Below are 576,716 nucleotides of genomic sequence, written 5' to 3' on the forward strand. Positions count from 1 at the left end.
CAACCCTCTGTTGTCTGTCCCTCAGCCACTGCCTAATCCATTCAACAATATGGGAGTCCAAGCCCAAAGACTGCACTTTATTGATAAGCCTTCTATGTGGGACAGTATCAAAAGCCTTACTAAAGTCTAGATAAGCGATGTCTACTGCACCTCCGCCATCTATTATTTTAGTCACCCAATCAAAAAAATGACATGATCTCCCTGAAGTAAACCCATGCTGTTTTTCATCTTTCAATCCATGGGATTTTAGATGTTCCACAATCCTCTCCTTAAGTATGGTTTCCATTAATTTCCCCACTATTGATGTCAGGCTTACTGGCCTATAGTTGCCCGATTCCTCCCTACTACCTTTCTTGTGAATGGGCACAATATTTGCTAATTTCCAATCTTCTGGGACGACTCCTGTTGCCAGTGATTGGTTAAATAAATCTGTTAATGGTTTTGCTAGTTCACCGCTGAGCTTCTTTAATAGCTTTGGGTGTATCCCATCAGGCCCCTGTGACTTATTTGTATTAATTTTAGACAGTTGACTTAGAACCTCTTCCTCTGTAAAGACACATGCGTCAAAAGATTCATTAGTCTTCTTTCCCAACTGAGGTTCTTCTCCTTCATTTTCCTTTGTAAAAACTGAACAGAAGTATTCATTGAGGCAGTCAGCTAGTTCTTTATCTTCTTCCATATACCTTCCTTCTTTAGTTTTTAATTTGGTAATTCCTTGTTTTAGTTTCCTTTTTTCATTTATGTATCTGAAGAATGTCTTATCACCTTTTTTGCCTGAGTGAGCTAATTTCTCTTCTGCCTGTGCTTTAGAAGCTCTTATAACTTTTTTGGCCTCTCTCTGCCTAATCTTATAAATTTGTCTGTCATCCTCGTTTTTTTTTTTTTTATAATTCCTAAATGCTATCTTTTTGTTTTTAATGATTTTGGCCACTTCTGCTGAGTACCACAGTGGCCTCTTCCTTTTTTTGCTTTTACTGACAAGCCTAATGCAATCTTCTGTTGCCTTCAATAGTGCCACTTTTAAGTAGTCCCATTTCTCCTGGACTCCAATTAAACTGTTCCAGTCTGATAGGGACTCGTATACCACTAATCTAATTTTAGAAAAGTCTGTTTTTCTAAAATCTAAAACATTTGTTTTTGTGTGGTGTGACTCAGTTACTGTACTTATAGTAAACCACACTGACTGGTGATCACTAGATCCCAAGCTTTCCCCTACAGTAATATCAGACACCAAATTCCCATTTGTGAATACTAAATCTAAAATGGCCTCCTTCCGGGTTGGCTCCTCCACTACTTGCTGTAGAGATAATCCCAGTAGGGAATTTAGAATATCCGTACTCTTGGCAGAACTAGCTATTTTGGTTTTCCAGTTTACATCTGGAAGATTGAAGTCTCCCATAATGATAACTTCCCCCTTCAATGTCATTTTAGCTATTTCCTCAACTAGTAGATCATCTAATTCTTTGACTTGGGTAGGTGGTCTATATATCACACCTACACAAGTTACCTTATGATTATCAAGCTGCAAGGTAACCCAAACTGACTCTAAATTGTTCTCGCTAACTTGTATCAAATTAGATTTTATGCTATCTTTCACATACAGGGCCACCCCTCCCCCTTCTTGCCTTCTTTGTCTTTCCTGTATAGAGAGAACCCTGGTATTGATATATCCCAGTCATTACTCCCCTTGAACCACGTCTCAGTAACAGCCACTACATCTATATTCTCAGATGCCATTATAGCCTCAAGCTCATTGATCTTATTCCCTAGACTGCGAGCATTTGTAGACAAGACTCTGAGCTTGTCATTTCTTAACCTTTGTGCTACTGGCCTCTTCTGGCATTGTTCCGGGGGGCAGTCGGACTGCTGGATTATCACTCTTTTGCCCCTCTTTCCTAGTTTAAATGCTTCTTAGCAAATACTTGGAACTGTTCACCGAGGACATTCGTTCCCTTGAGAGAAAGATGCAAACCATCTTTCTTGTACAGTTCTTTTCCATTCCAACAAGAGCTATCATGAGACACAAAGCCAAACCCTTGGTTCAGACACCATTCACCAAGCCATACATTGAATTTCTTAATGCGCATCTTCCTGTCATGCTGAAGGTTATGCACAGGCAAAACTGCAGAGAATGAAACAGTTGATGCAACCTCCCGTATATCCTTTCCAAGTGTATGAAAAGCTTCTTTCACCTTTGAAACCTCATTGCAAGCCAGATCGTTTGTCCCAAGATGGAGAATAACATTCACTTCCCTTTCCTGCTTTGCTTGCCTAACAATATTTAGGATCCGTCGTCTATCCCTGCTAGCGGTAGCACCACGGAGACATCTCACAACACCATTCTCCTCAAACTTCACACCTCTTATGATGGAATCGCCCACCAACAGCTGCTTACTATCAATCCTCACCTTCTCCTTTTTGTCTTTGGCTGCAGTCTTACATACTTTAGGCATGGGAGATGATTGTTTCTCACCCACTGTGCTTGATCCATCCTCCATGTTGCTCTTGCACTCTGAAAGTGCCACTGTGCTTGATCCATCCTCCATGTTGCTCTTGCACTCTGAAAGTGCTGCAATTGAATTATGGAGAGCCACAGACTGTGGGACATGCCTTCTATCCACAACTCTCAGTCTACCTGAACCTACAGTAACCCATCTTCCATTTCTAGGGGGCCTCTGTGGCAGTGGCATTGCAATGTTCTCAGCCTGAGTTTGTTTAGTGGTTAATTTAAAAATCTCATATTTCAAAAAGGTAATTTCCTGCTGCATTATGGAGAGCTGTCTACAGATCAGACAGTATCCAAACCTCTGAAGAGTGGAACCTGAAATAAAAGCACAACAATTCCTTAATAGAACCAGATCTGCCATCGTAAAGAGGGGAAAGATTTTAAACAAACAAATCTTACTTGTTTAGATTGTATCCACCTCCAGATTACCTCCTGAGTATCTCCTGAATATCTCCAATGCACTTATAACAGCAGCACTTGAAATAGCAGCCTCTTTTGAAACACAGTGTCTGAGTATTCACCAGAAACACCACTGAAGATCTGCTACAGTGGAAAAACTCTGAGTTAGGCTTATTGCACACGACAGTATATTTTCACGGTCCGCAAAACGGGGTCCCGTTTTTCCGTGATCCGTGACCGTTTTTTCGTCCGTGGGTCTTCCTTGATTTTTGGAGGATCCTCGGACATGAAAAAAAAGTCGTTTTGGTGTCCGCCTGGCCGTGCGGAGCCAAACGGATCCGTCCTGAATTACAATGCAAGTCAATAGGGACGGATCCGTTTGACGTTGACACAATATGGTGCCATTTCAAATGGATCCGTCCCCATTGACTTTCAATGTAAAGTCTGGAGTCCCTTTTATACCATCAGATCAGAGTTTTCTCCAATCCGATGGTATATTTTAACTTGAAGCGTGCCCATCACCATGGGAACGCCTCTATGTTAGAATATACTGTCGGATATGAGTTAGATCGTGAAACCTCATTTCCGACAGTATATTCTAACACAGAGGCGTTCCCATGGTGATGGAGACGCTTCTAGTTAGAATATACTACAAACTGTGTACATGACTGCCCGATCTCTTACAGGGGGCCGTGATCAGCACAATTAACCCCTCAGGTGCCGCACCTGAAGGGGTTAATTGTACTATCATATCCCCCTGTAAGAGATCAGGGCTCCCAGGCAGCAGGGGGCAGACCCCCCCCCCCTCCCCAGTTTGAATATCATTGGTGGCCAGTGCGGCCCCCCCCCCCTTCCTCCCTCTATTGTAATAATTCGTTGGTGGCACAGTGTGCGCCCCCCCCCCCTTCCTCCCTCTATTGTAATAATTCGTTGGTGGCACAGTGTGCGTCCCCCCCCCTTCCTCCCTCTATTGTAATAAATCGTTGGTGGCACAGTGTGCGCCCCCCCTTCCTCCCTCTATTGTAATAATTTGTTGGTGGCACAGTGTGCGCCCCCCATCGGCCCCCCCTCCCTCTATAGCATTAACAACATTGGTGGCACAGTGTGCGCCCCCCATCGGCCCCCCCCTCCCTCTATAGCATTAACAACATTGGTGGCACAGTGTGCGCCCCCCATCGGCCCCCCCTCCCTCTATAGCATTAACAACATTGGTGGCCAGTGTGCGGCCTCCCATCTCCCCCCCCCCCCCCCGATCATTGGTGGCAGCGGGTTACTAGCAATAGTACAATAGTAAAAGATTCATACTTACCTGGGAGATGCGATGTTCGTGTCCGGTCGGGAGCTCCTCCTACTAGTAAGTGACAGTTCATTTAGCAATGCGCCGCACAGACCCTGTCACTTACCAGTAGGTGGAGCTCCCGGCCGGACACGAACATCGCAGCAGCAGCCAGCAGCAGGTAAGTATGAATCTTCTATTGTACTATTGCTAAGTAACCATGGCAACAAGGACTGTAGTAGCGTCCTGGTTGCCATGGTTACCGATCGGAGCCCCAGCGATTAAACTGGGACTCCGATCGGAACTCCGCTGCCACCAATGATGGGGGAAGGGGGGGGGGAGATGGGAGGCCGCACACTGGCCACCAATGTTGTTAATGCTATAGAGGGAGGGGGGGCCGATGGGGGGCGCACACTGTGCCACCAACGATTTATTAGAATAGAGGGAGGAAGGGGGGGGGCGCACACTGTGCCACCAACGATTTATTACGATAGAGGGAGGGGGGAGGGCGCACACTGTGCCACCAACGAATAATTACAATAGAGGGGGGGGGGGGGGGCCGCACTGGCCACCAACCTATTATTACAATAGAGGGGGGGGGGGGCCGCACTGGCCACCAACCTATTATTACAATAGAGGGGGGGGGGGGGCCGCACTGGCCACCAATGATATTCAAACTGGGGAGGGGGGGAGGGTCTGCCCCCTGCTGCCTGGCAGCCCTGATCTCTTACAGGGGGATATGATAGTACAATTAACCCATTCAGGTGCCGCACCTGAAGGGGTTAATTGTGCTGATCACGGCCCCCTGTAAGAGATCGGGTGCTGCCAGGCAGCAGGGGGCAGTCTTGTACACAGTTTGTAGTGTATTCTAACTAGAAGCGTCCCCATCACCATGGGAACGCTTCTGTGTTAGAATATACTGTCGGTTCTGAGTTTTCACAAAGTGAAAACTCAGCTATGAAAAAGCTTTTATGCAGACGGATCTTCGGATCCGTCTGTATAAAAAGTAACCTACGGCCACGGATCACGGACACGGATGCAATCTTGTGTGCATCCGTGTTCTTTCACGGACCCATTGACTTGAATGGGTCCGTGAACCGTTGGCCGTGAAAAAAATAGGACAGGTCATATTTTTTTCACGGCCAGGAAACACGGATCTCGGATGCGGCTGCAAAACGGTGCATTTTCCATTTTTTCCACGGACCCATTGAAAGTCATGGGGTCCGCGAAAAAAAACGGAAAACGGCACAACGGCCACGGGTGCACACAACGGTCGTGTGAAGGAGGCCTTAGGGTCCATTCACACGTCCATTTTTTTCTTTCCTGATCTGTTCCATTTTTTGCGGAACAGATCTGGACCAGATCTGGACCCATTCATTTTCAATGGGTCCAGGAAAAAATCGGACAGCACAATGTGTGCTGTCCGTTTCCGTTGTTCCGTTCCGCATGTACGTTTAAATATAAAACATGTCCTATTCTTTTCCGCAAAATTCGGATCCTGGTACAATACAAAGTCAATGGATCCGCAAAAAACGGAAGACATTCGGATGTCATTACGTATGTCATCCGTTTTATGCGGATTCCGTTCCTGGAAATTACATTTAAATATTTTTTTTTTTTTTTTTTTAAAAAACAACTTTATTTGCTTATTGAAATTTATACATGTTTCCGTTTTTTGCGGATGACATACGGATGACATACGGAAACATTTTCAGGAACAACGGATCCGCAAAAAACGGACCGAAAATCGGGATATAGAAAAATACTGACGTGTGAATGTAGCCTTAGGCTACATTCACACGTCAGTATTTTTTTATATCCCGATTTTCGGTCCGTTTTTTGCGGATCCGTTGTTCCTGAAAATGTTTCCGTATGTCATCCGTTTTTTGCGGATCCGCAAAAAACGGAAACATGTATAAATTTCAATAAGCAAATAAAGTTGTTTGGATTTCTTTGAAAAAAATAAAAAATAAAAAAAAATTAAAATGTAATTTCCAGGAATGGATTCCGCATAAAACGGATGACATACGTAATGACATCCGAATGTCTTCCGTTTTTTGCGGATCCATTGACTTTGTATTGTACCAGGATCAGAATTTTGCGGAAAAGAATAGGACATGTTTTATATTTAAACGGACATGCGGAACGGAACAATGGAAACGCACAGCACACATTGTGCTGTCCGATTCTTTCCAGGACCCATGGAAAATTAATGGGTCCAGATCTGGTCCAGATCTGTTCCGCAAAAAACGGAACAGATCAGGAAAGAAAAAACGGACGCGTGAATGGACCCTTAGACTGTTAGTCTTCTGAATATCTCCAATGCACTTATAACAGCAGCACTTGAAATAGCAGCCTTGGAAAAGCAGCAAGCTATCTCCATCTACCACCCTACTCCTGCTCTCCACAGTGTTGCACCTCCATACATCTCCTTCCTCATCTCCATCTACCACCCTACTCCTGCTCTCCACAGTGCTGCCCCTCCATACATCTCCTCCCTCATCTCCGTCTACCACCCTACTCCTGCTCTCCACAGTGCTGCACCTCCATACATCTCCTCCCTCATCTCCGTCTACCACCCTACTCCTGCTCTCCACAGTGCTGCACCTCCATACATCTCCTCCCTCATCTCCATCTACCACCCTACTCGTGCTCTCCACAGTGCTGCACCTCCATACATCTCCTCCCTCATCTCCATCTACCACCCTACTCCTGCTCTCCATAGTGCTGCACCTCCATACATCTCCTCCCTCATCTCCATCTACCACCCTACTCCTGCTCTCCACAGTGCTGCACCTCCATACATCTCCTTCCTCATCTCCATCTACCACCCTACTCGTGCTCTCCACAGTGCTGCACCTCCATACATCTCCTCCCTCATCTCCATCTACCACCCTACTCGTGCTCTCCACAGTGCTGCACCTCCATACATCTCCTCCCTCATCTCCACCTACCACCCAACTCCTGCTCTCCGTTCTGTTAGTGACCTAAGATTAATAACCTCCATAATTCGTACCTCTCACTCCTGTCTTCAAGACTTTTCTCAAGCTGCACCTTCTCTCTGGAATACTCTGCCCCGAAATACTAGGTCAATTCATAACTTCTCCACCTTCAAACGTGCCTTAAAAACACATCTTTTCAGGCAGGCTTATCAAGCTACCTAAACTGACTATTCCCAGACTAAACCTCTCCCCCACCAACTCCTCTGGCCTGAACTCGATCCTCTAGTAGTCCCAAACCCGAAGCAGATCGGCCGGCACCGCTCCTGTCAGTTTAATAATGGCTCAAATCCTACTTATTACAATCAACTACCTTATCTGTCACCCCCAACTCCTCATAGATTGTAAGCTCTTGCGAGCAGGGCCCTGACTCCTAGTGTTTCAGTTGCATATTAGCCAGTTAGTTTTGTTTTTCGTACATGAACCCTATGAATTTGTAAAGCGCTGCGGAATATGGTGGCGCTATAGAAATACATTTTATTATTATTATTTTCCATTTGGCAAACAAAACGTAAGGTCGTATTCACACCCTGTGGTCAAATCGCAGTTTATTGCTTGAGTTTAAAAATGTCTGCAACAAATCTGAGTTTGCTCTTATATGCCACGTGGGCAGAGAACTTTATTTAGGTTATTGAATGATTTTGGAAAATATAGGCAGAAGACACGATGTGCGAATAAACTTTTACGATATATCACATCGGTCAAAACAGTATCGGAAAAAACTGTGTTGCAGTTTTTACAAGTGTGAACATCACCGGTAAGGCCGCATGTGCACAGTGCGGAAATTTGCTGTGTGGAAATGTGGTTTTAACTGCCCCCCCCCGCTGTGTGTGATGTATTCCCATCTCGGACATTGGGGGCATATCGTATTGCTAGGTCAGGATGTGCCCCTGTTGTCTGATAGGTGCAGGTCCTAAAGGTCCCTAACCTTAGAACGGAGCCCGCATAGTGACAGAGGGAGCACCGCGCTGGATCTGCTACGTCAGTAAGTCCCATAGAAGTGAATGGAACGGCGGCCGCACTTGTGCTGTGCGCTTCCCATTCATTTCAATAAGACTTCCGAAAATAGCCAAGCGCGCTGCTTGGCTTTTTTCAGCAGTCCCATAGAAATGAATGGAGGGCGGCTGCGCATGCGCTGTGCTCCCTGCAGCACTTTGCTGGCTCCGTTTTCACTTAAATGGGTCCGCAATCCGGAGCTGCGGTGCGGAGTGCTTCCGTGGTGTTTCTGGCCGTGCCTCCGCACCACAAAAAATAGAACAGAACATGTTCTATTTTTTTGCGGTGCGGACTGATCACGGACCCATTCAAGCTGAATGGGTCTCGATCTGCAGCCGTGTGCTTGCGGCCTAAGGCTGATATATTAGCAGTGGCTGCCACAGTCAGTGAAATCCTGCCTGCCGTGCCCAATGGCCTCATTATTTTGCGGGTAGATCTCCGGCATTACCCCTCAGCATGGCGCCTGCACTGGCCACCACCGTGGGGCACTGGGTTTCGGCTGCACACGGCCATCGAAGCCGTAAATCCAGCTGTAGGCCTCTTTCACACGTCCGTTTCCGTGATTACATCCGTGTGTCCGTTTTTTGCCCTCCGTGTGTCATCTGTGTTCCACGGATTCTGCTCAGCGCACATAAGATCTGCATGCATTTCCGTGCATATTTAGTTGCGTTTTCTGCACCATATCCTAATTTCTAACAGCGGTTTTTGGTGCGGATTAGATGCGGTTTTTCCGCAGATCTCACCCTCTATTAGAAAAGAGTGGAATCCACAGCTAAAACCGCAAACATGTGGCAATTGACATGCTGTGGATTTAGAAATGCACAATGCAGGTCAATTTCTGCATGGAAAAAATCAGCAATTTGTGTAATCTCATACACTTTTCTAATACTGTACTACACTGCGTTTTTTCTGTACGGGAAACCACGCGGAAAAAACGCACGTTTTGTGCAACGTGTGCAGGTGGCCTTAGGGTGGCTGCAGGCAGGGCAAATTTAGGCCGAATGCACACGGCCGTGGAACACGGACGCGAGCGGTCCGTGGTATCCTGGCCTGGAATCCTGCTGACAGCAGGAGCGCACGGCGTCATTGGTTGCCAAGACGCCGTGCGCTTCATGCCGCCGCTGCACTACAGTAATACACTCATATAGATCATATGAGTGTATTTCTGTAGTGCAGCGGCAGCATGAAGCGCACGGCATCACAGCAACCAATGACGCCGTGCGCTCCTGCTGTCAGCAGGATGCCAGGCCGGGATACCACGGACCGCTCACGTCCGTGTTCCACGTCCGTGTTCCACGTCCGTGTGCATTAGGCCTTATCTGCAGAAAATCCATGTGAAATGTGCACCAAAAGCATACAAAAAAATTCATATAAATCCACACTATTTATAGTGTTTTTTGTGCAGTTTGTATGCAGTTATTGGTGCAGATTTCTCCGCAGATCTCATCCTTCCATTGAAAAGCTGCAGATTTCAAAATCCACAGAGCAGGTCAATTTTCACACATACGGTAAGTCACACGACTCACTTGAAAAACATGCTTAGGCCTCATGCACACGGCCGTTGTTGGCCTGTGCCTGTGCTGCGGACCGCAAATTGCACTTGAATGGGGCCCACGATCCACATCCGACGGTCCGCACTGCAAAAAAGTAGTGGATGCACTACTTTTTTGCGGTGCTGAGGCACGGCCAGAAACACCACGGAAGTGCTCCGTAGTGCTTCCATGGGGTTCTGTGCCTCCATTCCGCACCACACCTTCTGGATTGCGGACCCATTCAAGTGAATGGGTCCACATCCGTGATGCTGTGCACAAATGGCCGGTCCCTGTATATTACGGACCTGTTGTTTGGGGGCGGCAATATGGGCACCGGCCAACATCAGCCGCGTGCATGAGCCCTTAAAAATGTTTACGTTTTTGATGCGGTTTTTTTAATCGTTTTTTTTTTTTTAACCAATGGGTGTACACTCCAATCCAAAGCTGCATTTTCAGCTTGAAGTTTTTGATGGATCTGCGTCGAAAAAACGCATTGACTTACATGGAGCTGTTTTTTTTAGTTTCCCACTCATTTCAACGGGAGATTCAGCACTGATTCTGCCCCAAGATAGAGCGCGCTGCTTCTTTTTTCCACGTGAAAAAAAAAACAAAAACAAGTGCTGCTTCCCATTGAAATGAATGGGAGGCTGTTTTGAGAGATTTTTTGTAGCTGATTTTGAGGTAGAAACGCTAAAAAGTCAGCGCAAAAACAACTCTTTGTGAACTGACCCTTAGGGCTTATGTACACGAACGTAATTTCTTTCCGTGTCCGTTCCGATTTATTTGCGGACTGTATGTGGAACTATTCATTTTAATGGGTCCGCAAAAAAAAACTGAAGTTAGGCTAAATGCACACGAACGTTGTTTGTTTCCGTGTCCGATCCTTTTTTTTGCGGATAGGGTACGGACCCATTAATTTCAATGGGTCCGCAAAAATGCGGACAGCACACCGTGGGCTGTCCGAATCAGTATGTCCATTACGTAGCCCCGCAAAAAAAAAATAGAACATGTCCTATTCTTGTCCGTTTTAGGCATTGTTACAATGGATCCGCAAAAAAAACGGATGGCATACGGATGTCATCCGTTTTTTTTGCGGACCGCAAAACACATAAGGTCATGTACATGTAGCCTTACTCTGCATTTTGATTCCGTATGTCCGTTCCGCAAAAAAATTTCTAAAGCATTTTTCACGCTTCTGAAGTAAAAGTGTTCCCAACACGCATTGCATCCGGACGGAAAACTCGTTAGTGTGAAAGAAGCCTTATGGTTCCATGGCACACGTGTGTCGTGTTAAGGGCTCATGCACATGAACGGGGCTGCAAATTGCGGTCCCCCATGCACGGGCACCATCCGCGTGGCCTGCACTGATGGACACAGACCCATTCAAACTTTTTGTGGTGGTGCAGAGGCACGGAGAGAAACCCAACGAAGAGCTTTGTAGTACTTCTGTGGCCTTCCTCTCCATATCCTTCTAGATTGCGGACCCATTCAAGTAAATGGGTCTGTATCCGTGTTACAGTGCGCACATGGCCGGTGCCTGTATATTGCAGACCCGCTGTTTTGCGTTCCACAGTACGGATACAGTCGGCACATGTTCATGTGCATGAGCCCTAAGGTTGTAGCCTTTTTTTTTTAAAGGAGAACATTGAGATTGCGGTAATGTTAATTCTGCTGTGATGCAATGGTAACTAAATGTAGCCGTGGAGGTATGAACTCTTATTATGGGTTTCTTTATTCAGTATTCTGGCGTACAAATTTCGACGCAAGTGCTGTTTTCTTCAAAAAATGACCACTTTTCAGCTTCCTCTGCCATCACAGGATAACTATTAGCTGGGACCCCCACTGATCACAAGAACAGGGTAGTCCGGTAATTTTTAGTTATGCCCTATCCACAGGATAAGGGATAACTATCAGATCGGTCGGGTTCCTACAGCTGGGTTCAGTGCGCCGCTATTTCCGGAAGTTCCCATAGAGATGAATGGAGCCAGAAGTACACCTGCTACACCACTCCTTTCATTTCAGGGGGCTCTCCAGGGTTCAGGGTCCCAGCAATAGGAACCCTACCTATCTAATAGATATCCCCTACCCTGCACATTGGGCAGGGATCAGCAACTTCGGCAATCCAGCTGCTGTGAAACTACAACTCCCAGCATTCAAACATGGTCGGCTGTTCTGACAACTCCCATAGCAGTTAATAGAGTATTCTGGAAGTTGAAGTTTTAGAACATCTGGAGTGCCGGAGGTTGCTGATCCCTGACAGGGCATAACTTTAAATTACTGTAATACCCCTTTAAGTCAGTGCCATGATATCACATAATCACAGGTGGTTCTAGCAGCATGTCGCTCTGATCAGCCTTCAAAAAGGGGATTGCTCCACAATCTGGTTCTCCATAGAAGCAGTTTTAGGTACGTTTTCTTAAAAGCTCCCTGAAAATAGCTAGAGCGGAGAGCTTCTATGGAGAGAGGGCCTGGCACATGTGTGCATTTCACACACAGACCATTGATTTAAATCAGAACCAAGTAATGCAAGACCCTAACCTTTTCAGAATTGGAGAACCCCTTGAGAAAATTCCTGTTTTGGGAGAACCCTACCAATACATTTATTTCAAAAGAGAAAAAAGGATAAAAGTAGTAATACACAGTGTGACACAGTGAGAGGTTTGGTCTAGGAAAACAGGAACTTTCCTCCCAGCATGTGCTGCTGGGCTGATTTACAGCTAGGTGAGGTCAAATACCGAACCGGATTTTAAATGCCGGTCCGGGTTTTGGCAGCACCTGGCTGTCCTTAAATAGGCAGCTGGGCTCAGAAGCCATGTCTCTGTGTTGGGATCTGGGAGCCTTGTGTCTGGATGAAGGCTTGCTACCTGTTTGGCGTGAAAACAGGTTGGTGCTGCTATCAGTAAGGACTCTGAGGCAGAATTGTTGCATGGTGTGAATTACCACCAACACAGCAAGGTGACTTTTTGTTTGAATATGGCTTCTTGTTTTGTCACTTGCCTAAAGTGTGAATGAAACACTGAACTGTTTGGTCCAAACAACTTATTGTTGCCTCTGTGCTGCGTCCGCTAATCCTGTCTTCCAGAGTGAGCCCCCACAACAGGTACAATATCTTTACTGTGGAAACTATTTAAACCCCAGATGATAGATTCCTACATTGACCCAGACCTCGCAACCCTAAATAAATTCAGATAAGAGTCATAAGACCCTTTATCAGTTTAAACATCAGTGTAGAGCTCTCAGATAATCAGCCCCCTAAGGCCACATACATACGACAATATATTTTATGTGCATTTGCATGCAGATTTTGTTTTACCCCTTAGTGTCCACCCATACGCCTTTTTACAGCGTAAGGGGCCTTAGGCTGAGCCGCTGTGAAAAAGGCCCAGACCAGCAGGCATCGGTATATAAAGCGCTGACAGAGGGAGCGGACTCAATCTGTCTCCCATCGGCACCCCGCAAATGCGATCGGAGGTGCCGATGCGTTTAAAGGCTGGCTGGTGTCTGATGTAGTCCCCAAGCCGGCTTGAGTAGTTTAGAGCAGGCCGTGCCTGCTGGTCAATGTCAGTATAGCAATGACATTAAAATGCAATGCACTATAAACGTCCGGGAGGTGGATATCTATCTCTGAATGAACGTTTCTGAATGTCCATTGAGAGATCGCAGCTGCACGCTAACCGTGCAGCTGCAGAGCGGGTTGCCCACTGTCAGTGACAGCAGGGCAACCCAGAGAGAAGGCAGGGACGTTGAGCGCTGTGTATACAGATCAGGAAGCTCTATGCGCTTCCTGTCCCGGCGGTCATATGACCCCCGGGGCCGGGAGAGTGCAGGAGCTGTCGGGTCTTCTACAGACCTCGATCAGCGTTGTATAGTGCTGTACAGCCTCTCTGGGGGGTGTATTTCCCCTGTAACTGGGGCTACTGTGTCAGCCCCAGTTACAGGAGAAATCAATAGTGGGGGGGGAAAAAAATGTGAAGTTAAATGTCCCCCAGAGGTCTTGTATGACCTTATGGGGGACTCAAAATGTGTAAAATAAAAAAAAGGTTTCACATGTAAAAAAGAAAAACTCCCCAAGTAAGGAATTAATTTTTTTTTTAAAAAAATATATATAAAAAAAAAAGACATATTTGGTATTGCCGCATCCGTGACAGTCGGCTCTATAAATATATCACATGATCCACCCAGTCCAATAAATACCATAAAAAAATAAAAATAAAAACTGCAACACCAAGTGATCAAAAAGGCGTATGTCCCACAAAATGTTACCGATAAAACCACATCCCGCAAAAAATGAGCCCCTACATAAGAAAATCGCTCAAAAAAAAAAAAAACTATAGCTCTCAGAACACAAATAAAACATCATTTTTTTGTTTCAAAAATGCTATTATTGTGTTAAAGTGAAATAAATGTAAAAAAATATATATACATATTAGGTATCGTCGTGTCCGTAACAACCAGCTCTATAAAAATATCACATGACCTAACCGCTCGGGTAAACACCGTAAAAAAATTAAAATAAAAACTGTGTCAAAAAAAGCTATTTTTGTCACCTTACATCACACAAAGTGCAACACCAAGTGATCAAAAAGGCGTATGTCCCACAAAATTGTACCAGTAAAACCGTCACCTCGTCCCGCAAAAAATGAGATCCTAAATAAGACAATCGGTCAAAAAATAAAAAAGCTATGGCTTTCAGACAATGGAGACACTAAAACATCAATTTTTTGTTTCAAAAATCCTATTATTTTGTAAAACTTAAATAAATAAAAAAAAGTATACATATTAGGTATCGCCACGTCCGTAACGATCTGCTCTATAAAAATGTCACGTGACCTAACGCTGTAAAAATAAGTAAATAAACTGTGCTAAAACAACCAATTTTTTGGTCACCTTTCCCCATAAAGTGTTATAATGAATGATCAAAAAATCATATGCACCCAAAAATGGTACCAATAAAAAACGTCAACACTTCCTGCAAAAAACGAGCCCCTGCACAAGACAATTGGCAGAAAAATTTAAAAAATATGGCGTTCAGAAAATGGAGACACAAACATAATTTTTTTTCAAAAATGCTTTATTATGTAAAACTGAAACAAAGAAAGTAGACATATTTGATATCATTGCGTCCGTAACAACCTGCTCTATAAAAATAGCACATGATCTACCCTGTCAGATGAATGTTGTAAAAAATAAAAACAGTGCCAAAACAGCAATTTTTTGGGTTACCTTGCTTCACAAAAAACTTAATATAGAGCAATTAAAAATCATATGTACCCCAAAATATGTCGGTGGGTAATAATTCAATTAAGAATTATTAATTATGGTCATAAAAATAATTAACCATAAAAAAATAAAATTTATAAAATTTGTCATAAATTCTTAAAATCATGACCTGGTGAATTGTAGACAACCTAATTGATACAATTCACATCTGAGTCCGACTATTTCCTCAGATAAATAAGTTCTTTTTGACGTGAGATGACGTTAATGATAAAATGTAGTTCTGCATTATACAATAATACACAGATATTATAAAAATATGCAGATTTATTGGTTACAAGATTATAAACATATATACCGTATTTTTCGCTTTATAAGACGCACCTGATGATAAGACGCACCTAGGTTTTTGAGGAGGAAAATAAGAAAAAAAATATTTTCAACCAAAAGGTGTGCTTTTGGTGGGTTTTGAACTATTGGTGGTCTGTGGATGACACACTTATGGGGGATCTGTGGATGAAACTGTTATGGAGGGGATCTGTGGATGACACACTTATGGGGGATCTGTGGATGACACTGTTATGGGGATCTGTTGATGACACTGTTATGGGGTATCTGTGGATGACACTGTTATAGGGGATCTGTTGATGACACTGTTTTGGGGGATCTGTGGATGACACTTATGTGATTATAACACCCATCATCCTAAAGAATACACTGATGTACTGTACATTGGTGTATTCTCAAGGATGAGGGGAGTTATAGTCAGATTAAATATAAACACTATCCAGGGACTGTTCTGTAATTGGCATGTGTTTATATTAAATATGACTATAACCCCCCTCATCCATAGGAATCCACTCATATACTGCAGTACATGGGTGGATTCCTATGGATGAGGGGGGTTATAGTCATATTTAATATAAACACATGCCAATTACAGAACAGTCCCTGGACAGTGTTTATATTAAATACTATAACCCCCCTCATCCATAGCAATCCACTCATACACTGCAGTACATGGGGGATGTATGAGCAGAGAGAAGCAGGGCTGGCAGGCACAATAACAGAGGCGCTGGAGCGCACAGTGTGACAGGCATCCAGCACATAGACGAGAAGACCGGGACCCTGGAGCTCACGTCAGTGCCCCCGGCAGCAGCTGGAGGGGAGAGGGGGGAGAACGGAGAAGATAATACTTACTGGAGCTGCAGGCTCCGGTCCCGGGTGCGCACCAGACGTGCGGGCTGGCTGCTGGAGGAGGGGAAAGGGGGAAAAATGTTCACTTACAGGATGTGAGGACTCCGGTGCCAGGTGCGCACCGGACGTGCGGGCTGGCTGCTGGAGGAGGGGACACTTTTACTTACTGGAGCTGAGGGCTCCCGTCCCGGGCGCTGGCGGCAGCGGAGCATAATAAGTGAAGCCGCCAGCCTGCCCATACCTGGTGCGGTCTTGTTAAGGAAGCGCAGGCTGGAGGCAGAAACCTTCAGTGAAGCCGCCAGCCCAACCAACAGTTTAATGGCCACCTAATTTGAATCGCATTCGTTTTATAAGACGCAGTGACTTTTTCCTTCCACTTTGGAGGGAAAAAAAGTGCGTCTTATAAAACGAAAAATACGGTAAGTAAATAAACACAAAGATACATGCAAATGAATATATATAGCGTTAATATAAAGTATTACAAGCTTAACAATACATGTGAGTGGAAATAACTTGTCACATTATAACCAAGCTATTATAAGGTTAGGATATCAAAATATGAACATAAGTTATATATATCACTTCTGTTCAGAGAAAACCTCATGATATCAAGATGGGCATGTCTAATCCTAGACATCATTATAGAATGCTAAATACATTCCACCCCCCTCTAACCAACTACACATCACATGACTTCAAGATGGGCAAATCCATTCAAGGATATAACTTAGAAGAGATAACTGTATCCTTCCGCCTCATCCTGGACTATTTTCACACATATAACTTTGGTAAGACTATTAAGACAAATAACAGGGATCTCGGATTTTGCTAGACCATATCTTAAATGGGAAGGACTTGAAATAAGTCCTTCCTGTGGGAATCCATCACTTAGCTTGGCGAAGAATGTTCTATTAATATATATATATATATATATATATATAAAAGCAATTATTTAATGCTTTGCTAGATTATGAGTCTTGATTCTTCTGCAGGTAGAATGAAGCCTCACAATATCCTAAGACTACATCTCAATATGGAGATGATCAATTAATTTATTTATTCGCCAATCTAGATGGTATAATTTCACCCACACTATCAAATTAGTCTTAATAAAATGAAATATCATTTCCTGTGTCTCTTACCAAGTCCTAGTAGGAATCTCACTTCTGCTTCTAGGAAAGCTGGGTGGTCCATCATAGCACATCTCACCATGGCTTTCATCTTGATAAACCCCTCTAGAGAGATCAACTTCTCTTCCTCTCTCTTTCTCCTTTCTCCTTCTTTTTCTCCTGTGTATGGCTTATGATCACAAACTTATCAGTTAGACACACCTTCCTAGTTTAGAACTTTCCAATCATTGTCGGATGGGCGTGACCATTGATAAAAAATGTGACATCATAACCTTACCCAGAATGCACTTTTGCTACTGTTGTAATGTCACCTAGCTGTATAAGCTATTTGCATCATAGTATAAAGGGTTAATTTATGTAAGTCTGAATATACATTTTGACCTTAGAAGCTTTAATTCAAAGCTATAGGGATTAATTCTGACACTTGTAGCAATTAGAGACAGACCTCTAGGCGTCTCTTTAACCACTTAACCACCTCAGCCCCCAGTGCTTAAACACCCTGAAAGACCAGGCCACTTTTTACACTTCTGACCTACACTACTTTCACCATTTATTGCTCGGTCATGCAACTTACCATCCAAATGAATTTTACCTCCTTTTCTTCTCACTAATAGAGCTTTCATTTGGTGGTATTTCATTGCTGCTGACATTTTTACTTTTTTTGTTATTAATCGAAATTTAACGATTTTTTTGCAAAAAAATGACATTTTTCACTTTCAGTTGTAAAATTTTGCAAAAAAAACGACATCCATATATAAATTTTGCTCTAAATTTATTGTTCTACATGTCTTTGATAAAAAAAAAATGTTTGGGTAAAAAAAAAATGGTTTGGGTAAAAGTTATAGCGTTTACAAACTATGGTACAAAAATGTGAATTTCCGCTTTTTGAAGCAGCTCTGACTTTCTGAGCACCTGTCATGTTTCCTGAGGTTCTACAATGGCCAGACAGTACAAACACCCCACAAATGACCCCATTTCGGAAAGTACACACCCTAAGGTATTCGCTGATGGGCATAGTGAGTTCATAGAACTTTTTATTTTTTGTCACAAGTTAGCGGAAAATGATGATTTTTTTTTTTTTTTTTTCTTACAAAGTCTCATATTCCACCAACTTGTGACAAAAAATAAAAACTTCTATGAACTCACTATGCCCATCACGAAATACCTTGGGGTCTCTTCTTTCCAAAATGGGGTCACTTGTGGGGTAGTTATACTGCCCTGGCATTCTAGGGGCCCAAATGTGTGGTAAGGAGTTTGAAATCAAATTCTGTAAAAAATGACGAGTGAAATCCGAAAGGTGCTCTTTGGAATATGGGCCCCTTTGCCCACCTAGGCTGCAAAAAAGTGTCACATATCTGGTATCTCCGTACTCAGAAGAAGGTGGGGAATGTGTTTTGGGGTGTCATTTTATATATACCCATGCTGGGTGAGAGAAATATCTTGGTCAAATGCCAACTTTGTATAAAAAAATGGGAAAAGTTGTCTTTTGCCAAGATATTTCTCTCACCCAGCATGGGTATATGTAAAATGACACCCCAAAACACATTCCCCAACTTCTCCTGAGTACGGAGATACCAGATGTGTGACACTTTTTTGCAGCCTAGGTGGGCAAAGGGGCCCATATTCCAAAGAGCACCTTTCGGATTTCACAGGTCATTTTTTACAGAATTTGATTTCAAACTCCTTACCACACATTTGGGCCCCTAGAATGCCAGGGCAGTATAACTACCCCACAAGTGACCCCATTTTGGAAAGAAGACACCCCAAGGTATTCCGTGAGGTGCATGGCAAGTTCCTAGAATTTTTAATTTTTTGTCACAAGTTAGTGGAAAATGATGATTTTTTTTATTTTTATTTTTTTCATACAAAGTCTCATATTCCACTAACTTGTGACAAAAAATAAAAACTTCCATGAACTCACTATGCCCATCAGCGAATACCTTGGGGTCTCTTCTTTCCAAAATGGGGTCACTTGTGGGGTAGTTATACTGCCCTGGCATTCTAGGGGCCCAAATGTGTGGTAAGGAGTTTGAAATCAAATTCTGTAAAAAATGACCTGTGAAATCCAATAGGTGCTCTTTGGAATATGGGCCCCTTTGCCCACCTAGGCTGCAAAAAAGTGTCACACATCTGGTATCTCTGTATTCAGGAGAAGTTGAGGAATGTGTTTTGGGGTGTCTTTTTACATATACCCATGCTGGGTGAGATAAATATCTTGGTCAAATGCCAACTTTGTATAAAAAAATGGGAAAAGTTGTCTTTTGCCAAGATATTTCTCTCACCCAGCATGGGTATATGTAAAATGACACCCCAAAACACATTCCCCAACTTCTCCTGAGTACGGAGATACCAGATGTGTGACACTTTTTTGCAGCCTAGGTGGGCAAAGGGGCCCATATTCCAAAGAGCACCTTTTGGATTTCACAGGTCATTTTTTACAGAATTTGATTTCAAACTCCTTACCACACATTTGGGCCCCTAGAATGCCAGGGCAGTATAACTACCCCACAAGAGACCCCATTTTGGAAAGAAGAGACCCCAAGGTATTTCGCTGATGGGCATAGTGAGTTCATGGAAGTTTTTATTTTTTGTCACAAGTTAGTGGAATATGAGACTTTGTATGAAAAAAAAAATTTAAAAAAAAATCAGCATTTTCCACTAACTTGTGACAAAAAATAAAAAATTCTAGGAACTCGCCATGCCCCTCACGGAATACCTTGGGGTGTCTTCTTTCCAAAATGGGGTCACTTGTGGGGTAGTTATACTGCCCTGGCATTTTCCAGGGGCCCTAATGTGTGGTAAGTAGGTAAATGACCTGTGAAATCCTAAAGGTGCTCTTTGGAATATGGGCCCCTTTGCCCACCTAGGCTGCAAAAAAGTGTCACACATGTGGTATCGCCGTATTCAGGAGAAGTTGGGGAATGTGTTTTGGGGTGTCATTTTACATATACCCTTGCTGGGTGAGAGAAATATCTTGACAAAAGACAACTTTTCCCATTTTTTTATACAAAGTTGGCATTTGACCAAGATATTTCTCTCACCCAGCATGGGTATATGTAAAATGACACCCCAAAACACATTCCCCAACTTCTCCTGAGTACGGCGATACCAGATGTGTGACACTTTTTTGCAGCCTAGATGCGCAAAGGTGCCCAAATTCCTTTTAGGAGGGCATTTTTAGACATTTGGATACCAGACTTCTTCTCACGCTTTGGGGCCCCTAGAATGCCAGGGCAGTATAAATACCCCACATGTGACCCCATTTTGGAAAGAAGACACCCCAAGGTATTCAATGAGGGGCATGGCGAGTTCATAGAAATTTTTTTTTTTTGGCACAAATTAGCGGAAATTGATATTTTTTATTTTTTTCTCACAAAGTCTCCCGTTCCGCTAACTTGGGACAAAAATTTCAATCTTTCATGGACTCAATATGCCCCTCACGGAATACCTGGGGGTGTCTTCTTTCCGAAATGGGGTCACATGTGGGGTATTTATACTGCCCTGGCATTCTAGGGGCCCTAAAGCGTGAGAAGAAGTCTGGAATATAAATGTCTAAAAGAATTTACGCATTTGGATTCCGTGAGGGGTATGGTGAGTTCATGTGAGATTTTATTTTTTGACACAAGTTAGTGGAATATGAGACTTTGTAAGATAAAAAAAATAATAATTCCGCTAACTTGGGCCAAAAAAATGTCTGGAGCCTTACAGAGGGGTGATCAATGACAGGGGGGTGATCAATGACAGGGGGGGTGATCAATGACAGGGGGGGTGATCAATGACAGGGGGGTGATCAATGACAGGGGGGGTGATCAATGACAGGGGGGGGATCAATGACAGGGGGGGTGATCAATGACAGGGGGGGTGATCAATGACAGGGGGGGTGATCAGAGAGTCTATATGGGGTGATCACCACAGTCATTGATCACGCCCGTGTAAGGCTTCATTCAGACGTCCGGATGCGTTTTGCGGATCCGATCCATCTATCAGTGCATCCGTAAAAATCATGCAGACATCTGAATGGAGCTTTACAGGGGGGTGATCAATGACAGGGGTGTAATCAATGACAGGGGGGTGATCAGGGAGTCTATATGGGGTGATCACCACAGTCATTGATCACGCCCCTGTAAGGCTTCATTCAGACGTCCGGATGCGTTTTGCGGATCCGATCCATCTATCAGTGCATCCGTAAAAATCATGCGGACGTCTGAATGGAGCTTTACAGGGGGGTAATCAATGACAGGGGGGTGATCAGGGAGTCTATATGGGGTGATCACCACAGTCATTGATCATGCCCCTGTAAGGCTTCATTCAGACGTCCGGATGCAGTTTGCGGATCCGATCCATCTATCAGTGGATCCGTAAAAATCATGCGGACGTCTGAATGGAGCTTTACAGGGGGGTAATCAATGACAGGGGGGGTAATCAATGACAGGGGGGTGATCAGGGAGTCTATATGGGGTGATCACCACAGTCATTGATCATGCCCCTGTAAGGCTTCATTCAGACGTCCGGATGCAGTTTGCGGATCCGATCCATCTATCAGTGCATCCGTAAAAATCATGCAGACATCTGAATGGAGCTTTACAGGGGGGTGATCAGGGAGTCTATATGGGGTGATCACCAGTCATTGATCATGTCCCTGTAAGGCTTCATTCAGACGTCCGTATGCGTTTTGCGGATCCGATCCATCTATCAGTGGATCCGTAAAAATCATGCGGACGTCTGAATGGAGCTTTACAGGGGGGTGATCAATGACAGGGGGGTGATCAATGACAGGGGGGAAATCAATGACAGGGGGGTGATCAGGGAGTCTATATGGGGTGATCAGGGGCTAATAAGGGGTTAATAAGTGACGGGGGGGGGGTGTAGTGTAGTGTAGTGGTGCTTGGTGCTACTTTACTGAGCTACCTGTGTCCTCTGGTGGTCGATCCAAACAAAGGGGACCACCAGAGGACCAGGTAGCAGGTATATTAGACGCTGTTATCAAAACAGCGTCTAATATACCTGTTAGGGGTTAAAAAAAACACATCTCCAGCCTGCCAGCGAACGATCGCCGCTGGCAGGCTGGAGATCAACTCTCTTACCTTCCGTTCCTGTGAGCGCGCGCGCCTGTGTGCGCGCGTTCACAGGAAATCTCGGCTCACGCGAGATGACGCCTATTGGCGTTAGCGTAGCCTGGGGGAGCCGCCGCAATGACGCCTTTCGGCGTTAGCGTGGCGGCAAGCGGTTAAATGTTTCTCACACTGTTGATTTATTGATCATAAATAACTTGTTTTCTCACAGAGATATCAGTACCTCCAGTCATACCAAAGATGTGATTAATTGTTACAAAACACACATCTTCACAGACACTCTTCTAATGAGAAATATATACAATATACTGGATACATGTTGTCTTCGTAACATATAACAATATAATATAAACAAATATATATATGTCCTACTGATTGTCTTATGCTAAGGACTAACTAAGGCTCATTAAATTAATACATACATATTATATATTTTGCTTCATTAATAAATGCCTAATTGTATAGGTAATTATCACCAGCTGCATAGAGCTCATTTTTATCTCCCGTCATAAATTTAAAAGTAGACAAGGAGGCCTCTTCTCAGACTGGTACATTCATGAGAAGAATAACACTAAAGCTTTGTGTGACCTTAATTTGGCCTACTCAAGACATACAAAATTGCAACTATAGTCGAGCATGGCTCTTAAAGGCAATGAACATCCATCTTGACTATAATGAATTCGATATGAATGTATTTACCTATGAAAAGGCACAACAAATAGGACCAATAAAACTGGCATCTTATCCCCTAGTTTCCAAAATGGGGTCACTATTTGGGAGTTTCTGCTGTAAGGGTGCATCAGGGGGCTTCAAATAGGACATGGCATCTAAAAACCAGTTCAGCAAAATCTGCCTTCCAAAAACCATATGGCGTTCCTTTTCTTCTGCGGCCTGCCGTGTGCCCTTACATCAGTTTACGACCACATGTGGGGTGTTTATGTAAACCACAGAATCAGGGTAATAAATATTGAGTTTTGTTTGGCTGTTAACCCTCGATGTGTTAAAGAAAAAAATGGATTAAAATGGAAAATCTGCCAAAAAAGTGAAATTTTAAAATTTGATCTCCATTTTCCTTTAATTCTTGTGGAACACCTAAAAGGTTAAACAAAGTTTGTAAAATCAGTTTTAAGTAACTTGAGGGGTGTAGTTTCTACAATGGGGTCATTTATGGTGGTTTTCACTATGTAAGCCCCACAAAGTGACTTCAGACCTGAATTGGTACTTAAAAAGTGGGTTTTGGCAATTTTCTTAAACATTTTAAGAATTGCTTCTAAAATTCTAAGCCTTCTAACGTCCTAAAAAAATAAAATGACATTTACAAAATGATGCCAACGTAAAGTAGACATATGGGGAATGTTAAGTAATAAGTATTTTATGAGGTATCACTTTCTGTTTTAACCTCTTAAGGACTTAGGACGTACCGGTACGCCATGTTTGCCGAGTCCTTAAGGACTCAGGACGTACCGATACGTCCTAAAAGAAGCACTCCCACAATTATATATTTTTTTTTTCTGACCTGTTAAAAAGGTGCATGATGTAATCTGTAGTGAATGTAATCTTCTCAACAGTGACTGTATTTGTGAGTTATCCTCTCCCTTCTGATCATCAGCTGTGTCATGTGACCAACTCTCTGATATCCAACTGACACAGGACAGGAAGTCAGTTACTTCCTATGAGACTGACACTAAGGCTCCCATAGGAATACATGAGAACTGGTTTCCTGTCCACACATAGGAAGCTGTGTTATTTGGAAAGTCTGATTGTTGGTCACATGACACAGCTGAGGATCAGAAGGGAAGGGATAACTCACAAATGCAGACACTGGTAAGAAGATTACATTCATCACAGATTACATCATGTACCTTTCTTTTTTTAAATCAAATCGTTTTTATTGAACAATAAAAACATAGTAAAACATAAAACAATACGTTGTATTTTCCTTTCTTTACATTATCCACCGTGTGGAATCAGTGAACAACAGTAATCATAGAGATACCAACACACAGTTTTATCACGTACCTATACATTGCGTGTACACATGCTAAAACAAATATTTTAGACATAGAATTACCAATATCTTAACCTTCACAACATCCCTCCCCCCCTCACCCTGCCCTAACCCCCCCTACCCTAACAACTGGTCTTGACCGTCACAAGCCTATATACATCATGTACCTTTCTAGCAGGTCAGAGAAGAGAATTTTTTTTACAGAAGTTCTTCTTTAAACATGCACCAAATCTAACAAACAATGGTACACATTTATCAAGCTCGTCTGCTTTTTAGACTGCAATTAGACTGGTGTAGTGGATTTACTAGTCAGTATTTTGCAGGCAGTTTATTAAAAGTCACACAGCAGTTGATGAATGAGGCGAGGCGTCGGTTTTAGTCTGGTCTATGGTGGTTCAATTTCAATTAGACTGGTCTAGTTAGTACGGGCATGAAAAAAGGCGCAAATTTGCTGTGAAAAGTCGCATGTCTACCTGAACTTCACCACTCAAAACTGACTTAAAAAATAAGCCAGCCCTGGAGTGAAGTAAAAATTTGACTGTTTTTGCGCACATTAAAGTAATAAAAGGTGCATCTGCTTAAATAGATATAAAAATTAGACAACAGCAGAATTCTAAAACATCTAAATTGTCGAACGAGGGGCAAATGCTTCCTAAACAGACTGTCTAAAACAGAATTATTTTTTTTTGTCCAAAAACAGGCGCAAACACTATAATAAATGTGCTCTAACGTGTGACATTTCATAAATTTGGAGCACAGTACACCAATACAGTCTTAAGCAAGAAATGACTTCAGACATAACCTTCTTGATAAATCCCCCATACACTTCTCAGCTCCTCCTGCTCTATAATTTGCAGCCATCGGTTAGACCAGCCTGTTCATTCTAGCAGGTTCTCTTTCACTGCTGCTGTTAAGGTAGAAAAAACACTAAAAATAACATTATTTTGCTGCAAATGCACGTCCATTAGAAATCCTTTTTATAAATTGACCTTAACCTTTCTACATATACAGTAGATGCTACATCTCTCTGAAAGAAGCATACATGATAATTGCTGACATTTTGCTTGGCAGGCTGTTAGCAGTGAATGCCATGATGGCTATATAAATAACCGGAGAGCCTAGCAAAGTCTATCAGATGAAAGCTTCTATTTTTTTATACATAAACTTGATCCATCAGAGAGGAAAAATGTAAACATAAAAAAAAAATCACATCAGGAGTTTTTTTCTGTCTCATTTAATGGAATATTCCAACATTGTGAGCAACAAAGTAAAGTCCATTGAAGAATTTATTGGAAGGTGGTAAGAGTCTGCAGCACAGTTACAGTTTTGAATAGTAGAGTCAGGACACTGCCACACAGCAGCCGCTGACCCATTCACGTCTTAGCTCCATTGAATAGCGCTAAAACACAAGCGTCCCTCCTTGATGTAGTCGCGGCTTTAAATTGTTGGCCCTTGAGTTTTTAATGGAATGCAGAAAACACGTGACCGCCACCCAAATTTTGGTGCGGTGTCCGTGCAATATTCTGCCAGCAAATTTGCCATGTGAACAGGCTCTAAGGCCCCTTTCACACGGGCGAGATTTCCGCACGGGTGCAATGCATGAGGTGAACGCATTGCACCCGCACTGAATCCGGACCCATTTATTTCTATGGGGCTGTGCACATGAGCGGTGATTTTCACGCATCACTTGTGCGTTGCGTGATAATCACAGCATGCTCTTCTTTGTGCGTTTTCCACGCAACACAGGCCCCATAGAAGTGAATGGGGCTGCGTGAAAATCGCGATTTTTCACACACGGTTGCTAGGAGACTATCGGGATGGGGACCCGATCTTTATTATTTTCCCTTATAACATGGTTATAAGGGAAAATAATAGCATTCTTAATACAGAATGCATAGTACAATAGGGCTGGAGGGGTTAAAAACAAATAAAAAATAATTTAACTCACCTTAATCCATTTGATCGCGCAGCCCGGCTTCTCTTCTGTCTTCTTCTTTGCTGTGCACAGGAAAAGGACCTGTGGTGACGTCACTGCGGTCATCACATGGTCCGTCACATGATCCATCACCATGGTGATGGACCATGTGATGAGCGCAGTGACGTCATCAAAGGTCCTATTCCTCAAAGAAGAAGACAGAAGAGAAGCCGGGCTGCGCGAGCAAGTGGATTAAGGTGAGTTAAATTATTATTTTTTTTTTTTTTTTTTAACCCCTCCAGCCCTATTGTACTAAGCATTCTGTATTAAGAATGCTATTATTTTCCCTTATAACCAGGTTATAAGGGAAAATAATAAAATCTACACAACACCTAACCCAAACCGAACTTCTGTGAAGAAGTCCGGATTCGGATTTAGGTACCAAACATGCCGATTTGTCTCACGCGTGTGAAAAACGCATTACAATGTTTTGCACTAGCGCAGAAAAATCGTGCATTTTCCCGCAACACACCCACATCTTATCGGGCCAAAAACATGACGCCTGTGTGAAAGAGGCCTAAGGGTACGATCCCACATTGGGTGTTTCTGGGTCGCATGCAGCCAGCCTCTGTGTGGTAGTAATCTTAGTAAACTAGGAATATTTACACAGTTCCATTATTCTGACCAATTCCTATTCTCAACATCAGCTGTGGTTAGCTCAGGGTTCAGCAACCTTCAGCACTCCAGCTGTTGTGGAACTACAATTCCCAGAATGCTCCATTCATTTATATGGGAGTTCTGAGACGAGCAGAGCAGTTATGCAAGCTGGGAGTTGAAGTTTAACAACAGCTGGAGTGCCGGAGGTTGCCTACCCCTGGTGTAGCCCATGAAAGAAGTCACGTGTGGTGAGCGGGCTCGCTGGGTATATAAGGTGTCCGTTAGACTGTCTGCACACGTATCCCTCGGTGTGTATTTAAAGAGGACCTTTCATTACAATAAAAAATCTAAACTAAGTATGCTGACATGGAGAGCGGCGCCCAGGGATCTCCCTGCACTTACTATTATCCCTGGGCGCCGCTCCGTTGCTCCGGTATCTTCAGATTTTCAGCTCAACTGGGAGGAGCCTGCTCTAGTTCTCCTGGGCGTCTCCTTCTCCCTCTCAGATTATGAGCTGAGCGCTGCGATTGGCCAGCGCTACAGCCTGGGAGAAGGAGACGCCCAGGAGAACTAGAGCAGGCTCCTCCCAGTTGACCCGAAAATCTAAAGATACCGGAGCCTATACCGGGAGAACGGAGCGGCGCCCAGGGATAATAGTAAGTGCAAGGAGATCCCTGGGCGCCGCTCTCCATGTCAGCATACTTAGTTTAGATTTTTTATTTGAATGAAAGGTCCTCTTTAAGGTGTGTGATAGACTATCTCCACACATATCTCTCGGTGGGTATATAAGGTGTGATAGATTGTCTGCACACATATCCCTCGGTGGGTATATAAGGGGTATAATAGGCTGTCTGCACACATATCCCTCGTGGATATATAAGGTGTGATAGGCGTTCTGCACACATATCCCTCGGTGGGTATATAATGTGTGATAGGCTGTTTGCACACATATCCTCGGTGGGTATATAATGTGTGATAGGCTGTCTGCACACATATCCTTTAGTGGGTATATATGGTGTGTGATAGGCTGTCTGCACACATATCCCTCGGTGGGTATATAAGGTGTGGGTTAGGCTGTCTGCACACATATCCCTCGGTGGGTATATAATGTGTGATAGGCTGTTTGCACACATATCCTCGGTGGGTATATAATGTGTGATAGGCTGTCTGCACACATATCCTTTAGTGGGAATATATGGTGTGTGATAGGCGGTCTGCACACATATCCCTCGGTGGGTATATAAGGTGTGGGTTAGGCTGTCTGCACACATATCCCTTGGTGGGTATATAAGGTGTGATAGGCTGTCTGCACACATATCCCTAGGTGGGTATATAAGATGTAATAGGCTGTCTGCACACATATCTTTCGGTGGGTATATAAGGTGTGTGATAGGCTGTCTGCACACATATCCCTCGGTGGGTATATAAGGTGTGTGATAGGCTGTCTGCACACATATCCCTCGGTGGGTATATAAGGTGTGTGATAGGCTGTCTGCACACATATCCCTCGGTGGGTATATAAGGTGTGTGATAGGCTGTCTGCACACATATCCCTCGGTGGGTATATAAGGGGTGTGATAGGCTGTCTGCACACATATCCCTCGGTGGGTATATAAGGGGTGTGATAGGCTGTCTGCCCACATATCTCTTGGTGGGTATATAAGTTGTGATAGGCTGTCTGCCCACATATCTCTTGGTGGGTATATAAGTTGTGATAGGCTGTCTGCACACATATCCCTTGGTGGGTATATAAGTTGTGATAGGCTGTCTGCACACATATCCTCATTGCTGGGGAGATTTATCACAGTTGCAGGAAGGGATAATTATTAGCCTTTAGGCCAAGGGTGGTGGTATTTCTGAACCTGCGCAGTGTGAACTGTTCTCGTACTGCTGTGGTGAAGGTGTATAGTGAATGGACAAATGGTACCATTGCGAATAAGTGAAATAAATAACTGTGGAGCACCATGTGCCATTGATGTGAGAGGTGAATGTCGGATACAAAGGTGCATAAGGGTGAACTTTCTCTAAAGTGTATACCTGACATCTGCATTGAGAGGTTTGGGAAGCCCTTATACACAGGTTCAATGTCTTTAATCTAACTTGTGTATCCAGCTTTACTCCCTCTTTTACTTTTTGTAAGTTGTGAAAATGAGCAAGCAGTGAAAGGAAGAACATATGACTATGGGATCAGACTTATTTTTAATCTGTAACCATGGAAAAAGAGGTTTTACCAAAATGGATAGGAGACTAAATCAAGACTATAGGAAAAGCTGCTTAATTCAAAAGGTTAGGGTATTCAGGAATCTATGACTACTGTCAGGAATGTTACTTTGGTTGTTACTACTTACACTAATCACAAAAAGTTAGGGATATTTGGCTTTCGGATGACATTTATGGAAAACGTTAAAAGTTCTAGCTCCAGTGATATTATATCATGAAAGTCGGGCATTAAGTAGAAGCAGCAATGGTGATTTCCTCATCTCAAACAATTTATTGACACAAAAGCCAACACCAGTGCTGGGTATACCGCCACAAAATGTCAGTGTCTCAATAACTTGTCCTGTGGCCTTGAGCATCAATTACAGCTTGACAACGACGCCTCCTGCTGTTCACATGTTGCCTTATTGTCTCTTGAGTAGGGATGAAACGATTACTCGATGGAATCGAGTAATTCGGCACAAAAAATGTTTGATTCCAATTTTTTGCATCGAGGATTCGTTTGTTTCATGTAACCACAGAGCGGGAGTGAAGCACTTCCTATTACTCACCGCTCCGTGGTCACCTGCCGGCCCACACTTCGCTGCACTTTCCTCCAGACACATTGTCAGGATATAGTGCACGCTTACGTGCACTGTGACCTGGCGCTGTATGACGTCAGGACGACAGTGCAGCGCGCGGAGAAGATGGATGAGCTGTGGAGCGCCGCCCCTACAAGAGAGGTAAGTATTTAATTTCACTGGCACTAGGGACATGGCTAAGAGGGGCAGCTGGTGGCACTTGGGGGGGAAGCTGGTGGCACTGAGGAAGGGGGGTGATGGCATGGGGGGCAGATGAGTTTTTATAAAGAAAAACGTGCTTTTAATTAGTTTTTTGTTATTAGAGTACTCGATTAATCGTTGGATTAATCGATAGAATACTCGATTACAAAAATAGTCGATAGCTGCAGTCCTACTGCTGAGGCATGGCTTCCCACTCTTTTAGGTTCTGTGGTACAGAGTTACGATCCTCTACCCCAGGGGTACTCAAGTACTTTTTGTAAAGGTCCACATACCTGAGTCTGCTGTATGATGAAGGTCCGAGCTGCAAAACAAAAAAATATATAAGGAAGGACAAAACCATTGGCGTGTAGCGCTGCATTATTATTATTTTTTTTTACAATATTCCACACCTCCAAGCCCACCTAATCTACTTTCTGCCAACCAAATGGTAAGAATGTCCTTTCAGTGCCCCCTAACAATAATGATGCCCCTTTAATGCCCCTTAGACAGTATGATATCCCTTTAGTGCTCCACAGAGTATGATACCTCTAAGTGCACCCTCACAGCAGGGTGATCCCTTGGTGCCCCCACGCATTATGATGCTCCTTAGTGCCCCTGACACATTGCGATGCCTCCTTAGTTCCTCCCCACAGAGTATGAATACCCTAAATGCCCCCTCACAGTAGTAATGCCCTCTCTGTGCCCATTTCACAGTAGTAATGCCCTATATGTGCCCCTTCACAGTTTTAATACACTCTTTGTACCCCCTTTACAGTAATAATCCCCATTGTGCTCCCTTCACAGTAATAATCCTCATTGTGCTCCCTTCATAGTAATAATCCCCATTGTGCCCCCTTCATAGTAATAATCCCCATTGTGCCTCCTTCACAGTAATAATGCCCCTTAATAGTAGTAATGCCCATTGTACCCCCTTTAACCTCTTCAGGACAAAGGGCGTACAGGTACGCCCTTATGTCCTGGTACTTCTGTGTATTTCTGATCACCTCCGCGCAGCGGGCGGTGATCGGAAGCCGGTGCCTGCTCAAATCATTGAGCAGGCACTTCAGCTAAATGCCCGGGGGGGTCCCGTGACCCCCCCATGTCGGCGATTGCCGCAAACCGCAGGTCAATTCAGACCTGCGGTTTGCGGCTTTTCTAAGTTGCGGTGGTGGCGTGTGGCGGTGCCATGGGTCCCCATGTGGATCTCACAGGCCGGAATCTGTATGAGTAATACACACAGTATTACTCATACAGCCAATGCATTCCAATACAGAAGTATTGGAATGCATTGTAAATGATTAGACCCCCAAAAGTTCTAGTCCCAAAGTGAAAAAAAAAAGTTGAAAAAATAAAGTTTTCCCCCCAAAAAAATTAAAGTTTCAAGTAAAATAAACAAAAACGTAATTTTCCCCAAATAAAGTAAAAAAAAAAATCGTAAAAAATAGGGGGAAAAAAAAGTATACATATTAGGTATCGCCGCGTCCGTATCGACCGGCTCTATAAACATATCACATGACCTAACCCCTTAGATGAACACAATAAAAAATAAAAACTGTGCTAAATAAACCTTTTTTTTGTCACCTTACATCACAAAAAGTACAACAGCAAGCGATCAAAAAGGCGTTTGCCCACCAAAATAGTACCAATCTAACCGTCAACTCATCCCGCAAAAAATTAGCCCTTACCTGAGACAATCGCCCAAAAAATTAAAAAACTATGGCTCAGAATATGGAGACACTAAAACATCATTTTTTTTGTTTTAAAAAAGCTGTTATTGTGTAAAACTTACATAAATAAAAAAAAAGTATACATATTAGGTATCGCCGGGTACGTTTCGACTGGCTCTATAAACATATCACATGACCTAATCCCTCAGATGAACACCGTAAAAAATGTAAAATAAAAACTGTGCTAAATAAACCATTTTTTGTCACCTTACATCACAAAATGTGTAATAGCAAGCGATCAAAAAGTCACACGCACCCCAAAATAGTACCAATAAAACCGTCATCTCATCCCGCAAAAATCATACCCTACCCAAGGTAATCGCCCAAAAACTGAAAAAATTATGGCTCTCAGATTATGGAAACACTAAAACATGATTTTTTTTGGTTCAAAAATGTTATCATTGTGTAAAACTTACACAAATAAAAAAAAAGTATACATATTAGGTATCGCCGCGTCCGTGACAACCTGGTCTATAAAAATACCACATGATCTAACCTGTCAGATAAATGTTGTAAATAACAAAAAATAAAAACTGTGCCAAAACAGCTATTTCTTGTTATCTTGCCTCACAAAAAGTGTAATATAGAGCAACCAAAAATCATATGTACCCTAAACTAGTACCAACAAAACCTCTACCCTATCCCGTAGTTTCTAAAATGGGGTAAATTTTTGGGAGTTTCTACTCTAGGGTTGCATCAGGGGGGCTTCAAATGGGACATGGTGTCAAAAAAAACAGTACAGCAAAATCTGCCTTCCAAAAACCGTATGGAATTCCTTTCCTTCTGTGCCCTGCCGTGTGCCTGTACAGCAGTTTACAACCACATATGGGGTTTCTGTAAACTACAGAATCAGGGCCATAAATATCGAGTTTTGTTTGGCTGTTAACCCTTGCTTTGTAACTGGAAAAAATTATTAAATTGAAAAATCTGCCCAAAAATTGAAATTTTGAAATTGTATCTCTATTTTCCATTAATTCTTGTGGAACACCTAAAGGGTTAACAAAGTTTGTAAAATAAGTTTTAAATACCTTGAGGGGTGTAGTTTCTAGAATGGGGTCATTTTTGGGTGGTTTCTATTATGTAAGCCTCACAAAGTGACTTCAGACCTGAACTGGTCCTTAAAAAGTGGGTTTTTGAACATTTCTGAGAAATTTGTTACTGGAAAAAATGGATTAAAATGGAAAATTTGCCCAAAAATTTTAATTCAGAAATTTCATCTTCATTTGCCAATAACTCTTGTGGAACACCTAAAGGGTTAACGACGTTTAAAAAATCAGTTTTGAATACCTTGAGGGGTGTAGTTTCTTGGATGGGGTCACTTTTATGGAGTTTCTACTCTAGGGTTGCATCAGGGGGGCTTCAAATGGGACATGGTGTCAAAAAAAACAGTCCAGCAAAATCTGCCTTCCAAAAACCGTATGGCATTCCTTTCCTTCTGCGCCCTGCCGTGTGCCCGTACAGCGGTTTACGACCACATATGGGGTGTTTCTGTAAACTACAGAATCAGGGCCATAAATATTGAGTTTGGTTTGGCTGTTAACCCTTGCTTTGTAAAAGTAAAAAAAATATTAAAATGGAAAATCTGCCAAAAATTTGAAATTTTGAAATTGTATTTCTATTTTCCATTAATTCTTGTGGAACACCTAAAGGGTTAACAAAGTTTGTAAAATCAGTTTTGAATACCTTGAGGGGTGTAGTTTATAGAATGGGGTCATTTTTGGGTGGTTTCTATTATGTAAGCTTCAGACCTGAACTGGTCCCTAAAAATTGGGTTTTTGAAATTTTCTGAAAAATTTCAAGATTTGCTTCTAAACTTCTAAGCCTTGTAACATCCCCAAAAAATAAAATATTCCCAAAATGATCCAAACATGAAGTAGACATATGGGGAATGTAAAGTAATAACAATTTTTGGAGGTATTACTATGTATTATAGAAGTAGAGAATTTGAAACTTGAAAATTTGCAATTTTTTTTTAAATTTTTGCTAAATTTGGTATTTTTTTATAAATAAAAATGATTTTTTTTTTAACTTTATTTTACCAGTGTCATGAAGTACAATATGTGACGAAAAAACAATCTCAGAATGGCCTGGATAAGTCAAAGCGTTTTTAAGTTATCACCACTTAAGGTGCAAAAAATGGCCTGGTCCTTAAGGTGAAATAAGGCTGTGTCCTTAAGGAGTTAACACCTTAGGGACCGGGCTCATTTTCACCTTAAGGACCAGGCCATTTTTTGCAAATCTGACCAGTGTCACTTTATGTGGTGATAACTTTAAAACGCTTTGATTTAGGCCTCATGCACACAAACGTATTTTGTTTCGGTGTCTGTTCCGTTTTTTTTGCGGATAGGATGCGGACCCATTCATTTCAATGAGTCTGCAAAAAACGCAGACAGCACACGGTGTGCTGTCCGCATCAGTATGTCCGTTCTGTTGCCCCGCAAAAAAAATTGTGCGTGTTCTATTTTTTTCTAGTTTGCGGACAAGGATAGGCATTATTACAGTGGATCCGCAGAAAAAACAAATGCCATACGGAACGTCATCCATTTTTTTAGCAGACCGCAAAACACATACGGTCGTGTGCATGTAGCCTTATCCAGGCCATTCTGAGATTTGTTTTTTCGTCACATATTGTACTTCTTGACACTGGTAAAATTTACCAAAAAATTAGAAACCCACTTTTTAAGGACCAGTTCAGGTCTGAAGTCACTTTGTGAGGCTTACATAATAGAAACCACCCAAAAATGACCCCATTCTAGAAACTACACCCCTCAGGATTTTTAAAACTGATTTTATAAACTTTGTTAACCCTTTAGGTGTTCCACAAGAATTAATGGAAAATAGAGATACAATTTCAAAATTTCAATTTTTTGGCCGATTTTCCATTTTAATAATTTTTTCCAGTTACAAAGCAAGGGTTAACAGCCAAACAAAACTCTATTTATGGCCCTGATTCTGTAGTTTACAGAAACCCCATATGTGGTCGTAAACTGCTGTACAGGCACACGGCAGGGCACAGAAGGAAAGGAATTCCATACGGTTTTTGGAAGGCAGATTTTGCTGTACTGGTTTCTTTGACACCATGTCCCATTTGAAGCCCCCCTGATGCACCCCTAGAGTAGAAACTCCAAAAAAGTGACCCCATTTTAGAAACTACGGGATAGGGTAGAAGTTTTGTTGGTAATAGTTTAGGGTACATATGATTTTTGGTATATTACACTTTTTGTGAGGCAAGGTAACAAGAAATAGCTGTTTTGGCACCGTTTTTCATTTTATCTACAATCAACATTCATCTGACAGGTTAGATCATGTGGTATTTTTATAGAGCAGGTTGTCACGGACGTGAAAATACCAAATACCAAATATGACTACTTTTTTTGGTTGTTTGTTTCAGTTTTACATAACAAAGCATTTTTTTATTTTATTGATTCTTTAGTGTCTCCACATTCTGAAAGCCATAGTTTTATTTATTTTTTGGGCTACTGTCTTGTGTAGGGGCTCATTTTTTTCGGGATGAGATGACGGTTTGATTGGCACTATTTTGGGGTGCGTATGACTTTTTGATCGCTTGCTATTACACTTTTTGTGATGTAAGAAGACTAAAAATGACTTTTTTTTACTTTTTTTTTTTTACGGTATTCACCTGAGGTTTTAGGTCATGTGATATTTTTATTGAGCAGGTTATTACGGACACGGCGATACCTAATATGTATACTTTTTTTATTTAATTTACTTAAGTTTTACACAATAACAGCTTTTTTAAAACCCAAAAAATGATGTTTTAAGTGTCTCCATATTCCGAGCTCATTTTTTTGCGGGATGAGGTGACGGTTAGATTGGTACTATTTTGGTGGGCATACGCCTTTTTGAACGCATGCTGTTGTACTTTTAGTTATTTTTTACGGTGTTCATCTGAGGGGTTAGGTCATGTGATATGTTTATAGAGCCGGTCGATACGGACGCGACGATACCTAATATGTCTACTTTATTTTCCCCCCTATTTTATACCAATTTTTTTTTTTACTTTATTTGGGGGAAATGACGTTTTTTTTTACTTGAAACTTAATTTTTTTTGGGGGGGGGGACTTTATTTGAAACTTTTTTTTATTTTCACTTTATTTTTTTGTCCCACTTTGGGACTTCAACTTTTGGGGGTCTGATGCCCTTTACAATGCATTCCAACCTTGTTCCGTTCCTGAAGCTCACAGTCCTCTCTTCCCTGCAGACACAGATCGCTCTACAGCATTGTGTGGGCGGAGCTTTTGCAGATTTCTGGGCTGCAGGCTCCACCCACACAGACCGGCAGCACGATCTGTGACTGCAGGCCCAATGGTGCAGCAGGGAGAAGTCTTCCTGCTACACCTTTCAGAGTGACGCTGGCCTGAAGGAGGAGAGGAGCGCAGGAAGCTGAGCGGTGACAGGACATCTCCCAGCGCTCCAGCAATGCGCGCTTCCATCTGTATTGATGGAAGCGCTCATTGCTTCTGGCACCCGCTGAGAGTGGCACCCGGGGGGTCCGGACAGCTGGCAACCGCGGTCCACTAGTTGAGTACCCCTGCTTTACACGGTGATCCCATAGGTTTTCAATGGGATTCAGGTTTGGAGAAAGTGCAGTCCACTCCATTTGAGGTCCCCCAGTCTCCAGCAGCCATTCCCTAATAATGCAACCTCGATGAGCTGGCGCATTGTCCTCCATGAAGATGAAATTAGTTCTGTGTTGTTCATGCAGAGGCACAATGACTGGATTTATGATGTTCTTCAAGTAGTATGGGATTGTCACTGCACCATTCACAAAGTGTAGAGCAGTTCTGTATTGACTGGACACACCTGCCCCCACTGTAACACCACCACCACCAAAGGCTCATCTGGTGACAACAGTGGCTGATGCATAGCGCTCTCCTTGACGTCTCTAACATCGTTGACAGCCATCATTTCTGCTCAGCGTGAATCGACTTTCATCAGTGAACAGCACTGAGGCCCACTGGTCCCTAGTTTAGTGTAGAAATAAAACACAATATGAAACCGCGTTGCTCTTCAATTCCAAGAAGAATCTCGGCCACAGTTGGGCCAGGTGCAGAAACCTGATATAGTCAATCATTGATCCAATGGGCAGATTTTACTCCTCTCAATTTGAACATCCTATATACGGCCAGATAGAAGAAGCACCAATAGTGAAGTTAAAACCAAAGTTCCAGCATTTATTATACTTACAAACTTCAAACTTCAAAAAAGCAAAATTTAGCCAACTAAGAGAGGCCATAGGCGTAACTAACTGGGACAAAGTCCTCAAAAATATAAATACTGCCACAAAATGGGATATTTTCAAAAGCATCCTAAAATCTAATTGTGAGAGTTACATACCTTTTTATAGGATTAAAGGGTTAAGGAACAATAAGAAACTAATGTGAATAAATAGAACTGTAAAGAAAGCAATAAATGACAAAAAGAAAGCATTTAAATCACTAAAACAGGAGGGAGGCCAGGAAGCACTTAAAAAAATAGAATATGTAAAAAACAAATAAAAGCCGCCAAACTAGAAACCGAGAGATTAATTGCCAAAGAAAACAAAATTAACCCTAAAATGTTCTTCGGTTATATAAATGGTAAAAAGTATAAATCTGAAGGTGTCGGCCCTCTACAGAGCAATGAGGTGGGATTTGCAGAGAGCGAGGAGAAAGCAAAGCTATTAAATATTTTTTTCTCCACTGTATTCACTGAGGAAAATAAACTCAGATGAAATGCAGAAAGTAAAAATAAATTCCCCATTAAAAGTGCCCTGTCTGACCCAGCAAGAAGTACAGCGACTTAAAAAGATTAAAATAGACAAATCGCTAGGACCAGATGGCATACACCCCCTTATCCTAAGATAATTAAGTAATGTCATAGACAGACCCTTATTTCTGATATTTACAGACTCTATACTGACAGGGAGTGTTCCACAGGATTGGCACATAGCAAATGTGGTGCCAATATTCAAAAAGGGTGCAAAAACAGAGCCCGGAAACTATAGGCCGGTAAGTTTAACATCTGTTGTGGGTAAACTGAAGGTTTTCTAAGAGATGGTATCTTGAAGGATCTCAATTAAATTAAGCAAATAACACCATATCAGCGTGGCTTCAAGTGTCTCTCTCCCCCCCACCCATGTGCCAGTATCAGGTGCCAGCCAACCCCTTTCCCCCCCCCATGTGCCAGTATAAGGTGCCTCCCCCCCATGTGCCAGTATCAGGTGCCAACCCCCCTCCCCATGTGCCAGTATCAAGTGCCTCCCGCTCCCCCCATGACAGTAACAGTCGGGTATTAAAAAAATAAAAAATAAACACTTATACTTACCTCCATGTCAGCGATGCGATGCAGCCTCTTCCTGTGTCCCACCCTGTATGTCCATATATGGAGTCAGTGCTTGTATTTCACAAAAGTTTCTGCTGGGATTCGAACCCACGACCTTCTGTATCAGAGGCAAAGCACCTAGCCACACGGCCATAAGAGCTGCCTGGCTGCTGACTGAAAAAATATGAGACTTCTACTGTTATAGCAGGCTAAGTGTACATCTATACACATGACTGCTGCCCTAACACACCCAGCACTGCTATATCTCTATATGACAGCTGTCCCAGCACACTCAGCTCTGCTATATCTCTATATATGATAGCTGCCCCAGCACACCAAGCTCTGCTACATCTAATACACATGACAGCTGCACCAGCACACTCAGCTCTACTATATCTCTATATATGACAGCTGCCACAGCACACCCAGCTCTGCTACCTCTATATATCTGTAAGTATTGCTATACAGTAGATAGATATATAGAGATATAGCAAAGCTGAGTGTGCTGGGGCAGCTGTCATGTGTATAGATGTAGCAGAGTTGGGTGTGTTTGGGCAGCTGTCATATATAGAGATATAGCAGGGCTGAGTGTGCTGGGACAGCTGTCATATAGAGATATAGCAGTTCTGGGTGTGTTGGGGCAGCTGTCATGTGTATAGATGTACACTTAGCCAGCTATAACAGTAGAAGTCTCATATTTTTTCAATCAGTAGCAATGCAGCCCTTATGGCTGTGTGGGTAAATGCTTTGCCTCTGATACATGTACATGGAGGTTGTGGGTTCGAATCCTAGACACATCAGGAGACAGCAAGATTAGATCACATTAGCGGAGGGGGCCTGGTCCGCTGCTGTGAAGGGGCCCTGAACATTAAGACAAGAATCGATCATATTTAACTAACTTGAAAATAAACTGTCACACACGCTGCGAAGCAGCCGCTTCCCCTGCTTCCCCTGTAGTTATGCCACTATTAATGGTACACACTCAGATTGAGTCACTGTTACTAGTGGAGTACCTCAGGGGTCAGAATTGGGCCCTATTCTCTTTAATATATTTATTAATGATCTTGTAGAAGGCTTGCACAGTAAAATATACATTTTTGCAGATGACACTAAACTGTGTAAAGTAATTAACACTGAAGAGGACAATATACAGCTACAGATGGATCTGGATAGGTTAGAGGCTTGGGCAGAGAAGTGGCAGATGAGGTTTAACACTTACAAATGTAAGGTTATGCACATGGGAAGGAATAATGCAAGTCACCCGTACATACTAAATGGTAAAACACTCGGTAACACTGACACGGAAAAGGACCTAGGAATTTTAATAAACAGCAAACTAAGCAGTAAAAACCAGTGTCAGGCAGCTGCTGCCAAGGGCAATAAGATAATGGGTTGCATCAAAAGGGGCATAGATGCCCATGATGAGAACATAGTCCTACCACTTTACAAATCACTAGTCAGACCACACATAGAGTAATGTGTACAGTTCTGGGCTCCTGTGAACAAGGCAGACATAGCAGAGCTGGAGAGGGTCCAGAGGAGGGCAACTACAGTACCCTGAAAGATTATCAACATTAGGGTTATTCACTTTAGAAAAAAGACGACTGAGGGGAGATCTAATTACTATGTATAAATACAGGGCCGGTACAAGGCAGGGGCCGAAGGAGCGGGTGCCCTGGGCGCTACCATTTGCGGACAGGAGGGGGGCGCAGGCAGGGCCGCTGATAGGCCAGTACAGCTGGCCCAGTTGTACCGGGCCCGGCTGGCAGGGGGGCCCGGGCTGCCGACTCCCGAGCCATTTTAATTTTTTTGATGCGCGCTTCTAAAGGTTAAAGGGGCGGGGACTGAGTCAGTGACGTCACGGGGGAAGCCTCTCTGGGCGGCGCTGTAATCGGCTGGTGCGCTGGAGGCCGGGGAGATCCTCCTGCTGCAGTGTTGTTGTGCCGAACGAGCGCTCAGGCTGGTGCTCCGGGGGTAGCGCAAGTTGGAAACGGCAGATCAAAGGGGGTGGATCAGGCTGATGTGCTGATATCGTAGTGGCGATCTCCAGTAACAGCAGGCAGTGTGGGGGCGGCGCTCACTCACTGACGTCACACGCTTCTCCTCCCACTAGGCGGCGCAGGCGCGTGACGTCAGTGAGTGAGCGCTGCCGCCCGCACTTGTTACTGGAGGGTGGAGGGAGGAGGCAGGAGCTGAATGTAAGGTCGGTATGTGTCATCCACAGATCCCCCTCTATAACAGTGCCATCCACAGATCCCCCCATAACAGTGCCATCCACAGATCCCCTCCATAACAGTGCCAGATCCACAGATCCTCTCCATAACAGTGCCATCCACAGATCCCCTCCATAACAGTGCCATCCACAGATCCCCTCCATAACAGTGCCATCCACAGATCCCCTCCATAACAGTGCCATCCACAGATCCCCTCCATAACAGTGCCATCCACAGATCCCCTCCATAACAGTGCCATCCACAGATCCCCTCCATAACAGTGCCATCCACAGATCCCCTCCATAAAAGTGCCATTCACAGATCCCCTCCATAACAGTGCCATTCACAGATCCCCTCCATAACAGCGCCATTCACAGACGACCCCCCAGCGCCATAAATATCACTTGTAGACAAATCTGCATGTTGTTTCAAGGCGGCGTCTGGGGAGGGGCCAAGGGCGGGGCCAGGGGTGTGGCTGAAGGAGGGATCAGGGGGTGGAGCTGAAGGGGGCCCCGTCATGTATGCTGTACGGGGCCCCATGATTTCTATCAGCGGCCCTGGGCGCAGGTGAAGTGCCAGCAGTGTACAGCTTCACTGTACCACATTAGCCAAGCGCCACTTGCTGTACTTGCTGTGCTTGCTGTGCTGAGTGCGCTCCTGCACCCGCCTAAACCGTCCACACCAGCCATGTCAGCGCTGCTCCTTCTCTCCCCCTATGAATTTTGTGCCGACTGCGCTCCTGGCTCGGGCTCCCTTTCCTCCTCTGCGTTTCCTCGCCCCCCCCCCCCCATGGAGGATTCATTTGGTTGATACCACCGGCGTGCGCCGTGTGACGTCACGCGGCTCACGCCGGAGGCGAGGTGTGAGGTGAGAGAGGGAGGACTCGCGCAGCCTACAGGGAGCTGTGTCGGCGCGTGAAGAACAAGCCACGAGGAGCCTGCCTTCACTAGCTGCTACTCACACACAGACTGTAAAAAGTAAGAAAATAATGTAATACAAATAACAAACTAATTTTTTTCTTAAAAACGGGGGGGGGGGGCGCAGTTTGCCATCTTCGCCCTGGGCACCAAATGGCCTTGTCCCAGCCCTGTATAAATATATCAGGGGACAGTACAGAGATCACTTCCATAATCTATTTATCCCCAGGATTGTGACGAGGGGACATCCTCTGTGTACAAACCTTCTTTCCGCCAGACGCAAACTGTCACAGCGGACTGGATCTCAGATATACAGACAACCAAATAAACAAGTGTCTAGGCGAGATGCTGGGGGATGGTCACCTCCTAGCATATCCCTGACTTCTGTCCCTACGCTGCTAAGCCCATATTCAGACCTAGATGGTAGGAATAATGTCTCCTCGTGCCTGGACTGCAAACACCCTAGAATCCCTGAGATGGTGAAAGGGGAGAAGGGGCAGAAGACACACAAACAGCCTAGACCGCAAATAACAAAAACAGAAACCAAACTTATCTGAGCTGGAACAGACAAACCTTCCTTCCTTGGATCCAAGGCCAGACTGAATTCTATAACCCGCACGGCCCTCTGGGAGTGAAGGCAATTTAAGCCAATGACCCCACCCAGAGCACCTGAAGGAAGGCGGATCCAGCATGATTCCAAAACAAAACAAATGGTTAGACACGTGCTGCCAATCTGACAGACCTCCGCACACCGTCCGAGCAGGGCATGACACAAACATATAAGAGGATTCTTTACGGTAACAGCAGTGACTATGGAACTCTCTGCCTGAGGAGGTGGTGATGGTGAGTACAATAAAGGAATTCAAGAGGGGCCTGGATGTATTTCTGGAGTGTAATAATATTACAGGCTATAGCTACTAGAGAGGAGTCGTTGATCCAGGGAGTTATTCTGATTGCCTGATTGGAGTCGGGAAGGAATTTTTTCCCCCTTAAGTGGGGAAAATTGGCTTCTACCTCACAGGTAGAGTTGAGTGGACACCTGGATGTTCGGGTTCAACGGGTTCGGCCGAACTTCAGAAAAAAGTTCGAGTTCGGGACCCGAACTTGACCCCGAACCCCATTGAAGTCAATGGGGACCCGAACTTTTGAGCACTAAAATGGCTGTAAAAATGTCATGGAAAGGGCTAGATGGCTGCAAATGTCGTCAAAATGTGGTTAAGAGCATGGCAAGTGCTCTGCAAACAAATGTGGATAGGGAAATTACTTTAAATAACCTAAAATACATAAAAATAAAAAATAATAATCTTGATCTACGAGGACCAGGTACATATGGAGTAGGAGGTTGAGGAGACGGTGGATGTGGCGGTGGAAGTGGAAGTGGCGGTGGAGGCGGTAGCATACACTGCTTTTTGGTTTAAAATTATATATATTTTTTTTAAATTGGGGTACACCCCAAAACATTGGGAAATATAACCTGTGATAACCCCCTCCAGTCGTGCTAAACACACGTTCAGACAATTCACCGGCTGCAGGGCAGGCCAGCACCTCCAAGGCGTAAAGGGCAAGCTCTGGCCATGTGCCCAATTTGGAGATCCAGAAGTTGCAGGGGCTGACCGCTGTCAGTTAGTTCGTGTAGGCGTGTGCCTACTTACTGCCCCATCATGTCGCACGTCCCCGTGATGTTCACGATCCAATTTGATATCTGCTCTATCAACTTTCGATGTTATTTTATGCGCCTACCATGGTGGGGTGGCGGGGAATCAGGGTTCCAGGCCTGAGAGGGAGCGTGAGAAAAACCAAATTTAAGGGAGATAAATGTATAAAAAAAAATTGGGATCGAACAGAAATGTGGGAAAAGCTATTGAAGCTTAAATATGGTACAACTTGTTTAAGTTTAAGCATTGAATCAAAGGATGTGGCGCGCAGCAATTAAAGAAGCATTTCAGAAATTGTATTCCCTGTCACCTATGCAGAGCAGGGGTTTATTCACGTCTAAAATTGTATAATGTCAACCCAAGAATGTAACAGAAAAATTACAGAAATTAATTAACCTGTCTACTTGGGGGTCTATGACAGAAAAAAATTGTTTATTGTCACCCGAAAATGTAAAATAAAAATTATTGAAATTTTATTAAGCTGTCAACTAGGTATAGCAATGGTACTATACACCCAAAAATTGGAGAATTTCACCCGAAAATGTAAATGACAAATAAGTGAAATGATATAAAATAAAACATGTACAAAAAAAATGTAAAATTTGATTTATGAGGTGGAGTTCCATATGGAGTAGGAGTTTGAGGAGGCAGTGGACGTAGCGGAGTAGGTGGAGGAGGACGAAATAGCCAACACAGGTTTTTGGTTTTAATTAAAATTAAGGTACACTCCCAAAAAGTGTGAAATATCCCAAATACAAACATGAGCAATTGCGCTGCAGTATAACAATGACTGGTTAGTGCAGGTATACATGTCTATTCTGGACAAGGTATGGACAAGTCCTGAGGGATCCATGCCTGGTTCATTTTAATGAACGTGAGCTTGTCCACATTGGCTGTGGATCCAGCAGCGTGGCCACCCAGTAATCAGCACAAGTTAGAATGTGGGCAACTCGGCGGTCGTTGCAGAGACACTGCAGCATGTAATCGCTCATGTGTGCCAGGCTGCCCAGAGGCAACGAAAAGCTGTCCTCTGTGGGAGGTGTATCGTCTGTGTCCTCTGTATCCCCCCATCCACGCACCAGTGATGGCCATGAGCTGGTCTGGGTGCCACCCTGCAGTGAACATGGTTCCTCCTCCTCCATCTCCTCCTCCTCATCCTCCACCTCGTCATCCTCCAGAACTGTGCCCTGGCTGGACAATTGTGTACCTTGGGTTTGTGGGTGCAGGAACCCACCCTCGGAGCCACTTGGGAATGACTGGCCGGAAACCCTACGAAAAGATCCCTCTTCCTCCTCCTGTGCCACATCCTCTTCCATCATCGCCAGGAGCGTTTTTTCAAGGAGGCATAGAAGTGGGATAGTAACACTGAGAACGGCATTATCGGCACTGGCCATGTTGGTGGAGTACTCTAAACAGCGCAACAAGGAACACAGGTCTCGCATGGAGGCCCAGTCATTGGTGGTGAAGTGGTGCTGTTCCGCCGAGCGACTCACCCGTGCGTGCTGTAGCTGAAACTCCACTACCGCCTGCTGCTGCTCGCACAGTCTGGCCAGCATGTGCAAGGTGGAGTTCCTCCTTTTGGGCACGTCGCATATGAGGCGGTGAGCGGGAAGGCTGAAGTTATGCTGCAGCGCTGACAGGCGAGCAGCAGCAGGGTGCGAACGCCGAAAGCGCGCACAGACAGCCCGCACTTTATGCAGCAGCTCTGACATATCGGGGTAAGTTTTAAGAAATCTCTGCACCACCAAATTCAGCACATGCGCCAGGCAAGGGATGTGTGTCAAACCGGCTATTCCCAGAGCTGCTATGAGATTTCGCCCATTATCGCACACTACCAGGCCGGGCTTGAGGCTGACTGGCACAAACCACTCATCGGTCTGTTGTTCAAGGCCCGTCCACAGCTCCTGCACGGTGTGGGGTTTGTCCCCCAAACAGATAAGTTTTAAAACTCCCTGCTGTCGTTTACCCCCGGCTGTGCTGAAGTTGGTGGTGAAGGTGTTACGCTGACCGGATGAGGAGCTGGTAGAGGATGAGGAAGCAGAGTAGGAGGAGGAAGCAACAGGAGGCAAACTGAAGCGCCCTGCAATCCTCAGTGGTGGAAGGACATGCGCCAAACTGCTATCCGCCTCAGGCCCAGCCGCCACTGCATTTACCCAGTGTGCTGTTATGGAGATATAACGGCCCTGACCGTGCTTACTGGTCTGGAGAGACAGGTGGCATTGTCACTCCAGAGGTGGATGAAGAGGCTGAGACTGAAGCAGGAGGAGCCAGAGACCTTTCTTGTTTTTGAGGTGTCTACTCCACTGCAGCTCGTGCTTAGCACTTAAATGCCTGGTCATGCAGGTTGTGCTCAGGTTGAGAACGTTTATGCCTCGCTCTTATTGCACAGCGTGCAAACCACTCGTGTCTTGTCGTCAGCACATTCTGAACTGCCACGCCAGGGATCTCCTTGGAGCTGGCTTTGGTGTGCTCGGTCCCTTGCTGCGGTGGGCAGTAGGAGGCGTATTGGTCACTCGCATGACCTTGATTCCATGTGAGGTCGAGGACCTCATCGTCCTCCACATCATCTTCCACCCAGTCTTCACCCCTGCCTTCCTTGTCGGTCTGCACACTTTCGAAAGCCCCAGCAGTTGGCGCCTGTGTTTCGTCATCATCCGAGATGTGCTGCGATGGTCCTCCCATGTACTCATCTTGAAAGATAAGTGGTTCTGGGGCAGGGCTAGTTGGATGGCCCTGGGAAATCCTGCTAACAGTCATCAAAAAGCAGAAGAGACTGCTGCATGACTTGGGGCTCAGACTGCTTGGCTGATTTGCAAGGGGGTGAGGTGAAAGACTGATGGACATGGGCTGCAGGTGCCAACTGTGGTCTTTCAGTAGGAGACTGGGTGGGAGACAATGTGAAGGAACTGGATCCACTGTCAGCAACCCAATCTACTATCGCCTGTACTTGTTCAGGCCTCACCATTCGTAGAGCAGCATTAGGCCCGACCAAATACTGCTGCAGGTTTTGTCGCCTACTCGCACCTGAGGAAGGGGTTTCACTTGTGCGTGTAGCTGGCACAGATCGACCACGTCCTCTCCCTGCAACAGGAGCTCCACCAGCAGCACCACGACCTGGGCCACATCCCTTATTTGGCGCTCTCCTCATATTTTTCAAATTTAGGATCCTGCCCTAAATGGGTGTTTAATAGTACAATAGAACGACAGTATGTAAAGGGTGTTTCTCACATGGCCTGAACCAGACTAGGCCTCAATTAAAGATTTTTTTGCCCAAAATCGCTTTATTTCAAATGCCTGAATCAAACCCCTGTATGTAGAGGGTGTATCTCACAGGGCCTGAACCAGTGTAGGCCTAAATAAAATATTTCTTTGCACAAAATGGCTGTATTTCAAATGGCTGTATTTCAACTGGCTGAATCAAACCCCTGTATGTAGAGGGTGTATCTCACAGGGCCTGAACCAGTGTAGGCCTGAATTAAATATTTATTTGCCCAAAATGGCTGTATTTCAAATGCCTGAATCAAACCCCTGTATGTAGAGGGTGTATCTCACAGGACGTGAACCAGTGTAGGCCTAAATTAAATATTTCTTTGCACAAAATGGCTGTATTTCAAATGCCTGAATCAAACCCCTGTATGTAGAGGGTGTATCTCACACAGCCTGAACCAGTGTAGGCCTGAATTCAATATTGGTGCACCAAATGGCGGTATTTAAAATCTCTGAATATAACCTAATTGTATTATGGGTGTATCTCACAATGACATCTGCCTCAAAGGCTGCCAACAAAATTTTTTGTGCCCAAACAAGTGTTTAACAACTGAATTTCACACGTGCTGAAGCTGCAAGGCCTGACAATTGTGTTTTTTGTCAAAAAAGTGTGTTTTTCAAACCCCAGAAAATGATAGGTGTATTTCTACCTTAAATTGCACACTGACTAATCAATGTCCCAAAAGCTCAGATGCAGTGCTGGTGCACTGAGCTTGCATAAAATGTGCGCCGCCGCCGCTGCTGCCCACCTAACTAACAGAATTATAAAAGTTTTTTTTTTTTTTTTTGGTCAATGGGCTCAGGGCAGGGTAAAACGATTGTGCCCTGCACCCACACAACTATTTCTCTGTAGATCGCTGAGTTAGATTCTCTCCTATTCTCTTCCTGAAATCACAAGTCCAGCAGCATCCTCTGTCTACAATTGTAACAGCTACGTGACTTAAGCTTATATAGAGCCTGGGTCACATGCTGCTCTGGCCAATCACAGCCATGACATTAGTAGGCATGGCTGGGATGGCTTCTAAGGTCAGACAGTTAACCGCTTGTTGATTGGCTGCTCTGCAGCCTTTCAAAAAGCGCGAACACCGAACCCGAACTTTTACTGAAATGTTCGGGTCCGGGGTCCGAAAATCCTAAAGTTCGATACGAACCCGAACTTTACAGTTTTTTTTTATATTTTTCTTCCTCTGGATCAACTTGCAGGATAACAGGCCGAACTGGATGGACAAATGTCTTTTTTTGGCCTTATATACCATGTTACTATGTTACAAAATTCACAATATCAACAGCATATCATAGATTAAAAAAGGCGGTCTCTCGTCTCTTGCCCATTGGATCAATGATTGACTATATCGAGTTTCTGCACCTGGCCCAACTGTGACCGAGATTCTTCTTGGAATTGAAGAGCAACGCGGTTTCATATTGTGTTTTATATCTATGTGGTGTGAATTGGACCCACCTCACCCAGAGACATGCAGCGCTCATAGTAGGAACTACAATTGGAACTTTATTTTATTTTGCCTTCCTCGTCCAGTGTAGATGCTCCCTGGCCCATGCAAGACAACGCCTGTGCCTGTTGGTGTGGTCAGGTACCCTTGCAGGTCGTCTAGCATGCAGACCACGCTGATGTAATCGGTTTTGAATGATCTGACATTGACACTTGGGTGCCTTTCACCCCTCTTAAATGTGCCTAGACTTGTGCGGCATTCATCATCCAGTTCCGCAGGGCATTGTTCACAATGAAGCGGTCATCAGTGTGGGATGTGGCCAATGGACGTACACTTCTCTGCCTTTCTGTGACTATTCCAATCTCTCTGTATCTCTGATACAACCTGCTTATGACACTGTGACACTCTAAGCTCAGTGGCCACTTCTGTCTGAGAACATACTGCTTGAAGCCTCGCAATGGCGAGGTACTGTTGTCAGGGTTCGTCTTGGTCTCATGATGGCAAAATGTGAACAGCATGATGAGGAGGACTGTTTGAATACCAATTCTAATCGAAGCAGGAAATTTATTGGACAATTCATGAATGAAACACCTGTTTTGCTGTTAAGCTCCTTGTTAGAGCAAGTTGTGCAAAAATACTGAAACACTTAACAGTTGAGCATGTGCATTCAAAAGTTTAGAGGTCTCATTAAGTTCTCCTGTAAAGGTTAGGGTCCATTCACACGTCCTTGCAGCTGCGGACAAGAATAGGACATGTTCTATCTTTTGTGGAGCTGCGGACCGGAACTTCGGGGCCGCACTTCGCAAATGTCGAAGCGGAGAGCACACAGTGTGCTCTCCGCTTCACATCCGGGCCCATAGAGAATGAATGGGTCCGCACCCGTTCCGAAAAATTGCGGAACGGGTGCAGACCCTTTTGCGGACGTGTGAATGGGGCCTTAGGCCTCTTTCACACGAGCGTGTCTGGATAAGGTCCGGATGCGTTGCAGCAAACCCGCGCGAGTAGGTACCCAAATGCAGTCAGTTTTGACTGCGATTGCGTTCCGTTGTTCAGTTTTTATTGCGCGGGTGCAATGTGTTTTGCACGCGCGTGATAAAAAACTGACTGTGGTACCCAGACCCGAACTTCTTCACAGAAGTTCAGGTTTGGGTTCAAGGTTGTGTAGATTGTATTTTCCCTTATAACATGGTTATAAGGGACAATAATAGCATTCTGAATACAGAATGCATAGTACAATAAGGCTGGAGGGGTTAAAAAAATAATAATAATAATAATAATAATAATTTAACTCACCTTAATCCACTTGTTCGAGCAGCCCGTCTTCTCTTCTGTCTTCATCTGTGAGGAAAAGGACCTTTGATGACGTCACTGCGCTCATCTCATGTGCACAGCCCCATAGAAATGAATGGGTCCGGATTCAGTGCGGGTGCAATGCGTTCACCTCACACATCGCACCGGCGCCGAAAACTCGCCCGTGTGAAAGCGGCCTTAGAGTAGTGTATATGAAAAACACTATAGCATGGTGTGATGATGGTGGTGTATTAATATAGTAAGCAATAGCACAGCGCTATGATGTTTCGCATACACACAGCCATCTAAATTCAGCTGCATTTCAGGGACAGGGATGTACACTTGCCCCTTGGGAGTTTTAATCTGTTTCTAATCTGCTAATTTTCTGACTGGCAGCCATGTCAGTAAGAGTTTGGTTACCTAGGCAACCTGTCAGAGTCTGTGTGAGCTGGATGCAGGCACCCATTTTTGGAGTTCAGTTGAGAGCGCAGCAGAAGAGAGAGCTGTGTGTAGTAACAGCTCTGACAGGATACCAAATGTGTGCAGGACTCTAGACATAACCTAAGGGCCTAGATAATACTCATTTATGAAAGGTATTTTTTCAATGTTAAACCCCTTTTGTTTACATTTCATGCCCTATGTCTTGTCTACCATTTTTTCTGTAAATCTTTGGAAACACATCTTGTTGTGACTGACTTTGTTCCATTAAAAATAACTTTCTTTTTAATTGTCTGTTTCCTTTCGCTCTGAAATATTAACAGCTTGAGAATCCAACTTCCTTCAGGAGAGAATTGGTATACTCGGGTGTTATGGTTAAGATTTAATTGTATGACGATTGTATATGTATGGGGACTGTCCTATCCAGATGTGGGTCATTTGAGAGAAGATTATTGTGTCCAGGAAAGTGACACATAGGTCTTTTGGTATAGCACCCTAGTGTTACAGTGCAACAGGTCATAGGCGATCAATAAGATATTGATTATCAGGGAGCAAGTTGATGCTTAATTGACGGTAGATTGGCAATTACAGTATCAAAATCCCTGATCCTCGGGTTTAGTGTGGTTCTCTTTACGAACCTGGTGGCAGCAAATATAGGGTGTGGGGAGTTAATGCTTTGATTGATTCTCGGCACCCATATATTGTCACGGCCATGTTACTTGGACAGGCTCTTTCCGGCAGGCGCCTTTGTTACCAGTAGTAACTGGTGGTTGCGCCGGGCTTAGCTTGGCTGTAGGCGCGGTTCGTGACACATGGTCTTAAAATTTAGCTGTCACAGGTAATGGGGAGGGGAAAACACCAGATAACACACAGAAGGAAATAGACCGGAGTCTAGGCCTCAAAGCTAAGGGAGGGGGATGGTGACCTCCTAGGAATCCCTAGACCTCTCCCTGACTCCTGCCAATATGAGTAGACCCTGAAGGTGGAAATACTCATACGCCGGAACCTTAGCCCTGGAGACCCTGGAAATCCCTAGGAGTGGTGGCAGGGAATGAGACTACTGGTTCCTTCCAGCGTCTCCCTGAGGCCTAGAAAACAACAAACACAAGCTAACAACAAAATGCAAAACAAAATGCACTTAACTTAAAGAAGAATGGTGGAGCAGGAGATCCAAAGGAACAACACACCAGCTCAACCAACTCCAGCAGGAAATATCAACCACATGATAAGCAGTGTGAGTCAGAACTAAATAGAGCCTCAATAATGACCACAAGCTGCACCTGACAAGAGGTGTGGTCATCAAACAACAACACCGCAAGGAGAAAACAGAGACTATCACATAGCCTCACGTTCCGCCAGTCTCTCAGATCTTCTCACCTCTTTTATGGGGGGGACCGTGACAGTAGCCATATATATTGAACTGAAGGCATTTCTTATTTACCGTATTTTTCGCCCCATAAGACACACTTTTTCCCCCGCAAATGTGGGAAAAATGTCCCTGCATCTTATGGGGTGAATACTAATAAGCGCTTCCATTATTGAAATGCTCATTAGTACCGGAGGACTGGGAAGCCGCGAAGGCACTGTACTCACCGCCTCCTGGTCCTTGGCTGTGCTGTGGCTGCTCACAGCGTAGGGGTGCTCTGTGAACTTCGTTGTGCGCGTCGGGTCACAGCACAGCCACGGCATGAAGAAGGCAGAGCGCGCTGGAAGTGAGGAGCGGCGGTGTCCAGAGCAGTAGAGGTAAGTGTTTTTTTTATTTTATGTGCTCTGTGGCATGGGGGCTGATATGAGGCAATGGGGGCTGAAAAATGGCAATGGGGTTGATATAAGACAATGGGGCTGAAATATGGCATTGGGGGCTGATATAAGATGCAATGGGGGGCTCATTTGAGGTCTGAATAGGGGGTCTTTATAACATTAGGGGTCTGATTGGGGCTGTGAGCTGAGGTCTGATTAACAATGGGGATCTGATTGCTGGTCAGATCTGAGGACTAATGAAAAATATTTTTTCTAGGTGCGTCTTATGGGCCAAAAAATACGGTATTTGCATGAACTAGGCAAATTTTGAAGCAGAAGGCCATCACTGAATACTGTGTTTAGTGGCTCTACATTGTGGCCGCCAGAGCTACATCAGTTAACTACCACATATGGGGCGTTTATGTAAACCGCTGAATCAGGGTAATAAATAGAATATTGAGTTCAGTTTGGCTGTTAATCCTTGCTGTGAAAAAAATTGATAAAAATGGAAAATCTGCCAAAAAGTGAAATTTCGAAATTAAATTTCCATTTTCCTTTAATTCGTGTGGAACACCTAAAGGGTTAATTAAGTTTGTTCCTTAAACTGGGTTTTGGAAATTTTCTTAAAAATGTTAAGAATTGCTTCTAAATTTCTAAGCCTTCTAACGTCCTAAAAAATAAAATGACATTTACAAATTAATGCCAACATAAAGTAGACATATGGGGAATGTAAAGTAAGAACTATTTTATGAGGTATCGCTTTCTGTTTTAAAACCAGAGAAATTAAAAGTTTGAAAATTGAAAATTTTTCCCAATTTTTGGTAAATTTGGGATTTTCTTTATAAATAAAATGTGAAATATATTGACTTAAATTTGTGACTATCATGAAGTACAATGTGTCCCGAGAAAACTCTCAGAATGGCTTGGATAAGTTGAAGTGTTCAAAGTTATTACCACATAAACATGATAAACAGATTTGCAAAAAATAGCCTGGGCAGGAGGTTGAAAACTGGCCTGGCGTAGAAGGGGTTTAGGGGGTCATTTATTAGATATACACCAAACTGTGGCGTATATATCTGTCGCAGATTCGGACGCAAAGGGTATTTGCAGCCGAATCTACGACCTTTTCCCGCTCATGCCAGGTCTATAAAGGGGGCGTGGGTGGGGAAGGGGGCCAGCCAGCTGGCCCGTATCCTTTATCATTTTCTACGCCAGCTTAAGGCGTAGAAAATGGTCTGAATCTACTCCATTAAGGAAGCTGGCGTAGTTTTAGGCCGGCAGTGGATGCGCCTAAGGCCGGCGCCTCTACATAACTTAGGCGCATCATGTGCCAGCGCAGGGGTATGAAGATAGTTGTCTAAAACTCCAGTCTTAATAAAATGACCCCATAAATGTTAGATTCTGTTTGACTTGCTTTTCGTCTGTGTATATTTTTCTTTTTCGGAGGATACAATAGTATGATAGACCACACTCTTATGTCCTCCAAAAGAGACTGTACAGTCGTGGCCAAAAGTTTTGAGAATGACAAAAATATTAGTTTTCACAAAGTTTTCTGCTAAACTGCTTTTAGATCTTTGTTTCAGTTGTTTCTGTGATGTAGTGAAATATAATTACACGCACTTCATACGTTTCAAAGGCTTTTATCGACAATTACATGACATTGATGCAAAGAGTCAGTATTTGCAGTGTTGGCCCTTCTTTTTCAGAACCTCTGCAATTCGACTGGGCATGCTCTCAATCAACTTCTGGGCCAATTCCTGACTGATAGCAACCCATTCTTTCATAATCACTTCTTGGAGTTTGTCAGAACTAGTGGGTTTTTGTTTGTCCACCCGCCTCTTGAGGATTGACCACAAGTTCTCAATGGGATTAAGATCTGGGGAGTTTCCAGGCCATGGACCCAAAATGTCAACGTTTTGGTCCCCGAGCCACTTAGTTATCACTTTTGCCTTATGGCACGGTGCTCCATCGTGCTGGAAAATGCATTGTTTTTCACCAAACTGTTGTTGGATTGTTGGAAGAAGTTGCTGTTGGAGGGTGTTTTGGTACCATTCTTTATTCATGGCTGTGTTTTTGGGCAAAATTGTGAGTGAGCCCACTCCCTTGGATGAGAAGCAACCCCACACATGAATGGTCTCAGGATGCTTTACTGTTGGCATGACACAGGACTGATGGTAGCGCTCACCTTTTCTTCTCCGGACAAGCCTTTTTCAAGATGCCCCAAACAATCAGAAAGAGGCTTCATCGGAGAATATGACTTTGCCCCAGTCCTTAGCAGTCCATTCACCATACTTTCTGCAGAAGATCAATCTGTCCCTGATGTTTTTTTTGGAGAGAAGTGGCTTCTTTGCTGCCCTTCTTGACACCAGGCCATCTTCCAAAAGTCTTCTCCTCACTGTGCGTGCAGATGCGCTCACACCTGCCTGCTGCCATTCCTGAGCAAGCTCTGCACTGGTGGCACTCCGATCCCGCAGCTGAATCCTCTATAGGAGACGATTCTGGCGCTTGCTGGACTTTCTTGGACGCCCTGAAGCCTTCTTAACAAGAATTTAACCTCTTTCCTTGAAGTTCTTGATGATCCTATAAATTGTTGATTAAGGTGCAATCTTAGTAGCCACAATATCCTTGCCTGTGAAGCCATTTTTATGCAACGCAATGATGGCTGCATGCGTTTCTTTGCAGGTCGCCATGGTTAACAATGGAAGAACAATGATTTCAAGCATCACCCTCCTTTTAACACCCTCCTTTTAACATGTCAAGTCTGCCATTTTAACCCAATCAGCCTGACATAATGATCTCCAGCCTTGTGCTCGTCAACATTCTCACCTGAGTTAACAAGACGATTACTGAAATGATCTCAGCAGGTCCTTTAACCCCTTAAGGACTCAGCCCTATTTCACCTTAAGGACTTGGCTATTTTTTGCAAATCTGACCAGTGTCACTTTAAGTGCTCATAACTTTAAAACGCTTTGACTTACCCAGGCCATTCTGAGATCGTTTTTTTGTCACATATTGTACTTCATGACACTGCTAAAATTAAGTCAAAAAAGTTATTTTTTTTGCATAAAAAAAAATCTAATTTTTACCAAAAATTTTGAAAAATTAGCAAATTTCAAAGTTTCAGTTTCTCTACTTCTGTAATACATAGTAATACCCCCAAAAATTCTGATGACTTTACATTACCCATATGTCTACTTCATGTTTGTAGCATTTTGGGAATGATATTTTATTTTTTGGGGATGTTACAAGGCTTTTGAGAAATCTTCAAAATCCCACTTTTTATGGACCAGTTCAGGTTTGAAGTCATATTGTGAGGCTTAGATAATAGAAACCTCCCAAAAATGACCCCATTCTAGAAACTACACCCCTCAAGGTATTCAAAACTTTATTAACCCTTTAGGTCTTCCACAAGAGTTAATGGCAGATTGAGAAACAATTTCGAAATTTCTATTTTTTGGAAAATTTTCCAATATAATAAATTTTTTCCAGGAGTAAAACAAGGGTTAACTGCCAAACAAAACTCAAAATGGGTTGCCCTGATTCTGTAGTTTGCAGAAACACCCCATATGTGGTCGTAAACTACTGTTTGGCCGAACGGGAGCACATAGGAGGAGGGGAACACCATATGGGTTTTGGAAGGCAGATTTTGCAGGACTGGTTTTGTTTATACCATGTCCCATTTGAAGCCCCCTGTTGCACTCCTAGAATAGAAATTTCAAAAAGTGACTCCATCTAAGAAAGTAAACCCCTCAAGGTATTCAAAACTGGGTTTACAAACTTTGTTAACCCTTTAGGTGTTCCACAAGAGTTAATGGCAGATGGAGAAACAATTTAGAAATTTCAATTTTTTGGAAAATTTGCCAATATAATCAATTTTTTCCATGAGTAAAACAAGGGTTAACTGCCAAACAAAACTCAAAATGGGTTGCCCTGATTCTGTAGTTTGCAGAAACACCCCATATGTGGTCGTAAACTACTGTTTGGCCGAACGGGAGCACATAAAAGGAGGGAAACACCATATGTGTTTTGGAAGGCAGATTTTGCAGGACTGGTTTTGTTTATACCATGTCCCATTTGAAGCCCCCTGTTGCACCCCTAGAATAGAAATTTCTAAAAAGTTATTCCATCTAAGAAAGTACACCCCTCAAGGTATTCAAAACTGGGTTTACAAACTTTATTAACCCTTTAGGTCTTCCACAAGAGTTAATGGCAGATGGAGAAACAATTTCGAAATTTCTATTTTTTGGAAAATTTTCCAATATAATAAATTTTTTCTAGGAGTAAAACAAGGGTTAACTGCCAAACAAAACTCAAAATGGGTTGCCCTGATTCTGTAGTTTGCAGAAACACCCCATATGTGGTCGTAAACTACTATTTGGCTAAACGGCAGGACATAGAAGAAGGGGAACGTCATATGGTTTTTGGAAGGCAGATTTTGCTGGACTGGTTTATTTACACCATGTACCCTTTCAAGCCCCCTGATGCACCCCTAGAGTAGAAACTCCATAAAAGTGACCCCATCTAGGAAACTACGGGATAAGGTGGTTGTTGTTTTGGGACTATTTTAAGGGTAAATATGATTTTTGGTTGCTCTATATTACTCTTTTTTGAGGCAATGTAACAAAAAAATTAAATTCTAAAATTGTTTCTACATTCGCTATTTAGTTTTGTGGAACACCTAAAGGGTTAACATAGTTTGTAAAGTAACTTTTAAATACCTTGAGGGGTGTAGTTTCTTAGATGGGGTCACTTTTTTGGAGTTTCTAGTCTAGGCTACATCAGGGGGAGCTTCTAATGGGACATGGTGTAAAAAAAAAACTGTCCATCAAAATCTGCCTTCCAGAAACCGTATGGAGTTCCCTTCGTTCTATGCCCTGCCGTGCGGCTATATAGCCATTTACGACCACATGGGGTGTTTCTGCAAACTACAGAATCGGGGCAATAAATATTTCGTTTTGTTTGGCTGTTAACCCTTGCTTTATTACCGGCAAAAAGGATTCAAATGGAAATTTTGCCCAAAAATGTTTTTTTTTGGCACCGTTTTTATTTTATATTTTTAACACCGTTAATCCGAGGCGTTTGGTCAAAAGTTATTTTTATAGCGACGACTTTTACGCACGCGATGATGCCCAATATGTAAGGTTATCAGACTTTGGAGACACTAAGCAGGCATCCTAAAACTGCGGCCCTCCAGATGTTGTAAAACTACAATTCCCACCATGCCCTGCTGATGGCTGTAGGTTGTCTGGGCATGCTGGGAGTTATAGTTTTACAACATCTGGAGGGCCGCAGTTTGAGGATGCCTGCACTAAAACTAATATTTTTTTGGGGAAAAAAAATTGTTTCCGTGTCTCCAAAGTCTGAGAGACATAGTTTTTTATGTTCTCTAGTGGACTGTTGGGGATTATAAAAATTTAGTACTCCATGGAAGTGTGATACTCCCTGAAGCAATCGATAACGCAGAGGCCCGGATGATTGGGGAACGTGTCGCACTGAGTGGTGGTGTCCTTCCGTATCCCCCTCTTGTGACACACTCTGCACTTTTTTTGGGTTCGTCCCTTCTTTTCAGTATGGGGGACCACACCTGGAAAGTGTTGGCCAGGGACATCCGGGCGCCTCCAATTCCCGAGGTACTCCGGCCTGCTCTTTCCCGGTCCGAAAAGATCAGGTCCTTGAGAACTGCCTCATAGAATTGGAGGAATGTCCCTGTGCTGCCAGCGCTTCCGGATAGTACAAAAGAGTTGTACATGGCAACCTGCACTAAGTAGACCGCAACTTTTTTGCACCATGCCCGGGTTTTGCGCATGGCGTTATATGGCGTGAGGACTTGATCAGAGAGATCAACTCCTCCCATATACCGATTGTACTCTCACAAATTTTGTATAGCTTCACGCCATACCTCGCCCGCTTTGTGGGAATATATTGGCGGAAACTGAGTCTCCCCTTGAACGCAACGAGAGACTCATCAACCGCGACCTCCCTTCCAGGTACGTAGGCCTGCTGAAATTTGGCCCCAAAGTGATCGATGACCGGCCGTATCTTATACAGCCGGTCATAGGCAGGATCACCTCGGGGGGGACATGCTGCATTATCGGAATAATGGTGGTGGGGGGGGGCAAGTGGCAGGGGGGTGTCTGGGGTCTGATAGATGGATCAAAGAAAGTTTTGAATAAAAGTGTTTTTTTTTTTTTTCCTAACTTACTTTTCCCTTCTTTCCCTGCCTAACGGTGCCTCTCCCTCCCTGACCCTAACCTACCTGGGTGGCGATGGGTGCAGGAGGGTGATGGATATCGATTAGGGGGACTCAGGAGCTGGTGCTGGACGATGCTGCCGGGTGCTCGTGCAGAACAGGAAGAGGAGCGCAGGAAGTTTGAATCTCGCGCCTCTCTCCCCTGCACCAATCAGCACCCTGGACAGCAGTGTTCAGCACCAGGGCCAGCACCGCCTCTCCAAATCTTCGGACTGCGATTGGTGGTGTATAATTACGCCACTGATCGCAGTCTTTTTCCGGTTCATCGGGTCACAGGACATCCGAATGGACCGGAAACGCAGAAAACCGCAGGTCTGAATTGACCTGCGGTTTTCTGCGATCGCCGATACGGGGGGGTCAAATGACCCCCCCCCCCCTGCGTTGTTACGGGATGCCGGCTGAATGATTTCAGCCGGCATCCCGTTGCGATTAACCCCCGCGGCGCCGGAATCCCGATTTAAAGTTAGGATGTACCGGTACGCCCTGAGTCCTTAAGGGGTTAATGACAGCAATGAAATGCAGTTGAAAGGTTTTTTTGGGATTAAGTTAATTTTCATGGCAAAGAAGGACTATGCAATTCATCTGATCACTCTTCATAACATTCTGGAGTATATGCAAATTGCTATTATAAAAACTTAAGCAGCAGCTTTTCCAATTTCCAATATTTATGTAATTCTCAAAACTTTTGGCCACGACTGTACACAGACAGAAAGCAGGTCAAGCAGAGTATCTCTTATGCTCCATTTCCCTCATTGAACTTAATGGATCTGCTGAGGAAAGCTCTGCGGAGACCTAAAACATGATATAAACAGTCACTATAATAATGCTGTCTAGTCCTACCCAGTAATTATTTGACATGATGGTAAATCTATACAGAAAGGTATTACATCGTGCCTAAATTACTCGATATAGAACATTGGTTCTATAGCATGCATAACCTATTATTATTGCTTAGTTTGCATCTCAACCACTTGCACTTTGGATTATACACCGCTTCAGTTTCTTGTGAAATACTTTTTTGTATTGCTTTTGTTTTTATTTTTACTTGAGTAGTCAAAGTAGGTGTAAGGCATGGAGAGGGCAGTGATCAGCAAATAATTACTGTCCTCTGCCTCCTCCCGGCTGTGAACAGGAACACCATAGTTCCTGCTGACGTGTGGATTCGTAAGCATGCACTTTACATGCACTGGATTTTGAGATTTTTTTCCTTTTTGCTGTCACTCTTTTATTCACCCGGGACAAAGGTCTGACAGCAAAGAAAAACAAAACATTTTGAGCAAATATGCTTCTCTGTACCTTGATAAAATGTTCTGTATGATTTAGTAAATATCAGTAAAATTACAGAACTTCCTAATGTAATGTTCTGAATGCTATGGGGAAGGGTTGGCGTTATGATTACCCATAGAACAGCCTGTTTTCATATTTTACTTGAAACTCTGCAGGGAGGAGAATTAGAAACAAAAGCTTTAGAGAAGGTCATTGTAAATAATTATTTTGCTACTGTATTTTCCTGTGTCCTTTTTTTTGTTAATTTCAGTCAGATTTAGGCTTTGGTCACACTACCATTCAGATCCTCCAAACAACCAATTTTTTGGTCACCTTGCCCCATAAAGTGTAATATTGAATGATCAAAAAATCACATGTAACCAAAAATGGTACCAATATAAAAGTCAACTCTTTCTGCAAAAAACAAGCCCCTGCACAAGATCGGCAGAAAAATAAAAAAGAATATGGTGTTCAGAAAATGGAGACACAAAAACATAATTGTTTCTCAAAAATGCTTTATTATGTAAAACTGAAACAAAGAAAGTAGACATATTTTATATTGTCGCGTCCGTAACAACCTGCTCTATAAAAGTAACACATGATCTAACTTGTCAGATGAACATTGTAAAAAACAAAAAAGGAAAACTGTGCCAGAACAGCCATTTTTTGGTTACCTTGCCTCACAAAAAGTGTAATATAGGCCGATCAAAAATCATATGTACCCCAAAATAGTATCAATAAAACTGTAATCTTATCTCGTAGTTTCCAAAATGGGACCAAAATAGGAGTTTCTACTGTAGGGTGCATCAGGGGGGCTTCAAATGGGGCATGGTGTCTAAAAACAAGTCCAGCAAAATCTGCCTTCTATAAACCATACGGCACTCCTTTTCTTCTGCGCCCTGCCGTGTGCCCGTACAGCAGTTAACCACTACATATGGGGCGTTTCTGGTAAACTGCAGAATCAGGGTAATAGATATTGAGTTTTGTTTGGCTGTTAACCCTTGCTGTGTTACAGATTTTTTTTAATTAAAATGTAAAATCTGCCAAAAAAGTAATTTAGAAATGTAATCACCATTTTCCTTTAATTCTTGTGGAACACCTAAAGGGATTCAGATCCTCAATCAGGGTTTCCATCTATTTTAACAGCAAGATTGATGCAGTATGCATTGCATAAACAGAAGGAATGTTTGCAAACTTCTGACCAGGGGCTCTATAAGAATCCATGAAGTTACCAAAGGGGCACAGCATTCAGCAGAGTATGAACACTAGTGTGGATTTATCAGGAATCTGCTGAATTGAGTGCAGGGGTAAAAGGAGGTTTCTGGGACTTTAATATTGCTGGCTATTACGGCAGTGGGTGGGGCCACTGTGTCAACCAAGAGATTTAACTTTGTGCTAAACCTAAGGCCGTTATCCTGCCATTCACCCTTTAACCCCTATACAGGCATCTGGACTTCGCTGCATGGAGCTACCAGTCTGCTTCCTCCTGGAGTAGTTTCTGTGCATTTGACAGTTGATCCAGGGGCAGGCAGCAAAGGGTCGATATGGAGGTCACGTAGAAGTCAGGCAGTGGAGGGTCAGAATCCAGTAAACGGGCAAAGGTTGGTACACAGGCAGACAACAAATACAGCACGCCTTCACAGGAAACTAGCAAGCTAGGCAACCTATTGTTCAGGCATCCACCATTTGGGAAAGTGCCTTAAGTACCTACATGTAACCAGCCATTGGTTGATGTAAACTAGAGCGCGCACCTGCCCTTTAAGAGTTGGAGAGGGAATGCATTTGTGTCCTATTGGTTGTGAAGGAGAGGCTTTGGTGGCAATAAGCAGGCTGTGGCCTGCAAGTGGCATACACAGGGGGACTCTGGTGGGTGGACCCACTACTGGGAAGCAGAGGAAGACCAGCAGGTCTGGAGCGGCAGAGTGGTGAAAGGAGCGGCACCTGTATACCATGCTTTCCGGCAGGCACAGGCGCCGCTCCTTTCACCATGGACCACCGATATAACAATGGCCTATCCTCGTGTAGCATTACAGCGAGTGCTGCATCCCTTTCATTGTTAGCAAGGCACACTGCTGTAGGTTTGGTAGCGACTTGTCTGGTTTTACAGCTCAGTCCTATTCACTTAAATAGGGCTGAACTGCACAGAGAAAAAAATACCAGGCGTATCAGCTACAGTATGTTCAGAGCTGTGCCTGGTGAACAGTGATGGCGCTCGCTGAATCAACACTGCCCTTCTAATAAGCTGGAGGTGCCAGGAGTCAGACCACCATCAATCCTAAGTAGAGATCATGAATATCAAAGGCTGGGAAAAATCCCTTTAACCTCTGTTGGCATTTATTATAATATAGGCATAAAGGGTTAAAATCCCAACTACGCCAAGCACTGCTGTACAGTTACATAATATGAACTTTTGAGGATGCTGAATGCTGCTTCAGCAGTTCTGAGAACATGGGGCGTGCCCCAGCAACATGAGCTCGGCAGCCGGCTGTGTTCATTCGTTTCTTATAGATGCCTTTTTTCAAAGTTCTAATATCCAATGTCGTAGATATAATGATTATCTTAAAAATCAAACCATAAATGTTTTTCGTCATGATAACCTGTAATTCTTTTATTTATAACCTGTTATCACCGATGAACTAAACACAAGGGATGCGTGCTGTGATGCATGAAAATTATCTTTATTCAAATAATAATCAAACACAGTTTTAAATATTTTGTGATGAAACAAGTGAAGAAAGCTTGTGACAGATCTCAACGTCCAATTCTTTACAAGCCATAAGTTAAATATTTCATAAGCTTCAATAAATAGATTCTCTGGTCCAGTTTAGTTATGATTCACAAGTTGTAGCCTCAGCATTTCGAGGACAGAAATTCCCTGAATATCTATAATACTTTATAGGAGTGGTCAGGTAGGCACTAATGAATTCAAGACTTGCCCAGATTTCCCCCAAAAAATTAGACATAAACATTCAAGACTCTGCCCATCATAGCAGCAAAATAGAGATTTCTTATTGTGTGTGTTAATGTGCAACCATCTTCTTCCTAATATTTATAATAGTTCAGGCCCTTTTGCTGGTTATAGTCGACCTCAACACAGATTATGGTGACATAGCGCCCCCCAGTGTCCATAACACTAATAACCATTATTAGGCTTCCAGTTATATCTTTGGCTCATTATTTTGTACTTTATAACTTTTTTGTTAATGTGTCAATTGTTTCCCATTGGATACATATAAGTATTATATGTCAAGATGATCTAAAGAAATTTTTTTTCACTGTGATGCTCAGATCTGAAAATATGTAAAATATTTAAAAAAAAATTGTAAATGATGTGATCAATGATGATAGCTTAACAGGCCCTTTTTTATTCTTTTGCTTTTCCAGTTTTCAATTATTATTACTTACCATACCACAATTACCATTGCCTCCGTTATAATTCTACATGGTTTTAAACGGTATACAAAAGGCATAGGTTACTGAAATGGTTCAGGCGGAAAAATAATCATACACACAATTTGTTCAGTAATATATATGTAGAAACAGCACCAAATACTGTTTATTAGGGCTCACGCACGTGACCATATCCGTTTTGCTGTCCGCAAAACATGGATACCGGCCATATGCGGCAAGTCCTTTCCTGTTTCACATGTCCCGCACTATTGTAGAGGTGCCTATTCTTGTTCGCACCCCATCGAAATGAATGGGTCCACATCCGGTCCGCAGAAAATGTGGATCAGAAGCGGACAGAAAATACATTCGTGTGCATGAGCCCTTAAAGAGAATACTTATTCCGTTACTAGGTGAAGAAAAGGTATTTTTTTGGATGAAGTGAGGATCGTGTCCCCCTGGATTATTTAATTTATTTTACTAAATGTATTAACACCTGCTAATATTTTTTTGTGATAATTAGTGATTAATGTACATACGGTAGTTTATAGCTAGTGAAATAAATTAGAATAAATAATCCAGGAGTGCACGATCTTCACATGATCCCTTTTTTATGGTGGTCATTATTACATGTATTTGGGATTGTGGAAGGGGTTGTCCATTGATATGTAAATAAAATGTAATCAATTTATGTTTTTGGTTGAATTACAACATTTGCACATTCCAGGTTGCTGTCAGTGAATGAAAACATTCTGGTTTATGCCTAGAGGCTAAAAAACCCATGCAGATCTATTGCTACTTTCCCACAGCTGAGACTTTACGGCAGTGCAGGCAGCAGGTTATAGAGCAGGAGGAGCTGAGCAGATTGATATATAGTTTAATGTAAAAATGATCCAGCAAAACTTGTAAGTTATTTATTTATATATCTGCTCATTTTCAGCTCCGGAGTCATGTGGGTGGTCTTATCAGTGACGGACCTCTGAGTGCACACTCATACAAAGATCATTGTCAGTCACTGATAGGACCGCCCCATATAACTCCTAAGCTCAGAATGATATAAATGTATAAATTACAAGTTATACTGAATCATTTCTAATTAAACTAGATATCAATCTGCTCAGCTTCTCCTGTGCTATAGCCTGCTGCCTGCAAATTACTCCACATTTTCGTGATGACAGGTTCCCTTTAACCCCTTGTCGACATCTTAAACAGCAGAGGCTCAGGGCTATTGCCTGCGATCGGCCATAAGTCTGATCGCAGACATTTAATCCCTCAGATGCCATAGTTGAATGTGACGAAATGCGTTAGCCGTACGCTCCTGCTCCGGTAGCAGCCTCTCCTGGCTGAGATCGAGGAAACTATTAGATTCCAGTGATAGCCCGGAGCGTGCTTGAGGAACTGATTCCTATCAGTGGTATATTCCAATCCAGGCCTGCAGGTGGCAGCACTGCAGTGGAATATACTGAATGCTGTATTTTGCCATGGATAATTATCCATTCAGAATACATTTGGCAATCTAATGACTGCTGGTTATAGTCACCTAGGGTGACTTAAAAAAGTGGGGAAAAAAGTAAAACTTTTTTTTTAAAAGTTAAAAAATATAAAAGTTAAAATCACCCCTCTTTCCCCAAAATAAAAATGAACAAAAAAAAAAAACATAGGCATAGCTGAGTCCAAAAACGCCTACAAAAACATTAAGTGATCAAAAAGTCCTATACACCCCAATGAAATGATAAAGTACAGATCGTCCCGCAAAAATGAGCCCTCACACAGCTCCATAGATGTAAATATCAATAAGTTATAGGGGTTAGAATATGGCAATAAAATGCAAAAAAAAAAAATTTCCCCCAAATTATTATTTTTTTTTTTCAGTATTAAAACACAAGAAAAACTTTACAAATCATTGTAATCATACTGACTGGAAATTGAAGGTAACAGGTCAGTTTTACCGCAAAGGGAATTCTGTAAAAGCAAAACCCATAAAACTGGCGGAATTTGAATTTCTTCCCCAATGCCACCCCATATGCAATATTAAATGGTGCCATTAGAAAGTACAACTTACCCCGCAAAACAACAAGCCCTCATACGGCTATGTGAAGGGAAAAATAAAAAAGTTGTGACTTTGGGAAGGCGGGGAGAAAAAACAAAACCGCAAAAATGGAAAATCACCCAGTGTGGCCTGCAGGCTAATAACTCAAAACTACTAAATACTTACACAGTGGGGGGAGTTTATCATTGACCAGCGTTTTACAGCAGTCTATGATATCCCCTACGCTGCCAGAGGATTTGCTAAACTTATAGTGAGGCGCAGCCCTCGTCATATATTAGACGCCTCCTCTGGCAGTCCGTGCGCCTAGACTGAAATCTGCAGAAGCTCAGAGCGGACGTAGATCTCAGCAGAAAACTAGCGTAAAAGCCTTCCCTCCCCGCGCCTCTCCTGCTTTTCAGAAAGCGTCCAGGACGACGTAGAAACGCCACTTGCGTGTTGATTTAGCCTTAATTGCGTTTAAAAAGTTTACAAACACAGGGTTTGCAACTTTTTATTTACGCCAGTGCGGAAATCTGTGGGCTCAGGGAGAGATTGGTGCCTTGTCCAGCTGACAGGACTGCCTTGACTGGAGACATTATGGCATCTGGGAGTACTTCTGTAGGGGCCTGTTTCAGCCACTGGATGCAAACGGGAATGATTCTATTCACTCACAGAAAGCAGAGACACTGAATGGTAACCAGTTGCTACTAGAGTAGACATTTGCAGAATTTGTAAGACTGGCCAAAGTTTAATAACTGTCAGGCGCATTCAACCTACTGGGTCTCCTCAGCGCACAAGTTGGTTAAACATTGTATTCTGATACAAACATGTTCCAAACAAGTTTTTTTTTTAAATCTATTTAAAATCTAAATTTATATGTCTGAACCAGGGGTCTCCACTTTGGATAATCCTTGCTTTAAGCAGATTAAGCAGATCACACAGTGATCCTGAAGTGTCATATTGTCTGTTCAGTATAGATGATGATTTTACGGGCCTTTCCGATATACCTTAATTGTCCGAATTATTAAAGATTCCTTGCCTCCCTCTGGAGCCCAGACCCCTCTTCCCAGGGATGTTTGTTGTAAAACTCTGCTTGGTAGCTATTGGTTTGTACTTTTCTGTATTATTTTGGGAAATAGGATGAAATGTTATAAAAAATATAAAAATTTCCTGTAGTGCCACCACAGGAGAAAATAGCAATACACAAAGCCCATTCAATTCAGTGGGTTGTCTGTGAAATGCAGGACTGAACAGGCCCTCTAGATAAAGAGACTGTGTAACCACCGTCCACCCAAGAAATGAGGAGCCTGAACCCAGGACCACCTCTATTTACTCATAATTCTGTAACAGGGGATATGATTAGATAACCCCATTCAGTTAATACTGCAGCTCGGCCTCCATAGCCCAGCACGGCCGCTACCCTATAAATGAAGTTGTGCTTCTAGCTCCATCCAAAGTGCCAGAAGCTACAGAGGACATCTGATCGGCGGGGGTGCCAGGTGTCAGATCCCCACCGATCTGATATTGATGACCTATCCTTATTATAGATCATAAGTGTCATTAACCCTTTAGGTACACCCCATCATGTTAACAGCTCGGCAGTAACCTACTGTACACCACTTCTAATTCCCAGTGCTGGTCTACTTGTAACCCACCTGAAGTCACTCTGAGCTGTAAATTACATAAACACACAAATATAACATTTATATAAATATTCTTTGTATTTTGCGTTTCAGACAGATTGCTGGTGAACCAGTTTTTTTTTTTAAGTAGTAAAAAGTTAAAATTCACATTATAAATAGGGTAGCAAAGTTAAAATGCGTGTTAAAATTGCATCATATTATATACATATTGACCAGTGAACTTAACCGAACACCTTTCACCATGTCCCGTGTCGGCTAGCATGCACATTTCAGACGTGAGGTGGACTTTATTTCGGGGAAGGAATGCTAAGGATTGTCCTTAGGAATTAAATACTTTTATTAAATAAAACTCATACAGCAGGTTTCTAGTAAATGGTCAGAGAACGCTGGGTTAATGTGAAGTGGCCTGATCTCCACACACATTCATAATAGACTGTATAAATACTGTAGAAGGTCTGTGCTTCGTGTGAAGTGTCAAGGAGCTCATCATTGGTTTGCAAACAGAAAACATTCCAGACCACAGCCGTAGTTTATACCGGCCATTCATTCCCTCTATGTCATTTGCTTAGTTTATCTGCATGTCATAGTAAAATAGTACATAAAAAGTTTTCCAGGAGGTGTGTGAACTGTCCTCGAAACACAGATGTTTTCTTTTTCTGTGAGATAGTCTTCAGCAAGTATGTATTAACACATTTCTGTTACTAAAGGCCAAGTACAAGTAGGTAGGTAGCCGGCAAAAGTGTGGCTGAATAATGGCATTTGCTCTGATGTGTATATATATGTATCATGTATTATTATTTAATAGAGAACATTACTAGTGCATGGATTTGCCTGGGCACCTTCTCCTCTATAAGTAGGGTAAGTTATTTGTATGACTGGCATGTAATATTTTGGCCATCCAGGGCTGCTATCTCTGCGGTTCCAGGATGGCAGTCATTAGAAAATACTCGTCATATACAGTAATCAGAAGCGGCCATGTTTGCAGAAACAGCTGGTTGTTATGTCCTTTGCTGTTTCTTTATGGAAGTGAATGGGAGCTACACAAACAGTGTAGCACAAAGAGCTTGGCCGGTCTCTAATCCTCGCCATCTCCGGCTGCTGCATGTGACGGGTATTCCAAACTCAGCCATGAATTGTTGAGATGGGAATAACTGTCACCGCCAGACATCTGAGAAGCTCTGACAGACGTCCTTCAGAACCTCCTGCTTGAGGTTCTTTTGTTTTGCTTTCATTTTGTCATCTCGTTTCCCTCTCTCAGCTGTCATCTAGTTGCACTGATTGCATCCCTTTAAATCCCCTCCCATACTGCATCACTTTGCGGTTTATACAACTTCCTGGAGTGTGTGCATGCTAGAAGCTGTTTCTGCTGCACCCACAAGATAAGTCTGTTTCTTTATTCCTGTTTTCTTGTGGGCTGGATTGTAGGTGACCCTGACTCCCTCCGTATTAAGTGTAGGGAGCCAGTGGTCGTGTCCCCTCACTATTATAGGGTGTTCAGGTGTCATACAGTCGAGGAACGAGGGTATGCAATTTTCTACCATTGAGATTTTTGCATATGCTGAGCAGTTAGGGAGAGAGCTAGGCTTGTTACAGGGCTTACCCTTCTGTTCCTTAGTTTTGGATCAAGTCAGTCGGATCTTCATTTGTGTCTTCTAGTTTTCTGTAACACCATCCGTGACAATACCACTATAATGGACTCGGTAACTGGTGATGAGCCCTCTCAACATAACCCTGTCCCTCACTCTTCTCTGTGTCAGCTATCTTCCCTTTTACTTCAGTGTGAATGCTGCTTATCTTGGCACAGGCAGTATAAAAGCCCTACCGTTCATAGCTACCAAGGCATCCCCTGTCCAGTGATAATATGGCAAATGGGGCAGTCATTTATACATCTAGTAGCCAATGCAAAAACGATAAGATTTCATCAGGAATTTTTGCAGAGACAAGGCACAAAAATATAAATATATTTAAATCACATCCCGATGATCCTCTTACCTTCTAGTTATTTACATAGTATGGACATAACCCACAGTAATGTACGACCAGAGATGAACGCTGAGGATCCTGGGCCCCAAGGCAAAAACTGTAACATGGCTCCCCACCTACCACTGGGATCAAACATTTATTTAGGCTTTACCATGTATATAAAAAGCTTTTTACTGTATATTAGGGCCAGGGTACATTAACGTGATGATTTCTGCTGTAGGACACTGAGCTGTTTACATTTATAATTATACTGTGACATTTTAGAATTTGTAATTTTTATTAAAACTAGTGACAGCAGTAAACCAGTGCATTGCTGTTCTGTCAGAATACTGAGAAGCTGATAGTGAAGTGAGCGCGATGTTTCCAGTAGTAGCATCGCTTCCTTTATAATAGAGACATAATCACATCGAAACACCTGAATTCATTTGACATCAATTCTCATGCATTTTCACTCTGAGGTACTGGTCATTATAATACATTAAAGTCTGGATGAGTTAAAATTCTGTAAGAAAAATAAATCCCTGAGAAAATCAGAATCTTATAAAATATCCTCTATGGTAAAATATGCATTTACAAAGGCACAGAGGGGCTCAATTCTGCATATGGAAGCCAATTCATGCAAGACTTGTAACGACAATTTAAATCGCCCATTTTACAGACTAAAGCTTCACCTACACTATTCCCCATATAGATTCCAAACTTTTGCCCTGACAATGGAAGATTAATAATTTATCTTTTCTTGAGGCAACTTGTATTTCTTAAATTACATTTTGCAGTTTTTTGAATAAATTACAAATAAGGCAAGGAAACATAGTCTGTGGCTTTACTATTCTGAGTGCATACAAATGATAACCTTCCTTACTGCATATCTCATCGTGTACAGTCATCATCTTCCTGAAGAAATGTCGGTGAAATCTGTTGAACATTGAATGTAACTGATGCTTCATAGTCGGCATGTCGGGCGTATAGCTTGGTCTTGTTCTCCTCAATGTTTAAGGACACTTTAACAAGCTGACATGCATATCCCTTGTACGCATCGTTCCTTTTACTTTCTGGATTATTTCACAGTTCATACGACCCGAATTGCTCTTTCGTGTACAGGCCATAACAAGTAGTCGGTAGGCTAGCTCCTCAGGGTTTGCTTCTCTGAAACTGAGGAACGATCCCAACATCCTCAAGCGAAACAGTTTTCTCTCTGTCATTCATATCTGGACCATCTTTTGCCAACCTTGATAAATAACACTGTGGAAGAAGTAAAAACATCAACGTACTCGTTAGTATAACATGCTATAGGCTCATTGTGACGCTGCACTGGACTACTGGCTGCTAGATTCTGCTTAGGCTGCATGCACACAAACGTTAGGGCTCCGTGCCGCGGTCATGTGCATGTAGCCTTACACTAGAGTTAAAGGGCTCCGCTGGACTGATGGCCATCACTGTTTCATCGAGCATCCCTGGCCCTCGGTTATGGTATGTGAACCAGGCAAAGCCACATTGACAGGCAAGCTGCTGTTTCGGGGTCGACACTTATTTGAGTACCGCAGTGCTTTCACTGTGCCGACTGATTGTTACCCAGAGGCTTGACCCCCCCTCCCCCACCAAACATATATTAAAAAAACACTCCAGGATTTTTTTTTCTTTCTTTGCCTATATAGTTCAGGGTAGGCTATAATTAAACGATAACATAAAGGTCCTTGTGTACATCTTGCAGCAATTTTGCACTTCTTTGCTAAATAATGGAATTCTTCCAATAATAATTGTACGTTTATTATGTATCACTATCATATAAATCATGTTATATATATTTTAATCCCAATATATTTATTATAAGGTCTTTGTGATAGTTGTTAACTTATATATTTTTGACACTTATTCATCCGTACACTATGTGCACTTTTTTCACACTGTATGCATTTTTTATTTTATGCACTGTTCAAACTGGATACGCTTGCGATTTTGCATCCTTTCAGTTTAGGCGTCCTGCCTCTTCAGGTGCGGCTTTTGCCGCGCACCACGCGACGATGTGGTCTTGGTACCCATATATTCATGTTTATAATATTTACATGTGTATTAGCACATTTACTTGCATCTTGGTGATGTTTTATGTATATGCCTTTTTGTATATAAGGTTGCCATGGCTATGGTACTCTTCCTGCTTGGCACAGATAGTGACTAGGCTTCCTGGTGTGACATCATCATCATGTGATGAGGGTCATGTGATAGTGGATGACACACACCTCATTTAAAGGGCTGGACTGGGTGGTTAAGCCGATCCTCTATGGCAGTGATGGCTAACCTTGGCACTCCAGCTGTGGTGAAACTACGACTCCCAGCATGCTCCATTTATTTCTATAGAGTTCTGAGAGCAAGCAAGCAAGGGGGGCATTTTGGGAGTTGTAGTTTTACCACAGCTGGAGTGCCAAGGTTAGCCATCACTGCTCTATGGCATCCAGTGAGTGCACAATGAGTTGTGACCTAGCTAGGCTAGGGAGATGCTCTCAGTCATGTGCTCAGTCACCTGACATGCGGGTCATGTGACCCAGCTTTCCTGTGTGTTAGATGCTACCTGCATATGTGTAACACAACTCTGATTGGCCACTAGGTGCATTCAAAGAGTGTAGAGACCCTCATGGAGTTATCCCTCTGAAGAAGCAACGCGAAACACATGTTGGGGTATCCGTTTATGTCATATTTGGGTCTGTATTATGTCTATTTGCTGGACCTGGTTATTTTTTTATGTATTGTGAGGCAGTGATAGAGGTGTAGAGGGGGTGGATATTTACACCCCTATTCCACCACAGGTGAGGCCAGCTGAAGGATAAACCAACCCTCAGTGTAGAACTCCAGGGGAGCGGAAGTGATCCTAGAGAGGGGGAAGCCTGCAGAGGCTCTGTGTGGTCTCAGCCAGGAGGGCTGAGGGGCCACGAGGCTGTGTGAGGCCTGATTGGTCCCCTGTGTGGGACTGTGCCAGATGAGCTGAACTTCTGAGTGTCAGAACCTGATACCCTGTTTGTGAACTGCGCTCTATAGGTGAGATAGAGACGACATATGTATTAGGTAGAGCCCAGACGGGCAGGTGTTTCTTTTGGTCTTGAACCCAGTTGTCTGAGAAGGAATCTGTCATCGCCGCTTGCTGGAGAGAGCGATCCCTTACATTATGGAACCTGTACTATTAGTAGTGATGAGCGGCAGGTGCCATATTCGGTTTCGGCGAAATTCGCGAATATTCGCTTGAATATTCGTCTCATATTCGTCTAAATCGAATATTCGTCATTATTCTAGTTATCGCGATTAATATGCGATTTAAATAATTACGTATTGCGATTTTAACTTAGGTAACTAGGTAACTTTCCTATTGGTTTGATATCTAGAATTAGCGAAGAAGACGAATATGACGAATGTATTCGTCATATTCCTCAAAACTAAGATAACAAAGTATTCTCCATCTTCGTTTTAGCTCCATATTCGTCAACTTCGCTAATTCTAGCAATCAAATAGGAAAGTTGATTATAGAGACAGCTGTGTTTAATTCGCTTTGTGATTATATTACTTTGCTTTTTTTAATAAATAAAATAATTATAATACTTGATAATTATTATAATTATTCTATTTATTTAAAAAAAACTAAGTAATATAATCGCATAGCGAATTTTGTTAATGATGTGTCCTTTGATTATATGTGTTTTTTTACATAATGTCGTTTCAATAAACATGGTATTTATTTTTAATAAATCATAGCAGTTTGCTGTTTTGCTAGTTGCATATTGGCACATGCACTTTACCCGTGCAGCCCATGTTGTATAGCTGTTTTAGTTAATGTGTAATTTGTTGGTTGTCAGCCATCTTGATTCCTTCTCCCATCAGAAATATGTTTCTAATAACCCTACATTTCCTATCATGCCTGACTTTGCAGAGACAGAGGACGCAGAGTCTCACCACACTGCACTGCTCTGTGTCCTCTGAGGGCAGCCATAACAGATCAGAGACACAGCTGTCGTCCCCTCACATTGCAGGGTCTCCATGTATTTTTGTGTGATGCAGTGTGAAGACCAGTGTGAATACAGCCCATAGAGCTACACTGGAGAGTGAGAACACACACATAGTACAGGCAGTATAAATCAGGAGGTTTATATAACTGCAGCTAATCACTGTATGCACTTTCCTATTATATATATCTGCACTCCTGGTCCTTTAGATGGGGAGACATTATATTTTACCAGAATACAGAGAGACACAGAGGGTGGGGAGGGGCCTGACAGCTGCCAGGAGGGATTTGATTGGAGATGATGTAATCCAGGAAATCGGCTACACCGGAGAGACTGAGTTCCTCTTTACACATTAGAGCAAGCTCTGGGCCGCTGACTTGAAGTCACATGATCAGATTCCCATGATGGAGAGGTTCAAATGTATGGATGCCACCGAGCTAGGGTGTAACAAATTATACTGCTAGAATACTGGGGATGAGTTAGCAATTATATATATAAAATAAAAAAAAACACTTCTTTAATTGGTCTATATCTTTTTTGCCCAGAATTTTTTTATTTGATCTGCACTGATTGTCTGAGCCCCTAATGTGACTTCACAATAGACTGCGAAGCTTCAGCTCAGAAAAGTGCAGATCCGGCAGTGAAATGGTCTGCTGGCTGAGGCAGAACCAATGCAGTATTGCTGAAATAAAATATTAGACATGTTCACATTCTGCTGAATCTTTACATGCTGATTTTGATTTCCCCATTCATACACAATCCATGGGAAATCCACAGAAAGTTCACAGCGTGTCCTCAAGTCCACTTGGCCTGTGAATGAGGTTGTGTTCACACACTGCACATACAGGTCTAGATTTACTAATCCTATTAATGGCCTAGACCTGCGCCAGATTTATCACGGAGACTCAAGCTGGATGATAAATCTGGTGAAGGGATAGGCCTAGCTCTATACCAACTATTGGTTGGCTTACTTTGAGACAAAATGTTATGCCAGACTTGTAGTGCAATTTTGGCACAAAACAGTCCATTTTAGGCCATGCCCCTTTCATGTGAAGCTCCCCCTCCTTTCCTATGACCACTTGCTACCCAAATTGGGCCTTAGGGTATGTCCAGACAGGATTTTAGACAAGGGTTTCAGCCCAATCTGAGCCGAAGCCACCTCCCAATTTTTTCACGTGGCCGAGAGTTTTTGCCACATGGTTTTCAAGACTGTGCCAAGATTGTACAGGTCCATGCTTGGTGCACCACACGGACGCCTCGCAAAGCCACAGCGGTAGCCTGCTCACGGATTAGGCTACTTTCACACTGGCATTTTGGCTTTTCGTTTGTGAGGTCCGTTCAGGGCTCTCACAAGCGGTCCAAAACGGATCAGTTTTGCCCTAATGCATTCTGAATGGAAAAGGATCGGCTCAGAATGCATCAGTTCGCCTCCGTTCATCACAATTCCGCTCTGGAGGCCGCCTGCAGCGTTTTGCTGTCCGCCTGACGAAGCAGCGCAAAACGGATCCGTCCTGGCACACAATGTAAGTCAATCGGGAGGGATCCGTTTTCTCGGACGCGATCTGGCACAATAGAAAACGGATCTGTTCCCCATTGACTTTCAATGAAGTTCAAGACGGATCAGTCATGGCTATAGAAGACATAATACAACCGGATACGTTCATGACGGATGCATGCGGTTTTATTATTGTAATGGAAGCGTTTTTGCAGATCCATGACAGATCCGCAAAAAAAAATTGTGTGTAAGTAGCCTTAGCTCCATTCAACTGAGTAACTTACCAGGACCTTAACATGAATAACTTGGAAGAAAGACGAGACAGAGGGGAGATGGGAGAAACTGCTAAATACATAAAGGGAATCAACAAGGTAAAAGAGGAGAGAAGATTTAAAAGACGAAAAACTGCTACAAGAGGACATCGTTGTAAATTAGAGGAGCAAAGGTTTAAAAGTAATATCAGGAAGTATTACGTTACTGAGAGAGTAGTGGATGCATGGAATAGCCTTCCTGCAGAAGTGGTAGCTGCAAATACAGTGGAGGAGTTTAAGCATGCATGGGATAGGCATAAGGCTATCCTTCATATAAGATAGGGCCGGGGGCTATCCATAGTATTCAGTATATTGGGCAGACTAGATGGGCCGAATGGTTCTCATCTGCCGACACATTCTAGGTTTCTATGTTTCAAAAACGAGAGAGGGTTTGTATGAAATCACAGCACAGCAGTTTCTGGCGTGGGATACACTTTGGATTTTTTTGCGGACAGAATCCTCCTTTTGAACCTACCCTTAGTCCCCTCTTGAACCGACAGAGCTACTAATGCCTTCCAGATGACAACATGGGTGTATAATAGGAAACAGCCAACCCCTCTGATGTCACCATGATATATGGGTGCTCAGCTCAGATGTTGGCTGCTGATGTCGTCTGCTACTCTGAGCCTTGTATATTACCTAGGGATAATGACAGCACAGAGCAGAAACCTATTGAAAATGACAAGTACGCCAACTGTCTTGTATCGTCCGCTTCTGGGGCAAAGCCCAGCTAATGTCAGCTACTTAAACCTTTCAAGTGAAAGCATCTGTCTACAGCCTCACTAGCACTGGGCTTATGGATTTAATGAGAAACAACATTTTAGAAGGTGGGATATTAGAACTTCCCCGGAGTGTATCATTAGAAGACAATCCTTTGGGAATACAGAAAGCTTTCTGCCAGTGATATCATATATCTTTCTGTACAACAGTGCCATTTTTCCTAATGACACGAAGCAATCTCTAAAGAGCTTGGAACATCATGGTCCGGCGAGCGTTTGATGTGATGAAGTAATATATGCTGCCATCTAAAATGAGATTACATAGTAACCTTTGCTGGTATTTTGCTTAGCACAGTGCACACGCTGCACATCGGTTTTATGGTGTCTTCACCAACAACGTTTAGATGTTTTTTTAATGGTAATACAATATAATCCCCTGATTCAAATGCTAGATGTCAAAACAGACTTCTAGTTAGTGAAGGGCGACTTCGTCTTCCTGCTACAACTCACAAGATGTAGGCAGTGTGATAAAACCGAGACACATTTTTCAAGCTTTTTGTGGCCAAATTAGTGTAAGTTGCAAAATATAAATGGCACAAATGACATGCATCATCTTCAGTGGTATCCATTACTTTTAGCAGATTACTGTGCATTAACATCAGTTTTGAAAAATGCAATAAAAAGGAGATTGACTAAGAATTTGCAGCAGGAGACATTAATTAGAATGGGTTCACACACGGTGTAAATGCCATGGATTTTCCACAGCAGAGTTTTAAATAGAAAGTCTTTCGCTTCTACAGTCGTGGCCAAAAGTTTTGAGAATTAGATAAATATTGGAAATTGGAAAAGTTGCTGCTTAAGTTTTTATAATAGCAATTTGCATATACTCCAGAATGTTATGAAGAGTGATCAGATGAATTGCATAGTCCTTCTTTGCCATGAAAATTAACTTAATCCCAAAAAACCTTTCCACTGCATTTCATTGCTGTCATTAAAGGACCTGCTGAGATCATGTCAGTAATCGTCTTGTTAACTCAGGTGAGAATGTTGACGAGCACAAGGCTGGAGATCATTATGTCAGGCTGACATAGTGGAGGGTAATGCTTAAAATCATTGTTCTTCCATTGTTAACCATAGTGACCTGCAAAGAAACGCGTGCAGCCATCATTGCATTGCATAAAAATGGCTTCACAGGCAAGGATATTGTGGCTACTAAGATTGCACCTCAATCAACAATTTATAGGATCATCAAGAACTTCAAGGAAAGAGGTTCAATTCTTGTTAAGAAGGCTTCAGGGCGTCCAAGAAAGTCCAGCAAGGCCAGGATCGTCTCCTATAGAGGATTCAGCTGCGGGATCGGAGTGCCACCAGTGCAGAGCTTGCTCAGGAATGGCAGCAGGCAGGTGTGAGCGCATCTGCACGCACAGTGAGGAGAAGACTTTTGGAAGATGGCCTGGTGTCAAGAAGGGCAGCAAAGAAGCCACTTCTCTCCAAAAAAAACACCAGGGACAGATTGATCTTCTGCAGAAAGTATGGTGAATGGACTGCTGAGGAATGGGGCAAAGTCATATTCTCCGATGAAGCCTCTTTCCGATTGTTTGGGGCATCTGGAAAAAGGCTTGTCCGGAGAAGAAAAGGTGAGCGCTACCATCAGTCCTGTGTCATGCCAACAGTAAAGCATCCTGAGACCATTCATGTGTGGGGTTGCTTCTCATCCAAGGGAGTGGGCTCACTCACAATTTTGCCCAAAAACACAGCCATGAATAAAGAATGGCACCAAAACACCCTCCAACAGCAACTTCTTCCAACAATCCAACAACAGTTTGGTGAAGAACAATGTATTTTCCAGCACGATGGAGCACCGTGCCATAAGGCAAAAGTGATAACTAAGTGGCTCGGGGACCAAAACGTTGACATTTTGGGTCCATGGCCTGGAAACTCCCCAGATCTTAATCCCATTGAGAACTTGTGGTCAATCCTTAAGAGGCGGGTGGACAAACAAAAACCCACTAATTCTGACAAACTCCAAGAAGTGATGATGAAAGAATGGGTTGCTATCAGTCAGGAATTGGCCCAGAAGTTGATTGAGAGCATGCCCAGTCGGATTGCAGAGGTCCTGAAAAAGAAGGGCCAACACTGCAAATACTGACTCTTTGCATAAATGTCATGTAATTGTCGATAAAAGCCTTTGAAACGTATGAAGTGCGTGTAATTATATTTCACTACATCACAGAAACAACTGAAACAAAGATCTAAAAGCAGTTTAGCAGCAAAGTTTGTGGAAACTAATATTTGTGTCATTCTCAAAACTTTTGGCCACGACTGTACACTACAAGCAAAGTGGATGAGATTTAAACATCCCATCTACATGCTGGGAAAACCGACAGCATAAGGGCTCATGCACACAACTGTGTGCCAGCCTTGTCCATGCTGCGGACCGCAAATTGCGGTCCACAGTGTACGGGCACCAACAATGTGGCCGCCATGTGTGGACGCAGACCCATTCACTTGATTCGCAATCCGCATCCGACGGTCCGCACTGCAAAAAAATAGTGCATGTACTACTTTTTTATGGTGCGGAGACAGACCGAAAACCCACGGAACCACTCCGTAGTGCTTCCGTGGGCTTCCGCTCCGTGCCTCTGTTCCACACTGCACCATATCTCCTAGATTGCGGACCTATTCTAGTGAATGGATCCAAATCCATGATAAAGTGTGCACACGTCCAGTGCCCATATCTTGCGGACCTACTGTTTGCGGGCCACAATATGGGCGCGGCCAGGCAACGGCCGCATGCATGAGCCCTAAACCAGCTTTCAATCAGTAGCATGATTATGCTGCAGGCTTTACCTGTGTCTATCACCTGTGATCCCAGCAGCAGTGCCGGTACTTTGCTCCTTTTAAGACCTGCCAGGGATTCATTGTAACTTTACTTTGGCAGACCACTGAGCCTTTACAAGGCTGCCCTAATAACCGCATTGCTCCCACGTCCTCGTCACTAGGGGAAAGTTCAGTCATTGGAGGGAGCACCCTCCTTCTAAATGACCTCTCAGATCCCGTGGTTGCAATTGACCACAGTATCTGAGGGGTTAAATGTAAGTGATCAGAATTGTCTTCAATCACAGACCCTGCCGGTGGATGTCTGCTGTGTAAAACAGGCACCTACCAGCTATGGAGCTTGCTCAGATTCCGAGCTGGCACCGTGTATTAAGACCCAACGTTTGCTGTACACGTCAGGAAAGGGTTAAAGAGAATTGAAACATCTTTCTAATGTATTTAATGACTATTTTCTGCACATGATTGTGGTGGCGGCCATCTTCCCTGAATACTCTGCTCTGATATCAGCAGTTCAGAGATGCTTTACAGCAGCCCCATAAACTGTAGGGACCTGTAGTCTGGGGATCACACATTGCATTCTGGGAACGTCTATGGGGTTGTGTTGTGGTCATACTCTGTAACCTGTGCGAGGTCACCTACTGCATCCATCACAACAGCATGAAGAGTCCGGGTGCAGATCTGGCCGCCTGCAGTCCAGACCTTTCACCAATACAAAATTTTTGCCGCATCATGAAACAGAAAATCTGGCAAAGACGACCCAGGACTGCTGAGCAGCTAGAATCCTACATCAGACAAGAATGGGAAACGTTCCTCTCCCAAAACGCCAATTGGTCTCCTCACCTCCCAGCCATTTACAGACTGCTGTTAATAGAAGAGGGGGTGTTATACAATGGTAGACATGCTCCTGGTCCACCTTTTTTGGGATGTGTCGCCGCAATCAAGTTGTAAATGAGTTAATATTTTTCATGAAATGGTAAAATGTCTCACTTTCACCATCTGATATTTGTTCTATGATCTGTTGTGAATAAAATATGAGTTTATGAGATTTGCAAATAATTGCATTCTGTTTTTATTTACATTTTACCCAGCAGTCCAACTTTTTTGGAATTGGGGTTGTATATTTAGGTGTTACCTGTCCTTTTATGATAATTAGATGACTGCTGATAATTGAGATAATATTTCAGGATTATGTGTCACCAGCAAACTCCCTGTCCAGCTGTTTGCTCAGACACATAGCTCTGCTTCCCCTTGTTTATCTGAAGCTCCATTCTTGAGTTATTATACCTTTTCTTAATATGCAAATTAAGCTTTTGGAGCAATGAGAATATTGCTCCTGCTTAAGTTGCCTGTGGGCCAATGACTCATTGCCCCACAAGAAAGAAGCAGGGAGGAATCATGTTTTCAGATGTTAAAAAATGACGAATATTCGATATAACGAATATATAGCACTATATTCGAAATATTCCCGAAGTTGCGATATTCGCGATTAATATTCGCTATTCGAATATTCGCGCTCAACACTAGTGGTCAATAGCAACTGTTGCATCTAATTGGTTTCAGAGGCTAGGGGCCCTCTCTTTCGCCCCTGGCAGTTGGAGTCCTGACAATGGTCCCTGCATCCGCCACGTGTGGTAGCCTATTAGGCCATCAATGAACACAATCTGATCAGCCGTGTGACCGGTGCTCACTCTTTAGAAGCACGAACTGTACTTTCCAATTTTTTTGTATTTCTTTCCACAATTCGTGGCTCGCAGGCCTTCCTTTTCGTTCCTAAAACGCTGTGCTGAATCCTATACCATACCGCGCAACGTTTCAGGGGGTTGTGTGGTATGGGATAGGATTCAGCACAGCATAGTCATTTTAAAAAGACTCTCTATGATCCCAACGTCAGCTAGCAGGGAGAGACAGAGCTCAGCTCAGATCTAGTGATCGGCAGCGGTCCTGGACCCCCCACCAAACCACATTTTGAAAAGACTGATATTCCTTAAGCCAGCAAGTCCTCTGTTTCCCTGCAGTGCCATCACGGGGAAAGTGAAACATTACAACTTGCCAATGAAATCCATAGACTGTCTGTGTAGTGTTCAAACTTGCTGGGTCTTCCAGCACAGGACTTGCTCTTTCTACTTACCGGTAGCCTAAAAAAGAGAGGGCCCCCATTAATTCCTAAAAACTCCTAATTTCTTAATAAGGATAACTTTTTTAAGGCTGTGGCATCTGTGAGATATTTATAAAATATTTGTGCAGCAGGGTCGATGGGTATAACCTTTTATATATACAGTGCCATTCCTCATAAAACTATAGCTTTAGGACTTTGTAGGAGAATAATGCCACAGCAATGAAACTCCAGAGTCTCTGGTCTGTGATTAATCAGTCTCATATACCTAGTGTTTCTGTTCCAGAAAGTACAATATAATACCTGCAGGTTTTTGTAGTGTACTCGGCTCCTACAGTGAGATGTTTTCGCTGATTCTTCACTGGTGTAGAACAGACCACATAGTTTGCAGTAGAATCCAGTTCTAGGAACTATAAATTCAACACCTATGAACAGAACCAAATGACATTTGATAAAAAGCACTGTAAATCCATTTACACTTTATGCCTTCTACTCTTTGAATCCAAATAACATTCATTTCTGTGATTGGACAGTTAGTTAAAAAAAAGTATGCGATTGTTAGGGTCCATTCACACATCCTCAAAATGGGTCCACATCCGTTCCGCAATTTTGCGGAACAGGTGCGGACCCATTCATTTTCAATGGGGCTGGAATGTGCTGCCTGCATCCGCTTCCACACTTCCGGATCCCCACTTCCGTTCTGCCCAAAAAATAGAACATGTCCTATTGTCCGCAATTGCGGACAAGAAAAGGCATTTTCTATGAGAGTGTCGGGGATGTGCGGTCCGCAAAATGCGGAACGCACACTGCCGGTGTCCGTGTTTTGCCGATCCGCAAAACACATACGGACGTGTGAATGGACCCTTATAGTGAAACTCTTGTATTTTCTATGAAAATAAATATTACATACCTAGAGGGATATTCAGCTCGGTAAAGACATCATCCTGCTCCCAGGAAGGCGAAGAGTACATTTCTTTTGTTTCTAATTCTGAACCTTCAGGAGACTTCCCTTCTGTTGGTAAAGAATTGCTTAGATCAGATTGGGGTACATAATACAGAAAAACAGGTCGCGTCCAGTGATTCAGTAACGGTCTAATGGCAGCATCAGCATCATACACAGGCGAATGAGGGAAATAGAGCGCTGTTTAATTTACCTAACCCTATATAAGCTGTACATCAGTTTTCTGGCATTTTTTTTAAAAAGGACACAGGTTTTATGGTCCTTTTTATGCTGGTCAGTTTATTATTATTTATTATTAAAGCGCCATTCATTCCATAGCGCTGTACATATGATAAGTGGTGCACATACATAATACAGACAATTGCACTAAGCATGAACAAGACGAGTTACAGACTGGTACAGAAGGAGAGAGGGCCCTGCCCGTGAGGGCTTACAATCTACATGGTGTGGGAGAAGGACACAGTAGGTGCGGGTGAAGCGGGTCATGGCGGTATAGAGGCAGCAGGGTCACTGGTTGTAGGCTTGTCTGAAGAGGTAAGTTTTGAGGTTTCTTTTGAAGGATTCCACTGTAGGTGAGAGTCTGATATGTTGGGGTAGCGAGTTCCAGAGTATGGGGGATGCACGGGAGAAATCTTGGAGGTGATTGTGGGAAGAGAAGAGAAGGAGGTCTTGTGAGGATCGGAGAGTGCGTGTGGGGATGTATCGGGAAAGTAGCTCAGAGATGTAGGGAGGGGACAGGTTATTGACGGCCTTGTATGTATTTGTATTTTGAACTGAATTCGCTGGGCAATGGGGATTCAGTGAAGGGATTGGCAGAGGGGCGAGGCAGAGGAGTAATAGGGTGAGAGGTGGATTAGTCGGGCAGCAGAGTTGAGGATAGATTGGAGGAGTGCGAGAGTGCTAGATGGAAGGCCACAGAGGAGAATGTTGCAGTAGTCTAGCTGGGAGATGATGAGGGCATGTACAAGCATTTTCACAGACTCAAAGTTAAGGAAAGCGCGGATGCAGGAGATGTTTTTGAATTGGAGGCGGCAGGTGGTGGAAAGGGCTTGGATGTGCGGTCGGAAGGAGAGGGCAGAATCCAAGGTCACTCCAAGGCAGCGGACTTGGTTGACGGGGAGAGTGTGCGGCCATTGATCATGATAGATAGGTCTGTTGGGGGAATTGAGCAAGATGGGGAAAAGATGATGAATTCTGTTATATCCATGTTAAGTTTTAGAAAGCGAGAGGAGAAGGAGGATATGGAAGATAGACATTGTGGGATTCTGGATAGTAAGGTGGTGATGTCTGGACCAGAGAGGTAGATTTGTGTGTCGTCAGCGTAGGAGTGATACTGAAAGCCATGGGACTCTATGAGATGTACCAAAGGAGCAGGGGTCAGAGGAATGGTTATTAGGTTTAAGGGGTTGCAGACATTTGTAGAAGAGATTTGTAGTGGGAGGTAGAGGTGATGGTGGGGATTTGCTGAGGGGGGCCTGGATTTGGAGAGATATCAGCAGCTGCTGCAAAGGCCAATAAGATAATGGGTTGCATCAGAAGGGGCATAGATGGCGGTGATGAGAACATAGTCCTACCACTTTACAAATCACTAGTCAGACCACACGTGGAGGACTGTGTACAGTTCTGGGCTCCTGTGAACAAGGCAGACATAGCAGAGCTTGAGAGGGTCCAGAGGAGGGCAACTAAAGTAATAACTGGAATGGGGCAACTACAGTACCCTGAAAGACGATCAAAATTAGGGTTATTCACTTTAGAAAAAAGACGACTGAGGGGAGATCTAATTACTATGTATAAATATATCAGGGGTCAGTACAGAGATCACTCCCATCATCTATTTATCCTCAGGACTGTGACGAGGGGACATCCTCTGCGTCTGGAGGAAAGAAGGTTTGTACACAAACATAGAAGAGGATTCTTTACGGTAAGAGCAGTGAGACTATGGAACTCTCTGCCTGAGGAGGTGGTGATGGTGAGTACAATAAAGGAATTCAAGAGGGGCCTGGACGTATTTCTGGAGTGTAATAATATTACAGGCTATAGCTACTAGAGAGGGGTTGGGGATCCAGGGAGTTAGTCTGATGCCTGATTGGAGTCGGGAAGGAATTTTTTATTCCCCTAAAGTGGGGAAAATTGGCTTCTACCTCACAGGGTTTTTTGTTTTGTTTTTGCCTTCCTCTGGATCAACTTGCAGGATGACAGGCCGAACTGGATGGACAAATGTCTTTTTTCGGCCTTATGTACTATGTTACTAATAAGGAGAAGCAGAGAAAGCTTACAGGCAGTTATTGGAAAGGAACCGTTCGTTCCTAATAATTGCCCGAGCAGAGTGGAGAGCACAATTACAGGCAGCAATCATCCTCTGTCTGAGGACATCACTGGTTCCCATAAAGATTCATTGTTTGTAGGCAGCAGCTTACGCAGGGTGATGTGCTGCCCAGAGGCAAAGATTTTAGGTGCCGGCCGAAAGGTATAATAGAACATCTGGAGATCACAGCACATTTATTCTGGACCATTATTCGGAATGAGTGTTTTTACAAGCACTCAGCGCCAATAATTGTCATGGTGATTGGCGGAGCCACCACGTTTATTACACCAGAATATCATAGCTGACCCTTACTTAGCTGACATTGCTCCCATTGATAGATTGAGCATATCACTCCGCTGGACCTTTTTACTAAGACTGCCATATGAAACACCAGGAGATCTGTCCCATAGTCTGTCAATGAACTCCAGACTACAGGGTAGCGTATAAAAAGGCAGTCTGCATTTCCTAACGGATTTACAGGAATAGACAAGATATTCCTGGCAGCCCAGCGTGTGTGTCATCAAAATGATCTGGCTGCTAAAAGGAGAGGTTCTAATAATAAGGCCATACATTTGTGTAGGTTCAGTGCTAGATATTTAACATTTTAGGAGAGAACAGCTTTTCATGGAATTTATAAGGGAGCTGAAACACACGCATGCAACTGTGATGGCTAAACTACACTGAAATAGATGATATTAGTGGGAGAAATGTCACTGGACATCAGCTGCTCTGTCCGGTCTGTCAGTGATGGCAGAGGAGAAAAGGATACTGGATTGGAAGAGACTCATCTAATGTGTGGTCTGTACAAGTATTGATTGCACTTAATATAGTTTGCACATGTTTAATTAATCACAAGTCACATTGATGCACCATTAGATATTGAACATAGGTGATACATCGTCGTTCATGGCAAAAGTTAGATATCATTTATCTGTCATGGAGCGGTCAGTACAGAGTGTGCCGTTTTCAAAATTATTTTTCTACATTACGTGACATCAGCCAAAATATACAAAGACATCATTGTCAACCTATCAATCAGTGGCGTAGCTAGAAATGACTGCCCCCCCCCCCCCCCCGTAATTTTTTTGCAACCTCTTCCTTTCATGCCGCCCCCATTCCTGTGGCTAGTAAAGATCGCTCTCTCAGACCAGGCCCGGCAGCTGTTCCATCCGTTTTCTACACTGTCTATACTGTCACTGTATCTAATTTCATTGTGTAATACTGTTGAGGGGGGCCTGACCAAATCTTTTAGTCCTCCTCCTCCTGGATGGGCTCCTTCTGGGTCACGGCCCCAAAACAGCCGCTTCCCCTATAGCTACGCCCCTACTATTAATGTGTGTCCCCACAGGGTAGGAAACTGTACAGAATAAATAAATAAAAAATGACTCGCCCTTTAAATGTCCAGCCAAACCAGCGCCTCGGCAACAGTCACTTCTGGCCCAGCTCTGATGACATCACATTCTGCAGTCAGTCACTGGCCTCAGCGGTCACATAATTCTCATGCACATGTGAGCTCTGAGGCTAGTGATTGGCTGCAGCAGTCAAATGAACAATGAATGTGACGTCATCGCTGCAAGACTTTGAAAGGGTGAGTATTAGATCTTTCTTTATTTTATACTGTTTCCTGTTTTTTTTTTACAAATCTCCGACAACGCCTTTAAGCTGACAGATCCTGTTCTCTTTAGTTGTAATATACTGTATAGTAGAAATTAAGTCCCCAAGAAGTTATGAGTGGTAGTGGTTGAGGTAGTGCAGGTATAAAATGGACAGAGACACAAAGCCGCATCCTCAGCTGCAGCCCAGAGAACAAATCTATAGTGTATACATGTATACAATGCACTACTACTATATATCACTAAACATACAAGAAATGCCATAAAAACAAGTTATTAACATTCTAATTCCACAAGTTCTGTATACTGGAATAATTTCATGTGGCTTACCGGAAATGGAGTGCTCTCTTTCTCTTTTATTTCGCCTTTGCTCTTGGTTGTGCACATCCATCATTGTCACACTGCTGTCTGCAGGAGAGTCTGGTCTCTTATCCAGTTCTGGACTGCCCTTATCTATATGTATAGGTGTTCCAGAATCTGTAATGTCACCTATACATTCTGGTGCAGGTTCGTGTCCGTGGACCCTGTTAGGACTTTTGTAATTCTCCTCCAGTTGATCACACTTATCCTTAGGATTCACATTTACATCAGGCACATCTGCAACCGTCTCACAGCAGCTACTGTCAGGACTTGCACTTCCTCTAAGAGATGTGCAGCTCGTTGCTCCAGAGGAGCTCTCACTCCTGGTTCTTTCACTAAACCGACATTGTAAAGTCACAGTGTCAATATCAAGTGCACACATCTGAATACAATTCTCGCTTTCCTTAGGGACAACAGGAACAATTTCTTCAAGCTCTGTAATGTCTGGCTCCACAATTAGATCATCCTCGCCCACTTCATCTACTGTCACAAGTTCCTCCATGTTAGTTGGGTACCAGCTGTCACCTTCTAGGTCACTTCCACTGTCCGAGTCCTGTGAATACAATAGATGCAGACAGTTATGATTGTAACAAAAACACAAAGTAGTATTCATAAGTGCTGTAAAGTTTAGAATATTTAAAGAAATACACATACAGTAAAACACAATGTAGCTGATTGTGGATCACTAGATCAAAGTAGCTTTACAGGTCAGTTAGTATTAAACTTCATTTAAAGGGAACTGTGGCGAAACCAACCTCGCCACTGGGTGAAGGAGAAGCCTGGTTGCCAGCCTTTTGCCCCAGGATTATGGGCCCTCTCATCAGCCCATGCTAAACTTAAACCCCATGGCGATTTGACTGTGTTTGTGGCATCTGAGCGCTGTTTGGATATATTGAGCGCTCAGATCCAAGCCATCTGGGGATATGTTAAATGTCTATGTTTACTGTAATGGTTGGGACATTGTATATTTGAGTAGTGATGTCTGTCCTATTGTCTCCACGTGTGTATTGGCGATTTCCCTTTGTCCTGAGAGATAATTGAATTACTCCTCGGTTGTCTCCAGGACAGAAGACATTGTGTATTCTCCTGCCTATGATAATTACATCAACCCATTGTGTAAGGTAATTGTATCACAGGCAGAGGGGAGGATTTTGTGTGGGAGTGTTTTACTTTATTGTACGTGTTTATTGGTTGTTTTTACAAAACCATGTGGGTGGAACTAGTGTGTAACAATGTTATATAAGAACAATAAACACACAGCTCTGGCTGACCACTGCTTTACCCTCAACACGGAGCCTCGTCTCGTTCTTGGGGGGATTCACTGTATGCTGTTAGAGACTCATTGCTAGGAGTGTAAGCCGCTTGGGTGCGTTTCCTATTCGTCTGCTAGCAGCTATTCGTGAGGTTCTGTTTGGAGTTTGGAGCATTCCCTTGTATGCCGTTACAGGAACCTATCATCAGGATATAAGGCCCTTAAACTGCCCAAACCTTCAATCTATGATGGTAATACATTGACAATGATGCCTTTGTGTAATCTGGTCGATGTAGCATAATGTAGAAAAAGAACTTATATATATTTATATTAGGCTACTTGCACACTCATGTTTGGTGCGGATCCGTCTTGTACCTGCACAGACGGATCCGTACCGATAATGCAAACGCTTATATCCGTTCATAATAGATCCGTTTGCATTATTCATAAAAAAAAAGTCTAAGTCAATGACTTACATTGAAAGTCAATGGGGGACGGATCCGTTTTCAATTGCACCATATTGTGTCAGTGAAAAACGGACCGGATAGTGTGCTGTCCACATCCGCATTTCCAGGGCGCAGCCCCGATCTTCCGGTCCATGGCTCCCGAAAAAAGTAGAACATGTTCTATTCTTGTCCGCAATTGCGTACAAGAATAGGCAGTTCTATGGGGGTGCCGGCCGGGTGTATTGCGGATCCGTAATACACTACGTTTTCCACTGCACATTTTCCACTGTGAAATAGCGGGCAGAAAATATGTAGTGTTCACAGCAGCAGCAAAGTGAGACTCTACAAATTCTTATCCACACTGTGCGGGAAACAACCTTGCTGAATCCACCTGAAGATTGATCTGTGGTACATGTACAGCGCTAGGTGCTGGGCTTTAATCTGGAAAAACATGTACAGCACAGAGTTGAAACAACTGCCCCTGCAATCTAGCAGGAGCAGAGCAGGTCCGGTCCCCGGCTGTCACTGACAAGGAGAAGACAAAAGCGGTTTATAACCGTTTCTGCCTTCTTTCCTCAGTGCATAGTGCTAGGGCAGCCATTTCCTCTATTGGACACAGTGTTCACGTGATCGCCGAATGACTAGGGCAGAGAAAAGCTGCTGGGTTTAGTAATTTCACTGTAATTTGTACCCTCCTTAGGGTACCTGAAGATGCAATCCTCTAATTGCTTATACAATAGACTTCAATAGAATACTATTGCAGCCTGTGGGAGTTTTACTGGCTGTCTATTGAGCCATGCTGCTGGCACAGCTTAATGGGCAGCTTACTGTGACAGGCCTGGGAAACTTCACAGCGCTCGAGACTGTCATAACAACCGATTGAACCCCCTCACAATTTTGCCTTAGGGACTCCAATTGGAAGACAGAGGGAGCCCCCTCCTTCTGTGTAACCACTCAGATGCCACAGCATCTATTGGGTTAAATGACCAGGTCACTTGCCCTGCATCAAAACGGATATTGATGCAAGGAAACCCGGGACCTGAAGAGCCAGCTTTGCAGTAAAGGAGCCAGAATCTAGTGGCAGGGAACAGGTAAGCATGATCACCAGCACGGGTCCGGCAATGCTGGGGTCTGAAAAAAAGGGTGGACAGCCCCTATAATAGAATCACTGAAAGGGAACCTGTCATCAACTTTATGCTAACCTCACTGAGGGCAGCATAAATTAGTGACAGAAATACTGATTTCAGCACAGTGTCACACATCAGCTAAAAGTAAGTAGTTGCTGAGAACCAGCATCATAACCATTACAGCCCAGGCCTTGAAAAGAGTCAAAGCTACCTGAGAAGAGTCCTGGTTATTCATAATCTTCTGTACTCTCACCCATCTGCTGATGATTGGCAGTTCTCTCCTAGAGAGAAAGGAGAAAACTAGGTAGAAGACTGTCAGTCATCAGCAGGTAGGCAGGAGAGCAGGAATTCATGAATAACCAGGACTCTTCTCAGGTGGCCGGGACTCTTTTCCAGGCCTAGTCTGCAATGATTGTGATGTTGGTTCTCGGCAACCACTTACTTTTAACTAAGGCTACTTTCACACTAGCGTTCGGAGCGGATCATCCGTGACAGTATCTATCTACCATACCTCAGGTTAAATAAGGCTACTTTCACACTAGCGTTCGGAGCGGATCCGTCTGATGTTTCATCAGACGGATCCGCTCCGATAATGCAGACGTTTGCATCCGTTCAGAACGGATCCGTCTGCATTATAACTTAGAAAATTTTCTAAGTGTGAAAGTAGCCTGAGCGGATCCGTTCAGACTTTACATTGAAAGTCAATGGGGGCGGATCCGCTTGAAGATTGAGCCATATGGTGTCATCTTCAAGCGGATCCGCTCCCATTGACTTACATTATAAGTCTGGACAGATCCGCTCGCCTCCGCACGGCCAGGCGGACACCCGAACGCTGCAAGCAGCGTTCAGGTGTCAGCTCACTGAGCGGAGCGGAGGCTGAGCGCTGGGAGACGGATGCATTCTCAGCGGATCCGCCTCCACTGAGAATGCATTGGGGCCAGACGGCTGCGTTCAGGACCGCTCGTGAGCCCCTTCAAACGGAGCTCACGAGCGGACACCCGAACACAGGTGTGAAAGTAGCCTTATAAATGACAGACCGCTGAAATCAACTCGCCTGTCTCTACTTTATTCTGCCGTTACTATGGGCAGCACAAAGTTGGTGACAGGTTCCCTTTAATATGTCTCACACAGTAGTGACAGCACCCCGAAACTCAGACAGCAGTGCTGACTGAGATTTGGGGTGCTGTCTGCAGTACTTTCAGTCAAGTAGGTATTATTCATGAGTCCATACATTTTTTAATCTGTCAGAATATTTGGATTGCAAATGCTCATTAATCGTGTAATCGGCGGCAGTATTACACTGCCAGACCATCGCTAATGAGTGTTTATCGCTAACGAGTGATTGGCCTGACAATCTCCTAGTGTAATACAGGCTTTACTAGTGCAGGACACAGGAGAGGTCTGTCTCCCAGTGCCACTGTCCGTGGAGTATATGTGCCGGACCCAGGCCCCCAGCTGCTGCTCGTGGTGGGCCCTGAAAGGAAATAATAATCTATTAGTCCTCCTGCTCCTGGTGCGGACAGTAATTACGCCCCTGTCTAAGCTATGTGAGATCCTATAACAGAGGCAGAGCAGAGTCAAACCAGGAGTGACAGAATGATGGAAAATGGGAAATCAGACATTCTAAGGTCAATGCCAATTAGAATATGGAAAGGTGAATCCAAGAGCAGGGTCTGCTGGGAACAGGTTGTAGGACACAATCCCGTCCAACATCTCCACCAGCACCACCAAAAAGACTGGGGTGGTGGCGGCTGGATAGGACATACGTTGCAGGAGCACCCAGAGTTAAGCATGGTACAATTTGAAATAAAAATCTTGTGGTGAATCTGCAACAAATGTTTCTCATTCCAAATTACACCGCTAGTGGCTGTATCCTTACTGTCCTGGTTGGTGGCGGTGGCAGGGCCTAAATCTTCCTGACGGTTTCCCGTTATAGAATGCCTTCATATCTAAGAATCCCCAACTGTTACATGCATTGCAGAGCCGTCAGGTCTTGCTGTCTAATAATCCAGTTTTCAGTGCCCTGGAGGTACTTATGGTGCTATAATAGCTCCCATCCGTGCTTACAGGATCAGTTTGTCTGCCCACACAGATATTGATAGCATTAGCTCATGATTAGAAAGCGATAGATCTGGAGGTATTCCCAGGACATTTTATCCAACACAAATATCCATTAACCACAATGTATCATGTGCCATTTGCTACCTGAAGAAACTGAAATAAAAGTCCTGCCTCAATGTCCATGACAGAAAGTGCAGGAGAGGGACATATATAGTTAGAATTTGTGTAGAGCATGTTGCGTCTGTGCAACATCTGATATATATCTTTGACACATGTGCCAGTTACTGTTGCCAAGGGAAGTCATGCAAAGTAATTTATATACGGAGCAAACATGTAAAAAGCAAAGCTACAAGGCAAGGTCATTGCAGGGCAATTTCCTTACACAACAGCTATTCAAACCAGTGTCAACTATATATCAAATTTGACTGCTACAGATGAAATAACATAGGCCAGGGACACAAGTCAACGGATCATTTTCATCAATGGGTACAGTTCTTTTTTTAGGCTGTAAATGCTTAAGTTCATGCAATACCATCTCTTAATGACTGGTGGGTTAACACGGCAAATTGTTGATTTATTATTAGATTAAAGGGCACATTAGTAGCTCTGCTGAAGGCTTGCGGGATTAAATTAAAGTATCACAGAAGCCCTGCTTCAGTTTATATCTCTTGTTCCATCCATATTAGTATAGATTAAAAAATCAATCATCGAAAGGACACTCAATTAAAAAAAAACTACATGATATTTTGCACTTTCATTATTCTACTCTATTAAAATGTCAGTTCAAAGGCTGTTTAATAATAATAAAAAAAAACACAAGATGTACTTTATAAAGAAAAGAGTTAATCTGAGGTGCTTTCCGGTGCTTCCCCCTCCCCCAGCTCTGTATGTAATTGGAGAGCAGGAAAGTTAAACTCTCTTCCCTCAATTTATAAAATATCTTAACATAGAAGAGGGAAATTATTACGAGAGGTTTTGAAGTTTGCCATAATTTGTCAGTTAAATTTGGCACATCCTTAAATATAACACTTTTCCTAGAGATGTTACCATGTGGTCGTACCTTTAGACAAAAAATTTGTACTTGTGATTGAATTGTACATACTTCATTCTTAGCTGGTGGCGTGGTATGTGGTTCTTTCCGCCCATCTTCAGCTTTGTCCAATGCATGATTCTGGTTCATTCCTTTTTCTTTTGTGTCATTCTGATAAATCATACAAAGAATATTATGTACAAACAATGTTTCACATTGCCACAGAAAATTTAATGGGTAAGTAATGGTTATTTCTTTATACTTAGACTATTTCCTGGTCTTATGCAAGGTTCTTAAAATTCTAGAAACCTATTTAAAGCTAAAACCAAATGAGATTGTATTCTAGGATGGAAAACAAGACCTGTCGGCCCTCCTGACATGTCTGCTTTAGTAAATACTTGTATTCCCCGTAATAACAATTCAGGAGCACCTTTACTTAGAGGCTATGTACACCTTCATGAACAATTTGTTTTTATGATTGCATTTTACTCATTTTAAGCTAAAAATATTTTTTTTCAATTGGTGTTTATTAAAAATATTGAGCCTTTCTGTTACAGAGGGTTAACAGTTTTTTCTAGCTGTGTGAATGGTACTTTCACTTTCTGCTGGTCATCTAATAACCCTTATTTCTAAATTCCTAAAAAGTCATAAACACTTATTTAAAGGATAACTGTCACATTTAGACCCTAATTTCAATTTTCATATATGTAGTTACTAATAACATGATATTCCAGAATCAGTTACTATTAGACTGACTTACCCCATATTTAATAAGATTCAGCCCTTAGCAACCAGTCTGCATAAAACTGCAATTTCACTATTCAGTTAAGATGGCCGCCACTGCCCTCACCCTGAGGCTAATCCCGCCTGCCCTCACTAGCCAGTAACAATAGCCCCCCAAAAGTGTCAGTAACCAGAGCCCTCCCCCCTAAAGGGTTAATCTCCTGCAGCACAAAGGGGTCCTCTTACCACGTGTTGCTTTCATTTATACACTGAGCAGACGGCAGATCTCCCTTCCCTGTTGTGCGCTGCTTCCACTCTGCATTCTCCAGCTCTGCTGAGTGAGGGAGCGTCTGCCAAGTGCAGGGACAGGGAGAAGTGCACACAGCCCAGGCACTGTTATCAGCTGCTGGGGAGGACCTGGCTTTAATCATTTACTTACAGTCCCTGGCTGTCAGTAATGTGAGCCTGCACGCTGCGTCAACAGATAGACGGACCATGCCTAGCAACCCTATTTTAAGCAGAGGTAAAAGTAAGCAGTACAGGGAACAAAAATGTGGAATGAAGGGGTAATTGAATACACAGTGAAAAGTTGAAATAGGGCCACCAAGGTGATATTAATCACCACAATCCAATACTCCCAAAAAAATATACGACAGTTATCCTTTAAGCCACATTCTTATTAGTAAAATAAGAATTGAGCTATAATAAGGAGCAGAGAGAAAATATAGATCCTGCTAGAAGATAAACTCAAAACTGTGAAGGGAAAACGGCTCATCATTTTTAATAAAATTTTATAAAGACTAATTGAAAAATGATTATTAACTCAAAATGAATACAATGCAATAAATAACAAAAAAATGCCACCAAAGGTGTACAACGCCTTTAAAACTCTGTGTTGTGCTGTTCCTATGTTATTTATCCTATAAATCAGTAATTAAATGCAAAGGTGAACATTACCAGTCCCCTTGTCAAAGTAGTGTCTGTAATGAGTCGTTTAGTGTCAGCGCTGACTAGTCTCAGACTGGTATTGCTACTCGCAGTCATGTACGAGCGCTTGCAATATCATTACAGGACAGAAAAACTGGAGACGCAGCTGATTTCCTCCCCTTTTTAAATGGTTTTCCAGCTATTGGAAATTTTTTGCCTTTCCTATGCAGCTTGTTGAACCTGTTAAAAAAATAAAATCACACCTGCTTCCCGTTGCTGCGTTTCAGCTGCTGGGCTGCCTTTCTCCAGTCCCAGACTGTAAACCTTTAGATGGATGGGGCCCCCCAATAGTGATAGTTCCCCAACGTCACTGCTGGGTTACGTACCAATTGGGGACAGGTCACCTCTGAGGCCAGTCATTGGCTATAACAGTGCACATAGCCCTGTCTGTCCAAAAGTTATAGGCTGGGATCAGAACACAGTTCAATAAAGCCAGGGGGCCAAGTCATTGGTGACAGATTGTAAAGAGACCAGGAGGCAACTTTGTGAGCATATGCTCTGGATCAGCAGGGGATCATTTATGGTATCACTTTTTTTTCCCAGATCCTGTCACTAGGTTTGGGGCCACTAAACTACTAGTATTTCGTCATGTAGCTGAGGTTCAGCGTTCCAAACCTGCCATATTGAAACCGTCCCTTTCTGAATTGTGTAGTAAAAGCACTTATTGAAGAGAAGTCCGAGAATCATATCCAGCGGCGTCCAGCGCATATGCAGTATGCAGGTGAAGCATGGAGTAGTCAAGGTGCGAGGTGTGATGTCCTGGACTTCATCTGTGCATTGCACATTCATCAGATTCTGCTGGAGAGGGGTCTAGGACTTATCTCCACTGTTACAAGTCCTTTAATACACAAAGCATAAAGAAGAAGTTTTGCAGCACTAAACCCCAGCTGCCTAAAGACACTTTGGTGCTTGAATGGCCTGAAACCTAGTGACATGTTCATGGGCATATATTTTTTGCTTCCCTGCAGTCCTGGGTGGTTGCATACAGAAAGAATAAGGGATGGGAGGCATGATTAGGAATTTTTAAGGTAAATGGGGAAAAATACTCTTTTACATTTTGTATTGAAATCTTTGATGGGTTAAAAAAATTACATATTATGGCATGGCCCAGATTTACTAATGCTGAATCTAAGCTTAGTCCGGCGGTCTAGACCTGCACCAGATTCATCACAGGGGCTCAGGCTGGATGATAAATCTAGTTCAGGGACAGACACTTTTCTCGGACTCTATACCAAATACTGGTTGGCTTACTCTGAGATCAATTTTTACACCAGAACTGCATCAAAATTTTGGCACAAAGTGGTGCATCTGAGGCCCCACCCACTTTCCTATACAGTACAGACCAAAAGTTTGGACACACCTTCTCATTCAAAGAGTTTTCTTTATTTTCATGACTATGAAAATTGTAGATTCACAATGAAGGCATCAAAACTATGAATTAACACATGTGGAATTATATACATAACAAACAAGTGTGAAACAACAGAAAATATGTCATATTCTAGGTTCTTCAAAGTAGCCACCTTTTGCTTTGATTACTGCTTTGTACACTCTTGGCATTCTCTTGATGAGCTTCAAGAGGTAGTCCCCTGAAATGGTCTTCACTTCACAGGTGTGCCCTGTCAGGCTTAATAAGTGGGATTTTTTTTTGCCTTATAAATGGGGTTGGGACCATCAGTTGCGTTGAGGAGAAGTCAGGTGGATACACAGCTGATAGTCCTACTGAATAGACTGTTAGAATTTGTATTATGGCAAGAAAAAAGCAGCTAAGTAAAGAAAAACGAGTGGCCATCTTTACTTTAAGAAATGAAGGTCAGTCAGTCAGCCGAAAAATTGGGAAAACTTTGAAAGTAAGGGCTATTTGACCATGAAGGAGAGTGATGGGGTGCTGCGCCAGATGACCTGACCTCAACAGTCACCGGACCTGAACCCAATCGAGATGGTTTGGGGTGAGCTGGACCGCAGAGTGAAGGCAAAAGGGCCAACAAGTGCTAAGCATCTCTGGGAACTCCTTCAAGACTGTTGGAAGACCATTTCAGGGGACTACCTCTTGAAACTCATCAACAGAATGCCAAGAGTGTGCAAAGCAGTAATCAAAGCAAAAGGTGGCTACTTTGAAGAACCTAGAATATGACATATTTTCAGTTGATTCACACTTGTTTGTTATGTATATAATTCCACATGTGTTAATTCATAGTTTTGATGCCTTCATAGTCATAAAAATAAAGAAAACTCTTTAAATGAGAAGGTGTGTACAAACTTTTGGTCTGTACTGTATAACTCGCCATCTGCTTTTCAGTAAGCCACGCCCCTTGCCAAGCATGTCAGAAAAAAGTGGAGAAACCCTATTGTGACACTTTTTTAGCCAGATTTTTGGCACAGACACATTAGTAAATGTGGGTCCATGTCTTCTTCATCTTCCTCTAGATCAGGCATGCTCAACCTGCGGCCCTCCAGCTGTTGTAAAACTACAACTCCCACAATGCCCTGCTGTAAGCTGATAGCTGTAGGCTGTTCGGGCATGCTGGGAGTTGTAGTTTTGCAACAGCTGGAGGGCCGCAGGTTGAGCATACCTGCTCTAGATGGAACACTTACCCGTTCACTGTCTTTATTCTCCTTCTCACTGGTTTCATGTATTTTATCTTTTACATCCACATTTTGCTGCGTGCTGCCTTCAGTCTCTTTAATTGGCTTTGACTCAGACAGGTCCTTCTTGATTGCATCTCCTGCGTGACTATCTTTGTCATCTCGTGATCTGCCCTCGTCTTTCCTTCTCATTTTCCCAGATGTATCTGAGGTTTTTGCCTCGGATTTCAGCTTGGATTCCTTTCTGTAGTGTTCCCCTTCTCTGCTTTTGTATCTTGATGATGAGTGAGAATTGCTATATTTGTCCCTGTGTCCTCTGGATGAGTCAGTTCGCTCATCGAGCTCCTGCTTGTCAGTATGCCTGTTGTATTGCCTCCGATCATGTACCCAGTGGTCTGTCCTGTCCCTCTTTTCTTCCCCACACTCCCTCCATGAACCTTGCTCTCGGTCATCCTCCCACCTGCCATATCCTTGTTGTTCCCAGGAATCCCTTCCATTTCCCCACTCTGTTCTAGATGCTCCTAATGGACTATGTGTTGAACTACATGATGTAAAGCTTGGCGTATAGGACCTTGGGGACAAGGAGCGGCTCACAGGACTGCGTGATCTAGGCCTTTCATTTCGATATCTGAAAGTAAAGTCAAATGTGTAACAACAGGCAGAAAAAACCAAACTGCAGCATTCTGTAACCTCAATACCGTAGTCATGAATTACCTGTCTGTATCACGAAACGAGTCTCTTTCCCTCTGCGAATGTATGTCATGGATAATGGCATCTACAGTCTTACCAGGCTTCTACAAAGAAATAGAAAATCATCATGAATATAAGGAATAACCTGTGATGATAGATGATCTGCATTCAGCCAGCCATGGACTCCTAGACCATGGACCTACCCATTTCAGAACTATTATATACTGTATGTGATTAACCCTTTCAACCAGGGCATTTTGATATTGTTTTCTCGTGACACATTGTACTTCATGATAGTCATAAATTTGAGTCAATATATTTCACCCATAAATGACCCCATTGTAGAAACTACACCCCTCAAGCTACTCAAAACTGATTTTACAAACTTTGTTAACCCTTTAGGTGTTCCACAAGAATTAAAGGAAAATAGAGATTAAATTTCTAAATTTCACTTTTTTGGCAGATTTTCCATTTTAATCCATTTTTTTTCTTTAACACATCGAGGGTTAACAGCCAAACAGAACTCAATATTTATTGCCCTGATTCTGCGGTTTACAGAAACGCCCCACATGTGGTCGTAAAACTGATGTAAGGGCACACGGCAGGGCACAGAAGAAAAGGAGCGCCATATGGTTTTTGGAAGGCAGATTTTGCTGGACTGGTTTTTAGATGCCATGTCCCATTTTAAGCCCCCCTGATGCACCCTTACAGTAGAAACTCCCAAAAATGAACCCCATTTTGGAAACTAGGGGATAAGGTGCCAGTTTTATTGGTACTATTTTGGGGTACATATTATTTTTAATTGCTCTATATTACGTTTCTTGTGAGGCAAGGTAACCAGAAAATTGCTGTTTTGGCACTGTTTTTATTTTTTACAACATTCATCTGACAGGGTAGATCTTGAGCTATTTTTATATAGCAGGTTGTTACGGACGCAATTATATCAAATATGTCTACTTTCTTTGTTTCAGTTTTACATATTAAAGCATTTTTTTTTTAAGTGTTTTTGTGTCTCCATTTTCTGAAAGCCATATTTTTTTTATTTTTCTGCTGATCGTGCAGGGGGCTCGTTTTTATTCGTACCATTTTTGGGTACATATGAATTTTGGATCATTCATTATTTCACTTTATGGGGCAAGGTGACCAAAAAATTTGTCATTTTGGCACAGTTTTTATTTACTTATTTTTCCAGCGTTTACCTGAGGGGTTAGGTCATGTGAGAATTTTATAGAGCAGATCGTTGCAGATGTGGCAATACCTAATATGTATACTTTTTTTTATTTATTTAAGTTTTACAGAATAATAGCATTTAAAAAAAAAAAAAATTATGTTTTAGTGTATCCATAGTCTGAGAGCCATAGCTTTTTTATTTTTTGACCGATTGTCTTAGGTGACTGTTTGTTTGGTACTATTTTGGGGGGCATACGCCTTTTTGATTGCTTGGTGTTGCAATTTTTGTGATGTAAGTTTAGGGTGATGCTTTTTAGGGTGTTTACCTGAGGGGTTAGGTCATGTGATATTTTTATATAGCAGGTTGTTACGGACACTGCGATATCTAATATTTAATTTATTAATTTTTTTCACTTTAGCACAATAATAGCAGTTTTGAAGCAAAAAAAATCATATTTTAGTGTCTCCATTGTCTGACAGTGATAGCTTTTTTATTTTTTGAACGATTTTCTTATGTAGGGGCTCATTTTTTGCGGGATGAGGTGACGGTTTTATTGGTATCATTTTGTGGGACATATGCCTTTTTGATCGCTTGGTGTTGCACTTTTTGTGATGTAAGGTGACAAAAATGTCTTTTTTTTTACAGTTTTTATATATATTTTTTATGGTGTTTATCGGACGGGGTGGATAATGTGATATATTTATAGAGTTATGGACGCGGTGATATCTAATACGTGTGTGTGTTTTTTCTTTTTTTTTTCTTTTTTTATTATAAAGTCAGGGGAAAAGAGGCGTTTCTCTTTTTTCACTTGAAATTTTTTTATTTTTTTTTTTTTTCTTTTTTTTTACTTTATTTCTGACTAACTTTTGGGGGTCTGATCCCCTCTGCAATGAATTACAATACATCTGTATTGTAATGCATTGCCTGTTAGTGTATTACACAGAGTAATACACTAACAGGTTGCCTAGGAGACAGGCCTGAGGCTGGATCTCCTGGGCACCCATAGAAAGAAGGTCCCGATGCCGTGCAAGGCATTGGGCAGCCTCTGCACGGCACCGAGCTGCCTTCTCACCCATCAGGTCCCCGCCACAGCAGCGCGGGGACCCGATGGGCTCCCTCACCCGCAGCAAACCCCTTCTATGTTGCGGTCAGCGCTGACTGCGGCATAGAATGGGTTAATGCGCCGGCATCAGTGTTTTCACCAATGCTGGCGCATACAGCAGGGGTCCTGCTCTACCGGGAACAGCTGTCCCTGCAGCTGATCGGGCGGGCGCAGCTCCTGCACACGCCCAATCAGCGGGCTGTAATAGTACGGTGCAGGGCGGCAATTCAGGTCCCGCTGCGCCGTACTATTACGGTGCTGGTCGGGAAGGGCTTAAAGGGGTTTTCTTAGAGCACAATATTGATGACCTCTCCTCAGGATAGGTCACTAATATCAGATTCGTAGGGGTCCTACTCTCAGCAGCCCTGCCGATCGGCTGGAGTGCTGCAACCACCTCACAGCATATCAAGCACATCACTGCACATTGTATAGTGGCTGTGCTTGGTATTGCAGCCAAGGGTCATTCAGTTGAATGGGACTGAGCCTCGCCTAAGCCTCGACTGATGAATGTGATGTCACTGGCCTAGGAAGAGGCGCCCAGCACTCAACAGAGCCTTGTGGCCTCTGATCAAGGGGGTGCCCGAAGACAAACCCCCATTGATCAGCGTTTGGTGACATATCCGGAGGATAAGTCATCAGTATTGTACTCTTGGAAAACCCCCTTAATAACTGGTATTACAGGCAGCACTCACCCACACTTTCCCAGCGCACAATATAAACTACCTGTGGAATACTGACACAATCAAGCAAATCAACCCCCATAACATCAATAATTTGCTGTGGTGCCCATTGCCATGTCTGAAAACATCCGTAATATTAAAATATAAAAATATAAAAATATTCCTGATTGGAGTCGGGAAGGAATTTTTAATCCCCTAAAGTGAGGAAAATTGGCTTCTACCTCACAGGGTTTTTTTGCCTTCCTCTCGATCAACTTGCAGGTTAACAGGCCGAACTGGATGGACAAATGTATTTTTTCGGCCTTATGTACTATGTTACTATGTTACTATGTTATTTGTCCCATGTGGTGAATGGCATCATGGAAAAAAATTCCAAACGACCAATTTGCTATTTTTTCATCCCTTCACTTACCCCCAAAAATTTAATAAAATGTGATCAAAAACTCACACACATTCCAAAATGCAGATCCTGTTTAACAGACTATGGGCCTGATTTATCATGCCAGTATGCCAGTTTTCTGGAGTGAAAAAGGCGCTGTGTGGTTGCAACTTTTTCAACACTACTTGAGCAATTTTTTTTCCGCTAGTTGTGTTTTTCAGCCATTTTTGATACTTTGCAATTACCAGTAAGAAGAAGCTCATGCTCAGCCTCATCCCTTAGGCCCCCTGCACACGAACGTGTGCACCCCATGGTCGTGCTGCGGGCCGCAATGCACGAACATAGTCCGTGGGGCAGCGGATCGCGGACCCATTCACTTGAATGGGTCTGCGATCCGGCCGTTCCGCAAAAAGATAGGACATGTTCTATCTTTTTGCGGAACGGAAGTACGGGACGAAACCCCACGGAAGAACTACGTAGTGCTTCCGTAGGGTTCCGTCCCGCACCATTCCGCATCTCCGGATTTGCGGACCCATTCAAGTAAATGGGTCCGCATCCGTGATGCGGAATGCCCACAGAACGGCACCCGTGTGTTGCGAATCCGCAAATGTGGTCCGCAATACGGCAACGGGAAGCACACATTCGTGTGCAGGGGGCCTTAGCGTGCTGGCACACAGCGCTGCCTTCTCTTCATTGTTTACCTGTTCACCGTCGCAACAGCAGCGCTGAGCAGGTGTAATTCCATGCACTTCTATGGGATGGTTCCTTCCTATACCCTTAAATAGGAAGTGAATGAGACGGCTTGCATTTACACCTGCTCACCTAGGGGTGGGCGATATAGACGATATGCAATATAAACTATATAAATCTGGCCAACGATAGAGATTTTGTTTATATCGCCATATCTCATATCGCAGTAGAACATGACATGCGCCGCTCTCGGCACTCACCATGTTCTCCTGAGCCGGCACAGTGGAGAAGGAGAGAGTCCCTCCCCACTGTGTGCGGCTGCCGCTGACCACCAATGAGAACAGACTAGGAGGAGGAGGGGAGGGACTGTGGCCACTGCGCCACCAATGAGAACAGAGAGGAGGGGAGGGACTGAATACAAACGTAGCCTGAGGGGTTAATTGCGGCGGATCACGGCGCGCAGTAATAGAGGCCAGGTATGGGATATGGCCGGCATATGCAGGCGGCTACGCTTGTATTCGGGCATATTAACTATATTCATTGGTGGCGCAGTGGCCACAGCCCCTCCCTTCTACTCACCCTCTTCGAAGTATTACATTAATTGCGGACCCCCCCTTCCACACGATTAAATCATTGGTGGCAGTGGCCCCAGGGTGGTAGCTTCTGATCGGAGCCCCAGCAGGGTAATCGCCGGGGCTCTGATCGGTTACCATGGCAGCGAGGACGCTACTGAAGCCCTGGCTGCCATAGTCGGCTCCCTGCAGCAGGGAGAGTGTGAAGTCCTACTCAGCCTAATAGAGATCTATTAGGGTGAGTAGGACAAGGGTTCTAGCCCCTGAGGAGGCTAATAGTTATAAAATAAAAAGAAAAAAACATTTTTAACCCCCCCCCCCCCCCCCCCGAAATATAGAATATATTGTGATATAGATCGCATATCGCACATGCTTAAAATTATATTGCAATATAGATTTTAGGCCATATCGCTCACAGCTAGCAGGTAAACAATGAAGGGAAGGCTGCGCGGACACATGCGTGCCTTCTCTTTAACCAGCTGATCTGCGGGGGTGGCGGGTGAGGATAAGCCATCAATAAAAATAACTTCGACCACCCCTTTAATTTAATTGCAGCTGGCTACATTCAAAAACTACAGTAACACAACTGCATAAAAACTGCATTCCCACCCTACGGGTACGGCTACATGGCGACACTGGTCGCACATAAGCTGTCGCTGTCAGGTTCTCTGTGCAGCGGTGATCCTATTGAAATCAATGGGATTTCCAAACAAATAGCAAGAAATCCAAAAAAGCTGAATTTCATGCGACTGGCGCGGCGATCCCATTTATTTCTTTGGGATCACCGCTGCTCAGCGAACCTGGCCACAACTTGCATTGCCGTGTAGCCGTACGCTTACGTCTGGAGAAGTCCAGGTCAGGAGGTGGTGCAGCTCCCATAAACAAGCCCTTGTCCCAGAATTAGGGCTCATGCACACAAACGTACTTTCTTTCCGTGTCCGTTCCTTTTTTTTTTTTTTTGAGGACCGTAAGTGGAAACATAAATTTCAATGGGTCCACAAAAAAAACCTGAAGTTACTCCTTGTGCATTCCGTTTCCGTATGTCCGTTCCGCAAAATAATAGAACATGTCCTATTATTGTCAGCATAACGGACAAGCATAGGACTGTTTTATCAGGGGCCAGCTGTTCCGTTCCACACGGACGTCATCTGTATTTTTTGCGGATTTGTGCTTTGTGGACCGAAAAATACATACGGTCGTGTGCATGAGACCTTAGATGCAGCACATTGCACAGCTCTTCCCTTGGTCCTGCCGACCATTAGGGGTTAACGTATATTTAATATATGCTGAACTTCAGGGTATCAGGTTCAGTCTATTAATACTATGCAGCTCCGAAGTGATTTACTTTTCTCTATGGCTGTACTTCGTGTGTAGTAATGACCTGCTCATCGGGTTTCATCAAGGTAGAAGTGTTACAGTCCAGAAAATGTGGCAGGTTCCAGATGGACGGTAAAACCTCATTGAGAAGATCACCCAAAATTGGAAACATTGAAAAGTGGTCTTCTAGGGGGTGGTCTTCTCAAAGAAAATTGTCAAGGGGTAAATGTTGTGATCCCCCATAATGTGAAAAGACTGTGGTCCAGATTTACGAAGCCTGTAGACAGAGCTGATTTATCACAGAGGGTCAGGCTGGATGATAAATCTGGTGCCTGACTCTACACCAACTATTGGCTGGCTTACTTTGAGGCAGATTTTTATGCCAGAATTGTGCCAAAATTTTGACAGCTCCTTTGGAAAATGAAAGGTAGAATCTGGTTGCTCTGGGCAACTACTTTATACCCGTCTGATAAATGACCCTAACCGGATTTGCGGACAAGAATAGGCATTTCTATAATGGGCCTCCTGTTCTGTTCCGCAAATTGCGGAAGGCACGTGGACGGCATCCGTGTTTTGCGGATTCGCAAAAAAAGGCACAGTCGTGTGAACAAGCCCTAAGTGCAATGGTGAGGACGTGACCGCAGTCCCACAGGCTTTGAATGGAGCAGCAGTCCATGCTCAACTGTCTCCATTTAAATGGCGGACACAGCACTCCCATCCTCGTGATTGCTAGGGGTCCCAGTGTTCGGACCCCCACTGATCATACAGCAGGTAATAAGATGTCATTCATTGTTGCTGATGGTTGCTTTGTCAGAGCCTTGTCATCTGTAGATCATTCACTATTTGGAAAGTTCTAGATTTTCATATTAGCAGTCATAGCGCTATGAAGCCTCAGCATGGCGGATCTGCCCTCTACCATTCACAGGCTTTCATCAGACACTCTGCACTGGCATTTGTTTCTTGTCCTTTTAAAAAAAATACATCAAATTCATGTGTTTCTTGAAAGTGTTTGTTTTTTTGTAATTTTTCCCTATGGATAAAAAACACACAATTTGCTGCATAATAGCAAATATCTGCCATTAAAGGGATTCTGTCATGACATTTGAGGCCTATAACCTAAACATATGACTGATAACCTGAATCCGAAACTGTCCTTATTAAATGTGCCTGTGGCTCTATTAGCACATAAAACAGTTTTTTTTAACCTGTCATTCACCAACCTAAGGTGTCCAAGGGGACGTCGCTTCATACAGGGTGCCCGGCTGCAGCCATCTCCGTCTGGTGCCCAGCGCCGCCTTCCCAGTTGAAATCGCCGCCCTCCCTTTGTATAGAGCCGCCTTCCTCACCTTAGCGCCGCGTCCCTCACCTCAGCACCGCCTCCGAAATCATCCGCTCCCTCAGCCAGATCCCGTGCGGCTGTGAGAGGATGGCTGCAATAGGGCGGTCAAGGAAGGTTTGAGCGAAGTGCGCCAGACGGCGCATGCGCACTTCGCTCAACGAGGCCGCTGCCAGGAGTCTGCACGGGTGCATCAGGTTATACCTAGTGCGCACGCGCGGGATCTGGCTGAGGGAGCGGACGATTTCGGAGGTGGCGCTGAGGTGAGGGAGGCGGCGCTGAGGTGAGGGAGGCGGCTCTATAGAAAGGGAGGGCGGCGATTTCAACTGGGAAGGCGGCGCTGGGCACCAGACGGAGATGGCTGCAGCCGGGCACACTGTATGAAGCGAGGTCCCCTTGGGCACCTTAGGTTGGTGAATGACAGGTTATAAAAACCTGTTTTATGTGCTAATAGAGCCACAGGCACATTTAATAAGGAGAGTTTCGGATTCAGGTTATTAGTAGGGACCTGGCCATATGTTTAGGTTATAGGCCTCAAATGTCATGACAGAATCCCTTTAACAAACACAAACTGAAAAAAGAGCAAACAACAAAAAAGCCGTTTAATTCTGCACATTTCTTTTTGTGAGGAAATAAAACATGATTTTCATTTTCAAATCTAATTCTTGGGTTCATTACGCTTTGAAAACTGCACTAAAACAGCACTTTGTGCGTTATAGCCGTATAGGAAATTAACCTTACAGCGGCTCCTATGCTGCGGCCATGTTCTGTCCAAGGCTCTGCGTCATGGCCTCTGTGTTCGCACTGAGTACCTCCACCATTACGCTGACCTTGCCTGGAATATTATGTAATGTGTTAGCAAATCTCCCGCTGACTTGTAGACACTTTCCAGCCCAAGTCCCACTGAGAGAAATAATCAGGAGCGTCTACAGTTACAATGGGAGACGCACAGCATTACCACATGTGTCATCCATTCTTGTCAGCCCTTCCTTCTACTAACCTGTCTCCGATTCTTCATAAAATTGTTAATATGTAAAAGCTGAAGAAACATAATAACAGCCCAGCCGTGCACATAGGACAATTACAGGTCAAAGATGTATGGGCAATTCTCTAATGTAATGTTATAGGGAATTGAGTTTCTACTGGCTTCTCGTCCTGTCTGTCAGCAGTCTGTAGCCCAGGATCCCATCTACAGCCTCCTCCTAGTAGGAAGTGACTTGTTGACAGATGGATAAGGCTACTTTCACACTAGCGGCACAGACCTCCGGCAGGCTGTTCCGTCGGGTGAACAGCCTGTCGGATCCGTCCTGCTGCTAGTGACCGTGCGCCCCCGGACTGCCGCTCCGTCCCCATTGACTATAATGGGGGGCGGGGTGGAGGCACGGCAGCTGCCGGAATAAATGTCGGACGCGTTGTAGTTTTATTCCAGCAGCCTCTCGCCGTGCACTGCCGTGCCTCCGCTGGAACTCCGCCCCCATTATAGTCAATGGGACGGAGCGGCAGTCCGGGGGCACACGTTCACTGGCGGCAAGACGGATCCAACAGGCTGTTCACCCGACAGAACAGCCTGCCGGAGGTCCGTGCCACTAGTGTGAAAGTAGCCTAAGGGCTCTTTTACACAAGCGGATGCCGTGTGGGTAATCCGCTGCGTGAAAGAGAGCCGAGCCCCGTTCCAGACAGCAGAGACACGGAGCATTAACACGATTGATAACGCTCCGTGCGTCTCTGTGACCTTTTTACTACAAAATCACAGTCAGATAAAGTTGTCACCGTAATTTTGTAGTAAAAAGGTCACAGAGAGGCACGGAGCCTGATCAGTCATGTTAATGCTCCGTGTCTCTGCTGTCTGGAACGGGGCTTGGCTCTCTTTCACGCAGCAGATTACCCGCATGGCATCCGCTCTTGTGAAAGAGCCCTAAGGAAGCTTAGTGCATTTTAATTATCCCAGTGTTTTTACCAACACACTTCCAACAATGTCTTTAAGGCTTCGTTCACCTCACCGCTCAGCCTTTCCGTTCTCCTGCTCCATTTAGGAGCAGGGGAACGGAAAGGATAGATTAGGCACATAACTGAACCTAAGTACCCCATAGACTATAATGGGGTCCGTTAGGTTTCCACTCAAGATGATTTTGGAGCAGAGACAAAAGTTGTGCATGCAGGACTTTTGTATCCGCTTCAAAGATCTTCCTCTGAGCGGAAACATTATAGTCTATGGGGTACTTAGGTTCCGTTCGGGTCAGTTATGTGCCGAATCCGTCCTTTCCGTTCTCCTGCTCCTAAACGGAGCAGGAGAACGGAAAAGGCTAAACAGTGATGTGAACAAAGCCTAAATGAAGAATGTTTTCTTGTACTAGATGTGGGTGGGATAAACAATTAGCAAATAATTCTGGGATTTATTTAGTCATTGTTTTTTTTATTTGTATATTTAATAATTTTTTACAGAGTTCACCCTGTGTGTGATAATTTTATATTTCAGGCCATGGGCAATGTGAATTTTTGTCTGAACTGGATCGCACATCCACAAGCTATGCTTAGATCTAATAAAACTCGCTTCTTAGCATAATATTAAGTGTACAGCCCCCCATACTGCATGCTATACAAGAGGCATTAGTGTACATTGTGATCAAAAGGCATAAGCCCACTCACCACGCAAAGGTCGCCTCTTAGAGTGGGACCTACTCTGACAAATAGGCACAGCATGGCGCGGTGACAACATGGCACTGCCCTAGTAGGCGGCAGGACCCAGAGGTCAAACAGCAACCCTGCTATCGGACGATGCCACCCACGGCACTGGGTCCCACCAACCCACCAGCACAGCGCCACAAAAACAAGGGCCACCAAGCAGTGTGTCAGGAAAGGATTCGTTCTGAACTACTTTCTGTTTTTACAATACTTGCAGTGATGGAATTATTTATCCATTGGGAGCCAACACAGCGCTGGTCAACATGAAAACCATGGCTCCGATTTTACTGCCGCTGCAGGGCACATGTGGTCAGCACAGGCTTGTGGCTAAATAAATAAATATTTTCCCCATGGATTGTGTTATTATATTGCAAGTGGTAAAACCTAAAAATATCTCTGCATATTTGTTATTGACATAATCGCACTAACCCATAGGATAAATCACATACGCCAAACATACCTATAGGACCCCATGGCCTGGCCATATACCCTACAGGGAAATTTCCAGGTGGGCTAAAACCTGGGGGGCCATCCGAGTCCTATTCATGGCCACTGGCCATGTCCATAATCAGATGCTCTCAGCATTAACCCCTTAAGGACTCAGCCCAATTTCACCTTAAGGACTTGGCAATTTTTTGCAAATCTGACCAGTGTCACTTTAAGTGGTGATAACTTTAAAACGCTTTGACTTATCCAGGTCATTCTGAGATTGTTTTTTCGTCACATATTGTACTTCATGACACTGGTAAAATGAAGAAAAAAAAATTCATTTTTATTTATAAAAAAATACCAAATTTACCAAAAAAATTCAATTTCTCTACTTCTATAATACATAGTAATACCTACAAAAATAGTTATTACTTTACATTCCCCATATGTCTACTTTATGTTTGGATCAATTTGGGAATGATATTTTATTTTTGGGGGATGTTACAAGGCTTAGAAGAATTTTTCAGAAATGTTCAAAAACCCACTTTTTAGGGACCAGTTCAGGTCTGAAGTCACTTTGTGAGGCTTACATAATAGAAACCACCCAAAAATGACCCCATTCTAGAAACTACACCCCTCAAGGTATTCAAAACTGATTTTACAAACGTCGTTAACCCTTTAGGTGTTCCACAAGAGTTAATGGCAAATGGTGATAAAATATCTGGATTTAGATTTTTTGGGCAAATTTTCCATTTTACTGCATTTTTTCCAGTAACAAAGCAAGGGTTAACATCCACACAAAATGCTATATTCATTGCCCCGATTCTGTAGTTTGCAGAAACACCCCATATGTGGCCGTAAACTACTGTACGGGCACATAGTAGGCGTAAAGGGAAAGGTCCGCTGTATGTTTTTTGGAAGGCAGATTTTGCTGGACTGTTTTTTTTGACACCATGTCCCATTTGAAGCCCCCCTGATGCACCCCATAGAGTAGAAACTCCATAAAAGTGACCCCATCTAAGAAACTACACCCCTCAAGGTATTCAAAACTGATTTTACAAACTTTGTTAACCCTTTAGGTGTTGCACAAGATTTAATGGAAAATAGAGATACAATTTAAAAATTTCACTTTTTGGGCAGATTTTCCATTTTAATATTTTTTTTCCAGTTACAAAGCAAGGGTTAACAGCCAAACAAAACTCATTATTTATGGCCCTGATTCTGTAGTTTGCAGAAACACCCCATATGTGGTCGTAAACTGCTGTACGGGCACACGGCAGGGCGCAGAACGAAAGGAATGCCATACGGTTTTTGGAAGGCACATTTTGCTGGACTGGATTTTTTGACACCATGTCCCATTTGAAGCCCCCCTGATGCACCCCTAAAGTAGAAACTCCAAAAAAGTGACCCCATTTTGAAAAACTACGGGATAGGGTGGCAGTTTTTCTGACAGGTTAGATCATGTGGTATTTTTATAGAGCAGGTTGTCACGGACGCGGCGATACCTAATATGTATACAATTTTTTTTTATTTATGTAAGTTTTACACAATGATTTCATTTTTGAAACAAAAAAAATCATGTTTTAGTGTCTCCATAGTCTGAGAGCCATAGTTTTTTCAGTTTTTGGGCGATTATCTTAGGGTCTCATTTTTTGTGGGATGAGATGATGGTTTGATTGGCACTATTTTGGGGTGCATATGACTTTTTGATCGCTTGCTATTACACTTTTTGTGACGTAAGATGACAAAAAATAGCTTTTTTTACACCGTTTTTATTTTTATTTTTTTACGGTGGTCATCTGAGGGGTTAGGTCATGTGATATTTTTATAGAGCCGGTCGATACGGACGTGGTGATACCTAATATGTATATTTTTTTTATTTATGTAAGTTTTACACAATGATTTCATTTTTGAAACAAAAAAAAAATCATGTTTTAGTGTTTCCATAGTCTAAGAGCCATAGTTTTTTCAGTTTTTGGGCAATTATCTTGGGTAGGGTATGATTTCTGCGGGATGAGATGACTGTTTGATTTCTATTTCCTCATAGTTTTTATTTTTTTATTTTTATGGCGTTCACCGTGCGGAGAAATTAACATGACCGTTTTATCGATCAGGTCGTTACGGACGCGGCGATACCTAATATGTGTAGTATATATATATTTATTTATTTTTATTCAGTGATAAATGTGTTTTTTTTTATCTTTACTGTTTTCACTTTTTTTTTTTTACATTTTTTTGACCCAGACCCACTTGGTTCTTGAAGATCCAGTGGGTCTGATGTCTGTATAATACAGTACAGTACACTATATAGTGTATTGTACTGTATTTTACTTACACTTTGTCTGAACAGATCTATGCCTTTAGCACAGATCTGTTCAGCACCATGGACAGCAGGATGCCTGAGAAGGCGTTGCCATGGGAACCAGCTCAGTTGTGGCAGATGGGGAAGGGGAAGGAGGGGGGCTCTCTCCTTCTGTGACCCCATCCTGTCTGGGGGCTGCAAAGGCACAGCAGCCCCCTGATGGGAGAGGGAGGGAGCTCCCTGACTGTTAACCTTTTCCATACAGCGGTATGGAAAGGGTTAAACGGCTGACATCACAGCACAGATGTCGGCCGTTTATGGACGCCAATGAATATTCAAGAGGCTGCCGCACCGCCCGCCTCCCGCACCGCCTGCAACCCCTCCCCCTGCACCACCTGCCGGCATAAAATCATTCAGGGGTGCAGGGGGGGTGAAAAAATCTTAATTAATGAAATTGAAAGGGTATTCCCATTTGGGACATTTATGGCATATCAATAGGATATACCATAAATGCTTTATAGGTGCGGGTCCCACCATCTTAAGAATGAGGCCTGCCCTGATCAGAGAGCACTTTGTGAATGGCGCTATTCTCAGTCCTATGGCGGGGTGGCTGTGCAGGTGCGGCTTGCTCTCCATTCACTTCGGGGCCTACTGATACGCCACAAGTGTTCAGCTACCTGTAGCAAATGCAAGTCCAGATTGGGAGCTCTGCTCAACCCAGCGCTGACCGTCTTTCAAACATGCGGACTTGTGTCTTCGTTTTACCTCATTGTACCAACAGAGTGAGCAATAGACGTCATACTCACGAGTTGCTGGTACAAAGCCTTGAGGGACGCTGAGACAGACATCGTTCACACCTTCTCCCCTCCACGCGGCGTTTCGGGAGAACATGCCCCCATACTCATGCATGATGTACCATTTTATACTGGAATGAATTAAAGAAATAAAAAGAAACAAAAAGTTTTGTACCAGCAACTTGTGAGTATGAGTTCTATTGCTCACTCTATCGGTACAATGAGGTTAAAAGTCTGTGTGGTGAGGTAAGATTGTCAGTGGGGGACTGGCCCTTTAACGTAACTGGGACCAGTATCACTAAAAATACAAGACACAGACCATTCTCTCCGGTGACCATGTAATGCATTACCTTCAGCTGCAGCTCTATGTATCTCTTTGACATGCGGATCAGTAATTTTTCATCATTCATCATTGCTGGCTTCTCCTTGTAGTATTGGACCATCGCCTCGGCTGCCTCAGTGAATGCCATTTCTAGAAACGCCTGCACATATATTCAGAAAAAGTGTGTTCTTAGTATCCATCATACAAATATATACCGTAGATAATAGCACTGGAGCGAGTAACAATACTGCAGATTTAACGTCTCCAGGTACTGTGATAATAGGGAAAAGCAATTGAATTCAATGTTATGATGTTTAATCAGTGAATGGAGCTTGTAGATGCCAGAAATGACTGATGGCTAATGCCCCCCCCTCCCCAGAATGAGGGTTTCCTCACCCCCATCCCACGACTTTCTCCTTCCACTTGTATGGCAGCTCTGAGAACAGCTGAGCACACTGCATGTCCAACATAAGAATACCCTATTAAGGCTACGTCTACACGACGACATATGTCGCGCGACAGATAGGGCACAACTACACTGCAACATTTGTAGCGCAACATTTGGTTGCACTAATGTCGCGCGACAATTTTTATAATGGCAGTCTATGGTGTCGCACTGCAACATGCATCTCGAATGGATTTTCTGCGACTGTTGCGTCGCAGCATGTTGCATGTTGCAGTGCGACACCATAGACTGCCATTATAAAAATTGTCGCGCGACATTAGCGCGACAAATGTCGTCGTGTAGACGTAGCCTTATACTGACAGTTGTTGGGGGTCTTGGCAGTCAGACATCCACCAATCAAATAGTAATAATATATTCTAATGAAACATATTAAGATTAAATACTGTTAATATTAATAGCAACCGCCTAAAATTACCTGATTTGTTGATTTCATGAAAATGTAGTTGGTGACCTTCCCAAATGGCAGACCAAGGTTAACGACGTCGGTCTCATTGCAGCTTCCTTCAGGGAGATTGCAAATATGAACCACCCGGCCAGCTGAAGATTTCCTCTGTGTGAATTAAGAAAACATCATACATCAGGATTAATATATATATAAATACCCATTATTACTAACTGTTTACTAAGTAAACAACGCAGAATAATTTTCACACTCATCACTCTGTTTATTCAATGTTAGCGGCCACTTCTAAATGTATAAATGGAAGCGAAATAATGCTGGATGGCTGACAAGACAGTGCAAAGCTCTCCCGTTACAACTTTCCTAGAGTGGATAGAGAGCTTAGCACCTGCAGAATGACGGGAGAGGCCGGGGACAACACATCCACTTCTCTCTGGAGAGGGGATTTAAGAGATCTCCTCCAGCTTCCGATTGTTAGCGATGTGACAAAGGGGTGAACGCCCTCCTGTCGTATCATTGGTTAATAGATCAGGCGATATACGTTTTATGTCGGTATTTGCATTTATTCCATATTTCCCCATTTTTTTCTCATTTTAAGTCTGGAAAGTTAGAAGCTGATTGATACTGCTTTAGTCACTAGTTTTCAGTGCCCTTGTGTATCGGCCACAACAACAGCTAAGGCCTGATGCAGACATTACACAGGGAAGGTGGGAAAGTAGCTTACAGCTTCAGGTCCTATTTAAAACGAAAGCTGCATCCTCGGCGGTAAAAATCACAAAAACCAAAGAGCACTGCAGACGGTGCAGGGCAGTACTCAGCATGTGCCCTGTGTACAGCGACCTCCCTATTTATAGATTACACGGCCAGACTAGTCCAGAAACCTGACCAGTTTGTTTATGATTAAGGCAAAGGCCAAGTCTTTCTCCTGTGTCCAGTACAGCACAGCCTGCCGGATTTGGAAGCGAATATTGCCACACAAGTCATTGCGATCAAAGTGTTACGGTAAATAAAATTTTTACCAGAATTTATTTATTTTTGCTTGTATTGACTGCAGCAGACAGCTCCTGTGCAGCCATGCACAACTCCATAGCAGCCTAGCACTGACTGCCGATAATGTCCTGGCTCTACAGAAACAGGGTCCAGATTTTATATGAACAATTCAGAGAATACGCGGCACTAGTGCTGTCGTGTTAGAGAAGGGTGAGGTCTATTGAAGAGCAAAAGTCCACCAGGATAGCATGTTTCTGTCACTTGCCCCTTCTTCAGCCGTCCTGTTTGAAGACTGCACAGATGCCCGAAACCTATTATTTCTATGGACTTTTTATTTCCAATAAAGACTTATTCTTCTCTAACACAGCAGCGCTCATGGTCTGTAGCACCCCCGGCTTTCCTCACAGTTGGACATATTCACACTGTTTTAAAGTTTTTGAACCTTATCACAACAAGGAAAGATGAGCCCCTCCATTCTCACTCGCTCTATATTGCAGTCAGGATAGTGTTACCCCATGTGTTGCAACACTTTTTTCCTCCAGTAGTCACACATTTTTATGCTGTTTGTCTAAACCCCTATTTTCTATTAAAGGGAACCTGTCACCTCTACTATGTTACCCTCACTGAGCGTTTCTAAATGTTCATTGTGTTACCCTAAACATATAAATTACACTTTTAATTTCATTTGCAGACGAATTCAGTAAGTATTATGCATTTTAACATAAAAGAGTCATATCTTACTTGTGTGACCAGAGAAGAGTCATATTTTCAAGCTCTGACTCCTCTCAGTTTAATTTGCATATGTATCAATTATTTTTTTTTTTACACAATAAAAGCACACAGAGCTATGGGGACTGGGTATTGCGGACGTTCTAGCGGCCATCTAGCAACCCATGTCCTCAGCTCTATACCCAAAATCCCGGTGACAGGTTCCCTTTAAGGAGCCCGTTTTGTGATTTTGTCTTTTTCTCAACCAATAACTTTGCAGGAACTGGTGGTCTCCAGATATTGCATCATAATTGGCATTATTAAGTTGTGCAATCTGATGTCAGTTAAGGGGTATGGCCAGAGGTCACAATAACGCCTGTACAAGCGTCATAGATGCCTGTTAAGGCCATTTTACTCCCTGGAAAAAGTCTAAAGCGTACCAATACCCTGAAATTCATCAGCGCAGGGCGCTTAGTGAACGGCACGAGCAGCGCAGCGATGCAGCCTGAAATAACCAATAGCAAAGCTCCGGACAGCAAGGAGCTTTGTTATTGGTTAGTTTGGGCAGCTTCTGGGGGTGACTGTAGTAAGGAGAACGAGGCGCGTTGCCCAAGGACCCCGGGAAACATGGCGGCAGTGGAGCTGATGAAAAACTACAGCCCCGGACTTCAAGGTGACAGCAGTGTGTAATGCAGTGTGTGATCATCACTGCACCACAGATATCTCACACTGATGTATGTAGTGAATGCACAGCAGGATATGGACTAGACTTTATCACTTGGCTATAATGCCTGATGTTATTTAGACCAGTAATGGTTCCCTGCATACATCCCCACCTCTTAGGCCACGTTCACACTGCCAGTAATTGTTTCTGTTGTTTCTGCTCCGTTACTTGAGAAGAGCAACAAAATTAATTGAAGTGCTGGATCGGGCACGTAAGGCTGGATATTTGTCATACGTTCAATGTACACAAAAAACGTATACATCAACAGACGCCTCAGACAGATGCCATACTGTGGCATCCGTCACCATAGAGTTCCATTGTAACAGCAGGATATGAAAGCGTAGTTCTATCCTGCAAAGTCCAACAGAAAAAAAACATGTAGGCTAACATATACTTTTTTTTCTACAATGGAACTCTATGGTGACGGATATAATATATATTTTTTTGTGTAAATTAAATGTATGATCAATATGTGATGTGATGTGAACCCGGCCTAACTTACAGGGGAGAAGCTGAACAGACTCCGCTGACTATGATGGAGTCCATTCAGTTTCCATTCGGGATCCTCTCTTTTTACCAGACAAAAAAGTGCTGCATGTGAGGCTTTTTTGTCCGGTCGTTTTTGACAGAATCTGCAACAGAGGCTCCAAACGCAGATGTGAGCAAGTGTAGTCCTATGTATTATGTATTTGTGTTACTGCAACTGTGGTACTCCTCCTCGGGTAAAAATGCTCCTCAAAAATGGTAAGAGGAGTATTTTGACTCTTCTGGAAAAAACGTAGTGCAACCTCTGGGTATGGCATATCGCTAGGATGGAGGGCGGCCGCGCATGTGTGATGGGCCCTCCAGCACTTTGTGGTCCCTGTTCTAAGTATTAGTGTGGGACCGGCACCTATCAGACATTGGGGGCATATCTTAGCGATATGCTCTCAATGTCCGAGATGGGAATACCCCTTTAAGTACATCAGCAACACAAATCTTTCTCTTGTTCTGAAAACTTACTACAGTCTGTCATTGCAGGTAAAATACAGTCAGGTCCATAAATATTGGGACATCAACACAATTCTAACATTTTTGGGATCTATACACCACAATGGATTTGAAATGAAACGGACAAGATGTGCTTTACCTGCAGACTGTCAGCTTTAATTTGAGGGTATTTACATCCAAATCAGGTGAACGGTGCAGGAATTACAACAGTTTGCATATGTGCCTCCCACTTGTTAAGGGACCAAAAGTAATGGGACAATTGTCTTCTCAGCTGTTCCATGGCCAGGTGTGTATTATTCCCTCATTATCCCAATTACAATGAGCAGATAAGAGGGCCAGAGGTAATTTCCAGTCTGCTATTTGCATTTGGAATCTGTTGCTGTCAACTCTGAAGATGAGATCCAAAGAGCTGTCACTATCAGTGAAGCCATCATTAGGCTGAAAAACACAACAAACCCATCAGAGAGATAGCAGAAACATTAGGCGCGGCCAAAACAACTGTTTGGAACATTCTTAAAAAAGGAACGCACCGGTAAATTCAGCAACACCAAAAGACCCGGAAGACCACGGAAAACAACTGTGGTGGATGAGCGAAGAATTCTTTCCCTGGTGAAGAAAACACCCTTTACAACGGTTGACCAGATCAAGAACACTCTCCAGGAGGTAGGTGTATGTGTGTCAAAGTCAACCATCAGGAGAAGACTTCACCAGAGTGAATACAGAGGGTTCACCACAAGATGGAAACCATTGGTGAGCCTCAAAAACACGAAGGCCAGATTAGAGTTTGCCAAACGATATCTAAAAAAGCCTTCACAGTTCTGGAACAAGATCCTATGGACAGATGAGACCAAGATCAACTTGTACCAGAGTGATGGGAAGAGAAGAGTACGGAGAAGGAAAGGAGCTGCTCATGATCCTAAGCATACCACCTCATCAGTGAAGCATGGTGGTGGTAGTGTCATGTCGTGGGCATGTATGGCTGCCAATGGAACTGCTTCTCTTGTATTTATTGATCATGTGACTGCTGACAAAAGCAGCAGGATGAATTCTGAAGTGTTTCGGGCAATATTATCTTCTCATATTCAGCCAAATGCTTCAGAACTCATTGGACGGCACTTCACAGTGCAGATGGACAATGACCCAAAGCATACTGCAAAAGCAACCAAAGAGTTTTCTAAGGGAAAGAAGTGGAATGTTCTGCAATGGCCGAGTCAATCCAAGTCAAGTGAATCCGATTGAGCATTTCACTTGCTGAAGACAAAACTGAAGAGAAAATGCCCCAAGAACAAGCAGGAACTGAAGACCGTTGCAGTAGAGGCCTGGCAGAGCATCACCAGGGATGAAACCCAGCGTCTGGTGATGTCTATGCGTTCCAGACTTCAGGCTGTAATTGACTGCAAAGGATTTGCAACCAAGTATTAAAAAGTGAAAGTTTGATTTATGATTATTATTCTGTCCTATTACTTTTGGTCCCTTAACAAGTGGGAGGCACATATGCAAACTGTTGTAATTCCTGCACCGTTCACCTGATTTGGATGTAAATACCTCAAATTACAGCTGACAGTCTGCAGGTAAAGCACATCTTGTTCGTTTCATTTCAAATTCATTGTGGTGGTGTATAGAGCCAAAAATGTTACAATTGTTTCGATGTCCTAATATTTATGGACCTGACTGTATGTCAGCCTGGATTCCAGAGGATTGGCTGTGAGATGTGTTAGGTCTGTACAGGTTTTCAAACTGTGGATGTAAACAAGAATGCTCCCATTCACTGACAGCTAGCAAAGATCTTGACATCTGTGAGTAACTGAAGCACAAAGTTTATTAGAAAGTTGATCCAGAAAGTTACATTTCTGGGTTAGTTAGGTCCATGTCATTGAGCCTCTATTGTTTCTTGGTTGCTGTTCAGGAAACTATTATATTAAATGTGAGTAAATCCCAGAATATCGGACTGGTCCTGTGTGAGCGGGATGTGGGGGTCGCCCATCCACCTTACTGTACTCCTCAGTGCTGACAGGTATCCTGACATCTGTGCAAACATTCAGCACCGCCCTCGGCTGAACTTCAAATGGTCTTAGCACCAGGCTTAGAGGGAAGTAGAAGGCTTGCCACTGTCTTGGCTGGAATAGTAATGTCTATGTTTCTTATTAAAAGTCATGCTCTGTGCGACTCTACATCCCACACTACCTAAAAGGCAGTAAATGATATCAACAGGCAAGTCTCATTATGGCTTCATATTTCTTATCCATTATATATGTATCGTCATGTTACACTAACTGTGTTTAAAAATGCAATGACCATTATTTGTTTAGCAAGTGAAAACCAAACTTTAAAGAGCATCTGTCAGCATGATCAACCCTATTAAGGGCTCTTTCACACCTGCGTTATTGTCTTCCGGCATAGAGTTCCGTCGTCGGGGCTCTATGCCGGAAGAATCCTGATCAGGATTATCCTAATGCATTCTGAATGGAGAGTAATCCGTTCAGGATGCATCAGGATGTCTTCAGTTCCGGTACGGAACGTTTGTTGGCCGGAGAAAATACCGCAGCATGCTGCGCTTTTTGCTCCGGCCAAAAATCCGGAACACTTGCCGCAAGGCCGGATCCGGAATTAATGCCCATTGGAAGGCATTGATCCGGATCCGGCCTTAAGCTAAACGTCGTTTCGGCGCATTGCCGCATCCGACATTTAGCTTTTTCAGAGTGGTTACCATGGTTGCCGGGACGCTAAAGTCCTGACAGCCATGGTAAGTGTAGCGGGGAGCGGGGGAGCAGTGTACTTACCGTCCGTGCGGCTCCCCGGGCGCTCCAGAGTGACGTCAGGGCGCCCCAAGCGCATGGATCACGTGATCGCATGGATCACGTCATCCATGCGCATGGGGCGCTCTGACGTCATTCTGGAGCGCCCCGGGAGCCGCACGGACTGTAAGTATACCGCTCCCCCGCTCCCCGCTCCTACTATGGCAACCAGGACTTTAATAGCGTCCTGGGTGCCATAGTAACACTGAAAGCATTTGGAAGACGGTTCCGTCTTCAAATGCTTTCAGTACACTTGCGTTTTTCCGGATCCGGAGTGTAATTCCGGCAAGTGGAGTACACGCCGGATCCGGACAACGCAAGTGTGAAAGAGGCCTAAAACAGGCATATTGCCAGGTAGGGTTGATCACGCTCAGTAAAATTATACCTTTCTTTTTTCTGTAGGGTGAACTGCTGCAGCGATATCTTAGTTTTTATATTTATGCACATTGAGAATGTCATGTGTCAAAGGGCTGGCCGGAGACCTCCTTTTTGATTGACAGGGCTAGACATCTCATCTTGTCCTATGTTCTTGTGCCTGTGGCAGGTCAGCTCAGTGACTTGGCGCTTGCTCAGTGGATCTGATGCTGCTTTCCGAGCTCATCAGATCCACTGAATTGTGACAGGCGCAAGAACACAGGGCTAGATGAGATGTCTAGCCCTGTCAATCTAAGGGGAGGGGGCAGTGTGCAGAGCACAGGGGCGTTGTGTTAGCGGTGCTCCAAGACCGCCGGCCAGCACTTTGGTGCTCAAAGTTCCTAATTTGCATAAATATAAAAATGAAGCTATCTCTGAAGCAGTTCATCCTACAGAAAAAAAAGTATAATTTTACTCAGCATAATCAACCCTATCTGGCAATATGCCTGGTTTAATAGGGTTGAGCATGCTGACAGATGCTCTTTAACCCCTTAAGGACACGGCCATATTTCACCTTAAGGACCAGGCCATTTTTTGCAAATCTGACCAGTGTCACTTTATGTGTGAATAACTTTAAAACGCTTTTGCTTATCCAGGCCATTCTGAGACAGTTTTTTCGGCACATACTGTACTTCATGACAGTGGTAAATTTGAGTCAAAATATTTCATTTTTATTTATAAAAAAATACCAAATTTACCAAAAATTCTGAAAAATTAGCAAATTTTCAATTTCTCTACTTTTATAATAGATAGTAATACCTCCAAAAATAGTTATTATTTTACATTCCCCATATGTCTACTTCATGTTTGGATCATTTTGGGAATGACATTTAATTTTTTGGGGACGTTACAAGGCTTAGAAGTTTAGAAGCAAATCTTGAAATTTTTCTGAGAATTTCTAAAACCCACTTTTTCAGGACCAGTTCAGGTCTGAAGTCACTTTGTGAGGCTTACATAATAGAAACCACCCAAAAATGACCCCATTTTACAAACTACACCCCTTAAGGTATTCAAAACTGATTTTATAAACTTTGTTAACCCTTTAGGTGTTCCACAAGAGTTAATGGAAAATAGAGATAAAATTTCAAAATTTCACTTTTTTGCCAGATTTTTCATTTGAATAAATTTTTTTCCAGTTACAAAGCAAGGGTTAACAGCCAAACAAAACTCAATATTTATGGCCCTGATTCTGTAGTTTACATCAACACCCCATATGTGGTTGTAAACTGCTGTACGGGCACACGGCAGGGCGCAGAAGGAAAGGAATGCCATACGGTTTTTGGAAGGCAGATTTTGCTCGACTGTTTTTTTGACACCATGTCCCATTTAAAGCCCCCCTGATGCACCCCTAAAGTAGAAACTCCAAAAAAGTGACCCCATTTTAGAAACTACGGGATAGGGTGGCAGTTTTGTTGGTACTAGTTTAGGGTACATATGATTTTTGGTTGCTCTATATTACACTTTTTGTGAGGCAAGGTAACAAGAAGTAGCTGTTTTGGCACCGTTTTTTTTTTTTGTTATTTACAACATTCATCTGACAGCTTAGATCATGTGGTATTTTTATAGAGCAGGTTGTCACGGACGCGATAATACAAAATATGACTACTTTTTCTGGTTATTTGCTTCAGTTTTACATAACAAAGCATTTAAAAAAATAATAATCTTTAGTGTCTCCATATTCTGAAAGCCATAGTTTAATTTATTTTTTGGGCGACTGTCTTCTGTAGAGGCTAATTTTTTTCGGGATGAGATGACAGTTTGATTGGCACTATTTTGGGGTGCGTATGACTTTTTGATCGCTTGCTATTACACTTTTTGTGATGTAAGGTGACAAAAAATGGCTTTTTTTACACCGTTTTTATTTTTTACAGTATTCACCTGAGGGGTTAGGTCATGTGATATTTTTATAGAGCAGGTTATTACAGACGTGGCAATACCTAATATGTCTACTTTTTTAAATGTAAGTTTTACATAATGATTTTAGTGTCTCTATAGTCTGAGAGCCATAGTTTTTTCAGTTTTTGGGCGATTATCTTGGGTAGGGTATGATTTTTGCAGGATGAGATGACGATTTGATTGGCACTATTTTGGGGTGCGTATGACTTTTTGATTGCTTGCTATTACACTTTTTGTGATGTAAGGTGACAAAAAATAAAAATTTTTACACCGTTTTTTTTTTTTACGGTGTTCACCTGAGGGGTTAGGTCATGTGATATTTTTATAGAGCAGGTACCTACGGACGCGGCGATACCTAATATGTCTACTTCTTTTTTATTTATGATTTCATTTTTGAAACAAAAAAAATCATGTTTTAGTATCTCAAGTCTGAGAGCCATAGTTTTTTCAGTTTTTAGGCGATTATCTTGGGTAGGGTATGATTTTTGCGGGATGAGATGACGGTTTGATTGGCACTATTTTGGGGTGCGTATGACTTTTTGATCGCTTGCTATTACACTTTTTGTGATGTAAGGTGACAAAAAATGGCTTTCACCTGAGGGGTTAGGTCATGTGATATTTTTATAGATGTTTATAGAGGTTCTAACGGACGCGGCGATACCTAATATGTATACTTTTTTTTATTTACTTAAGTTTTACACAATACCAGCATTTTTGAGCCATAGTTTTTAAATTTTTTGGGGGATTGGCTTAGGTAGGGGCTCATTTTTTGCGGGATCAGGTGACGGTTAGATTGGTACTATTTTGGGGGGCATACAACTTTTTGTTCATTTGGTGTTGCACTTTTTGTGATGTAAGGTGACAAAAATGGCTTTTTTTTTTTTTTACACCGTTTTTTTTTATTTTATTTTTATGGTATTTATCAGACAGGGCAGATCATGTGATATATTTCTAGAGCCTGTCAATACGGACGCGGCGAAACCTAATATGTGTGTTTTTTTTTATTTTTTTTGTTTTTTATTATAAAATAAGGGGAAAGGGGCGTTTTCTTTAATTTTTTTACTTTATTAATTATATTACTTTATTAATTTTATGCCGGTAGCGGCATAGAAGGGGTTAATCCACCACGATCGCCGATATGGGAGGTCACAGGACCCCCCTTGGCATTGACCCAAGGTGCCTGCTCAATGATTTGAGCAGGCACCTTGTTCCGATCACCGCCACGCCCTGTGTCCTTAAGAGGTTAAAGTGATTGTATCATTTAAAAATACCAGGGTTATCTGAACTGAGCGGGTTGTTTCCGGCAAATGTGCAGTAAATTGTCTTTATCACACTGCGGTATAGGTTTGCAGAGGTAAATATGAGGGTTCTTCAAAAAGTTCATTTTCTGACTAAGGCCTCATGCACACGACTGTATGTATTTTGCGATCCCCCAAAAAACCAATCCGCAAAAAATACGGATGACGTCCGTGTGCATTCTGTATTTTGCTGGCCCCTAATAGAACAGTACTATCCTTGTCCGTAATGCAGACAATAATAGGACATGTTCTATTTTTTTGCGGAACGGAAATACGGACATACGGAAACGGAATGCACACGGAGTAACTTCAGGTTTTTTTTTGCGGACCCATTGAAATGAATGCTTCCGTATATAGTCCGCAGAAAAACAGAACGGACACGGAAAGAAAATATGTTCGTGTGCATGAGCTCTAACAAAGAGCTGAAATGTTGGGGGAATATATTCTATATCCTTATAGTATGCGAAATTGCAGACAGATTCATACATTTTGTTAAAGAGGAGCTCTCCCCGCTCCTGACATGCCTGCTTTAATAGCTTTATGCATTCCCCACGTAATAACAATTCTGGAGCATCTATTCTTATGTCTGTATGTTGTGCCATTCCTCTATTATTTCTACTAGAAGTTATGAATGAATTGCTAGCAGTCTGCAGTAAGGGTACAGAGGGGAGGTAACCAGTTGGGGGGGGGTGTACCTGCGCAGACTCACTCTGTCCAATCAGTGCTGCCATTGTCAGACTGTGTAAGGAACCCCCCCCCCCCAACCTGTTACCTCCCCTCTGTATCCTTACTGCAGACTGCTAGCAATTCATTCATAACTTCTAGTAGAAATAATAAAGGAACGGCACAACATACAGACATAAGAATAGATAGCAGGTTAATAAAGGGGTTTTATATTTTCTTTACAGCTTATGGCTGGTTTAGGCTACTTTTCACACTTGCGTTTGGTGCGGATCCGTCATGGATCCGTTCAGCTAATACAACCGTCTGCATCCGTTCAGAATGGATCAGTTTGTAATGTATTATCTTTAACATAGCCAAGACGGATCCGTCCTGGCACACAATGTAAGTCAATGGGGACGGATCCGTTTTCTATGACACAATCTGGCACAATAGAAAACGGATCCGCCCCCCGTTGACTTTCAATGGTGTTCAAGACGGATCCGTTTTGGCTATGTTAAAAATAATACAAACGGATCCATTCTGAACGGATGCAGACGTTTGTATTATCTGAATGGATCCGTCTGTGCAGATCCATGACGGATCCGCACCAAACGTGAGTGTGAAAGGTAGCCTAAACCAGCCATAAGCTGTAAAGCAATTGTATAACCCCTTCGTTAACCTGCTATCAGGAGCTACTGGGCTCTCAATTCAGCAGCTAATTAATTTCTAATTAAGCATACCCACCCACAACCCAACCTTCTCAATACCTTTCCAGGTATAAAAACATATATTGATCTTAGAAAATGTAGAAATATGAGCAGTGATGTACAAATAAGTTTTAATTTAGGTGTCAGATAAGCACAGAAACGTGTTAGTTTATGAGCCTTCTTTATGCAGACAGTATACAAGTCTGGACTGCAGCAGTTGTGCAAGTTCCTTTCTGGGGACACCTGTTATCCTGGACAGACCAGCAGTCATACCATGGCTGCCGCATTATTCTACCCTTTTGTAAATAATCCCAAATTTGTAAAACACGTGTGGAAGTCACACAGAAGCACTGAGAACATTCACCACCCAGGCAGCTAATGTATCAGACTAATTACTTTACCTTTGCACCAATGGGTGGTCCAGAGAAGGGAGCTCCAGACGGGAGGAATGAGGCAGCTGGCGCAGCAGGGACATAGAGATGATCAATGTCCGATGCAAAGCCTAGGCAAATGAAAATTATAGCTATAAATGAAGGTATATTCACAAGGTTTGGGGAAAATGCTTTTTTGTTGCAATTTTAGTTAACAAAAACATGTGCGAATAAGCCCAAACATTTAAAATTGGAAAATTTACCACACGTTCTACTTATTGTACAATCCTGTCAAATGCAAGAATGGATCAAACATTGAAGTATAGCTATCTATTGCTCTATACATTTCATTCCATTGCAGTTTTCCTTCTCTAGTTGCAAGTGGATATTGCATCGGGGTATTATTAGAGGTCTCAGTAGGTGTATAATACTGTTTACAGACTGAGATCCTGGTTCTAGGGGTGTGTGGCAAGCTTTGACTTTTTCGGTCTTAATATGCCTGTGCTGATTAATCTAATATTGTCACGATCAGTGTGTGTGTGTGTGTGGGGGGGGGGGGGGGGGGGGGGAGGGGGGGGGCTCCACACTGAACACAGGAGGGAAAGGGAACATTAACTGGACCTGGAAACTAGGGAAGAAACAGGTCACCTCCTAGACAACCCTAATCCGGGCCCTGGCTACCTATCAATATGAATAGACCTTGAAGGTAGGAATATTCATAAGCAGGATACCTAGGCCCTGATTTCCCTATAATGCCCTGGAATAAGTATAGGACCAGAGACAACCCATTCCTCCCCAGATGGACGAATGGAAGTCTCTGTCTCAGGCCCAGATACAACAACAGGGAATATAACAAATACAAAGAAACGCGACACTTAACTTCTGTAGAGATGGAAGAACAGGAACACCATAGAGGATCTCACACCAGCTCAGCCAAACCCAAATGAAGCTATGAACTGCATAGTCAGAATGGTGGGGTGAGACTATAAAGGGTAGAAGTGATGACCACTGAGCAACAGCTGAGAAAAGGGAAGTGGTCATTAACCCTATCAACACTGAATCAAGAGAAATCAAGGAGGCTGTTAGATTCCTCCACGCTTAGCCAGTCTCCTTGATTTCCTGACATTAGTCACCTGAGGGACCGTGACAGTACTCCCCCCCCCCCTCCCCCCTCTAGAGGTGACCTCCGGGCACCCAGGACCGACCTTATCAGGATGGGCTCTGTGAAAGGCCTTCACCAGACGATTCGCATTAACATCGGCCACTTGAACCCACATCCTCTCCTCTGGTCCGTAACCCTTCCAGTAGATGAGATACTGGAGGGATCTACGGAGAACTCGGGAGTTCACAATCCTGCTGATTTGAAATTCTAAATTACCGTCCACCATGACAGGAGCGGGAGGCAAGGAGGACGGCTCAACAGGTTCAAAACATTTCTTCAACAACGACTTATGAAATACATTATGAATTTTCAAAGCCTGAGGAAGTTCAAGACGGAAGGCTACAGGGTTAACAATGGCAGTGATCTTATATGGACCAATAAATCTTGGGCCCAACTTCCAAGAAGGTACCTTAAGCTTAATGTTTCTTGTGGACAGCCACACAGAATCACCCACTCTCAGGTCCGGACCACTCATACGTCTCCTGTCAGCCGCACGCTTATACCTGTTGCCCATCTTTTTCAGGTTATTTTAAAATTTCTGCCAAATCGAAGACAAAGAAGAGGAAATCATTCCTCCTCAGGAATACCGGAAGTTTGAAAACCAGAAAATATGCCAAAAACTGTGGATGGAATCCATATGCCCCAAAAAACGGCAACTTATCAGTGGACTCCTGTCTACGGTTATTAATAGCAAACTCAGCTAACAACAAGAATGAAGACCACTCCTCCTGGTTCTCCAGAAACAAAAGATCTCAAGTAAGTCTCCAGATTCTCATTGGTGCGCTCCATCTGTCCGTTCGACTGAGGATGAAAAGCTGAAGAAAAGGATAATTGTACCCCTAGTCGAGTACAGAACGCTTTCCAGAATCTGGAAACAAACTGAGTCCCCCGATCACACACCACATCAGAGGGAATGCCATGTAGTTTCACAATGTTATCAACAAACACCTGTGCAAGAGTCTTGGCATTAGGTAGAGCAGGCAATGCTATAAAATGTGCCATTTTACTAAAATGATCAACTACTACCAGGGTCACGGTTTTTCCAAGGAATTCGGTAAATCTGTGATAAAGTCCATGGACAAATCGTCCAAGGTCTGGACGGGATGGGTAACGGAAGAAGAGATCCAGAAGGCCGAGTATGTGTCACTTTAGCACGAGCACAGGTACAACAGGCTGACACATAGTCCTCAACACAGCTGCGTAAACCTGGCCACCAGAATCAACGAGATATAAGATCTACAGTGGATCTGCTCCCTGGGTGTCCTGTGAGAACCGTACAGTGATGTTCCACAAACGCCTTTCTTTCGGGCTCCGAAAGATTATACAACCGAGATTTGGGCAGTTTAGCTCCAGGAATAAGATTGACGGGACAATCATACTCCTGATGCGGGGGTAATTACTGTTTACCACCCTCGGAAAACACATCAGAAAATTCGGAAATGAACGAGTGTACAGTTTTAGTGGTGACCACAGAGAAAGATGCATTGAGACAGTCGTCCATGCAAAAATCACTCCAATCGAGAATCTGTCTCACCTGCAAGTCAATGTTAGGGTTATGTTTGCTTAACCATGGTAAGCCCAAAACCATCGGAGCAGGCAGACCCTCCAACACATAACACGAGACAGATTCCTGATGGAAATCACCCACTCTTAAATGAATGTCTTTTACCACCTGCGACAGGCATTTTTCGGTAAGAGGTGCAGAATCAATTGCAGAGACAGAAATACTTCTCTCTAGTGCACTAGTAGTCAACCCATGAATACGAACAAACTGTCCATAAATCAGGTTAACCCCAGCGCCACTGTCGATAAATACCTCGATTTCCACAGTTTTGGACTCTAGCGCCACCTCGGCAGACAGGAGAAATCGGGTACTACCAGTAAATTACAAAAGTAAGTTTTCTTGCTCCCCACCCACACCACCAATAGTAATTTGGGGATTAAGCGGTTTTTTTTGTTTACACCTTGATGCTGAATGTACGGACAAATATTCACGAAATGTCACTTCTTTCCACAACAAAAACAGACTCCCTTCATATGACCAGAGCTCTTACCAGCAGCCCCAGGAGTAGCTCCCCCCAACTGCATAGGCACATCACAAGGCATAACCACAGGTGCCTCTTTACCATAAGTGTCAAAGGAAGCCGCCAACTTATTTGACAGTACGTCCTGAGGATGAGGACCCTTAGATCTCCCTGTCAGGCGTCTGTCCAGACATACAGCAAGGGACATGGCTGCTTCCAATGACTCAGGTTTTTCATGAAAGGCCAACGCGTCTGGCAGCCTCTCAGATAGACCCTGACAGAGCTGGCTACGGAAAGCAGGATCATTCCACTTCGTATCCGTAGCGCATCTCCTAAATTCAGAGCAATAGATTTCCGCGGAGCGTTCTCCCTGCCGTAAACCATGTAACTTGGTCTCAGCCTGAGAGATCCGATCCGGGTCATCATAAATAAGACCCAAGGCTCTAAAACATTCATCTACCGACTGGAGGGACGGTGATCCGGTCGGCAGAAAAAAAGCCCAACACTGTGCATCATCCTTAAGCAAAGAAATGATCATACCCACACGTTGACACTCATCCCCAGAAGAGTATGAACGCAGCTTAAAGTACAATTTACACGATTCCCTGAACCGAATGAAATTGTCACTACCCCCAGAAAATCTGTCCGGGAGGGCAACCATCGGAACCAGCCGCCTGTGGTCTCTGAATCCGTAAGACTGTTGCGCGGAGGTCAGCTACCGCCAAAGACAGTCCCTGCAGCTGTTTGACCAGTACAGACATAGGATCCATAGCTGCACTGACCTGAACGAAATGGCGGTTTTTGTGGCAGTTGATAATGTCACGATCAGTGTGGGGGGGGGAAACTCCACACTGAACACAGGAGGGAAGGGAAACAGTAAATGGGCCTGGAAACTAGGGAAGAAACAGGTCACCACCTAGACAACCCTAATCCGGGCCCTGACTACCTATCAATATGAATAGACCTTAAAGGTAGGAATATTCATAAGCAGGATACCTAGGCCCTGATTTCCCTATAAGGCCCTGTAATAAGTATAGGAGCAGAGACAACCCATTCCTCCCCAGATGGACGAATGGAAGTCTCTGTCTCAGGCCTAGATACAACAACAGGGAATATAACAAATACAAACAAACACGACACTTAACTTCTGTACAGATGGAAGAACAGGAACACCAAAGAGGATCTCACACAAGCTCAGCCAAACCCAAATGAAGCTATCAACCGCATAGTCAGAAGGGTGGGGAGAGACTATAAAGGGTAGAAGTGATGACCACTGAGCAATAGCTGAGAAAAGGGAAGTGGCCATTAACCCTATCAACACTGAATCAAGAGAAATCAAGGAGGCTGTTAGATTCCTCCACGCCAATCTTCTTGATTTTCTGACATCAGTTACCTGAGGGACCGTGACACATATCTTTTCAGAGGTTAGGGTTTTTCCAATACAAAGCTCCAAGTCCCCAGATACAACCACTAGGGGGAGATCAACAAGGATGATTTTTTATGTTCAGGTGCAGGTTCAGGTGCACAAAATGTTACAAACCGGATTCCAAAAAAGTTGGGACACTAAACAAATTGTGAATAAAAACTGAATGCAATGATGTGGAGATGGCAAATGTCAATATTTTATTTGTAATAGAACATAGATGACAGATCAAACGTTTAATCCGAGTAAATGTATCATTTTAAAGGAAAAATACGTTGATTCCAATTTTCACGGTGTCAACAAATCCCCAAAAAGTTGGGACAAGTAGCAATAAGAGGCTGGAAAAAGTAAATTTCAGCATAACGAAGAGCTGGAAGACCAATTAACACTAATTAGGTCAATTGGCAACATGATTGGGTATAAAAAGAGCTTCTCAGAGTGGCAGTGTCTCTCAGAAGCCAAGATGAGTAGAGGATCACCAATTCCCACAATGTTGCGCAGAAAGATAGTGGAGCAATATCAGAAAGGTGTTACCCAGCGAAAAATTGCAAAGACTTTGCATCTATCATCATCAACTGTGCATAACATCATCCAAAGATTCAGAGAATCTGGAACAATCTCTGTGCGTAAGGGTCAAGGCCGTAAAACCATACTGGATCTCCGGGCCCTTAAACGACACTGCACCACAAACAGGAATGCTACTGTAAAGGAAATCACAGAATGGGCTCAGGAATACTTCCAGAAACCATTGTCAGTAAACACAATCCACCGTGCCATCCGCCGTTGCCAGCTGAAACTCTACAGTGCAAAAAAGAAGACATTTCTAAGCAAGATCCACAAGCTCAGGCGTTTTCACTGGGCCAGGGATCATTTAAAATGGAGTGTGGCAAAATGGAAGACTATTCTGTGGTCAGAAGAGTCACGATTCGAAGTTCTTTTTGGAAATCTGGGACGCCATGTCATCCAGACCAAAGAGGACAAGGACAACCCAAGTTGTTATCAACGCTCAGTTCAGAAGCCTGCATCTCTGATGGTATGGGGTTGCATGAGTGCGTGTGGCATGGGCAGCTTGCATGTCTGGAAAGGCACCATCAATGCAGAAAAATATATTCAGGTTCTAGAACAACATATGCTCCCATCCAGACGTCATCTCTTTCAGGGAAGACCCTGCATTTTTCAACAAGATAATGCCAGACCACATTCTGCATCAATCACAACATCATGGCTGCGTAGGAGAAGGATCCGGGTACTGAAATGGCCAGTCTGCCGTCCAGATCTTTCACCTATAGAGAACATTTGGCGCATCATAAAGAGGAAGGTGCAACAAAGAAGGCCCAAGACGATTGAACAGTTAGAGGCCTGTATTAGACAAGAATGGGAGAGCATTCCTATTTCTAAACTTGAGAAACTGGTCTCCTCGGTCACCAGACGTCTGTTGAGTGTTGTAAGAAGAAGGGGAGATGCCACACAGTGGTGAAAATGGCCTTGTCCCAACTTTTTGGGGATTTGTTGACACAATGAAATTCTGATTCAACATATTTTTCCCTTAAAATGGTACATTTTCTCAGTTTAAACTTTTGTCCCGTGATTTATGTTCTATTCTGAATAAAATATTAGAAGTTGGCACCTCCACATCATTGCATTCAGTTTTTATTCACGATTTGTATACTGTCCCAACTTTTTTGGAATCCGGTTTGTATAATATTGTCCTTTGGCTGTTTGAAGGGAATAGGAGGATCTGGAGGTCTGTATGTATATATAGTAGGGATCTGCTCCAATGGTAGCCTTCAGATAAGAACACAGCAGCAGCCTTTTTAGCGGTGAAAGCAAAGCAACGGTTGTCTTTTATTCTTGATAAAACATTCAGGCAGTAATCGGCAGTGACCGGCTTGCTCCAGTCGGTGTTAAAGAAACAATAAAGTCCCGTATCTATAGAATCACACAGCTATGGTTTTGCACAGTACCGTAACCCCACGGAGGTGTATGTGGACCTCGCTTTGTCCTCAGTCTTTCAGGCACAGCAACTCCAGCTCAGACTGTCAGAGAAGTCATCACCCCCACCTGACACTGCTGCCTGTTTTTTGTAGGCCAGTCAAGACCCGGCCTGGAATGTGGGGAGTAGTCACCCACCCAGCACTATGACTACTCCCAGTAAGATCCGTCCTAAATCAGCTATTCACAGCTGTACTAATTAACAAAGTGTCAACCACCTACTGCTGCTGACACCTGAAATACTGGTTCTTGCTTTATCGAGGCCAGGAACCTTGGTGACACATCAACGATGGTCCCTTGTGCCTTCCTACAATATATATACTTTAAAGGGGTTTTCTGAGACTTTTATACTGATGATCTGTCTTCTGGATAGGTCATCAGTATCTGATCGGTGGGGGTCCAACATCGCTGATCAGCTGTTTGATAAGGCACCAGCGGTCTCAGTTGTGCCGCATCCTTCTCAAAGCTTAGCCTAGGCCATGTGACGTCACGGTCATCAGTCAAATGGCTTAGGCAAAGCTCAGCTCCATTGATGTGACCTGCGTTGTGCTTGGTGAGCTGAGAGAAGGCAGCAGTGCTACTGAAATTGCCAGTGCCTTGTCAAACAACTGATCAGTGGGGTGCCGGATATTGGACCCCCACCGATCAGACACAGATGACCTATAGAAAGGATAAGTTATCAGTATAAAAGTCTCAGAAACCCCTTTAACCATAACCTCTTTCCTTTTTGGAAGGAGTTGCTTAAGTAATGATGTCTAGTTATTGTATTCATTTATTAGGGAACTGCAAAAACAGCAATTCCCTATTAGATTTTTATTATAGTACACTGCGTGCAGAATTATTAGGCAAATGAGTATTTTGACCACATCATCCTCTTTATGCATGTTGTCTTACTCCAAGCTGTATAGGCTCGAAAGCCTACTACCAAGTAAGCATATTAGGTGATGTGCATCTCTGTAATGAGCAGGGGTGTGGTCTAATGACATCAACACCCTATATTAGGTGTGCATAATTATTAGGCAACTTCCTTTCCTTTGGCAAAATGGGTCAAAAGAAGGACTTGACAGGCTCAGAAAAGTCAAAAATAGTGAGATATCTTGCAGAGGGATGCAGCACTCTTAAAATTGCAAAGCTTCTGAAGCGTGATCATCGAACAATCAAGCGTTTCATTCAAAATAGTCAACAGGGTCGCAAGAAGCGTGTGGAAAAACCAAGGCGCAAAATAACTGCCCATGAACTGAGAAAAGTCAAGCGTGCAGCTGCCAAGATGCCACTTGCCACCAGTTTGGCCATATTTCAGAGCTGCAACATCACTGGAGTGCCCAAAAGCACAAGGTGTGCAATACTCAGAGACATGGCCAAGGTAAGAAAGGCTGAAAGACGACCACCACTGAACAAGACACACAAGCTGAAACGTCAAGACTGGGCCAAGAAATATCTCAAGACTGATTTTTCTAAGGTTTTATGGACTGATGAAATGAGAGTGAGTCTTGATGGGCCAGATGGATGGGCCCGTGGCTGGATTGGTAAAGGGCAGAGAGCTCCAGTCCGACTCAGACGCCAGCAAGGTGGAGGTGGAGTACTGGTTTGGGCTGGTATCATTAAAGATGAGCTTGTGGGGCCTTTTCGGGTTGAGGATGGAGTCAAGCTCAACTCCCAGTCCTACTGCCAGTTTCTGGAAGACACCTTCTTCAAGCAGTGGTACAGGAAGAAGTCTGCATCCTTCAAGAAAAACATGATTTTCATGCAGGACAATGCTCCATCACACGCGTCCAAGTACTCCACAGCGTGGCTGGCAAGAAAGGGTATAAAAGAAGAAAATCTAATGACATGGCCTCCTTGTTCACCTGATCTGAACCCCATTGAGAACCTGTGGTCCATCATCAAATGTGAGATTTACAAGGAGGGAAAACAGTACACCTCTCTGAACAGTGTCTGGGAGGCTGTGGTTGCTGCTGCACGCAATGTTGATGGTGAACAGATCAAAACACTGACAGAATCCATGGATGGCAGGCTTTTGAGTGTCCTTGCAAAGAAAGGTGGCTATATTGGTCACTGATTTGTTTTGTTTTTGAATGTCAGAAATGTATATTTGTGAATGTTGAGATGTTATATTGGTTTCACTGGTAAAAATAAATAATTGAAATGGGTATATATTTGTTTTTTGTTAAGTTGCCTAATAATTATGCACAGTAATAGTCACCTGCACACACAGATATCCCCCTAAAATAGCTAAAACTAAAAACAAACTAAAAACTACTTCCAAAAATATTCAGCTTTGATATTAATGAGTTTTTTGGGTTCATTGAGAACATGGTTGTTGTTCAATAATAAAATTAATCCTCAAAAATACAACTTGCCTAATAATTCTGCACTCCCTGTATAATGCTTCAGGGCAAGGATTTGCATAGGCAAATTATACAATCTGAACTCTCCACGGTCAGGTGGACTTTTACTTGTAAATGGTGCAACTCTGACAATATGAATATATTAGGTAAAGCTGTTGATGTGTGGGGTCACCTATAGAGAAGCCTAATATACTGTAACAATCCTTCTGGATGATGTATAGGATTCATATTCTCAGTTGCTCGTCTTCACTATACTTGGTTATCGATATTCAGTACCTGAGGTTACTCTCTGGTCAAGGTTATTGAGTCACGCTCAATGTAATTTCCTTGTTGTAGCTTGAACCAGATGAATAATCTCTGGTCAGGGCAGATACTGCCAACCTCTTATGTTTATGTAGTCTGGAGAGCTGGGCTCACACTGAAATATTTGATAAGGTTAAATAGTTTTGCCATGTGTTACAGTCTGATCTGGCGGGCATGTTTAATACACTTGGATGCATTTCTGATCCAAGTGTCAAACTTTGTCAAGTAATAGATTACCCTGCTTCTAGGTCAGAGTGTCTCTCACCTTCGTTATTCATGTTGTGAAAGTCTGGATTTAGAGAAGCGGGTAATACCCCATCGGAAGAGCTCGGAGCACAGTTTATACCAGCGCTAAAAAAATAAGAGAAGACTCCAGTTAGCGTTGTAATGGCATTTCTAGGATATGACTTACATCGTTTGCACGCCTACCTTTCAGAGTAACCCATCACATTCTGAATATGCATCCTGCCCTTAATGTGCAGGTCCCAGTCCTGCAGAGAGAAAGGAAAAAATACACAAGTTTACATCAATTTGGATGGCAAAACAGCCAAATATGACATTTATATAGAAGACTAAATTTGGGACATCTCATCGGCAGGTAGGGATTGGAAGTTTCTATTTTAGATAAAGCTGAAAGCCACATCTGGATGAGTTGAGATGGTGACGCTTCCAAATTTGCTCTCACTCCAACGTTCAATAGAGGGACAATAGTTCAGGTAAAACTGAGATTTTAACTTCAAAACCATGTGCCCATTGGCTGCTGCATTGTCAGTAAAGCTCAGTTGTTTTGCAATAATCATTGGAGAAGCACTGCCACAAAAATGTTTATTCTCTCACCTGTTAGAAAGGTACATGATGTAATCTGTAGTGAAGTATCTTCTTACCAGTCACTGTATATATGAGTTATCACCTCCCTTCTGATCCTCAGCTGTGTCATGTGACCAGCACTCTGACTTTCCAAATAACACAGCATCTTATGTGTGATCACGACACCAGTTTCTCTATGTATTCCTACAGGAGCCTCAATGTCGGCCTCATGAATAGAGAAGTAACTGGCTTCCTGTCCTGTGTCAGTTGGAGATCTGAGTGTCTCTTACATGACACAGCTGAGGATCAGAAGGGAGGGTATAACTCACAAATATAGACTCTGGTAAGGAAATTGCCTCCACTACAGTCTTCATAATGTACCTTTCTAACAGTTCAGAGAATAAAAATTCTATTAGTTTCTATTAGTCCTACTTTAAAGGGGTTATCCCATGACTAATGTAAAAAATTTAAATCAGACATCATATAGCATATGACAATCTCTTACTAATAAAGCTAGAACCATATAGACCTATATCGCTCTTAAATACGGACTATAAGATTTTCGCCAAGATTCTGGCTAGTCGCTTGAAGAGGGTTATAGCCGGTCTGGTACACTTTGACCAGACGGGCTTTATTCCGGGCCGACAAATACAGACGAGTATATATAGGGTCTATTTGAATTTGTCTGTTGGGGGCAGTGTGGACCACTCCGTCCTGTCATTAGACACCGCTAAGGCGTTTGACAGGATGGAGTGGCCTTTTTTATGGGCTACAATGTCTCATTTTGGCCTTGGGAAACCTTTTCTGGAAATGACTCAAATGTTATATGAACAGCCGGTTGCATATATGAATATCAATGGTATTAGTACTTCTCCTGTTATGATGCGGAGAGGGATGAGACAGGTCCCCTGTCTCCCCTCCTCTTCGCCCTTTTTATAGAACCGCTGGCTTGTCGGATCCGCTTAGATAATTGTATAGATGGCTTTGGGGTCAAGGGAGTGAGCGATAAAATAAGTCTATACGCAGACGATGTGATTCTGTTTCTGGACCAGGGTTGGAAAATCCTCCCGTATGTTATTGAGGTAATAGAATATTACAGTAAATTGTCAGGCTATATGATTAACTGGACAAAGTCATCGCTCCTCCCGCTGAACCGGAAAGCTGTAGATGTAGGGAGCCGAGTCCGTGTTTTGGCTCCTAACGATACCTTAGATTACTTGGGGGTCAAGATTGGGGTTCCTATAAGTAGGTTCTATGAGCTCAATCTTGCCCCAGTCTTGGAGAAAGTTAGGACCAAGGTCGGTGCTTGGCGCAATCTGATATTGGCACAGACAGATCGAATCGCACTGATCAGGATGATTATTTTGCCTATGGTTCTGTTCCCGATGTGTGCTTCTCCTATTTGGATTGATGATATCTTCTTTCATAGATTGGAGACCATAATTAATGACCTAATTTGGGGTAGGAAGAGGGTGCGTATAAAGCAGAGATATCTATGGTTATCGGAGAAAGATGGTGGGTTGTCACTACCTTTTTTTCAAGGTTATTTTTTTTGTGCACAGATTCAGCGATGTTGTAATTGGAAGGAGAGTTTACTTTCACGGTATTTGAGTAAAGTCATTAATAAGCCAACAGAGAATATTTTTGCATGTTTGGAAACGGGGTTCATGGGAACGAGGAAGCCCTTGCTGATCCCTTTCTCAATACAGAGGGTGTGGAATAGGCTGAAGGAGCTTCTTAAAGCCCCTGGCCCGTTCTCTTTCACCCCTCTGTGGGGGAATGGGGGGTTGGAGGAATTTTCCAAAATTACTGATTTTGGTTATTGGACACGTAATGGCATCAATAAGGTGTCTCACTTATTTTATTTAGGTCGTTTTAAATCACTCTCGGAATTTGGATTAACTGATACTACACCATTAGATTTATTTATGTATGCACGTTTGAAACATATATTTGAAGCCTCTAGGAATAGGGGCTGTATTTTTCCACGAGAGAATATATTTTTTGATTATTGTGACGCTCAGAAGGATGAGAGGGTGAAACTATCTAGATTATATGCTAAACTTCGCATGGCACTGGCAACTGTAACACCTTTTAAAAGCCCAAGTAAGTGGGAGCAAGAGTTGAATTGCCCTCCTTTACAGTGGCCCACTATCTATAGGAATATGAGAAAGGCGACAGTTTCCAGTGCTCATAGATTGATTCAATTTAAGATCCTTCATAGACTGTACTACACGCCCAAAATCCTAGGGAAATTTCCTCAAAATAGGGATCGGGACTGTTGCTGCCCTAAATGTGGATATATGAATGCAAACTATGTTCATATGCTTTGGAGCTGCAGCAAAATAAGAAAATTTTGGGATGAGGTTTTCTCTGCCCTACAAAAGGAATCCTCAATGAACTACAACCCGGGGATTTTGATAGTGATCTTTGGAGACTATGGTTCAGAAATGGAAGTTCCCCCCCAGGTTAGACGGATCTGGATGAGAGGATTGATGGTAGCAAAAGCTATATTGGTCAGGTACTGGGGCTCTGTCTCCCAGCCCTCGTCAAGGGAGTGGGGGTTATATTTTCACCAAATTAAAATATATGAGGATATTGAAAGGAAGCGGAGAGTTGCACGCAGAGCCACGTAGAAATAATTAATATATTTGTTGTATGCCGTATTTGATTGTACTGAGGGGAACGACAGCCTGGGGGGGGGAGGAGGGTTATAAGGATGTTTACCATTTCTATAATATATACACGGTTGTGATGGATATGTGATATATTACTATATTATATGTATTAATGTGACTGATAATGGTTTATGTACTAATTTTATTTTTGAAAATAAATAAATAAATAATAAAAAAATAAAGCTAGAACCAGCCCTGTAACTCACATGGATCTAGAGATCTCCCCAGTCATTGCTCGGCTAGATTTATATCAAGCTGAAAGCTCAAGGGGAGTGTATTTTCTGTTGCAGCTAAGGGGGCGCGTCTCAGCTCTCCCTATCACAGCTCAGGAGGCGTGTCTCAGCTCTCCCTATCACAGCTCAGGAGGCGTGTCTCAGCTCTCCCTATCACAGGTCAGGAGGCGTGTCTCAGCTCTCCCTATCACAGCTCAGGAGGCATGTCTCAGCTCTCCCTATCACAGCTCAGGAGGCATGTCTCAGCTCTCCCTATCACAGCTCAGGAGGCGTGTCTCAGCTCTCCCTATCACAGCTCAGGAGGCGTGTCTCAGCTCTCCCTATCACAGCTCAGGAGGCGTGTCTCAGCTCTCCATATCACAACTCTGGAGGCAGTTGAAGGATGAAACTGAGCATGTGCAGCCATATCAGTGAGTAGGACAAAGAAATAAAAAAAATAAAAAAACAATAGGTGGCGCTATAAAGATACATTTTATTAAATAACTTATTGAATTTTTAATTACATGCAATTACAAAAATATTCAGATCCAGTGAAAACTGTACATTATTTTTTGTAGGACAACCCCTTAAAGTGAGTTGTCCAGGATTAGAAAAACATGGCTTCTTTCTTTCAAAAACAGCAGCAGACCTGTCCACAGGTTGTGCATTATATTAGGGTTAGGGTTTCTATTCACTTCAGTGTAATTAAGCTGCAAGGCCAGACACAACCCATGGAGAGATGCCGTGCTGTTTCTAGAAAAAAGTAATTTTCAGTAATTTAATCCTGAACAACCCTTTTAGGCCAGAGAGGAGGGTAGGGGTGTGAATAATGAGCAGCAGCACTCGTATGCAGTCCGTCCTGTCTGTACCTCATTTCTCCTCATGGACTCCATTCCTACAGAGATTCAGCTGAAGATCTTATCAACCGTATTCAGGATCATAATCCCTGACAAGCAGAGCAAAGAGGAGGAGGGGGAGGATGAGGCAGCTCTTTAGCTCTGGGTTGTGCCACTGCATAGCATCTGTCATAGGCAGGAAAATGTTTTTTTGTATACCTTTCCGGGCTTCTTAGCTATGGTTTCCGGCTTCAGCGCGGTGACGCCAGGTGAGACGCACTGCCGGGCCATGCCCCCCATGACAAGCTGCATAGCCACACCCCCAGTGACGCGACAGTGCCCTTAGCAACAGGTTGCACTGCTCTTTCTCCCCACAGTGGGCGTGTGCTGGAGGAGACTAGCAGTGCGATTGCTCAGCTGATCATGGATCTATCAGGTTCTAATTCTGGGATTCAGTGCTCTACTTAAACCCCTTTCTGGCCTTATACCGGTGCCAGTGATAGTCTGTGACTCCCCAGCTATGCTCCCGTTTCCAGTTCTGTCTATGCATTTGGATTGCTTATATTATTGACCTCAGATGGCTTTTGACCACTCTCTGCCTTGTGTGGTTTTGTCTCTGTATTTCATCTGTCTTGCACCTTAGTAAAGTAGGGAATGTCGACCAGTTGCAGACTTTCCGCCTAGGGCTTGCATTGCAAGTAGGCAGGGAAAGTGGGCGGGGTTCCAGTTAGGTCTCACACTCCGTGTCTTTCCTACTGACGACCATAACAAGTATACTCCATGTGCATGTCATAATTTTATTTGACATGGTTATATAAGTGACACCAGATATGATGTAACCGGCCCATTTGGTGTAGACCTGCTATTCTAATCCAACACCTAATACAACTTTAGTGACTTCCTAAAGTCCCAATAATATAGTCTGATATATGGTCCATTTTATGTTTTAGGTGGAAGTCGTGTTGTGTTTAGAAGGCTATTCAAGCATAAAAATGTGCCCTGATCATTTATTTGTTGATGGACATTGGTGTACATGGTTTTATGTTTTATAAAACTGTGAAATATTTATATTGTAAATAATGGCCAGAGGGTAGAGAGAGGCGCTCATAGGGTGAGTATGTTTTCATAGGGTGAGAAGTTTTTTAGGTATGCTCACCTATTTAGGTTGCACCTAATTGGGTGCAACCACAGTGAAGGTTTTATGTAGATGGTTCACAGTTGGCGCAGCCCAGATATGTCCAAATCCCTTGGGTGGGAGCCACCCCACCACTCGGGTCAGACAGTAGAAACGAAAAGAAAGGACGCTTGACTTTCTCGGTCGAACGTATGGACAGTAGGAGGCGCACTATCACAACTAGGTAATTTGCAATTTTCAGGTTTATTGGTAGACAACGCGTTTCGGGGTACTTCTGACCCCTTTATCAAGTCAGAGGTTTTTTGATTGTTAATAAAAACCTTGTGTAAGCGGTGCGGGCGGCACGGCTGGCATATCAGCAACACGAGGAGAACGCCGACACACCGGCAAATTACCTAGTTGTGATAGTGCGCCTCCTACTGTCCATACGTTCGACCGAGAAAGTCAAGCGTCCTTTCTTTTCGTTTCTACTATATTAATATTGTGTCAGTTTGATAACTTTATTTTTTTTCCATTGGTATCAAATTCATAAATGTTTTCAAAAATATTGTATGGGTGCATGTCAATTAGGAACACATAATGTACTTTGTAACAACCACAATCTTCCACTTGTAAATCTGGTCAATGTGAAATTTGACATCTCCAAACTGAATAGTGTCAGACTTAGGCCTCATGCACACGACTGTATGTATTTTGCGGTCTGCAAAAAAACGGATCCGTAAAAAATAAGGATGACGTCCGTGTGCATTCCGTGTTTTGCGGAACGGAACAGCCGGCCCCTAATAGAACAGTACTATCCTTGTCCGTAATGCGGACAATAATAGGACATGTTCTATACTTTTGCGGAACGGAAATACGGACATACAGAAACGGAATGCACACGGAGTAACTTCCGTTTTTTTTGCAGACCCATTGAAATGAATGGTTCTGTATACGGGACGGACGCGGAAAGAGAATACGTTCATGTGCATGAGGCCTTAAATGTGCAAAAAATGTCAACCAGTTGATTCATTAGGTAACGTATGTCTACACGAATATCTGAGATACGTCTCGTGTATTTCAAAGATTTTGCTGCAGATTTGCCATGGATTTCATGCTATGCAATGCAAAAAATGAAGGGGGAGATTCATCAAACTAGTGAAAAGTAGAACTGGCTTAGTTGTCCGTAGCAACCAGATTCCACCTTTAATGTTTCACAGCTCCTTTGGAAAATGAAAGGTAGAATCTGATTGGTTGCTATAGGCAACTAGGCCAGTTCTACTTTACACCAGTTGTCACGCTGTTGTAAATTGTCACGCTGTGGATTTTAAAAAAAAAATTAATAAAAAAATGTTGAAATAGAATAATTACAGAAATCCTCCAGGCTCACCTGCTGGCTGCTAGCCCGGTTAATTTCCCAAGGTACCAAGTATCATTTGCTGGAATTTGTGGGAAGCAAGCCAAGTTTATAAAATGACATGGACCCTTGTGATCCTAGAGAGGCATCCCGATTACAGGAGAACTAATGAAGCATGCCTCAGATGTGCCAACGTGGGGTTAGACCAGGGTCAGACTGACATTGGTCGCTTCATATAACAGTTGCTCCTGAATGTCAACACCCCTGGATTATAACACCGATACTCCAAGGTCTGACATATCTTGCTGGCCGAGCGCTGGGAAATGATTATGTGTAGAACTGGGCGCCCGATATCACAAGTGCACAAGTCGGTGCAGGAATTATAATGCTTAAAGGGGACGTGAAACACTCTTTCTCTGATCAGTTTTCTCTTGTATAGGTTTCTTTTCATTATTATGGAAACAGCAATATATTATCTGTGCTGCCCGCAGCAGCTCTAGAGACTCGCTTTACTGTTCGCTTTGCCTCCTCGACATAAGGAACCTAAATCAGAAAAGCGCTCATTTGGGGGGATTTAACAAACCCCCTGGTCTAGAATAGTGGCACCAAAAAGTTGTGTTTTATATAAATATTAGTGACTTTTTGTCTGTTTACACACACAGTTGAACTTTTCCTAATAAATTTAGTGAATCTTACACCAGCATATTTTTCATTAGGACCAGCGTATGAAAAGCCAGTCAGTAAATTCCCCTATTAAGGGTCCATTCACACGTCCGTTTTTTCTTTCCTGAACTGTTCCGTTTTTTGCGGAACACATCTGGACCCATTCATTTTCAATGGGTCCTGGAAAAAATCGGACAGCACAATGTGTGCTGTCCGTTTTTCCGTTGTTCCGTTCCGCATGTCCATTTAAATATAAAACATGTCCTATTCTTTTCCGCAAAATTCGGATCCTGGTACAATACAAAGTCAATGGATCCGCAAAAAACGGAAGACATTCGGATGTCATTACGTATGTCATCCGTTTTATGCAGATTCCGTTCCTGGAAATTACATTTTAATTTTGATTTTTTGATTTTTTTTCCAAAGAAATCCAAACAACTTTATTTGCTTATTGAAATTTATACATGTTTCCGTTTTTTGCGGATCCGCAAAAAACGGATGACATACGGAAACATTTTCAGGAACAATGGATCCGCAAAAAACGGACCGAAAATCGGGATATAGAAAAATACTGACGTGTGAATGTAGCCTAACTGTTATGGGGTGAGTGTTGTGGGCATGGTCTGTGCCATACGAACGTGTAGGCGTATGAGGGCGTTAGGCCAAGTTATTGCTGACATAGCCAGAAGCTTAGCGGCCAGTGCGAAAGCTGCAAGATTTCAAACCGGTTTTTAATTTAAAATAGGGCACAATAAAGACACCACAAAATCTTACACACGTTTAACGTAAAAAGTAAATTTTTTGATGACAATAAGTCTTTTTTTTTCCATTTCAGGACATGTTCAGACAGGTGTCTTTTGTTTTCTTTATATTGATAACGGGAGTGGTATGGTTAGGAGCCAGGTTATCTAAACTAATATATTCAATGTCGTCTCTTTGGTTTAGTTTTTCAATAACTTTTTTGGATCTAGTTCCATCTACATTTATATTTAAAATAAAACAGATCCTGACGGATACAGGATAATGAATATTTGTATCAGTTCTTAGAATCGCATTGATACCAATCAACATTTCCTTTTTAGTTTTGATCAAACATCAAAAACAGACCCTGGAAATCCAAACTTTAATGTGAACGTGGCATTACCCCTACAGGACCATTCTCAGAATTACTAACCGTCCGAACAGAGACCCAGCGCTTGGTCTCAGTGGACACGGAGATGACATGAGATGTATCGCTGACAGACATGACAGCTCTAAAAACACGCTCTCCCGTCAGATATAACGGTGTCACCCGACACTGGGTAAAACATCACATGGTTTACTAAAAGTAGGTTATATGCAAGGCTCAGGGGCAACAGATGTAGCAATTTTGATAAAATTCAAGAAAGCGTATCAAATATATATATTTTTTTTAAAGGGAACAGAGAACGTGTGTGGTTGATCTAGGTATTTTTGGGCTTTCTTCACACAACCTTTCTTGTGACTTTTTTTCATTGAAAATAATGCATATAAAAACACCAGCCTTGTATTTAAATGACAGGTTTTTTTTCTGGCATTTTCACAATATTTTTATAGCATTGTGGCAAAATGGAGTGTTTTAGTGCCTGCATTTATCATGTGTTTTTAATGCCTTTATCACATTTAAAAAAACTTGTGATTCAAAGATCATATATTACACATGCATTTTTTTAAGTAAGATATAAAAAAAACAATAGGGGTCTATGGGGAGAAAAGCTCCAGAGTGTGTTTCAGAATTCCTTGCAGAGTCCAGTAAACATCTGGTTGCGGCATTTCTTGACATAAAAAAAACAAAAACCGCTGAGAGGAACACCACAACGTGTGCGTGTCTTACACTAAAATAGCTGATACAATTTCACAATATCCACTGATCAAAAAGTTAAAAAAATATGCAATTATGGATTTAGATTGATCTCTCTGTTATATGTTCCTGTTTTTGTATTTTTCATGTAAGGGTGGGTTCGCACTAGCGTTATGCCATTCCGTTAAAGGTTCAGTATATAACAGAATGGCCAGACGGAATGCAAAACGGAAGCCTTTAAGAGGCATTCCGTTTTGCTCCGTCCTAATAGAAGTCTGTGGGCAAGCATAACGGATCCGTCTGGTTTCCGTTATGCAGGACGGAAAGAAAAATCCTGTCGACAGGAAACCAGACGGATCCGTTATTCTTGCCCACAGGCGGAGCAGCACGGAGCAAAACGGCATGCCTCTTAAAGGCTTCCGTTTTGCATTCCGTCTGGCCATTTAGTTATATACTGAACCTATAACGGAATGGCATAACGCTAGTGCGAATCCACCCTTACAGATGTGTTAAAAGTTACCTTGTTTCCCAGTTTCCCACAATGAATCAGATTATTCATGAAATAAACCCTACAGCACATTTCAGTCCACCTCTTATCTCCCTGCACAAGCATTCTTTGGGGAGAATTTATCGTGAGAGAAAAAGTCTCCATTGAAGAAATTTGTGCACAAAAATGGAGTGAGTGGTGTAAAGTGCAAAATGTCGCAGAATATTTGTGCAAATAAGCTCAAAAACTTGCAAAGCCCTACTTTGCAACTTTTTGAAACCAGAATTCTGGAGTAGAGGGCTTAACCTCTTAGGGCTCATGCACACAAAAGTATTTTCTTTCCGGGTTTTTTGCAGACATTATGCGGAACTATTCATTTCAGTGGGTCTGCAAAAAACGGAAGTTACTCCATGTGCATTCCATTTCCGTATGTCCGTATTTCCGTTCTGCAAAAAAATAGAACATGTCCTATTATTGTCCGCATTACAGACAAGGATAGTACTGTTCTATTAGGGGCCACAAAAAATACAGAAGGCACACGGATGTCGTCTGTATTTTTTGCGGATCCTTTTTTTGCGGACAGCAAAATGCATACGGTCGTGTGCATGAGCCCTTAAAGGGGTGCCCCACATAGTACAATGTCCTTTTAGTGCCCCCATATAGTACAATGTCCTTTTAGTGCCCCCATATAGTAGAATGTCCTGTTAGTGCCCCATATAGTAAAATGTCCTGTTAGTGCCCCATATAGTAAAATGTCCTTTTAGTGCCCCCATATAGTACAATGTCCTTTTAGTGCCCCCATATAGTAGAATGTCCTGTTAGTGCCCCCATATAGTAGAATGTCCTGTTAGTGCCCCCATATAGTAAAATGTCCTTTTAGTGCCCCCATATAGTACAATGTCCTTTTAGTGCCCCCATATAGTAGAATGTCCTGTTAGTGCCCCCATATAGTAGAATGTCCTGTTAGTGCCCCATATAGTAAAATGTCCTGTTAGTGCCCCATATAGTAAAATGTCCTTTTAGTGCCCCCATATAGTACAATGTCCTTTTAGTGCCCCCATATAGTAGAATGTCCTGTTAGTGCCCCCATATAGTAGAATGTCCTGTTAATGCCCCCACATAGTAGAATGTCCTGTTAGTGCCCCATATAGTAAAATGTCCTGTTAGTGCCCCATATAGTAAAATGTCCTGTTAGTGCCCCATATAGTAAAATGTCCTGTTAGTGCCCCACATAGTAAAATGTCCTGTTAGTGCCCCACATAGTATTGGCGCTGGCTCCCCGCTCCTTTTCTCCCAGGCCTCAGGTGCGTTCCCAGGATGTAAACTGCAGTTTTGATACCGAGAACAGGTAAGTATGCTTTCCTTCAGGCCTCATGCATACGGCCGTTGCCCAGCCGTGGCCGTATTGCGGCCCGCATACAGCGGGTCCGCAATACACGGGCACTGGCCGTGTGCACCCCGCGCATCACAAATGCTGACCCATTCACTTGAATGGGTCCGCAATCCGGGAGATGCGGTGCGGAACGGAAGCACGAATCAGAAGCCCACAGAAGCCCTACGGAGTGCTTCCGTGGTGTTTCTGTCCGTGCCTCCGCACCGCCAAAAAATAGAACATGTTCTGTTTTTTTACGGTGCGGGCGGATCAAGGACCCATTCAAGTTAAATGGGTCTCAATCCATCCCGGCCACCGCACGGATGTTGCCCATGCATTGGGGTCCGCAAATTGCGGTCCCCATTGCACGGAACAACGGCCGTGTGCATGAGGCCTCACAGGTCTGCCCCACCCCTTCTCCCACCTTTAGGCCTCTTGCACACGAACGATACGGATTAAATCCGGATGCGTTCAGGGTGCGTTCAGGAAAACTCTCAACATTTCGCAAGCAATTTCAGTCCGTTTTGTCTGTGATTGCGTTCAGTGGTTCAGTTTTTTTTTGCGCGGGTGAAATGCGCATTGATGCGTTTTTCACACTCATGATATAAAACTGAATGTTTACAAACCACATCTCTTAGCAACCATCAGTGAAAAACGCATCGCATCCGCACTTGCTTGCGGATGCGATGCGTTTTTCACGCAGCCCCATTCACTTCTATGGGGCCAGTGGTGCGTGAAAAACACCGAATATAGAACATGCTGCGATTTTTCACGTAATGCAGAACTGATATGTGAAAAACAACGCTCATGTGCACAGACCCATTGAAATGTATGGGTCCGAATTCAATGCATCACGCATTGCACCAGCGCTGAAAACTCGCTCGTGTGAAAGGGGCCTTAGACTTCTTTCACATAAGCACGTTTTCTGTCTGGACTGATGCATGTTGTGAACAGATAGCATAGAAAGGAATGGAGTGTGCGTGACCAATGGAAGGCATCTGGAAGCAATGTGTTTCTCACTGACGGTTGCCAGGAGATGCTGAGTGTTAGGCCTCTTGCACACGAACGTTGTGCATCCGTTCCGTGCATTGGGGACCGCCATTCAACTTGAATGGGTCCGTGATCCGTCCGCACCGCAAAAAAATAGAACAAGTTCTATTTTTTGGCGGTGCGGAGGCACGGACAGAAACACTACGGAGTGCTTCCGTGGGGTTCCGATCCATGCTTCCATTCCGCATCTCCGTCATTGTGGACCCATTCAAGCGAATGGGTCCGCATCCGTGATGCGTAGTGCACACGGGCCGTTGCCCATGTATCGCGGACCTGCCATATGCGGGCCGCAATACGGCCACGGGCACACAACGTTCGTGTGCAAGAGGCCTTATTCTTCCGTTTTTCTTTAGGAGTGTGAAAAACGCTTTATAAACTGTATCTATGCTGAAAAAACATTGGTTCTTCCCCGAACAGACCCTGGGTCATTCCGTATTGCTTGTGTGAAATAAGACATTTTCGTTTTCTCCTCCCTGCATTCCAAGACCCATAACTTTTTGTACTTTTCTGTTTACCCAGCCTTAGGCCTCATGCACACGACTGTAGCAGGTCCATGCCCGTAACCCATTGACTTGAATAGGTCCGCAATCTGGAAGCTACAGTGCGGTGCAGAATGGGGGCACAGAGTGGAAGCACATGGAAGCACTACGGAGTGCTTCCATGGGTTTTCTGTCTGTGCCTTCGCACCGCAAAAAAGTAGTCGGATGCAGATCGCGGCGGCGAGCATGCGATCAGTGCCCATGCATTGCAGACCTCAATTTGCGGTCTGCAGCACGGGCAGGGCCGGCACATAGTTGTGTGCATGAGTCCTTATAAGGGCTTATTTTTTGTGGGAAAAGCTGTATTTTTTAATAGCACCAGTTAATTCACTTTATCTGGTATTGAAAAACAGGGGAAAAAAAATTTGTCGGATGAAATAAAAAAATGTAAAAAAATTTCCATCATGATTTTACAGGTTTTGTTTTTATGAGTGAGATGACAAGCATTTTCTGTGGGTCAGTACAATTACAGCTACACCAATTTATATAGTTTTTATTATGTTTTACTACTTAAAAAATAAAAAGCTTTAAAAAAAATTTCTTTGTATTGCCAGATCTGGACACCCATAACTTTTTTATATTTCTGTTTTTTTTTTTGTGGGATGAGCTGTTTTTATTGGTACTTTTTGACCATTTTGTATTAAAGTTTTTGGGAGAGACAAAGTGATCAAAACAATTGCTGTTTTGTTACAGCATTCACCACCAATATTTTTATATTTTAATACACATTTTTGGATACGGCAATACAAATTATGCTTACTTTTTTATAGCTTATTTTTATATGTAAAATTAGGAAAAGGAGGAGATGTTACTTTTTTTTTATATATATTTTTGTTTATTTTTTACAATATAAATCTTTTTTACTGCAATTTTTTGTCCCCTTAGGGTAATAAACAATCTTGAACAATCTTCTGACCACTTGTGCCAGAGACTGCAATAGAACACTAGTGTAGTCTACGGGATTCTGACAGGCTGCCTGTGAAGCCGTGCCTCAGACTCGGCTCACTGCCTCACGCCCCACGCACATACTGTTACATCAAGGGGACGCCAAGTTAAAAAGATCCCTCCTTTTGGTATTTTGTTGCAGAAATTTCATTTCTTTGAATAGGTTTGTTTTGGCGGCACGCGCATGGATTTCTTCAAGCCTCATTCAGGTGAATGGAACTGATTTTCAGTCCTAGAAAATGTCCACAACAAAATCTTCCGCGTGTGAAGGCGCCCCAAGTCCAGGTCGCTGCTCTCCACACCGAACAGCTGCTTCTGTACAAAGTGTCTGTGGCGGCTGCAGGACTTTACTGAAGATAAAATCTCATCCACAGAAGAAAGAATAACTTCCCCCAATCAGTGTATGTTTTTCTAGACAATCTTAAAAAAAGGAAACCTGATCATTACAAGTCCAGTCTTCCACTGATCTTAAGTAGCGTGAAAAAAAGAAAATAACTTATTTTTTGCAACCAGAATTAAAAACGCAGCACATAGTAATTTTTCAATCCGTGAAGACAAAACAATGTTACAAATATAAATTGACACAAAAATGTGCCGATTGCAAAACCTGTGGAAATGAACGGGACTTGCTGATGGATATTTTGCTTTACAATGCATTACATATGCTAAACATGGATCAATATCTATTATTTCATATGTTGCTTACCTTTATGGTGAAGATCTTTTTGTCACACACTATACATGTGTGTGGTAGGTGCACAGGCGTTATACCATGTAAGTCATTCAGTTCATGTGGCTTTAGGTTCTTCAGAGACGAAACACATGTGTTGATTTTTCCATTGTTATGTCGGTGGAAAGCTGGAGAATTTGAGGGGCTAAATTTGGAATCAGGAGTTGGCTCTTCTGGGTTGTACAGGTCACTTCTGGCCTCATAATGCTGGTTGTGTGATGGCCACTGGCGAGAAGATTCCCACTGGTTGTTTGATGGCAAGGCTTGACCCCCCTGACTGACATCTTTTTTATTGCTCATGGAGTGATGCGGCCCATGGTTATCAAAATACTGATTTTTAAATCCAGATTGGTTATTATGTTTAGAAGGGTAACAAGCATCCGATGCCTCTTCTGACCCACAAGCGAAGCCATGATAAGAAGACTGATCCATCTCAGAAGTGATTGCTTGAGGCCCAAGGTGGAATCCATCAGGCCTGTTTCCACCCGTGGCTTTTCCAAAAGGCTGCATAGAGTTTTGGTTTGGATTCTGCGAGTGCTTTGGTGGCATAACTGGATTTTGAGCAGAGAACGGCAATCCGGGTGAAGGAAATCTGGCATTGTGAATGGTGGAGCCTAGAGAAGCCATTCCAGCTGGTACATGTGCACCCATCATGGCAGCATTTCTCAGTGGATTAAACAGTGGCTGTGACATAGCCACCTTGGAGAGGACTTGGTTCAGGACTGTAGCAGCTGTGTTGTTGGTCACTGCACTGTGCGCCAATTTTAGCCTTTGCAGGGTGAGCTGAGCCTGCAGCTGAGCGAGCTGTAGACTGGCGGGGGACGGCAGGAGGGGGTTTGCTGCTCCACTGCCTAGTGGGCCGTTGACAGGAAAATGATTCGTCTCCAGAAATTGGGATACACTGGAAAATAAAATGTGTAAATATACAGTTCAATAATATTCTGTTACAGAATTAAACATTTTTTAAATTTTAAATTTTTTTAATTCAGAAAACCGTGAAATAAATATATATATATACTGTATATTTTTTAATGTGGTTGTAAAAATGTTGTCCTCTGCTGGCAAACTAAAGAGTGAAGAAGTTTTGCACCAGTAGATGGATATTTATGCGGTTCGTCTGATCGAAGTTGACTAATTTTAGCAGCCGAAACGCCTCGTTGTCTCCCCGTTCTATTGCGGTCACCACCAGCCAGAATGACATTTTCTATGTCAAGTACCAATGGCTTCTGTATTTCGATCGCTCCTTTCACTGCTTGGTTTCACAACTGTTTTTAACTCAATGTATTAAGGGGTGTGAACAGTTTGTTTAGGATTCTGTGGTGCTAAAGTATCAAGACTCTGGGATTAAGTGAGTAATGCTGGTGAGGGAGGCGATGAGACGATTAAATTAGAAAAACAAGCTGCACCTGCGCTCATAGAAAGCCACACTGTAACTTTCTGAAATCTTATCTTACCACTTATTGTAGAAAATGCAAACTAAGGCTATGATACAAGGATAGAGACGTACCAGACATACATGACCATAGGGACAAAGAGCTCACATGCAATTTGTTGACACCGGGGGCTTTAATGTGACTTAAAAGAGTGATCATTTTCACCATCATGACGGCCATGCAAAGTCAGTGTGTAACTATGTAACTATCTGTAACAGCTGGAAAAGAAGCCGAGACTCCGAAGGATGACGGCTTATAAAACAAAAGCAACACAAGCTAATACATTTGTATCACTGCTGAGTTCTGATGAACTTTAAAAATGCATAAACGTATAGACAAACTCTCCTGAGATACTGGGGTGTGTATCCGGACCGTCTACGCACCATTGTAGGGACAAGCTTTCCTTATACCGGCTCTCTGAAATAATGTTATAATGGTAAGGATCTGAAATTGGAGCAGGACGGCCACAGATGCAAGACAGAGGATGTTGTAAATAAAAAAGGAAACATGTACTGTAATTGGGGCGAAATGTACCTTAACCCCATAATGACCGCAGATACGGGTTTCCACGGCAGTCATTAATGGTCTTTATTCTTAGAGAGTCGGCTTTCTACAGTTGCATAGAAGAAGAAATACGCAGATATTCCAGGGCTCGGTTCTCACGTGAGAGCTGGGCCATTTAACCCTTTAGATGCCACAGTCAATAGCGATCACAGCATCTAAGGGGTTTAGAGGGAGGGAACTCCCTCGGTCTCCTATCAGCACCCTGCAAATAAGAATGCGGGATGCTGATATCATTGCATGGAAGCCTAAAGCCTAGTGGAGGCCCAAGGCCTGCCTGCAATGTAAATGGTAAAAAATAATAATAATAAATAAGTTAAAAAATATACCTTTTAAAAAAAAAATTCAATGGGAAAAAAACACAAAAATAAATATTTGGTAATGACGCGTCCAAAATGACGTTCTCTACACAACTATAATGTAATTATCCATAACTATTCTAGAATTACTTTTTTTTTATTTTTGCTTATTCACCACCTAAAAAAAAAAACTAAAAAGTGTTATGTACTTCAAAATGATGCCAATGCAAAGTACATGTCATCCAGCAAAAATCAAGGTGTCCCCCCCCCCCCCCACACCGCTCTGTAGAAATAAAACTAAAAAAAGTTATGGGTCTTGGGATGCGGCATTGCAAAAACATTTTCTTTTTATTAAAAAAAGGGTTATAATTGCACCAAAGTAGTAAAACATACTAAAAAAATATGTATTTGGCATTGCTGTAATCGTACTGACCCAGAGAATATAGTCATCATGTTATTTATGCGGAAAAATGATCACCTCAAAATGTATCACATAAAAACTCTGACAGTATTGCTGCATTTTCCCATCGCCATAGAAATAGTTAACAAAAGGTAATCAGTAAGTTATGTGAACCCGAAAGTGGTGCCATTAAAAACTACCACTTTTCCCGCCAAAAACAAGCCCTCATAAGGATACATAGAAAAAGTTATAGCTCTTGGAACGCGACAATGAAAAAAAGGGGAAAAAAGTGTTTGCTCACTAAGATCCAAAATGCATACGGGGGTAGGGGTTAAAGAGGACCCCCCACCTCTCCTGACATGTCTTTTGCAGTAACTACCTGCATTCCCCATGTGATAACAATTCTGTGACATCTAATGCTGTGCCATTCATTAATTGTTCCTGCTAGAAGTTATGAATGAATTACTAGTCTGCAATGAAGATCCAGATGAGGGATGTGTCTCTGCACAGCCTGACATTATCAAATCAGTGCTGCCAGTGTCAGACTGTGCAGGGACACACCCCAACTGGTAACACCCATTGGGACCTTCATTGCAAATTGCCAGCAATTAAAGGGGTTCTCCAGGATTTAAGAAAATGAAAATACTTAAATATTACTTTATTATAAATATATTCCCAAATACCTTTTATTAGTTATAATGGCACATGTTGTCTGGGGAGCAATCATCAGGCGAAATAAAATGGCCGCCGTCCTATCAGTACACACAAAACCTGTCCTAATCACACAGGAGGACTAGTTACCGCAGAACACAGAGCTAAAAAGCTGCCTCATCCTCCTCTCTGCCTGCCAGGGATAATGATCCTGAATGCGGCTGATAAGATCTTCAGCTAAATCTCTGTGTGAATGGAGTCCATGAGGAGACATGAAGTACAGAGAGGACGGACAGGACAGACTGTGGTAATGGAGGCTGCATACAAGTGCTGCTCATTATCCACATTCCCACCTCTGTACTTCATGTCTCCTCAAGATCTCCATTCCTAAAGATATTCAGCTGAAGATCTTATCAGCTGAATTCTGGATCATAATCCCTGACAAGCAGAGCAGAGAGGAGGATGAGGCAGCTCTATAGCTCAGTGCTCTCAAAGAACTTGTCCTCCTGTGTGATTAGGACAGGTTTTGTGCGCACTATTAGGACGGCGGCCATTTTGCTTCCCCTGATTATTGCTCCCCAGACAAAACAAGCCATTATAGCTAATGAAAGGTATTTGGGAATATATTTATAATAAAGTAATATTTACGTATTTGAATTTGTCTTATTCCATGAGAACTCCTTTAATTCATAACTTCTAGCAGGAATAATAAAGTCATAAGAATAGATGCTCTACAATAGTTATTACATGGGCAATACAAGTAGTTCATGTTAAAGGGGTTGTCTCATCATGGATAATGGGGGAACATCGCAATGTGGGCATATCGCCCCGCAAGTGAAGGAGGGTGCACTGCGCATGCACAGCCGCCCTCCATTCATTTTCTGTGAGGCCAGCGAAAATACCCGAACGCTGGCTCAGCTATTTCCGTCCGCTCCACAGAAATAAATGGGAGCGGGGGCTGCGCATGCGCGGTACGCTCCCATACACTTCTGTGGGGAGCCGGCTTGGTGTTGGCCAGACCGGAGTCCTCCAGCCACCACCTTGCGGGGCTGTGTTCTCTATACAGGTGCGGGTCCCACCGCCGGCGATATACCCCCATTGTCTATGATGAGACAACCCCTTTAATGAATACAGATACACCGTTATAAAGGTGCCAGATTTTACACTGACTGAACAGTCAATTGTGATCCGAACAAGAGCTTTACATTTACATTGAGATATATAGATGTCATTGCGCCTGGAAAATGTCTTGATTTGTGCCAGAATTTGTGGTGCACGCTCGCTGCGCCAAATATCTCAAGTGTATGCGACACACTTTTCTTTTATTTACGACATGCTAGGCACAAGGGTTTTTTAGACAACTTTTACGCCAAATTTTTGCCTAGTCCTGTTTTGCACCTTGTTTTGTCGTAGTCTAAGGCCTCATGCACACGACCGTTTTTCGGGTCCGCATCCGAGCCGCAGTTTTTTCAGCTCAGGTGCGGACCCATTCCCTTCAATGGGGCCGCAAAAGATGCGGATAGCACTCCGTGTGCTGTCCGCATCCGTTGCTCCGTTCCGAGGCCCCGCAAAAAAAATATAGCATGTCCTATTCTTGTCCATTTTGCGGACAATAGGCACGTCTACAATGGGCCTTCCGTTTTTTGCAGATCCGCGGTTTGCGGACTGCAAAAAACAGAACGGTCGTGTGCATGAGGCCTTAGGAGGATACTTATCAAACTGGGGCAAAGGAAAACTGTCTTAGTTGCCCATAGCAACCATTCAGACTCTACCTTTCATTTTTCAGAGCTCCTTAGGAAAATGAAAGGATTAATCGGATTGCTTTCTATGGGCAAGTCCGTTTTCCATTGCACCAGTTTTGATAAATTTCACAAGTTTTTACCACATATTTTGCCAAAAACGATACTAGCTCCAAAAAGGTCATAAAGTGGTGTAAAATTCGGATAGTATAAAGCCCTATGGAGCATTGTGGCACATCTGCCCTTCACGACATCACAGATTTAAATACATTTAACAACCCAAATACATACTGGACTGGTCATAAATCTGGCATCAATTAAAAACATTGCAAGCACAATATTCTGGCGCAGAGTAAACCGATCTCAGTATCCTGTATCTGCTCCCTCCATTATCTCCAGGTTTTACAGAGACGGGATGTGAATGCAAAATGAGCTAAAAAGTCACCGCAACAGCAGAGAAACAAAACCATCAAACTAAGACATATTTATGCCATGTAAAAAAATAATATTATCAAATGTGATTTTTTAAAAGTATCTTATAAATCTATATGAATGAATTCACATTCCCTGAATAAATCCCTTCTCCCAGTCTTCTCTAGTCGGCTGCCACAATGAAAAAATAATAATATTCCGGCAGTACTTGAGAGAAGCATGAACGTGCCCCCCCCATCTTAATGCAGGTCCTGAGCGTTCATCCAGAGCCATTACACACATATCTGGGCCACTGCTTGGTATCTGTGCAGCTCAGACATAGTGTTCATAGGTCCGCTCGTGTCCAGGAGAGGCGCTCCGCAGAGCATTACACAGGCAGGGTCTACTATAGAGATCACTCTGTTTTTACCAGTTTTCCTTCAAAATACTGCAAAATTCTGGAGGAAAGGCCTTCAGAGGGCACACAAGCTGTTCACGGCCATCATGAGAAATATTTGCAGACATTAAATGATAAGTGCTGTAATGTACATGGCGTTTACCTCTCCACTTATTCATACATTATACTCCTAGTTCTCATTGTAATAGATGTATAATAAAAAAGTGTAATATAAAAAGAAGCCATACACGGCATACCACAGAGTTCTCGGCCTGCTAGTACTGTGTTCCAGCATTACTCTGACCTGGGCTGTAACACATGGCCATAGTTTGCAATGTGTGGAACATGTCTACAGTGCATTTCTGCAATTCTCCATGGCTGATCCCTGCTGCACACAAGGCTGGGCTCACATCACGTTTTATGCCTCCCTTTGACGTATATGTTAGAAAAAAAAAGATCCAAAAAAACGCAGCACAACGTGTTCTTGTATCCTGCAGAGTCCACTAAGAAAACGTATACGTTAAACAGATGGGAGAAACGCAGTGTGAACCCAGCCTTAGACTAGTTTATCAATGCCAGTACAGTAAGATCCCAGCAGTAGCAGGAAAGCTGACAGACTCACCCCGGTGAGATTCCGTAACACGGACCGCACATTGCCGGCACTAATAGAATATGCCTATTCTTGTACGCAATTACCTGACGAGAATAGGACATGTTTTATTTTTTTCGAGAACGGAATTCCGGACCCGGAAGTGCGGGTCTGCAATTCCGTATCCGGGCAGCACATCGTGCTGCCCCATAGAAATGAATGGGTCCGCAATTCTGTTCCGCAAAATCAGTTCTGTTTACTTGAATGGGGTTTTTTTGGCAGCAAGAAGACAGATCTCCAAACACCCCATTCAGATGAATGGAGCTCATGTGAAGGCGCGCTTACAGGGGTGCTTCATTATTAGAAGTGGATTCACACATTTTCTGAGATTTGCAGATGCGGTGAACCTATATATTTTTTCAGTTTTCTTTTTTAGATCCAACACCACCGACCTCAATTATATATAAAAACAACAACCATGGCAGAACTGATGACTGAGGCACTTGTGAATCAGTCCCATAGCAATTAATGCGATCTGTTGACTGATCTGTCATGGCTGTGACGGTCTTAGAATTGTGGGCATTGCACGGACAGGACTCGGCGATCGTATGATCTCGTGTGTCGATTGTATACACACAGATTCAGGTTACAGAAAGCCGTAGATTATAAATGTTACACCTACAAAACCTACAGTGAGGATCAGGCCTTTTGCACACAAACGTATTTTCTTTCCGTGTCCGTTCCATTTTTTTTTTTTGCGGAACCATTCATTTCAATGGGTCAGCAAAAAAAAAACGGAAGTTACTCCGTGTGCATTCCGTTTCCATATGTCCGTATTTCCATTCCGCAAAAAAATACAACATGTCCTATTATTGTCCGCATTACGGGCAAGGATAGGACTGTTCTATCAGGGGCCAGCTGTTCCGTTCCGCAAAATACGGAATGCACACGAACGTCACCCATATTTTTTGCAGACATACGGTCGGGTGCATGAGGCCTTAGGCTGTGCTTACTATAGCAATACAAACCTACCACAGCAAAATACTAGAAAGCCGTAGTATAGAGTCACATCATGTACATGTCGGACATCTGTTAAAATAATACAATAAACAATACCAAGATTCCCACAGTCAAAAGAAGAAGAAGAAGACGACAGCATATATATGGCTCTAAGTATCCAAAAGTTTATAACAATAGCTTACTGTTAGCATGAACGCCGATATGTATGACACTAAGGGGGGATTTATCAAACTGGTGTAAAGGAAAACGGCCCATAGTAAAACGGATGACATCCGTATGCCATCAGTTTTTTTTGCAGATCCATTGTAACAATGCCTAAAACGGACAAGAATAGGATATTTTTTTTGCAGGGCTACGGAACGGACATACTGATGCGGACAGCACACGCACACGCATTTTTTGCGGACCCATTAAAATGAATGGGTCCCCATCCTATCCGCAAAAAAAAATGGAATGGACACGGAAACAAGCAACGTTCGTGTGCATGTAGCCTTATACTAATTGTGTGACATACACTTGTTTTTACTACTGATACACTTAGGGCTCATGCACACGAACGTATTTTCTTTTAGCTTCCGTTCCGTGTTTTTTTTTGTGGACTGTATGCGGAACCATTCACTTCAATGGGTCCACAAAAACAACGGAAGGTACTTCGTGTGCATTCCGTTTCCCTATTTCCGTATTTCTGTTCCACAAAAAAGTAGTGCATGTCCTATTATTGTCCACAAATCACGGTCTGAGGCCCCATTCAAGTCAATGGGTCCGCAAAAAATACGGAACACACACGGAACACATCCGTATGTCATCCATATTTCATCCGTATTTTGCGGATCCATACTGTAGAAATCCTATGCCCAGCCCATATTGCTCATGTGTTTGGTGATTCATAAGTTCCTGTTTCCGTTTCCTATCCGCAAAAAACGGATCAAATGCTGGACACATACGGATATGTTTTGTGCAATAACAGAACGGAAGAGGACTTAAATCAAAGAAAAAAAAAAACAGATGCGGAACAACAGATCCGTGAAAAACGGACCGCAAAACAACAACGGTCATGTGCATAAGCCCTTACTGTGTATGTCCCCCTCTGTCCTATGCATCAAGGATTATCAAATGCTAGTTTTCACTTCGTACCAACACGATATCCAGGAATGATTGAATAGCCTGTCATTACATAACATTAAAGGGGTATTCCAGAAGTCCTCTGATCGGTGGGGGTCTCACACCACACACCTCCACCAATCAGCTGTTCAGAAGTAGCACCAGCCCTGGATGCCGGTGGCGGTATTACACGGCTCTGTCCATTGTGCGGTGGTCAGAACTGGTTACTGCAGCACTGTTCCCATTCACTTCAGTGGGAGCAGTGCTGCAGTAACCAGCTCCGTCCTCTATACAATGGATGGAACTGTGCATTTCTAGTGCTGACTCACAGCCCGAGCTCCTGCAGAACAGCTGATTGGCGGGGGAGCGGATCATCAATAGTAAAACCCTGGAATAACCCTTTAAAGGAGCACTAAACCTGTGTCTTACATAGAAGACATAAAATGGTAAATGTTCTTGGTTCTGAAGATATGTGACATTAAGTAGTAATCTTGGGGGGCAGGGAGGCTTCTGGACTTTCTGTCACTTATATCCCTACACGGAAAGGAAATTATTTTCAACTGCAAAGCAAATGGAGAAAAACAAAACCACAGGAAAAGTGTCCTTTTAAGAGTAATTATAATTACCAACTTCACACAAGAGTGTTCTAATTTGGAAGTGACTGGGAATAGAAGATTTAGGCCTCGTTCACACAGTGAATCACAGATGTGTGCTGTTCATGGAGGACCCTTTGTTCACACATCATTGGAGAAATCACGGAGACATGCAATACTTTTGTCCATCATACAGACCAAACACACCGATCAAAGTCTATGGGTCTGTGAAAAAACACTGGATGGCATCAGTCTTCTGTCAGTGGTTTTTCACGGACCATTTGTAGGAGATGCTCTGGGAAATAATTTTCTGCTGAGCCGCTTCCATAGAATACACATGACACCCGGAGGGCAAAAAATGGACGCACGGACCAAACACAGATACCTGACAGGTGAAACACAGAGGGATTTTCCACATACGTCAAATAGACACAGAAGTGTGAACAAGGCCTTAGTATCGGTCTCTGTTCACACCACGTGTCTGAGCGACGTCTTGAGCGTGTGCTTGGTTAGGGGGGAAAAATGGGCAAATGTGTCCTGTGATGCACTCCTAGGTTTCTATGGACCGAACGTATGGCTGTTGTGGCGCACATCTGCACGAGTTGGCTGCGTACTGTTTCATAGAAATGTGTATTCTTACATACAGAAGTTAGCAATTTTGTTATTGCCCTCATTGCCTTTCTCTTTAGTATTTTATATTCCAAGATAAAGTCAAACATCACTAGTAATAGGAAACAAATAGGAACAAATATCAAGAACCGGTGTAGCTTCAATGACCAGATTGCTTTATAATTATAATGTCCTCTGAAGTTGTCCTGTCTGTGACTTGTCATTCAGTTTCAACAAAATAAATAAAATAAACTATTCTTCTAATTTACTAACACAGCTATGCACAGGTGAAACTCGAAAAATTAGAATATCGTGCAAAACTTCATTTATTTCAGTAATTCAACTTAAAATTAGAATATCGTGAAAAGGTTGAATATTCTCGGCTCAAAGTGTCGCCCTCCAGTCGGCTAATTAATCCATACCCCCTGAGCAAAGAGGACCTGAGATTGTGACTTTGGGGTTTTATAAGCTGTAAACCATAATCATCCAAATTATAACAGATAAAGGCTTGAAGTATCTCACTTTGCCTGTAATGAGTCTCATCTGTCAGTTTCACCTTTTAAGTTGCATTACTGAAATAAATGAACTTCTGCACGATATTCAAATTTTCCAGGTTTTACCTGTATATAAAATTACTGTAGAACATTGGCGGACCCTGATAAGATGCCATTAGCGTGTACTATTTCCGCATTTCCAGCATGTTTTTGGCTGAATTTATTTTGTTGTGCCTGAGTATTTCAGAAAAGAAAAGATACAACTGCAGACATCTAAAAAAAGACCAAAACATTTCCTTGAACTTTACTGAACTGTTCCCAGCATGCAGGTAACACCAAGCATCTGGACCTGAGGTGGACACGGCCCCATTCGGGGTGACTGTCAGATTGTATTAGGGCACTTTCACACTAGCGTTAAAGTTTTCCGGTATTGAGTTCCGTCCTAGGGGCTCAATACTGGAAAAGAACTGATCAGTTTTATCCTAATGCATTCTGAATGGAGAGCGATCCGTTCAGGATGTCTTCAGTTCAGTCACTCTTACGGTATTTGGCCGGAGAAGATACAGCAGCTGCGGTATTTTCTCCGGCCAAAATTCCAGAACACTTGCTGGATTTTCATTGAAATGTATTAATGCCAGATCCGGTACCAAGTGTTCATGAAATTGCTGCATTGATGGATCCGGTTTTCTGGTCTGCGCATGTGCAGACCTTTAAAAATGTAAAAAATAAATAAATACCGAATACGTTTTTCCGGATGACACTGGAGAGACGGATCCGGTATTTAAAATGCATTTGTCAGACAGATCCGGAAACAAATGATATCCGTTTGCATACGGCAGTTCCGGCAATGGACCCTGAAAGTCCCCTAACTTATATGGCTGCAATAACTTTTTGACATAATGTTTGCTACAAACGTGAAACATTGAACAAATTGCCCCATGTGGAAAAATATACCTAATTTAACGTCCTGATCACCAGAAGACTTTCTTCTATTTACAGTATCATTCTAAGAGCCATTAGAATATCTTTTTATATTATTTTCTATTTGCAGACATGTGCATCGTTTACAGCGTTACATTTAATTACCGAATGGTCTTACAAACCTTTTATAAATTTTCCATGCAGAATAATGTGAGCATTTTCAAAGACTAAAAGACTGTGCTGGGCCCTGACCAGTCTGTATAGATGTAACACCCTGTGAGAGGGTCGTCGGGCACGTGGCCCCTGCGTTGTATGACACGGACTCATTGCCTGCATTGCACTGATATCGCTGATGTATACATGAGGCAGGGGCTAGTAAAGTGGGCATGTTTCTGATAGGAAGGGCATTGCCATCAATGCAGACCTAAGCACTGAGGGTCTATAGGGAGAAATCTATCTACAGCAACACTTGCAATAATGTAATAAATCCGCACATTGCTCTTCCACAGAAGAATGTATACAGATGTCATCTGATACACAGAATTACAGATCCATTCATTCTCATGATGTATGACTTCACTCCTAGTCCTGGCGAGAGAATTCCTCGTCTTCCCAAGTAATTATAGAAAATGACTCTTATAGCAAACACTCTTTTCTATAGGGTAGAAGGAGAGGCTCTGGATTCTTATAACATACATAAGTTATTTTTCTCCTGTCCTTAGTGACCTTGGTACCGGCGAGTAGATGCCGCCCAACCTTTAAGGCTTCCCAAATTTTTATGAGGCATGTAAGGTCAGGTAGATCACCCGACTGAACCAAAAATAATTGACACCGAGCAATAAAAGGCAGAAAAGATGACCTCAGTAAGTATTAGACGACGCTCCTACCTTACTCCATCGGCAAGCAGCCCCCCAGAGCGGTGCAGAGGGGCGCGGTGGGAAGCTCTTTCCTATGGTACGACTTACACTCTTCTCCATACAGATCACTCGCCCTACGCCAGCTGTATACTCGCCCCCTGTATTTACAATCCTGCTTCGCATCAGACCGCACAGCGTTTAATGAAGCAGCGTGCAGGAGGGCAGGAGGGGACGTCACATGCTCGGCAGGATTGTTAGCATTACACACCGCGATATCATTTGATGCGTATGCCATATGTTCGCCGTCCCCTCCTGCTCAAGCTACTGACAGCCCAACTCTCAGGCCTTCCAACCCGTGAAGAATGATGCCCAGGCATGCCGGCTTCTCTCGTTATAATTGGATGTGTTAAATTCACAGCCAGCAAAGTAGCTGCAGCAGCATTCGCCTCTTTCCATGTTGTGTTCCTCTATTTATAAAGGCCAGCGCGCACATAACAGTCCTCTAAATACAAACAAAGAGAAGCTGGCACTAACCCCACGGAGAAGCTGGGCAGAGCGCGCATGTGCCCACGACACAACTGAGAACATGGATATCGGGGTCAGCTGGCGTGCACAAAACCTCCGGACTTTTTCCAGTTTTCTAGAGTGTAAACACGTTTGTCGCCATGTTTGTGAAGCCTCTGACTATAAAAGACTTAGGAAACATGAACCGGTTCATATCCATCTATCTCCTAAAAACTTACTGATTTGTATAATGTCCCTGTCATTTTTATATTTTATTTTTATTTATCATCATTATTATTTTTATTCACATTTTTTTATTCATCATTATCTTTATTTACGTTATTTACCTAACGGGAGCTTTTGTGTTCAACATCCTTGACGGGGGAGGGTTGGTGTCCATTCCATTATGGGGTTTAGTTGTGGTTACTTTTGATAATATATTTTGCTTTGCGTCTCTTTTTTCCATCCATTACCTTTATTATATTACTCTTTTGAGTGTGTACTATTTGATGGTTTGAATAACATGGACCTTTTGTGTTATTATAATACAATAAATATATCTACATTGAAACAGTGGCCGAGTGGATGCACTGAAGCCTCTTTGATAATATGATCGCGTTGTCAAGCGTCAGCTTCAATTTGCGTTCCAGCCTGAGTCCGGTCTCTGAGCGCTTTTCCTTTTCCTTGCGCTCCAGACCGGGTACGGTCATGTGATACTTGGGTATCACGTGATCGAGCGCTTCCCCCTTTGATCAATTCCCTGACATGCGTAGTCTGTAATGAGAGACGCCAGGGACATACTGATTTTTCCATGCTGGTTAATACAAACCCTCCTTCCTCATTGGTTAATTTTGTTTTTATTTTTTGCACTTGGCACTTCACATGTGGTTTTAATTATTTAATCATGATATATTTAATGATGGAATATAATATATACACTTTATATTTGTTTCACTATATATGAATTGGGCACAGTGTGATGTAATGATTATGAATTTTACTTTACATGTATTATTATGTGCACATTATTTATTTTCATTTGTTAATTATTTTTAATAATCAATTATCATGTGGGCATGTATTTATATCTGTATGGAGCACCATTATACTGTTGTCACTGCTTGAGAAAGGTCCCATTGAGAGAACTGAAACGTTGCTGCTATTTGGTGAATAAACGCACACATTTTTTTGGAAGTGCCGTGGAGTTCATTTTATCTGTTATATGGTTGGTGGATCGCTGGCACTCCTTTATACTTACCTCCTGCTGTGCTGCCTGCAAACTTGGTTTTCTATCTATCATTATATATTTTTTTATTCTGTTCTTCCTCTTCATAAATACCAGTATACGATACCTACTAGTGGCATTGTAGAAAAAGACACAGTTCCATCAGATTCAAATTGTAATCCTATCGTGTTGATCCAGAGGGAGACAAAAATCCGTATGAGGTGGATGACAATTATCCCTTATTGGGGGAAATTCCTTACCAGCCTCACTTCTGTATTTTTGTGCAGAACTGCAGATCCAGGAAACCTGATATCACATGTTTTGTGACTCATTTAGATTCTGTTTTCCTAAAGGAATTGTCTGAAACTCTTTGAAATACTCTTATTGAATTGTAATATACTAGTATATGTGTGTACATGTGTATGAGTGTATGTGAGTGTGTGTGTGCATGAATGTGTATGTGTGTACATGAGTGTGTGTGTGCGTATAAGTGTATGTGTGTATGTGTGTATAATGTATGAGTGTATGTGAGTGTATGTGTGTGTACTGTATGCGTGTATGTGTGTGTACTGTATGCGTGTATGTGTGTGTATTGTATGAGTGTATGTGTGTGCGTATGAGTGTGTGTGTACTGTATGCGTGTATGTGTGTGTACTGTATGCGTGTATGTGTGTGTACTGTATGCGTGTATGTGTGTGTATTGTATGAGTGTATGTGTGTGTACTGTATGAGTGTATGTGTGTGCGTATGAGTGTGTGTGTACTGTATGAGTGTATTTGTGTGTACATGAGTGTGTATGTGTGTGTATGTGTGTATACTGTATGAGTGTATGTGAGTGTACTGTATGAGTGTATGTGTGTGTACTGTATACGTGTATGTGTGTGTACTGCATGAGTGTATGTGTGTGTACTGTATGAGTGTGTATGTGTGTACTGTATGAGTGTATGTGTGTACATAAGTGTGTGTATGTGTGTGTATTGTATGAGTGTATGTGTGTGTACTGTATGAGTGTATGTGTGTGTATTGTATGAGTGTATGTGTGTGTACTGTATGAGTGTATGTGTGTGTATTGTATGAGTGTATGTGTGTGTACTGTATGAGTGTATGTGTGTGTACTGTATGAGTGTATGTGTGTGTACTGTATGAGTGTATGTGTGTGTGTGTGTACTGTATGAGTGTATGTGTGTGTACACTGTATGTGTGTATGTGTGTGTACATAAGTGTGTGTATGTGTATTGTATGAGTTTATATGTGTGTACTGTATGAGTATATGTGTGTGTATTGTATGAGTGTATGTGTGTGTGTACTGTATGAGTGTATGTGTGTGTACATAAGTGTGTGTATTTGTATTGTATGAGTGTATGTGCGTGTATTGTATGAGTGTATGTGCGTGTATTGTATGAGTGTATGTGTGTATACTGTATGAGTGTATGTGTGTATACTGTATGAGTGTATGTGTGTGTACTGTATGAGTGTATACTTTATGAGTGTATGTGCGTGTACTGTATGAGTGTATGTGTGTGTACTGTATGAGTGTATGTGTGTGTACTGTATGAGTGTATGTGTGTGTACTGTATGAGTGTATGTGTGTGTACTGTATGAGTGTATGTGTGTGTACTGTATGAGTGTATGTGTGTGTACTGTATGAGTGTATGTGTGTGTACTGTATGAGTGTATGTGTGTGTACTGTATGAGTGTATGTGTATGTACTGTATGAGTGTATGTGTGTGTACTGTATGAGTGTATGTATAGTGTACTGTGTGAGTGTTGTGAATGTGTGTGTACTGTGTGAGTGTATGTGTGTGTACTGTATGAGTGTATGTGTGTACTGTATGAGTGTATGTGTGTGTACTGTATGAGTGTATGTGTGTGTATTGTATGAGTGTATGTATGTGTGTACTGTATGAGTGTTGTGTATGTGTGTGTACTGTATGAGTGTATGTGTGTGTACTGTATGAGTGTATGTGTGTACTGTATGAGTGTATGTGTGTGTACTGTATGAGTGTATGTGTGTGTACTGTATGAATGTATGTGTGTGTACTGTATGAGTGTATGTGTGTACTGTATGAGTGTATGTGTGTGTATTGTATGAGTGTATGTATTGTATGAGTGTATGTGCGTGTATTGTATGAGTGTATGTGCGTGTATTGTATGAGTGTATGTGTGTATACTGTATGAGTGTATGTGTGTATACTGTATGAGTGTATGTGTGTGTACTGTATGAGTGTATACTTTATGAGTGTATGTGCGTGTACTGTATGAGTGTATGTGTGTGTACTGTATGAGTGTATGTGTGTGTACTGTATGAGTGTATGTGTGTGTACTGTATGAGTGTATGTGTGTGTACTGTATGAGTGTATGTGTGTGTACTGTATGAGTGTATGTGTATGTACTGTATGAGTGTATGTGTGTGTACTGTATGAGTGTATGTATAGTGTACTGTGTGAGTGTTGTGTATGTGTGTGTACTGTGTGAGTGTATGTGTGTGTACTGTATGAGTGTATGTGTGTGTACTGTATGAGTGTATGTGTGTGTACTGTATGAGTGTATGTGTGTGTACTGTATGAGTGTATGTGTGTGTACTGTATGAGTGTATGTGTGTGTACTGTATGAGTGTATGTGTGTGTACTGTATGAGTGTATGTGTGTGTACTGTATGAGTGTATGTGTGTGTACTGTATGAATGTATGTGTGTGTACTGTATGAGTGTATGTGTGTGTACTGTATGAGTGTATGTGTGTGTACTGTATGAGTGTATGTGTGTGTACTGTATGAGTGTATGTGTGTGTACTGTATGAGCGTATGTGTGTACTGTATGAGTGTATGTGTGTGTACTGTATGAGTGTATGTGTGTGTACTATATGAGTGTATGTGTGTGTATTGTATGAGTGTATGTGTGTGTACTGTATGAGTGTATGTGTGTGTACTGTATGAGTGTTGTGTATGTGTGTGTACTGTATGAGTGTATGTGTGTGTACTGTATGAGTGTATGTGTGTGTACTGTATGAATGTATGTGTGTGTACTGTATGAATGTATGTGTGTGTACTGTATGAGTGTATGTGTGTGTACTGTATGAGTGTATGTGTGTGTACTGTATGAATGTATGTGTGTGTACTGTATGAATGTATGTGTGTGTACTGTATGAGTGTATGTGTGTGTACTGTATGAGTGTATGTGTGTGTACTGTATGAGTGTATGTGTGTGTACTGTATGAGTGTATGTGTGTGTACTGTATGAATGTATGTGTGTGTACTGTATGAGTGTATGTGTGTGTACTGTATGAGTGTATGTGTGTGTACTGTATGAATGTATGTGTGTGTACTGTATGAATGTGTGCAGGAACATTCTGCCCCACTTGATATTAGAGCTGAGATCTGCCACATAGAAGAGTCTTTCCTCCTGGAGGACAGGTGTGCACTGGATAGAGATTGTCTGAAATGATCTCCATACATTCAGCCAGTGACTGTGTGGATATATTCACGATGTCAGACGCTGCTCAGAAAGCGGTTACATGAGTTCGTTTTTTTTCAGCTGTTCCTCATTCTATTTTTACATTTTCCATTCGGCATATTAAAAATGTTTACTAGTAAGAATCATTTTTAAGGAGACATATTTAACACCCGTCCTTGAAAATTCAAGCCTAAAGCAATGGAAGTGGTTAAAGCTGTACTGTTAGGGTTTGCGTCGATGGGAATTGCTAACAAGAGTCTGTATAATGAGAAGGGGACAACAGACAGACACGGCGGAGTCACCTATAAAAGTACACTACTGAGAAATGATATAAACAGCAGTCCCCTAATACATATGTCTCATTGCAGGAACCAACCAAAAATGGAGAGACGCTGTTTTATTGAACGCACGTTTTGTGCATTAATAGGGATTCCGCAGGTTTCTGCTCTGTGAGGTATATGTTATAGAATTGCTGCAAATCTAATTTAATAGCTGTAGTCACCACAAGTACAGGATAAAAACATCACTATTATTCTTCTAAAAACAAAGGATCCATTTATCAAACATGAAATCTTTTCAGTAAAGGCCGGTGCAACGCTCCTACTGCACAGCCGGCATGTTCAGCGCTTGGAGCTAAATCACAGCTGTCTAACGGGTTCTCTTCGGCATTTTCCATGGGATACAAGTCATTTTTCCTTCTTTGTTTAGTTACAGCTCGTAAATTTTCCCAAAGTTGTTTAGCCCCATGCATCTAAGAAATGTTATACAGCCCTCGAGACAATACCACTAATTTTTTATTTCCGATCAGGTGGAAAAGCGCAAACAGTTGTCGAGCAGATTGTGAGCTCTATCGGAATTTGTACGATATCAGTTCTGCGAATTCTGAGCACTTTCTGGATCTACACTATCCACACTGTCTATGGGCTCATGCACACGAGCGTGTTTTCCTTCGGTGTCCGCTCCGTTCTTTTTTTGCGGACCGTATGCGGAACCATTCGTTTCAATGGGTCCGCCAAAAAAACAAAAAACAAAGTTGCTCTGTGTGCATTCCATTTCCATATGTCCGTTCCGCAAAAAAAAATTCTAAGTATCCCAGATATTTAGGGATACACCTAAACAGTATTAATAAAATCTGTAGCTTACCCCACAAAAAATGAGCCTCGCCCAGCTCCGTCAGCAGAAAAATGTAAAAAAAAAAAAAAAAGGGTTTTGGGCGAATATTTTTTTAAAGTAGTAAAAATATCAAAAAACATATAAATCTGGTATCTCCATAATCGTACTGACCTACAGAATAAAGTTAAAATGTCATTATCACCATGTAGTGGACACTGTAAAAACTAAACCCTAAAAACAGTAGTGGAATTGCATTTTCTTTTCACACCCTTGCACCCAGTTTTTTTTTTTAAGTTACAGAATCCACCTGATTTACCCCATAATGGGGCCATAAAAATACAACTTGCCCCACATACAAACAAGTCATCATGCAGCTTGTAAAAAAAAAAAAGTTATGACTTTTGAAATGTCGAGATGCGTCCTTAATGGGTTCACATCACGGTTTAGTTTTCCGTTTCTGATCGTCAAAAGAACAGAAAATTAAACACCAAAAAGATCATCCTGTGTTTTAACCCCTTAAAGACGAGGCCTATTTTCATTTTTGCATTTTGGATTTTTCCTCCCCACGTTCCAATAATCATAACTTTTTTATTTTTCTGTTCACATAGCTATATGAGGGCTTATTTTTTACGGAACACAATGCATTTTTTAATGCCACCATTTAATTTACCATGTCTTGTATTGGAAAACGGAGAAAAAAATCTTTGTGTGGCAAAACTGAAAAAAAACAAAAAAACTGAATTCCGCCAAGGTTTTTGGGGTTTTGACATCACAGCGTTCACTGTGCGCAAAAAATCACCTGACATCCTTATTCCGTGGGCTCAATATGATTATGACAATACCATACTTGTATAGGATTTTTTTTTGTTTTACTACTTAAAAAAAATAAAAACCTTTGAAAAAAATTATCATTTTCTTTGCATTGCCATATTCTAACAGCTATAACTCTTTTACATTTTGGCCTACAGAGCTGTACGAGGGCCATTTTTTTTGCGTAATGAACTGTATTTTTGATTGGTACCATTTTTGTAGTATGTACAGTACAGACCAAAAGTTTGGACACACCTTCTCATTCAAAGAGTTTTCTTTATTTTCATGACTATGAGAATTGTAGATTCACACTGAAGGCATTAAAACTATAAATCAACACATGTGGAATTATATACATAACAAACAAGTGTGAAACAACTGAAAATATGTCATATTCTAGGTTCTTCAAAGTAGCCACCTTTTGCTTTGATTACTGCTTTGCACACTCTTGGCATTCTCTTGATGAGCTTCAAGAGGTAGTCCCCTGAAATGGTCAGGTGGATACACAGCTGATAGTCCTACTGAATAGACTGTTAGAATTTGTATTATGGCAAGAAAAAAGCAGCTAAGTAAAGAAAAACGAGTGGCCATCGTTACTTTAAGAAATGAAGGTCAGTCAGTCAGCCGAAAAATTGGGAAAACTTTAAAAGTAAGGGCTATTTGACCATGAAGGAGAGTGATGGGGTGCTGCGCCAGATGACCTGGCCTCCACAGTCACCGGACCTGAACCCAATCGAGATGGTTTAGGGTGAGCTGGACCGCAGAGTGAAGGCAAAAGGGCCAACAAGTGCTAAGCATCTCTGGGAACTCCTTCAAGACTGTTGGAAGACCATTTCAGGGGACTACCTCTTGAAGCTCATCAAGAGAATGCCAAGAGTGTGCAAAGCAGTAATCAAAGCAAAAGGTGGCTACTTTGAAGAACCTAGAATATTACATATTTTCAGTTGTTTCACACTTGTTTGCTATGTATATAATTCCACATGTGTTAATTCATAGTTTTGATGCCTTCATAGTCATGAAAATAAAGAAAACTCTTTGAATGAGAAGGTGTGTCCAAACTTTTGGTCTTTTTGATCACTGTTCAAAATCGCGTATCACGAATGATGTGTTTTTAATTTCTTTTCCATTACGGCGTTCACCGTACAGGAATTTTTTAAAATATTTTAATAGTTCAGACATTTTTGGATGCGGCAATACCTAATATGTTTTTTATTGTTTATATATTTTTATATGTAAAATTGGGAAAGGGGGGTGATATAAATAAACATTTAATATATTGTGTTTTTTTATTTTATGTTTTTAATTTTTTTCACCTTTTTTTTCCTCACTATTAGCTCCCATAGGGTGCTAGTATGTGGGATCCCCTCTCCTATTCATGTGTGCTCATGCACACGACCGTATGCCCTCCGAGATATACGGTCCGTGAGCGGGCCATATGTCCTGGAGCGGCATTGATCGTGCGCACAGGAGTACACAGCATCATAGGTTACTATTATATTGTGCGCATCGGGCCATCCGCGGGGCTATTGTCCTGCACTCATATGATCCAGAGTCCACGCTGCCCTGGCAACCAATCGGAGCCCCGTGATTTCACCGCATCCCTCTGCTTTTACTCATAGATACCACGATCAGCCTTGTTCGCGGCACCTGAGGGGTAAAATAACGGGGGCAGTGCGATCGCCTCTCTCTGTCAGTGTGGGCGGCTGCCGGCTGTATCATACAGCTGGCACCCGCCGCGTATGGAGCCAGCCCGCTGCAGAGGCCAGCTCCATACATCCCCTGTACATGTACGTGATAATGCATGAAGGGGTTAGGCATCCATTATGCTCAGGTATGCACATTTTGCATCCATTTTAGCCATTTCCATCTGAAATCCGTTATTTTAGTAAAAAAAAAATAATACTTCAATCAGGACTTTTTTTTTTTGTCTAAAATAACAGATCTCGGATGGAAATGGCTAAAACGGAAGCCAAATGAGCATAACGGATGTTTAAAATACAGGATCAGTTTTTTTCTTTATTTTTCTGTTCTTCTGGCGGAAAACGGAAAACTAAACAGTGATGTTAACCCGGCCTTAAGAAGGTTTGGTTACATAACCCAGGATGGTTTTACACTTTCACCTGACACTGGTGGTTTAGTACAGACCAGCACCACTGAAAGCCTTAGGGCTCCTGCACACGACCGTCATTTCTGTCCGCATCCAATCCGCATTTCTTTGCAGATCGGATGCAGACCCATTCCTTTCAATGGGGCTGCAAAAGATGCGAGGAGCACATCCGTTCTGCTGCCCCACAAAGAAAAAATTAGAACATGTCCTATTCTTGCCCATTTTGCATTTGAAACAGACTGCGGGACCTGCAGAAGGGAAAATGCGGGATGCGGGCCAGTATTTGTGTTTTGCGGATCCATGGTTTGTGGACCACAAATCCAGACAGGGCTGTGTGCATGAGGCCTTACATGGAGGGTGATGAGGGAAGCTCACCCGGGGAACACGCGCGCTTGTAGCTGGACATGCCTGTCTGTGTAAACAGGTCATGGAACCGCATGGGCCTATTTAAAGGTGCAGCCATGTAAAAAGTGAGGGCAGGATTCAATGACATGTCTGCATTGCATCTTCTCAGACACCCTAGCTGGGACTCACCTCCATCTGTGATTACCCCGATACGTGGCGTCCTGCTGCTCCCTGGGGAGAACTCTCGTTCACAACATTTGTATTTGCTGGGATCTCTGCCAAAGATATTTTATCTTAAGAAAGATATGTGACCAATTCCAGGCTTGATGCCAAGGAAGTTCTCGTATTATCTTTCAGGCATGGGTTAATTCCCAACTGTGGGGGTAACATGTAATGCCGCCCACAACTGATCCCACCTGAGGTTACCGGGTTAGAAATGTACTCTGGTCAACCACGGTGCCACGTTATAAATGTAGTTCACTGTACAGATAAATACAAAGACGTTAGAAAACCATAGGAGAAGATAAGATTGGGCTCCTGGAGGAGAGGAGTCTAATGAAAAAGATGTATAAACTGGCAGAAGCGTTAAGCTGGCCCTACACACGTCTGTACCAGGTGAACCCAACGGTTAGGCTGACCATCTAATGGGTATGGGGCCTCCTGATTCTCCCCCAGCAGCTGGGAAGATAAGGATTGGGCATGTTGGATTCAACTGCCTGATCCTTCTGTTAGCGGGGATGTTATGTTTAAATTTCGGTAGCCGATTCAGCGGAGGACTACCAGAGCTCACCGTATCGGTCATTGCCGGATACAACCTTGTGCTGCTGGATCCCCATTGACTATAAAGGGTCTGGCGGTAATCCGGCCTCTTTTCTAGCATAAATGCAGGTTTCAGCTGGACAAATACCGCTGCATACACGGGTGTTTTTCCAGTGGACGGCTGGTATTTATGCCGAAACAGGCTAACGGATTAGCCTGCTGGATTCCCAACGCAACTGTGAACAAAGCCTAAACCGCTGCCAAAGGAATCTGACAGTGGCTTTCCCCCCATTCACTACATATGCATGTTAGACCCATATATGTACGGGCGGATCAGGAGAGATAGCAGAATGTCCGAATGTACGATATTTGGTCGCTTTCCCTCCCAAAAACATTGAATAAAAGGGAATCAAAAATGAAAATATACTTGTCCTGCCAAAAATAAAGCCTTTACACAACTCTATAGGAGGAAATATTAAAAAAAAGTTATTAAACATAACAACGATATAAATTTGGTATCACAGTAATCATACCGACCTGCAGAATAAAGTCATTTTTACTTCCCTGTGAACGCTGCAAATAAGAAACACAAAACAATGGCGCAGTAGTGTGTTTTACTCAATTCCACACCATTATTAATATCTTCTAGCTTCCGAAAACATTGCATGGAATATTAGAAAGTACAACTTGTCTTGCTCTTATGCAAATATGTGAAAGGGAAAAGAGAAAAAAAAGTTACGGCTTTGGGAAAGCTCGGAGTAGAATTTTTTTTAATTTCGAACATGGCGGGATAAGGATGATGATCTCAAATGCTCTCTAATGCCTACAAACCCAAGTGTTTGTGGTTTGGGCGTCAATCAATATCTTGTGACTTAATCTAGTCCAGGAGATCCCACTATCTGTCTCTGTTATACACTGCATTTATCTGCTCTATGTCGTGCGTACAGGATGGGCACACCAATGTGATAGGAACTTTCAATTACTTACTTAAAGGCTATGTACACCTTTGAGGACAATTTATAAAAAAAAAATATTGGATTGTACTTATTTCAAGCTAAAAATCATTTTTTAGATTGGTCTTTATTACAAATATGGAGCCCTATTTTCTGTACAGGGCTGAGATGCTCTAATAGAGGGATTAGAATTTTCTCTCTTCTCGGTCAGCCGGCTGATCTGACGGCTCCTTATCTCTGCTCTCTGACCTCCTCGGTCCTTATCTTACTAAGAAAGTGTTTATGACCTCTCACTAATTTAGAGATCAGGGTTATGGCACAGAAAGAAAGTAAAAAGTGCTATTCACGTAGCTAGACAAACAGTTAACCCTTTGTTAAAAAATATTGAGCCGTTCTGTCACAAAGACCAATTGAAAAAATGATTTCTAGCTCAAAATGAGTAAAATGCAATCATAAAAAAATTGCCTCGGAAGGTGTTCATAGCCTTCAAATAGATGGTCCTGGATAAGAACAACATGGCTGCTTTCTTCCAAAAACAGCACCGCAGCGCTCCTGGGCTTCTGTCTGGTCTTGCAGCTCAGCTGTACATAAGTGAATAGTACTGAGGTGTCGGGTTGGGCGAATCGAAGTATCAAAAGTGGGCTTTGATCCAAATTTCAGGGAAAATTAGTTTCACTGCAAAGCCAAATATACCCGTGCTTTATGGTAATGAATCAATCATGAATCAAAAAATACATACTTAGCTCATCCATTTGAGCGCAAAGAGGCCGCCCTGGCCATCTTGATTGAAGATCCTGCGCGAAATTCTGTGTGCGGTGACGTATGACACCAACACACGCCCTGTGTGATGCCAGCACGGGATCTTTAATCAAGATGTCTGCAGCAGCCTCTTTGCGCTCAAATGGATAAGGTGAGTATTTTTTTTAACTGATTAACCCCTGAAAGCCCTCAATGGTCATCTCAGATACCGCAATCAGTGATAAACGCAGCATCTGAGGGATTGGCAATCGCCGTTCACCGTCATTGCCCCCGCTGCTTACTAAGAAATGCGCTTCGTGACAAAGTAATTCATCGGAAAGCAAATTTCTTGGTAAAATTTGGCAAAGTAGCCGAATCAATTTTTGTAAACTTCGCTCAACACTAATGAGGTGCAACACAACCTGTAGGCAGGGGCTGTGCTGGTTTTGAAAGAAGGCGGCCATGTTTTTCTAATCCCGTACATGTAGCCAGCTTTATATGTACAGAGAACAATCAATATAACCATACGTTTAACCGCTTTAGGCCTCATGCACACGGCCGTTGTTTTGGTCCGCATCCAAGCCGCAGTTTTGGCGGCTCGGATGCGGACCCATTCACTTCAATGGGGCTGCAAAAGATGCGGACAGCACTCCGTGTGATGTCCTCATCCGTTGCTCCGTTCCGTGGCCCCGCAAAAAAATAAAACATGTCCTATTCTTGTCTGCGCTTTGCGGATTCCTCTAACGCTAGTGTGAAAGTCCCCTTATCAGGAGGCACGTGGTGTTTTGAATAATTTATCTGCTTTTATTGCTGAATGTTACTACATGTGAGCTATTGACTTCTACTGACACTTGAGGTAGAGGTAGCAAATGCTTCTGTCAGGGCACCACCTAGGGGATACTCAGGGGTACTGCAGTGCAGGGGACATCAGGCTCTGCTCTTACAGGGTATGTTCATGCAAGAAGATCAGTAGCTGAAAACAGGTCATTTTTGGTGGCAGATTTCTGCGTTTTAAAATAGTTTTTGGGTGAGGATTTGGAAGAGTTTTTAAAAGAGGTTTTAGAAGGGTTTTTGCCTTTTTTTTTTAATCCAGCCCTTGGGTGGGGAAATTCATAAGTTGCTAAAAACGCTTATAAAACTTCTAGCATTTTTTTCTGCTTCTCCATTGACTTCAATGCAAAAACCACTTTCAATCCACTACTAAGGGTACTTTCACACTTGCGGCAGAGGATTCCGGCAGGCAGTTCCGTTGCGTGAAGTGCCTGCCTGATCAGGCAAACTGTATGCAAACGCATGTCATTTTTCTGACTGATCAGGCATTTTTCAGACTGATCAGGATCCTGATCAGTCAGAAAAATGCCTGTTCAGTCAGAAAAATGCATTGCAATACCGGATCCGTTTTTCCGGTGTCATCAGGCAAAACGGATCCGGTATTTTTTTTTTTTCACGTTTTTAAAGGTCTGCGCATGAGCAGACTGGAAGGACGGATCCGGCATTCAGGCAAGTCTGCAGTTTTTTTCGCCGGAGAGAAAACTGTAGCATGCTACGCTTTTCTCTTTTGCCTGATCAGTCAAAATGACTGAACTGAAGACATCCTGATGCATCCTGAACAGATTACTCTCCATTCAGAATGCATGGGGATGAAACTGATCAGTTCTTTTCCGGTATAGAGCCCCTGTGACGGAACTCTATGCCGGAAAAGAAAACCGCTAGTGTGAAAGTACCCTTAGAAGTAACAAGCCACTTCTGAAGCAGATTTGAAATTAATAGAGGAAAAAACATTACTATGTGCGCACGGCGGTATTTTTTCAATTGCGGCTGTTGGTGGCATTTTGATAGCGGATTCAATACAGTTGTTTTCTGCAGCAGAATCCACAGTGGGTTAGAATCATGTGAACCTGCCCTCAGGATTGCTGTAGATTTTGTATGTGTTTTCCATTAGTCTTGGTTATAAATAAAATCTGGAAAAACTTCTGAAACAAATAAGAAAAATGACTAAGAAAAGCTTCACTTGCAGCAAGCAGAGTTCTTGTTCTGCCGGCATCGTCACACTTGGTATAACGCTGTCACATTGGAGCAGGAAAGAGATTCATCAGCCATGATCCATCAGTAAATCAGGAATATAAAGACATTATAGCAAACCACAGAAAGGTCTGATGTGTGGCAGTAGCCTAAGGTCTCTTTCCCACGGGCGTGTGCGCCCCGTTGCCGCATTTGCGGATCCGCAATACACGGGTGCCGTTCTGTGGGCATTCCGCATCAAATGTGCTCGAAACAGGTGATTTACATAAATCTAAAAAGTTATATATCTCGACAACTATTGAAAAGAAAGGAAATCTATCATTGTACTCAGCATGACCAACCCTACCAGGCAATATGCTTGGTATAATAGGGTTGATCATCCTGAGATATGCGCTTTAAGTTTTTTTTTTTTTGTAAAGACAGATTTATGATTCGCACTGACACATAAAGTGTTAACGCTGTCAGACCCTCAGAGTGACAACTGCTCTTACTGTCGGCAATCTTTCGGACAGACTGCGGCTCTGCTCAGATCGGCCCACTTGTCCTCTCCGCTGCTGAGAGCCCTCTGCTGACTGACAGACACTTGTGCCCTTGTTTTTTGGGCAAACATTCCTCTCAGCGCGCCCGCTGGCCACATGACACGTGCATACTATAGTGACATATTGAAGCCAGGTGCCAGGACAGAAACCTCCCAAACATTCCTGTGTTTTACAATACACGCTAATTGAATGGTAACCAGCGCGCTACCGTATCCAGCTCGCCCTGCGACCCTGCAGTAAAGTGTGATCCCGGCATGTCTCACCATACGCTAACGGAGAAGCATCAAGTTTATCATTTGCAAAAATCGCTTTCAAATCGATGAGATAAATCATTTGTTCCTTTTTGTCTTTATAATACTCCTATATCAGGCATATTTCCGGCACAGATTACGGTGCATCGTTTAGTTTCGCCGCAACCAGCAACTTTTCCACGCTCATGCCAGGTCTAAAAAAGTGGAAGTGGTGGGGAAGGGGACAGTCTTAGTAAATGACCCCCTTAGAGTCGGACTAGCCCACCAGAACATCCAAAGATCCTACGGTGGGCCCCCAGTAGGAAAAAGGGTCCACCACTATCTAAACAAGAAAACACCAACACGTCCTAATGTCTGCTTCACGGAATCTAAAGGACTATTAAAGGGGTTCAGCCTGGAATAAAGAAGCCATCATTACTCGTCTCTGCTCTCCTGACCAGACACTGAGGCTGCAGCGGAGATGTCAAGTAGACAACGCATGACTGCTGCAGCCAGTCTCTGGCTTCAGTGCTGCACCGAAGAGGCCAGTGATTGGCTGTAGAAGTCACATGTCGCAGCTGGGTAAACAGAACCCAGGTAGGAGAAATCCATACATAAATACAATCTCTGATAATGAAGGACACCCAGACACCAGGCCAAGAAGGGACATGGTGCTGCCACGGCTTTATACCGCCAGCCGGCAAACTGCATGGAAAATAATAGGAGGCAGACACCATGCGGCCACCATCGGAATATTAGCCCAATGACCTCTCCAAAATTCCAGTGACAGATTTCGCCCTAATGGAGATTGAAATAATGATTGAATCTATACAATCAGCAGTGATCCCGGACTAGGCTGAGGAGCCTGTATGTAGGGGATGGACAGATAGGTGCCCTCTAACACCTGGGCCACCCGCTGGGCGCAGCATGGCACACCCACCACCAGTCTTCACATAGAGCAGCGTCACATCTGTCACTTGTACAGATGAAAGTAACACAGCTGAGAGCAGTCACTGCCGGATCATAGAAAGGAGGGCATTACCGCCTCAGCTTCCACAGTAAGAGGCGAGATCTTCACTCAGACCAAAAAGACGTCTCTTCTCATAGGAAAAACGCATCATTCTGAAACCCACAGTCTACGTCGACAGCAATAACAGAAGGAATTCCACGGCACCTCCATGTGGGGGGAAAATGGCGTCCTTTATTCACCCGTCCAACATTTCAGTCACTTACTGGGACTTTTTTCATAAAAGACACAATTTTTCCACCACATGGAGGTGACGTGGAATCTCTTCTATATTTGAATCTTTGCAATATTATATATCACACATCACAGAGCAGACTGTAAGCTGCGGGGACTATACATCCATCATCAGGTTACTATACATCACACATCACAGTACAGACTGTAAGCTGCGGGGACTATACATCCATCATCAGGTTATTATACATCTCACATCACAGAGCAGACTGTAAGCTGCGGGGACTATACATCCATCATCAGGTTATTATACATCACACATCACAGTGCAGACTGTAAGCTGTGGGGACTATACATCCATCATCAGGTTATTATACATCACACATCACAGTGCAGACTGTAAGCTGCGGGGACTATACATCCATCATCAGGTTATTATACATCACACATCACAGTGCAGACTGTAAGCTGCGGGGACTATACATCCATCATCAGGTTACTATACATCTCACATCACAGTGCAGACTGTAAGCTGCGGGGACTATACATCCATCATCAGGTTACTATACATCACACATCACAGAGCAGACTGTAAACTGCGGGGACTATACATCCATCATCAGGTTACTATACATCTCACATCACAGAGCAGACTGTAAGCTGCGGGGACTATACATCCATCATCAGGTTACTATACATCTCACATCACAGAGCAGACTGTAAGCTGCGGGGACTATACATCCATCATCAGGTTACTGTACATCACACATCACAGTGCAGACTGTAAGCTGCGGGGACTATACATCCATCATCAGGTTACTATACATCTCACATCACAGTGCAGACTGTAAGCTGTGGGGACTATACATCCATCATCAGGTTACTATACATCTCACATCACAGAGCAGACTGTAAGCTGTGGGGACTATACATCCATCATCAGGTTATTATACATCTCACATCACAGAACAGACTGTAAGCTGCGGGGACTATACATCCATCATCAGGTTACTGTACATCACACATCACAGAGCAGACTGTAAGCTGCGGGGACTATACATCCATCATCAGGTTACTATACATCACACATCACAGAGCAGACTGTAAACTGCGGGGACTATACATCCATCATCAGGTTACTATACATCACACATCACAGAGCAGACTGTAAGCTGTGGGGACTATACATCCATCATCCGGTTACTATACATCACACATCACAGAGCAGACTGTAAGCTGTGGGGACTATACAGCCATCATCAGGTTACTATACATCACACATCACAGTGCAGACTGTAAGCTGCGGGGACTATACATCCATCATCAGGTTACTATACATCACACATCACAGTGCAGACTGTAAGCTGTGGGGACTATACATCCATCATCAGGTTACTATACATCACACATCACAGTGCAGACTGTAAGCTGCGGGGACTATACATCCATCATCAGGTTACTATACATCTCACATCACAGTGCAGACTGTAAGCTGTGGGGACTATACATCCATCATCAGGTTACTATACATCACACATCACAGTGCAGACTGTAAGCTGCGGGGACTATACATCCATCATCAGGTTACTATACATCTCACATCACAGTGCAGACTGTAAGCTGCGGGGACTATACATCCATCATCAGGTTACTATACATCACACATCACAGTGCAGACTGTAAGCTGTGGGGACTATACATCCATCATCAGGTTACTATACATCACACATCACAGTGCAGACTGTAAGCTGCGGGGACTATACATCCATCATCAGGTTACTATACATCACACATCACAGAGCAGACTGTAAACTGCGGGGACTATACATCCATCATCAGGTTACTATACATCTCACATCACAGTGCAGACTGTAAGCTGTGGGGACTATACATCCATCATCAGGTTACTATACATCACACATCACAGAGCAGACTGTAAACTGCGGGGACTATACATCCATCATCAGGTTACTATACATCACACATCACAGAGCAGACTGTAAACTGCGGGGACTATACATCCATCATCAGGTTACTATACATCACACATCACAGAGCAGACTGTAAGCTGTGGGGACTATACATCCATCATCAGGTTACTATACATCACAGAGCAGACTGTAAGCTGCAGGGACTATACATCCATCATCAGGTTACTGTACATCACACATCACAGAGCAGACTGTAAGCTGAGGGGACTATACATCCATCATCAGGTTATTATACATCTCACATCACAGTACAGACTGTAAGCTGCGGGGACTATACATCCATCATCAGGTTACTATACATCTCACATCACAGTGCAGACTGTAAGCTGCGGGGACTATACATCCATCATCAGGTTACTATACATCACACATCACAGAGCAGACTGTAAACTGCGGGGACTATACATCCATCATCAGGTTACTATACATCACACATCACAGTGCAGACTGTAAGCTGTGGGGACTATACATCCATCATCAGGTTACTATACATCACACATCACAGTGCAGACTGTAAGCTGCGGGGACTATACATCCATCATCAGGTTACTATACATCACACATCACAGAGCAGACTGTAAACTGCGGGGACTATACATCCATCATCAGGTTACTATACATCTCACATCACAGTGCAGACTGTAAGCTGTGGGGACTATACATCCATCATCAGGTTACTATACATCACACATCACAGAGCAGACTGTAAGCTGTGGGGACTATACATCCATCATCAGGTTACTATACATCACAGAGCAGACTGTAAACTGCGGGGACTATACATCCATCATCAGGTTACTATACATCTCACATCACAGTGCAGACTGTAAGCTGCAGGGACTATACATCCATCATCAGGTTACTATACATCACACATCACAGTGCAGACTGTAAGCTGTGGGGACTATACATCCATCATCAGGTTACTATACATCTCACATCACAGTGCAGACTGTAAGCTGTGGGGACTATACATCCATCATCAGGTTACTATACATCACACATCACAGTGCAGACTGTAAGCTGCGGGGACTATACATCCATCATCAGGTTACTATACATCTCACATCACAGTGCAGACTGTAAGCTGTGGGGACTATACATCCATCATCAGGTTATTATACATCTCACATCACAGAACAGACTGTAAGCTGCGGGGACTATACATCCATCATCAGGTTACTGTACATCACACATCACAGAGCAGACTGTAAACTGCGGGGACTATACATCCATCATCAGGTTACTATACATCTCACATCACAGTGCAGACTGTAAGCTGCAGGGACTATACATCCATCATCAGGTTACTATACATCACACATCACAGTGCAGACTGTAAGCTGCGGGGACTATACATCCATCATCAGGTTACTATACATCACAGAGCAGACTGTAAGCTGCAGGGACTATACATCCATCATCAGGTTATTATACATCACACATCACAGAGCAGACTGTAAGCTGCGGGGACTATACATCCATCATCAGGTTACTGTACATCACACATCACAGAGCAGACTGTAAGCTGTGGGGACTATACATCCATCATCAGGTTACTATACATCACAGAGCAGACTGTAAGCTGCAGGGACTATACATCCATCATCAGGTTATTATACATCACACATCACAGAGCAGACTGTAAGCTGCGGGGACTATACATCCATCATCATGGTTACTGTACATCACACATCACAGAGCAGACTGTAAGCTGCGGGGACTATACATCCATCATCAGGTTATTATACATCTCACATCACAGAGCAGACTGTAAGCTGTGGGGACTATACATCCATCATCCGGTTATTATACATCTCACATCACAGAGCAGACTGTAAGCTGTGGGGACTATACATCCATCATCCGGTTACTATACATCACACATCACAGAGCAGACTGTAAGCAGCGGGGACTATACAGCCATCATCAGGTTACTATACATCACACATCACAGTGCAGACTGTAAGCTGCGGGGACTATACATCCATCATCAGGTTACTATACATCACACATCACAGTGCAGACTGTAAGCTGTGGGGACTATACATCCATCATCAGGTTACTATTCATCACACATCACAGTGCAGACTGTAAGCTGCGGGGACTATGCATCCATCATCAGGTTACTATACATCTCACTTCACAGTGCAGACTGTAAGCTGTGGGGACTATACATCCATCATCAGGTTATTATACATCTCACATCACAGAACAGACTGTAAGCTGCGGGGACTATACATCCATCATCAGGTTACTGTACATCACACATCACAGAGCGGACTGGAAGTTGCGGGGACTATACATCCATCATCCGGTTACTATACATCACACATCACAGAGCAGACTGTAAACTGCGGGGACTATACATCGATCATCAGGTTACTATACATCACACATCACAGAGCAGACTGTAAGCTGTGGGGACTATACATCCATCATCCGGTTACTATACATCACACATCACAGAGCAGACTGTAAGCTGTGGGGACTATACAGCCATCATCAGGTTACTATACATCACACATCACAGTGCAGACTGTAAGCTGCGGGGACTATACATCCATCATCAGGTTACTATACATCTCACATCACAGTGCAGACTGTAAGCTGTGGGGACTATACATCCATCATCAGGTTACTATACATCACACATCACAGTGCAGACTGTAAGCTGCGGGGACTATACATCCATCATCAGGTTACTATACATCTCACATCACAGTGCAGACTGTAAGCTGCGGGGACTATACATCCATCATTAGGTTACTATACATCACACATCACAGAGCAGACTGTAAACTGCGGGGACTATACATCCATCATCAGGTTACTATACATCTCACATCACAGTGCAGACTGTAAGCTGTGGGGACTATACATCCATCATCAGGTTACTATACATCACACATCACAGAGCAGACTGTAAACTGCGGGGACTATACATCCATCATCAGGTTACTATACATCACACATCACAGAGCAGACTGTAAACTGCGGGGACTATACATCCATCATCAGGTTACTATACATCACACATCACAGAGCAGACTGTAAGCTGTGGGGACTATACATCCATCATCAGGTTACTATACATCACAGAGCAGACTGTAAGCTGCAGGGACTATACATCCATCATCAGGTTACTGTACATCACACATCACAGAGCAGACTGTAAGCTGAGGGGACTATACATCCATCATCAGGTTATTATACATCTCACATCACAGTACAGACTGTAAGCTGCGGGGACTATACATCCATCATCAGGTTACTATACATCTCACATCACAGTGCAGACTGTAAGCTGCGGGGACTATACATCCATCATCAGGTTACTATACATCACACATCACAGAGCAGACTGTAAACTGCGGGGACTATACATCCATCATCAGGTTACTATACATCACACATCACAGTGCAGACTGTAAGCTGTGGGGACTATACATCCATCATCAGGTTACTATCCATCACACATCACAGTGCAGACTGTAAGCTGCGGGGACTATACATCCATCATCAGGTTACTATACATCACACATCACAGAGCAGACTGTAAACTGCGGGGACTATACATCCATCATCAGGTTACTATACATCTCACATCACAGTGCAGACTGTAAGCTGTGGGGACTATACATCCATCATCAGGTTACTATACATCACACATCACAGAGCAGACTGTAAGCTGTGGGGACTATACATCCATCATCAGGTTACTATACATCACAGAGCAGACTGTAAGCTGCAGGGACTATACATCCATCATCAGGTTATTATACATCACACATCACAGAGCAGACTGTAAACTGCGGGGACTATACATCCATCATCAGGTTACTATACATCTCACATCACAGTGCAGACTGTAAGCTGCAGGGACTATACATCCATCATCAGGTTACTATACATCACACATCACAGTGCAGACTGTAAGCTGTGGGGACTATACATCCATCATCAGGTTACTATACATCTCACATCACAGTGCAGACTGTAAGCTGTGGGGACTATACATCCATCATCAGGTTACTATACATCACACATCACAGTGCAGACTGTAAGCTGCGGGGACTATACATCCATCATCAGGTTACTATACATCTCACATCACAGTGCAGACTGTAAGCTGTGGGGACTATACATCCATCATCAGGTTATTATACATCTCACATCACAGAACAGACTGTAAGCTGCGGGGACTATACATCCATCATCAGGTTACTGTACATCACACATCACAGAGCAGACTGTAAACTGCGGGGACTATACATCCATCATCAGGTTACTATACATCTCACATCACAGTGCAGACTGTAAGCTGCAGGGACTATACATCCATCATCAGGTTACTATACATCACACATCAGAGTGCAGACTGTAAGCTGCGGGGACTATACATCCATCATCAGGTTACTATACATCACAGAGCAGACTGTAAGCTGCAGGGACTATACATCCATCATCAGGTTATTATACATCACACATCACAGAGCAGACTGTAAGCTGCGGGGACTATACATCCATCATCAGGTTACTGTACATCACACATCACAGAGCAGACTGTAAGCTGTGGGGACTATACATCCATCATCAGGTTACTATACATCACACATCACAGAGCAGACTGTAAGCTGTGGGGACTATACATCCATCATCATGGTTACTGTACATCACACATCACAGAGCAGACTGTAAGCTGCGGGGACTATACATCCATCATCAGGTTATTATACATCTCACATCACAGAGCAGACTGTAAGCTGTGGGGACTATACATCCATCATCCGGTTACTATACATCACACATCACAGAGCAGACTGTAAGCTGTGGGGACTATACAGCCATCATCAGGTTACTATACATCACACATCACAGTGCAGACTGTAAGCTGCGGGGACTATACATCCACCATCAGGTTACTATACATCTCACATCACAGTGCAGACTGTAAACTGTGGGGACTATACATCCATCATCAGGTTACTATACATCACACATCACAGTGCAGACTGTAAGCTGTGGGGACTATACATCCATCATCAGGTTACTATACATCACACATCACAGTGCAGACTGTAAGCTGCGGGGACTATACATCCACCATCAGCTTACTATACATCTCACATCACAGTGCAGACTGTAAACTGTGGGGACTATACATCCATCATCAGGTTACTATACATCACACATCACAGTGCAGACTGTAAGCTGTGGGGACTATACATCCATCATCAGGTTACTATACATCACACATCACAGTGCAGACTGTAAGCTGCGGGGACTATACATCCATCATCAGGTTACTATACATCTCACATCACAGTGCAGACTGTAAGCTGTGGGGACTATACATCCATCATCAGGTTACTATACATCACACATCACAGTGCAGACTGTAAGCTGCGGGGACTATACATCCATCATCAGGTTACTATACATCACACATCACAGTGCAGACTGTAAGCTGCGGGGACTATACATCCATCATCAGGTTACTATACATCACACATCACAGAGCAGACTGTAAGCTGCGGGGACTATACATCCATCATCAGGTTATTATACATCTCACATCACAGTGCAGACTGTAAGCTGCGGGGACTATACATCCATCATCAGGTTACTATACATCTCACATCACAGTGCAGACTGTAAGCTGTGGGGACTATACATCCATCATCAGGTTACTATACATCACACATCACAGAGCAGACTGTAAGCTGCGGGGACTATACATCCATCATCAGGTTATTATACATCTCACATCACAGTGCAGACTGTAAGCTGCGGGGACTATACATCCATCATCAGGTTACTATACATCTCACATCACAGTGCAGACTGTAAGCTGCGGGGACTATACATCCATCATCAGGTTACTATACATCACACATCACAGAGCAGACTGTAAACTGCGGGGACTATACATCCATCATCAGGTTACTATACATCACACATCACAGTGCAGACTGTAAGCTGTGGGGACTATACATCCATCATCAGGTTACTATACATCACACATCACAGTGCAGACTGTAAGCTGCGGGGACTATACATCCATCATCAGGTTACTATACATCTCACATCACAGTGCAGACTGTAAGCTGTGGGGACTATACATCCATCATCAGGTTACTATACATCACACATCACAGTGCAGACTGTAAGCTGCGGGGACTATACATCCATCATCAGGTTACTATACATCACAGTGCAGACTGTAAGCTGCGGGGACTATACATCCATCATCAGGTTACTATACATCACACATCACAGAGCAGACTGTAAGCTGTGGGGACTATACATCCATCATCAGGTTATTATACATCTCACATCACAGTGCAGACTGTAAGCTGCGGGGACTATACATCCATCATCAGGTTACTATACATCTCACATCACAGTGCAGACTGTAAGCTGCGGGGACTATACATCCATCATCAGGTTACTATACATCACACATCACAGAGCAGACTGTAAGCTGCGGGGACTATACATCCATCATCAGGTTACTATACATCTCACATCACAGTGCAGACTGTAAGCTGCGGGGACTATACATCCATCATCAGGTTACTATACATCTCACATCACAGAGCAGACTGTAAGCTGCGGGGACTATACATCCATCATCAGGTTACTATACATCACACATCACAGAGCAGACTGTAAACTGCAGGGACTATACATCCATCATCAGGTTACTATACATCACACATCACAGTGCAGACTGTAAGCTGCGGGGACTATACATCCATCATCAGGTTACTATACATCTCACATCACAGTGCAGACTGTAAACTGCGGGGACTATACATCCATCATCAGGTTACTGTACATCACACATCACAGTACAGACTGTAAGCTGCGGGGACTATACATCCATCATCAGGTTACTATACATCTCACATCACAGTACAGACTGTAAGCTGCGGGGACTATACATCCATCATCAGGTTACTATACATCTCACATCACAGTGCAGACTGTAAGCTGCGGGGACTATACATCCATCATCAGGTTACTATACATCACACATCACAGAGCAGACTGTAAGCTGTGGGGACTATACATCCATCATCAGGTTACTATACATCACAGAGCAGACTGTAAGCTGCAGGGACTATACATCCATCATCAGGTTACTATACATCACACATCACAGAGCAGACTGTAAGCTGTGGGGACTATACATCCATCATCAGGTTACTATACATCACAGAGCAGACTGTAAGCTGCAGGGACTATACATCCATCATCAGGTTATTATACATCACACATCACAGAGCAGACTGTAAGCTGCGGGGACTATACATCCATCATCAGGTTACTGTACATCACACATCACAGAGCAGACTGTAAGCTGTGGGGACTATACATCCATCATCATGGTTACTGTACATCACACATCACAGAGCAGACTGTAAACTGCGGGGACTATACATCCATCATCAGGTTACTATACATCTCACATCACAGTGCAGACTGTAAGCTGCAGGGACTATACATCCATCATCAGGTTACTATACATCACACATCACAGTGCAGACTGTAAGCTGCGGGGACTATACATCCATCATCAGGTTACTATACATCACACATCACAGTGCAGACTGTAAACTGCGGGGACTATACATCCATCATCAGGTTACTGTACATCACACATCACAGAGCAGACTGTAAGCTGCGGGGACTATACATCCATCATCAGGTTATTATACATCACACATGACAGAGCAGACTGTAAACTGCGGGGACTATACATCCATCATCAGGTTACTATACATCACACATGACAGAGCAGACTGTAAACTGCGGGGACTATACATCCATCATCAGGTTACTATACATCTCACATCACAGAGCAGACTGTAAGCTGCGGGGACTATACATCCATCATCAGGTTACTATACATCTCACATCACAGTGCAGACTGTAAGCTGTGGGGACTATACATCCATCATCAGGTTACTATACATCACACATCACAGAGCAGACTGTAAGCTGCGGGGACTATACATCCATTTTCAATGGGTCGGTTGAAAACTCGGCTAATGCACCGTTTTGCCGTTCGCGTCAGTGATCCGTGGTTCCAGTCCGTCAAAAAAATATAACCTATCCTAATATTTTCGCGGAAAACGGTTTGCGTCCCCATTCAAGTCAATGGGACCGCTAAAAAACGCGGAGGCACACAAGATTGTCATCCGCGTCCGTTTTTTTTCCTATCATTTGCATGGCAAACCTGTCTTAGACTTTTTTTTACATTCCTGGTGATCCTCCAAAAATAAAGGAAGACACACGGAAACATAAATGGAAACGGATCACGGAACAACAGAACCCCATTTTGCGGAACGGAACACAACAACGCTCGTGTGCATGAGGCCTAAGGCTGTGTTCACACCACGCTAACTGAACACGTTTGGGTTATGTTGAAGGACAGCTCCATCTTATCTATAGGCCTCCACTGACCCAATAGCGGAGAGTGAATATAATGGACCACTGCGGGGGGGAAACGTTTGCCACGGTGGCCCATCTTTACTATTGTGGCTAATTGCTTTTATGGCTATACAGTAGCATACATGTGAGAGATATGCTGGGACAATCCTCCTAACATATAACTTTAAGGCCTTATGCATGCAGCCGCGGTTTTAGTCCGCATCCGAGCCGCAGTTTTGGCGGCTCGGATGTGGACCCATTCACTTCAATGGGGCCGCAAAAGATGCGGACAGCACTCCGGATCTGTCCGCATCCATTGCTCCGTTCTGTGGCCCCGCAAAAAAAATATACCCTGTCCTATTCTTGTCCGCGTTTGGCAGACAAGAATAGGCAGTTATATTAATGGCTGTCCGTGCCGTTCCGCAAATTGCAGAACGCACACGGACGCCATCCGTGTTTTGCAGATCCGCGGTTTGCGGACCGCAAAACACACAACGGTCGTGTGCATGAGGCCTAACATGAAGGGAGAGAAAAGTAAAAACGCTCCTTCTGAAATCTTGTAATCCATTAGTGCAGGGTTCACGTAAAGCGAGCGACGAGAACAGAATCGACTTCTCTAATATTATGTTAGACTCTGCACAAGGGATGTAATGAGAGAGCACAGCAGTGCTGCACCAGTAAAACCAGTGCTTTTTTGAACAGGTCCATAGCATGGAGAGGATATCCTAACCAAGGGATTTTCTGTGAGCTCACCTTTATGGCATGTCCCCTAGAAATGAAGGACTTGGTGGAAATGCAGCTGCGCATGCGCAGTGACTACAGTGAAATGAAGGGATGACAAAGAGACAAGGAATCTGCTATAGATGCCAATACTAGAAACCGTCATGAAAGGAAAGGAGCAGAATAATGGCCGAAACAGCCCAGAGACTGAGGGGATTCAGAGACACGGTGCAGGTTCCATCACAGCCCCCTGCAAACCCTCTGCCCACCTAGACAGACTTTCATAAGCCATTAGGCACTAAGATCGGTCCAGCCATACATTGTATAATAATGTATCAGGCAGCTACATCACCCGTACCCTACATCACCCATACCCTACATCACCCATGCCCTACATCACCCATACCCTACATCACCCATGCCCTACATCACCCATACCCTACATCACCCATGCCCTACATCACCCATACCCTACATCACCCATACCCTACATCACCCATGCCCTACATCACCCATGCCCTACATCACCCATACCCTACATCACCCATGCCCTACATCACCCATACCCTACATCACCCATACCCTACATCACCCATGCCCTACATCACCCATACCCTACATCACCCATACCCTACATGACCCATACCCTACATGACCCATACCCTACATGACCCATACCCTACATGACCCATACCCTACATCATCCATACCCTACATCACCCATGCCCTACATCACCCATACCCTACATCTCCCATGCCCTACATCACCCATACCCTACATCACCCATACCCTACATCACCCATACCCTACATCACCCATACCCTACATGACCCATACCCTACATCATCCATACCCTACATCACCCATGCCCTACATCACCCATACCCTACATCTCCCATGCCCTACATCACCCATACCCTACATCACCCATACCCTACATCACCCATGCCCTACATCACCCATACCCCATGATAAGGAGTCACCTGGAAGATCTCATCAGGTCAGGCATGTCCATTCTTTTGACGAAGGCTCCATGCACACAGGGCAGTTTCTCAGGGACATCTACACAACTTTGAACCACACTATTCCTGAAGCTCCATACAATTAGCCCACCACCAGAAGACCACTCCTACTCTTCCCACTGTCTGCACCGTGCAGCAGCTGTTTGGACCCTTATTGTCTCTGTCCTGCAGCTTCCTTTACAGCCGCTATCCCAGTCACACCTTCCCTTCCTCTTCCATCCACCTGTTAATCCTTCAGACACCAAAAGGCATTCAGCCTGCTGTTTGCAATGAAATTCACCGAGGTCTAAACTATTCTTTTTCTAAGAAAAATTAAAGTTCAGTTTTTAATATAAACCTTCTATTATGTGTATCTATATATTTATCTATCTATTATCTATTTATCTATCTATTATCTATGTAATCTATCTATCGTGTTTAACCCTTTCATGACAAGGGTCATTAATACCCCCGTGACCACGTCTAATTTTGCAAATCTAACATGTGTCACTTTATGTGGTAATACCTTTGGTAAAAGTAAAATAACGCTTTTACTTATCCAAACCATTCTGACTTTGTTTTCTCGTGACACATTGTACTTCATGGTGGTCATAAATTTGAGTCAATATATTTCACCTTTACTTATGAAAAAAATCCCAAATTTACCAGAAATTTCCAATTCTCTGCTTTAAAGCAGAAAGTGATACCTCATAAAATATTTATTACTTAACATTCCCCATATGTCTACTTTACGTTGGCATCATTTTGTAAATGTCATTTTATTTTTTTAGGACGTTAGAAGGCTTAGAAGCAATTCTTCAAATTTTTAAGAAAATTTCCAAAACCCACTTTTTAAGGACCAGTTCAGGTCTGAAGTCACTTTGTGAGGCCTACATAGTGGATACCCCCATAAATGACCCCATTTCAGAAACTACACCCCTCAAGTTACTCAAAACTGATTTTACAAACTTCATTAACCCTTTAGGTGTTACACAAGAATTAAAGAAAAATAGAGATGAAATTTCAAAATTTAACTTTTTGGGCAGATTTTCCATTTTAATTCATTTTCTTCTTTAACACGTCGAGGGCTAACAGTCAAACAAAACTCAATATTTATTATCCTGATTCTGCGGTTTACAGAAACACCCCACATGTGGTTGTAAACTGATGTAAGGGCACACGGCAGGGCGCAGAAGAAAAGGAACGCCATATGGTTTTTAGAAGGCCGATTTTGCTGGACTGGTTTTTAGATGCCATGTCCTATTTGAAACCCCCTGATGCACCCCTAGAGTAGAAACTCCTAAAAAGTGACCCAATTTTGGAAACTAGGGGATAAGGTGCCAGTTTTATTGGTACTATTTTGCAGTACATATGATTTTTAATTGCTCTATATTATGTTTTTGTGAGGCAAGGTAACAAAAAAATGCCTGTTTTGGCACCGTTTTTATTTTTCACAACATTCATTTGATAGGGTAGCTCATGTGCTATTTTTATAGAGCAGGTTGTTACGGACGCATTGATATCAAATATGTCTACTTTCTTTGTTTGTTTAAGTTTTACATAATAAAGCATTATTATTTTTTTTTATTATGTTTTTGTGTCTCCAGTTTCTGAACGCCTTATTTTATTTTTTTTATGCCGATTGTCTTCTGCAGGGGCTCGTTTTTTACAGACTATGTTTTGATTGGTATCATTTTTGGGTACATATGATTTTTTGATGATTCATTATTACGCTTTATGGGGTAAGGAGACCAAAAAATTGGTTGTTTTGGAACAGTTTTTATTTATTTATTTTTACAGCGTTCACCTGAGTGGTTAGGTCATATGTTGTTTTTTTTAGAGCAGATCATTACGGACGTGGCAATACCTTATTTATAATAGCATTTTTTAAACCAAAAAGTCTGAGAGCCATAGCTTTTTAATTTTTTTACCAATTGTCTTAGGTAGGATCTCATTTTTTGCGGAATGAGGTGACGGTTAGATTGGTACTATTTCGGGGGGCATACACCTTTTTGATCACTTGGTGTTGAAATTTTTGTAAATTAAGGTGACAAAAAATTGCTTTTTTTGGCACTGTTTTTATTTTTTTACGGTGTTTAGCTGAGGGGTTAGGTCATGTGATATTTTTATAGAGCTGGTTGTTACGGACGCGGCGATACCTAATATGTATACTTTTTAAAATTTATCTCACTTTAACACAATAAGAGCATACTTGAAAGAAGGTTTTTTAAACTTTTTTTATTTTCACACTTTTTTTTATCAAGTCCCACTTGGATCTTGAAGATCCAGTGGGGCTGATGGCTGTACTATACTTTGCAATGCTGTTGCATTTCAAAGTATACTATCAGTTTTACACTGATGGCAACACTGGACGCCTTTGCAAGGCGTCCGGTTGTAATGGCAACCATCGGGCGCTGCCATTGCAGCGTAGCAGCCCGATGGTTAAGTTAGGGAACCCCCTCCCTCTGTTAACCCCTTGGATGCCGCTGACAGCGACATCTAAGGGGTTACAGCAGAGTGTCAGCATACAGCTGACACTATCTGTTGATGGTGGCGACTCAGGGGGCACAGATCGGGGTACACATATTGGGGGCACACAGCAGCCAGTGCTAATTTATAATAGCATTTTTAAAACCCCAAAAATGTTTTAGTGTCTCCATAGTCTGAGAGCCATAGCTTTTTTATTTTTTGACCAATTGTCTTAGGTAGGATCTAATTTTCTGCGTGATTAGGTGACGGTTAGATTGGTACTATTTTGGGACTATGCATCTATCATCAGGTTACTATACATCACACATCACAGTGCGGACTGTACGCTGTGGGGACTATACATCCATCATCAGGTTACTGTACATCTCATATCAAAAGTTAAAAAAAATCTTAGAACGTGGAGACACTAAAACATCATTTTTTTGTTTCAAATATGCTCTTATTGTGTTAAAGTGAGATAAATTTTAAAAAGCATACATATTAGGTATCGCCGCGTCCGTAACAACCAGTTCTATAAAAATATCACATGACCTAACCCCTCAGCTAAACACCGTAAAAAAATAAAAATAAAAACAGTTATAATGAGGGGAGGACAATTTATTAAGGCCTCTTGCACACGAACGTTTTTTTTCCCGTTTACATTCCGTTTTTTGCGTTCCATATACAGACCGTATACGGAACCATTCATTTCAATGGATCCACAAAAAAAACAGAAGGTACTCCATATGCCTTCCGTTTCCTTTTTTCCATTCCGTTCAAAGATAGAACATGTCCTATTATTGTCTGCATAACGGACAAGGATAGTACTGTTCTATCAGGAGCCAGCTGTTCCGTTCCGCAAAAAACGGAATGCACACGGACATCATCCGTATTTTTTGCGAGAGGCCTAAGACTGGTGTTTTAGGCGCCCCTGCGCTGGTGGTGAATTGCCGAAGTTATGAAGAGGCGCTGGCCTCTACATGACCTTGGCGGATCCACCGCTGATTCTAAATGTAAGACAGCTTACATTTAGACCATTTTATACACCTAAACCAGGCATAGAAAGTGATGAATGAGACGGACCTGCCGGCCCATCCCCTTCACTGCCCACGCCACTTTTTTTAGACCTGGCGTGAGTCGGGAAGAAGTCGCAGATTCTGCCACAACATGGCGTGAGACAGAATCTGCGCCAGATATACGCCACAAAAGTGGCGTATATATAATAGTAAATGACCCCCAATATATTTATTAAAATGTTGTTATAATGAGATAATGTGAAATATTTCATTACATCAATTCCTTAATACATATATTCATTTTAGAATTGCTTCTTCTGGAGGTCCGGGCCTTCACTACTGCAGTCTGCAGGCTGAGCCCCCCAGGAGCGCTCTAAAGAGATGTGATGTGCTCTGCAGACAACCACAGGGAATCTATCAGCAGCTCATCTGTATTTTAGTGAATTGCACATGATAAATGTTCCTCATACAGTAGCCCAGGTACACGGGGTACACCCTTCAATGTCTGAGCACACCTCCGGGCTCTGCTCTGTGCCCACCAGAGGACAGTGTTGCACCAGACATATTTATTTTACTGACTCCAGTCTTGTGGTAACCTTAATTGTCACACTCATCCTTACTTCCCGTCACACTCATCCTTACTTCACACCACACTCATCCTTACTTCACGTCACACTCATCCTTACTTCCCGTCACACTCATCCTTACTTCACGTCACACTCATCCTTACTTCACGTCACACTCATCCTTACTTCACGTCACACTCATCCTTACTTCACGTCACACTCATCCTTACTTCACGTCACACTCATCCTTACTCTACGTCACACTCATCATTACTTCACGTTACACTGATGCTTACTCTACGTCACACTCATCCTGACTTCACTAACATAGAACAGGATTTTTTTACTGTAAGAGCAGTGAGACTATAGGACCCTTTACTGTAGAAGCTGTTAGACTATGAGACTCTTCATTGTAAGAGCAGTGAGACTATGGTACTCTATAGTATAAGAGTAATGAGATTATGGATTCTTTACGGTAAGAGAAGTGAGACTATGAGACTATATACTGTAAGAGCAGTGAGACTATGGGACTATATACTGTAAGAGCAGTGAGACTATTGGACTATATACTGTAAGAGCAGTGAGACTATGAGACTATATACTGTAAGAGCAGTGAGACTATGGGACTATATACTGTAAGAGCAGTGAGACTATGGGACTATATACTGTAAGAGCAGTGAGACTATGGGACTATATACTGTAAGAGCAGTGAGACTATGGGACTATATACTGTAAGAGCAGTGAGACTATGGGACTATATACTGTAAGAGCAGTGAGACTATGGGACTATATACTGTAAGAGCAGTGAGACTATGGGACTATATACTGTAAGAGCAGTGAGACTATTGGACTATATACTGTAAGAGCAGTGAGACTATGGACTATATACTGTAAGAGCAGTGAGACTATGGACTATATACTGTAAGAGCAGTGAGACTATGGACTATATACTGTAAGAGCAGTGAGACTATGGGACTCTATACTGTAAGAGCAGTGAGACTATGGACTCTTTACTGTAAGAGCAGTGAGACTATGGACTCTTTACTGTAAGAGCAGTGAGACTATGGGACTATATACTGTAAGAGCAGTGAGACTATGGGACTATATACTGTAAGAGCAGTGAGACTATGGGACTGTATACTGTAAGAGCAGTGATACTATGGGACTATATACTGTAAGAGCAGTGAGACTATTGGACTATATACTGTAAGAGCAGTGAGACTATGGACTCTATACTGTAAGAGCAGTGAGACTATTGGACTATATACTGTAAGAGCAGTGAGACTATGGACTCTATACTGTAAGAGCAGTGGGACTATGGACTCTTTACTGTAAGAGCAGTGAGACTATGGGACTATATACTGTAAGAGCAGTGAGACTATGGGACTATATACTGTAAGAGCAGTGAGACTATGGGACTATATACTGTAAGAGCAGTGAGACTATGGGACTATATACTGTAAGAGCAGTGAGACTATGGGACTATATACTGTAAGAGCAGTGAGACTATTGGACTATATACTGTAAGAGCAGTGAGACTATGGACTCTATACTGTAAGAGCAGTGAGACTATTGGACTATATACTGTAAGAGCAGTGAGACTATTGGACTATATACTGTAAGAGCAGTGAGACTATGGACTATATACTGTAAGAGCAGTGAGACTATGGGACTATATACTGTAAGAGCAGTGAGACTATGGGACTATATACTGTAAGAGCAGTGAGACTATGGGACTATATACTGTAAGAGCAGTGAGACTATGGGACTATATACTGTAAGAGCAGTGAGACTATGGGACTATATACTGTAAGAGCAGTGAGACTATGGGACTATATACTGTAAGAGCAGTGAGACTATGGGACTATATACTGTAAGAGCAGTGAGACTATGGGACTATATACTGTAAGAGCAGTGAGACTATGGGACTATATACTGTAAGAGCAGTGAGACTATGGGACTATATACTGTAAGAGCAGTGAGACTATGGATTCTTTACTGTAAGAGCAGTGAGACTATGAGACCATATACTGTAAGAGCAGTGAGACTATGGGACTATATACTGTAAGAGCAGTGAGACTATGGGACTATATACTGTAAGAGCAGTGAGACTATGGGACTATATACTGTAAGAGCAGTGAGACTATGGGACTATATACTGTAAGAGCAGTGAGACTATGGGACTATATACTGTAAGAGCAGTGAGACTATGGGACTATATACTGTAAGAGCAGTGAGACTATGGGACTATATACTGTAAGAGCAGTGAGACTATGGGACTATATACTGTAAGAGCAGTGAGACTATGGGACTATATACTGTAAGAGCAGTGAGACTATGGGACTATATACTGTAAGAGCAGTGAGACTATGGGACTATATACTGTAAGAGCAGTGAGACTATGGATTCTTTACTGTAAGAGCAGTGAGACTATGAGACCATATACTGTAAGAGCAGTGAGACTATGGGACTATATACTGTAAGAGCAGTGAGACTATATACTGTAAGAGCAGTAAGACTATAGACTATATACTGTAAGAGCAGTGAGACTATGGGACTATATACTGTAAGAGCAGTGAGACTATGGGACTATATACTGTAAGAGCAGTGAGACTATGGGACTATATACTGCAAGAGCAGTGAGACTATGGGACTATATACTGTAAGAGCAGTGAGACTATGGGACTATATACTGTAAGAGCAGTGAGACTATAGACTATATACTGTAAGAGCAGTGAGACTATGGGACTATATACTGTAAGAGCAGTGAGACTATGAGACTATATACTGTAAGAGCAGTGAGACTATGGGACTATATACTGTAAGAGCAGTGAGACTATGGGACTATATACTGTAAGAGCAGTGAGACTATGGGACTATATACTGTAAGAGCAGTGAGACTATGGACTCTATACTGTAAGAGCAGTGAGACTTTGGGACTATATACTGTAAGAGCAGTGAGACTATGGGACTATATACTGTAAGAGCAGTGAGACTATAGACTATATACTGTAAGAGCAGTGAGACTATGGGACTATATACTGTAAGAGCAGTGAGACTATGGGACTATATACTGTAAGAGCAGTGAGACTATGGACTATATACTGTAAGAGCAGTGAGACTATGGGACTATATACTGTAAGAGCAGTGAGACTATGGGACTATATACTGTAAGAGCAGTAAGACTATGAGACTATATACTGTAAGAGCAGTGAGACTATGGGACTATATACTGTAAGAGCGGTGAGACTATGGGACTATATACTGTAAGAGCAGTGAGACTATGGGACTATATACTGTAAGAGCAGTGAGACTATGAGACTATATACTGTAAGAGCAGTGAGACTATGGGACTATATACTGTAAGAGCAGTGAGACTATGGGACTATATACTGTAAGAGCAGTGAGACTATGGACTATATACTGTAAGAGCGGTGAGACTATGGGACTATATACTGTAAGAGCAGTGAGACTATGGGACTATATACTGTAAGAGCAGTGAGACTATGAGACTATATACTGTAAGAGCAGTGAGACTATGGGACTATATACTGTAAGAGCAGTGAGACTATGGGACTATATACTGTAAGAGCAGTGAGACTATGGACTATATACTGTAAGAGCAGTGAGACTATGAGACTATATACTGTAAGAGCAGTGAGACTATGGGACTATATACTGTAAGAGCAGTGAGACTATGGGACTATATACTGTAAGAGCAGTGAGACTATGGGACTCTTTACTGTAAGAGCAGTGAGACTATAGACTATATACTGTAAGAGCAGTGAGACTATGGGACTATATACTGTAAGAGCAGTGAGACTATGGGACTATATACTGTAAGAGCAGTGAGACTATGGGACTATATACTGTAAGAGCAGTGAGACTATGGGACTATATACTGTAAGAGCAGTGAGACTATGGGACTATATACTGTAAGAGCAGTGAGACTATGGACTCTTTACTGTAAGAGCAGTGAGACTATGGGACTATATACTGTAAGAGCAGTGAGACTATGAGACTATATACTGTAAGAGCAGTGAGACTATGGGACTATATACTGTAAGAGCAGTGAGACTATAGACTATATACTGTAAGAGCAGTGAGACTATGGGACTATATACTGTAAGAGCAGTGAGACTATGGGACTATATACTGTAAGAGCAGTGAGACTATGGGATTATATACTGTAAGAGCAGTGAGACTATGGGACTATATACTGTAAGAGCAGTGAGACTATGGGACTATATACTGTAAGAGCAGTGAGACTATGGGACTATATACTGTAAGAGCAGTGAGACTATGGACTCTTTACTGTAAGAGCAGTGAGACTATGAGACTATATACTGTAAGAGCAGTGAGACTATGGGACTATATACTGTAAGAGCAGTGAGACTATGGGACTATATACTGTAAGAGCAGTGAGACTATGGACTATATACTGTAAGAGCAGTGAGACTATGGGACTATATACTGTAAGAGCAGTGAGACTATGGACTCTTTACTGTAAGAGCGGTGAGACTATGGACTCTTTACTGTAAGAGCAGTGAGACTATGGACTCTTTACTGTAAGAGCAGTGAGACTATGGACTCTATACTGTAAGAGCAGTGAGACTATGGACTCTTTACTGTAAGAGCAGTGAGACTATGGACTCTTTACTGTAAGAGCAGTGAGACTATGGACTCTTTACTGTAAGAGCAGTGAGACTATGGACTATATACTGTAAGAGCAGTGAGACTATGGACTCTTTACTATAAGAGCAGTGAGACTATGGACTCTATACTGTAAGAGAAGTGAGACTATGGACTCTTTACTGTAAGAGCAGTGAGACTATGGGACTATATACTGTAAGAGCAGTGAGACTATGGGACTATATACTGTAAGAGCAGTGAGACTATGGACTATATACTGTAAGAGCAGTGAGACTATGGGACTATATACTGTAAGAGCAGTGAGACTATGGGACTATATACTGTAAGAGCAGTGAGACTATGGGACTATATACTGTAAGAGCAGTGAGACTATGAGACTATATACTGTAAGAGCAGTGAGACTATGGGACTATATACTGTAAGAGCAGTGAGACTATGGACTCTTTACTGTAAGAGCAGTGAGACTATGGGACTATATACTGTAAGAGCAGTGAGACTATGAGACTATATACTGTAAGAGCAGTGAGACTATGGGACTATATACTGTAAGAGCAGTGAGACTATAGACTATATACTGTAAGAGCAGTGAGACTATGGGACTATATACTGTAAGAGCAGTGAGACTATGGGACTATATACTGTAAGAGCAGTGAGACTATGGGATTATATACTGTAAGAGCAGTGAGACTATGGGACTATATACTGTAAGAGCAGTGAGACTATGGGACTATATACTGTAAGAGCAGTGAGACTATGGGACTATATACTGTAAGAGCAGTGAGACTATGAGACTATATACTGTAAGAGCAGTGAGACTATGGGACTATATACTGTAAGAGCAGTGAGACTATGGGACTATATACTGTAAGAGCAGTGAGACTATGGGACTCTTTACTGTAAGAGCAGTGAGACTATAGACTATATACTGTAAGAGCAGTGAGACTATGGGACTATATACTGTAAGAGCAGTGAGACTATGAGACTATATACTGTAAGAGCAGTGAGACTATAGACTATATACTGTAAGAGCAGTGAGACTATAGACTATATACTGTAAGAGCAGTGAGACTATGAGACTATATACTGTAAGAGCAGTGAGACTATGGGACTATATACTGTAAGAGCAGTGAGACTATGGGACTATATACTGTAAGAGCAGTGAGACTATGGGACTATATACTGTAAGAGCAGTGAGACTATGAGACTATATACTGTAAGAGCAGTGAGACTATGGGACTATATACTGTAAGAGCAGTGAGACTATAGACTATATACTGTAAGAGCAGTGAGACTATGGGATTATATACTGTAAGAGCAGTGAGACTATGGGACTATATACTGTAAGAGCAGTGAGACTATGGGACTATATACTGTAAGAGCAGTGAGACTATGGGACTATATACTGTAAGAGCAGTGAGACTATGGGACTATATACTGTAAGAGCAGTGAGACTATGGGACTATATACTGTAAGAGCAGTGAGACTATGGGACTATATACTGTAAGAGCAGTGAGACTATGGGACTATATACTGTAAGAGCAGTGAGACCATGTACTTTATCATTTAGCAGTAATAGTCGGCCTTTTCCGTGTGCTGCCTGTGCCGTTCCTAGTGCTCCCTGTGCTGATGAATGGCAGGAAAAGTCTAAGGCGTATTGGTACACCATAGACTTTTTCCGGGGTGCAGGTGCCCACAGAGACGGCTCTGAGTGCCATAGGTTCACCACCACTGCTCTAGATCAAGGATATTGGGCTGAACTGGTTGGATATTTTTTTCAGTCTTACAAACTATGGTTCACATTTATTAAGACTGGCGTTTTAGACCTGGCGTGAGTATTTGAGCATAGTAAATGACCCCCTATCTATGTTTTCAATACAACACTGTTCAAAAGCCTCTGTGGGGCCCAAGTGTAAAATTGCCATACGCTTTGCCATAAGTCACCTCATCAACAAATAATTACTGGTTCACAATGTATGTGAATTATGTTGTATACAAGTGAATGGGACTCTTAAAATCCCCAAGCACACAGTGCAAAAAAATTGTGGCAAAAAGTTATGGTTTGGAGAACCACACAACTTTACACACTTAGGCCTCATGCACACGATCGTTCCGTTTTTTGCGGTCTGCAAACCGCGGATCCTCAAAATCCGAAAGGTGCTCTTTGGAATGTGGGCCCCTTTGCCCACCTAGGCTGCAAAAAAGTGTCACACATCTGGTATCACCGTACTCAGGAGAAGTTGGGCAATGTGTTTTGGGGTGTCTTTTTACATATACCCATTCTGGGTGAGAGAAATATCTTGGCAAAAGACAACTTTTCCCATTTTTTTTATACAAAGTTGGCATTTGACCGAGATATTTATCTCACCCAGCATGGGTATATGTAAAATGACACCCCAAAACACATTGCCCAACTTCTCCTGAGTATGGCGATACCAGATGTGTGACACTTTTTTGCAGCCTAGGTGGGCAAAGGGGCCCACATTCCAAAGAGCACCTTTCGGATTTCACCGGCTATTTTTTACAGATTTTGATTTCAAACTACTTCTCACGCATTCGGGCCCCTAAAATGCCAGGGCAGTATAACTACCCCACAAGTGACCCCATTTTGGAAAGAAGACAACCCCAGGTATTTCGTGATGGGCATAGTGAGTTCATGGAAGTTTTTATTTTTTGTCACAAGTTAGTGGAATATGAGACTTTGTAAGAAAAAATAAATAAAGAAAAAAATCATCATTTTCCGCTAACTTGTGACAAAAAATAAAAAGTTCTATGAACTCACTATGCCCATCAGCGAATACCTTAGGGTGTCTACTTTCCGAAATGGGGTCATTTGTGGGGTGTTTGTACTGTCTGGGCATTGTAGAACCTCAGGAAACATGACAGGTGCTCAGAAAGTCAGAGCTGCTTCAAAAAGCGGAAATTCACATTTTTGTACCATAGTTTGTAAACGCTATAACTTTTACCCAAACCATTTTTTTTTTACCCAAACATTTTTTTTTTATCAAAGACATGTAGAACAATAAATTTAGAGAAAAATGTATATATGGATGTCGTTTTTTTTGCTAAATTTTACAACTGAAAAAGTGAAAAATTTCATTTTTTTGCAAAAAAATCGTTAAATTTCGATTAATAACAAAAAAAGTAAAAATGTCAGCAGCAATAAAATACCACCAAATGAAAGCTCTATTAGTGAGAAGAAAAGGAGGTAAAATTCATTTGGGTGGTAAGTTGCATGACCGAGCAATAAACGGTCAAAGTAGTGTAGGTCAGAAGTGTAAAAAGTGGCCTGGTCTTTCAGGGTGTTTAAGCTAGGGGGGCTGAGATGATTAAGGGGTTTTTCGAGACTTAAATAGTGATGGCCTATCCTCAGGATAGGTTATCAATACCAGCTGGGTAGGGGTCCGACACTTGGCACCATCACTGATTGGCTTTTTCAGGCAGCCGTCTGCGCCAGTTCCGTACACCGTACAGTTTCCTATGCCATCATACTGCAGCTCAGCTCTCATTCTCTTCAATGGGGGGGGAGCAGCAGTGCCTGGTCACGGTGGACAGAACCTTGTCCTTCCAGCTCCATACACCGGGCAGTGCCAGTGCCGCCTGAAACAGCTGATCACGGAGGTGCCAGATCCTCACCCATCTGATACTGATGACCTATCCTGAGGATAGCCTATCAATATCTAAATTCTGGAAAAACCTCTTTAATGCTTATTTCCATGTTAATGACTTATGAAATATGAAAAGGAAATTCCATCAGAATTCTTTGTTTTAAGGACTGAAACCCAATCTTTTGGCTACAAAAGGGTCAGCCATTCAAAGCCCCAGAGATGGAAAATTCACAAGTTTACAGCTCCTTGGCTTTAAGCACAGAAGGAGAGACGTGTTAGAGTACGAAAGAAAACCCACAGCCGTTCAAATAATATCCGCGTTTCTCCTTCCAAGTCACACATGAGTAGGCTGAGTAAGCTGCTGCCACGTGGTGCGAAGGTGCGCGCCAGGGAAAGACCCACGACTGTCCGATTCTGTGACTGCCAACCGCCTTCACCCATTGTGCCATTACACGTCCTAAAATAGTAATTGTCCTGCCAACAGATCAAGGGTACGGAGAAAACAAACCGTGCACCTTTAATATGTACATTAAAGGGATAATGGCACAGGGCTGGCAGAAATGACAAAGAAGCAATACAAGCTTTATCTTCCCTTATTCATTCCATTTCTTTTCTTTTTCCAATCCTCTGTATCAAATACTACAGCACCTGTAGCCCTGAGCTTCCTGGCTTATGAAGGGAATGCAAGGGGCTCAGTAAGGAGTGACAGTAATGCCAGCAGAGCAGTAGGACAAAGAGCAACCTAACAGCAGACTTAGGCCTCTTTCACATAAACCATACGGATTGTGTCAGGATGCGTTCAGTGAAACTCGCACCATTTCGCAAGCACTTCATGCATCGCACTTGCTCATGTGAAAGGGGCCTTAAAGGGGTTTTCCAAGATTTTAATACTGATGACCTATCCTCAGGATAGGTACTCAGTATCTGATCGGCGAAAGTCCGACACCCGGGATCCCGCCGAACAGTCGGCTGAGAAGGTAACGAGGCTTCTGTGAGCGTCACAGCCTTCTTTCTGCTGTTCCTAGGCCAGTGACGACACGTTCATCGGTGCATATCCATTGAGCGCGATACCAAGCATGGCCACTATACAACGTACGGCGCTGTGCTTGGTGAGCTGATAGAAGGCAGCGGCGCTCACAGCAGCAGTGCCGGTGCCGGCGGGGGTCCCTGGTGTTGGACCGCCACCGATCAGATACTGATGACCTATCCAGAGGATGCTTTCACCTGCACCATTTTTCTGAGAATTTAAAATAAGTATGACTGTACAAAGCCATGGACATGTCCTTCTGGCACAGGAGAGAAACATAAGATGACAGCGTGTTGCTGCCTGGCACCTGTCAGTCAGAAAAGAGAAGAAATCAAGGTACGGCCGGATCTATTTGCTCCATATCAGGTTTCGTAGAATTTTTATAACTCAGATTAAATGCTGCCTGTAAGCACTTTAGTTAAGCGCTGCCCCCGTCCATACATTAGGGAGCTCTGCGTTCTTCCCATTCATCATAACTGCTGAATTACATTCCAATCGCACTTGTTGGAAATCCCATATTATAATACCCAAGTATAAGGGGCAACATGAGCTGGCACAAATGTCAGCCCTGGTTCACACAAGCGTTGTAAGTACCTTACATTAGAAATAAGCACGTGGATTTCAAAATCGGCACAATAAAGGGTTAATTCACAGGATGAGATAGATAGATAGATAGATAGATAGATAGATAGATAGATAGATAGATAGATAGATAGATATGGAATAAATAGATAGATTTTTGTTGTGTTCATTTTTTTGCATATTCTCTGGGTCAGTAAAATTACAAAATACAAAACGTATATTTGTTTTTACGTTTTGCTACTTTTGCACATTTAAAAACCTATTTTTATTTTTTTTTAAAAAGCAGCAATTCTGGCATTGTTTTATTTTTTACGATGTTCACCGCACGGGATAAATTCAGCCGGTATTACACAGCCCGATGTGGCAGACAGTTGTCGAGAGGGAAGCGTTCCCTCCCAGCAATCGGCTGCTCACTAGCGGAGAAGACCGCTGCTATTGCATGCTGTGATCTCCTCCGCAGTACAGGGCCAAGCGATCGTTATGCCATCACTCTTCCCCATGCTGTATAGTGGTTTGCCGGCAGATCGTTAATAGACACCATGATCTGCCGCCTGCAAACAATAATTGTTTAACATGTCAAAAAGATTTGGATTGACCGATGAACGAGGAAATCTGCAGCAATATTACACTGCAAGATGATTGCTAACAAGCATTTATACGAACCCTTGGTAGCGATCATCTGCCGAAAAATTGTCAGGTGTAAGGCTGTACATAATAACTGTGTACTGTGGGTCATTACAGATGTGGTGATACCAAATATGTTTTGCATTTTTTTTCCATTAAAAAGCTTTTTTTTTTTGTTGAAAACAGGTTTATTTTTAAACTTGGAATTTTTTATTAATTAGAACTTTTTTTAATCATAAAAAGGGACTTTAATAGGCGATCTAAGGACCCTTAGTGACTGCCGCAAAAAATATGTATTGGTGGTCACTAAGGGGTTAAGGTTCCACAATGTCCTTACTTTATTGGCGAACGAGAACTATGCAGTTATCAAAAATGTATTGAAAAGCTATTTTAAAGGGGTTGTCCCCAGACATAAGCTCCTATTCACTCACTTACCATGTACTGTAAGAGTGCAGTGTGAGTCAGAGCTGAGCCCAGACATAAGCTCCCCTTCACTCAATTACCATGTACTGTATGAGTGCAGTGTGAGTCAGAGCTGAACTCGGACATAAGCTCCCCTTCACTCAATTACCATGTACTGTATGAGTGCAGTGTGAGTCAGAGCTGAGCCCAGACATAAGCTCCCCTTCACTCAATTACCATGTACTGTAAGAGTGCAGTGTGAGTCAGAGCTGAGCCCGGACATAAGCTCCCCTTCACTCATTTACCATGTACTGTATGAGTGCAGTGTGAGTCAGAGCTGAACCCGGACATAAGCTCCCCTTCACTCACTTACCATGTACTGTGTGAGTGCAGTGTGAGTCAGAGCTGAGCCCGGACATAAGCTCCCCTTCACTCATTTACCATGTACTGTATGAGTGCAGTGTGAGTCAGAGCTGAACCTGGACATAAGCTCCCCTTCACTCACTTACCATGTACTGTATGAGTGCAGTGTGAGTCAGAGCTGAACCTGGACATAAGCTCCCCTTCACTCACTTACCATGTACTGTATGAGTGCAGTATGAGTCAGAGCTGAACCCAGACATAAGCTCCCCTTCACTCACTTACCATGTACTGTATGAGTGCAGTGTGAGTCAGAGCTGAACCTGGACATAAGCTCCCCTTCACTCACTTACCATGTACTGTATGAGTGCAGTATGAGTCAGAGCTGAACCCAGACATAAGCTCCCCTTCACTCACTTACCATGTACTGTATGAGTGCAGTGTGAGTCAGAGCTGAACCCAGACATAAGCTCCCCTTCACTCACTTACCATGTACTGTATGAGTGCAGTGTGAGTCAGAGCTGAACCTGGACATAAGCTCCCCTTCACTCATTTACCATGTACTGTATGAGTGCAGTGTGAGTCAGAGCTGAGCCCGGACATAAGCTCCCCTTCACTCACTTACCATGTACTGTATGAGTGCAGTGTGAGTCAGAGCTGAGCCCGGACATAAGCTCCTATTCACTCATTTACCATGTACTGTATGAGTGCAGTGTGAGTCAGAGCTGAGCCCGGACATAAGCTCCCCTTCACTCAATTACCATGTACTGTATGAGTGCAGTGTGAGTCAGAGCTGAACTCGGACATAAGCTCCCCTTCACTCAATTACCATGTACTGTATGAGTGCAGTGTGAGTCAGAGCTGAGCACAGACATAAGCTCCCCTTCACTCAATTACCATGTACTGTAAGAGTGCAGTGTGAGTCAGAGCTGAGCCCGGACATAAGCTCCCCTTCACTCATTTACCATGTACTGGATGAGTGCAGTGTGAGTCAGAGCTGAACCCGGACATAAGCTCCCCTTCACTCACTTACCATGTACTGTGTGAGTGCAGTGTGAGTCAGAGCTGAGCCCGGACATAAGCTCCCCTTCACTCATTTACCATGTACTGTGTGAGTGCAGTGTGAGTCAGAGCTGAACCTGGACATAAGCTCCCCTTCACTCACTTACCATGTACTGTATGAGTGCAGTGTGAGTCAGAGCTGAACCTGGACATAAGCTCCCCTTCACTCACTTACCATGTACTGTATGAGTGCAGTATGAGTCAGAGCTGAACCCAGACATAAGCTCCCCTTCACTCACTTACCATGTACTGTATGAGTGCAGTGTGAGTCAGAGCTGAACCAGACATAAGCTCCCCTTCACTCACTTACCATGTACTGTATGAGTGCAGTGTGAGTCAGAGCTGAACCTGGACATAAGCTCCCCTTCACTCATTTACCATGTACTGTATGAGTGCAGTGTGAGTCAGAGCTGAGCCCGGACATAAGCTCCCCTTCACTCACTTACCATGTACTGTATGAGTGCAGTGTGAGTCAGAGCTGAGCCCGGACATAAGCTCCTATTCACTCATTTACCATGTACTGTATGAGTGCAGTGTGAGTCAGAGCTGAGCCCGGACATAAGCTCCCCTTCACTCATTTACCATGTACTGTATGAGTGCAGTGTGAGTCAGAGCTGAACCCGGACATAAGCTCCCCTTCACTCACTTACCATGTACTGTATGAGTGCAGTGTGAGTCAGAGCTGAACCCGGACATAAGCTCCCCTTCACTCATTTACCATGTACGGTATGAGTGCAGTGTGAGTCAGAGCTGAGCCCGGACATAAGCTCCCCTTCACTCATTTACCATGTACTGTATGAGTGCAGTGTGAGTCAGAGCTGAGCCCGGACATAAGCTCCCCTTCACTCATTTACCATGTACTGTGTGAGTGCAGTGTGAGTCAGAGCTGAACCTGGACATAAGCTCCCCTTCACTCACTTACCATGTACTGTATGAGTGCAGTGTGAGTCAGAGCTGAACCCAGACATAAGCTCCCCTTCACTCACTTACCATGTACTGTATGAGTGCAGTGTGAGTCAGAGCTGAGCCCGGACATAAGCTCCCCTTCACTCACTTACCATGTACTGTATGAGTGCAGTGTGAGTCAGAGCTGAGCCCGGACATAAGCTCCTATTCACTCATTTACCATGTACTGTATGAGTGCAGTGTGAGTCAGAGCTGAGCCCGGACATAAGCTCCCCTTCACTCACTTACCATGTACTGTATGAGTGCAGTGTGAGTCAGAGCTGAACCCGGACATAAGCTCCCCTTCACTCACTTACCATGTACTGTATGAGTGCAGTGTGAGTCAGAGCTGAGCCCGGACATAAGATCCCCTTCACTCATTTACCATGTACTGTATGAGTGCAGTGTGAGTCAGAGCTGAACCCAGACATAAGCTCCCCTTCACTCATTTACCATGTACTGTATGAGTGCAGTGTGAGTCAGAGCTGAACCCGGACATAAGCTCCCCTTCACTCACTTACCATGTACTGTATGAGTGCAGTGTGAGTCAGAGCTGAACCCGGACATAAGCTCCCCTTCACTTACTTACCATGTACTGTATGAGTGCAGTGTGAGTGAGAGCTGAACCCGGACATAAGCTCCCCTTCACTCACTTACCATGTACTGTATGAGTGCAGTGTGAGTCAGAGCTGAGCCCGGACATAAGCTCCCCTTCACTCATTTACCATGTACTGTATGAGTGCAGTGTGAGTCAGAGCTGAGCCCAGACATAAGCTCCCCTTCACTCACTTACCATGTACTGTATGAGTGCAGTGTGAGTCAGAGCTGAGCCCGGACATAAGCTCCCCTTCACTCATTTACCATGTACAGTATGAGTGCAGTGTGAGTCAGAGCTGAACTCGGACATAAGCTCCCCTTCACTCACTTACCATGTACTGTATGAGTGCAGTGTGAGTCAGAGCTGAGCCCAGACATAAGCTCCCCTTCACTCACTTACTATGTACTGTATGAGTGCAGTGTGAGTCAGAGCTGAGCCCGGACATAAGCTCCCCTTCACTCATTTACCATGTACTGTATGAGTGCAGTGTGAGTCAGAGCTGAGCCCGGACATAAGCTACCCTTCACTCATTTACCATGTACTGTATGAGTGCAGTGTGAGTCAGAGCTGAGCCCGGACATAAGCTACCCTTCACTCATTTACCATGTACTGTATGAGTGAAGGGTGAGTCAGAGCTGAACCCAGACATAAGCTCCCCTTCACTCATTTACCATGTACTGTATGAGTGCAGTGTGAGTCAGAGCTGAGCCCGGACATAAGCTCCCCTTCACTCACTTACTATGTACTGTATGAGTGCAGTGTGAGTCAGAGCTGAACCCGGACATAAGCTACCCTTCACTCATTTACCATGTACTGTATGAGTGCAGTGTGAGTCAGAGCTGAGCCCGGACATAAGCTACCCTTCACTCACTTACCATGTACTGTATGAGTGCAGTGTGAGTCAGAGCTGAACCCGGACATAAGCTCCCCTTCACTCATTTACCATGTACGGTATGAGTGCAGTGTGAGTCAGAGCTGAACCTGGACATAAGCTCCCCTTCACTCATTTACCATGTACTGTATGAGTGCAGTGTGAGTCAGAGCTGAACCCAGACATAAGCTCCCCTTCACTCATTTACCATGTACTGTATGAGTGCAGTGTGAGTCAGAGCTGAGCCCGGACATAAGCTCCCCTTCACTCATTTACCATGTACTGTATGAGTGCAGTGTGAGTCAGAGCTGAGCCCGGACATAATCTCCCCTTCAGTCATTTACCATGTACTGTATGAGTGCAGTGTGAGTCAGAGCTGAACCCGGACATAAGATCCCCTTCACTCATTTACCATGTACTGTATGAGTGCAGTGTGAGTCAGAGCTGAACCCGGACATAAGCTCCCCTTCACTTATTTACCATGTACTGTATGAGTGCAGTGTGAGTCAGAGCTGAACCCGGACATAAGCTCCCCTTCACTCATTTACCATGGACTGTATGAGTGCAGTGTGAGTCAGAGCTGAACCCGGACATAAGCTACCCTTCACTCATTTACCATGTACTGTATGAGTGCAGTGTCAGTCAGAGCTGAGCCCGGACATAATCTCCCCTTCACTCATTTACCATGTACTGTATGAGTGCAGTGTGAGTCAGAGCTGAACCCGGACATAAGCTCCCCTTCACTCATTTACCATGTACTGTATGAGTGCAGTGTGAGTCAGAGCTGAGCCCGGACATAAGCTCCCCTTCACTCACTTACCATGTACTGTATGAGTGCAGTGTGAGTCAGAGCTGAACCCGGACATAAGCTCCCCTTCACTTATTTACCATGTACTGTATGAGTGCAGTGTGAGTCAGAGCTGAACCCGGACATAAGCTCCCCTTCACTCATTTACCATGTACTGTATGAGTGCAGTGTCAGTCAGAGCTGAACCCGGACATAAGCTCCCCTTCACTCATTTACCATGTACTGTATGAGTGCAGTGTCAGTCAGAGCTGAGCCCGGACATAATCTCCCCTTCACTCATTTACCATGCACTGTATGAGTGCAGTGTGAGTCAGAGCTGAACCCGGACATAAGCTCCCCTTCACTCACTTACCATGTACGGTATGAGTGCAGTGTGAGTCAGAGCTGAACCCGGACATAAGCTCCCCTTCACTCATTTACCATGTACTGTATGAGTGCAGTGTGAGTCAGAGCTGAACCCGGACATAAGCTCCCCTTCACTTATTTACCATGTACTGTATGAGTGCAGTGTGAGTCAGAGCTGAGCCCGGACATAAGATCCCCTTCACTCACTTACCATGTACTGTATGAGTGCAGTGTGAGTCAGAGCTGAGCCCGGACATAAGCTCCCCTTCACTTATTTACCATGTACTGTATGAGTGCAGTGTGAGTCAGAGCTGAACCTGGACATAAGCTCCCCTTCACTCACTTACCATGTACTGTATGAGTGCAGTATGAGTCAGAGCTGAGCCCGGACATAAGCTCCCCTTCACTCATTTACCATGTACTGTATGAGTGCAGTGTGAGTCAGAGCTGAGCCCGGACATAAGCTCCTTTTCACTCATTTACCATGTACTGTATGAGTGCAGTGTGAGTCAGAGCTGAACCCGGACATAAGCTCCCCTTCACTCACTTACCATGTACTGTATGAGTGCAGTGTGAGTCAGAGCTGAACCCGGACATAAGCTCCTTTTCACTCACTTACCATGTACTGTATGAGTGCAGTGTGAGTCAGAGCTGAACCCGGACATAAGCTCCCCTTCACTCATTTACCATGTACTGTATGAGTGCAGTGTGAGTCAGAGCTGAGCCCAGACATAAGCTCCCCTTCACTCATTTACCATGTACTGTATGAGTGCAGTGTGAGTCAGAGCTGAGCCCGGACATAAGCTCCCCTTCACTCACTTACCATGTACTGTATGAGTGCAGTGTGAGTCAGAGCTGAGCCCGGACATAAGCTCCCCTTCACTCATTTACCATGTACTGTATGAGTGCAGTGTGAGTCAGAGCTGAACCCTGACATAAGCTCCCCTTCACTCACTTACCATGTACTGTATGAGTGCAGTGTGAGTCAGAGCTGAGCCCGGACATAAGCTCCCCTTCACTCATTTACCATGTACTGTATGAGTGCAGTGTGAGTCAGAGCTGAACCCGGACATAAGCTCCCCTTCACTCACTTACCATGTACTGTATGAGTGCAGTGTGAGTCAGAGCTGAGCCCGGACATAAGCTCCCCTTCACTCACTTACCATGTACTGTATGAGTGCAGTGTGAGTCAGAGCTGAACCCGGACATAAGCTCCCTTCACTCATTTACCATGTACTGTATGAGTGCAGTGTGAGTCAGAGCTGAACCCGGACATAAGCTCCCCTTCACTCATTTACCATGTACTGTATGAGTGCAGTGTGAGTCAGAGCTGAACCCGGACATAAGCTCCCCTTCACTCACTTACCATGTACTGTATGAGTGCAGTGTGAGTCAGAGCTGAACCCGGACATAAGCTCCCCTTCACTCACTTACCATGTACTGTATGAGTGCAGTGTGAGTCAGAGCTGAACCCGGACATAAGCTCCCCTTCACTCATTTACCATGTACTGTATGAGTGCAGTGTGAGTCAGAGCTGAACCCGGACATAAGCTCCCCTTCACTCACTTACCATGTACTGTATGAGTGCAGTGTGAGTCAGAGCTGAACCCGGACATAAGCTCCCCTTCACTCACTTACCATGTACTGTATGAGTGCAGTGTGAGTCAGAGCTGAACCCGGACATAAGCTCCCCTTCACTCACTTACCATGTACTGTATGAGTGCAGTGTGAGTCAGAGCTGAGCCCGGACATAAGCTCCCCTTCACTCACTTACCATGTACTGTATGAGTGCAGTGTGAGTCAGAGCTGAGCCCGGACATAAGCTCCCCTTCACTTATTTACCATGTACTGTATGAGTGCAGTGTGAGTCAGAGCTGAACCCAGACATAATCTCCCCTTCACTGATTTACTATGTACTGTATGAGTGCAGTGTGAGTCAGAGCTGAGCCCGGATATAAGATCCCCTTCACTCACTTACCATGTACTGTATGAGTGCAGTGTGAGTCAGAGCTGAGCCCGGACATAAGCTCCCCTTCACTCACTTACCATGTACTGTATGAGTGCAGTGTGAGTCAGAGCTGAGCCCGGACATAAGATCCCCTTCACTCACTTACCATGTACTGTATGAGTGCAGTGTGAGTCAGAGCTGAACCCAGACATAAGCTCCCCTTCACTCATTTACCATGTACTGTATGAGTGCAGTGTGAGTCAGAGCTGAGCCCGGACATAAGCTCCCCTTCACTCACTTACCATGTACTGTATGAGTGCAGTATGAGTCAGAGCTGAACCCGGACATAAGCTCCCCTTCACTCACTTACCATGTACTGTATGAGTGCAGTGTGAGTCAGAGCTGAACCCGGACATAAGCTCCCCTTCACTCACTTACCATGTACTGTATGAGTGCAGTGTGAGTCAGAGCTGAACCCGGACATAAGCTCCCCTTCACTCATTTACCATGTACTGTATGAGTGCAGTGTGAGTCAGAGCTGAACCCAGACATAATCTCCCCTTCACTGATTTACCATGTACTGTATGAGTGCAGTGTGAGTCAGAGCTGAGCCCGGACATAAGATCCCCTTCACTCATTTACCATGTACTGTATGAGTGCAGTGTGAGTCAGAGCTGAACCCAGACATAAGCTCCCCTTCACTTATTTACCATGTACTGTATGAGTGCAGTGTGAGTCAGAGCTGAGCCCGGACATAAGCTCCCCTTCACTTATTTACCATGTACTGTATGAGTGCAGTGTGAGTCAGAGCTGAACCCGGACATAAGCTCCCCTTCACTCATTTACCATGTACTGTATGAGTGCAGTGTGAGTCAGAGCTGAGCCCGGACATAAGCTCCCCTTCACTAATTTACCATGTACTGTATGAGTGCAGTGTGAGTCAGAGCTGAGCCCGGACATAAGCTCCCCTTCACTCATTTACCATGTACTGTATGAGTGCAGTGTGAGTCAGAGCTGAGCCCGGACATAAGCTCCCCTTCACTCATTTACCATGTACTGTATGAGTGCAGTGTGAGTCAGAGCTGAGCCCGGACATAAGCTACCCTTCACTCATTTACCATGTACTGTATGAGTGCAGTATGAGTCAGAGCTGAACCCGGACATAAGCTCCCCTTCACTCACTTACCATGTACTGTATGAGTGCAGTGTGAGTCAGAGCTGAACCCGGACATAAGCTCCCCTTCACTCACTTACCATGTACTGTATGAGTGCAGTATGAGTCAGAGCTGAACCCAGACATAAGCTCCCCTTCACTCATTTACCATGTACTGTATGAGTGCAGTGTGAGTCAGAGCTGAACCCAGACATAATCTCCCCTTCACTGATTTACCATGTACTGTATGAGTGCAGTGTGAGTCAGAGCTGAGCCCGGACATAAGATCCCCTTCACTCATTTACCATGTACTGTATGAGTGCAGTGTGAGTCAGAGCTGAACCCAGACATAAGCTCCCCTTCACTTATTTACCATGTACTGTATGAGTGCAGTGTGAGTCAGAGCTGAGCCCGGACATAAGCTCCCCTTCACTTATTTACCATGTACTGTATGAGTGCAGTGTGAGTCAGAGCTGAACCCAGACATAAGCTCCCCTTCACTCATTTACCATGTACTGTATGAGTGCAGTGTGAGTCAGAGCTGAGCCCGGACATAAGCTCCCCTTCACTAATTTACCATGTACTGTATGAGTGCAGTGTGAGTCAGAGCTGAGCCCGGACATAAGCTCCCCTTCACTCATTTACCATGTACTGTATGAGTGCAGTGTGAGTCAGAGCTGAGCCCGGACATAAGCTCCCCTTCACTCATTTACCATGTACTGTATGAGTGCAGTGTGAGTCAGAGCTGAGCCCGGACATAAGCTACCCTTCACTCATTTACCATGTACTGTATGAGTGCAGTGTGAGTCAGAGCTGAACCCGGACATAAGCTCCCCTTCACTCATTTACCATGTACTGTATGAGTGCAGTGTGAGTCAGAGCTGAACCCAGACATAAGCTCCCCTTCACTCACTTACCATGTACTGTATGAGTGCAGTGTGAGTCAGAGCTGAACCCGGACATAAGCTCCCCTTCACTCACTTACCATGTACTGTATGAGTGCAGTGTGAGTCAGAGCTGAACCCAGACATAAGCTCCCCTTCACTCACTTACCATGTACTGTATGAGTGCAGTGTGAGTCAGAGCTGAACCCGGACATAAGCTCCCCTTCACTTATTTACCATGTACTGTATGAGTGCAGTGTGAGTCAGAGCTGAACCCGGACATAAGCTCCCCTTCACTTATTTACCATGTACTGTATGAGTGCAGTGTGAGTCAGAGCTGAGCCCAGACATAAGCTCCCCTTCACTCAATTACCATGTACTGTATGAGTGCAGTGTGAGTCAGAGCTGAACCCAGACATAAGCTCCCCTTCACTCACTTACCATGTACTGTATGAGTGCAGTGTGAGTCAGAGCTGAACCCGGACATAAGCTCCCCTTCACTTATTTACCATGTACTGTATGAGTGCAGTGTGAGTCAGAGCTGAACCCAGACATAAGCTCCCCTTCACTCATTTACCATGTACTGTATGAGTGCAGTGTGAGTCAGAGCTGAACCCAGACATAAGCTCCCCTTCACTCACTTACCATGTACTGTATGAGTGCAGTGTGAGTCAGAGCTGAACCCGGACATAAGCTCCCCTTCACTTATTTACCATGTACTGTATGAGTGCAGTGTGAGTCAGAGCTGAACCTGGACATAAGCTCCCCTTCACTCATTTACCATGTACTGTATGAGTGCAGTGTGAGTCAGAGCTGAACCCGGACATAAGCTCCCCTTCACTCATTTACAATGTACTGTATGAGTGCAGTGTGAGTCAGAGCTGAACCCGGACATAAGCTCCCCTTCACTCATTTACCATGTACTGTATGAGTGCAGTGTGAGTCAGAGCTGAACCCGGACATAAGCTCCCCTTCACTCATTTACCATGTACTGTATGAGTGCAGTGTGAGTCAGAGCTGAGCCCGGACATAAGCTCCCCTTCACTCACTTACCATGTACTGTATGAGTGCAGTGTGAGTCAGAGCTGAACTCAGACATAAGCTCCCCTTCACTCATTTACCATGTACTGTATGAGTGCAGTGTGAGTCAGAGCTGAACCCAGACATAAGCTCCTTTTCACTCATTTACCATGTACTGTATGAGTGCAGTGTGAGTCAGAGCTGAACTCAGACATAAGCTCCCCTTCACTCATTTACCATGTACTGTATGAGTGCAGTGTGAGTCAGAGCTGAGCCCGGACATAAGCTCCCCTTCACTCATTTACCATGTACTGTATGAGTGCAGTGTGAGTCAGAGCTGAGCCCGGACATAAGCTCCTTTTCACTCATTTACCATGTACTGTATGAGTGCAGTGTAAGTCAGAGCTGAGCCCGGACATAAGCTCCCCTTCACTCATTTACCATGTACTGTATGAGTGCAGTGTGAGTCAGAGCTGAACCCAGACATAAGCTCCCCTTCACTGATTTACCATGTACTGTATGAGTGCAGTGTGAGTCAGAGCTGAGCCCGGACATAAGATCCCCTTCACTCATTTACCATGTACTGTATGAGTGCAGTGTGAGTCAGAGCTGAACCCAGACATAAGCTCCCCTTCACTTATTTACCATGTACTGTATGAGTGCAGTATGAGTCAGAGCTGAGCCCGGACATAAGCTCCCCTTCACTTATTTACCATGTACTGTATGAGTGCAGTGTGAGTCAGAGCTGAACCCGGACATAAGCTCCCCTTCACTCATTTACCATGTACTGTATGAGTGCAGTGTGAGTCAGAGCTGAGCCCGGACATAAGCTCCCCTTCACTAATTTACCATGTACTGTATGAGTGCAGTGTGAGTCAGAGCTGAGCCCGGACATAAGCTCCCCTTCACTCATTTACCATGTACTGTATGAGTGCAGTGTGAGTCAGAGCTGAGCCCGGACATAAGCTCCCCTTCACTCATTTACCATGTACTGTATGAGTGCAGTGTGAGTCAGAGCTGAACCCGGACATAAGCTCCCCTTCACTCATTTACCATGTACTGTATGAGTGCAGTGTGAGTCAGAGCTGAACCCAGACATAAGCTCCCCTTCACTCACTTACCATGTACTGTATGAGTGCAGTGTGAGTCAGAGCTGAACCCGGACATAAGCTCCCCTTCACTCACTTACCATGTACTGTATGAGTGCAGTGTGAGTCAGAGCTGAACCCAGACATAAGCTCCCCTTCACTCACTTACCATGTACTGTATGAGTGCAGTGTGAGTCAGAGCTGAACCCGGACATAAGCTCCCCTTCACTTATTTACCATGTACTGTATGAGTGCAGTGTGAGTCAGAGCTGAACCCAGACATAAGCTCCCCTTCACTCACTTACCATGTACTGTATGAGTGCAGTGTGAGTCAGAGCTGAACCCGGACATAAGCTCCCCTTCACTTATTTACCATGTACTGTATGAGTGCAGTGTGAGTCAGAGCTGAACCCAGACATAAGCTCCCCTTCACTCATTTACCATGTACTGTATGAGTGCAGTGTGAGTCAGAGCTGAACCCAGACATAAGCTCCCCTTCACTCACTTACCATGTACTGTATGAGTGCAGTGTGAGTCTGAGCTGAACCCGGACATAAGCTCCCCTTCACTTATTTACCATGTACTGTATGAGTGCAGTGTGAGTCAGAGCTGAACCCGGACATAAGCTCCCCTTCACTCATTTACCATGTACTGTATGAGTGCAGTGTGAGTCAGAGCTGAACCTGGACATAAGCTCCCCTTCACTCATTTACCATGTACTGTATGAGTGCAGTGTGAGTCAGAGCTGAACCCGGACATAAGCTCCCCTTCACTCATTTACAATGTACTGTATGAGTGCAGTGTGAGTCTGAGCTGAACCCGGACATAAGCTCCCCTTCACTTATTTACCATGTACTGTATGAGTGCAGTGTGAGTCAGAGCTGAACCTGGACATAAGCTCCCCTTCACTCACTTACCATGTACTGTATGAGTGCAGTGTGAGTCTGAGCTGAACCCGGACATAAGCTCCCCTTCACTTATTTACCATGTACTGTATGAGTGCAGTGTGAGTCAGAGCTGAACCCGGACATAAGCTCCCCTTCACTCATTTACCATGTACTGTATGAGTGCAGTGTGAGTCAGAGCTGAACCCGGACATAAGCTCCCCTTCACTCATTTACCATGTACTGTATGAGTGCAGTGTGAGTCAGAGCTGAGCCCGGACATAAGCTCCCCTTCACTCACTTACCATGTACTGTATGAGTGCAGTGTGAGTCAGAGCTGAACCCGGACATAAGCTCCCCTTCACTCATTTACCATGTACTGTATGAGTGCAGTGTGAGTCAGAGCTGAACCCAGACATAAGCTCCTTTTCACTCATTTACCATGTACTGTATGAGTGCAGTGTGAGTCAGAGCTGAACTCAGACATAAGCTCCCCTTCACTCATTTACCATGTACTGTATGAGTGCAGTGTGAGTCAGAGCTGAGCCCGGACATAAGCTCCCCTGCACTCACTTACCATGTACTGTATGAGTGCAGTGTGAGTCAGAGCTGAACCCGGACATAAGCTCCCCTTCACTCACTTACCATGTACTGTATGAGTGCAGTGTGAGTCAGAGCTGAGCCCAGACATATGCTCCCCTTCACTCATTTACCATGTACTGTATGAGTGCAGTGTGAGTCAGAGCTGAGCCCGGACATAAGCTCCCCTTCACTCATTTACCATGTACTGTATGAGTGCAGTGTGAGTCAGAGCTGAGCCCGGACATAAGCTCCCCTTCACTCATTTACCATGTACTGTATGAGTGCAGTGTGAGTCAGAGCTGAGCCCGGACATAAGCTCCCCTTCACTCACTTACCATGTACTGTATGAGTGCAGTGTGAGTCAGAGCTGAGCCCGGACATAAGCTCCCCTTCACTGATTTACTCATTCACTCATTTAGCCTGTATGAGTGGAGCATACAGCCTTCTGCCTAGCAGTGATCCTTGTGATGTCAACTAATGGGCGGTCTTTAGCGCTGCCCTAGCCTTTTAAACAGCCTAAGGGTCCATTCAAACGTCCGTATGTGTTTTGCGGATCCGCAAAACACGGACACCGGCAATTCACATCGCCGGCACTCTCATAGAAAATGCCTTTTCTTGTCCGCAGTTGCGGACAAGAATGGGACATGTTCAATTTTTTTGTGGATCTGGAAGTTCGGATCCGCAAATGCGGATGCGGACAACACATTCCGGCCCCATTGAAAACTAATGGGTCCACACCTGTTCCGGACCCATTTTGCGGACGTGTGAATGGATCCTAAGGCGGTGCTAAGGACCGTCTGCTTGTGCAAGTGACTTCACGGGGCTCACTGCTAGGCGGAAGCCTCCACCTAGCATACCCATGAGAAGCCTGAAGAAAAAGCCTTGCCATGCTCTGATGCTCCACTCATACAGGCTAAATGAATTTAATTCACAAAATTTCTTAATGAAATATAAAACAACCAATAAACTGTGAATAAATCATTAATTGCAATCACCAAAAATATGGGCAGGTGTTAACCCCAAACATGGCGCCCGCTCGCACAAGGCTGTTCGCAAATATTTTCCCTTTTTTAGGTGCTGTGGTCAAATGTGACCACGGCATCTGCGCAGTCTGGAAGAGGAAGTCGCTCACTTCCGCACCGGTAACAGCGTTCCCCGGCTCAGATTCGGGAACCTGTTACATTGATCTAATAGGCTGAAGCCTCAAGCAGGCTTCGGTGCCTATTAGATGACTATACCAATACATGCCACTAGGTGGCAGCATTGTATTGGTATAGTGCAAATGAAGTATTCAATGTTGTCTATATAGACATCAATGAACACAATAGGCAATCTAATGATTGCCAGTTATTGTCACCGAAGGTGACTTTAAAAAAGTTAAAAAAAAAGTTTTAGCAAAAAAAAAAGAAGAAAAGTTCAAATCACCCCCCTTTCCTTAAAGGGGTTCTGCAGTTTGTTTAAACTGATGATCTATCCTCTGGATAGGTCATCAGCATCTGATCGGCGGGGTCCGACACCCGGGATGACTATTATAACTGGCCTGGGCGGGGCTAAGCTCTGTTCACTTGAATGGACCTTAGCCGTGCCCAGGCCATTGATATTAGTCGTGACGTCACTGGGCCTGCGGTAAACAGTGAGAAGGCCGCGGTACTCCTGGAGCGCCGCTGCCTTCTCAAACAGCTGATTGGCAGGGGTCCCGGGTGCCGGACCCCGCCGATCAGATGTTGATGATCTATCCAGAGGATAGATCATCAGGTTTTTAGAATGAAAATAAAAATACTTAAACAATAAAATAAATAACCATCACGGGCATCGCTGCGTGCAAAAAAATGCCGATACTATTGAAATATAACAATATTAATGGCATACAACAAATGTCATAACGGGGGGAAAAAACTGCCAATTTGCCATTTTTTGTCACTTCAACTACTCAATAATTTGTTTTATAAAAAGTGATCAAAAAGTCGCACACACTTTAAATTAGTATTACTGAAAAGAACAGATCGTCCCGCAAAAAATGAGCCCTGACACAGCCTCGTGCACATAACTACAAAAAAGTTATAGGGGTCAGAATATGGTTATAAAAAACTTTATTTTTTTCCTCAAAGGTTTTAATATTTTTTTCAGTATTAAAACGCAAGAAAAATTATACAAGTGTGGTATCGCTGTAACCATACTGACCTGGAGAATAAAGATAACTGGTCAATTTTACCGCATAGTGTACAGTGTACGAAATAAATAAAATAAAAGCCTTTATCAGAATAGAGTTTTTCCCAAATTCGACCCCATCTGGAATTTTTTCCCCACTCCCTACTACATGGTATGTAACTGTAAATGGTGCTATTAGAAAGTACAACTTGTCCCGCAAAAAATAAGCCCTCATAAGGCTATGTGAATGGAAAAATAAAAAAGTTAGGACTATGGGAAGGCGGGGAGTGAAAAACGAAAACGCAAAAATGGAAAATCCCAGGGTCCTTAAGGGGTTGTCCCACAATAAATATTCTACATCATTAAATATCTTCTATTTTTAAACCAGCGCCTGCGACCTCTGTCTGTACAGCACCACCTGCTGTCTGCCCTTCTTCTAACTTCTCTGTCCGCCTCACTGACACTGACGTACATACTCAGCTCCATCCTTCAACTGGCACCAGTTCGCGAGTGATGCTAGGGATGCTCGTCCCCGTCACGACCTGCTATTGGCTGCCCCCATCGCCACATGTTTTGATTCACGCGACTGGGAGATGCAGCAGCGGCCGTGTGGGCATCAGAAGCGACGCGGGTGCCCGGGAGAAAGGTAAGTACAACCTGTGTGAGGTGTCCGGGAGAAAGGTAAGTACAACCTGTGTGAGGTGCCCGGGAGAAAGGTAAGTACAACCTGTGTGAGGTGTCCGGGAGAAAGGTAAGTACAACCTGTGTGAGGTGTCCGGGAGAAAGGTAAGTACAACCTGTGTAAGGTGTCCAGGAGAAAGGTAAGTAGAACATGTGTGAGGTGTCCAGGAGAAAGGTAAGTACAACCTGTGTGAGGTGCCCGGGAGAAAGGTAAGTACAACCTGTGTGAGGTGCTCGGGAGAAAGGTAAGTACCACCTGTGTGAGGTGCCCGGGAGAAAGGTAAGTACCACCTGTGTGAGGTGCCCGGGAGAAAGGTAAGTACAACCTGTGTGAGGTGCCCGGGAGAAAGGTAAGTACAACCTGTGTGAGGTGTCCGGGAGAAAGGTAAGTACAACCTGTGTGAGGTGCCCGGGAGAAAGGTAAGTACCACCTGTGTGAGGTGTCCGGGAGAAAGGTAAGTAAAACCTGTGTGAGGTGCCCGGGAGAAAGGTAAGTACAACCTGTGTGAGGTGCCCGGGAGAAAGGTAAGTACCACCTGTGTGAGGTGCCTGGGAGAAAGGTAAGTACCACCTGTGTGAGGTGTCCGGGAGAAAGGTAAGTAGAACATGTGTGAGGTGTCCGGGAGAAAGGTAAGTACAACCTGTGTGAGGTGCCCGGGAGAAAGGTAAGTACAACCTGTGTGAGGTGCCCGGGAGAAAGGTAAGTACCACCTGTGTGAGGTGCCCGGGAGAAAGGTAAGTACCACCTGTGTGAGGTGCCCGGGAGAAAGGTAAGTACCACCTGTGTGAGGTGCCCGGGAGAAAGGTAAGTACAACCTGTGTGAGGTGCCCGGGAGAAAGGTAAGTACAACCTGTGTGAGGTGCCCGGGAGAAAGGTAAGTACAACCTGTGTGAGGTGCCCGGGAGAAAGGTAAGTACAACCTGTGTGAGGTGTCCGGGAGAAAGGTAAGTACCACCTGTGTGAGGTGCCTGGGAGAAAGGTAAGTACCACCTGTGTGAGGTGCCCGGGAGAAAGGTAAGTACAACCTGTGTGAGGTGCCCGGGAGAAAGGTAAGTACCACCTGTGTGAGGTGCCCGGGAGAAAGGTAAGTACCACCTGTGTGAGGTGCCTGGGAGAAAGGTAAGTACCACCTGTGTGAGGTGCCTGGGAGAAAGGTAAGTACCACCTGTGTGAGGTGCCTGGGAGAAAGGTAAGTACCACCTGTGTGAGGTGTCCGGGAGAAAGGTAAGTACCACCTGTGTGAGGTGCCCGGGAGAAAGGTAAGTACAACCTGTGTGAGGTGCCCGGGAGAAAGGTAAGTACAACCTGTGTGAGGTGCCCGGGAGAAAGGTAAGTACAACCTGTGTGAGGTGCCCGGGAGAAAGGTAAGTACCACCTGTGTGAGGTGCCTGGGAGAAAGGTAAGTACAACCTGTGTGAGGTGCCCGGGAGAAAGGTAAGTACAACCTGTGTGAGGTGCCCGGGAGAAAGGTAAGTACCACCTGTGTGAGGTGCCCGGGAGAAAGGTAAGTACAACCTGTGTGAGGTGCCCGGGAGAAAGGTAAGTACCACCTGTGTGAGGTGCCCAGGAGAAAGGTAAGTACAACCTGTGTGAGGTGTCTGGGAGAAAGGTAAGTACAACCTGTGTGAGGTGCCCGGGAGAAAGGTAAGTACAACCTGTGTGAGGTGTCCGGGAGAAAGGTAAGTACAACCTGTGTAAGGTGTCCAGGAGAAAGGTAAGTAGAACTTGTGTGAGGTGTCCAGGAGAAAGGTAAGTACAACCTGTGTGAGGTGCCCGGGAGAAAGGTAAGTACCACCTGTGTGAGGTGCCCGGGCATTATAGGGTTTGGATGACCCTTTTAATCCATGAACGTACTTGCAGCAATGAATGGGGAGATCTCTGGATCCATGTGAGGTGCAGGGCTGGGTCTAAGGCCTATTGCACACGACCGTATGGCTTTTTCAGTGTTTTGCGGTCCGTTTTTCACGGATCCGTTGTTCCGTTTTTTGTTTCCGTTGTGTTTCCGTTTCTGTTCCGTTTTTCCGTATGGCATATACAGTATACAGTAATTACATAGATAAAATTGGGCTGGGCATAACATTTTCAATAGATGGTTCAGCAAAAAACGGAACGGAAACGGAAGACATACGGATGCATTTCCGTATGTGTTCCTTTTTTTTGCGGACCCATTGACTTGAATGGAGCCACGGACTGTGATTTGCGGGCAATAATAGGACATGTTCTATGTTAAAACGGAACGGAAAAACGGAAATACGGAAACGGAATGCATATGGAGTACATTCCGTTTTTTTTGCGAAACCATTGAAATGAATGGTTCCGTATACGGACCGTATACGGAACGCAAAAAACGGCCGAAAAAAAACGGCCGTGTGCATGAGGCCTAAGTTTGTTAGAAAGAGGTTGTCATGTCCTGTATGTCTGATCTTTGTTTTTTACATTACTCATGGGATAAACCCTTTAAGAAATGTAGTGAAATCATTTATATAATCCAGGGGCCATGATCTTCACTTAGAGTGAAATATAACACAAACTGGATCTGCAGACATGGACGTTATTATAAGAGAAGGGAAACGTTCTCTCTGGCTTGTCACTCTATATACAGTGTATATATATATATATATAGACTGAAGGGCTGAGGTGATTGCGAGCATCTTATCAGCTGACAGCCAAGTGCGCCGTCCTGCATGCAGAGCAGTATGAAACCATTGAGCGGTCTGATGGAGCCAACGAGACGCCGATCACCTTTCCAGTCACACCCAACGTCAAGGTGCTGCCGGCTGTACAAATGAGTCCTATCAATAGCTCAGGATACTAGAATTAAGCAAGCCCCCTCCCCCTATTACTGGGGTCCCGTTTCTTACAGGAAACTAGATGATAATGAGACGCAGTGGTCCCAAGGTTCATTTACAAGGCAATTATTAATCATGCATTTAATAATGTGTGACAACGATAATCACCTAAGAATATCCAATTAGGTTAACACAAGAATATCCACAATCTTTTATTATAATGTTTGAGCCGTGAGGTGCAGTCTCCATGATAGGATGCTCCATCGTGTGCTGGATGCATCTCTGTAATACAGTATGTGATGAAGCATGCCACGCTGTGGGGGGGTTTCAGCCAAATTGACGAATCCAGGAGAAAAAACACTTAGGCCCCTTTCACACGGGCGAGTATTCCGCGCGGATGCGATGCAGCAGGTGAACGCATTGCACCCGCACTGAATCCGGACCCATTCATTTCTATGGGGCTGTTCACATGAGCGGTGATTTTCACGCATCACTTGTGCGTTGCGTAAAAATTGCAGCATGCTCCTCTTTGTGCGTTTTTCACGTAACGCAGGCCTATAGAAATGAATGGGGTTGCGTGAAAATCGCAAGCATCCGCAAGCAAGTGCGGATGCAATGCGATTTTCACGCACGGTTGCTAGGAGACGATCGGGATGGAGACCCGATCATTATTATTTTCCCTTATAACATGGTTATTGCAGGAAAAGGACCTGTGGTGACGTCACTCCGGTCATCACATGATCCCAAGTATACAAGGAGATTTGCTTATCACACAAGTGAATGTATCTGTTCCCCTACTGCTGTCCCATACAATGTCAAATATCTGTGTGATCTGAAATTGCACCTGAAACAGAATATAGGCCTGCAGTCCCATGTACACTCCCCCCATAGGGTGAAATTAGTGAAGAAAATGTATATATTCTCTGCGCTGTAGACTGACGATCTATAGGGCGCACTGTTCCCGAGTACCTATACTCCCCGCCACAGCAGAAAACAGTTCACAGTCCCCATCCACTTCAATGGGGCCGCAAAAGATGGAAGCAGAACACCATGTACTGTCCGCATCTGTATGTCCGTTCCGTGGCCCCGCAAAAAAACGGAACATTTCCTATTCTGGTCCGTATTATGGGGAAATGATAGGACTGTTATATTATGTGCCGGACATTCCGCAAAATGTGGAACACACACAGCTGGTATCCGTGTTTTGTGGATCCGTAATTTCCGGTCTGCAGAAATGGCTACGCGCTTGTGCTTGAGCCCTAAAGCCTCATTCAAATGTCAGTGTAAGGCCCCCTGCACACGAACGTGTGCACCCCGTGGTCATGCTGCGGCCAGTCTGTGGGGCAGCCGCAGCGGATCGTGGACCCATTCACTTGAATGGGTCCGCGATCCGGACGTTTCGCAAAAAGATATTACATGTCCTATCTTTTTGCGGAACGGAAGCACGGGACGAAACCCCACGGAAGCACTCCCTAGTGCTTCCGTAGGGTTCCGTTCCGTGCTTCCGTTCTGCACCATTCCGCATCTCCGGATATGCGGACCCATTCAAGTAAAAGGGTCCGCATCGGTGATGCGGAATGCCCACGGAATGGCACCCGTGTATTGCGGATCCGCAAATGCGGTCCGCAATACGGCATCGGGAAGCACACGTTCGTGTGCCAGGAGGCCTAAGCCAAAACCAGGATTGGAGCCTCCACAGACATAAGGTATAAGGGAAAGATCTGCACCCGTTCTGTGTTTAGAGCCGCAACGGGTTTTGGCTCAGAATCACTGATAGCCCAAGGCCTCATGCACACAAACTTATTTTCTTTCCGTGTCCGATCTGGTTTCATTTGCGGACTGTTTGTGTAACCATTTATTTCAATGGGTCGGCAAAAAAAAACGGAAGGTACTCCATGTGCATTCCGTTTTTCGTATGTCCGTATTTTTTTGCGTATCTGTTTTCTGCGAACTGAAAAATACATACAGTCGTGTGCATGAGGCCTAAGGCTATAAGGTATGTTCCCACCTAGTATTAGCACGTTATACGATGAATGTACGCAGTGTGTGCCCTTCTCTACGCATCATGTCCCTTCTCGCTGCTCATCCCCTTGTCCCTGCAGATTACGCACAATCTGCCGTTCACCCTCTTACTTTACGTTATAGTTGCTAGGAGTGCAGAGCTTGCAGCTTCCTGTAGAGGGGGCCCTTTTCTGGTTTCTCCGATCTGCGATGGGGACCGTCTTAGTACAGACCGATGCAGGAGAGCGGAAGCCTGCAGACACAGCGCTTTCACATCTGTCATCAGGACCAAGCTGTGACTGTCAATCTTTCACCCTTCACAGGATCCCTAGAGCATTACCAGCCCGCATGGTGTACAGAGTATGCACACGCCACGCGGCTATAAACTAGACATTTATTGGGGTATATTTAAAGATCTCCGTACTTCCCATGGCCATGACAAGCAGCTGCAAAGTGGGGCCCAACAGTAACACGCGATGGAGAAGAATGCTCGCTGCATTGGGCAGTTGTCCTACAACACGGTTTAGTTCTTTATCTAGGTGCGTCCTCTGTGTTTTATTAGGATTTGTTTATCGGTCTTTTTTCGTTTTTTTACATGTGAATTTTGGCAAATATTCCACACCAAAATTCACTGGAATTCGCCTCACATTGTTTCCAAAGGGAAATCCACATTAGTTTATAGTTTATACTGTGCAGATTGTTCTGTGTGTAGTTTCTAAAACCACATTGTGGCAAAAAGCCAGAGCAACATGCGCCCTTAAAGGGGTTAAAATCTGCAGGTGGAAACTATAAAACCAAAGCAGAGATCCAAGGCCTCAGATTCTGCTGCAAATACAAGTCGTATTATTCCAATACGTATTTACTAATCATAGCCGTAGTCGCCAGAACTGCGTCTCACAGTGGAAAGTGGGATATATTAAGCCTATTCCATAGAAAGGATGAAAACGACTGGTGTCCACAGAGCCCACTGATCTCAGTGGGTTAAATAAAGGTTATAAAACGGTGATGTCTCCATCGGTCTGTATCAGAACCCGCTTAGAACTCGCCGGGTGACCCAGGCGCCTGCGCTGTTTGATCTGGTTAAAAAAGGCCATTTCTGTTCTCTTTGTTTTTGTTCTGTAAACAGATTTTCCTGTTTTATTAATTAAAGAGTAACTAACCCTTTGTGTAAAGTTGTATTAAGATGTCCCTAATGCCCTAATAAAAGTTTTTCTAATATACTTTAATACCGTGATTAATTTTGTATTTTTATTATACTTTTTCCTCCTTAAAGCGCACCATTCCCTGTGCACTTAAATCTCACTTCTCTGTAGAGCGCGGAGAGCTCAGCAGTGGACGGAGTGCAGACAGTGGGCCACAGCACAGTAAGTACGGGCAGGAGCGCATATTGCTGCTCCTGCCCGTGCCCCCCAGAAGATTACTAACTCCTTGCATAGCACGTCAGTACCCTGTACCCATGTACTATGCCAGGATTAGCTGAGCGGGCTCCTGCCTCTGCCTGCTCCGCTAAGATAAGAGTCCTGCATGTCTCTGATGTACTGACGCGCTATGCAAGGAGTTAGTAATCCTCTGGGGGGCACAGGCCGGAGCAGCGATATGCGCTCCTGCCCGTACTTACTGCGCTGTGGCCCCATCCATAAACTTCACAGTCTGCACTCCGTCCACTGCTGAGCTCTCCGCGGTCTACAGAGGAGTGAGTTTTAAGTGCACAGGTAATGGTGCACTTTGGGGAGGAAAAATTATAATAAAAATACAAAGTTAATTAATAAAGTATATTAGAAAATATTTTATTAGGGACACTGTATTTTGGTTACTCTTTAAGCTTATTCAATATATCATGAAAATGTATTCAACTTCCTAAAACACTTTGGGGGGAATTTATTTAGGCCGCGTTCACATCTGTGTTCGGCGGAGGAACAGACTGTCAGAGTTCAATGTATCCAGCATCACCGGATGCCACTGCGCACCGCCAAATCCTGCTGATTTCCAGAATATATGCCAGCTTTTGGCCGGACAAAAAAAGCTGCATGTAGTATTTTCTGTCCGGCCAAACGCCAGCATATGCAGTGACCAGAACAGATGTGAACCTGGCCTAAGACCACTGCTCCATACTGTGGGCCTAGTTATTAAAGGGAACCTGTCACCAGTTTTATGGTGTCCTAACTAAGGGCAACATAAATAAGTGACAGATTCTCTTATCACAATGCTGGGTCACTTTCTTTAATTGACCGAGTCAATCTGCCAACATCTTGTATTGAAAAGCTCCAGCTGATAATGATGAGTCATGAATATTCATGAGCTCCTGACTCTCCCCGCCCACCTGCTGCTGATTGACAGTTTGTTTCCATATGAACCAGCAGCAGGTTAGCAGGGGAGTGGCTATAGCTCTGAATTAAATATACGCTGGACTCAATGACATCACGCTGGACTCAAATCAGCTCATTAGCATGCGGCATCTTTGTGTGTATATTATGAGGTAACCATCTGTCACACCAGTAAGTGAATACATCTAAGGCACTTTTTAGTAGTTAATGAAAGTAGGAATACTGCGTAAATGGGGGGAAAGTCAATTTATCTTTTTATTTTTCACAAAATGGGCTTGTAAATACAGTATTTGTGACTTTTCTACACCAGAAAACTGTTGTACAAACTTGATAAATTCCCTCCTATGCGTTTCAGTTCTCCGCCATTTCCAAGAACTCTGCTTACTGCCATTGTAAAAATTCTTACATTTAAAGGGGGTTTTCCGAGATGTTCATACTGATGCCTATCCTCAGGATCAGGGGCGGACTGGGAACTTAAAGTGGACCTGGAAAAAACTAAAAGTGGCCCTATTTTGTAGGCGGGTCAAAATTGATAGAAGGCGGGGCAACACAAGTAGGTAATGCCAACACAAGTAGGCGGAGTCAGCAATACCATAGTGCAGCACATAATACCGCCCCAGCAGAACGCAATACTACAGTGCAGCACTAGGTACTGCCCCAGAAGCTGCACATTCTGTCCTCCTCCAGTTGTATCTGCAGCCACCGTCCAGGAACACGAGTACCTGATGCTCCCAGCGTTAATCACAACTGAGGACATCAGATCATAATGCAGTCTGCCAGCGGCAGTAAGGAGGGCTTGGGTCGCCCCCTTGGCATCAGCCCAGCAGGAAATTTCCCAGTAGGGTCTATGGCTTGTCCGTCCCTGCTCAGGGTAGGGCATCACTAACTGATCAGTGGGGGTCCAACACCGAGGACCGCCACCAATCAGCTATTTGAGAAGGCATCTGCACCCCTGTGAGCACCACAGCCTTCTCCAGCCTTCCATAGGCCGAGTGATGACACGTTCATCGGTCACGTGGCCTAGGTACACCTCAGCTCCACTGAAGTGAAAGGGACTGAGCTGCAATACCAAGCACAGCCACTATACAATGTACGGCGCCGTGCTTGGTGAGTACGGACAAGGCCGCGGCGCTCGCAGGAGAGCCATTGCATTCTCAAACAGCTGATCGGTCCCAGGCGTCGGACCCCTAAAGATCATATACTGATGACCTGTCCTGAGAATAGGTCATCAGTATTAAAATATCGGAAAACCCTTTTCAAGTCCAAAAGAGGAGATTTGTTAGCGCCTGTGCAGTAGTTTTCTGGCAGACTAGCACTTTTTTGAAAGCGGGGCTTAAAGGGGTTGTCCTATCTTAGCCTTTCATGCCCGAAACGGGAATAACCTGAAATAAGTGCTGGCCTGCGCTGGCTGGAATTACTGAAACATCCGAGGCAAACTGCTCTGGTTCTATAAGCCAGGAGTCGCCTGCGCAGCCTCCATTCACTGCTGTAGGGGTTACGGAAACAGTGGGGCTCCAGCCACTCGGCCACCTCCCTGGACCAGCGCTTACTGTACCATAACCATGAGACCCCCATCCATTAATATGGAAACGGAGAAATGTTTCACATTAATAACAATAAGGAGGATACGTATTAACAGTGAGAGTGTCGCCCTCCAGTGGGCGTTGGGTCAGGCCGCACCAGCCGCTCGGTGCCCGCGCTGTCCTGACAGGAAATGGTAATTTGTTTCTGCAATGTAACTTTCATTCGCGTCCAAAAAAGCCTCAGCCGGGGCTTAGTAATGACATCATTTGTTTGAAGATGTGCCCGAGAAATAAAAATAACTTAGATATGCAAAGCGGCATAAAAACAGTTGTTCATATTCGGCTCCCCAGACGAGCGGTCATTAAGAGGGATGAATGAAAATACTCCTGCACCAAGAAGAGCGAGCTCCCGGTGCAATCACTGACACGAAGGCCGGGCGGACAGAGGAGGAAATCAACTGTGAATTAGTACAGAAAAAGATTGCTTATTAACAGAAAATCCCATGTGTTCTCACGCTGAAAGGGAGCCATAACAATGCTCATCCTGAGCCTTCTGGTTCTTGAACACAATGCCAGAACTACAGTGAAGACACAAAGACAAGCAGATAAATGTGTAAGATCCAGTGCACACGGCGCAGAAACTGTAGATCAACCCTCAGAGTATTGTATGTGGAGCGTGCAGGACCTAATGAGCCACCGTACAATGCTTTGTATACAGAGCTCTCCTGCTTCTAGGGAAAAAATCCATACATACTGGGAGAGTGTCCTCCAACTGCACCCCATACTGGGAGAGTGTCCTCCAACCGCACCCCATACTGGGAGAGTGTCCTCCAACCGCACCCCATACTGGGAGAGTGTCCTCCAACTGCACCCTATATTGGGAGAGTGTCCTCAAACTCCACGCCATACTGGGAGAGTGTCCTCCAACCGCACCCCATACTGAGAGAGTGTCCTCCAACCGCACCCCATACTGGGAGAGTGTCCTCCAACCGCACCCCATACTGGGAGAGTGTCCACCAACTGCACCCGATTCTGGGAGAGTGTCCTCCAACTGCACCCCATACTGGGAGAGTGTCCACCAACTGCACCCTATACTGGGAGAGTGTCCTCCAACCACACCCCATACTGGGAGAGTGTCCTCCAGCTGCACCTCATACTGGGAGAGTGTCCTCCAACTGCACCCCAGACTGGGAGAGTGTCCTCCAACTGCACCCCATACTGGGAGAGTGTCCTCCAACTGCACCCCATACTGGGAGAGTGTCCTCCAACTGCACCCCATACTGGGAGAGTGTCCTCCAACCGCACCCCATACTGGGAGAGTGTCCTCCAACTGCACCCTATACTGGGAGAGTGTCCTCCAACTGCACCCTATACTGGGAGAGTGTCCTCCAACCGCACCCCATACTGGGAGAGTGTCTTCCAACCGCACCCCATACTGGGAGAGTGTCCTCCAACCGCACCCCATACTGGGAGAGTGTCCTCCAACCGCACCCCATACTGGGAGAGTGTCGTCCAACCGCACCCCATACTGGGAGAGTGTCCTCCAACTGCACCCCATACTGGGAAAGTGTCCTCAAACTGCACCCTATACTGGGAGAGTGTCCTCCAACTGCACCCTATACTGGGAGAGTGTCCTCCAACCACACCCCATACTGGGAGAGTGTCCTCCAACTGCACCCCATACTGGGAGAGTGTCCTCCAACTGCACCCCATACTGGGAGAGTGTCCTCCAACTGCACCCCATACTGGGAGAGTGTCCTCCAACTGCACCCCATACTGGGAGAGTGTCCTCCAACTGCACCCCATACTGGGAGAGTGTCCTCCATAGTGGATTCCTAAACAATATAAAATCAAACACAACTGTAGTAAAAAAAAACTGCAGTACAGGTGATAGAAGCAGATGGCGCAATATCTGTGGTCTATGGCTAAAAGACCAGGCTCAAAAAGCATCGGGTCAGGTTTATCAACATTTTTGGCCCAGCTTTTTTAAATAAATATGTTGAGAAATATGGCATTTGGGCCAAAAGCAGTGGAGCTCCGTTGCCACATTGACAGCAACAAAAGAGCATTCCACAGGGAAAATATTACCAACCTGAACCCTGCCGAAATCTGATGGACCCAATTATGAGTCAGCGGGGTGTCTGTCATAGCTTCATCATGAATGCAAGCCATGTGTGAATCTGCTGCCACCTGCATTGACTCCTGTGACCCTTGTGTTCTAGGGTGTTTGGTTTTCTAAGACTAAGTGCTAGGTTTATTGGTTATTCTGAGTGCAGTCTGTTGGTGCCGTCACCTTGAGGGACACTTCCATGAACTTGAACCAGCTGCTGTCACCAGCTTTCTGCCCTTGCCCCAATAAGGCTGACAATTCCCAGCACCAACTTCATGATGAGTTTAAAAACCAGACATGGCCATGAAACACAAAACCTGCAAATGACTTAAATATTTTCCTTTTTTTGACATCTAATGACTGCAGGGGCTCGGAGCAGTTGTTGTGTACGATGTCCATGTGAGTGATTTACAATTAGTCTTATTTATCTCTCGAAGTTTCACTTACGCTGAGCAAGAACCGTCCGTCGTCCTTGTCAATGAAAAGTCACTGAACCTCAGGAGTAGCCTTTCACTATTTTGGCACGGACACGAAAATGTGGTCTCATCTGGCAAATAATTCCATGGGAGAGATTTATCATCTTTATGGCGTAAAAAAGTCGCAAACCCTGCGTTTCTAAATGAAATAAATGAAGACGGAAATCTACGGCAGCTCCGAGCTTCCATAGATTTCAGTCTAGGCTCATGGTCTTGATAAATCTCCCATACTGTCTCTAATCTGTAGGTACCTTAGAGGGCTTTTCTCATCTTATAAATTGGTGGTATATCGCTAGGCCGTGCTATCGTTTTATGACCACGGGGTCTGAACTCATCCTGAACAAGCAGTGCTGCCTCCTGCACAGACAGCCCCTTCCTTCTGGGGACATAGGACCCCCAACAATCCTAAAGTGGTGATTTATTCTGGCGTTATGCCATTACGTTGTGAGATGGAAATATCCCTTTAAGCCACCTCTGTCACTTCTCAGTAAAACCTACAGTAATGTGACCTATCATCGATGATACGAAATCTGTTGGTGCCTTTCCATATATTTTGTAGAATAATACTGTATCCAATTGATCATCCATTGCTAGATTTCTGTAGATGGGACGTTGATCCGGGGAGAAGGTTTCCCCCCCCCCCCCCCCCCTGGCCTCCCTCTCTTAGGAGTTTTTGCCTCTCTCTGGATCTACGTTATTGGGTTATAGGTTGGACTTGATGGACCCGTGTCTAATTACAGCCTTACCAACTATGCAACCATCCCCACCAATGTGTCTAAAATAAAATAAAAATTGTAACAACTTTGTAATAGGCTTTGATTAAAATGTCCTCTATTATTTTGTGGATACATCTCCTGTGCAGAACCATGTGTCTTCAAGAGAAAGACAACAAGCAAACTCTGTGTCTCCTGATCCTGCAGTCACATTCCCTTCCATATCTGCTCTAAGGCTCCCTGCACACGATGCAGATTACATGCAGTTTTTGCACACAGATTCTTGTGCAGAAAAACCACAGCATAAGGCCTCATGCACATGCCGTGGCCGTATGGCGGTCCGCAAACAGTGGGTCCGCAATATGCCGTCATCGGCCGTGTGCTCCCCGCATCACGGATGCAGACCCATTCACTTGAATGGGTCCGCAATCTGGAGCTGCGGTGCGGAACGGAGCCACGAAACCCCACAGAAGCCCTACGGAGTGCTTCCGTTGTGTTTCTGTCCATGCCGCAAAAAAAAATAGAACATGTGTGAACGGATCACGAACCCATTCAAGTTGACTGGGTCTCAATGCGTCCCGGCCGCCGCATGGATGTTGCCCGTGCATTGGGGAACGTTCGCACAATGGCCATGTGCATGAGGCCTAAAAAGTTTGAGATTAGACAGATCTTATGTACACTCTGCAGCATGTCAATTGTTTGTGAGGTTCTTTTGTGCAGATTTCACCCTTTTCAATGGGAGGGTGAGACCTTTGACAAAACCACATCAGATCCGCACCAAAAACCACAAGTAAAACATGTGGTTTTCTGTTATTAAACCAGCAGCCGTTTTCAGGTACCCTAACATTCCATATGAACGTCACTTCTCCATCTGCAACCTTCAAACTTGTTTAGTAGACGGGAGACAAACCGGATGCACCAGAGGTTGCTGTGCCAAAGACAGATACCATCTTGAGCCCAGAACTATGAACACCATGTGTTTCACGCTCTCTTTCAATTATTCAGGGAAATTATATAGCCAATGAAACATAAAGTCTCATGTAGAATCAGTGCATTCCTGCAGATGGCGGCCCGCAGCCAGCAGTGTGTCTTTGGCACCGGTCTGGTATGTTATCCAGATCTTTGCTGGCAGAATGCAACAACAGGGTAGAGTATAATGCCAAGCAGTGTCTCTGTGACCGGTGGTTGGACGGTTTCTCTAAGGCCTGTATGGGAATGTTAAGCTTTTGTTGTATTTGGAAAAATTCATGACTTTTACCTTATACAAAGCAGAAAGGACAACAGTTGTATCATGTACTGATCCGCACGCTGGATCTTCTACAGCTCAACCATGGAAATGAAGGCAATCCGCTCTTTAGCACGATCTTCCCAGTCATAAAAGCTCCAAACTGCAGACAAAGGGTGGCATTTCTGCAGACTGTGAAGAGCTATGAGCACCATTCCTATGATTGTTATATAGATGGAAATATTGCAGCAATTTCAAGCTCAATAAAAACAGCAGGGTGGCCGCTCCGCCCTCCTTTTCCATTAAGAAGACATTTTGATTGTAAAGAGAAAGAAGTACGAATGCAAGTTACGCTTGTTTATCCGATATCAGCTTTACCACAGAAGGAAATGTGCTCTGGTAAGATTCACATCTCCATCAGTCAGGCCTCCTCCTCCAGGTAAGATCCACATCTCCATCAGTCAGGCCTCCTCCTCCAGGTAAGATCCACATCTCCATCAGTCAGGCCTCCTCCTCCAGGTAAGATCCACATCTCCATCAGTCAGGCCTCCTCCTCCAGGTGAGATCCACATCTCCATCAGTCAGGCCTCCTCCTCCAGGTGAGATCCACATCTCCATCAGTCAGGCCTCCTCCTCCAGGTGAGATCCACATCTCCATCAGTCAGGCCTCCTCCTCCAGGTGAGATCCACATCTCCATCAGTCAGGCCTCCTCCTCCAGGTGAGATCCACATCTCCATCAGTCAGGCCTCCTCCTCCAGGTAAGATCCACATCTCCATCAGTCAGGCCTCCTCCTCCAGGTGAGATCCACATCTCAATCAGTCAGGCCTCCTCCTCCAGGTGAGATCCACATCTCCATCAGTCAGGCCTCCTCCTCCAGGTAAGATCCACATCTCCATCAGTCAGGCCTCCTCCTCCAGGTGAGATCCACATCTCAATCAGTCAGCCCTCCTTCTCCAGGTGAGATCCACATCTCCATCAGTCAGGCCTCCTCCTCCAGGTGAGATCCACATCTCCATCAGTCAGGCCTCCTCCTCCAGGTGAGATCCATAGATCTCTGCCATCTTCTGATGCTCAATGTCACCTCTTCAGTTAGTAAAATCCTAATATACGCAGCAAGGTCACAATGCCGTCATATACACATATTATGTGAACAGCTCTCTGGAAACGATGTAATAAGGTCGTTGATCCATAGCGCACCGACCCCAGGCTGCTGTCAAGAAAGCCACAAATGGCCCATTGTTTTCCTGTGTTATTTTCAGGATGCTGCCGCGTCCACAGGGAGCGCTAATAAGCATATATAAGGAAAATTTCACGTAACGCTTTTCACTGCATTTTTTATGTGCCAGGTGTTATATTCAGGACTATAGTGACATATTTAATGTGCTACAAAAAATGGGAGATTAACTAATAGAAATGCACCAGAAATCTAGAAGAATTTTTGACACAAAAAGTGACATACACGCCTTGCACCACAGTGTTTTAGACACTTTTCTCGACACATGGCTGACCAGCAAGGGGCCGTATCTGCTGCATTTTTAGACTGTCTAGTTAAATTAATCAGGAATAGTGTTGAGCGAACTTGTGTTTTAAGTTCGGCATATAAAGTTCGGGTTCAGGTTATCGAAGTATCCCGTTATGGATTCTAAATTCCGTTATGGTCCGTGGTAGCGGAATCCATAACGGGATACTTCGATAACCCGAACCCGAACTTTAGATGCCGAACTTAAAACACAAGTTCGCTCAACACTAATCAGGAATAGTAAATCCATCCCAGTGCATTTGTCTTTGATTTGGTTGCATTTGGTTTTGCTTCATTTACCTCTTTTATTGTAGTATCTATACCTGAGGAAGCATGCACACAGCCACATTACTCCAGTGTCTGCAGTCTGCTGTGTGCCCATACTACACATCCGTAAGCCTCCAGATTTATATGTTAGTGGACACAGGTAGTGAAGAATAAATGGCACGACCCGTGGCAGAAGTCAAGTCTTTAACCCCTTCAGGATGTATGCACTTTTTTAGATGGCGCCCGCTTTCACACAGCAGACATCCGGTGATAAAGCAGATCACAGACATTTAACCCCTTAGATGTACTGTCAGTTGTTGCCATGGCATCTGAGGCGGAGCCGTTCATTCCCCGTAGTAGCCTTGGTCCCTCTGAAGGATCCTGTGGCAGGGCTCCATATGTCCCATAGGCTGCACTGGTAATTCATCATAGTCTATGGGACAAACAATGTAATGATCTTATGTTAAAGTCTCCTAAAGGGACTTAATGTAAGTGAAAAAAGTTTAAAAATATATTTTAAAAAATATATAAAAATTCAAACCACCCCCTATTCGCTATAATAAAAATAAACTGTAAAAATATATATATATTGTCACCGCCGATGCGGTCATACCCGAACTATTATGGCATACTCTGAATGCCGTAACATGTAAAAAAAAAATTCTAAATGCTGGATTCAACATTTCTTCATTGCTTCACCTCCCCCAAAAATCTTTACAAAAATTGGTCAAAAAGTCATACACTCTCCAAAATGGTATCACTGAAAACTACAGATCACCCCGCAAAAAAATTAGTCCCCACACAGATCAATAGACATACTGTAAAATACACAAGTCATGGGCGTCAGAATATGGCGATGCAAATCAAAAGTCAGTTTGTTTCAAAGTGTTTTTTTTCTGAAGTATTGAAACACAATAAAAACTATACAAATGTTGTATCGCTGTGATTGTACTGACCCGGAGAGTGAAGATAACAGGTCAGTTTTACCACATAGGAAGGCATGGAGGAAAAAAATGGAAATGCAAAAACAGAAAATGGGTTAAGGATGGCTCCAGCTCAGCATGCCGCAGCCAGGGTGTGCCTGCTGTTTCACACAGCAGAAACCCGACACTAATGTCCATGATTGGAGACAACTCCGATCCTGGAAATGTAACCCCTCAGATTCCATGGTCAATTGCAACAATGGCAGCTGAGGGGTCAGATGGGGAAGGACATTCCACAGCTGCCATCATTGTGCCCCCTGTTACTCCACAGCTGCCGTCATTGTGCCCCCTGTTACTCCACAGCTGCCGTCATTGTGCCCCCTGTTACTCCACAGCTGCCGTCACTGTGCCCCCTGTTACTCCACAGCTGCAGTCATTGTTCCCCCTGTTACTCCACAGCTGCAGTCACTGTAACCCTGTTACTCCACAGCTGCAGTCATTGTGCCCCCTGTTACTCCACACCTGCAGTCATTGTGCCCCTGTTACTCCATAGCTGCAGTCCTTCTGCCCCCTGTTACTCCACAGCTGCAGTCCTTGTGCCCCCTGTTACTTCACACCTGCAGTCATTGTGCCCCTGTTACTCCATAGCTGCAGTCTTTCTGCCCCCTGTTACTCCACAGTTGCAGTCATTGTGCCCCCCGTTACATCAGCAGTCATTATGTTCCCTGTTACTCCACAGATGCAGTCATTGTTACCCCTTTTACTCTACAGCTGCAGTCATTATGTTCCCTGTTACTCCACACCTGCAGTCACTGTGTCTCCTGTTACTCCACAGCTGCAGTCCTTGTGCCCCTGTTACTCCACAGCTGCAGTCACTGTGTCTCCTGTTACTCCACAGCTGCAGTCCTTGTGCCCCTGTTACTCCACAGCTGCAGTCATTGTGCCCGTTAATCCACAGCTGCAGTCCTTGTGCCCTCTTCTACTTCACAGCTGCAGTCCTTGTGCCCTCTTCTACTCCACAGCGGCAGTCCTTGTGCCCTCTTCTACTCCACAGCTGCAGTCATTGTGCCCTCTTCTACTCCACAGCTGCCGTCATTGTGCCCTCTTCTACTCCACAGCTGCAGTCCTTGTGCCCTCTTCTACTCCACAGCTGCAGTCATTGTGCCCTCTTCTACTCCACAGCTGCAGTCATTGTGCCCTCTTCTACTCCACAGCTGCAGTCATTGTGCCCTCTTCTACTCCACAGCTGCAGTCCTTGTGCCCTCTTCTACTCCACAGCTGCAGTCATTGTGCCCTCTTCTACTCCACAGCTGCAGTCCTTGTGCCCTCTTCTACTCCACAGCTGCAGTCCTTGTGCCCTCTTCTACTCCACAGCTGCAGTCCTTGTGCCCTCTTCTACTCCACAGCTGCAGTCATTGTGCCCTCTTTTACTCCACAGCTGAAGTTCTTGTGCCCTCTTCTACTCCACAGATGCAGTCCTTGTGCCCTCTTCTACTCCACAGCTGCAGTCCTTGTGCCCTCTTCTACTCCACAGCTGCAGTCATTGTGCCCTCTTCTACTCCACAGCTGCAGTCCTTGTGCCCTCTTCTACTCCACAGCTGAAGTCATTGTGCCCTCTTCTACTCCACAGCTGCAGTCATTGTGCCCTCTTCTACTCCACAGCTGCAGTCCTTGTGCCCTCTTCTACTCCACAGCTGCAGTCATTGTGCCCTCTTTTACTCCACAGCTGCAGTCATTGTGCCCTCTTCTACTCCACAGCTGCAGTCATTGTGCCCTCTTCTACTCCACAGCTGCAGTCCTTGTGCCCTCTTCTACTCCACAGCTGCAGTCATTGTGCCCTCTTCTACTCCACAGCTGCAGTTCTTGTGCCCTCTTCTACTCCACAGCTGCAGTCATTGTGCCCTCTTCTACTCCACAGCTGCAGTCCTTGTGCCCTCTTCTACTCCACAGCTGCAGTCCTTGTGCCCTCTTCTACTCCACAGCTGCAGTCATTGTGCCCTCTTCTACTCCACAGCTGCAGTCACTGTGCCCTCTTCTACTCCACAGCTGCAGTCCTTGTGCCCTCTTCTACTCCACAGCTGCAGTCATTGTGCCCTCTTCTACTCCACAGCTGAAGTCATTGTGCCCTCTTCTACTCCACAGCTGCAGTCCTTGTGCCCTCTTCTACTCCACAGCTGCAGTCATTGTGCCCTCTTCTACTCCACAGCTGCAGTCATTGTGCCCCCTTCTACTCCACAGCTGCAGTCCTTGTGCCCTCTTCTACTCCACAGCTGCCGTCATTGTGCCCCCTGTTACTCCACAGCTGCCGTCACTGTGCCCCCTGTTACTCCACAGCTGCAGTCATTGTTCCCCCTGTTACTCCACAGCTGCAGTCACTGTAACCCTGTTACTCCACAGCTGCAGTCATTGTGCCCCCTGTTACTCCACACCTGCAGTCATTGTGCCCCTGTTACTCCATAGCTGCAGTCCTTCTGCCCCCTGTTACTCCACAGCTGCAGTCCTTGTGCCCCCTGTTACTTCACACCTGCAGTCATTGTGCCCCTGTTACTCCATAGCTGCAGTCTTTCTGCCCCCTGTTACTCCACAGTTGCAGTCATTGTGCCCCCTGTTACATCAGCAGTCATTATGTTCCCTGTTACTCCACAGATGCAGTCATTGTTACCCCTTTTACTCTACAGCTGCAGTCATTATGTTCCCTGTTACTCCACACCTGCAGTCACTGTGTCTCCTGTTACTCCACAGCTGCAGTCCTTGTGCCCCTGTTACTCCACAGCTGCAGTCACTGTGTCTCCTGTTACTCCACAGCTGCAGTCCTTGTGCCCCTGTTACTCCACAGCTGCAGTCATTGTGCCCGTTAATCCACAGCTGCAGTCCTTGTGCCCTCTTCTACTTCACAGCTGCAGTCCTTGTGCCCTCTTCTACTCCACAGCGGCAGTCCTTGTGCCCTCTTCTACTCCACAGCTGCAGTCATTGTGCCCTCTTCTACTCCACAGCTGCCGTCATTGTGCCCTCTTCTACTCCACAGCTGCAGTCCTTGTGCCCTCTTCTACTCCACAGCTGCAGTCATTGTGCCCTCTTCTACTCCACAGCTGCAGTCATTGTGCCCTCTTCTACTCCACAGCTGCAGTCATTGTGCCCTCTTCTACTCCACAGCTGCAGTCCTTGTGCCCTCTTCTACTCCACAGCTGCAGTCATTGTGCCCTCTTCTACTCCACAGCTGCAGTCCTTGTGCCCTCTTCTACTCCACAGCTGCAGTCCTTGTGCCCTCTTCTACTCCACAGCTGCAGTCCTTGTGCCCTCTTCTACTCCACAGCTGCAGTCATTGTGCCCTCTTTTACTCCACAGCTGAAGTTCTTGTGCCCTCTTCTACTCCACAGATGCAGTCCTTGTGCCCTCTTCTACTCCACAGCTGCAGTCCTTGTGCCCTCTTCTACTCCACAGCTGCAGTCATTGTGCCCTCTTCTACTCCACAGCTGCAGTCCTTGTGCCCTCTTCTACTCCACAGCTGAAGTCATTGTGCCCTCTTCTACTCCACAGCTGCAGTCATTGTGCCCTCTTCTACTCCACAGCTGCAGTCCTTGTGCCCTCTTCTACTCCACAGCTGCAGTCATTGTGCCCTCTTTTACTCCACAGCTGCAGTCATTGTGCCCTCTTCTACTCCACAGCTGCAGTCATTGTGCCCTCTTCTACTCCACAGCTGCAGTCCTTGTGCCCTCTTCTACTCCACAGCTGCAGTCATTGTGCCCTCTTCTACTCCACAGCTGCAGTTCTTGTGCCCTCTTCTACTCCACAGCTGCAGTCATTGTGCCCTCTTCTACTCCACAGCTGCAGTCCTTGTGCCCTCTTCTACTCCACAGCTGCAGTCCTTGTGCCCTCTTCTACTCCACAGCTGCAGTCATTGTGCCCTCTTCTACTCCACAGCTGCAGTCACTGTGCCCTCTTCTACTCCACAGCTGCAGTCCTTGTGCCCTCTTCTACTCCACAGCTGCAGTCATTGTGCCCTCTTCTACTCCACAGCTGAAGTCATTGTGCCCTCTTCTACTCCACAGCTGCAGTCCTTGTGCCCTCTTCTACTCCACAGCTGCAGTCATTGTGCCCTCTTCTACTCCACAGCTGCAGTCATTGTGCCCCCTTCTACTCCACAGCTGCAGTCCTTGTGCCCTCTTCTACTCCACAGCTGCAGTCATTGTGCCCTCTTCTACTCCACAGCTGCAGTCCTTGTGCCCTCTTCTACTCCACAGCTGCAGTCCTTGTGCCCTCTTCTACTCCACAGCTGCAGTCATTGTGCCCTCTTCTACTCCACAGCTGCAGTCACTGTGCCCTCTTCTACTCCACAGCTGCAGTCCTTGTGCCCTCTTCTACTCCACAGCTGCAGTCCTTGTGCCCTCTTCTACTCCACAGCTGAAGTCATTGTGCCCTCTTCTACTCCACAGCTGCAGTTCTTGTGCCCTCTTCTACTCCACAGCTGCAGTCATTGTGCCCTCTTCTACTCCACAGCTGCAGTCATTGTGCCCTCTTCTACTCCACAGCTGCAGTCCTTGTGCCCTCTTCTACTCCACAGCTGCAGTCCTTGTGCCCTCTTCTACTCCACAGCTGCAGTCCTTGTGCCCTCTTCTACTCCACAGCTGCAGTCATTGTGCCCTCTTCTACTCCACAGCTGCAGTCCTTGTGCCCTCTTCTACTCCACAGCTGCAGTCCTTGTGCCCTCTTCTACTCCACAGCTGCAGTCATTGTGCCCTCCTCTACTCCACAGCTGCAGTCCTTGTGCCCTCTTCTACTCCACAGCTGCAGTCCTTGTGCCCTCTTCTACTCCACAGCTGCAGTCATTGTGCCCTCTTCTACTCCACAGCTGCAGTCCGTGTGCCCTCTTCTACTCCACAGCTGCAGTCATTGTGCCCTCTTCTACTCCACAGCTGCAGTCCTTGTGCCCTCTTCTACTTCACAGCTGCAGTCCTTGTGCCTTCTTCTACTCCACAGCTGCAGTCCTTGTGCCCTCTTCTACTGCACAGCTGCAGTCCTTGTGCCCTCTTCTACTCCACAGCTGCAGTCCTTGTGCCCTCTTCTACTCTACAGCTGCAGTCCTTGTGCCCTCTTCTACTCTACAGCTGCAGTCATTGTGCCCTCTTCTACTCCACACCTGCAGTCATTGTGCCCTCTTCTACTCCACAGCTGCAGTCATTGTGCCCTCTTCTACTCCACAGCTGCAGTCCTTGTGCCCTCTTCTACTCCACAGCTGCAGTCATTGTGCCCTCTTCTACTCCACAGCTGCAGTCATTGTGCCCTCTTCTACTCCACAGCTGCAGTCCTTGTGCCCTCTTCTACTCTACAGCTGCAGTCATTGTGCCCTTTTCTACTCCACAGCTGCAGTCCTTGTGCCCTCTTCTACTCCACAGCTGCAGTCCTTGTGCCCTCTTCTACTCCACAGCTGCAGTCCTTGTGCCCTCTTCTACTCCACAGCTGCCCTCATTGTGCCCTCTTCTACTCCACAGCTGCAGTCCTTGTGCCCTCTTCTACTCCACAGCTGCAGTCCTTGTGCCCTCTTCTACTCCACAGCTGCAGTCCTTGTGCCCTCTTCTACTCCACAGCTGCAGTCCTTGTGCCCTCTTCTACTCCACAGCTGCAGTCATTGTGCCCTCTTCTACTCCACAGCTGCAGTCCTTGTGCCCTCTTCTACTCCACAGCTGCAGTCATTGTGCCCTCTTCTACTCCATAGCTGCAGTCCTTGTGCCCTCTTCTACTCCACAGCTGCAGTCCTTGTGCCCTTTTCTACTCTACAGCTGAAGTCCTTGTGCCCTCTTCTACTCCACAGCTGCAGTCCGTGTGCCCTCTTCTACTCCACAGCTGCAGTCATTGTGCCCTCTTCTACTCCACAGCTGCAGTCATTGTGCCCTCTTCTACTCCACAGCTGCAGTCCTTGTGCCCTCTTCTACTCCACAGCTGCAGTCCTTGTGCCCTCTTCTACTCCACAGCTGCAGTCCTTGTGCCCTCTTCTACTCCACAGCTGCAGTCCTTGTGCCCTCTTCTACTCCACAGCTGCAGTCATTGTGCCCTCTTCTACTCCACAGCTGCAGTCCTTGTGCCCTCTTCTACTGCACAGCTGCAGTCCTTGTGCCCTCTTTTACTCCACAGCTGCAGTCCTTGTGCCTTCTTCTACTCCACAGCTGCAGTCCTTGTGCCCTCTTCTACTGCACAGCTGCAGTCCTTGTGCCCTCTTCTACTCCACAGCTGCAGTCCTTGTGCCCTCTTCTACTCCACAGCTGCAGTCCTTGTGCCCTCTTCTACTGCACAGCTGCAGTCCTTGTGCCCTCTTCTACTCCACAGCTGCAGTCATTGTGCCCTCTTCTACTCCACAGCTGCAGTCCTTGTGCCCTCTTCTACTCCACAGCTGCAGTTCTTGTGCCCTCTTCTACTCCACAGCTGCAGTCCTTGTGCCCTCTTCTACTCCACAGCTGAAGTCATTGTGCCCTCTTTTACTCCACAGCTGCAGTCATTGTGCCCTCTTCTACTCCACAGCTGCAGTCCTTGTGCCCTCTTCTACTCCACAGCTGCAGTCATTGTGCCCTCTTCTACTCCACAGCTGCAGTCATTGTGCCCTCTTCTACTCCACAGCTGCAGTCCTTGTGCCCTCTTCTACTGCACAGCTGCAGTCCTTGGGGGTCATTTACCAAAGTCAGACATTTTATGCCGGTTGATATCCCCTGTGCTACCAGAGGATGTGCTTAATTTATGATGAGGTGCAGGCATTGTCATAAATTAGACACAGCCCATGCGCCTAGAGTGCAATCTATTACAGCCCCTAGGTGGAGCAGATTTCAGTCATCATTTACAGCAGGAATTGAATTTGCCTGCGCTGATTGTCCTGCCATGTGCCCACCGATCCCGCCACTCACCAGTGAAGCGGGCGACCTACAAACACCATGTGAGCCTACATTTAGGCGCATAGGTGTTCAAAAAGTTGCAAAAGGCTTGTATGACCTTTTTATCCCATAATAAGTGACCACAGCTCCCCAGCTGCCGTCGTCCTGCTCGTCTCTCGTCATGGCCCCTGTCATTCTGGAGCAGTAACAGCCATAGCTTCTCTCCATCACTTTGTCCCTGTCACTCCGCAGTTCCAGCATTCCCCATCATTCAGCAGCTTCGGTTATCACGCCTCCTGTCCTTCTACAGACTTTGCTTCATCGCACATTTCTAAGACATCGTTCCAGAGTCTGTCACCTTGTAATTTATGTCGCTGCACTCCTCTCCCACTGTTTGTAAATCCCTAATGAATATTCACCCTCCTACCAGAGGATTACAGGAGAAGCCAAGCCGCCCAGAATCTGCTTCTCCTCCAGTAAAAGGCGGCATCTGATACTTTGCCTTTCTGAGACTGAACTCAGAACGGATTGTAGCGGGATTCATCCGAAATGTTATTTGGGGACGTCTTTACAATGATCCAACTCATTTCTAAGATTCATTTAAGCTAAAAATGTCAAAAAGTTTGTATTTGTCAAAAATTATTTTCACAGTATAGGTTCATCTTAACAGAGCCAGTTTGTATATTATATAGTATATGTGTGTGTGTGTGTGTGTGTGTGTATAGATATATACAGGTGAAACTCGAAAAATTCGAATATCGTGCAAAACTTCATTTATTTCAGTAATGCAAATTAAAATTAGAATATTGTGAAAAGGTTCAGTATTCTCGGCTCAAAGTGTCGCCCTCTAGTCGGCTCATTAATCCATACCCCCTGAGCAAAGGGGACCTGAGATTGTGACTTTGGGGTTTCATAAGCTGTAAGCCATAATCATCCAAATTATACCAAATAAAGGCTTGAAATATCTCGCTTTGCCTGTAATGAGTCTCATTTGTTTCACATTTTAAGTTGCATCACTGAAATAAATGAACTTTGCACAATATTCTAATTTTTCGAGTTTTACCTGTATATATATATACACACACTATCAGAACAGCTGCTTATACAAATGTGTTGCATTCCAACAATACGTTCTGTAGGCCTGTATGGTGGCTCTGCGTGCTCTCTGCCTGTGAAGCATCAGACACATGCTGCTGTAAAACATCTGCACAGTGTGTAAAAGCTGGTGAAGTCCAAGGCCTTATTCACAAGGCAGTGAAAAACAAGAGTTTTCACAACCAATTAAAGTCTATGGGTCTATTCACATGGCTGTTTTTTTTAACGGCCAGTGAATAGCAGCTGTCAAAAAATAGGAGTGCACCCATCTGATAGCTGTTAAAAATGGCTGCATTGACCTTCCAAGGGTTAAAATAAAAAAATACTTACCACATCCAACTGAATGCGCAGGGACAGTGCTTACATCTCCTCACTGGATGCTGCAGGACCTGCGCTCCCAGCGTGGTCATGTGACATCCTCTGACTTAGAGTCTCAGGTCCTGCTGCCTCCAGTAAGGAGATAGTGTCCCCACGCGTTGAAGTTGATTTTTTTTTTTTTGTGGGCGCTATACTAGGAGACACTAAGAGGGGCATCAAAATGCTGGCGTACACTAAAAGGGGCCTTATATGAACTGGGAAGCATTAAGGGGACATTATGCATATTGGGGGGTCACTGTCCAGTGGGCATTATGTATACACTATGCACTCACTGCAGGAGTTGGGATTTAAAGAAAAAAAAGCCAATGAAATCCATTTTTAATGGCTGTTTTTAACCGCTGGTAAAGAAGGGATGCAAAAAAGCCATTAAAGGGGTCCTCTGACTTCAGCAAATGACATTTATCATGTAGATGCGGTTTATACAAGGCACTTACTAATGTATTGTGATTGTCCATATTGCCTTTTTGGTGGCCGGGACCGTGGGAGTGTACCCAGTCCAGCACTTATTTCTATAGTGTGCAAGCATGACCACCGCTGCTGTATTGTAGGATGGTCATAACAAGTGATGAGCGAAGCGAGCTTCGGATGTTACATCTGAAGTCGCTTCTTTCAAAACTTCAGAATATTACTGTACAGAGATCCGTCTCCGTACAGCATTACAATGTAGGGGCTCCGACTAGGACCTCGGAACCAAAGCCAAGTCAGGCACAACTTTGCAAATAACTTACTTCGGCTCATCGGAGCCCATACATTCTAATACTGTACGGAGACGGATCTCCGTACAGTATCATTCCGTAGATTTGAACAAAGCGACCTCGGAGGTAACATCTGAAGCTCACTTCGCTCATCTCTAGTCGTAACCTCAGGATACGAGCGGTGTATAATGTGATGGAAAAATGAATCAAACCAGCAAAGGAGGCAACATGGAGAATCACAATAGGGAAGTGATTTTCTCTACATGATAAATGTCATTTGCCAAAGTGACGGATAGATGGCCAGGAAATGGATGCGCACTCTGATGCAAAATGAGCGTAAAAAACAGACCGTGTCCATTTTAATGGCCGTGTGAATGTAGCGTAAAGCGGAGCTTGAAAAAAGATTTCAACTTTCTTATTTCCAGTGCTGCTGGCAACTACTACTTCTACATGAAGCTGCTGTCGGAATGCTTCCCCTTGTACACAGCCATAAATCCATCTTCACACAAAGAAGCTGACCTCAATACAACATGCAAAAACGCTTTCTAAAAAATTACAAACATAATCATCAGAATGAATGGGGGAGGTCCTGGATGGATCACCTGGACATTCTCCGCTGCCAATAGTCGCCATCGTTGGCAGGTTGCAGATACAAGATTTTGCAGGAATCACTTGTTTTTAGCAGTATTTTCTTTCTCAGTACTGGGTCTTCAAACACCCACAGAAAGTCACGTAAATGCTGCCTGCACATGCCACTGTCCTAATGCATTCCTATGGACTACCATCAAGGAGCCACAGGCCCTTTACACTGCCTTGTGAGCAATGATGTGCCTGTGTGAAGATGCCGCCGATTACCCGATGAGTGAGTGAAATGCTCGTTCATTGGGTAATTGGATCTTTCATGCGGTCACCTAAATCATTGTTTGCCAGCAGCAGATTGTGCCGTCTAAACAGCCTCTGCCGCTGGCAAACAATGATCCTGTACGGGGAGGAGTGATCACTGCTCCCTATACTGTGGAGGAGATCACCGACGAGCAGGCGATTACCAGCAAGGAAACGCCAATCATCTGTTCAGTTGAACAGTGTAAAGGGACCTTAAGGCCTTATTCACGTGACAGTGAAAAACAACCGTCACACGGCCATTTTCAGAACAATGTGCTTGTATTTACACACCAAAGAATAGGACAGGTCGTATTCACAGCTCGACAAACTTCACGCAATTCAATGGGACTGTTTTTAATGCCTGTTTTCCAGAAAGGCATCCTTAAAAAACAGACCTGATAACTCTTCTAATATAAAGATGTTATATATTATAATTTATGTTAAATATTTAATTTTTGGAAGCGTACAATTTGTAAACCAACAAACTATAAAATAAATAGTGAACTTTCCGGTCAGATTAGTGACTTCTCCCCAGAATCGCCATCTTCATTGTGTCGCTGATTGTAAATTTGTTAAGAGGGCACCAAATACAACCCCGTGTAACAGATGCATCACGGCTAAGACGCCATAAAGCACAGCCTGATGGATATCACAGTGGGCAGGATCTACAGGGACAGCAAAGGATTGTGTGCTCATAAATTTTATAGAAATATGTCCCTTGTGCCTGAAAGTCAAGAAAACGACCTTTGGCTTTGACTACAAGACTGACTAGAAAACGTACCCAGAGCGAAACCTGACCGCAGGAAGATAACATCTATCCCGATCCGTTCATAAATGAACTAATCTGTTGATTATTGCCAAAAACCGTACGTGAAAATGGAATTGGATTATATCTAATTCTTACATTTTCATTGCAGATTCCGTGTGGTTACCAGTTTTGGGTTTTACAAGCTGTAATCCACCATGACGTTCTGCAGTTCCTAGTTAATATTGGAGGAGGAGGATGTAATCTGCGTTAGAAAGAGGAAATTCATATCATGTAACAATCTCGGAATCTTTATACACTGCACTTTGTGTGTTTGGCCTCAGACCCGTCATACGGTGCCCATGGCCTGGCCAAGTGAACGATGAACGTGACCGCTGCAGGCCCAGCAGGGATGGGAGACATTTAGAAGGTGAGTGTGGGAAATATGAAATGCAAGACACACAAGAATTTTTTGATTCTGGTGTTTTTTTTATCATTAGGTGGTGGTTTTTGCTGTCCTTCAGGCACCTTTTAAAAAATGCGTCCTGCTGAAGCTCTTGGCGTTTTTCAGGCGTTTTGATATCACCTTCTCTATAGGAGAAGAACACCATGAAGATAACACTAGTGGTAAGACACACTGGGGGGAATTTATCATTCTCCCCACATCAGTTTTCTGTCATAAAAAAAGTCACTTTTTGAGACAAATTGTGTCGCAGCTGGCATTTCTACACTGCCCTCGCCACTTTCCGAAAAGGCAGCATAGCGAGGGAGGGGCAGGTCCAGGGACCCAGTGACTTTATCTTCATTTACTCCAATTTTCTGACGTAAATAAAGACAGAACTCTACAGCAGCTCCAAGATCCTTGTGTAGGCGCAGAGACTGCCGGAGAAGGCACCTCATTTATGACCCTGCCTATGGCAGCGCAGTAGAGTTCAGACACCAGCACGAAATGCTGCTCTGTGATAAATCTAACACCACGGTGTGGGGAAAAAATGACTGTAAAAACACCATAGAAAAAAACAGGCACAAAAATTAAAACGTGTTTTTTTTATAGCATTTGTTTTTTCAGGTGAAAAAAACACCAGTGCCAAATTCACGTGTGTAAGGACTATTAGGGCCTACAAGGATCAAGAAACGCCATTGAAACCGTTCACACTTTTCCATACTGCATGCGATTTTTATAGTGTTTTTAGCAGCTTTTTTTTTCAAAATTGTTGGACTTTTTTTTTTCTGACATTTTTTCCCTTTAGAGAAGATGTCAAAATTCTAGAAATCTTCAGCCATCACACAAAAACACCAGTAGCAAAAAAAAGACGCTTGCATTTCATATTTCCCATTGGCTTTCAGCTAATTGGAGTCTGCAATTTACCACAAAAAATGCATCAAAAACCATAGTTGAAAAAAATTTCACTAAAAACACTAAAGTGCAGAAAAATGTCATTAAAAACCAATGTGTGAAGGCCTCACATGTAGAACCTAGTTTATACTCTATTTACAAACCGCTATGGAAGGATTTAATAAGAAAAAGCGCACAAATTCTGAAGAAATTGAGCTAAAAAATAAATAAATAAATAAACACCAGTCAGAAAGTGGCATAAAGAAAAGTGTCAAGCAAGTTATGCCAAATATATTATGATTTAATTAGTCAAAATTGACACCAGCCTTTTTATTTGAAAGAATAAGATGAACACAGAGGGGCACATTTATCAAGCACTGGTCTTGATTCCGTCTGTGCTGTCGAAGGATGCAACACATTTATATGGAGGCGCGGGCCGCGCGACATGCTTAAATCTATGGCAGCCTCCATAGGTTTCTATGTTTAGTCACACCAGAAGAAAACTGGTGTGATTGAAGACGGATCTGAGACGGATTTGGCACGAGTGTCAAAAAGTTGCAAATTTCACTGCAAATACAGAGTGCAACAACATTTGTGACTTTTCCACAGCAGAATTCTAGTGTAAAAGTAAATAGTAAATGCCCCTCAGGCTCTTTATAATTTGCAAAGTTATTTCATAGGGAGCAGTGACACGTCTGTACACAAAGACATTTCATGATATGGTCTTTTTTTAGACCTTGCTAGTCAAACCCAAAAGTTAGAGGGGTCTTCCCTATCTGAGGCTGTGGTATTAGGCCGCCAGCAAAGAGAACTCTGCAGGCGCCAGGAGGGTTTATATTAGATCGAATTTTACATTGGAAAAAAACCCTGTTGGAAATTCCCACTCAAGATATGAGACTAGAGAAGGAACTGGGAATCTCTTGGAAGATGCTGTTTGCATTGTGGTGACATTGCTGCCATCACTGAGGTTTACAGAGAGGATATCGAATATAAAGTGTTCACCACAGTTCAGAGAATGTAACTATTATTTAAAGGGAGCTCATCACCAGGAAAGCGCGCTGCTCCGGCCGGTAGGAGAAGCCACGCTGCTGTTCACAGGAGAACGGGCCTTCGGTGTGACATCACGCGCTCATTCCTACGGATGCCTCCTAAGTCCACACTTACAACGCGTTTTGGACAAATGTGAGTTAGGAAAAGGATGAAATTGACTTTAAAGTCCCTATAATTACCCAATATAGTGAAAAGGAGTTTTTTTTTAAAATTGTCAAACACCATTGGGACATTTTGAAGCAAGATAAGGTAATAGGGGAAAAATTATCCCAACATCCTAAATTTATTTTTAGACAAGCCAAAAACCTAGGGAATTTAGACCCTCCCTCCATTAAATGAAAACCCAAAAAATCTAAATAAAAAGAAAGGTTTTTTACATTTCAAAAATTGGCAAGCTTTAGATATTTTGCAGTGGGAAAAAACCTATCACAGAATTGAAAAATGAACAGAAAATGTATAAAATGAATAGTCACCTTATTTGTTATTCCAGCGGAGTTATTTACTATATTAGATGCCCCTGTGATAAACTATACATGGGAAGAACAAAACGAACATTGCAAATGAGAATAGTGGAGCATATAAGGAATATTAATAAAAAATGTGATGGTCATCCACTCTCACGACATTAGAAAGAAAAACATGGAGGGAATTTTGGGGGGTTCCACATTCGGGGGTATTGAACGAGTAAAACCAGATCTAAGAGGGCGAAACTATATCAAAGTCATGTCTAGAAATAAAGTAGCGCTATAAAATAAATAAATAAAATAAATAAGTTGGGATATGTAGAGAAAGACCTGCACGATTCTATTGGCTAATGTAGGTGATGTGATATGCCATATTTGGATTTTTTGGGAATATTTCAGGAACGGTACGTCCTAGAGAACTGAGACCCGGTCTAAAACCTTCCCGGACACCTGATGTACCTGTGTGCCAAATTTCGTGATTGTAAATGCAACGGTGCGGATTCCTTTAGCGGACATACATACACTCAGCTTTATATCTTAGATTTATATTCTATTTGATTTTACAATAAACATACTATATAGCGATGGACAATATATATTGATTTAGGTTGTGGAGATAATAGGAGATATGGAAAGTGATCATGGGAGGCTCATACTAGAATGATATTAGTTTCCTACTTCAAAGGGCTGGTTACTATGGAGACGGACGCCTATAAAACCTCAAGCAGTAAGAATCACACTCATCCCGAATGAAGGAATCCGAGTATTCTGAAACACGTTGGAAGTCTGGACTTAGGAGGCATCCGTAGGAATGAGCGTGCGACGTCACACTAAAGGCCCGTTCTCCTGTGAACAGCAGCGTGGCGTCTCCTCGTTCGCACGAGCTACCGGCCGAAACCGCGCACTTGGTAATGAGGAAGCTGGAGATTGTGCCATCTCCTACCTTTCTGCAAACTGAAACTGAAATTGACAATCGGAACAGGACTTATACTACACCACCAACGGCAAGTACCGGCTGTGTTCCTTAAATTCTTAGTATCTTTTTTATGTCAGCGCGGGCTCGTTTTTCTTACTATTAGCACCATTGGAAGCAATTTTTTAATGATTGCAATGTACGCATTTTAAGCGAATTATTTTTTTTTTAAATTGGTCTTTATTTCAAATATAGAACCCTTTTTTCTGTACAGAGCTGAGATGCTCTAATAGAAGAATCTGAATTAAAAAGATTCATTACAGATCAGTTCTTATCTTACTGATAAGAATGTGGCTTAAATAAGTGTTTATGACCTCTTAGTAAATTAGAGATAAGGATTGTGCACAAAGTGAAAGTAAAAAGTACTATTCACATAGATAGACAATCAGTTAACCCTTTGTGACAGAACGGCTCAATATTTTTAATAAAGACCAATTGAAAAAAATTATTTTTAGCCCAAAATGAGTAAAATGCAATCATAAAAAATTTGCCTCCGAAGGTCTACATAGCCTTTAAGGCGGCCATACAGCGGACAGTTATGTTTCCCAACTCCCCCATACACATCCATGTTTGGTTCTGCTGGGGCAGTATTTTGTTCTACACACCTACATGTGTTGGCCATGCCTTCTGTTTATTTGGACCCACCTACAACATAGGGCCTCCGCCCCTACATACATTAGTCTGTCAGCCAAACTCCATGATTACATAATGTGCACCGTTCAAACTGTGCATGTGGCCTTAGGCCCCTTGCAGACGAGCGTTCCTCCCGCAGCGAGTCTACATCGCAGCACCCGGCCTGACCTCCCATCGCTGCCGGGAGTCACATAGCATTACATTGATTTATGATGCTTTGTAACCCTTACAGTTCTGGAATGTACTGGATAACACTGACATAATGCTGCCAGTGTTATCCAGTACATTCCAGAACTGTAAGGGTTACATAGCATCATAAATCAATGTAATGCTATGTGACTCCCGGCAGCGATGGGAGGTCAGGCCGGGTGCTGCGATGTAGACTCGCTGCGGGAGGAACGCTCGTCTGCAAGGGGCCTTATACATGTGGGACGGAGATTTTTTGTAGAATTGATTGGACTTAGAGCTTTGATGGAATTAAGTGTTGCATTCGTCGCTAGTTGAGCACTGATTGTTCTGTCCATGATATTACAGTAATCATCCACATAACAACCAAGATTGTTTTAACAACAAAACCAGGGACTTTACATTTTTCCTCTCTGCCTTCCAAGAAACAGAACTTTTAAATTCTTCCATGGACATTGTCACACGACACCTTATTTTGTTCCACATAATGTACTGAGAAACCTTAAAAAAACTATTGTGGGTTAGAATAGAACGAAAAGGGGCAGCTAAAGCATCATTTTTTGGCTTTCATTCTTACGAGGTTCCCTGTGAGTGACATTAAGTTTATACTGTGGGTCAGTCCGGTTTATAGAGTTTATATACAGTACAGTAGTCATGACATTGCACCAAATCACCAATATATTTGGTATAATATATACTGTATTTTTTTAGATAGTAAATTGACATTTTAAAAAACATTTTAATATTTGTGTGTTTTTTTTATACACTGCTCAAAAAAATAAAGGGAACACTTAAACAACACAATGTAACTCCAAGTCAATCACACTTCTGTGAAATCAAACTGTCCACTTAGGAAGCAACACTGAGTGACAATCAATTTCACATGCTGTTGTGCAAATGGGATAGACAACAGGTGGAAATTATAAGCAATTAGCAAGACACCCCCAATAAAGGAGTGGTTCTACAGGTGGTGACCACAGACCACTTCTCAGTTCCTATGCTTCCTGGCTGATGTTTTGGTCACTTTTGAATGCTGGCGGTGCTTTCACTCTAGTGGTAGCATGAGACGGAGTCTACAACCCACACAAGTGGCTCAGGTAGTGCAGCTTATCCAGGATGGCACATCAATGCGAGCTGTGGCAAGAAGGTTTGCTGTGTCTGTCAGCGTAGTGTTCAGAGCATGGAGGCACTACCAGGAGACAGGCCAGTACATCAGGAGACGTGGAGGAGGCCGTAGGAGGGCAACAACCCAGCAGCAGGACCGCTATCTCCGCCTTTGTGCAAGGAGGAACAGGAGGAGCACTGCCAGAGCCCTGCAAAATGACCTCCAGCAGGCCACAAATGTGCATGTGTCTGCTCAAACGGTCAGAAACAGACTCCATGAGGGTGATATGAGGGCCCGACGTTCACAGGTGGGGGTTGGGCTTACAGCCCAACACCGTGCAGGACGTTTGGCATTTGCCAGAAAACACCAAGATTGGCAAATTCGCCACTGGCGCCCTGTGCTCTTCACAGATGAAAGCAGGTTCACACTGAGCACATGTGACAGACGTGATAGAGTCTGGAGACGCCGTGGAGAACGTTCTGCTGCCTGCAACATCCTCCAGCATGACCGGTTTGACATTGGGTCAGTAATGGTGTGGGGTGGCATTTCTTTGGAGGGCCGCACAGCCCACCATGTGCTCGCCAGAGGTAGCCTGACTGCCATTAGGTACCGAGATGAGATCCTCAGACCCCTTGTGAGACCATATGCTGGTGCGGTTGGCCCTGGGTTCCTCCTAATGCAAGACAATGCTAGACCTCATGTGGCTGGAGTGTGTCAGCAGTTCCTGCAAGACGAAGGCATTGATGCTATGGACTGGCCCGCCCGTTCCCCAGACCTGAATCCAATTGAGCACATCTGGGACATCCTGTCTCGCTCTATCCACCAACGTCACGTTGCACCACAGACTGTCCAGGAGTTGGCAGATGCTTTAGTCCAGGTCTGGGAGGAGATCCCTCAGGAGACCGTCCGCCACCTCATCAGGAGCATGCACAGGCGTTGTAGGGAAGTCATACAGGCACGTGGAGGCCACACACACTACTGAGCCTCATTTTGACTTGTTTTAAGGACATTACATCAAAGTTGGATCAGCCTGTAGTGTGTTTTTCCACTTTAATTTTGAGGGTGACTCCAAATCCAGACCTCCGTGGGTTAAAAAATTTGATTTCCATATTTTTTTTTTTGTGTGATTTTGTTGTCAGCACATTCAACTATGTAAAGAACAAAGTATTTCAGAAGAATATTTAATTAACTCAGATCTAGGATGTGTTATTTTTGTGTTCCCTTTATTTTTTTGAGCAGTGTATTTTTTTGTAAAACTTTTCTAAAGTGTTTTTTTTTGTATTGCAGTATATTGTGCTTTTACTGATATACTATTCTTTGCTTCTGGTCAGGTCTCAGTAAGAGCACTAAGTTGGCAGGTCTGGGGGGGGGGGCATCATTTGGCCCCTGGACTGCAATGAACCATTCGGAGCCCTGCAGTTGTGTCGCAGTGGGGCCCGAACAGATGGCAGAGGGAGACCATCCACTTTATCTGACCTCCTTGATGCCCGTATGGAACGGAGCTACCTTTGATCCTGACCCATTGAAGGCAAGTATCTGCTGTATAACACAGCTGTGTTTCAGTACCTCAAGATCTCTGCTTGCTTGCAGTGAATGACAGCTATTTATGCCCAGAGGATGGAAACTTCTAATATTTCTCATAACTGAGTTTGTTATAGTTGTATCCAGTCTCTGTACAACCTTGACTCTTTGCTGATACATTTTTCCTGCACTGATACATTGTAACAAACTATCAGGACCAAAGAGAGATCTGTGCTGCTGATGTATGTAGCTGACAGAGGATTATTTGATCAGTGTTTCTCACTGTTTTAAAGGGGATCTCTAACTTCAGCAAATGGCATTTATCATGTAGAGAAAGTTACTACAAGGCACTTACTAATGTATTCTCCATATTGCCTCCTTTGCTGGCCGGACTCATTTTTCCGTCATATTACACATGGCTCATATCCAGGGGTTACGGCCACCGGGGCAGAGCAGATACCAGGTGGCCTGGACGGGAGCTGATTTGCATGTGTGCCTATGCGCTCCCACGGTCTCGACCACCAGAGAGGCCGGCGCTGTTTCCTATAGTGTGCAAGCACGACCACCACAGCTGGATTGCAGGGTGGTCGTAACCATGGAAACAAGCAGTGTATAATGTGACGGAAAAATGAATCCAGCCAGCAAAGGAGGCAATATGGAGAATCACAACACATTAGTAAGTGCCTTGTATTAACTTTGCCTAATAAATGCCATTTGCTGAATTGAGACAACTCCTTTAAGGGTAGTACTACTTAGACAAGTTACATACAAGTCCCCCAAGCCTATGCTCATACCCTGGGCTGACTAGTAGAGGTGTTTTCCTGGTGAATCCTCTGGATAGGTCATCAATGGGTGATCAGCGGGGTTTGGACTCCTGGTGCCCCCCGCCAATCAGCTACTTGAAGAGGCCGCAGTGCTCTGGTGAGTGCTATGGTCTCTGCCCAGGCCAGTGATGTCATGTTCATCGGTCACATGGCCTTCAAGTGAATGTGGCTGAGCTGCAATACCAAGCACAGCCACTATCCAGTGGATGGCACTGTGCTTGGTAAGCTGCAAGGTGGCTCACCACAACCTCTTCAAATAGCTGACCATGGGGTACCAGGCATCAGACCCCCACCGATCAGATACTGAAGACCTGTGCTTTGGATATTATTTTCTTTTCCTGCGCTGGTTAACATATGTAAAATGCATGGAGTTGCAGACTGATCTCCAGCCATTCACATAACCTCGGTGGAATGGAGCAGAGGCTTGTCTGCCATTCAGGATTTGCAGGCCTGCAGCGAGCCAACCTTAAAGGGAAGATTTTGAGATTATCAGGAGAGGGGAGCAGGAATGTCCCTTCCCCTCGTCCGCTGGGGGAACAGCTGCAGCCAGTGGAGCGGCCTGGACTCTATCACTGGAGCTCGGTGTTTTCTTGTGTTCCCCACGGGAGGTTCATGCTTCCTATTCTGACAGTCACAGGGCAATAGCTTCTTTAGACACAAGCATCTTAATTGCACAGCAGCCCGAGGGCTTACCGCAGACCATATATACAGGACGAGCTACTGGCTGCTGCAGACAAGTTCATAAATCATAAGATTACACCGTGGTCATGTTATATATAACATCAGATCACTTATACTAGTGTTGGGGTTACATACATTTCTCTGCTAATTAGAGCACTTTGAAATATAACCCTGCGGCTCTGACAAGTGTCCGCGCTGTGCAACCGAGTCAGACGAGAAGCTGAAAGCAGTTAATGCCGCAATACACGTGTTTGCATGCCGCCACTTCTGTGTCTGCTCAGATATTTCACTCCGATAAGTCAATGCACAGCAGATATTCTTTCTGCTTTGGTATTTGCCACGATTCTGCATGTGTTACACGAGGTGCGTGCTGCAGATTTGCCACATACAGTCAGGTCCATGTATATTTGGACAGAGACAACATTTTTCTAGTCTTTGTTCTGTACATTACCACGATGGATTTTGATGCAGCTGAAGTTCAGACTTTCAGCTGTAATTCAGTCGGTTGAACAGAATGATGGCATAAAAATGTGAGGAACAGAAGCATTTTTTAAACTCAAAAGTAATTGGACAAGTTAAATAAAATTAAAAATAAAATATTAATTTCTAATACTTGGTTGAAACCCCTTTGTTGGCAATGACTAAGTCCTGACCTCATGCCAGGAGCCAGACCCCTGCCGATCTGCTATTGATTACCTGTCCTCAGCAAGGAGCGAAGCAAAGCTTACATGCATTACATGCTGTTTTTGCAGCGGATAAACCAACCAGTCTCCCCCTCTCCACTGGACAGGGTGATATCCGCAAGAGAAATCCATAAATTGTTATATAAGCAATACCGCACCCTTTTCTGCTGCATTTTCTTTACGCATCGCGTGGAGGACAATTCAGAAGTTCACATCTACGTCGCTGGGACTGTGCAATGCTGCAGATGTTATAACGGCAAATCCACATCAGTCACATGCGAACCCAGCCTAAAACTGGCCCAGCAATGGCTGCCACAAATGCTTAACGAACCAGCAATTTTTATGATTAATTGTGCAGAATATCATTCGTCCACACAGTTCTAATGTCTTAGTGCGGTCCAGCCTGACCTGTAAAGAAAAAACTGTATAGCGATCCGAAACTGCAGCATGGGCCGAACCCTGCAGCTTAATGACGGTTCTGCTGTCTGTTTTAGTAAATTCTTACATAAGTACTTAGTAAATACTTACTACTCTTAGGACTATTAAAAAGAGAGTGTTACCAGTTGGGGGGGTCCCAAGAGAGTCCAACAATCAGTGTTGTCCTTGCCAGACTGTGTAGAGACCCAGCTGCCAATGTATTAATTGCTTTCTCAGAGGAATAAAAGAGGAACAGCGCAGAGTCAGGGCTCGTTCACACATCCGTTGGTGTCCCGTTCCCGTATTGCAGACCGCATTCGCAGATCCGCAATACACGGGCACCGTTCCGTTCATTTCAATGGGTTCGCAAATCCGGAGATGCGGAACGGAAGCATGGAACGGAACACTACAGGGTGCTTTCTGGGGTTCCGTTCCGTGCCTCCGCACCGCAAAAAGATAGAACTTGCTCCTGCCCCACGGAAGGTGCCCGTGCATCGCGGGCTGCAATCTGCGGTTCACAGCATGGGCACGGGACACCAACGGTCGTGTGAACGAGCCCTTATAAGAAAAGATGCTCCAGAATGGTTATTACATGTCAGGTTCTCTGTAAAATTACCGGTTATATATTCTATGGTTCTATACAATTGGTACATTTCTATAGTGACACTTTGTAGATTTACAGAAAAAAGCCTACAAAACGGAGAGATACCATTTTAATTTAGCCCCATGGCCGTGGCTCGCACAGTTCTCGGTTCTGTCATGTCTGCCATGTATTGCACACTCCTCCTCTCTTCTGTATCAGGTTCTTCTAAGCTCCGGAGCTGTCGTTCTCCTGATTACGGCTAAGCTCTCCTCCTAGCAGGGAGTAGATGATCGCTCCCGTTCAGAATTCTTGAGAAACAATAAATCGCTCAGTCTTCACATGAAAAGCAGTATAATTCGGAGCTTGTGAGATGTCACAGGCGGATAATACGATAATCATCTTACCGTAAAACAACTCACATCTTTGGATAAATCTGTCACTGCCACCTCAGATCGGAGGCTTACTAAAATCACTGAGAAAACTATTCCCTACTCCTGACGCCTCCACCTGCCGCCAAACGCACTGTAACCTTAAGCGATGGGAATGCGAGCCGAGGTCAGGCAGAATGACCGTCGCTGCCCAGTCTCATAAGCAGCGGGATGTACAGATGTAGCAGAGGTAACACTCACACTCTTAACTCAAATTTCTTAACTCATCGCATTATCTTGAAACAAAAGCCATTGAAAAGCAATTGCTTAACGCATTTAGTTTCGATAACACGTCGCATGTGTGTTAACCCTGCTACATCTGTATGTGTGCGATCCATTACATTGCGTAGAGAAGCTGGGATCCCATCGCTTCTGCCGTCCTGTCTATTGAAGGAAGGAGGGAAGCAAATAAGCTCTGAACAACTGATATAATAAGGCAGCTATCCCCACGGAGAGATCCTACCCCCCAAATCGTGTCTATTGGAGAAACGAGGCTTGTGTGAACACTAGGCCTGAATAATAGAAAGTGTCACTGAAGGGGAACCAAGAGGTCAAGGAAACACCTTGGACAAAATTAGGAAAATTGCAATTTTTCTAAAGGGTCCGAACATTTAATAGGACAGAATATTGTATAATGGACTTTGTGTTTCAGTTGCTCACCATTTTAAAGACCTCTGCTCCCTGTCAGTAAATAGAACCATTCATTGTTTTTGGTCCAGACTTCCAAAATCCACCTAATCCACACAGGGAAGGTAGATGGGGCCATCTGGAGGAACAGCCAGAAAGATGGAAGTGACTGCCTAACAACTGGCAAGAAAGCTGGGTTTAATCCATCACTTCATCAGGACCCAGTGACGCCGGACACAAGATATTTCACACCTCAGCATCTGGTAAAGTAATGGAGATACATAACCTACTTATGGGAGATCATATTCGCTATTACACACGTCTTCTGCATACAAACAAGTGTTACAAGGTGCATTATACTTCAGAGCTGCAGGTCTACAATTGTGGGGATGGGGTAGGCAGGGAAGAGGACGGCCCGGCAGGCATAGAAAATGGTCTAAAGGTAAGACAGCAAGGAAGCTGGCCTAGATGTAGAAGTGGCGCTGGATGCGGTTATGGAGAGGCCGGCGCCAGCTCAGGGGTTTATTAAGACTGGCGTCTAAATCGCTGGTGTTAATAATAAATGTGCCCCTAGGTCTCATAAGTAATGGAACACATTCACAAAGTTACCCTAAGTAGATTGTATAATCTGCAAAAATTGTCCAGACTTGGCGGAATATTTCTGCCATGGATTTTGATGCAAATCACTCAAAATGTCCTCTTCCTGTGCCAGAGGAATCCTCTACACCTGCGGCCCTCCAGCTGTTGCAAAACTACAACTCCCAGCATGCCTAGAAAGCCTACAGCTATCAGCCTACAGCCGAGCATGATGGGAGTTGTAGTTTTACAACAGCTGGAGGGGCCGCAGGTTGAGCGTGCCTGCTGTACACAGCATCCGTCACTGACCTTCCAGTGATACAGATCATTTACATCATGTGTATTACAAAATCATATCTACGAGATTGTTATAAATGGCTGGTAAATGATTATAATGATTACATATTACATTATTATTAATGGCTGGTAAATTATTATCGTAGGTTTTATAATTTGATGCAGATCTATCTGTAATGAGGAGCGGACCTGGGGACAGAAGTCAATGAGATGTAAATTCGGAAGGCGATGAAGTAAGCGGATAAAGACATTCTTGCACTTCCTGCTGTTTGTTTCCATCAAGGACACAATACATTTAGAGACTTGAATAACAAAACTTCAACCTTTACGCCAAAAAATATTCTGAAATTGTGCAAGGAACCGGCAGTGAATTCTGCCCATTCCAGCTCCTTAAAGCCCCCTGGCCCTGCAGGAATCTGTCCCTGGCAGCAGCTGAATCCCATATGCCATCTCTCCGCAGAACCCTAACACTGCCAGTTCTGGAGCTGGAATCAACAGAGCAAAGACGACTGGGATCTGGGATCTGAAATCCATCGGCCGCTCCGGACTGGCTTCCCAGGATAATGATTTTTCAGAACACCGGTGACCTTGAGCCCAGTCCAGCAATGCTATGGCGCCCTCCTTACCTTGTGTGACAATCTCCAGGTGCCACCAGCATGGTTGCACGCAGACGGAGTTGGCCGTCCTTGAGATGCCAGATTCAGCAGTGCCCTACTTCAGTCTTGGTCCTGGCATCTCTGTCATTAGGTACAAGGGACAGAAATAGCCAGGAATTTCTACTACTGCTATCTAGGTGTTTATATGGCAGTGTTATCACATCGCCCCACGAGACCAGGGAGAAGCAGAGATAGGGGCTGTCAGGACGGAGACAGAACAGCCACTAGTCCTTAGCAAATGAATGTAGGGGTAGAAGCAAGCCTCCATTATATGGCGAGTGTCGCATGACTACAGTATACAGCGCCATGATATCATTATAACGGACGTGGCTCCAAAACGATGCAATGTAATCATACTCCTTCTGTATCTAAGAAGTGTAATAAATGCTGTTCCACTGCATAGGGGATTGGGGGTGGGGGTCCGCCTGGATCGGAATCCACGGCTAATATTAAAGTCTGGATGAATTTTTGAAGGTAGCAAACGCTTCAGTACCAGCACATTTCTAAATCTACTCTCTATAAAGACAATTATAAAACCTGGGAAGACGTTTAAACCTTGAGAAATACTCGTACAGACATAAAGCCTCCGGCTGCTGCTGCCTTCTATGTCTTGTATCGTATAAATGTAACATGAAATCGTGCATTGTGATCCGGACAATGATCCCATTGTAGAAGTGCACAGCGACCTTCCTCCATGGTCCATCCATGAGAACAGAATATCTCCCCATGATATTTGCCTGCCCTCACAGACCACGTTTATCAGATGAAGATTGATGTTCTGTGACTAAAAAAAATTCATCTAAAAGTTTCAAATGATTTTTTTTTTATGAATTTGCACCATTCTTTTTAACTCAAAATCCTGAGCTAGGGATGCAGCCACCATAATGTCTATCTGGTAGGTTGTGAGTTGCACCAAATAGATTATGTTGGCCTGGGACAGCTCATAGAGTCCCATGGCTTTCAGTATCACTCTTATGCTGACGACACACAAATCTACCTCTCTGGTCCAGACATCACCACCTTACTATCCAGAATCCCACAATGTCCATCATCCTTCTTCGCCTTTCGCTTTCTAAAACTTAACATGGATAAAACAGAATTCATCATCTTTCCCCCATCTTGCTCAACCCCCCAACAGACCTATCTATCACGATCAATGGCTGCACACTCTCCCCGGTCAACCAAGTCTGCTGCCTTGGAGTGACCTTGGATTCTGCCCTCTCCTTCCAACCGCACATCCAAGCCCTTTCCACCACCTGCCGCCTCCAACTCAAAAACATCTCCCGCATCCGCGCTTTCCTTAACTTTGAATCTGTGAAAATGCTTGTACATGCCCTCATTATCTCCCGCCTAGACTACTGCAACATTCTCCTCTGTGGCCCTCTATCTAGCACTCTCGCACCCCTCCAATCTATCCTCAACTCTTCTGCCTGACTAATCCACCTCTCACCCTATTACTCCTCTGCCTCTCCCCTCTGCCAATCCCTTCACTGGCTCCCCATTGCCCAGCGAATTCAGTTCAAAATACTAACAAATACATACAAGGCGTCCACAACCTGTCCCCTCCCTACATCTCTGAGCTACTTTCTCGATACATCCCCACACGCACTCTCCGATCCTCACAAGACCTCCTTCTCTCCTCTCCTCTTATCACCTCTTCCCACAATCACCTCCAAGATTTCTCCCGTGCATCCCCCACACTCTGGAACTCGCTACCCCAACACAGACTCTCACCTACAGTGGAATCCTTCAAAAGAAACCTGAAAACCACCTCTTCAGACAAGCCTACAACCAGTGACCCTGCTGCCTCTATACCGCCATGACCAGCTTCACCCGCACCTACTGTGTCCTTCTCCCATACCATGTAGATTGTAAGCCTCGCGGGCAGGGCCCTCTCTCCTTCTGTACCAGTCTGTAACTCGTCTTGTTTATGATTAGTGCAATTGTCTGTATTATGTATGTGCACCGCTTATCATATGTACAGCGCTATGGAATGAATGGCGCTTTAATAATAAATAATAATAACGTGCTTCACTTTAGTACATTTGGTGAAGTTTCTTCGGAAATGTTGTCCTGTCCTGGAATTGAAATTGCCCTGAAACTTGCCCTATTGTCTCTCAAAAACAAGGCAAGTGTAAAGTCCTGCTCTAGACATCACAATAACAGGGCTCTGAGCACAGAAAGGTCAGGAGACACTTGCTGAGCAAACACTGGCCGAGCTGGGAATGTCTGTCTCCCACACAGAGATTCTTTAAATCCTACTTACATTTGTAAGACACTCCAAGACATGACCATGAGGCTTTACTGCCCAGGAGGCTGCAAGACCTGGCAGATGAATGGGAAACTTAGAGCTGCGGATATATCTCATGTGAGGAGCGATCTGCACTGGCCGCACAGCACAGTGATACTTAAAACAAAAATTCTGTGAGATGTTTGGAATGGAGGAAAATCTGATAATAATCAAACGGATTACAACACACTTTTGTCCTGTGAACCCCTTTGCAGAATATAGGCACTTGGGGTCATGTATAGACATTTTGTGTAAAAATTCACAACTTTTTGTGTTTCTATGACACTCTCGACACTTGGGGTGGGGGGGCTGGGTGACCGTGGCCCAAAACGTGTACATTAATTTACACCAGAAAACTGTCCCAGTTATAACTGAAACCTATGCCCACCCATAGCGGGTGTACATTTCAGTTTCTGTCCTTTCACCTTTCAATAAATTGGTCCCATCTTCCTCCAACTGTAGTAAGACTTGTGTGTGAAACACAATCTTTAGTGAAGGCCCCTTATGTGGCCCCTTATACGATGTGTAAATGGAACTGTAGTGTGGGCTGCTTGGCTGTATTGGCCAAATATGAACTTAAGACTTAGAACCACCTATACATTTCTTAATGCACCGCTGTGATTTATGTAGAATATTGTTTTCAGCTTCATAGACATCAAAATTGGTGCTGCTAGGACATTACAGATGATGGACTGGTGATAGAAGGCGGCCAGATCTCAGTGTTGGTCATCACTTCCTCTTGATGGTCTGTTTGGCGGCACCATAAACTTTGGTTCAGCACAAAGACTAAACATATATGAAATATATGAAGCTGGTAGGTATAGCCTTTACAACTCTACATCTAATTATATCTCACTTTAATAGTCTTCCCCATCCCTGGTTTTAGCTTACCATGTAACCCTAACCCTAAATCTACAGTGACCCTCAATAGCTTTGGAGTTAAGGTTACACACTGTAGAAAGTCTATAGATGGTGGTAAAGTGGAGGCTTCATGTACAACCACCGGATGCCTGTAGTCCAAAACTGATGAGGAAGTATCTCTGATACAACACCCCTGTACATATACACTGCGTGCAGAATTATTAGGCAAATGAGTATTTTGACCACATCATCCTCTTTATGCATGTTGTCTTACTCCAATCTGTATAGGCTCAAAAGCCTACTACCAATTAAGCATATTAGGTGATGTGCATCTCTGTAATGAGAAGGGGTGTGGTCTAATGACATCAACACCCTATATCAGGTGTGCATAATTATTAGGCAACTTCCTTTCCTTTGGCAAAATGGGTCAAAAGAAGGACTTGACAGGCTCAGAAAAGTCAAAAATAGTGAGATATCTTGCAGAGGGATGCAGCACTCTTAAAATTGCAAAGCTTCTGAAGTGTGATCATCGAACAATCAAGCGTTTCATTCAAAATAGTCAACAGGGTCGCAAGAAGCGTGTGGAAAAACCAAAGCGCAAAATAACTGCCCATGAACTGAGAAAAGTCAAGCGTGCAGCTGCCAAGATGCCACTTGCCACCAGTTTGGCCATATTTCAGAGCTGCAACATCACTGGAGTGCCCAAAAGCACAAGGTGTGCAATACTCAGAGACATGGCCAAGGTAAGAAAGGCTGAAAGACGACCACCACTGAACAAGACACACAAGCTGAAACGTCAAGACTGGGCCAAGAAATATCTCAAGACTGATTTTTCTAAGGTTTTATGGACTGATGAAATGAGAGTGAGTCTTGATGGGCCAGATGGATGGGCCCGTGGCTGGATTGGTAAAGGGCAGAGAGCTCCAGTCCGACTCAGACGCCAGCAAGGTGGAGGTGGAGTACTGGTTTGGGCTGGTATCATCAAAGATGAGCTTGTGGGGCCTTTTCGGGTTGAGGATGGAGTCAAGCTCAACTCCCAGTCCTACTGCCAGTTTCTGGAAGACACCTTCTTCAAGCAGTGGTACAGGAAGAAGTCTGCATCCTTCAAGAAAAACATGATTTTCATGCAGGACAATGCTCCATCACACGCGTCCAAGTACTCCACAGCGTGGCTGGCAAGAAAGGGTATAAAAGAAGAAAATCTAATGACATGGCCTCCTTGTTCACCTGATCTGAACCCCATTGAGAACCTGTGGTCCATCATCAAATGTGAGATTTACAAGGAGGGAAAACAGTACACCTCTCTGAACAGTGTCTGGGAGGCTGTGGTTGCTGCTGCACGCAATGTTGATGGTGAACAGATCAAAACACTGACAGAATCCATGGATGGCAGGCTTTTGAGTGTCCTTGCAAAGAAAGGTGGCTATATTTGTCACTGATTTGTTTTTGTTTTGTTTTTGAATGTCAGAAATGTATATTTGTGAATGTTGAGATGTTATATTGGTTTCACTGGTAAAAATAAATAATTGAAATGGGTATATATTTGTTTTTTGTTAAGTTGCCTAATAATTATGCACAGTAATAGTCACCTGCACACACAGATATCCCCCTAAAAGAGCTAAAACTAAAAACTACTTCCAAAAATATTCAGCTTTGATATTAATGAGTTTTTTGGGTTCATTGAGAACATGGTTGTTGTTCAATAATAAAATTAATCCTCAAAAATACAACTTGCCTAATAATTCTGCACTCCCTGTATATACACTGCTCAAAAATAAAGGGAACACTTAAACAACACAATGTAACTCCAAGTCAATCACACTTCTGTGAAATCAAACTGTCCACTTAGGAAGCAACACTGAGTGACAATCAATTTCACATGCTGTTGTGCAAATGGGATAGACAACAGGTGGAAATTATAGGCAATTAGCAAGACACCCCCAATACAGGAGTGGTTCTGCAGGTGGTGACCACAGACCACTTCTCAGTTCCTATGCTTCCTAGCTGATGTTTTGGTCACTTTTGAATGCTGGCGGTGCTTTCACTCTAGTGGTAGCATGAGACGGAGTCTACAACCCACACAAGTGGCTCAGGTAGTGCAGCTTATCCAGGATATATATATATATGTAAGAGGGAGGGAAGAAGAGAGAGACAGCGCCAAATGTGTAGTAAAGTATAAAACGATTAAAGTAATGAAAAAAGTAATGCGCTTACCAGAGTCTGTTGTGAAGAGTCACAACGCCTTTGACGAGCCTGGCTGGTGAATGGACCAGCGGCCAAGGGTGCCTTGCTGCAGCCTAGGTTCCAGGGCATATTTAGAAATTAAATGTGAAAGCGAAGTAAGATAAACAAAAAGGAAGAAAAAACTGGAACTGCAAATAGTATTTGCTCCTTGGGCGCTGCTCGGCTGGATATATAACGCAGAAGGTGAATAAAAAAGTATTTATTGGTCTACGCGTTTCGAGGGAGTTGGACCCTCTTCCTCAGGACAATCATACAATACAGGACAGTAAACATTTATTTATACACTTGTTTTTGGCGCCTAACCTCGATTTAGGGGGGCGGGGCTATGGGCGGGGTTAATATGCATATAAACAAACATAAATTAAAATAATCGATACTATATAAGTAAAAAGCAAACTTAGAGACACTTAAAAGGACGTCCGGTAGTCACTAGAGTGGAAAATATGTACAGGTGATGGATGTGAACAAAGAGCGGCAGGGGGAGGTGATGCGTCAGGTCGCTAGGCCACGCCCACATTTGTGACGTAACACTAGGGGGAAGTTGGGTATTACTAAGTGATAGAAGCGCTGGGGGGGCGGGGCTATAGGCGGAGTTAATATGCATGTAAACGAACTTGAGTTAAGATAATCCCTACTATATTGGTAACAACAAGCTTAGGAACACTTCGTATGGGCATCCGGTAGTCACTGGAGTGTGAATTATGCACCAGTGATAGATATGAATAGAGAGCGGCAGGGGGAGGTGATGCGTTAGGACGGGTCGCTAGGCCACGCCCACATTTGTGACGTACACTGACGGGGAAGTTGGGTTTTACTGTTTTACTAAGTAATAGGAGCGCTGGAGGGGCGGGACAGTAGGCGGAGTTAATATACATGTAAAAGAACATGAAATAAGATAATCCCTACTTTATGGGTAAAAACAAACTTAGGGAAACTTCATATGGATATACGGTGGTCAATAGAGTAAAAAATATGCACAAATGTTAGATATAAACAGAGAGCGGCAGGGGGAGGTAATACTTAGGGACGGGTCGCTACGCCACGCCCACATTGATGACGTAACATTATAGGGGAGGTTGGGTTTTTGCTGAGTGATAGAAGCGCTGGGAAGCGCTATAATATACTATACTACGCAGAGTGGTAGGACATGCCCCCACTATCTTAGCACATAAGCTGACGGGGCGGGCCCTCGGAGATGCCGTTCAGTCATGTATAACAGTGAATAGACGTTATGGGGACAGGATAACGAATGAATGGTGAAAAAATATAAAATGCACACAGTAACAAGAAAATTAACATAGCAGGTAAATATAGATAAAAGTACCATCATAAAAAGGATATATCATGTATAAAATTCTATAAAACATAGGTAGTGGCATATGTTATCTGATTACAGTACTGTTTCACTCAGTTCATTAAGACCATGGGGTGTTAGCGTATCAAGTTGATATATCCAGAAGACTTCACGTTTTTGTAGGATATCAAACCGATTAAAAGGGTTTTCAGGTATGTGTTCTATAGGAGTGATTTTTATTGGGTGTTTTTGTTTTTCTGTAGTTGTCGCACAGTGTCTTGACAGACCGTGTTTTTGATATAAGCGTCGTATATTGTATGTATGTTGATTAAGTCGACAGTGTAACTCCTGTGTTGTGCGCCCCACATACTGCAGGCCGCAACTGCACTCGATTAGGTATATGACGTAAGAAGACTGGCACGTCATGTGTTGTTTTATGGGGAAGGACGTTTTATTATGGTTTGATATGAATGTGGTTTGATTATGGGTAGCTGTTTTACAGCATAGGCATCGCCTAGACCGGCATTTGTAGCTGCCCACATTCTGTGCCATAATTATACTGGATTTCTTTTGTGGTGCATTGTGTTGTCTGGGTTTGCTGGGGGCCAAAATGCTTTTTATCGTAGGGGCTCGTCTATATGTAATGACTGGTTTATGCGCTAGGTGTTTTGAGAGGTATGGATCTTGGAGTAATATATGCCAGTGTTTGGCTAGAACGTTCTTAATATGCCCATTTGACGTGCTGTACTGGGTGATAAAATTAAGACGGTCTTGTATTTCTTCTTTTTTGGAGGTCTTTGTAAGACATTCCTCCTGGGACACAATGGAACTTTTTTTCAAGGCGTTTTTTATCAATTTAGGTGGGTATTTTTTTGCCGAAAAACGTTTACGGATGGTGTCTGTCTGTTGTATGAAATCTTCTTTGTATGTACAGTTACGTCTTATTCGTTTAAATTGGCTATATGGTATGTTTTGTAGCCATTTTTTGTGGTGAAAACTGTTGCTATCTACCGGTTTGAAGTATGTTTTGGTCGATATGATGCTATTGTGACTCTGAATGATAATATCTAAAAATAAGATTTCCGTTTTATTAAAGTTGAGAGTGAAGGTAATACCCCAATCTGTTTCGTTAAGGGATTGGCAAAAGGTTTTGGCGGAGAGTTCGTCCCCATCCCATATAATGAATATACTGTATCATCGATATACCTCCTGAAAAAAATGATTTTGTTTTTATCGGTTGAGTGCTCGGTTATGTGTAGTTCTTCGAACTCCCCCATAAATAAATTTGCGAAGGACGGCGCTACTCGCGTCCCCATAGCGGTCCCCTTACACTGGTGGTGGATGTTACCATTGTATAAAAAATAGTTGTTTTCTAAAATAAACTGTAAGCTTTGTAGTAAGAAAGAAATTTGGGAAGGTTTTAAGCTGATGTCCCTTTCCAGCACTGATTGGACGCACCGGAGGCTTAGTTCGTGTTTAATGTTGGTATATAGGGATGTGACATCTAAAGTGAGAAACGAATATGATTCTTCCCAATTTATAGTTTTTAATTCCCGGATGAGCTGACTGGAGTCATGTAGATACGTGGGCAGGTTTTTGACATATGGCTGTAAGTGAAGATCCATATATTGAGATAGATTGCTTGTCGCACATTTGGTATTGGAGACGATGGGCCTTCCTGGGGGGTTATCTTTATTCTTATGAATTTTTGGAAGGTGATAAAAATAGGGGTTGCACGGGATTTTTGGTAGAAGGAAATTTTTTTCTTTTTTATTTATTTAACCCTTACTGTGAGCCTCTTTCACTAGGTTGGTTAGACTGATATTTACATTTGTGAAGGGGTTATGGTGTATTTTTGAATAATATTCGGTATCGCTTAGAATCCTTTGAGCCTCGTTTTCGTATTCCGTATAATTCTGAATGACAATTGCCCCCCCTTTGTCGGCAGGGCGGATAACTATATCACGGTTGTTTTTGAGCGTGTTCAAAGCTACTTGTTCGGATTTTGTCAAATTACCATTATGATTGTGAATAACTGATTTTTTGGTTAGGATCTTAAGGTCAGCTGAAATCAGGTCGAAAAAAGTTGGTATGCAGTACCCTTGACTATATGACGGAAAAAAATTGGATTTTGGACGTACATCAATGTGTCTGTACTCCTGGTCTGTTGGATTGGTGTCATGCTTCTGTGGTATGGGATTTTCCCTTGAGAAGTGTCTTTTTATTGTTAGGATCCTTCTGAAATTTCTGAATATCGATGAAAAGCTCAAAGGGGTTAACCTTGTTGTGTGGACAAAAGGAAAGTCCTTTTTGCAGTAAGCCAGTCTCTTGCTTATTCAGTTGGTATGTGGATAAATTTAATATTTTGATGGTTGTGTTTGAAAGCGGTGTAGGGTTCCTTTTTTTGGTTACTTTAATTTTCCTTTTTTGGACTCCTCCTCTCTTACCTCTCCGTCTAATTTTCTTTTTGTTGGTGTTGGTCTGAAAAATTTGGTTATTTGTTGGTGGTTTTTTGGAATGGCACCTGTGTTCCTTGCTACCCCTAAAAAAGAAGAAGAGTGGGAAACAGAGGAGTGGGAAAGTGAGGGGTATTTTTCACCTACTGTACTCGGTGATGTGGCAGGGTTTAAAAAAGGTACGAGGCCCCCTTTACTGGGATCTGTATTGTCAATTATGGCAATAAGAGAGAAATTCTGCTTCGGCGCAAGTCCACAAATGGAAACGGTCTCACAAGTATGATAGTTCTTCTTTAATGGAAACAACGCGTTTCGGGGAGTGAAACTTCCCCTTCATCAGGTTTCATCATCCAACACACAAAGACTGTATTGTCAATTATGACATGATTAGTGGGGGTCTCGGTGGTAGGTTCGGGTGATAGATGGAGGGAAAAATTGAAATCGGTCTGTGAAAGGCTAAGCTGTGGATCCTGATCCATATTGAGGTCGATTAGATTGGTTTGGTTTTCCCTATTTGTGTGTAATGCTTCCCGTCGGGCCTTAAAATCATGGTATTTTGAACGGAGTGTCCGAAAATTATCCAGGAATTCATCAGTGGAGAAATCTTGCTTCTTGGGGGTAGGCTGAGGGAAATTTGTCGTGAGAGAACCTGTATCTGACTTATGTGTTGTAATTGTGTTCGGTGGGTTGGCATAGGAATGATGAGTGTTACTGTCCTGTTGTCTCATCGTAGTTAGCGAGTGATTGTGTGTGGTTTTTGCACTTAGATATCTGGAGTCTTGAGTTGAAGTGTGAGTGTAGCTCGGGGGTAGGGATGGAAGGGCTGGTTTAGATGGAAGAACTTTATCAGAGGTATTTTTATTGGGTTTGGGTATCGGAAAGTGGTTAATAGTTTGATTGGGGTCCTTTGGTAGATGGTTGGTTGAGGAACGATTTCTATTTTGGACTACATATGTGGAATATTTTTGTTTTTTGGGGAACCTATTGCTAAATTTGGCGTCTCCTATATTTTGGGCGGAGTTATTGTGGTTAGGTCCATGGTGAGCTGGTTCCATCTCAATTGGTGGTGGAAACTGTTTTTTAGGTATACGGTAGGGGCCCTTTTCTCTATCTCTCCTGTCCCGTTGTAATTTTTGTGATTTTTTGGCTACGAGATCTTGTTCATTTTGATAAATTCTGTTGGTGAGATTGTGATTGATGTTTGTGAAGTCCCTATGTGAGGAGAAAAATCTAAGGGTTTCTATGTCTTTCTCTATAGCATTTGTGTAAGATTCAATGAGAGTCTGTCTTTTATTGATCGCCATTCTAATAAGACCTGCCGAGCATTGGTCCAAATGGTCATTCCATTCAGAAACAAATACTTGGTCGTCAGGAAAAGTGGGCGCTATAGGGATCCTCAGTCCTCTTGGCGCCAAGTTTTCTTTCTGATAGATTTTGAGGAACATTATATCAAGATGGTGGAACAGTTCGGTCTTTAAATTTTTCTCCAACAAGTTGAAGAGTTTGAGCATAGTCTCAGATTCCTCTGTCGTGTAGTCGGTTGTATTATCAGTTGTGCATGCACCTGTCATCTTATCCAGGATGGCACATCAATGCGAGCTGTGGCAAGAAGGTTTGCTGTGTCTGTCAGCGTAGTGTCCAGAGCATGGAGGCGCTACCAGGAGACAGGTAAGTACATCAGGAGACGTGGAGGAGGCCGTAGGAGGGCAACAACCCAGCAGCAGGACCGCTACCTCCGCCTTTGTGCAAGGAGGAACAGGAGGAGCACTGCCAGAGCCCTGCAAAATGACCTCCAGCAGGCCACAAATGTGCATGTGTCTGCTCAAACGGTCAGAAACAGACTCCATGAGGGTGATATGAGGGCCCGACGTCCACAGGTGGGGGTTGTGCTTACAGCCCAAAACCGTGCAGGACGTTTGGCATTTGCCAGAGAACACCAAGATTGGCAAATTCGCCACTGGCGCCCTGTGCTCTTCACAGATGAAAGCAGGTTCACACTGAGCACATGTGACAGACGTGACAGAGTCTGGAGACGCCGTGGAGAACGTTCTGCTGCCTGCAACATCCTCCAGCATGACCGGTTTGGCATTGGGTCAGTAATGGTGTGGGGTGGCATTTCTTTGGAGGGCCGCACAGCCCTCCATGTGCTCGCCAGAGGTAGCCTGACTGCCATTAGGTACCGAGATGAGATCCTCAGACCCCTTGTGAGACCATATGCTGGTGCGGTTGGCCCTGGGTTCCTCCTACTGCAAGACAATGCTAGACCTCATGTGGCTGGAGTGTGTCAGCAGTTCCTGCAAGACGAAGGCATTGATGCTATGGACTGGCCCGCCCGTTCCCCAGACCTGAATCCAATTGAGCACATCTGGGACATCATGTCTCGCTCTATCCACCAACGTCACATTGCACCACAGACTGTCCAGGAGTTGGCAGATGCTTTAGTCCAGGTCTGGGAGGAGATCCCTCAGGAGACCGTCCGCCACCTCATCAGGAGCATGCACAGGCGTGCTGAGATGAGTCCTGTATGTGAGACGAGTCAGGGACAGGACTCATCTCAGGTTAATTTGCATATGTATCAAATCGTTTTTTTTACACAATAAAAGCACACAGAGCTATGGGGACAGGGTATTGAGGATGTGCTAGCGGCCATCTAGCAACCCATGTCCTCAGCTCTATACCCAAAATCCTGGTGACAGGTTCCCTTTAAGAGTAATTACACCTGCTCACCGCTCTGGTTGTGATGGCGAGCGGGTAAACAGTGAAGAGAAGGCCGCGCACGCAGGAGCGCAGCCTTCTTTACAAACAGCTGATCAGTGGGGGTGCCGGGTGTCCATCCCCCGCTGATCTGATATTGAAGACCTATCCTGAGGATAGGTCATAAATATACAGTAAATAAAGCGGACAGCCCCTTTAATGAATGTCACCATTAAAAACTACAACTTGTCCTAGCATCACCCGCAATGCCAGGGAGGCTCGTCCCCGTCACGGCCTGCTAATGGCTGCTTCCCCCGTCGACGAATGTTTTGATCCGCACGACTGGGAGATGTAGCAACGGCCATGCAGGGATCAGGAGTGACGCAGGTGCCGGGGAGCGGGGTAATCTATATGAGGGGCCTGGGCATGTTTTAGACATTTCATAACCACAGAAAATGCCTATTGTTGTCCGTGAATTCATACGGTTGTGTGAATGGACCCAAATCCAGCAGAAATTTTATGAAAAGAACCCAAAGCGAGCAGTTAATGGGAGGAAACATAGCAGAGCTGAAGCTGTACTGAGGAATGGGCTCAGCATGCATGTGTATGGGGTAGAATAGCTATTGGCAGAAATGAAGGTTTATGGGACCATCGTCAAGTGTGTAAAAAATAATCTGTAATAACCTTTTTAAATCGGCTGTTCTCCAGTGGTTCCCCGTTAGAGAAGTCATCCCAGTCTACAGTTCTGTGTCACTGCATAGACCAATACACGTTATGTGTGTCATGTCCTCACACATGGCAGAATGCCTGGCCTCTGAATATTGTGGACTTCTTGTATCCGACAGGCAAGAAGAAGGCTGCGTCCCCTAAGAAATCTATAGATGGCAGCTCATGGTCTGTCATCACCCTCCAAGAGCAACTGAGGGGAGGTCGAATTTCCCTTCAGCTGCTCCTCGGTGTTTGGATCTTTCCTGCTCAGAGCAAAAGCGATGGAGATGATGAAAGTTAATTAACGAATGCCTGTCATTCAGTTTGGTTAATGCAGATTTCAAGGACCATTTCCAGTTTAAAGGACAGACGAAGGTGAGATTGGAAACGAGTCTTCTGATCTGTGTGAACGGGGAGAAGGTCTAATGTAAATTAAATGAAAATAACGGTGGAAATGGACATGAGATTTTCTATAGGATCCTCCAGCAATGTCTATGGGGGCGGCACGTGCCATTAACCTTTCTCTTTCAGATTCCTTATGGCTCTCTCACATTATCCAGACCCACTGTAGCTTCACAGTTCTTCTAGTTGGCCACATTATGCCGTTTAATAATTACAGTTTGAGGGGCGTCCACACACAATAATAAAACCATTGTAAGGCCGGGTTCACATGGGACCGATTAGCTGAGGGTTTTCTGCAGCACAAAATCTGCTGCATTTCTGCGTCTAATCTGCAGCAGAAAAAAACGTATGAAAGGGCAGAAAAGCTGCAGATTAGACGCAGTTTCATTCTTTGCATTGGAATTATTGCATACTTGCCAAGTTGCGGCCAGATCTCCGCCAGTCCCCATTATAGTTAACAGGCCCGAGCTGAGACATTCAAGCTTTGGGCATTGCTGGAATGCAGAGAGATCCCGGAGAAGAACAGCCTGCCAGATCTCTAGCGCTGGTGTGAAGCTAGCCTAACATGCTGCAGATTACAAATCCGCAATACCACAACTTTACTGCTAAGGCCTCTTTCACATGAGCGAGTTTTCCGCGCGGGTGCAATGCGTGAGGTGAACGCACAGCACCCGCACTGAATCCTGACCTATTCATTTCAATGGGGCTGTGCACATGAGCGTTGTTTTTTCATGTATCAGTTCTGCGTTGCGTGAAAATCGCAGCATGTTCTATATTCTGCGTTTTTCTGTAAATTCAATTTTATTGATATTTTTCAAAGAATAATGAATAACAAATTGTATGAATACAAAGGGTACAACCAGAGTTCTGCACTCCATTGAATGACAGCGTATCACACCTGTATATCTGAGATGATACAGCTTCAATTCAAAGCATCGACGTGGTCGGTGTGAAATCATAAGATATTAGATCTCTATAAAATCTTAGTACTGTTTTCTAGTTATGTCTATACAAGACAGAAAATCTTTGCGAAGGTCCATATGTGTAACTACGATTCAGTAAGCCCAAATGACGAGACCTGTAAATAAAGGCATTCACATTCAACTGTGAATTATTTTATTAGAGCAACTGTTGGAAATCTATATAACCTGTAAATACAGGAATGAGTCTTTTATTAAATGCGTCAATATTCTTCCAAATACCTAGATTGAAGGGTTTGTCCACAATTAGGTTTCAATTCACTACGTAAACATGTGACTATGTTTTGTTTGTTTTTCTGTTTTCGTTTCTTTTCCTTCACTTCACTCCTTTTTTCCTCCGCCTTCCCTTCCCCCCCCCTTTTCCTTCCCCTCCCCCCTTCTCCCTATCTAACTTTCAACCAGATTACTTTACAATACCTCCACTCACTCATCAAATATTTGACATATTTGAGACTGTATTGATTACACAGAAAAGTTTTTCTGAAGGGAAGTTATCCTTTCATACGTTTGAACAAATTGCATTCAATACCTTACCTTTTAAATCTTCAGGAAGAATATATTCGGCGTTTTTCAAGCAGCCCTGGCCCCATAGAAGTGAATGGGGCTTTAGTAAAAAAAACACATTGTATCTGGAAGCAAGTGCGGGTGCGATGCGTTTTTCACTGATGGTTGCTAGGAGATGTTGTTTGTAAACCTTCAGTTTTTTATCACGCGCGTCACCTTTGATGACGTCACTGCGCTCATCACATGGTCCATCACATGATCCATCACATTGCAGTGACGTCGTCAAAGGTCCTTTACCCAGGTCCTAAAGAAAGAAGAAAGAAGAGGAGATCCGCTACGCGACCAAGTGGATGGGGGTGAGTTAAATTTGTTTATTATTTTTTAACCCCTCCATCCCTAATTTACTATGCATTCTGTATTAAGAATGCTATTATTTTCCCTTATAACCATGTTATAAGGGAAAATAATAACGATCGGGTCCCCATCCCGATCATCTCCTAGCAACCATGCGTGAAAATGCACTTGCTTGCGGACGCTTGCGTTTTTCATGCAGCCCCATTCACTTCTATGGGGCCTGCGTTGCGTGAAAAACGCACAATATAGAGCTTGCTGCGATTTTCACGCAACGCACAAGTGATGCGTGAAAATCACCGCTCATGTGAACAGCCCCATAGAAATGAATGGGTCCGGATTCCGTGCGGGTGCAATGCGTTCACCTCCTGCATTGCACCCGTGAGGAAATCTTGCTCGTGTGAAAGGAGCCTAAGGCCTCTTTCATACGGGCGAGTATTCCACACGGGTACAATGCGTGAGTTGGGGCCGCGTGAAAATCGCAAGCATCCGCAAGCAAGTGCGGATGCGGTGCGATTTTCACGCATGGTTGCTAGGTGACGATCGGGCTGGGGACCCGATCTGTATTATTTTCCCTTATAACATGGTTATAAGGGAAAATAATAGCATTCTGAATACAGAATGCATAGTAAAATAGGGATGGAGGGGTTAAAAATAAAAAATAAATTAACTCACCGAGTCCACTTGATCGTGTAGTTGCGGATCTCTGTCTTCTTCTGTAATGTTGAGCTGCCGGCTAAGGACCTGTGGTGACGTCACATCACATGATCCAATCACATGGTCCCTCACTATGGTGATGAACCATGTGATTGGACCATGTGATGAGCACAGTGACGTCATTAAAGGTCCTATTCCTGCACACAGCAAAGAAGAAGACAGAAGAGATTCAGGCTGCGCGATCAAGTGGATTAAGGTGAGTTAAATTATTTTTGATTATTTTTTAACCCCTCCAGCCCTATTGTACTATGCAGTCTGTATTCAGAATGCTATTATTTTCCCTTATAACCATGTTATAAGGGAAAATAATACAATCTACACAACACCGATCCCAAACCCGAACTTCTGTGAAGAAGTCCGGGTTCGGGTCTGGGTACCAAACATGGCAATTTTTGTCACGCGCGTGCAAAACGCATTACAATGTTTTGCACTCACGTGGAAAAATTGCGCATTTTCCCGCAACACACCCGCATTTTATCTGGGCAAAAAACATGACGCCCGTGTGAAAGAGGCTTAAGTGTTACAGCTAATGAGAGGAATTACTGCCATTACCACTTAATTTGCAGGCGTCGAGCACGTGCGGCAGGATGAGGATACTTTATCCCTATGTCACCAGCTTTAAAACTCTAAACAGCTGCACGGAGGACAAAAGAAGAATTGTGTCTGGACCCCCGGGCTCAGCCTTTGTCGTACATAGTGAAAAAACCTTAGGAAAACGTTTCCCGAGAGTCCGCACCAGGCAAATGTCTCCAAGTAAGCACAGAAATAGCCAAATGGCCACGACTCAAATATTCATCAAAGCCCAGGCAGCTGGTACGAAAAGCATGCGATATTCAAATGATCCTAATCTGTATTAGCAATTAATTATCCCTCTGGAGGACATGGTCATTAACATAATTGCCTTGACACATTCCAGCCGACCCTCCCTACTCTACAGCACGAGAGCGTAGACTTGTCAATGGCGAGATCCGGTGCTGTGTCCTACCCAAATGACTGATGCCTAGAACTTATACGAAACATATCTGCAGCAAAGCTTGGGGTCAGATGGCAAAATCCACGCTGCCGTAATATTATCCAGTCCATCCATCGCAAGACGCAGCCTCCGTGACTTAGCAGCCACGCGGTTTACCACTTCAGACTCCTAATCTTTTTACGGTCTCTTGAAAATCCCCGCTCTCGGGCTGCCCCAGCTGCTTTGTGATGTTATAAGGCATTATCAGGTCGTTCCAATTAGTTAATACGGTGATAAATGAGTTTCCCGTGATCTGCGCTGACATATTTACAAGGCTGACTGTCATTAGGCTGAAAGAGAACACGACTTGGGAGAAACAGAGAAGGGGCGGATAGGACAGTGTGTGCCCGTGCCAGCAGCACTCTGATCACGGCAGCATGCACGAGCGTGCCCGCTGCGGTCTTTACTGAGGTGCCACAAGGAAAGGGCAGAGCGCAGCCTGGAATCCATCCAACACCACTCTCGGAGCGGATCCGAGGTTTAATGGCGTTTAAAGGATTTTTATATCCGAAAAGCATAAGTGAGATGATGCCACTGTGTTCTTTTTTAATTTTTCCACAATAAAGAGGAAGTTTTACTTGAAGTCACTGGAGCGCTGGATTTGGTTTCCCGACGTTAAATATGATGCAAGTGGATGTGCCATATGTAAAGTATCTGGAAACCATCCTATGACGTATAATAGCTCACGTATAATAGCTTTTTGCTTTAAGGGGTTGTCTCACCTCGAAGAGTGGTGGCCTATCACTAGGATATGCCACCAATGTCAGACATCGGGGACCCGCACTTATCTCTAGGATATGCCACCAATGTCAGACATCGGGGACCCGCACTTATCTCTAGGATATGCCACCAATGTCAGACATCGGGGACCCGCACTTATCTCTAGGATATGCCACCAATGTCAGACATCGGGGACCCGCACTTATCTCTAGGATATGCCACCAATGTCAGACATCGGGGACCCGCACTTATCTCTAGGATAGGCCACCAATGTCAGACATCGGGGACCCGCACTTATCTCTAGGATATGCCACCAATGTCAGACATCGGGGACCCGCACTTATCTCTAGGATATGCCACCAATGTCAGACATCGGGGACCCGCACTTATCTCTAGGATATGCCACCAATGTCAGACATCAGGGACCCGCACTTATCTCTAGGATATGCCACCAATGTCAGACATCGGGGACCCGCACTTATCTCTAGGATATGCCACCAATGTCAGACATCGGGGACCCGCACTTATCTCTAGGATATGCCACCAATGTCAGACATCGGGGACCCGCACTTATCTCTAGGATATGCCACCAATGTCAGACATCAGGGACCCGCACTTATCTCTAGGATATGCCACCAATGTCAGACATCGGGGACCCGCACTTATCTCTAGGATATGCCACCAATGTCAGACATCGGGGACCCACACTTATCTCTAGGATATGCCACCAATGTCAGACATCGGGGACCCGCACTTATCTCTGGGATATGCCACCAATGTCAGACATCGGGGACCCGCACTTATCTCTAGGATATGCCACCAATGTCAGACATCGGAGACCCGCGCTTATCTCTAGGATATGCCACCAATGTCAGACATCGGGGACCCGCACTTATCTCTAGGATATGCCACCAATGTCAGACATCGGAGACCCGCACTTATCTCTGGGATATGCCACCAATGTCAGACATCGGGGACCCGCACTTATCTCTAGGATATGCCACCAATGTCAGACATCGGGGACCCGCACTTATCTCTAGGATATGCCACCAATGTCAGACATCGGAGACCCGCGCTTATCTCTAGGATATGCCACCAATGTCAGACATCGGGGACCCGCGCTTATCTCTAGGATATGCCACCAATGTCAGACATCGGGGACCCGCACTTATCTCTAGGATATGCCACCAATGTCAGACATCGGGGACCCGCACTTATCTCTAGGATATGCCACCAATGTCAGACATCGGGGACCCGCACTTATCTCTAGGATATGCCACCAATGTCAGACATCTGGGACCCGCACTTATCTCTAGGATATGCCACCAATGTCAGACATCAGGGACCCGCACTTATCTCTAGGATATGCCACCAATGTCAGACATCGGGGACCCGCGCTTATCTCTAGGATATGCCACCAATGTCAGACATCGGGGACCCGCACTTATCTCTAGGATATGCCACCAATGTCAGACATCGGGGACCCGCACTTATCTCTAGGATATGCCACCAATGTCAGACATCGGGGACCCGCACTTATCTCTAGGATATGCCACCAATGTCAGACATCTGGGACCCGCACTTATCTCTAGGATATGCCACCAATGTCAGACATCAGGGACCCGCACTTATCTCTAGGATATGCCACCAATGTCAGACATTGGGGACCCGCGCTTATCTCTAGGATATGCCACCAATGTCAGACATCGGGGACCCGCAATTATCTCTAGGATAGGCCACCAATGTCAGACATCGGGGACCCGCACTTATCACTAGGATATGCCACCAAAGTCAGACATCGGGGACCCGCACTTATCTCTAGGATATGCCACCAATGTCAGACATCGGGGACCCGCACTTATCACTAGGATATGCCACCAATGTCAGACATCGGGGACCCGCACTTATCTCTAGGATATGCCACCAATGTCAGACATCAGGGACCCGCACTTATCTCTAGGATAGGCCACCAATGTCAGACATCGGGGACCCGCACTTATCTCTAGGATATGCCACCAATGTCAGACATCGGGGACCCGCACTTATCTCTAGGATATGCCACCAATGTCAGACATCGGGGACCCGCACTTATCTCTAGGATATGCCACCAATGTCAGACATCAGGGACCCGCACTTATCTCTAGGATATGCCACCAATGTCAGACATCGGGGACCCACGCTTATCTCTAGGATATGCCACCAATGTCAGACATCGGGGACCCGCGCTTATCTCTAGGATATGCCACCAATGTCAGACATCGGGGACCCGCACTTATCTCTAGGATATGCCACCAATGTCAGACATCGGGGACCCGCACTTATCTCTAGGATATGCCACCAATGTCAGACATCTGGGACCCGCACTTATCTCTAGGATATGCCACCAATGTCAGACATCAGGGACCCGCACTTATCTCTAGGATATGCCACCAATGTCAGACATCGGGGACCCGCGCTTATCTCTAGGATATGCCACCAATGTCAGACATCGGGGACCCGCAATTATCTCTAGGATAGGCCACCAATGTCAGACATCGGGGACCCGCACTTATCACTAGGATATGCCACCAAAGTCAGACATCGGGGACCCGCACTTATCTCTAGGATATGCCACCAATGTCAGACATCGGGGACCCGCACTTATCACTAGGATATGCCACCAATGTCAGACATCGGGGACCCGCACTTATCTCTAGGATATGCCACCAATGTCAGACATCAGGGACCCGCACTTATCTCTAGGATAGGCCACCAATGTCAGACATCGGGGACCCGCACTTATCTCTAGGATATGCCACCAATGTCAGACATCGGGGACCCGCACTTATCTCTAGGATATGCCACCAATGTCAGACATCGGGGACCCGCACTTATCTCTAGGATATGCCACCAATGTCAGACATCAGGGACCCGCACTTATCTCTAGGATATGCCACCAATGTCAGACATCGGGGACCCGCGCTTATCTCTAGGATATGCCACCAATGTCAGACATCGGGGACCCGCAATTATCTCTAGGATAGGCCACCAATGTCAGACATCGGGGACCCGCACTTATCACTAGGATATGCCACCAATGTCAGACATCGGGGACCCGCGCTTATCTCTAGGATATGCCACCAATGTCAGACATCGGGGACCCGCACTTATCTCTAGGATATGCCACCAATGTCAGACATCGGGGACCCGCACTTATCTCTAGGATAGGCCACCAATGTCAGACATCAGGGACCCGCACTTATCTCTAGGATATGCCACCAATGTCAGACATCGGGGACCCGCACTTATCTCTAGGATAGGCCACCAATGTCAGACATCGAGGACCCGCACTTATCTCTAGGATATGCCACCAATGTCAGACATCGGGGACCCGCACTTATCTCTAGGATATGCCACCAATGTCAGACATCGGGGACCCGCACTTATCTCTAGGATATGCCACCAATGTCAGACATCGGGGACCCGCACTTATCTCTAGGATAGGCCACCAATGTCAGACATCAGGGACCCGCACTTATCTCTAGGATAGGCCACCAATGTCAGACATCAGGGACCCGCACTTATCTCTAGGATAGGCCACCAATGTCAGACATCAGGGACCCGCACTTATCTCTAGGATATGCCACCAATGTCAGACATCGGGGACCCGCACTTATCTCTAGGATAGGCCACCAATGTCAGACATTGAGGACCCGCACTTATCTCTAGGATATGCCACCAATGTCAGACATCGGGGACCCGCACTTATCTCTAGGATATGCCACCAATGTCAGACATCGGGGACCCGCACTTATCTGTAGGATATGCCACCAATGTCAGATAGGTGCAGGTGGCACCTCTGGGACCCGCACCTATCTCTAGAATAGAGCCCGCAAAGTGAACAACAGCTCATTGAGCGCGTGCGGCCGCCCGCTATTCACTTCTGTTGCAGTGGCAAAAATAGCTGTGTGCTCCGCTCGGATACTTTCTTCACTCCCATAGAAATGACTGGAGGGAGTCTGTGCATGTGCGGTGCTCTCCCCTTCACTTCGAGCGCTCCGTCCTAGAGATAGGCGTGTGTGTCCCTATCCAACATTGGGAGCATATCCTAGCAATGTGCCACCAAGGATACCGGAGGTTTTTTCATTTTAATTTTTCTTCCCCATTTTACGTGAGCCATAACTTTTTTATATTTCTGGTCACATAGCTGTATGAGGGCTTATTTTTTGCGGGACAGGTTGGACCTTCTAATGCCATCATTAATTAAGGCATAAAATGTAGTGGGAAGCAGTAAAAAAAAATCAAAATGGGGTGGAATTGAAAAAAAAAAACGCAATTTCTCCACAGTTTTACAGGTTTTGTTCCCACAGCGTTTTGTTTATGGCAAAACTGACCCATGTCCTTCATTCTCTGTGTCAGTACGATTACAACGATACCCCATATGTGTAGTTTTTTTAAAATGTTTAAATAGTGTAAAAATAAATTTTAACTTTGATAAAAAATGTTGGTTTTTTTTACATCACCATATTCTGACCCCCATAACTTTTTTATCCTTATGTCTACTGAGCTGTTTAGGGGCTCATTTTTTGCGGAACAATCTGTAGTTTTTATTGATACCATTTTGGCGTGTGCGTGACTTTTTGATCACATTTTATAACATTTTATTTAGGTAAGAGAAGCAATGAAAAAATGGCAAATTGGCCATTTTGACCCTTTTTTCTGTTACGCCATTCGCCGTATTGGATTTTTTTCAAATATCTTAATAGTATAGGCGTTTTTGGTTACGATGATACCCATGATGTTTATATTTATTGTTATTTAGGTACTGTTTTTTTAATTATACGGAAAGGGGGGTGATTTAAACTTTGTGATCATTTTGAAGCTCTGATATGAGCCTATAAATAATGTTTTTTAATTAAAATTTTTTGTTCTATCAGGGATTTTTAAATTGACATTTAAACCCTAATTTGCTCATTTCTTTTCCTGGCCTGCCATCTGGTTGCCAAAATAAGAATTACAGCATGAACACTTTCAGCCTCGTCAGCGAGGCTAAAAGTATTCAGCGCAAGTACCGATGCCCACATTGGCCACACAGGGCATTAGTAGCAAGCAGGTTTTTGCGCATTTAGATGCCGGTCACGGTAATTAGCCGCAGGTCTCTGCTGTTTGAAACAGCAGAGATCTCCCGGCCATGGAGCCCGCTGCACGTGCACGCGGGCACCATGTTTACACATTGCTCCACATCGTACATGTACGGCACTGGTAGAGAAGAGGTTAACTGAAGGTTCACACAGAGTTAGGGTCCATTCACATGTCCGTAGCGTGTTTTGCGGATCCGTGGATCTGCACATCGCCGGCACTAATAAAATATGCCTATTCTTGTCCGCAATTGCGGACAAGAATAGGACATGTTCTATTTTTTTCAGGAACGGAAGTGCGGTTCCACATTTCCGGAGCCGGGCCACACATCGTGCGGCCCCATAGAAATGAATGGGTCCCCAATTCCGTTCCGCAAAATGTGGAACGAAATTGCGGACGTGTGAATGGGGCCTTACTTGAAGGAGGATTTCAGGAAGATTTTCTTGCAGGTTTTTCATCCAAAGCCAGAAGTAGATCCAGTCCTTCCTTTATATTTCCAGTTCATCTCATGTCCACTTCTGGTTTTGGCTGAAAAACCTGCAGACGAATCTGCCTCAAAACCTCTTCTAAAAAACTAACCTACCCTAAGGGTGTGGCCTGATTTGTGACAAATGCACCACAGTGTCTTTGAGAGATGGGTAGCACGGTGGTTAGTGGTTGCTCAGTGGTTAGTGGTGGCTCAGTGGTTAGTGGTGGCTCAGTGGTTAGTGGTGGCTCAGTAGTTAGCACTGGTGCCTTGCAGCGCTGGGATCCTAGTGGACAACATCTGCATGGAGTCCCCGTGTTTGCGTGGGTTTCCTCTGGGTACTTCAGTTTCCTCCCACACTCCAAAGACAGACTGATAGGGAACTTAGATTGTGAGCTCCTCTGGACACCAAGCGATGGCGCTGCAGAATACATCAGCGCTATATAGGTGAGTATATAGGTGAGTATAATAAATAAATAAATGGGGAAATTCAACTGTGAGACTGATGTAAATGATGACACTCTACATACCGCCCTGAGGAATTGGTGCTCAATAATCAACATAAATTAGAGATGAGTAATTCGGCTCTAACTAGCGATTCGAGCGAATCAATTCCCCTCATTAGCAGGGCTTTTCCACCTGTGTGGGGCTGTCCCTGCAGATGAGGAAATGACGCGGACAGACACTGTTCCAAAGCTGAAGCAGAGCCTGTGCTCTGGCTATGCTAATCGGAGCAGCAGTGCGGGCAGGATATTGTCAGGGCCGGTGTAACGTTATATTTCCCTACCTCGTGAGATTTCCCTACCCTCGTCACTTCCGGTCGCACCGGACATGACGTGAGGAGGTGTGCCGCAGGCGCACAACGACGGGGTAGGGAAATTTCACAGCAGAGTGCGCATGCGCCAGGAGCCTCGCCAGCGGTTATGGAAGGGAAAAATGACATACAGGCCAGTGCTTTTTCCCTACCCTAACCACTGGTGAGGCTCCCAGCGCATGTGCAGGGTAGGCCGGTGTCCAGCTGAGAACATCCATCCGATCACCGCGCCTGCGCACTGGCCCATAATTTTTCCCTACCCTAACCACTAATGAGGCTCCCGGCGCATGCACACTCTGCTGTGAAATTTCCCTACCCCGTCGTTGTGCGCCTGCGCGGCACACCGCTTCACGTCATGTCCGGTGCGACCGGAAGTGACGAGGGTAGGGAAATCTCACGAGGTAGGGAAATAGAACGTTACACCGGGCCTAATGTCTTGCAGCAGGTGGGCGCTTCTTCACATGCGAGGACAGTCCCCCACAATAGGTAAATAAATAAATATGTAAAAAAGTAAGTAAATAAATACATAAATATGTAAATAATTGCATAAATAAATAATGGAAATTTTCTGATGTCACCATTTAGAGGGCATCCATCAGCAGTTCTGTCCCTATGACACCGGCTGACCTGTTCCATGTGCACCCGGCAGCTGAAGACATCTGTGTTGGTCCCATGTTCCTATGTGTCCTCATTGCTGAGAAAAATGAAGTTACCATTACACCTAGAGGCTCTGCTCTCTCTGCAACTGCCATGCATTATGATGTTGTCACTGCCTGGTCCAGTCAATGAAACTGCAGAGGAAGCAGCAGTTGCAGAGAGAGCAGAGCCTCTAGGTGTAATGGTAACGCCCCCGTTGCTCCTAGTGCTCATTTGCATATATAAGGGGGGGGGGGGGGGAATTCTCAGCAATGCGGGCACATATGAACATGGGACCAACACAGACGCCTTCAGCTGCCGGGTGCACATGTAACAGGTCAGCCAGTGTCATAGGGACAGAACTGCTGACAGATGCCCTTTAATACAGTGTATTGGGAAGCTGTAAAAAAAAATCTAAAAGTAGAATTAGAAGACAAATTATGTGATTGTTTTATAGCTTTTACGGTTTTCACTATGCACTAAAAAAGATGTAAAGAAAAAAAAGATGTGTTACCTTTATCCTGCTATACAATTACAGAGATACTTAATACTTGAAAAAAAATAAAAAATTTCCGTGCATCAACATCTTCTGACACCTAGACATTATATTTCCATCTATAATTCGGGCATTTTTGAACATACCAATACCAATTATTTTTTATTGTTTATTTGATTTTATATGTAAAGTGGAGAAAGGAGGGTTACCTGAATTTCCGATTTGTTTTTTATTTTTATATTTTTAAAAATGTAAGAAATGTTAGCTTGATCTGCCGTGCAATAGTGAGCCACTCTTTGGGGCCTCTTTTCAGCACGGTGGCTCAGTGGTTAGTGGTGGCTCAGTGGTTAGCGGTGGCTCAGTGGTTAGTGGTGGCTCAGTGGTTAGTGGTGGCTCAGTGGTTAGCGGTGGCTCAGTGGTTAGTGGTGGCTCAGTGGTTAGTGGTGGCTCAATGGTTAGTGGTGGCTCAGTGGTTAGTGGTTGCTCAGTGGTTAGTGGTGGCTCAGTGGTTAGTGGTTGCTCAGTGGTTAGTGGTGGCTCAGTGGTTAGTGGTGGCTCAGTGGTTAGCGGTGGCTCAGTGGTTAGCAGTGGCTCAGTGGTCAGTGGTGGCTCAGTGGTTAGTGGTGGCTCAGTGGTTAGTGGTGGCTCAGTGGTTAGTGGTTGCTCAGTGGTTAGTGGTGGCTCAGTGGTTAGTGGTTGCTCAGTGGTTAGTGGTGGCTCAGTGGTTAGTGGTGGCTCAGTGGTTAGCGGTGGCTCAGTGGTTAGCAGTGGCTCAGTGGTCAGTGGTGGCTCAGTGGTTAGTGGTGGCTCAGTGGTTAGTGGTTGCTCAGTGGTTAGTGGTGGCTCAGTGGTTAGTGGTTGCTCAGTGGTTAGTGGTGGCTCAGTGGTTAGCGGTGGCTCAGTGGTTAGCAGTGGCTCAGTGGTCAGTGGTGGCTCAGTGGTTAGCAGTGGCTCAGTGGTTAGCACTGGTGTCTTGCAGCGCTGGGGTCCTAGATTCAAATCCGACCAAGGACAACATCTGCATGGAGTTTGTATGTTCTCCCTGTGTTTGTGTGGGTTTCCTTCGGGTTCTCCAGTTTCCTCCCATCCCCCAAAGACATCCTGATAGGGACCTTAGATTGTGAGCTCCCCTGGGACAGAGAGTGATGAGAATGTCTATACAGAATATGTAAGTTTATATAAGTGAGTAAAATAAAAATAAAGATAATGGTGCAAATTGTGACACATTTATCACTGGATATTTATATTGTGAGCGCTATAAGCAAGTACGTAATATGTCATCGTTATATAAGTGAGTAAAATAAATAAAAATTAAAAATATTGCACAAGTTGTGACACATTTATCACCTGATATTTTGTAATCAGAAGACCACAAATTACCGTCTACGCTCTGGTCTTAACTGGGGTAACTTCAGGACATAATAACTGTCCTCCGCAGTCAGGGGTGCTCCTAGCCTTTCTGCTGCCTGAGGCAAAAACTGAAACGGCGCCCCCCCCCCCCATGCCAATTTCTTAACCTAAACCCTTTGTCACAATGAAAGCGCTCACTGCCGATGGCCCTTCCGCTGCCGCCCCTGGTGCTGCCTCACCTGGCCTGATTGGTGGTCCAGTGGCTGCAGATTTTCTTCTGATAAATGGCCTTTTCCATCATCCATATCCCTCTGTAGGTTACTTGCCTGCACTGTACTTGGTCACATCTTGCATAAGCAAGCATTGTGCTGAGGTAGCGTCCCCGTGTCCAAGAGCACCGGCTGCTGCATGTGGACTAATCGCATCACTTGTCGCCTGCAATGTGGCCGCTTTTCTGATAGAATTCTGGCAATCACCTCTCAGTAGGATTTATGCCCAGTAGGGACGAGCGAATCGACTAAGGATTAAATATCCAAAGTCGATTTGCATAAAACTGTACGGAGCAGAATGTATTGGCTCTGATGAGCCAAAATTATTATTTCGTGAAGTCTCGCAAGACTTCGGGTAATAACTTCATAAATTCATTTGTACTGTAAAAGAAACATTTCCCGAACTCTGGTTCGGTTCCAAGGTAACAACAAAACCAGAGTTCGGGAAATGTTTTTTTACAGTACAAATAATTTATGAAGTTATTACGCAAAGTCTCGTGAGACTTCGCAAAGCAATAACTTCGGCTCATCAGAGCCAATACATTCTGCTCCGTACAGTATTAGTACGAAGTTTTATGCAAATCGACTTCAGATGTTTCATCCAAAGTCGATTCGCTCGTCCTTAATGCCCAGGCCGTGGCATTTAATGTAATGTTACTTTCTCATTAGCTTTTCGTCCCTGAACCACCAGCACTAGCTTATACTGCAGATTTTTGGCCTAAACGGTACAAGCCCGTACCCTATATACACTCTCGGATCTTCATTTCAAGCCAGCTCCAGCGCACCTTCCTCCCCCCACCTCCAAACATGGAGACTGTACCTGGTACCAGTCACCTGGTATTGATCTGTACTGTGATCATAAGCAATGGTGAAGTGATGGCATGGGCCTGTGCCAACCTCCGCCTGGCACACAGAGCACTGCGGGGCTCTGCTAGGAGTTGTAGTTATTTGCTCTCTGTATATAGGTGCAGTCCTGGCTCAGCTATGGGGAGACCCAGCAGAGAATCTAACTGGCCTATTAATAGGGCGTCAAGCTCTGACCTCACTGATATATTTAGCTGCTGAGGAGAGTTCACACTGAGACTGTTTTTACATAAACCCCTCTCTGAATCATTATAAAAAGAAAGCTCAACGCCCTGCACTATTTATACAGCGAGCAGCCAGCAGGCGCTCGGCGTCAGGCCCCATCACTGACCCCTGTGAGTCTTGTCAGCGTGACTCGTAGACATTGCCGCCCGGACAGTCATCGGAAAATGGGCACATGATATACCGCAGTACTCACCTGTAATAACCCCACCACTTATCAGACATCATGTCATGTGACACACATGTAATAACCCCACCACATATCAGACATCATGTCATGTGACACACCTATAATAACCACATATCAGACATCATGTCATGTGACACACCTATAATAACCACATATCAGACATAATGTCATGTGACACACTTATAATAACTACAGGTCAGATATCATGTCATGTGACACACCTATAATAACCACAGGTCAAGCATCATGTCATGTGACACCTATAATAGCCACAGGTCAGACATCATGTCATGTGACACACCTATAATAACCAAAGGTCAGACATCATGTCATGTGACACACCTATAATAACCAAAGGTCAGACATCATGTCATGTGACACCTATAATAACCACAGGTCAGACATCATGTCATGTGACACACCTATAATAACCAAAGGTCAGACATCATGTCATGTGACACACCTATAATAACCAAAGGTCAGACATCATGTCATGTGACACCTATAATAACCACAGGTCAGACATCATGTCATGTGACACCTATAATAACCACAGGTCAGACATCATGTCATGTGACACCCAGTTAAATGGTAATGGTAAGTTGAGCTTGTGACAGAGTGCAGCATATGGTCTGATCTTTATTAAATATTTTATAATATTGCATAAGCCCCCACATCATCTAGTAAAGGGTTAAGCATAAAAGTAACAGTAGAGTCTTTGATGAGCGCGCCATTGGCAGTGTGGGTACCTGTGCCCCGGCTTCTCATGCAGTGTCTAGTATCAGATCTGGCAGCACTGCTGCAGACTCAGTCATTTCATTTGTGCCAGTGATAAGTTCCACTTAAGATACCGAGGCATGGAATGAAGTGCAAAGCCACTTGAAAGAGAGGACTGTGAGGAATGACAGATTAAAGGGCAACCAAAGCCAAAATTCTAATAAAAAAAACAACCAACAAAGCATAACATAATCTCACGTGTCTTTGTTATTTGCACGTTTCGTTAGATATCACAATTGCAGACCATGAAAAATACAATAGAAAAGCAATGCATTGTTCTCTCAGGCTTCAGCCATGACTTCTCCCCCCTTCCTCTACCCCTCCGATGCTAGTGCATGTGAGCCAGGAAGTTTAGGAGGAGGGGGCTAGGTTTAGTACGGATAACGTTTGTCTATACAGTGAGGGTGGTTAAATCTCCTAGTTAGTAATAGTAAAAAATAGATTTGGTTACAACCATGTGGAGCTGTAATAGACTACATGTTATAACTTATTATGGGGTATCAGTGGACATAATAGCGAAATAGGTATGAGGAGAGAACTACAACTCCCAGCATGTTTAGACTTTTATCATGGGGCATCATTTCACATTATAGGGAAAGGGGTATAAGAGGAGAGAACTACAACACACAGCATATCCAGACTGTTATTAAGGGGCATCAATGGACATTATATGGAGAGGAGTATAAAGACAGAACTACAACTCCCAGCATATGCAACTCCAGCATATGTTTCAACAGTGGCCATTATATGGAGAGGGGTATAAGAGGAGAGCATAACAACTCCTTGCATGTTTAGACTGTTATTATGGGACATCAGTGGCCATGACATTGAGAGTAATATAAGAGGAGAGAACTACAACTCTCAGCATTTCTAGGATATTATGTGCTATCAGAGGACATTACAGGAAGTAAGTATCAGGAACTACAGGTTCTAGTATTTGACAACTTTAAAAAGAGAAACCCTCTCACTCTCACACACAGCACAGGAACTCCACCAATGTGGTGACATCACTCAGGTCCTTCACCACTTCTCTGCACTGCTGAGCTCTGTCTCAATGGGTAAATGGGGTGAAATGAAATTCGCTGGAGCGGAATGAGCAAGATGAAAAGGCAGGGAGGTAGATGATAAGCGATCTCAGGGGAGTGGGAGAGAAAGTGGCTGTCGGGACCAAGGACAGGGACTCCTATAATCTGCTGGCATTTGTGTAGTTAATCCCTGGTCCTCTCCTGAACTTCCTGTTCAGTGTGTGTGTGATGCTCATTCACCTAGCCGTTCTGTAGCCAAAGATGGAGAAAAATGGGGGGGGGGGGGGGAGTTCTTTGCAAGATCTCTCCTAAACTACTTATGACAGCAGTATGGGGACCACCTTGTAGACATAGCTCTTTGTGCACTATACAAACGAAAAATACAAATGTGATCGCACACTACATCCAGCAATTTGCCTCCATGCTGGATGAGGCATTGGTGTACATTTTGGCCAAAGCGTAGTAAGCCACTCACCACGTCAAGGTCGCCTCTATTTGAGTGGTCCCTAACACTAGTTCCTACCTGTCATGGCCCATAAACAGGTAGGAACTAGTGTTAGGGACCACTCAAATAGAGGCGACCTTGACGTGGTGAGTGGCTTACTACGCTTTGGCCAAAATGTACACCAATGCCTCATCCAGCATGGAGGCAAATTGCTGGATGTAGAGTGCTATCACATTTAAATTTTTCGTTTGTATATGTATTTCGCCATAGTGATGTGCACCACATACAGGTTGTGCTGACCCAATTCCCCACATTTTTTCTTTGCAGTATATATTGGAGGCGTGGCGATCTCCTTGGAGTCATTGCACACCTGACCAGTCAATCTGTCCTGGAGGCTGGTTTTAAAGTCAGTATAAAACTGAGTCTGCTTATATAGAACCTACCAGTAGCCATTTGGCTCCAGGAGAAGTATATGGTGGGCTCAGCGTGCATGTTGGTACTTGCATCCCTGGATTCGATGAAAGCTGTAATGGCACCGGACGGGGTTAAAAGCAGAGTGTGCTTGGCGTGCATGCTGACCTGCATTCCCTGGATTTTGTGTGGCTGTCATGGCCCATAAACAGGTAGGAACTAGTGTTAGGGACCACTCAAATAGAGGCGACCTTGACGTGGTGAGTGGCTTACTACGCTTTGGCCAAAATGTACACCAATGCCTCATCCAGCATGGAGGCAAATTGCTGGATGTAGAGTGCTATCACATTTGTATTTTTCGTTTGTATATGTATTTCGCCATAGTGATGTGCACCACATACAGGTTGTGCTGACCCAATTCCCCACATTTTTTCTTTGTGCACTATGTTTATGTTTTTCAGGGTTTAGTTCCCTTTTATGTTTATTCCATGCATCTTTCATTCTGCAAACTGGTGAAACCCACCAAACTACTGTAGGGAAGAACCCTGACTTCACTAAGGAAATTCAACAGAATTATATAATGGTCTGCACTATGTACATTTTCCTTGGATTAAGGGGCATTCACACGTCCGCAAAACACGGATGCCAGCTATGTGCGTTCTGCATTTTGTGAAACCGCACATGGTCGGCCCCATGATAGAAATGCCTATTCTTGTCCACTGCCTATTCAGTGTGCTGTCCACATATTTTGCGGCCCCATTGAAATGAATGGGTCCGCACCCGTTCCACAAAATTGTGGAAAGGATGCAGACCGAGAAATACTGTTGTGTGAATGTACCCTAAGACTTGAAATCCTCAAGTCTGTTGTGTCACCTGGACAAGCCCAGTGTACAATGCCTGATCAAAGGCACCTCTGGTGTCTTCCCCTCTGCTTTTAAACACGCTACCATTACACCCATCCTCAAAAAGCCTTCACTTGACCAATCTTCTTTGTCCAGTTATCGCCCCATATCACTTCTTCCGTATGCCTCAAAGCTACTTGAACAACATGTCCATTCTGAACTGTCCTCTCACCTCTCCTCCTGCTCCATCTTTGACCGCCTACAATCTGGCTTCCGACCCCACCACTCGACTGAGACTGCCCTCACCAAAGTCACTAATGACCTACTAACAGCCAAAAACAAAAAAACATTACTCTGTCCTCCTTCTCTTTGACCTGTCCTCTGCCTTCGACACTGTTGACCACTCCCTTCTGTTACAATCTCATCTCTTGGCATCACTGACCTGGACCTCTCCTGGATCACATAATACCTCACAGACCAGACGTTTAGCGTCTCCCACTCCCGCACCACCTCCTCGTCTCATTCCCTCTCTGTTGGTGTCCCGCAAGGCTCTGTCCTATGACCCCTGCTCTCCTCTATCTACACTTTTTGCCTGGGACAGCTCATAGATTCCCATGGCTTTCAGTATCACTCTTATGCTGACGACTTACCTCTCTGGTCCAGACATCACCACCTTACTATCAAGAATCCCACAATGTCTATCTTCTATATCATCCTTCTCCTTTCACTTTCTAAAACTTAACATGGATAAAAAAGAATTCATCATCTTTCCCCCATCTTGCTCAACCCCCCCAACAGACCTATCTATCACGGTCAATAGCTGCATACTCTCCCCGGTCAACCAAGTCTGCTGCCTTGGAGTGACCTTGGATTCTGCCCTCTCCTTCCAACCGCACATCCAAGCACTTTCCACCACCTGCCGCCTCCAATTCAAAAACATCTCCCGCATCCGCGCTTTCCTTAACTTTGACTCTGCGAAAATGCTTGTAGATGCCCTCATCATCTTCCGCCTAGACTACTCCAACATTCTCCTCTGTGGCCTTCCATCTAGCACTCTCGCACCCCTCCAATCTATCCTCAACTCTGCTGCCCGACTAATCCACCTCTCACCATATTACTCCTCTGCCTCTCCCCTCTGCCAATCCCTTCACTAGCTCCCCATTGCCCAGCAAATTCAGTTCAAAATACTAACAAATACATACAAGGCGTCCACAACCTGTCCCCTCCCTACATATCTGAGCTACTTTCCCGATACACCCCCACATGCACTCTCCGATCCTCACAAGACCTCCTTCTTTCCTCTTATTACCTCTTCCCACAATCGCCTCCGAGATTTCTCCCGTGCATCCCCAACACTCTGGAACTCGCTACCCCAACATATCAGACTCTCACCAACAGTGGAATCCTTCAAAAGAAACCTGAAAACTTGTAGGGGGTTAGCTCTTCTCCGGGGGTCATTCTCACAGACACGACTTTAGGACACCAGGTTTCAGGTCCAAACAGTGCATTTATTTTACACTCCAACCAATACAGGTCATCATGAAGTCGCAGCTTCACCTAACATATGTGACATCCACATAAAATAATAAACACTTGCCCGTCCAGGCTCTAACTAACACAGAGTTTCCTGACTCACCTAGGTCTCAGTTCACACCCTGTGAACTCGTGCGGCTTTGTCAGCCAATGTCCCACAGCCTCCTGGCTGTACAGAGCACAGTATGCCCACTGTCTCTAGTTCACTGTTTCTTGTGGGGGATTGGTGCTCAGTAGTCTGCCTGACTATGGCCCTGCGACTCTCCCAGGCGTCGCTGCGTCCCCCAACTCCAGGCTATCTCCCAGCCTCGTGGTCCCTCAGCCTTGCCCAGCTGAGGCCACACAGACAGAGCCTCCAGGCCTCTGTCCACCAGGCTAATGTCTCTTGTGGGGGATTGGGGCTCAGTAGTCCGCCTGACTATAGCCCTGCGACCCTCCCAGGCGTCGCTTTGTCCCCCACCTCCAGGCTATCTCCCAGCCTTGTGGTCCCTCAGCCTTGCCCAGCTGAGACCACACAGACAGAGCCTCCAGGCCTCTGTCTACAGGTAACACAGTTCCCCCTTTCTGACACCCTGGGAGGTGCTTTATGCCAGCCTGACTACATCCAGCTGGTCTCACCTGTGGTGGAATAGGGGCGTGGACCACACTATCCACCCCTTCCTTGCCTCCAACCTGCGTGAGACCTGTCACTGTCTCACAGTATGTATACCCCTTTTCATATGTACAGCGCTATGGGATGAATGGCGCTTTAATAATAAATAATAATAATAATCAAAGGTGAAGAACTAACCAGTACATAGTCCCACTAAGGATCAACCAGGAGTCCTGCCCCAATAAACCTTGGGGCTATAGACTCCTTTGAAATGCATTTTTTATTACTGCATTGTCCTTATTTTGGGCTTCTGTAAAAATGTTCCCCCATTTGTCCTCTGCAGCCTGCAAAATGCGTTCATGTCACTCAGGATTTCTGCAGACGGTGTCCAAAAAGCCATTTTTTGTCATCTTAAATCACAAAAAGTGTAATAGCAAGCGATCAAAAAGTCATATGCACCCCAAAATAGTACCAATCAAACCATCATCTCATCGCGCAAAAATGCTACTCTATCTAAGACAATCGCCCAGAAAATAAAAAAAATATGGCTCTCAGACTATGAAGACACTAAAATGATATTTTTTTTTTGCTTTAATTTTTTTTTATTATTGTGTAAAACCTAAATAAATTTAAAAAAGTATACATATTAGGTATCGCCTCATCCGTAAGAGCCTGCTGTATAAAAATATCACATAATCTAACCTGTCAGATGAACATTGCAAATAACAAAAAATTCAAACAGTGCCAAAACAGCTATTTTTTGTTACCTTGCCTCACAAAAAGTGTAATATAGAGCAACAAAAAATCATATGTGCCCTAAAATAGTACCGACAAAACTGCCACCGTATCCCGTAGTTTTTTTGGAGTTTCTACTCTAGGGGTGTATCAGTTATTATTGGAGTCGGGAAGGAATTTTTCCCCCCTTAAGTGGGGAAAATTGGCTTGTACCTCACAGTTTTTTTTTTGCCTTCCTCTGGATCAACTTGCAGGATAACAGGCAGAACTGGATGGACTTTTTTCAGCCTTATGTACTATGTTACTATGTTACTATGACATGGTGTCAAAAAAACAGTCTAGCAAAATCTGCCTACCAAAAACCACATGGCGTAACTTTCCTTCTGCGCCCTGCCGTATGCCTGTACAGCAGGTTACAACCACATATGGGGTGTTTCTGTAAACTACAGAATCAGGGCAATAAATATAAAGTTTTGTTTGGCTGTTAACCCTTGCTTTGTTACTGGAAAAAATGGATTAAAATGGAAAATTTGCCAAAAAATTGAAATTCTGAAATTTCATCTCCATATTCCATAAACTCTAGTGGAACACCTAAAGGGTTACCAAAGTTAGTAAAATCAGTTTTGAATACCTTGAGGGATGTATTTTCCAAAATGGGTCACTTTTTTGGCGTTTCTACTCTAGGGGTGCATCAGGGAGGCTTCAAATGGGACATGTGTCAAAAAACCAGTCCAGCAAAATCTGCCTTCCAAAAATCGCCTGGCGTTCCTTTCTTTCTGTGCCCTGCCGTGTGGCCATACAGCAGTTACGACCACATATGGGGTGTTTCTGTAAACTACAGAATCAGGGCAATAAATATTGAGTTTTGTTTGGCTGTTAACCCTTGCTTTGTTAGCGGAAAAAAAAGATTAAAATGGAAAATCTGCCAAAAAAGCTAAATTCTGAAATTTCATCTCCATTTTCCATTAATTCTTGTGGAACACCTAAAGGGTTAACAACATTTGTAAAATCAGTTTTGAATACCTTGAGGGGTGTAGTTTGTAAAATGGTGTCATTTTTGGGTGGTTTCTATTATGTAAGCCTCACAAAGTGACTTCAGACCTGAACTGGTCCTTAAAAAGTTGGTTTTGGAAATTTTCTGAAACATTTCAAGATTTGCTTCTAAACTTCTAAGCCTTCTAACGTCCCCAAAAAATAAAATGACATTCACAAAATGATCCAAACATGAAGTAGACATATGGGGAATGTAAAGTAATAACTATTTTTGGAGGTATTATTATCTATTATAAAAATAAAAAAATTGAAATTTGTAAATTTGCTAATTTTTTATTTTTTTTTGTAAATTTGATATTTTTTTATAAATAAAAATGAAATTTTTTGGCTCAATTTTACCAGTGTCATGAAGTACAATATGTGATGAGAAAACAATCTCAGAATGGCCTGGATAAGTAAAAGCGTTTTAAAGTTATTACCACATAAAGTGACACATGTCTGATTTGCAAAAAATGGCTCTGTCAGGAAGGGGGAAATGGCCCGGATGTGAAGTGGTTAACATTGATTGGGGCTCTGAGCTGAGGTCTGATGAAAAATATTTTTTTCCTTACACAGCTGACACCAACTGGTAGAGGTTGGGGTTGAAGCTAGCTGCTCAGATGCCATAATCAATAGTGGTATCTGAGTGGTTAGATGGAGGGAGCGTGCTGCCTTTGTCTTCTGATGTGGATAGATTGCTATGGCATTCTCAGGGTCTAGTAGAAATCAGCTGAGTAAAGTTTTTGAAAAAATATTAATAAAAATATGAATTTCCTCTATAAAAAATAAGCATAATTGGTATTGCTGTATTTGAAAATGTCAAAATATGACATTATGATATTATCTATTACACGCAGTAAGAAAAAATATCCCTAATGCCAGAATTGCTGTTTTTATGGTCACTTTGTCTCTAAAACAATTGAATAAAAAATTATTAAAAAGTCAATTGTACATGAAAATTGTATCAATATGGAACTTCAGCTCGCCCACAAAAATAAAAGAGCCCTCACACTGATCCATCAGTAGAAAAATAAAACACTTATGGTTGTCAGAATATGGCGACAAAAAGCTATTTTTTTCCAGGAGTTCACCCAGCCAAACCATGCAGGGCTGGGCTAGGAGGGTGTCACGGACGTTTCCGTGACAGGTGGCAGGAGATCGGTGAGACTGGCAACACGTGGTTTGATCTGACAGGTTTTCCTTGTGGATCAATAGGCGTCTGTTTCTGGTAATGGCCACACCCCTTGCCTCAGGTGTTGCTAATGTGGTCATTTAACCTTTCTTATTTATTGTTGCTTCTCCCACAATGCTGTGCGGTTTATAGATTCAGTTTCAGTTGTGGATAGCTGGTGTGTGGATCTCGGCGGAGTTCCTGGTGCTTCCATAGCCCCTTTGAAGTTAAGTCTTTCCTTTCCCTTTTTGTATTTTGTTTGGGTTCTGTGTGTTGCATTTCCCTATTGTTTGTATTAGGCCTGAAGGAGACTCCTGTTCGTCCTTCCTTTTGGGGGAACAGGTAGTCTCGTCCCTGCCATTAGTACTAGGGTCCTATAGGGCTAGACAGGACTCTAGGTATTCCTGCATATGAATACACCTAACTCTGGGGTCTGTTCATACTGGTAGTCAGTCAGGATTTTGGTTAGGGTTTTACTAGGAGGTGTCCATCTTCCTTCCCTAGTTCTCAGGCCTGATTCCCTGTTCCCCCTTCCCTCTTATGCTCGTTGTGGTGTTTCCCTCCCACACCAAAGCGTGACAGAGGGTTACTGTGCTGACCATCCAAGTCCCAGCTGGTTGACCTGTCAATGTGACTGGAAGGCAAGCCAATCAAGTGAATCCTAATTAACTGAGCAATATCATATTCCTGTATATTGACTCTCCTGGGGAAACTGACTACTGTTGTGTTTCTGGATTAAACCTCTGGCTGCTGTTCCTTATAATATCTCTCCTGGTAACTGACCTTGGCCTGGATTAACCTCTTGTTTACTACATTAGCTGTGTCTGTCTCTTCTGGTTTTGACCCTGCTTGCTGACTTCTTTTGTACCTCCCTGGTCATTCTGGAAGGTCTGCCACTAGTGTGCCCACCCCAGTTTTCTGTTGCAAACTTCACAGATGTCACCTAGCAGTCCGGCTTCACAGTGGACTTTGGTGAAGAACGTAGGGGTAGCCTTAGCTTTCTAATACCCGGAGTGGCTTTGGCAGCAGTTTTGGGATTCATTGGCTGTGGTCTGCACGGTGACCTTATTACTCCCTAACGTTTTTTTTTAGATGTTTTTATTTTTTTTTAAGTATCAAAACATAACAAAAACTATATAAATGTTGTATCGCTGTATTCCTACTGGCCTGCAGCTAAAGACATGGCATTTTTATTGCACTGTGAATGCTGTAAAAAAAAAAAAAACTGAGGTGGACTTGTGTTTTTTTTCATTTTCACCCCACAAATACATTTTTTACAGTTTCTCAATGTCTTATAGAAACCTTTAAATGGATCCTTGGATTCTGTATTGCAACTCGTCCCACAATACAAGCTTTCATATGTCGACAGAAAAATCAAAAAGTTATAGCTCTATGGAAAATTATTTTGCTTGATTGTTTGCAATTTAGGCCTCATGCATACGAACGTTCCATTTTTTGCGGTCTGCAAACCGCGAATCCGCAAAAAACGGAAGCCATGTACCAAAACTCCTGTACTATTAAAATCTAAAAATATTTATCCTGTACAGCAAATAGAGTAATGGATAAAAACATCAAAATGACCAATTCGTCATTTTTTCATTGCTTCACATACCCCCAAATATTGTATAAAATGTGATCAAAAAGTCACACACACTTCACAATGGTGTCAATAAATGCTACAGATCGTCCCACAGAAAGTGAGCCACTACAATGAGCCGCTCCGTAGACATGACTATAAAAAAGTAATGGGAGTAAGAACATGGCGATGAAAAGAAAAAATAATATGTTTCAAAGTTTTTTCAGTATTAGAACAGAAGAAAAACTATATAAATGTGGTCAGTTTTACAATATTGGGAATGCCGTAGAGACGAAACCCATAAAACTGTGGCGGAATTGCATTTTTTTTCCAATTCCACACCATTTGGAATTTTTTTTACCGCTTCCTACTACAATGTATGCCATAGTAAATGGTGGCATTTGAAAGTACAACTTGTCCTGCAAAAAAACAAGCCCTCCTACAGCTATGTGACTGAAAAAAAAAAGTTATGGCTCTGGGACGACAAGGAAGAAAAAACGCGAAAAAGAAAAAACCTCCGGTATTCAAGGGCTTAGAACAACTATTTTCCATGTATGAATTATAACCAGGTCACCCATAGACTACAGCGGGGAAAGGACAAAACGTACAGATTGGTTTCATCACAGCGCAGATGTGATCCTAATATTTCAGGTTTTATGTTCTGTTAGAGGAGATGTCTGGAAAGCGCTGATCCAGCTTTTCTTTTAGAAATAAAACCACTCCCAAACCTGCACCTGTTGCTCAGCCCTGATGATGTCCAGACCCACGGGCATGAAACTAATCGTCCCCTATGAAAACCTGCCAGTCCCAGCATTGGATGCAGTCTGTCAGAGATGCTAGACACTACGTAATGTCAGAAACAAACGGCAGTATACGACCAATTCGCCACACCACTGACAGAATCACAGATACAGACATGCGGAGGAGGCCGCACCATGTAGACCCCCTGACATCTCCCTGGATTGGCTAATTTGAGATCATTTCCATACTTTTTTATCCATGGGGCATTGCCATTACTCCAGTGCGCTACATATACTACATAAAGCTATAACGTAATCTCTCAAACAGTTCGGTTGCTGACATGTTTTGGAAATAGAGATTGAATTTCTCACTATTGTTTGCACCTGTTTACTAATTTCTTTTGATCCATTCGTTTATACAACGTGCCCGTTCTCCAAATGAAATGGCGGCTCAATATAATAAAATCTTTGCACTCTCTGTCTGTTAGGCCTCTTTCACACGGGCGTCGCGTGTGAGGGCCGGATAGGATGCGGGTGCGCTGCGGGAAAATGTGCGGTTTTTGCTTAAAAAATTGTGATGGAGGGGGTTAAAAAAAAATAATAATAATTTAACTCACCTTAATCCACTTGTTCGCGCTGCCCAGCTTCTCTTCTGTCTTCTTCTTTGATGCCCAGGAGGAAAAGGACCTGTGGTGACATCACTGCGCTCATCACATGGTCCGTCACATGATCCATCACCATGGTGATGAGCACAGTGACATCACCACAGGTCCTTTTCCTCCTGATCATCAAAGAAGAAGACAGAAGAGAAGCCGGGCTGCGCGAACAAGTGGATGAGGTGAGTTAAATTATTTATTTATTTTTTTAACCCCTCCATCCCTAATTTACTAAGCATTCTGTATTCAGAATGCTATTATTTTCCCTTATAACCATGTTACAAGGGAAAATCATTTCTGCTTTTCCTCAGTTCCCGACATCAGATTGATACCTAATTCTGAATCTCTGGTTCCCTATAATAAAAATATTATGGATCATGGAGGGGTGCGATATGGCAAGCTGCTGTTTTTGCCCATCTGCTGTTTCTGTGCCTGAAAGGGAACAGATGCATCGAGTTTCTCATAAAACAGCAATAAAAAAATAACAGAACTGGTCTGTGACCCCAAATTAAAGGGGCTCCCGTTCTGTCGGCAGTTCCCCTGAAATGTGGATCACTTTACCTCTATCTGATATTTTTGTAACTACATGCCTTCCCCTGGGACAGCTGGGAGCCCCGTACATAATAATGCCATATTGCATATGGCATTTGAAATATTACAGAATTTAATAGCTGGATTAAACACTCATAGTAAGAATACGTCCACCCGTAGCGGAAGTGAGCATATCGCTGGGGCAGCAAAGTGGATGACATTTTAACAAATCCCATTCACTCCCTGTGGAAAATTACCGCGCGGTGTGGATTTTATATCCGTAGATTGTCCATTCTTTCTGCAGATTTTCACCAAGGATTTAATCCTTTGCAACGCATAGGGTGAAATCTGTGGCAAATACGTTCCAATTATTTTTTTCCATCTCATGGGGACATATACCCTGCACAAGCCATAAATGTAATACAATTGTCCCCCCAAAATTGACACCACACACGATAGAACCAAAGTAACACGTCAGCAACACAGCCACAGCACCGGACATTGGTCCCAACTCCTGTCTCTAGGATGGAAACAAGGGGTTAACGTATCCAGTGCTCTGCTCCGGAAAAGTGGAGTGATGTTGCCTGCTTTGTTGGTGGAGTAGATTTATGACATTTGTGTGTCATTTTTAGGGTGGTTTGTGTCGGGCCTGAGGCGGACAGATGTTTTATGTGTGGGTCTGCATTTTAGCCAGATTTATTATTGTGACTCTTTGCAAAAAGTCACAAAAATAGTCACAAGTGTACTGAAGTCCATCGGTAGTGTACAAACTGTTGGAAATTTTGTAACAAAAATGATGAGGCTACTCTAAGATGAGTAGAAGCCTAGACAGAGGGGCGGCTGTGGATGTAGTGAGGTGAGTAGAAGCCTAGACAGAGGGGCGGGTGTGGATGTAGTGAGGTGAGTAGTAGCCTGGACAGAGGGGCGGCTGTGGATGTAGTGAGGTGAGTAGAAGCCTAGACAGAGGGGCGGGTGTGGATGTAGTGAGGTGAGTAGTAGCCTGGACAGAGGGGCGGCTGTGGATGTAGTGAGGTGAGTAGAAGCCTGGACAGAGGGGCGGCTGTGAATGTAGTGAGGTAAGTAGAAGCCTGGACAGAGGGGCGGCTGTGGATGTAGTGAGGTGAGTAGTAGTCTGGACAGAGGGGCGGCTGTGGATGTAGTGAGGTGAGTAGAAGCCTGGACAGAGGGGCGGCTGTGGATGTAGTGAGGTGAGTAGAAGTCTGGACAGAGGGGCGGCTGTGGATGTAGTGAGGTGAGTAGAAGTCTGGACAGAGGGGCGGCTGTGGATGTAGTGAGGTGAGTAGAAGCCTGGACAGAGGGGTGGCTGTGGATGTAGTGAGGTGAGTAGAAGCCTGGACAGAGGGGCGGCTGTGGATGTAGTGAGGTGAGTAGAAGCCTGGACAGAGGGGCGGCTGTGGATGTAGTGAGGTAAGTAGTAGCCTGGACAGAGGGGCGGCTGTGGATGTAGTCAGGTGAGTAGTAGCCTGGACAGAGGGGCGACTGTGGATGTAGTGAGGTGAGTAGAAGTCTGGACAGAGGGGTGGCTGTGGATGTAGTGAGGTGAGTAGTAGCCTGGACAGAGGGGTGGCTGTGGATGTAGTGAGGTGAGTAGAAGCCTGGACAGAGGGGCGGCTGTGGATGTAGTGAGGTGAGTAGTAGCCTGGACACAGGGGCGGCTGTGGATGTAGTGAGGTCAGTAGTAGCCTGTACAGAGGGGCGGCTGTGGATGTAGGGAGGTAAGTAGAAGTCTGGACAGAGGGGCGGCTGTGGATGTAGTGAGGTAAGTAGAAGTCTGGACAGAGGGGCAGCTGTGGATGTAGTGAGGTAAGTAGTAGCCTGGACAGAGGGGCGGCTGTGGATGTAGTGTTTCTGGATTTTGCAAAGGCTTTTGATCCTGTCCCTCATAGACGCTTAATAAGTAAAGTAAGGTCTATGGGCTTGGAAAGTATAGTCTGTAATTGGATTGAAAACTGGCTGTAGTACCGTGTCCAGAGAGTTGTGGTCAATGATTCCTATTCAGAATGGTCCCGGGTTATAAGTGGTGACCCCAAGGTTCAGTGCTGGGCCCTCTATTATTTAATTTATTTATTAAAGATATCGAGGATGGGATTAATAGCACCATTTCTATTTTTGCAGATGACACTAAGCTATGTAGTACTGTACAGTCTATGGAAGATGTCCATAAACTACAAGCTGACATGGACGCTCTGAGTGATTGGGCATCAACTTGGTAAATGAGGTTCAATTTGGATAAATGTAAAGTTCTGCATCTTGGTAGTAATAATCTCTGTGCTTCATATGTCCTAGGTGATGTAACACTGGGAGAGTCACTTATAGAGAAGGATTTGGTTCTCCTTGTAGATGGTAGAATAAATAACAGCACAATGTCAATCAGCTGCTTCTAAGGCCACCAGGATATTGTCATGCATTAAACAAGGCATAGACTCGCGGGGCAGGGATGTAATATCACCACTTTACAAAGCGTTGGTGCGGCCTCATCTGGAATATGCAGTCAGTTCTGGGGAACCAGTCCATAGAAAGGACGCCCTGGAGCTGGAGAAAGTACAGAGGAGAGCGACTAAACTGATAAGGGGAATGGAGGGTCTTAATTATGAAGAAAAATTAAAATAATTGAATTTATTTAGTCTTGAGAAGAGACATCTAAGGGGGGACATGATTAACCTGTACAAGTATATAAATGGGCCTTACAAAAAATACAGTGAAAAGCTGTTCCATGTAAAATGCGCTCAAAAGACAAGAGGGCGCTGCCTCCGACTGGAGAAGAAAAGTTCTGTCTCTAGAAGCGTCAAAGCTTCTTTACTGTAAGAACCGTGAAGCTGTGGAATAGACGTCCTCAGGACGTGGTCACAGCAGGAACAGTGGACAGTTTTATAAAGGGTTTAGACGAATTCTTAAAAGTAAAAAACATTAATGCTTATGAAAACGTGTAGAAATCTGAGTCTCACTTCCTTCTGGGATTCGCGTCCCCACCGATCCCTTGGTTGAACTTGATGGACTTATGTCTTTTTTCAACCGTATTAACTATGTAACTATGTAACTATGTGTGCATTCCATTTCCGTATGTCAGTTCCACAAAAGAATAGAATATGTCCTATAATTGTGCCCACTTTACGGACAAGGATAGGACTGTTCAATTAGAGGACAGCTGTTCCGTTTCGCAAAATACGGGATGCACACGTACGTCATCCGTGTTTTTTGCAGACCGCAAAATACATACAGTTGTGTGCATGAGCCCTTAAGGTCATTTCCTCAGCAGTTCTCATTTTTGGAGTAAAAAGACAATTTTCGTAAAATTTAGATTTTGCTTAATTGTAGATGCATTTTTTTTTACTTGTGCAGTTACTTTCAAAATTAGTAAAAAAAAAATTGAATAATAAATGTGGTCAAATATCATTTACTATTCTGCAATCACATTTTGTTCTTTGTGGTAACAAATCAGGAAAAGTTTATCTTTAGAAACTCTGCATAGACACAGCGATACTTCAGTGACCGTGCTCCAACATGTAGGACTTCTCAGCCCTCCCTGGCGGTGATCTCCTCTTCCCACAACCTCCATACACTAGAAGAACTAGTAACTAGGACATAAAAAGCGCAAGGACGTGCCCCATGTTCACAAATGATCCGTCCGCCATTTTTTTGACTGTGTGGCCATCAGGTTTCAGTTTGCTAATGTGGTTAATTTGTCACAATCATGCACCACATTCACAATGCGCGTCCAGCATTTCCGTAACACTTTCAGGCAACCTGTGCGAGATCGGACAAGTCCTACTTTGGACTTTGATTTTTGCATTAGGAGCAAAATTTCAAGGTTACAAGATGTAGTTTCTTTTGCACCTTTTGTGTGATTTCTGTGCGACCCACCCCGGACCATGTCTGGTGAGTTTAGCGTCACGTTCAAATGGCGCTTTTTTTCCATGTGCTATGAATTTTCTTATCTCTGCTGACAGTTTCTATTTTGCAGTGACCTGTACACGTATAGATGATACACAGGCTGTTCAGTCCTCTGCGGGTTATTATAAAGCGTGTCGGCAGCTGAAGTGCTTCCCCCTTTATAATAGACAGCTATGGAGAACTAAAAGCTGCAGGCGTAACCTCAGCTCCGAAATCCTTCCCAAGCTCCAAAGTTACTGTGTGGTCTCAGCGACCACCTGAAACTGACAGAAGGTCAGAAGAGAAAGCTTAACAATCAGATGATCAATTGAGGCGTTAGAAATTGTATTAGATATTTTAGTCTTTCGGTCACTGCTCACATTCGCTGATATTACGCCGCCACATTCACGTCCTGTAACATTAACAAACCTGTAACGTCCATTTAACAAGACATATAATCTGTAAGGTCCGTGAGCGAGGCTGTAACTTTATCGTGAGGGCAGTACTTTTTAAACTTAGTTACCCTATTTTATAAGTAATTTAATCAGTTGATGCTACTACGATAACATCATAAGCCCCGTGTGAAACAACGCAACGCTCCTCTCATAATGATGGTTTGTACTTGAGGACAAATCCACTAATTACCTGTGTTAATGGCTTCATAAGAAGCGGAACTTCATTATTTCATATTATGTTACAGCAAAATGTTATATCTTTCTCTCGTCGATTAGGATATACAATATAACGGAAAACTGAAATAACGGCTCTGCGAGGAATAAGAATGTTTCTTAATGAAATTTAATTTTAGTTTTTTTCCCACCGCTGTAATCTAAGACGTGTAACTTTATTTATGTTTTGTCAACACAGGGGCTTATTTTATATCAAAGTCATGCAGGTTTTTTTTTACTTCTTTTGCACAATATAAACCATTACAAAATTGTTACTGCATTCCAAGACCCGTCACATTTAGATTTTTCTATCAGAGTTGCTGTGAGAGATTATTTTTCTTGGTAGATGCAGATTATACATTACTTTATTATACATTATTCTGTTTTTTGGGTGGCAAGATGAGCAAAAAACAGCAATCCTGTTATATTTTTTACAGCCTTCACCGTGTGGATTAAATTTATCACGGAAGCAGTAATGTGTACATTTTTAAAATATTCTTTGTAAAGTGTTTTATTAAGAAAATATTTTAGTAGTTTTTTTTTCCCCTAGCTTTTTACTTTACCTGACTTCTGTACTGCAGTCTATTTTGTAACACTGCGAGACATCTTCAAAGATGGCCGACCTGGGGCTCTTCATTAGCCCCCAGGCTGCCCTGATAACCCATCAGCACCCTGCCCAGCCGTAATTACTGTATATGGGCTCATTCACACGACCGTATGGCTTTTTCAGTGTTTTGCGGGCCGTTTTTCCATATGGCATATACAGTATACAGTAATTACATAGAAAAAATTGGGCTGGGCATAACATTTTCAATAGATGGTTCCGCAAAAACGGAACGAGTACATTCCGTATGTGTTCTGTTTTTTTTTGCGGACCCATTGACTTGAATGGAGCCACGGAATGTGATTTGCGGGCAATAATAGGACATGTTCTATCTTTGAACGGAACGGAAAAACGGAAATACGGAAATGGAATGCATACCGAGTACATTCCGTTTTTTTGCGTAACTATTAAAAATGAATGGTTCCGTATACGGAACGCAAAAAATGGCCTGTATACGAAACGCAAAAACGTTCGTGTGAACGAGCCATATGGAAAAACGGAACGGAAGAACGGAAACAGAAACACAATAGAAACAAAAAACGGAACGGAAGAACGGAAACACAATAGAAACAAAAAACGGAACAATGGATCTGTTTAAAACCGACCAGCAGCGTAAATATACAGCGAACTGCAAGGAAGGAGCACATAGTGCTGGAGCCCCAGGTATCAGACACACGTATGGAGGTGAACGTCTCCGGACGTCCTCCGCACTGGGGGTAGGTCACATAAAGAGTCTCCTGCTCTTCCAGTCACGTATCCCTTTGTGCAGACCTAGTCCGGGGTGAAGTGGCTGATAACATAGAACAATGGATTGAACAGGAATACACATCACGTGACAGAAGACGGACGGCAGGTTATTGCTCCTCTCACCCTCAGAGATCTCTTCTGGACAATGAATCCTAAACACAACATTACAGCGACGTCCGAGCCACAGATGTGGGGAATTCCATCCCCGCATCCAGAAAACGCCGTATTAAATAAGGAGGACGCCAGCCCTGCAACATTCATGATCAATAATATGCCTGTACTCACTGCCCACCGTGTGGGTAAGGCTGGCAGACGGCTGCCACAGCTCAGTCTCTGCTCAGGACTCAGGTTCTGCACCTTCAGTCCTTGGACTTCCATGTTAGCGATTATAGATGGAATCGTTTATTATTCCACAATACAAAACCTCAAAAATGCTGCTGGGACTGGTTTTGGCTTTATGTTAAAATTGTCATCAAATTGAGCAGTGCCTGCGGTATCTGATTTAGGCCTCATGCACGTGGCCGTATTGCGGCAAACAGCGGGTCCGCAATATGCGGGCATCGGCCGTGTGCTCCCCGCATCACGGATGTGGACCCATTCACTTGAATGGGTCCGCAATCCAGAGTTGCGGTACGGAACCCCGCGGAAGCACTACGGAGTGCTTCCGTGGTGTTTCTGTCCGTGCCTCCGCACCACAAAAAAAATAGAACATTTTATTATTTTTTTGAGGTGCGGACGGATCACGGACCCATTCGAGTTGAACGGGTCTCGATCCGTCCTGGCCGCCGCACAGATGTCCCCAATGCACGGAATGGCCGTGTGCATAAGGCCTAATAAATACTTCTGGAGCATATTTTCAGCACTATGCCACCCCTCTGTTATTCCTCCTGTAAATCTATGAATAAACTGACATCTGGGCGTTTCCAGTTTGGGGAGGAGGGGGGTTCCTTGCACACTCTCATATAGTACAAGGAAAAGAGATTGGTGACAACCACTTGCCAATTCATTCATACATAGTAGGAATAACAGAGGAATAGTGTAAGGTAGAGTTATAAGAAACTGTGTAACGGGAAATACAAGTATTTACTAAAACAGACATCCTGATCGTCTTTAAGTATCCAAAGGCTGAAGGTAGATACCTTATATTTATACATATATAATGCAGATTTATTTCTTTACATCTACAATACAAATGAGAAGTTCAGAAGTGTAAATCAGGGGGAATAGGTTACCTTCATTTTTGACTAATTATATAAATTTATACAGAAATAAATTGTAATTGTATAATTTTATTCTTTGTATTTTATTTTCTTTGCAAGATTATAGGGGCATCTATCTTTTTAAAAAATGTTAAAATATGGACAATCACAACACATTAGTAAGTGCCTTGATGATTGACGCCATATGCTCAGGCGAGAGAACCGCGTTACTGCCGTTCAGATCGTCTGCGATCACAGAAGGGCGATGGCTCCAGGATTAGACGGCACAAGGTGAAGCCGTTACAGCGCTAATCGTTGTGTTACAATTGCCTTTCCTCTGCTGTCATGTTATCAAATTCTGATCATTTACATCCATAATTCTAAAATAGCAATGTTTCATGATGGTAACAACGGCTTTCTCACAAAAAGTGAAACTGTCCCCAGGTTGTCCACGTTATCCCATCTCTGAGCGGTGCTGACGTGTAACGCCGTCCAGTAAAACACAAGGAAATCCAGAAAAGTCAGTCGTTCAGTTCAGATAAAATGTAACTTTTTCTCATATTGTCAAATCTGTGATACAAATGATAGCCCCCCCCCCAGACCCTTCTCTGAGTACCCCGAGGGCTGAAATGCGTGGGTTGTGTTACTATGTAAATAACATTATATTGTATGGGAACTAAATGACCCATTGGCTGGAACAGGAAGGCATTGAGCGAATCATAATAAAAGATTTGAACATTTATCGGACCTCCATTGTTCACAACCGCTATCACTAACTAAATATGTGCCAAATATCTGCCGTGTAAACGCAGAGCTCCTGCGGAGAGGACGTGTACGTGGCCCAAGACCAGACTGTAAGAGAACAAAACGCCAGTAACTTTATATGTCGCTACATCCCACGTCCTCGAGGGACAGGAGGTGTCCGGCGGTGTCAATGAGCCTTCACACTAACGGAGTGGCCCCTGTGATACCTGGGCTAATGGGTTAATCCCCCTCACACCCTGAGCAGAATACATTTCCTGCCGAGTATTCCTGAGGATTACCAGGGATAATTATGGATCATTTAGCGACATGTGGCATATACTTGAAAGAATGCGAAGGGTGCGGAATCACGGCTATACATTAAGCCTCCCACCAGGACTAGGCTGTACAACAGGAACCCGGATTTTATTTGGAATTTTTTAAAAAAAAATTTAACTAAATTATTTTCATTATTTGGGGGCTTTTAACTCTTACTTGTTTAAATGACTCCTTGATATTTTTGGGCGATTAATAAAAAAGTGAGATTTTTTTTTGTTTTTTACAAATAATTTTTACACGAGTTAAAAAATTATTTTTACTTGCAATCTATGTGACAATAAAAGAAATAATTTTTGATTTAGAAGTCATTTTTTTCCTTCATGAATAATAAAAGGAATAAAAACATATGGCATGCCAAAAAAAGAGGGAAAAAAACGTTTCATACAAACCCGATACCAACATGATAAAAACGGACTAAGTCTATAGGAGTGAAACGTGCGTAGGTGTGAACAAACCCGACAAAATACATGTATGTAACACAAGAGGAAAAGAAAGTAACCCCTGGAGCAAAGCAGCCCAGGACAGGCCGGCCAATTCACCGCCATTTGCATCAATGTGTAGAGAGAAGAACAGATTTCACCACCTGTTCAGACCTCGCAGTTCTAAGCACATGATAAATGCGTCTCCCACAAAAGAGATTAAGGAGGTAACAGAATCGATAGTGACACAGCTGATCTGGAAAGATGGCAGCACAATCTCTGAGGATACCCCCCGACAGATCTGTGACCCCGACCATCATAAGTCTACTGAGCCCCACAGCAGCCAATCACATGCAGAAATCAGAATTACTTCCTGCCCCTCAGATGCGTTATATTATTATATTTATTACTGCTTTTATGTATTTAGATGATGTCCACGAGATGGATGGAAAAAAGTCATTGCCCAAAGCAGTCAGATAATTTACTGCCGAGCCTGCGCACGGGAAGAGACCACTGCTGATGGGCTTCGCGGGCAGTTCCTGCAGTTTTAGCCGGCACTGGATGAGGCCCACTTCTCATATCATTAAGGGCTCATGCACACAAACCTATTTTCTTTCTGTGTCCATTCCGTTTTTGTTTTTTTTGCGGACCGTATGTAGAACCATTCATTTCAATGAATCCGCAAAAAAAAAACGGAAGTTACTCCGTGTGCATTCCGTTTCTGTATGTCCGTTCCACACAAAAAATAGAACATGTCCTATTATTGTCCGCATTACGGAGAAGGACTGTTCTATTAGAAACATAGAAACATAGAATGTGTCGGCAGATAAGAACCATTTGGCCCATCCAGTCTGCCCAATATACTGAATACTATGGATAGCCCCCGGCCCTATCTTATATGAAGGATGGCCTTATGCCTATCCCATGCATGCTTAACCTCCTTCATCGTATTTGCAGCTACCACTTCTGCAGGAAGGCTATTCCATGCACCCATTACTCTCTCAGTACAGTAATACTTCCTTATATTACTTTTAAACCTTTGCCCCTCTAATTTAAAACTATGTCCTCTTGTAACAGTTTTTCTTCTTTTAAAATCCTGGAATACCATGTCCCCTGTTAGTGTGAAGGGCAATCAAAACCAAAGCTGCTCAATTTATTACCCACAACCCCAACAGGGTGCATGCTGTTCAGCTCTGGTGGGGCGGCCTGTGACAACCCTCTTCTCATACCAGACTATAGGAACCGTTATGTAATCCGCTTCCCTATGACATTTTTAAAAATGAGACGACAGGGCCAGAATTTCAGACCCTGAAATAATAATAATAATAGCAGTATATAGCTATGCCATGGTCTGCAAGCAGACGCATCCGGAAACAGGCACGTTCTGCATCCTCTATACATGGTCAATACTCAATGAGTGCTGAAAGGAACCAGACTAGAAATATAGGCAACTTCACACCGTGTTCTTGTGCCATCATCTCATCATCATTTTTAGTAGAAGGAAATGAAACACTTGAACGTGTTCCGTTCCTGTGCTCCAGACCCCGGCCAGAACTAACGGGTCAAGTAGTTCCTGGCAGGACCGTCCCCAGCCCTACACAGGGGCGGCTCTGCACTCCTCAGGAGTAATGTGGTTTCATCTAATATTAACCTTTAGCTTTTGTTGTTACAAAGCCTGTGGGATTTTTTTTATTACAAAGATAAAGTTTTAACGCTGTAACTATCTGCAAGCATCCAAATGCAATTCCCTATGGAGAAAATAAAAAGTTAGATTCTCCTCTGTAGCTAATACTAATAATGGCAGTTCCACAATATTGTATCTACTCCGGGCTGCCGTGTGAATGCGTCATCAGGCTACAGATGCGTTTTACAATGTGTGATCCCGACTACAGAGGGTTATATACGAGTCCATGGTAGTGGTGGCTTCCCAGCTGTTGTAATTTCCTCATAGGTTGGAGACCGGCGGTCTATTGCTTGTTGATGGCGAGACTGGGAAAATACTGGGAATTAGACTTTCCCCTGAAACCCTATTTCACTCATAAATAAACTTATGTTAAAGGGGTCCTCTCACTCCATCATGTAGATAAAGTGAATACCAGGCACTTACTAATGTATTGTAAGGAAGCAATATGGACAATCACGATACATTAGTAAGTGCCTTGTATTCACTTTCTCTACATGATGAAGTGAGAGGACCCCTTTAATATAAGTTTATTTATGAGTGAAATAGGGTTTCAGTCAAAGTCTAAGGGCTCACTAGTGTAATATATAGCAGATCCTCCGCAACGTGGTTTCTCGGAGAAACGGCCTTCGTGGTTTAGATTTTTTTTTCAAGTTAATAAATAAAGTGTAACAAGAACATTGAGATTATGAATAATCCTGGATAACCCTTCTAATGTCTATGATTGTTCTGAAATGAATATAACTGCAGCCCATCGGACGGAACAGATTGCCCAGCTCATGCCCTCTCACTTTCTTTCATGTGACAGTAACTCTAAGATGTTTGATTGGCTTTTAAACCTTTTATCCCGTTCTACACACAGCTGACATACTTCAGTCATCGCTGCCAGGTCCTTGTGGCCATTTTATACTGAGAACATTTCCAACACAAAAAAAAAAAAACACAAAAAAACAACAACAAAGTAAAATCGGTCTGAACTCATTCCTGTGTGTACAACGGAAAACAAGTCCTAATGTCTGGAATACGCAACAACATTCGGCTTCATCTATGACCCAGGAGTATTACTTACGACTAGTAGAGATTTACAAGGGAAATGGGATTTTCCGTCCTTCAAGAAAACTTTTAACATACTAGAAAAAAAAGCTCCAACGAAGCAATACAAATAAATAAAAAATAGACAGATTTCGTGGTTCTCATGTTATACAGTTTCTCAGCCTAATAATTCCCTATTGGTAAATATACAATATACACCATGCCACAGTCAGTAAAAAACAAGACATCAAGTTATATATAACATACGCGTTACAAACTGTCTGCTATAACATTGAGAAAGCAACTTTATTTGTAGAGGTTATTATTTTTCAAATTCCTTTTCTAGAAGTGAAAGAAAACATTTCTTAATTTTTGAAATTTCGAATTTCCTTTTTTTTTATTCACCTTTGTGCTTAGTTGCTACAATATTAGTCACAATCACTAAATATAGTACTTTAGAACGAGTACAGAAACAGAGCTGGATCAAAATATATAAAGTAAGAACTTATCGACTCTTCTGTATCCGCTGTGTGTTTGGTTAAAAAAAGGCACCAAAAACTGCATGTGTGAAAACAGCAACACAGCCATTTATTTGTCCAAAAATGACAAATAGTGAACCCATAAAAATACCTGCTAAAAAAATGCTTTAGGTGTCACGTGTGAGCCGTATTCTTACCAGAGTATCATTTTACCATGATCTGCCATGTAAGCCATTAAAAAAATACCCTTCACTAAGAAAACCTGCACATCTGCATCAGTAACACCGAGACGCTACGAGTAGAAGACGGGCCACACGAATACCAAATACCGTATAACAGAGAACAACACATGAAAAAATTATATAACACATGTTTTTCTCTTGTGTCTATTAAATACATTTCTCGTTTCCACTTAAATATTGTATAAATATTGCGGTGGACTGTGTGTCCGATACGACAGGACTTAAGATTATAATGCAAGGTACATTTTTATGGCGCACTGCAAAGTTAAAGCCAGTTGCTGGAGTTTTGAAGAGGTATTAAAGCTCGCCTTCAAATCTCCGCGCCTTTAATCATGTAATAAAAACTTCACCGTCGTGTAATTTATTGGATATTAAGTGTACATGGCGGTGATTATAGAGCTGGAGAAAATGTATTTAAAATCCAGATTTCTATTTTTTATTACACAAGTGATTTAAAGAGCATCGTCCGCCACAAAAAGGTTTTATTATTTCAGTACTTTTTTCTATATAAACAGAACAATCAATTTAATGAAATAAAGTAATAATCATCATTAGCCAGTAACGAAGGCAAATCTGTAACAATCTGTAAAATCTACAAAAGTTAAAATAGACAGCTTCATCTCATTTTAAATTGCGAGCTTCAGTTTTATATTTTTAAACGATGCACCTAATTGAAAACAATTAAAAAAAGATTCCAGTGAATTAATGGACGGTGAGGGGACGGAACGCCAGCTCAACATGGCAACAGACGTAAAGTTATGCAGTGAAGTTTCAAAATAACACGATCACATTTCAGAGCCAAAGGAGGACATGTTGAAAACGGTACAGGTTACAATATTTGCGTAGCCAGGGCCGGCATATACACCATAGGCCCGCTAGCGGGGCAGGCGGCAGATTATAATTATTCTAAGTGTTTTGACAGTTGAACTGTGGATAGATAGATATGAAATAGATAGATAGATACATAGATAGCAGGGTTGCCAACTGTCCCGAAATTTCTGGACAGTCCATGAAAATAGGCAACTTTTTTCCTGTTGCTGTGAAAAAAAATAGATGTGTCTGTGATTTTTTTGAGACTGGTGGTACTTGACTAGATTATTTTGGTTGTAATTATAATAATTTTACAGCTCACAGTAAATGCTGGTGTTGAGTTCCTATCACTATATTGAGCTACAGACATGGATCTAATCTTTATCATTCATTATAGTTTCCCAGTTTGTCTGGAAAAAATGTTGGCTGTTAATGATTTTGAGATTTTTTTGGTTAACAACATTAGATAGATAGACAACCAGATAGATAGAAAGATAGATAGATAGATAGAGAGATAGATAGATAGAAGATAGATAGATAGATAGATAGATAGATAGATAGATAGATAGATAGATATGAGACAGATAGATAGATAGATAGATAGATAGATAATAGATAGATAGATATATAGATAATAGATAGATAGATAGATAGATAATAGATAGATAGATAGATAATAGATAGATAGATAGATAGATAGATAGATGATAGATGATAGATAGATAGATAGATAGATAGATAGATAGAAAGATAAATAGATAGATAGATAGATAGATAGATATGAGATAGATAGATAGATAGATATTAGATAGATAGATATGAGATAGATAGATAGATAGATATTAGATAGATAGATATGAGATAGATAGATAGGATATAGATATGAGATAGATAGATAGATATTAGATAGATAGATAGATAGATATCAGATAGATAGATAGATAGATAGATAGATAGATATGAGATAGATAGATATGAGATAGATAGATAATAGATAGATAGATATTAGATAGATAGATAGATAGGATATAGATAATAGATAGATAATAGATAGATAGATAGATAGATAGATAGATAGATATTAGATAGATAGATAGATATTAGATAGATAGATATTAGATAGATAGATAGATAGATATTAGATAGATAGATAGATATTAGATAGATAGATATTAGATAGATAGGATATAGATAATAGATAGATAGATAGATAGATAGATAGATAGATAGATAGATAGATAGACAGATATGAGATAGTGCTGCCTCATTATTTGTTTTTGGATACGTTCTGTAGATTTTTGTATTGCACCCAACCTGAACACTGACTGTGCTGCTGCTATTTCTTGTTTATTAGATAGACAGATAGAACTATTAGCGGTCCTCCCAAGGTGCCGGAGTCAGGAGGTAATGCAGATTCCTCAGTCAGTGCCACCTCTCCAAGTAACAGGTCTGTAGCACAATATTAACACTGTTCTACAAATCTCACACAAATGACATCAAGGTCAGAGGGCATATACGGGCTGATGATAAAATACTTTGCAGTCAGTCCTCTACACAATCCTTAGGCTACATTCACACGAACGTATTTTGCTTCCATGTCCGTTCCGTTTTTTTGCGGATTGGATGAGCACCCATTCATTTTAATGGGTCTACAAAAAATGTGGACAGCACACCATGTGCTGTCCACATCCGTATGTCCGTTCCGTAGTCCCGCAAAAAATATAGAGCATGTCTTATTCTTGTCTATTTTGCGGACAAGGATAGGCATTTTTACAATGGAGCCGCAAAAAAAACCCGGATGCAACACGGATGTCACACAGATGTCATCCGTATTTTTAGTGGACTTAAAAAATGTACATACGGTTGTGTGAATGTAGCCTTATCAAGAGACCTTAAAAACCAAACAAGTTACAGATTTTCTGTCAATTACTTCTCTGCTGTGGAGTCATTAATATTATACCTAAAGATTTACAGGTCAGGACTTTACTTCACATTATCTGCCCTTGTGATGATACTGCTGAGAGGGGCGGATCCGTGACAACCATTCATTGTTATATCTCATATCTATCTATCTAATATCTATCTATTATCTATCTATCTATTATCTATCTATCTATCTATCTATCTATCTATCTATCTATCTATCATCTATCTATCTATTATCTATCTATTATCTATCTATCTTCTATCTATCTATCTATCTATCTATCATCTATCTCATATCTATCTATCTATTATCTATCTATCTATCTATTATCTATCTATTATCTATCTAGCTCATATCTATCTCATATCTATCTATCAGTCTATCTATCTATCTATTATCTATCTCATATCTATCTATCTATTATCTATCTATCTATCTATTATCTATCTATTATCTATCTAGCTCATATCTATCTCATATCTATCTATCTATCTATCTATCTATCTATCTAATATCTATCTATCTAATATCTATCTATCTATCTATCTATCTATCTATCTATCTATTATCTATCTCTCTCTCTCTCTCATATCTATCTATCTATCTATCTATCTATGAATATATGTGTCTCTTTGTATCTATTTCCAGATGTATCTGTAAACCCCCAGCCATAGAGCCGTGATGTTGGTGATTTGATATCATCTGTCATTTATCTTTGTAGTTTACCTTATTGACAGTATATCCGCCAATATGGATCTGACCCAGACAAGCAGCAGTCTAACATATATCACTGCACGGTTTCTCTAATATGGGGATTATTTTCCGTCACATTGCTCCCGCTGTTTCTGATACGGTTTTTGGGTAATGCTGCTTGTGTTGTACAAGAGCTCATTAAAAGCTATGATCGTAAAAAGTAATAAAAAGAAGTTTGACCAAGTTCTCAATGTGTTGCCACAGATGAGGCAGAATCAACAAACCTGTTATTTTGGTGACATCAGATGCTAATTGCCCTCTCAACACTTATTATCATTAGGTTTATGGCCTCCTGTATCCTCCTCACATTTACATCCAGATGTGACATTTGTCATTTCTCACTGTTTGCACATTTATTCTAATTCACAATTTCAGGTGATTTTACAGCTTTCCTTCAGGCACCAGTGTCCATAATATTTCAACCCGAACCTCGCATTCTGATAACTTTTCATTGTGTTTTCCGTACAGCTGTAATATGGTTATTAACTGGGAGGCACAATGGAAATACTGGCCACTGATGGAAGGTGTGTGATATAACGCAGTTATTTCCTTCATATTAAAATAATAACAGATCATTATAACATTTCTACATAGATGTCTGACTGATAGAGCCACTGACACAAAAACCGTAGGGCTGTATATACATCCTGTGACAGTGAATATACCACAACCCTAACGCTGATTGTAACATTCTGTATGTACAATACTCTGACACTGTATACACACTGACTCTGATTGTACATTGTATATAAACTCAGAATGACCCCCATGGTGACATTGTACTGCATACACACTGGCCCTGACTGTGACTTTGTATATACAATAACCCTGACTGTAACATTGTTTCACTTCACTTCATGGTGACATTGTATATACAATAACCCTGACTCACTGTGACTTTGTATATAAACCAATGACTCTGATTAATACATTTCATATACTCATTAGGACTCTGGTTGTATATATACAGACCTTGACTTATATACGTGACATTATATACACTCACTGTGACAATGTATAGACAATAACCCTGACTATGACAGTGACATTGTGTAGATAACTCTGACTCGGATTGTGACATTGTATAAACAGTCATTTTGTACATTGTTCACAGACTGTTGTGACAACAAACATGTACTCATCTTCACTCAGATTGTGACATTATCTACACCCTGATTCTGATTGACATGGCATACAGTTACACTTAGTCTGATTGTGACATTATATACACCCACCCTGATACTGGCATCGCATATGTAATTGTGATATTATACAGTGTATACCTTTACTCTGACCCGTACATTGTATATACGCTCACCCTGTGATATTATACAGTGTATACACTTACCCGGACTCTCATATTGTATATAAACTCCTCATTACTGTGATATTATACAGTATATAGACTTGCCCTGATTTTCATATTGTATATACGCTCACCCTGTGATATTATACAGTATATATTGACTCTGGCTCTGATATATACAGTCACCCTGTGATATTATACAGTATATATTGACTCTGGCTCTGATATATACGCTCACCCTGTGATATTATACAGTATATACTGACTCTGACATATACGCTCACCCTGTGATATTATACAGTGTATACTGACTCTGACTCTGACATTACAGCCGTATACACCGTCTCTCCTCTATTCACTCTCTGTGACTCTGATGGTGACATTGTAAAGTGAAGCTCCGGCTGCTCCCCCCGATAATGACCTGATGGTTGCCGGGTGCACAGTGGGGAGGGCTGGATACAATGCACAGACCCCCCAGGAATGCCCTCCCCCGACCTGTGGTCCTCACCACCAGTCCCCCCAGGACTTACTTGTGTCCCAGCTGAGGGCGGTTGGCCCCCCCGGGCTGCTCCTGCTCTCGGGGGTCCCGGGCCTGACTCATGGCTGCCAATAGCATTCGGCACCGGCAGCAGCGAATCCCCCGACGGCGGCGGCGGCTGACATCCAGAGCAGGGCTGAGGGACGGGCGGGGGGGCTGTCACAACAAGCGTGACAGGGGCCCGGGGCTCCTCCCAGCTGGACTGCTGGACACGCCCCTCTCTGGTAACCATTCCCAGTCCGGGACACTACAGACCCTGGTATCATTCCCACCAAACAGAAAAAAAAAAAAAACTTTACTCCAAGCCCCTGGAAGTTAACCCTGCCCTGTCCTGAAGACCCCCTGGTATCCGCCCAGCTGTTCTTCATGATGACTCTCTCCAATCCAGGACCCCCGTCTCAGAAAGGCTGGCAGGGTCCAGATGAATAGGAGATTATAGGACCCCCGCAGAGAGGCCTGTGAGGGTCCCCGGCCTCGTGTGTACTTTAGTGTGGCACATTTTCCTGTGTTTGTGTCTTTGTAGCCTTTTTTTTAGGCAGTTTCCTGACCCCCCCCCCCCCCCCTCATCTGTAATCTACATCAGACCCTGTACACAGTGGCGTTGCTAGGGCTGGTGTCACCCGGTGCGGTAGAAAATGGTGTCAAGCTTAGAGCTCCAGCACCCCTCCCCCCCCCCTGGCAGCAGCTCACCTAGGTCAGGTGCACCCCACTTCCACTGGCCGGCTGACCGAGACACCAAATGCTGTTCAATTTCTTCTGGTGACCGCTTCTTCGTGTGGTCATCGTGTTCTAACCTGTGCGGACGAGTCACGTTGGGGACGTCCATAAAGCTCCGCGGCGCCGCTGACGTCTCTTCACGTCTTTCACTGAGCCTGCCGACCGACCCAAGCGGTATCGGGAGGGGGTTTGGACAGTAAACAGACCGCTGACGTGGGGGGGGGGGGGCTAAGCAGACAGATCGCCGACGGGGAGGGGGTTCAGGTTTGGGGGTGCTAGCAGACAGATTGCCGACCATATTAACCCTCTCCATCCCAGGACAAAACAGACCTCCTGACAACTAGTGTCCTGCCCTTCCTCTACAAGGTAACTATTCCCGATCTAGGATCGGACTCCAGAGATTATTCTTGATATCCCTCTTGCATCTTCCTCTCCACAAATTCCATCAAGTGTCTCAGTTTTAGCCAATAGACCCCCTATCCCTACACAGATAGACCCCGATCCCTACACAGATAGACCCCCATCCCTACACAGATAGACCCCTATCCCTACGCAGATAGACCCCCTATCCCTACGCAGATAGACCCCCTATCCCTACACAGATAGACCCCTATCCCTACACAGATAGACCCCCTATCCCTACACAGATAGACCCCCGATCCCTACGCAGATAGACCCCCTATCCCTACACAGATAGACCCCCTATCCCTACACAGATAGACCCCCTATCCCTACGCAGATAGACCCCCTATCCCTACGCAGATAGACCCCCTATCCCTACACAGATAGACCCCCATCCCTACGCAGATAGACCCCCTATCCCTACACAGATAGACCCCCTATCCCTACACAGATAGACCCCCTATCCCTACACAGATAGACCCCCAATCCCTACGCAGATAGACCCCCTATCCTTACGCAGATAGACCCCCGATCCCTACGCAGATAGACCCCCTATCCCTACGCAGATAGACCCCCTATCCCTACGTAGATAGACCCCCTATCCCTACTCAGATAGACCCCCCTATCCCTATGCAGATAGACCCCCTATCCCTACACAGATAGACCCCCTATCCCTATGCAGATAGACCCCCTATCCCTACACAGATAGACCCCCTATCCCTATGCAGATAGACCCCCGATCCCTACACAGATGTGCTCCAGCTGCTACGTTCCAGTGTAATCCCCTGCACCCAGGACATATCGCCCATCATTACTGTTCTTTCTTCCATCAGACTGTCCCCTGTGCCTTGTCACATTAACCCCTCTGATCTATCCCAATCTGCTTCTGCACCTCCATGTTAACTCTCTGTAGTTTTGGACACCAATAATCTATTGTTATCCCCCCCCACGGATGCCGCTGTGCTCCACCAGCTTCTGCTCGGGAAAAGGACCATCCTTCCTACACTTCAGAGTGTTCTCCCCTAAAACATGTCAAAGTAACGAGCGGCTGGATTTATTACACTGAAAGATTTTGCTTGCGATTGTCAGGAGGGAGGCGTTCTTTCCCAACAATCGCCTGCTCGTCGGTGGAGGAGACTGCTGCTATTCCATGCAGGGATCTCCTCCACAGTATAGGGAGCAGTGATCGCTCTGCCATCGCCCGTACTGAATCATTATTTGCTGGCAGCAGACCGTTATTAGACAAAGATCATTTTTAAACCTGCTTAAAGATTGCGGCGGCGGCAGTATCACACAGGCAGACTATCGCTACCGAGCCCGACTATTGCTAGGTCTAATAGAGCCCGATGAATCCTACACGACGACCACTTTTTCGGTAGACAATTGTGGAGTGTCAGCTGACGTGAATCATCATTTCCGCCATTGGTGTATAGTCAGCTTTAAAAACCAATCAGAGCGGCGTAAAATAACAAAGCAGTTTACCAGTTACCGATCCCCCGCCGCTCCTGTCCCGAGGCTTCCCGGGTCACCGGCCGGTCCATCATTATACAAACGTGAAGCTGCAGCCAATCACTGACCGTAGTAGTGACCCCCAACAAGCAGGAAGTGCGGAGACTAGTGGGGGTCTGGGAAGCATCGGGACGGGGTCAGTAGGGGATCGAAAAAGGTATTATTTTTATCATATTACACTGTGGACATGGCTGGAAAAACCTTTCTGCTCCAGGGCTTCAGAATCTCCTGATTTCTCTCCACCGCCGGCGCCAACTCTACTTACTTTCCTTTGGTAGCGGCTATGTTCAGTATCGCAGCTCAGCCCCATTTACTTGAATGGGACTGAGCTGTGCCTAGGCCATGTGACTGATGAATGTGACATCACGTGACTGATGAATGTGACATCACGTGGCTGAGGAATGTGACATCACGTGACTGACGAATGCGACATCACGTGACTGACGAATGTGACATCACGTGGCTGACGAATGTGACATCACGTGACTGACGAATGTGACATCACGTGACTGACGAATGTGACATCACGTGGCTGATGAATGTGACATCACGTGGCTGATGAATGTGACATCACGTGGCACTCACCGAGCACCGCAGCCTCTTCTTACAGCTGATCGGCAGGGGGTGCAGGACCATTGCACAGTCAATATCAATATCCAAGAGAACCCTTTTTAATGCCCCCTGTAATCCCCTGCACTACAACTCCTAATATTCTATGTTACGGCTGAGGCTACATGGCAGCGTGAAAATTGCGCAACATTGTATCTACTGATTGTCACTGGTACCGCAATGTGACTGAGCACCTACCAGGACTACGACTCAGCAATCACAGAGAATCCGACACGGTCGCATGAGATTGTGCTATTATAGACTACAATGCAAGTCCGTGCGGCTGTGACTTTTACTGCCAGATCTCTTCTCACAAATAGCTGTGTGACTGCAGGCTGCAGACAAGTGACACTTACTTTTTAGTTGTGGGACTTCTCTGAGAGACGCTATCATTAGCCCCAGCCTAGAGGAGCGCTGCCGCCTCCTGCCCTGCACTAAGCATAACGCATCGGGGCAGATTTACTCATCAAACTGCGCCATAATTCTCTTGCAAACAAAAGTGGAATACATATTCTTCCCAAATGTATTATGGGGGTCATTTACTAACAGGAATCCGCCTACTTTTGACGTATTTCTGGCGCAGATTGCGACGCAAAGGTTATTTGCGCCGTAATCTGAGACACTTCCCCGCTCACGACAGCTCTAAAAAAGGGGGCGTGCGCAGGGAAGGGGACCGGCCGGCACGCCTGTCTCATTTGTAATTTTCTGCGCCTGTTTTAGGCCTCATGCACACGACGCAAATTGCGGATCCGCAAAGCACGAAGACAGCCGTGTGCCTTCCGCAATTTGCGGAACGGAATAGGCGGCCCATTGTAGAAATGCCTATTCTTGTCCGCAAAATGGACAAGAATAGGACATGCTCTATTTTTTTTGCGGGGCCACGAAACGGAGCAACAGAGTGCTGTCCGCATCTTTTGCGGCCCCATTGAAGTGAATGGGTCCGCACCCGAGCAGCAAAAACTGCGGCTCGGATGCGGACCAGAACAACGGTCGTGTGCATGAGGCCTTAGGCATAGAAAATGGTCATTTAAGCCAGCGAGGAAGCTGGTGCAGATTTAGATCGGCGCTGGATGCACCGAAGTTATGTAGCGGCCGATCCACTGCCAGTGCACGGGGTTATTAAGACGCCGGTCTGAATACATGACCCCCTATGTCTCTCACACAACAGTTTTAGGTTCATAGAAAAATAAGTATAACTAAGAAGAGTCGTACAGCGCGCCGGATTAACTAGAGGTCTGCAGCATTTTTTGGCGCACTTCAGTCCTGAGGAGGTCAAAGGAAAAGATTACCACGTTACCCCAAATCTATTATGCCGCGTACAGTCTGAGAAAGTAGCTGCAATTTGCACCATGTTTGTCAGCTTGTAAAATCATACATCTAAGATCACGTCTGAATAACCCTTTAATGACTGAAGATGTTTTAGGTCCTGATATCCAGAATAACATGTTGGAATGCTGCAGACTAAAGATGGTATTTCTTCTATTCAAATGTTTTGGAATTGGAGATTTTTTAAAAATCTTGTGTAGGTCTTATATCGGGAAAAGATGGGTAAAAAACAGGAAAAATTGGTTTCAATTAATATTTACCTGTTCTCCTGTTTCAGTTTCTTACCTTTTGAAAGATCTGTTTTGATACAAATGTAGACCTTTTTCATATATTTTCTGGGTGGACTGTTGTAAATACAGTTTCCAGTGAGTTCCTTAAAAAGACATCTCCCCCCTCTGGCAGCTGTAAATATAGTCCCCATTAAGTCCCCAGTGAGTCTCCTTTCCCCTCTGGCAGCTGTAAATATAGTCCCCATTAGGTCCCCAGTGAGTCTCCTTTCCCCTCTGGCAGCTGTAGATATTGCTCCAAGTACTTCCCAGGTTCCTAACTGTACCATGGAATAGTGAAAAGAAATAGTACTTGTAAGTGCTCAGCAGCAGTGTCCTCCACCTTGCTGTATACTGCCATGCTCTTGCACAGACACCGGTCCTTCTCTGCAATGTAGACGCCATTTGTACTTGCTGCTGTTCTGTGAACAAAGGATCAGTACACCGAGAACAGAAATGAGGATCCGACATTGGGGAGAGTGACCCGAGTTTGAGTATCCACCACCTCTCAGCTCAGTAGCTGGATATGCACATTGCTTTGCACTTTGAACACCAGGTGGCGCTATACTATGTAAGCAAATGGCATAAGTCTTCACTGGATCATTTGTAACATTTGCTAAATGTTTTATAGTCTGTACAATAGATATATTATTTATTAGTGGAACGCCCCTTAAATAAATAAATAAAACTTAAAGGGATATTCCCATCTCAAGATATGCCATCAATGTTTAGGATGGGAACAGTTTTGCAACTTTCTAATATACTTTTATATTTTGATTCTTCACCATTTTTTAAGATATTTGCTTGCAGCTATCAGGGCATGTTGGGAGTTGTAGTTTTGCAACAGCTGGATGGCCGCAGGTTGGGCATCCCTGATATAGTGTATCACCGCCATACACCCTCCTCATGAACTTTACCTGCTGCCCCTTAATATATATTGTGTACCACTGCCATATGGGGGCTTGCGTGACATCTGGTGTATGGGAAGCAGATGAGAAATCGAGTTACTTATATCCTCATTGGATTTTTGCCTTTTTTACTTACTTTTCAGTTTTATTATTTCTCTCTGAAGTGTGAAGATGACAACTGCCTGGAGGCCATCAGCAAGCAGGCCAAGTGTTATAATGGTGCAGTCACACGTGGCTTTTAAAAAAAATAAAAACAAAAACATTTTTGGCCGTTTTTCATGCTGTCTTTTGAAACAAATCCAGAAGTGGATTAAAATGGAATGAGAAATATATAGGAAGGACTTCTTCTTCTTCTTCTTCTGGATCCACTCCTGGCTTTGGCTCAAAAACTGCATTAAAAACGTCCACAGAAAGCCCCTGAGACACCACCCTTAGGCTGCCTGCACACGTGGAGGAATAGGCATGATTTTTATGCACGGATTCCGTGGCGGAAAAACCGCAGCTTAGTACAGTACCAGCAAAGTGCATGACATTACACACATCTCATCTACATGGTGCAGATTTTTTCTGCTGCGTGAATTTCCAAATTCCAAGCATGTCAATTATGTTTGCTGTTTTAGCTGCAGATTCTACCTTTTTCAATGAAAGGGCGCCAAAACCTCATCTAGCCTGGACCAAAATCCACAATTAGAAATTACGGATTTTGGTGCAGAAATGCACATTAAATCCACACGGAAATCAGTGGTGCGGATCTTACATTCTTACACATATTTGTGTGCAGAAAATCCACATGAAATTTGCACTAAAACCGCACATAAATCCGCATTATTTATTGCATTTTCGGTATGTTTTATGTGGGGTTTTTATGCGGTTATTGGGCCACATTTGATGCAGATATTCTCACCTTTCCACTGATAAGGGTGAAATCCGCACAAGACAAAAAGCAACAACAGCTGAAATGCTGCAGATTTCAAAATCCGCTCAGCAGCTTAAAAAGCAATGTCCACGTGAGATTTGTCGGATCTCATATACTTTGCTGGTACTGATTTTGCCGTTTTACCGCATGAGAATCTGGGTGAAAAAATGCTCGTAATCCGCACGTATGCGGGTGGCCTTAGGCTGTTTTCACTCTTGTGGCTTTTTTTTTGCAGTAAAAGCACCAGCTCCCAATATTAGCTGAAGGTCTATAGGAAATGTATTTTTCTTAATTAAGTGATGTTTTTGTCTTTCTTGCTTCTTTTCAAAAATGCAGCTTGCTGGAGCTCCTGTTTTTTTTTAGTCTGGAGTTTTCACATCACCGACTCTATAGGGCATGAGATCCTTATTCTGCAAAGTCCAGACAACACAGAAGGTAATGCAGATAAATCAAACGCGTGACTTTTTCAATAATGTAGATCTCTCCTTCTCCAACGAAATCCTACCTCACAGCTTTGTCCCTTCTAGGCATTTTTGGTGCTTTTAGTGAAACTGAAAACATACAAAATTTCCACGGCGTTCACATAGGCCTGAAAGATTTTTGATGGTGTTATCCTTCCTATGATCCCAGTGTGATCCCACTAATGATCCCTTAACATGCCCTAATCTGTGATGTAGTAAATCTCCTCTGCACAGAGCGTAGTCCACCTGCTCGGGACCACCTCCCCACTTTCATCGGTCAGATTTCAGTTCTGATGCATGCCATATACTCCAGCTGCATAGCCAGCCTCAGTTTATCTGGCAGATCAGTAACTGCAGCAATGTTTGCCTCCTTCCTTAGGCCTCGTGCACACGACTGTAGCTGGTCTGTGCCTGTATTGCTGCCCATTCAAGTTAAACCAGAAGATACTGTGCATTGCGGAACGGAGGCATGGATCGGAAGCACTACGGCTGTCCACAAGAAACATTTAAACCAAAGTAGGTGCCCCCTGCGGTCAGCATGCACCCTCAATGCTATAAACATTTTATTGGTGCTTTTTTTTGTTTTGTTACTATGCACATAAAAAGGAACCTCTTTAGTTCTTGCAGTTCTCACACTGGCCACTAGAGCACACAGTAGACCGTCACTTCCTGTCCTCTGCTGCTCTCTTGTCCGCTATGTAGACAGCCTTGTCCGCTGTGTAGACAGCCTTGTCCTCTGTGTAGACAGCCTTGTCCGCTGTGTAGACAGCCTTGTCCGCTGTGTAGACAGACTTGTCCGCTGTGTAGACAGCCTTGTCCTCTGTGTAGACAGCCTTGTCCGCTGTGTAGACAGCCTTGTCCGCTGTGTAGACAGCCTTGTCCTCTGTGTAGACAGCCTTGTCCACTGTGTAGACAGCCTTGTCCGCTGTGTAGACAGCCTTGTCCGCTCTGTAGACAGCCTTGTCCGCTGTGTAGACAGCCTTGTCCGCTGTGTAGACAGCCTTGTCCGCTGTGTAGACAGCCTTGTCCGCTGTGTAGACAGCCTTGTCCGCTCTGTAGACAGCCTTGTCCGCTCTGTAGACAGCCTTGTCCGCTGTGTAGACAGCCTTGTCCGCTCTGTAGACAGCCTTGTCCGCTCTGTAGACAGCCTTGTCCGCTGTGTAGACAGACTTGTCCGCTGTGTAGACAGCCTTGTCCGCTGTGTAGACAGCCTTGTCCGCTGTGTAGACAGCTTTGTCCGCTGTGTAGACAGCCTTGTCCGCTGTTTAGACAGCCTTGTCCGCTGTGTAGACAGCCTTGTCCGCTGTGTAGACAGCCTTGTCCTCTGTGTAGACAGCCTTGTCCGCTGTGTAGACAGACTTGTCCGCTGTGTAGACAGCCTTGTCCGCATGATGGTGTTTGCAGTGATCAATAAAGTGGGGTGGTAATATACAAAGAGGCATCTCCCAGGGAAAGAGAAGCTGCCTCGCTAGCGCCACCTTTTGGAAGTGGCTCCTTTTGAGTCCGACTTTTTAACAAGCCTTCAGACATGACAAGGTAAAATAGCCAAACCACATAGTCACATTTTGACATATATGAAACCACTTCCAAATAGAGGCACTAGCGAGAAAGTTCTCTTTGACCTGGGAGATACTTCTTTGCATATTATTTTCCCATGGAGCATGGCCACTAAGTCTCCGTACACAACTGGTCTCCTTAAGGAAAGTCACTACCCCCTTAAGCTGAAGTCGGGCAGGAAAAGCATTGACGACTTGTATTGTTGAAGTCCTTTGAGGTTTAGAGGAACACAAAAAACAAATGAGTCCCTGACCAGACTCCAGAGAGAGTGGTTATTCTGTATTGACATAGTGTCAAGATGAAGAGGACGACCTGCAACAAGATGGATCCTCGGCTTAGAGTCGCTGTTATCTCATAGAAATACATAGGATGTATTCATTTCGTGAGCAGCACCTGTGATTTCTGTGACATCTGGAGTACATTGATCATGAAGGTCAAAGGCCTTGGCCAATTAACCCAAGGATCACACAAGCGATAGTTAAACTCCTTCCCTGTAAATCACAGAGACTGTGCACAGTTGTCGACAAACGGCCATATTTTGCCTGCACGAATTACTGAGAGACAGGTAGAAAAACACTGGGCCGTAAGCAGCTGATCCCCCTATAGTGTGAGCAGTATCTGCAGTCACAAGGTTACATTGTATCCCTGATTATCTAAGCATTGTTTGCATTTATAGAATTCAACACCACTTCACTCAGCATCCTAAACATATCTGCCATGTCAGATGTTCCCCGCGCACACGCCATCCCGGTACGGGACACGACCAAGAGCCACCCCAGGTTTAGGGGCCTTTAGTCACTCTCTAGTTCTCATCATTCATCACTTGAAGGAGAGTGGACGGCACAGTCTCTCATCGCTTCATCTATCCCATCTAGTTAACGAGGCTGAGAAAGACATCTGTCCAGGTTACCCTCCCTCCATCTAGCTGCTTCATGCAAGGCCGAGAGGGGATTTTTGCATTTGACATCATGAAGCAGAAGTGGCATTTCTCCTTCCTGACCTCAGAAGGAGATCATATGAATTCCTCCGATCAAAATAGTTCCACAATGCAGAAATTTAAACTGTAGAAGCAATCAGTTTTAGGAAAGGTTGCAGGAAATTGTTTTAATAGGTGCTGATCCACCAAAGTATTTGCTCCAGTTTCCTAATGTTGGAAAACAATGGCCGGTCCTACCATTGATAAAGCTGGGGCATCACTATACCATGTGCTCTATATGTTTTCACTCCTGCTAGATGCTACAAGTGATCGGAAAACTGAGCTGAGCAACTATTTCCTGCAACTTGCTAGAGGTTCCTACAAAGATTATATTAAATGTCAGTGGGATCTGCCGTTCATCTAGTGGGTATGGGGACCACCGGACTCCCTGCAAAGGCAAATGTCGGGTCAAAGAAGAAAATGATCCGTTCCATCCAAAAGTGATAGAAAAGCAGTAAGACCCCCATGGCACCCGCTTCTACAACCTCTTTAATAAAATATTGAAGTGTTTGATTCAGGATGGCTTTATTTTGTCAGGATGACCTTTGGGTGTGGTGGGATCTCTATGTGTGTTCTGCATTTCCTTGCCATTTGCTCTGTACGGTTATAGACATTGGTCTTGACACCTGGCGGTGTTATGTGTGTGGCCGGCTATAGCTGACACTCATTTACAAAACATACAAACACACAGCGGCGTCTCTGGAGCCATCTCCAGACAGATTCTCAGACATCACCCCCACTTTTGTCACCTGGGTAAGTCATTATCTGAGGGTGGGTGCCATTAATAAGTGTGCCACCTGTGCACATCCAGATCATGGCCGCCAAAATAAATCATTTAAAGGGTGTCTCCTAAGATTTTTGAGATTGGAAAAAAACATAATGGTGGTGATATAATGCAAAAGTTTAGGCACCCCTGGTCCAAATTTCTGTTACTGTGAACAGTTAAGCAAGTTGAAGATGAAATGATCTCTAAAAGGCATAAAGGTAAAGATAACCCATTGGGGGACATTTATCAATAATGGCGTAATTTGCGCCAAAAAAATACTAAAGTTACAAATCAAATCTGGTGGTTTGTTTTACCTCATATATTAAAAGGCGCACACCACTTGTAAATGTGACTTTTTAAAATGTCAACTTGATTATCTGCCTATTTCTCTTAAATGACGACATTTTAACACCAACAGCACTAAAATGCGACTTTTTAAACCAAAATGCGCCATTTCAGCCAACCCCCTGCCAGACTACACTTGAGACTTTTGAAACGTACTTGCAACTTTTGAAGCATCTTTGCGACATTTCCACTGGCAAATTGCGACTTCTGGGAAGTTTTTGGTATTGTTTTGTTTTTGTTGGATATCAGTTTACTGACAAAACCCTGTTGTTTAGCTCATATTATAAAAAATAATTGTATCCTGTCTTAATACTTACCTATCACTTGTTCCCACCATGAGTTGGTTTCACTTTTCATAAATGCGACTTAATGACAAAAAGTTGCATCTTTATTCCATAAATGCAAATTTTTGCACAAACCACCACCACACCAGCTGGATTAAATGTCTGCAACAATTTGAGCCATTTCTGCCCATAAGAGGATGATAAATGAGGCGTAATATGCACCAGTTTGATAGCCCCACCCACTTTGACATTTATAACTCATTTCTGGCGTGATGCATGGTGAAAATTATGGAGAAAACGCTGATATATTTGGAGCAAATCAAAACGCCATTCTTTTTGGTGCATTTTCTGCCATAATTCTGGTGCAACATGCTTAGTAAATCTTCCCCATTCTCTTTGTATTTTAAGCAAAAACTAAAGCAAAACTTTGGGCCCCCTGCATGGTTACTACCTAGTAGCACCCCCTTTGGCAAGTATCACAGCTTGTAAACACTTTTTGTAGCAGCCAAGAGTCTTTTAGTTCTTGTTTGAGGGATCATCCTCCATTTTTCCTGCCAAACATCTTCCAGTTCTGTGAGACTCCGGGTCCGTCTGGCATGCATTGCTCTTTTGAGGTCAATCCACAGATTTTCAATGATGTTCAGATCAGGGAACTGTGAGGACCATGGTAAAAACCTTAAGTAGATCAGGGGACTGTGAGGACCATGGTAAAAACCTTCAGTAGATCAGGGGACTGTGAGGGCCATGGTAAAACCTTCAGTTTGCACCTTTATGAGGTCGTCTATTGTGGATTTTGAGGTGTGTTTAGGATCATTTTACATTTGTGGAAGTTGTCCTCTTTTCAGCTTCACCTTTTTTTACAGTTGGTGTTATGTTTGCTTTCAGAATTTGCTGGAATTTCATTGACTTCATTCTTCCCTCTACCCGTGAAATGCTCCTCGTGTCATTAGCTGCAACACAACCCCAAAGTTTGATTAATCCACCTCCATGCTTAATGGTTGGAGAGGTGTTCATCTCACGAAATTCTGTGGCATTTTTTCTCCAAACATTCCTTCGCTCATTGTGGCCAAAGAGTTCTATTTTAACCTCATTGGTGCACAAGACTTCTTTCCAAAATGCATCAGGCTTGTTTAGATGTCCGTATGCAAACTTCGGACGCTCAATTTTGTGGTGAGGACGCAGGAGGTGTTCTTTTGATGATTCTTCCTTGAAGGCCATATTTGTTCAGGTGTCACTAAACAGTAGAACAGCGTACTACAACTCCAGAGTCTGCTAAATCTTCCTGAAAGTCTTTTGCAGTCAAGTGGGGATTCTGATTTGCCTTTCTAGCAATCCTATGAGCTGCTCTCTGAAATTTTTCTAAGTCTTCCAGACCTTCTCTTGATCTCCACTGTTCTTCTTAACTGCCTTTCTAAATTATATTCCAAACTGACGAAATAGCAACCTGAAACTACCTCAAAAGGTGCAAGCTGAAGGTTTTACTATGGCCCTCACAGTCCCCTCTTCTGAACATCATTGAAAATCTGTGGATAGACTTCAAAAGAGCAGAGCAAGCAAGACAAACCAGGAATCTTACAGAACTGAAAGACTTTAGCAAGAAAGAATAGATGAAAATCCCTCAAACAAGAATTGAAAGACAAACTGTGATACTTGCCAAAGGGGGTGCTACTAGGTACTAACCATGCAAGGGGCCCAAACCTTTGCTTCTGGCCTTTTTCCTTTTTTTGTTATTTTGAAAATGTAAAAAAAATAAAATAAAAAAAATGTTCACAGTACATCTTTTTTTTAGCATAGTTCAGGATAGGTCATCAATATCTGATTATGGGGCTCTGACTCCTGCCACCTTATCCTGTGACATTACATCAGTCGATTACATAGCCTCTGAGTATCTCAGCCCCATTCAAATGAATGTGATTGTGCTGCAATATTAAGCACAGCCGCTAAACAATGTACAATGCATGTGGCAGAGCTCCGTAGGAACATCGGGGGTCATTTATCAAACTGGCGTAAAGTAGAACTGGCTTAGATTTCCATAGCAACAAATCAGATTTCGCCTTTCATTGTCCAAAGGAGCTGTCTAAAATGAAAGGTGGAATCTGCTTGGTTGCTATGGACAACTAAGCCAGTTCTACTTTACACCAGTTTGATAAATGACCCCCATTGTGTATTTCTCATAGAATCTAATGCTAATGCATTGGAGTCTATGAGAGAAGCATGGGAACTATAAAAAATGTTTTTAAAAATATAAAATCTCAAATCACCCTCCTTTCCGCAAAATGAAAATAAAAATACATAAACAATTGAAAAAAAATACACATCATGGGCATTGCTGTGTGTAAAAAAAAAAGTCCAGGATCGCCCCACAAAAAATGAGCCATCACACAGCTCCGTAAACACGATTACAAAAAAGTTATGGTGGTCAGAATATGGTAATGAAAAGAAAAATATATTTTTTTTTAACGTTTCCTATTTTTTGTTCAGTATTAAAACAAATTACATTTTTTTTCTCCAATTTCACACCATTTGGAACTTTTTTCCAGCCCCCCCCCCCACATCATATATCAAACAGTGGAATCAGTGGAACTTTTTCCGCAAAAAAAAGCTGTCATACTGCTACAGTACGTGAACAGAAAAATAAAAAAGTCATGGCCCCTGAAAGGCAGGGAGTGAAAAACAAAAAAAAACGAAAAAAAACCTCCGGGGCTGCAATGGTTTAGATTGGTGAAGGTCTGAGCACTAAGACCCCCCAATCTCTAGAATAAGGGGAGACATGCTCACGTATCGTGTTCTCTCTCCTCGCTGCAGAAGACAGACTCAATAGAAGTTTATCGGCCCATCTCGATTCCGTGATCAGCAATGAGGAGAGAGAGCGCACTATGCGAGGGCTTCTCTCCCCTATTCTAGAGATCACTAGGGGTCTTAGCTTTCAGGCCCCCACCGATTTAAACTTTTTATATGTCTCTATGACACCTTTAGGGGCAATTTTTTTATGATTGCATTTTACTCATTTTGGGCTAAAAATAATTGTTTCAATTGTTCTTTATTAAAAATATTCCGCAGTTCTGTCACAAAGGTTTAACTTTTTGTCTAGCTGTGTGAGTGGCCTAAACCTTATCACTGAATTACTAAAAGGTCAAAAACACTTATTTAAGCCACCTTCTTATCGGTAAGATAAGAACTGAGCTATAATGACTGTTTAGAGCCATCAGTTGAGCAGCCTGACAGAACACAGTAAAAACACAGAGCCTGCTGCTAGAGAATCTCAAGGCTTGTACAGAGGATGGGGCTAAAAATTTTTAATAAAGACCAATTGCAAAAAAAAGATTTTTAGCTCAAAATGAGTACTGTGCAATAATGAAAAAAATGCCCCCAAAAGGTGTACATAGCCTTTAAGACTTGCTTTACACTGTTTTTCGTTTGCAGTATTTCTTGGCTTTTTTGTGATATGTTTTTATAGTCCTATTGAAAACCATCTGTAGGAAAACGCCTGACAAAACACTGTGTCCAAAAACACCACTGAAACGCTGCAAATAATGTCAGCGGGGAGAGATTTACTAATAAAAAATGTGCCAGCATTCTAATGCAATGTGTGGCAAAAAACATTTATTTAGTGTCTTACGACAAGTGGTGGGGCTTAAAATGCAATAATGGGGCGCATTTATAAAGCTTTTTACACCACAAAAGTCATCTAAAAAAAATTGGCTTAAAGTTGCAAATTATGGCATACATCATCACTGCACAATAATTTGTAACTTTTTACTCTTTTCAAAAGTAGCAGGATAATTGGGTCAGGCTAGGCAGTAGAAGGCATAGCCTCTGCGGCCCCTCAGATTGATTATAATTAATGCCAGAAACTGGCATAAATTATATATGAAATCTACACTAGCTCATAGGTGGCATCGTTTGGAATTTTTAATGCATGGGCTGCCATTCGACGCACCAAATTTATTCAGAGACCTGTACCTCTTAGTACATTTGACACATTTTGCGCTGATAGACGGGCAAATTCTTGTGTAAAGTAATCCAACTAATAGGTGGTGTAAAGTTAGACTAGACAGTAAAGGTGTGCCAGATTTATCATCCAGCATCAGACACTGTAAGGGGTTAATGTATGAAAGGTGTCTGGCTTCGGTACATTGACGACATCATATTTATTTGGCAAAATACAGAGGACCATTTAAACACCTTCTTAAAACAAATTAATACTAATGAGAGGAATTAAAATTTTACAACCAATATAAGCAGGACACAAATAGAGTTTTTAGATTTAACCATTAAGATTGCCAACCATAGATTGATATGTAATATCTATCATAAACCTGTCATGAAAAATAGCTATGTTTTATACTCAAGCTGCCATCTCCCTAGATGGTTATTGAATATTCCAACTAGTCAATTCAGAAGAATTAAACGTAACAGTACATCTAATGAACAATTTGAAAATGAGGCCATGCAACTAAAACAACAGTTTTCAATTAAACAATATCCGGACAAAGTATTGGAAACATCTCTGATAAAGTTAGAGAAATGAATAGGGATACTTTCTTTACAACTAACAAGAAGGAAAAGAAACAAGATGATAATCTCCGTATCGTACTTCCATTTCACTCGCAATATCGGATAATCGAAAAAATTAAGAAACATTGGCACCATTTATTAAGGGACAAAGTTGTGGGACCTCTATCAACAACTATTCCCTAAAAAACATACACCAAAGCACCCAATTTAGGTCTGATAATTGCACTAACTACAGTGAAAAGGACAATGGGGACTAAATCAAATTGGTTACTCTCAAAAGGCTTTCATCGATGAGGGAGATGCAACAATTGTAAAATAACACATTTCCCCAAGAAAACGACACAAGTATATTTCGCAAAAAATTCATTTCATCATGTAATTAGGGACAGTTTGACTTGTGATACAACCGATGTAATATACATCCTACAGAGCCCATGCCACAAACAATATATAGGAAGAACTAAAAGAACGCTGAAAAAGAGAATAGCAGAACACATTACAAACATCAAAAAGGGATTTGAAAATCACTCGGTTTCACAACATTTTAAAGAATGTCACAATAAAGACCCTACTAAACTTACCTTTGCGGCCCTTGAAAAGATTAGGAGACCATGGAGAGGGGGCAATCATATCGCTAATATGTCCAGAGCCGAATCAGGAAAAATCTTAGAGTTTGGCACAATAATCTCCTCTGGTCCAAATGCAGAAATTGAACTGTTTGGCTTCTTGTAGATCCAGGATGGGTGCCAATCGAGAAAGGGACATTGAGGTCCGGCTGTTTTACCAGCACCTCGATCTCCCCTCCTTGGTAGGCCCCCATCCCTATTCATCCCTTTGTACGCCTGATAATGGGAAATACAAATGAGATACAAATAAAGAATGGAGACAGCCAGTAGAAAGAAGAAAACAAAAAGATATAGCATTGAGAAATAAGAAAAAACGAAATATATAAAAATAAATAAAAAAAATGTAATTACCATTACAGTTTATATGGCATACAGTATACCAACTATGCAGGAATGGGAAATATTAATATATATATCTGGGTTGATCCTGTATACCATTGGTGCTCTCCATACTTATGCTATTTCTCTATAGATCTGATTATATACCCCTTATATAGTCTTGGATATCCCAGAATATTAGCTGGGGTTCTTTTAAACCTGTTAAATTAATCATAGATTTACAAAAATGAAAAAAACGTATCCACACTTATCCACACTTTCTTGTATAGTATGCTATTCCAACCTGAGATTTTTATATAAAGATACATGGTCATTATAAGCACGTAGTGACTCTGATAACGATATGTGAGAGCATAACACTGCCTGTAAGATCGGCAAAATCCACTCCATTTGTTGATGTTTGATACCGTTACAAATACCTACCCTCAATTAAAGATCCACCTTTAAAAGGATCCAGAAAATAGTGTACTGTCCACTACTGATGAAGGAGCATGAGGCTCCGAAACGCGTCTGGTTGCAAAGAGGAGACAGTACACAAGGGAATACTTATATCCAAACTGATGAAGCATTGGACTCTGCATAAATTCCCTTACAGCAAACAGGAGCGCTCCGCAGTCCTCACTGATCAGCTAACTAGGAGCAGGAAGGATCGCCAGTCCCGTAACACGTGGGATGCCGAAACAGCGCCGCTATCAAAGGCACAGCGGCTGCAGGAACACACACTCTACATATACAGCTCCCTGATCATAGACTGGTAATGTATTTATTTGAGGTATAATTATTATGAATGTGGAGATCGCAACAAGTTACATTCAGGGACATCAGTGAAGTATTTATTATCAATTAACTGTTCTGCTATATATATTTGACACTGTACCACATAAAAGGTTAGTATATAAAATGAGAATGCTCGGACTGGGAGAAAACGTCTGTATGTGGGTAAGTAACTGGCTGAGTGATAGAAAACAGAGGGTGGTTATTAACGGTACACACTCAGATTGGGTCACTGTCACTAGTGGGGTACCTCAGGGGTCAGTATTATGGGGTCACTGTCACTAGTGGGGTACCACAGGGGTCAGTATTGGGCCCTATTCTCTTCAACATATTTATTAATGATCTTGTAGAAGGCTTGCACAGTAAAGTATCAATTTTTGCAGATGACACTAAACTGTGTAAAGTAATTGACATGGAAGAGGACAGTATACTGTATATATATACTACAGAGGACAGTATACTGTATATACACTACAGAGGACAGTATACTGTATATATACTACAGAGGACAGTATACTGTATATACACTACAGAGGACAGTATACTGTATATATACTACAGAGGACAGTGTACTGTATATATACTACAGAGAACAATATACAGTATATATACTACAGAGGACAATATACTGTATATATACTACAGAGGACAGTATACTGTATATACACTACAGAGGACAGTATACTGTATATATACTACAGAGGACAGTATACTGTATATACACTACAGAGGACAATATACTGTATATACACTACAGAGGACAGTATACTGTATATATACTACAGAGGACAATATACAGTATATATACTACAGAGGACAATATACTGTATATATACTACAGAGGACAGTATACTGTATATATACTACAGAGGACAGTATACTGTATATATACTACAGAGGACAGTATATTGTATATATACTACAGAGGACAGTATACTGTATATATACTACAGAGGACAGTATACTGTATATATACTACAGAGGACAGTATACTGTATATATACTACAGAGGACAGTAAACTGTATATATACTACAGAGGACAGTATATTGTATATATACTACAGAGGACAATATACTGTATATATACTACAGAGGACAGTATACAGTATATATACTACAGAGGACAGTATACTGTATATATACTACAGAGGACAGTATACTGTATATATACTACAGAGGACAGTATACTGTATATATACACTACAGAGGACAGTATACTGTATATACACTACAGAGGACAGTATACTGTATATATACTACAGAGGACAGTATACTGTATCTATACTACAGAGGACAGTATACAATATATATACTACAGAGGACAGTATACTGTATATATACACTACAGAGGACAGTATACTGTATATATACACTACAGAGGACAGTATACTGTATATACACTACAGAGGACAGTATACTGTATATATATATATATATATACACACTACAGAGGGCAGTATACTGTATATATACTACAGAGGACAGTATACTGTGTATATATACTACAGAGGACAGTATACTGTATATATATACACTACAGAGGACAGTATACTGTATATACACTACAGAGGACAGTATACTGTATATACACTACAGAGGACAGTATACAATATATATACTACAGAGGACAGTATACTGTATATATACTACAGAGGACAGTATACTGTATATATACTACAGAGCATAGTATACTGTATATATACTACAGAGGACAGTATACTGTATATACACTACAGAGGACAGTATACTGTATATATACTACAGAGAACAGTATACTATATATATATACTACAGAGGACAGTATATTGTATATATACTACAGAGGACAGTATACTGTATATATACTACAGAGGACAGTATACTGTATATATACTACAGAGGACAGTATACTGTATATATATACTACAGAGGACAGTATACTACTACAGAGGGATCTGGATAGATTGGAGGCTTGGGCAGATAAGTGGCAGATGAGGTTTAACACTGACAAATGTAAAGTTACGCACATGGGAAGGAATAATGCAAGTCACCCGTACATACTAAATGGTAAAACACTGGGTAACACTGACATGGAAAAGGAACTAGGAATTTTAATAAACAGCAAACTAAGCTGCAAAAACCAGTGTCAGGCGGCTGCTGCAAAGGCCAATAAGATAATGGGTTGCATCAGAAGGGGCATAGATGGCGGTGATGAGAACATAGTCCTACCACTTTACACATCACTAGTCAGACCACACATGGAGGACTGTGTACAGTTCTGGGCTCCTGTGAACAAGGCAGACATAGCAGAGCTGGAGAGGGTCCAGAGGAGGGCAACTAAAGTAATAACTGGAATGGGGCAACTACAGTACCCTGAAAGATTATCAAAATTAGGGTTATTCACGTTAGAAAAAAGACGACTGAGGGGAGATCTAATTACTATGTATAAATATATCAGGGGGCAGTACAGAGATCACTCCCATCAGCTATTTATCCCCAGGACTGTGACGAGGGGACATCCTCTGCGTCTGGAGGAAAGAAGGTTTGTACACAAACATAGAAGAGGATTCTTTACGGTAAGAGCAGTGAGACTATGGAGCTCTCTGCCTGAGGAGGTGGTGATGGTGAGTACAATAAAGGAATTCAAGAGGGGCCTGGATGTATTTCTGGAGTGTAATAATATTACAGGCTATGGCTACTAGAGAGGGGTCGCTGATCCAGGGAGTTATTCTGATGCCTGATTGGAGTCGGGAAGGAATTATTTTCCCCTAAAGGGGGGGAAATTGGCTTCTACCTCACAGTTTTTTTTTGCCTTCCTCTGGATCAATTTGCAGGATGACAGGCCGAACTGGATGGACGGAGGGCTTTTTTCAGCCTTATAAACTATGTTACTATGTATATAAAACGGACACTTACTATTCCGGATACAACATTGATACAAGACAGCCAGTTGAATTGAGCGGGTATAAGGACGTTGCTATAATATAAACTGGACGCATATGTGTTATGTGATCGCAAGGCAGCATAATATTATTTATTTATACACAGAGCACTGCTTTACAGATATCCATTTAAAAAAAACATTGATTTGCTTTTCCATTTAAGATCTAAACATATGCTGCTTTGAATTCAAATACTTTTTTCGTTATATAAACCATATCGTCCAATCCATACATGCAAATCATGGACTTTTTAAAAATGGAACATATATTGTGTGCACACACCTACCCAATATATATTTGAATTATTGATAGGGGGTTATTATTCTCATGCTTTTCCTCTATTTTATAATGTTTTTACCTTTGATGTATTTTGTAGGTATATTATTTGTTTATGTTTTTTTAGGATTAGGCTAGTTTCACACTAGAGGTAGGGAACTCCGGCAGGCTGTTACGGTGGGTGAACAGCCTGTCGGATCCGTGCTGCCGTTAGTGCACGCCTGCCGCCGGAGGTACGCTCCGTCTCCATTGACTATAATGGGGGCGGGGCGGAGTTCCAGTGGCAGCACGGCAGAGCATACCGAGAGGGGGCCGGAATAAAAGAACTACATGCAGGACTTTTATTCCGGCCCCCTCTCGGCGTGCGCTTCCGTGCAGCTGCTGGAACTCCGCCCTACTCCCATTATAGATAATGGGGACGGAGCGTACCTCCGGCGGCACGTGTACACTGGCGGCAGCATGGATCCGACACTCTGTTCACCCGTCGTAAAACCTGCCGGAGTCCCCTGCTGCTAGTGTGAAACTAGCCTAAATTGGATCTTATTACTAATATATATTAAATAAATATTTTTATGTCCATATATGTGGTACGTTTCCTTGCAACCACCAGATATCTGAGTGTCCTCCACACCACTTGTTTCCTCCAATACTGTATGAAAGGCTTTGTGCTTGTGTTCTAGCTGGTTTGTTGGAATAGGAAATGTGACAAATGTATGAAGTGTTTGTGACTTGTGTGTTTGCACAGCAAACACACATTTCTCCAATTTGGCATATAATTTATTCTCCCGAAGGATCGTCAAAACCTGTCTCACGTGATCCTGATGGGTCTTCAGATCAGGAGAGTAAATAAGAATGTCATCCAAGTAAACTACCACGAACCCCCCCACAAAATGATGGAAAATGTCATTGACGAATCGCTGAAATACCGCTGGCGCGTTAGTTAACCCAAAAGGCATAACAAGATTCTCGAAATGACCCTCATGCGTGTTGAAGGCCGTTTTCCACTCATCCCCCTCCTTGATTCTGATCAGATTGTAGGCCCCTCTTAAATCCAACTTGGAGAACACCTTGGCTCCAACAATCTGATCAAAAAGATCGGAGATCAAAGGAAGGGGATACGGATCACGGACCGTAATGCGGTTCAATTCCCAGAAATCCAAACAAGGTCTCAGCGATCCATCCTTTTTCTTTACAAAGAATAAACCCACTGCCACCAGAGATTTAGATGGCCTAATATGACCTTTTGCCAAACTCTCGGCAATATACTTCCGCATGACCTCTCTTTCAGGTTGAGAAAGATTGTAAAGCCGAGACTTTGGCAACTTAGCCCCTGGGATGAGATTAACTGGACAATCATAGTCACGATGAGGGGGCAATTCCTGAGCCCCACCCTCCGAAAAGACATCCGCAAAATCTGAGAGATACAGAGGTAAAGCCGTAATGGACACACCAGAGATAGATGTGCCAAGACAATTATCCGAACAAAACTTACTCCAACCAATGATCTGTCTTGCTTGCCAATCTACAGGGTGGGCCATTTATATGGATACACCTTAATAAAATGGGAATGGTTGGTGATATTAACTTCCTGTTTGTGGCACATTAGTATATGTGAGGGGGAAAACTTTTCAAGATGGGTGGTGACCATGGCGGCCATTTTGAAGTCGGCCATTTTGAATACAACTTTTGTTTTTTCAATAGGAAGAGGGTCATGTGACACATCAAACTTATTGGGAATTTCACAAGAAAAACAACGATGTGCTTGGTTTTAACGTAACTTTATTCTTTCATGAGTTATGTACAAGTTCAATGTGCTGCCCATTGGGTTGGATTGTCAATGCAACCCTCTTCTCCCACTCTTCACACACTGATAGCAACACCGCAGGAGAAATGCTAGCACAGGCTTCCAGTATCCGTAGTTTCAGGTGCTGCACATCTCGTATCTTCACAGCATAGACAATTGCCTTCAGATGATACGAGATGTGCAGCACCAGAAACTACGGATACTGGAAGCCTGTGCTAGCATTTCTCCTGCGGTGTTGCTATCAGTGTGTGAAGAGTGGGAGAAGAGGGTTGCATTGACAATCCAACACAATGGGCAGCACATTGAACACATTGTATAAGTGGTCAGAAACTTGTAAATAACTCATGAAAGAATAAAGTTACGTTAAAACCAAGCACATCGTTGTTTTTTTTGTGAAATTCCCAATGAGTTTGATGTGTCAAATGACCCTCTTCCTATTGAAAAAACAAAAGTTGTATTCAAAATGGCCGACTTCAAAATGGCCGCCATGGTCACCACCCATCTTGAAAAGTTTTCCCCCTCACATATACTAATGTGCCACAAACAGGAAGTTAATATCACCAACCATTCCCATTTTATTAAGGTGTATCCATATAAATGGCCCACCCTGTATAATTGGGTTATGTTTTGTCAACCACGGTAACCCTAAGACTATAGGAGCCGGCAAGTCCTTCATGACAAAACAAAACATAATCTCAACATGTGAATCACCCACCCTTAACTGAATACCATGAGCAATATGAGTGAGACTCCTTTGAGAAAGAGGGGAAGAATCAATTGCGAAAACTGGAATCTCTCTTTCTAAAGTGCAAGTACTTAGACCCAGATTTTGAAGAAAAAGAAAATCAAAAAGGTTTACCCCAGCACCACAGTCAATGAATACTTCAACAAAAAAAATTCTTGAGTCTAGCGCCACCATAGCTGGAAGGAGAAAACGAGTATTACAGGGAGCTTGCATACCTGCTTGCTCTACCACCCCATTCACACTACCAAGAGTCAGGGATGTTTCTTTTTTCTCTTTAAGTAAACCTCTTTGTGATTTTTTCTCATCAACATGCGGTTTAACAAAAGGACAAGCAAAAATAAAATGACCACTTTTTCCACAGTAGTAACAAAGTTTATGCAACCTCCTAAAGTTCCTACTACCAGAACGGAAAGATACCTGACCCAACTGCATGGGTTCCTCCCCTACCCCAGAGTTACATGTAATATCACCCTGGGGAGCAGGTAAGACCAAACCACTCACAGAAGGGATCCCTTGCGCGGAGGGAACCTTACACCTCTCTCTAATACGTCTATCTAACCGTACTGCCAAAGACATAGCATTCTCCAATGTATCCGGGTACTCATGAAAGGCAAGGGCATCTTTCAATCTCTCAGATAACCCCTGACAAAACTGACTACGTAACGCGGGGTCATTCCACTCTGACTCAGTAGCCCATCTCCTAAACTCAACGCAATAAGCCTCTGCAGTACGTTCACTTTGTAATAAATTACGCAATTTAGATTCCGTCATCGAGACCCGATCTGGATCATCATATATTAATCCCAAGGCTTTAAAAAATTCTTCCACCGACCGGAGTGCCAGAGAACCGGGCGGCAGAGAAAAGGCCCATGATTGCGCGTTCCCTTTAACCACCTCAGCCCCCAGTGCTTAAACACCCTGAAAGACCAGGCCACTTTTTACACTTCTGACCTACACTACTTTCACCGTTTATTGCTCGGTCATGCAACTTACCACCCAAATGAATTTTACCTCCTTTTCTTCTCACTAATAGAGCTTTCATTTGGTGGTATTTCATTGCTGCTGACATTTTTACTTTTTTTGTTATTAATCGAAATTTAACGATTTTTTTGCAAAAAAATGACATTTTTCACTTTCAGTTGTAAAATTTTGCAAAAAAAAACGACATCCATATAGAAATTTTGCTCTAAATTTATAGTTCTACATGTCTTTGATAAAAAAAAAATGTTTGGGTAGAAAAAAAATGGTTTGGGTAAAAGTTATAGCGTTTACAAACTATGGTACAAAAATGTGAATTTCCGCTTTTTGAAGCAGCTCTGACTTTCTGAGCACCTGTCATGTTTCCTGAGGTTCTACAATGCCCAGACAGTACAAACACCCCACAAATGACCCCATTTCTGAAAGTACACACCCTAAGGTATTCGCTGATGGGCATAGTGAGTTCATAGAACTTTTTATTTTTTGTCACAAGTTAGCGGAAAATGATGTTTTTTTTTTTTTTTTTTTTTTTCTTACAAAGTCTCATATTCCACTAACTTGTGACAAAAAATAAAAAGTTCTATGAACTCACTATGCCCATCAGCGAATACCTTGGGGTCTCTTCTTTCCAAAATGGGGTCACTTGTGGGGTAGTTATACTGCCCTGGCATTCTAGGGGCCCAAATGTGTGGTAAGGAGTTTGAAATCAAATTCAGTAAAAAATGACCTGTGAAATCCGAAAGGTGCTCTTTGGAATATGGGCCCCTTTGCCCACCTAGGCTGCAAAAAAGTGTCACACATCTGGTATCCCCGTACTCAGGAGAAGTTGAGGAATGTGTTTTGGGGTGTCTTTTTACATATACCCATGCTGGGTGAGATAAATATCTTGGTCAAATGACAACTTTGTATAAAAAAATGGGAAAAGTTGTCTTTTGCCAAGATATTTCTCTCACCCAGCATGGGTATATATAAAATGACACCCCAAAACACATTCCCCACCTTCTCCTGAGTACGGAGATACCAGATGTGTGACACTTTTTTGCAGCCTAGGTGGGCAAAGGGGCCCATATTCCAAAGAGCACCTTTCGGATTTCACTCGTCATTTTTTACTGAATTTGATTTCAAACTCCTTACCACACATTCGGGCCCCTAGAATGCCAGGGCAGTATAACTACCCCACAAGTGACCCCATTTTGGAAAGAAGAGACCCCAAGGTATTCCGTGAGGGGCATGGCGAGTTCCTAGAATTTTTTATTTTTTGTCACAAGTTAGTGGAAAATGATGATTTTTTTTTTTTTTTTTTTTTTCATACAAAGTCTCATATTCCACTAACTTGTGACAAAAAATAAAAACTTCCATGAACTCACTATGCCCATCAGCGAATACCTTGGGGTCTCTTCTTTCCAAAATGGGGTCACTTGTGGGGTAGTTATACTGCCCTGGTATTCTAGGGGCCCAAATGTGTGGTAAGGAGTTTGAAATCAAATTCAGTAAAAATTGACCTGTGAAATCCGAAAGGTGCTCTTTGGAATATGGGCCCCTTTGCCCACCTAGGCTGCAAAAAAGTGTCACACATCTGGTATCCCCGTACTCAGGAGAAGTTGAGGAATGTGTTTTGGGGTGTCTTTTTACATATACCCATGCTGGGTGAGATAAATATCTTGGTCAAATGACAACTTTGTATAAAAAAATGGGAAAAGTTGTCTTTTGCCAAGATATTTCTCTCACCCAGCATGGGTATATATAAAATGACACCCCAAAACACATTCCCCACCTTCTCCTGAGTACGGAGATACCAGATGTGTGACACTTTTTTGCAGCCTAGGTGGGCAAAGGGGCCCATATTCCAAAGAGCACCTTTCGGATTTCACTCGTCATTTTTTACTGAATTTGATTTCAAACTCCTTACCACACATTTGGGCCCCTAGAATGCCAGGGCAGTATAACTACCCCACAAGTGACCCCATTTTGGAAAGAAGAGACCCCAAGGTATTCGCTGATGGGCATAGTGAGTTCATGGAAGTTTTTATTTTTTGTCACAAGTTAGTGGAATATGAGACTTTGTATGAAAAAAAAAAAAAAAAAAAAATCATCATTTTCCACTAACTTGTGACAAAAAATAAAAAATTCTAGGAACTCGCCATGCCCCTCACAGAATACCTTGGGGTGTCTTCTTTCCAAAATGGGGTCACTTGTGGGGTAGTTATACTGCCCTGGCATTTTAGGGGCCCAAATGTGTGGTAAGGAGTTTGAAATCAAATTCAGTAAAAAATGACGAGTGAAATCCGAAAGGTGCTCTTTGGAATATGGGCCCCTTTGCCCACCTAGGCTGCAAAAAAGTGTCACACATCTGGTATCTCCGTACTCAGGAGAAGGTGGGGAATGTGTTTTGGGGTGTCATTTTATATATACCCATGCTGGGTGAGAGAAATATCTTGGCAAAAGACAACTTTTCCCATTTTTTTATACAAAGTTGTCATTTGACCAAGATATTTATCTCACCCAGCATGGGTATATGTAAAAAGACACCCCAAAACACATTCCTCAACTTCTCCTGAGTACGGGGATACCAGATGTGTGACACTTTTTTGCAGCCTAGGTGGGCAAAGGGGCCCATATTCCAAAGAGCACCTTTCGGATTTCACAGGTCAATTTTTACTGAATTTGATTTCAAACTCCTTACCACACATTTGGGCCCCTAGAATGCCAGAGCAGTATAACTACCCCACAAGTGACCCCATTTTGGAAAGAAGAGACCCCAAGGTATTCGCTGATGGGCATAGTGAGTTCATGGAAGTTTTTATTTTTTGTCACAAGTTAGTGGAATATGAGACTTTGTAAGAAAAAAAAAAAAAAAAAAAAAATCATCATTTTCCACTAACTTGTGACAAAAAATAAAAAATTCTAGGAACTTGCCATGCCCCTCACGGAATACCTTGGGGTGTCTTCTTTCCAAAATGGGGTCACTTGTGGGGTAGTTATACTGCCCTGGCATTTTCCAGGGGCCCTAATGTCTGGTAAGTAGGTAAATGACCTGTGAAATCTGAAAGGTGCTCTTTGGAATGTGGGCCCCTTTGCCCACCTAGGCTGCAAAAAAGTGTCACACATCTGGTATCTCCGTACTCAGGAGAAGGTGGGGAATGTGTTTTGCGGTGTCATTTTACATATACCCATGCTGGGTGAGATAAATATCTTGGCAAAAGACAACTTTTCCCATTTTTTTTATACAAAGTTGGCATTTGACCAAGATATTTATCTCACCCAGCATGGGTATATGTAAAATGACACCCCAAAACATATTCCCCAACTTCTGCTGAATACGGAGATACCACATGTGTGACACTTTTTTGCAGCCTAGGTGGGCAAAGGGGCCCAAATTCCTTTTAGGAGGGCATTTTTAGACATTTGGATACCAGACTTCTTCTCACGCTTTGGGGCCCCTAAAATGCCAGGGCAGTATAAATACCCCACATGTGACCCCATTTTGGAAAGAAGACACCCCAAGGTATTCAATGAGGGGCATGGCGAGTTCATAGAAAAAAAATAATTTTGGCACAAGTTAGCGGAAATTGATTTTTTTGATTTTGTTCTCACAAAGTCTCCCTTTCCGCTAACTTGGGACAAAAATTTCAATCTTTCATGGACTCAATATGCCCCTCAGCGAATACCTTGGGGTGTCTTCTTTCCAAAATGGTGTTATTTGTGGGGTGTTTGTACTGCCCTGGCATTTGAGGGTCTCCACAATCATTACATGTATGCCCAGCATTAGGAGTTTCTGCTATTCTCCTTATATTGAGCATACGGGTAATGAGATTTTTTTTTTCCGTTCAGCCTCTGGGCTGAAAGAAAAAAATGAACGGCACAGATTTCTTCATTCGCATCGATCAATGTGGATGAAAAAATCTCTGCCAAAAAAAAAAAAAGGAGGGGAAAGGCGTCTGCCAGGACATAGGAGCTCCGCCCAACATCCATACCCACTTCAGCTCGTATGCCCTGGCAAACCAGATTTCTCCATTCACATCAATCGATGTGGATGAATAAATCATTGCCGGGATTTTTTTTTTTATATATACAAAGTGTTTGCCAAAGTATATGAACACCGCCACCTCCTCAGCTCATATGCCTCGGCAAACATATCTTTTACTGCAGAGGAGAAATCCCGTCTTGCAGCGCCGCATACACCGACTTGCGTGTAATCTGACAGCAGCGCAATGCTTCTGTCAGAATGCACATCAGTGCTGCAGCTAGTCGATCGGTTGGTCCACCTGAAAGGTAAAAAAAACAAAACAAAAAAGAAAAAACCAGGCCGCAACGCAATAAATTTATTAACTGTTGAACAGAACATAGAAACTTTTTTTTAACTTTTTTAACTGAACGTTTAACTTTTTTACTTACCGGTAATTTTTTTTTTGTTTAGTTTTTTTTACCTTTATAGAACAAACCTCTCCTTCCCCATGGGACAATGTGCAAAGCGCAAATTGCCCAAAGATGTGGCGAAGTACATTATGCACTTTATCCCAGGTGAAAGGAGAGGTTTGCAGCAGCTGTGAGTAAAAGGGCCCTAATAGCCCTGTGTGCCTGTCCTGTGAGATGCAATCCCTATGCTAGGTGTACCTGTGTGTGGTACTTCCGGAAACACTCACCAAAGCATAGGGCAGGGTGGTCAGGACAGTCAGGACAGAAATAGCGGGTGTCACGCCTTATTCCACTCCTGCTACAGACACGACATTTTTTTCGGGGTGGCGGTTGGGTTGAGGTACCAGCAACGACACTGGGGAAATGTCGCTCGTGTAGACGGCTAACTACACTGGTGGATGGGGCCACGGAACCTCCTGGGTAAAGGAGGTTCTCGATGATCTCTTCCTGGAATTTGAGGAAAGATCGTGTTCTCCCAGCCTTACTGTAGAGAACAAAACTATTGTACAGCGCCAATTGAATTAAATATACAGACACCTTCTTATACCAGCGTCTGGTTCTGCGGGAAACTAAATAGGGAGCCAACATCTGGTCATTGAAGTCCACCCCTCCCATGAGCGCATTATAGTCGTGGACTGAGAGGGGCTTTTCAATGACACGGGTTGCCCTTTCAATTTGGATTGTCGTGTCTGCGTGAATGGAGGAGAGCATGTAAACGTCACGCTTGTCTCTCCATTTCACCGCGAGCAGTTCTTCGTTACACAAGGCAGCCCTCTCCCCCCTTGCAAGACGGGTGGTTACAAGCCGTTGGGGGAAGCCCACGCGACTAGTTCGCGCGGTGCCACAGGCGCAAATCCGTTCTAGAAACAAATGCCTAAAGAGGGCCACACTTGTGTAGAAATTGTCCACATAAAGATGGTACCCCTTGCCGAATAAGGGTGACACCAAGTCCCAGACTGTCTTCCCACTGCTCCCCAGGTAGTCAGGGCAACCGACCGGCTCCAGGGTCTGATCTTTTCCCTCATAGATCCGAAATTTGTGGGTATAGCCTGTGGCCCTTTCACAGAGCTTATACAATTTGACCCCATACCGGGCACGCTTGCTTGGGATGTATTGTTTGAAGCCAAGGCGCCCGGTAAAATGTATTAGGGACTCGTCTACGCAGATGTTTTGCTCAGGGGTATACAAATCTGCAAATTTCTGGTTGAAATGGTCTATGAGGGGCCGAATTTTGTGGAGCCGGTCAAAAGCTGGGTGGCCTCTGGACGGGAGGTGGTGTTGTCGCTAAAATGCAGAAAACGTAGGATGGTCTCAAATCGTGTCCTGGACATAGCAGCAGAGAACATGGGCATGTGATGAATTGGGTTCGTGGACCAATATGACCGCAATTCATGCTTTTTAGTTAGACCCATGTTGAGGAGAAGGCCCAAAAAAATTTTAATTTCGGAAACTTGGACTGGTTTCCACCGGAAAGACTGGGCATAAGAGCTTCCCGGGTTGGCGGATATAAATTGTGTGGCATACCGATTTGTTTCTGCCACGACTAAGTCCAAGAGCTCCGCAGTCAAGAACAGCTCAAAAAATCCCAGGGCCGAACCGATTTGAGCCGTCTCAACCCGAACTCCAGACTGGGCGGTGAAAGGGGGAACTACAGGTGCGGCTGAAGTTGGTGACTGCCAATCAGGGTTTGCCAGCACCTCAGGGATTCTAGGGGCTCTACGGGCCTGTCTGCGCGGTGGCTGCGACGGGGTAACTAGTGCACGTGCCACCGTACCAGCTTCAACTGCCCTTCTGGTGCTCGCCACGTCACCATGTTGTACGGCAGTGCTGGTACTAGGTCCAGGAAGGGCTGCGCTGCTGGTGTATGCCTCACCACGTGATCCGGCAGCGACAGCCCCACTCTGCTGCTCTTGAAACGGATCCTGCGTAACCTGTGGTCTAGCGACACGGGGCCGGGTACGCCTGGTGCTGCCAGGGACCTCCACCTCCTCGTCCGAACTTTGGGTCAGAGAGCCACTGCTTTCCACAGGTTCATATTCTGACCCGCTAGATTCATCAGATGAGGGTTCCCACTCCTCATCCGACTGGGTCAGAATCCTGTAGGCCTCTTCAGAAGAATACCCCCTGTTTGACATTTTGGACTACTAAATTTAGGGGTATTCCCTGAGACTACCCAAGAAAAAAAGCAAACCTGTCTTACAAAGGGGAGGCTAGCGAAGTACCGGAGGCTGCTGCGGTTGATAAAAAATATCAAAACTGATTTTTTTATCGCCGCAGTGCTTGTAAAGTGAATGTGCAGTGATCAAAAAACAAAATTTTTTTTGTCACTGCGGTGGGGCGGGCGTGGGTGAACGCACGTGTGGGCGACCGATCAGGCCTGATCGGGCAAACACTGCGTTTTGGGTGGAGGGCGAACTAAAGTGACACTAATACTATTATAGATCTGACCGTGATCAGTTTTGATCACTTACAGATACTATAAAAGTACAAATGCTGATTAGCGATACGCTAATCAGCGAATAAAAGTGACTGCGGTGCGGTGGGCTGGGCGCTAACTGACGCTAACTACCTAACCAAGGGGCCTAAACTATCCCTAAAACCTAACAGCCAATACTAGTGAAAAAAAAAAAGTGACAGTTTACACTGATCACTTTTTTTCCTTTCAATAGTGATTGACAGGGGCGATCAAAGGGGTGATCAAAGGGTTAATTGGGGTGCAGGGGGGTGATCTGGGGCTAAAGTGTGGTGTTGGTGCTACTCACTGTGAAGTCTGCTCCTGTGCTGGATCCAACCGACGAAAAGGACCAGCACAGGAGCAGACAAGCCATATAACAGATCATATTTACTAATATGATCTGTTATCTGGCTTCTGATTCGATTTTTTGAAAATCGCCAGCCTGCCAGCCAATGATCGTTGCTGGCAGGCTGGTGACGAAATACTTCTTTAACTTTTGCCGGCCCGCGATGCGCATGCGCGGGCCGGCAATGCACGAAATCTCGCGTCTCGCGAGAGGACGCACCGGCGCGTCCACCCAGAACAACAGGACCGCCGCAAAGACGCAATCCTGCGTACGGCGGTCCTGAGGTGGTTAAGCAGGGAAATGATTATCCCTACCCTCTGACTCTCATCACCAGACGAAGATGGACGCAGCCGAAAATACAACTTGCATGACTCTTTAAAGCGGATAAAGTCATCCACACCCCCTGCAAATCTATCAGGGAGCGCGGCTTTAGGTTCCCCATAAATTTGACTCCCTCCTATTGCACCTGATACCAGAGCATTCTGACACCGTGTGACCGAAATACGCAGATCCGCAACATCTAGGGATAATCCCTGCATGCGACCAACTAGCGCATCAATTGTCTCCATCTCAAAACAGCTGAGAAATGGCAGACAAATTAATGGCGGGTTATAATGTCACGGCGGACAGGATACAAGATACACAGGATATAACAAACAAGTGTCTAGGCAAGAAGCTGGGGAAAGGGGTCACCTCCTGATAAATGTAGTAAATATAATGATACTGCGCTATATTTAATACAGTGCCTTCTTTCATGCCGCAGACTTTGCGGTTCTGCTGCGATACCGCTGCCACCACTTAGCGCACCCACGGAGCGCCCTTGAAGCGTTATTTAAATCTTACCTCCTGATAAATCCCTACCAGCTCTCCCTAGACTACTATGCCCACATTCAGACCCTGAAGGTGGGAATGAATGTGTCCTCGTGCCTGGGCTGAAGATTCCCTAGAATCCCTAAGATGGTGAAAGGGGGAAAGAGGCAGCCTGCTCCCTCAGACCTGGAGGGGGCAGGCGTCTCTCTAACAGCCTAGACAGACAAGCACAATAAAACAAAACCAACTTATCTATTGCTGAGCAGTAACAGCCAATCCTTCCTTCCTTCCTCTGAGCCAGACAGAAACTATAACCCGCCCAGGACACTGGGAGTGGGCGTAATTTAAATGCTTACCAATGACCCCACCCAGTGCACCTGAAGGGAGGCGGATACAGCTCCACTCCAAAACAATAACAAAAGGCTACATATGTGCTGCCAACCTAGCAGACCTCCGCACATGACCTGAGCAGGGCATGACAAAGGCAGGGCCAACAATACCATACCGCCCCAACAAAGCCAAATACCACAGTCCATCACAAAATACATCCCCAAAAACTTCCGCAGTCCAGCCGTGAGGAGGACCCACGTGCCCCCCTGGGCATCGGCCCACCGGGAAATTTCCCTTCAAGGTCTATGGCCAATCTACCCCGGGCCCTGTATCTTGCAGGACCTACCCCACAAAACGAATGGAGGGGCAGGTGAGGCATGAGCACTGCCAGTTCATTCATCTCTATGGGTCACTGAACTCTGCTTTCCCCGCAGTCCCATAGAGAGGGCTGGACATGCTGTGCACATGCCTGACCTGCCCCTCCACTCATTTTGGTAGGCCCTGTGGCGTACGTTTTTTTTTATTCTCGTGATCAGTGGGGATCCCAGTGGTAGGACCCCCACTGATCTAATAGTTATCCTCCATATTTGGCCTCAGGGTATATTCACCAGTCAGGGGATAGATACAGCAGCTCAATTAATCTGAATGGGGTTGTGCATGTCTCCAGACACTTTTTAGAATCTCCGACAACCCCTTTAAGGATATGTACAAACCCCTTAAGGATGCGTACAAAGGTTGCAGATCTGTAGCGTCTCATGCCACGACCGTATTTTGTTTCCTTGTCCATTCCGTTTTTTTTTCGCTGATAGGATGCGGACCCAAAACTGATGCCATACGGACATCATCCGTTTTTTTTTACACATACGGTCGTGTGCATGAGGCTTAACTCTATGCAGATTTTGCTTCAGATTTACAGGACATTTGATCTTTGCAGCAAAAATCCTCAGCAAATCCACGCTAGGTTTAGAAAGGGTTTAGAAAGTCCCATTCACGTGTATTGTGCTGTAATTTGTTGCAGAATTTCCACCACGTGGCCCAAGCGTCCTCTCTTGTAACAAGCTCTGCAGCTGTCTCCCGCCCTCCGGGTATAAACATGAATAGTTCCATTCTCTGACAAGCAGCAGAGATCTTTAAAAAACGGAATAGAATGATTCACCTGAGACTGGGGGGGCCGCCCTGCGGTGGTATAATGGCGCTAGTATCCGCCATCCCTGCCGGTGACATCTTGTAAGCACACAATCATTGACTCTCCATTGGTCAGAGGTCAGAGATCTTTCTATCTTTCTGACCAGTTCAGACCCTTGTTGATGAGGAGGTGACCTTGCTGACGACTCCGGCCGCCCCATACATGCTAAGAGAAAGCACCTCCAGCATTGTGCTATCCATTACATGGGGATGGGACAGCTGCCGTCCTGTAAAACACCGTATGTGACAGCTTTAATATGTTCTGCAGTCCTGCTTTATGGTCGGGTTTAACCTCATGTTTACCTCAAACATTTGTACATTCCATTACTTGACTAGATGTTCCCATATCCGCGGCGCGGTAGGTTCTGAGTAATGTGTGCTATGTCCGACCAGTGGGGCGTAAATCCTGAAAACATCCTTTTCTAGAACAGTATTTATCTGATGTATTATATTATAGATCGGGAATTTACATCCTGTGTAAATATAGTGGATGCCTTAAAGGGCAGATATTGGTAGCGGGGGGACTGTCCGCTATGAGAAAGCACGGGGTAGCCACATGGATGACCTTAATGCCAAGCAGCAGATGAAGTGGCGCTTTTCTTGTCACATTGGTCGCAGTGGTCAGACTTGCTCTTTCTTTTGGGGCAGAACCAGTTTTTTTTAGCATTATCAGCCCCTGTACATTTTCAGGAACTTTTTTTTACCATTTTTATATGCGTTTATTGGATGGGCAAAGGCTTAGGAGCAGTAGTGTCTTTTTGTCAAAGCAAAAAGTCAAGGAATGGAAACAATTTTTTTAATTTTCCATGGAGCTAAAAAACCCTGTCTCTCATTACACTGTAATGAGACATGTGAGGGTCAGCCTCGGGATCCTAAAGGGGTGGTCCCAGCATAGCATCTTATCACCCACCCACAGGATAAAGCGTCTGATCAGTGGGGGTCCGATCGCCACAATCACTGGAATGGAGGTCCCTTGTCCCTGTAACAATGGAGCGGAGGTCGCCGCATTCAAACTCTGCTGGACTGCAGAGATAACCAAACGCTGTCCTCTTCTGCAGTCCCAAAGACTTGGGATGGAGCCACAATGCTCAACCACCGCTCCACTGAAACGGGGACACAGGACCCCCGTTCTCCTTATCATGGGGTTCCCAGCAGTCAGACCCCCACCAATCAGACACATCACCTCTGCATAGGTGATACATTGTAATTCTGGGGTGACCTATTTAACAGGATTCTTTCCATTCACTGACAGCAAGCAGGGATATTTACACTGATGTTATTTGCTCAGCAGCTTCACCGTCCCAGTGCCATGTAGGAACTACAGCACACCGCCATCTGCTATATCGCCGGGACTGGGACGGATCTGGAAAAAGGCTGAAGGCACCACAGCCCCTTCATTCGAGGTGGTCCCAGAGGTCCCACTGATGCCTTTCAATGTGGACATGACCAAAACATCACACTTATGCAAACAAAACAATATTGAGGGTGGTAGTCCAGTATCACAAGGGCATCACAGGCGTGAAATATCTGCCGTAATCTCCAGTTGTTTCAGTTGACAATCGATGAAGACGAGCTATTCATACCCAGGACTTCCCCTTCTATTCAATATGGTGAGAAACTTGTAAAACATTTTTAACCAGTGACGGTCACGTAGTGGAGCATGCGGCACATTTGTGCACCCTACTCGGGGACATTGTGGTGGAGCTGCTGTGAAGATCAACAGGAAGAGTTCAGAGCGAGCACCAAGACCCGGAGTAGAGCCGCTCACCGGCCTGGTGCGAACAACACAGAATCCACATCCGGTCACACGGATTGTGCATTTAAAGGGGTTTTCTATATGGGTCTAATTTTGGGTCTAACACTAGTGGTGTTATAGGCAGTCACTGGAGACATTGCTAGGTCAAGTTGTAGGGAGGCATGCAAAGGTTAAAGGGGCTGTGCACTGTAATGATATCGATGTCCTATCTCCAGGATAGGTCATCAATATCAGATCGGTGGAGGTCTGACTACTGACACCCCCTCCTATCAGATGTTTGAAGGGTCGCAGCTGCACGCTGGCTATATTATAGCGCTGGTGCAATGTAATTGTATCTGCTCGCCCTATACACGTGACTGGGGCTGTTGTTGGCTTGTGCTGGGACCCATTCACTATGAATAGTTATTGCGTTGCTGTGATCTTTTTTTTTTTACAATCTCATAAAACCCCTTTATGATGGCTATAGGCATTACATAGAGATAAAGCTGCCCGGCTAATGTGAGCTCAAACCTCTGATTTCAACATTGAATTGCAACATGTGTGATCCTTTATTCTTAAGGGAGATACGTTGCCGTCAGAGGAAACTGGCATCAGCTTATTCCCCTCTCCCAGCTCAGAACACATGCATTCCCAGCCTAAGGGTCCATTCACACGTCCGCAAAATGGGTCCGCATCCGTTCCGCAATTGCGGACAAAAAAAATGCATTTTCTATGAGAGTGCCGGGGATGTGCGGTCCGCAAAATACGGAACGCACATTGCCGGTGTCTGTGTTTTGCGGATCCGCAAAACACATACGGACGTGTGAATGGACCCTAAAGTGTGCATGTGTATGGGGGAGTTGGGAGGGATAGTTGTCGGCTGACAGATATTGAAGTTGTATGGCCACTTTTTTGTTTGCTAAAAACCCATTCTAGCTGAAAGGGAGTCTGCCCATTGTGGCCTCGGCATCGCTTTACGTACTGCGCACGCCCCGGGCCGGTGGAGCTGTGCGCAGGATCTCGGCCGGACCTAGCAATGACGCAGGGACTTGGAGGGCGGGCAAAGGACGAGGCTGGGGGGGCGTTTACAAAGGTACCATTACATTAATGTATAGGTGTGCTACAGAGCCAGTGTATAACGTCATATAGTGCTGACAGACTCCCTTGAAGTTGACTTCATGCCTGAGGATCAGACTACACACAGGGATTGTTTGTAGTCTGTAACCATGGAGACACATAGGTCCATCAACTGAGAAATTCATCGGATCCCTATTCTCATTTGGATTATCTCCACTGTTTGTCTATTTTTGAGAGCATTATACTCTTACCCGGGGACGGTGTACTATAATACAGAAATGTTGCACCATTCGTGGTCTGCAGAAAGCTGGATGACAGTGGTTTGGCAGGGAATAGCTGTCCGCATTTTGGGTAAAATCAGAAATACACAGGTATTAATGAGCAAAGAGGGACAATTTGGAGGCAGCGGGGCTTGAGTCAAAAATAGGAAGGGTTTATTGACAGATGGTGGTCGTGGTCACATTCTGAACCTGATTGTTTCGTTGCTGCCCAGGGCAGATGTGTTACGAGCAGCCATAGACATCAACTATCCTGTAGGCTCTCCGTACTCCCAACAGAATCCCACAGACGCACTTATGTAACTGAAACCGTAAGAAAACAGCAAGGCCGGGGCTTACACCATAGAAAAGTCCCATCTACAGGTCCATAAATAGAGCACATCCAGTTATGGAAACCATATAAAAACCCAATGCCGAAACATACAACATACATCGCATACATGGAATACATAACATACAATGCTCCTGGCACCGCCCCTCTGCAGGGCTCAATCACGCACGTCCCATTGAATCAGTACCCGTGGGCAGCCATGTATTCTGCTAGTAAAAAGGTTGACCTGTGAATTCCTCTGCACCCTGCATTGTCCCCTACTACACTCAGTGGAAAGAATCTCTCCCTGAGTGGACGGGGGGGGCAGCTCAGCTATATTTACACCGATAGTAAAAGCCGACAAAAAGTAATATGCAACACTTATATGCAAGAGGGTGTCTGCATCTGAAGAGATTGGGGGAGGTAGTTTCATGGGGCACACCTCACTTCCTGAGCTGGACACTGGGGATAGGAAGAAAGGAAAAATATCCGGCACTGGAATGATATTCAGTAAAAAACGTCCTCTTTACTGAACGTAACAAATCTAAGTACAAACAGATCCTCGCACAAAGCGGTTGTTGACGCGTTTCGGACAGATGTCCTTAGTCGTAGTCGGGACACTGGTGGTCACAGACTGGAATTGAAGGCTGGGAGTGCTTAGTCAATTGGTTAATTTATGACCAGGAAGTCATTTCATTGGGTACAGGGCCAAACCAAGAATAAGACCTAGTTCACACTGTCAGTGTTTGATCAATGATTTCCGTCAGTGATTTTGCGCCAAAATCAGGAATGGAGACTACACAGAGATCAGGTATAATGGAAGGATTTGCACCTGTTCTGTGTTTTTGACCTTCACCTGGTTTTGGCTCATAATCACTGATGGAAAACACTGACCAAACACTGACCACTATTTGTAGTTCAGGTGTAAATAAGAGTAGAATTGTGTAAAACTTCTGAAATAGTTGTGCTGTGCTCTGCTGTATATGTAACGCCCCAGAGGTGCATTACCACCTTTACACCTTGCTACTATCTCCTATGGTTAACCACGTGTCATCATACACTGCGTGCAGAATTATTAGGCAAATGAGTATTTTGACCACATCATCCTCTTTATGCATGTTGTCTTACTCCAAGCTGTATAGGCTCGAAAGCCTACTACCAATTAAGCATATTAGGTGATGTGCATCTCTGTAATGAGAAGGGGTGTGGTCTAATGACATCAACACCCTATATCAGGTGTGCATAATTATTAGGCAACTTCCTTTCCTTTGGCAAAATGGGTCAAAAGAAGGACTTGACAGGCTCAGAAAAGTCAAAAATAGTGAGATATCTCGCAGAGGGATGCAGCACTCTTAAAATTGCAAAGCTTCTGAAGCGTGATCATCGAACAATCAATCGTTTCATTCAAAATAGTCAACAGGGTCGCAAGAAGCGTGTGGAAAAACCAAGGCGCAAAATAACTGCCCATGAACTGAGAAAAGTCAAGCATGCAGCTGCCAAGATGCCACTTGCCACCAGTTTGGCCATATTTCAGAGCTGCAACATCACTGGAGTGCCCAAAAGCACAAGGTGTGCAATACTCAGAGACATGGCCAAGGTAAGAAAGGCTGAAAGATGACCACTACTGAACAAGACACACAAGCTGAAACGTCAAGACTGGGCCAAGAAATATCTCAAGACTGATTTTTCTAAGGTTTTATGGACTGATGAAATGAGAGTGAGTCTTGATGGGCCAGATGGATGGAGCCGTGGCTGGATTGGTAAAGGGCAGAGAGCTCCAGTCCGACTCAGACGCCAGCAAGGTGGAGGTGGAGTACTGGTTTGGGCTGGTATCATCAAAGATGAGCTTTTGGGGCCTTTTCGGGTTGAGGATGGAGTCAAGCTCAACTCCCAGTCCTACTGCCAGTTTCTGGAAGACACCTTCTTCAAGCAGTGGTACAGGAAGAAGTCTGCATACTTCAAGAAAAACATGATTTTCATGCAGGACAATGCTCCATCACAAGCGTCCAAGTACTCCACAGCGTGGCTGGCAAGAAAGGGTATAAAAGAAGAAAATCTAATGACATGGCCTCCTTGTTCACCTGATCTGAACCCCATTGAGAACCTGTGGTCCATCATCAAATGTGAGATTTACAAGGAGGGAAAACAGTACACCTCTCTGAACAGTGTCTGGGAGGCTGTGGTTGCTGCTGCACGCAATGTTGATGGTGAACAGATCAAAACACTGACAGAATCCATGGATGGCAGGCTTTTGAGTGTCCTTGCAAAGAAAGGTGGCTATATTGGTCACTGATTTGTTTTTGTTTTGTTTTTGAATGTCAGAAATGTATATTTGTGAATGTTGAGATGTTATATTGGTTTCACTGGCAAAAATAAATAATTGAAATGGGTATATATTTGTTTTTTGTTAAGTTGCCTAATAATTATGCACAGTAATAGTCACCTGCACACACAGATATCCCCCTAAAATAGCTAAAACTAAAAACAAACTAAAAACTACTTCCAAAAATATTCAGCTTTGATATTAATGAGTTTTTTGGGTTCATTGAGAACATGGTTGTTGTTCAATAATAAAATTAATCCTCAAAAATACAACTTGCCTAATAATTCTGCACTCCCTGTATGTATTAATTTCCAGATCCTGCAAAATGTGAATTCATATTTCTTGTTATGTAACTGGTAAAGCGTAATGTGCCTGGTTCACCAGCAGGTGGCGGCATTAATAGCAGAGCTATTTTACATAGAATGGAAGCTTCTTTCCATTCTATTTTCTCCCTCTAGGGAGGAGTTTAGCTAGTTAGGAGTCAGTCTAGAGTACCCCCTTCTAGGGGAAGGTAGCAGGAGCCCGTCCCTGGTGGACGAGCCTTGCCTTGGGCAGCTAGAGCACCTTCAGCTCAGCTGGATCTGGAGGCCACAGCTAAAAGCCCCAGAAGCCAGGAGGAGAAAGTTCCCTGGATAAAGCTAGAGACAGACCAGATTACAGAGCAAATTACCGCCTACAGCTAAAGTTAAATTCTACAGCTATCCTGTTAGTACAGCAGAGCCAGAGAGCAACTTTGCCTGCTACAGTTAATGCCAAAGCCTGTTGGAAGCCAAGACAAAGTCTAAATCGTTTGAAGAAAAGTTTATTCAAGTAAGGCTGCATTCACATGTCCGTGGTGTGTTGCGGACGCGCGAATTGCGGGCCAGCAACACACCAGCCCGTCACTCCCATAGAAATGCCTATTCTTGTCCGCAAGCTGCGGACAAGAATAGGACATGCTCTATCTTTTTGCGGAGTTGCGGACCTAAAGATCGGGGCCGCGCACCGCAAATGCGGATGCGGACAGCACACTGTGTGCTGTCCGCATCCATTACGTCCCCATAGAGAACGAATGGGTCCGCACCCGCTCCGCAAAATTGCGGAACGGATGCGGACCCATTTTGCGGACGTGTGAATGGAGCCTAAAGCTGTTGTTCAACCACATACAAGGTCTGGACTCAATTTATTTCTTCATTCCCTTTATCAACTATCCCCTTTGCTTTGCTTCGGACGACGACGCCTGGGGTCCAGCGTATCCAGGTAGGAGCACCGTGACATGTGCAACACCATTAAAGGATAACTGTCATATTTTTTTTTATTTTTTGCTAAAGTGTAGGGCAAGTGATAGGTAACAATTTTGCAATAGACTTTATTTAGCCAAAACGTTTATTTTTGGTAGAAAACTGGGGCTGAAATGGCCCTTAGCAGCACTCTTCAAAAGAGCGTTGCTAAGGGCCATCCGTCCATTAGAAAACACGGTCTGTGCAGACGCTGTGCTTCTGACTCGTGCTTCCCTGGGAGACAGAAGGCTGGGCACAGGAGTCTTAGGAGTTAAAATTACATTTATATTCCCCCTTTCTATGCAATCTAATGCTCTGTTACATTCACTGACCTGCGATCCCTGTGATAATAATTCATGAATCAGCAGCCGGCTCACTGCGCACAGTGATTCTACTTCCGGCGGCTGCTACATGAATTATTATCACAGGGATCGCAGGTCAGTGAATGTAACGGAGCATTAGATTGCATAGAAAGGGGGAATATAAATGTAATTTTAACTCCTAAGACTCCTGTGCCCAGCCTTCTGTCTCCCAGGGAAGCACGAGTCAGAAGCACAGCGTCTGCACAGCCCGTCTTTTCTAATGGACGGATGGCCTTTAGCAACGCTCATTTGAAGAGTGCTGCTAAGGGCCATTTCAGCCCCAGTTTTCTACCAAAAATAAACGTTTTGGCTAAATAAAGTCTATTGCAAAATTGTTACCTATCACTTGCCCTACACTTTAGCAAAATAATAATAATAATAATAATATGACAGTTATCCTTTAAGGGACATTTAGGCCACCCTACACCACTCTGGCATTCCTACATTGGGTATCATCCATATCACTAAAAGGGGCCCTGTGCCCTTGTTGCTTCACTTCCCGTCACGACAACCTTTCACTAAAAAGGACCCCCTGCCGCGGTTGAGTCCGTCGCATTTACTACCACCATATAGTGCTAAATAAAAGCACACAGCGCTGTTATCAAGAAGCCACAGGAAAAAAAACTACATAATATCGTAATACAGTAAGAAACTATACTAACATGATACTACACCGCACACCAGGGGTCTAGCTAAAGGGTCAGGGGCCTTGGTGCAAGATTTCAGCTTGGGCCCCAATGCCCCCCCCCCCCCCCCCCCCAATGCCAAATTCTCAACCTAACCCCTTCCCTCCAGCCCTACTGTTAGAGACTTGTACTTGGAAAACATTACATACAGCTCTACAAAACATACAGGGTAATACGGCGCCACATACCTCTTACATCCAGTGATGTCTCCCCTGATGTAGACGTTCTCTTTCCTCATCTTCTGCATTCAGACCAGACCGCCATGATGATCGCTTTCAGCTGCGTCTTGTCTCTGCAGAGTTTGACAAACAGACATCTTAGTTTCCTACTTTCCCATCATCCTCCCACCTTCTGAACACCCCATCCTGCCACCCCCAATACTGTGCCCGCTGTGCTCTCCGATACTATACTGCAGAAACAGTCCCCCTGAAAATACTAGTACCGCACAGATAGCACCCCCTTCAAAAATTATTGGCACACGGTGCCCTAAAAAGTAACTGCACCAAGGGAACAGTGTCCCCAACACTAATAGTGTACACATAATGCTGCTACTGTGTCAGGGTGCCCCCCACAGTAAAAGTTCTCCTTAAAGTCCCACTAATAGAAATAATTATCTTCCAGAGTGTTAACAGTGCCTCCAATAGTAATAATGACCCCAATGCTCCCATAGTCCCAAGGTAGTAATATTTCTTCTTTTAATGTGTGCCAGTACAAAAAATACCCTTTATAATGTGCACCCTAGAAATACCCCCTTATAAAATGTGCCAGTACAAAAAAATACCTCCTTATAGTGTGCGCCGGTTCAAAAAATACCCCCTTATAATGTGCGCTAGTACAAAAAATACCTACTTACATAGCCACTTACCTTTCAGATTAGACCCCCATATCAGAATATCAGATCCTTAGATCAGACCCTCATATCACACCTCAGATCAGACCCCAATTTATACCCCCATACAGTGGAGTAGCGTGGGGGGGGGGGGTTTGCCCCGGGCGCAAAATTTTAAGTGGCGCCAGCAGGGCCGCACCGCCAATTAGGTAAAGTGAGGCGATGGCCCCAGGCGGCGCGGCCCTGCTCACAAGTGGGGGGCGACAGCAGGGCACAGGGAGATGAGCGCTTCCATTGTGGAAGCGCTATATCTCCATAGTCATCTGTATCGCCGTCCTCAGGATAGCGATACAGATGGATGTGCTGCGGGGCAGGGGAGAGGCGTCTCCCTTACCCTTTACTCAGATAGGCTGCAGGCCTAGTGCCTGCAGCCTATCAGAGGCCAGTGCAGGCGGCGCGATGACGTCATCGCGCCGCCTGAGCCGTACAGCGTGGGACACAGGCTGGAAGAGGCTTGCATCGCTGCCATGGAGGTAAGTATAAGTGTTTATTTTTTTATATGGTACTATACTGGCTACTGGCACATGATTGGGGGGCCATCTATGGGGGGTACTTCTCACTGGCACATGATTGGGGGGCACTTCTTACTGGCACATGATTGGGGGGCCATCTATGGGAGGCACTTCTCACTGGCACATGATTATGGGGCCATCTATGGGAGGCACTTCTTACTGGCACATGATTGGGGGGCATCTATGGGGCCACTTACTGGCACATTATTGGGGGGCATCTATGGGGGCACATTTTACTGGCACATTATTGGGGGGCACTGTGGGAGCATGTATGGGGGCACTTCTTACTGGCACATTATTGGAGGCACTTTTTACTGGCACATTATTGGGGGCACTATGGGTCATCTACTGAGGCCACAAAGAAGGAGTATTTTATATGAGGGGCTCTGTATAGGGGCATTTTATACTGGGGCACATTATGGTGGGTACTATGGGGAAGGGGGGAGAGGAGTACTATGGGGTCATCTACGGGGGGCACTAAGAAGGGGTATTTTATACTTGCAAATTATGGGGAACACTGAGGGCATCTACTAGGGGCACTACACTGCGTGCAGAATTATTAGGCAAATGAGTATTTTGACCACATCATCCTCTTTATGCATGTTGTCTTACTCCAAGCTGTATAGGCTCGAAAGCCTACTACCAATTAAGCATATTAGGTGATGTGCATCTCTGTAATGAGAAGGGGTGTGGTCTAATGACATCAACACCCTATATTAGGTTTGCATAATTATTAGGCAACTTCCTTTCCTTTGGCAAAATGGGTCAAAAGAAGGACTTGACAGGCTCAGAAAAGTCAAAAATAGTGGGATATCTTGCAGAGGGATGCAGCACTCTTAAAATTGCAAAGCTTCTGAAGCGTGATCATCGAACAATCAAGCGTTTCATTCAAAATAGTCAACAGGGTCGCAAGAAGCGTGTGGAAAAACCAAGGCGCAAAATAACTGCCCATGAACTGAGAAAAGTCAAGCGTGCAGCTGCCAAGATGCCACTTGCCACCAGTTTGGCCATATTTCAGAGCTGCAACATCACTGGAGTGCCCAAAAGCACAAGGTGTGCAATACTCAGAGACATGGCCAAGGTAAGAAAGGCTGAAAGACGACCACCACTGAACAAGACACACAAGCTGAAACGTCAAGACTGGGCCAAGAAATATCTCAAGACTGATTTTTCTAAGGTTTTATGGACTGAGGAAATGAGAGTGAGTCTTGATGGGCCAGATGGATGGGCCCGTGGCTGGATTGGTAAAGGGCAGAGAGCTCCAGTCCGACTCAGACGCCAGCAAGGTGGAGGTGGAGTACTGGTTTGGGCTGGTATCATCAAAGATGAGCTTGTGGGGCCTTTTCGGGTTGAGGATGGAGTCAAGCTCAACTCCCAGTCCTACTGCCAGTTTCTGGAAGACACCTTCTTCAAGCAGTGGTACAGGAAGTCTGCATCCTTCAAGAAAAACATGATTTTCATGCAGGACAATGCTCCATCACACGCGTCCAAGTACTCCACAGCGTGGCTGGCAAGAAAGGGTATAAAAGAAGAAAATCTAATGACATGGCCTCCTTGTTCACCTGATCTGAACCCCATTGAGAACCTGTGGTCCATCATCAAATGTGAGATTTACAAGGAGGGAAAACAGTACACCTCTCTGAACAGTGTCTGGGAGGCTGTGGTTGCTGCTGCACGCAATGTTGATGGTGAACAGATCAAAACACTGACAGAATCCATGGATGGCAGGCTTTTGAGTGTCCTTGCAAAGAAAGGTGGCTATATTGGTCACTGATTTGTTTTTGTTTTGTTTTTGAATGTCAGAAATGTATATTTGTGAATGTTGAGATGTTATATTGGTTTCACTGGTAAAAATAAATAATTGAAATGGGTATATATTTGTTTTTTGTTAAGTTGCCTAATAATTATGCACAGTAATAGTCACCTGCACACACAGATATCCCCCTAAAATAGCTAAAACTAAAAACAAACTAAAAACTACTTCCAAAAATATTCAGCTTTGATATTAATGAGTTTTTTGGGTTCATTGAGAACATGGTTGTTGTTCAATAATAAAATTAATCCTCAAAAATACAACTTGCCTAATAATTCTGCACTCCCTGTATATATGTGGCATTTTATACTGGTACATTATGGGGGGCACTAGGAAAAAGGAAGAGAGGAGCACTATGGAGGCATTTACTGTGGGCACCATATAGTGGTATTTTATACTGGCACATTATGGGGGCACTATGGTGACATTAGCTCAACTGGGGGCATTAAAAGGGGGTATTTTTTGCACTGTCACGTTATAAAAAGAATTATTACTACTGGGGGGCATTATGGTGGGCTTTATCACTACTGGGGGTTTATGGGGAACATGATTACTAGTATGGACACTATGGGAGCATTATTACTTCTGGGGCACAGTGGGGACATGTCGGGGGCACTCTAGGAGCACTATTACTACCATGTGTGCTCTAGCAGAGAATTATTCCTATTGGTAAGACTTTTGGGAGCACTATTACTGTGGGGGCACCTTGGCACAGTATCAGGTTACCACAGTTATTTTTGGGGGACGTTATGTTTACACTATTAGTGTCAGGGGCACGATTTGCTGGGCGCAGTTATTTTAGGGCACTGTGTGCCAATAATTATTGAAGGGCACTATCTGCATAGTACTAGTATTATCAGGGGGTTTATCTGTTTCTGCAGTATAGTATTGGGGAGCACAGCGGCACAGTATTGGGGGTGGTAGGATGATTTGTCCAGAAGATGGGAGGATGATGGAAAAGTAGTAAACTAAAAAAAATTTTGGTCAAAATGCAGAGACAAGAAATGGCTGAAAAATGGTGTCTGGTCTGAAGGACTGAAAGGAGAAGATGAGGAAAGAGAACATCTACATCAAAGAGACGTCACTGGATGTAAGAGGTATGGGGCGCTGTATTACCCTGTATGTAAAAAGTATGGTATGGGGCGCTGTATTACCCTGTATGTAAGAGGTGTGGGGCGCTGTATTACCCTGTATGTAAGAGGTATGGGGCGCTGTATTACCCTGTATGTAAGAGGTATGGGGCGCTGTATTACCCTGTATGTAAGAGGTATGGGGCGCTGTATTACCCTGTATGTAAGAGGTATGGGCGCTGTATTACCCTGTATGTAAGAGGTATGGGGCGCTGTATTACCCTGTATGTAAGAGGTATGGGCGCTGTATTACCCTGTATGTAGGAGGTATGGGGCGCTGTATTACCCTGTATGTAAGAGGTATGGGCGCTGTATTACCCTGTATGTAAGAGGTATGGGCGCTGTATTACCCTGTATGTAAGAGGTATGGGCGCTGTATTACCCTGTATGTAAGAGGTATGAGGCGCTGTATTACCCTGTATGTAAGAGGTATGAGGCGCTGTATTACCCTGGATGTAAGAGGTATGGGCGCTGTATTACCCTGTATGTAAGAGGTATGGGCGCTGTATTACCCTGGATGTAAGAGGTATGGGGCGCTGTATTACCCTGTATGTAAGAGGTATGAGGCGCTGTATTACCCTGTATGTAAGAGGTATGAGGCGCTGTATTACCCTGTATGTAAGAGGTATGGGCGCTGTATTACCCTGTATGTAAGAGGTATGGGCGCTGTATTACCCTGTATGTAAGAGGTATGGGGCGCTGTATTACCCTGTATGTAAGAGGTATGTGGCGTTGTATTACCCTGTATGTAAGAGGTATGTGGCGCTGTATTACCCTGTATGTAAGAGGTATGGGCGCTGTATTACCCTGTATGTAAGAGGTATGTGCGCTGTATTACCCTGGATGTAAGAGGTGTGGGGCGCTGTATTACCCTGGATGTAAGATGTATGTGCGCTGTATTACCCTGGATGTAAGAGGTATGAGGCGCTGTATTACCCTGAATGTAAGAGGTATGAGGCGCTGTATTACCCTGGATGTAAGAGGTATGTGCGCTGTATTACCCTGGATGTAAGATGTATGTGCGCTGTATTACCCTGTATGTAAGAGGTATGAGGCGCTGTATTACCCTGAATGTAAGAGGTATGAGGCGCTGTATTACCCTGGATGTAAGAGGTATGGGGCGCTGTATTACCCTGGATGTAAGAGGTATGGTGCGCTGTATTACCCTGTATGTAAGAGGTATGTGCGCTGTATTACCCTGGATGTAAGAGGTATGGGGCGCTGTATTACCCTGTATGTAAGAGGTATGTGCGCTGTATTACCCTGGATGTAAGAGGTATGGGGCGCTGTATTACCCTGTATGTAAGAGGTATGGGGCGCTGTATTACCCTGTATGTAAGAGGTATGAGGCGCTGTATTACCCTGTATGTAAGAGGTATGAGGCGCTGTATTACCCTGGATGTAAGAGGTATGGGGCGCTGTATTACCCTGTATGTAAGAGGTATGGGGCGCTGTATTACCCTGTATGTAAGAGGTATGAGGCGCTGTATTACCCTGTATGTAAGAGGTATGGGCGCTGTATTACCCTGTATGTAAGAGGTATGGGCGCTGTATTACCCTGGATGTAAGAGGTATGGGGCGCTGTATTACCCTGTATGTAAGAGGTATGAGGCGCTGTATTACCCTGTATGTAAGAGGTATGAGGCGCTGTATTACCCTGTATGTAAGAGGTATGGGCGCTGTATTACCCTGTATGTAAGAGGTATGGGCGCTGTATTACCCTGTATGTAAGAGGTATGGGGCGCTGTATTACCCTGTATGTAAGAGGTATGTGGCGTTGTATTACCCTGTATGTAAGAGGTATGTGGCGCTGTATTACCCTGTATGTAAGAGGTATGGGCGCTGTATTACCCTGTATGTAAGAGGTATGTGCGCTGTATTACCCTGGATGTAAGAGGTGTGGGGCGCTGTATTACCCTGGATGTAAGATGTATGTGCGCTGTATTACCCTGGATGTAAGAGGTATGGGGCGCTGTATTACCCTGGATGTAAGAGGTATGGTGCGCTGTATTACCCTGTATGTAAGAGGTATGTGCGCTGTATTACCCTGGATGTAAGAGGTATGGGGCGCTATATTACCCTGTATGTAAGAGGTATGTGCGCTGTATTACCCTGGATGTAAGAGGTATGGGGCGCTGTATTACCCTGGATGTAAGAGGTATGAGGCGCTGTATTACCCTGTATGTAAGAGGTATGAGGCGCTGTATTACCCTGGATGTAAGAGGTATGGGGCGCTGTATTACCCTGTATGTAAGAGGTATGGGGCGCTGTATTACCCTGTATGTAAGAGGTATGAGGCGCTGTATTACCCTGTATGTAAGAGGTATGGGCGCTGTATTACCCTGTATGTAAGAGGCATGTGGCGCTGTATTACCCTGGATGTAAGAGGTATGGGTGCTGTATTACCCTGGATGTAAGAGGTATGGGCGCTGTATTATCCTGTATGTAAGAGGTATGTGGCGCTGTATTACCCTGGATGTAAGAGGTATGGGCGCTGTATTACCCTGTATGTAAGAGGTATGGGCGCTGTATTACCCTGTATGTAAGAGGTATGTGCGCTGTATTACCCTGGATGTAAGAGGTATGTGGCGCTGTATTACCCTGTATGTAAGAGGTATGGGCGCTGTATTACCCTGGATGTAAGAGGTATGGGCGCTGTATTACCCTGTATGTAAGAGGTATGGGCGCTGTATTACCCTGGATGTAAGAGGTATGGGGCGCTGTATTACCCTGTATGTAAGAGGTATGAGGCGCTGTATTACCCTGTATGTAAGAGGTATGGGCGCTGTATTACCCTGGATGTAAGAGGTATGAGGCGCTGTATTACCCTGGATGTAAGAGGTATGGGGCTGTATTACCCTGTATGTAAGAGGTATGGGCGCTGTATTACCCTGGATGTAAGAGGTATGGGGCGCTGTATTACCCTGGATGTAAGAGGTATGGGCGCTGTATTACCCTGTATGTAAGAGGTATGGGCGCTGTATTACCCTGTATGTAAGAGGTATGTGCGCTGTATTACCCTGGATGTAAGAGGTATGGGGCGCTGTATTACCCTGTATGTAAGAGGTATGGGGCTGTATTACCCTGGATGTAAGAGGTATGAGGCGCTGTATTACCCTGTATGTAAGAGGTATGTGCGCTGTATTACCCTGGATGTAAGAGGTATGGGCGCTGTATTACCCTGTATGTAAGAGGTATGGGCGCTGTATTACCCTGTATGTAAGAGGTATGTGCGCTGTATTACCCTGTATGTAAGAGGTATGGGCGCTGTATTACCCTGTATGTAAGAGGTATGGGCGCTGTATTACCCTGCAAAAAAAATATAACCTGTCCTATTCTTGTCCGTTTTGTTATATTAATGCGGACTGCAAAACACACAATGGTCGTGTGGATGAGGCCTTATAAAGAAAAAGATACGGTAATTGATGGTGCACCACTGGCAAGGGGCCGCTGCAACCCCTGAAGCTATGCCCCAGCCGCACGCTTACCTAAAGGGCTGTCAGGAAAACATGGCTGTTTTATTCAAACGCTGCCCCATCCCACAGGCTGTGTCTGGTACTGCAGCTCAGCTCCATTTACTTTTAACCCCTGAAGGGCTAGGCCATTTTTTTGTTTTTTCCTTACTGCCTTCCAAGAGCCACAACGTTTCCCATTTCCCATTCACATAGCCATATTTTGCAGGTTACTGATGAAAAGGTGCATCTCACATGTATCAGTTTAATTGACCGCCTGCTAGAGCGTATAAAATAACAAGAAGTTGGCTATCGCCCCTCCCCCGCTAGCCTCCATCTGTATTGTATAGTGATGGCGGCCTAGGCGCACACCAATGCCTGTAATCATCTGTGTGTTACTGGGGGTCTGCACTGTACGCCTGTATCACCGTCCCCGCCGCCCTGTCTTAGCTTCTTCCCGTGAAGCTGTGTGCTCTATATCTGGCTCCCCAGGGTCTACTCAACCCATTTTGGAGATGGAGGGCTATACACTTGACACCTCATCAGGAACACAAGGTAGCAATAAGGCCCAGTTCACACAGAGTTTTTTGGTGCTGACTTTGGTGCATTTCTGCCTCCAAGTCATCTCAGAAAAAAAACGTCCCAATGCAGCCTCCCATGCATTTCAGTGGGAAGCAGCACTAGATATTTTTTTCCATGTTGAAGAAATAAGCAGCGCGCCCTAAGCTGGGGCAAAATCCTCGCTGAATCTCCCATTGAAATAAATAGGAAGTGTAAAAAAAAAAACTGCTCCATATGTGCCCACGCATTTTTGCACAGTTTCGGATCCGCACCAAAAAGCACGAGCTGAAAATTCCGTTTTGCATTGAAGTTAACACTCATTGGTCAAAAAAAGGCACCAAAAACCTCATGAGACTAGCACGCTGAAAAGAAATACACGTCTGTGATGAACTTTGTAGGTGGATTTCCAAAATCTGTTGTGTGAGTATACCCTTAAAGGGGTTGTAGGGGTTCAGAGCTGAACCCAGACATATCCCCATTTTCACCCAAACAGACCCTCTGATACCAGCATCGGAGCATCTCCTTTGCCCTGTGCAGAATCGCGCAGGGCAAAGGCTTTTTTAGGAGATCCGATGACCTACCATCGCCAGCACTAATGGGTAAGCTTTAAAACGTCTGTCACCGGCAACACTGCTGGGCGGAAGCCTCCACCTAGTGGTGTTAAAAACATAAAGAAAAAAGCCCTTGTCCTGCGCGATCCAGCACAGGGCAAAGGAGAGCGACGCTCATATCAGGGGGGCCGGAGGGGTGAAGATGGGGATATGTCCGGGTTCAGCTCTGAATCTGGACAACCTCTTTAAACTCTGCGTAAAAACTGTAAGCGCCAACCACCGCTGATGGCGTGCTTTTAGCCAAAGCCTCCTGCGCTGTACCGCCATAGCGTGTGAACTGGCTCTTATTCTTCACTCGTTCATCTGTGATTGGAGGAACCTGCTGCTGAGTGCAGGAGAGAGAATACGGTATTTACAGCCGCCCGCCCTTCACACCTAAAGACGACTCCAGGACATTTGGCAGGTTTACGAGCAGCCGAGTTGGCGAGTGCTGTGCCTCCTGCGGTCTGTGAAGCGGGCCCCGGCTGGTACATCGTGTGATGCTGTGTGCAGGAGGCACCGCTCATCCAGCTGTGTCTCCCCCGGCACCTGTTCATCACTCATAAAACCACTTGTGTAAGAATCCTGTATTATTCTTCATGACGCTGACATTCCCGGCCCTGACACGTGACACCAGACAATGGGGCTCATTATACAGGGCGCAGAATGGAGATACGTTAAGCGTGTAACATGGGATTACCAGGCAGGAAAGTACAGGAGAGGGGCCAGGACCACCTACACTGAGCCCCCTGTATATGTGTCAGTCTTCACTGCAGCCCTAGCGTTCAATTCATGAATGTGCTATGTACTCAGCTTGAGTAATAATATATTAAAATGACCCCCCACCAATCACAAGAACGGGGGTCCCATTCCTGATGGAGATGCAGGTCGAGCACGCACCTATGGGACTGCCAGAAATAGTGGAGCGCTGTATTCGGCCATCTCTGGTGGTCCTATAGGGCAGGCTTGGCCGGCGGCTCCATTTATCTTGGGGGCCCCTGCTCTCATGATTGGTGGAGGTCCCAGCGGTCAGACCCCCATCGATGAAATAATTTTTCCCTATTCTGTGGATAGGGCATAATTTAATATAACTAGAATTCCCCTTTAAACGATTTATGACTGGGGCCTTTCTCCCCTTTCTGACCAGGCCCATTTTCATTTTTTTTTCTTTTAGTACAAGTCCTAACATTTTTTGCATTTGGTTATGTAAATAATTTGTACACATTTTTTCCGTCATACTTTATTTTTATGTCATTTTTATTTTAGTCATTTTTTTGTTTGTGTTAAAAAAAAATTCCCCAGGAAAATGTAACAAAAATTGTGACCCCTCAGAGGCAACTGTCAATAGTAACTGCACCATTTGTGGGGCGTGACAGAGGGGGGGTGTTTCCTCTGTCCTCCAATCTAAGCGCCCGCGGCAAAATCTTGGGATGCCGATTGGTGGCTATGACAACCTGGTAACTTGTGAAGGCTCCAAATGCTGTCATACTGAGCTGCCTGCAAAGCCGAAGCTGAGGTCCAGCCAGACAGGCAGCTGATGAAACTCCCATAGACTGCAACAGTATACTATTGCAGTCTATGGGACAAGCGATCAGAAGATCAAATGTACAAGTCCCCTGAGGGGACTAAAAATTATAGTGAAAACAGTAAAAAAAAAATATATATATAAAAAGAATATTAAAAATAAAAATCAACATATAAGAATAAATAATAACAAAATAAACATGATTGGCATGATCGTTCCGAAAAATGTCTGAACCAATGAAATACAAACATATTTATTGTGCGCGGTGGATGCCGTAATGGAAAAAAAATAGCCATGTTATTTTTAGCACACATTGAATGACGTAAACACTAAATGAAAAAAAACACGGTGAAATTGCATTTTTTTGTTTTCAATTTTACCTCACAAAGATTTTTTCCCGTTTTCGAATACATGTTTCCGTGTATATGTTCAGTACGAGCCACGTATCTCTTCAGTGTGAGTACTGCACATTTACAGAGTCGTCTCGTGGATCATTATACGTGGATATGATTTTCTTAGACTTCATTGACTCCTGAGGGGAAAATCTGTGTTCATGCATCACCTTGTGAAAAAAAACACCCCTAGCAATCGTGCTCACAAGCGTATTTTTTTTCTGCATCCGATCCGCAGGTCGGATATTGACCCATTCATGTCAATGGAGTCACAAAAGATGCGGACAGCACACTGTGTGCTGACTACATCTGTGTGTCCATTCCGTGGCATCCGCAAAAAAGATAGTCCATGTCCTATTCTTGTCCGTATTACGGATAAGGATAGGACTGTTCTATTATGGGCCGGATGTTCCCACAGCTGGTATCCATGTTTTGCAGATCCGATTTACGGATCAAAAAACAGGCGCTGGTCAGGTGCATGAGCTCTTAGTGGAAGAACATGGATACTAGGATAACATTAGCGGCATGATCAATACCAAACAGAGCTAAGATGGATCCCGAATACGACTTCAGACTGAAGGCTGATGGACACGAGTCTATTACAGCTTCATACACCCTCACAGAGCTGTAATACTGCACCCATAGTGTGTGGAGCCATAAGGACTTATTTACATAGGCTGATGCACAGGGCAGTGATCGAGAACGAACAGATTGTTGCAGATTATTGCCCGCATTCACATGCAGCAATCACCCACCGCTGCTGCGATCACTTGTCCCTGTACAATGTGTTGTTGATACACAATGACTTTATTTGTCACTGAAAGACGATTGTCCTGATCCTCCACCCCATGTGTGCCTGATGCCGTGGCAGTGTATGTCGGCCCCAAGTGTCTCCGTCCAGCACCGTATATAGGGAGATATCAGTGCTGCACCTGCAATGCCCTTATACCGGCGTCTGGGGTATCCCTTACCCTTTAGGAGGTTTTTACGATATACAAACCGGATTCCAAAAAAGTTGGGACACTAAGCAAATTGTGAATAAAAACTGAATGCAATGATGTGGAGATGGCAAATGTCAATATTTTATTTGTAATAGAACGTAGATGACAGATCAAACGTTTAATCCGAGTAAATGTATCATTTTAAAGGAAAAATACGTTGATTCCAATTTTCACGGTGTCAACAAATCCCAAAAAAGTTGGGACAAGTAGCAATAAGAGGCTGGAAAAAGTAAATTTGAGCATAACGAAGAGCTGGAAGACCAATTAACACTAATTAGGTCAATTGGCAACATGATTGGGTATAAAGAGAGCTTCTCAGAGTGGCAGTGTCTCTCAGAAGCCAAGATGGGTAGAGGATCACCAATTCCCACAATGTTGCACAGAAAGATAGTGGAGCAATATCAGAAAGGTGTTACCCAGCGAAAAATTGCAAAGACTTTGCATCTATCATCATCAACTGTGCATAACATCATCCGAAGATTCATAGAATCTGGAACAATCTCTGTGCGTAAGGGTCAAGGCGGTAAAACCATACTGGATGCCCGTGATCTCCGGGCCCTTAAACGACACCGCACCACAAACAGGAATGCTACTGTAAAGGAAATCAGAGAATGGGCTCAGGAATACTTCCAGAAACCATTGTCAGTGAACACAATCCACCGTGCCATCCGCCGCTGCCAGCTGAAACTCTACAGTGCAAAGAAGAAGCCATTTCTAAGCAAGATCCACAAGCTCAGGCGTTTTCACTGGGCCAGGGATCATTTAAAATGGAGTGTGGCAAAATGGAAGACTGTTCTGTGGTCAGACGAGTCCCGATTCGAAGTTCTTTTTGGAAATCTGGGACGCCATGTCATCCGGACCAAAGAGGACAAGGACAACCCAAGTTGTTATCAACGCTCAGTTCAGAAGCCTGCATCTCGGATGGTATGGGGTTGCATGAGTGCGTGTGGCATGGGCAGCTTGCATGTCTGGAAAGGCACCATCAATGCAGAAAAATATATTCAGGTTCTAGAACAACATCTGCTCCCATCCAGACGTCATCTCTTTCAGGGAAGACCCTGCATTTTTCAAAAAGATAATGCCAGACCACATTCTGCATCAATCACAACATCATGGCTGCGTAGGAGAAGGATCCGGGTACTGAAATGGCCAGTCTGCAGTCCAGATCTTTCACCTATAGAGGACATTTGGCGCATCATAAAGAGGAAGGTGCAACAAAGAAGGCCCAAGACGATTGAACAGTTAGAGGCCTGTATTAGACAAGAATGGGAGAGCATTCCTATTTCTAAACTTGAGAAACTGGTCTCCTCGGTCCCCAGACGTCTGTTGTAAGAAGAAGGAGAGATGCCACACAGTGGTGAAAATGGCCTTGTCCCAACTTTTTGGGGATTTGTTGACACCATGAAATTCTGATTCAACATATTTTTCCCTTAAAAAGGTAAATTTTCTCAGTTTAAACTTTTGTTCCGTGATTTATGTTCTATTCTGAATAAAATATTAGAAGTTGGCGCCTCCACATCATTGCATTCAGTTTTTATTCACAATTTGTATAGTGTCCCAACTTTTTTGGAATCCGGTTTGTATGTCCCTCTTATGACGCCAGCTGCATTGAAGCAACGAGGACATGGAGTCCCCTTTGTAGATGGTAGTGTTGGTACCCAGGTGTAGGATTGCCAGAGTGGTGTAGAGTAACCTACAATCTCTCTGAAAGTGTTGGATGCACGTGCCACGGTGCTCCTACCTGGATATTCTTGGATCCCAGATGTGGTCAGACGAAGCAGTGCAAAAAGGGATTAATAACTTGGATGATGAAGGAATGATTGAGTCCAGACTTATAGTAATGTTAAACATAGCTTTACTTTGCATAAACTTTCATCAAGGAACAATCTTCCATCTTGGTCATCAGCAGGTTTTGGCTTAACTTCTGGCAGGCAAACACTTCTGCAACGATCTCAGCACTGCTATGTTGGCTGGATTTAATAGGAAACTTTTCCTCTTCTGCTGGAACTTAGCTGTCTGTAGTATGACTCTTACTTTATCTTTAGTCCTAGAAACTTCTTTCTGGCTTCAAGCTTACTTAGCTTGGCTTTAGGCAATGCAAGCCCAGGAGGAGACATGCAATCATATAGAACTCTCAGGCACGGCCTGTGGGCCCAGCAGAGCAGACAGAGCTCTGCTGGCCGACAAACAGCCTTCCCCTTACAGGGGCTGCTCTCAACTGACTCCTCACTAACCAACTCCTCCCTCTCTAGAGAGGGCTGGAATGGACAGGAGGTTCCATCCCAGAGAAACTAGCTCTGCACAGATTGCCGCCACCTGCTGGCAAAGCAGGCACATTACACGTTAACACTCATTTTCAAGGAAATAGATACACCCATATTGCAGGAAATGGAAATGAATATACAAGATTACACAGGATACACCAATAAAGATAGTGGGGGTCCAAAAGAGGTGGTAATGCCACTCTGGGGTATTACACACCACACAAAACCCAGCTGTGACATGGCCGTGTACCTGAGGATGAGTTCACAGGCAGCAGATTTGCAGCGTTTATGGGGTTTTTACAAACCCCATTCACACCTATGGTATACAGGTGTGTTTAAAATAATAGCAGTGTTTAAAAAAAGTGACTTAAGCTAAAAATCCTTCTAATAGCTTTTATTTCCATCCACACAAATGCATTGGGAACACTACACATTCTATTCCAAATAAAAACATGAAGAAAAATATATCAAATTTGTGTTGTTCCTCTAAATTTTTTTAAGAAAAGTAAATATTAGACTGTTCAAAAAAATAGCAGTGTTTGTATTCTTCTTTACAAACTCAAAAATTCACTATATAAACTGAGAAATGTTTGAAGATTTTCTTTCCTCTGAATCCCGTCACTAATATTCAGTTGTATAACCGCTGTCTCTGAGAACGGCTGGACGTCTGTGCTGCTCGGAGTCACCACCTTCTGCCCCTGTGATCAGGTATTCCAGCCCAGGATGATCGGACCACAGTCCACAGTTCTTCTCTATTTCTTGGTTTTGCCTCAGAAACTGCATTTTTGATGTCGCCCCACAAGTTTTCTATTGGATTAAGATCCTGGGATTGGGCCGGCCGCTCCATGACGTCAATCTTGTTGGTCTGGAACCGAGATGTTGCACGTTTACTGGTGTGTTTGGGGTCGTTGTCTTGTTGGAACACCCATTTCAAGGGCATTTCCTCTTCAGCAGAAGGCAGCATGACCTCTTCCAGTATTCTGATGGATTCAGACTGATCCGTGATCCCTGGTCTGCGATAAACAGGCCCAACACTGTAGTATGAGACACATCCCCATATCATGATGCTTGTCCACCATGCTTTACTGTCTTCACAGTCTACTGGGGCTGAATTCAGTGTTTGGGGGTCGTCTGACAAACTGTCTCCGGCCACTAGACCCAAAAAGAACAATCTTACTTCCATCCGTCCACAGAATGTCTCTTCAGGCCGTCACTGTGCTCTTTGGCAGATTGTAAGCTCTTCAGCACATGTCTTTTTTCCAGCAGTGGGACTTTGCGGGGGCTTCTTGCAGATCGCTCGGCTTCACATAGGGGTCTTCTCATTGTAACAGTACTCACAGGTAACTTTACACCTTCTTTCATCTTCCTGGAGCTGATTGTTGCTTCCTGGAGCTGAGTCCTTGCCATTTGGGCTATTCTTCTATCCATTCGAATGGTAGATTTTCGCTTTCTTCCACATCTTTAAGGTTTTGGTTGCCATTTAAAGCATTTGCGATCATTTTAGCCGAGCAGCCTATAATTTTCTGCACTTCTTTATATGTTTTCCCCTCTCCGATCAACTTTTTAATCAAGGTACGCTGTTCTTCTGAACAATGTCTGGAACGACCCATTTTCCTCAGAATTTCAGAGAGAAATGCACTGTAACCGGCATGTACAACATTTGCTGCCTTTCTTCCTTAAATAAGGGCAATAATTGCCACCTGTTTTTCAAAGAATGAATGACCTCACTCATTGAACTCCACACTGCTATTATTTTGAACATGCCCCTTTCAATTAGTGATTCAATTACACAGAGTCAGCAGCATGCATGTCATGACTGTTGGGTCTGTTTCTATTACTCTACTACACCTGCTAGTAAATTATTTGCCATGTAGAAATATAATTTCTACCAAAAACAGTGATTGATTAGGTTAGTGATGTCTGACTGCTATTATTTTGAACACGCACCGTATCAGACTTGGTGGAAGGCCATGGAAGCACCACAGAGTGCTTCTGAGGCATTTTGGTCCGTGCCTCTGCACCTCAAAAATAATAGAACATGTCCTATTATTTTGCTGAATGGGTCTGCATCCGTCAGCGCAGGCCACACGTGCGGTGCCAGTGTATTGGATTGCAAATTGCAATGCAGCCCGCGATGCACTGCAGAGGTTTGAACCCTAAAGCTAACAGCCACACCGTCAGGTTTCCTGATGCAGTTTTGGAGGACAAAACCAGGACTGAATTCAAAATGGAGAAGTCGTCTCCGTCCTTTACTTTCTCTCCTTTTATCATCCACTCCTGATTTTGGCTTCCACTGTAAGCAGAAACATGACCGTGTGGCCGAACCCTAAGATTTCCAGTGCACGAATACTGGTGATCACGCTACATTGATTTAAAGGGGGGGGGGGGGGGGGGGAGAAGCTTCTTGAAGTTCTTCACTATTTTTGTCATTGATTTGAACTAAAGAAAAAAAATGATCAAGATAGAAAACCCGAGCGAAGGCTTATTACAACAGGCGGCCGCCCAGCGGGGACGGGATTTATAGTGTAATAATAATAATAGGGGATAACTAGATTTCGGATTACAGCTCCTCACTCCGGACACTTTCATCCTGATTTCTGCCACAGACATTTAGGGTAAAATAAAACATTCAGGTTCCTGAAATTCTCAACAGCTGCAACATATGTTCAAAGCCCCTGAATTGCTCTTAAATGTCACATCTGTTGCCTAGAAAAGAAGTTATAAAGCAGGAGTGAGAACACGGGGGACCTGGGAGTCATCTGTTTGCCCACGTGCAGCCATTATCTACGGTTGCCCTATAGTAAGAGGGGGACATACTGTGTATATGACCAAGGCCATATTACACTGCTCCAGCCTGACACCTAGTGGTGAGAACAGTTACTGCATGCCTCATATATTCCTGAAGGTACTGCATGTATCTGCAGGGAGCTGTGTACAGTATAATGTACAGGAGGGGATGGATGGATATGGATCCCGTCTGCATCTCCTATGCCAAAGAAATTTAAACCGACTGCCTAAGAGGACATCACTTCAATTCCCTGTGTTCTGCAGTGGAGGGTGTGGAACTACTAGTCTCAGTATATCTTTTTTCCCTAGCATATACCTCTGACTGAAGCCTCAGTCACATAGGAATATGGTGACATGCATTGCCATTGACTCCTTAGACTACACTTTCCTACACAGTGGTAAATAGTATGGTTATACAAGGGCAAACTTTCGGAATACGCTGGGTGCCGATACGTGAACTGAGCCTCAGCCACTGAGTACTGGGGTCTGTTTTGGGCAACATATATGAAGGGAACAGAGACCACAGGCGAATGAAAAAAAAAAGAACCGTGCATAGACACGAACATAAACAGGCGCAGCTGCACAATAGGATTGTGCTGTCCGCTGGGGGCCACACAACAATGCTGGGGGTTGTCAGAGCCCTAAAGTCTTTCCTGCTGATAGTAAAAATGACACTGAGGGTCCGACGGGCGATGATTGAGCGAGAGGTTCGCAATGGAAAGACATTTAATTACACAAAACAATAACCGTCAAATATTTCTCACTGTTTGCTCATTATAGATTTCTGCATAGACAAAGGGATGTTGTGACAACTAACCGGGAAAGGAAGGGGGGGGGGGGTTTGTTGGGAAATAACGAGGGGATGTGGTGGCGACTAACGGGGGGATGTGGTGGCGACTAACGGGGGAAGTGGTGGCGACTAACGGGGGGATGTGGTGGCAACTAATGGGGGGATGTGATGGTGACTAATGGGGGGATGTGGTGGAGGCTAATGGGGAAATGTGGTGGTGACTAATGGGGGGATGTGGTGGCGACTAACAGGGGAATGTAGTGGCGACTAACAGGGGGATGTAGTGGTGACTAACGGGGGGATGTGGTGATGCCTGATGAGGGGATGTGTTGGCGACTAATGGGGGGAAGTGTTGGGGACTAACGGGAGGATGTGGTGGGGACTAACGGGGGGATGTGGTGGGGACTAATGGAAATGTGGTGGCGACTGACAAGGGGATGCGGTGGTGACTAACGAGGGGATGCGGTGGTGACTAACGAGGGGATGCGGTGGCGACTGATGAGGGGAAGTGGTGGCGACTGATGAGGGGATGTGGTGGCGACTAACGGGGGGATGTCGTGGCAACTAATGAGGGGATGTGGTGGCAACTAATGAGGGGATGTGGTGGCAATTAATGAGGGGATGTGGTGGGGACTAATGGGAATGTGGTGGCGACTGACAAGGGGATGCGGTGGTGACTAACGAGGGGATGCGGTAGCGACTGATGAGGAGAAGTGGTGGCGACTGATGAGGGGATGTGGTGGCGACTAACAGGGGGATGTGGTGGCAACTGATGAGGGATGTGGTGGCAACTAATGAGGGGATGTGGTGGCAATTAATGAGGGGATGTGGTGGCTATTGACGAGGGATGTGGTGGCGACTAACGAGGGAATGGAGTGGCGACTGACGATGTGGTGTCTGATTTGTGTTCCGATCACACAAAACCGCTGATTGATCATTTGATCTCTTCACGCTGTTACTTGTGGTGATAATTTCTCAACTTCTAATAATTGGATCAAACAATAATCGCTTCCACTGATAGGCCCTTTACTGGAGTCCCAAACAGAGAGGAGTCTGCCGACAAATGCAGACTCCTGCCGACAGATGGCCTTTAAAGGGAGTCTGTCACCAGTGACCTCCCTGTTCAGCTGTTTGCACAGACACATAGCTCTGGTTCATCTGATTAAAATGCAGTTCTTCACTTTTTGATTCGAGGCTCCATTCCCAAGTTACTTTTTCTTAATATACAAATTAGACCTTAGGTGCAATGAGTGTGTCACCATTGCTCTTGTTCTTTCTGTGGCCAGTCGCTGCCTGGATTTTAGCCAATGTCCAATGGTGTATACACACTATGGGGGACAGTTATTAAAAAATCTGTAAAGGAAAACAGTTTTCCATACCAACCAGATTCCACCTTTCATTGAAAAATAAAATGTGGAATCTGATTGTTTGCTAATGGAAACTATGCCAGTATTCCTTTACACCACTTTTGATAAATCTTCCCCAATGTGTAATGTTTGCTGCTGTGTCGCTGTGTTTCAGCTCTGCTCCATAACTGCTCAGCTATGATCAGACACCCGACGTAATCACACTAGACTCTGAAATCCATGTCCTGTCTCATCAATGGCTCCAGCTTCGGTTACATTTAATACAAGCTCATTTATAATCTCCAGTGTACATTATTCACAAAAAGTTAGGCATATTTTGCTTGTGGGTGAAATTTCAGGATGAACCTAAAATTCCCCCTAACCTTTACAGGTGAACTTAATGTGACCTTCTCTAACCTTCTGAATGCACTGTTCAATGTTTCAGAACTTTTTGCACAACTTGCTGTTCTCTAACAGCAAAATTCCCAACAGGTATTTGATCCATGAATTGTCCAATAAATTTCCTGGTTCAATTAGAATTGGTATGTAAACAATCCTCCTCATCATGCTGTTCACATTTTGACATCATGAGACCAAGATGACACCTAACAATTGATGAACAGCCCCATTGCGAGGCTTTAAGCAGGATGTTCTCAGATGGAAGAGGCCACTGAGCTTAAAGTGTCACAAAGTGTCATCAGCAGGTTGTATCAGAGATACAGAGACTGGAAGAGTCACAGAAAGGCAGATAAGTGGACATCCTTTGTCCAAATACCACATTGATGACCGCTTCATTGTGAACAATGCCCTGTGGAACCGGATGATACATGCCGCACAAGTCCAGGCACATTTAAGAGAGGCGAGAGGCACCCAAGTGTCATGTCAGACTATTCAAAACCGTTTACATCAGTGTGGTCTGCGTGTAAGATGACCTGCACGGGTTCCTGACCACAGGTGTCATCGTCTTGCATGGGCCAGGGAGCATTTACAATGGACGAGGGCCCAGTGGGCCTCAGTGCTGTTCACTGATGAAAGTCAATTCACGATGAGCAGAAATGATGGCTGCCAACTATGTTCGAGACATCAAGGAGAGCGCTGTGCATCATTCACTGTTGTCACCAGACAAGCCTTTGGTGGTGGTGATGTTACAGTGTGGGCAGATGTGTCTAGTCAATACAAAACTGCACTTTGTGAATGGTCCAGTGACAAGTCCATACTACTTGAAGAACATCATTAATCCAGTCATTGTGCCTGTGCATGAACAACAGAGGCCTAATTTAATCTTCATGGAGGACAATGCAGCAGCTCATCGAGGTCGCATCATTAGGGAACGGCTGCTGGAGACTGGGGGACCTCACATGGAGTGGCCTGCACTTTATCCCATTGAAAACCTATGGGATCAGCTGAGTCGCCGTGTAGAGGCTCGTAACTCTGTACCCCAGAACCTCAATGACCTGAGGGCCGCCCTTCAAGAAGAGTGGGATGCCATGCCACGAAGAAGTCGACTTGTGAACAGCAGGAGACGTCGTTGTCAAGCTGTAATTGACGCTCAAGGCCACATGACAAGTTATGGAGACACTGACATTTTGTGGCGGTAAACCCAGCACTGGTGTCGGCTTTTGTGTCAATAAGTTGTTTGAGATGAGGAAATCACCATTGCTTCTTCTACTTAAATGCCCAACTTTCATGATATAATATCACTGGAGCCGGAACTTTTCAAGTTTTCCATAAATTTCACCGAAAGCCAAATATCCCTCATTTTTTGCGAGTCTATTATATAGTAGAGTCTGTACCAGGGCCCTGGAGGACTGACATGACCTTCTGCCATAGCTGACATTTTATGAGGGGATTATGCACCCACTTCAGGGGGATAGTTTACTGCACTGCCATGAGCTAATGAAGAAATTCCTCTATTATCCACATGCTAATTGACCTTCCACACTAATGGATGTAGGGGAGGCAAATCCCTATTTATTAAGACACCCAAAACAAAATCAAGCATAAGCTGCCAAATATAGGACAACTGCCACCAACATCCACATCGAGACGTTGGAGCCATTTACCTTCAGCTCCTGCAGAGGGAGGGATGATAAACGTGTAACCCCCATAATCAGACTGGTACATTGTAACAAACTAGCCGGACGGGAGAGTTTTTTGCGTGTTTAGCCCACACATGATTGTCTAAACGGGATGCAATTGTAAGGTCAGAATGGGTTTTCAGCTGCTGGGTGCAAACAATGAACATTTCTATTCACTGACAGCAAGTAATGACTGACTTTATCCACACAGAACTGGAAAACACCTTGAGACGGAGTTCACGCATGACATTATGCAGTACCAGCAAAGTGGATGAGATTTTAAGAAATGCAGCATAAATTGAGGATTTTACTAAGTCATGACGTAAAGTCATGATTTTATGAAAGACACGGAGGCGAGTATTTGCTTAACTCTTTCTTTACTGTACATATAGCAGCAAAGATAACTGAAGAAAAAAACATCAGTGTAACCATGGCAATAACTCCACCCCCATAGCCCCTATATAAGGCGCATCACCACATGGACACTTCCTCTTTCTTTGTGGACTTCAACCGACGAGAACCTTGAACCTGGAACGGTCAACAAACAGCCCGAACTTTGACTGCGAACAACAACAGTGGATTGCAGCAAGGCGAACACCTGGAAGCAGCTGACAGAGGGCGATCAACCTGAAGAGAAAATAAGACATAATGGTAATATGGATACTAACAATCCGAGTGTGGACAAACCATACCCGGATTCATTCCCTGCGAAAACAATAAGGCATTCAAAAAATAAATACAAATAAATAACATTCCAAGAAGGTCACGAGACCCCACAGACCAGATGGGTGGGCATAAAACAACGGGTGGGAAATACTCGCCTCCGTGTCTTTCATAAAATCATGACTTTACGTCATGACTTAGTAAAATCCTCAATTTTATATCAAGACACGGAGGCTCATATTTGCTAGTTTAAAGCTGAGCAATCACCGAGGAAAAAACGTGAGGAACAGGCCTAAAATAGAATTCCCGAAAAGTAGCTACTCGGGACCAATACGCCAAACGCAATACATCCTCCAAACGAGCACCAGCCACAGACATAGAGGTAGCCGCTGCCCCGCGCACCGAATGCGCGGTAAAGATGGACGTGTCGATACCAGATAGGCATAGGATCCATTTAACCCAACGGGACAGCGTGACGCTCGAAACCGGCGCAAAGTGGCGGCGGAAGGAAATGAAAAGCTGGGGATCATTCCCAGTTCGAGAAGCCAGTGTGCGAGCCTCATACTCCCGGAGACAAGCCACCGGACATAATTGCAGAGAGGAAGGGAAAGACGGATAAGCAACGGACTTAATACCCGTCTTAGTGCGCCGAGAGATATTAAACAAAACCCCCTCCGGCGTAAAATAGCGAGCATCAATATCCAGAGCCAGGACGTCAGAGACACGCTTACATGAAATCAAACACAAAAGGGTCACTAACTTGGCCGAGAGCTGTCGGAGAGACAACATAGAGTTGGAAGGCCAACCCTCTAAAAACCTGAGAACTGTCGCCACGTCCCAAGTGGAAGAGAAGCGAGGTCGTGGAGGCCGCGCTAAATGACAACCACGCAACAACCTGCACACTAAAGTATGTTGGCCGGCGGGAACACCGTCAAAACCCGAATGCCTGGAAGAAATAGCAGACCGGTACACATTAAGAGTGCGGTAAGCCTTCCCCGCTTCAAACAGAGATGTGAGGAACTGAAGAATGTCCGTTACAGGGGCAAGTACGGGATCCAAGTCCCGAGAGTCGCACCAACGACTCCAGACGTCCCATGCAGCGTGATAGGCTCGTCTAGTGCCTGGGGCCCATGCAGACTCCAACAGGCGTCTAGTTGCCGCCGAAAAACTGGAGGGATCCCAGGAACCCCCGAAATTCGACAAGCGAGAAGACGGAGCGATCCGTCCAGAAGTAGAGGGTGTGGACGACCGTAAGGGTCGAGCAGGAGGAGTGGGAAAGATGGCAAGAGCCGAGGTTCCTCCGAAAGAAGGCAAAGAAGCTGGGGAAACCAAGACTGCGTTCTACAGTAAGGTACTATCAAAACCAACTGGGCCTGCTGGCGACACACCTGAGCGAGCACTCGCGGGATGAGTACGAACGGAGGGAAAGCGTAAAGTAGAGAACCGCCCCAGGGCTGGAGGAAAGCATCCACCGCTTCGGCCTCTGGGTCCGGACGCCAACTGAAGAACCTGGGGAGTTGAGCGTTCAAAAGCGACGCGAATAAATCGATGGACAACGGGCCCCAGAGAGATACAATATCCCGGAAAACCCTCGAATCCAACTTCCAGTCGCTGGAATCTGAAAGACAACGAGAACTCCAGTCGGCCAACGTGTTGTGTAACTCAGGTAGGTACTCGGCCACCACTGACAGTCCTCTGGACAGGCAAAACTCCCAAAAATCTTTGGCTAGAGAAGACAGGACCCTGGAACGCGTCCCTCCCAGGCAGTTCACATAACGGACAGCCGAGACATTGTCCATCCGTAAACGAACACACGCCCGAGACGAACCGTGGGCAAAGCTGCGGATCGCAAAAGATCCCGCTAAGAGCTCGAGAGCGTTGATATGTAGATGTGATTCGTCCGGGGACCATGCTCCTCCCGTGGACACCCCCTGACAATGGGCCCCCCATCCCATGAGGCTGGCATCCGACTCGATGACAAGGTCGGGACTGGGGCCGAAAATGGCTCGGCCATTCCACACGGATAAATTGTGGATCCACCACACCAGTTCATGACTGGTCTCCGTGTCTAAGACCAGAGTGTCCGAGAACGAAGCCCCCGCCCTGAGGTGAGCAATTTTGAGCCTCTGAAGGGCTCGATAGTGGAGGGGGGCTGGGAAAATCGCCTGTATGGAAGAAGTTAGAAGTCCTATCAGGCGAGCCAGCTCACGGAGAGACACCTGCGGGAGGGTAAGAGAATGGCGGATCTCTTTGCGGATCGCCTTGACCTTGGACGCAGGCAAACTGAGCGTCTGACTCCCAGAATCTATGGTGAAACCTAGGAACTCTATAGAAGTGGCCGGCAAAAGGCAGGACTTCTCCAGGTTGAGAATGAACCCTAAGCCCTGAAGAAGGTCTTGAGTCAACTTCAGGTGACCAAGTAAAAGGGGCGGATCCTGAGCCATAATCAGGATGTCGTCCAAATAAATGATCAGACGAATTCCCCTCCCTCTGAGCCAGGCCACCGCCGGTTTCATGAGTTTCGTAAAACACCATGGGGCGGACGACAGACCAAACGGAAGGCAGGTAAAACGCCAGATGTGGTCCCTCCAAAGGAACTGGAGAAGACCCCGGGATGCCGGTGCCACTGGGACTGTGAGGTATGCATCTTTTAGATCTAATTTGACGAACCAGTCTCCTGGTTGAAGCATATCCCTTAACAGATGGATGCCCTCCATCTTGAAATGTCTGTAACGAACGAAGACATTCAAGTTTTTGAGGTTTATGACCGGACGGAATTGGCCGCCTTTTTTCTGCACCAGGAAGATACTGCTCAGTATTCCCGTGTGAGGATCGGGGGATAACTCTATTGCCCCCTTCCGGAAGAGGGATGAAAGTTCTGTATCTAAGAGTGTCTGCATCTGGTTCGAACAAGAAACCCTCGGGATGGGAGGAAGGTTTCTCGGGGCGGACACCAACTCGATGGTAAACCCCTGGACTGTGGAGAGGACCCACTGGTCTGAGGTGATCCTTGACCACGCACGGGAAAAGAAGCGGAGTCTTCCCCCAACCTGCAGTGAAATCGGATAAGACACACAGAGATGACTTACCAAATGGGCGTCTGGATCCTGGAGCGCCTCGGAATCCTCTGGAGCGGAAGGAACCTCCGCGAGATGGGAAGAAGGTTGGCTGGTACTTGGTGTCCTGAAGGGACTGGCGATAATGAAAGGAGCCTCTGCCCGTGCCTCTGGGCTAAAAATTGGAGCGGCCGGACAGTCGGCCCCTGAGACTGCCGGCCCTGGAAGAAAAACGATGCTGGAAAACTCGGCGCATAGAGCTCTGCGCCTTATCAAGGGCCGTAAAGGCCCCAACATATTTCCCTAATTCCTTAATAAAGGGATCTCCAAAAAGGAGGCCCTGTGCCTCCTTGCCAGACTCAGATAAAGACAGATTAGCTAACTTGGGCTCTATCTTCATCAAGATGGCCTTTCTTCTCTCGATGGCAATGGAGGTGTTAACATTGCCCACTAAACATATGGCCCTTTGGGCCCAGCCGCTGAGATCCTCTGGGTCGACCTGCGTGCCAGCTACCCTAGCGGCCTTGGCTAAATCGAAGATTTTTGCCAGTGGGTCGGTCACATCAAGCAGTTTATCTTGGCAAGCCTTGAGCGCAGAATCAAGCCCCTTGCGTGGGTTGAAACCGGTTTTAGCCAAGAATTGGACCACTTTAGGATCCACGGTAGGAGTTTCACATATCCTGTTAGGGATTAGGGGACGGGGGCATTCCGCGCGCAGCTTGCTGCGAGCCTCCTTGGACAGAGGCGTGCGGATCCTAGCCTCAAGATATTGAGTCACATGGATGGCAGGAAGCCACTCAGAGGACCGTGGATGGTGTAATTGGTCAGGGTTAAACAGAGGATCCCCCATGGGGTCTATGATTGCGTCCTTGACGTCTTCAAGCGGCTCAGTAATGACACCCGTTGTCGGAGACGGGTCATCTAAGGCAGTGTCCACTGCAATATCAACTAACTCATCCCCCGAGTGAGTGGACCAATTCTCACCTGCCTCCTCAACAGACTCTGCGTCTGAATCAGATACCGGATCCGGTAGTGCCCGGGCGGTTTTCCATGATCGCACCCTTTCTGCCGGGCGCGGGTTAGCTCTCTTGCGCGACTTATTCGCGCAGTCAATGGATGGGCCAGAGCCATCAGTCAGGAGTGTTCTGGAGGCAGGAGGGGGCATATCAGAAACGGGTTGTGCCCTAAGGGCCTGTGAAATCGACTGCGTCAGAGAAGCTGACATGGTCCCCATTGCAGCGACAATCGCATCAGAAATAGACTGCTGCAAATGTGAAGCTTGCACTACAGGAGTAGGGGTCTCATTCACCCTGTGAGGAGTGGTGGGGGCTACCTGAATAGTATGTCTGTCCTGGGTAGAAACGGCCGGAGAAGCTGGTACAGAGGACATGATGGACTTGAATCTGAAGGAGTGAGTCACCCCAACAGACAACAGGGAAAAGCAGAAGGGAGAACAAAACAGTAATAAGTGTAATAAATGTTCGGCGCAGGAGAGGCACAGTAAATACCGAGCAGGGAAGTACCGAAGTAAACGTGCGGTGCTGAAGGATGCAGCAAGTACCGGTAGCAGGAACGCACTGAAGAAAAGCCCGGGAAGCGGAGGGGGAGTGGAAACCACAAGTCTCCACCTCCCAGGAGTGAGGGCCAACGAGCGGACGTCAAAAGGATGACGTCCGCGAATCTCGCGAGATCTCGGCGCCAAGGATCCACCAAAGTAAAGATGGCGCCCGAGAATCTCGCACCTCGCGAGATTACGATCGTGCGCAGCCCGGGAAGAAATGGCAAGAAAGGTAAGGACCTGAGATGTGTGTGTGGGGGGGGGGGAAATATGGCCGAACGCCGCACAGTATGGAGAAGGAGACCCAAGCGCCGGGAACCAGCACCGGAGACTAAGCGGCAAGAATAAAGGCCGACCCGAAATAAAAATAAAAATAACAAATAAGGAGCGATAGCCACCTAACAGGGGAAGAAAAAGAGAGGGGGGGGGGAAAGAATCCCACAGAGAAGTGTGAGAAAAAACGGGCAGACAAATGAGCCCAAACTAGTAAAGGTGAACCCTACCTTTATAAAGGGTTAAGGCTAAAATACACTAGGTAATGAAACCATACAGATTAACATTCAGTACAGAGCAAACAATAACCATGTACTTATCTGTGAAGCAGCAAAGAAAGAGGAAGTGCCCATGTGGTGATGCGCCTTAAATAGGGGCTATGGGGGTGGAGTTATTGCCATGGTTACACTGATGTTTTTTTCTTCAGTTATCTTTGCTGCTATATGTACAGTAAAGAAAGAGTTAAGAAAATACTCGCCTCCGTGTCTTGATATAAAATTGACCTGCAATGCGGTCAACCTGAACTCTGCATGTTAATTTATGCGCCGGTTCTCCCTAGCGGATTTCACTATTTGCAATGGAGAGAGAAAAGTCCGCTAGGCTACTTTCACACTCGCATTTTGGCTTTCCGTTTGTGGGATCCGTCTTGGGCTCTCACAAACGGTCCAAAACGGATCAGATTTGCCCTAATGCATTCTGAATGGAAAAGGATCCGATCAGATCAGTTTACCTCTGATCAGTCTCCAATCCGCTCTGGAGGCAGAAACTAAAACACTGCCTGCAGCGTTTGGCTGTCTGCTTGACGAAACTGAGCCAAACGGATCCGTCATGGCACACAACGTAAGTCAATGGGGACGGATCAGTTTTCTCTGACACAATCTGGCACAGCCAGCTTTAGCTGCAGTCTCTATGCCTTTGATACCTCCGCTGTTCTTGGCGTCCCACGTGTTGCGGGGATGCTGATCCTTTCTGCTCCGGAATGCTTGAGTAGACGGTGAAGATAAAAGAGCGCTCCTATTTTACTGTGAAAAAATGTAGTTACGTATAATCCAGTATTTCAACTCATGGATATTACTACTCTCATGTGTACTTTAAAACCAACGCGTTTCGGAGCCTCGTGCTCCTTTATCAGCATGTTGTGGAATTACCATGTATTAATTCTGACATTTTAATAGAAGCAAGATTATATTATGATAAAGTGTATACACACAATATCTATTAGGTCTAACCATCAATTATGACCTTTATACAAATACTGATGTAACAGCGTCTGCTGGGCGACGCTGTTCCCCTGCCTACCGCTGCAACTCCCTCTGCCAACCCGCTATGGTGGTGATCCAAAGACCTGTCGTGGATTCCTAAATCAGTGCCTGATCCACTTTGAGTTACATGGGCAGAGGTTTCCCACTGAGCGGTCCAAGGTTGCCTTCATTGTGTCCCTGCTATCTGATGAGGCCCTTGCCTGGGCAAATCCTATTTAGAAACATGGAGGTCTTGAGACCAATATTCTGCAGTCTTTCCTGGCTACCTTCCGGATGGTTTTTGAGGAGCCGGGCTGCTCGACCTCTGCTGCATCTACGACAAGGTTCCTCATCTGTGGGTCAGTACGCCATCCAGTTTCATACCCTGGCTGCTGAACTTGCATGGAACAATGAGGCTCAACTGGAGGTGTTCTGGGAGGGCCTTTCTGACCGTATTAAGTATTAACTAGCAGGTCGCGACCGCCTGTCTACTCTGAATGACCTGATCACATTGGCCACAAGGATTGATATGCGTTTCAGGGAACGTTCTAAGCAGGTCACAAGCACCAGAAGACCACCTCGTTTGGCTCCATCCTTCTAGAGACCGGTCCTTCCTCTAGTGTCCACCTCATCCGAAGAGCCCATGCAAATAGAGCGCCTTCGACTGTCTGACCAGGAATGCCTACGTCGCAATGCAGAGAATCTGTGTCTGTATTGTGGAGGCAAGAGCCACTTTGTGCGTAATTGTCCACAGAAGTAGGGAAACAACAATGTCTAGAATCAGTTGGAGAGGTGGTTCTAGACCAGGAGAAGTCCTCTCCGAAACTTTCAGGTCCGGTGACTCTCTCTCACAAGGGAGTCACGCTGTCTGTGCCTGCATTCTTGGACTCTGGGTCAGCCGGTAACTTCATTCAGCAAGCTCTGGTCCAATAGTATCGGCTTCCCACCATTCGTCTGGAAAGACCTTTTTCAGTGGCCTCCGTAAATGGATTACCACTCCCTGAACCGGTACTCTCTGTTACTATACCCCTTAAGTTACAGATAGGGGTTCTGCACTCTGAGTTGATCTCTTTGTATGTGCTGCCAGCCTCTGTGAATCCAGTTATCCTTGGGCTACCCTGGCTGCGTCTGCACAGTCCAGTTGTGAACTGGAACTCCGGTCAGATCCTGCATTGGGGATCATCTTGTCACTCCACCTGCTTAGCGGAGGTCCAACCTGTTTCCACGCCTTCTGTACCTGTAGACATGCCTGGACTTCCGCAGCAGTATGCCAGCTTTGCGGACGTCTTTAGTAAGAAAGATGCCGAGACCCTGCCTCCTCATCATCCATATGACTGTCCGATTGACCTTCTGCCTGGTGCTACACCGCCTCGTGGTCGAGTCTACCCACTCTCACTTCCAGAGACTCAGGCGATGTCAAGGGGAATCTGGAGAGGGGGTTTACCCGGAAATCCACTTCACCTGCCGGTGCCGGGTTCTTCTTTGTGCAGAATAAAGATGGATCCTTACGGCCCTGTATCGACTATCGAGGTCTGAATAGGGTCAAAAATCGATACCCTCTTGCGCTAATCTCCTAACTCTTTCATAGAATCCGGGGGGCTAAGGTATTTACCAAATTCGACCTTCGTGGTGCATATAACCTTATCCGCATTCGAAAGGTCTATAAGTGGAAGACCGCTTTCAACACTCATTATGGACAGTATTTCGTCATGCCCTTCGGTCTGTGCAATGCTCCTGCAGTATTCCAAGAGTTTGCTAATGATATCTTCCGGGACCTGCTCTATATATGCGTGATCGTGTACCTGGACGATATACTGATTTATTCTCCAGATTTAATCCCTTACTGGAAGCATGTATGTTTAGTCTTACAGCGGTTGAGGGAGAATCGACCCTATGCCAAACTCGAGAAATGCACCTTTGAGAAGACTACTATACAGTTTCTCAGATACATCATCTCTGAAGCCGGATTACAGATGGATCATGAAAAATTTAAGGCGATAATGGACTGGCCACACCCATAGGGTTCTTTGTGCTATACAGCGCTTCCTGGGATTCGCCAATTTCAACCGGCAGTTCATTACAAAATTTTAATCTCTTACTAAGAAACGGATGAATGCCAAAGACTGGACTCCTGAGGCAGAGGCCGCTTTCGTCCAATTAAAGAGCTCCTTTGCCTCTGCACCTGTTCTGCGACATCCCGATGTCTCCCTCCAATTCTTTTTAGAAGTGGACGCCTCCTCCATAGGAGCCGGTGCTGTTTTACCACAAACAGGGTCCAAGGGCAAGATGTTTACTTGTGGATTCTTCTCCAAGCTCTTCTCCTCCGTTGAGACGAATTACTGTATAGGAGACAGGAAGCTTCTGGCCATAAAACTCGCCTTTGAGGAGTGGCGTTATCTATTGGAGGGAGCCCAGCATCCAGTAATAATTTTCCCTGAACACAAGAATCTTATGTATCTGCAGACAGCCCTGCGTCGGAACCCTCGCCAAGCCAGGTGGGCACTTTTCTTCTCCCGTTTTGATTTTGAGTTGCACTTCCGCCCGGCCGAGAAGAACATCAAGGCAGATGCTCTGTCTCGATCATTTTACTTTTCTGACCAGCAGGAGGAGCCCCAATACTTGATAGATCCTGCTCGCTTGATCACAGTGGCTCCTGTCCTGGTAAGAGACATTCCTCCCGGGAAGACATTCGTGCCATCTGCCAAAAGGAAACGTGTCCTAACTTGGGGTCACAATTCCAAACTGGCCGTTCATCCCGGGATCACAGAACTAGTGTCTTACCTACTGGTGGCCCACATTGTCCAAGTATGTGCGCGACTATGCCTCTGCTTGCACCGTCTGTGCTCAGAACAAAATCTCCAGGAGCAGACCACCGGGCCTGTTGTTACCCGTATTTGTTCCTAATGCTCCATGGCAACACATTGCCATGGACTTTATTACAGATCTACCCTCTTCGGCTGGACCGTTATTTGGGTGGTCGTGGACCGCATCTCCAAGATGGCGCACTTCGTTCTTTTGACTGGATTGCGGAACTTGCTGCGGAACTTGCTAAACTGTTCGTTAAACATATCTTCCGTCTGCATGGTTTACCTGGCACATTATTACTGATCGAGGAGTCCAGTTTACATCCAAGCTCGGGAGAGCTCTCTGCCAACTGCTAGAAATTGACCTGGACTTCTCTTCCGGTTATCACCCTCAAACCAATGGGCAAGTAGAGCGGGTCAATCAGATATTGGAGAACTATCTTCGGCATTTTGTTTCCGCTCATCACGACATCTGGGTACAACTGCTACCTTGGGCAGAGTTCTCCTATAACAGCCACACTAGTGAGTGTACTGGATCCTCTCCATTCTTTGTCAACATCCTCATACTCCTCTTCCTGTTCCTGCATCTTCCGGGGTACCAGCTGCAGATTCCTTTTTTAGAGATTTTTTTGAACATTTGGCGTGACACCAAGATCTGCATCAAGAAAGCGGTGACCCACACGAAGACAAATGCAGACAAGAGAAGAAGGAGACCACCTCAGTTCTCATCTGGGGATAAGTTATGGCTTTCCTCCAAAAACATCCGCTTAAGGGTCCCCAGTTTTAAGTTCGCTCCCCAGGTTCCTTTTACCCTTTGAAGTACTGAGGTTCAACAAAGTGACATATAAGCTATGTCTACCTCCCTCTCTGTGTATTCCCAATGCCTTCCATGTCTCCTTACTGAAACCAGTGGTCCTTAATCATTTCTCAACGGCTCCTTCTACTCCAACTCGGGTATCAGAGAATGCTGACAAGGTATTTGAAGTCAAGGACGTCCTGGACATCAAGAAACGTGGTAGGAAGACCTATCTTGTCGACTGGAAGGGATTTGGTTCTGAGGAGAGATCTTGGGAGCGCAGGAGAACATTCATGTTCCGGATCTGATAAAGAACTTTCTGTCTCATCGTGGAATCAAGAAGAGGGGGCGTAAGGGGGGGGGGGGGGGGGGTACTGTAACAGCGACTGCTGGGCAACGCTGTTACCCTGCCTACCGCCGCAGTCCTGGGTGCCATGCTCTTGGCCAGTGCTTCCCAGTTACCGCTGCAGTCCGGGACACTTTGTTTGTGTGAGTGATGTTGCTTCTGAGGATTCCGCTCCACAGCTTCCATTCAGCCCTGGACACAGCATGAGTTCGGCTGGTTTCATGTGTCACTGCTCTAAGGTCGGTACGCATCACTCCCTGAGCTGGGCTGAGTTGGGTCAGGTGACCTCGTTGACCAACCCTGGCTCTCCTACATATACTTAAGGGGCTCAGCCCTTTTCCCAGATGCCTGAGTGTCAAGGTCCTAGTCTGTTGCTAAAGAGCTTGATAACCACTTGTGTTCCTGACCTATACTTTGTCGCTGGACTCTGCTTATCGTCTGATCCCTGCCTGCTTGCTTTGTCTCTCACGTTGTCAACCCGAATTGCCTGGCCTGTGCCGCATGCCCTGACTATCTGCCTGTCTGACTACGCCTCTGCCTCATCCTTCGGTTCCAGCTTGGTTGCTCCTGGTAACAACCCTGCCTGTCTACCACATCTGTACTGCTGGTACCTATCTCGGGTATCTTCTGGTCCACCTGCTACTGACTCTGGGACTGCTCTGGAGTGGCACCTGGCAACTACCCTAACGGCCCAAGTCTATCCTCACCATCAGAGGGTCTAGCGAAGACCAGGTAGTTGCCTAGTCATGTCTCTCCAGGATACAGCCAGTCAGTAGCACAGTGGGTTCACATCCGTTGATCCGTGACAACTGATGTAATATGGTGAAGTATACGTGCACATTATCTACATATTTGACATATTGGTTCCAAGTTTTTACTAATCTTTATTTTATATTATTGGTTCCAAGTTTTTACTAATCTTTATTTTATATTTTCGATTTTTATGTTCTCCTTTGATGTACTTTGCATATACATGTCTTTTTAGGTTTAAAAAAGCATTTTATAGTATTTTGATTAAATCATTTTATTTTTATCTTTAGTTATATGTTTCCATGCAACAGCCAGATAGTTGAGTGCCCTCCACACTATTCCCTCATCCACTAATTTCTGGTACATGTGAACGTAACCTTAAAGGGATTCTCTGCGTTTGCTATATTGATGATCTATCCTCAGGATTGGTTATTAATATGAAATCGGTGGGGATCCGACTGCCAGCACCCCAGCCAATCAGCTCTCAGAAGAGAATGAAACACTTTTACGAGCGCTGTGTTCTCTGTTTACCTGCTATCATCGACATTGCAGTTCCACCAACCCATTCACTTCAATGGGAAGGAGCAGATGGAGAAAACTGCCCCTTCCCATTGAAGTGAATGGGATGGAGGAGTAGTAATTGCAATGTTCTCGGCGGGCAGGTGTACAGAGAAAACACTGCACTAGTACGAGCGTTGCGTTCTCTTCAAATAGCTGATTGGCAGGGGTGCCGGCAATCAGCCCCCCGCCGATCTGATATTGGGAGTTGTAGTTTTGGAACAGCTGGCAGGTCTTCAATAAAGAAAAGGCAGAAAACCTGTTTAATGTAAAGTCAAACGGTTGCTGACTCTAGGAATTTTGCAGATAATTTACTCCCGGCTGCTCCTGGCTTGGTAAGGCCTCTTTCACATGTCCGTGAAGAATCAGTGTGTCCATTTTTTGCCCTTCAGCTGTCATCCATATTCCACTGACATTTCTTAGTTGAAATTTTCCAGAGCATCTCCTAGGAACAATCCATGGAAACCACAGACGAAACACGGGTGGCATCCATGCTGTGTCCGTGGTTTTCTCAGATCCATAGATAGAATGTGTGTGAGGAATCGGTAAGCGCAGACCAAAATAAGGCAAGCTTCCATGGTGTCACCCCGGCCGTGTGAATAATGACACTGTCAAACATCTGTAAAGCGCTTTTCTCACAGGGACAGTTGTGTGGCCGAGGCGTCAGTGGCTCCCATATAGGCACTCGACCCCAACGCACAGAGCACACTAGGGTCAATTTCCCTATTTGTACATGGAGAGAAGATACAAACTCCATGTAGATGTTGTCCCTGATAAGTTTTGATCGCAGGGCCTCAGCGTTGCAAGGCACCAGTGATAACCAGAGTCAGGGGAGCTGCGATCAGGCCAGCAGATGCAGCTATCACATGGACTGTGTTTCCTGGATCGAGCAGGGTTGTGTGAATCAGGACTGTACTTAGCTCACAGGACACTGAAGAAAGACCACTTGTCTGGTCTGCTTACATACTGGGTAACTTCTATCGCTGTGCGATAGGGAGCATCCTGACCAACTGTGTTACAGTCTGGTATGGGAATTGCTCTGTTGCTAACCGTAAGGCACTGCAATGGGTGGTGAAAACCACCCCACGCATCATAGAGACCTCCTGCTATTGAGAATGTTCACAAGAAGAGATGTCTACGCCAGGCACGCATCATTCTTAGGGACTCCTCTTATCCTTCCAGAAGGCGCTACAGGACCCTTCAGACTAAAACCAGCAGGTTAAGGAACAGTTTCTTCCCCACAGCTGTCACCCTACTAAACTCAGTCCCCCGCTGAACCTTTTCATCCACATTCACTCAACCCTCTACACTCCTCCTCCCCTCCATTCTTCCCAATGACCATGATCATGACTGTTATTCATTTTTAACATTCACGGTATGTTCAGATTGGTTACTGCTATAGTTGGGACACTGTCATAGCATAAGACTCTGCTATAGTATGTACTTATACTTACACTGTTCACTATATAGCGCTACTCTTCCACTTCTGGAGCTATATTCATAGCATTCTGCAGATCTGTTTACTATACATCTGTAAATTTGTATATACATAGCTCATCTGTATAACTGTTCATAGTACATCTGTATACTTGTTGATAGTACATCTGTATATTTGCCGTCTGTATTGTATAGCAATATAGAACAGTATATCTGTATACATCAGCATATATGTATACATCAGTACATCTGTATATTTGTCCATAGTACATACAGTCAGGTTCATAAATATTGGGACACCGATACAATTCTACCATTTTTGGCTCTATACACCACCACAATGGATTTGAAACGAACAAGATGCACTTTACCTGCAGACTGTCAGCTTTAATTTGAGGGTATTTACATCCAAATCAGGTGAACGGTGCAGGAATTACAACAGTTTGCATATGTGCCTCCCACTTGTTAAGGGACCGAAAGTAATGGGACAGAATAATAATCATAAATCAAACTTTCACTTTTTAATACTTGGCTGCAAATCCTTTGCAGTCAATTACAGCCTGAAGTCTGGAACGCATAGACATCACCAGACGCTGGGTTTCATCCCTGGTGATGCTCTGCCAGGCCTCTACTGCAACTGTCTTCAGTTCCTGCTTGTTCTTGGGGCATTTTCCCTTCAGCTTTGTCTTCAGCAAGTGAAATGCATGCTCAATCGGATTCAGGTCCGGTGATTGACTTGGCCATTGCAGAACATTCCACTTCTTTCCCTTAGAAAACTCTTTGGTTGCTTTTGCAGTATGCTTTGGGTCATTGTCTATTTGCACTGTGAAGCGCCGTCCAATGAGTTCTGAAGCATTTGGCTGAATATGAGCCGATAATATTGCCCGAAACACTTCAGAATTCATCCTGCTGCTTTTGTCAGCAGTCACATCATCAATAAATGCAAGAGAAGCAGTTCCATTGGCAGCCATACATGCCCACGCCATGACACTACCACCACCATGCTTCACTGATGAGGTGGTATGCTTAGGATCATGAGCAGTTCCTTTCCTTCTCCATACTCTTCTCTTCCCATCACTCTGGTACAAGTTGATCTTGGTCTCATCTGTCCATAGGATGTTGTTCCAGAACTGTGAAGGCTTTTTTAGATGTCGTTTGACAAACTCTAATCCGGCCTTCCTGTTTTTGAGGCTCACCAATGGTTTACATCTTGTGGTGAACCCTCTGTATTCCCTCTGGTGAAGTCTTCTCTTGATTGTTGACTTTGAAACACATACACCTACCTCCTGGAGAGTGTTCTTGATCTGGCCAACTGTTGTGAAGGGTGTTTTCTTCCCCAGGGACAGTTCTTTGGATCTCATCTTGAGAGTTGACAGCAACAGATTCCAAATGCAAATAGCAGACTGGAAATGAACTCTGGACCTTTTATCTGCTCATTGTAATTGGGATAATGAGGGAATAACACACACCTGGCCATGGAACAGCTGAGAAGCCAATTGTCCCATTACTTTTGGCCCCTTAACAAGTGGGAGGCACATATGCAAACTGTTGTAATTCCTGCACCGTTCACCTGATTTGGATGTAAATGCCCTCAAATTACAGCTGACAGTCTGCAGTTAAAGCACATCTTGTTCGTTTCATTTCAAATCCATTGTGGTGGAAAAATCTGTGGCATATGCAGTAAGTAGCAAAAGATGAAAATTACTCTTACCGGTAATTGGATTTTCCTTTAGCCTCCACAACGCCACCACCTTGAGGATATCCCGCCTTCTCAGGGACAAGAAACAACTGGAAGATCATCCAATAAAAAGCTGCCTCCTTCTTACCTTCTACACTTAATAACCTAGGACTCAGAAGTAGCTGCCACAATTTAATAAAGTTTGACATGATACAACAAAAAATATGACTTGCTTCAGTTACATGAACAACAGAAAATTTCTCTTTTTCTTTTTGCATAATAAGCAACTGAGTGGGAATTCCTCGTGCTGTTGTGGAGGCTAAAGGAAAATCCAATTACCGGTAAGAGTAATTTTCATCTTTTCCCCACGCCTCCACAACGGCACTACCTGGAGGAATAACAGAGTAATCAACAAGTCCTTGATTCTTTAAGTCTAATTTATAGTGCTTAAAGAAAGTACACGGGCTCGACCAAGTGGCGGCCCAACAAATTTCTTTAAGAGAAGCAGAGGCGCCCTCAGCCTAAGACGCAGCCAATGCTCTGGTGGAGTGAGCTTTCAATTTAGGAGGAAAAATCCCCTCTTTCTCGTAAGTGAAAACAATACAAGACTTAATCCACCGAGCAATGGACGCCTTGCCAGCTGCCATCCCTCGATTAAGTCCCAGATATTGAACCAACAGCTGGTTTAACTTCCTCAGGTCCTTTGTAGATTCAAGGTACTGAAGGACACATCTATTGACGTCCAAGTTGTGGAATAACTTCTCTTTATCCGAACCTGCCTGGGGACAAAAGGAAGGGAGAGAGATTTCTTGTTGACAGTGAAACCTGGATACGACTTTAGGGAGGAATTCTGGGGCATGTCTCAAAACAATTCTATCATCAAAAACTGTTAGGTAAGGAGGCAAGATAGAAAAAGCCTGAATCTCTCCTAGTTGTTGTAATAGCCAACAAATAAACAGTCTTCAGTGTAAACAATCTTAAGGGTATTTCCCTAATAGGTTCAAAGGGGGGATGCATCAACCTAGACAGGACCAGATTTACAGTACAGACCAAAAGTTTGGACACACCTTCTCATTCAAAGAGTTTTCTTTATTTTCATGACTATGAAAATTGTAGATTCACACTGAAGGCATCAAAACTATGAATTAACACATGTAGAATTATATACATAACAAACAACTGTGAAACAACTGAAAATATGTCATATTCTAGGTTCTTCAAAGTAGCCACCTTTTGCTTTGATTACTGCTTTGCACACTCTTGGCATTCTCTTGATGAGCTTCAAGAGGTAGTCCCCTGAAATGGTTTTCACTTCACAGGTGTGCCCTGTCAGGTTTAATAAGTGGGATTACTTGCCTTATAAATGGGGTTGGGACCATCAGTTGCGTTGAGGAGAAGTCAGGTGGATACACAGCTGATAGTCCTACTGAATAGACTGTTCGAATTTGTATTATGGCAAGAAAAAAGCAGCTAAGTAAAGAAAAACGAGTGGCCATCATTACTTTAAGAAATGAAGGTCAGTCAGTCAGCCAAAAAATTGGGAAAACTTTGAAAGTAAGGGCTATTTGACCATGAAGGAGAGTGATGGGGTGCTGCGCCAGATGACCTGGCCTCCACAGTCACCGGACCTGAACCCAATCGAGATGGTTTGGGGTGAGCTGGACCGCAGAGTGAAGGCAAAAGGGCCAACAAGTGCTAAGCATCTCTGGGAACTCCTTCAAGACTGTTGGAAGACCATTTCAGGTGACTACCTCTTGAAGCTCATCGAGAGAATGCCAAGAGTGTGCAGAACAGTAATCAAAGCAAAAGGTGGCTACTTTGAAGAACCTAGAATATGACATATTTTCAGTTGTTTTACACTAGTTTGTTATGTATATAATTCCACATGTGTTAATTCAAAGTTTTGATGCCTTCATCGTCATGAAAATAAAGAAAACTCTTTGAATGAGAAGGTGTGTCCAAACTTTTGGTCTGTACTGTAAGTCCCAAGGTGGAACAGAAGATCTAAGCTTTGGGCGTATCCTACATGCTCCCTTAAAAAAATCTTCTAATAAGATCAACGTCCGCCAATTTTGTCCCCATAAATGCGCTTAATGCTGCCACTTGAACCTTTAGAGTACTCACAGTCAGACCTTTGTCAAGGCCTGCTTGTAGGAAGTCTAGGATCGACCCAATGTTTGGAGCCATGGAGAGATCCTATGCGACGTTCACAAACAGCAAGAAGGCTTCCCAGGATCTCAGGTAAATTTTCGATGTTACCGGCTTCCTACTCTGCAACAGAGTGGAGATTACTGCATCGGAAAGGCATTTACTTCTTAATATGTTCCTTTCAGCCTCCAGTCAGTTAAGCGGAGCTGAGGAATTCTGGGATGAAACACCGGACCCTGCGATAAGAGATCTGGAAGGAGTGGAAGAGTCTAATAATCTTCTCCCACTAAACTTTTAATCACCGGGAACCAAGCCCTCCTGGGCCAAAATGGTCTTATTAGAATTATCTGAGCATTCTCCTCTATAACCTTTGTTAACACCTTGGGAATTAGAGGGAACAGAGGGAAGGTATAGAGGGGTTCCCTGGGCCAAGATATCGACAGAGCATTCACTTTCAGAGGCCAATCTTGGAGGGACAGACAGTAGAAATTTTTTACCTTCCAGTTTTTTCTTGAGACAAACAAGCCGATCCTTGGAGGACCCCATTTGGAGCAGATCTGACTGAACACTACTGGATTCAGACTCCATTCTCCTTTTAGTTGGTCTCTGCTCAAAAAGTCTGCAACAAGATTTTCCTTCCCTTTTACGTGGACAGCCGAAAGGGACAAGATGTTCGCTTCGGCCCAAATATCTTCTTCGCCATCAGGGAGAGAGAGAGACTTCTCCTCCCCCCGTTTGTTCAGATAAGCTACCGTGGTGGTGTTGTCTGAAATAATCCTAACATGTCTCCACTGAATTGAGGGAGCGAAAACTTTTAGGGCATGCCAAACCGCACTTAGTTCCCGCATGTTGGAAGAAGCTTGTTGCAGCTCTGTTTTCCATAGGCCTTGCTTCATGGCCTTCTCTAAGTGCACTCCCCAACCTTGCTTTCTCGCATCGGTTGTAATCAGTATCAGATCTGCTTGTCGCCACTCCACTCTTTGGGATAGATTTTCCCATTTTGTCTACCAAGACAGAGAGATCTTCACTTTTGTTGAAATCTTCACTTTTTTGTTTAAAGAGGCTTGCTTCTTGTCCCATTCCCTCAACAGGAACGACTGAAGTATCCTCAAATGGGCTTGTGACCATTTCACTGATGGAATGGTGGAAGTCATAAGACCTAGTGCTGACATAATCGCCCTAATTGAGAATACCTTTAGTCGTTGAAATTTCCGGATTCTCTGGATTAAATCTTCTTGTTTCTGATCCGGAACAAAAGACGACATCAGATGAGAGACTAACAGCACTACCAGAAAAATTCTCCTCTGTGAGGGAAGGATACAGGATTTCTGCTGGTTTATGATCCACCCCAGATCCGAAGGGGTGTCTGATACTGTCTGGAGCTGAATCTGCAGGTGACTTTCTGTTGGTGCCGCGATTAGGAAGTCGTCCAAGTACGGAATTAGTAAGATCTCTGCCAGATGGAAGAATTTCGTGACATCTGCCATAATCTTCGTAAAGATTCATGGGGCTGAACAAAGGCTGAATGGCAAAACTTGAAATTGGAAATGATGCACTCTTCCCTGGAACCATACAATCCTCAAATATTTCTGATCGTCTCTGTGGATTGGAACATGATAATAGGCATCTGAGAGGTCTAATGTTATCATAAAGCAGTCCTTTGATAGAAGATTGACTACAGATTTACTGTCTCCATCTTGAACATCTTGAATCTTTTGTATACAATGTACTTGTTCAAATTCTTCAGATTTATTATTGCCCGGAAAGAACAGTTTGGCTTTCTTACCAGGAATATTGAGGAGTAAAATCCCTTAAATGGAACCTGTACTATGGCTTCCTTCTGTAACAGTAAAGCAATCTGCTGGTCCATCGCTTCCTGATCTTCTCCTTTTAGAATGGAATTTTCCAGATACCTGTCTGGAGGGAGATGTAAGAATTCCAAACGGTACCCTTCTCTTATGGTCGAGAGTAGCCTGAGGAGGGCCTGAATTTTTTCTCAGGCTGATTAAAAATGTTTTAATCTCCCCCCCTTCCCCCACAGGACTTCTGGCATAATTGGGAGGAAGGACGTGCGGCTTTGTCGGGGTTGAACAAAAATCCTTTACTTTTCCCCTTAGATGATTGCCAGGAAGAACACGTTTTTTTTTTCTTCTGGTCAAATCTATTACGTCTCTTGGGACGAAAGGAGCGTCTCTGGTGGAACCCTTTTCTAGGATGTCGTCCAATGCAGTGGCATAAACACGATCGCCTTCGCATGGTAGGGAACATAATCTATTTTTAAATGCAGTGTCTCTCGACCAAGACCTTAACCAGATTGCTCTGCGGGAGGCCTTAAAAAGAGCGGACGTTTTTGCCGATAGCTTCACCATATCAGGTGAGGCATCTGCCAAAAAGTTAGAGACTTGTTTGAGCATTAGGATGGAAGCTAGGATGTCTTCCCTGGGAGTGCCAGACTTGATATGTTCCTCTATCAGTCCCAACCACAAGGACAAAGTCTTAGCTGTATAAGTGGCTGATATTCCTAGCCTTAACATGGCCGTTGAGGACTCCCAAGTTTTTTTAAGGATGCATTTTTTATCCATAGGGTCTTTAAGCAACTCTAGATCTTCAAACGGTAGTGAGGATTTTTTGGAAATCCTCGCTACCGGGGTGTTGACCTCAGGAGGTTTGTCCCAAGAAGCAGAGTCCTCTTCAGTAAATAGATACTTCCTTTTGAACATTTTGGAGGCAGATTGCCTCTTCTCATTGTCCTTCCACTCATTGTGTATAAGGGTTTTTATGTTGTTAAGGACAGGAAACACAAGTTTTTTCCTGTCCGCAAGTCCTGCAAACATTTGGTCTTGGACTGACAGGGGTTCTCTAGGTTCTTCCAAATTAATTGTAGCTCTGATAGATTCAGATTTAGTCTTCTCAATGAACAGAGCGAGCGTCCTGAAGCATTTTCTGAGACATTAGAGCCTGTGTCAGAAGAAACTTCCCCTTCATCAAAGTCAGAAGCCTGTTCCTCCACAAGGGTATTTGAAGTGGAGGCTCTAGACGGGAAGGAGGACAGTTTTGCCTCAACCGCCGCACTGACTTCTTTTTTAATCATGGCTCTCAGGCTTTCTACTAGGGAAGGAGTATCTTCGGAGACTACCCTGTCAGAACATCTTGGATACAGGGGTTTCTTGGAAGAGGCCGAGAGAGAATTTTTTTACATATAGCACATTTCCTCTTCTGGGACGGCTCCCCCTTAATGCTTTCTCTCCCCTAGGAGACACAAGTCAGCAAAATATTTTTAGCTCTGTAAAGATCGCCCCAATAGAGAACCGTCACCCAGAGGAAGACTGTTATGTGTACTTAAGGGAGGACAGTAAACATATAATAAATATCACCATTAGGGAGGAGGCTTACCGAGCTGGAGGCATCTGTGGATTTTCGGGTGGTTTCGCTTTCCCCTTGTAAGGACATGCTGCCCAGGAGACGTCCTGTGTCCACTTCAGAAGGGAGAACATGTGAGCACCAGAGTTCTCCCCTTTTACTTCCTGGTTGGCGCGATGACGTCAGCGCTCCGACGCCTGAGTCATGATGTCACAGCGCCGCGTTCTGGAGTATATGGGAGTGTTCCCTGGCCCAAGGGAACGCCCCCTCACCACTGCGTCACCACAGAAACACGGGAAAGAAGCCCGGGGCTGCCGACACATGCCGGACTTACACCAAGAGGAGGGAGGAGCGCACCAATTTTCTCAGAGACCCCCCCCCCCTGCAGCGGCAGAACCCCATGGAAAAAAACTCCCTTGCAGAAGTTACTACACTGCGGCCTGCAAGACCCTGCGGCCCAGAGCAGCATCCGCCAAGGCCAGAGAATGCACCCGGTAAAATTTTGTGAACGTGTGCAAGGAGGACCAAGTCGCAGCCTTACACAATTGAGATGCAGATGCATGGTTGAGGTGAGCCCAAGAAGCCCCGACCGCTCTGGTAGAGTGGGCCGTGATCCCGGGGAGCAGTATGCCCTGGCAATCGCTGACCGAATCTATCTGGCAATTGTCACCTTGGAGGCCGCCAATCCCTTGCAAGGACCTTCAGGGACTACAAACAAAGAATCTGTACGCCAAAAAGAATCAGAAACGGACAGGTAGATCCTCAAAGCCCGCACCAGATCAAGCCGATGAAGCATGCGCTCTCTCGGATGAGAAGGCTGCGGGCAGAGCGAGGGGAGAACAATGTCCTCGTTGACATGAAAGGCCGACACCACTTATCCGCATACAATTGCGAATTGATGGGCTTCGGCGCTGGAGGAGCAGATGGACTGACCGCTGAAGATCCAGCCTCTTGTCCGGGGAAGGCATACCAACGCTGCACCCGAATCCAATATCATGCCGAGGAATCTGATCTATGTGGAGGGACGCAGGGAAGACTTCTGCAGGTTCACCAGCCAGCCAAAGCGAGGAAGCGTGTCCAAGGTGATCCGTAGACTTCCTTCGCACTGAGCGACTGTCGGAGCCTTGATCAGGATGTTGTCCAGATAAGGGAGCAGAGTAATGACCCTGGATCGCAGAAGGGCAAGGAGGTGAGTACCTTCTTGAATAACCGCAGAGCTGTCGCCAAGCCGAAGGGCAGGGTGACAAACTGGTAATGGCACGACTGAATAGCAAAACGGAGAAAGCGTTAGTGGGTGGCTGCGATGGGGGATGTGCAAGTAGGCATCCTGAATATCTATGGATGCTAGGAATTCCCCTTGAACCAACGAGGTAACCACGGAGCGAAGGGACTCCATTCTGAACCCCTGAACACGGAGAAACCGGTTTACCACCTTGAGATCTAGAACCGGGCGGATAGCACCCTCTTTTTTGGGAACCACGAACAGGTTTGAATAAAAACCCGTAAATCGTTCCTCCAGAGGAACCGGAGTTATCACACCCCGTGCGAGGACGGATTGACCCGCCTGGAAGAATGCCGCAGCCCAAACTGGATCCCTGAGAGGAAAAAACGATTGGGAGGGGTGGATATAAACTCTATTTTGTAACCCGAGGTTACGACTTCGAGTGCCCATGCGTCCGAGATGTGAGCCTGCCAGGTCTCCTGAAAAAGGAGGAGACGACTCCCCACCCGTATGGGCGGGGGCGCACCTTCATGCGGAAGACTTTGCCGGAAGAGGAACATGGCAGCTGAGAGCACGGGCGCCAGGCCGTTTGTGGTTTAAAAGACCTTTTTTTCCCGCTGGTCCTGTGTGGGCGGCCTAGGAGACATGTTAGCCGCCGGTCGGGTGCCAGAGAATCGGCGAAAGGACTGGGAAAGCCCTAGGACGAAATGTTTTTGGCTGTGGAAGATGGGTGCTCTTTCCACCCGTCGCTTCCGAAATGATTTCGTCTAGTCGGGTACCAAAGAGTCGGGACCCGGCAAAAGGAAGGCCGAAAGTGATCACTTAGAGGAGGAATCTGCCGCCCAAACTTTAAGCCAGAGTTCTCGGCGGATAGATACCAAGGAGAGCGCGACCATAGCCTCAGGGTCCAGGGCCGCCTCACAAAGATACTTCCGTGCCTGAGAGATTTGAACCGCCAAGGATTGGAGCTCAGCTGGGGGGAGATCCACCGCCAGGTCCTGGTTCAAACGGAGGGCCCACTCCGAGACCTCCTAGGCAACCCAGGCAGAAGCGAAAATGGGCCGTAGTGCTGAGCCACTGGCCGCAAAGACGGACTTGGCGAGAGACTCTATGCGACGGTCCACAGAGTCATGGAGAGAGGATCCGCTGGCTACTGGGATCGCTGTATTTTTCGCAAGGCGAGCGACCGGGGGATCCACCTTTGAAGGAGAGGACTATTTTGCCACGCACTTAGTGGGAAAAGGATAGAGCTGGTCCAGCTGCTTTGGGACCAGAAATCACAGACCTGGCTGGTCCCATGCCTTGGCGACAACCACAGAGAAGTCATCGTGCAAGGGGAAAGTCTTGGAGGCATGCTTCGAGCGCAGAAAAGACACCCCTTGGTGGCTGGTGGAGGGAAGATCATCTTGCACCTGGAAAGTGTCACTGACGGCAGATACCAGGCTATCCATTTGACGAAACCAAACTCGCCACTGGGTGGTGGAGAAGCCTGGCTACCAGCCTCTTGCCCCAGGATTATGGGCCCTCTCATCAGCCAGGCTTCCTTTGTTCACAACTGACTTTTACAAACTTTTGGACCCCTCGTCTATTCGTGAAATTTTGGGATATGTTAAATGTCTATGTGTACTGTAAAGGGTGGGACATTGTATATTTGAGTAGTGATGTCTGTCCTATTGTCTACACGTGTGTATTGGCGATTTCACTTTGTCCTGAGTGATAATTGACTTACTCCTCGGTTGTCTCCAGGACAGAAGACACTGTGTATTCTCCTGCCTGTGAAACAATTACATCAACCCATTGTGTAAGGTAATTGTATCACAGGCAGAGGGGAGGATTTTGTGTGGGAGTGTCTGAGTGTATTGTACGTGTTTATTGGTTGTTTTTACAAAACCCTGTGGGTGGTAACCTTGTTGGAAAATGTGTATAAGTCAATGCTTGTGTGTTCAATAAAGAGTTCCTGTTTTACCCTTCATCATGTTGAGGCTGGTGTTTGGGTAACTGATCGCTGAAGATTTGCTATACTCCCCTGGCTATACTATTAGCTCTTGTAAGAGCTGTTCCTGCTCTCTGGATTTAGGAGAGGTTCACCCACTGGAGCCTTGTCATAGGCCCAGGGTGGGTAGGAGACGTGAGACCTCAACCAAGCTTCGGCGGTTCGGGGGGGTCGGCAGCGCTTACGGTGTCAAGTGAAGTGCTTGGAGTCCTCGGGAAGCACTAGGAGCATTTATCGACGGAGGTACCCGGTCGGGGTGCCAGGAGATCCGTCACATTGGTGGCAGCAGTGGGATGGCGTCCTAGTGAGAGGAGAAGCAGCTCGGAGACACCGTTCGTGGATTGACAAAATTGAGGGCAACGCTAGTATGCATACAGCGCCCCTGGCTACAGCAGCAGGATGGAACCAGCAGTGGCATACGATAGGGAAGACCTGGATTGCCGGGATGCATTAATGAAAGGCATCTGGTACCAGGCCCTGGGTAATGTACAATACCAGCGAGGTGAGAGTCTACCCAGTGGAGAGCAGCGATTGCAGAAGCAAGTGGCCCTGCGGATGCCCTTCCTGGGAGAGCAGCCCCGGGAGGAATGGGTGAAGGAACTAGAGCACTGGGTATGGCAGGAGCTATGTTTGGAGGAGGCCTACCAGGCGCTCTGGTGGTATATGGCACAGTATATACCCTGGACAGCTGAGCATGACAAGCCAGAGGGAGAGGAGTTTGATGGTCCTGGCTTGTTATGGGAGTCCTTTGCAGAGCCTGACTTCGGGGGCCCTGCACAGTCCAGACTTCAGAACATTTTCTACGAGAGGGAGGCTAGGCAGGATTGGGATGACCCCCACGAGGTAGAGAAAGACCTGGCTCACCTAGCAACCCTGGAGTGGGAACTGGAGCAGGACTACCGAGATCTCTTCCACTCCATTGGGATAGCTCAGCAGGACAGCAAGAAGTCAGACCCAGGTCCAGAGCCCTTCAGCTGGGAGGATATTGTGGAGGTTTACTGGGAAGAACCCCAGGTGGCCGGTGGAGATGGGACCGAGGTCTCTCCACTGCTCCTGCAGGGAATTGGGAGCCCAGTCTCCATTCCCCAGCGGCAGGCTGAGTTACAGGGGGCAGAGACAGTCGGTCCTGTCCCCCAGCAGCAATGGGAGTTATTGGGAATTGGGAGCCCAGTTTCCATTCCCCAGCAGCCGTGTGATGTAAAGGGAATTGGGAGCCCAGTCTCCATTCCCCAGCGGCAGTGTAATATGCAGGGAATTGGGAGCCCAGTCTCCATTCCCCAGCGGCCGTGTGATCTACAAGGAATTGGGAGCACAGTCTCCATCCCCCAGCGGCAGTTTAACGCACCAGGGGGAGACAGTAAGCCCCACAACAGTGCAGATGGGACCATGGTCTCTGCACTCACAGCACAGGGGGTAGGGACAGTCGATCCTGTCCCCCAGCAACCGGGCGGTTTAGCCAAAGGGGAGACAGTCGGTCTCCCCCCACAGCAGCAGGGTGGTCTATCTAAAGAGGAGACAGTCGATCTCCCCCTCCAACAACCAGGCTTCTTCTTCTGTGGTAGCGCTGGCACCAGGGCAAAGTACCGCTGGTCTCTGCCCACTCAGCAACCCACCAAGGCAGTCTACCAGTCCCCCACACAGCCGTGGTGAGGCACGTGGACAGGTTTATCCCTTGCTCAGGTGTAGTAACCATTTATTGTGGGTGGGCTGCTGGACTAACAAGGGCACTGACCGGCAGAGGGTCAGATACCCTGTTAGTCTATTTGGAAAAGGGGAGAAATGTGACGAAACCAACCTCGCCACTGGGTGGTGGAGAAGCCTGGCTACCAGCCTCTTGCCCCAGGATTATGGGCCCTCTCATCCGCCAGGCTTCCTTTGTTCACAACGGACGTTTACTAACTTTTGAACCCCTGGTCTATTCGTGCCATTTTGGGATATGTTAAATGTCTGTGTACTGTAAAGGGTGGGACATTGTATATTTGAGTAGTGATGTCTGTCCTATTGTCTCCATGTGTGTATTGGCGATTTTCCTTTGTCCTGAGAGATAATTGACTTACTCCTCGGTTGTCTCCAGGACAGAAGACACTGTCTCCAGGACAGAAGGATTTTGTGTGGGAGTGTCTGAGTGTATTGTACGTGTTTATTGGTTGTTTTTACAAAACCCTGTGGGTGGTAACCTTGTTGGAAAATGTGTATAAGTCAATGCTTGTGTGTTCAATAAAGAGTTCCTGTTTTACCCTTCATCATGTTGAGGCTGGTGTTTGGGTAAATGATCGACACTGGGGATTGCTATACGCTGAAGATTTGCTATACTCCCCTGGCTATACTATTAGCTCTTGTAAGAGCTGTTCCTGCTCTCTGGATTTAGGAGAGGTTCACCCACTGGAGCCTGGAGCCTTGTCGTAGGCCCAGGCTGGGTAGGAGACGGTGAGACCTCAACCAAACTTCGGCGGTTCGGGGGGGGTCGGCAGCGCTTACGGTGTCAAGTGGAGTGCTTGGGGTCCTCGGTGAAGCACTAGGAGCATCTATCGACAGAGGTACCCGGTCGGGGTGCCAGGAGATCCGTCACAATCCACCATGGATGCAATTTGGGAAGACTGTTCCGGATCCACCTCCGAGTCCGAATCCGCAATCCCCCCCCTCCGGCATTGCGTCTCCCAGGATAGAGGACGTCTGTGATTGGGAACCAGGAGGGGGAGGAGATGCTGAGGCGTCATAGGAGGCATGGTGTCCTGCTCTGGGACGCTTGTTAGGAGTGGACGCCCTGAGACAGTGCGGACTGCGCAGGTGGCGATTTATCAACCAAACGACCCATGAGAGAAAGGGTGGATTGGGATATCTTAGATAGGTCCTCCACTGCCTTGGACAGGGCCCTTGTCCAGTCTGGTTCCACACTGACAGATTGGTCCTGCACTTCTGTGGGCTGGAGGGGGGGATTGGACCTGCATGGGCGCATGGCATGCCGAGCACAGAGAGTCAGCCTGTCCACGAAGGAATTTTACTTTGCAAGTAGTGCATGCATAGTAGGTGTCCTGAGGGGAAGTACTGATTGGGTCAGACATGTGTGCAGCGATAGTGCTCAATGCTGGAGGGGGTAGTGATATTCCTACCAGAATGGCCGCCGAACCCAGGTCCTGTGTTCCCCGACCGAGAGCAGCAGAGATCCGTGTAAGAAGGAAACGTCCTGTCGTGGACTAGCCCCGCCCCCTCAGAACGCTGAGGAGCATGACTGGCTCGAAACCGACAAGTGCAGCGCGCTGCCATCTAGCCACGCCCCCCTGCCATGTTTCACACTCTGCGGCGCATAGGGATCCTGACAAGCCGGTCGGGAGTCCCAGAATAAAACATGCACAGGGCCCAACGGCGGGGGAGGAGAGGGCAGATAACGAAGCACTGGGATGAAAAAGACAGCGCCCCTGATGCCCTCAAAAGCAGAGCCCCAGGCTCCAATTAAGATCGGACCCGCAAGTTAACCCCCGCATGCCAGCGGCGGTGTAATGGCATCCGCCTAAGAAGTGGAATCGCTACTCCCTCCCGCGATGCCTGCTGTCCAAATCTGGGACCAGGCAGAGGGTTGAGAGTGGAGAGGGAGGTGTGGGAACAGGAGCGGGATATACTCCCCTGTCTTCATCTGTGTTCTTCCCCCTTCCATCATAAACCAGCAGGGCCACCTCTACAGTCACTGGCACACAAATGGCAGGGGACTGGTGAGTGAAGGGCTTGGAGAACAGGTGGCCCTTGCGCTGGCGGGAAGCAAGGCTGCCCTGGTCCACCTTTTCTTCTTGGGGTGAGGCAGGGAGGTGGGACAACCGACACCGGCCAGCCTCCCGGGTAGACATAGAGGCAATGTGACTCTGTTCCCCATCCAGATGTTAATTTAGAGAAAAATAAAAATAAAAAAAATAAAAAGGAAGCCACCCTGCTAAGCAGGGAGATATGCCTCCTACGACACCAAGCTAAAAACTGATCTGCTCTCTCCAGGCTGGAGGGGGTATAGCTGGCAGGGGAGGAGCTAACAGTTTTCAGCCTAGTGTCTCCTCCTAGTGGCAGTAAACAGCTATACCCACGGTCCTGTGTCCCCCAATGATACGAGCGAGAAAAACAGGTTCCACTGCTGAACTGGTGGCAGATTTTGCCCCTGTGAACATCTGCTGCTGCTGCTTTAAATCTGCAGGAGAATCAAAGTTGTGGAATTCATAATGTAAATGTTGCAGGTTTGCCTTAGATTTTACTCTCTGCCTTGCAAAATCCATATCAACATGCTGCGAATATGGAATGTGCACTGCAGTTCAAGCACGGCTTCTGTTTCACTCTGCTGTGTACATGTTGCAGATATTCGCACACAACTCCACTGCAGAAAATCTGCAACTTACCTGCTACGCGTGGCTGTCTGTATCTGTAGGTTGGTTTCTCACACAGCATTTTTCAGTTTTTGAAGTCCAAAAACTTAAGTGCACAAAAAGCTGTGTGTGAAAGGGGATTTCCATCCATGGACTTCTATGCAATAAAATGTGCCATAAGAAATGTAAACAGAGGGCCATCCCACCATGGAGACCCCAACCATCCAGAGAATCCTTGCCGGTGAAAGGTCATTGAGGGATGACAGCTGAGGTTGGTGAGGACCCAACCATCTGTGGCTCATCATTGATTAGATTATCCCCCGCCCCCCCCAAGTCATATCCATTACTGCAAGTATGAACGCGGACCCCTCACTATACAGAATAAAGTGCAATGTGATCTCTCAGAAAACCTGGGGAGTGGAGGAAGGAAACTGAGGATCCAGGAACATCATTTACTATAAGCGCCTCTCAGACCCCCATAAAGTAAATGCAGTAAAATGTGCGATAATTAATTATGGACGTATGAACCCCTCCCGGTGAAGTGCGGAGCCTGAGCTCACTGCACTATATCAGGAATGTCAGAACGGCTCCTGTAATCGCTCTCCACCTCATATGACTCTCTGGAATGAGCTCTGGGATTGCTGTCTGATGATTAAATGCCGTCTGTCTGGAGCTTCAAGTGGATCCTCTCCACGGGGAAAGGCGATTACCCAGACACTTCCCGGTGGGCAGCAGCACGAGAAATCTTACACAAGGTCTTTATTAACCAAAGCCATAAAATCAACAGTTTATTGACGCTACTTAAAAGGTTCACACAAGGCAGGAATGGTAAAAACAAGGCTTGAAATGCAAATGGTAAAGCATAAAAACACGGCGCGGGAATCAGAAACAGACAGATACATAAAACCGCGTAACAACGAAATAGCGCAACCTCATGGTACAAAACATTGAAAAATCTGCGCTACAACGTATTAAAACAGCTCCTGAAACGAGACCAAATGAGAGCGAAATTATACAGTTATAAATATACAGAACCTGGTGCAAATATGACACCGGGTAACACTTTGTACAGCGTCCTGCAGGGGGCGGCGCTCAGCCATGGGTCGTGTCATCCTCCACAAAGTCCTTGGCCTGTTCGGCTGTGATCACGTCAATATGACTGACCTGGGGGGAGAAAGAGTAAAATGAATGACTTCCTCCCTGTTTCTCCAGAGCACAGACAGTGATATCACTCATGCCTGGCATTTCAAGTGCATCTGTGAACATGTTATCTTATCAGAGAGAGGGGCGGCACATGCCTGCGAGCGGCTGCGTTATCTGACACTGGCAGGGAATTCTGCCCCTGTAATAACAGCCAAGTCTCCGCTGCGAGGACGGCTTCCTATATCACTGAGCACATACTTACAGGCTGCGAAAATACAGGACGCACTGCGGAGATTACAGACTGCATTTCTTCAAGGTTTATTTTTATACAGCAGGGGTTAAAACACTGGAAAAACAACCTGTCTTCTATTTAACCAGTTCAGGACCACACTATTTTCTCTTCGCAACCACATTTTCAGTCTTTTTAATTCATGTGGTTACGAATTTGGTAGTGGGAAGCTGGAAAAAATTCCAACTGGGGTCGAACTGGAAAAACCCCTGCAATTCTGCCATAGTTTTATGGAGTTCCATATGTGGTAAAACTGACCTGTTAAAGGGGTTGATCTCCATATATATTGATGACCTATCGTCGGGATAGGTCATCAATGTCTGACTGGCGGGGATCCGAATCCCGGCACCCCGGGGTTAATTACGTTTGTGAGCGTAATGTAAGGGCTCATTTTTTTACGGAGAAATCTGTAGTTTTTATTAATACCATTCTGGAGTGTGTATGACTTTTTGATCACAAATTTTTATATTCTTAAAAAAATTTTTTTTACACTTATTTTTAGTCCCTGTAAGTGACTTTAACATGTGACTGTCATTGCAGTTTATCCGAGAAATGCTACATTCCTGCGGCAAGCAGGACCTGATAAGAATATTGCTAAACTTTACTATGACAGACCTCAGAGCCTTCAGAAGGTCCAAGGCTGTCATGGCAACCAAACAGCTCCCTCAATACAGGGGGAGCCGTTTGGTCAGGGACACTTAGATGCGGTGTTCACAATTACCCATCGCATCTGAGGGGTTAAACGGTTAATCCAGGTATTGATAATGCTTGACCTATCCTCAAAAGTCATCATTATCACATCAGAGGGGGTCCAAGTTCCGGCATCACCGCCGATCAGCTGTTTCACCATACATGTACGGGGCAAGTCAGGAATTGGTTAAATAATTTTTTTGTCTTTCTTTTGAGTGATGCAAGGGACTTCATTTTTATGCCTTTTCTTATTTTAGTATTTATGTTCACATTTTTTTATTTATTAAATAGCACAAATCTGAAATACATTTTTAAAACTGTGTCCTCTTTCCATTATGGGCCTTCATATAGGGCATATATAGTTTACTGCTGGCTTTTTCTGTACACACTGTCATACCCGACCTGCCGAGGGCCTTTCATCACTACATTACTTTTTATGCAATGAGCGTGAGTTACGTCCGAACTCATCTGTGGTTTTAATTATGATAGACAGTCACGTTCCAGGGGTAACAACTAGCAAATCAGAAGGAGTCTATGCCAGATGTTTTAACCTTTTAGATGCCACAGTCAATAGTAACCGTGACACTTAAAGGCGGCTCTATCATCCCACAGGCCCTAAAACAGCCAACCACACAGCTGACGTAAAACTGGGTGTCCTGGGTTACAAATCTATACATGGGGCGTATCCACACCAGACCCTTATAGAAGTATACTAGGACAACCACATAGTTTATGTAGCCAGAAGTTGCTGAAAGTCTCCGTTTTCAGAAACCTTCCCAGTCCCAGTGTCCTGACCGATCACATCTCTATATCTCTACATTACATCCGCCCCGTGTAGAATAAATACAGAATTATGTTTAACTTCTCAGCACTTATAGTTACTCACCTTGTTCCTAAATTTCACCCCATAGAACTTGTCAGCAGATTCCAGCAGTTCTGGCCTGAAAGTCGTCGTAATGAACTGAGCATGAGAGGCAAGTTCCATGATCATATCTGCAGGCGGAAGGAGACAGGGATTACAAGGGGGACCTGTGAGGAGATCGCTGCCAAACTAATACTAAAAAAATTGTATCGTTGTAGTACCGATAAAACCGTTAATAATTACAGATTCTGGTGGGCAGAACACAAGATAGCGGTCAGGCCTAGGGATGGGCGATATGGCCTAAAATCTATATTGCGATATAATTGTAAGCATGTGCAATAGGCAATATAGATCGCGATATATTCTATATTTCAGGGGGGTTAAACTTTTTTTTTTTTTACTTTTTATTTAATAACTTTTAGCCTCCTTAGGGGCTAGAACCCTTGTCCTATTCAACCTAATACAGCTCTATTAGGGTGAATAGGACCTCACACTCTCCCTGCTGCCCTGTGTATAGTGCACACAGCAGCAGGGAGATTACCATGGCAGCCAGGGCTTGAGTAGCGGCCTGGCTGCCATTGTAACCAATCGGAGCACCGTGATTACACTGCTGGGGCTCCGATCAGAAGCTGCCACCCTGGGGCCACTGCCACCAATGATTTAATCGTGTGAAGGGAGGGGGGGGGGGGGCGCAATTAATATAACCTAGAAGTAGGGGTGGGCGATATAAATTTGTGCCACAATATGGATTTTGTGCATATCGCCGGAGCGCGATATGACCACGGAGTGGTAGTAAATGATCGCGCTCTCGGCACGCACCATGTTCTCCTGAGCCAGCACAGTGGAGAAGGAGGGAGTCCCTCCCTCCTCACTGTGCGCAGCTGCCGCTGGCCACCAATAAGAACAGAGTAGGAGGAGGGGAGGGACTGTGGCCACTGCGCCACCAATGAATGCCTGAATACCAACGTAGCGTTCATGTGTCGGCCATATCCTGGCCCCTATGACTGCACACTGCGATCCGCCGCAATTAACCCCTCAGTTGAGGGGTTAATCGCGCGGATCACAGCGTCCTGTCAGAGGTCGGGTGCCGGGAATGTTCTTCAGTCTCTGCATTGGTGGCAGTGGGCAGTTCCGATCGGAGTCCCAGCAGTGTAATTCTGGGGCTCTGATCGGTTACCATGGCAGCCAGGACGCTAATGAAGTCCTGGCTGCCATGGTATGTTAGTGAGCAGCATTATACTCACGTGCGAAGTGGCCACCGGTCGCTCCTTCTTCTGTCTGTGCGGCACAATGCTAATGCTTATAGCATTAGCAATGCGCCGCACTGACCTATGAGAAGAAGGAGCGCCCGGCGGCCACGGTGCACGTGAGTATAATGCTGCTCACTAACATACCATGGCAGCCAGGACTTCAGTAGCGTCCTGGCTGCCATGGTAACCGATCGGAGCCGCAGCATTACACTGCTGGGACTCCGATCGGAACTGCCCACTGCCACCAATGATGGGGGGGGGGGGGACGGGGACGACGACCCTGTGGCCACTGCCACCCATGATTAATACTGGGGAGGGAGGGGGGGGGGGGTTTGAGTTACCAGAGGGGGCTGATAAGAGTGAGAGGCTGGGGGCGGATCAGAGGCTGGGGGGGCGGATCAGAGGCTGGGGGGCACATGAGAGGCTGGGGGGCACATGAGAGGCTGGGGGGCACATGAGAGGCTGGCTGCCATGGTCAGCTCCCTGCTGTTGTGTGCACAAAGCACAGGGCAGCAGGGAGAGTGTAAAGTCCTATTCACCCTAATAGAGCTCTATTAGGGTGAATATGACAAGGGTTCTAGCCCTTAAGGAGGCTAATAGTTATTAAATAAAAAAGTTAAACCCCCCCCCAAATATAGAAAACAATATATCGCGATATATATCGCACATGCTTAAAATTATATTGCAAGAAGAGGGGGAGTAGAAGGGAGAGGCTGTGGCCACTGCGCCACCAATGAATATAGTTAATATGCCTGAATACTGCATGTGTCAGCCATATCCCATACCTGGCCTCTATTACTGCGCGCCGTGATCCGGGTTAATTGTGGCGGATCACGGCGCGCAGTAATAGAGGCCAGGTATGGGATATGGCCGGCACATGCAGGCTACGTTTGTATTCAGGCATATTAACTATATTCATTGGTGGCGCAGTGGCCACAGTCCCTCCTCCTCCTACTCTGTTTTCATTGGGGCTGAGTGGCCACAGCCCCCCCCCCCTTCTCACCCTAGTCTGTTCTCATTGGTGGTCAGCAGAAGCCGCACACAGTGGGGAGGGACTCCCTCCTTCTCCACTGTGCCGGCTCTGGAGAACATGGTGCGTGCCGAGAGCGGCACATGCCATGTTCTACCGCGATATAAACGAAATCTCTATCGTTGGCCAAATTTATATTGTTTATATTGCATATAAACGAATATTTTTATGCCCCAAATGTTTTAATTCCCTTAAAGAATAACTACACTTTAAAAAAAAATAAAAAAATTGTATATCATAGGGACATATCAGAAGTGTTCATCTGAATCACGCAGGGCAAAGGCTTTTTTTTGGAGATCCGGTGACGTACCTGGGCTCTCCATGGGGAAAGCTAGGAGGAGAAAAAGCCTCTTTCACACGTCAGTGTTTTGGTCAGTAATTTCCATCAGTGACTGAGAGCCAAAACCAGGATTGGAGCTACACAAAGATCCGGTATGCGGGAAAGATCAGCTCCTGTTCTGCATTTAGAGCCGCACCTGGTTTTGGCTCAAAATCACTGATAGAAATCACTGACTGAACACTGATGTGTGAATAAGGCATTACAGCGAGAATTAAATTTTATGAACTATTTCACTACATCTGGCCACTAAGGAACTTTACTGCAGCAGTAAAACCACTGGTAAATGCCCCTTTTTATGTGCACCCATACTTGAATTAAGACTACAAAAGCTAAGCCTATTTGTGAGCCATCTCATACCTGACACGGCCTTCCTGTGCTGAGCATCCAAAGCCTGGTCAATCTCATCAAAAAGGTAAAAGGGAGCTGGATCACATTTCTGGATGGCAAATATCAGAGCCAATGCCACCAAAGACTTCTGACCTCCGGAGAGCTGCTGCATCTCTCTCATCTCTGCCTGTTTCCCCGTGAACGACACCTACAGAAGAGACACCGATGAGACCGTTAACATCTTCACATCATATCCACTCAATCTGGATAGTCATAGACAAAACCGGAGAGCTAACAGTTATTAGTTACCCGTATCCCTACGCCAGTGAACTGGTCGACAGACGGCACGCTGCTCTGCGAGCTGGAACCCTTCTCGCTCTCCGCACTGCCCTCCCCCTCATCTTGAGACTGACTTCCTTCCACATCTCCTTTCTTCATCACCAATGTGGCCTTACCACTCGGCACCAGCTTTGTGAACACTTCACTGAAGTTCTTGGACACCTGGGAGGACAGATTGTCAGGTTACAGCTCTAGAGACGGGAGCAACATTAGAAGAATCAGGAGAAGCATCAAACCTGCTTGAACGTCAGCTGGATGGCTTCATATTTGCGGAGTTCCAGGACATTCATCAGCTCCATGATTGATTTATGGCCTCGGTCAAGTTCCTCTTGGCGTTTAATCAGCTTCTCTTTCTGCTCCGAGAAGTTAACAAACTGGTCCAGGGCTTTCTTGTTGACATGGCTGTACTTCTTCAGCTCGGTGTTACACTGCTCTAACTTACGAAATAACTGGAAACCAAAACAGCGAACACAATCAACAGATTATTGGCCTGACGACTTCATCGCAGCTGACTAATCACTGACATCAAAGACTACAAGGTGTGTAAATTTATTTTCTGGTTTGTAGTTTAAAGAGGTCTTTACATTTACCCGTGGACAGATCAGCAGAGCCATTAAAGTCACTGCAGTAACAGTCCACAGGAGCATCCACGTGTCTGGTACTGCAGCTCAGCCCTGTGCAAGTAGTGGCCATTGCTCAGCCGGTGCTGAATTACCTGCTTTAAACTCAGGGTCTGATACTTTTCAAAAGCCTCCTGAGGAAGTGAGCCCAACTCTCTTATCTTCTTCATACATTCCTCTTTCTTCTTTAGAAGCATGCCTTGCCGGTTGGTCATTTTCTCCAGTTCTTTTGTGTCATGGTTAATGGCGTCCATATGATCCTTCTCCATGTTCTTCCACCGATCCATACTCTTCACAAGGTCTTTTATCTCTGCTTCAGTTTTATCGATGGTAATATCAAGACCTAAAAAAAAAAAGAGACATCTTCATGAGAGGATAGATATAGAGATATATATATATATATATATATATATATATATACACACACACACACACACACACACACACACACAGCAGACATAAAAGCCTACAGGCATCTCCAAACTCCATTATACACTGCCTGTCCAAAAAAGAAGTCTCCACCTGGATGTAACTAAGCAGATAGTTCTGAGCCTCCTATTGGATAACTACTGGGCGATTATCTTTCAGCTGGCAACAAGTTATTTAACCCCGACTGGTACAATGAGTTGCTTCTCATTTCTTAAACAACCTGTCGAAAGACACATCTTGTGGTCGTGGAAAAGATGTTAGTCTGTTTGAGAAGAGTGAAATCAGTGGCATGCATCAATCAGAGAAAACATCTAAGGAGATTGCAGAAACTGCTAAAATTTGGTTAAGAACTGTCCAACGCATTATTAAAAACTGGAAGGATAGTGGGGACCCATCGTATCAGAGGAAGAAAATGTGACGGGAAAAAATCCTGAATGATCGCCGATCACTTAAACGTTTGGTGAATTCAAATCGAAGAAAACCAACAGTAGAACTCATTTCCACACGCACAATGCAAAGGGAGCTCAAGGGATTGGGACTGAACAGCTGTGAAACCACTAATCAGTGAGGCAAACCAGAAAAAAAGGCTTCAATTTGCTCGGGAGCATAAAGATTGGACTCTGGAGCAATGGAAGAAGGTGATGTGGTCTGATGAGCCAGATTTACCCTGTTCCAGAGTGATGGGCGCATCAGGATAAGAAGAGAGGCAGATGAGGTGATGCCCCCATCATGCGTAGTGCCTACTGTACCAGCCTGTGGGGGCAGTGCTATGATCTGGGGTTGCTGCAGTTGGTCAGGTCTAGGTTCAGCAACAGTCTGTGCTCCAAGAATGAGGTCAGCGACTACCTGAACTTACTGAAGGACCAGGTTATTCCATCAATGGATTTGTTCTTTCCTGATGCCACGGGCATATTCCAAGATGACAATGCCAGGATTCATCGGGCTCAAATTGTGAAAGAGTGGTTCAGGGAGCATGAGACATCATTGTCACACATGGATTGGCCACCACAGTGTCCACACCATAACCCTATTGAAAATCTTTGGGATGTGCTGGAGAAGGCTTTGCGCAGCGGTCAGACTCTACTCATCGTCAATGCAAGATCTTGGTGAAAAATTAATGCAACACTGGATGGAAATAAATCTTGTGACATTGCAGAAGCTTATCGAAACAATGCCACAGCGAATGCGTGCCGTAATAAAAGCTAAATATTTTTGGTGGCAACTTTTTTTTTGAGACGGGCAGTGTATCTTCTGGTGAAGAAGAAAATGACACTTCCTACAATACAATACCACCAGAGCAAGCTCTGTACAAACAGGCGGGTGTTACTGGAAGTGCAGCCCTGGAATATAAGTCTCAGAACAAGATGATGAATAATTATATGGATTTATAAAGTCTCAATGTAAGGGTTAAAGTTCGCTTAGTGTTAATATAAAATTGTGAATCACGGAAGAAAAGAGGCGCTAAAACTTATACTTTTATTAGTTACTATTAAAAGTAAGTGAGGGGATGTGATACCTAAAACCCACAAACATACATGAGACATTACCCGAGTAGATGTGTATGTTAGAGGCAGTGGTGCCTCTCAAATAAAACTACAATCACTCAGGATATAGCTGTGAAAACGGCGATTTGTGCCACAAACAAGCTGCACAGCAGTGGGGTATATGCCAAATTGTAATGGTTATTGTCAGTCACCATGAATTGGCATATACAGTCAGGTCCATAAATATTGGGACATCAACACAATTCTAATATTTTTTGCTCTATACACCACCATAATGGATTTGAAATGAAATGAAACGAACAAGATGTGCTTTACCTGCAGACTGTCAGCTGTAATTTGGGGGTATTTACATCTAAATCAGGTGAAAGGTGCAGGAATTACAGCAGTTTGCATATGTGCCTCCCACTTGTTAAGGGACCAAAAGTAAAAGTAATGGGACAATTGTCTTCTCAGCTGTTCCATGGCCAGGTGTGTGTTATTCCCTCATTATCCCAATTACAATGAGCAGATACAAGGTCAGAGGTCATTTCCAGTCTGCTATTTGCATTTGGAATCTGTTGCTGTCAACTCTCAAGATGAGATCCAAAGAGCTGTCACTATCAGTGAAGCAAGCCATCATTAGGCTGAAAAAACACAACAAACCCATCAGAGAGATAGCAAAAACATTAGGCCTGGCCAAAACAACTGTTTGGAACATTCTTAAAAAGAAGGAACGCACCGGTGAGCTCAGCAACACCAAAAGACCCGGAAGACCACGGAAAACAACTGTGGTGGATGACCGAAGAATTATTTCCCTGGTGAAGAAAACGCCCTTCACAACAGTTGACCAGATCAAGAACACTCTCCAGGAGGTAGGTGTATGTGTGTCAAAGTCAACCATCAGGAGAAGACTTTACCAGAGTGAATACAGAGGGTTCACCACAAGATGGAAACCATTGGTGAGCCTCAAAAACAAGAAGGCCAGATTAGAGTTTGCCAAACGACATCTAAAAAAGCCTTCACAGTTCTGGAACAACATCCTATGGGCAGATGAGACCAAGATCAACTTGTACCAGAAGGATGGGAAGAGAAGAGTATGGAGAAGGAAAGGAGCTGCTCATGATCCTAAGCATACCGCCTCATCAGTGAAGCATGGTGGTGGTAGTGTCATGGCGTGGGCATGTATGGCTGCCAATGGAACTGGTTCTCTTGTATTTATTGATGATGTGACTGCTGACAAAAGCAGCAGGATGAATTCTGAAGTGTTTCGGGCAATATTATCTGCTCATATTCAGCCAAATGCTTCAGAACTCATTGGACGGCGCTTCACAGTACAGATGGACAATGACCCAAAGCATACTGCAAAAGCAACCAAAGAGTTTAAGGGAAAGAAGTGGAATGTTCTGCAATGGCCGAGTCAATCACCGGACCTGAATCCGATTGAGCTGCATTTCACTTGCTGAAGACAAAACTGAAGGGAAAATGCCCCAAGAACAAGCGGGAACTGAAGACAGTTGCAGTAGAGGCCTGGCAGAGCATCACCAGGGATGAGACCCAGCGTCTGGTGATGTCTATGCGTTCCAGACTTCAGGCTGTAATTGACTGCAAAGGATTTGCAACCAAGTATTAAAAAGTGAAAGTTTGATTTATGATTATTATTCTGTCCCATTACTTTTGGTCCCTTAACAAGTGGGAGGCACATATGCAAACTGTTGTAATTCCTGCACCGTTCACCTGATTTGGATGTAAATCCCCTCAAATTACAGCTGACAGTCTGCGGGTAAAGCACATCTTGTTTGTTTCATTTCAAATCCATTGTGGTGGTGTATAGAGCCAAAAATGTTAGAATTGTGTCGATGTCCCAATATTTATAGACCTGACTGTATGTGCGATTGCACACAACAAGAGAACGATAGTGCTAATGGTCTATGGCAGGGATGCTCAACCTGCGGCCCTCCAGCTGTTGTAAAACTACAACTCCCACCATGCCCTTCTGTAGGCTGATAGCTGTAGGCTGTCCGGGAATGGTGGGAGTTGTAGTTTTGCAACAGCTGGAGGGCCGCAGGTTGAGCATGCCTGGTCTATGGGGTGGTCAATAATGCCTCTGGCTGATATACACAGTCAGCTACTCAGGAGACCACTGTATTGAATCTAAAGGGGTGAATAGGCATAGGGAGTCTAGTCAGTTTGGGACGATAGTTAGGGTAGTAATTGGGCTTGAGGTTTAGGGGTCTTTGGTTTTGGCTGTTATGCCTATTAACCCCTTTAGATTCAATACAGTGGTCTCCTCCCGAGTAGCTGATTGTGTATATCAGCCAAAGGCATTATTGACCACCCCATAGACCCTTAGCACTATCGTCCCCTTGTTGTGTGCAATCGCACATATATGCCAATTGATGGGACAGACAATAACCATTACAATTTGGCATATACCCCACTGCTGTGCAGCTTGTTTGTGGCACAAATCGCCGTTTTCAGAGCTATAGCCTGAGTGATTGTAGTTTTATTTGAGAGGCACTACTGCCTCTAACATACACATCTACTCGGCTAATATCTCATGTATGTTTGTGGGTTTTAGATATCACATCCCCTCAATTACTTTTAATAGTAACTAATAAAAGTATAAGTTTTAGCGCCTCTTCTCTTCCGTGATTCTCCTTAGTGCCGAGACGCACAATTTTCTGTTTACTAATCTGGCCTTCAGTGAATTGTTAATATAAATTGTAGCTTATATTTATCTGCGATACAAATTAATGAGCCAGGGTATCCAAGACTTCTATCACCCATCAGTACAGTGGGACATTGCAGCACGCACCATCTGACCGCGCCAGTGTCTCCTTCACCCGTTTGTTGATGGCCTCCAGTTCAGAAGTAGTCGCTGTGAGAACCGTCCCTCCTTCCGTTTCCCGCAACTCATTCAGTTCCTGTGAACAAATTACATTCATAAATCACCATAAAATCAGAAAAGGCTGTAATACACAAGTGTGGGGTCTCACTGACCCCACTGGAGACTTACCTGCTCCACCTGGTCCAATCTCTTGCGCAGGTTCTCATTCAGATAAGTCTCCACACGGGTGATTGTCCCTTCCAGCTTGATTCTCTCGTTCAAAAGTTGTCGGTTTTCCTTACAAAATGATAATATTTCTGAATGGCCCAATAGTGATCAACATGACATTTCCAATAATCAATACATTTCTCCTACAGACTTCCAAATACTGGATTAGCGGCACTTTTAGAATGACAAATCAGGAGTCCATGTGCATATTGTGTACCCTATTGTATCACACCGTTCACATGGAGCTTTACTTATTGCTACGTCATAACATCCTTCCTGTAGTTTTCGCCGTTAGTTTTATTAATCTGGCAATGCACGGACATTGTCCAGAATGCTTCACACAGTTGGGTCTTTTAACTACCTGCTGTAGCTGTCGAATCTCATCATTCAGAGCATCCACCCTCTTCTGGTCGTCCAGGCTAAGCTGAGATAATAAGTCTGTTCCCAGCTCGGCTTTCAGCGATTCCCGGGTCGACTCCATTGCATGTAAACTGGCCTCCAAGCTCTGTAAACTCCGTTGCTGTGAGGAAAGACACAGAGGTCGTCAGCATGCAGTGTACTACTCATGTAAGTCATTTCATACGGGGCCTAATTTACGAGTTACCAATCCAATATACTATACACTTGACACAATCACTGGGGTACGTCTTACCTTTGGCATGAACGTCTTTTCTGACTGCAGTCGTTTCTCCTTCAGCATTTTCATCTCGGACAGGATACTGTCCCTGGAAGCTTTAAATTTTCTCTGTTGGGTTTCGATCTGTTGCATCTGATTCATCAGCTGATCGATTTCATTATTAATCCTTACACAGCGCTAAGGAACGTTCTGCACATCACGGAGGGTAGAGTATTTTATCAGGTCAGCTACTACAGGGCACAATGAAGCATGGGCAACAGGGAATAAGGAAAACTCAATTTTAAGGGGTTTTCCGGGGCTTAATGATTACCTATCCTCAGGATAGACCATCAATAACAGGATTTTTGTGTTGGGGAGGGGGTCAACTCCTGAGACTACCGCCAATCGTTTTTTTATAGAGCCACAGTGTAGTGGCTGCGCCTGGTTACTGCAGTGCTGCTCCCATTCACTTTATTTTCTCTGAATCGATTAAATCTAAAATTTATTTCAGATCAGTGAGGGTCCAACCTTTGACAATAATTGTTAATTGTTACCCACTGGAGGAGAAACTGGTGTAAAGGAATACTGGCTTAGTTACCCATAACAACAACCCAAATTCTGCCTTTCATTTTTCAGAGCTCCTTTGGAAAATAAAAGGTGGAATCTATGGGCAACTATGCCAGATCTACTTCACACCAATTTTGATAAATCTCCACCACTGAGATGCAACACAGCTCCATTATGAATCCTAACCCCACATACTACGTGTCTTCTTAGAAGTACCAGAGTATGGTGTTGGTTTGGAAAAGGTGCAGCAGGACACAGACAGCAACATCACAGGATCTTGGGAGAAGGGCTGGATAATTAAACATTATTTCCTTTAATTCAGAGGAAGACAAATGATATTATTTTGCTAAAGGAAAGAATAAGAATTATTTTAATTATTTCTTTCCTTAAAGGGACACTGACAGGCCCAATAAGCATATTTAGGTATATATATGCCAGTACAGGTCTTATCAAGTGTATTAAAATCATCTAAGTATCCCCCCTGTCCACCTTATAAATACCGAAAACTAAAGTTTTATAACCTGCTTGTCTCGTCCCCAATCTGCCCAAGGGGCGGCGTTTCATCTCAAAATGCGCCCAGCCGCTCCCAACTGCCGTTCTGAAGCCCCGCCCAGCTCATCAATATTCACTTCGCTGGGCGGCGGCTACAACTCTCCCCGACTCAAGATCCTGCGCATGGCCAATTCAATCCTCTGGGCACATCCTCCGTCTAATCTTCTGCGCATGCGCCCGGCCGGGGTCACATCGCGCCTGCGTACAGAAAGTCTGCGTCTTAGAGGCCGCTGCAGCCTCTGCTTTATGCGCATGCGCCGGGCACTTGAGTTGGGGAGAGTTGTAGCCGCCGCCCAGCGAAGTGAATATTGATGAGCTGGGCGGGGCTTCAGAACGGCAGTTGGGAGCGGCTGGCTGGGCGCATTTTGAGATGAAACGCCGCCCCTTGGGCAGATTGGAGACGAGACAAGCAGGTTATAAAACTTTAGTTTTCGGTATTTATAAAGGTGGACAGGGGGATACTTAGATGATTTTAATACACTTGATAAGACCTGTACTGTCATATATATACCTAAATATGCTTATTGGGCCTGTCAGTGTCCCTTTAAGAAACGTGTGGTATAAAAGTGCACATGTGGGTTTTGGTCGGTAGCATGTTGTGAATTAGGGGGGACATGCAAGTGTTTCCGGCCTGGTGACTACACTTGCTTTCCTGCACCACATGAATCTATGAGGTCAACATAAGGGCTAGCAACCCTCAGAGCCTGCTTGCACTAGTGTTTATGCATAAGGCCTGTTACAGATATCCTAGACTCCGATCCAAGATCCCTACCCCATGGCTCACTTTCCACAATTCTTCCTGTTCCAAACCAAAGCCAAATCCCGCTAATATAAGATGGGGCTGCCTGATCTTAAAAAAATCCAGGATAGAAATGAGCGTCTGAGGAGCAGAGACGTGTAGTTATGGCACATGGAGTTATGGATCCCATTGAATTCAGTGTGACCTATATTAATCTATATGCACTTTGTTCAGTATGAAAGAGAGCAAACATCACAGTCTATGGATTTTCTGTAAGCAAACACTGGTGACCCGAGACCAGCCATCATCTGCTCAGACTGGAACCATAAAAGGATATTCTCAATGTTCCTCCTCAAGTTCTCGTTCAGTTTTGCCTCCAGAGCGTGGAGCTCGTCCTCTACCTTCCGGACATCTTTCTGCAGTTCCAATCTAGATTTCCTTGTGTCATAGTAACCGCCGGTCAGTGCACCACGATGGCTGACCTGATCCCCTGATGTGACAGAAAATCCAGTTAGAAAGAAAATAAAATGGACCTGAAAGCCGCAAACAAAACACAACAGTAATCACTGATGCTTAGAGACACGGATTACCAGATTCAAGTGATTGCAACAAACGTCGACATGATTATATGTGTAAAACAGGCCATAAAGCAGGTCAAACATACAAGTAGATTTAAAGTCTAATTACACTGAGTAGGTACCCAAGGCCCGTTTCAGACTGGCGTTGGGAGATATGGCAGGGAAGAGCCTGACGGGCGTCTCTGCATTCTGGCACTGACGGAAGCAAGCGCATCATCATCCTGTCCCATTTACTATTATGGGGACCGGAGGCGATGCGTCCGCAACCTGGCCAATATGCCGAGAAGCGGATAGACAAATAGCACCGCGGGCAGCTGGTTTTGTCTGGCTGTTTCTCGGCATGTTTGCTGGGTTGTAGCCGTATTGCCGCCGGTCTCCATTACAGTGAATGGGGCAGGCGAGTGTCCAGAAGGCCGCTCCCCTGCCAGAGATTGGTAACGCTAGTTTGAAACTAGCCTAAGGTGAGTGCGATACAGGAAGCCTCTTGTACCCTAAGGAACACCACAGATGATTGTCTATTTGCTTAGTAGGGCAAAGCTTACAGTGACCCGACTTCATCGTCACTCAATCTGCAGAAAATATGTAGCCAGCATCTTCACCTTGTGTCTTTATTCCATACCCATCAGTACATCAAAAAGCAAACGTTTCAGCTTATTATGCCTTGAGTAAGGCTTGTAATAAGCCGAAACTTTGCCTTTTTGATGTAATGACGGGTATGGAATAAAGACGCAAGGTGAAGATGCTGGCTACATGTTCTTTATTTTGCACAGTGCAGAGTTAGAAATAACTTTGTAATGAAGCCCCATAAATGGAGTGATGGCTACTGAAGTAGAAAAATCCAGCGTGAACAAATTAAAAGCTTAACCAATCTCATTAAGTGGAGTCTTTAGAATAAGGATTCTGCTGATGAGATCTGATCATGTTCTCAGCAACAGCTGCTGCATAAAGCAGAAATCTGATCACCTAATCCCATCTAGCGCTGCTGGGAATTCTTATTTATGTAGGATTGCCTCCAAGAACAAATTAAATCTATAAAATTACAATTTAATGCTAAACTGCTCTACTGACAGAAGCAGACAAGGTGGCGCAGCATTAAACAGCCAAATAAAGAGCCTGCACCTACCTTCGAGAGTGATGCAATCCATTGTAAATGCCCTGGCCAGCTGCGTGGACACCTCCATGCTGCGACAGATCAGAGTTCTCCCAAAAACATGTTTGAATGCTTTATCAAAGCGATGGTTGTATCGTAACTTGCTAATCATTGGAATAGCATCCTAGGAAGAAAAGAAATATAATAAAAATGATAACGTGATAAAAATCATCAATCCTGTACCTGGTGAAAGTTTGCCACTCAGTATAATAAATTATACTGGAATTCATAAAGTCTAAACATGTGTAATCCAAAACACCTTACAAATAGAGCGTTTGATGAGAGGACGCGCACCTTACAAATAGAGCGTTTGATGAGAGGACGTGCACATTTTATATGATTGTTGTTTTATGGATCTTGTGAGTAGAATAAATCAGTTGACAGTACTTCTCTAGATTAGAGCGTCGACTTTTGTGATAATCCACGCAGGATACTGAGGAATGACATCGCAAAGACGCTCATTTTTTACTCCTAAATGTGAACTTATACCTATTCTGAGCAGCGTGGTTTTCTTTTTTGTTTGGTTAGGTGTAATCGAAAGTACAAGGTATTATTACCCCCCCCCCCCTCCCCCAACACCACCACCACTACCACCACAGTATATAATCTAGATTAAAACATATCATTGCTCCCCAGCATATAATCCGGGATACAATGTATTATTCCTCATCAGTAAACAATCCAGGGTACAACTGCTCCTCAGACATGCAGCAAAGTGATAGATCCAGACACTTTCTAAGCAGATAAACAATGACTCACATTAGTCTCAGGATATGCTGTATCTCTCACATCCAATTTGTTCAGAGGAAGGAAAGTAACTTCTCCGGGAAGGTTCATCTTGTTAAACTCCATCAAAATCTTGGTGCTGACTTCATCTGAATCTACAATATGGTAGAACAGCCTAAAGGAGAGGAAACAGGAGCTTTAATAGAGTGGACGCAACAATAAATTTATAACATGGAAAAAATCATTATAAATACGATGCTTCAGATACACACCATAGTTATATCCCAAGATCTCAGTCCTAACCTACATCTCAGGACACATCTGAAGTATTGGTGCATTATGTAGGCAGGTTCATTAGTGAAAGGTTACCTGTTCCCAGCAGTGACCTCAACACAAGTGTAGAAAGCCGCCTCACAGTCAAAATTATTCATGACAATCCCGTGGTAGCCGTTAGCGACGTGCTGGTTGATGCCTTTCCTTCTGAAGTGCTCCAGGACCTTATTAATGCTGTCAATGCCATTTAATATAGCCTGCAAAACACAGAAATGTGTCAGAGCAGGAAACTTGAATAAACAGACAATATTTTGTCAATTTTTATAATTTTGTTTTGTTTATCCAACAACATTTGAAAGACCAAAGTTGTAGGCTTTTTTATGATTCTTATTAAGAAAATTAAATAGAAACTGAGCAGGGAAATCAATCATCTTGCCATATAACTGCAGTTGGAATGATGCAAGTGAATGTACTGGGAGTCAGTATAATGAAGTGGCTGAAGAGAAGTGAAAAACGAGATTTTTGTATAACTTACCAGTAAAATCTCTTTCTCGCTCTTTCCTTGGGGGACACAGAAGACCTTGGGTATAGCTCATCTCCATAGGAGGCGTGACACTAAGTGAAAGCTGTTAAGCCCCTCCTCCACAGCTATACCCTCAGCCTGGAGAGAAAGGCAGCCAGTTGCGTGTCCAAGCAGTGAGAAAAGGCAAAGTCCAACAAGGAACCAACAAGCCAACTACCCAAGGGGTAACACAAACTCGGAAACCGTGTAGAGAAAAACAACGAATGGGTGGGTGCTGTGTCCCCCAAGGAAAGAGCGAGAAAGAGATTTTACTGGTAAGTTATACAAAAATCTCGTTTTCTCGCCCAGTTTCCTTGGGGGACACAGAAGACCTTGGGACGTTCAAAAGCAGTCCAAAAGGGGGAGGGACCACAGCTCCAAGGTGAAGCACCCGAAGGCATCAAGGAACCGCCGCCTGCAGACCCAGGCGGACCAAGGCAGCATACGCCGAAGCCAGAGTATGCACCCTGTAGAACTCTGTAAAGCGTGCAAGGAAGACCTGTGGCCGCCTTGCTCAAATGCATGGCCGAAGGCCGAAGCCCAAAGCCTCCGGCCCAGGAGGCACCGACCGCTCTGGTGAAATGAACGGTGACAGTAAAGGCAGAATCCTGCCCTCGGTGCGGTAACCTCAGCAATAGCCAATCTGATAAAGCGGAGGAAAACCACCCTGGAGTCCGTCAACTCTAAGCGCGGACCTCCAGGAAACCCAAGAGACCGAACGTCGACAAGAGTCGGAGATCTCCAAGTAAAAACTGCAAGGCCCAAACAACGTCCAAATTGGTGAAGTGTTGAAGCGAAAGGCAAACACCACCTTCAGAAGGAAGGAACGGGATGTAGAACAGCCCTGTCCTGGGAAAAGACAGAAGGCTCAGAACAAAAAGGGGGCCATTCAGGCACCCGTCAGAGACACGACTGATACAGAAACACAACCGTACAGGACAGGAGGGGTAGAGAGAACTTCTGTAACGGCTCCAAGGACAAGATTGGAGCGCCGAGAACTCAGTATGTAGTTCCCAGGGCGGTACCGAAGGACAGTACAGAGGAACCAAAGAGCCATTTCGAGTAAGAAGGTCTTGACAGGCCCAGAGGGCCGGGGAACGCTGGAAGAGGAAGAACAGCGCTGACACTGATACCTCAAGTAAAGGAATCCCAGTCCCAGGTCCAGGCCGGACTGGAAAAAAGACAGAACCATGGGGAGAGAAAAGTCAGAGTGGGGAATGCACAGCTTCCCACAGAACCCCAGATAAAAAAAAACCATAAGTCTTACGACAGATCCTGGACGAAATACAGCCAGGAGCGGGCAGTAGCGAAACCGCTGGAGTCGCCTGGCAAGCGGGCGAAAAACCAAATGTGATCAGGCGCAGACCAGTAACACGGGCAGAAGTTGACAAACTGGTCCCGTCGGCCCCCGAGCAACGTTGTCCCGTATCCACCCGAGTGGGGGAGCAGAAGGACAGACGGAAAGGAACCAAAAGGGTCCGCCCAGCATCCGCCAGATGCCAGGACAAGACAGGCTATAGTCCATGCTGATGTAGCCATGTTCTACAGTCCCGGTGTAGGAGATCAAAGGATAATCTGGACCGAAAGGTAGTCCCCCCAAGTTACCGAGAAGGTAAGTCTACAGCAGGACCATTGTCTTAGAATGGACCACACACTCTGCACTCAGCGGGAGGACAGAACGCGGTAGACTCGATAAATCGGCACAGCTAATACAGCCAGTGTGAACAAGGGAGACAGTACGAGGCCAAAAGGAACACCGGAACCATCCACATGAACAACCATGCTCTCCCCAGAGGGGAGGACAGTGAAGGAACAACCTCTGAAGTCTGGCGGGACAGAAGCCACATCAGAGTGATCTGTACCGAGCGGGGGCCAAACAGAGCCGGCGAGATAAGGTAGTCGAGACAAAGGCCGGCATAACACCCTCCAACCGAACGGAGGAGTGGGCAACAGGGAAGCCATAGGACAGCTCAAAAGCAGAACCCTGCTACACTGTGAGATGCCCGGTTCACCGCCTCGCAGAAGGAGAATACCCTGAAGAACCCAAGGCGGAGGTCCTCCGGACCTGGGTAATCGAGCACCCAAGAGAATTTGGGTGACCTTCCCGAGAAAAGCGGCCCGCACCTGGTAGCAGATCAGACTGTAGCGTAGAGGCGCCAAGAGGAAGGACTCATACCACACTACATCCGAAGAGGAGGAAATTGCAGCAGGCAAGGGAACCGCAGTCCTGCCAGAGCCAACGAAGAATTCGAGGGGCGATCCAGACAACCGCACTCTCGACCATGTGACCACTAGCGCAGGGAAGCAATACCGCGGAAGGACGAATGGGCACGCATCTAGGAACCACGAACATTCACTGGGATGAAGGGCCAACTAAATGAGTGAGTACCACCCAGCTCCGTGCAGCAGAGAGCAAGTAGAGCCCGTCCGGGTCAGGTGGACAGAATGAACTCCTTAGAGACGAGTGCAAGGTTTGTGGCAGGCATCGTATCCCAAGAAAACAAAAGTATGCCGCAGGAAGTAGATGAGGCATACGTACGAGCAGCCCGTAAGCAGTGAGAAGGCCAACCCACCTACAGGAGGAGAAGGCATACACGGCCCAAACAACGCACAAGAACGTCCGCTCACTGCAAAAGGTTAATTTAGCGAGAAAGGGGGGACTCGCCACAGAGTGCCACAGCATGTACGGAATTGCAAAGTGCAGCCTGAAAACGAGATTTTTGTATAACTTACCAGTAAAATCTCTTTCTCGCTCTTTCCTTGGGGGACACAGAAGACCTTGGGTATAGCTCATCTCCCTAGGAGGCGTGACACTAAGTGAAGACTGTTAAGCCCCTCCTCCCCAGCTATACCCTCAGCCTGGAGAGAGAGACTGCCAGTTGCGTGTCCAAGTAGTGAGAAAAGGCAAAGTCCAAAAAGTGGAACCAACAAGCCAACTACCCAAAGGGTAAAACAAACTCGGAAACAGTCAGAGAAGAACAAAGAATGGGTGGGTGCTGTGTCCCCCAAGGAAAGAGCGAGAAAGAGATTTTACTGGTAAGTTATACAAAAATCTCGTTTTCTCGCCCAGTTTCCTTGGGGGACACAGAAGACCTTGGGACGTTCAAAAGCAGTCCAAAGGGGGAGGGACCACAGCACCAAGGCGAAGCACCCGAAGGCAACAAAAAACCCGCCGCCTGCAGACCAGGCGGCCCAAGGCAGCATACGCCGAAGGCCGAGTATGCACCCTGTAGAACTCGGTAAGGTGTGCAAGGAAGACCAGTGACCACCTTACAAATGCATGGCCGAAGCCTAATGCCTCCGGCCCAGGAAAAACCGACAGCTCTGGCAAAATGAATGGTGACACCAAAAGCAGAACCCTGCCCTTGGTGCGACAACCACAGCAAGAGCCACACTGAGAAAGCGGAGGAAAGCCACCCTGGAGGCCCTCAACCCTTGCGCGGATCTCCTGGGAACACAAGAGACCGAACGTCGACAAGAGTCGGAGATCTCCAAGTAAAAAACTGCAAGGCCCAAACAAACGTCCAAATCGGTGAAGTGTCCATTCCCGGGGGTGGGAAGGGGAGGACGACTGCCTCAATGAAATGAAGGACAAACATCACCTTCAGAAGGAAGGAAGAGACGGAATGGAGAACAGCCCTGTCCTGGGGGAAGACAGAAGGCTCGGAACAAGAAGGGCCGCCACTCAGGCACCAGTCAGAGACACGATGGCTACAGAAACCCAACCGTACAGGACAGAAGGAGTACAGAGGACTTCTGTAACGACTCCAAGGAAAAATTGGAGCGCCAAGAGCCCAGTATGTGGTTCCCAGGACGGTAACGGAGGGCAGTACAAAGGAACCCAAGAGCCGCTCCATGGAAGAAGTTCCTGACAGGCCCAGAGGGTCGGGGAACGCTGAAAGAGGAAGGACAGGAACGACACTTGATACCTCAAGCAACGGAGTCCCAGCCCCAGGGCCGGGCTGGAGAAAGACAGAACCATGGAGAGAGAAAGGCAGAGTGGGGGAACGCCCAGCTTCCCACAGAACCCCAGGTAAAGTCCTAAGTCCTACCACAGATCCTGGACGAAAACTCGGCTAGAAGCGAACACTAGCGAGCTCACTAGAGTCGCCTGGGCAAGCGGGCGAAAAACCCAATGATCAGTAACACGGGCAGAACGGTCAGTAGAACTGGTCCCGTCGGCCCCGAACAATGTTGTCCCGTATCCACCCGGAGTGGGGGAGCAGACGGACAGGAACCGAAGGGTCCGCCCAGCAACCGCCCGATGCCAGGACAAGACAGGCTAAAGCCCAAGCCGATGTAGCCACCACAGGAAGACGGACTAAATGGTAGTCCTCCCAAGTTACCGAGAAGGTAAATCCATAGCAGAAACATTGCCTAGAATGGAAAAAACGCAATCTGCACCCAGCTAGAGGACAGAACGCGGTAGACCCGTTAGATAGGTACACAGCTAGTACAGTCAGTGTGGACAAGACACCAGAACCATCCACCTGAACAACCATGCTCTTCCCAGAGGGGAGGGCAGAGAAGGAACATCCTCTGAAGCGTGGCCGGAACAGAAGCCACATCGGAGAGATCCGTACCGAGTGGGAGCCAAACAGAACCGGCGAGAAAAGGCAGTCGAGACAGAGGCCGGGATAACACCCTCCAAAAGAAAGGAGGAGTGGGCATAGAGAAGCCATAGGACAGCTCAAAAGCAGGACCCCGCTACACTGAGACGCCCCGTTCAACGCTTCGCAGAAGGCGAATATCCTGAAGAACTCAAGGTGGATGTCCTCCGGACCTGGGTAAGCGAGCACCCAAGAGAAGTTGGGTGACCTTTCCCAAGAAGAGCGGCCCGAACCTGGTAGAAGGAAATAGTAGAAGGCGAGGGGACCGTAGTCCCACCAGAGCCAACATAGAATGCGAAGGGCGCTGCAGACAGCACTCTCGACCATGTGACCACTAGCGCAGGGAAACAATGCTGCGGGAAGACGAATGAGCACCGCCCAGCTCGGAGCAGTAGCGAGCAGGTAGAGGCCGTCTACTTATCTATAAGGCATTCATTTATTGTTTGTTGGACAACACCTTAGGCTTACACAGGTGGACAGAATGATCTCTTTAGAGAATAGTGCAAGGCTTGCTGCAAACACCGTCTCCCAAGAGAAAAAAATATGTCGCAGGAGGAAAGGAGGGATACGTACGAGTAGCCCCGTAAGCAGTGAGAAGGCCAACCCACCTACGGGACGAGAAGGTATACACGGCCCAACAACGCACAAAAACGTCCACTCACTGCCAAAATATCACTCAGCGAAGGCCAGCCAGAGTGCCACAGTATCTACCTGGCAAACTGCAGTCGGCAAGGGTGCAAAAGCCCGCCCCAAAAAAAAAAAAAAAGGGGGGAATGCCCAAGGCCGTACCTACGTCAGAGAAGTAGGGCATACCATACTTCGCCCCGAAGGGCGCCATGCACATAGCCACACAGTATCCAGCAGGAATGCAGGAGGTCCACCTAGTGAAAGGGGGGCATGCACAGGGCTATCCTAGCATTAAGTGAGTGTGCAACAACTCACCCAACACCGAAACTTCGTGAGAGTGTAACTACTCCCAATGAAGGGGAACATGTGCAAGTCCAATACGGCACATACAAGGACAGCCTTGGATCTCGTGAGCGTGCAAAATTCCGCCCATGGAATGAGGGATGGTCACGCACAAGGCCAGCACGGTATCCAATGGGAGCGCAAGCGTTCCACCCATGTTAGAGGGCCATGCTCAAGGCCAGCAACGTATCCGGTGAGAGTGTAGTATGCCGCCCAGAAAAGAGGGGGGGGGGGGGGGGTCATGCACACGGTCAGCATCGCATCCAGGGAGAGTGCGATCAGTCGGTGAGAATGTGTGCATGTCACCTGAAGGAGGCGTGCCCATGGCCGGCAGCGAATCCAGTGAGAGTGCGTACACCGCCCACGGAAGAGGGGTCATGCATATGGCCGGCAGCGGATCCAGTGAGAGTGCAAGCACCCCGCCATGTATGGGGTTCATGCACATGGCCAACAACGTACCGGCGAGAGAACATCACCGACCGAGGGAGTGTATGAATGCCGCCACAGGGAAAATCCAATGAGAGTGCATCATACCACCTATGGAAAGTGGTCATGCACATGGCTGGCAGTGAATCCAGTGAGAGTGCCAAATGCCGTCCACGGAAGGGAGTCATGCCTATGGGCGTCAGCGAAATCAGAGAGTGCAGCATTCCGCCTATGGAAGGGGGTCACGCACATGATCGGCAACGAATCCAGTGAGAGTGCAGCGTTCCACCAATGGAAAGGGATCGTGCACATGGCCAGCACCGTATCTGGTGAGAGTGCAGTATTCCGCCTAAGAAAAAAGGGGTCATGCACAGATCGCAACGAATCTAGTGAGAGTGTAGCGTTCCGCCTATGGAAGGAGGTCGTGCACACGGCCAGCACCGTATCCGGTGAAACTGCAGTAGTCCGCCAATGAAAGGGGGATCATGCACAAGGCCAAACCGTAGCCAGGGAGAGTACAGTATCCCGCCCAGGAGGGGGGTCCCGCACATGGCAGTACCATAACTAAAGAGGGTGACGAATGCTGCCTACAGAAAAGGCCGCATGCACTTGACCAGCGCCGTATCGTGAGAGAGGGCTAGAAGGGTAAAATGACCCTGGCAGCGCCGCAGCCGGGGAGTGCGACATGCCGCCTAGGGAAGGGGGGCATGTACTGACATGAGGCTGCAGCGTCCTGCGCAGCCCACAAGTTATATATATAAAAAAATTCTTTTTTTTTTTTTTTTTTTATATATATATATATATATATATATATATATAACAGAAAAGGGGAGCCACCTACAGGGGCACTGGGGGGTTCCATACAGGCCCATCTGAAGCCGGCCTGTACCCAAAGGGTTAAACAGGGATCCGGCCAGGAGGGCGGCGCTGCGATCCCCTGGGGGCAGCCATACAGGCCCATCTGAAGCCGGCCTGTACCGCGGCGCTGCGATCCCCTGGGGGCACCCATACATGTACCCAAAGGGTTAACAGGGATCCGGCCTGGTGGGCGGCGCTGCGATCCCCTGGGGGCGGGGGAACCTCCCGGCGGGAAGAATTCCCGCCTGGAGAAGTTCCAGCCCCCTCCAACAGAGGCCTAGTAATTGTAGGCCGTGAAGCCGGGGCCTAAATTATTAGCGGCGCCCGGCTGACCGGGGCCGCACAGTATTCAAGTACCGGCCGGGGAACGAAGCGGCGCATGCACATGCCGGCCGCGGGTGCCCACCCCGCGGGCCGGAAGAGGCGGGGACCCGGATAGAGCGCCGGGATCGCGGCCGTAAAGCCTGCGGTGCCCGGCCGACCGGAATGTTCCGACGGTCGGCCTGGGGCTGTTGAAGCATAGCGCTCATATTGCAGGCCGCGGGTGCCCACCCCGCTGCCCAGAAGCGAGGACCCTGCGCTCGGCAGCCATTTTACCCATGGAGCGGGCCCTGGCTTATAACAGCGCACCATGTGGCCAACAGCCACAACCACCTTGCCCTTGGGCCGGTGCCCGTGAGGGCAGAGGAGGGTCAGGAGCAGCAAGGCTCTGGCCCTGAAGCAGTAGCCGGTAAGAGGGAGGGGGACCCTGAGACCGGGTGCCTGTGAGGGTGGGACGCCTGCATAACCCCTCAGTCAGGGGCAGCTAGTTGCGGACCTCTGCAGCTCCCCAGGCATTCTTCTTGTAGGGAGAAGGGTGCCAATGACCTATGGAGGCCAGGAGAGAGGGAGCAGAATGTCGCCCTGCGGCAGCCCAGGGGCCAGCCTAGGTCTAGCAGGGACAGAAGGGTCCATAGGCCCAGTATAGGGTCAGGCACGCAGGAGACCGGGGGGGGGGACGGGGACGTTGGGCTGGAGCAGCCAATCTCTCACCATAGACGTCTTCACCCTCGGTCCGTTCCAGCAGGGTCGCCCCTTCAGCTACTGGCACCGTAGTGGCAGGACGCTGGAAGGGGGACTTGGCGTGCGGGCGACCCTTGCGCTGGCGGGATGTAGGGGAGCTGGGCTGCCCTGATCCACCTTGCCTTCTGTGGGGGAGGCAGCCGTGCGGGTGACCGGCACTGGCGCAGCTCAACCCCGGGAGAAACAGAGAGGTCTAGTGCGTCTCTGTTGTCCCTGATGATCTGGAACAAAAAGAAAAGAAAAAAGTAAAAATCTAAAATTTAAACAAGGAGAAACCAGCCCTGCAGAGCAGGGAGTGTCTTGCCTCCTTGGACACTAAGCAAAAACTGGCAGTCTCTCTCTCCAGGCTGAGGGTATAGCTGGGGAGGAGGGGCTTAACAGTCTTCACTTAGTGTCACGCCTCCTAGGGAGATGAGCTATACCCAAGGTCTTCTGTGTCCCCCAAGGAAACTGGGCGAGAAAGGGAGTTATGCACAAGCCTAGTATAGCATGCGATGGAACGCAAGCAGTCCGCCCCGAAAAGGGGGGAAATTGTATCTGGCAAACTGCAGTCGGCAAGAGTGCAAAGGCCGGTCCCAAAAGGGAGTGATGCCTAAGGCCGTACCTACTTCAGAGAAGCAGGACATACCCTATAATCCAGCAGGAACGCAGAAGGTCCACCTAGTGAAAGGGGAACATGCACAGGGGTATCCTAGCATTAAGTGAATGTGCAATAATACACCAACACTGAACTTAGCGAGAGTGCAACTACTCTGCCAATGAAGGGGGACATGTACAAGTCCAGCACAGCCATACAAGGACAGCCGTGAATCTCATGAGCGTGCCAAATTCTGCTCATGGGATGAGGGGTGGTCACGCACAAGGCCAGCACCGTATCCAATGGAAGCACAAGCATTCCACCCATATTAGAGGGCCATTCTCATGGGCAGCAATGTATCCGGTGAGAGTGTAGCATGCCGCCCAGAAAAAAAGGGGGGTAAAGCACATGGCCAGCATCTCATCCAGGGAGAGTGCGTGCACCCGCCATGCATGGGAGTCATACACATGGCCAGCAACGTACTGGCGAAAGACAAACACAGTCAGTAAGAATGTGTGCATGTCGCCTGAGGAAGGAAGGCACGCCCCTGGCTGGCAGCGAATCCAGCAAGAGTGCGTACACCGCCCACGGAAGAGGGTTCATGCATATGGCCGACAGCGGATCCAGCGAGAGTGCAAGCACCCTGCCATGTATGGGGTACATGCACATGGCCAGCAACGTACCTGCGAGGAAACAACCACAAACAGAGGGATGTATGTATGCTGCCTGAGGGAAGGAGGCATACCCAAGGCCGGCAGGAATCCAATGAGACTGTAGCATACCACCTATGAAATGGCCGGCAGCGAAACCAGTGAGAGTGCAGCATAGTAACATAGTACATAAGTGCATCATAGCACATCAGTGAGAGTGCAGCATTCCGCCTATGGAAGGGGGTCGTGCACATAGCCAGTACCGTATCCGGTGAGAGTGCAGTATTCCGCCTAAAAAGGGGGGTCATGCACATGATCGGCAACAGATCCAGTGAGAGTGCTGCGTTCCGCCCAGGAAGGGAGTCACACACACATGGCTGGCTCACGCACATGGCCGGCAGCGAATCCAGTGAGTGCTGCGTTCCGCCCATGGAAGGGGGTCACGCACATGGCCGGCAGCAAATCCAGAGAGAGTGCAGCGTTCCGCTTATGGAAGGGAGTCGTGCACATGGCCAGCACCGTATCCGGTGAAGGTGCAGTATTCCGCCTAAGAAGGGGGTCATGCACATGGCCAGCCGGCAGCCAGGGAGAGTGCAGTATCCCGCCTAGGAGGGGGGGGGGGATGCACATGGCAGGCACCATAACTGGAGAGAAGATGAATGCTGCCTACGGAAGGGCCGCATGCACTTGGCCAGCGCCGTATCCTGGAAGATGCAAGAAAACCGCCTAAAAGGGGAAATGCCCTAGCAGCGACGCAGGCTGGGAGCGCAACACCATGCCGCCTGTGGAAAGAGGTCATGCAGACATGCAGTACTACTGATGAGGCTGCAGCGTCCTGCGCAGTCCAATAGAAATCAGTGATCTATTATTATTTATTTTATTATTATAATCTTTTTTTTTTTTTTTTTTTTTTTTTTTTTTTTATATATTTAAAACACAGCCTCTCCAAGGCTAAAGGGGAGCCACCATATATGGGCACCTGAGAAAAAAAGGGGGGGCCAACTATACAGACCCATTTGGGAGCCGGCCTGAACCCAAAGGGTTAACAGGGATCCGGCCTGGAGGGCGGCGTGCGATCCCCTGGGGGCGGAGGAACCTCCAGGCGGGAAGAATTCGCGCCTGGAGAGGTTCCCGCCCCCTCCACCAGAGACCGGAATATAGTAGGCCGCGAAGCCGGGGGCTAAATTTGCGGCGCCCGGCCCGTTATACCGCCGGGACCTGAGGAAATGGCGCTTTAAACCAACCGCGGGAGCCCACCCCGCGGGCCGGTCGGAATTGCGGCCCAGCAGGCCGCGAAGCCTAGGACCAAATTTGCTGAGCCCCGGCGACCGGCACCGATGGTCGGACGGGGCCTGCTGGGGCATAGTCAAGCCCAATGCCGGCCGCGGGAGCCCACCCCGCCGGCCGGAAGAGACAGGGACCCAAAAAGGCGGTTTGCCGGCCGCGGGAGCCCACCCCGCCGGCCGGAAGAGACAGGGACCCGGAATGGCGGTTTGCCGGCCGCGGGAGCCCACCCCGCCGGCCGGAAGAGACAGGGACCCGGAATGGCGGTTTGCCGGCCGCGGGAGCCCACCCCGCCGGCCGGAAGAGACAGGGACCCGGGATGGCGGTTTGCCGGCCGGCTCGGCCGCACCGGAATATTAGTGCTGTCCGGAGGCGAGGCCTTACTCCACTGCAGCGTCCTGCACTCTCCGGTAAGGCCCAATGTGATCAGGCGAGATGGGGGGGGACCCAAAGACGGGGTGCCCGTGAGGAGAAGGCAGGCGACGGCTGACAGCCACTAGCTGCATGTACTATGAGGGCCAGGAAAAAAAGGGGGGGGGGGAGGCAGGGAGCAGATTGCCGCTCTGCGGCACCCCAGGAGCCAGCCTAGGTCCAGCAGGGGACTAGAGGCCCAGTATGGGGGGTCAGGCACGCAAGAGACCATTGGGTGGGGGACGTAGGGCTGGAGAAGCCACTCTCTTACCACAGCCGTCTTCACCCTCGGTCCATTCCAGCAGGGTCGCCCCTTCAGCTACTGGCACCGTAGTGGCAGGACGCTGGAAGAGGACCCTTGCGCTGGCGGGATGTGGGGGAGCGAGGCTGCCCTGATCCACCTTGCCTTCTGTGGGGGAGGCAGCAGTGCGGATGACCGGCACTGGCGCAGCTCAACCCCGGGAGAACAGAGAGGTCTAGTGCGACTCTGTTATCCCTGATGATCTGGAACAAAAAGAAATAAAAAAGTAAAAATCTAAAATTTAAACAAGGAGAAACCAGCCCTGCAGAGCAGGGAGTGTCTTGCCTCCTTGGACACTAAGCAAAAAACTGGCAGTCTCTCTCTCCAGGCTGAGGGTATAGCTGTGGAGGAGGGGCTTAACAGCTTTCACTTAGTGTCACGCCTCCTATGGAGATGAGCTATACCCAAGGTCTTCTGTGTCCCCCAAGGAAACTGGGCGAGAAAAGGAAATAATCCTCAAATATAAAACATTCCTACATCTCTGTTCCATTGAAGGAATAGCTTGCTTGCAGCAATACATACTAGATTTAGCCATTGGGACTGTAAGATTAAAACCACACATGCAGTTTTTATGAATGATACACAGTTAGGTCTCATGCACAAGACCGTATGTAATTTGCGGTTTGCAAATTGTCAATCTTCAAAATACAGATACAGTCCATGTTGCATCCTCATGTCCATTCCGGATGGAAGAGAATATGTCCGCAAATGCAATGGGTACAGCACACGGAGCCCCTATCCGTATTTTATGTATTTGATTTGCGGACTACAAAACTGATACGGTTGTGTGTATGAGGCCTTGAAGGTTACAAATGAAAAGATAAACAAAAAATATATATTATATATATATATATATATATATATATATATATATATATATATATATAAACACGAGATTTTTGTATAACTTACCAGTAAAATCTCTTTCTCGCTCTTTCCTTGGGGGACACAGAAGACCTTGGGGTATAGCTCATCTCCATAGGAGGCGTGACACTAAGTGAAGACTGTTAAGCCCCTCCTCCACAGCTATACCCTCAGCCTGGAGAGAGAGACTGCCAGTTGCGTGTCCAAGTAGTGAGAAAAGGCAAAGTCCAAAAATTGGAACCAACAAGCCAACTACCCAAAGGGTAAAACAAACTCGGAAACAGTCAGAGAAGAACAAAGAATGGGTGGGTGCTGTGTCCCCCAAGGAAAGAGCGAGAAAGAGATTTTACTGGTAAGTTATACAAAAATCTCGTTTTCTCGCCCAGTTTCCTTGGGGGACACAGAAGACCTTGGGACGTTCAAAAGCAGTCCAAAGGGGGAGGGACCACAGCACCAAGGCGAAGCACCCGAAGGCATCAAAAAACCGCTGCCTGCAGACCAGGCGGCCCAAAACAGCATACGCCGAAGCCCGAGTATGCACCCTGTAGAACTCGGTAAGGTGTGCAAGGAAGACCAGTGACCGCCTTGCACAAATGCATGGCCGAAGCCTAATGCCTCCGGCCCAGGAAAAAACCGACAACTCTGGCCAAATGAATGGTGACACCAAAAGCAGAACCCTGCCCTTGGTGCGGCAACCACAACAAGAGCCACTCTGAGAAAGCGGAGGAAAGCCACCCTGGAGGCCGTCAACCCTTTGCGCGGACCTCCTGGAAACACAAGAGACCGAACGTCGACAAGAGTCGGAGATCTCCAAGAAAAAACTGCAAGGCCCAAACAACGTCCAAATCGGTGAAGTGTCCGTTCCCTGGGGTGGGAAGGGGAGGACAACTGCCTCAATGAAATGAAAGACAAACACCACCTTCAGAAGGAAGGAAGAGACGGAATGGAGAACAGCCCTGTCCTGGGGGAAGACAGAAGGCTCGGAACAAGAAGGGCCGCCACTCAGGCACCCATCAGAGACACGATGGCTACAGAAACCCAACTGTACAGGACAGAAGGAGTAGAGGGAACTTCTGTAACGGCTCCAAGGAAAAATTGGAGCGCCAAGAGCCTAGTATGTAGTTCCCAGGACGGTACCGGGGGACAGTACAAAGGAACCCAAGAGCCGCTCCATGGGAGAAGTTCCTGACAGGCCCAGAGGGTCGGGGAACGCTGAAAGAGGAAGGACAGGAATGACACTTGATACTTCAAGCAACAGAGTCCCAGCCCCAGGTCCAGGCCGGACTGGAGAAAGACAGAACCATGGAGAAAGGCAGAGTGGGGGAACGCCCAGCTTCCCACAGAACCCCAGGTAAAGCCCTAAGTCCTACCACAGATCCTGGACGAAAAACTCTGCTAGAAGCGAACACTAGCGAGCCCACTAGAGTCGCCTGGGCAAGCGGGTGAAAACCCAATGATCAGGCGCAGACCAGTAACACGGGTAGAACAGTCGGTAGAACTGGTCCCGTCGGCCCCCGAGCAAGGTTGTCCCGTATCCCCCCAGAGTGGGGAAGCAGAAGGACAAACGGACAGGAACCGAAGGGTCCGCCCAGCAACCGCCAGGACAAGACAGGCTAAAGCCGAAGCCAATGTAGCCACCACAGGAAGACGGACTACAGTTCCGGTGTGGGAGATCTAAAGACAATCCTGACCAAATGGTAGTCCTCCCAAGTTACCGAGAAGGTGAATCCAAAGCAGAAACATTGCCTAGAATGGAAAAAACGCAATCTGCACCCAGCGGGAGGACAGAAAACGGTAGACCCGGTAACTAGGCACACAGCTAGTACAGCCAGTGTGGACAAGGGAGACTCAAAAGGAACACCATCCACATGAACAACCATGCTCTCCCCAGAGGGAAGGGCAGTGAAGGAACAGCCTCTGAAGCGTGTCCGGAACAGACGCCACATCGGAATGATCTGTACCGAGTGGGAGCCAAACAGAGCCGGCGAGAAAAGGCAGTCGAGACAGAGGCCGGTATAACACCCTCCAACCGAAAGGGGGAGTGGGCAACAGAGAGGCCATAGGACAGCTCAAAAGCAGAACACCGCTACACAGAGACGCCCGGTTCACCGCCTCGCAGAAGGCGAATACCCTGAAGAACCCAAGGTGGAGGTCCCCCGGACCTGTATAAGCGAGCACCCAAGAGAAGTTGGGTGACCTTCCCAAGAAGAGCGGCCCGAACCTGGTAGCAGATCAGACTGAAGCACCGAGGGCGCCAATCCGGAAAGAATCATACCACACTGCACCCGAAGGGGAGGAAATGGTATTAGGCGAGGGGACCGTAGTCCCGCCAGAGCCAACATAAAATGCGAAGGGCGCTGCAGACAGCGCTCTCGACCATGCGACCACTAGCACAGGGAAACAATGCCGCGGAAGGACAAATGGGCCAACGAAATGAATGAGTACCACCCAGCTCTGTGCAGTAGCGAACAGTAGAGCCCGTCTACTTAAATATAAGGTATTCATTTGTTGTTTATTGGACAACACCTTAGGCTTACACAGATGGACAGAATGATCTCCTTAGAGAATAGTGCAAGGCTTGCGGCAATCATCGTATCCCAAGAGAAAAAGTATGTCGCAGGAGGAAAGGAGGCATACGTACGAGTAGCCCCGTAAGCAGTGAGAAGGCCAACCCACCTACGGGACGAGAAGGAAACAACGCACAAGAACGTCCGCTCACTGCAAAAATATCACTCAGCGAAGAGGGCCAGCCACAGAGTGCCACAGTATCTACGGAAGTGCAAACTGAAAGGAGTTATGCACAAGACTAGTATGGTATGCGATGGAACGCAAACTGACCGCCCCTAAAAAGGGGGGAAATGTACCTGGCAAGCTGCAGTGGGCAAGAATGCAAAGGCCTGCCCCAAAAAGGGGGTGATGCCCAAGGCCGTACCTACGTCAGAGAAGTAGGGCATACCATACTTCGCCCAGAAAGGCACCATGCACATGGCCACACAGTATCCAGCAGGAACGCAGGAGGTCCACCTAGTGAAAAAGGGGGGCATGCACAGGGCTATCTTAGCATTAAGTGAGTGTGCAACAATTCACCCAACCCGAAATTTCGTGAGAGTGTAACTACTCCGCCAATGAAGGGGAACATGTGCAAGTCCAGTACAGCACATACAAGGACAGCCTTGAATCTTGTGAGCGTGCAAAATTCCACCCATGGAATGAGGGGTGGTCACGCACAAGGCCAGCACCGTATCCAATGGAAGCGCAAGCGTTCCACCCATGTTAGAGGCCATGCTCAAGGCCAGCACGTATCTGGTGAGAGTGTAGTATGCCGCCCAGAAAAGGAAGGGGGGGGGGGGTCATGCACATGGCCAGCATCGCATCCAGGGATAATGCGAGCAGTCGGTGAGAATGTGTGTATGCCACCGAAGGAGGCATGCCCATGGCCGGCAGCGAATCCAGTGAGAGTGCGTACACCGCCCACGGAAGAGGGGTCATGCATATGGCCGGCCGCGGATCCAGAGAGAGTGCAAGCACCCCGCTATGTATAGGGGTCATGCACATGGCCAACAATGTACCGGCGAGAGAACAACCACCGACCGAGGGAGTGTATGTATGCCGCCACCCGGGAAGGAGGCATGCCCAAGGCCGGCAGTGAATCCAATGAGAGTACATCATACCGCCTATGTAAGGTGGTCATGCACATGGCTGGCAGTGAATCCAGTGAGAGTGCCGAATGCCGTCCACAGAAGGGAGTCATGCCTATGGCAGGCAGCGAATCCAGTGAGAGTGCCGTGTTCCACCTATGGAAGGGGGTCGTGCACATGGCCAGCATTGTATCCGGAGAAACTGCAGTAGGCCGCCAATGAAAGGGGGATCATGCACAAGGCCAACCCGCAGTTAGGGAGAGTGCAGTATCCCGCCCAGGAGGGGGGTCCTGCACATGGCAGGCACCATAACTGGAGAGGGTGACGAATGTTGCCTACAGAAAAGGCATGCACTTGACCAGCGCCGTAGCGCGGAGAGGGCAAGAAACCGCCTAGAAGGGGAAAAAAAAAGACCCTGGCAGCGCCGCAGCCGGGGAGCGCGACACCATGCCGCCTATGGAAGGGGGGCATGTATACAGGCAGCACTCTGAGATGAGGCTGCAGCGTCCTGCGCAGCCCACAAGTCATATATATAATAAATAATTTTTTTTTTTTTTTTTTAACACAGCCTCACTGAGGCAGAAAAAAATAAAATAAAAGGGGGGCCACCTACAGGGCACAGATCCACCCATACAGGCCCATCGGAAGCCGGCCTGTACCCAAAGGGTTAACAGGGATCCGGCCTGGGGGGCGGCACTGCGATCCTCTGGGGGCGGGGGAACCTCCAGGCGGGAAGAATTCGCGCCTGGAGAAGTTCCAGCCCCCTCCAACAGAGGCCTGAATTTTGCGGCCTAGTAGGCCGTGAAGCTGGGGCCTAAATTTTTAGCGGCGCCCGGCTGACCGGGGCCGCACAGTATTTAAAGTATTGGCCGGTTAACGGAGCGGCACATACCGGCCGCGGGTGCCCACCCCGCGGGCCGGAAGAGCCGGGGCCTAAATTTTTAGCGGCGCCCGGATGACCGGGGCCGCACAGTACTTAAAGTACCAGCCGGGCCTACGGAGCGGCACATACCGGCCGCGGGTGCCCACCCCGCGAGCCGGGGACCCGGATAGAGCGGGATCGCGGCCTTGAAGTGGAACACAAGTTTTGCGGCGCCCGGCCGACCGGAATGTTCCGACGGTCGGCCGGGGCTGTTGAAGCGCTCATTTGCAGGCCGCGGTGCCCACCCAGCTGTCCGGAAGTGAGGACCCTGCAGCCGGCAGCCATTTCACCCCTGGAGCGGGCCCCTGCCTAGAACAGCGCTCCATATGGCCGGCAGCTACAACCACTTTCCCCTGGACCGGTGCCCGTGAGAGTAGGGAGGGTCAGTGGCAGCAAGGCGCGGGCCCTCTGGCCCTGAAGTAGTGGCCGGTAAGAGGGAGGGGGACCCTGAGACCGGGTCTGTGAGGGTGGGACGCCTGCATAACCCCTCCGTCAGGGGCAGCTAGTTGCGGACCTCCGCAGCTCCCTAGGCATTCTTCTTGTAGGGAGAAGGGTGCCAATGTCCTGGAGGCCAGGAGAGAGGGAGCAGAATGTCGCCCTGCAACAGCCCAGGAGCCAGCCTAGGTCTAGCAGGGACAGAAGGGTCCATAGGCCCAGTATAGGGTCAGGCACGCAGGAGACCGGGGGGGGGGGGGGGGGGGGGGGGGGGGGGACGTAGGGCTGGAGAAGCCTCTCTCTCACCATAGTCGTCTTCACCCTCGGTCCGTTCCAGCAGGGTCGCCCCTTCAGCTACTGGCACCGTAGTGGCAGGACGCTGGGAGAGGGACTTGGCGTGCGGGCGACCCTTGCGCTGGCGGGATGTAGGGGAGCGAGGCTGCCCTGATCCACCTTGCCTTCTGTGGGGGAGGCAGCAGTGCGGGTGACCGGCACTGGCGCAGCTCAACCCCGGGAGAACAGAGAGGTCTAGTGCGTCTCTGTTATCCCTGATGATCTGGAACAAAAAGAAAATAAAAAAGTAAAAATCTAAAATTGAAACAAGGAGAAAGCAGCCCTGCAGAGCAGGGAGTGTCTTGCCTCCTTGGACACTAAGCAAAAACTGGCAGTCTCTCTCTCCAGGCTGAGGGTATAGCTGTGGAGGAGGGGCTTAACAGTCTTCACTTAGTGTCACGCCTCCTATGGAGATGAGCTATACCCAAGGTCTTCTGTGTCCCCCAAGGAAACTGGGCGAGAAATTTGTATTTTCCTTCAAACCTTTTCTTTCTTTTGGCTCTTCTGTGAAATAAACATTAAAGGGGTTGTGCAGGTTCAGAGCTGAACCCGGACATGCCTCCATTTTCACATATCCCAGCGGACGATATGGCATCCGGCCAAACAGCCTCTTGAGTTAAAGGCAAAATCTCACGGTGGTGCACAAAATGCAAAACACAAGTCCATAAAGATGCGAATGTTGAAGAAATGAAGATGCGTCACTCACCAGATTGTGAAAATATGCAGGCTTTATTCCATGCTGCAAAGCAAACAGACAGGCAGGGGAGCGGAGCGAGCCATTCACAGAGGTTCGGCTGTGACGGCCGCTTCGCGCTGGACTAGCGCTTCGTCAGACCGCTATGACGTCTCTGCGCAGCAAACGTGCTATAAATAGGCGTCACCTCAGACCATCCCCATAGTGACGGCAGGACGCTCCAAATACAAACAGAGACCAGGTATGACCAAAAACAAGGAGAAGGATACATATACAATAGAGCAAAACGGCCGTCACCGCCGAACCTCTGTGAATGGCTCGCTCCGCTCCCCTGCCTGTCTGTTTGCTTTGCAGCATGGAATAAAGCCTGCATATTATTTTCGCAATCTGGTGAGTGCCGCATCTTCGTTTCTTCAACATTCGCATACTTCCATTTTCACCCAGGCAGCCCCGCTGACTTGAGCATTGGAGCAGTTCATGCTAAATCGCGCAGGGCAAAGGCATTTTCAAGAGTTCCGGAGACAAACCGTGCTCTCCATGGGGCTGCCAGGAAGCCCGGTGATGTCACCAGCATTGATGGGTGGGCTTTAGTGCTGCCCTAGCCACTAAAACAGCTGGGGCAGCACTAAAGCACACCAATCTGAGCCGGGGACATCACCAAACACACTGCCTAACAGGGCAAGGGAGCGCATCGGAGCATGTGTTATCATCCATCGGCGCTCGCACTACCCAATCATCGGGCACTGTAATACAGCCCTAACTATAAGACGCTGTAAACGTAGACAGATGGTCCAGATTTACCACAGCGGCTGATGCTGGATGATAAATCTTGTGCATCTTTACACCACCTATTTATTGGCTTAGTTTTACTCTAAAAATGCACCAAAATTCTGGCACATGACACTGCATTACAGAGGACCTTTCATCAGTTTTAACATAGGATAATTATGGTATTACCTTGTAGGGTGGCCCCCACTGATGCCATGGAGGTTTGTTTTTTTTCAAACCCGCCCTACAAGGTAATACCATAATTATCCTATGTTAAAACTGAGGAAATGTCCTCTTTAAAGTCACGCCCCCTTCCCGGCAAAGCCATGCCCCCTTGTCAAACAAGGCACAAAAGAGTTAAAGTGTCTAAAACACTTCATAAATGCAGTACATGTACACCAGTTTTTTGGGAGCAAACTGAGCCATAAAACAAACACATTTTCAATATTACATCTCAATACCGCAATGTGTCCTCCAGTCTGAGGGTAATGGATGAATTGCTCTCACCTTTCCGGTTGCAGCACGAAGAAGTTGCTGTTTCTTTTCCAGATCCTCTCGCTTCGCAGCGAGTGCCTGTTGCTCTGCATTCTCTTCTCGCCATAAGTAACTGAAAAAAAGGAAATAAAATGTTATCAAGCCTCAGACACCACAGTATAAGGCCTCTTGCACACAACCGTATGGCTTTCAGTATTTTGCGGTCTGCAAAAAAATACGGATGATGTCCGTGTGCATTCCGTTTTTTACGGAACGGAACAGCTGGCCCCTGATAGAACAGTACTATCTTTGTCCGTTATGCAGACAATAATAGGACATGTTATATCTTTGAACGGAACAAAAAAAAAAAAAAAAAAAAAAAAGGAAATACGGAACCTTACTTTTTTTTGCGGATCCATTAAAATGAATGGTTCCGTATAGGGAACGCAAGAAACGAAACGTAAACGTGGGAGGAAAAAATAAATAAAAATATATATATATATAAAAAATACGTTTGCGTGCAAGATAGTTTCAATAGCACCATATCAGACATTTTCAAATGATTTAATGTTGTCCACAAAAGCTTCTGGTTTCAGTTAAAAAGTCTTAGGGCATTTTTTTCTGCTGAATTTTGGCATTGACAGACGTCAATCCTGCCGGAAAGCCGCATCCTTTCTGACTCAAATTTATTTCAATGGGAGGCAGTATACTGAAGATTGCAGCCTTCCACTGAACTGAACGGCAGGCAGAAACCAGCATGACACCATGCGGCGGCCGGCGAAACTTCTGCAAAAAGGAGACTTTTGTATTACTTACCAGTAAAGTCTCTTTCTCGCTCTTCCTTGGGGGACACAGGAAACCATGGGTATAGCTCTGCTCCCTAGGAGGCGTGACACTAAGCGAAAGCTGTAAGCCCCTCCTCCATCAGCTATACCCTTCAGCCTGGAGAAGAGACTGCCAGTTGCGTGTCCAAGTAGTGAAAGATAACCACCAACCGGAAAAAGAACTGTCGAGCCCCAACGGGGGCAACCAAGCCGGAACCACAACTGTAACCCAATGAAGGGCGGGTGCTGTGTCCCCCAAGGAAGAGCGAGAAAGAGACTTTACTGGTAAGTAATACAAAAGTCTCCTTTTCTCGCCCATATTCCTTGGGGGACACAGGAAACCATGGGACGTTCCAGAGCAGTCCCAGAAGGGAGGGACCAGAACAAACTAGACCAACACCAGAGGCATCAATCAACTGCCGCCTGCAACACCAGACGGCCTAAAGCAGCGTCAGCCGACGCATGAGTATGCACCCTGTAGAACTTGGTGAAGGTGTGCAAGGAGGACCAAGTGGCCGCCTTGCAAATCTGCTCCGAAGAAGCCAGATTTCTCTGAGCCCAGGAAGCCCCGACCGCTCTAGTGGAGTGAGCGGTAACACCAAGGGGAGGAACCCTGCCCTTGGCGAGATAAGCCTCAGTAACAGCCATCTTGACAAAACGGGCGATAGCAACTTTGGATGCCGCCATCCCTCTGCGCGACCCTTCCGGGACCACAAAGAGCGAGTCAGTATGCCTGAAAGAGCTGGTTTCTTCCAGGTAAATCTTGAGCGCCCTGACAACGTCCAGGCGATGAAGCTTCCTCTCCCGCGGATGGGAAGGGGAAGGACACAAAGAGGGGAGAACGATGTCCTCGTTCAGATGAAAGGCGGAGACCACCTTAGGAAGGAAGGAAGGGACCGGACGAAGAACCACCTTGTCCTGGTGGAACACTAGGAAAGGTTCCAGACAGGAGAGTGCAGCCAATTCGGACACCCTCCGAAGAGAGGTGATGGCTACAAGGAAAATAACCTTGCAGGACAGAAGTCGCAAGGAAACCGTCCGCAGAGGCTCGAAAGGAGAAGCCTGGAGCGCTGAGAGAACCAGGTTCAGGTCCCAGGGCGGTACCGGAGGGCGATACGGGGGAACCGCGTGAGCCACGCCCTGAAGGAAGGTCTTGACAGGACCAAGGGGGGCCAGTGGGCGCTGAAACAAAATGGACAGCGCAGATACCTGACCCTTCAAAGAACTAAGGCCTAGACCTTGGGCCAGTCCGCTCTGCAGGAAGGACAAAACGGTGGGGAGAGAAAAGCGGAGCGGAGGAATCCCCAGATCGGCACAGAACCCCAAAAAGGTCCTTCAGGTCCTATAATAGATCCTAGAAGAGGACGGCTTACGGGCGCGGATCATGGTGCGGACGACGTCCGCAGAAAAACCCCTACGTGTCAGGACGGTGGTCTCAACAACCACGCCGTCAAACGTAGGGACCCTAAACGCGGGTGGAAGATCGGTCCCTGAGAGAGAAGATCTTCCCTGGCGGGCAGCGGCCAGGGCGCGTCTGCCAGGAGCAGCATGAGGTCGGCATACCAAGACCGGCGGGGCCAGTCCGGAGCGACCAGAATCACCGAGACGCCTTCCGCCGCGATCTTCCGAAGGACCTTGGGCAGGAGAGGGATGGGAGGGAATATGTATGGGCGCGCAAAGCCTCGCCAAGGAAGAACGAGGGCGTCGGCTCCGAAAGCTCCCGGATCCCTGGCCCTGGACAGATAGGCGGGGACCTTGTGATTGAATTTTGAGGCCATGAGGTCCACGTCCGGTATGCCCCAACGAAGGCAAATGGCCTCGAATACCTCCGGGTGAAGAGACCACTCGCCGGGGTCGACGGTGGTGCGACTGAGGAAGTCCGCCGCCCAACTGTCCACCCAAAATTGCAGATAGGGCCGGGACATGGGCTTCCGCCCAACGGAGAATGCTGGAGACCTCCCGCATCGCAGCAGCGCTGCGAGTGCCCCCCTGGTGGTTTATGTACGCCACAGCCGTGGCGTTGTCCGATTGTACACGAACTGGATGACCCTTCAGCAGATGAGTCCAGTGTCGTAGAGACAGAAGGGCCGCTCTCAGTTCCAGGACATTGATCGAGAGTTTGGACTCCGATGGAGACCAAATGCCCTGGACGGATCGGGGAGGAAACACGCCTCCCCAGCCCGAGAGACTGGCATCGGTTGTAACCACCAACCAGTTGAGTGGCAGAAAGGACCTGCCCAGAAGAGGGGACTGTAACCACCAGCGGAGAGATGACCGCACCGGAGGCGAAAGATGGAAGGGATGATCCAGAGACTGCGGTGATTTGTCCCAGGAGGAGAGGATCGCCCGTTGGAGAGGGCGGGAGTGAAACTGCGCAAATGGGATCGCCTCGAAGCAGGCAACCATCTGCCCCAATACCCGCATGCAGAAGCGGAAAGACGGTCGACGGTGGAGAAGGAGACCCCGAACCGCCCCACGGAGGGTCAGACGTTTTTCCGAGGGAAGACGTACCTCCGCAGCTCCCGTGTCTAAAAGCATTCCCAGGAAGACGAGTTGTCTGGAGGGGGGAAGGGAGGACTTGGGGAAGTTGATGACCCAACCGAACCTCGCCAGAGTCTCTAGAGTGAGATCCACGCTGGCAACCGCTTGAGAAAGGGACGGAGCCTTGATGAGGATATCGTCCAAGTACGGTAGCAGAAAAACACCCCTGGAACGGAGTAAGGCTAAAACCGGGGCCAGGACCTTGGTGAACACCCGGGGGGCTGTTGCCAGCCCAAAGGGAAGGGCGACAAATTGGAAGTGGAGGTCCCCCACGGCGAATCGAAGGAAGCGATGGTGACACCGGGCTACCGGAACATGGAGGTAGGCATCCTGTATATCGATGGAAGACATGAAATCTCCCTGCTCCAGGGAAGCCACCGCGGAGCGGAGGGACTCCATCCGAAACCGTCGAAGGAGGAGAAAACGGTTGAGCTTTTTGAGGTCCAAAATGGGCCGCACCGAACCTCCCTTCTTGGGAACTACAAAGAGGTTCGAGTAGAACCCTTGGAATCTTTCCTCTGGAGGAACGGGGGTAATCACCCCCCTGTCCAGTAAGGCTTGAACGGCCGCGGAGAACGCAGCCGCGCCTTTCGGGTCCCGCGGCGGGCGGGAGCGAAAGAACCGATCCGGAGGGAAGGATGCAAATTCGATTTTGTATCCGGAGGACACAATTTCGAGGGCCCAGGCGTCGGAGACGTGAGCCATCCAGACGTCCTTGAAAAGGAGGAGCCGGCCCCCCACCCGGGTGGGTGGGGGCGCGTCTTCAGGCAGAGGACTGTTTTGCTGCGGGTGTGCGGGCAGCCTGCGGCTTGCGCCAGGATGGCTGCGCCCGAAAAAACGGCTTCCTACGCTTGTCCTGGGGAGGAGCCGAAGCGGCAGCTGTGGTGGGAGCCCCAGAGGCCCTGCGGGAGGACCGAAAACGAGACGCACCAGGGCGTCCGCGGGGGGCGCCCCTGGCTTGGGGTTGAGGAAGATGGGTGCTTTTACCACCCGTGGCCTCTGAAATAAGTTCGTCTAAGCGGACCCCGAAAAGGCGGGAACCCGCAAACGGTAGCCCCGCCAAGGAACGTTTGGAGGCAGCGTCCGCTTTCCAGACCTTCAGCCAGAGCTCCCTCCTGACGGCAACTGCCAGGGCGGAGGAGCGTGCAATAAGGGCTCCCGCATCAAGGGAGGCCTCACAGACAAAATTCCCGGACCGAATAATAAGCTGGGCCAAGGAACGTAGGTCCTGGATGGGGACGTCTGAGTCCAACTCCTGTTCCAGCTGCGCACCCCAAGCAGAGATTGCTTTCCCTGCCCAAGCAGAGGCAAAAACCGGTCTGAGAGCAGAACCGGAGGCAGCAAAAATGCCCTTGGAAAGGGTCTCCATGCGACGGTCCTCCGCTGACTGAAGAGAGGACCCGTCGGGAACAGGGATGGCCGTGTTCTTTGACAGCCGAGCCACAGGGGGGTCCACCTTGGGTGGGGAAGACCAGGTGGCCACGACATCGGCTGGAAAAGGATAGCAAATGTCCAGCTTCTTTGGGTTGACAAAACGGGCGTCCGGGCGAGCCCAAGCCTTAGACACCACGGAGGAGAAATCAGAGTGGATTGGAAAGACTTTTGAGGCCTGCCTGGGTCTGATAAAGGAGACGCTAGCTGCGTCCGAGCTAGGGGGGTCATCCTGCACCTTAAAGGTGTCACGAATATCAGAGATGAGTTGGCCCATCGCTGAGGCTAGCTTGGACGGCAGGGCCGAGTCCATTTCCAAATCTGAAACCGCCAATTCACCTTCAGAGAGCGAATCCTTTGGAGAGGAGAGGCCCGTCTGGGTGCGCACGCGTGGCGGAGAGAGTGAGGCCTCAGAGGAGGAGGCTCGCTCTACTCTAATACGCTTCTGAGAGTGCCTAGCTCGGGAGGGGTCACTAGGAGAGGGTGAACCCGCTGCAGCGGCAGAAGCAGTGGACCCGGAGGGCGCGACAGTCAGAGTGGCGTCCTGCGGGGTAGGTGGCCTGTCTATTAGGCGGCCCACGACATGAGTGAGGCTTTCCACGGCCTGGGACAGGGATCTAGCCCAGTCAGGCGGGTCAGAGGAAGCAGGGAGCGACACAGCGGGCGACTGAGGCTGCGGTGGAGCTCGGCATGCAGTACAGTGCGGATCAGACTGCCCCCGGGGAAAGGGTTCCCTACAAGCAGTACAGGCATGGTACCATGGCTTGGCGGCTGCAGAAGGGTCTGACATGGTGGAGAGATGTTGCACTTAAAGTGAGAACCAAGCAACAGTACTGTGGCACGGAGGGGGTTAACAGTCCTACCAGACCCGGATGATACAAGCGGCAGCTGTAAGGGGAACAGACTGAGGAGGCTGTGGAGGAGAGGCAGCAGCACGGAGCTGAATGGCTTCAGGATCGCACGGCAGAGAGATGAACCCGGAAGTAGCGGAGCGCAGCGGCACGGAGCTGAATGTGTAAGGAAGCTCCGCCCCCCCTCTGCCGCGCTGAAGCCGAAGCAGAGCCGCGCGCGCGCGGCAAAATGATTTTAACCCCCAAGGATGTTGAAGTGCCGGCCATGAAATGGCGCCGTTCATGCCAAGAAAAACGGCTCCCGCCGCGCCTGGATGTAGCAGACGGCTTGCTTGTCTGCAGCCGTCCCCTGTAAGGCAGCGTTCTAGGACTTGCCCAGATAAACTGCCCTCCAACTAAGCCCGGTAACGTCCCGATATGGGGGGGGGGGGGGGGGGGTTGGGCGGTGAAGTGGAGGTCCCCTTGGACAATGTAGCAGTGGCCATGTTGGTAGCAGCGGTGGGAGGGAGGAAGGGGAGGCTGGAGCAGCCACTCTCACCATACGCTGTCTTCGCCCTCAGTCCATCCAGCTAGGGTTGTTGCGGGTATCGAAATTTCGATACCCAATCGATACTTTTGTGGATTTCCGTTTTTTCGATACTGGGCTGCGCTTCTGCGCAGTCTAGTATCTCTGAACATGAGCGCGCTGCTATCGGCGCGCTCATGTTCTCTCTCAGCAGCACGGGGAGAAGGAAGCTGTCCTCCCTCCCCCTGTGCTGCTGCCGCTGCCACCAATGAGAAGAGAGGGGCGGAGGAGGGGCGGCAATGAGAAGAGAGGGGGCGGAGGAGGGGCGGCAATGAGAAGAGAGGGGCGGAGGAGGGGCGGGCGCACTGCGCCACCAATGATAGGATTACTATCGGAGCGATGGGAGGAGACATCAGCTTCACTAGTGGGCGTTCCTTTTCCCTGCGCTGCGATTGGACAGCGCTACAGCCAGGGAGAAGGAACGCCCACTAGTGAAGCTGATGTCTCCTCCCATCGCTCCGATAGTAATCAGCAGCATGTGGAGCAGGAGAGGAGACAGTAATGGGGCACTGCGGGCGAACGGAGCGGCGCCCAGGACTAAATGGTGAGTGCTGAGACATCGCTGGGCGCCGCTCTGTGTGGCCTAATAGTGAAAGTCTGGACTCATATACAGTAGTCAGTCTTTAACACATACAGGAGGCGGGTGCCGGCAGCAGAATCGCATTGCCGGCACCCTGCCCCTGACAGGGAGCTGCGATCAGCGGCAGTTAACTGCCGCTGATCTGCTAGTACCCGCCTCCTGTATAAAGGGGTAAAATCATTGGTGGTGCAGTGTGCCCCCCCCCCCCTCAATCCCCCCATCCCATTAAAATCATTGGTGGCACAGTGCGCCGGCCCCTCTCAACCCTCCAGTATTAAAATCATTGGTGGCAGTGGCCACAGGGACCTCTCCACTCCCCCTCATTGGTGGTGCAGTGGCAGCTTCTGATCGGAGCCCCAGCTGTGTAAGCCTGGGGCTCCGATCGGTTACCATGGCAGCCAGGAAGCCCTGGTTGCCATGGTAACATCCCTGATGCTGTGTGCACAAAGCACAGAGCAGCAGGGACAGTGTGGAGTCCTATTCACCCTGATAGAGATCTATCAGGGTGAATAGGAAAAGGGATGAAAGATCCCAGGTTCTAGCCCCTAAGGGGGGAAATAGTTATTAAATAAAAAGTGAAAAAAAACAAACACTAAAATATGAAGTATAAATCACCCCCCTTTTCCCAATTTCACATATAAAATATATAAATAAACATATTACATCGCCACGTCAGAAAAGTCCAAACTATTAAAATATAAAAAAAAAATCTAGGTGGTGAATGCCGGAACAGAAAAAATAAAATAAAAACTGCGCGATTCGCCATTTTTAAAAATGAGGAATGCACGTGGCTTTTTTTGTTTATTTTTTTCGCGTGGTATCGAATGGTATCGAGTATCGCAATACTTTTTCATGGTATCGAAACCGAATCAAAAATTTGGTATCGCAACAACTCTACATCCAGCGGGGGTCGCCCCTTCAGCTCCTGGCACCGCAGTGGCAGGAAGCCGGGGGAGGGACTTGGCGTGCGGGCGACCCTGAGCTGGCGGGACGCAGGGGAGCGAGGCTGCCCTGGTCCACCTTGTCTTCTGTGGGGGAGGCGGCAGTGCGGAATTACCGGCACTGGCGCAACTCAACCCCGGGAGAAACAGAGGGGTCTAATGCGCCTCTGTTGTCCCTGTAGGTAGAAAAAAACCGAATTAAAAAACAACAAATAACGTAAAAATAAAAAATCATAGGAAAACAACCCTGCATAAGCAGGGGGTGTCTTGCCTCCTTGGACACTAAGCAAAAACTGGCAGTCTCTTCTCCAGGCTGAAGGGTATAGCTGATGGAGGAGGGGCTTACAGCTTTCGCTTAGTGTCACGCCTCCTAGGGAGCAGAGCTATACCCATGGTTTCCTGTGTCCCCCAAGGAATATGGGCGAGAAAATGTGCGCGCCATAATTCCACAGAGAAGACGCTGGGTAAACGTTAGTTTATAGTGACTGTGCACAACAGAGAATAAGACAACACAGGAGATCAACTTCTTTTATATGGGTAGATTTGTGTCCTGTAATGAGCCCCGATCAAATATAGCAAGGCAATCGACACTCGTTAAGAACGTTTGCTGTGACAAAAACCTATTGTCACGGCTGAGGATGGGGGAAACCCTCAGCCGTGCGATGCCAGGAGATGGTAGGTCTCTACTTGGCCAGGACCACAGAATTAGGGAGCAGGTCACCTCCTAGCGCATCCCTAATCTGACCCCGACTCCTAGCTGCATGAGCCGACCTTGATGGTAGGAGGGCTCATGCTCCGGAACCTTGGATCCCTACTAACCCTCCGCAGATCCCTGAGCTAGGAGCTGGGTAGACAGCCCGTTCCTCCTGGACGCGGAGAAACAGGAGTCTAAAGTGGCCAAGCTGCAAGGAGATGGGGTACATAAACAGACCTATGGATATGGCAGGAGAACAACTCTAGTTCAAACCTACCTGCCACAGCCTTGCTGACTGGATCCCGTGCACACAAGCTGATGTCCAGACCATACATAATTGGACACAGCAAAGACACATACACACACAGGAACCCAGATCCATAGCTGCATTAAACATGAAAGGAAAGAAACATCAACTTAACATCACATATAACATTTGCTATGACCACAAGGGTGGCCCTCACTGGCAGATGGTATTAGGTAGGAGGATGACTCCAGCAGACCATGGCTGAAGTACCCCTCTGACTACTGCTCTCAGCAGAGGCTATATAGGCCCAAGTAGCCACACCCACGCAGACACACCCAGTGCTCACAGTCTAGGAAGGGAATTAACCCTTCTCAACCCAGGGAAGGGAAGACCGCAACTTAAAGGGGAAGTGTACTCATAACATAAATCCTGTGCACACCAAACAAACACAAGGCACACCTAATAGACAGGTTGCCATGCAATGACAGCGAGCAGCCTAGCAACCAGCTCCAGCTGCTCGACTGCCACATACCTAATGTTGCCAGCGGCAACCACAGGTGAGGCAACATACTTCAGCCCTCACCTGTGACTGACAACAACCCCAGACCACAGGCAACTGCATGCGGTTCAGGAGTCACGGCCATACCATGGTCGTGACACCTATCCTCCAACTACTGCATAAGGCAGGGGTACTCAACTGGCGGACTGTGGTCCAAATCCAGACCGCGGTTGCCAGCTGTCCAGACCCCTGCAGTGGCGTGCTAAGTGGGGGGCGGTACGCCCCTGGTGCCACAGTCCAGAAGCAATGAGGGCTTCCATCAATACATATGGAAGCGCTCATTGCTGGAGCGGAGGGAGCTGATGTCCTGTCACTCACCGCTCAGCTCCCCGCGCTCCTCCCCTTCTTCAGGCCGGCGGCGCTCTGAATGGTGAAGCAGGAAGACTTTCTCCGTGCTCCACCATTCAGCCTGCAGGCACAGATCGCGCTGCAGCCCAGTAATCTGCATAGCCTCCGCCCACACAGTGCTGCAGAGTGATCTGTGTCGGCAGGGGAGAGGGAGGACTGTGAGCTTCAGGAACGGGACAAGGCGAGTAGTTACAGTGTTTTTTTGTTTTCTGTTTTGTTTTTAACACAGAGGGGGCCCAATGGACATTGCAAAGGTGAAGGGGGCACAATGGGCATTTCTACTCTGGGGGGGCATAATGAGCATTTTTACTATGGAGGGGGAACAATGGGCATTTTTACTCTGAAAGGGGCACAATGGGCAGAGGGCATTACTACTATGGAGGAGGCACAATGGGCATTATTACTTTGAAGGGGGTACAACGGGCATTACTATTATTAAGGGGCATTATTATTGGGGATTTTTACTATGAAGGGGGCACAATGGGGATTATTACTATGAAGGTGGCACAATTGGGATTATTACTGTGAAGGGGGCATTACAACTGTAAAGGGGCACAGAGAGGGCATTACTACTGTGAGGGGGCACGTAGGGTATTCATACTCTGTCAGGAGGAACTAAGGAGGCATCGCAATGTGTCAGGGGCACTAAGGAGCATCTCATGTGTGGGGGCACCAAGGGATCACCTTGTTGTGAGGGTGCACTTAGGGGTATCATACTCTGTGGAGCACTAAAGGGATATCATACTGTCTGAGGGGCATCATTATTTTTAGGGGGCACTGAAAGGAGATCAGGTGGGCTTGGAGGTGTGGATTATTGTAAAAAAAGATAAGAATAATAATGTAGTGCTACACGCCTATGGTGTTGTCACTCCTTATATATTTTTTTGTTTTGCAGCTCGGACCTTCATCCTACAGCAGACTCAGGTATGTGGACCTTTACAAAATGTACTTGAGTACCCCTGGCATAGGGGATAAGGGTCTAATTGGCAATGTTCAAACTAAGCGCTGGTCACACATGCGCACCATCACGTCATTAAACTCTATGTGGCTTTGGGAAATAGCTGCGCATGTGCACAGTGCTGCTCCATAAGGGACTGCCAGAGATAACAGAGTACAGTGCTTGGCTATGCCCGGTAGAGAGCGAATGGAAAAGCAAGGTGCATGGTCCATCTGCTGCTCTATTAGTGGTTTGACACCCACCGTTCTGCTAATTATCCCCTGTCCTGTGGCTAAAGGATGACTTTAAAAAGGGTGGGACATTTATGGAGTATCGACAGGTCATGTCATAAATAAATAGCGGACTTTGGTACTCGCTCTGATCTCTATAACAAGACCCTACGGTGAATGAAGAGCATGCCGTGAATGTCGGCCAGCGCTCAGATACTTTTACAAGTGCTATAGTAGTGAATGGAGAAAGCAAGATGAGAATAAAGACAAAATGTAGTGCACCCAGCAAAGAAGCCCTTACTTTCTCTCACTCTGCAACTCATCTTTCTTATTTTTAACTTCGTAGTACTTCTTGTCCAATTCTTCCACTCGAGCTTTGACTTCACCAAGATCTTGATCCAATTTCTAAAAAGTCAAAACATTTAATACAATATGCATATACACAAATCTCTCTCTAGATCAGGGTTCATTTCTATCTATATGAATTGGGGAGGAATGAAGAGCAGGGGGGGCCTTTGTAATTTATTCATATGCTGTGACTCTTAATGACACATCTTGTTCAGATCAGCCTATTATTTTTTTAATCTCAGTGTAAATTCAGGTATTACAATAAACGATACATACTGTGTATTGCTCTAGATTTTTCTCCTTATTTGCCTCGGTGTCTTCAAGATCTTTGTGTATTGCAGCGATCTGCCGTTTTTTGTCATTTATGGCCTGGTCTAAGGACTTCAGTTCTTTTTTAATCCACTTGTCTCTTTCTTCTTTAGATGTAAATTGGCTGCCACGGCCTTGCTTGGCATATAGATCTGTTCTCTCCTGGGTAGCTTGTGCCAATCTAAACAGAAATAAAGAGTAAAAAACTTGGAAATGGAAATAAAAATACATATTTAGACGCAGCTGGATAATAACCAATTACCTTCACATTTGATATCACCAGATGCACAGATCTTACAGCCATGACATGCAGAGACAATATACGGTAAGTGCAAGCATGTTCAGCGTATAGATACAAACCTTGCAATGCCACTTTCTTCATTCTGTTTAACACTGCTAAACTTGGGCTCTGTCTCTGCCAGCTCTTTTTGCTTTTCTTCAATCTTTTCCAGTAATTTCTGTCTTTCTTTCAAAAGACGTTTCTTGAATGTGAAAAAAAGATCACGTTATCCAATGCTCATGTTGCCCTAGACTGCTCAGCTACACTGAACCCACAGCTTTGTCAGATGGGCCCAGCTACTCAATGCCAGGTACAAAAAGCCCCACCAAACTATGTCTGCTGCAGTTACCCTCTGCTCGCTGTTCCCAGCCAGTTCATCCTGCAGGTCCTTTGCTTTCAGCTCTAGTTTGGTCCTTTGCTTTATCTGTTCCTGTCTTTCAGAGCTCAGCTGCTCCTTCTCTTCTTTCATTGCAGAAATCTTTGATTTTAACTCTCGCACTTGACGTTCAATTTCCTACAGAAAACAATCAAAACGATAAAAAAAAAAACTAAATAAAAATTGGTAAATAAAGTCCACAGATTTCAACACAGAGTTTGTACTGTTAATTTCTACTGTAGCGGCATTATTGAGAAACCGAACACTGCTGCCGAGCACCACCATAGATTATAGCTGCTGGACACCCTGTGATCAGCTTATCATTGGGGATCCACACAAACGCATTTGCAATCTGTATATGCAGTGTATTTTGCGTCCCAAATCTGCTGCTAATGTTAATGAATCGGGCTAGTCACACATGCGTCATCATTTCTGTCAGTATTAGAAATATACAGCATGTCCAAGTTTTGTGGCATTTGCTTCAAATACGCTCATTATATTCTATAGGAGCATCAAAAATGCAGGAAGGAAAGAACACGCGTGTAAATCCGAATGAATTACTGAAGCAATACTGAAGACAATCTGGATGGCATATCACCTAGAATCTGAGCATATACCAGGTCCAGAATACCAATGGATTTTAATAGGCTTGTGTGAAAGAGGCCAATAATGGGACTGCTTAAAGAGAATAGCCCGTGAACGCATAATGCCATACATGTACAGCATTATGCGCCCGCAATTGTATGGAGCGGGCTGCTGCAGTCAGCCCGCTCCATACACGGCAGGTACCGGCTGTATCATACAGCAGGCACCTGGCAGCAATGATGAGGAACAGCGATCACGCCGAAATCAAGTCATTTAACCCCTCAGATGCCACGTTCAACACTAATCGCAGCATCTGTGAGGTAAGGCAGAGGGATGTGGGGCTCCGATCGGTTACCATAGCAGTCGGAACGCTTCTGAAGCATTGCAGGCCTGCCACGGTAAGCCCCCCCACCAAAAATAAAATAATAATAATAAATAAAAAAAATATTGAACAGTGATCAAAAAGTTATACATACCACAAAAATGCTACGAAAAAAAAAAGCCCTCATACAGCAGCTAAATAAAAACTATACAAATTTGGCATTGCTGTAATCGTATTGAGCTGCAGAACACGGACGTCATTTCATTTTCAGCATACAGTGAATGCCGTGTTTTTTTTTTTTTTTTACCCCACAATATTTCCTCACCCCCACCCCCCAACATTTTCCAATACAAGAAATGGTAAATTAAACGGTGGCATTAAAAAATGCATCTTGTCCCACAAAACATAAACCCTCATATCGCTACGTGATTGGAAAAAGAAAAAAAATTATGGCTATTGGAACGTGGCGAGATGGAATGCCATCTCAAACCATGTATCAGCAGGTAAGACTTCTCACCTCCATTTTATCTCTGGCATCCTGCTGTGCATCTCTCAGCTGCCTTGATTTTTCACCACTTGTCTCTCTTTTTGACGATAGCTAAAGAAAAAATAAAATAAAATGAGCAATATTAGTTACTACCAACACCTGAAGGGATGGTCATATCGGCAAGTGTATCTCATTTGGTGGTGTCCTCTAGGTTGGAATCCCCCTAATATAGCAGGAGCAGAGAGTTTCCAAAAACTTCCTGAAAATGTCAGCAGCCAGACGCAGGAGGTTTGGTCACTTGCCTCGTCAAGCTTGGCCCGTGTCTCATTCAGCTCCTGGTTGTAGATGGTGTACTCAAGGGCCCTCCTCATCTTATCCCACTTCTGGTATTGCGCTAGCTCTTCCTTCTCTTCCTCCAGAGTGTGCAGCCTCTCCTCAATGTATTTCAGCAGTTCATTAATCTTCTCTCGTTTACCCTCTGGAAGGAATTACATGACATGTCACCAAACAGCGGACACCATTCAGAGACGCAAGCATGTGCAGAGAAATATTACCGACCAGTTTCCTTCATTAGGGAGATACTTTCTTCTTTCCGCTCATCGTATACTCTGGTCCCGGCGACTTCACGGAGCAGTTTCAGCCTTTGAGAGTCTGGGGCAGTGGCCATTTGGTTAATCTACGAGTGTAAATGTAACAATTATCTATCTAGTCTTAGATTCATGGTTAGATTTCAATTGCTTTGAGCACATTGATAAACCCTTATTGAGAGGAGTTTACACATTGTAATATTCACATTATCTGGCTGTTATATCTTACGATGTCAAAATCAAAGCAAGGCAGAATTGCTGTCTAAAACTCTGTTCACACTTACATTCTGGGTTCAGTCTAGGATTTTTTTCTCCAAAATGGCAGAAGTGACAGCATTCAGTGGGTGAAATAAAACCGCCTTTATTCTTCCAGCATATAAATCTACGTTTCGACCTGCGCAGTTTTTCTCAAGCTTGCAGGTCATGACGTCACTATATAAGCTGGAGAAATAATGGATGTTTTATTTCACCCACTGGATGCGGTCACTTCTTCTACCATCTTGTGTATGTTGTCCATTAACCCCTCAGTGACCAAGCCTGTTTGGGCCTTTATGACCAAGCGTTTTTCTTCCTTTTTTCATCATTGTGTTCCAAGAACTTTTTTATTTTTCCACCAAATTATAGTTTTTGATGGCTCCATTTTGGGGTACACAACTTTCTGATTAACTTTTATTAACTCTTTCTATGAGTGAGATGGGAAAAAAAGCAATACTGCCACTGCGTTTTTACGTTATAAATTTTACGGCGTTCATTTTTCGGTATAAATAACATAATATATATTTATTCTCCTGGTCAGTACGATTACAGTGATATGAAATACATACAGTTTTTTACGTTTTACTACTTTTTTTGCAATAAAACCCCTTTTTTGTTTTAAAAGAAAAAACGAGATTTTTGTATAACTTACCAGTAAAATCTCTTTCTCGCTCTTCCTTGGGGGACACAGGAAACCTTGGGTATAGCTCATCTCCATAGGAGGCGTGACACTAAGTGAAAGACTGTTAAGCCCCTCCTCCACAGCTATACCCTCAGCCTGGAGCGAGCGACTACCAGTTATGTGCCCAAGTAGTTAAAACAAAGGCAAGGATCAACTAAATTAACACCAACAAGTCAAAACTCCCGTCAGGGCAACCAAAACAATGGGTGGGTGCTGTGTCCCCCAAGGAAGAGCGAGAAAGAGATTTTACTGGTAAGTTATACAAAAATCTCGTTTTCTCGCCCAATTCCTTGGGGGACACAGGAAACCTTGGGACGTTCAAAAGCAGTCCACAAATAGGGAGGGACCACAACCCAAGAAGAATTAAAGCACCATAGGCATTAAGGCACCACCGCCTGCAAGATCAGGCGGCCCAAAGCAGCATCCGCCGATGCATAAGTGTTCACCTTGTAGAACTTGGTGAAGGTGTGCAAAGAAGACCAGGTGGCCGCCTTCCACAATTGTTCAGCCGAAGCTCGATTTCGCTGAGCCCAGGAAGCCCCGACCGCTCTGGTAGAATGAGCGGTAACACCAAAGGGCGGTTCCCTGCCCTTAGCACGGTAAGCCTCAGCAATAGCCATCTTGATGAAGCGGGCAATAACCACTTTAGATGCCGCCAGCCCCCTGCGCGGACCCTCCGGAACCACAAATAGAGAATCCGAGCGCCGAAAGGGTCTAGTTACATCCAAGTGGTGAAGATCCCGTTCCCGAGGATGAGACGGGGACGGGCACAGAGAAGGAAGGACAATATCTTCATTCAGGTGAAAAGCGGACACCACCTTCGGAAGGAAATCCGGAACCGGGCGGAGAACCACCTTGTCCTGGTGAAAAACCAAGAGGGGTTCTACGCAAGAAAGTGCCGCCAATTCAGACACACGCCGAAGAGACGTGATGGCAACGAGGAAAAAAAAAAAAACTTTGCAAGACAACAAGCGAAGGGAAACCCTGCGCAGAGGCTCGAAAGGAGAAGATTGGAGAGCCGTCAGCACAACATTAAGATCCCAAGATGGAACGGGAGCGCGATATGGGGGAGCATAGTGAGCAACCCCCTGCAGAAAAGTCTTAACTGGACCGAGCGGAGCCAGAGGTCGCTGAAAAAGGATCGAAAGCGCTGAGATCTGACCCTTTAGGGTACTGAGACCCAAACCCAAGTCCAGACCAGACTGCAAGAAGGATAAAATCGTGGGGAGAGAAAACCGAAGGGGATGAACATCTAAGGTCTCGCAGAAATTCAAATAGGCCCGCCAGGTTCGGTAATAAATCCTGGACGATGCCGGTTTACGCGCACGAATCATGGTACGGACCACGTCAGCAGAAAACCCCCGCCGCGTTAGGACCGCGGTTTCAATAGCCACGCCGCTAAACGTAGCGACCCTAAATGCTGGTGGAAGATCGGCCCTTGAGAGAGGAGGTCTTCTCTTAGAGGCAGAGGCAAGGGGGCGTCTGCCAGGAGCAACATAAGGTCAGCGTACCAAGGACGACGAGGCCAATCCGGGGCTATTAGGATCGCAGGCGTGCCCTCCGCCGCGATCTCCCGAAGGACTCGTGGAAGAAGAGGCAGGGGCGGAAAAACGTAGAGGAGAGAGAACTCCGTCCAGGGAAGGACGAGCGCGTCCGCGCCGTAAGCGTCCGGATCCTTGGTTCTGGCCATGAAGGTGGGGAGCTTGTGGTTGAATCTGGAGGCCATGAGATCCACGTCCGGACGACCCCAACGGAGGCAAAGAGACTCGAAGACGTCGGGGTGCAGAGACCACTCGCCCGGGTCGATCGTCGTCCGGCTGAGGAAATCCCCCGCCCAATTGTCCACTCCCGGGATGTAAATGGCCGAAATGGCTGGAACATGAACTTCCGCCCAGCGAAGGATTAGAGACACCTCCCTCATTGCCGCCGCGCTGCGAGTGCCCCCTTGATGATTTATGTATGCCACAGCCGTGGCATTGTCCGATTGGACACGAACAGGGTGACCCTGAAGCAGCGAAGTCCAATGCCGGAGTGAGAGGAGAACCGCCCTCAGCTCCAGAACGTTGATTGGCAGTTTGGACTCCGATGGAGACCAAGTGCCTTGTACGGACCGAGGAGGAAACCCCCCCCCCCCCCCCAACCCCGCAGACTGGCATCGGTGGTAATCACCAACCAAGTTATCGGTAGGAAGGACTTCCCTTGGAGAGGGGTCCGTAACCACCAGAGTAGAGAGGAGCGAACCTGGGGGGGGGAAGGGGAAAGTGCTGATCCATACTTTCCTGGGACTTGTCCCGTGCGGACAGAATGGCAGTCTGAAAGGTGCGGGAGTGATACTGCGCGTAAGGGATTGCTTCGAAACAGGACACCATCTGTCCCAAGACCCGCATGCTGAACCGGAAGGAAGGACGGCGGTGGTTCAGAAGGCTCCGAACCGACCGATGAAGGAGCTGGCGCTTCTCTGACGGAAGCCGAACCTCCGCTGCATCTGTATCCAGCAGCATCCCCAGAAAGATCAGTTGCCTGGATGGAACAAGAGCGGATTTGGGAAGATTGATAATCCAACCGAACCGGCGTAAGGTTTGTAGCGAGAGGTCCACACTGGCAGATGTCAGTGACAGAGAGGGTGCCTTGATAAGGAGATCGTCCAAATATGGAAGAAGAAAAACTCCCCTGGAACGAAGTAAGGCGAGGACAGGGGCTAGGACCTTTGTGAAAACGCGAGGGGCCGTCGCCAGCCCGAAGGGGAGGGCAACGAACTGGTAGTGGTCGGACCCCACTGCAAAGCGCAGAAAGCACTGATGACACTGAGCGATTGGAATATGAAGGTAGGCGTCCTGGATGTCGATAGAGGCCAGGAACTCCCCTTTTTCCAGAGAGGCCACCACCGACCTGAGAGACTCCATCCGGAATCGCTGAAGACGAAGGAAACGGTTTAACCGTTTTAGATCCAGAATGGGACGAACCGAGCCTTCTTTTTTGGGGACCACAAAAAGGTTCGAATAGAACCCTTTGAATCTTTCTTCCATGGGAACCGGAGCGATGACCCCTTTGTCCAGAAGGGTGCGAGTGGCAGTAAAGAAATCGGCCGCCCCTTGGGGATCCCGGGAGCGAAAGAACCGAACTGGGGGGAGGGACGTAAACTCGAGTTTGTACCCGGAAGACACAACTTCGAGAGCCCAGGCGTCGGAGACGTGCGTCTGCCAGAAGTCCCTGAACAGGAGGAGACGTCCCCCCACCCGGGCGGGTGGGGGCGCACCCTTAGGTAGTGTTCTGCTTGGTCGCGGGAGGGCGAGCAGGCTGTGACTTGCGCCAGGAGGGCTGGGTCCGAAAAAAAGGTTTCTTACGTCTGTCTTGGACAGAGCTAGGGGATGGACCTGAAGAGGTGCGAGGTGCGGGAGCCCTGCGGGAAGACCTGAAGCGAGAAAAAGTGGGACGGCCTCGAGTGGTGGTCCTAGTCCTAGATTGAGGAAGATGCGTACTCTTCCCCCCCGTGGCTTCGGATATGATTTCATCCAAGCGGGTCCCGAACAATCGAGAACCAGTAAAGGGAAGGCCAGTAAGAGACCGCTTTGACGTGGAGTCCGCCGTCCAAACCTTTAACCAAAGCTCCCTCCTGGCCGAAACGGCCAGGGCAGACGAACGGGCTATGAGAGCCCCCGCATCAAGGGATGCTTCACAGACGAATTTGCCGGCTTGAACGATAAGTTGGGCTAGAGCACGGAGGTCCTGAATAGGGACGTCGGATTCAAGCTCCTGATCCAGCTGAGAAGCCCACTCTGAAACCGCTTTTCCAGCCCAAGCGGAAGCAAAGACCGGCCGGAGGGCGGAACCGGAGGCTGCAAAGATACCTTTGGTAATGGCCTCTATACGGCGATCCTCAGTGGATTGTAAGGAAGAGCCATCAGCAACGGGAATAGCCGTGCTTTTTGCCAAACGGGCCACCGGGGGGTCGACTTTGAGTGGTGACGCCCAGTTTGTAATGCAATCCGCCGGGAATGGATGACAGATATCCAACTTCTTAGGCGGGGTAAAACGGGCATCAGGGCGGGCCCAGGCCTTGGAAACCACCGACGAGAAGTCAGTGTGGAGGGGAAAAACTGCAGACGTCTGTTTTTGGCGAAAAAGGGAAACACTGTTTTTTTCAGAATTAGGAGGATCATCGTGAATCTTAAAGGTATCACGAATATTGTTAATAAGATGGCCCACAGCAGAAGCCAGTTTTGAAGGCAAGGCCGAGTCCATATCACAATCTGAAACAACTAGTTCCCCTTCAGAGGGCATATCCTGTATCGAGGAAGGGCCCGACTGAGAGCGCACCCTTGGGGGTGATACTGAAGCATCCGAGGATGATAGGCGCTCCGCCCTAGACCGCTTCTGGGGTTGACGGGCTCTGGAGGTGTCGCCTGGAGAGAGGGACTCAGACGGGACAGCTAAGATAGCGGACCCGGAGGGCCCAGCAGGGGAAATATCCGGCTGCGATAAGGGCAATACCTCTGCAAGGCGGCCCACAACGTTAGAGAGGCTGACCACAGCCTGGGAAAGGGATCTAGCCCAGTCAGGGGGATCCAATAGGCCAGGGGGTGACACAACAGATGGCGGACCCTGTAATGGGGCTTTGCAAGCCGAGCAATGCGGGTCAGGCTGCCCTTGAGGGAGGGGCGCCTTAGATGCGGTGCAGGTGTGATACCAAGGACCGGCCGGCGCTGAGGGGTCAGACATGTTGGCTGAAGTAATATAAAAGCGTCCAGGCCAGAGGGCTGCAGAGCTAGAAAGGGTCAACAGTCCTACCAGGTCACAGTGGGAGTGGACGACAACAGCAGCGGCAACAGCAGCGGCAACACCTGAGGTAAAACCTGAGGTAAAAACGATCCGTCCTGAGAGCAGGCACGAAGAGGAGGCGGGGCCAGCGAGGATCGGGAAGAAAGACGACCGCCCCCCCCGACTGAATGTCTAACATGTACAGGAGTTCAAACAAATATGCCGCCGAGAAAATATTGCCCCCCGACCACCTCCTTATACACCGGCGGCGAATGACACACCGGTAGCCAGCAAGAGAAGTCAGCCGGCAGCTGAACACAGCGGCAGCACTGGCCGAGATAACAAAAGGCGGCCCCACAAGGCCGCAGCACCTGAGGTAAACTTGTGCAGTAAACCCTCCCCCACGAGCACCGCTCCGTCCTGCTCCACACACAAGGGGGGGGAAGCCGACAGTAAGCCTTGTAATGTGACAAGGCTAGGCAGAGGGAACACAGAAGTTAAAACCCTAACAGGGGGGGGGGGGGGGGGGTTGGAACGGCTGCATAGCCACCTCACCAGTCGACGTTTTCACCCTCAGTCCATCCAGCAGGGACGCCCCTTCAGCCACTGGCACCGAAGTGGCAGGAAGCTGGAGAGGGGCTTGCAGGCGGGCGACCCTTGTGCTGGCGGGATGCAGGGGAGCAGGGCTGCCCTGGTCCTCCTTTTCTTCTGTGGGGGAGGCAGCAGTGCGGATAGCCGGCACTGGCGCAGCTCAACCCCGGGAAAACAGAGAGGTCTTTGCGACTCTGTTGTCCCTGTTGAAAAAAGGAAAAAAGTTGAAAATAATAAAAAGAGAAAAAATAAAATCTTTAGCAAAGACAGCTCTGCAGTGCAGAGAGTGTCTTGCCTCCTTGACACTAAGCAAAAAACTGGTAGTCGCTCGCTCCAGGCTGAGGGTATAGCTGCTGGAGGAGGGGCTTAACAGTCTTTCACTTAGTGTCACGCCTCCTATGGAGATGAGCTATACCCAAGGTTTCCTGTGTCCCCCAAGGAATTGGGCGAGAAAAAATGTTTTTGCATTGCCGCTTCCCAAGACCCATAACTTTTTTTTTTTTCTTATGGAGTTGTGCGAGAGCTTGATTTTTGCGGGACGACTTGTATTTTTCATTAGTATAATTTTTTAGTAAATGGCGCTTTTTGATCACTTGTTATTAAGTTTTTTCGGTGGCAACTAAAAATAAATTAGCAATTCTGTATTATTATTTTTTTTACGGCATTCACCGTAGGGGATAATTTACATGATATTTATGTAGTCCGGGTTGGTATGGACGCGGCAACACCAAACATATGGGGGAGATTTTTAGGCAATTTTTCTTTATTTATTTTTTATTGAAAAGCGTATTTTCAATGGAAAAAAAATAATCTTTTTTTTAATGGAATTTTTTCAATTTAATAAGTGTTTTGTTTTTTTTAAACCACTTAATACTCCCACAAGCGGACTATAATGGACAGTATTTTGATTGCTTTTAAAATGCAGTGCATTATCTCTATAGTGCATTGCATTTTAATGGCAATGCTACCCTAACATTGACCAGCAGGCTGCGCCATACAGGAATTTACTACAGCCGGGACCAGGGCCTACAACAGATGCTAGGTAGCCTTCAAACACATCGGCACCTCGCGATTGCATTTACGGGGCGCCGATGAGAGACAAGAGGGAGTCCGCACCCTCTGTCAGCACTTTACATGCAGAGGGCGCCATTACCCGCAGCATGTAAAGTGTTAAACAGCCCGGATCGGCACTCCTGCCACCCCGGGCTGTTAGAGCAGGGCCCGGCTCTCATGTGAGAGCAGAGTTCACGCTCCCCAGTGCACGGGGGGCCAAAAAAAAAGCGGCGGCCCAGCCTAAGGCCCCTTAGTGACCGACGTAAAAACTCCTAGGGGTGGTCACTAAGGGGTTAAAAGAGGTCCTTCAGGGCTTTACCTAAATCCTATGTTTCGGCTAACCTGTGGAAGGAAGAATGTTTTAGCAGTACTTGCTCTTCTGTCTCGCTGCTGATCTCGGCTGTGATCACGTGACTGCAGGCTCATCCGCTGAAGTTTTGACCGGATGTGCTCCTGTGTCTTCCTGTTCAGCAGCATAATGTACATCCAGCTGAACAGGAAGAAACAGGAGCACATCCGGTTGGGACTTCAGCGGATGAGCCCACAGCCTGTCTAGCAGTCACGTGATCACAGCCGACATCATGGAATCTATGGAATAGCAAGTACTGCCAAAACTGCTTTTTATCACAGGCTAGCAGACATATATAATTTAGGTAAAGACCCAGAGAACCCTTTTAAAGATTCCTGGACCCGTGGTGCTGAATCCTTAAAGGGGGTTTCTTGAGATTTTAATACTGATGACATCTGGAAAGGTCCTCAGTATCTGATCGGTGAGGTTCCCACACCCGGGACCCCCGCCAATCAGCTGTTCGAGAAAGCAGTGGTGCTCGCAGTAGCGCCGTGGCCTTCTCCAGCTTTTCCTAGGGCAGTGACATGTTCATCTGTCATGTGGCCTAGGAGCAGCTCAGCCCCATAGAAATGAATGGGGCTGAGCGCGATACCAAACACAGCCACTATATAATGTACTGTACTGTGCTTGGTAAGCTGACAGAAGGCAGCGGTGCTCACAGCTGATCAGCAGGCGTCCTGGGTGTCAGAAACCCACCTGAGGGTATTAAATTCTCTGAAAACTCTTTTAATCTCTCAAGAAATATGAATCAAATGAAATTTAAAGAGGACCTGTCACCACACCTGGCGTGTCTGTTTTAATAGCTCCATATATTCCCTATGTAATAACAATTCTGGAGCATCTATTCTTATGGCTCTGTGTTGTGCCGTTCCTTTACTATTTCTACTAGAAGTTATGAATGAATTGCTAGCAGTCTGCAGTAAGGGTACAGAGGGGTGGTAACCAGTCGGGGGCGTGTCCCTGCACAGACTGACTCTATCCAATCAGTGCTGCCATTGTCAGACTGTGCTGGTACACCCCCCCCCCCCCCCCCCCAACTGGTTACCTCCCCTCTGTACCCTTACTGCAGACTGCTGGAAATTCATTCATAACTTCTAGTAGAAATAATAAAGGAACGGCACAACATACAGACATAAGAATAGATGCTCCAGAATTGTTATTACACGGGGAATGAATGAACCTATTAAACCAGGCATGTCAGGAGTGGGGAGAGGTCCTCTTTAATGAATTTGCAGACATAATATTCTATTAATTCTGCTTAGTATGTGTTAGACATCAGTGTATACAGTGACCATACCTTGCCCTGTTTCACGATGTAATAAGGATTACTGCGAGAAAATCCGGCACTTTCCAACAGATTCATAACATCGTTTTTACTACAAAAATAATAAGATGACAATTATAAGGATTCTCTGCAAAGACTGTATATTACAAACTGCACAGCAGACACTTTGTCTGGTATAATCCTGGATTAAATAAATATATAAAAATTGCTGTGTGGACTGATGAGGGATGGCCACATTTCACAGATATGCTTTGAAATTTTTGAAAACCTGCATACAACTTCACCTGTAATACGCAGCATGTCAATGTATGTGCAATGCAGAAGGTGAAATCTGCAGCAAACCCACAGCATTTATGCTATGAATTCTGCAACAAAATCTGAATCATATGGTGCAAATTATAATACTGCAGAGTCCCATCAGTCAAGCTGAAAACTCTGTCCTGTGTGACTTCCCATTTCGGCAATTAAATTATTAGCCCTGGCGAATTCAATGTTATAGATAACCAGGGTCTCAGTCATGAAATAATGGATATACTAGGGCAGCTTCTATGCCTGCTGATGCCTGTGGCACCTCAACACAAAGACTTACGTCACCATTTTCTTGTCTAAGAAATACTGATCCTTTTTGGCCCCAATAACTCTTCGAAGGGAAACCTCCTCCTTGTCAATCTAGTGAAAAATAAATGAATTATTATAATAAAGGAAAGAACATCAACCTATGAGAGCAAAAGACACGGAGCATTTATCTGTGACATTTCTCACCGGCAGTCGGTTGTCAGAGTTATCAAATATGATTTCCACAAAAGCAGAAATGACGCGGGGCCCTGTTCCCTCCTGAAAGACAAAAGAAAAATCAGTTCTTCCCATAAACAGAATAAGTTTTAGTCATTTTTACAGAGTTCAAAATGTGTGACCTAAAGAAGTGTTACGGGGGTCCTTGCACCTTCGGTTTCTAAGGGTTCGTTGCCATCTCCATTTTGTAACAGCAGAGGAGCAGACTACTGGGAGTTACCATATCTAGTATAGCTGGACACGGCAGGACCCCCATTCACAATAATGGGATCTGTCAGGTTTTGGGCACAAATGCTGGCTCTCTGCTGGAAACTTGCAAGATCCCATTATAGTGAATGGGGATCCGGCGGCGCCTGGCTATGCCGGATACGGTAACTTCGAAAGTCTGTTCTGCTTCTACGTATACTGGAGCTACAAAACGCAGATGTGACCCAAGCCTAAAGGCTGGTTTACGCGGAACGATGAAGCAGGAGGTTGTCAGGAAGGAAATATTTCTCCCGACAAATGCCCTGTCATTTGCGTGCAGCTAGGGTTGAGCGAAGGGATTCGTTCCAAAACTTTGTTAATAATATGCGCTACGGCCTTACAATGTATTGGCTCAGCTGAGGCACTAGTAATGTTAGACTTGTTTAGCCTCGTGCTTGGCCCATTAGTTAGTTTTTGCACATACATTACTGTTTCAAAATCCAAATTGGAACTCGGGTTCATTAATGAGCCACAAACCCAAGTTCGGATTCAGATTTTGAAACATTAATGTATGTGCAGAAACGATTTTGGTGAGATAGGTCGAACATCTAATGAGTATTAAAGCTTCCCGACTCTTCCCAGACGGCAAAAATCAGGGGAGTCAAGGATCAGTATGTTGGATCTCAGCATGTTCAGTCCTTGGGGAGATAAGTCACCCACCAACGGTCTCTGGAAGCTACTTTTCCCCCCCATTCACAACAAACACATGCTCGGCCAACGGTAATCGGCAACTTCCCCCTGGCCATGCACATGAATGATACGTGTCAGCAGACGGCAATCTCTCCCGATTCCCCCTCATACACATGCATGCTCGTCAGAGGGGAGTAGGCTGCTGCCAAACAACTGAGGGAAAATATATATATATATCTCCATGTAAAAGGTCAGGCAGCACTCCTTCAGATGTAGCTGTAATTATATGGGTGCCCGCGGTAATCCCTCGATGCAGGACGGGATCAATAACAAAGAAAATCCGCAGCACTCCTTCAAGTAAAAAAAAAACGTGCAATTTATTCACACATGTCAAAAAAGACAACGTTTCGGTCCTCTCACAGAACCTTTCTCAAGTCAATTGACTTGAGAAAGGTTCTGTGAGAGGACCGAAACGTTGTCTTTTTTGACATGTGTGAATAAATTGCACGTTTTTTTTACTTGAAGGAGTGCTGCGGATTTTCTTTGTTATTGATCCCGTCCTGCATCGAGGGACTACCGCGGGCACCCATATAATTACAGCTACATCTGAAGGAGTGCTGCCTGACCTTTTACATGGATATAGATATAGATAGATAGAAACCCAACAGCCCGATCCTCATCTCCATCGACATCTGTTTTTGGGAGACCCCCATACACACAAGCTGGTCTCGCTGAATGCACATCAAATAGATATGGTCCGCTTTAGGAAAATGGGCTGCGAGACAATGACACAATCACAGCAACAAAGCACACGTGGCTTTGCAGCAAAGGGGGACTTTTTCTCCCTAATAGTTCTAAGAAATATTTGCTGAAATGCAAAGTCAATACAAAAAAAAATTAAAACCAGTGGCGAAATCTAACGTATGTGAAGGCTGCAAAAGTTCTGTGAATGAACGAGAACAAACAAAACCAAGAAGAAAAAAAAAAAAGGGGGGGGGGGGGCAGTGTGAACTTTGAGTAATTGACCAAAACTGCTAAAGAAATCTGATTTACTCACATGTAGGAGAGCCAGGCGCTGCTCTGGGCGTAAGTGACTGAACTCATCACTCAGGACAAACTGAATGGCTGCAAAATAGGAAGACACATAAGGAGCGGAACCAAACCTGCCAAAATCAGAGACTGTGCTGAGAGTGGGATGACGGGGCATCTAGGAGATGGCGGGAGAGCCGCTTACCAATACCGCAGGAACGCACTGTATTTCAGATGCGAGTACAGTATACGGCCTTTTTGCAGCAGTGGTTTTGCAAGCAAGTTCAGTCAGTTTTATCTGCGATAGCATTCAATTTTATTTTGCGCGAGTGCAATGCATTTTGATGTGTTTTTCATGCGCGTGATAAAAAAAATTAAGGTTTACAAACAACATCTCTTAGCAACCATCAGTGAAAAACGCATCACATTCCGTTTTTCACTGAAGCCCCATTAACTTCTATGGGGCCAGGGGTCTGTGAACGCTGAATATAGAATATGCTGCGATTTTCACGCAACGCAGAAGTGATGTCTGAAAAAAAAATAAAAAATGCTCCTGTACACAGACCCATTGAAATGAATTTGCGGAGCGGCCGTGCACATGTTCGACCAGCCTCTCCGGTGATTTAAGGGGGGCAGCAGGGGTCATGGGGCAACCATTCTCATGATCTGTGGGGGTCCCAGTGGTAGGACCCATATCGATCTGATATTTATCCCCCATCCTATGGATAGAGGATAACTTGTACCTACCGGAATACCCCTCTAAATGTTAAAAAGTGTGTTTCATCCCTAACTTTATGCCTTTCGGAGATCATTTCGACTTGCTTAGGGTGCTTTCACACTTGCGGCAGAGAGATCCGGGAAGCAGTTCCGTCGCCGGAACTGCCTGCCAGATCAGGCAAAACGTATGCCAACTGATGGCATTAGTAAGACTGATCAGGATCCTTATCAGTCTTAAAAATGCCTGATCAGTCGAAAAAAAATGCATTGAAATGCCGGATCCGTCTTTCCGGTGTCATCCGGCGTTTATTTTTTCCACCTTTTTTTCAGTCTGCGCATGCGCAGACCGGAAGGACGGATCCGGCATTCCGGTATTCTGAATGCCGGATCCGGCAGAGGTGCTTAAACTACAGTCCTGATCAAAAGTTTAAGACCACTTGAAAAATGGCAAAAAATCCTATTTATCATGACTGGATCTTAACAAGGTTCCAAGTAGAGCTTCAACATGCAACAAGAAGAAATGGGAGGGAGACAAAACATTTTTTGAGCATTCAATTTAATGAAAACAACGAATAAACTGAAACAGGCTGTTTTTCAGCTGATCAAAATTTTAGGAGCACATGCCTTTAAAAGGCCAAATCTGTGCAAAGATGTGGATTCATTGTCATTTTCTGTCAGGTAGTCACACGTCGTGATGGCAAAGGCAAAAAAACTCTCCCTTTCTGAACGTGGTTGGGTTGTTGAGCTGCATAAGCAGGGTCTCTCACAGCGCGCCATCGCTGCTGAGGTGGGACGCAGGAAGACAGTCATTTGGAATTTCATAAATGATCCTGAGGGTTATGGAACAAAAAAGTCAAGTGGAAAACCCAAAAAAATGTCCTCAGCACTGAGACGGAGGATCCAATTGGCTGTCCGTCAAGACACTGGACGATCCTCGACCCAAATTAAGGCCCTTACTGGTTCTGACTGCAGCCCCATAACCATCAGACGGCATCTGAGACTGAAGGGCTTAAAAAAAAAAAAAAACGTCTTCAAAGACCTCGTCTCCTTGAACGCCACAGAACTGCTCGTTTGGACTTTGCAAGAGAGCACCAAACATGGGACATTCAAAGGTGGAAGAAAGGTTTATTCTCTGATGAGAAAAAATGTAACCTTGATGGTCCTGATGGTTTCCAAGGTTACTGGCATGACAAGCAGATCCCACCTGAGATGTTTTCTACGCGCCACAGTGGAGGGGGCGCCATAATGGTCTGGGGTGCTTTTTCCTTCAGTGGAACAATGGAGCTTCAGGAAGTGCAGGGGCGTCAAACGGCCGCCGGCTATGTCCAGATGTGGCAGAGAGCATTCCTCATGACTGAGGGCCCTCGTCTGTGTGGCAACAGGACAACGCCACAGTACACAATGCCCGCAGGACAAGGGACTTCTTCCAGGAGAATAACATCACTCTTTTGGCCCATCCTCCGTGTTCCCCTGATCTAAACCCAATTGAGAACCTTTGGGGATGGATGGCAAGGGAAGTTTACAAAAATGGACACCAGTTCCAGACAGTAGATGGCCTTCGTGCGGCCGTCTTCACCACTTGGAGAAATGTTCCCACTCACCTCATGGAAACGCTTGCATCAAGCATGCCGAAACAATAACGGCGGAGCTCCTCATTACTGAGCTCATGTTTGGAGGTTGGATTTCTGTTTTGGGGGGTTTATTTTTTTTTTTGGAGGTGTGGTCCTAAAATTTTGATCAGCTGAAAAACTGCCTGTTTCAGTTTATTCGTTGTTTTCATTAAATTGAATGCTCAAAAAATGTTCTGTCTCACTCCCATTTCTTCTTGTTGCATGTTGAAGCTCTACTTGGAGACTTGTTAGGATCCAGCCATGCTAAATGTGATTGTTTGCCATTTTTCAAGTTGTCTTAAACTTTTGATCAGGACTGTATTTGCACGCCGCTGTAGGTGTAGATACACAGAGAATAATGGTAAAAACATGCCTGTACCAGTAAAAACCTGGCGTGCAGTCATTCAGGGGTTAACACTATACAGTAGTAGGTCACACAGAAATATAGACAGTCTATCCAGGGACTGTTCATCTCTGCATGCGTCCATCTCAATTTACTCCAAGAGCCGTATAAGCAGCTCGACAAAAGGAAGCGGCTGAACTCACCGTAGAAAAAGTTGCTTTTGCCGGATCCGTTTCTTCCCACTGAAATAGAAGAATAAGCAGAGACAGGTAAGTTACCGAGGCAGTGAGGGGTCCGCACATCACACAGAGACTACAGGAGCAGCTCAGGGAAGTGTACTCACAGCCAGGATACCCGACCACCCTCTTCTGGTGACCAATATCCTCCCTCCATGTCTCTACTGCAGTGCTATACTCACCGATCACATTGTGCTTAGAACTGAAGGGATCCACAATGGTCTGATCTCTGTAGCTGCGGAAGCCCTGGATGATCACCTGGAAAACAGATCATCACTGATCACCACAAGAGAAGCAACTACAGACACCATCTACCCATCCCCCGACCCCTGTGCATGCGATTCATCAAAAGGTGATGATCTATCCTCAGGATAACATTCACTTCAATAGGAGCAGCACTGGAGCCTCAGGAGACGCAAGGTAACAGCTGATTGGTGGGGGTACAGGGAGCCCCACACCTGCAGACGCGCCAACAGGGGGGAGCCCCACACCTGCAGGCGCGCCAACAGGGGGGAGCCCCACACCTGCAGGCGCGCCAACAGGGGGGAGCCCCACACCTGCAGGCGCGCCAACAGGGGGGAGCCCCACACCTGCAGGCGCGCCAACAGGGGGGAGCCCCACACCTGCAGGCGCGCCAACAGGGGGGAGCCCCACACCTGCAGGCGCGCCAACAGGGGGGAGCCCCACACCTGCAGACGCGCCAACAGGGGGGAGCCCCACACCTGCAGACGCGCCAACAGGGGGGAGCCCCACACCTGCAGGCGCGCCAACAGGGGGGAGCCCCACACCTGCAGGCGCGCCAACAGGGGGGAGCCCCACACCTGCAGGCGCGCCAACAGGGGGGAGCCCCACACCTGCAGGCGCGCCAACAGGGGGGAGCCCCACACCTGCAGGCGCGCCAACAGGGGGGAGCCCCACACCTGCAGGCGCGCTCTCCCACAGCATCATACTTTATTACCAATGATGTCCTGCAGCTTTCTCTTATACTTTGTGTTCCATTTCATGCTTGCTGTCAGTGAATATTCCCTCTTCTACAGCTGTAGGATCGTTACCACTTTATCCAGTCTAGACAATCCTCGAAGATACAATGTATCACCGCAGGTGAAATGTGACAAAATATCAGGACGGGACAGAGGCGTTCACCTCACAGAAACATAGTCCAGACTGGACACAACTGCAACAAACCCTCAGCTGTGAGAAGCATTAGGTCAGGAGAGGTATTCAGCCTCTGGATGTAAACTATCAGTGCTCCCATTCACTGACAGCCAGCAGAGGTCTTGAAGCACAGAGTACACCAGGGGTGCTGCTGGTTCTCGGCTCTGTTCAGTCTTTACTTTTTCTGTTGAGGATTTCGGTGTGAAAGACGCAACTAAACCGTAGTCATAAAAACGCAGTGTGAACACGGCCTTACTGAAGGACCATCAGTAAGGCAATGATTAACCCTTAAAGAGGACGACCAGAAACCGCCATCACATGCGACTCCAGTCTTTATTCAATCTGTTCTCTGACAACCGTTTATTAAATCGGTTTATTAGGCGGTGTCAGAATCCGGAGAATGGCGCTCACCGCCTGCGACAAACACTGGAGCAAGCTGTCAGCCAAGCACTACAACTCCCAGCAGACAAGGAGGCCCAGGAGTCTAGTGCGTGCTTGGGGAGTTCCTCAGGTGGAGGCACTACAACCCCCAGCACGCCTGTCAGCAGGACCCCACAGGGGCAGCCGCAGGACTCCAGGCCCCGGCCCCTCCGCGGCGCACAGGCCTCCTCCCCGCCGCTCACCTGCTTGATGTACATGGCTGCCGGCGGCCTCGGGCCCCTCGTGTGACGCTCCGGGCAGCTCAGGTGTGCACGGGCCGCTCTCCCCGGTCTTCGGTTTCTCCGCTCAGTCTCCCGCCAGCATACAAAATGGCGGCGGTCTTCTCCTTCTGAGGCGACAAGGACCGGAGCAAGTGGCGGGGGAGAGGGGCTTCTCTCAAAGACTGCGGGGCAGATACCGGGGCTGCGGGAGAGAGCGGAGACACGGTTACAGGAGCGAACGAAGGCCCAGCAAACACAGGAGTTGCGTCCCGGTGCTTTCAGAAGATACAAAGAGAAGTGACTCCCCCCGGGAGATGGTACGGTCTGGCGGAGGCCGCTTGGCGCCAAACTAAAAGCGTCAACAAGACGGAAAGCGAAGCCGCGCTGTGTGTATGTGTCTATATACAGTGCAGACATGGATGTATAGTGGGCTGTATATAGTGTACTGTATATAGTGTATAATGTACTATATATAGTGTATAATGTACTGTATATAGTGTGTATTGTATATAGTGTATAATGTACTGTATATAGTGTGTATACTGTACTGTATATAGTGTGTATACTGTACTGTATATAGTGTATAATGTACTGTATATAGTGTGTATACTGTACTGTATATAGTGTGTATAATGTACTGTATATAGTGTACTGTATATAGTGTATAGTGTGTATTGTATATAGTGTATAATGTACTGTGTATAATGTACTGTATATAGTGTGTATAATGTAGTGTGTATAGTGTACTGTATATAGTGTGCTGTGTATATAATGTAGTGTGTATAGTGTGCTGAATATAGTGTATAATGTACTGTATATAGTGTGCTGTATATAATGTACTGTATATAGTGTATAATGTACTGTATATAGTGTGTATAATGTACTGTGTATAGTGTGTAGTGTTCTGTATATAGTGTACTGTAAAATGTACTGTATCTAGTGTGTATAATGTACTGTATATAGTGTGCTGTAAAATGTACTTTATATAGTGCTGTAAAATGTACTGTATATAGTGTGTATAATGTACTGTATATAGTGTACTGTATATAGTGTACTGTGTATAATGTACTGTATATAGTGTGCTGTGTACTGTATATAGTGTGTATAATGTACTGTATATAGTGTGCTGTATATAGTGTATAATGTACTGTGTATAGTGTACTGTATATAGTGTGCTTTATATAGTGTATAATGTACTGTATATAGTGTGTATAGTGTGCTGTATAAAGTGTGTATAATGTACTGTATATAGTGTGTATATAGTGTGCTGTAAAATGTACTGTGTATAGTGTACTGTATATAGTGTGTTGTGTATAATGTACTGTATATAGTGTGCTGTATAAAGTGTGTATAATGTACTGTATATAGTGTGTATATAGTGTGCTGTAAAATGTACTGTGTATAGTGTACTGTATATAGTGTGTTGTGTATAATGTACTGTATATAGTGTGCTGTATAAAGTGTGTATAATGTACTGTGTATATAGTGTGCTGTAAAATGTACTGTGTATAATGTACTGTATATAGTGTGTATAATGTACTGTGTGCTGTATATAGTGTGTATAATGTGCTATGTATATAGTGTCGTATCGACCGTCTCTATAAAAATATCACATGACCTAACCCCCTCAGATGAACACCGTAAAAAATAAAAACTGTGCTAAATAAACAATTTTTTTTGTCACCTTACATCACAAAAAGTGTTATAGCAAGCGATCAAAAAGTCATGTGCACCCCAAAATAGTGCCAATCAAACAGTCATCTCATCCCGCAACAAAAGATAATCACCCAAAAACTGAGAAAACTATGGCTCTCAGAATATGGAGACACTAAAACATGATTATTATTTTTTTTAGGCCTCTTTCACACTTGCGTTGTCCGGATCCGGCGTGTACTCCACTTGCCGGAATTACACGCCGGATCCGGAAAAACGCAAGTGTACTGAAAGCATTTGAAGACGGAACCGTCTTCCAAATGCGTTCAGTGTTACTATGGCACCCAGGACGCTATTAAAGTCCTGGTTGCCATAGTAGGAGCGGGGGAGCAGTATACTTACAGTCCGTGCGGCTCCCGGGGCGCTCCAGAATGACGTCAGAGCGCCCCATGCGCATGGATGACGTGATCCATGTGATCACATGATCCATGCGCTTGGGGCACCCTGACGTCATTCTGGAGCGCCCGGGGAGCCGCACGGACGGTAAGTATACTGCTCCCCCGCTCCCCGCTACACTTTACCATTGCTGCCAGGACTTTAGCGTCTTGGCAGCCATGGTAACCACTCTGAAAAAGCTAAATGTCGGCTCCGGCAATGCGCCGAAACGACGTTTAGCTTAAGGCCGGATCCGGATCAATGCCTTTCAATGGGCATTAATTCCGGATCCGGCCTTGCGGCAAGTGTTCCGGATTTTTGGCCGGAGCAAAAAGCGCAGCATGCTGCGGTATTTTCTCCGGCCAAAAAACGTTCCGTTCCGGAACTGAAGACATCCTGATGCATCCTGAACGGATTTCTCTCCATTCAGAATGCATTAGGATAATCCTGATCAGGATTCTTCCGGCATAGAGCCCCGACGACGGAACTCTATGCCGGAAGACAAGAACGCAAGTGTGAAAGAGCCCTTAAATGATATTGTGTAAAGCTTACATAAATAAAAAAATGTATACATATTAGGTATTGCCGTGTCCGTAATAACCTGCTCTATAAAAATATCACATGACCTAACCCCTCAGGTAAATACCGTAAAAAAAAAAAAAAATTGTCACCTTACATCACAAAAAGTGTAACAGCAAGTGAACAAAAAGTCACACGCACCCCAAAATAGTGCCAATCAAACCGACACCTGATCCCGCAAAAATCATACCCTACCCAAGATAATCTTTCAAAAACTGAAAAAACTATGGCTCTCAGACTATGGAAACACATACATATTAGGTATCGCCGCGTCCGTGACAACCTGCTCTATAAAAATACCACATGATCTAATCTGTCAGATGAATGTTGTAAAAAATAAAAACGCTGCCAAAACAGCTATTTCTTGTTACCTTGCCTCACAAAAAGTGTAATATAGAGCAACCAAAAATCATATGTACCCTAAAATAGTACTAACAGTACTGCCACCTTATCCCGGAGTTTCTACTCTAGGGGTGCATCAGGAGGGCTTCAAATGGGACATGGTGTCAAATAACCAGTCCAGCAAAATCTGCCTTCTAAAAACCGTATGGCATTCCTTTCCTTCTGCGCCCTGCCGTGTGCCCGTACAGCAGTTTACAACCACATATGGGGTGTTTCTGTAAACTACAGAATCAGGGCCATAAATATTGAGTTTGGTTTGGCTGTGAACCCTTGCTTTGTAACTGGAAAAAAATTATTAAAATGGAAAATCTGCCAAAAAAGTGAAATTTTGAAATTGTATCTCTATTTTCCATTAATTCTTGTGGAACACCTAAAGGGTTAACAAAGTTTGTAAAATCAGTTTTGAATACCTTGAGGGGTGTAGTTTCTAGAATGGGGTCATTTTTGGGTCGTTTCTATTATGTAAGCCTCACAAAGTGACTTCAGACCTGAACTGGTCCTTGAAAAGTGGGTTTTTAAAAATTCAAATTCAATTGAATTTTTAATCAAATTAATCACTAATCAATTAGAGACCCCCTAAGCCTCTATAAGGACACCTAACCCTAAAGGTCTCTCATACGAGTGTGACAGATTGGTTCAGAGTGCGTTCAGTGAAACTCGCACCATTTTGCAAGCAAGTTCAGTCAGTTTTGTCTGCGATTGCGTTCAGTGTTTTTCCGCACAACGGCCGTGTGAACGAGGCCTTAGGCGGATCCGAATTCTGAACGGAATGGAGCAGTCTAATGGCAGCCATAAAATACCAGGGTGTGTAAGGTGGCTTCAACGTAATACATTCTCAACCTTCCTGATCTCTTTACTCCAGCCTAACTAGATCTCAGGACATCCGGAAAGATCTAGGGATTGGAGATTATATTCCTGATTAGGGGAAAACTCATAACAGACATTGGGAGGAGACGACCTGATCACAGATACCAAAGAACAATCCTTTGGAGTCAAGTCTGATAATACCATTAACAAAAACCTTGCCAGGAAGTAAGGCTCCACTGATGACAAGACTAGGATCTCACCATGGCCTATGGAAATAACCTTCTTAGGCTAGATATGTATCTGAGACCTCATCAGATGGAGTGTTCCCTATCCTGCTCGCAAGCGGGGGAGATCTCTGCTGTTACATGCAGTGATCTCCTCCACAACATGGGGAGGAACGATCACTATGCCGTCGCCCGTCCTCATGCTGTAAAGAGGTCTGACGGCGACCAAGGAAGATTGTAAAGCCTGCTTAAAAATCAGAATTGCCCGATGAACAATCGTTTGCCCATTCATAGTATTACACTGCAAGGTGATTGCTAATGAGCGTTCATGCAAACGTGAGAGATCGCTCTGTGTATAATGAATATATGAGAGATCACTCTGTATAATGAATCTATAGAATATATGAGAGATCGCTCTGTGTATAATGAATATATGAGAGATCACTCTGTATAATGAATCTATAGAATATCTGAGAGATCACTGTGTATAATGAATCTATAGAATATATGAGAGATCACTCTGTATAATGAATCTATAGAATATATGAAAGATCACTCTGTGTATAATGATTCTATAGAATATATGAGAGATCACTGTGTGTAATGAATGTATAGAATATATGAGAGATCACTCTGTGTATAATGAATCTATAGAATATATGAGAGATCACTCTGTGTATAATGAATCTATAGAATATATGAGGGATCTCTGTGTATAATGAATCTATAGAATATATGAGATCACTCTGTGTATAATGAATCTATAGAATATATGAGGGATCTCTGTGTATAATGAATCTATAGAATATATGAGAGATCACTCTGTATAATGAATCTATAGAATATATGAGAGATCACTGTGTATAATGAATCTATAGAAAATATGAGAGATCACTCTGTGTATAATGTATCTATAGAATATATGAGAGATCACTGTGTATAATGAATCTATAGAATATATGAGAGATCACTCTGTGTATAATGAATCTATAGAATATATGAGAGATCACTCTGTGTATAATGAATCTATAGAATATATGAGAGATCACTGTGTATAATGAATCTATAGAATATATGAGAGATCACTCTGTGTATAATGAATCTATAGAATATATGAGAGATCACTCTGTGTATAATGTATCTATAGAATATATGAGAGATCACTGTGTATAATGTATCTATAGAATATATGAGAGATCACTGTGTATAATGATCTATAGAATATATGAGAGATCACTCTGTGTATAATGATCTATAGAATATATGAGGGATCTCTGTGTATAATGGATCTATAGAATATACAGGTGAAACTCAAAAAAATTAGAATATCGTGCAGAAGTTCATTTATTTCAGTGATGCAACTTAAAAGGTGAAACTAACAGATGAGACTCATTACAGGCAAAGTGAGATACTTCAAGCCTTTATCTGTTATAATTTGGATGATTTTGGCTTACAGCTTATGAAACCCCAAAGTCACAATCTCAGGTCCCCTTTGCTCAGGGGGTATGGATTAATGAGCCGACTAGAGGGCGACACTTTGAGCCGAGAATACTGAACCTTTTCACAATATTCTAATATTTAAGTTGCATTACTGAAATAAATTAAGTTTTGCACAATGTTCTAATTTTTCGAGTTTCACCTGTATATGAGATCACTCTGTGTATAATGAATCTATAGAATATATCAGAGATCACTAATGAATATATAGAATATATCAGAGATCACTAATGAATATATAGAATATATCAGAGATCACTGTGTGTAATGAATCTATAGAATATAGAAGTTTCACTTTTTGAACTGAGTTACTAATATATCTCTTGCAAAAAAGAAGAAAAATTATTTCATATTGTCCACTAACGGCAAATATCTGCACTAGTGATGATCGAGCATGCTCGGCACATGGCGGTACTCGGCCGTGTACCACATTTGCTTGAGCGCAATGCTCGAGCCTCCTTCCCGCACGTTTCTTGGCTGCTACGCATCCAAAAAACGTGCAGGTAAGTACTGCCACGCACTGTAATGCCGTAGCCATGTTGGTTACTGGCATTACAGTGATTGGCTGGCCGGAACGCGTCATCGGGTGCTATAAAGCACCCAATGACACGTGTTCGGCTCAGTCTTAGGGAGAGCTGTGCTGTAGAAGGGAAAGACGGTGTAGGGAGTGTTATTGGAAGATTTTTATTACAAAAACTTTTCAGAGACCTAAAAGTCCTTTTAAGGACTATTGTGTGTGACAGCAGCTTTATATATTTTTAGCGCATCTAATAGACCGCTGCGGACAGTTAAATTATCCGCGCCACATCTGTGTAAAGTGTGCGCATCCAAAAAATAACAGTGACATCAAGTGTACTTTTTCCATAGACGGTGTGCGCTGCGGACAGTGACATAACCAGGGCCACATCTCCTGTGTAAAGTGTATACACCCAAATAATATCTGTGACATCCAGTGTACTTTTTACGTAGACGCTTTGGACAGTGACATTACCGGTGGTACCTCTCCTGTATAACGTTTCCTCATCCCAAATACCTGTGACATTCCCTGTAATTTTTCATTAGCTGCTGGTGACAGCATTGATATTATCTGCGGGATATCTCCTGTGTGACGTTTCCACATCCCAAATACCTTTTTAAAATTTGTTGCGCATACACCTATAAATCCTACGCTACTGTACGTTTGACAGACTTTCAAGCATATATCATATTTAATATGCGCAAGGCGAGCAGTAAGGGTCGGGGAAGTGGCCGTGCTGCTGATGGTGCACGCAGAGGCCGTGGCCCTGGGCGCGTTGAAACTGTGCCTGCTGCCAGAGCACAAGAAAAACAATCATCCACGATACCTAGCTTCATGTCCCAGTTTGCAGGGCGGCGCAGGACACCACTCTTAAAGTCAGACCAGTGCGACCAGGTGGTCGGTTGGATTGCAGCAGATAATGCTTCCAGTCGGTTAAGCACCACCCTGTCTTCCACCAAGTCCAGTCTTGGTACTCCTTCCTCCCACCATGGAGAGTCTGGCCAAACAAGTGATCCCACACTCGGATATTCCGAGGACGTCTTTCCCTCGCCATTCCTTGATTTGGCCCTCTCGCCAAGTACGCTTGAAGAGGGACAGATCTTGTGCCCTGATTCCCAAACTCTTGAGCATCCACAGTCACAAGAATATGATGGTGGGGAACAGCAATAACTGTTTAATGAGGTGGATGATGATGAGACACAGTTGCCAATACCTCAACAGCAATTGCTGTCTCAAGAGGTTGAGGAAGAGGATGAGACACAGTTGTCAATAACTGAGGTTGTGGTTAGGTCAACAAGTCAGGAGGATGAGCAGAGTGAGGAAGTGGAAGACAGAAGGTGGTGGACGATGAAGTCACTGACCCAACCTGGGAAGGGGGAGCGATCTGCCGCACCGCAACAGGATGGAAGATGCAGTGGGGTTTCAAAACGGAGAAGACGGGCTACACCTTGCGGAAATCTCCCTTGCCAAGGGATAGGTGTTCCGCAGTCTGGCGCTTTTTTGAGGAAAGTACAGACGAAAAAAGAATTTAGCAATTTTGTAATTTGAAACCTGTGCCGTACCAAAATGGGCAGGAGTGTAAACACAACCTCACCAGCATGATCCGCCACATGGCATCAAAGCACCCTAATAGGTGGGCTGAACGTCTGGATCCACAATCAGTGTCTGCGGGTCACACCACTGCCTCCTCTTCCCCTATGGTACGTGCTGGCGAATCCCCTGTCCAAGACACAGGCTCTGCACCTGGACCATCGCAAGCACCATCAGCGACCACATCCACTTCCCTGTCCCAGCGCAGTGTACAAATGTCCTTACCCCAGGCATTTGAACGCAAGCGCAAATATCCAGCCACCCACCCACAGGCCATAGCACTAAATGTGCAGCTTTCCAAATTACTGGCCCTGGAAATGTTGCCATTTAGGCTTGTGGACACTGAGGCATTCCGCAGCCTGATGTCGGCGCCTGTCCCCAGCCACTACTATTTTTCAAGGTGGGCTGTGCCAGCCTTACACCAACATGTGTCCCGTAACATCACACGTACCCTGACCAAAGCAGTTACTGGGAAGGTCCACTTAACCACGGAAACATGGACAAGTTCTTTTGGCCAGGGACGCTACATTTCCCTGACGGCACACTGGGTGAACATTGTGGAGGCCGGAAGCGAGTCGTACCCTGGGATGGCACAGGTGCTACCGACGCCAAGGATTGCAGGCCCTACTTCCATCAGGGTTTCCGCCAGCACCTACATTAGTGGCTCCAACCCCCACTTCTCTTCCTCCACTTCCACCTCAGAATTATCCTCTTGCAGCACCAGTCAGCCATCAGTCACTAGCTGGAAGCAATGTAGCACTGCAGTGGGGAAGAGGCAACAGGCCGTGCTGAAGCTAATATGCTGATCTTTTACAGGGTCAGCTCACCAGCAGGCCCTCACCTACAATCTTTTACAGGGCCAGCTCATCTGCAGCCCCTTACTTAATTATACCTAATAGGTAACTTGCGCGCATGCTGCCTTCCTTGGAAGTGGTAGCCGTAGCTGTTTCTCAGGCTCCCATTCCGTAATAAAACCCTAATTCCCCGTTACCCATGGTCACCGTGGTTCGCACTGAAAATAACATTGAAAGTTGATAGGGCAGACATCCGAATGGATCGTCGCCGTCACGGGGACATGCAATCGACCAGAGGTTATCTAGAGTCACCAAAGCGGTAGCTGGCCCTCGCCCATAATGTTTTAGATGGTCAGATCAGCAGACATAGAATGTGTCGGCAGATAAGAACCATTTGGCCCATCTAGTCTGCCCAATATATCTGAATCCTATGAATAGTCCCTGGCCCTATCTTATATGAAGGATGGCCTTATGCCTATCCCATGCATGCTTAAACTCCTTCACTGTATTTGCAGCTACCACTTCTGCAGGAAGGCTATTCCATGCATCCACTACTCTCTCAGTAAAGTAATACTTCCTTATATTACTTTTAAACCTTTGCCCCTCTAATTTAAAACTGTGTCCTCTTGTGGTAGTTTTTCTTCTTTTAAATATGCTCTCCTCCTTTACCGAGTTGATTCCCTTTATGTATTTAAAAGTTTCTATCATATCCCCTCTGTCTCTTCTTTCTTCCAAGCTATACATGTTAAGGTCCTTTAACCTTTCCTGGTAAGTTTTATCCTGCAATCCATGTACTAGTTTAGTAGCTCTTCTCTGAACTCTCTCTAGAGTATCTATATCCTTCTGGAGATATGGCCTCCAGTACTGCGCACAATACTCCAGATGAGGTCTCACCAGTGTTCTGTACAGCGGCATAAGCACTTCACTCTTTCTACTGCTTATACCTCTCCCTATACATCCAAGCATTCTGCTGGCATTTCGTGCTGCTCTATTGCATTGTCTTCCCACCTTTAAGTCTTCTGAAATAATTACTCCTAAATCCCTTTCCTCAGATACTGAGGTCAGGACTGTATCACTGATTCTATATTCTGCCCTTGGGTTTTTACGCCCCAGGTGCATTATCTTGCACTTATCCACATTAAATTTCAGTTGCCAGAGTTCTGACCATTCTTCTAGTTTTCCTAAATCCTTTTCCATTTGGCGTTTCCCTCCAGGAACATCAACCCTGTTACATATCTTTGTGTCATCAGCAAAAAGACACACCTTACCATCGAGGCCTTTTGCAATATCACTTATGAAGATATTAAACAAAATTGGTCCCAGTACAGATCCCTGTGGAACCCCACTGGTAACATGACCTTGTTTTGAATGTTCTCCATTGACTACAACCCTCTGTTGTCTGTCACTCAGCCACTGCCTAATCCACTCAACAATATGGGAGTCCATGCTCAATGACTGCAGTTTATTGATAAGTCTTCTATGTGGGACAGTGTCAAAAGCCTTATTAAAATCTAGATATGCAATGTCTACTGCACCTCCACCGTCTATTATTTTAGTCACCCAGTCAAAAAAATCTATAAGATTTGTTTGACATGATCTCCCTGAAGTAAACCCATGTTGTTTTTCATCTTGCAATCCATGGGATTTTAGATGTTCCACAATCCTATCCTTTAATAGGGTTTCCATTCATTTGCCTACTATTGATGTCAGACTCACTGGTCTATAGTTGCTCGATTCCTCCCTACTACCTTTCTTGTGAATGGGCACGACATTTGCCAATTTCCAATCTTCCGGGACGACTCCTGTTACTAATGATTGGTTAAATAAATCTGTTAACGGTTTTGCCAGCTCACCACTAAGCTCTTTTAATAATTTTGGGTGTATCTCATCAGGCCCCTGTGACTTATCTGTCTTCACTTTAGACAGCAAACTTAGAACATCTTCCTCTGTAAAGACACATGCATCAAACGATTTATTAGTCATTCTTTCTAGTGGAGGTCCTTCTCCTTCTTTTTCTTTTGTAAAAACTGAACAGAAGTATTCATTAAGGCAGTCGGCTAGCCCTTTATTCTCTTCTACATACCTTCCGTCCTTTGTTTTTAATTTAGTTATTCCTTGTTTTAATTTCCTTTTTTCATTTATATATCTGAAGAATGTCTTATCCCCTTTTTTCATAGACTGAGCTAGTTTTTCTTCTGCCTGCGCTTTAGAAGTTCTTATAACTTGCTTGGCCTCTCTCTGCCTAATCTTGTAGATTTCCTTATCTTCATTGCTCTGGTTTTTTTTATAATTACAAAATGCTAGCTTTTTATTTTTAATGATTTGGGCCACTTCTGCTGAGTACCACAGTGGTCTCCTCCTTTTTTTGCTTTTACTGACAAGTCTAATGCAATTTTCTGTTGCCTTCAATAATGCACCTTTTAAGTAGTCCCATTTCTCCTGGACTCCATGTAATCCGTTCCAGTCTGATAAGGACTCATTTATGACTAATTTCATTTTTGAAAAGTCTGTTTTTCTAAAATCTAAAACTTTTGTTTTTGTGTGGTGGGACTCTTTCACAGTTCTTATATTAAACCACACTGACTGGTGATCACTAGATCCCAAGGTTTCGCCTACAATGACATCATATACCGAATCCCCGTTTGTGAATACCAAATCCAAAATGGCCTCCCTCCGGGTTGGCTCCTCAACCACTTGTTGTAGAGATAACCCCAGTAGGGAATTTAGAATATCTGTACTCCTGGTAGAACTAGCTATTTTGGTTTTCCAGTTTATATCTGGAAGATTGAAATCTCCCATAATGATAACTTCTCCTTTCATTGTCATTTTAGCTATTTCATCAACTAGTAGATCATCTAGTTCTTTAACTAGACCCTTGCTCCTAATGTTTTTGAGGGTCACCAGCAGGCCAGCAATCATAATTTGTCATGGGTGTGTATGATGCCCTCCTTTATGTGTAATAAAGGGTGTATTGCAGCGTCGGTTCCTTGTAATTTTTGGCAGCCCTTTCCCTTAGTGCATAGGCTTTATGAGTGTAGGAGTCCCACTACCTGAACACTTGTACCACAATGTGAATGAGGCCCTCCATTATGTGATATACAGGTTGTATCGGAGTGCCTCTTTGTAATTTTTGGCAGCACTTGCACTTTATATACAAGTAAATATACAGGAAAGAATGTTTCATAACAATTTTTCCTCTATAAATCAATTTTATCTTTGGTTTTGTGCGTATTATTGTCAGTCTGTAAAAGTGGCGTACTACTCGGACAACATCGTTCCCAGCAGCGACCTGGGAGTCCAAGATGCATCCAGACATCCTCCCCATGCTGTTCCTGAACCATTTCGGTGGTGTTTCCATCAATTTCTGACCTTTTCCGATAAGCCAGGCATCCTCCCCTCTTCAGAGCAGGGGGTGCCTGGTTTAATGCTCGGGTTCTCCCATTGACTTCCATTATACTCGGGTGCTCTGTAGCGCACCCGAGCATCCCGATGTGTTCGGCCCGAGTACTATGGTGCTCGATCAACACTAATCTGCACCTCTGAGGTTTCAAGCGAACAGTCTCAATTTGAGTAGCAATGACAGACGTTGACCACCAGGTGGCGAGAAGAGGCAACAGGCCGTGCTGAAGCTGATCTGCTTAGGGGACAAACAGCACACCGCCGCAGAGCTGTGGCAGGGGATAAGGGACCAGACTGAGCTGTGGCTCTCACCACTCAACCTACAACCCAGCATGGTTGTGTCTGATAATGGCCGTAACTTGGCGGCTTTGGAGCTCGACAAGCTCAAACACCTCCCATGCCTAGCCCACGTCTTAAACTTAGTGGTATAGCGGTTTCTCAAAACCTACCCCAATTTGCCTGAGCTACTGGTGAAGGTGCGCCGCATATGTGCACATTTCCGCAAGTCATCGACAGCTTCAGCCGGTCTGTCAACGCTGCAGCAGCGCTATAGCTTGCCAGCTCACCAGATGTGAGCACGCGCTGGAACTCCACGTTCCACATGTTGGCCAGGCTTTGTGAGCAGCAGACGGCAGTAATGGAATACCAGCTGCAACATGGTCGTCGCCTTTCCAGTCAGCTTCCGCTCTTCACAAGCGAGGAGTGGGCATGGATGTCTGGCCTCTGTGAGGTTTTAAGAAACTTTGAGGATTCAACACAGATGATGAGCGGCGATAACGCTATTGTCAGTGTAACCATCCCACTTCTGTGTCTACTCAAACTCTTGCTGCTCACAATGAAGGCAGACGCTTTGCATGTGGAAGAGGTGGAAATGGGGGAAGACATTACACAGGGTGATAGCCAGACCACCCTCAGTTCGTCATCTGAGCGCGAATTGGATAATGAAGAGGAGGAGCAGGAGACGGTTGCCTCCACTACAGAGAGTAGTACCTATGGAAGTTTAATTCCATCTGTTCAGCGTGGATGGCCAGAAGAGGATGAGGAGATTGAGAGTGATCCTCCTGATGACGACAGTGAAGTCTTGCCTGTTGGTACTCTGGCATACATGGCTGACTTCATGTTATGATGCCTTTTCCATCAACCCGCCTTTCCATTAGACAACACGGATTACTGGTTGTTCACCCTCCTCGACCCCCGCTACAAAGAGAACTTCTCATCTCTCATTCCTCTGGTGGAGAGGACGAGTAGAACGGTGCAATACCAGAGGGTCCTTCTTGAGAAATTGCTCCAAAAATTTCCATCTGACAAGTAGTACCATGGCCAACTGAGCAGGGGAGACAAGGGGAACACACCGCAGTTCCAAAGCATGGGACAGTTTCATGACACCCCACCAGCACCCTTACCCTGATGCGCGGCCTAGTGCCACAAGGAGGGAAACATTTTGGAAGATGGTGAAGGAGTACATAGCAGACCGTGTCAATGTTCTCAGTGATCCCTCAGTAACTACTGGGTGTCCAAGTTGGACACGTGGCATGAACTGGCGCTCTACGCCTTGGAGGTGCTGCCCTGCCGCCAGCATTTTGTCTGAGTGGGAATTTAGTGCTACTGGTGGCATTATCTTCCACCACAAACAAGGGTATATGGTTGAATCTTCCTTTTCTCATCCTCCTCTTCCATCTCATCCTCCTCTTCCATCGTATCAACATGCTTATTCGTCGCATATAATGCCGTCGCATATATGCCTTTCGCAAATATTATTTTACAGGGTCAGCTCACCAGCAGGCCCTCGCATATAATTTTTTAGGGGGTCAGCTCACCTGCAGGCCATCAATCATAATTTTTCAAGGATGTGTATGATGCCCTCCTTTATGTGTATGGAGTGCCGGTTCCTTATAATTTTTGGCAGCCCTTTCCCTTAGTGTATAGGCTTTATGAGTGTAGGAGTCCCACTACCTGAACACTTGTACCACAATGTGAATGAGGCCTCCTTTATGTGATATACAGGTTGTATCGGAGTGCCTCTTTGTAATTTTTGGCAGCACTTGCACTTTATATACAAGTAAATATACAGGAAAGAATGTTTCCTAACAATTTTTCCTCTAAAATCAATTTTATCTTCGGTTTAGTGCGTATTATTGTCAGTCTGTAAAAGTGGCGTACTACTCGGACAACATCGTTCCCAGCAGCGACCTGGGAGTCCAAGATGCATCCAGACCTCCTCCCCATGCTCTTCCCGAACCATTTCGGTGGTGTTTCCATCAATTTCTGACCTTTTCCTATGAACCAGACACCCTCCCCTCTTCAGAGCAGGGGGTGCCTGGTTTAATGCTCAGGTTCTCCCATTGACTTCCATTATACTCGGGTGCTCTGTAGCGCACCCGAGCATCCCGATGTGTTCGGCCCCAGTACTATGGTGCTCGATCAACACTAATCTGCACCTCTGAGGTTTCAAGCGAACAGTCTCAATTTGAGTAGCAATCACAGACGTTGACCACCAGGTGGCGATATTCAGCTGCAAAAGCGACTCCATTTGGCATCTGTGCAGTAAATTTTTGCAGATTTCCACCGAGTGGCAGATCACAAGAGCGTCTCAAAGTGGTTGTTCACCTTTATGATGATTTTACAGACCTCACAGTGTGGCCCGACCTGCGGTGGTTCTCATACTTACCTGAGCCCAGCTGCTGGGTTCCAGGTCAATTTCTGTCCCCCTGCGTCCACATACGGATCGATGCGTGGTATGTGACCCCTGCAGCCAATCACTGGCTGCAGTACAAACGTCTTACCTGTGCTGCATATCACTGGGTTACGGGATCAGGTAAGTATGATAACCACCACAGGTGCGGCCATGCTGTGGGGTCTGTAAAAAACATCATCACAATTTTTTAGAAGAGGTTTTAAAGCAGATTTTCATGCAGGTTTTTCAGAGGAATCGGAAATATAAAGGAAAGACATATACTTCTTCCTGCTGGATCCACTAATGGCTTTGGCTGAAGAAACCCAGTGTGAACCTAGCCTAAAACCACCTCTCCTGCTCTCTGATTTGGCCCCTGAGGTTTAGTGGGGGCTGCAGATGGAGGCGCATTCATCAGCTCATTCCATGATTAGGATTATTATTGTTCTCCTCTCCCTGCAGACTTGTATTTCTTTCCGGTTCTGTTCACACTGGGTTCGTAGTGTACATATTTTTAGAAGAAATAATGGAATTCCGTGATTCATGGAGAATTTATGTTGTTTTCGTGCATAGAATAGCACCGCAAAGAGCAATGGAAGCCTGAACAGAAGTGTGACGAGAGCCGATCGCTGCCTGTGACTCGTCAGTATCTGCCTGGATGCAGGGGCCACTTGGGGGTCCGCTGTTCCTCTACAGCCATGGCTCCAGGTATATCACTTTTGACCTCAGTGTACGAAGATGCATGACCTGGTATGTGTCCATGTGCATTGGTTCTGTGTGATTATCGCTGCAGCCCAATGGACGTCTCTCCCGCTCACTACTTCTATAGGGGCCACGTCCTGCATGGGCGTTTATGCTTCAGAACACATCACAGTACATGTCCCTGTGGGACCCCAGCCTTATAAGAGGAGGCACCCTTACAACTCAGTCATTTAATTTGGGAGATTTCTGTACAAAACTGACTATACCATATACCTATGCCATACCTCAGAGCAGAGCTGTCCACCATGCTGCAGTGACCCTGTCCACATACAGGACCTCAGAGCAGAGCCGTCCACCACACTGCAGTGACCCTGCCCGCATACAGGACCTCAGAGCAGAGCTGTCCACCACACTGCAGTGACCCTGCCCCCATACAGGACCTCAGAGCAGAGCTGTCCACCACACTGCAGTGACCCTGCCCGCATACAGGACCTCAGAGCAGAGCTGTCCACCACACTGCAGTGACCCTGCCCGCATACAGGACCTCAGAGCTGTCCACCACACTGCAGTGACCCTGCCCGCATACAGGACCTCAGAGCAGAGCTGTCCACCATGCTGCAGTGACCCTGTCCACATACAGGACCTCAGAGCAGAGCCGTCCACCACACTGCAGTGACCCTGCCCGCATACAGGACCTCAGAGCAGAGCTGTCCACCACACTGCAGTGACCCTGCCCGCATACAGGACCTCAGAGCAGAGCTGTCCACCACACTGCAGTGACCCTGCCCGCATACAGGACCTCAGAGCAGAGCTGTCCACCACACTGCAGTGACCCTGCCCGCATACAGGACCTCAGAGCAGAGCTGTCCACCACACTGCAGTGACCCTGCCCGCATACAGGACCTCAGAGCAGAGCTGTTCACCACACTGCAGTGACCCTGCCCGCATACAGGACCTCAGAGCAGAGCTGTCCACCACACTGCAGTGACCCTGCCCCCATACAGGACCTCAGAGCAGAGCTGTCCACCACACTGCAGTGACCCTGCCCGCATACAGGACCTCAGAGCAGAGCTGTCCACCACACTGCAGTGACCCTGCCCGCATACAGGACCTCAGAGCAGAGCTGTCCACCACACTGCAGTGACCCTGCCCGCATACAGGACCTCAGAGCAGAGCTGTCCACCACACTGCAGTGACTGTCCACATACAGGACCTCAGAGCAGAGCTGTCCACCACACTGCAGTGACCCTGCCCGCATACAGGACCTCAGAGCAGAGCTGTCCACCACACTGCCGTGACTCTGTCCACATACAGGACCTCAGAGCAGAGCTGTCCACCACACTGCAGTGACCCTGCCCGCATACAGGACCTCAGAGCAGAGCTGTCCACCACACTGCAGTGACCCTGCCCGCATACAGGACCTCAGAGCAGAGCTGTCCACCACACTGCAGTGACCCTGCCCGCATACAGGACCTCAGAGCAGAGCTGTCCACCACACTGCCATGACCCTGCCCGCATACAGGACCTCAGAGCAGAGCTGTCCACCACACTGCAGTGACCCTGCCCGCATACAGGACCTCAGAGCAGAGCTGTCCGTCACACTGCAGTGACCCTGCCCACATACAGGACCATAGAGCAGAGTTGTCCACCACGCTGCAGTGACTGTCCACATACAGGACCTCAGAGCAGAGCTGTCGACCATGCTACAGTGACCCTGTCCACATACAGGACCTCAGAGCAGAGCTGTCCACCACACTGCAGTGACCCTGCCCGCATACAGGACCTCAGAGCAGAGCTGTCCACCACACTGCAGTGACCCTGTCCACATACAGGACCTCAGAGCAGAGCTGCCCACCACACTGCAGTGACCCTGTCCACATACAGGACCTCAGAGCAGAGCTGTCCACCACACTGCAGTGAACCTGTCCACATACAGGACCTCAGAGCAGAGCTGTCCACCACACTGCAGTGTCTGTGTCCACATACAGGACCTCAGAGCAGAGCTGTCCACCACACTGCAGTGACTCTGTCCACATACAGGACCTCAGAGCTGTCCACCACACTGCAGTGACTCTGTCCACATACAGGACCTCAGAGCTGTCCACCACACTGCAGTGACCCTGCCCGCATACAGGACCTCAGAGCAGAGCTGTCCACCACACTGCCGTGACTCTGTCCACATACAGGACCTCAGAGCAGAGCTGTCCACCACACTGCAGTGACCCTGCCCGCATACAGGACCTCAGAGCAGAGCTGTCCACCACACTGCCGTGACTCTGTCCACATACAGGACCTCAGAGCAGAGCTGTCCACCACACTGCAGTGACCCTGCCCGCATACAGGACCTCAGAGCAGAGCTGTCCACCACACTGCAGTGACCCTGCCCGCATACAGGACCTCAGAGCAGAGCTGTCCACCACACTGCAGTGACCCTGCCCGCATACAGGACCTCAGAGCAGAGCTGTCCACCACACTGCCATGACCCTGCCCGCATACAGGACCTCAGAGCAGAGCTGTCCACCACACTGCAGTGACCCTGCCCGCATACAGGACCTCAGAGCAGAGCTGTCCGTCACACTGCAGTGACCCTGCCCACATACAGGACCATAGAGCAGAGTTGTCCACCACGCTGCAGTGACTGTCCACATACAGGACCTCAGAGCAGAGCTGTCGACCATGCTACAGTGACCCTGTCCACATACAGGACCTCAGAGCAGAGCTGTCCACCACACTGCAGTGACCCTGCCCGCATACAGGACCTCAGAGCAGAGCTGTCCACCACACTGCAGTGACCCTGTCCACATACAGGACCTCAGAGCAGAGCTGCCCACCACACTGCAGTGACCCTGTCCACATACAGGACCTCAGAGCAGAGCTGTCCACCACACTGCAGTGAACCTGTCCACATACAGGACCTCAGAGCAGAGCTGTCCACCACACTGCAGTGTCTGTGTCCACATACAGGACCTCAGAGCAGAGCTGTCCACCACACTGCAGTGACTCTGTCCACATACAGGACCTCAGAGCTGTCCACCACACTGCAGTGAACCTGTCCACATACAGGACCTCAGAGCAGAGCTGTCCACCACACTGCAGTGTCTGTGTCCACATACAGGACCTCAGAGCAGAGCTGTCCACCACACTGCAGTGACTCTGTCCACATACAGGACCTCAGAGCTGTCCACCACACTGCAGTGACCCTGCCCGCATACAGGACCTCAGAGCAGAGCTGTCCGTCACATTATACCCATCACCAGTACAGATCTCAATACTTCCGATGCCCTGACCCGGGTCTCTATAATGTGGTCTGCTGCCGGCAATAACATGGGCTCTGCAGGAGCCCTCACCTAATGGGGCGGCTCTACAGGACAGGCTCACTTATTTCTGTCTCCTGATTTCTCATCCGAGAACATATTAATAGCTCCGTCACACAATGTGCGCTGAGTCACACACTGAATCATGGGCCGCCGCGCTTTCTTCCATTCCTCACTTTCAGGCCCTCGGCTCCAGCCTATAATTTTACCTTAACCCAGTTTCTCTTGATGAATGGTCTTCATTTAAATCATCTCAGGCGCTGACGAATATGTGATGGACTCAGACTGATGGTACAGAGCTGACCAAACCTACTCCTGTCAGCAGGAATGGACCACCATCTAATCTAGTGTGGACGGGAGCCTCCCGACTCTCTTCTGACGGCAGGTGTCGGGGGATAGGGATTGGGCAGTTAGATTTCAGCATGCCTGATCTTCTGTGCTGCTGGAGGGGTATGGAAGGGGACAGGGGAGTCTGAAGGGGACAGAGAGTCTGAAGAGAGGCAGAGGAGTCTGGAGGGGGCAGAGGAGTCTGAAGAGGGGCAGAGGAGTCTGAAGAGGGGCAGAGGAGTCTGAAGAGGGGCAGAGGAGTCTAGAGGAGGATAGAGAAGTCTGGAGGAGGATAGAGAAGTCTGGAGGAGGATAGAGAAGTCTGGAGGAGGATAGAGAAGTCTGGAGGAGGATAGAGAAGTCTGGAGGAGGATAGAGAAGTCTGGAGGAGGATAGAGAAGTCTGGAGGAGGATAGAGAAGTCTGGAGGAGGATAAAGAAGTCTAGAGGAGGATAGAGAAGTCTAGAGGAGGATAGAGAAGTCTAGAGGAGGATAGAGAAGTCTGGAGGAGGATAGAGAAGTCTGGAGGAGGATAGAGAAGTCTGGAGGAGGATAAAGAAGTCTAGAGGAGGATAGAGAAGTCTAGAGGAGGATAGAGAAGTCTAGAGGAGGATAGAGAAGTCTAGAGGAGGATAGAGAAGTCTGGAGGAGGATAGAGAAGTCTGGAGGAGGATAGAGAAGTCTGGAGGAGGATAGAGAAGTCTGGAGGAGGATAGAGAAGTCTGGAGGAGGATAGAGAAGTCTGGAGGAGGATAGAGAAGTCTGGAGGAGGATAGAGAAGTCTAGAGGAGGATAGAGAAGTCTAGAGGAGGATAGAGAAGTCTAGAGGAGGATAGAGAAGTCTGGAGGAGGATAGAGAAGTCTGGAGGAGGATAGAGAAGTCTGGAGGAGGATAGAGAAGTCTAGAGGAGGATAGAGAAGTCTGGAGGAGGATAGAGAAGTCTAGAGGAGGGCAGGGGGGTCTGAAGAGGGGAAGAGGAGTCTGGAGCAGGATAGAGGAGTCTGGGGGAGGGCAGGGGGGTCTGGAGGAGGATAGAGGAGTCTGGAGCAGGATAGAGGAGTCTGGGGGAGGGCAGGGGGGTCTGAAGAGGGGCAGAGGAGTCTGGAGGAGGATAGAGGAATCTGGAGCAGGATAGAGGAGTCTGGAGGGGGACAGGGGGCTCCTGCAGCTGCTTCCTCCTCTTCCATATTCTAAATACTGTATATGCATACTTGCAGGAACAGCTATCTTACATGGCCAGCCTTCCAGCTGCCATGGCTGATAGAAAGCACCATTACTAAAGGTGACCTCTGCCTGTATAGGGGGGGCGAGCACCAGAGATTTTCCCCCTGCTTCCTCTATGTCTTGTTTGGGGGATATCTCCAGTTCTCCACAAGGGGGGGGGGGGGGGCGGGGACTTTTTGGAACCAGACTGCACACTGAGAATAGGACAAGGCACATGGGCCCAGTGAGACAGAGGGGTTGTCACCTGACCTTGTTTTTCACGATTTGGAAACACATCAGAGCGTGCGCTTGGGTCGTGCAGATTATCAAAGATGATTACAACTGAGGGCCCCTCTCCCACCCCCGACATATAGGATTTCCTGGCTTTGCAGTCAGACTAGACTGTAATGGAGGTGCATTCTCTGATGACCATGGTCCTTATACAACCCTTAAAGCAGGAATTTCTGCAGCCTCCCACCATACAAGAACGGGCTGGTGACCTCAGTTTGGTTCAGCAGAACCTCTTGGACGTCCGGGTGTTGAAGTCTTGCGGTCATTAGCCGCTCCAGACTGTTCCCCGCAGGCAGATGTCAGGGGAAACTAAACAGGTTGGAATTCGTCATGTGCAATCCTCTCCTGTGGTGGGAGATAAGTGGCTGTCACACTTGTCTGGCGACCACTTGTCTCCCCTGAAATAAACATGCGAGGGCTGAGTGTATACAGTATATGTATTAGGAGAGCAGTCACCAGCATATCCAATATGGTGTATTTCACATTGATGTCAGCTGCCCCATGCCCCTCGCTGCTGTCATACAATATATATCTAAACTATATACAATATAGCCTTTAAAGGGACAGTAATCCTGCAGTCTATGTCCTTTGCATTTGCTTTGCCTTTTCAGGTTTATTGTAGAACAGTCGTGTACAGTCTATTGCTCCTTATCAGCCATTCAAAGGGAGGTTGTGAGCAGTTTTGATCATGCTAAACTGCTGACGGCACTAACCTGGGAGAACATTGCGAAAATAACTTTTGAAGAGCTTTTTTGCTCATCAGGAGTAGTGTTAGTATGAAGTTTTATTTTGCCAGGTTCCGCTTCTGCAAGTGCCCAGGAGGCGGGGCTTCTACGTGAAGTGCTCTCTACTTTGAGCTGCGTCATAGCCCCTCCCCTCTGATCTCCTGGGTGGATGCCATGGCTGTCACTCAGAGGGGAGGGGCTGTGAAGCAGTTCACGGAAGTGAAGCTCCACCTCCTGGACAGTTGCAGAAGTTGAACCTGGCAGAATAAATCTCCATATTTATACCACTCCTGAAAATAAAAAGCTCAACAAAAGGTATGTTTGTTCTGCTCTCCCCATCCCCTAACTCATGCTGTCAGCAGTTTATTATGGTCAACACTGCTGACAGATTCTCTTAAGGGAACAGAGCAGCAGGCTGCCAGCGTAGTGAGTGTGGTCTATTGTTCCCTGTTATCATCCAGTTTACATCCAGACAATACAGCACTTGTACGAGGACGGGCCCTCATTTAGGGTCTGCTCCTCCGTTTCGTGTTTGCAGCTAATCTGCTGCGTGTCCAGTCATGAAGCTGCACAGACGACCTTTGAAGTTACAGGAGGTGAGACTAAGAGATGCGGGGTTCTTGTGGCCACAAATCCTTGTGTTTTTTTAAACTATTATTAGGAAATGAAATTTTTTTTTTAAAAATGCTCATTAAAATAAAAACAAACAAACACATTTATTGGCACAATGAAGGCTCACACCCCCATTATAGAACATACAGGAGAATTATTGCATTGTACCCTGTAATATTCATGAAAATGAGCAACAGCTTCATCATACAGTAGCATACCAGCCTCTCCAGCAGTCTAGGGGTTAAATAAACAATCCAGTGTTAACCCCCTCAGCACTGGCACAGACCATACAAGTCCTTCCTGCCAAACTAAGGCTCAGCCCCTTCAGGACAAGGAACTCCTCAGGACGTATATATTGCTTGGTTATTGCAACAAAATATAATAGTAATACATATAGTGCTTTATTCCAATAGTCGGTGCAGAGGCCGCAGCAGCAGCTCGACAGGACAGTGTAGGGACGCAGAAAACATGTCGCTTTCCTGGAGATTCCCATTAGGAACGTGAGGAGGATTGCAGGCAGTGGGACCAGTAGTGGAGGTTCACGCATCAAGGGTGGAGCTTGCAACTGGTTTTGAAACTACAAAGCCCAGCAAGCCATGAACGATCCAGACATTCGGAGCATGCTGCTTCCATCGTGTTGCAGACGCCTTCCCCGATAACACGGCTTTTAGTACATTTTCCAGTGTATTTGCGCTACTCTTCTGTGCATCAGTAAATGTGGACAGGTGTGAAATATAGGACTGCATTACCTATAATGTTTCCAGTCTAGGGTATTCTAGGCCAGGCTCCATGGTGTGACTGTCGTGCATGCAGTCGGCTCATTCTGCTCTCACCCTGTGCAAGATGCCTTTAATTTGTTGCATTAAGGACCTAAAGTACTACCACCCCCCCAATGGCCTGAGGAGAAGGCAAGGCCGGGAGGAGCACAAGCTTCCACCCACGATCCACATAACAACGCCTATGTGTGAACACCCCACATCTTTACGCTGCTGGCACTGGTATATGCCAGGCTGTTCTGCGGGGACGCAGCTGCCTACAAACCTCTTGCCTTGCTGGAAAGTCATTCACTACTAAAGCAGAATTTAGGAAGGGTTGGGGGTATATAGCAATAGAGAGGGGAAGGTATTCAATACCTTTACTCTAGTGGTGGGAGAGTCAAGAAATCACATGTAACCTTTACCTAAACACTTTGGGAGGACATCCTATATCAATATGGGACCTTCCTGAAGATGTAAACAGTAGTCAGAATGTGAAAGTCTTTAAAGCATTGGATGTAAGCTGAACGGACGCATCGGTTTCCACGGGACAATGTGATACAAGTCTGACGGATATATTGCACATTAAAAAAACGTTCATGGTTTGTCCACATTGTAGCAGATCCCGTATCAGCAGGATGAAGTAGCAGTGATGGGAGCGAGTTTTATCTGGTGCACAGGAGACCTGAGTGGGACAGGAGTCAAGACAGCAGTTGGAAAGGAAAAACAAGACCCTTCAAAATGCTGCCCAAGGTCCAGGTCTTCTGTGAAGAATGACACACTGTCCCTTTTACAAGACATGGAGACCGGAGGAGCGCTTGTTTTGGAAGAGAAGATCTCCGTCTCGTAGTGAAGAAGTTGACCCATGAAGCTGAAGTTGGGAGAGATAAGGCTGCGGCGTTGCTTGATGTACTCGAAAGCCTCCTCCAGGCGGAATCTCTTGGTCTTCATGAGGTAGGCCATGCATATGGTAGGCGACCTGGAGATTCCAGCCTCACAGTGGACCAGGACCTTCCCTCCTGACAGTCTTACAGTATCTGTACGAGAGAACACATAGTATATAAGTAACAAAAGGAACTGGCAACATGCACCAAAAAGCTAAGTCATGAAGGAAAAAAAAAAAAAACACTGGAGGTTTATCAGGCCGAAATTCAGTGTCACGTAAATTTTAGACTAAAGGAGTCATGGAGCATGTGGGTTTCATCCTACAGAAGTCGGCTGTCCTTAGGCTGATCCTAGTTCATAGACATGGATGAAACAGATGGTCACTGTCCATGGTGGAATCACTGAGATAATAAACTATACTTCCCGGACCTTCTCATGTGATGACCACTCATGGTCTAACTCAATGCGGATGTTTCAGTAGCCTGTACACAACAAACCTCATCCAAGCGATAGAGTGGCCAGTAGCCTGGACTGTCTTCCCCCCCCCCATCCCATAGACTCACTCATTTTAGATGCATGAATCAGGATTTGTTCAAAAGATGCACTTATTATGACATCAGGCCAAGGCCGGAGCTGCACCCAAGTTACGGTGGAGATCAGTCACCGTTTGGTGCATTCCATGGATAGAAGCTTTCCAGCAGAACTGAACAGTAAGGGCCATGATCAGCCTGGGAAACACATGTCTGACACATCTCATGGGCCAACCGCAGCTCCCCTGATTTATACTGTTTACATCATCCATGTGAGAGCGGTACAATAGATCCACCATCATAAATCACTATGGTACAGTCAGGGTCAGGGGAGCTGCAGCCACCACAGGGACTGTGTTTTTCCGGGTGATCATGGTCACGTGAATCAGCCATAAAATGTTAGAAATCACTTCTAAGAGGGGAAAAGATGTCGGAGCAGTCCTGGCCCGAGCATGAACTCTCAGGGCCCCCATAGAGCAGCACACCTGCATCAACAATGGCCGAGATGACCACTGATCACCCGACCATCAGTCACTTTTATGGCCCAGTAGAAAAACTATTGTTCTTCTAAGAGATATTGGCTACTGAAGACAAGTGGTCTATCTTTGGAGGAGAAGTTCCTGTAATTACAAAGCTGTAACACCCAGAGAATTCCTCAGAAGGGCAAATAAACGGCTCAAATGACTTTAATTAATGGGTGGGTTTGGGGCTGAGGGTCATAAAAATGTTCAGATCCCAGGAGCAGCTGTCGTTATGGGGCTGGTAGTAAAAACAGACAGACATTCTTCACCTCTTCCCGCCCTAACCCTGGACTGACCCCAATAGCACCTTGACCTTTATTGCAGCGCCATAAAATGCATCTGTCCTTCCTAACGGTCTGGTTAGTCCAGAGAGTCATTTTACCATAGGGCAATTACCTAGGGCGGCATTGTACATGACCAATAGGTTCTAGATGGTCCACCAGTCTTTATATGGGATGAATAGCATCGTATCTCACCTATAAAGTCTATGGCCTCCTGGAAATGGCTGCTGATGTCCGTATTGTGGTTGTCTTCCACTGGAATCCACTTATAATCGTACTGGTCCTTGATGTAATCAGAGCACTTTCTGGAGACGTTGAGTAAGGCAGTGATACGGAGGTTTGCCAGGAATTCACATTTGGAAGCATGGTAAGCACTGCCAAGATACAGGAATGGAAGGATCTCAACAGGACTGCCCTGGAAGACGATAGAAAAGAATCGTACTGTCACCGAATATTCATGATAAAGGCGATTGGGTTTTAGATGAAATGAGTAATATTCTCGCTCGCTATGATGAAACAAAGCAGTTCTAAATATGGAAGGCTGTTCTGTGACTGCACCCTAGAATTATAAGCCAATGAATCATACAGAGCCCACACAGACCTCCCGCCGTCAGGCCCACACAGACCTCCCGCCGTCAGGCCCACGTCACTTCCTGCCCACAGACCCCACAGCTTAGGTAAAGAGACAGTGACAGACATATTATTGCCTTTATACGGAATAGAAAGGTGGAGGCGATGAGAAGCTCGCCGCCATTAAGCAGAGGTGAACCAGCCCAAAGGATATCTGGCAATCTCTACCAATCGTTTGCCCCGTCATTGGGTCCTAAAGACTTATCCAAAGCTACCATCTGAACCAGAGTGCCAGATTTATGCCAGTCCTGGGGCCTCAGTACAAGGGAGGGGCAGCCTCCAGGTAATCCAACGCTCTTCATCTACGTCACTGCTCTCCAAATGGTGGCACTCCTGCACCATGGTGGGAGTTGTAGTTTTGCATCTGCTGGAGGGCCACAGGTCGGGAACCACTGATGTACACAGTAATGAACAGTATCTTTCCTCCTTTAGCAGATGCAAAACTACAACTCCCAGAATGCCCTGACTGTCTGCAGTTTCTCTTTAGCAGATGCAGAACTACAACTCCCAGAATGCCGACAGCCTGCCCCTCCCAAAACGAAGTTACCATCGTAATGACCAATCACTTTCCAAATAGCATCTCTCATTTCCATCAGATGCAAAAACTACAACTCCCACCATGCCCTGGGTAGCTCTGCATCTGCTAGAAGGCCAAACCAGTGATGCACATACAGGCGAAACACGAAAAATTAGAATATCGTGCAAAAGTTAATTTATTTCAGTAATGCAACTTAAATATTAGAATATCGTGAAAAGGTTGAATATTCTCGGCTCAAAGTGTCGCCCTCTAGTCGGCTAATTAATCCATACCCCCTGAGCAAAGGGGACCTGAGATTGTGACTTTGGGGTTTCATAAACTGTAAACCAAAATCATCCAAATTATAACAAAACAAAAAAAAGCTTGAAATATCTCGCTTTGCCTGTAATGAATCTCTCGTATGTCAGTTTCACCTTTTAAGTTGCATTACTGAAATAAATAAACTTTGCACGATATTAAATTTTCACCTGTAGTATCTTTCTATATAGAAATTTGCAATCATCTCCAAAACAATAAAAAAAAAAATGTATAAATAAATTCACAATTCACCAGACATTTAATCCTGTAACATTGTATAAAGAATCCAAACAACGGATCCCAAGAGCTGACAATCCACAGGATGTCATGAAACATTCAGCCGCCATCAATAATTCAGCAGTAATACAATCTACAGGATATAGAGTGTCCTGTCTATAGGGGCCGGAGATGAGTCACAGACGATATTCTGGCATCTCTTCTTTCCAGCGCATCTCCTTGTCTAATCCTGGAGCAGGAAGCCTCGAGGGCTCTTATTGATCTGCGGAAGCGCGGCCGAGCGCTACGCTGCATCCCCGGAGAGGCAACGCTTCCATCACACATTAACACATTCATCCCCGCCTCCTGGTAACAACCTGTCCCCATCTATACGTGCGCTGTAATTAATTTGGGTACATCAAGACCTCACTCGTTACAGTCTGCGATAGTAATTAGAGGCCTGGAAACAGTCAGCAATGGAGTATTAAACATGTGTCAGCAGATAAGAACCATTTGGCCCATCTAGTCTGCCCAATATACTGAGTACTATGGATAGCCCCCGGCCCTATCTTATATGAAGGATGGCCTTATGCCTATCCCATGCATGCACTGTATTTGCAGCTGCCACGTCTGCAGGAAGGCCATTTATTCCATGCATCCACTAGTGGCTGTTGCTGGAGTAGATTTCTCAGAACCGCAGTATGGATTGTTGCTGGTGCATAATTCATCAGATTGGGCATTTGTGTGTAAATTAAATGAAAATTAGAATTTTTTTAATAAATAAATCATGTTTGTTGGCTGCAGAAACTGCGCCACTCTTCTTTCATAGACTGCAATACCAGACATGACGGACGCGGAAGAGTGGCAGCCACGGTTTCCTAATCTCACATGGGCAGAATCAGGTTCATTAGTAAATGTACCGCCATATAGGGAAAAACCCACAACGACCGGCGGCTTTGGGTGAAATGTCATATCAGGGTTAAAGTTCCAGTGATTGAAGGGCGCTGCCCCTACACCCTTCTGCCAGTGGCTCAAGATTTGCAATTGTGCCAATTCCGGATAGCAGAGGACGCTGGCGCCCCTTCCCGATGCCCCCATCCTGCTCACCTCGTCGTAGGACGGCTTCTGGAAGGACGGCCGCTTCTCACACAGGAGATTTCTGTCGCTTTCATTTTCCTCTTGCGATAAGCTCTTCTGATCGACGCAGCATTCCGGATATTCAGTGTGAAACGACTCGTATCCTCCTACAAGACACAATTCACATCGTTCAGTTTTCATCATCGATACATTGTTTCCACCCAGGAATATATTATTAGAATTGCAACGTTTTGTAGTTGGGGACACTTATATAATGAATGATGTAACCTGCCGGCGGATTAGCGCAGAACAGAATGTGACGGCTATACGGAGATCTGCTGGGTGGTGGCGGCGAGATGGAAGGGGGTCATTTCCCGCGCCCGGGCAGGTTATTCCTGTCACACGACAGCGGCCATATGTCCTGCACTAATCCGGGCTCAGGGGATAAGTGGCTGCAGGGAGAGGATGCGATTAGCATTTACCTCCTGGACCTGGGGAGACAGGAAGGTGAAGCAGGACACAGGGAGGAGATCCCAGGGGGGGGGGGATGGGCGGCATTGTATTGACTGGGGTATCACCACTTCAATGGCCCTTTCACTTATTGTACTAGGGGTTAATTAGGACTGTTGTGTCCCTGGAGGGAGGATGTGCTGGAACTTGTAGTGACCCCACAGCATCTCCTATAGCCCGGGTGTATTCAATCACCCCAGCCGATTAGCCAAAGATTTCACAGACATTCTACTGCCACGATGGGCGATGCCACCAGCCTCATGTGACGGGTCCTGAATGGCAGAGGTCCTACGCCTATATAACCAGCCTGACCAAAGATGACCAAACACCTTACAGATTTTTTTAAAACAATTTTGGGGAAAATTCACTTTAAAATAATGTCATTCCTCCTCTAGTCACATCATAGACCAGAGCGAGCGGGGGAAGGGATTGGCCTCCTCCAGATAAGACCCCCGCCCAGCAGATTCCTGCCTTATCTGCCTCACATTTACATCACACTTCAGACATTTACATTCTGGAGGCGACAAACAGACCCCCCCGACCAGCAAATAACCCCCAGCACAGGGCAGAGGCCTCAGGGGTTAATTACTTTACTGCCCCATTAACAAGACGCAGGGGTCCCGGCCACCAGCCATGGGGGGCACAGGACAGGACGTGGCAGCTGTCTAATGGATGTGATGATCTCATTAACAGCAGACTCCTCTTCCTGACTACAAGTCGTCTATTCGGGGAGGTGGGGGCTGAGGAACTGGATTTCCTGTACTGGAAACCATCTATCCCCCCTCCCCCCATCAGATAATGACTACAATCCATTTACACCCAGAGAAGGGATGGTAAAAAGGGAACAGAGAACCCACAAGGGACCCGCACCCCAATACTGCTAATCGGGGGATACTGTAAGCGATAGGCAGGAGACCCCCGCGCCCAGACGGCTGACCGCTCCATGAGTAGTGGATGAACTGGAGACATTGTAGTCACACCTGTAATAGGACATTCATACAGCTGAAGACCATAAAGAGTGTGGATCCAGAAAAGGGGGCTGGGGGGGGGGGGGGGGGGGGGTCTCACTGTACTGTATAGGGGGCAGCCCAGGAAAGGGTTGTACATGGGGGGGGGGGGGGGGGTAATATACATGATCATCACAGCCTATAGATGGCCCATTGTGAGAAATGTATACACAGTACTGGGGCAGGTATAGAAGGATAATCACTATATATATACAGAGCGCCTGTATACACACACAGTAGTTATAAGGGATATATACATCATTTACAGTATCAAGGTATATACATAATTAGTGTTGAGCAAACTTGTGTTTTAAGTTCGGCGTCTAAAGTTCAGGTTATCGAAGAATCGCATTATGGATTCCGCTACCACGGACCATAACGGAATTTAGAGTCCATAATGCGATTCGATAACCCGAACTTTAGACGCCAAACTTAAAACACAAGTTCGCTCAACACTATACATAATAGGCATCTGTTTATATGGAGATATAAGGGCACATAATATACAGTATCGGGAGAGGTATATAGGGGATCTGTATACACACAGGTATAGTAGTATATAATATACAGTATAGGGGCTGTATACACAGAGGTATAAGAGTACATAACAGTATCAGAGCTGTATATACTGTACATAATATATAATATCAGGGCCAGTGTAGGGGGCTGTATACACAGACATAACTGTAGATAATATACAGTATAGGAGTCTGTATACACATAGGTGTATAGTAGTATATATAACACACAGTATAGGGGTCTGTATACACAGAGGTATAGTAGTATATAATATACAGTATAGGGGTCTGTATACACAGAGGTATAAGAGTACATAACAGTATCAGAGCTGTATATACTGTACATAATATATAATATCAGGGCTGTATACACCGACATAACTGTAGATAACACAGTATAGGGCTCTGTATACACATAGGTATAGTAGTATATATAATATACAGTATAGGGGCTGTACACACATAGGTATAGTAGTATATATAATATACAGTATAGGGGCTGTACACACATAGGTATAGTAGTATATATAATATACAGTATAGGGGCTGTACACACATAGGTGTATAGTAGTATATAATATACAGTATAGGGGTCTGTACACACATAGGTATAGTAGTATATATAATATACAGTATAGGGGCTGTACACACATAGGTGTATAGTAGTATATAATATACAGTATAGGGGTCTGTATACACATAGGTATAGTAGTATATAATATACAGTATAGGGGTCTGTATACACAGAGGTATAAGAGTACATAACAGTATCAGAGCTGTATATACTGTACATAATATATAATATCAGGGCCAGTGTAGGGGGCTGTATACACCGACATAACTGTAGATAATATACAGTATAGGGCTCTGTATACACATAGGTATATAGTAGTATATATAATATACAGTATAGGGGCTGTATACACATAGGTATAGTAGTATATATAATATACAGTATAGGGCTCTGTATACACATAGGTATAGTAGTATATATAATATACAGTATAGGGCTCTGTATACACATAGGTATAGTAGTATATATAATACAGTATAGGGGTCTGTACACACATAGGTATAGTAGTATATATAATACAGTATAGGAGTCTGTATACACATAGGTATAGTAGTATATATAATATACAGTATAGGGGGCTGTATACACATAGGTATAGTAGTATATATAATATACAGTATAGGGGTCTGTACACACATAGGTATATAGTAGTATATATAATATACAGTATAGGGGCTGTATACACATAGGTATAGTAGTATATATAATATACAGTATAGGGGTCTGTATACACATAGGTATAGTAGTATATATAATATAGTATAGGGGTCTGTATACACATAGGTATAGTAGTATATATAATATACAGTATAGGGGGCTGTATACACATAGGTATAGTAGTATATATAATATACAGTATAGGGGTCTGTACACACATAGGTATATAGTAGTATATATAATATACAGTATAGGGGGCTGTACACACATAGGTATAGTAGTATATATAATATACAGTATAGGGGGCTGTACACACATAGGTATAGTAGTATATATAATATACAGTATAGGGTCTGTACACACACATAGGTATAGTAGTATATATAATATACAGTATAGGGTCTGTACACACACATAGGTATAGTAGTATATATAATATACAGTATAGGGGTCTGTATACACATAGGTATATAGTAGTATATATAATATACAGTATAGGGGTCTGTATACACATAGGTATAGTAGTATATATAATATACAGTATAGGGGTCTGTATACACATAGGTATATAGTAGTATATATAATATACAGTATAGGGGTCTGTATACACATAGGTATAGTAGTATATATAATATACAGTATAGGGGTCTGTATACACATAGGTATAGTAGTATATATAATATACAGTATAGGGGTCTGTACACACATAGGTATATAGTAGTATATATAATATACAGTATAGGGGGCTGTACACACATAGGTATAGTAGTATATAATATACAGTATAGGGGCTGTATACACATAGGTATAGTAGTATATATAATATACAGTATAGGGGTCTGTATATACACACATAGCACATAACATCAGGGGCTGCACACGCAGACAGTGGGGCCCGGCTCACCCTTCAGGAAGCAGACCAGGGGCCCCCCGGGCAGGCTGGTCAGGGTGTTGATCACGATGTGCGCCGGGCTCTCCTTCTTCAGCTTCTGCCACCTCGGGCTCCGCTCGTCCAGCACCACCACCACGGATACGTGTCCTTCCTTCAGCCGGCACCGGGCCGCCTCCTCGGGCACCACGAAGTGCAGGGGCGCCGCTCCCCCCCGCGCCCGGCGCAGCAGCACAGAGTTCAGGTTGACATTGATGGAGCCGCGCACGCTGGAGGCGCTGAAGGGCAGGTAAGGGCGGCAGTCCAGCACCAGGCACCGGGAAAACTCCTTCCTGAGGAGCCGGTGCAGCCGCCGGCTTTCTATGGAGGTCACCTTCATGTCGGCGCAGAGATCACTGACGAGCAGTCGCTGATCCCGGCCCTTTAAATCACACTTCCGCCTCGGGGGTTCCCGAAGCCGCTGCTTATAAGTCATTGGCGCGCCCGGCCGTGACGTCAATGCCCATATTTGGAGAGTGACGCTCTCCCTCTCCATTCATGGTTAGCTCGGTGGCCCCGCCCCTCGCACTCAGTCACAGTCTTTCCCCAGCCCGCTAGATGGAGTGTGAGGCTGCGGAGGACGATGAGTGGACCAGCCCATCATCCCTGCGCCGCGGGGGGGAGAGTCACCCCCTCAGCATCCGCAATCATGTATTCCCCAAATCTACAGCTCGGAAGATCTGTGACCATCAGCTAATCACTCAGGAGGTCACCAGCATGGTGGCCATGACTGGACCCCCCAAGAACTTCTTCACAACCCCCCTCCTGGGGCTAGTCAAGATCGCCTGGCCGCCACAGTGTCTCTGTATATAATGTCATTGTATGTACTGCTGAGGGGCCCTGTTAGTCCTCCTCCTGAGGGGCCCCTTCTGAGTTCAGGTCCCTCTGTCCCTCTTTTTGATCTGAGGTTTAGATTTGCCTTATTACAGAGAGGGTTTCCCTGGCGCCTCTCTGTATATTAGAGCCCGTCTTGTAGATTATTTGATGCAGTTGGGATTTTCGAAATTTTTATATTCAGATTATATTTTTTTTCGCTATGTCGTAAGAAAAAACGATTGAAGTGCGTAGATATACAGGAAAAATGGATCTTTCACACAATAAACCAAGTGTCCCTCTTTTACCGTCCAAAAAGTTGGGCGGTAAGATATCTGTCTACACTGACGAGGAAAGGGGGACGATGTTCTGCACTTCTGACTTTCCGGCTCCACATCTCTCATCCACGGCAGCTCCAGACGTGAGACTCCCATCATTGTGCAGTCCTCTCCGCTATCTCACACATACATCGGCATATGATTAGTTCTGCAGCTTCTTCTCATGTAACTGCATCGTTACTGGTTTGCTCCTAATATTCTACATTTTATTTTTTATTATTTTGTTAGTATTTTGTAAATTCACCTTTGGTTTTCAGCGCGGCCGGAGTCCTTCTGGGAGCAAAACATAACAATGCAGTTACATGGGAAGAATCTGCAGAACTAATCAGATTTATTTATTTATTGTGTGCACTTATATATATACTATAATCCGCAGCGCTTTACAGACTTAGCATCACACTGTTCCCAATGGGGCTCACAATCTAAGGTCCCTATCAGTCTGTCTTTGGATTGTCATATGTGAATAGCTACAAGTCCAATGTGTGAGATAGCGGAGAGGACTGCACAATGATGGGAGTCTCACGTCTGGAGCTGTAATGGATGAGAGATATGGAGCCGGAAAGTCAGAAGTGCAAAACATCGTCACCATTTTCTCGTCAGTGTATTATCTATCCATCTTCTATCTAATAAATATCTATCTTCTATCTATCTCATATCTATCTATCTATCCATCTTGTATCTAATATCTATCTATTATCTATCTATTATCTATCTATTATCTATCTATTATCTATCTATTATCTATCTATTATCTATCTATTATCTATCTATATATCTCTCATATCTATCTATCTATCAGATCTATCTACCCTATATCTATCTCTCTATTATCTATCTATTATCTATCTATTATCTATCTCTCTCTCATATCTATCTATCTATCTCATATCTATCTATCTATCTATCTATCTATTTATCTATCTCATTATCTGTCTGCCCCCTCCCCTCTTCGTATGTAAATACACATCTCATCCCCAGTATATATCTGCATGTCCATGTGATTGGAGAATTGATCCTGGCTGCACTTGGATTACAGCTCTGGATGCTGACCTATGCTTGTGTCTGTTGCTCAGTTCATCTGGAGGGCGGACTGTCTTCACCTGAGGTCACATCACCTTTTCCTGTCCTGCCAGATGAATGGTGATCAGATTAGATTGTGTCTGATGACACTGGAGCTGTCTCCCTGTATGTGACTGTCAGTCAGCGCTCTTGTGTCTGGTGTCTCTTATCTGTTGTTCATCTGTCACTTGTCTCTCATCCTGTGTCAGTCTCTTGTGGTCTCTGCAGTCTCTCATGTTCTCTTAATGAGCCCCCACCATCCTTACTCAGATGCTGTTGTCTAATGTCATGTATCGGCTGGAGGTAACACGTTCTGTACGGCTGGGGACAAATGACAAAGAACGAACATTATTACAGTAAAGAGAACTAAAAGGAGACATGCAACGAGCAGGGTGTATATGTGTAGTGTATAGCAGAATGTACAGGGTGTATATATGTGTAGTGTATAGCGGAATGTACAAGGAATATATATGTAGATTATAGTGGAATAAACAGGGTATATATGTAGTGTATAGTGGAATGTACAGGGTATATATGTAGTGTATAGTGGAATAAACAGGGTGTATATGTGTAGTGTATAGCGGAATGTACAAGGTATATATGTGTAGTCTATAGTGGAATAAACAGGGTATATAAATGTAGTCTATAGTGGAATGTACAGGGTATATATGTGTAGTCTATAGTAGATGTACAGGGTATATATATGCAGTCTATAGTAGATGTACAGGGTATATATATGCAGTCTATAGTAGATGTACAGGGTATATATGTGTAGTCTATAGTAGATGTACAGGGTATATATATGTAGTCTATAGTAGATGAACAGTTTGAAAAGTCAGCAAAGAAGACTGGATGCCGTAGTCCCCCGGCCGGTGTCTCTGTAGCCCTCCAAAGAGATGGAACACATGTCAGGTGTGTGTATATTATGCAGTGGGATGATTCACAGGAAAGTGGTATATGGTGCTAGCCACTCAAATATAATGACTGTGATCATCGCTCCAATTCATAGCTCCTGACGAAGCTGAGGCGAAACGCGCGTCGAGGTTCTCAGCCTGTCCTGTGCCCGCTGTTTCTGCCCTCCATCATGTCTTATGGTATGTTGTAACTTTCCATCAGGTGCCTATAGATGAGTTCGGTTTATAGCCTTTATTGTAAGGTTTGGCGTAGGAGACCCTACTTATTTGAGTATTCCACTATGTCTATGCTGTTATTTGTGTATTATTAAGGGTCCAAGGCCTGAGACTCGTCTAGTGGCTATGCATTGGAGTGATGATCACAGTCATTATATTTGAGTGGCTAGTACCATATACCACTTTCCTGTGAATCATCGTCTTTTTTGCTGACTTTTCAAACTTTTTTTTTGTTATCTTCAATACTTGAATAATCATGATCTGTTTATTATGAAATAAAGTATATATATTTTTTGAATATATTGGGCATTCTTTGGTTGTTTTTTTCAACAACATTTTAGGTTTATATGGTTGTTTCCCGCTTGCCCTACCTTATGGCAGTATAGTGAGGCTTCTTGTTTGGTTCTATATAGTAGATGAACAGGGTACATACAGTCAGGTCCATAAATATTGGGACATGGACACAATTCTAACATTTTTGGCTCTATACACCACCACAATGGATTTGAAATGAAACGGACAAGATGTGCTTTACCTGCAGACTGTCGGCTGTAATTTGAGGGGATTCACATCCAAATCAGGTGAACGGTGCAGGAATTACAGCAGTTTACATATGTGCCTCCCACTTGTTAAGGGACCAAAAGTAATGGGACAGAATAATAATCATAAATCAAACTTTCACTTTTTAATACTTGGTTGCAAATCCTTTGCAGTCAATTACAGCCTGAAGTCTGGAACGCATAGACATCACCAGACGCTGGGTTTCATCCCTGGTGATGCTCTGCCAGGCCTCTACTACAACTGTCTTCAGTCCCTGCTTGTTCTTGGGGCATTTTCCCTTCAGTTTTGTCTTCAGCAAGTGAAATGCAGCTCAATCGGATTCAGGTCCGGTGATTGACTCGGCCATTGCAGAACATTCCACTTCTTTCCCTTAGAAAACTCTTTGGTTGCTTTTGCAGTATGCTTTGGGTCATTGTCCATCTGCACTGTGAAGCGCCGTCCAATGAGTTCTGAAGCATTTGGCTGAATATGAGCAGATAATATTGCCCGAAACCCTTCAGAATCCATCCTGCGGCTTTTGTCAGCAGTCACATCATCAATAAATACAAGAGAACCAGTTCCATTGGCAGCCATACATGCCCACGCCATGACACTACCACCACCATGCTTCACTGATGAGGTGGTATGCTTAGGATCATGAGCAGCTCCTTTCCTTCTCCATACTCTTCTCTTCCCATCCCTCTGGTACAAGTTGATCTTGGTCTCATCTGTCCATAGGATCTTGTTCCAGAACTGTGAAGGCTTTTTTAGATGTCGTTTGGCAAACTCTAATCTGCCCTTCCTGTTTTTGAGGCTCACCAATGGTTTACATCTTGTGGTGAACCTTCTGTATTCACTCTGGTGAAGTCTTCTCCTGATTGTTGACTTTGACACACATACACCTACCTCCTGGAGAGTGTTCTTGATCTGGCCAACTGTTGTGAAGGGCGTTTTCTTCACCAGGGAAAGAATTCTTCGGTCATCCACCACAGTTGTTTTCCGTGGTCTTTTGGTGTTGCTGAGCTCACCGGTGCGTTCCTTCTTTTTAGGAATGTTCCAAACAGTTGTTTTGTTTTTGCTATCTCTCTGATGGGTTTGTTGTGTTTTTTCAGCCTAATGATGGCTTGCTTCACTGATGGTGACAGCTCTTTGGATCTCATCTTGAGAGTTGACAGCAACAGATTCCAAATACAAACAGCAGACTGGAAATGACCTCTGGACCTTTTATCTGCTCATTGTAATTGGGATAATGAGGGAATAACACACACCTGGCCATGGAACAGCGGAGAAGCCAACGTTTGTGCCCCTTCCCCCCTGTATACAGGAGATAGTGATGGCGTCTGTTCCCGCAGCCTCCACCATCTCAGGGGCCACCAAGGCCGGTAAATTCATGAAGGCATCGGGAGAAGCAGTTGGCCAGGTTAGTCCCAGCTGGTGACCCTCGGGGGCGGGTCGCACTCACTGTATATACGGCCGGTTTCTATACACTTCAGTAACAGCTGTCGCCTATGCCGCTGACTAGGACAATAGCTAGAAGAGGACCCCAGACCTTCACCCCCCACCATGCGGACCCCCGGAGATGTCTCATCGTCCTCACCATGCGGACCCCCGGAGATGTCTCATCGTCCTCACCATGCGGACCCCCGGAGATGTCTCATCGTCCTCACCATGCGAACCCCCGGAGAAGTCTCATCGTCCTCACCATGCGGACCCCCGGAGATGTCTCATCGTCCTCACCATGCGGACCCCCGGAGATGTCTCATCGTCCTCACCATGTGATACTGAGGTGATTTTCTGGTCCCTTTCATCTCGGCTTCCTCTCTGTGGTCCCATCCTGGGGGCGTCTGAGGTTCTCTCCTCCAGATGTGATACCGCAGTCGCTGGGGCTCATGACAGAGCCAGACAGGTGACGTCATGTGTGATGTCATGTCTGACGCCCCCGGGGATTACGGGGACTTTCAGAAACAGCTTTTAAGATGACTAAAGATGCAAAATCACAGAGCAGAATATTTTATAATAATGGAGTGCCCCCATAGTGATCACCAGAGTGCCCCTATAATGATCACCAGAGTGCCCCTATAATGATCACCAGAGTGCCCCCATAATGATCACCAGAGTGCCCCCATAATTATCACCAGAGTGCCCCCATAATGATCACCAGAGTGCCCCTATAATGATCACCAGAGTGCCCCCATAATGATCACCAGAGTGCCCCCATAATGATCACCAGAGTGCCCCCATAATTATCACCAGAGTGCCCCCATAATGATCACCAGAGTGCCCCCATAATGATCACCAGAGTGCCCCCATAATGATCACCAGAGTGCCCCCATAATGATCACCAGAGTGCCCCCATAATGATCACCAGAGTGCCCCCATAATGATCACCAGAGTACCCCCATAATGATCACCAGAGTGCCCCCATAATGATCACCAGAGTGCCCCCATAATTATCACGAGAGTGCCCCCATAATAATCACCAGAGTGCCCCTATAATGATCACCAGAGTACCCCCATAATGATCACCAGAGTGCCCCCATAATGATCAACAGAGAGCCCCCATAGTGATCACCATAGTGCCCCATAATGATCACCAGAGTGCCCCTATAATGATCACCAGAGTGCCCCCATAATGATCACCATAGTGCCCCATAATGATCACCAGAGTGCCCCCATAATGATCACCAGAGTGCCCCTATAATGATCACCAGAGTGCCCCCATAATGATCACCAGAGTACCCCCATAATGATCACCAGAGTACCCCCATAATGATCACCAGAGTGCCCCCATAATGATCACCAGAGTGCCCCCATAATGATCACCAGAGTGCCCCCATAATGATCACCAGAGTGCCCCCATAATGATCACCAGTGCCCCCATAATGATCACCAGAGTGCCTCCATAATAATCACCAGAGTACCCCCATAATGATCACCAGAGTGCCCCCATAATGATCACCAGAGTGCCCCCATAATGATCACCAGAGTGCCCCCATAATGATCAACAGAGAGCCCCCATAGTGATCACCATAGTGCCCCCATAATGATCACCAGAGTGCCCCCATAATGATCACCAGAGTGCCCCCATAGTGATCACCATAGTGCCCCCATAATGATCACCAGAGTGCCCCCATAATGATCACCAGAGTACCCCCATAATGATCACCAGAGTGCCTCCATAATGATCACCAGAGTACCCCCATAATAATCACCAGAGTATCCCCATAATGATCACCAGAGTGCCCCCATAATGATCACCAGAGTGCCCCCATAATGATCACCAGAGTGCCCCCATAATGATCACCAGAGTGCCCCCATAATGATCACCAGAGGGCCCCCATAATGATCACCAGAGTGCCTCCATAATAATCACCAGAGTACCCCCATAATGATCACCAGAGTGCCCCCATAATGATCACCAGAGTGCCCCCATAATGATCAACAGAGTGCCCCCATAATGATCACCAGAGTGCCCCCATAATAATCACCAGAGTGCCCCCATAATGATCACCAGAGTGCCCCCATAATGATCACCATAGTGCCCCCATAATGATCACCAGAGTGCCCCCTTAATGATCATCAGAGTGCCCCCATAATGATCAGCAGAGTGCCCCCTTAATGATCATCAGAGTGCCCCCATAATGATCATCAGAGTGCCCCTATAACGATCACCAGAGTGCCCCCATAACCAGTACTGCCAAAGTGCTCTAGCATGTTGCCATATACTATGCCAGGTAGAGAGTGCCCCCATATACAACCCAGATAGAGAGTGCCCCCATATACTATGCCAGGTAGAGAGTGCCCCCATAATCAATACCAACCACAGTGTGCCCCAGCACCTCACATGATGTGTCTGCAGACTGCCGGCTGCCATCCCAGCTGATCCCCGTTTAGAGCTGATGTTATTATTTTCCAGCCCCCATAAACATTAAAGGGGTCATTGAATAGGACCTCCATTATTTATTTCCAGATGATGAAAATCCATCCTGTCCTGTAGTTATCAGTGACTCCACCTGTTTATTGGGTTCTCAGGCTTCTGCTCTGCCCTTCCACCATGCTTTACACTGCAGCTCAGTTGTATTAGAACATACCTGTGACCAGTAACTTCATTGTTTACTGGAGTCTAAGGCAGTCTGAAATCCACTTCCTGTTTCATAAAAAGGCTCTGCCACCCCCATGCTCTACACTGCAGTCCTGCTTGCTCAGGCTGGCCCCTGTGTTCAGTATGAGACGCTCAGTGCACGCTGCCCCTCTACAGATTGTGAGCGGGGCTGTGACCCTACAAGGAGGTGTCCATGATGAGAGTAGTACTTCCTGCCTGGTGTCTGCTGGAAATATGGTTTTATCTCCTTCCAGGAGCCTGCTTATCTCCGGCCGCACTCAGCGCCTCCTGATGGCACTGAAGAGACCCCCGCTCACCGTGGGAAGAACACTCCATGATCAGACCACCCAAAAATATCAGGTGCCGAGGATGCGCCCAAGACCCCTCTGCTGCATGATAGGGACAAAGTATTAACTCTAAATCTGCTGGATCCAGGGACATTCAGAACCGAAGCTCAGCTCAAATCATCGCACAATTGTCACCAAGTTTTGGGGGATTTTTACTCAAATTGTAGAGATTTTCCTCTGAAAACAAATGAAGTGTGCTGACCCCGGAGCCGCACACCAGTCCCTGTCACTCTGTATTCTGGTCCCTATTGCACTTTATGCCCCAATGTTTTGTGTCCCTTTGAGGCCCCATATTCTCCCCGGGGACAATGGTTCTACAGGACAAGACCCCAGGATGTCACATTCAGGACACGACGACTCCTGGCACCCAAAACACAGGGGGCGCAATGTCACCTACATTACAATGTATGGGAGGCGGCTGCCAGAAGATAAAGCCGCCAGCTGTGTGTGCGCTGGATGGTAGGCCGTGACTATGGGGCACCGCCCTGAGTGATAGGTCAGCCCCTGAGGAGGCGATACGCCTGGGGCGCTGTGGGTTTGACCCAGGCCCACCCTGGTAGTCCTTGTACTCCTATCTTGTCCAGGTACTCGGTTTCTTTGATGCCGTCTCATTAGTTACTATGTACTTATTGTGGATTTGACAGTCAGTGTTGGTTGCACATTATTGGATGCTGCTATTTTGGACTACACACATTTTACCCATTTTGGTGGGAGCTGGGTAGGTGTCTGGTCTCACATGTTATATTGTAGCCTAATATAATTCTTGCATTGTTTTTATATTCAATGGATGTTCATTTATTTGGGGTTTTCTTGGGCCATGTGGCCAGTGTTTGTTACTAATGTTGTTTTATACCGCCATTGCACTCCGTTTTCATTGTAGTGTGCCCCCCACTCCACTCTTTACACTGTACTGATCCTGAATTAGGGCTCTTTCACACTTCGGAAAAACGCGTACGAACGCATAATTTTTTCTTTCCGGGTGCGTCTTTCCGGCTTTTTTGGTAAGAGACTGATCCGGAAATCCTGAAGCCAACATCAACGTTTTTTTCCCGGATCCGTCGCACGGATCCGGTATGGGGCCGGATCCGTACGACAGATCCGGAAAAAAAACGTTGATGTTGGCTTCAGGATTTCCGGATCAGTCTCTTTTCGCGCCAGCCAAGCCCTTCCTACTTCCTGGCGCAGTCGCAGACGTCGTTGCGTCGTAACAACTGAAGATGTTAGGACGGATCCGGAATAATACATTTCAATGGGCTATTATTCCGGATCCGTCGATGCGGCAAGTGTTCAGGATTTTTGACCGGAGCAAAAAGCGCAGCATGCTGCAGTATTTTCTCCGGCCAAAAAACGTTCCGTTCCGGAACTGAAGACATCCTGATGCATCCTGAACGGATTTCTCTCCATTCAGAATGCATTGGGATAATCCTGATCAGGATTTTTCCGGCATAGAGCCCCGACGACGGAACTCTATGCCGGAAGACAAGAACGCAAGTGTGAAAGAGCCCTTACCTCCTTTATTATACTCCAAAGCTGCACTCACTATTCTGCTGGTGCAGTCACTGTGTACATACATTACTTATCCTGTACTGATCCTGAGTTACATCCTGTATTATACTCCAGAGCTGCACTCACTATTCTGCTGGTGGAGTCACTGTGTACATACATTACTTATCCTGTACTGATCCTGAGTTACATCCTGTATTATACTCCAGAGCTGCACTCACTATTCTGCTGGTGCAGTCACTGTGTACATACATTACTTATCCTGTACTGATCCTGAGTTACATCCTGTATTATAATCCAGAGCTGCACTCACTATTCTGCTGGTGCAGTCACTCTGTACATACATTACTTATCCTGTACTGATCCTGAGTTACATCCTGTATTATACTCCAGAGCTGCACTCACTATTCTGCTGGTGGAGTCACTGTGTACATACATTACTTATCCTGTACTGATCCTGAGTTACATCCTGTATTATACTCCAGAGCTGCACTCACTATTCTGCTGGTGCAGTCACTGTGTACATACATTACTTATCCTGTACTGATCCTGAGTTACATCCTGTATTATACTCCAGAGCTGCACTCACTATTCTGCTGGTGTGCTGTCTGTAAATCACCGACGTGTGAATGAGGCTTTACCCGATGGTCCAGTGTCTGTACAGACCTTGCTATTTGCAGTTTGAGAAATGTCACAAGTTTTTGTGCAGTCATCTGATGAAGGAAAAGGTAACTGCTCATCAACGAGGTGTCTGTTAATAGCTTGCTCAATGTTTCCAACTGCATCCGGAAATTATAATATAATTATAACTCAGGATCAGTACAGGATAAGTGATGTATGTACTCAGTGACTGCACCAGCAGAATAGTGAGTGCAGCTCTGGAGTATAATACAGGATGTAACTCAGGATCAGTACAGGATAAGTAATGTATGTACACAGTGACTGCACCAGCAGAATAGTGAGTGCAGCTCTGGAGTATAATACAGGATATAACTCAGGATCAGTACAGGATAAGTAATGTATGTACACAGTGACTGCACCAGCAGAATAGTGAGTGCAGCTCTGGAGTATAATTCAGGAACAGGATAAGTAAAGAGTGTATTAGACGCCATAATGCTGCAGACAATTAAAGTGTTCCCTCCCAGCAGTGATGACCAGTTCGCATTGTTCGCCCACGAACATATGCGGGCTGCCATCTTTTTTCACAAGTCCGGCGAGGCACAGGTAAGCCCTTACCTGTGCCTGTGCGCGAGCCGGTCTGAAAACAAATGCGGTCACCGGGAGCAGGCAGTTCCGAGAACAGCCCGATGAAGGCCCCCGGTGGCTGTTCTCGGAACTGCCTGCTCCCGCTGACCGCACTTGTTTTCAGACCGGCTCGCGCACAGGCACAGGTAAGGGCTTACCTGTGCCTCGCCGGACTTGTGAAAAAAGATGGCAGCCCGCATATGTTCGTGGGCAAACATTGCGAACTGGCCATCACTGCCTCCCAGCGTTCGTCAGATAGCTAGCGGAGAACACCAATTCTATTACATGCAACAAGGTCCTCCGTGGCATGGGGAGCAGCGATCACTATGCCATTGCTTGTCCCCATGCAGGGCAGTGGTGTGCCAGGGGTAGATTGCTATTACACTGCGCTCTGCCGCTGGCACCATTGTGTTTTTATCCATCACGTTTGCTCGTTCATTGGGCATTTGGAGACAGTATTACACTGCCAGATGATTCATAGGAATGCTCATTAGAGATCATCTGCCAGTCTAATGTATGTACACGGAGACCTCGCTGTTTATCTGCTGATATTTGTCAGTATGTTTCAAAAAAAGGGCTGTGCACTCTCTATATATGGAGTAGATGGTACTTTATTGAATAAAATTATATAATAAAATACTAACAATACTAATAAAATAATCGATAAAAAGGTCTGGCCAGACTACAATAGTACCTACAGACAATAAAAACAATTGAGAATAGACAAAACCACAGAGTTACAATAAACACAATGGTTAACTTTGGATCCAATGTTCAAAATTTCGAATAAATAATCACAAGGAAAGGAATGATATTGAATTCGAAATTGTTTCTAATTACTCGATCCAATGTCCAAAATCTTACATATAGTCGTGGGTTATCCAATTTTTACTATAGGCTTGATTAGTCTGTTTAATATGCAAGTTGTAACATCGATGAATATCTTCAAATGGGACAACCACTGAGGAAGGGGCCACTAAGAGCCCCGAAACGCGTTTGGTACTGGAGCCCCCGATTCAACACAAGGACTACCAACTTTTGCAGCTTTGAACCCTTTTGGAGAAAATCTATCGAGGATACATCATATGCATCTGCGGAGCCGTGGATTACAAAGAAACTACTGGCGCCAGTAAGTGAACACTTGTATTGTTAAAGCAAAGGACATTTGTCGAAATTCCTTTGAAACTTTTGGATAAATCGTATACTACTATTCCACGTTAAAGTCGATACTTACGTGTACAAGCAGTAGCGGAAGATCATTCTAGGACCACCACGCGGGACGCCGCGGACTGTCTATCGGAGCCGCCTACGTACATCTGTTTTGTTAGTAGACAACACAATCATAGATGGAATAAGTATTTGCGATGAAAAATATAATCGACACTTAGTCCCATTTGAAGATATTCATCGATGTTACAACTTGCATATTAAACAGACTAATCAAGCCTATAGTAAAAATTGGATAACCCACGACTATATGTAAGATTTTGGACATTGGATCGAGTATTTAGAAACAATTTCGAATTCAATATCATTCCTTTCCTGGTGATTATTTATTCGAAATTTTGAACATTGGATCCAAAGTTAACCATTGTGTTTATTGTAACTCTGTGGTTTTGTCTATTCTCAATTGTTTTTATTGTCTGTAGGTACTATTGTAGTCTGGCCAGACCTGTTTATCGATAATTTTATTAGTATTGTTAGTATTTTATTATATCATTTTATTCAATAAAGTACCATCTACTCCATATATAGAGAGTGCACAGCCCTTTTTTTGAAATATTGTTGTAGCTTATAGATTGGGTGAATCTGTGGGCTGAGAGCACCCATCCGGGTTACCTCACACAGTAGTGCGGTCCAACTCTTGTTATTTGTCAGTATGTATATAATCTACAGGAGGAGAACTGGGGGGGTCCTGGATTTGGGGTCCAGTACAGTTTATATATAGTAGTGCTCTGCTCCTCTGAGATTTCCTCCTTTCATCCCTCATTGATCTTTTTCTGCACTGACGAGTGACTCACCAGTCACGGGAATTTCAGTGTCACGGACAGAAATCCCTCATGGCCTCGTACTATATAAATTGCGCTCACAAGCCTCCTCCACACCTGACCTCCTGAGAGCCTTCTAGTCAGTCACAGGTGTGAATCATGTGAATGCTCCCTGCAAAAGTAATCACGCCCCCACTCAGAGATTGCGCCTAACCCCCAACAACTGGCGGTAAAAAAAAAACTAAATAGCAACAATGAAGCAAATAAAAGTAGGGTAAATGATTCTGGAATAATATACGTGATATTCACGCGTGTCACTGTCCGACTGTGGGATTAACTGACCTGAACACAAATCTAAGGGCTCATGCACACAAAAGTATTTTATTTCCACTTCCGTTACGTTTTTTTTGTGGACCATATGCGGAACTATTCACTTCAATGGGTCCACAAAAACAATGGACTTGCATTCCATTTCCGTATTTCCGCAAAAAAGTAGTGCATGTCCTATTATTGTCCACAAATCACGGTCCGAGGCCCCACTCAAGTCAATGGGTCCGCAAAAAATACGAAACGCACACAGAACACATCCGTATGTCATCTGTATTTTGCGGATCCATACTGTAGAAATGCTATGCCCAGCCCATATTGCTCATGTGTCTGGTGATTAACAAGTTACTGTTTACATTACCGAAAAATGGATCGCATACGAAAACGGATCGCATACGAAAACCATACGGATATTTTTTATGAAATAACGGAATGGAAGAGGACTTAAATCAGACAAAAAAAAAACCCTCAGATACAGAACAACGGATCCGTGAAAAACGGACTGCAAAACAACAACGCTCGTGTACATGAGCCCTAAGGGATCTATAATGCTGTAAGTTCAGGTACAGACAGAGGGACACTTCAGGATCAGAATCTCTGGGGCTTGTTTGTAGTCTGTAACCATGGAGACAGATAGATATGCATAAGAGCTGTGTACACAAAACGAATAGGGAATTTTAGGTAACAAATTGACAGATGTACCTGTATTTCAAATGACAGATATAAGTGCAACCCAGCAATCCAGAGTAATCTTATGCTATGGTCATAATCGCGCTGTGGACCGACACCATTAATTTCATCATTTTTCAATCTATTTCTGATGCTTAGAAGCAATAAAAATGAATTACAAGAAATTGGTTGAAAATCACAACAGTCATCCTCTCCCCTGAAATGGCTGATAACAGGGGCAATAGATTGTATTCTCCTGTCCTACAGTCATCCTCCCCCCTGAAATGGCTGATAACAGAGGGCAATAGACTGTATTCTCCTGTCCTACAGTCATCCTCTCCTCTGAAATGGCTGATAACAGGGGGCAATAGACTGTATTCTCCTGTACTACAGTCATCATCTCCCCTGAAATGGCTGATAACAGAGGGCAATAGACTGTATTCTCCTGTCCTACAGTCATCCTCTCCCCTGAAATGGCTGATAACAGGGAGCAATAGACTGTATTCTCCTGTCCTACAGTCATCCTCTCCCCTGAAATGACTGATAACAGGGGGCAATAGACTGTATTCTCCTGTACTACAGTCATCATCTCCCCTGAAATGGCTGATAACAGAGGGCAATAGACTGTATTCTCCTGTCCTACAGTCATCCTCTCCCCTGAAATGGCTGATAACAGGGAGCAATAGACTGTATTCTCCTGTCCTACAGTCATCCTCTCCCCTGAAATGGCTGATAACAGGGGGCAATAGATTGTATTCTCCTGTCCTACAGTCATCCTCTCCCCTGAAATGTCTGATAACAGGGAGCAATAGACTGTATTCTCCTGTCCTACAGTCATCCTCCCCCCTGAAATGGCTGATAACAGGGAGCAATAGACTGTATTCTCCTGTCCTACAGTCATCCTCCCCCCTGAAATGGCTGATAACAGGGGGCAATAGACTGTATTCTCCTGTCCTACAGTCATCCTCTCCCCTGAAATGGCTGATAATAGGGAGCAATAGACTGTATTCTCCTGTCCTACAGTCATCCTCTCCCCTGAAATGGCTGATAACATGGAGCAATAGACTGTATTCTCCTGTCCTACAGTCATCCTCTCCCCTGAAATGGCTGATAACAGGGAGCAATAGACTGTATTCTCCTGTCCTACAGTCATCCTCTCCCCTGAAATGACTGATAACAGGGGCAATAGACTATATTCTCCTGTCCTACAGTCATCCTCTCCTCTGAAATGGCTGATAACAGGGGGCAATAGACTGTATTCTCCTGTCCTACAGTCATCCTCCCCCCTGAAATGGCTGATAACAGGGAGCAATAGACTGTATTCTCCTGTCCTACAGTCATCCTCTCCCCTGAAATGTCTGATAACAGGGAGCAATAGACTGTATTCTCCTGTCCTACAGTCATCCTCCCCCCTGAAATGGCTGATAACAGGGAGCAATAGACTGTATTCTCCTGTCCTACAGTCATCCTCCCCCCTGAAATGGCTGATAACAGGGGGCAATAGACTGTATTCTCCTGTCCTACAGTCATCCTCTCCCCTGAAATGGCTGATAATAGGGAGCAATAGACTGTATTCTCCTGTCCTACAGTCATCCTCTCCCCTGAAATGGCTGATAACAGGGAGCAATAGACTGTATTCTCCTGTCCTACAGTCATCCTCTCCCCTGAAATGACTGATAACAGGGGCAATAGACTATATTCTCCTGTCCTACAGTCATCCTCTCCTCTGAAATGGCTGATAACAGGGGGCAATAGACTGTATTCTCCTGTCCTACAGTCATCCTCCCCCCTGAAATGGCTGATAATAGGGGGCAATAGACTGTATTCTCCTGTCCTACAGTCATCCTCTCCCCTGAAATGGCTGATAATAGGGAGCAATAGACTGTATTCTCCTGTCCTACAGTCATCCTCTCCCCTGAAATGGCTGATAACAGGGAGCAATAGACTGTATTCTCCTGTCCTACAGTCATCCTCTCCCCTGAAATGACTGATAACAGGGGCAATAGACTGTATTCTCCTGTCCTACAGTCATCCTCTCCCCTGAAATGGCTGATAACAGGGAGCAATAGACTGTATTCTCCTGTTCTACAGTCATCCTCTCCCCTGAAATGGCTGATAACAGGGAGCAATAGACTGTATTCTCCTGTCCTACAGTCATCCTCCCCCCTGAAATGGCTGATAACAGGGGGCAATAGACTGTATTCTCCTGTCCTACAGTCATCTTCTCCCCTGAAATGGCTGATAACAGGGGGCAATAGACTGTATTCTCCTGTCCTACAGTCATCCTCCCCCCTGAAATGGCTGATAACAGGGAGCAATAGACTGTATTCTCCTGTCCTACAGTCATCCTCCCCCCTGAAATGGCTGATAACAGGGGGCAATAGACTGTATTCTCCTGTCCTACAGTCATCCTCTCCCCTGAAATGGCTGATAACAGGGAGCAATAGACTGTATTCTCCTGTCCTACAGTCATCCTCTCCCCTGAAATGGCTGATAACAGGGAGCAATAGACTGTATTCTCCTGTCCTACAGTCATCCTCTCCCCTGAAATGACTGATAACAGGGAGCAATAGACTGTATTCTCCTGTCCTACAGTCATCCTCTCCCTGAAATGACTGATAACAGGGAGCAATAGACTGTATTCTCCTGTCCTACAGTCATCCTCTCCTCTGAAATGGCTGATAACAGAGGGGCAATAGACTGTATTCTCCTGTCCTACAGTCATCCTCTCCCCTGAAATGGCTGATAACAGAGGGCAATAGACTGTATTCTTCCTGTCCTACAGTCATCCTCTCCCTGAAATGGCTGATAGCAGAGGGCAATAGACTGTATTCTCCTGTCCTACAGTCATCCTCCCCCCTGAAATGGCTGATAACAGGGAGCAATAGACTGTATTCTCCTGTCCTACAGTCATCCTCTCCTCGCCTGAAATGGCTGATAACAGGGGGCAATAGACTGTATTCTCCTGTCCTACAGTCATCCTCTCCCCTGAAATGGCTGATAACAGGGGGCAATAGACTGTATTCTCCTGTCCTACAGTCATCTGACCCCCTGAAATGGCTGATAACAGGGGGCAATAGACTGTATTCTCCTGTCCTACAGTCATCCTCTCTGTCCTACAGTCATCCTCTCCTCTGAAATGGCTGATAACAGGTGGCAATAGACTGTATTCTCCTGTCCTACAGTCATCCTCTCCCCTGAAATGGCTGATAACAGGGAGCAATAGACTGTATTCTCCTGTCCTACAGTCATCCTCTCCGCTGAAATGTCTGATAACAGGGAGCAATAGACTGTATTCTCCTGTCCTACAGTCATCCTCTCCTCGCCTGAAATGGCTGATAACTGGGGGCAATAGACTGTATTCTCCTGTCCTACAGTCATCCTCTCCCCTGAAATGGCTGATAACAGGGGGCAATAGAGTGTATTCTCCTGTCCTACAGTCATCCTCTCCCCTGAAATGGCTGATAACAGGGGGCAATAGATTGTATTCTCCTGTCCTACAGTCATCCTCCTCCCTGAAATGGCTGATAACAGGGGCAATAGACTGTATTCTCCTATCCTACAGTCATCCTCTCCCCTGAAATGGCTGATAACAGGGAGCAATAGACTGTATTCTCCTGTCCTACAGTCATCCTCTCCCCTGAAATGGCTGATAACAGGGGGCAATAGATTGTATTCTCCTGTCCTACAGTCATCCTCTCCCCTGAAATGGCTGATAACAGGGGGCAATAGACTGTATTCTCCTGTCCTACAGTCATCCTCTCCCTGAAATGGCTGATAACAGGGGGCAATAGACTGTATTCTCCTGTCCTACAGTCATCCTCTCCCCTGAAATGGCTGATAACAGGGAGCAATAGACTGTATTCTCCTGTCCTACAGTCATCCTCTCCCCTGAAATGGCTGATAACAGGGAGCAATAGACTGTATTCTCCTGTCCTACAGTCATCCTCTCCCCTGAAATGGCTGATAACAGGGAGCAATAGACTGTATTCTCCTGTCCTACAGTCATCCTCTCCCCTGAAATGGCTGATAACAGGGGGCAATAGACTGTATTCTCCTGTCCTACAGTCATCCTCTCCCCTGAAATGGCTGATAACAGGGAGCAATAGACTGTATTCTCCTGTCCTACAGTCATCCTCTCCCTGAAATGGCTGATAACAGGGGCAATAGACTGTATTCTCCTGTCCTACAGTCATCCTCTCCCCTGAAATGGCTGATAACAGGGGGCAATAGACTGTATTCTCCTGTCCTACAGTCATCCTCTCCCCTGAAATGGCTGATAACAGGGGGCAATAGACTGTATTCTCCTGTCCTACAGTCATCCTCTCCCCTGAAATGGCTGATAACAGGGAGCAATAGATTGTATTCTCCTGTCCTACAGTCATCCTCTCCCCTGAAATGGCTGATAACAGGGGGCAATAGACTGTATTCTCCTGTCCTACAGTCATCCTCTCCCCTGAAATGGCTGATAACAGGGGGCAATAGACTGTATTCTCCTGTCCTACAGTCATCCTCTCCCCTGAAATGGCTGATAACAGGGAGCAATAGACTGTATTCTCCTGTCCTACAGTCATCCTCTCCCCTGAAATGGCTGATAACAGGGGGCAATAGACTGTATTCTCCTGTCCTACAGTCATCCTCTCCCCTGAAATGGCTGATAACAGGGGGCAATAGACTGTATTCTCCTGTCCTACAGTCATCCTCTGCCCCTGAAATGGCTGATAACAGGGGGCAATAGATTGTATTCTCCTGTCCTACAGTCATCCTCTCCCCTGAAATGGCTGATAACAGGGGGCAATAGACTGTATTCTCCTGTCCTACAGTCATCCTCTCCCCTGAAATGGCTGATAACAGGTGGCAATAGACTGTATTCTCCTGTCCTACAGTCATCCTCTCCCCTGAAATGGCTGATAACAGGGAGCAATAGACTGTATTCTCCTGTCCTACAGTCATCCTCTCCCCTGAAATGTCTGATAACAGGGGGCAATAGACTGTATTCTCCTGTCCTACAGTCATCCTCTCCCCTGAAATGGCTGATAACAGGGGGCAATAGACTGTATTCTCCTGTCCTACAGTCATCCTCTCCCGTGAAATGGCTGATAACAGGGGGCAATAAACTGTATTCTCCTGTCTACAGTCATCCTCTCCCCTGAAATGGCTGATAACAGGGAGCAATAGACTGTATTCTCCTGTCCTACAGTCATCCTCTCCTCGGCCTGAAATGGCTGATAACTGGGGGCAATAGACGGTATTCTCCTGTCCTAACGTCATCCTCTCCCCTGAAATGGCTGATAACAGGGGGCAATAGAGTGTATTCTCCTGTCCTACAGTCATCCTCTCCCCTGAAATGGCTGATAACAGGGGGCAATAGATTGTATTCTCCTGTCCTACAGTCATCCTCCTCCTGAAATGGCTGATAACAGGGGGCAATAGACTGTATTCTCCTGTCCTACAGTCATCCTCTCCCCTGAAATAGCTGATAACAGGGGGCAATAGACTGTATTCTCCTTCCCTACAGTCATCCTCTCCTCTGAAATGGCTGATAACAGAGGGCAATAGACTGTATTCTCCTGTCCTACAGTCATCCTCTCCCCTGAAATGGCTGATAACAGGGAGCAATAGACTGTATTCTCCTGTCCTACAGTCATCCTCTCCTCTGAAATGGCTGATAACAGGGGGCAATAGACTGTATTCTCCTATCCTACAGTCATCCTCTCCCCTGAAATGGCTGATAACAGGGAGCAATAGACTGTATTCTCCTGTCCTACAGTCATCCTCTCCCCTGAAATGACTGATAACAGGGAGCAATAGACTGTATTCTCCTGTCCTACAGTCATCCTCTCCCCTGAAATGGCTGATAACAGGGGGCAATAGACTGTATTCTCCTGTCCTACAGTCATCCTCTCCCCTGAAATGGCTGATAACAGGGGGCAATAGACTGTATTCTCCTATCCTACAGTCATCCTCTCCCCTGAAATGGCTGATAACAGGGGACAATAGACTGTATTCTCCTGTCCTACAGTCATCTTCTCCCCTGAAATGGCTGATAACAGGGGTCAATAGACTGTATTCTCCAGTCCTACAGTCATCTTCTCCCCTGAAATGGCTGATAACAGGGGTCAATAGACTGTATTCTCCAGTCCTACAGTCATCCTCTCCCCTGAAATGGCTGATAACAGGGGGCAATAGACTGTATTCTCCTGTCCTACAGTCATCCTCTCCCATGAAATTACTGATAACCGGGAGCAATAGACTGTATTCTCCTGTCCTACAGTCATCCTCTCCCCTGAAATGGCTGATAACAGGGAGCAATAGATTGTATTCTCCTGTCCTACAGTCATCCTCCCCCCTGAAATGGCTGATAACATTGGGCAATAGACTGTATTCTCCTGTCCTACAGTCATCCTCTCCTCTGAAATGGCTGATAACAGGGAGCAATAGACTGTATTCTCCTGTCCTACAGTCATCCTCTCCTCTGAAATGGCTGATAACAGGGAGCAATAGACTGTATTCTCCTGTCCTACAGTCATCCTCACCCCTGAAATGGCTGATACCAGGGAGCAATAGACTGTATTCTCCTGTCCTACAGTCACCCTCTCCCCTGAAATGGCTGATAACAGGGGGCAATAGACTGTATTCTCCTGTCCTACAGTCATCCTCTCCTCTGAAATGACTAATAACAGGGAGCAATAGACTGTATTATCCTGTACTACAGTCATCCTCCCCCCTGAAATGGCTGATAACAGGGGGCAATAGACTGTATTCTCCTGACCTACAGTCATCCTCTCCCCTGAAATGGCTGATAACAGGGAGCAATAGACTGTATTCTCCTATCCTACAGTCATCCTCTCCCCTGAAATGGCTGATAACAGGGGGCAATAGACTGTATTCTCCTATCCTACAGTCATCCTCTCCCCTGAAATGGCTGATAACAGGGAGCAATAGACTGTATTCTCCTGTCCTACAGTCATCCTCTCCCCTGAAATGACTGATAACAGGGAGCAATAGACTGTATTCTCCTGTCCTACAGTCATCCTCTCCCCTGAAATGGCTGATAACAGGGGGCAATAGACTGTATTCTCCTGTCCTACAGTCATCCTCTCCCCTGAAATGGCTGATAACAGGGGGCAATAGACTGTATTCTCCTATCCTACAGTCATCCTCTCCCCTGAAATGGCTGATAACAGGGAGCAATAGACTGTATTCTCCAGTCCTACAGTCATCCTCTCCCCTGAAATGGCTGATAACAGGGGGCAATAGACTGTATTCTCCAGTCCTACAGTCATCCTCTCCCCTAAAATGGCTGATAACAGGGGGCAATAGACTGTATTCTCCTGTCCTACAGTCATCCTCTCCCCTGAAATTACTGATAACCGGGAGCAATAGACTGTATTCTCCTGTCCTACAGTCATCCTCTCCTCTGAAATGACTAATAACAGGGAGCAATAGACTGTATTATCCTGTACTACAGTCATCCTCCCCCCTGAAATGGCTGATAACAGGGAGCAATAGACTGTATTCTCCTGTCCTACAGTCATCCTCTCCCCTGAAATGGCTGATAACAGGGAGCAATAGACTGTATTCTCCTGTCCTACAGTCATCCTCTCCCCTGAAATGGCTGATAACAGCGAGCAATAGACTGTATTCTCCTGTCCTACAGTCATCATCTCCTCTGAAATGGCTGATAACAGAGGGCAATAGACTGTATTCTCCTGTCCTACAGTCATCCTCTCCCCTGAAATTGCTGATAACAGAGGGCAAAAGACTGTATTCTTCTGTCCTACAGTCATCCTCTCCTCTGAAATGGCTGATAACAGAGGGCAATAGACTGTATTCTTCTGTCCTACAGTCATCCTCTCCCCTGAAATGGCTGATAACAGGGAGCAATAGATTGTATTCTCCTGTCCTACAGTCATCCTCTCCCCTGAAATGGCTGATAACAGGGGGCAATAGACTGTATTCTCCTGTCCTACAGTCATCCTCTCCCCTGAAATGGCTGATAACAGGGGTCAATAGACTGTATTCCCCTGTCCTACAGTCATCCTCCCCCCTGAAATGGCTGATAACAGGGAGCAATAGACTGTATTCTCCTGTCCTACAGTCATCATCTCCCCTGAAATGGCTGATAACAGGAAGCAATAGACTGTATTCTCCTGTCCTACAGTCATCCTCTCCTTTTGAAATGGCTGATAACAGGGGGCAATAGACTGTATTCTCCTGTCCTACAGTCATCCTCTGCCCTGAAATGGCTGATAACCGGGGGCAATAGACTGTATTCTCCTGTCCTACAGTCATCCTCTCCCCTGAAATGGCTGATAACAGGTGGCAATAGACTGTATTCTCCTGTCCTACAGTCATCCTCTCCCCTAAAATGGCTGATAACAGGGATCATAGGATTGTATTCTCGTGTCCTACAGTCATCCTCTCCCCTGAAATGGCTGATAACAGGGAGCAATAGACTGTATTCTCCTGTCCTACAGTCATCCTCTCCCCTGAAATGGCTGATAACAGGGAGCAATAGACTGTATTCTCCTGTCCTACAGTCATCCTCTCCCCTGAAATGTCTGATAACAGGAAGCAATAGACTGTATTCTCCTGTCCTACAGTCATCCTCTCCTCTGAAATGGCTGATAACAGGGGGCAATAGACTGTATTCTCTTGTCCTACAGTCATCCTCTGCCCCGAAATGGCTGATAACAGGTGGCAATAGACTGTATTCTCCTGTCCTACAGTCATCCTCTCCCCTGAAATGGCTGATAACAGGGATCAATAGATTGTATTCTCCTGTCCTACAGTCATTCTCTCCCCTGAAATGGCTGATAACAGTGAGCAATAGACTGTATTCTCCTGTCCTACAGTCATCCTCCTCCTGAAATGGCTGATAACAGGGGGCAATAGACTGTATTCTCCTGTCCTACAGTCATCCTCTCCCCTGAAATGGCTGATAAAAGGGGGCAATAGACTGTATTCTCCTGTCCTACAGTCATCCTACTCCTGAAATGGCTGATAACAGGGGGCAATAGACTGTATTCTCCTGTCCTACAGTCATCCTCTCCCCTGAAATGGCTGATAACAGGGGGCAATAGACTGTATTCTCCTGTCCTACAGTCATCCTCCTCCTAAAATGGCTGATAACAGGGAGCAATAGATTGTATTTTCCTACAGTCATCGTACAGTCATCCTACAGTCATCCTCTCCCCTAAAATGGCTGATAACAGGGATCAATAGACTGTATTCTCCTGTCCTACAGTCATCCTACTCCTGAAATGGCTGATAACAGGGGGCAATAGACTGTATTCTCCTGTCCTACAGTCATCCTTTCCCCTGACATGGCTGATAACAGGGGGCAATAGACTGTATTCTCCTGTCCTACAGTCATCCTCTCCCCTGAAATGGCTGATAACAAGGGGCAATAGACTGTATTCTCCTGTCCTACAGTCATCCTCTCCCCTGAAATGGCTGATAACAGGGAGCAATAGACTGTATTCTCCTGTCCTACAGTCATCCTCTCCCCTGAAATGGCTGATAACAGGGGGCAATAGACTTTATTCTCCTGTCCTACAGTCATCCTCTCCCCTGAAATGGCCGATAACAGGAAGCAATAGACTGTATTCTCTTGTCCTACAGTCATCCTCCTCCTAAAAAGGCTGATAACAGGGAGCAATAGACTGTATTCTCCTGTCCTACAGTCATTCTCTCCCCTGAAATGGCTGATACAGGGGCAATAGACTGTATTCTCCTGTCCTACAGTCATCCTCTCCCCTGAAATGGCTGATAACAGGGGGCAATAGACTGTATTCTTCTGTCCTACAGTCATCCTCCTCCTGAAATGGCTGAAAACAGGGAGCAATAGATTGTATTCTCCTGTCCTACAGTCATCCTCTCCCCTGAAATGGCTGATAACAGGGGCAATAGACTGTATTCTCCTGTCCTACAGTCATCCTCCTCCTGAAATGACTGATAACAGGGGGCAATAGACTGTATTCTCCTGTCCTACGGTCATCCTCTCCCCTGAAATGGCTGATAACAGGGAGCAATAGATTGTATTCTCCTGTCCTACGGTCATCCTCTCCCCTGAAATGGCTGATAACAGGGGGCAATAGACTGTATTCTCCTGTCCTACAGTCATCCTCTCCTGTGAAATGGCTGATAACAGGGGGCAATAGACTGTATTCTCCTGTCCTACAGTCATCCTCTCCCCTGAAATGGCTGATAACAGTGAGCAATAGACTGCATTCTCCTGTCCTACAGTCACCCTCCTCTTGAAATGGCAGATAACAGGGAGCAATAGACTGTATTCTCCTGTCCTACAGTCATCCTCTCCTCTGAAATGGCTGATAACAGAGGGCAATAGACTGTATTCTCCTGTCCTACAGTCATCCTCTCCCCTGAAATGGCTGATAACAGGGAGCAATAGACTGTATTCTCCTGTCCTACAGTCATCCTCTCCTCTGAAATGGCTGATAACAGGGGACAATAGACTGTATTCTCCTGTCCTACAGTCATCTTCTCCCCTGAAATGGCTGATAACAGGGGTCAATAGACTGTATTCTCCAGTCCTACAGTCATCCTCTCCCCTGAAATGGCTGATAACAGGGGGCAATAGACTGTATTCTCCTGTCCTACAGTCATCCTCTCCCCTGAAATTACTGATAACCGGGAGCAATAGACTGTATTCTCCTGTCCTACAGTCATCCTCTCATCTGAAATGGCTGATAACAGGGGGCAATAGATTGTATTCTCCTGTTCTACAGTCATCCTCCTCCCTGAAATGGCTGATAACATTGGGCAATAGACTGTATTCTCCTGTCCTACAGTCATCCTCTCCTCTGAAATGGCTGATAACAGGGAGCAATAGACTGTATTCTCCTGTCCTACAGTCATCCTCTCCACTGAAATGGCTGATAACAGGGAGCAATAGACTGTATTCTCCTGTCCTACAGTCACCCTCTCCCCTGAAATGGCTGATAACAGGGGGCAATAGACTGTATTCTCCTGTCCTACAGTCATCCTCTCCTCTGAAATGACTAATAACAGGGAGCAATAGACTGTATTATCCTGTACTACAGTCATCCTCCCCCCTGAAATGGCTGATAACAGGGGGCAATAGACTGTATTCTCCTGTCCTACAGTCATCCTCTCCCCTGAAATGGCTGATAACAGGGGGCAATAGACTGTATTCTCCTATCCTACAGTCATCCTCTCCCCTGAAATGGCTGATAACAGGGAGCAATAGACTGTATTCTCCTGTCCTACAGTCATCCTCTCCCCTGAAATGACTGATAACAGGGAGCAATAGACTGTATTCTCCTGTCCTACAGTCATCCTCTCCCCTGAAATGGCTGATAACAGGGGGCAATAGACTGTATTCTCCTGTCCTACAGTCATCCTCTCCCCTGAAATGGCTGATAACAGGGGGCAATAGACTGTATTCTCCTGTCCTACAGTCATCCTCTCCCCTGAAATGGCTGATAACAGGGGGCAATAGACTGTATTCTCCTGTCCTACAGTCATCCTCTCCCCTGAAATGACTGATAACCGGGAGCAGTAGACTGTATTCTCCTGTCGTACAGTCATCCTCTCCTCTGAAATGACTAATAACAGGGAGCAATAGACTGTATTATCCTGTACTACAGTCATCCTCCCCCCTGAAATGGCTGATAACAGGGAGCAATAGACTGTATTCTCCTGTCCTACAGTCATCCTCTCCCCTGAAATGGCTGATAACAGGGGGCAATAGATTGTATTCTCCTGTCCTACAGTCATCCTCTCCCCTGAAATGGCTGATAACAGGGGGCAATAGACTGTATTCTCCTGTCCTACAGTCATCCTCTCCCCTGAAATGGCTGATAACAGCGAGCAATAGACTGTATTCTCCTGTCCTACAGTCATCCTCTCCTCTGAAATGGCTGATAACAGAGGGCAATAGACTGTATTCTCCTGTCCTACAGTCATCCTCTCCCCTGAAATGGCTGATAACAGAGGGCAATAGACTGTATTCTTCTGTCCTACAGTCATCCTCTCCTCTGAAATGGCTGATAGCAGAGGGCAATAGACTGTATTCTTCTGTCCTACAGTCATCCTCTCCCCTGAAATGGCTGATGACAGGGAGCAATAGATTGTATTCTCCTGTCCTACAGTCATTCTCTCCCCTGAAATGGCTGATAACAGGGGGCAATAGACTGTATTCTCCAGTCCTACAGTCATCCTCTCCTCTGAAATGGCTGATAACAGGGGGCAATAGACTGTATTCTCTTGTCCTACAGTCATCCTCTGCCCCGAAATGGCTGATAACAGGTGGCAATAGACTGTATTCTCCTGTCCTACAGTCATCCTCTCCCCTGAAATGGCTGATAACAGGGATCAATAGATTGTATTCTCCTGTCCTACAGTCATTCTCTCCCCTGAAATGGCTGATAACAGTAAGCAATAGACTGTATTCTCCTGTCCTACAGTCATCCTCCTCCTGAAATGGCTAATAACAGGGGGCAATAGACTGTATTCTCCTGTCCTACAGTCATTCTCTCCCCTGAAATGGCTGATAACAGTAAGCAATAGACTGTATTCTCCTGTCCTACAGTCATCCTCCTCCTGAAATGGCTAATAACAGGGGGCAATAGACTGTATTATCCTGTCCTACGGTCATCCTCTCCCCTGAAATGGCTGATAACAGTGAGCAATAGACTGTATTCTCCTGTCCTACAGTCATCCTCCTCCTGAAATGGCTGATAACAGGGAGCAATAGATTGTATTCTCCTACAGTCATCGTACAGTCATCCTACAGTCATCCTCTCCCCTAAAATGGCTGATAACAGGGATCAATAGACTGTATTCTCCTGTCCTACAGTCATCCTCTTCCCTAAAATGGCTGATAACAGTGAGCAATAGACTGTATTCTCCTGTCCTACAGTCATCCTCCTCCTGTCCTACCTACAGTCATCCTACTCCTGAAATGGCTGATAACAAGGGGCAATAGACTGTATTCTCCTGTCCTACAGTCATCCTCTCCCCTGAAATGGCTGATAACAGGGGGCAATAGACTGTATTCTCCTGTCCTACAGTCATCCTCTCCCCTGAAATGGCTGATAACAAGGGGCAATAGATTGTATTCTCCTGTCCTACAGTCATCCTCTCCCCTGAAATGGCTGATAACAGGGGGCAATAGACTGTATTCTCCTGTCCTACAGTCATCCTCCTCCTGTCCTACAGTCATCCTCTCCTCTGAAATGGCTGATAACAGGTGGCAATAGACTGTATTCTCCTGTCCTACAGTCATCCTCTCCCCTGAAATGGCTGATAACAGGGAGCAATAGACTGTATTCTCCTGTCCTACAGTCATCCTCTCCTCTGAAATGTCTGATAACAGGGGGCAATAGACTGTATTCTCCTGTCCTACAGTCATCCTCTCCCCTGAAATGGCTGATAACAGGGGGCAATAGACTGTATTCTCCTGTCCTACAGTCATCCTCTCCCGTTAAATGGCTGATAACAGGGGGCAATAAACTGTATTCTCCTGTCTTACAGTCATCCTCTCCCCTGAAATGGCTGATATCAGGGGGCAATAGACTGTATTCTCCTGTCCTACAGTCATCCTCTCCCCTCAAATGGCTGATAACAGGGGGCAATAGACTGTATTCTCCTGTCCTACAGTCATCCTCTCCCCTGAAATAGCTGATAACAGGGGGCAATAGACTGTATTCTCCTTCCCTACAGTCATCCTCTCCTCTGAAATGGCTGATAACAGAGGGCAATAGACTATTCTCCTGTCCTACAGTCATCCTCTCCCCTCAAATGGCTGATAACAGGGGGCAATAGACTGTATTCTCCTGTCCTACAGTCATCCTCTCCCCTGAAATAGCTGATAACAGGGGGCAATAGACTGTATTCTCCTTCCCTACAGTCATCCTCTCCTCTGAAATGGCTGATAACAGGGGGCAATAGACTGTATTCTCCTGTCCTACAGTCATCCTCTCCCCTGAAATGGCTGATAACAGGGGGCAATAGACTGTATTCTCCTGTCCTACAGTCATCCTCTCCCGTTAAATGGCTGATAACAGGGGGCAATAAACTGTATTCTCCTGTCTTACAGTCATCCTCTCCCCTGAAATGGCTGATAACAGGGGGCAATAGACTGTATTCTCCAGTCCTACAGTCATCCTCTCCCCTGAAATGGCTGATAACAGGGGGCAATAGACTGTATTCTCCTGTCCTACAGTCATCCTCTCCCCTGAAATTGCTGATAACCGGGAGCAATAGACTGTATTCTCCTGTCCTACAGTCATCCTCTCCTCTGAAATGACTAATAACAGGGAGCAATATACTGTATTATCCTGTACTACAGTCATCCTCCCCCCTGAAATGGCTGATAACAGGGAGCAATAGACTGTATTCTCCTGTCCTACAGTCATCCTCTCCCCTGAAATGACTGATAACAGGGGGCAATAGATTGTATTCTCCTGTCCTACAGTCATCATCTCCCCTGAAATGGCTGATAACAGGGGGCAATAGACTGTATTCTCCTGTCCTACAGTCATCCTCTCCCCTGAAATGGCTGATAACAGGGGGCAATAGACTGTATTCTCCTGTCCTACAGTCATCCTCTCCCCTGAAATGACTGATAACCGGGAGCAGTAGACTGTATTCTCCTGTCCTACAGTCATCCTCCCCTCTGAAATGACTAATAACAGGGAGCAATAGACTGTATTATCCTGTACTACAGTCATCCTCCCCCCTGAAATGGCTGATAACAGGGAGCAATAGACTGTATTCTCCTGTCCTACAGTCATCCTCTCCCCTGAAATGGCTGATAACAGGGGGCAATAGATTGTATTCTCCTGTCCTAAAGTCATCCTCTCCCCTGAAATGGCTGATAACAGGGAGCAATAGACTGTATTCTCCTGTCCTACAGTCATCATCTCCTCTGAAATGGCTGATAACAGAGGGCAATAGACTGTATTCTCCTGTCCTACAGTCATCCTCTCCCCTGAAATTGCTGATAACAGAGGGCAAAAGACTGTATTCTTCTGTCCTACAGTCATCCTCTCCTCTGAAATGGCTGATAACAGAGGGCAATAGACTGTATTCTTCTGTCCTACAGTCATCCTCTCCCCTGACATGGCTGATAACAGGGAGCAATAGATTGTATTCTCCTGTCCTACAGTCATCCTCTCCCCTGAAATGGCTGATAACAGGGGGCAATAGACTGTATTCTCCTGTCCTACAGTCATCCTCTCCCCTGAAATGGCTGATAACAGGGGGCAATAGACTGTATTCTCCTGTCCTACAGTCATCCTCCCCCCTGAAATGGCTGATAACAGGGAGCAATAAACAGTATTCTCCTGTCCTACAGTCATCATCTCCCCTGAAATGGCTGATAACAGGAAGCAATAGACTGTATTCTCCTGTCCTACAGTCATCCTCTCCTCTGAAATGGCTGATAACAGGGGGCAATAGACTGTATTCTCCTGTCCTACAGTCATCCTCTGCCCTGAAATGGCTGATAACCGGGGGCAATAGACTGTATTCTCCTGTCCTACAGTCATCCTCTCCCCTGAAATGGCTGATAACAGGTGGCAATAGACTGTATTCTCCTGTCCTACAGTCATCCTCTCCCCTGAAATGGCTGATAACAGGGAGCAATAGACTGTATTCTCCTGTCCTACAGTCATCCTCTCCCCTGAAATGTCTGATAACAGGAAGCAATAGACTGTATTCTCCTGTCCTACAGTCATCCTCTCCTCTGAAATGGCTGATAACAGGGGGCAATAGACTGTATTCTCTTGTCCTACAGTCATCCTCTGCCCCGAAATGGCTGATAACAGGTGGCAATAGACTGTATTCTCCTGTCCTACAGTCATCCTCTCCCCTGAAATGGCTGATAACAGGGATCAATAGATTGTATTCTCCTGTCCTACAGTCATTTTCTCTCCTGAAATGGCTGATAACAGTGAGCAATAGACTGTATTCTCCTGTCTTACAGTCATCCCCTCCTGAAATGGCTGATAACAGGGGGCAATAGACTGTATTCTCCTGTCCTACAGTCATCCTCTCCCCTGAAATGGCTGATAAAAGGGGGCAATAGACTGTATTCTCCTGTCCTACAGTCATCCTACTCCTGAAATGGCTGATAACAGGGGGCAATAGACTGTATTCTCCTGTCCTACAGTCATCCTCTCCCCTGAAATGGCTAATAACAGGGGGCAATAGACTGTATTCTCCTGTCCTACAGTCATCCTCCTCATAAAATGGCTGATAACAGGGGGCAATAGACTGTATTCTCCTGTCTTACGGTCATCCTCTCCCCTGAAATGGCTGATAACAGTGAGCAATAGACTGTATTCTCCTGTCCTACAGTCATCCTCCTCCTGAAATGGCTGATAACAGGGAGCAATAGATTGTATTTTCCTACAGTCATCGTACAGTCATCCTACAGTCATCCTCTCCCCTAAAATGGCTGATAACAGGGATCAATAGACTGTATTCTCCTGTCCTACAGTCATCCTCTCCCCTGAAATGGCTGATAACAGTGAGCAATAGACTGTATTCTCCTGTCCTACAGTCATCCTACTCCTGAAATGGCTGATAACAAGGGGCAATAGACTGTATTCTCCTGTCCTACAGTCATCCTCTCCCCTTAAATGGCTGATAACAGGGAGCAATAGACTGTATTCTCCTGTCCTACAGTCATCCTCTCCCCTGAAATGGCTGATAACAGGGGGCAATAGACTTTATTCTCCTGTCCTACAGTCATCCTCTCCCCTGAAATGGCCGATAACAGGAAGCAATAGACTGTATTCTCCTGTCCTACAGTCATCCTCCTCCTAAAAAGGCTGATAACAGGGAGCAATAGACTGTATTCTCCTGTCCTACAGTCATTCTCTCCCCTGAAATGGCTGATAATAGGGAGCAATAGACTGTATTCTCCTGTCCCACAGTCATCCTCTCCCCTGAAATGGCTGATAACAGGGGGCAATAGACTGTATTCTCCTGTCCTACAATCATCCTCTCCCCTGAAATGGCTGATAACAGGGAGCAATAGACTGTATTCTCCTGTCCTACAGTCATCCTCTCCCCTGAAATGGCTGATAACAGGGGGCAATAGACTGTATTCTCCTGTCCTACAGTCATCCTCTCCTCTGAAATGGCTGATAACAGGGAGCAATATATTGTATTCTCCTGTCCTACAGTCATCCTCTCCCCTGAAATGGCTGATAACAGGGGGCAATAGACTGTATTCTCCTGTCCTACAGTTATCCTCTCCCCTGAAATGGCTGATAACAGGGGGCAATAGACTGTATTCTCCTGTCCTACAGTCATCCTCTCCCCTGAAATGGCTGATAACAGGGAGCAATAGACTGTATTCTCCTGTCCTACAGTCATCCTCTCCCCTGAAATGGCTGATAACAGGGGGCAATAGACTGTATTCTCCTGTCCTACAGTCATCCTCTCCTCTGAAATGGCTGATAACAGGGAGCAATAGATTGTATTCTCCTGTCCTACAGTCATCCTCACCCCTGAAATGGCTGATAACAGGGGGCAATAGACTGTATTCTCCTGTCCTACAGTCATCCTCTCCCCTGAAATGGCTGATAACAGGGGGCAATAGATTGTATTCTCCTGTCCTACAGTCATCCTCTCCTCTGAAATGGCTGATAACAGGGAGCAATAGATTGTATTCTCCTGTCCTACAGTCATCGTCACCCCTGAAATGGCTGATAACAGGGGTCCAATAGACTGTATTCTCCTGTCCTACAGTCATCCTCTCCCCTGAAATGGCTGATAACAGGGGGCAATAGACTGTATTCTCCTGTCCTACAGTCATCCTCTCCACTGAAATGGCTGATAACAGGGGGCAATAGACTGTATTCTCCTGTCCTACAGTCATCCTCTCCCCTGAAATGGCTGATAACAGGGGGCAATAGACTGTATTCTCCTGTCCTACAGTCATCCTCCCCCCTGAAATGGCTGATAGCAGGGGGCAATAAACTGTATTCTCCTGTCTTACAGTCATCCTCTCCCCTGAAATGGCTGATATCAGGGGGCAATAGACTGTATTCTCCTGTCCTACAGTCATCCTCTCCCCTCAAATGGCTGATAACAGGGGGCAATAGACTGTATTCTCCTGTCCTACAGTCATCCTCTCCCCTGAAATAGCTGATAACAGGGGGCAATAGACTGTATTCTCCTTCCCTACAGTCATCCTCTCCTCTGAAATGGCTGATAACAGAGGGCAATAGACTGTATTCTCCTGTCCTACAGTCATCCTCTCCCCTGAAATGGCTGATAACAGGGAGCAATAGATTGTATTCTCCTGTCCTACAGTCATCCTCTCCTCTGAAATGGCTGATAACAGGGGACAATAGACTGTATTCTCCTGTCCTACAGTCATCCTCTCCCCTGAAATGGCTGATAACAGGGGGCAATAGACTGTATTCTCCAGTCCTACAGTCATCCTCTCCCCTGAAATGGCTGATAACAGGGGGCAATAGACTGTATTCTCCAGTCCTACAGTCATCCTCTCCCCTGAAATGGCTGATAACAGGGGGCAATAGACTGTATTCTCCTGTCCTACAGTCATCCTCTCCCCTGAAATTACTGATAACCGGGAGCAATAGACTGTATTCTCCTGTCCTACAGTCATCCTCTCCTCTGAAATGACTAATAACAGGGAGCAATATACTGTATTATCCTGTACTACAGTCATCCTCCCCCCTGAAATGGCTGATAACAGGGAGCAATAGACTGTATTCTCCTGTCCTACAGTCATCCTCTCCCCTGAAATGACTGATAACAGGGGGCAATAGATTGTATTCTCCTGTCCTACAGTCATCATCTCCCCTGAAATGGCTGATAACAGGGGGCAATAGACTGTATTCTCCTGTCCTACAGTCATCCTCTCCCCTGAAATGGCTGATAACAGGGGGCAATAGACTGTATTCTCCTGTCCTACAGTCATCCTCTCCCCTGAAATGACTGATAACCGGGAGCAGTAGACTGTATTCTCCTGTCCTACAGTCATCCTCCCCTCTGAAATGACTAATAACAGGGAGCAATAGACTGTATTATCCTGTACTACAGTCATCCTCCCCCCTGAAATGGCTGATAACAGGGAGCAATAGACTGTATTCTCCTGTCCTACAGTCATCCTCTCCCCTGAAATGGCTGATAACAGGGAGCAATAGACTGTATTCTCCTGTCCTACAGTCATCATCTCCTCTGAAATGGCTGATAACAGAGGGCAATAGACTGTATTCTCCTGTCCTACAGTCATCCTCTCCCCTGAAATTGCTGATAACAGAGGGCAAAAGACTGTATTCTTCTGTCCTACAGTCATCCTCTCCTCTGAAATGGCTGATAACAGAGGGCAATAGACTGTATTCTTCTGTCCTACAGTCATCCTCTCCCCTGACATGGCTGATAACAGGGAGCAATAGATTGTATTCTCCTGTCCTACAGTCATCCTCTCCCCTGAAATGGCTGATAACAGGGGGCAATAGACTGTATTCTCCTGTCCTACAGTCATCCTCTCCCCTGAAATGGCTGATAACAGGGGGCAATAGACTGTATTCTCCTGTCCTACAGTCATCCTCCCCCCTGAAATGGCTGATAACAGGGAGCAATAAACAGTATTCTCCTGTCCTACAGTCATCATCTCCCCTGAAATGGCTGATAACAGGAAGCAATAGACTGTATTCTCCTGTCCTACAGTCATCCTCTCCTCTGAAATGGCTGATAACAGGGGGCAATAGACTGTATTCTCCTGTCCTACAGTCATCCTCTGCCCTGAAATGGCTGATAACCGGGGGCAATAGACTGTATTCTCCTGTCCTACAGTCATCCTCTCCCCTGAAATGGCTGATAACAGGTGGCAATAGACTGTATTCTCCTGTCCTACAGTCATCCTCTCCCCTGAAATGGCTGATAACAGGGAGCAATAGACTGTATTCTCCTGTCCTACAGTCATCCTCTCCCCTGAAATGTCTGATAACAGGAAGCAATAGACTGTATTCTCCTGTCCTACAGTCATCCTCTCCTCTGAAATTGCTGATAACAGGGGGCAATAGACTGTATTCTCTTGTCCTACAGTCATCCTCTGCCACGAAATGGCTGATAACAGGTGGCAATAGACTGTATTCTCCTGTCCTACAGTCATCCTCCTCATAAAATGGCTGATAACAGGGGGCAATAGACTGTATTCTCCTGTCTTACGGTCATCCTCTCCCCTGAAATGGCTGATAACAGGGAGCAATAGACTGTATTCTCCTGTCCTACAGTCATCCTCTCCCCTGAAATGGCTGATAACAGGGGGCAATAGACTGTATTCTCCTGTCCTACTGTCATCCTACTCCTGAAATGGCTGATAACAGGGGGCAATAGACTGTATTCTCCTGTCCTACAATCATCCTCTCCCCTGAAATGGCTGATAACAGGGAGCAATAGACTGTATTCTCCTGTCCTACAGTCATCCTCTCCCCTGAAATGGCTGATAACAGGGGGCAATAGACTGTATTCTCCTGTCCTACAGTCATCCTCTCCTCTGAAATGGCTGATAACAGGGAGCAATATATTGTATTCTCCTGTCCTACAGTCATCCTCTCCCCTGAAATGGCTGATAACAGGGGGCAATAGACTGTATTCTCCTGTCCTACAGTTATCCTCTCCCCTGAAATGGCTGATAACAGGGGGCAATAGACTGTATTCTCCTGTCCTACAGTCATCCTCTCCCCTGAAATGGCTGATAACAGGGAGCAATAGACTGTATTCTCCTGTCCTACAGTCATCCTCTCCCCTGAAATGGCTGATAACAGGGGGCAATAGACTGTATTCTCCTGTCCTACAGTCATCCTCTCCTCTGAAATGGCTGATAACAGGGAGCAATAGATTGTATTCTCCTGTCCTACAGTCATCCTCACCCCTGAAATGGCTGATAACAGGGGGCAATAGACTGTATTCTCCTGTCCTACAGTCATCCTCTCCCCTGAAATGGCTGATAACAGGGGGCAATAGATTGTATTCTCCTGTCCTACAGTCATCCTCTCCTCTGAAATGGCTGATAACAGGGAGCAATAGATTGTATTCTCCTGTCCTACAGTCATCGTCACCCCTGAAATGGCTGATAACAGGGGGCAATAGACTGTATTCTCCTGTCCTACAGTCATCCTCTCCACTGAAATGGCTGATAACAGGGGGCAATAGACTGTATTCTCCTGTCCTACAGTCATCCTCTCCACTGAAATGGCTGATAACAGGGGGCAATAGACTGAATTCTTCTGTCCTACAGTCATCCTCTCCCCTGAAATGGCTGATAACAGGGAGCAATATACTGTATTCTCCTGTCCTACAGTCATCCTCTCCCCTGAAATGGCTGATAACAGGGGGCAATAGACTGTATTCTCCTGTCCTACAGTCATCCTCTCCCCTGAAATGGCTGATTACAGCGGGCAATAGACTGTATTCTTCTGTCCTACAGTCATCCCCTCCCCTGAAATGGCTGATAACAGGGAGCAATAGACTGTATTCTCCTGTCCTACAGTCATCCTCTCCCCTGAAATGGCTGATAACAGGGGGCAATAGACTGTATTTTCCTGTCCTACAGTCATCCTCTCCTGTGAAATGGCTGATAACAGGAGGCAATAGACTGTATTCTCCTGTCCTACAGTCATCCTCTCCACTGAAATGGCTGATAACAGGGAGCAATAGACTGTATTCTCCTGTCCTACAGTCATCCTCACCTCTGAAATGGCTGATAACAGGGGGCAATAGACTGTATTCTCCTGTCCTACAGTCATCCTCTCCCCTGAAATGGCTGATAACAGGAGGCAATAGACTGTATTCTCCTGTCCTACAGTCATCCTCTCCCCTGAAATGGCTGATAACAGGGAGAAATATACTGTATTCTCCTGTCCTACAGTCATCCTCTCCTCTGAAATGGGTGATAACAGGGGCAATAGATTGTATTCTCCTGTCCTACAGTCATCCTCTCCCCTGAAATGGCTGATAACAGGGAGCAATAGACTGTATTCTCCTGTCCTACAGTCATCCTCTCTCCTGAAATGGCTGATAACAGGGGCAATAGATTGTATTCTCCTGTCCTACAGTCATCCTCTCCCCTGAAATGGCTGATAACAGGGAGCAATAGACTGTATTCTCCTGTCCTACAGTCATCCTCTCCCCTGAAATGGCTGATAACAGGGGGCAATAGATTGTATTCTCCTGTCCTACAGTCATCCTCTTCCCTGAAATGTCTGATAACAGGAGGCAATAGACTGTATTCTCCTGTCCTACAGTCATCCTCTCCTCTGAAATGGCTGATATCAGGGAACAATAGACTGTATTCTCCTGTCCTACAGTCATCCTCTCCCCTGAAATGGCTGATAGCAGGGGGCAATAGACTGTATTTTCCTGTCCTACAGTCATCCTCTCCTGTGAAATGGCTGATAACAGGAGGCAATAGACTGTATTCTCCTGTCCTACAGTCATCCTCTCCACTGAAATGGCTGATAACAGGGAGCAATAGACTGTATTCTCCTGTCCTACAGTCATCCTCACCTCTGAAATGGCTGATAACAGGGGGCAATAGACTGTATTCTCCTGTCCTACAGTCATCCTCTCCCCTGAAATGGCTGATAACAGGAGGCAATAGACTGTATTCTCCTGTCCTACAGTCATCCTCTCCCCTGAAATGGCTGATAACAGGGAGCAATATACTGTATTCTCCTGTCCTACAGTCATCCTCTCCCCTGAAATGGCTGATAACAGGGGGCAATAGACTGTATTCTCCTGTCCTACAGTCATCCTCTCCCCTGAAATGGCTGATAACAGGGAGCAATAGACTGTATTCTCCTGTCCTACAGTCATCCTCTCTCCTGAAATGGCTGATAACAGGGGGCAATAGACTGTATTCTCCTGTCCTACAGTCATCCTCTCCCCTGAAATGGCTGATAACAGAGGGCAATAGATTGTATTCTCCTGTCCTACAGTCATCCTCTCCTCTGAAATGGGTGATAAATGTATTCTCCTGTCCTACAGTCATCCTCTCCCCTGAAATGGCTGATAACAGAGGGCAATAGATTGTATTCTCCTGTCCTACAGTCATCCTCTCCTCTGAAATGGGTGATAACAGGGGCAATAGATTGTATTCTCCTGTCCTACAGTCATCCTCTCCCCTGAAATGGCTGATAACAGGGAGCAATAGACTGTATTCTCCTGTCCTACAGTCATCCTCTCTCCTGAAATGGCTGATAACAGGGGCAATAGATTGTATTCTCCTGTCCTACAGTCATCCTCTCCCCTGAAATGGCAGATAACAGGGGGCAATAGAGTGTATTCTCCTGTCCTACAGTCATCCTCTCCCCTGAAATGGCTGATAACAGGGAGCAATAGACTGTATTCTCCTGTCCTACAGTCATCCTCTCCCCTGAAATGGCTGATAACAGGGGGCAATAGATTGTATTCTCCTGTCCTACAGTCATCCTCTCCCCTGAAATGTCTGATAACAGGAGGCAATAGACTGTATTCTCCTGTCCTACAGTCATCCTCTCCTCTGAAATGGCTGATAACAGGGGGCAATAGACTGTATTCTCCTGTCCTACAGTCATCCTCTCTCCTGAAATGGCTGATATCAGGGAACAATAGACTGTATTCTCCTGTCCTACAGTCATCCTCTCCCCTGAAATGCCTGATAACAGGGGGCAATAGATTGTATTCTCCTGTCCTACAGTCATCCTCTCCCCTGAAATGTCTGATAACAGGAGTCAATAGACTGTATTCTCCTGTCCTACAGTCATCCTCTCCCCTGAAATGGCTGATAACAGGGGGCAATAGACTGTATTCTCCTGTCCTACAGTCATCCTCTCCCCTCAAATGGCTGATAACAGGGGGCAATAGACTGTATTCTCCTGTCCTACAGTCATCCTCTCCCCTGAAATGGCTGATAACAGGGGGCAATAGACTGTATTCTCCTTCCCTACAGTCATCCTCTCCTCTGAAATGGCTGATAACAGAGGGCAATAGATTGTATTCTCCTGTCCTACAGTCATCCTCTCCCCTGAAATGGCTGATAACAGGGGGCAATAGTCTGTATTCTCCTGTCCTACAGTCATCCTCTCCCCTGAAATGGCTGATAACAGGGAGCAATAGACTGTATTCTCCTGTCCTACAGTCATCCTCTCCCCTGAAATGGCTGATAACAGGAAGCAATAGACTGTATTCTCCTGTCCTACAGTCATCCTCTCCCCGGCCTAACTGGCCAATAACAGGAGGTGACCGAAGCCGCAGCCAGTGATGAAAAGTGACTAATCACAGTGTGACCATTGTACACGTCCAGTGTATTGCTGCACCCAGTGGGTGATGTGTTAGGAATGTTCCTGTGACTGATCTTGTAGTAAGGTCCAGTACTCTCTACACTCAGCGGCTGCAGTTCTTAGGGGTCTGTCTGTAGATCCGAGATTGTGACAAGCAGACAGAGCCAGTATGATGTCACGGTCCTTACAGGGTGATGGACACATAAGAATATGAATATGTGCTGTGCTGGTGGAGTGATGGGACCCAGGGCCTAGGTGGCTTTGCCGCACAGTAAGGTTGGTGTGTGGCTGCTGGGTCCCATTGCCTGCTGGAGCGGTGTGGGGGCGCGATGGTCGCCGCACAGTGCCGCACCAAAGTTAGAGTAGGTCCCCACTTGAATAGGCAACCTTGTCGTGGTAAGTGGGCCTATGCTCTTTGATCAAGCTGTATACTAATGCCTCCTAAAAGTGCACAGCAATAGATTGATAATATGTATAGCCATGTTGTATCATGCTGAAATTTAAAACAGTTGTTATATCAAAAGCATAGTAATGAGGATGTGTGATTTAGATTCTCTCTCACATATTGAATACATAAGAATATGGAACGGCAGCTGTGACTCAGCCCCATCACATGGAAACTGTGAAGTGATCAGCACAGAAGATGACGTGTCCTCAATTTCACTATTACTAACATCTACATCTGATGAAATCAACCCTGCATCACATATACAAGGACCCAACCGATGCTGCTTCACTGTACAAGGGGGGCAAGTGCATCAAGTCACAGGAAAATGGAGCAACACTTCATTGGGAGTGATTGTCTGACATTATGTGATTATTTACTGATCTGCACTCACTATTCTGCTGGTGCAGTCACTGTGTACATACATTACTTATCCTGTACTGATCCTGAGTTACATCCTGTATTATACTGCAGAGCTGCACTCACTATTCAGCTGGTGCAGTCACTGTGTACATACATTACTTATCCTGTACTGATCCTGAGTTACATCCTGTATTATACTCCAGAGCTGCACTCACTATTTTGCTGGTGCAGTCACTGTGTACATACATTACTTATCCTGTACTGATCCTGAGTTACATCCTATATTATACTCCAGAGCTGCACTCACTATTCTGCTGGTGCAGTCACTGTGTACATACATCACTTATCCTGTACTGATCCTGAGTTACATCCTGTATTATACTCCAGAGCTGTACTCCCTATTCTGCTGGTGCAGTCACTGTGTACAGACATTACTTATCCTGTGCTGATCCTGAGTTACATCCTGTATTATACTCCAGATCTGCACTCACTATTCTGCTGGTGGAGTCACTGTGTACATACATTACTTATCCTGTACTGATCCTGAGTTACATCCTGTATTATACTCCAGAGCTGCACTCACTATTCTGCTGGTGTAGTCACTGTGTACATACATTACATTACTTATCCTGTACTGATCCTGAGTTACATCCTGTATTATACTCCAGATCTGCACTCACTATTCTGCTGGTGCAGTCACTGTGTACATACATTACTTATCCTGTACTGATCCTGAGTTACATCCTGTATTATACTCCAGAGCTGTACTCACTATTCTGTTGGTGACATTCACTGTGTACATACATTACTTATCCTGTACTGATCCTGAGTTACATCCTGTATTATACTCCAGAGCTGTACTCACTATTCTGCTGGTGGAGTCACTGTGTACATACATTACTTATCCTGTACTGATCCTGAGTTACATCCTGTATTATACTCCAGAGCTGTACTCACTATTCTGCTGGTGCAGTCACTGTGTTACATACATTACTTATCCTGTACTGATCCTGAGTTACATCCTGTATTATACTCCAGAGCTGTGCTCACTGTTCTGCTGGTGCAGTCACTGTGTACATACATTACTTATCCTGTACTGATCCTGAGTTACATCCTGTATTATACTGCAGAGCAGCACTCACTATTCTGCTGGTGCAGTCACTGTGTACATTTGTGTAAGGGGCTTACGGTAGTACAGTGAAGAGCCCTGGGAAAGCAGGGAATGAGTGCAGTCGGTTGTGGTGTGCCGAAACCGAGGATGAGGTAGGCCTGAGAAAGAAGAGGGCCTACCCAAGGAAAAGATATGGAAGAAATGAGTTGTAAATGAGTGGAGTGGTGGGAGGGTCAAAAGCTCAGACCTCAATGATGCAGGAGCCAGGTAAGGGGAGTGCCCTAAATAGGCTGGAGGCGGACCTCAGCCCCTCCCACAAATCCAGGCAATCTGCCTTAATACTTGTGTAAGGGGCTTACGGTAGTACAGTGAAGAGCCCTGGGAAAGCAGGGAATGAGTGCAGTCGGTTGTGGTGTGCCGAAACCGAGGATGAGGTAGGCCTGAGAAAGAAGAGGGCAAAAATGGAAATAAACCAGTTTATTGTAGCCAATTGATGTATCAATAGCTTAACCCGACATGTTTTGGAAAGCCACTCTTAAACTCTTGTGTTGGATTGGGGAATGTATTGCGCGTAAGAGTGTGACTTCCAGCGCCCCAATTCCCTGATGCCATGAGTGAGGATGTTGGCACTGGAGGCCGTGGACGTGGCTCCAATGCGAAAGGAGTGCCCTGAGTAGTTGGCTGCGTTGAGGCCTAGTTGTGTGAGGGATGACCCGACATGGGTCATGAAGGTGGTGGTGGTGAGTACCGAACCATGTAGTTGAAGTAGCGGTTGAGAGGGTAGAACTTGTGACGCTGATTGTGAGCATCCAGGACCAGGACCCTGACTGGACACCATCTGTTGTGCGTGGGGTAATATGAAAGTGCTGACTATTCTTGGAGTGAGGTAAGGACAGGATGTAGTGACCCATGTGTTTTGACAAGTGGGAGACAAGAAGACAAGGTGAGGTTCGGGTCGTGGAGGCTGTAATGAATTTCCCGGAACTCAGGAATCCGTAGAAGGTCAAGTAAATGCCGTATTGATGATGGAGTTGGTATCTGTTTCCAGAGGCGTGGCGTCCAGTAAGTCGGATAATGCTTTGAAAATATGATTGATTATGGGTAGCCTCTGGGCTGGACGTGCGGGTTCCGTTTCCTGAATACTTCTGAGTATGGATTTGATCTGGTGCGAGGACATGAAGCTGATGTTATTGGGGTGTATGATTAGCATATGATGTTGAAATGCCAGTGAGATATGGTTTGATGGTGTTGTATGACATGAGTTTGAGGTGGCAAAAAGAAGCCAAACCCGGAAGAGACGTCATGACAAAAAGGGGTGCGTGATGTTGTGTTCCAACAGGACCTGTTGAATAGTGTAAACGCTCTGTCGTATGTTCTATGTGTATCGTCTGATAGTGCTAAGCGGGACAAAGACTGGCTATGCCGCATGATGCCTTCTAATCCAGAATAAGCTGTTTGAAATAATGGAGTGATGGAGGCCGTGGGTAACGCTGATGGGAGAGCTTGATGAAATGCCTGAAATTTGACGCAAGACAGACTGTCAGCTGCCGTATTGCCCACCCCCGGGACATGGAAACAATGCAAGAAGAAAATATTGCAAGCGGCCAACCAAGGAAGTCTCCGCAGAAACCTCACGATTGTGAGAGATTTGGAACAATCCTGTTGATGAACTGGCAGGTCGTATGGTTGTCTGAATAGCACCGGACCGACATGTTGCCCATGAATGACCCCATGCTACGGCCGCCGCCACGATGGGGTAGATCTTGAAAAGCGCTGAGGCAGTGGAGAATCCTTCCAAACCCCGGACCGCAGGAGGCCAGCTGCCCCACAGCCAATCGTTCCCAAAAAATGGCCGCGAAGCCTGTGGTAGATGCCGCATCTGACCCGATAGAGGGGGAAGAGTCCGACGGCTGAGGGAGAAACAAGCCCCCGCCATTCCAGGTGGACAGATATCTCCCCCACATGCCCAGACCTGCCTGCAGCGTGGGCATCCAGGGACAACCTGTGCGAGTCGTGTAGGAAAAGGGGAGAGGTGCAGGAGCCGTGATATAAATGAGCGACACTGAGGTGGATGCGCATGGCAAAGATCAGGGAGCCCAGCAGGGACTGCAGTTCTTTGCGGTTGCCGGTGCGGAGTTGAAGGTAGTTGCCTATGTGGGCGAGAATGTCCTGGATCTTCCCGGATGGCAAACTGGCTGAATCCAACTGGGTACCCAGGAAAGGTGATGACCGTGTCTGGCCCTTCTGTCTTCTTGGTGGCGATGGGTACCCCCGGTTCCTCCTCCGGTATTATGTGTGTCGGGCTGACTTCTTGGTCCTCCAGGCTAACGGTCGACGTGATCACTGGCAATCCGGCCGGTGACGCTGCCGGTGGTGGCCCCGCCAAGGAGAGGGTCGCAGTGACCGATTCCAGCCTCTCCAACCTGGCGTTGACTTTAGACATGGATGACATTTAGGGAGGACAGCATGGTATGTATATCCCCTGTGCTGGACTGGCTAGGTCCTCCCCTGCCTCCCTGTTATCGATTGGCGTGCGCAGCAGCCGGAAAAGCTCTGCTTCCCTCGCCGTGGCGGGGAAGGGAACATGCCGTCACCTTGACTCAATCGTTATGCGCGGGATTGCCCAGGATCTGATGGGTGCTGGACTGGCTAGACCGTCTCCCTGGGTAGCAGTGACGGATCTAGCAGGGGTGCCAGGTAGGGAGAAGTTCTCTTTCCCTTCCAGAGACATAGTAAAACAAAACAGTTGATTAGCTTGGGGAAACACAGGATCGTGCTGGCTAGCTAGGCCGGACGGCGAAAAAATTATACTTGCATGGTGACAGATGAGGCCCTGCTAATTGCCAAGCGGCTTGAGAGGCTCTACCTATGATTTGGCGCGAGGGGTTAATGAGGCCACTTGTGGTAGTGGCAGGAGCGTTGGCCTCTCGGTGACTGTAAGACAGGACTAGGGGAAGGGAGTGACAGGTGAGGCCCTCTCTATGCAACACGCGAGGCGGCTTACTAACGAGGTGGCGCGTTGGGCGGGTGCCTCTGTACGTTTGAGGCGGGGTGTCGGCCTCGCGGGACCACTAACTGCTGGCGAAGCCAAGAAGGGGGTAACCTAGTGGGATGATGGTGCCCCTAAAGCCAGCACGCTGACCCTAACGGGATCATTCGAAATGTAAGGAAGACTTTTGTTAAATGAGCAGGTGAACGTACCTGGTGGTATTTTCCGGATACACGGTAGTGCAAAATACCATATAGGTTGACCGCCTGAAAAAGAGGGGGAGGGGAGACATAAAATAGTGTAATGAAATGTGACAATGTACATGGTACATATGCATGACCCGGAGGATCATGACGGTTGTTCATGAAATGATAGCTTGCGCCTGGTGTGAGAAGAGACCAGCGCGTGGCGCCTGGCCATGCACAAGTGGAAATGTGCGTTTGCAATCCAATGGAACGTATTGGTCTGTGTCCTTTAATTCGTTTTTTTTTTTTTTTCCTTTATTAGTAACCAGACGATAACTCCTCCCCCCAGTTTTTTCTTTTTTTTTTTTTTTTTTTTTTTGGAACGGGACCATCCGAAATGTAAGGAGAAAATCGTTTAAGAGCAGGTGTACGTACCTGGTAACAGAAAGTAGTATGACGAGAGTGGACTGTGGTATGAACATTAGCATGACCCGAGAGGATCATAACGTGAATATGCAATAATGCAGCGCCTGTGATGTGCGAAATGAGGCCTGTGATTTATTACGTGGCGGAGCGTGTGATCGTGCGGCCTGTATGGATTTCCCGTTTTTTTTTTTTTTTTTTTAAGGTGGAACGTATGGCCATGGACTATATGGCGGGTTTCCCTTTATATATATATATATTTTTTTTTTTTTTATTATTATTATTTATTGATTTATTTATTTATTTATTTATTTATTTAATTTATTTTTTTTTATTTTTTTTGGCCCTGGGGCAAAGTGGTGGGTTTATGTTTATGTGTGGGGGCTGTTTGACTTGATGGCGGTGGGGTGTTTTAACAAGGAGGGTTTGTGTGCAAGGCAAAACAGGCTGGATGCCCCCTGGACTGTGCAGCCTGTGTGGGTGGGGGCATGACGCTGAACTACTGGCCCAGGGCTCCGCCGGCCAGTCAGGAGGTCGGACAGACCCGGCGGCGGCACCCTGCACCAGCCACAACGGCGGACGGCCGCCGGGACACCGCGCATGCGCCGACGGCACCGCCGCGCATGCGCAGTACCCCGGCCGCGCGTGCGCAGACCAAACGCAGAGACGCGGCCGGCCGCCATCGGCAGCACGGCAGGAGGATCGGCGGAATGGGACCGGAGGCAGCGGGGGGGGGGGGTCGCCTTGAAGCAGCGTGCGTGCCCGGCGGTGCTGACCATGAGGGAGGGTGTGAGCAGTGTGGCCTTTCAGCTGCGCAAGGTCATGTGAGCAAGTGTGTGATTTTTTGGCCCTGCTGTGACATGAAACGGGGGGGGGGGGGGGGGGGGGGGCATGAATGTAAGTGAGTGCAGGGTGGTTTGTTGAACTGGAATGGGAGGAAAACCCAGGAACAATAACCTGGGCTGGCTTGAATGAATGTTGGATGTTGAGTGGTGAACTGAAATAAACCAGAAAAGGGGAATGGGGCTGGAACCATCAGGGAGCTGACCGGAGTGACGGTCCTGTGGGGAGACGCCAGAATAGGCATGAGCAATGAGCTGCCGGTGATTGCTGCGAGCAGCCGTGACATGGGTGCAGTGTGTGAAAAGAACAACAGAAAAGGGGGATTTAATCCAGGAACCATTGGTCGCATGCTGCCAGAGCTGTAGACCGGAATGGTGGTGCGGTTTGCGAATAAATACGCATGAAACAGGTGTGACAGAAATGAATGCTGGTGACTTGTATGAAACCTGTGATATTGGTGCGCATTGATGAACATGAGGAGGGGGGGGCATGAATGTGGGTGATTGTGGGGTGATATGGACTGAAAAAGAAATGGGGAACGAGCCTGGACCCCAGGGGTGCTGACCGCAGTGTTGTTTCTGTGGGATTGCTTGAACAAGACATGACAAAATGAGATGCTGGTGACTGTGAGAAATCCGTGATATTGGCGCAGCGTCCATGAATGAAATGAAACAGAAATGGCGGATTAGGCCAGAAACCATGCCGCATGTTGCAGAGGTGTTGACCGGAATCGTAGTACGGTGTGGACAAATTGCGCATGAACAAGGCGTGACAGAAATGAAAACTGGTGACTTGTATGAGAAACCGTGACATTGGTGCAGCGTATGATGAAATGAATGAACCGGTACAGGGGGCAACCGTGAGGCCCTGGCTGTACCGTATGGATGACTCGGAAACCACTGCCTGCATGCGCAGGGGTGTTGACCGGAGTGGTGATACGGTGCAGATAAATTTATGTGTGAACGAGACATGACAGAAATGAATGCTGGTGACCTGGGCGAGAAAGCTGTGACATTAGTGCAGCGTTTGGTGAAATGAAATGAACAGAAATGGGGATTGCCCAGGAACGACTACATGCTTGCCGCAGGGGGCCGACCGGAATAGTGGTACGGTGTAGACAAATTGTGCATGAACAAGGCGTGACAGAAATGAAATACTGGTGACTTGTACGAGAAAACAGTGACATTGGTGCAGCGTTTGGTGAAATGAATTGAACCGGTACAGGGGCAACCAGTGAGGCCCCGGCTGTACCGTATAGATGACTCGCAGTTTAACGGGCAAACGTGACCCACAGTGAACCTGAGTAAAGCCGGAAAAATAGAACCGAAATGCTCCAAATCCAGAACTGATGGCAACGAAAAACTCCCAGAAATTCAGCGACTCGCAGGCAACTCTCCAGACACTCCACACGCGACCTCCTCTCTCAAAAGCTCAGACCTCAATGATGCAGGAGCCAGGTAAGGGGAGTGCCCTAAATAGGCTGGAGGCGGACCTCAGCCCCTCCCACAAATCCAGGCAATCTGCCTTAATACACATCACATTACTTATCCTGTACTGATCCTAAGTTACATCCTGTATTATACTCCAGAGCTGCACTCACTATTCTGCTGGTGCAGTCACTGTGTACATACATTACATTACTTATCCTGTACTGACCCTGAGTTACATCCTGTATTATACTCCAGAGCTGCACTCACTATTCTGCTGGTGCAGTCACTGTGTACATACATTACATTACTTATCCTGTACTGACCCTGAGTTACATCCTGTATTATACTCCAGAGCTGCACTCACTATTCTGCTGGTGCAGTCACTGTGTACATACATTACTTATCCTGTACTGATCCTGAGTTACATCCTGTATTATACTCCAGAACTGCACTCACTATTCTGCTTGTGCAGTCACTGTGTACATACATTACATTACTTATCCTGTACTGATCCTGAGTTACATCCTGTATTATACTCCAGAGCTGCACTCACTATTCTGCTGGTGCAGTCACTGTGTACATACATTACTTATCCTGTACTGATCCCGAGTTACATCCTGTATTATACTCCAGAGCTGCACTCACTATTCTGCTGGTGGAGTCACTGTGTACATACATTACTTATCCTGTACTGATCCTGAGTTACATCCTGTATTATACTCCAGAGCTGCACTCACTATTCTGCTGGTGCAGTCACTGTGTACATGCATTACTTATCCTGTACTGATCCTGAGTTACATCCTGTATTATATTCCAGAGCTGCACTCACTATTCTGCTGGTGCAGTCACTGTGTACATACATTACTTATCCTGTACTGATCCCCAGTTACATCCTGTATTATACTCCAGAGCTGTACTCCCTATTCTGCTTGTGCAGTCACTGTGTACATACATTACTTATCCTGTACTGATCCTGAGTTACATCCTGTATTATACTCCAGAGCTGTACTCCCTATTCTGCTTGTGCAGTCACTGTGTACATACATTACTTATCCTGTACTGATCCTGAGTTACATCCTGTATTATACTCCAGAGCTGTACTCCCTATTCTGCTTGTGCAGTCACTGTGTACATACATTACTTATCCTGTACTGATCCTGAGTTACATCCTGTATTATACTCCAGAGCTGTACTCACTATTCTGCTGGTGCAGTCACTGTGTACATACATTACTTATCTTGAACTGATCCTAAGTTACATCCTGTATTATACTCCAGAGCTGCACTCACTATTCTGCTGGTGCAGTCACTGTGTACATACATTACTTATCCTGTACTAATCCTGAGTTACATCCTGTATTATACTCCAGAGCTGCACTCACTATTCTGCTGGTGCAGTCACTGTGTACATACATTACATTACTTATCCTGTACTGACCCTGAGTTACATCCTGTATTATACTCCAGAGCTGCACTCACTATTCTGCTGGTGCAGTCACTGTGTACATACATTACTTATCCTGTACTGATCCTGAGTTACATCCTGTATTATACTCCAGAGCTGCACTCACTATTCTGCTTGTGCAGTCACTGTGTACATACATTACGTATCCTGTACTGATCCTGAGTTACATCCTGTATTATTCTCCAGAGCTGCACTCACTATTCTGCTGGTGCAGTCACTGTGTACATACATTACATTACTTATCCTATACTGATCCTGAGTTACATCCTGTATTATACTCCAGAGCTGCACTCACTATTCTGCTGGTGCAGTCACTGTGTACATACATTACTTATCCTGTACTGATCCTGAGTTACATCCTGTATTATACTCCAGAGCTGCACTCACTATTCCGCTGGTGCAGTCACTGTGTATATACATTACTTATCCTGTACTGATCCTGAGTTACATCCTGTATTATACTCCAGAGCTGCACTCACTATTCCGCTGGTGCAGTCACTGTGTACACACATTTCTGCCTTTTTATTCCTCACCATTTCAGGATCTCTGGTTGCTTTCAGTAAATAAAATGTTTTTTTTTTTTTATGTAGTGGCTTGAAACTAGTCCTGAGTTTGTCCCGATGAGACAGCTGCATGGCTTGTTACATTTTAATGAGCAGGTATTTAGCTTTTGGAATATGACAGCAAGCAGAGATCTTGACAGTGGTGAGGAATTGGAACACAAATTATATTAGAAAGTTGCAGAAGATGACTGTATTCTTGTAGGGATGGATTCTGCATCTGTAGAATGTTTTGTGTTCCTTGTAATGATCTGCAGACGGAGTCTGACGTCTTGCTGCGATCCTTCCTCTGTAAGAACAGCTTGTGTGTTCTATTCCAAGCCTTCTGCAGCTTTATATAAGCCGGTGCCCGGGGTGCTCACTTATGTGTCAGTAACTGAAGCATTTCATATAGAGATGGAGATATCTTCTTATTATTAACTTGTGCAGGGGCGGTTTATACCCACGCACTCGTTTTAGTATTAATTTGTGTGAGACGGTCAGGTGACTCAGTGATCGGTGACGCCGCCTTATATCACCACAGCTGGAGATATAGCAATTACTGGGCCCCAGAACCTGGGGAGCCCATCCTTCATCCAACCACATAAGAAAGCACTGACAGTTCCACATCCTGGTGGGCGGAGTCTCACTATATGAATGGATACATTGTGTACACTATATGGATCCTGTGTAACATCTCATTATTCCTGTGCAGTGGTGGGCGGAGTCTCACTATATGAATGGATACATTGTATAATACACAGTATGGATCCTGTGTAACATTAGGTGGAAGGCCCAGATATAGCTTCACCCCAGAGGCATTAGTGAAGAACTGCTATGAGCTTGAGGGGAGTTACATTGTGATGGGACCAGAGACCACTGGGAGTCATGTGCTATATTCTATTAGGAAGGAGGGGGGGGGCAGACTGGCTTGGACCAGTGACGCCACCACATTATCATCCACTAATTGAGTGGCTGACATTGTCTTCTTCATGTAGCGGTCCACTGAAGGGCCCCGCAGGGAGTGGTATTGGTGGAGGCCTATAAGATCGGACCACCCTCTCACAAGGAAGGATTCTGGGGTACTCTATGGACTACCATACCCATCAGCTTCATCATAAGATGTCCATATCCCAGCATTCCTTTGGCTGAAGGTCCCTTGCATCTTCTATGCATAGAGTTCTATGTAGCCATGGCAACAGTATGATTACTACATTGTAGCAACTCTTAGTTGTTATCTCCCTGACACATATTTTCCCACCCACCAAACGTGTCAGACTCCACCCCCATAGGTTATTTTACGCTGCCGAGACCGGCAGCAGTTGTCATGTGACTTCTGGACTCTGCCCATGGGTAGAAAGTATTTGGAAATGGAGCATCATGGGACATAAAGGAAAACGATACAGTGTTTCCATTCTTAGATTTTTAAGCTCAGTCATGGTTGGTCTCTTATTGGGAGGCGAGGGATGAAGATTTCTTATGAAGACAACTCCGGTCCATATGCCCCTCACAGGGGGTGCCCCACTCTGACTCCCCGTTATGAACCAGAACATAGAGCCCCTCTATTAGAGCGGGATGTCCTGCTACAGGGACCCCCAGCGATCAGATGTTATCTGAGGAGGAACCTTACAGGGAGCGCTCAGTTTCCCTGCAGCGCCTCCACAGGGCTAATGAAGCATTACACTGCCCATTTAAATCCATGGGCTGTCCTGGTGTCCTGTCTGGTCATGGACGTGCTGGCTCCCCCAGAGAGAGAGACCCTCTGCTTTAGGCCTCATGCACACGGCCGTTGTTTTGGTGCGCATCCGAGCCACAGTTTTTGCGGCTCGGATGCGGACCCATTCGCTTCAATGGGGCCGCAAAAGATGGGGACAGCACTCCGTTGCTCCGTTCCGTGGTCCGCAAAAAAATATAGCAAAAAAAGCAAATGGAGATAGTATACCAAAATATCAATTTATTATCAAATATAAAAATACGGGGAAAAGACAGGATGACAAACAGTGTACAGAGAAGCAAAGGGCAGTTTGCACAACTGAGTTCACATATATATATATATCCACACAGCAATAAGCATTAGGTGGCTACCAGGTAGGGGGGCTGGAGTTCGCAGACACCCAAATCTGCATAATTAGTATAAATAATCCCAAATGGGCCATATAATATGTTTGCAGGAAAGGAAAGAAAATAGCTGAATGTCCGTGAGTTACAATACACCGTCCGAGGGTCATAGACAACAAAGACTGACAATGATTACAAAATATCTACAGTCTAATCTGTGACTCAATTCCAAAGTATAGCAATGATCTAAAAAACATGAAAGGCCTAATATGGATGTAATGAGGGCCATATATAGGTATCACGCTATGCTACACACGGGACGTACCTGAAGACATGACGGGAACACAGGAGGATACTGGACCCTAAGCGCAAGACCTCGACGCGCGTTTCACCTCTGCGGCTTCGTCAGGAGGTCCTGACGAGGTCTTGCGCTTAGGGTCCAGTATCCTCCTGTGTTCCCGTCATGTCTTCAGGTACGTCCCGTGTGTAGCATAGCGTGATACCTATATATGGCCCTCATTACATCCATATTAGGCCTTTCATGTTTTTTAGATCATTGCTATACTTTGGAATTGAGTCACAGATTAGACTGTAGATATTTTGTAATCATTGTCAGTCTTTGTTGTCTATGACCCTCGGACGGTGTATTGTAACTCACGGACATTCAGCTATTTTCTTTCCTTTCCTGCAAACATATTATATGGCCCATTTGGGATTATTTATACTAATTATGCAGATTTGGGTGTCTGCGAACTCCAGCCCCCCTACCTGGTAGCCACCTAATGCTTATTGCTGTGTGGATATATATATATGTGAACTCAGTTGTGCAAACTGCCCTTTGCTTCTCTGTACACTGTTTGTCATCCTGTCTTTTCCCCGTATTTTTATATTTGATAATAAATTGATATTTTGGTATACTATCTCCACTTGCTTTTTTTGCTACGACATTGGACATCGTTCAGGTGGAATGTTTTGCTGTCTGGTTCAGACATAGAGGTTTTTTGTAGGTTTAACCGCAAAAAAATATAACATGTCGTATTCTTGTCCGTTTTGCGGACACGAATAGGCAGTTATATCAATGGCTGTCCGTGCCGTTCCTGCAAATTGCAGAACGCACACAGACGCCATCCGTGTTTTGCGGATTCGCAATTTGCGGACCGCAAAACACACAATGGTCGTGTGCATGAGACCTTATTCACACATTGCATTTTACTCCTCATTTTCGTGCAAAAGCCCACAATGTGTGAATAGATCCCAACCTGGCCTACACTTGTGTCACTCAGACATGATCACAAAGGGTTATAAGCGTTTGAAGGTAAGCAAAAATGCTTCCAGTTACTCAAAGCAAGCAGAGATTTGGAAAATGGTGAGAAATTCAAAAACAAAGCTACATTTTAGGTTATCATCACATTCTGCTGATTTCCTGCAAAATATTCTGCAACTTAAAATCTGTTCCATAGATGTGAGTGTGGTTGTGTCGGCAGCAGGTGCGTGGAATTCTGCAAACCCTGTCTAATTAATAGGAATGTCTGCGCCAAATCTGCTGCATGTGAACAGACCCCCTAGAAAGGCGTCCAGGGTTAAAGGTTAGAACTTAATGTTAGGAAATGAAAAGTGTCTTGATATCAGGATGATTATTATCGTTACCCGGTGACGGTATCACATGACCTCTCACTGATTCTCCGCGCAGACCAGCAGCATCCGCGCTAATTACATTACTTCCTGTATAATCTCTGAAGTAATTGGAGCAATAACGAGATAAACAGGTTTGTCTGGGAGCAGATTAAATAATATCTCATCCGTCAGGCGTCCGCTCGTTCAGGATTCTTCAGGCCGCGATTATACCGGAGAACATTAGAAAATGAAACCAAACACTTGCGGTGACTCAGTAACATTCCGGATTTTTTTTTCTTAATGCAGAAACTAAAATAACTCAGAAAAATGTCAGCTCAGCTGGAGCCACGGGGGCTGTCACTTACATCAGGACCGCGCGCTGCCAGCGGCTTCTGTGTGGGGGAGGGGAGCCATGATAGAATGTGTCAACAGGCAGAATAAATCAAAATTTCTGCATCTGATAAACAACACGAAACTGTATTTAAATGTCAACTTTCATGAGACTAAAATTAATAGAATGAACATAATATCAGATTTTTAGGTAGATATTTCTCTGCCTATCAAGTCCTATATTGTCCATCTATAAATCTACATGAAAAACCGAATCACTTTGTACATTTTATGCATTACTTTTATGGTCCTAAGTCATATTCTGTATTATACTTATTATTATTGCTTATATACTAGTCCTAAGTTACATCCTGTATTATACTCCAGAGCTTCACTCACTATTCTGCTAGTGGAGTCACTGTGTACATACATTACATTACTTATCCTGTACGGATCCTGAGTAACATCCTGCATTATACTCCAGAGCGGCACTCACTATTCTGCTAGTGGAGTCACTGTGTACATACATTACATTACTTATCCTGTACTGATCCTGAGTTACATCCTGTATTATACTCCAGAGCTGCACTCACTAATCTGCTGGTGGAGTCACTGTGTACATACAGTACATTACTTATCCTGTATTATACTCCAGAGCTGCACTCACTATTCGGCTGATGGAGTCACTGTGTAAATACTCCAGAGCTGCACTCACTATTCTGCTGGTGCCGTCACTGTGTACATACATTACATTACTTATCCTGTACTGATCCTGAGTTACATCCTGTATTATACTCCAGAGCAGCACTTACTATTCTGCTGGTGGAGTCACTCTGTACATACAGTACATTACTTATTCTGTATTACACTCCAGAGCTGCACTCGCTATTCTGCTGGTGGAGTCACTGTGTACATACATTACATTACTTATCCTGTACCGATCCTGAGTTACATCCTGTATTATACTCCAGAGCTGCACTCACTATTCTGCTGATGGAGTCACTGTGTAAATACTCCAGAGCTGCACTCACTATTCTGCTGGTGCAGTCACTGTGTACATACATTACTTATCCTGTACTGATCCTGAGTTACATCCTGTATTATACTCCAGAGCTGCACTCACTATTCTGCTGGTGCAGTAAACTGTGTACATACATTTCTTATCCTGTACTGATCCTGAGATACTGTCACGGTCCCGCCTGTGATAGGGACTAGAAGATTGAGGAGACTGGCTGCACGTGATTGACAGTCTCTTTGGTTTCACTTTCTGTGTTGTTGCTGGGGATGAGCACACCTCTTGTCTCAGGTGTAGCTTAAGTGGTTATTCCTTCTCCTCTATTTAGTCTGGCCTTACCCTTCATGCTATGCGGTTGATAGCTCCTTGTTTGTGGGAGTCCTGGTGATGGTTCTTTCTGAGTTCCTGCTCGTCCGCATACTTCTAGAAGTTAAGTTTGTCTTCTTTGTTGTTTGTTGTTTTCCCCTACCTGCTGATATTAGGCCTGAGGGGGTCTCCTATTCCTTCACCTGGGAAGGAATAGGCCATCTGTGTCCTGACACTATCTGCAGGGCCCTGTTAGGGTGAGATTGGGCTTAGGTTCCTGCGTATGAACATTCCTACCATCAAGGTCTGTTTATACTGATAGCAGTCAGGGCTCGGCGTAGGGACTCACTAGGTGTGACCATTTCCCTTTCCCTAGATTCCAGGCCTAATGCCTTTTCCCTTCCCTTCTGTGTTCAGTGTGGAGTGTATTTACCACACTGCGCCGTGACATTATCAACCGCCGCAAACCATCATTTTATGTCTGTATCAGTGAGGCTATTGATACTATCGCTGCACTGGCTGGACAATTGCAAGGTCTGTCTTTGGAGGTAGCCGACCTCCGCACGCAGATCCAGGGATCACAGGCTGCTTTTGCCAGTAGTAGTTACCAGGCCTGTCCTGAACCTAAGGTTACACTTACGGACAGATTTTTTTGGGGAAGTGATATTTAATTTTGTCCAGAGAGTAATGTAAATTGTTCTTTTAGTTACGTCTGCTCTCATCTGGGAATAAGAGTCAAAGAGTTGGTATTATCCCTCCGGTCGGTAGAGGAATTTTTCAGCGCTTTAGGTCTTATCTACGATGACCTGGATCGGATCTCCCTGGCTAGGGTCCAAAACTGTGGAAATTGTGGTGTTTATTGACAGTGGGGCAGGGGTTAACCTAGTTGATGGTATGGGTTGACAACAAATGCATTAGAAAAATATATTTCGGTGTTTGCAATAGACTCCGCACCACTTACTCAGAAATGTTTGTCACAGATTTGTCACAGTGGGTGATTTTCATCAGGAATCCATTTCGTGTTTTGTGCTGGAGGGTCTGCCTGCTCCGTTGGTTCTGGGTTTACCATGGTTGAACAAACATAATCCTACCATTGACTGGCAAGCGAGACAGATTCTCGATTGGAGTGATTATTGCATGGACAACTGTCTTAATACATCTCTTTCTGTCTTGACCACTAACACTGTTCCCTCTTTTATTTCTGATGTTTCTGATTTTTTTTTTTCTGAGTGGTTGCCAGGGTATTACCCCCACATCTGGAATATGATTGTCCTATCAATCTTATTCCTGGAGCGAAGTTGCCCAAATCTAGGTTATATAACCTCTCTGAACCCGGCAATGAGAGAGTATATTGCCGAGAGTTTGGCTAAGGGACATATGAGACCTTCCAAGTCCCCAGTGGCAGCAGGGTTTTTCTTTGTAAAGAAGAAAGACGGAACCCTTAGGCCATGTCTGGACTTCCGTGAGCTTAATCGGATTACGGTCCGTGATCTGTACCCCATTCCTTTGATTCCTGAGTTGTTTAATCAGATTGTTGGTGCCAAAGTGTTCTCCAAGTTGGACCTTAGGGGGGGCATATAATCTGGTCAGGATCAAGGAAGGGGATGAATGGAAGACGGTGTTTAATACCCAAGAGGGTCATTTGGAGAGTCTGGTTATGCCGTTTGGATTAACTAATGCTCCCACGGTTTTCCAGCATTTTGTTAATGACATCCTTCATCATCTGGTGGTAAGATGTGTTGTTGTGTATCTGGATGACATATTAATTTATTCTCCAGACATGGAGACTTAGGATCACGTGAGACAGGTGTTAAGAGAGAATAAATTGTATTCTAAGATGGAGAAGTGTGTATTTGCAGTAAAGGAAGTGCAATTCCTGGGTTACCTACTCTCATCTTTTCGTATGGATCCTGAGAAGGTCCATGCTGTGTTGGACTGGGATCGGCCCGAAAATCTGAAAGTGCTTATGCGGTTTTTGGGATTCACCAAATACTACTGTAAATTTACTTTGAACTACTCGACTGTGGTCAAACCTTTAACGGACATGACTAGGAGGTTCGGATGTCTCAATCTGGTCTGATGCGGCATTACAAGCCTTTTCTTCTGTGAAGGAGTGTTTTGCTTCTGCTCCTATAATGGTGCAACCTGATGTGTCACAACCATTCATTGTGGAAGTTGACGCATCCGAGGTAGGGGTAGGAGCATATGCTTTCTTCTCTAAGAAACTCTCGGCTGCAGAAAGAAATTATAACGTGGGTAATAGAGAGTGGCTGGCCATTCAGTTGGCTTTTGAGGAGTGGCGTCATTGGTTGGAAGGAGCAGTTCATCCTATTACTGTGCTTACTGACCACAAAAATCTGTCTTACCTGGAGTCGGCTAAACGACTGAACCCTAGGCAGGCCAGATGGTCGTTGTTTTTCACCAGATTTAATTTTATCGTCACTTATCGTCCTGGGGTTAACAACATCAAGGCTGATGCTTTGTCATGTAGCTTCCCTGGGGAGTGTATTTACCACACTGAGCCGTGACTTATCCTGTATTAATCCTGAGTTACATCCTGTATTATACTCAAGAGCTGCACTCACTATTCTGCTGGTGCAATCACTGTGTACATACATGACTTATCCTGTACTGATCCTGAGTTACATCCTGTATTATACTCCAGAGCTGCACTCACTATTCTGCTGGTGGAGTCACTGTGTACATACATTACTTATCCTGTACTGATCCTGAGTTACATCCTGTATTATACTGCAGAGCTGCACTCACCATTCTGCTGGTGCAATCACTGTGTACATACATGACTTATCCTGTACTGATCCTGAGTTACATCCTGTATTATACTCCAGAGCTGCACTCCCTATTCTGCTGGTGGAGTCACTGTGTACATACATTACTTATCCTGTACTGATCCTGAGTTACATCCTGTATTATACTGCAGAGCTGCACTCACTATTCTGCTGGTGCAGTCACTGTGTACATACATTACTTATCCTGTACTGATCCTGAGTTACATCCTGTATTATACTCCAGAGCTGTACTCCCTATTCTGCTGGTGCAGTCACTGTGTACATACATTACTTATCCTGTACTGATCCTGAGTTACATCCTGTATTATACTCCAGAGCTGCACTCATTATTCTGCTGGTGCAGTCACTGTGTACATACATTACATTACTTATCCTGTACTGATCCTGAGTTACATCCTGTATTATACTCCAGAGCTGCACTCACTATTCTGCTGGTGGAGTCACTGTGTACATACATTACTTATCCTGTACTGATCCTGTAATATCCTGCATTATACTCCAGAGCTGTACTCATTAGAGTGACCAGACAGTATATATGCTTGCAATTTATATTTTCTCCTTGTGTTTTTTTCGGTCTCCTCCATGTTCTGTAACTTTTCATATAAATTGGATAATTAGATTCACAAGGTAGTTTAGATTGTGAGCTTCTGGGGACAGGATTACTCCATATAAATAATGTGAATTAACTAAACCAATGAACCTTCAGGATGCAAGTGGATGTTGGGGGTTATTGTGATTGACGTAACCATGTCAGCCGTTGCTGTCTAGTGACATTGGGGGATGAGTGACAGCTGCCAGCACTCAGGCAGACAACAGTGTATTTTGCATTTACAAGCAGTTCAGTCAAGGGTAAACAGAGATGATGGTCCCTTCGTCTTATTACCCGCTCATCTGCAGAGCACCCGTCAGTCCTGGCGTTATGGCAGGGTCTCTGCTTTGCTGTCGTCACTTTGTGTGATTTCGCTTAGGACCTGCTGTGAATCATCTCTGCAGAGCAGTGGAAACGATAATTGGTGAATAAAACAAGCAGGTGGCAGGTACCGGAGATTATTTATACCCTCGCCATGCAGGCGGCTGGCGGTGGATTACTGTGCTACGCATGGTGCTGCTTGTTAGAGAAAACAAATGTGTGTGAATAAGTACTGTGGTGCAGCAGGCTTCTTAAAGGGACCTATCACCTGAGAACAGCACAGAGAAGGCGGTGCACCTACCCGAGTGCAGCACAGAGGAGGAGGTGCACCTACATGAGTACAGCACAGAGGAGGAGGTGCACCTACATATGAACAGCACAGAGGAGGAGGTGCACCTACATATGAACAGCACAGAGGAGGAGGTGCACCTACATGAGTACAGCACAGAGGAGGAGGTGCACCTACATGAGTACAGCACAGAGGAGGAGGTGCACCTACATGAGTACAGTGTAGAGGAGGAGGTGCACCTACATGAGTACAGTGTAGAGGAGGAGGTGCACCTACATGAGTACAGCACAGAGGAGGAGGTGCACCTACATGAGTACAGCACAGAGGAGGAGGTGCACCTACATGAGTACAGCACAGAGGAGGAGGTGCACCTACATGAGTACAGTGTAGAGGAGGAGGTGCACCTACATGAGTACAGTGTAGAGGAGGAGGTGCACCTACATGAGTACAGTGTAGAGGAGGAGGTGCACCTACATGAGTACAGTGTAGAGGAGGAGGTGCACCTACATGAGTACAGCACAGAGGAGGAGGTGCACCTACATGAGTACAGTGTAGAGGAGGAGGTGCACCTACATGAGTACAGTGTAGAGGAGGAGGTGCACCTCCATGAGTACAGCACAGAGGAGGAGGTGCACCTACATGAGTACAGCACAGAGGAGGAGGTGCACCTACATGAGTACAGCACAGAGGAGGAGGTGCACCTACATGAGTACAGTGTAGAGGAGGAGGTGCACCTACATGAGTACAGTGTAGAGGAGGAGGTGCACCTACATGAGTACAGCACAGAGGAGGAGGTGCACCTACATATGAACAGCACAGAGGAGGAGGTGTACCTACATGAGTACAGTGTAGAGGAGGAGGTCTACCTACGTGAGAACAGTGTAGAGGGGGAGGTGCACCTACCTGAGAACAGCACAGAGGAGGAGGTGTACCTACCTGAGAACAGTGTAGAGGGGGAGGTGCACCTACCTAAGACCAGCGAAGAAGAGGAGGTGCACCTACCTGAGAACAGCACAGAGAAGGAGGTGCACCTACATGAGTACAGTGTAGAGGAGGAGGTGCACTTACATGAGTACAGTGTAGAGGAGGAGGTGCACCTACATGAGTACAGCACAGAGGAGGAGGTGCACCTCCATGAGTACAGTGTAGAGGGGGAGGTGCACCTACCTGAGAACAGCACCAAGGAGGAGGTGCACCTACATGAGAACAGCACAGAGGAGGAGGTGCACCTACCTGAGAACAGCACCAAGGAGGAGGTGCACCTACCTGAGAACAGCGCAGAGGAGGAGGTGCACTTACCTGAGAACTGCACCGAGGAGGAGGTGCACTTACCTGAGAACAGCGCAGAGGAGGAGGTGCACTTACCTGAGAACTGCACCGAGGAGGAGGTGCACTTACCTGAGAACAGCGCAGAGGAGGAGGTGCACCTACCTGAGAACAGCGCAGAGGAGGAGGTGCACCTACCTGAGAATAGCGCAGAGGAGGAGGTGCACCTACCTGAGAATAGCGCAGAGGAGGAGGTGCACCTACCTGAGAACAGCGCTGAGGAGGAGGTGCACTTACCACAGAGGCAGATCATGCAGCTGTTATGGGTCTTCTTCAGGGCTGGGGTAGTAGCCAGAGCACAGAGAGGCTGCAGTATGATTTCTGCACTGCATCCCCTATTTCACATCCAGTATTCAGGACATACTGCAGCTGCACAGGGGCCCTAAGCGGTGGAAGGGCCCTCTGCCATGGTAAAGGTATCTGCGCACATTGCGGATTACACGTGTTTTTTTCAGTGCGGATTCTAGTGCAGAAAAACTGCGAGTAACGCATGATGACTTTGGTCCAAAGACACAGAAATCTGCATGGAAATTTGAGTGGAATTTCTGTTTGTAAACCTGCACCCGTGTGGAGGGAGCCTAAATCTGGGGAGCAGAAGCTAAAAGACTGGGCGGGATTATCTAATACACTGACGCAAATGTAACAATGTCTAAACGGGCGTGGCTTAATAATAAAGTGGGTGTGGCTTGTCAGAATCAGGGGAAGGTACGTGTAGCCTAAAAGAGAAAAGCATGTCATCATAGGCCCAATGTATAGGTGGCAGTATGTGCAGCATGCATCCAGTATGTAAATGGTCTGTGTGCAGCATGCATCCAGTATGTGAATGGTCTGTGTGCAGCATGCATCCAGTATGTAAATGGTCTGTGTGCAGCATGCATCCAGTATGTGAATGGTCTGTGTGCAGCATGCATCCAGTATGCGAATGGTCTGTGTGCAGCATGCATCCAGTATGCGAATGGTCTGTGTGCAGCATGCATCCAGTATGTGAATGGTCTGTGTGCAGCATGCATCCAGTATGTGAATGGTCTGTGTGCAGCATGCATCCAGTATGTGAATGGTCTGTGTGCAGCATGCATCCAGTATGCGAATGGTCTGTGTGCAGCATGCATCCAGTATGCGAATGGTCTGTGTGCAGCATGCATCCAGTATGTGAATGGCCTGTGTGCAGCATGCATCCAGTATGTGAATGGTCTGTGTGCAGCATGCATCCAGTATGGGAATGGTCTGTGTGCAGCATGCATCCAGTATGCGAATGGTCTGTGTGCAGCATGCATCCAGTATGTGAATGGCCTGTGTGCAGCATGCATCCAGTATGTGAATGGTCTGTGTGCAGCATGCATCCAGTATGGGAATGGTCTGTGTGCAGCATGCATCCAGTATGTAAATGGTCTGTGTGCAGCATGCATCCAGTATGTGAATGGTCTGTGTGCAGCATGCATCCAGTATGTAAATGGTCTGTGTGCAGCATGCATCCAGTATGTGAATGGTCTGTGTGCAGCATGCATCCAGTATGCGAATGGTCTGTGTGCAGCATGCATCCAGTATGCGAATGGTCTGTGTGCAGCATGCATCCAGTATGTGAATGGCCTGTGTGCAGCATGCATCCAGTATGTGAATGGTCTGTGTGCAGCATGCATCCAGTATGGGAATGGTCTGTGTGCAGCATGCATCCAGTATGCGAATGGTCTGTGTGCAGCATGCATCCAGTATGTGAATGGCCTGTGTGCAGCATGCATCCAGTATGTGAATGGTCTGTGTGCAGCATGCATCCAGTATGGGAATGGTCTGTGTGCAGCATGCATCCAGTATGCGAATGGTCTGTGTGCAGCATGCATCCAGTATGTGAATGGTCTGTGTGCAGCATGCATCCAGTATGTGAATGGTCTGTGTGCAGCATGCATCCAGTATGTGAATGGTCTGTGTGCAGCATGCATCCAGTATGTGAATGGCCTGTGTGCAGCATGCATCCAGTATGTGAATGGTCTGTGTGCAGCAGGCATCCAGTATGTGAATGGTCTGTGTGCAGCATGCATCCAGTATGTGAATGGTCTGTGTGCAGCATGCATCCAGTATGTGAATGGTCTGTGTGCAGCATGCATCCAGTATGGGAATGGTCTGTGTGCAGCATGCATTAAGTATGTGAATGGTCTGTGGGCAGCATGCATCCAGTATGTGAATGGCCTGTGTGTAGCATGCATCCAGTATGTGAATGGCCTGTGGGCAGCATGCATCCAGTATGTGAATGGTCTGTGTGCAGCATGCATCCAGTATGTGAATGGTCTGTGTGCAGCATGCATCCAGTATGTGAATGGTCTGTGTGCAGCATGCATCCAGTATGTGAATGGTCTGTGTGCAGCATGCATCCAGTATGTGAATGGTCTGTGGGCAGCATGCATCCAGTATGTGAATGGCCTGTGTGTAGCATGCATCCAGTATGTGAATGGCCTGTGGGCAGCATGCATCCAGTATGTGAATGGCCTGTGTGTAGCATGCATCCAGTATGTGAATGGCCTGTGTGCAGCATGCATCCAGTATGTGAATGGTCTGTGTGCAGCATGCATCCAGTAGGTGAATGGTCTGTGTGCAGCATGCATCCAGTATGTGAATGGCCTGTGGGCAGCATGCATCCAGTATGTGAATGGCCTGTGGGCAGCATGCATCCAGTATGTGAATGGCCTGTGGGCAGCATGTATCCAGTGTTTTAATGGCGTGTGTGCAATATACGTTCAATGTGTGAATGGCCTGAGTGCAGCATGCGTCCACTGTGTGAGTATACATCCTATCAGTGGTGTATGGATGGTGCATATATATAATTTTTTAAACTATACATTCTTTTTTGTGGCTTTGTTGGAATTGTTAGCGGAGGTGTTTTTTGTTTTTTTTTCTTTGGGGGGGGGGGGGGGGAGTTTAGGGCCTTATACACCTCCCGCACAAAGGGCTTTGCTATCCATGTCCGACCCCTGCTGGGCACCATATGGCTACCTCACGATGTATATGTCCTGTAGGTATAGGGGGTGTAGAGGTCGCATTTCTACCTGGTCCTAGTGCCATCTGCCACATAAGCAGACACCAGTATTAGAAATGATTTGTGGGGTCCCTGTGACCCCTCTAGTGGCGTCCGTTATTGTAAAGTCAGTATTTGAGGGGTGGGCACAGGTTGACGCCCTGGACTCTGTTTATGGAAACCAGTCGTTAGGAGGACTCTGGTTGCTCCTCCTGTCACCCCGGCCACCTGTACGCAATGTTCTGAGGATTTCCTCCTCTGCCCTGGAGAACAGTGCGAGCTCAGCGTCTGTGAGAGGCGCTTCAGCCCGTGACTCATCCTCGCTTCACGGGGTTGGTGGCGGTTATTGCAGTCAGACTGGTTTGGGTTTTGCTTTCATTCTTACTCATAATTAAGAAATGGCAGATATTTCACAGACACTTGGAACTCGTCCTTCCAGGGGGTTATTTTTAGCTGGAGGGTGACATGACGGGGGGTAGAGGTCACACACCGACTTATGCAACATGGGGACCAGCAGACAGAGAGAGGCAGTGCCAACATCCAACTCCGCCGACACAGTGAGGGTCCCTGCAGACCCCAATATGCCTTCTAGGGGCACAGGGCCCCAGCAGTGGGCCCCTGTCAGTTGAGCCACTGCAAAACTACAACTCCCAGCATGCTCAAACAGCAGTGACTACGTGCCCTTGCTCACTACTGTTTACATCCGGTACTGGGAGATTACAGCCTGTCCCTGAGGATGATGATGATGATGAAGGCTGTGAGCACCGATCTCCCTGCGCAGGGCAGTGACAGATCAGGACCTGGGGACAGACACCCTCGCAGTCCCACCTACAATCAGTAGATAATTAGGGATGATACTGCAGTGGTCAATAGAATATTTTTTCAGCACTGCAGCATGGGTCTATGGCAATGTTCATCCAGAGCTCCCTGGTACATTAATATAATACAAGAAAGACAGAAATGCTGTTACACAGGTGGAGAGAGGAGCAGCGTCATGTCTGCACATTCTTTCTGAGGCTGAAAACCTGTAGACATCTAATAAATTTAGCAGCAGAGGGTTTGTTACAATTGTATCTATTCTAATCTTCTGCGAGTAGCTTGGACTCCAGATTTTTACCTGCACTGATACATTGTAGCAAACTATCAGGACAGGAGAGATATTTGTGCTTCTACTATATCAGAGGATTGGTCGCATTTACATCAACCATTACTATTTGCGTGTCATAATATAATTGCCCTGTGCAGCTTAATACACTGTAACGCACCTTCAGCTGTGACAGCTATACAGTTAAAGGGGTTATCCCATGACTAATGTAAAAAAAGAAAATCAGACATCATATACAACATAACTATCGCATTCTAACAAAGCCAGAACTAGGCTGGACTCGGCTAGATTTATATCAAGCTGAAAGGGGGCGTGTCTCAGCTCTTCCTATCACAGCTTAGGAGGCATGTCTCAGCTCTCCCTATCACAGCTCAGGAGGCGTGTCTCCGCTCTCCCTATCACAGCTCAGGAGGCGTGTCTCAGCTCTCCCTATCACACCTCTGGAGGCGTGTCTCAGCTCTCCCTATCACAGCTCAGGAGGCGTGTCTCCGCTCTCCCTATCACAGCTCAGGAGGCGTGTCTCAGCTCTCCCTATCACACCTCTGGAGGCGTGTCTCAGCTCTCCCTATCACAGCTCAGGAGGCGTGTCTCAGCTCTCCCTATCACACCTCTGGAGGCGTGTCTCAGCTCTCCCTATCACAGCTCAGGAGGCGTGTCTCCGCTCTCCCTATCACAGCTCAGGAGGCGTGTCTCAGCTCTCCCTATCACAGCTCAGGAGGCGTGTCTCAGCTCTCCCTATCACAGCTCAGGAGGCGTGTCTCAGCTCTCCCTATCACAGCTCAGGAGGCGTGTCTCAGCTCTCCCTATCACAGCTCTGGAGGCAGTTGAAGGATGAAAGTGAGCATGTGCGGCCTTCTCAGTGAGCAGGACGAAGAAATAGGAGAAAGAACAAACAGCAGGTGGCGCTATACAGATACATCTTATTGAATAACTAAATTAAATAACAAAAATTAAAATACATTTTTAATTACATGCAATTACAAAAGTATTTAGATCAAGGTGCTGTTTTGAAAACTGTAGAATATTTTTCATGGGACAACCCCTTTAAGATGAGTTTTCAGCTTCTGGATATATACATATCTTGGTTGTCTTCCTGAAAGGAACCCCGACAATAAGCATCTTTGTTGCAGCCGATACAGCAGACAATGAAGACGAAGCTCAGAAATGACAATGATGTCACTGTATGGAGATGATGTCATGTGGGCAGCAGAGTGCCAAGAGATATGAGGGATCAGTAGATATGGCAGGAGAAGTTTTGGGGCCCCTTCTCTGCACAGCTCATCACCCAATGACATCAGTTTTCATCTATTTTGTGTGCAACTCCAACTTCCATATCTCTGACGTCTAGAGGCAGAAAATGTATACTTACTTAATACTTTTCACAGCTGAGGGTTTGTCAAAATAGCATCCAGTCTGAATATTCCTCTGTTATATAAAGAGCCTGGACCCCAGATGAGTACATTTACCTGCACTGATACATTGTAACAAATGATCAGGATAGGAGGGGATTATACTGTTGTGATGCTTAGCTCATGGAGTGTAGTCTGGATACAATTGCCCTGAAGCCTCAGCTCACCTGTAAGGAGATTAAGCCTGGATGTCAACAGGATTGTTTCCATTCACTGACAGCAAACTGAGATCCTGAAAATGCTGATAAACTGAAACATAAAACCTACAAAAAATGGAGCTTACCATGTACTAGTACAAAAATAAAAATACTTTATTGAATTCATGACAAATACATATATGAACGACGTTGCTATCAAAAACAAGTTGACAGAGACACCACCCTGGTGGGACATAGGCTGCACATACATATTGTGATATGACCAGCTGTTTGTCAATATATAATTAATAAATAAATAAATAACATGGGGGTTGGTCACAAGTAATTATATGGTTATATATACACTCACCTAAAGAATTATTAGGAACACCTGTTTTTCTCATTAATGCAATTATCTAGTCAACCAATAACATGGCAGTTGCTTCAATGCATTTAGGGGGGTGCTCCTGGTCAAGACAATCTCCTGAACTCCAAACTGAATGTCAGAATGGGAAAGAAAGGTGATTTAAGCAATTTTGAGCGTGGCATGGTTGTTGGTGCCAGACGGGCCGGTCTGAGTATTTCACAATCTGCTCAGTTACTGGGATTTTCACGCACAACCATTTCTAGGGTTTACAAAGAATGGTGTGAAAAGGGAAAAACATCCAGTATGCGGCCGTCCTGTGGGCAAAAATGCCTTGTGGATGCTAGAGGTCAGAGGAGAATGGGCCGACTGATTCAAGCTGATAGAAGAGCAACGTTGGCTGAAATAACCACTCGTTACAACCGAGGTATGCAGCAAAGCATTTGTGAAGCCACAACACGCACAACCTTGAGGCGGATGGGCTACAACAGCAGAAGACCCCACCGGGTACCACTCATCTCCACTACAAATAGGAAAAAGAGGCTACAATCTGCACGAGCTCACCAAAATTGGACTGTTGAAGACTGGAAAAATGTTGCCTGGTCTGATGAGTCTCGATTTCTGTTGAGACATTCAAATGGTAGAGTCCGAATTTGGCGTAAACAGAATGAGAACATGTATCCATCATGCCTTGTTACCACTGTGCAGGCTGGTGGTGGTGGTGTAATGGTGTGGGGGATGTTTTCTGGGCACACTTTAGGCCCTTTAGTGCCAATTTGGCATCGTTTAAATGCCACGGGCTACCTGAGCATTGTTTCTGACCATGTCCATCCCTTCATGACCACCATGTACCCATCCTCTGATGGCTACTTCCAGCAGGATAATGCACCATGTCACAAAGCTCCAATCATTTCACATTGGTTTCTTGAACATGACAATGAGTTCACTGGACTAAAATGGCCCCACAGTCACCAGATCTCAACCCAATAGAGCATCTTTGGGATGTGGTGGAACGGGAGCTTCGTGCCCTGGATGTGCATCCCTCAAATCTCCATCAACTGCAAGATGCTATCCTATCAATATGGGCCAACATTTCTAAAGAATGCTATCAGCACCTTGTGGAATCAATGCCACGTAGAATTAAGGCAGTTCTGAAGGCAAAAGGGGGTCCAACACCGTATTAGTATGGGGGCACTAATAATTCTTTAGGTGAGTGTATATAGGAAACACAAAGCCTGCAGTGCAGGGTGTACCCAGCAAAAGCTAAGGGGGACCCAAAACCAGGCACCGTGACACCAAAGCATGTAAATCTGATATGAATGAAAGGAGACCTACCCAGACGAGCTCCGTATGTCCACAACCAGGATGGCGCTACCCCGACACGCGTTTCGGTGTGCCTTCGTCAGGGGATAACGCCATCACTGTGGAGCATAAGATTATAAACTGTCACGGAACCATGAACCAGACGTACAACAAGAGATAAGTGAAAATAAGAAGGCTTTATTGAAAATAAAGCTGTAAAGCAAAAGTCCAAACGGATGGTGAAACCGAGCAGAGTCTTTGCGAAGCCAGAGGTCAGGAACCAGAAGGGTAGTCAGACGAAGCCAGGATCAGGAACCAGCAGGGTAGTCAGACGAAGCCAGGATCAGGAACCAGCAGGGTAGTCAGACGAAGCCAGGATCAGGAACCAGAAGCAGCAGCAGTCTAAGAAGCATGTGAACACAAGAGGACCAAGCAAGGAACTGAAGCCACAGACCTCCTATATATATGAGCTAGGCATCCAGCTCCTCCCAGTGGGAAGGAGGAGCCGCAGGGTGGAAGGCTACAAGAAACCCAGAAACCAAGATGGCCGCCAGCACATGTCAAACGAAGGAGAACAGCTAGAAGGTAAGACCATGACAGTACCTCCCCCTCAAGGGCCCCTCCTCCGCGGAGCACAAAACGGTTTCTGAGGGAAGCGTGCGTGGAAGGCTCGGAGCAAGGCAGGAGCATGGACATCTGCGGAGGGAACCCAGGAACGCTCCTCTGGACCATAACCACGCCAATGGACCAAAAACTGCAACCGACCGTGGACCAGGCGTGAGTCCAGGATATTGCTCACCTCATATTCCTCACGATTGCCCACTTGGACCGGACGAGGCCGAGGAACCGAGGAAGTGAAACGATTACACACCAGTGGCTTCAACAGGGAGACATGAAACACGTTGGAGATCCGCATGCCAGGAGGAAGCGCAAGGGCATAGGCTACCGGGTTTACCCTGCAAAGCACTCGGAAGGGACCAACAAAGCGAGGCGCCAGCTTGGGAGTGGGCACTCGAAGGTTGAGGTTGCGGGTGGACAACCATACACGGTCTCCGACCTGGTAGGAAGGAGCAGGCGCTCGTCTGCGATCAGCCTGGAGTCTCTGGCGCTGCGCAGAGACCTCAAGGGACTTCTGGATCTGTACCCAAGAAGCACGTAGGACGGAAAGGTGATCCTCCACAGCCGGAATATCCTGGGGAGAGAATACCTCCGGTAACACGGCAGGTTGGAACCCATAATTGGCCATGAAGGGAGACGTCCCAGAGGAAGAGTTCACCGCCGTGTTCCTGGCAAACTCAGCCCAAGGCAGGAGGTCAACCCAATTGTCTTGGTGATCGGAGACATAGCAACGAAGGAATTGCTCCAAGGCCTGATTGGATCGTTCTGCGGCCCCATTGGACTGAGGGTGGTAGGCCGAGGAGAAGGAGAGATGAATCCCCAACTGGGAGCAAAAGGCGCGCCAGAACCTGGACACAAACTGACTCCCCCGATCCGACACAATCTCCTTGGGCAAACCGTGCAACCGGAAGACCTCCCTGGCAAAAATCGTGGCCAACTCTTGTGCAGAGGGTAACTTCTTGAGAGGAACACAGTGGCACATTTTGGAAAACCGATCCACAATAATGAGAATGACCGTATGGCCTCGGGATGCAGGGAGGTCCACAATGAAATCCATCCCCAGGTGTGACCATGGGCGCTCCCCGGTGGCTATGGGTTGCAGAAGGCCCAACGGAAGGTGCCGAGGGGACTTACTCTGGGCACAAACGGAGCATGCCGCTACATATGCGGCGATGTCGGAACGTAGGGAAGGCCACCAGAACAGACGTGAAACAGCCCAGGACAGCTGATTCTTTCCAGGATGCCCCGCGGTCTTGGAGTTATGGTAGGTTCGCAACAACCGAGTGCGCAACTCCTCAGGCACAAAACATCTGCCGTTGGGTCTCCCAGAGGGAGCACCAGATTGAGCCGCCAAAATCTGCTCACCCAGGGGAGAGGTCAATCTGGTGCGAATGGCGGCCAGGATCTGATTCGGAGGTATGACCGAAGTCGGAATCGACTCCTCCCTGGACAGCTCGGAGTACTGCCGTGATAAGGCATCCGCCCTGATGTTCTTGGAACCGGGTAGGTAGGAGACCACGTAATTAAAACGTGACAAGAACAGAGCCCATCTGGCCTGACGTGGTGTCAATCTCTTGGCCTCAGAAAGGTAGGTCAGATTCTTGTGGTCCGTCAGGATGAGAACCGGAACCACCGAACCCTCGAGCAAGTGCCTCCATTCTTTAAGGGCCTGCACGATGGCCAATAACTCCCTGTCACCAATCTGATAGTTGCACTCCGCGGAAGACAGTTTCCGGGAGTAAAACCCACAAGGAAGCAGAGGACCCTCTGGTGTTCTACGCTGAGACAGAAGGGCGCCTACTCCCGTCTCAGACGCGTCCACCTCGAGGACAAAGGGCAACCCAGGGTTGGGATGCGACAGAATCGGAGCCGACACAAAGGCGGACTTTAGGGCCTCAAAAGCTCGGATGGCCTCGAGCGGCCAGACCTGGGAATTACTGCCCTTCCTGGTCAGATCCGTGAGAGGCTTGGCCAGCATGGAAAAGTCCCTGATGAACTTCCAATAATAATTGGCGAAGCCCAAAAAGCGCTGCAGGGAACGAAGACCACTGGGCTGGGGCCACTGTAAGACAGCCGAAACCTTCTCAGGATCCATGGAGAACCCCTCAGCGGAAATGATGTAACCTAAGAAGGTTACCTGGGATCGGTGAAATTCGCATTTCTCAAGCTTACCGAACAGCTTGTTCTCTCGTAACCGTTGCAACACTCGTCTGACATCCAGAATGTGGGCCTCCATGGATTCAGAATATACCAAGATGTCATCCAAATAGACCACCACACACTGCTGCAACAGGTCACGGAAAACATCGTTGATGAATTCCTGAAAGACTGCGGGCGCATTGCACAACCCAAAGGGCATAACCAAGGATTCATAATGACCGGTCCTGGTGTTAAACGCGGTCTTCCACTCATCGCCCGCCTTGATCCTTACCAGGTTATATGCCGCCCTCAGGTCGAGTTTGGTAAAGACCGTGGCCCCTTTAAGGCGATCGAACAGCTCGGAAATCAAGGGTATCGGGTAAGCGTTCTTGATCGTGATGCGATTGAGACCCCTGTAATCGATGCAAGGCCTCAACTCACCGCCCTTCTTTTTCACAAAGAAAAATCCAGCCCCTGCCGGGGACGAAGATTTGCGAATGTGTCCGCGTGAAAGCGCCTCCCTCACGTACTCCTCCATGGCCTCATTCTCCGCTACCGACAGTGGATAGACTTTGCCACGAGGAGGAACGGCACCAGATTGTAACTCTATGGCACAATCGTATGGGCGGTGCGGAGGTAGGGCAACCGCGCGCACCTTATCGAATACATCCCGGTACTCCTCGTATTCAGGAGGCAACAGAGAGTCCGAGGAAGTACACAGCAACTTGACAGACCCATGGATGCAACTAGCCCCACACTGCGGTGACCACGAGAGGATCTCGACCGATCTCCAATCGAAAGTCGGATTATGCTTCTGGAGCCAGGGGTACCCCAAGACCACCGAGTAGTGTGGAGACGAAATAACCTGGAGGCAGACCGACTCTCTGTGAACGGCACCAATGGCTATCCCCACTGGAAGGGTCTCATGAGTCACGTGTGGCGGCAGAAGGGGTCTGCCGTCTATCGCCTCAAGAGCCAGTGGGGAACCTCGAGCCTGCAGAGGAATGGAATTGGCGGCAGCGAACACACTATCAATGAACAAACCACCAGCACCAGAGTCCACCAACGCCTGGGTCGTCACCGAGCCCCCGACCCAGGAGAGGACAACAGTGATCAGTGGTTTGTCAACACGGGAAACCGGGGACGAGGAGACTCCACCCAAGATCTGCCCCCGACAGGATCTCAGGTACGAGCGTTTTCCCGGACGGTTCGGACATGCCAACCGAAAATGCCCACCGAGACCACAGTACATGCATCGGCCCTCGCGTCTCCGGAGTGCCCTCTCCCCCTCGGACAGGCGAGCAAACCCCAGCTGCATGGGTTCACCCCCAGACAAGTCATCCCCAGGAGGCGTGGGAGGAGAGGGAGGCACGGGTGGGACAGCAAACGTAGGCACCAATCTGTTAGAAGACCTCCGCAGGTTCTCCTTAAAGGAAGGTCTCTCCCTGAGTCTGGTGTCAATCAAAATCAGGAAAGAAATAAGAGACTCGAGCTCAACTGGTAGGTCCTTAGCTGCAACCTCATCCTTCAAGGCATCCGAGAGACCATGAGAGAAAGCAGCGACCAGAGCCTCATTATTCCAGCCCACCTCTGCTGCCAGGGTACGAAACTCAATGGCGTATTCAGCTACGGATCGTGAACCCTGTCTGATGGACATAAGGAGCTTCGCAGCAGAGGCAGCACGAGCCGGCACATCGAATACCTTCCGAAGAGAAGCAACAAAACCGGAAAACTCGGCAACCACCGGATTGTTGTTCTCCCATAAAGGGCTGGCCCAGGCCAAGGCCTTGTCCGAGAGCAGCGAGATCAAGAAGCCCACCTTTGATCTCTCAGTGGGAAAGGCATGTGGCAGCAACTCGAAATAAATGCCCACCTGGTTAAGGAAACCTCGGCACTGAGTTGGCTCTCCCCCAAAGCGCTGTGGAAGAGGGGCAGAACCGGTCATACCCCGAAACACCGCAGGTGCAACAACAGGTGTCGGGGTAGACTCTGGCGCAACAACCGGAGCGGCAGTAGGAGCGAGCCCAGGAGCGACAACCGACCCATCGGCAACGGGAGCGAAATGAGCCGTGCGTTCAAGCAGGGTTTGCAACGCCACAGCGAACCGACCCAACAGGTGATCCTGCTGATCAAGTCTGGCAACCAGCGTGGGTAGCGAGGATGGCCCTGTACCGTCAGAATTCATGGCTTGGTCCTAATGTCACGGAACCATGAACCAGACGTACAACAAGAGATAAGTGAAAATAAGAAGGCTTTATTGAAAATAAAGCTGTAAAGCAAAAGTCCAAACGGATGGTGAAACCGAGCAGAGTCTTTGCGAAGCCAGAGGTCAGGAACCAGAAGGGTAGTTAGACGAAGCCAGGATCAGGAACCAGCAGGGTAGTCAGACGAAGCCAGGATCAGGAACCAGCAGGGTAGTCAGACGAAGCCAGGATCAGGAACCAGAAGCAGCAGCAGTCTTAGAAGCATGTGAACACAAGAGGACCAAGCAAGGAACTGAAGCCACAGACCTCCTATATATATGAGCTAGGCATCCAGCTCCTCCCAGTGGGAAGGAGGAGCCGCAGGGTGGAAGGCTACAAGAAACCCAGAAACCAAGATGGCCGCCAGCACATGTCAAACGAAGGAGAACAGCTAGAAGGTAAGACCATGACATAAACCCCTTCCCACCAATGGGGCAATGTGCCTAGTAATTAATTACCTAAATCACCTGGATGTCTGCTGGCTGCGCCGTGAGCGGGTCGCCGCACGCGATCCTCCCCCCAGCTGGCGTCACATCGCCCCACCCACACCACGTGACAAAGTCACGTGATGTAGTGGATCAACGTAAAGATTCCGGGCGGGAGGTGCCGCGCACCGCGCGCATGCATCCAGGGTAGAAGGCAAACAGGACCGGACACAGCCATAGGGAAGGATACTCCCTCTGCTGGCTGTCTTTGTATGTCTAGCGAGATGGTATAATATAATACTTGTGTGTATCGTCATGGCTCCCAATACCACCAATCAATATTATATTCAACAGGATAACAATTCTTAGTAATAGACTAAAAACCTCCCAACTCCGTTTACAGCAAACTAAATATACAAAAAAATTATAAATATGTGAAAAAATATAATATAATATAAAAGTACATACAAAGTACACTAAGGTAATTAATACATCCACGGATATTAAAGAAGTATTGCACTAAGTGCATCCCATTGATTACCAAAGAAAAACAGGATATAATTGACGGTGAATGTGAAGAAAACATAAGTGAGATGTGAGTGTGAATGACATCAACCACAGTGAAAAAACATATATGTAGTATATAGCAAAAAATACATAACAAAAAATGCAAGTGATAAGAATGGTGAGCGAAAAATGTGTGGAAAAAAGGAATGATAAAAAACGTGAAAAAAGTGTATGAAAGAATCTATAAAAAAGCACCATAAAAAATGCACATAAAAATGTGCGGTGACCCACTGGTGATGTGTTGTTTCGAAACATTGGGAGGCACTTATGTAGAATAGTAAAGAGTAGATGGGGAAGAAAAAGAGGGGGAGGAAAGGGATGGAAAATGTGAGATGGCCCCTAATAAAAACATATATAGAGTGAGGAGCAAACAAAAAATAATAATGAATAGACTTGGCCATATTTTTCTACTAGTACATGGTAAGCTCCATTTTTTGTAGGTTTTGTGTTTCCAATGGGAGCTGGTACTCTTGATTTTTGATAGATTGACCCACGCACTGCTGCCGCTGAATATGAATTGCATGCATTAACTTTAGTCTGGGCATGAGGGTCACTTTTGGTTTTGTTTTTCTAAACTGAAACATAGCATGATTTTCTCAGTCTGAGTTTTCAGTTTTGTTTAATTTCTGATGCTAAAAGTAACCACTTCAGATGTAACACTGCATTTACATGAAGCAGTGAAACTCCTTTAAAGGGGTACACACATTTTAAGACCTTTCTGCTTCATGATCAGTGGGTTTACGACCTCAGAGTCCCCCTTCAATCACCTGGATGAGGGGGCAAATGCATCTCTGGCTCTCTCTTTGCACAGCAGCACACACTGCAGCAGTGGAGCTACGTTTGGATATATCCCATCACTTCCCCTTTAAGGGATCCCTGCAGTAATGCAGATACCTCTATACACTGCAGATATCAATATACACTACAGATACCAACACATGGTGACACCTTGACGGTGTCCAGGGGACCCAGTGTAGCGTTGGCGCCACCCCAAACCCGGCTACTGCATATACAATGCAGATACCGGAATACATTAAAGATACCACTATGCACTACAGATACCAGTATACACTGCAGATACCACTATACGCTGCAGATACTCGTATACTCTACAGATATGAGTATGCACAGCAGATACCAATATGCACTGCAGATACCAGTATATGCTGCAGATACCAATATGCACTGCAGATACCAGTATATGCTGCAGATACCAGTATACTCTACAGATACGGGTATTCACCGCAGATACCCGTATACATTGCAGATACCAGTATACACTACAGATACCAGTATGTACTGCAGATACCGGTATGCACTGGCACTTCCTTCTCTTGGAGGTAAAGTCAGTGGCCCCAGACACCCCGATAATGTAACATTTGCACTAATAATTTGGCTATAAAGCAGTTGTGCCAAAGTTGCACAACCACAAGTCCCAGCATGTCCAGACTGTAGCTGACCAGCTAAGACCTGTCCTAGGTTGCTAGTATAACTTATATGTTTATACAGCTAGAACTGCCAATAACCTTAATACAGTTCCTATGTTTGTGTGTTAAAGACAAAAGCAGAGTTAGTTACAGTGACTTCATGTTTGGATGTCATATAACTGTTATATATATTGTGTTCACAGAAGCAGAAAGATAATATGCCTTTAGGATTCATTATATGGATGTGAGGTAAGCTCAATGACACAGCAGAAACAACAGAAAGCATAGAGTTAAACTGCCAGCCTCACACATAGCAAGAGTTTTCACCAATCAAAGCCAGCCTCACACACAGCCTGTGTGGGAAATTCCCTAGCAGGAGCTGCTAGAATCATTACACCAAAGGAGAGAAGCTGAACAGACATTCACTCCACTAAGAGCTGTGTTTTATGGAAGCAGAGAGGCCAAAATAGGTATTCAAAAACAGTTATATAATGTTCCTACTGTTAATATAGTGATTAGAACTGTGTACTGAACCAGTTATATGTGTGTTTACTTACAGTTCCACCAATTGCAAACGACAAAGTTCACAATCCAAATTCAAATTCCATATTGCAATCCAAATTGCGTACAACCATACAAGATCATACTCAATCAATCTGCAAATAATTACTGCATACTGCAAATTGCGACCAAATTCAGCAAGTAGAACTATTAGTTAGACCTCAGATATACCTCTCAGAGAGATGATAAAGTGCTTTTAAATAACTTAAAGTGAGAGTACAGATACTGAAGAGAGAAATATATCCACCATTTTATGTTGAATGACAAGATTGAACAGTTGAACCATCATCTTATGCATACCGCCCTTTTGTGATATCTTTTCAACACGTGCTTTGTACATGG

At 45.4% G+C, this 576,716-nt stretch overlaps 3 protein-coding genes across 3 annotated transcripts; all 3 read right to left on the reverse strand.

Moving 5' to 3' along the window:
• Positions 1–63,861: 63,861 nt before the first annotated feature.
• Positions 63,862–312,456, reverse strand: RBM20 (RNA binding motif protein 20). Its single transcript, XM_040437466.1, has 15 exons — positions 312,326–312,456; positions 145,098–146,022; positions 130,942–131,003; positions 130,778–130,863; positions 121,291–121,391; positions 109,720–109,863; positions 108,867–108,998; positions 95,087–95,166; positions 94,382–95,000; positions 90,148–90,247; positions 84,131–84,718; positions 79,832–79,933; positions 79,225–79,346; positions 67,161–68,701; positions 63,862–66,627 (listed from the first exon to the last, which is right to left on the reverse strand). Exons 1-14 carry the CDS (start codon positions 312,409–312,411, stop codon positions 68,591–68,593), a joined length of 3,258 nt encoding a protein of 1,085 aa, XP_040293400.1. The 5' UTR covers positions 312,412–312,456; the 3' UTR covers positions 63,862–66,627; positions 67,161–68,590.
• Positions 312,457–404,026: 91,570 nt separating this feature from the next.
• SMC3 (structural maintenance of chromosomes 3) lies at positions 404,027–470,920 on the reverse strand. Its single transcript, XM_040434998.1, has 29 exons — positions 470,576–470,920; positions 468,980–469,055; positions 468,765–468,803; positions 465,920–465,987; positions 463,957–464,028; positions 463,784–463,863; positions 463,207–463,285; positions 454,193–454,310; positions 453,937–454,112; positions 453,665–453,745; positions 452,214–452,378; positions 451,945–452,066; positions 451,552–451,765; positions 451,229–451,332; positions 440,213–440,312; positions 420,438–420,598; positions 420,102–420,243; positions 419,316–419,466; positions 417,952–418,104; positions 415,793–415,944; positions 415,502–415,660; positions 415,102–415,209; positions 414,901–415,009; positions 410,268–410,515; positions 409,789–410,001; positions 409,523–409,714; positions 409,244–409,421; positions 406,291–406,397; positions 404,027–404,446 (listed from the first exon to the last, which is right to left on the reverse strand). The coding sequence occupies exons 1-29, from the start codon at positions 470,588–470,590 to the stop codon at positions 404,375–404,377; spliced, it is 3,654 nt and encodes a 1,217-aa protein (XP_040290932.1). The 5' UTR covers positions 470,591–470,920; the 3' UTR covers positions 404,027–404,374.
• Positions 470,921–492,418: 21,498 nt separating this feature from the next.
• On the reverse strand, positions 492,419–502,678 carry DUSP5 (dual specificity phosphatase 5). The gene is made up of 4 exons (XM_040436424.1): positions 502,237–502,678; positions 498,097–498,233; positions 495,504–495,723; positions 492,419–494,128 (listed from the first exon to the last, which is right to left on the reverse strand). The coding sequence occupies exons 1-4, from the start codon at positions 502,598–502,600 to the stop codon at positions 493,722–493,724; spliced, it is 1,128 nt and encodes a 375-aa protein (XP_040292358.1). The 5' UTR covers positions 502,601–502,678; the 3' UTR covers positions 492,419–493,721.
• Positions 502,679–576,716: the final 74,038 nt, after the last annotated feature.

This window comes from Bufo bufo, chromosome 6 (genome assembly GCF_905171765.1).
Source record: "Bufo bufo chromosome 6, aBufBuf1.1, whole genome shotgun sequence".
In the NCBI taxonomy this organism is placed as follows: domain Eukaryota; kingdom Metazoa; phylum Chordata; class Amphibia; order Anura; family Bufonidae; genus Bufo; species Bufo bufo.

Bases quoted from the DNA above. Each gene is read 5' to 3' on its own strand.
- RBM20 (XM_040437466.1), bottom strand. From the start codon at position 312,411: ATGCTATTGGCAGCCATGAGTCAGGCCCGGGACCCCCGAGAGCAGGAG. The intron at 121,392-130,777 runs GTGAGAGACACT...TCATTTGCCTAG, and splicing joins TCACAACATGAATAACGAAG to GCTTTGCATCGGACATTGAT. The intron at 68,702-79,224 runs GTATTATATTGT...CTTCTTCCACAG, and splicing joins TACACTACAAAAACCTGCAG to TGTTATTTATCAAGGTTGGC.
- SMC3 (XM_040434998.1), bottom strand. The intron at 468,804-468,979 runs GTGAGTATAGCA...CTTCTATTTCAG, and splicing joins TTCTAAGCACAATGTGATCG to TGGGAAGAAACGGATCCGGC. The intron at 465,988-468,764 runs GTGAGTTCAGCC...CCTATTTTGCAG, and splicing joins CAAAAGCAACTTTTTCTACG to CCATTCAGTTTGTCCTGAGT.
- DUSP5 (XM_040436424.1), bottom strand. From the start codon at position 502,600: ATGAAGGTGACCTCCATAGAAAGCCGGCGGCTGCACCGGCTCCTCAGG. The intron at 495,724-498,096 runs GTGAGCAGGATG...ATCGTCTTCCAG, and splicing joins AGAAGCCGTCCTACGACGAG to GGCAGTCCTGTTGAGATCCT. The intron at 494,129-495,503 runs GTGAGATACGAT...TCTCTCGTACAG, and splicing joins GGAGGCCATAGACTTTATAG to ATACTGTAAGACTGTCAGGA.